The 501,005-nt window shown below is 39.9% G+C and overlaps 14 protein-coding genes and 3 long non-coding RNA genes across 41 annotated transcripts in view; 7 read left to right on the top strand and 10 right to left on the bottom strand.

The window, feature by feature from the left end:
- The window catches only part of cdh1 (cadherin 1, type 1, E-cadherin (epithelial)), a 17,127-nt gene extending 16,253 nt beyond the window's left edge, over positions 1-874 (top strand). Inside the window, exon 18 of the mRNA XM_047603143.1 lies at positions 45-874. Coding sequence (XP_047459099.1) covers positions 45-257 — 213 coding nt within the window. The 3' untranslated portion in view covers positions 258-874. The remainder of the gene's footprint in view (positions 1-44) is intronic.
- Positions 875-15,456: 14,582 nt separating this feature from the next.
- Positions 15,457-17,157, bottom strand: LOC125018362 (cytochrome c oxidase assembly protein COX20, mitochondrial-like). The gene is made up of 4 exons (XM_047602175.1): positions 16,990-17,157; positions 16,470-16,584; positions 16,314-16,377; positions 15,457-16,148 (listed from the first exon to the last, which is right to left on the bottom strand). The coding sequence occupies exons 1-4, from the start codon at positions 17,020-17,022 to the stop codon at positions 16,004-16,006; spliced, it is 357 nt and encodes a 118-aa protein (XP_047458131.1). The 5' UTR covers positions 17,023-17,157; the 3' UTR covers positions 15,457-16,003.
- Positions 17,158-17,885: 728 nt separating this feature from the next.
- On the top strand, positions 17,886-20,936 carry LOC125018423 (gonadotropin subunit beta-2-like). 2 transcript variants are annotated; one of them, XM_047602285.1, is made up of 4 exons: positions 17,886-18,545; positions 18,956-19,047; positions 19,869-19,993; positions 20,281-20,936. In XM_047602285.1, the coding sequence occupies exons 2-4, from the start codon at positions 18,957-18,959 to the stop codon at positions 20,509-20,511; spliced, it is 447 nt and encodes a 148-aa protein (XP_047458241.1). In that variant the 5' UTR covers positions 17,886-18,545; position 18,956; the 3' UTR covers positions 20,512-20,936. The 2 variants fall into 2 exon arrangements, with proteins under 2 accessions (XP_047458241.1, XP_047458242.1); XM_047602286.1 differs by lacking the exon at positions 17,886-18,545 and having other exon boundaries at positions 18,602-19,047.
- Positions 20,937-27,334: 6,398 nt separating this feature from the next.
- Positions 27,335-31,469, bottom strand: LOC125018457. The gene is made up of 2 exons (XR_007113948.1): positions 29,049-31,469; positions 27,335-28,852 (listed from the first exon to the last, which is right to left on the bottom strand). It is a non-coding gene; the product is annotated as an uncharacterized LOC125018457 (long non-coding RNA).
- A 2,559-nt stretch (positions 31,470-34,028) lies between these two features.
- Positions 34,029-69,536, bottom strand: rasgrp3 (RAS guanyl releasing protein 3 (calcium and DAG-regulated)). Of its 8 annotated transcripts, none has more exons than XM_047603823.1 (17): positions 64,600-64,806; positions 50,966-51,104; positions 50,287-50,389; positions 48,206-48,268; positions 47,657-47,788; positions 46,481-46,628; positions 42,564-42,737; positions 41,794-41,910; positions 41,406-41,684; positions 40,602-40,682; positions 40,256-40,369; positions 40,028-40,143; positions 39,115-39,262; positions 38,891-38,927; positions 38,631-38,780; positions 36,485-36,852; positions 34,029-35,000 (listed from the first exon to the last, which is right to left on the bottom strand). In XM_047603823.1, exons 2-17 carry the CDS (start codon positions 51,033-51,035, stop codon positions 34,992-34,994), a joined length of 2,109 nt encoding a protein of 702 aa, XP_047459779.1. In that variant the 5' UTR covers positions 51,036-51,104; positions 64,600-64,806; the 3' UTR covers positions 34,029-34,991. The 8 variants fall into 8 exon arrangements, 6 of the variants coding, with proteins under 6 accessions (XP_047459779.1, XP_047459777.1, XP_047459776.1 ...); XM_047603821.1 differs by lacking the exon at positions 34,029-35,000 and adding an exon at positions 64,409-64,461 and having other exon boundaries at positions 36,143-36,852; positions 64,600-64,807; XR_007114046.1 differs by lacking the exon at positions 34,029-35,000 and adding an exon at positions 37,259-38,406 and having other exon boundaries at positions 36,719-36,852; positions 64,600-64,811.
- On the top strand, positions 59,469-63,168 carry LOC125019225. Its single transcript, XR_007114047.1, has 2 exons — positions 59,469-59,563; positions 62,776-63,168. It is a non-coding gene; the product is annotated as an uncharacterized LOC125019225 (long non-coding RNA).
- Positions 69,537-73,182: 3,646 nt separating the features above from the next.
- ltbp1 (latent transforming growth factor beta binding protein 1) lies at positions 73,183-188,393 on the bottom strand. 5 transcript variants are annotated; one of them, XM_047602730.1, is made up of 30 exons: positions 187,210-188,388; positions 182,071-182,141; positions 173,387-173,723; positions 166,055-166,194; positions 158,522-158,689; positions 139,591-139,797; positions 137,043-137,338; positions 135,217-135,319; positions 129,423-129,482; positions 122,516-122,638; positions 116,461-116,628; positions 113,126-113,299; positions 110,901-110,920; positions 110,323-110,425; positions 109,222-109,308; positions 103,195-103,320; positions 100,635-100,754; positions 98,376-98,498; positions 92,131-92,256; positions 91,871-91,999; positions 86,526-86,654; positions 83,338-83,475; positions 82,647-82,808; positions 81,730-81,819; positions 80,285-80,413; positions 78,677-78,817; positions 78,261-78,431; positions 76,803-76,964; positions 75,879-76,028; positions 73,183-75,765 (listed from the first exon to the last, which is right to left on the bottom strand). In XM_047602730.1, exons 1-30 carry the CDS (start codon positions 187,620-187,622, stop codon positions 75,593-75,595), a joined length of 4,539 nt encoding a protein of 1,512 aa, XP_047458686.1. In that variant the 5' UTR covers positions 187,623-188,388; the 3' UTR covers positions 73,183-75,592. The 5 variants fall into 5 exon arrangements, with proteins under 5 accessions (XP_047458686.1, XP_047458685.1, XP_047458688.1 ...); XM_047602729.1 differs by having other exon boundaries at positions 110,901-110,923; positions 187,210-188,386; XM_047602732.1 differs by lacking the exon at positions 116,461-116,628 and having other exon boundaries at positions 110,901-110,923; positions 187,210-188,386.
- A 5,084-nt stretch (positions 188,394-193,477) lies between these two features.
- Positions 193,478-239,983, bottom strand: ttc27 (tetratricopeptide repeat domain 27). Of its 4 annotated transcripts, none has more exons than XM_047603680.1 (20): positions 239,689-239,983; positions 234,095-234,278; positions 231,640-231,763; positions 229,382-229,525; positions 227,805-227,916; positions 225,809-225,967; positions 225,010-225,149; positions 220,062-220,174; positions 216,850-216,916; positions 212,784-212,897; positions 210,986-211,081; positions 209,891-210,013; positions 207,173-207,400; positions 206,825-206,923; positions 206,177-206,229; positions 203,320-203,485; positions 201,563-201,760; positions 199,508-199,619; positions 198,775-198,875; positions 193,478-197,902 (listed from the first exon to the last, which is right to left on the bottom strand). In XM_047603680.1, exons 1-20 carry the CDS (start codon positions 239,801-239,803, stop codon positions 197,780-197,782), a joined length of 2,571 nt encoding a protein of 856 aa, XP_047459636.1. In that variant the 5' UTR covers positions 239,804-239,983; the 3' UTR covers positions 193,478-197,779. The 4 variants fall into 4 exon arrangements, with proteins under 4 accessions (XP_047459636.1, XP_047459638.1, XP_047459637.1 ...); XM_047603682.1 differs by having other exon boundaries at positions 227,814-227,916; XM_047603681.1 differs by having other exon boundaries at positions 229,382-229,522.
- Positions 239,984-263,721: 23,738 nt separating this feature from the next.
- birc6 (baculoviral IAP repeat containing 6) lies at positions 263,722-348,602 on the bottom strand. 8 transcript variants are annotated; one of them, XM_047603704.1, is made up of 73 exons: positions 348,162-348,602; positions 345,033-345,214; positions 342,556-342,693; positions 339,711-339,904; positions 339,238-339,349; positions 338,484-338,566; positions 337,798-338,023; positions 337,542-337,711; positions 337,217-337,275; positions 335,402-337,063; positions 334,526-334,675; positions 334,201-334,426; positions 332,976-333,136; positions 332,625-332,756; positions 332,168-332,299; positions 331,413-331,579; positions 330,824-330,957; positions 330,477-330,638; positions 330,259-330,390; positions 329,536-329,633; positions 329,297-329,444; positions 328,928-329,061; positions 327,783-327,929; positions 327,509-327,696; positions 326,678-326,986; positions 326,052-326,151; positions 325,621-325,835; positions 325,293-325,501; positions 324,545-324,897; positions 324,204-324,423; positions 323,813-323,949; positions 323,522-323,659; positions 322,929-323,056; positions 322,648-322,779; positions 322,204-322,419; positions 321,934-322,117; positions 321,504-321,707; positions 320,882-321,015; positions 320,284-320,437; positions 320,066-320,182; positions 319,610-319,770; positions 318,844-318,970; positions 318,632-318,742; positions 317,505-317,763; positions 316,828-317,399; positions 315,901-316,076; positions 315,705-315,801; positions 315,186-315,380; positions 314,867-315,067; positions 314,463-314,742; positions 314,114-314,370; positions 313,292-313,400; positions 312,796-313,032; positions 311,197-312,064; positions 310,953-311,096; positions 308,709-308,838; positions 306,791-306,922; positions 306,375-306,536; positions 306,085-306,258; positions 300,339-300,562; positions 298,938-299,301; positions 297,496-297,713; positions 296,087-296,251; positions 295,717-295,888; positions 281,845-282,067; positions 279,819-279,964; positions 278,383-278,493; positions 276,765-276,982; positions 274,862-275,023; positions 273,377-273,454; positions 271,235-271,423; positions 266,276-266,410; positions 263,722-264,962 (listed from the first exon to the last, which is right to left on the bottom strand). In XM_047603704.1, exons 1-73 carry the CDS (start codon positions 348,370-348,372, stop codon positions 264,783-264,785), a joined length of 15,075 nt encoding a protein of 5,024 aa, XP_047459660.1. In that variant the 5' UTR covers positions 348,373-348,602; the 3' UTR covers positions 263,722-264,782. The 8 variants fall into 8 exon arrangements, with proteins under 8 accessions (XP_047459660.1, XP_047459664.1, XP_047459666.1 ...); XM_047603708.1 differs by having other exon boundaries at positions 298,938-299,271; positions 300,339-300,538; XM_047603710.1 differs by having other exon boundaries at positions 320,882-320,925.
- On the top strand, positions 289,696-292,616 carry LOC125019167. The gene is made up of 2 exons (XR_007114038.1): positions 289,696-290,704; positions 291,437-292,616. It is a non-coding gene; the product is annotated as an uncharacterized LOC125019167 (long non-coding RNA).
- Positions 348,603-355,040: 6,438 nt separating the features above from the next.
- On the bottom strand, positions 355,041-360,102 carry yipf4 (Yip1 domain family, member 4). Of its 3 annotated transcripts, none has more exons than XM_047603858.1 (6): positions 359,825-360,102; positions 359,028-359,181; positions 358,107-358,278; positions 356,711-356,788; positions 356,511-356,624; positions 355,041-355,323 (listed from the first exon to the last, which is right to left on the bottom strand). In XM_047603858.1, the coding sequence occupies exons 1-6, from the start codon at positions 359,880-359,882 to the stop codon at positions 355,186-355,188; spliced, it is 714 nt and encodes a 237-aa protein (XP_047459814.1). In that variant the 5' UTR covers positions 359,883-360,102; the 3' UTR covers positions 355,041-355,185. The 3 variants fall into 3 exon arrangements, with proteins under 3 accessions (XP_047459814.1, XP_047459815.1, XP_047459816.1); XM_047603859.1 differs by lacking the exon at positions 359,825-360,102 and adding an exon at positions 359,262-359,810; XM_047603860.1 differs by lacking the exon at positions 359,825-360,102 and adding an exon at positions 359,271-359,810.
- A 3,976-nt stretch (positions 360,103-364,078) lies between these two features.
- On the top strand, positions 364,079-374,379 carry exo1 (exonuclease 1). The gene is made up of 14 exons (XM_047602217.1): positions 364,079-364,217; positions 364,928-365,124; positions 365,232-365,351; positions 366,749-366,872; positions 367,432-367,569; positions 367,671-367,883; positions 368,974-369,161; positions 369,286-369,388; positions 369,477-369,690; positions 370,179-370,365; positions 370,740-371,295; positions 371,469-371,558; positions 373,470-373,669; positions 374,156-374,379. The coding sequence occupies exons 2-14, from the start codon at positions 364,964-364,966 to the stop codon at positions 374,229-374,231; spliced, it is 2,370 nt and encodes a 789-aa protein (XP_047458173.1). The 5' UTR covers positions 364,079-364,217; positions 364,928-364,963; the 3' UTR covers positions 374,232-374,379.
- A 6,977-nt stretch (positions 374,380-381,356) lies between these two features.
- On the top strand, positions 381,357-388,976 carry si:ch211-125o16.4 (neuroblast differentiation-associated protein AHNAK). Its single transcript, XM_047604041.1, has 5 exons — positions 381,357-381,506; positions 383,286-383,373; positions 383,531-383,651; positions 383,767-383,936; positions 384,366-388,976. Exons 2-5 carry the CDS (start codon positions 383,371-383,373, stop codon positions 388,506-388,508), a joined length of 4,437 nt encoding a protein of 1,478 aa, XP_047459997.1. The 5' UTR covers positions 381,357-381,506; positions 383,286-383,370; the 3' UTR covers positions 388,509-388,976.
- Positions 388,977-390,870: 1,894 nt separating this feature from the next.
- On the bottom strand, positions 390,871-401,805 carry edaradd (EDAR-associated death domain). The gene is made up of 6 exons (XM_047604043.1): positions 401,602-401,805; positions 394,579-394,637; positions 394,164-394,206; positions 393,527-393,600; positions 391,629-391,677; positions 390,871-391,449 (listed from the first exon to the last, which is right to left on the bottom strand). The coding sequence occupies exons 1-6, from the start codon at positions 401,657-401,659 to the stop codon at positions 391,061-391,063; spliced, it is 672 nt and encodes a 223-aa protein (XP_047459999.1). The 5' UTR covers positions 401,660-401,805; the 3' UTR covers positions 390,871-391,060.
- A 2,361-nt stretch (positions 401,806-404,166) lies between these two features.
- On the top strand, positions 404,167-444,843 carry pdzd8 (PDZ domain containing 8). The gene is made up of 5 exons (XM_047604042.1): positions 404,167-405,194; positions 416,978-417,103; positions 421,612-421,714; positions 439,227-439,389; positions 439,492-444,843. Exons 1-5 carry the CDS (start codon positions 404,311-404,313, stop codon positions 441,843-441,845), a joined length of 3,630 nt encoding a protein of 1,209 aa, XP_047459998.1. The 5' UTR covers positions 404,167-404,310; the 3' UTR covers positions 441,846-444,843.
- A 3,252-nt stretch (positions 444,844-448,095) lies between these two features.
- On the bottom strand, positions 448,096-472,402 carry slc18a2 (solute carrier family 18 member 2). The gene is made up of 16 exons (XM_047604046.1): positions 472,171-472,402; positions 471,859-472,077; positions 469,980-470,316; positions 467,771-467,829; positions 467,584-467,667; positions 466,412-466,504; positions 465,943-466,032; positions 465,783-465,826; positions 463,186-463,246; positions 462,758-462,853; positions 461,739-461,817; positions 460,317-460,368; positions 458,009-458,072; positions 457,785-457,904; positions 456,875-457,008; positions 448,096-454,721 (listed from the first exon to the last, which is right to left on the bottom strand). The coding sequence occupies exons 2-16, from the start codon at positions 471,989-471,991 to the stop codon at positions 454,614-454,616; spliced, it is 1,554 nt and encodes a 517-aa protein (XP_047460002.1). The 5' UTR covers positions 471,992-472,077; positions 472,171-472,402; the 3' UTR covers positions 448,096-454,613.
- Positions 472,403-476,390: 3,988 nt separating this feature from the next.
- kcnk18 (potassium channel, subfamily K, member 18) lies at positions 476,391-490,665 on the bottom strand. The gene is made up of 3 exons (XM_047603421.1): positions 490,341-490,665; positions 489,997-490,140; positions 476,391-478,434 (listed from the first exon to the last, which is right to left on the bottom strand). The coding sequence occupies exons 1-3, from the start codon at positions 490,567-490,569 to the stop codon at positions 477,611-477,613; spliced, it is 1,197 nt and encodes a 398-aa protein (XP_047459377.1). The 5' UTR covers positions 490,570-490,665; the 3' UTR covers positions 476,391-477,610.
- Between the last annotated feature and the right edge of the window lie 10,340 nt (positions 490,666-501,005).

Genomic DNA, 501,005 nt, shown 5'->3' with positions numbered 1-501,005 from the left:
TAAATATGACCAATATGAGAATATATTTTTTCTGTGTTATTCAGAACCTGAAGACAGCAGACAATGACCCCACAGCGCCGCCCTATGACTCTCTGCTGGTGTTCGACTATGAGGGTGCTGGCTCTAATGCAGGAAGCCTTTCCTCTCTGAACTCATCAAGCAGTGGAGACCAAGACTATGACTGTCTCAGTGAATGGGGCCCTCGCTTCAAGAAACTGGCTGACATGTACGGAGGAGGAGAAGATGACATGTTGTAAATTTACCTAAAAAAAAATCCTGTTAATTTTGCTGTGGATTGAGGTTTGTCTTTTCAGTGCCGTCTTATTAGCTGCCGATGACCACTGCTTGGAAGCCAAAGGATGCGCTTGTTTGGTTTTTTTATACATGAGTTCCCTATTTTGAATTATTTTGAATAGTTAATTGTTGTGTGCCTGTAATTTTACATTCCTGTTTGACTTAAAGAATAGAGACTAAAAATTCTTTGTTTTTCTGGCTGCAGTGCTCTAGTTCTGTGTTTTAGCTTCTAATGCTGGACACACACAGACCTGCAAATGCACTGCTAACATTTTTGTAATATCGTCAAAGTATGATACTTTATTTTTTATTTGTTTTACGGTGTTTGTACTATTGTTTTGCATTTCTGTTTATGATAAATTAGTAATAATCAAGCTGAAATCCACAAAGTATGCCAATGTCACATCACCCTCTGGTGCATTAATAAATTCTTTTTTTTTTCCTTTTTTTTAACTGTTGGATATGTTAAGGTTATGTCTTTATTACTCTGCAATATAATAGTTAATAGTTATTTTCAGAGGTATTTCATCACAAATGACTGTTGTATTAGATCTTTTTTTATAAATTTATCTTAATACAATGATGTATGATTGGTCATTTATCCGATAAGTGGTAATGTTTAAATTAGATGAGAAATTTTACAGTTGCAGCAGCAATGTGTAGGCACTCAACACCATATCTGAAAACATAATATACACTGTTAAAAAAAATAAAATAAATAAATTGTAAAAAAGTGGTAAATTTTTGGCAGCGGGGTGCCATAAAAATACCCTAAAATAACGAAAAATTACTTTCTCGTAAACATACCGTTATTTTCCATAATTAAAATACAGTGTGTACTTGTAATTTTAACACGATTTTGCCGTATTTCCAGGTTGTTTTAACATTTAATTAGAAACTTTCACATTTTACAACAATAAAATCACCTAGAAATATGGTAAATAAATATTGTATTACGAACAATAATGCTTAAATTTACAGAAATGTGCCGGCTTTAATGACATTGTTTTATGGGAAGAGATTGTATAATTTATATTTGATGTAATACTGTAGTATATGACACAAAATAATGTGATTAATCTTTCAAAACACGTAAAAAAACTGTTGCAAAACTAGATATTTGGTTAGATTGCAAGAAATTACTGTTAATTTTAGAAAACATCAAATGGATATTTAATTGTTTTACCTTGTTTTTAACGTTTAATTACAAACATATTACATTTTAAAATAACGAAATTACCCATAAAGACGGCAAATGAACATTGTAATATGAATAATAATGCTTAAAGTTACAGAAATGTGCTTTTAGTTGTTTTAATGGCATTATTTAAAAAGGCTGTAGGCTATATTAGATTAGATGTAATATAACAGTATACAATAATTTGATCTTTTCAAAACATGAGAAAAAATTAGACCAAGCTGAACAAGAACAGCTACAATTTCCCATTCTCCGTATTTTTATTCAACTGTAGCAGGTAGCCATTATTACAGCAATATTCAAAAATCTATTCAATTAAAATGACTGGTTCTGAAACAAAAACAACAAAATTCAACTGAACTGGTAATGAAAGAAAAAAGTTAAAAAAAGAAAAAAAAATAGTTGAGTTACCAATTTACATACAAGTCACCATACATCCACAACACTGATTAGAAACTTGGTGAAACGTCACTGGAAATGAATCCATACTCTACCAGGGGTCGGCAACCCTCAACACTCAAAGAGCCATTTGGAAAGAAAACACTGGGAGCCACAAAACCCCTTTGACATCTAAAATGAAGATAACACTGCATATATCGTTTTCACCTCTATGCTAGGCCCATAGTGTGTTGCATTTATGAAATGAAATAACTGCTACAGAGAAAACGAAATTGCATTATGCATACATAACGGGGATTTATCCATGGTTGGCTTACCTGGGGTCGAAAAGTTCAATAAATAGCGGGCTGGACCTGTGGCGTATATTTTGTGCAACAAAAAATTAAATACATTTTATTTTAATGTTAAAAGATCGGCATCAATTCAAATTTAGAATTATATTTAAAAAAACAAATGCACTAAAATAAAAATACATTTGAATTTAATACTCGACAGCAACTAGTAAATGAGCTGCAATGCACTGTGGGAGTTCAGTGTTTTTTGGTTGATGTTACAACCATGAGTGCGGTGTGGCATTCAGTGTCATTCAGTTGTTGTATAACTCTCGCTCGTTCACTGATGAGTGACTAGTTGCCGCTATTCTGAGGCAGTTAGTAAGCGTGAAAAAGTGAATGGCTTTGACCAGCATCCTTGCTCCGCATCGCTCGCTGCAGAGAGCTGCAACAGAGGAACGAAAGAGCTGCATGCGGCTCCGGAGCCGCGGGTTGCCGACCCCTGCTCTATACAGTTGACGAGGTGTGGTGTCCATACTTGAACTACTTGTTGATCTTAGTGAAGTTGCAGTTTCTGAGCTGTAACCACCTGAAGAGAAGACAGAAAACATTAGCGGTTATTAAATAATAACAATAATAACCCTAATAACAGTTTAAGAGGGAGGACCAGGATAAAGGTGCAAGAAGATCCAGCCTTTTCCAACACCACAGCAGTCACACGAGTCCCACTATATGACACCGTTGCTTTGGGACAGACAAGCTTGCAAGATCTCAACATAACACACTACAAAGAAAATACACACCAGACTGACTATACATGGGAACTAAATGAACAACATATTGTTGTTGGGGGAACTATTGCTACTGCTGGATACAAAAGTCATTTTTTTCTGTACATTGTGATAAAGTATCCTGTGTTCATCCCATAATCCCATCCCATCATTAGTTGTGTGTCATTTGCTACCGAATCAGAATGTAGAGAAGATGGACCCAACTGATGATACTGATTTACGAGCACACTGTCAATTCACTGCTGCTGATTGTACTATATTACACTAAGTTACAGATAGATTATGTTATTTTTCAGCCCATCTAACCCAAATGAGTAATTGTGTGCAACAGATGCATGCACTCACCAGAGAGGGGCATCTGGTCAGACTGTGTTACTGGACTTGTCCTGGTACTGGCTCTGCTCAACTGTTGGTTGCTCTGGCTGCTTGGAGGACTGTCCAAGACATGTTGTTGGCCTTATTAAAGGACAGATAGTAGTAATATTTAAACACAGACATCACATAGCTCAATGTGGGTATATTATTACCTAACATAATTCTATCCTCAGTAGCCATTGATATATTTTAAACTGTTCCTTTCTCAATATAATGCAGTACACCACCACTAAGACCCACTATGAAATCAATGATGAACAAGGTGTAGTGTATAGTCATCACCTTTTTACAAAACATCAACAAAAATGTAGAGAAGATTCTTTGAAGTATAATTCATAGTAGAAGTGCTGTATTGGACTGCATTGATATGAACAGGTGGACCTAATAAGTAGATTTTGACTATGCACATTTTTTTAATGTGAAAGTTTATTCTGTACAAACTGAAACACATACTTGTCTTTTTGAGCAGTGACAGATGTTTCCTGGCTTCAACTGGTCTCAGGACAGAAAGGAGGTCACTCTCCTGCAGGTAGCTCAGGTCCTCAACTCCTAAACATTGCAGATGCTCCACCAAAGGCTCAGGGTCTCTCAGTTTAGGCACTGATTTGATGAAAGATAGAAGCGGACTCTCTGCATCCATGACTAGGAGGACTAGAAGGAATGAAAAATACTGTTACTGTCAGATTTTAATCTTTCAAACTCCAGATGACTCGGAGTCAACAGTGCTATGCTTAAGTGAAATTACTCTTGTCCCACAAAGCTTGTACACATGCAAATGGTAATAATCTAGTTTCTGCTCAGGCTTCCAACATTTCATGCTTGTTTCACTTCATACAATGCAAATGCTGGCACATAGGACACATCATGAGGTGTAACAATGAAGTATACATGCTGGTCCTGCATCACAAGCATGAGCTCAATCTGTCTGAATTCAAGTGCCTCACCTTGGTTTAAACACAGAAAGACCCTTTTTGTACTGAGTGCCTTTCCATTGCATCTTGGTAGCTGCTCAACATTGGGTTCTTTGACTAAGGTTTCTCCTACTGCGGAGCGGACTGCTTCACTGTACAGTTCAGAATGGAAAGTGAAAAGTGGAGTTCTTAACCCCAAGTTTATGCCATGAAATCAACTCTCACCACTTATCTGCTGAGAGAAAGAAAAAAAAAAAGATGAATCATGAAATTTGCCAAAATCAAAATAAATGCTATTGGTTGTGAAAAAGTCGACCTAAACTGTGTTAGCAGATCTCCCCTCAATAAACTAGAAGATGATTGTTGGCTTATCCTTTACATATTTTTCAGTACTGTTTTGAATTTCATGTTGGACCAAAATTAAAATTTGAAAAACCTTGAAAAAGGCAGAGTAGGTCACTCCTCCTATATTTGTGAGAGGCAAGAGGAAGATGAAAATATTAGTTTTAAGAAAGAGTAACTGGTTGAAATAAACCATTACCAAATCTTAGTATCATTTATAAAACATTTGTTCTCTCTTCTTTGGAAGAAAATCCACTTAAAACGGCTTATTAGCGACACCTGCAAGTGGAGGAGTAGGAGCAGTCTGCGCGGAAAGAAGACTTTGACATTTTGACACGTTCCATAAAATCCAGCTTCCTATCCTAGTCAGAAATCATGCTATTTCAAGACACGCAGTAAAAGTTACGGCCAAAAAATTAGTGAAAATCTAGAAGAGGGTTAATAATCGATTATTGTTCATTGTTGCAGCTCTAAACAAATGTTGTTCCTCTTTCTCTCCGCCTGTGTCAGTCAGTTCACAAAAGTAAACGTAATGACTCATTGTTAAGTGCTAAGCTAACGTTAGCGTAAATGAAATAAAAAGTGGTTGGTCTGGCTGACTACTAACACTGATATAGATATATCTATGACTAACACTGGCAGACGCCACGTGAAGACGCCGCCGCCGCCGCCGGCCATACTTTTGTCATTGTAGTTAGCTAACATTTCAATTGACGACATGCTAGCGGATTGGTTTTTCGACTGAGTAAAGTCAGAGGCATGGTGGTAAATAAAGCGAATACTACTAAGCTTCAGTTTGATACTTGCCTTCTGCCTTCGTCCTTCCTCCAGCCTCGACATTAGCTGCAGTTTGCTCCAAGTTTCTGTGACCAAACGGGAACAGCCGCGTGGTGGTTGTTGACCTTGTTACGCGTAACGTCAAAGACGAATGTTCAGTGTCCCAACAGCCAATGGCATGTCTTCTTCTTCTTCTTCTTCTCCAACCGTTTCTGTCGACCAATCCAAACGGGAGCACGCACTCCAATGACATGTCGCGTTCACGTTTTTTGTCCTTTGTGTTTGTGCAAGGAGACGTTGCAGCAGTAAAACGTCTCCTGATTATTATGTGTTTTGTTCAGACATGCTGTGAAATAATTCAAGATGTTGTGATTTACATTGGATTGTATATATACACACACACACACACAATAGCCTACCTTGTTAAATAGTTATTTAACTATTAATTTCTCAGTAATTTTAAATGATTTTTTTTAAGTTTTAAGTTTTGTTGAATTTTACAGTTTATCCCATTAAATAACAGACAAATATTTGTAAAATGACGATACATTTGTGAACATGTTTTAACAATAAATATCTGTATTTCTAATGTTTTTTTATAAAAGAACAGAAATATCACGTTTTCACATGTATTTCCACAGATACAGTGGTTTCATGTTATTTTACATTTGACATGTAAAATCGCAGTCTTTTTCGTTGATTATCCCGATTGTTTAAGCATTTTTAAAATACACAAATAATCTGTAAAATTCCATTAAATTGCAAATTTGTTTTACAGTGTACTTTAGACATTCCAGTCCTTTCTGAATCTGCAAGAATGGAATTGGACTCTGACTTTACGCTGGAGGAGATCAGAAATGCTAGTCGTTCTTTTCCCAGCGGCAAAGTATGCAGTCCAGATGGATTTGGGCTAGAATTTTTTAAGACACACATTGACATTATCGCTCCCCTTTTGCTTCGGATGGTCAATTGCTCAGTGATAAATGGTACCCTCCCTCACACCCTTTACGACTCCCATATCTGTGTCCTCTTAAAAAAGGACAGAGACGAAACAAATGTCTCATCGTATCGTCCCCTAAGTCTGCTTAACTCTGAGCAAAAAGTTATTGCAAAAGTCCTGACCAACCGGTTAAACAATCATATTGGCATTTTAATTCATCCCGATCAATCGGGTTTCATCCCCAATAGATTTTCTTTTTCAAACACAAGGTGCTTGCTAAATTTAATGTACTTGACTAAATTGCCCCATTCTGCTGTGATCTCACTAGATGCCCAGCAGGCTCTTGACCAGGTAGAGTGGAGATATATGTTTGCTGCTCTTGACAAATTTGGTTTTGGGTCAAAATGTATTAATATATTAAAGATGCTTTATGCTGGTCCCCAATCTTCTGTTATAACCAATCATGAAAGATCTCCCCCATTCCCGTTTGACTGCGGCACTAGGCAGGATTGCTCCTCTCTCCAATGCTTTTTGCACTAGCTCTTGAGCTACTGGCCATAGCCATCAGAGCTGACATTAACATTCCCAGGAATCCAAAACTTCTTTTTAAAGTTAATTATACAGATCTGATCAATAAGCTCAAGAATATGATAGATAAATAGAAACTTCTCCCCCTTTCATTGATTGGCCGTGTCAACATCGTTAAAATGGTTGTGCTCCCTAAATTTACTTATCTATTTCAGAATGTGCCCATCTTCCTCACCTCTTCTTTCTTCAAGATGTTAGACTCTATTATCATGCCCTTTGTCTGGGCCTCCAAGTCCCCCCTTATTTAAAAGGCCCACTTGCAGAAGCCCATGGAGGAGGGTGGTCTAGGCCTCCTTGTCTTTAGGCACTACTACTGGTTCTGTAACGGCAGAGCGTGGGTTTTCTGGAATCAGTCCACGGCTGAGGGTGCAGAGGGCTACGGGTCCGGCCCTAGATGCGCGAGATTAACTTTGTAATGCTGTATCACTTACTGGTGCCTCCTTATCAGCCATATTATTTTCAAAACCTGACATTAAAATTAAATCCCTTTGCAATAATTTTTTTTTTTTTTTTCTGCAACTCAATTAAAATTTTAAAGCAAATCAAGGGAATTCTGAACCTCCCAGAAATGTCAATTCATGCTCCCATATGTCAGGTTTGATGGATGCTGTCTTTAAGCACTGGTCTGATAAAGGTTTAACTACTATCAAGGATTTTTACATTGATAATCATTTTGCTTCTTTTGCTCAGCTCCAGGCAAAGTTCAGACTCCCTACTAATCAGTTCTTTCGTTATTTACAAATTAGGAATTTTGTTAAGCTATCCTTTTCCTTTTTTAGATACGACCCCTACACAACATGTCTTCTATGATATTATGATCAAATCTTGCACCTCCAAGCATTTGATCACTCGGCTTGTTAACCTCTTCTCTATGGCAACCCCCTCTCTCCATATTAAAGAGGCATGGATGAATGACATCGGCGAAGTAATCTCTGATGAATTATGGGAAAAAGGGTTAAATAGGATAAAGTTATGTTCTATTAATGCTCAGCTTCAGCTCATTCAGTTTGAAGTAATTCACAGGTTGCACTGTTCCAAAACTAAACTGAATAGAATTTTTCCCGCTGTCTCCTTGTGATAGATGTAAATCAGCTGATGGAGCTCTTGGGCATCTCTTCTGGTCCTGCTTCAACCTGCTTTCTGGGTTGTCATTTTTAATTTGTACAGTGCTGTTTATAATAGACAACTGGTTCCTGACTGTCTCTTAGTGATTCTGGGCTGCTCCAGTGGTTCTTTGACTCTTCCCCCAACAAGCGCTCATGTTTGGCATGGCCATTGCAAAACGGGTGATCCTAATAGAGTGGAAGTCAGCTTCTCCTCCCTGCTTCAAAAGGTGGCTAAATGATATGGTTTCCTCTTTACACTTTGGTAAAGAGGAACATAGAAAAACTAACTCCCTAGATAAATTCAAGAAGATCTGGGACCCTTTCATAGAATACATCAGGAAGGACGGACCACAAACTGGGACTTGAATGCACTGCACTGTTTTTTTGTCTTTTTTTTAATATCCCTGTAAGTTATCCATACTGACACTTTGCCGTTACCCTCCAGCTCAGGCCTCCTGGACTCAATCTGTGTGTGAACACTCTGGGACATCTTTTCAGTGACATGTATATTTGCACACTTCATTTTCTCTATGTTGACTAAGTGCTGGCTGTATGTTGTTGTTTTTTGTTGTTTTTCTTGTTTTATTTTATTTTTTTTTTTAATTTCCCTTGGTACTGTGTGTGTAGCAGCAGGTGATTCCTTTCTGTATGTGTGATAACTGAGTTGTACTGAAATTCAGTGGTGTATAAGGTGAACAGGAATGGAGCTACCACCACATCAGACAGGACATGGCCCAAATGCACAAACTCTGCCTGTCTGTAGTCAGTGATCCAGGAGACCGTGGATTCACCAACACCCACTGACTGCAGCTTCTCACCCCGCAACAAAGGTTGGATAGTGTTGAATGGACCGGAGAAATCAAAGAATGTGATTCTCACTGGGCCTCCTCCACCATTCAATTCAACACCATCCAGGTGTGAGTGAGCACGCTGCAGCAGATAGATGACAATTTCATCCACCCCAAGGCACAGCTGGTAGGCAAACTGTAGTGGGTCTAAGTACAGTCTCACCTGTGGCCTGAGGAGGGCCAGCACCAACCTCTCCGGCACTTCATCGCATGGGATGAAAAGGCCACTGGACAGTAATCACTGAGGCTAGATGGAAACAACTTCTTGGAAATGGGAACAAGGCAGGAGGTCTTCAAGAGATGCGGTACCCTCTTCAGGCTGAGGCTCAGATTGAAGAGACATTGGAGGACAGCAGACATTGGAGTGGAGTCGAGTGAAGTAACAACAGATGGAGAAGGTACAGCAGGATAAACTTCTTCAATAATTACATGTGATGAAATTTCTTCAGTGCAGATGATCACACAGACTTTTCTGGCTGATTAAAGTGGGTATGTATATTAATAAGTCACAACCTTAAAACCACTGGCAGGAGAAGTCAATAACATTGACTATCTTTTGATAATTCACTGTTTTGCTATTGACCTCATGTTGTTACTTGGACATGTACCACCCACCTGAACTAGACCAGACACCCCCACCCCATAGCAATGACACTCCTTGATGGCAGCAGCCATCCCCAGCAGGATGCAGCCTGACACGGACACAAACACTTTTGAAAAAACTTGGCCTGCACTAACTTTGAAATAATAATAATAACAATAATAATAATAATAATAATAATAATAATAATAATAATAATAATAATAATGATATTCTATTACCAGAAACCACAGGACACCCTCAGAAGCCCATTCTCTGTTGAGCACCAACTGCGTTGGAAGAACAAGGGAGACCTGCACAATATTAGGAAGGTGGTCATAATGTTATGCCTGATTGTGTATGGATCTGCCCCCAAAACATTATATGAGTAGGTACCTACTTTATGTAAACTGACCACCTGAAAAGGCACTTGACTCCGGTTTCCTTGTCTTCCATTTCCATAATAAATGATGCAGCTAACGGCTTCGTCTCTTCTGGGAAGGTTTTCCACAAGGTTTAGTGGTATGTTTATGGAAATTTTTGACCATTCTTTCAGAAGCGGTCAGACACCAGTGTCTGAGGTCAGACACCCATGTTGGTAAGAAGGCCTGACTCAAAGTCTTCACTCTAATTCATCCCAAAGCTGTTGGTATCGGGTTAAGGTCAGGACTCTGTGCAGGCCAGTCAAGTTCTTCCCCACCAAACTTCTTCACCCCCCAATTGTTCCCACAAAGTTGGGAGCATGGAATTGACCCATATCTCTTAATATGCTGAAGCATTGAGAGCTCACTGGAACTAAGAGGGCAAGCCCAGCTCCTGAAAAACAACCCAACACTATAGCCCTTGTGGTGGATGCTGTCTACAAGATATAGCACTATGCACACATAAATAATCACACACAACTGTAAGGTTAAAAGTATTTGAGTATATTGTAATTACAATAGAAAACCACTACGGCACTTTACCAAATGAAGTGGCGATGGATCTTAAAGGTCCAACAGAGAAACGCTCATCTCTTATAGTGTTAATAAAGACAGAGTTTATCATGCAATTGGCTGGCTTCCCAAAGTCCCTTCTCATGTGTATACGTGACCACTAGGCATAAGTCGTCATGAAGATGACATTAACTGTACATCCCTTACCCCACCTAAACCGTTCACACTCATGCCTAGGTGGCCTAGGTGGGAGGACACCCACGCAGACACAGGGAGAACATACAAAATCTACCCAGAAAGGCCCAAGCCTGACTTAAACCCAGACCTTCTCGCTGAGAGGAGCCACTGTGCTGTCCTTGTTCATCAACCATCACTCTTAATTACTCTTAATTACTTATTAATTAATTAATTTACTTTTTACAAAAATTTTAAGAAAACAACCATGATGCACTGACCAAAATAAATTAATAAAATAGAAGGTTTAATGTAATTAATTCACGGGCCTGTGTTGGAAAAAACAAGAGTGTTCACCGAAAGTATAGAGATTGGATCTATGGCTCTTTGAAGGGATGCAGATCTTGTGGATCCGATTCTTTCAAAGAGCCATTCAAAAGACTTTTAAGATAATTTTATCCTCAAAATAATCACTGTGATAAGTTAAGATTACGATCAGAGTCATTCAAACATCCCATCTATATCTAAAATATTTATTCTAGATAAACAGATGAAATTATTAATCGTATAAGAAATTATGCAAACTTTACTCTGACAGGTCCACGACTGTGCTTTACAAATCTAACAAAAACTTTCTGACACTCCAGATAAAAGAGAAATGTTCAGAGGAAGAACGAGAAGGCATATGACACTATTGAACATTAAGTTCTAATAAAGATCACATAATTTAATTTGAACAGAACCCAGTATGTAACAGTCCTATTGGTGTCCCACAAGGTTTATGTATTATGTAAATTAGTTTGGTGAGAAAACTTGATACAATTATATGATGTGTAAGCCTGTGTTTAAGCCTGCTTTAGCCATCGTCTGTGCAGATTTTATGCTTGGTGTGTTCTTCTTCTTGGTTACTGAGATATGTGACTATTTGCTAATGAAGCTTTAATTAAACTGTTCTTCCTATCCTTCAGACTGGAACTTGACTCCTTACGGTTCTCCGTCTCCTTCTGAACGTGGGGAAATGGGATTGGGATGGGAATGTGCCACTGCTTTGAAATGGATCAATTCTGTTTTTGGTTTTTTTCTGGGCAGGCATCAGAGCAGGAGATCCAGTGGGTCATCAGGGTCTCAGTGGTGGTGATGGGCCTGGCCGGTACATCTCTCACTTTCTTGGACAACAGTGTTCTGATGATCTGGATTCTTCGCTCGGATCTCACCTACACCCTCATGCTACCTCAGCTTGTCTGTGTCCTGTTCTTCGACATCTCCAACGGTTTTGGGGCTGTTCTGGGCTGTGCTGTCGGCATCCTGCTGAGGGTGCTGTGTGGGGAGCCGCAGCTGGGGATTCCACCCGTTATCCATTTCCCAGGATGCACTCTGGTAAATGGTGTCTACATCCAACGTTCACCAGTCAGGACCATCTGCATGCTGTCTGCGGTGGTGGCCATCGTGTCGTTCTCCTACCTGGCTTCTGTGCTCTTCAACACAGGGCTGATTCCTGAGGAATGGGACGTTTTTAATGTAAAAGCTCAGAGCTTAACAAAAACACAAGGTGGCGTCACATCTGAAACCAAGGACACAATCTTAAAAGAGCAAAATGAGAACAAAGAAGTGTATGAACCAATGTAAGAATCTACATGTTAAGTAAACGTAAGATTTTTTTTTTTTTTTTACACATTTTGCATTCATTTAGACTGATTTATTAAAGATAACAGACATATTTAATTATATTAGACTATATTTTATCCTAAATGGAAAAACATCACACCTATGCTCTTTGTTTAAGAGCTCAACATCTTCTGCAATTTTATGCAGCTCTGATACTTTTAATTACTGACAGCCAAGAGTGAAACTCTTCTGAGCCAGTAATTTACATCTCTTTAACTGTTTGAACAGTTATTGGTGCAGACGTCATCATTAATGCTGTTTCTTGGGTGTCAAACATATTTCAATTATGTTACTACAATTATCAAAGACTCGATGCAGCCAAAGCAGCTACATTAGAAACATAGCTTGTGAATTTCCAAAGACATATTTTGAACACTGTTACTGTTACTGGTGCAAGGGCTGGTCAGCTCATGTGAGAACCCACATTTTTCCTTGTCTGATATTCTTGCAGGCTTCAGCATTTAAAAACACTAAACTGTGGTTAATGTTGAAACTAAGGCCTGTGGTTTGGTTAACACTGCTGACATCCGGCAAACTGTCAAATAAAAGAATGGGGGTGCTTAAGCAACCCAACAACCGGCTTTTTATGTCTGTGAAGCCAACTGACTGAATTGTGATGTACTCAAGACTGGGCAAAGAAGATTACATGAAATCTGCATTAACCTAAGAGTTGTAATGTGATCGATTTAAAATTATCTCTGCCTTTTATATAACACAAACACATTATTATTGTTTTTTGATGATGTGATGTCAGCCTATTATGAAGTATTCCTTCAAATATATACTATATAATTAATAATAATGTTTTTAGCACCTGTTGTACTATTGAGTTATGTAGGACTAGGGTAACCCTAGGCTGAGACTGTGCTCATAAATATCCTATTCCTCCTTAGAAGACAATGTATTCCACTTTATGGGGATTTGGACTTTATAATCCAGTATGGTTATTGACTCTGTATTTTGTGATTTCTACATATTGGTCTTCAAAGTGCACAGTCACAGTGACACATCTACCCATTTGTTCACACAAGTTCACACACATTCACATACCAAGCACTGGGAGCAACTCGGGTGTCAAGTGTCTTGCTCGAGGACACTTACTGGAGATCAAGCCGCTAACCCTCTGGTTTGTGAACGACCCACTCTACTGAGCCACAGCCGTACAATGCTATTATTCATATATACGACAAACTTCAATTCAAGTTTTTCTTTTGATTTCTCTATACATTATAGTAATTGAATTTCTATATAATCATCAGGCTATACATTTCAGTATAAACTGGTTATATTAGCCTTGTTTCTAATAAAAGCATATTTTCAGAAAAAGGACAAATCTATTTTATGGCACTTTTTAAGATCACACAGACATGTCAGTCTACTAACTGCCAACTCCTTTATTCCCCATTTGTTCTGAAAACTGACATTGAGCATACTTGAGTAATAAAATAAGTATTTTCTATTAACCGAGGATTAACAAACTTGAACAATAATTAGGTGTGTTGAGATCGCTAAGAAAACGCCATTTACAAAAAGATACATATACTTCTATTTATAAGCATACCCACTTTGTTAATTGAATACCGTTTTGTTTGTTGTAATATAGCTTTTTACATATTTTTTTTAATGTTCAATAAAATTGCTACTACTTAAAATAAATCAATTAAGAAAGGTTCTTTGGACTAACTTGTCTGTTTTTCATTTTTCAATTTAAGATCTTGATAAAATCGAAATCGTGATTTTATTTTTAAAAAATCCTGATATTTTTGCCATATCGCCCACCCCTAAAAGGATTCGATATTCTCTTAGTCGTAGGTTGGAAGACTTCAAAAGGATGTGGCAACAAATTATCTCTTTCTTGAAACAGGATGTAGGACAACCTGAGTAGTACTGGGTGGGCGGGATGGGGTGGGTCAGGGAGGGAGTTATTATTTATTTATTTTATTTTATTTGAATCAATGTTTTTTTTTTTTTTTTACTTGTTTTTGTATATTTTTCTATTTTTTCTCCCATTTTTTTTTTTTTTCATTTATTTACTAATTTGTAGGACTCCTTTGTTACTTGTATTACAAAATAATGAAGCATTGCATAAATCAAAGATGTATGTATTTTTGATATACTGTCTGCTTTACAATAAAGATATTTGAAACAACACTTTATTTTGTTGTATTTATCCACCACACTTCAAAGGCCTGTCCGTGAAACTATTGTCTGACATTAAACCAGTCTGTGGTGCAAAAAAGGTTGGGGACCTCTGCTTTAGTCCATCGATATATGCACTGTGCACTGTCTGTCTTGCTGCTGTTAACAGCAAGAATTTCCCCATTGTGGGATGAGTAAAGGCACATCTTACAAAAAAACACGGAAATAGACAGTATATAAAAAAATATATATAAATTTACAATAGGGTGCAGGTAAGAGAAAATAGAATGGTATACAGTATATTACAAAATGTAAGTTATGTATTCTTTCTGTGTGGCCCGGTACCAATTGACCTGGGGTTGGGGACCACTGTCTTATAGGACAAGAGACAGAAAAATTACTGTCAAATAACCATAAAATGTGTACAAGCCACTTTATACCAGATTGAACTGGTTTTATGTCTTGATTTAATGTGGGAATTATTTCAGTTATAACAGAGCTTGCAGGAGTGGTGGGACTATTCAAGCAGGAAATATTCACAGTATGGATGGAGTGACACCAGCTGGCCAACTGGTGGTACAACAGCACACCAAGTCTGAAATATTTTGAACTTAGTCATTCATCTAGCCGTTGGATCTTCTAGTGATATGAGTTCAAATATAACAAAGTTTATCAACTAACCAAACAGCAGAAAAGCTAAATTACTGTAAGTTTAGCAGCAAAAGGAATGTGTGCACTATCACAATCAAACAGATGCATATTTAAAATGATTACATAAATTATGATGCAAGTTATTTTGTCTTACAAGGAGTCTGTGTGGATTCAGTGACTTTCATTGATTTCAGTTCATCTTGCTGAGCTTTGCTTTGAATAACTGATGAGTTTTGCATTTGCAAAATAACAAATCAAAAAGCATTATTAAACTTGCTCATCCCATTTATAAAATCATTAAATTAGATTTTCTCCATTTATTTTAGCACACATTTAATTTTTCACAATTATTGATCAATTTGTTGTGTTTACAAGTGAATTGAAGGGCTGATTCAATGCTGAATCACAGTGATTATCCCTGTACTTAATTACTTTTTCACCCTTCATCATAGAACTTAAGCACAAGTTTGATGATTGTGAGAAGATTTGCCTTTTAACAGACGTCTTTATTACAGTCTTTAAAAACAGAAACATGTCATACGCCAGTTCAGTATGACAAACAGTTCAGATTCAGGGGAACATTACAGACTGAGATCAACACACTGGTAACTGTCTAACATTATTTAGAAGTTGAATAAACTTTTAGGCAGTAGAACAGACTCAATTTAGGCATGACAGGGTTTGACCGAATTTATACTATCAATATTTGGATGGAACATTTAAAATAAAGAAAATTCCAGAGATTTTGTTTTAGGATTCAGATACCCGCTGAGAGCAGCAGTCAAAAAACATTGGAAATGTTTCAGGTGGAGCTTGACTTGAGTGCTCAGGGCTTGATGTTTCCAAAACAAACTGCTCATAAAGCAGGCTTTTTATAGACTCCATTGTTCTGCTGCTGAACAAAACTAAAACAACATCAAAAAACATCACTTTTAAATAATCTTTAGCTAATAATAATATCTAATATCATGTTCTCCAAATCCTTACTGAGAAGGAAGATGAGTTTTGGTGCTGGTGATCATGAAGGGCCTGAAGGTGCTTCTGCTTTGGGTTTATGTGTGGGGTCTAAAACAGTTCCCTCATACACGACCTTGTTCTTTATGCCTTCCTGGATCAACCTCTGCTGCACACGTAGTTTAGCATTGTTCATCCTGCAATAAAACCTGGAGATGGAGACATGAAAGGGAAGCAATAGTAAGAAATGCTAGTGTTGAGGGAAAATTGGTCAGAAAACAAGTTTTTCTTTCATAGCAGGTTTATTGAAAAATGCCAACATTTGTCCTGATCAAAATATGAAAGGCGAAGAAGAAAAGGACTTGAAGGCATACCAAGACCCAAGTGTGGTTAGCATAAAACCAGCGAATCCCACATCAAAAGACCTTTTCACCCGACCTGCAGACAACAGGGCAGACAATAAACTATCACACAATGGGCCACAAGAAGATGGACACATAAAACTTGCAAAGTCCAGAAATAAGACTTACTCGTAGCAAGAAAATAAAGCAGGCCACCAGCTAGTGAGCCTCCAGCTCCATGCAGGATAGCCTCTCTGGAACAAGGAGTGCTCTGGACGTCGAGGATTCCTAAAAGCTTAAAACCCTGAAGGACAAAAACAGGATCAGATTACTTTTGGTTCCATTCTTTATAATTGTGTGCGTGTTTTGTCGATTTTGTACACATTTGTGTTTGTTGTCCCTCTAGCAACCAGATAAAAGATTATAATAAACACAGTGAGACTTAACATGAGCCGTAAGTTACGAAATGACTACACCAAATTAAAAAAAAAACTTTAAACATTTCCGTCTATATAACAGTAGCGAATACTGCAGCCTACTAAATTTTCAAAGCCGAATTGGTCAGGGTTAAATACTTTGAAGCTGCATTGACCACTGCGACTCTTGTGAATTTCGTCTTCGCATCCTGGTCATTTTTAAATGTTACATTTTCGCTCAGGTCGATGACCATGATCATGATCATTAACCTTTTTTTTTTTAAAGTTCTCACCTTGTTCTGACTCTCTTCGTCTTCCACTGCCATTGCCCCACCTTGTCTGACTTGTTCTGAAAAATTTAGACCCAATTTAATTTACAAAATATCACCTGAACCTTTACGCAACGCGCTGCCTCTGCGCGTGCGCTGTATCTTACCGGATGTGTCCGTACTCCATTAAGCGCCGTCTTCAAAAAGAACATACGGTTAATGTTGGCCCAACTTTACTAAAATCACTATCGCACCGTACTAATTTTTAGGGACATTTAATTAAACGGTATTTTTTTTTTTTTTTCAAATGTCATACATATATTCCCAAGAAATATTTTAAATACAGACTACGATTTGTGCCTACTTTTGTTGTCAACACATTTTGAGATCTACCCAGCCGTCCACGGTTTAATATTGTCTTAACATCTTGTCTGAACGATGTGGACGTGAATAGTTAATTCCTGAAACAAAACACAAGAAAAGCCGAATAACTCTTTAACAATTTCCCCTTCGATAGTCCCTCCCTTAAACGAAAGGATTAAAATCTAAAATAAACGGTATCAAATACGAAGCCAGCAGTGCGTTTACATGCAGCGCTTAATCGAGCGATGCTCAAAATTAGACTTTCTGACTACAGTCCTTGTCTCAGTTTACATGCAGCGCATGAAAATCGAATGACTGTTCTCCTCTTCCACACTAGGTGGCGATACGTGTCTTTTCAGCGGGATAATAACACGTTTATACGGCCCGATTTCCGGGTGACCTATTATGTGATATAATAAACAAGAGTCGTTCATGCGGCAGACCGGCATTTCAAACAACAACCAGACGGATAATAGCACATTTTTAGTCATATACGTAATGTTCGCACTACTTATGGTACGGGTAAGATCCGCGCTATCCCTCAGACGGTTCTAGCGGCTCCGTTTCTCTTCTTCTGCGACTGACTTTCTTGGACGTTTTTGCAAAACTCCGATTCCAATCGCATTATCTGGGTGTCTCAATCGGATAATGACAATTCTGATTTATTAATTAACACGAGTAACGTGTTAACATATACTTAAGTTCTCCTGTTATAGTCCGATTAAGGCAATAATTCGGTTTTTTCACGTGCATGTAAACCCACTGAACCCCGAGCTGCTCCGTGTGTGAATGTGTGTGTGCTTGTGTGAATGGGCAGATGTGTCTGTGACTGTAAAAGCGCTTCGAGTACCAACAGATAGAAAAGCGCTTTATAAAAATAAGACCATTTACCATTTAAATTTGTGAATATTATAAAGCCTCAGTGATACATTATTAGTGTTTGTGTAATCATATATTTGGCCATGACATGACCTGACCCTGACCAAGCACTCCCCCTTCTTGTTAAAATAAACACAACGGATCCAGGGAGAATAATCCCCTGGATAAATAAAGGCTTTAAGCGTACTGTGCTTCTTCCTTTCACGGGAAAAAAAGTAATCAGAGTTAAAGCTGCAGTGACATTAAACATGCGTTGTCCTGGATGCCAAAGTCAGGCATCCTCCATAAAACTGAGCAAGATATCAGAGCTCAGCACATTGCCTGCAAACACAGGAGAGGTAAGTAAGGCAGCTTTGAATGAAAACGTGATTTATTTGAATGTTCTGGATTTGTTGTTGTCACTTTTTTGTTTTATTGACGTTACATCATAGCATAGGAATTTAAATAAATTATAGCTACTGTATTAATTATGGATTAATTAAGGATTATGTAGACTAAAAGTTAATTCCTAAAAAATATCCATAAATACTTTATTGATGGGATAATCATTCTTAGGGCCCAAACCTTGGCAAAAACTTTATTTTTACTAAATCAAAAAGTTTATTTTTCTATTTTATTTATTTATTTTTTATTAACACAGGTTCAAAATGATTGGTGAAGTTAAGTCATAGGCTAGTGGGTTTGTTAGCCAAAGAATGTAAATTGATAACTAATGAACTTAGCAACCAGCTCACCTTGTCCCCTACAGGATGATGGCACAGGTCAGTACAGCGACGTCTCCCCTGATTTTGAGTTTGTTTTTCGGCACCTCATCTTTCATCTGGGCCTTTAGTCCAGCAGGTAAAATAAAATAAATAAGGTTATTACTAAAATAAGGTTTGACTGTGTCAGTTTATGTCCATCATACTTAGCAGCTTGCACCATGGTAAATGGTCTTGCTTTTATATAGCGCACAGACACATATGTACCCATTCACTCACACAAGCACACACCCATTTACACACCCACCAGTGCCAGTTGCACTGGGAGCAACTGGGGGTTCAGTGTTTCGCTCCAGGACGTCTCAGCATGTTGCACATTCCAGAGATCGAACCACTAACCCTCTGGTTCCTGGACAACCCGATCTACAAAACAAATCTGAAATAAGGGCACCTGGACTCATGAAGACTCGGCTATTTAGCTTCTTTAGTTCTAAAACACTGGTGCCCATTACTGGGTCATTAGTATAGCATTAAGGAAGCGATGAGGATCAAAACAAACTTTTCTAATCATAAGTGAGTATCTTTTCTTTAACAGACCCACAGATGTTCAGAATAAAAAACACTATACCCCACCAGTGATTTGGAGCCAAAGAAGCTAATGGATGAAACATTTTCAAGAAACCCAGCAAGTCAGTTTGTTCTTGGTTCAGCTTTGTTTTTTGCATATAACCTGCATAAGAACCTTCACAGACAAAGCGGAAACAAAATATTCATATAATTTTTAACATTTATTTTGTTATTTGTTTGTTTTAATCATCTAACTGACACATTTGAAGTATTGAGAGGGATATATGCAAGACCTGAACTCAAATGAAAGTCTGACAAACTAAAACATCTAAAACAACTAAAACATTTTCCCGAAGACACTATGGTTGATATCTCTTTTGGATCTTTTAACAGCACCAACACCTTTTCAGCTGTCATCCTGCCAGCTCATAAACCAGACAGTGTTTCTGGAGAAGAAGGGCTGCCCCAGGTGTCATCCAGTGGAAACAACTATCTGCAGTGGACTCTGCCCCACCAAGGTATTATGGATAATAAGTGAATGGCTTAATGGACATTACTTCAACCTTATGGCTGTCGGTTAGATGACAAACTGGTCATGGTTGTTTGGTTTATGCTTGAGCGCTGAGTATGACCTGTTACACTGCACTGCAACTGAAGCAGTAGAGCGTTTCTGACAGCAGATTCTCAAAATACATGTATGATATCTCTCAAAATGTTGCTTTAATTTGCCCATTTCTATTAACCTGGCCTATGACCTGTAAGAGACCATGAACAGAACACTGATTCTTAGGCTACTTCCCTCCAGGACCCTGTCAAGATACCGTACAGAAACGTGTACCAGCATGTGTGCACATACAGGGAATGGTACTACAAGTCGTTTGAGCTTCCTGACTGTCTGCACGGAGTGGATCCGATTGTCACCTATCCTGCAGCTTTGAGCTGCCACTGTGGTCCTTGTACCATGGACACGTCCGACTGCACCTTTGAGAGCCTGCAGCCAGACTTCTGCATGAATGACATACCTTTCTACTACTAGTCCGAAGTAACTGGATATTGTTGTAACTGAGCAAATAATTGTGTTTCTGTCCCTTGTGTAATTAAAGTCAAGAAATGACACAATGAATACTTCTATAAAAAGAATGCCTTTTCCAGTTGTTATCATTACAGCCAAACACTATGATTGACTTGGCCAGTCTAAAACCTTCAACTTTTTTCCCCTGATGAAGTCCTTTGTTTTGTTGGCAGTGTGGTTTGGGTCATTGTCCTGCTGCATGATAAAATTCCTCTTGATTAGTATGGATACATTTCTCTGTAAATTGGCAGACAAAATCTTTCTCTACACTTTGGAATTCATTCTGCTGTTACCATCATCAGTTACATCATCAATAAATATTAATGAGCCTGTTCCAGAAGTGGACATGCGCGCCCACCATGCTTCACAGATGAGCTTGTATGCTTCGGATCATAAGCAGTCTCTTTCCTTCTCCATACTTTGGCCTTTCCATCACTTTGGTAGAAATTAATCTTGGTCTCATCAGTCCATAAGATCGTGTTCCAGAACTTTTGTGGCTCATCTCTATACTTTGCAAATTTCAATCTGGCCTTCCTATTCTTACTACTGATGAGTGGTTTGCATCTTTTGGTATGGCCTCTATATTTCTGCTCTTGGAGTCTTCTTTGAACAGTGGATTGTGATACCTTCATCCCTGCACTGTGGAGGTCATTGGTGATGTCACTTACTGATGTTTTGGGTTTTTCTTCACAGCTCTCGCAATATTTCTGTCATCAGCTAGTGTTGTTTTCCTTGGCCGACCTGTTCACATCTGTTGCTCAATACACCAGTAGTTTCTTTCTTATTTAGGACATTCCAAATTGTTTTGCTTGTTACGTCCAATGTTTTTCCAATCCCACCCAGCAAAAACTAGTTGAAAAGACGTAACTCATGTGCGTCCAAACAACGTCTAAATTTGGTTGAAAAGAGAAAGGTGAAAAGCCGTCATTTTCAAGTTGTCAAAAAAACGTCTACAGAGATGTCCCTGAATTAGTCTGCATTATAATATCGTATATTCATAATTATTACAATGTTATGAAATATATAATCACAAATTCATGATTGAATTTTAACTCAAGAATTAGACATAATTCACAAAAAACACATGGCGGTAACATAATGTTCACAATATTTGACTACAAAATGTGCACAAAAAAACTAAAAAGTTCACCCCCTTAAAAAAAATAGACATAATTCACAAAAAAAAGTAAAAGACTAGTTCTCCATAATGCATGATGCAGTTCTATCAAAGCAACACAACACTAATGTAAAATCTAATTAGTTGACCTTACTTCAAGTCAAACTTGTTGCCTCAAAAAAATGAAGAAAGTTCATATAACTTAATAGCCATGCTTAGTGTTACCTATTTTTTTTTTTTTTCATTTTGTGTGGACTGTTTGATACAAATTTAACCCTACTTAGAATTACTAAATACCTACTACTTACTACTCACTCTTTTATTTTTTTTAGTTCACTTAAATTAAACAAATCAGTTTCTTTGAATGGGCCCTTGTCCTTCTTCTCTCTCTCTCTCTCTCTCTCTCTCTCTCTATCCCATTTCTTATCTATTTAGCTGTTATACCTATGTAAGCCTATGTAAGCCCAAACAACAGACAAAATGCCTGAGGCAAGTTTTTAATACGATCCATGACAGTACCTCCCTCCAGAATGATGGCAGTGGAGATGGCTTTTCAACCTGGACTACTGCTGCTTAGATTTACAATGAATTAATGTGTACAGTGTTTATGTGGCAACATTTCATTTTTATTTACTGGCTGTTTAAATACCTCTCAGATTAGCTGTGGAGGAATTGCTATACAAAATACATCAATCACTGTACAAAATGCATATTGTATATTGTGGAGATAGAATTACATCCTCTATGTAAGCACAGATATAGTTCTATTTTATTTTAGACCAAACTTTTTATCATGTGCTAGTACATGTACATGCTAGTACAGAGCATGCCTTGGAGAATTCACTGGAGTCGTCACCAAGTAAAATAGGATTGCCTTTGAGGACAAGTGATTCGCCTGAAGCAGACCTGGGAGGAGGAGATAGGAGTGTCGATATCGAGCAACCAGTGGGAGCAAATTCTTAACCTCCATGTGTGCTAGGCACAGCTTGTTAGCAGGGGCTGTGGTAGCAGAGGCAGAATACAAAGTTTAATTCAATATATCCAGGGATTTAATCTATATATTCAAAGTTTCATTCAATATATTCAAAAAGTTTCATATATTCAAAGATAAATTTCCTGAATGGCATGCAATAATATATATGCAGTTTGAAATTAAGTATATACAATTGTATTAAGAGAATTAGATATTATTTATTTATTGTGAATAAAAAAAGTACGACTAGTGAGCACTGTATGGAGTAGTCGTGTTTTTCCAGGGCTTGAAATAATTTGGTCAATTCAATTCAATTCAATTCAGTTTTATTTATATAGCGCCAATAACAATACAAAATGTCTCAAGACGCTTCACAAAAACCAGCCTGCAACCTCCAGAGCAAGCCTGAGGGCGACAGTGGCAAAGAAAAACTCCCTTTTAACAGGAAGAAACCTTGAGCAGAACCCAGCTCATATGGAGGGACCCATCTGCCGAAGGCCAGCCGGTTAGAAACAGAGAAGATAAAGAGAAAAGAAGAGCAGGAGAAACAAGATAAACAAACTTCTGTCATAGATACATACATCAAGCGGAAGGAAACATGTAGGGTCTAGTAATATAACACATAGCTGATGATCTGTGACAGTTTGTGAGTATAACAGGAATTATGGGCGGGTTGGTGAATTGTTCATCTAGGTAGGAGTGGACAACTGGAGGAGGCCATGATGACTGGGACAGATGTAGTTTAAGGAGCTCCACAGGTCTGATACACAGCACTCCAGACCATGAAGACTGGGCTGGTTGATGAGGCCACAGCAGCAGATGTAGTTTAGAACTCCACAGGTCAGATATTCATCACTCCAGACCAGAGACACTCACAAGATGATGGAGGGGGAGGGGAGCGGAGGGGAGAGAGTAAGACACAGTGATTAGTAAATTATAAGAGATAGAAAATAAAATGATAAGATATTAAAGGACAGGAGCCAGAGAAGAAAGAGGAGAGGACATGTCCTCAGTGCATTGTCCCCCTGCAGCCTCGGCCTATAGCAGCATAACTAAGGGATGGTTAAGTCCAGCCCTAGCTATAAGCTTTTTCAAAAAGGGAAGTCTTAAGCCTGACCTTAAACGTAGAGACTGTGTCTGCCTCCCGAACCCAAACTGGGAGCTGGTTCCATAGGAGAGGAGCCTGATAGCTGAAGGCTCTACCTCCCATTCTACTTTTAGAAACTCTAGGAACCACAAGTAGACCTGCACTTAGAGATCGTAGTGATCTGTTGGGACAGTATGGTACTATGAGGTCTTTCAAATATGATGGAGCTAGGCCTTTCAGGGCCTTGTATGTAAGGAGGAGGATTTTAAATTCAATTCTAGATTTTAAAGGGAGCCAGTGAAGAGAAGCTAATACTGGAGTAATATAATCTTTCTTGCTAATTCCTGTCAGTGCTCTTGCTGCAGCGTTTTGAATCAATTGGAGGCTTTTTAAAGAGCTACTTGGACAGCCAGACAGTAACGAGTTACAATAATCCAGCCTGGAAGACACAAATGCATGAACTAGTTTTTCCGCATCACTCTGAGAAAGGATGCTCCTAATTTTGATGATATTACGAAGGTGGAAGAAAGCAGTCCTGGTCACCTGCTTTATGTGAGAATTAAAGGACATATCCTGGTCAAATATAACACCAAGGTTTTTCACAGTAGTACTGGAGGCCAAGGTAATGCCATCCAACAAAAGCAGGTGATTAGATAATGAATCTCTGACATGTTTAGAGCCAAATACGATAACTTCAGTTTTGTCTGAGTTTAAAAGTAGAAAATTACAGGTCATCCAAGCCTTTATGTCTTGAAGGCATGCTTGGAGTTTAACCAGTGGATTAGTTTCATCTGGTTTCATGGATAAATATAGCTGGGTATCATCTGCGTAGCAATGGAAGTATATGCCGTGCTTTCTAATAATATTGCCTAAGGGAAGCATGTATAATGTGAATAATATTGGTCCTAGCACAGAACCCTGAGGAACCCCATAGCTTACTTTGGTATATATAGAAGAGTTGTTGTTTACATGGACAAACTGGAATCTGTCTGACAGATATGATTCAAACCAGTCTAGTGCAGTTCCTGTAATTTTGATCACATTTTCAAGTCTCTGTAGTAGTATATTGTGATCAATAGTGTCAAATGCAGCACTGAGATCAGGACAAGTATACATTTACATTTACTTAATATTTCACACATTTTCTCGTTTGCCTCATAACTACTTTTATCTAAGCACTTCAGGATGACAAAACGAAAACAAAATGAAAGCCCCGAAGTTAGCCAACAAGGTTTTCATGTGTTCCTCTTGTCTTTATCATAATTTTATTAGGGCACTGTGTTTGCACACTGCTAATTTGAAAAATCCATATGCATATGGATTATGGATGCTTGCATCTTAGTATACCTTCGCCAGGTGGTGGCATCACTTTTGCGTGGGCTGGGACATGGCCTCAAGCGGGCTAAAGTGTTGGTCCACAATCATTTCCCAATGGCAAGGCCGCTGGCCCAGATGGTTTCGGAAATGAACCGTATAAAAAATATTCTGAGAAGATTGCTCCCCTCCTCTTGAGGATGTTCAGTCATTCATTTGGAACTCAGAAATTTCTGCCCACACTATATAAAGCCAAAATTTCATTATTATTGAAAAAAGGAAGGGATGAAACTGAGCCTTCATCTTTTCGTCCCATTGCACTTCTGAACTCAGACATGAAAGTTTTATTAGCAAATAGGTTAAATAAATATATATCGTCCATCAACATTTTATTTTTATTTTTTTTCGATATTTGCAGATTAGGAACTACAGTATGTCCGTCAATGTGTGCCTAACTTTGAGTCTCTTCCGATAGGTAAAATGATTTATAAGCTCTTGTTGGGTCCACCTGAATCCAAGAAATTGGTTTCCAACTTTGCAAATATATTCTCTTAACAAATGGTTTATACCACACACTCTTTGAAAAACTCCTGGGAGGAGGAGCTGGGAATGCAGATTGGAGATGATGTTTGGAAGGAGGGCCTTGGTAGGACCCGATCTTGCTCTGATGCACAGGCTTCATTATTCAAAAAACCAAACTGCACAGAATCTTTCCCACCATTTCCTCTCTATGTGACCGATGTAAATCTGCAGAGGGTTCTCTGACCCACCTCTTCTGGGTTTGTCCCAAACTGTATCATTTTTGGTGTAACATATTTAAGTGGTTTTCTGACATGTATGGCTGTGTGTTTGAGCCTGACCCAGTGATTGCATTATTTGGGGTTTCTCCTTCTCTGCTTAAACACAAAGTTTCTGTGCAAAGCACAATTATGTATGGGATGATTATTGATGATTCTAAAACTCTGGAAGTCAGATGACGTACATCAGTTTAAGATCTGGTTGAGTGAACTCATTGGTATGTTGCATATGGAAAAGGTTCGATATGACATGATGGACAATCTTAATAAATTTTTAGATATATGGCAGCCATTTCTGGGTCACCCTGATAAATACAACTCTGATCTTGATTAGCAAGGGAGTTCATAGTTTGCCATTCACCTTTACCATCTCTGTTATTACTTGTACCAAGATTCTAGTGTCAGTGATGCAGCAGTGTATGTATTGTTTTTAAATATGCCCTGTTTTGTTTTTGTTCCGTACTGTTTTGTTTGTTGTTTCTACTATGTCTCTTTTCTCTATCTGTTTTTTGTAACTTGTTTTATACAAAATTCTAATTGTACACCGACACCACAAGTGTGGACTCTCAGATACTGGGCGTCGGACCGTGTGGCAGACAGACGCAGTCAAGTGATGTACCACTTCCTTCAAATACCTGAGTATTTGAGGATCAACGGTTGTGCTGATGTACAACACTAAATGCAACAGGCTGTCAGACAGGTTTTCCACTGCAAAAGGTAAATAGTCCTGACTGACAGTGGTACTTTCTGCCACATAAGCTAAGCACCTCAGCTCCTGCCTGCTGTTGCTTCGCCGTTTGAATTCAAACTACCTGGCTGGCTGTCAAAAGCAAGGCATTTTCAGTCGATTCGTGCACTCGCCAATCAACCAGTAGGGGAAAAGTTCAGCCAGTGTGGACAGACCTCTCACCTACATCACATTTTGTTGTGCATGCTGAAGTGCATGTATTTATAAATAAATAAATTGATAGATAAATAGCATTTATGGCATATACTTAGGTATTTATTTACTTAATTAACTATAGCATATATCTGTGGGTATTTATTTATTCATCTATTTATTTTTTATTGTGGCATAATTGGTTCTCCATATAAAATTGACTTACGACTTGGGACTTACTTGAGGCTTCTCTGGTCGGAAACTCTGCTGGTTGAAACAGCATGTGGGCCAAACCACTTTGGGGATTTTTGTTTTTTAATGATCATTTTAATGATCATTAAATCATTATATATATTTTTTGCATTTTTTTTTACAGTTTTTCTCAGTCGCTTTAGTGCATTTCTTACATCACTATTAACATTTGCACAGCAGTTTCTCAGAACAATTAGTACAAACTGCAAAACCTAGTGGATAACCTGCAAAAGTGCATCACTTACTCAACATGAATAGTTGATTCCTCAAAAGCAAGTATTCATGTCAATGAAACTGCCTGTGTCATCAAAACAATAAGTCCTGACACCATTGTTTATGAACAAGACAGTCAAATGGCTTAGTCATATTTTCATTATGACAGTTTAGTTTATTCAGATATTGATGACACTACCTGAAAATGCTCAAGACAGCACTATGCACTATCTGTACAGCCATTTGAAAACTACAGTAAAGTTAGACATTACTGTATTTAGTGAGGTAACTGAGTACAAGACACATGTATGTTTCACATATTTACTGCATATGCTCTTTGCAATTCTACAGCATTGTGCAAAAAAAACTTATTTAGAACAAAAATAAGAAATACCATTATGGTAGAACTGTGCACAAATGTAAACAATATAATAGTACATATTACTGTAAACTGAACATAAATTATTCCTGGACATCCACACGTTCCTGTCTGTCTGGCCACATATTTTCGTCTACATCGCAGCGGATGTCTTCCCATGCAAGGCAACAAGGACAGTATCTCCTTGAGTGGTGAATCCACCCTCTGCAGGACTCCACTGTGATGTCATCACATGCAGTATCGATGGCTGCTAGCAGGGCCATTTGGGCATGTGGACGCTGGTCATAAACTTTTCACCTCCAGGCAGAAAAAAACTCTTCTATTGGATTAAGGAATGGGGAGTTAGGGGGGAGATATTCAACCAGCATCTTGCCATGTGCTGCAAACCACTCTCTGACCAGATGTGAGTGGTGGAAGCTCACATTATCCCACCCAACAACATACTTGCTCAGATGGTCTCCAGTTAGACCCCTCTCATTCTCAGGGACTATGGTTCTGTAAAGAGTGTCTAGAAAAGTAAGAAGATGTTGTGTGTTGTAAGGACCAAGACGGGGGATATGGGTGAGGACACCATTTTCTGAGGTGGCTGCACACATAGTAATATTCCCTCCCCGTTGGCCTGGGACATCATTCGTTGATCTCTGTCCAATTCTCCTGTTTTTTCCACACCTTCTGCCTTTGGCCAGATTGAAACCTGCCGCATTGATATAAATGAATATCTTCTCTTGCGATGCAGCGTGGAAAGAATCTTTTAGAGTGTCTTATCCAACCTCTGGGGGCATCTGAAGTGATGTCATCACACGCTGCATCCATGGCAGCCAGAAGGGTCATCTGTGTATGTGGCTGGTGATCATATACTTTCCATCTCCATGCTGAGAAAAATTCCTCAGTGCGATTAAGGAATGGGGAGTAGGGTGAGAGGAACTCCTTCAGCATTGCCTGAAGTTGCTGGAGCGATAGAAACTGACATTGTCCCAAACTATCACATACTTTGGCAGGTCATCTCCAATCTGGCCCCTCTCTTCTTCAGGGATGAGATCCCTGTAGAGTGTCTAAAAAGGTGACAAGACGCTCTGTATTGTATGGCCCAATAATGGGAATATGCATTAGCACACCATTCTCAGAGGTAGCAGCAGACATAGTTATGTTCCTGCCCTGTTGGCCTGGCACAACTGTAGCTCTGTGGCCAATGATATTTCGACCACGCCTTGTGCGTTTAGTCAGGTTGAAGCCAGCCTCATCCATGTAGATGAAGCTGTGCGGTGGTTCACTTGATTCCAGTTCCATTATACGCTATATCCAGAAGACACAATATGAGTTTGATGAATTACATGCATTTTCATTTTGGGCAAGATACAGTTACAGCAAGTGTATACAACACATATGACATCTTCTTTTCTACAGCCATAGCAGATGTGTAAAAGTCACACTTACTGTGTTGTACTGTTTACTGTGAGGTACAGTTGCTGCATGCTCATACATGTTTTACCTGTATATACTAATGGCACAGCTCCTTCACTCTTTCACCATTTCTTTCAAATGGAGCGGTGTACAGTTGCTTCATATTCATTTGATGTCTTTTCAGCACCCTGTCAATGGTTGTGATGGTGACTATTTGGATGTTATCAAAGATGTTGTTGTCCTTTATAATGGCACTCTGTATCTCCCTTAGTCTTATGGCATTGTTTTCTACAACCATGTGCAAATAGCCTCCTCCTGTTCAGGTGTGACAAGGCGCCCTCTGCCACTCCTGTGAAGTTGTCTTGCAGTCCTATGTGGAAGACATATAGTAATGCAAAACACACAAGCATTACAGAAAGTATACAGTACAGTGCCTATTGTTAGATAACATACCTGTTCTGTTGACAAAAAGTCTGAATGATTGAGGACACAGTTGTTCCCGCACCATTTGTCTGCACCCTTCGACCAGCCTCGGCCATTGCAAGCCCATAATTGAAAACATTGTCTACAAGTGTGGCTCTTTTCTCATCAGGAATGCGCATATGTCCTCGGCCTCTTTTCCCTCTTCCTCTGTTTTGCCTCCCAACTCCTCCACCACGCAGCCTCACTCCTCTTCCTCTTCTTCTTCTCTCTGGCTGTTGACCCCGACCATTTCTTTGTCCTTGCATTGTCAGAAATTGTAACATTGTGTAGTGCTTCGGCTATATATATACTTGCCAGTTTATTGATTCGTTAGAGAAAGTCAAGATTCACCTGGGAGCAATTTATCAATTCAGGACAGATTTAGAAAAAAAGTCGAATGGAAATGTATAGAAATATGTTTGCCATATTATGACAACGTGTTCGATCATTTTGCATGTAAAGACTTATGCTATGAACTAATGCCTAAATGTTGAGGGGGGTGAGACTTTTCAACAGAGACCCATTATAATACATTTTGATCAACATGACATAAGCAATTGATGATGCAGGAAACAGAAGAGAATTGTACATAATCATTTGCATGGATGTACCAAAGCATTTGCAACCTGTTCAAAGAAATGAGAAACTTCTTTTTTGATCACACAAGGATGTGAATATTGAACAGGTAGTTTTGAGAATTTCAATTCTGATCTGAGAAATGTACCAAAGCGACTGAGAAAAACTGTAAGTGTACTGCATGGAACTACACAAAGTAAAACAGTTTACAGTGCTGAACATTAGAGTATGACGCACACTCAAGCTTTACTTGTACATACTGGTGATGGGTCTCCTTCACACTTTCACTGTTCCTTTAAAATGGCACATTGTAAAGTTGTTTCATGCGCATTTCATTCCTCCTGAACACTCGGTCAATTGTTGCGATTGAAACTGATTCAATATTGGCAAAGATATTGTCATCATCTATAACGGCTCTTTGAATCTTTCTCAAAGTTATTGAATTGTTTACAATAACCATTGCACAAATGGCTTCCTCTTGTTGTGGAGTAAAAACAGGCCCCCTTCCACCTTTGCGAGGTTGTCTTGCAGTCCTATGTGTTGCAGATCAAAATTATAGAAATGTACAGTAAATATGAGATATAACAAGGTATAGGGATTACTGTCCAATACTATACATACCTGTTCTCCCAATGTTTGAATGATGGAATTCACAGTGGTTCTCCCTACATTTGGTTTCACTCGTCGACCAGCCTCAGACATAGTGAGGCCGTGATTCACAACATGGTCAACAAGTGTAGCCCTAATTTCATCAGGAATTTGCCTATGTACTTCACCTCTTCTTCTGCCCCTGTTTTGTCCCCTTCCCCTTCCTCTGCGGATTCTCAGCCCTCCTCCACAATGCTGACATTCCATTTTTGTGTCACAGAATTGTAGAAATGGTACACACTATGTCCTACTTGGTTCATATATGCTTGCCAAGGGAGGGTTCATGGGATTCACCTCTGAGTGACTGTGGACAAGTGGTTTGTCATTGGTTACAACTAAAACTTCACATATTTCCTCATAAGTGAAAGCTGAAGTTCACCTGAGAGCAATTCTTCAATTTAGGAGACATTTTCAGGAAAAAAAATTATAACGGAATGTATGAAGTTAGCAATTTTGTATGTAATGACTCAAGCAATGAAATGAGGACTATTAGTTTTATAGGGAATGACTATTCAGCATTCATAAGTATGTTTCATTTTGACTGACATGACATAATCAAATGATAATGTTGAGTAGTGTTGAAAGTAACTGATACATGTCCAAAAGCACTTGCAATTTGTTCAAAGGAATGAGAAACTGCTACGATGATGTGCACAAATGACTCAGTGTTGTGGAGGTTTAACTAATAGTTGTGGAGTTCTAAGCTACATCTGCTGCTGTGGCCTCATCAACCAGCCCAGTCTTCATAGTCTGGATTGCTGTGTATCAGACCTGTGGAGCTCCATAAACTGCATCTGCCCCAGTCTTCATGTCCTCCTCCAGTTATCCACTCCTACCTAGATGAACAATTCACCAACCTGCCCATGATTCCTGTTATACTCACAAACTGTCACAGATCATCAGCTATGTGTTATATTACTAGACCCTACATGTTTCCTTCAGCTTGATATATGTATCTATGACAGAAGTTTGTTTATCTGTTTCTCCTGCTCTTCTTTTCTCTCTATCTTCTCCGTTTCTACCCGGCTGGCCTTCGGCAGATGGTTCCCTCCATATGAGCTGGGTTCTGCTCAAGGTTTCTTCCTGTTAAAAGGGAGTTTTTCCTTGCCACCGTTGCCCTCACGGTGCTCTTGAGGTTGCAGGCTGGTTTTTGTGAAGCGTCTTGAGACGATTAGTATTGTTATTGGCGCGTTATAAATAAAACTGAATTGAATTGAATTGAATTGGGTTGTGAGAACTTTCATTCTGATCTGAGAAAAGCACCAAATCGACTGAGAAAAACTGTAATGATCATTAAAAAAAATTTCACCACCTGTGTTGTGCTGTTAATGACCATTATGATTTTTTTGTGTGTTTACAATTATTAGTATTATTATTTTTTCTGACATCACACGTCCTGAAGGTCCTGGAGAGACTCCTGGTACAGCTAAGACCCCTGGTGGCCCCTGTCTCGGACCCTCTTCAGTTTGCATATCAGCCTCATGTTGGTGTGGATGATGCTGTTATCTACATGCTGCAGCGAGCTCACTCCCACCTGAATGTTGGGAAGGGCACTGTGAGGATCATGTTCTTTGATTTCTCCAGTGCTTTTAACACCATTCAGCCCTTTCTGTTGAGTGAGAAGCTGCTCAGGATGGGTGTCAGCTCCTCCACTGTCTCCTGGATTGCTGATTACTCTTCTGATAGGACCCAGTTTGTGCGGCTGGACTTTCTCCCTGTCAGATACTGTTGTCAGTAATGTGCGGGCACCACAGGAGACTGTCCTATCTCCATTTCTGTTCTCTCTTTACACCTCTGATCTCCAATACAGCTCTGGGTCCTACCACCTAGAAGTTCTGCAGTGGTACAGTGCATTAGAGATGGACAGGAGGTGGAGTATAGCACACGGATTGTGGACTTTGTACGTGGGCAAGACCAAGGAGCTGGTTATTGACTTCGGGAGGAAGAGGACACCAGTGGAGCCCATCACCATCCAGAGCCTGGAGGTGAAAGTAGTGGACCACTAAGAATACCTGGGAGTCCATATGAACAACAGACTGGACTGGACAACAGTAATGCTGTTTACAGGAAGCTCAGGTCTTTCAATGTATGCAGCAAGTTATTAGAGTCTTTCCACAGGTCTGTTGTAGTGAGTGTCCTGTACTTTGCTGTGGTTTGTTGAGGAAGTAGTACCAGCAAAAAAAGACATCAGTTAGATCAACAAATAATCCGAAAGGATGGATATGTTGGAGTTGGAGGTGTTTGTCTCAGTGAGACAAATGATAGATAGATAGATAGATAGATAGATAGATAGATAGATAGATAGATAGATAGATAGATAGATAGATAGATAGATAGATAGATAGATAGATAGATAGATAGATAGACCTATTGATATTCAATGCGCTGTACAGTCTCAAGTACAGTACAGTACAGTATCAAGGACACTGCATGTACTGAGACACAGTCACCCCTATTGTCACCCACAAGCACCAAATCATCATCACAGTCATGTTCTGCCCCTTCAAGTCAGCCTAAATAATTTATATTAGCTGCATTTCACACAAAACACCAACCAATATTGCATATACATCCATACATTTTTATAATACTTATTTTATCACTTACATATCCTAAATTAGAAGTGTAACTAAAAATGGATTTTACATCTATTTTGAATTTTATTTGACTACAAATACTTTTTCTCTCAACAAATACAAAAGATAGATAGATAGACAGACAGACAGACAGACAGACAGACAGACAGACAGACAGACAGACAGACAGACAGATAGACAGATAGATAGATAGATAGATAGATAGATAGATAGATAGATAGATAGATAGATAGATAGATAGATAGATAGATACTATATATAACAGGAAAACACAACATACTATATATACAATATTTACAAGAAGTATAAAAATAAGTGAATGCAAAAGTAAAAAGGAGAACAAGTAATGTACAGAGTGTTATCTGTCACATAAAAATTAGGAGTTGAACAGGTGTATAGCCTGAGGCAGGAAAGATTTCCTGTGGCGTTCTTTGAGACAACAGAGTTGTACAAGTCTCTTGGAGAAGGAGCTATGTTGTCTGTCTATCACCTGTAGAGGGTGGTCAGGGTTATCCATGATTGATAACAGTTTGTTAAGTGTCCTCCTTTCCACCACCACTTCAAAAGTTTCCTGTCTGCAGCCAGTGACAGAGCCAGCCTTCCCGATCAGTTTATTCAGTCTATTGGCATCACTGGCTGCAATGCTGTTCCCCCAGCAGACCACAGCAGAGAAAAGGATGCTGGCCACAACAGACTGAGTCTGTTGTCCTCTGTAGAGTCTGCTGCAGACCTTCATGTACACAGCTGTACTGTTGGTCCTCCAGTTCAGTTTTTTGTCAATGGTCACTCCCATGTATTACTACTCTTCCACCACCTCCACATCCCTACCAAGGATACTGAGTGGCAGAAGAGCTGAAGAAGTCTATCCACTACACCCAACACTGACTGATTCTGCTCCGCTCCCACAGTGAACACTACAGAACATCTTTTATTCCCTACTCTATGCAGCTGTATAACAGCTAATGCTAGCTGTAGCTAATATAATTGGCACTGCTACTTTTCCTAAGATAACATGTTTGTGAAGCTCATCAATGGGTGATTCAAGATAAACGTAGAGTGAAACGCAATGTAGTGATCAGATGCAGACGCTGTAGGAATAAGTAGTTGTTGTTATTTTCTGTTGTTTTTTTGTTTTGTTTTTTCAAAAACACAGATGCATATTAAGACAAATTGTTAAAAAATAATCCAAAGGTGTTGGAGTTGTCCATCTTCAGTGTTCTACATGTCTGTGGGGTCGGATTCCCTTGACAGTAACTCTGACTTTCCCTTTATATGCACAGTACAAATATCTTTCCACCCTCCCACAGACAGCATACTACATCTGATCATGTGTCCATAAGATTCATCCAGCAGGAGAGCTTTTCTGCGCCTGGCCTTTACTCACTCATGTTGTACCCAAGCTGGGTTTCAAGGTTTAAAGCAACTGGCCCATTCTGCACTTTTGCCCAATGAAGTGACGACATTCAACTCAACAGAACTTAAGTTTTTCTTCAGCAATCCCAGGGCAGAGGAATCATCTCATGTGAATGGAAGCAGACGTTGGTCAGTTATGCACTGAGCTCCTCTCCCCGGATAACAGGTGCGTGTATCTCTGTCCGTCATCAAATCTAGAGACAACATGATAACTCCGCCTCACTGACGGGGGGCCTCAGGCAGCCCAGCACCTCTTCCAGTGAGAAGAGCCTCCATGACCTAGCTGCCAGGGGTCTTCTGGACCCCCAGCAGTGGCCCTTGCCACCATGGTCAAGTCAGCTGTTCTGGAGTAAAAAAAAAAAAAAATTTATTCATGTGTTTCTGGTATTCTGGCTTCAACATTACTACTAAACAAATGAACTTATATATCTTTTGTCTTTTGTTGGGGCGGCTATGGCTCAATAGGTAGAACGGATTGTCCATGAACCGAAGGGTTAGCGGTTCGATCCCCTGAATGTGCCATATGCTAAAGTGTCCTTGAGCAAGATACTGAACCCCCAGTTGCTCCCAGTGCAACTGGCGCTGGTGTGTGAATGTGTGTGTGCTTGTGTGAGCGAATGGGTGGATGTGTCTCTGACTGTAAAAGCGCTTTGAGTACCTTTGATTAGGTAGAAAAGCACTATATAAGAGCAAGACCATTTACCATTTGTTTACTTATAAAAGATATCACAGTAAATTACAAGAATCCTAGTTTTGAATGAATCTGACGGTTTAAAGTGAGTGAAATGTTCCTTCGGATACTGATGGACCAAAAGGTACAGTACAGTTAGCTGCACTATAGTTTAATTATTTATTGTTTTCCATTACAATAATACACATATATTTTATGAATTAGAAATCCTGTTGTTTAATGCCTGTTTCTTGGGAAAAACATTCTAAACATTGTAAACATTCTGGTACTTTTGGTGGAAGGTATACATCTTGAGAATCCCTATCTCAAACAAAACATGTTGCCATGACTGAATGAAATAGTCTCTTTTAGGGATCAATTATCAGCATGAGGACTCTGAAGAAAACTAGTAGACTTCACTTCACTTCACTTCACTTCACTTCACTTCACTTCACTTCACTTCACTTCACTTCACTTCACTTCACTTCACTTCACTTCACTTCACTTCAATTCAATTCAATTCAATTCAATTCAGCTCAGCTCAGCTCAGCTAAACTCAACTCAGTTTAATTCAATTTAATCAATAACAATACAAATTGTCTCAAGATGCTTTATAAAACTCTGTCTTAAACCCAGCCTGAAACCTCCAGAGCAGCCTGAATGCGACGATGGCAAGGAAAAACTCCCTTTTAACAGGAAGAAACCTCAAGCAGAATCCAGCTCATATGGAGGGACCCATCTGTCTAAGGCCAGCCGGGTAGAAACAGAGAAGATAGAGAGAAAAGAAGAGTAGGAAAAACAACATAAACATACATCTGTTATCGATACATACATCTGACTAAAGCGTACATGTAGAATCTAATTATGATACAAATTCAAGATATAGCTGATGATGTTACATGTAAGTTTGATAATGAATATAAAATAAAACTGTAGTGCCAACAGTTGTTCTATCAATGAATGTTGCCTGAAGCTGAATGCAAAACAACAGCAACCATCAACCAGAGAGTTAGTGAATCTATTCTCAGGTTCCTGAATTGCTTGCACAAGTACCCTTACGCAAGACGCTGAACCCGGAGTTGTTCCCAGTGCTTCACAATGGATCGATGACTAAATAAGTCATTGTGAAGTGCTATATACTGTAAATGCAAGGCCTACCTTCCCTCTGTGTGTAACCCCATTCTGCAGGCGTTCTCCAGTAATGGCTGGCTTCTCCTGCAAGTCCACACTGCATCGGGAGGAAACAGGCAGGTGATGCCGGTCATTCTGGTTTTCCCAGCGAGCAAAACCTTTATTTTTAGATGATTTCCTGTGAGTCCTGTATTTCATTTTGGGGAAGGTGTGGGAACCGCTGTCTGTGTCCCCCCAGCCCCACAGGGGCTCAGTCTGGGTGGCCTGGCTGGTGGTTGCCCTCTGCAGGCGCACAGATATCCTCTGGGCTGAGCCGGTCATAAGGGTGATGGACTGAGTTTCCAGAGCTGGATCTACCGATGTGACCACTGGATACTTAAACACCTTGTCCTCATCTGAAGGAAGGAAAATTGTTAACTCATTATCCTTAGCTCTATGTCCTGACTGAGTAAAATCTGATATGTAAAATAAATAAATGATAACAATAAAGCAGCTTGCTATAAAAAAAAATGTGTCATTTAAACTATTTTTCTTGTTAAGATATTGAGTTCAGCTTTACAGTCCTGCTCAACAGTGGCTGAACATCATGTTTAGAAATTCATAACATCCTGATTTCGTGGGGCGCCCATCCCGCCTATGGGTCCCCTGGGCTGCCACCATACCAGCAGCCGGGGACCTGGCCTACACTTGTCTGTCACCTAAACTGCACTACGACCACACTCCACTTTACACTATGTTACTTATCACAGCCACAGCTAAGTACAGCACATACACCCAACCCAAGCTTTTAATGCACCACACCTTGGGGGACTGCCCAGGATGGGTCAGTGGGCCCTCCTCCTTTCCCCCAATCTTAATGCACCACACCACATCCAGGGTCACAGGGTCCCGGTGTAGGCTTATGCTTCCCCATCTGAAACTGAGGAAGCACCGAAATGGGGACACTTCTCACTTTCATAATCCCTTGGCACAGCTCAGGGAGCCTGGTCCTCTGTGGGTGGGTGTCCTTGAGCCAGCGGTCTGTCCTCTTGGCTGGGCTTTGTCCTCCGGCCCTGCATGGCGATGGGTCCATGGTGGCTCCTTGGTGTCCTCTGTCGGTCTGACCCTGGTCGGGTCGGGCGTGTAGTGTATTGTTATGTTGTTACTGTGACTTTAAGGTGAAAGGTAACAGTATGGGGGCCAGAACAACACTTCCTGGTTAGAGCCATGTTGGGATGTCTGAGGTAAAGCTGTTGCACTTAAAGCTGCTTGTCCTGTCAAGTTATTAATACCAAACCTTACAGGATGGTGACTCAGCACTTCCCCTCTCTCTTCTGTGGGGAGCCAGGGCCTCCTCGTGGTGGGTGGGGGATTCTCGCTTGGGTGGTCCGGCAGTGCTTGCCATCGCTTGCCGCGTGCGCCGGGGTGTGGCGTGCCCTGTGGATATGGTGGTTCTCTGGACTTGGTATCCATGTGCTCCCGCACTGGGGTGGTTTTCTTGGGGGCTGGGTCCCCTGGATTTGATTCTGGGCCCTGGTAATGTTCACACTCATATTTGAGTCCACAAGCATGTGTGGTGTCACCTGCCAGCTCGTGCTGGATCACATCAAGAAAAACTGATGAGTCCCGCCTAATAAGGGCTGGTCTGCTCTTTCACTCTATCACTATGTGTCCTATCATTGACTTAGCTCCAGCTCTACTGGGACCGCCTTATCCTCGTGGACTCTTCCACAGAACCCAGAACCCCCCTGGACCCCGTCGAGCCTGAGTGAGATGACTTGGAAAGCACAGGATCCTACACTCCACCAGCTGCTTCCAGCACCACATGCCTCCTTTCCTGTCCATTCTTCCACATCTTCTCTGTCTCTCCCTCTATTCACCGAGGTGTAGCATTGCCCTCCCTGCCACAAAAGGTCACTCCACTCAATAAAGATGAACAAACTAGCTCTCAGGGAGGTCACACACAAGCACTGAAACAACAAAAAATTCAGCTTCAACAATATAACTGCATCAATCTCATATAATATTGACACCCTGTGGTGTTCAACTATATAGACAAATGCAAACAAAAAAAAAACATATTGTTTGTTTGCTTGAAAAATTCACATGAAACACAAAGGATTTGCAAGGAGAATTACTGATGTGTAAAACTAAATATTTGTTCAGTATATACACGTTAGTAGCTGAAAATTACCTTTACAGATGGGCAGTGCGGGGCTGCTGGGCAGTGAGCTGTGGGTCAGTCTGGATGGAGAAACACTGCCTAGAGAGCCGGAACGAATCAGTTTCCTGCATGCCAGAACCAGCAGCTCCCGACATTGTTTGTGACAGTTTACACCGCAGTCTGCAAAGTCAAGTGGTAGTAGCAATATAGCAGTAAATAAATGTGTTATAGTAAAATATTAGGGCTTTGTTAAGCCATGAGTTAATTTTGGAAATCTAGTCAAACTTTACCTTTGCACTTGTAGCCCTGTTTGATGATCCCCCAGAGCTGCAAGGCCAGAAATTAGAAGAAAGGAAAAATTATATCAGCTAATGAAGGGAGGCAGAAGATTTTAAAAATGTGATATTGTACATAAAATAAAAAGTGTTGTGACTGATCACACACACATGGTGCAATATCACCATGTGATATCGCACTAATGGGGTATAAAACATGCAGTGATGGCAATACACACAAATCCTGCACAATGTTCACAGAAGGTGGGCTTCAGGTATGTCATCTCCTGGAAGTTGTGGATGAATCCTGGCCCCATCTTACACTGGAGCAATGGGTTAGCTCGAAGGAAATACGCTATCATTTCATCCTTACTGATCAACCCATCTCTAAGAACAAAGACAGTGGAGGAAGAGGAAAAAGGAGGGTGCACAGACAACAACAGAAGATGATTGATTCACAGGCACTTTCAGGTGTCACAGCATTTATTTCTAAGATTCAACAATAAAATGACATTATTATATTAATTATTATTATTATTATTATATTAAGTCTCTACACTCTCGCCCACCAGCACTTGGAAGTGCAGCAGTGTTCAAGAGCTGCTGATTCTGGAGTCTTTTCCTTCATTGTCTTGTCTGTCTACACCCAAGAAGGTATAGATAAATGGCATGTCTTGAAGTTTTGCAATGTCCCAGGCTGCCTGTGGCTGAGGTAGACCCATTAGTTCACATAAATTGTGTGCGCCTGTGTCAACTAGTGGGTAAATGGCATATTGTGACTGTAAAGCAGTTTGAGAATCAACAGGGAGAAATAAATACAATACAAGGCCATTTTACCATTTATATTTGCCCACCAAAATGTAATCTCCATAAACACCAATTGGAAGAAATGCACTCATGGTTTTGTGGTGTAAGACTGTGTCAGTTTGGTTGCTACTGACTGCAGGGGCAGTATAACAGTATAGAAGTATAGCATGGATGATTACACTGAGTCTTGACCCCTCCTGGGACTTTCTCACTGGGGGTAAGCAAACCTCTAACTACTAAGACATGTTCTAGTTCTTCTCTAAATGATCATGCTGTGATTAAAGTACCGTAGTTTGGGCTCAAGGAAAATAACAGCCATGAATAACTTCTGTGTTTCACACTCACTGATCTTTATCCAAAACGCAGAAGGAGTCTAGGAACGGGAAGTTAGCAGCAATGCTCTCAAAGTCTTCCTGAGAAATATAGCCATCGTGGTCATGGTCATAATTCCTGAACACAGACTTCACAAAAGCAAACAAGAAATGGGTTAACATACCAATATGTCATATGTAGTGAGATAGTGTAGTCTAAATTTTGTATTCTCAAGGCATTTGAAAAGGGATTGGTACTCACATGTACCACCTTCCTAATGTGTTTATTGACCACAGAGGGGTCTGGTTTGGGGGAGACACCAGAGGCCCAGTCGAGAGGTGCCAGGGGCTTGTTAGGAGTAGTAGGAGAGGTAGGCTGGAAAGAAAGAACATGCAGGAATAAAACCGGTCAAGTATCTGTTAATAAAGAGAACACAAATTGACATGGGCAATCAATAGTACTATTTTTCTTGCAGAGTGGATTAAATTACAGCACATGTAAAAAATATCTGCAAGTTATAATAATGCAGGATCGTTACAATAATCTTTTGGTGGTAAAAATAAATATAAATATTTGATCAGTGATCATTAGTTAAACTGAAACTTACCAAGGATTTGGGGTTACGTGGTTCCCTTAGCAAGGACAGCTCATAAATCTCATCTTCTGTGTAATAAAGGTCTAGAGAAAGCTGAAAATACAATTAAAATTTATGATTTGGATAAAAATTATATTAAAGTTGTGCTGAGTTGTGTAGCAGACTCAAGTTTCTGTTGTGGGAAAACTCTCACAGAGAATCCTGCATAGTTTTAAAACAGACTGAAACATTTCATGAGAAATTTCATGAGCTTTTAAGATAACTCTCAGGAAGGACATACAGTATGTGAAAGGTTTCTGACACACATTGTGGGCATCTTTATCTATGCATCTGTATTTGTGACTGATTGTGTGTTCATGGCAAATAATGGCCATGTTACTAATTCACTTCTTTGTCCTCATTCACTTATCTTTCTCTCTTTGTTCACTCTGTAGCTCACTGGATTACTGCAGTGCTCTCTTTCGGGCACTCATAGTGCTGGAGAGGGGAGACCAGTTTTGAGTGCTTGATTGTTTCAGATTTTTTGTGAAATGCACATTCAATCTCAATCAGCATCTGTGTATGCAAAGTGGTCTTACATGATTATTTTCTGATTTGGTAGTTGATAGAAGTTGTAGAAGTTGAACCACAACAAACACAAACAAGACAGACAGAAATAAAAAAAAAAAATAGGTTGTATGGAATATAATTTTTCATCTGTTTGGTAAAACTTATTTGTCAAACTCCTTTGTCAAAGATGAAAATATATAAGGGCAATAATGTGTTGGTCCCCTAAATCTTATGGCAGTAAAACACAATACTCTGGTGGCCCCTCACCGTTAGTAGGTAGATGAGATCCATGTTTGGTTCCAGTTGGGTCACTGCACTCTGCAGTGACACCAAGTCATTGAAGGTCATGTAAAGCTGATGCATTTTCACAAGGTTCACTTCATTGTTGTCACCAGCCCAGTCAGGAAAAACCACATGCACTGCGATCAGGTCCTTGAGGTGCACACCCAGTATGGGGATCTTAAATCCCTGGCACTCATTGAAAGCCTTCCGGTAGCACGAGTAGTTGTTGTTGGAAGAGACCAGCTCTGTCATCTCACTCCAGATCTAGGATTATCAGATTATGAAATTGTTATTAAATTATTATACAATCGAAGGGAAAGTGTCATAAAAACATGAACACCCTACAAACATCTGCACATTTGTAAAGACTTACCTTTACAACTTCTGCAGTAAGATATGAGTGAGTCTCCTTTAGTCGAGAAATGGAACTATGGCTCAGTCCACCCACCACTGCCATCAGTGTGTTGAAGTTCTGTAGGTGCCGCAGTTTCTGATAAAAGCACAATGAAATGTTGACTTTTTCAATTTAAGTTTCCTTTGTTACTGCTGATCACATCCAATGTGACATACTGTCCTATGCTGTTCTATTTTAAATGAATATAGTTTTTTTTTTTTTTTTAAATCTAACAATAACCAGTTACTGTGGGTAGTTTAAGCTTTTAATAAGATGATACAATTTTCTATATCAAGCCTAATTCAATTTAGATACTTTTCATTATGTTTCTGGCATGCTTATGTGATGAACAGTCCCAAAGACCACCGTAATACAGCTGATGATTCTTTCATTCTTTCAGTACAACTGGTAAAGTAATTGTACTGTAAAGGAGACAGTATGCTGTCTGCTTGTTTAAAAGATATTTGCCATGCAACTGTGACTTCAGAGTCTGATTTTTTTCATACTTTCACACATTTATCATACACATATCAAAATTAAATTAAATAAATCAATGTTGCGAGCTACTTTAGGATTTTACTGTTGTATTTGTGTAAAGATATTATTTTTGACTGGCCATGGAGTTGGAAGGTGTGAAATTAACATTTATTGTTTTTATAGTGTTAGATAAAAACAGTGGTGGCCATTTCATTTCCGTTTTGTACAAATCTATAGCTCTGAAGGGGTGTTGCACTGACATGGCTCCTTACCTGAGCCACATGGATGTATTTTGTGATGACCTCTGCTCGGGTCTGAGGTGTTAGCTTGCTAAGCACCATCAGCTGTACCCACTGCGAGACCCCATTGAACAGTGCAATGGAGCGCTCTAGAGTTGGGTTGTCCACCAGGCAGCCATGGATCACATAGCTCCGGTAATCAGTAAACTGTGAATCAAAGAGAATTATAAATCACATGTGTAACTGTCAATTTTTAATCTTATCTTCAGGAGACTAAATGTCTTCTAAGTTCATAAGGTCCCAGTTGACTGATATGATAGTTCCCACAAACAATGAGAAAGGAAATAAGAAAGAGATATGTTGCTGAGAGTGATGCAATATGGCAAATTTCTGTGAATCAAAGCAACACCTTTCGCCATCATAGTGCAGTTAATTTCATCTATTCATATTTTTATTATGATGCCTCCCTGCAAAAAAGCTCAAGTCTGACTTGGGCCTTTCTGGGTGGAGTTTGCATGTTTTCCCTGTGTCTGCATGGCTTCTCTCCTGGTACTCCATAATAGAGGCATGTTCCTTCGGTTAATTGGTGATACTGAATTGACCATAGGCGTGAGTGTGAGTGAGAATGTTTTTCTGTCTCTGTGTTAGCACTGTGAAAGAGGGGCAGCCTGTCCAGGGTGTACCCCGCCTCTCGCCCAATGACAGCTGGGATAGGCTAAGCAGATGTAGAAGATTTGTAATTAGTGGGTGTAGAAGATGAGAGATTAAATGAGATATTTTTTATTACAGTTTCAATAATGCACAGAATATTGGCTTTTGTTTTTTGCTCATGTTGGTTATAAGGTCAATTGACCTCATATCAAAACTTAATCCTCTGCAGCAGTGGCATTGGTGTGCCTAGTGACGCCCCTGCTCTGTAGGATTCATCCTTGAGGAGCTTTTGTAAGATCATTTCAGTTGTACACAGTTCACACAATTCCAAGTATGGTACTAGCCACAGTCTAGTAAGGTCATCATAATAAATAGAGTGTACAGCGGTGGAAAAAAGTTTTCAGACACCCCATGCATTTGTGAATTAAGAATCACTTCTTCAAGTGCAATTATTTTTAGTACAGTCACAGACAAAATACTAAACAAATCCTAAAACAGCCACTGATTGACTGGTTCCATAAAACCAATACATAAGAAATTTTGAGTATTGTGTCATTTTGGTATTCAATTCAATTCAAATCGTCTCAAGACCAATGATCCACTAATGAAGGTTGTGCTTTTTATTAATAGACACATTTTTCTTTTGCCTTGCTTCGTGTCTATATAAAGTCAGTCGTTTAAAAGTTCTTCAGAGACAAGTTTCTCAGCCAGGACGGGTACAGCTGCTGCCAGATCACCAGGAAGTCCCGATGCAGTCCTTCAGGAGTTAGATAAACTCTGCAGACGTACAGACAAACCAACAGCTTGGAAGACCAAGATCTAGGCATACAGTGGTTTCTTCAGCAAGAAATGGCTGAAGCTAACAGAAGCTCCAACAGCAGTGGTCAAACCAAACTGGTATCCAGTGTTCCACCCGCACTGTACGTGGTCGATTTTTAGAACATGGCTTAAGGTCCTACGGGGCAAGAAGCCTCTGATCAATGAGAGAGGTTAGCCCTGTGCTGTTGGGCCCAAGCACACAAGAACTGGACAGTCAGGAACTGGAAGAAGATTCTGTTTGTCAGATGGGTCCAGCCTCCATCTTTATCTTCCTCCGACTAATGTGAGGGTACACAGAAGACCAGGAGAAGCATTATCTCCAGGATGTAGAGTATCTACTGTCAAAAATGGTGGAGGCAGTATCATAGTTTGGGGATGCATGAGTGCAGGTTGTGTTGGTCATCTCACTGTCTGTGATGACATTGAACTCCACCAAGAACCCCTCAAAAGTGTGAAAGGCTCACGGGGAACATACCAGCCAGGATTAGAGCTCTACTGCTGCTAGCGGCAGGAGAACTAATTATTAATTTGATGATGTGATAGTTTGTTTATGTTTTGTTCAGTTTAGAACACATTCTCTGTTATTTGTTGACTTTGACACCAACAATGTTGAGAACTGACATATTGAAATTGTTAAGAATTTAGTTTTGTAAGTTTTTCTTGTGAACAGTAAACAAAATAAATATAATTTGTATTTGTTTGTGTCTAATGCAGCCACAACTTTTGAAACGCAAAAAAAAAAAAAAAGATTTTTCCACAAATATTGCATGATAATATTTGAGATTGTGTGAAATTTTAAGGGTGTCCGAAAAAACTTCCACCACTATATGAGCCTAACTAGATAACACTGCATGCTATACTGTACCAGATTAAGTAGTAAGCTGCATTAAGTTAAGTTTGATGAAATGAACAAGTATCTAAATACTCACACATTCAACTTTAAATATACCCTTTGTCTGCTTTAAACCGTTGCATTATGTTTATATATTAAGCTACAGCAGGTAAAATAAGTATTGAACACATCACAATTTTTCATAGTTAATGTATTTCTAAAGGAGCTATTGACATGAAATTTTCACCAAGTGTTGTTACCCAAGTAATCCACACATAGAAAGAAAACAAAACAAATAAGTTCAGAAATTAAGTTACATGTAATAATGTAAAATAACAGAGGGAACAAGTATTGAACACACGCAGAAAGGGAGGTGGAAAAAGGCATGGAAAGCCAAGACACCAGCTGAAATCTATCAGTGACCAGAAAGCCATCCTGCCCCTTGTCAGTGCAAATGAATATCAGCTGGTTCAGTCCAAACTGATAACCTATAAAAATGTGTATCATTACCAAGGTGTCACACAAGGAACATCTCATGATGGGTAAAAGCAAAGAACTCTCTCAAGACTTTCACAACCTTATTGTTGCAAAACATTCTGATGGCATTGGTTACTTAAGGATTTCTGAACTTCTGAACGTTCCAGTGAGCACTGTTGGGCCTATAATCCATAAGTGGAAAGAACATTATTCGACCATAAACTGGCCATGACCATGTGCCCCTCACAAGATTTCTGACAGAAAGATTTTCTGAAGAAAAAGCATGTTGAAACTTGTTTAAAGTTTGCTGCACAACATTTGGACAAGTCTGTAAGATAAAACGCATATAACACACAACATGTTTGGAGGACAAAATGCACTGCAAATCACCCCCAAAACACCATACCGACAGTGGAGTTTGGAGGTCTGTGGGGATGTTTTTCTGCATATGCTACTGGCAAACTTCATATAATTAAAGGAGGATGAATGGAAAAATGTACCAAGACATTCTTGAGAAAAATCTGCTGCCATCTACCAGAATGAAGATGAAACGAGGGTGGACATTTCAGCAAGACAACAATCCCAAACACAGAGCCAAGGAGACTTTCAATTGGCTTCAGAGAAAGAAAATAAAGAATGGCCCAGCCAATCACCTGACTGGAATCCAATTGAAAATCTATGGAAAGAACTAAAAATCAGAGTTCATAGAAGAGGCCCATGGAACCTTCAAGATTTAAAGACTGTTTGTGTGGAAGAATGGGCCAAAATCACACCTGAGCAATGCATGTAACTAGTTTCTCCACACAGGAGGCGTCTTGAAGCTGTCATTACCAACAAAGGCTTTTGTGCAAAGTATTAAATAAATATCAGTTAGCGTGTGTTCAATTGAAAATTTCATGTCAATAGCACCTTAAAGCACCAGAAATATGTTTACTATGAAAAATTGTGATGTGTTCAATACTTATTTTACCCGTATGTCAAAAGTATCTAGATGCATGTAGAAACAGCAATGTGCTTACTGAGAGGTAGTTATAACTGTGGACAACAATATAAATAAAATATAGCAAATACATGTTAATATCTGTGAGCTTATACACAAGGTTGATTATTGATTAGTGGTTGGTGTTGAGCAGACCAATCACAAGTCTAACAAAAGGTCAATAGGACATACTGATATCCTCCGTATAGACTTGAACTCCAGGAAGGTGAGATGCTCAGCTAGCTCCATTGGCTCCAGGTGGTCAAACAGCAGTGATGCTTTGCCTTTCTTGGCCTGCTTCTTCCGCTGGGTCAACTTGCGCATCCAGTCATATGACGGACTGCAAGAACAATTTGAAAATAAATCACTTATAGAATAAAATCTGCAGAGTTTTTTTTTAAGTGTGTAGATTTTCATTTCTATTTTGTTTTTGTTTTTTGTTTTTTTGTTTTTTCCCCAGAAATTCATTTTAGTACCCAAGGATGATTACTGATTATGGTTAAATTGGAATTGGGATCCCTTTTCATGTGAAACTCACTCAAATACTATGCTTAAATCTCCCAACAGTATATACAAGCAAGTATACATTTTCATTTCACTTTTCATACAAATGAGGTTATGTGGCGCTGTTAAACCAGGTAAAATTTCTGTGTACATTGTACATTTGGCCAATAAAGATTCTGACAAAATGCATTGTATTTGTGGAATTCTGCTTTTTATATTAATTACGATTATTATGTTGAGTACTATCAGGTATTAACTAATGTTGTTAACCTGTGCTACCTTCTGAGAATTGTAGGCCCATTTAGCCAAACAGGTGAAAAGGAAACTTCCAGACACTGTTAAAATTTTTATGACAATGTAATGCTTAGTTTATACATATATATGAATAGTTTGTGTAACCACCAGTTCTTTTTAAGCAAATATTTGAGAAAGCTTTGGAGATTACATCTCAAAGCATTGTCAAGTTGTACATTCCCAACAAGTAATGTGATGTCCAACTGTAGCTGGCTTATCTGATTCCTAATTTTATTATGTAACCTCTTTAACCTGGAAAGCAGTTTGTGCTTAACATTAAAAGGTGATCAAATAAATACATTATTAATGCTTACTATGAAGAGGTTTGGACAGTTGGTCGGCCAAAGTAAGCTGCGTGAAGGTGTCAGTTTAACTCTATGTTTTACTTTGAAAATTTCACTCAAATAGCTCAGTAGCAATCTATGACAAGCTTTACATCCTCTTTCTACAACCAGGAAATATTCACAAGGAAGCCTTTCAGCCAGGCTTTAAGTTTTGAATACAGAGCTTCTACTTCTAGGTCAGTAGTTTCTGTAAACTCTACTGTGTCTGATGTGTGGGATGTCTTACATTGTGGAGATGTCGATGAGTTTGAAATGCTCCTCACAGCCGAGCTGGGCTGCAACATGTCTGAACTCTTCTGTTATCCTGATCAGACCCAAGTCCAGGTTAAACTCGGCAGGGAATGTCACTATCCAGTACCTGAATGCACACAATTACAAACACAATTTTGCAGCAAACAGCTTGACACTGGAACATTTGAGATATAGGGACATCATTTCACTTTAGCTCCAAGATACTTGACTGAAAAATTTATATATTGTTGGTAATAGTGAAAGACGTTTCTGACAGTCCAAAACATATTTACAGCATGAAACTGTGGGATGTCCCCAGTCCTAACCACAACCTAGACCAGTCTTTCAAGCACAGTCCTTCAAATTCAGCAGTGATCAATGATTTGCGTTTACATGCAGAGCTTAATCGAGTTAAAGTTAAAGTTAAAAATTAAATCCAAAAATAAAGTTTGATAAAGGTAAGAATATGTCACAACAGATCTGTTTTCTCAGAGGCTAATAATCCAGTGTGTTGGTGTGGAATAATGCATGTATTCTAGCTTACCTCATTAAATAACATATCTTCAGCCTGGTTGTCTGGCAGTTGTCACCTTTGCAGTCACGGTATGTGAGGATTAAGTTAAGGACTTTGTCAAAGATTTTACAAATTTACAAACTGTAATGTATAACTGTATCATAGACCGTATTGTATAATAAATCAGCTCATTACCAAAATAAGTAATGATGGATAGTTGAATGAATGTTTAAGTAACTGATAACACAGCACCCATTGTGCCCCAGCTAACATCGTAAAGGTGGAAAATATTTTTCTAAACAATGGTACAAGATCAAGATCAAAAAGTAGCCCCTTCTTTGAACTAGGATGAATGATAGTGGATCGCATGCTTTGTAACAGTAGCCACACTGGATGTAAAATCCAGAGTGAAATCCACATCAGATCCTAAAATACACTAACTGTCCACTTTATTTATTTTTATGCTTGTTAACTCAAACGGCCAATCAGCTAATCACATGGCTACAATTCAGTGCATTTAGACATGTAGAGGAGATCAAGACAACTTGCTGATGTTCAAACTGAGGATCAGAATGGGGAAGAAAGGGGATTTAAGTGACTTTGAACATGGTATCGTCGTTGGGGCCAGACGGGCTGGTCTGAGTACTTCAGAAACTGCTAATCTACTGGGATTTTCACACAACCGTCTCTAGGGTTTACAGAGAATCGTCCGGAAAAGAGAAAATATCCATTGAGCAGCAGTTGTGTGGACGAACATGCATTGTTGATCAGAGAGGTCAGAGGAGAATGGGCAGACTACAGTTCACACAGGCTCACCAAAATTAGACAATAGAAGACTGGAAAAACGTTGCCTGGTTTGACGAGTCTCAATTTCAGCTGCATTCGGATGGCAGTGTCAGAATTTGGCGTAATCAATATGAAAGCATGGATCCATCCTGCCTTGTATCAACGGTTCAGGCTGGTGGTGGTGGTGGTGGTGTAATGGTGTGGGAGATATATTTGACAATATAAATCGAGCATGGTTTAAGTATTGAGTATTGTTGCTGACCATGTCCATCCCTTTATGACACAGTGTGTCACAGTGTGCCATCTTCTGATGGCTACTAATGCACCATGCTCAAAGCACAAAGCTCATATCATCTCAAACTGGTTTCTTGAACATAACAATGAGTTCACTCCACAGTCACGAGATCTCAATCGAATAGAGCACCATTGGGATGTGATGGAACAGGAGATTCTCATCATAGAGACAAATCTGCAGCAACTGTGTGATGCTCATCTCATCTCATCTTCCATTCTGCTTAATCCTGCACTAGGGTTGCGGGGATTGCTGGATCCTATCACAGCTGGCATCGTGGTACACCCTGGACAAGTCACCAGCCTATCGCAGGGCTAACATTGAGACATACAACCATTCACACGCACACCTAGGGTCAATTTAGAGTCACCAATTATCCTAACGAGCATGTCTTTGGAGGTGGGAGGAAGCCGGAGTACCCAGAGAAAACCCACGCGAGTCCACCCGAGCTGGACTCAAACCCGGACCTTCTCGCCGCCCCGTGTGGTACTGTCATGTCAATATGGACCAAAATGTTTCCAACACCTTGTTGAAAGTATGCCACCAAGAATTTAGGCAGTTCTGAAGGCAAAAGGGGGCCCAACCTTTTAATAGGAAAGTGTACCAAATAAAGTGGCTTGTGAGTGTAGCAGTAGAAAAAACTGTGAAGGCATCATTGTCAGGTTTTGTCATTGTCTAGCACAACAGACCACTTACTGAGCACATTCAAAGATACCGATCGAGGTTTGGATTACTGGTCATTTTACACACATTGGCTCAACAAGAAGAAAGCTGAGGGAGAGATGTTCATTAAAATGAAGGAAAACATTAGCAGCTATCATTGAAAAGAAATAAAAACTAGAATACAATTTCCAGTGAGGAGAGTGACAGCTTCTCTATAAAGGTTTTCAGCATGTTTAATTTAGTATACATATCGTTTATCTGATGAAATACAATTGCATGCAGTAATTCAATAACACGTAATTCAACTGCATTTTGAATTACTATACTGGTGTGTATGAGCAGTAGTTGAGTCATCTGCTAGATGGGATATATAATCAGTAGTTTTCCTGCTAGTTCAGAGGATGTCACATACCAGCGATGCATCAGCAGCAGGGTGCGAGGAAGCAGGCTGGCCTGCTGCTCCCCATTGTCATCTGTAAAGAGAAGTGAGTCACAGAATGTCAGTAAATTGAACCCAAAATTATGTAGTTTTCTTACTTCTCTCAGAGGATAATTCATGTTCACTAATCATTAAACTAAATGGGTTTGCATGGTACTTCATTGTCATGAACACACAATAGTGCGTACTGCCCGTAATTCACAAAAACATGGATTAATCCGCTGCAGAAAATAATCCAAATGTAAATTTTAAATGTTTATGTCTTCTAAGGCTGGATGTAAGAAAATAATGAATAGCTAATTTTATTTAATTATTGTTTCTCTTCTAATTTCTGTATGGGTGAAGGCTGGGCTTTCTTCTATTCTTCTACTTAGTAGGGTTATTATTAAAACGTATTTCTTATATTTATGTAAAATATGCAATTTGCAAGGCTGATATAAGATAAACTGTAAAGTATGACAAAGAGCTCCTCCACAAGAGAGGATCTCAGGCAAAAAAAACATTTAGAGGCTTCAGCTACTGTTTCAGTTTATGTTAAAGATTGATTGACATTACACCTAACTATTTGCTAAACGCTGTACCTGACACCTTATGGGCTCGTGTCACTCACCAAATTGCAGAATGCATTCATTCAAGAGGGCATCTAGAGATGCTGCCTTCCCCAGTGTGGATGATCCCATGATGCCAAGCTGGAGGGAGGATAGACGTCAACACTTCTCGCTCACAGCTCTGGACCAATCAGAAAATTCCTGGGAAAATGAGATTTAGCACATTTTCAATCATGTGGCATGACAATTTTTGTCCATTGTAATCATATTGTTTATACACTTGTTCATACAGTAGTCATCCTTTAGGCAAACTAATGCAACCTCGAAGCATTTGCAACCTGTGTGAAACAGGCAATGGGGCACATATCAGACAGATTTTGGCGTTAACACTACAGCTGCATTGAATAAAATGCAACACATTTCACCGATGTCTGTGGCGCCTATACACCTGGCAGCAAAGATAAAATGAATGTGGTAAATGGTCTTCATTTTTAAAGAAATTCTTGTTTCCAACCTATACAAAATGCTTTAGAGTCACAGGGACATCTACCCATATTAACAAACTAGTGCCATGCACTAGGAGCAATTGGGGGTTCAGTGACTTGCTCAAGAACACTTCCCCATGTGGCACATTCCAGGCAAATTGGCATCCTTCAGGTTCACAGACAATCTGCTCTACCTACCTCCCTACCAGATCTACAGGCCACAGCCACCCACCACAGTACTGTGGATTGTATCAAAAGTGTCTTCATCATTACAAATTCCTTAAGGCTTGAAGTTGTTTTTAGTAAAACTTCAGAAGTGATTGCAGTCAGTCACTTGAATTGAATCACAAAAGCAGGAGTTCTAGCTGTGGAACATGTTTATATGGTATTAAAAATATCAGCATTAATATTATATCTTAGAACTAACTTATGGTCAGGACTGGATGAGGGGACCCTGTACCATTCTTAAATTACACTCCTGGGACTGTCCAGTCTTCACAGCGTACAGTTATCCACTTCTACCTGAATGCATCATTCTCCAACCTGTTTATGATATGTCTCAATAATAGAGTTTTGTTTGAATCGCCCACTGCTATAATTGGGGTGGTAGTTCAACAGACCACCAGGTTCTGAAAAAAATAACACATTTGTAAATAACAGCAGGATACATGCATCCAGCAACAAACAAGTTATTAGCACTCCTAAGTGTTTGCCAAGTTTCTTTCTACGAGGATGTTTCTACCCATAAAAAGACTTATTATCCAAAATGATTTATTTTTGGTGGTTGGATGTTACTTGCTTGGTGATGATAACCCATGGCCATAATGTTTCAACAAGCTACACTTACATTTAAATACACAGTATACACAGTAGGGATATTAGTATAAACAATAGTAATAGTTGTACCAACAAGGACACTTGTGTGCTTGAACATTTAACCTTACTAATTACTAGACTGCATTCCAAGTTGTTGTAGAAGTGCAATTCTGCCGTTTCAGTTTAAAGCAGCAAAGCATTTATTTATGTATTTATTTAAATTTAATTTAGCAGACATTTTCTCATTTATGCGTTAAATGGACATATATCAAATTGATTCTAAGCCTCTGTGCTATTAGCTCTGTGTTTAGGCTACACCAACCCCCGAGGAACACACTGTACATGGCTCCTTAGAACGCAGTCTTCTAATACTTTCACAAGTGTCTTGTATTTGGTGCTAGACAGACAACTTGCAGTGGGGTCTCTGAAAAAAAGTTGTGTGCTGCTAGAAACACTGCTGTGAGTGAGACAAAAACAAAAAGCAAGACATTTTGACTAATCATTGAATAATACATATTACATTACTTAGTACTTGATGTACAACGTCCAGTCGGTCAAAACGAGCTCAATAACTTCATATTATATTTACATGTTTTCAATTGTGCTGCAGTGGCCTGCAACGTCACCTCACAATGACAAGGGTTCAGTGAAACTTACAGTCTGTGCATTGGTCTTACACCAATAACTGTAAGGTTGGCAGTTCGATCCTTATCCCTAGTCTGTCCATCCCGACTGATATATGATTGTGAGTGATGTTTGGTGGTGGTCGGAGGGGCCGTTAGCACAGATTGACAGACACGTTTCCGTCAGTCTTCCCCAGAGCAGCTGTGACTATTGAGGTAGTTTACCACCACCAGGGTATGAATAATGCATCCAGTTGTAAGTGCTTTGAGCATCTAATAATAAAGCACTATATAAAACCAATGAAACCAATGCATTATAATTATTATTATTACACTTTGGCTTTAACATTGACACATATGCCTGCCAAAAACTTAACAACAGCACAACAGCTCCAATGTAAAAGGAAAACTGGAAAAGGAACCATATTAATCACTGAAAAAACACGTATCGCCACCTAGTGTGGAGGAGGAGGACATGTTCCTGTCACCAATGATGGGAATAACAGCATTAAAATAATGGCGTTACAAACTAAAGCTGTCTGCTGGCATCTGACTTGGTTCTCACCCATGGGAGCTGCAAAACCGTTGTTTTTCCGATGACAGGAGGGAAGGGCGAGACAACCGCATAGGTGATGATGATTGTAAGTAAGTAAGCTTTCATGATAAGCTGATCAGAGGGAGTGTTCAGTTTACACACAAACCACACATGCACAACAACTTCCCACCCACACCCAACTAGCAGAGCTATGGAAGTTTTTCTGTGCCATCAGAGTTTGAATATAAATTGCTAGGTAAATGTAGTTTACACCAAAAAATCAACATCAAAAAAAGTTCAACCTCATAAAATTCAACAATAAAAAAAAATCAACTTAATAAAATTTAACATAAAAAAAAATCAACCTCAAAGATACAACCTCAAACAGTTCAACCTCTAAGCTTCAACCTCCAATTTTCAACCACAAACCTTCAACCTCCAGCTTTCAACCACAAACCTTCAACATCCACTTTTCAACCACAAACCTTCAACCTCCAGCTTTCAACCACAAACCTTCAACATCCACTTTTCAAGCACAAACCTTCAACCTCCAACTTTCAACCTCTGAAAAAGCTGGACTTGACTTCCGGGTGAGCAGGGAGAAGCAATCGATCCCCGTCTCTATTCATCCAACGTCTAGCCAATCAGGTTACGCTCTATTGCTCATGAGGCGACACCGGCACATAGGACAGATCAGCCATGGCCACCAACACGACTGATGGAGCTTCGGAGAGTACTAATGCGTTCGTGAAATTGTGTAATAAATATTACTCGATCAATTGAACATTGACAGAAAGTATTATACAGTATCTACACTGAAAATTTAATTGTGGCGTTATTGAAAACTACATTAGAAACTGGCTACTTACTGGCTGTGAGCATCTTTACCTTCTGCAGCTACAAACAAGCCAGTCTGAACTGAGCAATTCCGCAGTGATGCCCGTAATGTGCTAAAAGGTATGTTATTGCTTTCCTCTTACAATGACAATAAATGATATTCTATTCTATTCTATTCTATTCTATTCTATTCTATTCTATCGTCTCGGGAGTGATGTGACTTATGCCAGTATAAGGACAACTCATCTGTCATATCATGCAGCGACACAAACGTAATCAACAATACAGGGTGGAGAGATGCGCGTTTTCTGGCTGGATGTACGCCACTATTTTGAGTTTGTCTCAGCTAAATAAGTATATAAAGTTTCACAGTACTGTCTGTGCTGGCGACAAATTCCTGTCTAGCTTCAAAAACGCTACTTCAAATTTGAAGAAACATTGGGAGGCACAGCACGGTGAAGTTAACACAATAAGTCTATATTTACTAGTTAACATTTAAGTCCCGTCCAGGGCCTCATTTATGAACCGTGCATGTATGTGTGCGTAAAGAGAGCATAAGCACATTCCGCCGCAAAGTATCGAATTTTATCAATTTGTACTGGTGCATAGAAAAACTGTACATTTAAGCTGTGAACGCACATACACACAAAACCTAGTGGTAGAACAGTGGAACAACACATAGAACTCATAAGAGAATCGCAGTGTTCATCAATCTCAAACTTCACACATTACAGCATATTGCCGGCCTCCTACCATAAAAAAATGTCAATCAGTAATTTAGCAGACATTTTGAATAAATGGCTTGACAAGCTATAAAAGACAGTTGTGATGGGACAATCTGAAAAGAAAAGTTGAATACAGGTACCATTCATTATCTTGAGCGTTAATCTGTTAAACACCGCTTTCCCAAAAACATACTAATGGATTTCCGCCGTGATTTGAAATTCTTGTTGGAGCGAGACACCAACCACACCAAGGCCATCCCAGTACACATCCGGCCACCGGAATTTCACAGCCGACACTATAAATTTATCTAATTTCATATTTTAATTATTTAACATTTGCGATGCGCATGCACGTTTATTTACAGTATAGTAGTTGCGATGTTGTTCAGCTGATCCTTCATTTCATTTAAGGATTTGGTGGGGTCTTGTTGATTCTGCAACGATTTTCTTCCAAGGGTGGCACAGCGGCTTGGTGGTTAGCACTGATGTCTCCCAGAGAGAAGGGTCCGAGTCAAGATCGGGTCTTTTTGTGTGTAATATCCATATGTGTATTCGGTTCTTTGGGCTCTTCCTTTCTTTATTTATAACCTACTCGTTTCTGTTCTGAGGCCTCATTTATTAAACGGTGCATAGAAAATGCTCTAAATGTGTACATGTGTCAGTACAAAAAAAAAAAAAAAAAAAATCAAACGTGTGGACACCAATCTCTTTAAGAATGCGTGAAGGGATTTTTTTTTTTTACCCTCACCGAAATCCAACCCGGTACCATTTCACGACCCACGGGGAAGGTAAAGATGCTCACAGCCAGTAAATAGCTAGTTTTTAACGCAGTTTTCAATAAATTATTAAATTTTCAGTGTAAATACTGTTTAATACTTTCCGTTAATGTTCAACTGATCGAGTTGCTTCACCCTGCTCACCCGGGAGTCAAGTCCAGCTTTTTCAGACGTTGAAAAGTGGAGGTTAAAGGTTTGTGCTTGAAAAGTGGAGGTTGAAGGTTTGTGGTTGAAAGTTGGAGGTTGAAGCTTAGAGGTTGAACTGTTTGAGGTTGAAATTTTGATTTAGATTTTTTTATGTTAAATTTTATTAGGTTGATTTTTTTATGTTAAATTTTATTAGGTTGATTATTTTATTGAAATTTATGAGGTTGAACTTTTTTGATGTTGATTTTTTTATGTAAACTACATTTACCTAGCAATTTATATTCAAACTCTGATGGCACAGAAAAAACTTCCATATAGAGCTAAATGGCAGCAATGGTGAGTGTGGAGGAAATGTTGGCCTTTTCAAAGTAAAAGTAGGCTACAGGTATTATTTCAATATCCTTGAGGTAAAGGAAAAAACGCACATGTGAAGTGTACATTTTTGTGATGAAAAAAATACTTGAAGTACAGTAGCCTATTGCCCCTTTTCACATCGAAAAACTATTGTGACGCTGATATATCTGCCTGTTACATTCTGACTCGACAGCCTGACAGCCTGTATCATTGCAGAAGCTTCAGCTCAAAAACAGGTTTTGGTCTACTCCCATAAAGACTGATCTCTGACGGGCAAAGATTTTTGTTTCTTTTTTGGCAATCAACCCAATCAAATATGTTGTTACACGATTGTTAATCGAAGTGCATAGGTGAACGGCAACTGTACAACTGTGTTTATTTAGGCTACAGCTTGTATAGCGATCTCCCACATCTTTGTAATGATCATGGCAGCGCTCTGCATCCGAGGAAAGCGGGGATCCATTCTTTAGGTCATCAACAAACTGCAACTTTATCTGCAATGTCTGCGATGGCGTATGAGGAAGGAAAATCCCGGGTTGACATGGGATTTTCAATGTGAAAGCGGTATATCTCTACTGGCTGGGGTCTGAGGTGCAATAAATATTAAAAGTTCTGTGTAAGTACGTGTCTATGCAATTATACTTTATGCAACTGGCTTGTGAAACCTGCTAAGAAAAAAATTCAAATTATTAGACATATTTAGACTTAAAAAAACAGAAGAGTAACGCAATAGTTACTTTCCCTGGTAACTAGTTACTTTTATAGTGGAGTAATTCAGTTACTAACTCAGTTACTTTTTGGGAGAAGTAACTAGTAGTACACTGCCTGTCACTTATTCGATTTTCTCCACTGCATGGGACAAGGGCCGCATTCTGAAAGTTGAATTTTGAGCATAGCACGATTAAGCTGTTAAGCTAAATGCACTGACTGATTGTTTGACAATCTGGGCTATCTCTGGCAGCTTGCCAGAGAGAGAAAAAAAGTCAGCTAGCTAACTCCTACTTAACAATAACAACAACAGTAAAAGTTAGGGTTGCTGTTAATGACTGTAATGTGTTGGTGCTGATAAAGTAAATAGATCTTTGTTTGGTAATTTACAGGAGCTCATCATGTGGAGGAGGGCGAATGGGAAAAACTACAGAGAGTAAGGATAGAGGGCAATTGGACCGCTGTGACAGGACGGAAGGGCAAAAGGAGACAGCCACGCATCAAGGAGGTGGACCTGCAAGAGCTCATAGAGTGAACTTTAATGTCCATCATGATAAGGAACACACAACAATCTAGAACTAGTGAATATGACAATAAATGTCAGGACTGACAAATACACATGGATATATAAGAGTATAAAAACAGCTAGTTATGGGATTGGTACTACCAATGCAGAGTATCGTCAAAATTGGTTAAATGAGCAAAACTGGAGCTCAAGTTGAGTAAGTAGCAACTCTGTAGTTGCACATAGTGCTATTTCCCCCGAGAGACTTCGCACCATCTCTCGGATGGTGGAAATTTTGGAAGTCACAGTATGTCATTGTTGTATATTAGTTCAGACAGAGATGTATTGTTTGCTTGTTTTTCGCTGTGCTGTCATACCTTGCCACTGTCATAGACAGTGTCATAGACAGTGGCAAGGTCCTCCAGTATTCTATACTGCCTTTTAATTTGTCAATAGCTTAATCAAAGTTCAATTTGAGCAGTGATTTGGGATTTTTTTGGTGTAATTTTGAAGTAGTTTCGTAAGGTTGTATTTCCTCCTATTGGCATTAATTCACTTTTGGCCTGGTTTATTGTGTAACCCAAGATTTTACTGAATGAACTGATGTATTCTAGAAGATGAGAGATACCCTCTTTAGGGTCTGTAAAGTGAAGTAAGTAGTAAATCATCAGTCTACAGACTAACAAGGTATTCCTCTATCCGTCTGGGATATCCTTAATATGAGGATGACTTCTTTCCCCATTTGCCAAAATTTCTAATGCAATCTCCTTGTCTCATGTATGGTCCAGGACATTTACCTGTGGGAAATGATTTAATTACTTAGGCTAATTCGACTATCGAAAGGAGTCTTTCACTGCAAAAAATCAAAATCTTACCAAGTATATTTCTCTCACTTCTAGTCAAAATATTTCATTATACGTAATATAAGACACACAATTGAATAAAATACAATGATACACAAATCCAAGATGTTCAGTGGTAGCAGTCTATGGTTCAGAAGTGGTGACGCTGTCCCGCTATTTTACCTTACTGCGCAGCCCTCATTAAAGATTAAAAGGAAATAAGAGATGGCACACTCCATGGCTATTTCCATCTCTGAAAAACAACGTGTTTTATTCAGTATGTAAGTGAGCATAATATATTCACCTCTGGTTTTAAGAAGTGAGACGTCTCACTTTTTTATTGTGTCGGTTGAAAGTTGGTCATGTGCAGTAGCGAACACAAAGAAGAACTAGTTATGTTCGATACCACCGATTTTCTTTCCGATCCGATACTGAGTAAAATTCAAGCTGGTATCGGCGATACCGATCCAATACCGATACTTTACGTAAATACACCCTAATGTATCTGTATTTCAAATCATAGCTTCATAGAGAATACAAGACATCGGAGTAATTTATTTATTGATGTTAAACTCTGAAGTATATTGAGGTAGTGGCCTCATTTACTATATAGCTGAGCTAATAAACAGAAGACTGAGACACAATCATACAAAATATTTGAAAACGATGTTTAAAACTCTAAAAAAGAGTAAAATAATAAGACCATTAAAATAAATCATTGCTTAACTATAAAGAACTACTATAAAATGAAACCTTGCATCTTAATTCTGACCCTGTTCTCTCCTCTTCTGTCCTTCTCATCATAAATGCCTCATATTCTGTGTTGTGGTTTAACCTGAGGTGTTTCACAAGGTTTGTTGTGTTGCCAGAACTCAATAGTTTAGTTACTTTCCACCGTGTTCCTAGATTACCTCAAACGACTGAAGTTACGCAAGTATCGATATTTTTTTATTTGGGAATCGATTTTAGAGCATAAAGACCTGGTATCTGAAGTATCGATGTTTCAGTATGGAATCGCACATCACTAAGAACAACAACACGGCTCTCTGGAGGGAACTTACAGGTACGTAATAAAGCTACCTCGTCCGAGACCTTTTGAAAATCTGATTTCATTGTAGGTTAAGTTGTATCGAATAGCTCGTGTTTTTTAGTCACATACGTTATAAATGTTATCGATGTTTCAATGTGTATTTGTTGTGTACACTGTTGCAGCCGAGCACGACCTAATGCTACCTGAGCTAACTCGCTAGCTAAAACCGCTAACAGCATCGACGAACTTGATGACGTTACGGTGTTGACTTTAAAAGGTAATGTAGTCAAATTTACATTTTGCACGTAGTTATTGTTTTATTTTTACGTCATAACTCTGAATTCTGAACTGATTTTAATGAAATCGGTTTTATTATAAATTGGGTAAATTGAGCATGATACTGGTTACTTGTTTCAATTAAGTCCAGATACTGGGTTGGATCTACTCAATTCTATACTAAAACATTAACCTTCTAAATAGCCACAACTTAAAATGTAAATTATTTAGACGTTATGCTTTTGAGTTCCTCCAAAATTCTAGATTGCTATATACACTCTGTATAATTGAATTAAAAAAGTTTCAGAATTAAGAGAAATATGACCGATTACAATGTTTAATTCACCACTCTGATATGGTGATGTATAGTCCACTGAGGTATGTCCACTGAGGAGGCAGGCCCTAACCAAGGCCTGCCTCCCTGCCTCCCTCACCTCACTACCCTCTTCAACCAGTCTTTGTCCCTTGGTCACTTTCCCACTGTCTACAAACTTGCTTCCATCACCTCATCCTCAAAAAGCCCACCCTGAACCCAGCCAACCTCTCCAACTACCGCCCAGTCTCCAACATCCCGTTCCTCTCCAAAATCCCTACACACCCATCTCCAGTCCAACAACCTCCATGAACCCCTCCAGTCTGGATTCCGCCCACTTCATAGCACCGAAACCACCCTTGTCAAAGTCATCAACAATCTCCTCACCTCTGCAGACTCCGGTGCCCTCAACATCCTGTTACTTCTAGACCTCAGCACAGACTTTGACACTGTAATCCAACCCCATCCCCCTTCAAAGTCTGCGCCATCTCTGTGTTGAGAGCACTGCACTCGACTGGCTCACCTCCTACCTCACTAACAGGCAACAGTTCGTCTCCCTCTCTGGCCACACCTCCTTCTCCCTCTCTCCAGTCAATCAGGGGGTCCCTCAAGGCTCAGTCCTCAGACCCCTCCTCTTCATCTTGTACCTCTTCCCCCTTGGTCACATCATCCGCAAACTCAACCTGGACTTCCACTGCTACACCGATGACACTCAGATCTACATCAGCACGAAATCCACCCCAAACCCTCCCCTCTCCCACATCGAAACCTGCATCTCTACAATAAAAACGCGGCTGACCCACAACTTTCTCAAACTCAACAGTGATAAAACTGAGCTCCTCCTCATAGGCACCAAATCCACCCTCAACAGTACTGGACCCATCTCGCTCACCATGGACACCTCGACCATCACTCCCTCCCCCCTGGTCACAATCTCGGTGTCATCCTGGACCCCACCCTCTCCTTTGATCCTCATGTCCACTCCGTCGTCAAGACCTCCTACTTCCACCTCTGCCGCATCGCCAAAAATAGACACTGCCTCTCTCCCCCTGCTGGCGAATCCCTCATCCATGCCTTCATGTCCTCCCGGCCCAACTACTGTAACTCCCTCCTCAGTGGCATCACTTCACGTTCCCTTCACAGACTCTAACTGGTCCAAAACTCTGCTGCCCGCCCCCTTACCCATACCCGGTCCCGCCAACACATCACTCCCGTTCTCCACTCTCTCCACTGGCTCCCCATTAAACAGCGCATCAGTTTCAAGATACTCCTCCTCACCTTCAAAGCCCTCCACCACCTGGCCTCTGATCCTCTTCCACTCTCTCACTGACAGCACCAACATCCAAGCTCAAATCCTTCGGTGACAGAGCCTTCACCCGAACAGCACCCCGACTCTGGAACTTTCCCCAACCTGTCCGCGGTTCACTCTCACTCCCCACATTCAAGTCCCATCTGAAAACATACCTCTTCTCCCAAGGCTATGACCTCCCCTATCCTTAACCAGGGTCTTGTCCTTTCTGTTAGTACCTATCCCCCTACCCTCTACGTATCCCCTACCTAGTGTATAACTGATGCTCCAGTCATACACTTAATTCTGTGAAGTCTCAGTGTAACTGACTAACTGCACTGTATTGTAAGAACTGTTTACTCCTGCATTTCAGAGCTAAAAAGACATATTCTTTCTTATGCAGAGAAAATAAAATATTTGTTTGTTTAATGCAAGACTTGTTTTCATTCAAGTGGTGGTTGTCTTAAATCTAGAACAGTATCACTATTGTAGAGCTTACAGTCAGTTAAATGCACTTGAATTGAGATGAATGAATGATTGATTTGAGATAAAAGCTAATCATAACTCTTGAATTAAGAAGAATCATCTTGTTAAGTTGCTCTGGATTTATTTTTTTCACTCAATTTGAGTAAGAAACAAAGAAATAAGAATTGAAAAGCTAGTTTTGAGATTATTTGACTTGCATACAGTACTTGGAATGAGTGTTTGTCGTTTCACCACTTATAAGATATTTCTCACTTGCCTAATATGCATTTTTTCTTATTTTAAGAAATCTTACCAAGTATGATTATCTTACTGCACTGGCAGATTATTTCACTTAATTTTAGTTTATATCTGCTCAAACCAAGTATTTATTTCTTATATTAAGACTATTAATTTTTGCAGTGTTCCAGACAACCCCAAACTACTTATCTATGTCTCATTTATCTGTGTCAAAGTTAAAGAGCTAAAATATTGCTCTGTTGCAGTGGAAGTTGAAGCTTAAAGATTGGAAAAAAAAATCTTAAACTGATCATTAATATCTTGCTGATACATAAATATTTGTCCGTCATCTGACTTTATTTTGTGAATAGCCATTTTTGCCTACTCTCCTCTAAGTTGTCTTGAAAGTAGTTTTTAAGGTTTATAGATTTTAATTTCAAAATCTTGTTGTAGTCCGACTTCTGTAACAATATGTTGTATATTTGTTCTATAAGGGTGATTTCCTGTTCAATGTCATTCATTCTTTTCCTTTTTTCCTTTTTCCTCGATGAGGAATAATAAGTCCTTTCATGCGGCAGTTATGTGCTTCCCAGATAGCGGAGTTCGTAACCTCCTGGTTTATTATTCATTTCTATAAAACCTGGTGACCTTAGGAGGAGAGAGTTAAATAAAAATCTGGCACTTCCTATCACCTTCCAACTTAGAAACAGTTATTCATGCATCCATATCATCCTGGCTGGACTTTTGCAACTCCCTCTACTCGGGTATTAGCCAGACCACATCATTCCCATTCTTGTATCATTACACTGGCTTCCCGTTCATTTCAGGATACACTTCAAAATTCCTCTGATTGTTTATAAATCCCTCCATGGTCTCACCACTTCATATATATGTGCTTCTCACCCCTTAGATCAGCACCAGATCCTCAGACCATGGTGTGTTGGCTGTACTATGTTGGGGGAAAAAAGGCGGGGGACCGGGCCTTTTCTGTTGCAGCCCCTCAGCTCTGGAACACCCTGCCAGAAGGCCGACTCTGTTGAGACTCTTATGAAGCACCCTAAGACCCATATTTAATCCTTGTCTTTCAATAGCATTTGATCTGTTTTTATTTTTTCATCTGGTCACTCTTGGTGTTAATAGCTTTTCGTTTCTTGATACATTGATGTTGATCTGTATTTCACATGTTTTACATGACATGCTGAATGTGAAGCACTTTGGTGCAAATGCTCTTTGCTCTTAAGGTGCTATATGAATGAAATAAACTTAAACAAGTACTGTATATTCATGCTTGTATATTACCTGACACTGCACAAATGTTATAAGAAGGCATTCATTATACCTCCTCTTGTCTATACAAAGGTCCACAGCAACATGTCATGCATAATGACACGTATTGTACATCAGAAGCACCATTACATAACTATGTCCATTCTAAAGCTGTTACTCTGCCATGTTTGCCTTTCCCCTGGAAGAAACTAATCTAATTCTGTCATTTTGTCTTTCCAAGTGGCTATAAAATCCAGTGGTGCTACTAGCTGTGTGCTGAATGGAATCTGTTTGCCAGAGTTAACTTACCCTGTTCTCTGTCCCAAAGCCTAGCCCAGCATGATTTGGGCATGGGAAAATGTGGAAAAACAGTCACAGTCATTCGCACCTCAGGCTAATTTAGTCTCCAAATCCTCCATGTATGTGGGAGGAAAGTGTCCCAAGAGGACACCCACACAGACACACTCTTCAGAGTGAGACAGTATTTCATAAGCTCATAACAAAAGCCATAACTGCCTGTCCTTATCACACGTCTAAACAAATATGTCTTGTGACATTTCCACACAGCTGACTCCTCACTCAGGCATGGGAGTGAACTCCAGCACTTGTCTAGATCTCGACTTGATTAATGACATGGCTTAATTTAGGTGTAACAGCTGCAGAAGGGAGTGTAATGTCAAGTCAAAGCATAAATCAAATATTAAACAATTTAAACAAAATAACCAAAGCACACTGGAAGCGGGGCAGTTAAAGCTGCTTGGTGCTGACGCGTGACTCACAGACGCCTCACAATAAAACAAACAAGCCATTCTGAAACTATTAAAGTGCCCTCTTTGCCTGTATGGACATCACGCTGCTTTCTCAGTGTGTCAAACAATAATGTGCTACATGTCAATTGCTACCGATCCACTGATACTGAAACATTCTTATATTTTTCCTGCTTCGGATTTCACAGCTGGGCTGTGCGTGTCACAGTCAGCTGTGCCCTTTAGCATGGCTTGTGCTTTTTCTGCCTCCACAATAAGGCACTGTCTCTGCCTCTGATTTGTGAATGTGTCACGGTGTGCATATGCCTAGTCTAGTGACATACACTGCTTGTAGCTGTGCACACATCCATTCAGACAGAAAGAATAATCTAAATGTAAACACATGCAGTAAATTTGTATACCTTTACACAGTTACACACTGACATACACTCACACAAAGTCCTGTTACACATTAAGGCCTGCTGTTCACTTTAACAGACTTCATTATAACATTTTGGATTTTAGCCCTACCTTTCCAACGCTGACAACTTAATCTCAGAGAGTGAAGCCATAGGTCGCCACAACTGTAAAGTGATATTTTTCTTATTCCTCTTGAAGATAACAACCATCCTTTAAGCCCTTAAGTCTCTATCTCTTTGCCAGAAAAGTACATTAGAGCAATTATAAAAATCACAGGAACAATAATCGCAGTTAGATCTTACCCCATAAACGGCAATGTATCAGCAACCATCCAGGCTAAAAATAAGCCCCGTCACTGAGATAAGGGCTGCTAAATACTGCAGGCTCCAACTGGCTGTCAAGCACAGAAACTTCCATGGTGGAGCGTATACTATGCTATGACCTTCTCCTCCACCTCTTCCTCCCTTTGTTGGTAAACACAGCTGCCTGGAGCAGCAGCAGGCTGCCATGTGACCTTACACACACACACACACACACACACACACACCAGACACACAAGATATATTAGATTTGTGAGAATCTTCAAGTGGTTACACCGACTCAGTCGATGGCCTTCTAACTTGCAAACTGTGTAATACAGTTTATTGGCAATTTGAGAGCCAACTGGTATGAGGTTCATATTTTGTAAATGTTTTGTTGTTGCACAGTAAGCTGCAACAATAATCCTCAGGTACAAGGTGTGACATATACCATTATGTATTCTTAGCTACTGTATCTTTCTTCCTTTTACATGAAGGAAAACAAAATTTACACATACATATTTATGAATCACCCATGTACAACATGTCAACATTATTCTCTATAGTAAAAAAAAAGTGTAGCTAAAACATTGTACAGAAATTGGCACTACCTTGTGATTTAACGGGATTGTTCAGGGTTTTCATAGTCACTGACAGCTGAAGACTTATACACCTCCATCATTGTGTGTTTCTTTGTATTGTAAGTCCATGTGGAACCACTCCATTGGGAACTGATTATGCTTCAGCAAGATCTGCCTGGTCAGTTAAATTTGAGCCCCGTGGTTTTGAATTTGTTTACAGCAAAATGGAGTGCAGACTCATATTCTGATCAAAATTTTGTCTGGCTACCCCAGGCTAACTCGGATTTTACTATAATTCAGACTGTGACGCAGCCACTTGTGGAAGAATTTGGAAGAAGATCTCAAACTTTTTGTCGTAATGCAAGGGCAAGCAGACACAATGAACAGACAGAGCATTGGGATTTAATATTTTCAGAGGCAGCAAGTTTGGACTCATGCAGTGTCTGCAGTCTCCAGACAGATGATTTTTCAATCTTGGGTTCAGACTGCTCTCGGGATGCCGTTAGCACATGGCTTGTGTGTTTCTGGGTGTGATGATCAATCACATAGTCTATTTCATCACAGTGTTCCCACCTAGTGTTTTTCACTGTTTTCTAAGATAAAATTCAATTCTTCACTCAACTCCAGTAATCCCCTTTATCCTGTCCTATGACATTTGCTGAGGTTTCACACTTGATCATCCAGAAAGTCCCTTCCAAGTGAAATGAGTCATCAGTGTGACTGGAGGCAAACAATGTTACTTGTGAACGACTGAGAGACTGCTGATGTGATACGCTTTTGTACATACCACATAAACTGCACGGCTCTAGATCTAGCCTGATCTAGCTAGCCTGACTATCGATCCACCATTTGGTCCAGATTAAACATTTATGATGATTAAATTAAAAAATTCTCTCCAAACTTTTGTTTTTGTTCTACATTTAATGTTTGTGTTTTTAGTAATTATTTTTCTACATCTTTGCCTTGCCATTTAGTTTGCTAAACATTACTAGGAAATTTCTGTCAGTCAGGGTATCTGTGTCCACAACACCATTGTTCTTACACTTGGAGATAAACATGATTACATTCATGGTTCATTTCAAGGCTGCACTGCGTACCACTGAATACTGCTGTACAAAACAGTTTTGTATTTGTACATGATGTAATGCTGTTGCAGCTGGAGAGTTGTCGCTGTAGGACAACAGCAGTTAAGTGGAAATCAACAAACTAAATTTACTTCACACTGAAATCTTGTTTCCTTGCAGGGATATACACCAAAGAGCCATACAGGTAACACCCTATTATAAGGAAAACGTTTGACGTTGCACTCTGACCTTCTCATGCAAGGGACAGGGAGCAGAGTACAGCTGCTGCATGACAACATTAAACATGGACAACCTAGACGGTATTAAAAGGGTACTCATAACAACCAAAATGACCAAAAGATAGATATAGATTAAAAAAAAAACATGATCCAACCTATGAAAAAAACAAAAAAATTAGAAAAAAACAATGCTGGTCCTTACAACTCTAGTACATAAACCTGATTAACAAGTTCCAAGTGTGATGCAACTACAAAAATATCTTTTTGAGTCCAGGTATTTCATTAGGGGACCCCAATATTCTTCCCATTCTCATGTTGACACTTTAATTTGTTAAATTGTATTTTCTCCATGTGAATGACTGAAACAAGCTCATGCAGACAGTTTCCAAAGCAAGGGGGAGAGTATGGCTATCCTAAGTAAATTCAAATTGGTGGATGTTTTCCCTTACAAAATGCCTGACTTGCATATAACTAAAAAAAATACAATGAGACAGATTGCACTTCTGATTAATTGGCCAAAAGATGCAAACTGGCTGTCTGTATAGAAATGTTTTATATATTTAAGACCTTTCACAATGATTATGATAGATTGGTGTGTATATTGATACATTAGGAACTTGTAATTTGTAAAGTTGTCTTTGAAGGTTCTCAGTCATCCAGGTCATGGTAATCCAAAAAAGCGTTGAATAAGGTCAGCTGGACTTGCAGAGTTTCTTGAAGACGGTTCGCCACTCATCCGAGTAGCTTCTTCAGTTCTGATAAACTAGTGGGAAATTGAGGTTTAAATAGGAAAAAACTCTGAAACTGAAATCAAGAAATTCTACAAGTCCAGCTGACCTTATTCAACGCTTTTTTGGATTACCATGACCTGGATGACTGAGAACCTACAAATATATTTGATTTGATTAAAAATCTTGAGTGAACTGTGACTAACTGATTTGGCAGACGATGCTGTGTTGGTAAACAGTAAAGAGGGCAGTGAGGCATGTAGCAACTCAAAATGTAATAAAATCATGAGTGCATAACGTAATAATGGCTTTGTGCATAATATAATAACTTATTACATTATGAGTCTTACTGGTGCTGTTCATGATGTAACAACAGCTCATACTGTGATAAAAATGTTGTATTAACATAATTTGTACGTCTGTCATTTCTGCAGGGGTGGAAAGAGATGCTTTCACTTCAATTTCTGCAAAACTTAGATGCAAATTCCTCTGGACCCAATACATATACATAACAAGGAAGAGAAGCTTAATTGGTCAAAATTGCACGCAATGACAACGGATATGCACTAGGAGGTCTGTGTTTGACACATGATGATGCATGTGTTAGCCTTGATGCTGCTAATTATGAATGTGTACACCTGCACCAGATGAAGATGCTGCTGTTATTTAGCTTAATTAGTTTTATGTTTGCCATGTGTGCCACCGTGGAACAGTAGGCTAACTGGTTAGCCTATTGTCTGCTAAATGGTACAGCGTTACTACAAGTTTGTGTAAGAATCTCCGTTAAAATATTTTTTACCTGTTGCTCTAATGCTCATGGTTTGAGCTTTTATCAGTTAACCGTATGACTGATGAAGCTTCAGAAGCTGCTCTATTCTACCGATAAAATGAACGGTTGCCGAGGCAACTACAAGATTATTGAGTTTGTCAATAGAGCTCCGGGTGACGCCGCCATATTGTCAGGGAAACTCTGAGGAAAATAAATGGCGCCAGGGCTGATTTCAAGCCGCCAGAGTTTACTACACTTTAAACAGATACAAAATGATCAGTAGAAGGCAAAACTCAACAGATTACATATCATGGACACATATCATACCCCAGGTGAGCTTTTTTGAGCATTAAAACAGCTGGCAGGGATCCGAATATATAGAAATACCTCATTAACTTTCCTTCATCCTATCCCAGAGTCGCTGAAAGCATACAAGAGCCTGGAGGGGTCCAAATGGACACAGTCAGACTCTGATACACATCAAGTTTTGTCGGCTAATAACAGCATGTTTTCATCACTGTTACGCTGTCATAACGGCAGCATAATGTAATGCGCTAATCACTTTGCTAAACAGTGTCCATGCCCATCTTTTATGACATTAACAATTCTGATAGATAATACAGTACAATTGGCCTTAAGTTTGATATGTGTGCCATAGGGTGACAGGATTCCACCCAACGTGGCTGTCAGAGAGGAAGTATTCCTCCTTGCTGTAAAACTGATATTGTTATAGATAATGTTGCTGTTTGATATCCACAAACTACCGCACCTATCAAGTTTCCATCACTCAGTGTTCCACAGTTCTAATTTAATATTTATGTGTCTGTGTGAGAGTCACCGTATGTATACATACTGTCTGTTTTAAAGTTGATGTAGCTGGTTTGGTTGACAAGTAAGCACTTCAGTTCAACTGCAAGTATCCAAGAGTAAGAATGGTTGGAATAAATGTTAAATGCCAGACTGCATCATGTACAGAAAGATCCAACAAGGCCAACTTTCTACATGCACTACATGGTTTAACACATAGCATGGCTCCACATGAAAGACATTTTAAGTCTACAAGGTTCTTCTGGCCCCTGTACTTTGTGTTATGATGTATGTTGTACTCACTGTCTCACTCTCGGTGACTCACTGATTTATGTCAAATAGACTATCAACAGTAAATCACATACAATACTATTCATACTGTCATGTAAATACAGTTCAAGATTTACTGTGGCACTGAATGCAGCTACAAGACAACAAAACACACCACGGTATTCAAACTAGTTGCCATCGGAATACACTTATTTTAGTTTATGCTCCTTACCTCATTTGAAACTTTCAATTTGTCAGGATCTGCCTTTTAAACATGTCCATGAATGGAATCACCCTTTTCTCCTTTTAAAGTCACACCTAAATCCACTTGAATCCAAAGGAGTGCTACTAAAACCGACATAGTTCTGTAGTAGTTAGAGGTAGATAGAAGCCTCTCTCTGCCCCTTCATCAGTTGGCTCCTCTGTCTTTCTAAAGTCCTTTGTGTGTCTCAGCTCTGTACAGCAATGATGTGTATTCAGCCAGTGCAGATCCCAGTGTGTAAGTTTGTTTGTTTAAATGGCCACTAGACTTCCTTCAATTCTTTCCCAACTTAGTTTTCCTGCCTGTGTTGGTTGGGCTGAGTTAAATATAGAAACCACACAAGGTGAAGCGGAAAACAACAGAGCAGGAAAAGTATCACAATATGATTGTACACACATTCACACTTATTTTGTTCTGTCTTCCTGTATCTAATCCCAGAAACACTTGTGATAACTTCATCCCATGGCTGTCCAATGAAATACACAGTTTCAAACTCAATAATGTTATTTCACAGTTTTTTTTTTTTTTAGCATTTCTGGAAATGATATTCTACTAAGATGTGTGTGGAGTTAGTGCATGCGTGTGTTCCTACATTGTTGCTGTGTGCTTGTGTGATAGGGTCAACCCAGCCCATGTTCCACTCTAATGACGTTGTCCACATTGTTTTGTCTCTCTGGGCTTCTAAAAATGTCTGCATAAACAAGAGCCCTGACTGCACATCCTGTTGCCTGGCTGGACAAAAAGAGTTGAGCTTTTATTGTCTCACACACAATTCCAGTAAGGGACGGTTAAACAGCAACTGTGGAAGGTGTTTCACTTGAGAATGGTCAGAAGGGGCTGACGGGTGGTTAAAGGATGATTCTCTGATACAAAATGGGGTAATTGATGAAAAAACAAAAAAACACTGAATGCATGACACCTCACAAATGTGAAATGCTGGAAACAAAGAAAACACAACTAGATACTGAAATTCAGATGTGATTCACATATTTCAATGTTTTGCTTCTAACACAGCAGTATTTCAAGACATTTTTCTTAATTTGTGAAAGTTAAGTCAATGACCACTATCAAGCAGAGTCAAGCAAATGTTTTCATACCTCCCTATGAGGGATATGTGTATGTACGCCGTCAGTGCTGATGTGTATGATATGTGCGTGTGTGTGTGCGTGTGTGTACATATGGCATGTTGTTCAGGAAATTAATATTTGAATATTTTGAATGAAACATTGAATATATTGAATGAACCCTGAATATACTGAATGAAACTTTGTATTTTGCCCCGCTACCACAGCTCAGCAGATAGACAACAGGTCCAAAGAAAAACTCTGACTCAGAGGATCCGCTTAGAGTATTTACTTGAGAAACGCTGTAAAACTGAACAAACTAAATTTACAAATTAGTTTTATAAACCAAAAATACCGTTATGGTTTCCGGCTAATGTTAATGGCAAAATGAATGTATATACTAATGCTAACATTCGCAGTGATCGCTGGTAATCCAAATAATACATATAATAATCAAAATAACACACCTTATTATCAGTATTATAAACAATACACACAATCTACTCAAAACCATATATTTCTAAGTTGAACATTGAAACAATAATGGCACTATGTAACCACTGCATTTGTAATGGCGACTTCCGCTTACAACAGCAACGCTGACCTCCTGAATATATTGAATGAAACTTTGAATATATTGAATGAAACCCTGAATATATGGAATGGAACTTTGAATGTATTGAATGAAACCCTGAATATATGGAATGAAACTTTGAATATATTGAATGAATTCTTGAATATATTGAATGAAACTTTGAATATATGGATGTGATGTTTGTCTTGTTCTTGAATACAAATCATTTTAAAACTATTTGTTCAAAATAAGTATTTGTAAAAAACCTGGTTATTTGTGCCTGGTATTCAGGTTGGCTATATCTATATATCTATAGTAGCCTATATAGTAGTATATATCTATATAGATTATATATATATTATTATATATCTGGTGGTGAAATTTGGGTGGGCGGGCTAACAAATGCGTAATACCGATTTCATGCACAAATACCAAATAAAAAAGTCCAACAACTGAGAAGTAGTTTCAAAAAGACTATATGTAGCTTTAGCTGAGTACCCACTCATGTTCTTGTGTATGTACACATTCTGACAGGTTGCAGGGTTAGTCTCTCCCAAGGGTGATATACCTGGCATCACAAACACGTTCTGAAATGCTTGGCAGCTGAAATTGAGGAAGCACAGGTAGAAGTAAATTCCTTATCTGTTAGGAAGGAGAATAGACATATTATGTCTGTACGGGAGGGATATTTGTGGCACAATCCACCATTGCTCTCCTGCGTGAGCTGGGCATTCGCGGGAGAGAACAGAGGGTCACGGTAAACATGTCCCTGGCAGCAGAGTGAGTGGCTGTGGCTAAGGAGGAAACACGCTAGCTGGGGAACATGCTAAAGGTAAAACTAGCTGAGTAGTTTTAGTAGTTAGTAGTTGGGCTAAGCTAATCTCTCAGTTGCACGGTGGCTGCTTGGAGGGGGGTGACAGGACGCTAGAGCTCACTGTTGAGCCTTTTTGAGGTTTATGTGAATGTCTAAATGCACCACAACATGCACAAAAGTATTATATTATTTTTATTTATTATACAAGTGCATTGTACTGTGTACAGTAATGTAATGTGATCGATACACAAGAAGAATCTGTTCCTAGAGGGATCTCACCGCTCCGTTTTCTGCATTAATCCACATCTGCCATCTTGCGTTGTGTTTAGGAATCCTATAAAACTATTTCCAATTTGCTTGTCCCCGACTATTCATCCTGGGGCATGAGTTGATCGCTGTTGTCATCAAAGAAAAATATGGCGGCGCTGTGATTAGTGGTGCAGAGTGATGTCCGCTCCCGGAGATCTATTCTGTTGCTGGACTTGATGAACTACCAATCAGGTCTGGGGTGGCCAGTGACATACTGTACTAGTGTACAGCCACTGCTGTAGCCCTTTCTGTTGTGGAGATAGAGGACTCAGGACCAGATCAGGTGCACTTGACTGTGGTACATATATGGTGCAAAACTTTGCTGTAACAAAATTAGGAAATGTGCTGCTGATAAGAATATGGACTTTGAGTGAATGTACTTGAGATTTCACCTCTATAAGATATTATTAAAGGACAAAAATGCAATGTACTGCACTTTTAAAATTACATTATTGCATAAACATGTCAAAGAATGGGTAAAGAACTTCAAATAATTTTCCATGTTCATGCATATATAGTATACCCCTGTCTTGTTATGTAAAGATCAAGGTCATTTTCTACCTACATTTCTGTACCCTGAGAGAGTAAGTTGCAGAAAAACTTGATTAGAGACTTTCTTTAACCTGGACTCAATGATGCTATGATGTGTCTACACTTTGGCTTAACAATGAACAACAATGACAATGAAAACAGCAACAGTGGCCGCAAAGGAGTCAAACTGGCACGTACCTAAGGTTCCTAAAGGTCATGAAAGAGAACACAGTGACATTTTAAAGGAAACACATATAAACACATTTGATATTTGGTGGCAAGGGCATAGCCTTCTCTGAAGACAACAGACAGACAGACTGTGTTGAGCTACGCATTTGTGAAGGGGTTGTTTTGTTTCCTAAATATACAAGTCTGAATATTCCTCACTGCTCTGAATAAACTAGGTATAGCTTATAATGTATAAATGATATAATCAACTAGTTTCCCTTGTTTTCATTTTTTTTTTGGATATAAATAAATAACCTCCATCACATGGTATTTAAATGTAAAGCAGTCAAGAGCAGAACAAACTGCTAACACATCACGTTTTAAACAGTAGAAACTGACAAGTAGCTTATGTTAAATATCACCATTTATAGTTTATTTTCAAGGGATTCCATGTACATTGTGATATGAATTCATAGAGAAAGCTGTTCAGTCATGTACAAATTACGAATATATCAGCTGTTTTCACAGCCACTCTTTTGTTAAAATGTACACAAGGTTCTTCTCTCCCATCTCTGTCCCATAGCAGCTTTGCAACCTGGCAAGACTGTGCAGTGAAACGCAGATAAGAAAAGTAGAAAAAATAAAATGTCAGCCACTTCAAGACAAAGAGGGAAGGGATACTAGATAACGCAACAGTCTTTTAGCTATTTGTTAGAAAAATTAAACTTAGTTTTATCCCATGTTCCAGTCAACATGTAGTTCTCTAATTTAATCAGACTACTGTTAAAAAACAAAGACAAAACCCCCACAAAAAGCTTATTTCAAAGACTACATAAGCAACTTTTTTTAGTTCAATAAATTGTGCTTAGTACATAAACTGTTAATCACTTGGTGTAGAAACAAGCTTTTGGGGTGGGCTGGTGATGGAAGAAGTGAAGAAACAAGACAGTTGGTCTCTTCACAATATTAAATATTGACAATCAGAAAAAAAGAATGATCCCCCAACATGAGTCCATAGGGTTTGTCGTTACGTTAAATGAGGAAAAGCAGCCTCTTGGGACACACATAAAACTCTACTTTAAAAACAAAATAACAAAGTAGATTAGAAAAGCAACAGACAAAACATCCATTTTATTTTATTAAGTGTGTGTGTTTTTGAACCCATGCTGTATTTCTATGCTTTTAAGGACCAAATTAAAGTGATGTCTGAAGAAAAGAATATTGGCTAGACAGCTTACTTTGGAAATCTCTCTCTCGCTACTGGATGGATTCTGAAATATACAATGAAATACTGACATATCATGTACCTTTTGACTTTGGTGGTCCCACTGACTTTGACTTTAGCACCACCACAAGTTTCACACTTGTGGTTTTGATTGTCTCCACAAAGGCAAGTCTGTTTTTTTAGGGTTGAAGTGTAAGAAATCTAGCACCATCAACAGATTAAAGTCAAGCGGCAACTTCTGGGTCTCAAAAATGAAACCAACATGCAAGTATCAAGTTCCTTGAATGGCTACTCGAGGCTGGATCCAAAAGTCAGTCCTCAAAGATGTTAAAATTGCCAAATTTACACCGAAAATAAACATGCCTTCAGGCAAGTACACACACATACACACACGAAAAAAACAAAAAAAACAACAACAACAAAAATTTTTTTGGTCTCTAATAGTTCCTCCATTCGTAAACACTGTACTGGAGTGAATTTCAAACTTTTTTCATTTAGGGTGTCACTCACTGTCTTTTTATATAATCATATATGCAATAAAGGTGACATGTGTGGGAAAAATGTTTTTTCATGGAGTTTCCCCTGTTTTTTGCTAAGTCACAGAACTTAGATAGTAAATGTGACAGGCTGCTTACATCAGCATGTGGCTGTAGACTGGCTGTGACCTAAGTGAAAAAGTTCTACTGTACTATTTTTTTTATAGCGATTTTCTTTTAAATGAAAGGGAAGGAATTATTTGTATTTTATTTGAAGGAATAATAATATACCCAAAACATTCATTAAAGCACAGATTGGACAAATGATGTCAGTCACAACTAGTTTCAGCAAAACCACAATGGTATTTTAAAAATTTTAACAACAGACAGACTGGTATATGTTTTTGGCTTCTTGATAGACTCCTAACATTCACTAAGCGCTACAGTCCCAGACTGCTTGTTCATGCAGAAACACAACACATTAGCTGTGCGATGATGACTTATATGTTTTGTTGTCCAAAGTGAATTTTTAACTAATAATTAAAGATGCGTTTTCTGTCAGTCATTACCCATTCGAGCTACAGGACCAGTTCATTTTCAAAAAGTTTCAATATTTCTTACAGTATAAGGTCTCTTAGTTAAATATTTAGGAAAACATTTAAAAATATTAACACTGGAAAACCACTAAACGGAAGAAAATAACAAATGTGATATAACAAGTGCTATAAAAAAAGAAAATCCATAGTGATTGGAACCAGAACTGACAGTGGTAAAAGGGCAGAGTGGACATTTGGATACGTTTTTATGTAAGGGAGTAAGATTAAAAGCAGGATTTAAGGCACAGGGTTGAAAGTTTTGAGGTTTAATTTAGATTCTGGGCAAAAAGATTTTCATCCCCCCGGTCAATGTTAATGGCCAGCTGTGCAAGGTGGCAGTGAGATGTTGCAGTGCTGCTGGGTGCTATAGCATCTGCTAAAGCAGGGAGTTCTACTTTAAGGTTACTGCTCATGATTCGGCAGTGACTATAGTCAGTGGATATCCTCACAAGTATAGTATTACAAGGTTGTGCATGTAGTTTTGGTGTCTCTTGTTGCCCTGCCAGTGTACATCTATGCTTACTGTGTGTGTGTGGATGCTTGGTGTGTTTCTGCTTCCACGCAGTAGTTGGGTTTGTCTGAAGCCCTGAACCCTGGCAGACACACACACTGATAGGAGCCCACTGTGTTGATGCACTTTGCATTTTTACACAGCGACATCCGGTTGTTCAGTTCTGAACACTCGTTCACATCTGCAGACAGAAAGGGAGATGTTATGAGATCCTTTAATATTAATATAATTTAATATCATTTTACTATTTTTTCTCTTTGTTTTGGTTGTGTGTGTGACTGACTGCTCTCCTACCAATGCAGGCCATGAGGGACAGGTCAAGGGTGTATCCATCAAAGCAATCGCAGGTGTAACCCTCCTGAACCCGGACACATCGACCATTCTCACAGCCGTTTAGTATCCCACACTCCTCTGCTCGCAAACCCTCAAATGCCTTGTATGGACCTGCAACACAAAAACAGAGTGTTTAAGATGTTCGTATGATTGACAAAGACACAACACTGACAAAATTGCTGGACAACAACGGTAGTAGAGGAGAGGAGCACCTGTCCTGTGAGGGCAAAGGTTTTAGAAAAGGAGGGACACCTCCCTAGAAAGACCAGAAGGTTCTTAGGTAGTCTCAGGGGACGTCTCATCAACGTAGAGTACTAACGATCATAAACAAATATGCCCCTTCTACCTAATGATATATGTTATATAAATAAAACTGAACTAAACCAGAGGGAGACACAGCGGTGCTCCAGTGAGCACTAGGCCATTTCGGGACTATCATCCTTTAGAAACGTTCCAATTCTAACATGCTCTCTCGTCACAAGGTGGCAGCAAAGCACTGTGATATCAGTCAGTGTTTCCCAGCTGTTAAAGTTCAGACAGACCATCTGCTGCATTAAAAGCACTTTACAGGTGACATAAATAACACTAATCCCAAGATTCGATTCACAGCCTATTTCAGTATGATAACGTGCCCTGCCACACTGCAAAACTTATTCCAGATTGGTTTCAAAGAGTTCCTGCAACATTTTGGTCTGTCCGACCTTTATCAGGTTTAAATCTTTCAAGTTAAAACAAAAAAAACAACAAACAATACACACAAACACAGAGGCAGCTACCACAACCTGGCTAAGCTTTCTACGTTAAAACTGCAAGTGTTAGAATGTCTTTGACTTCTTGTTAGAAGGATACATGCACAAAAGAATGCATGGAATAGAAAACACTCACGCTCTTCATCCTCATAGAAGGGTCGGACAGGCTGCTGCTCAGGTGGGGGCAAATAGTCAGGGCTCACTTCATATTCATGAACTGGACCAGCAACAAGGGCATCGTGACCATATGGCCGCCGCTCCCCACTCAAAGGGAGGTTACACATGTTTGCATAGTCCACTGAGGATGAGAAATGGAAATACAGTGAGAGTGGCAGAAAAGGAGAAAAGAATCAATGAACATGAAGTGTCAGGAGCTGCCAAGTGCAGTAAAAAGTAAGATATGTAAATGTTTAAGATAATAAGTATGAGGTCATAGTCCTGAGGTTCTGCAGACCAGGGTTGTTTGTATTTTAGAGTTAGTACTTCACTAACTCTAAAACTGTAGGAAAGGTTTTCCAAAAATGTTCAAATATGACTTTTTAAGCCAATTATGCTATGTGAATATGGATATTACTTTCTGAGAATATTTAAATTGAATCCAGAAATAAAATATCCATTTTATCAAGCCCATGTTCTTTCATATCAGGCAGACATTGCCACCTCAAAAAACAAAAAACAAAAAAAAAAAAAACTAGCGATGTCCTCTGGAGAATTTCAGACAGTTTTCATAAACTTTTACAAAATGAGCCTGGGCTATGCTGTTAGGAAAAAGGTTAATTTCATGTTTAGTTTGAGTTATTATCATTGCATAGGAAGGATTGAGTTAATAATTATTTGTGAACATTACGTTAACTATTAGCCACAAACTAGAAATGTTAATATAATTTTAAATAAACCTAATAAATAAACCTGCAGTCTACTCTTAAAAAACAAACAAACAAACAAAAAAAACAAGATATGCAGTAATAAAAGAAAAAATTCAAATAAGTGTCACTTCCGTGCCAACCTACACCTCAGGAAGAGACATATTGATTTTAGATTAGGCAAATTAAAATACAACACAGACAAATGTTTTGCTGTGAGTCATCTAGCTGCTCTTTTTGTTGATTAATATTAGACTTAGACAGACTTTAATGATCCATGAGGGAAATTACTTTGTCACAGTAGCTTTGTTGAACATAAAAGTAAACACTCTTAAAAAAGACAAGAAAGATAAAATAAAAAAAATAGATTAAAATGAAATAAAAAATAATTATTATCTAGTAAAATAAAATAAACAGTGTAATCCAAAAAGTTACAGAATTAGCATTATGAACAAATATACAAAAGTAGCTGGCAAAACAGCATCCAAGATCTTAAAAAAAAATAATACTTGACAACAGTTACGAAGGAGAGAAGCCTGTCTCGAGTTAGAACTTCCCATCCAGCATCCCAGCTTGATAGCTTGTTGATGTCAAATGGTCGACAGTCAGTTTAAATGACAGGTTTGGTTTGTGTCTGCGCTGCAGTGACGCTCATCAAGTGTCTGTACAATGTGTGTTTCACTGACAGCCTGTATTGTCTAACTTTGCAGGACAGAATGTGTGGTATGCACCTGTGTTTCTAAGAGGACAGAGGGCACAGTCCACGCCCCAGGCTTCTCCATATAAACAGCAGCACTCTGTGTATGTGGTCTTCCTGTCGGGACCCAGTGGCTTGGTACATGTCAGGTTTTCTGTTAGAGTCTGCCAACAGACACCCTGATAGTCGGTCTGCTCATGTTGTTCTGCAAACACACAGTGTTACTAGATACACATTGTGTCTTATAAGTGTGGTTGCTTCTGAGATAACACATATGCATTCGGTAGACTGAATTACCATTCATAACTAACAGAAATGAGAGCAGGTTTGGTTGTACAGCCTCATGGCAGCAGGAGGGTAACACTCCTTCAAGCAGCGTGGGTGCAAACATCAGAATATCCCAGGAGAAAATTTCTAATAATACAACTGTGTGCTTCAAATAAAACTTACCAGCCAACTCAGGAACAAAGATACATTGGTTACTTGTGGGATCCGACACCATGGGATGTGTACAGAAACACATGTATGAGCCATCCGTGTTTAAACACTGTCCATCAACACACACTGACTCATCCAGACACTCATCTATGTCTACAAGAAAGCAAAAAGATATTATGGAAATACAACAGGTCTCAGGACTTCATACCAGATTACCTTGGACCAATGCATTCACACACACACACACACACACACACACACACACACACACACACACACACACACACACAGTCCTGTAAACTACATATTTAACAGTTTCGAATAATAATTTGTAATGTATTAATCATTAATAATAATAATAATAATAAATAATAATAATTAATTTTTCAACATTTGACCCATCCATTCATTCAACACAGTAGTGTGTACATTCCTTTATTTATATTAATCAAACAGTTGTTTTCTAGGTAACCATTGTGGAAATATGTCTGGTGAGCAAGGATTTTTTCTAGCATAACAACAGATTGTGTTCCAACAAAGATCTGCAGGGCCAATCAGGTTGTTTGCTCTAGCTTTATACAGTAGAAGTTTTTTGTCTCTATTAGTTGAAACACATCCCATGATGAAATCCAAATGGTGTGTTACCAGACTCATATTCTGATAACAGCTCAGTCAAATTTTGTGTAAATGTAGCTCAGATGTGCAGGCTCATCTTTTCCACTGGATGGCCCACCACACTTTGCTATGCATGTGTGTAGACCAACCTCCAGGGTGCAGAGCACACATCTACAGCTCTTTATATATCCATGACGACTGGCCATTGGCTGGGAGCTACATGTCCAATGTCTAGAGGTTGCAATTCAACTGTCCCGAACACAGCAAAATAAGAAGAAATGAAGAAAGTAGAGGCAGAGGACAGGTTCCCAGGAGATAAATACACCACCATACACTGTCCTCATCTTCTGTTGCTTTGTTATATGTATTGTCAATTTATCCTTTTGTTTTGCCTGGAATATCCAAAGCATGCTAACTATCTATGCATATTCTGTAACTATGTGTATGGAGAACTTTTTTGTTTTTGAATTTAGAAGTAAAAATCAAGTAACAGTGCTTTTTCCCATTTTTGTTTATGGTTTTGAAAAGCTTTTTACGAACTTTTACCCACACTTACTGATTTCTCCTTTCTCTGTATGTTAATACCATTTTGTTTCATTACTCAGTTAGGTGGGGCATTCATTCAAAGTCTGTCAATGAGTCAACTTTCAGAACATTTTAAATGCTGGTCAGCCAACCAGGAGTTAAGGGCATATTGCTCAAGAGTTTACCATTTTATCAGCTATGAATTTCTGGGAGCTAATGAATGGAAGACAATGCTTCCATTCAATATCAAAACGAAACAGTCCCTTATTCCAAGCTTGGAACATTGTACAACTATAATCCTATAATTAACATGGTGCTTAACATCAGTAATGCTTAAAGCATTATATTGACAAAATGGGGGAAGATAAACAAGGTACTACTAGAAAGCCCAAGTAGAGCAGCAGATACTTTAAAGTTTAAACCTCAGTAACATACAATTACTCTCACAAATTCTTTCTTTTAGGTGTGTATCATCCTGACCTCTGCACTCCATTTTGACAGCGTCGTAGTCGTGTCCAGCCTCACAGTAGCATTCGTAGCTGCCCTTAGTATTCAGACAGTAGCCGCCTTTACATATCTCCTGGCCAAATAGCGCACATTCATCTGCATCTGCAAACCAGCAAAGGGATATTATTTCAGTATTAACTCAATATTTATATTGAGTTGCACAGACATAAATAAATAAATACCTAAATCATAAATTGTATTTATTTATTGATGCAGACACTTCAGCATGCACAATGAAATGTAATGCAGATGAGGGGGCTGTCCACACTGGCTAACTTTTCACCTATTGGTTGATCGGTGAGTGTACGGATCGACTGAAGAAAGTAAAGTAACCCTGTCAGTCAGGACTATTTACTTTTTGCAGTGGAATATCTGAATGATAGCTGTTAGATTTAGCCTCGTACACCGGAACAACCGTTGACCCTCAGTTACTCTGGTATTTGGAGGAAGTGGTACATCGCTTGACCGTGTCTGTCTGCCACACGGTGGATGCTCAGTATCTGAGGGTCAACGCTTGTGGAGGTGTACAACACTAAGCGCCTCAGCCTCCTGGTTTGAAGTCGCCTGCGTTGGCTCCCATAGACATAATAAAGAATAGACGGCGGGTGGCATATACACATGTTCTGAGTGTTTGTTTGATGTGTTTTTGCTCCTTCTCCTTACTATCCATCCTTGTGAGTACAGTTTGTGTTCAGTGCTGTAGGGTTTTGATGACCCCTCGTTTGTGTTCCTGGGGGTGGTGGGAATCAAGGGATAGATGCTGGTCTGTGTGGGTGGGTTTCCAATACACTTGAGTGTTGAGGCTTCTTAATAGCCAGGCCCATTTTCAACAGTTTCATCCCAGTCACATACAGCACATGGCCACCATCCTATCTGTGTTAGTGGCAATATTCCTCACCACATTAAGAAAATTCTCTGGGACAAGGTAAGGAACATCAAAGTGGATCCAGGAAAAACATCATGATGATGTTACCCCACTGTTTACGTGCATTACCACCTCAGGGGCCACTAAATGGAAGGACTACTAAAGGATGACACCTTGGCTGTTAGAAAGTTTGTGTTGCTTGACCAACGCCTGGCTACCACCTATTTCCTATTTAATGGAAGTTTCTATAAGCAAAAACAATGATTCACAATGAAGTCACCAGTGTCACCTATAGTGGAATATCTCTATATGGAAGAAAGAGAGATCAGAGCCCTGAACATTTTCACAGCAACCACCTTCACCCACTGGTTCAGGTACAGGGACACATATATCAAAATCAGGAGTTCACTCAGGAGGGCATCAGACGAAATAATCTGGACTTTTCAGACTTAAGATTTTGTGGACTGAACTCTGCCATCCACCATGCATCAAGCATTACAGTTCAATAATCTCAATCAAATCAAATGTTTTTAACAGTAAAGACTCCTCTTACCTCTGTAGCTGCTAGAAGTGGTTACTCCATACAGCAAGTCTTCAGTGGGAATAAACCCTCTTCCAGAAGGACACATCTGGTCAAATTGGTCTAAAAGTGGACAAACACAAGGCTTTGTAGTGTTTGTCATATATCCAGCAGTGTTTGTGTAGGAAAAGGCACTGATTTAAGCCACTTGTATAAGTTTCTTTCTCATGTGTTTGCACACCACTGATCCGAGCTGAAGTCACACAAATGCTCTCTGTTTCAGATGAAGTTTATTAAGGGCTCTTTGACTGAAGCAGTTTGCAACGGTATAAACCAGAATACACTTCCTGTATGAGACTTAGGTTATCAATAGCAATCCAAAGATACACAGGATTATGAGCATCACTGACATCACTGTACAAAAATAACTAAATTGTTCACCTATAAAGCTTACATTTCTTATTAACTTGTTTAATCTTGTTTCTTGTCACCATGCAGAGTGCTCACACCCACAACAAACAGTGCTTTTCACGGTTCTAAAACAGTCAGAGCAATTTATTCTTTTCAGAACAATATTCTACTGATTATGAGTGTGGAACTGCCTGTATTTCTGTAGCACTTTTCTACTTATTGTTACTGAAACCACTCACAATGACACATCTACTCATTCATTCACAAAAGTGCGTACATTACCAGTTTGCTGGGTTCAGTGTCTTGCTAAGGGACAAAAGTGTGGGTTATGTACTGAGGATCAAACTGCTAACCCTTGGGTTTGTGTATAACCAGCTCTACCTACTGAGTCACAGCCGCAATTTAACTTATTCTTATGCCAGGTTATGAAAACATATCGTGTCTACTTGTGGCTGAATCAAACACGACACATGTTACAACCAAGTGTGAACTATCTGTACTATCTTTGTTCTTGATTTCTCCTTCCTCCCCTATCTCACCTGTGCCATTCACAGGACAGGGATGCACCTCACAGTTGTCTCCCCAGCCAGCTCCTAGTGTACAGCAGCACTCCTGCAGTGTAACGTGGCTAGTCAGAACACTCTCACACAGGTTTTCATTGTTCAGATGATAGTAGCACTCCTTCCGCTCCACTGGTGACACTGAAAGAAGAATGGAGGAAGATAATAATCAACAAAGATGGGCACAGTTGAGTACAATTAGCCTGCATTCACAGTGCAGTGCATTCACAAGGTAGTACATAAAGGTACTGGCTAAATCTTCTTTTTTTTTCACTTTGCCTTAAATGTGTTTTTTGATGTCTTCTACCATGTTAAACTAAAAGCACATATCCTGACTCCACTGTGGACTTGAGAAGAACATGGTGCTGTCATCTTAGTCCTACTATAGCGCCTGTATTTTTTTTCACAGTATTGGACCAAAAAAATCTCACGTGTGAGGGCACTTTTAGTGCAGTATTTGATAAGTAACTAGCTAGCTTAGTAGCAGTTAATAGTTATTTATCATGTAGAAACACGATGTTTAAATGGACAGAAGGCACAACTTCAACACTAAGTCTCCACTCCTTATAACTGTACTGGTGGCAAATAACATCACCAACACAAGATGACAGCGCATGTGTACATTGGGATTCAGTGTTGCAGATCTCTTGTCAGTTTGCAGGTGGTTCACCTGTGGGAACGGGCTCACACTTGGCAATCATGGCGTTATACTCCTGGTCGCTGGGACACATGCAGAGGAAGGAACCATTCATATTTACACACTGAGCCTCTCCACACACACTGCTCAACAGCTCACATTCATTTACATCTGTGGAGAAGGAATGGAAGAACATGTTAATAAATGCTGTTATAAATCAGACATTACATTCAAGTGTGCAATCACACTGGATTGGATTTAAGTTTTAAAATGCAAAAATAACTTTGGAATAGAACACATTTTTTCATGGCTATGTAGGTTTACCACCTCACAATTGAATGCCAACTAGCTGGAGTTTATGTGAGTATTGCTCGTAAATTGCTACAAAGCCTTTGTGGAGAGATTGTCTATTCTGTCTTTATTTGTCTCTCTAGCCAGTCAGTGCAAACAGATGGGTCGGCCCATAAGAGATGAAAGTATTTAATTGCAATCATTTTTTTTTTTTTTTCATGTATGAGTGATGATATCTATATGACCACAAAACAAAACACAATTTTTTGTCAGCATAGTGCTGTTGCTGATGTAGCTGACCATTCTTTCAGTGTCAATGTAGTTGAAGACAATGTCGCAAAAAAGTACATATCCTTCAGGAGCATAGGTAACAAAGAGGAAAGCAGAAAAGGCCAAGATAAAGGTTTGTTTGCATGTCTTGATAATGTAATGTTTATCAAAGAGATTTGTGTAGCCATTAATATCAAATTTGTTTTTTAAACCATTTTTGTCACCTTGTTTCAGGTAACTGTTCATTTATGTCATTAAGTAAGTTTGCTTGATATTTTGTTGTTTATTTCATTTAATTTGTCTGTTTTGTACAGTTGAGTTTGTTATTATTTTTTATATATCTAAGTGATTATTTGTTGTTGCACTTTATTGTTGTTCTTGCACTATAAATTATGTTTTGCACATTTCTGTTTCAGTTTTTTGAAACCAAAAGAAATAAACCAAAAATTATAATATTTGTATATTTTAACTGATTCAGTGTAGTTTTAACTGTCCTTGCTGTTGAGTTGCGACAAAAATAAACTTCATTACACCTGAAAAATCAGCATAATTTCTGCATGTAACTCACGCATGTGTAAAGACATAATAAAGTCATAATCAGAGCTGTAATGAGTTTACAGTGTGTGCATGATCAGCAATCAATATTATTGGCAGAAATAGGGGCCCTCAAAATTAAATTTTGCTCAGGCCCCCATGGAGGCTTGGGCTTCCTCTGCAATCACCATAGTCCTTAAGGCTCTGGAGGTGCTTAACAGTCAGAAGGTGCTTAGTGCTCTGGAGGTATCAGGCTCTAAGTTTTGTCTTGCGTGTCTTGAGATAATTTTGACTGTTATATAAGTAAAAGTGAAATAAATGGAAGAAAACTAGATGTGACGGTGAAGATAGAGTTCCAGGAGCTAGAAGGGGAAACTGAGAAAGGAGAATAGAGATGGAAGAGGAAAGTGGAAAGCAGAGATAGCTGGCTGATAAGATGGAGAGGACTAGATGGAGGGGAAGGAAGACAGAGAGAAGACACGCATTCTGAGTGGTTAGTGGTACACCATGACTGCTGGATTCAAGGATTGTGTGTGTGTAAGTGTAAGAGTCCATCTGTGCTAGTCACAGTACAGTGATGGTTTGGCAGTGAAGAAGAGGCAGCTGGCTGGACCGAACTTGGGTGGGACCAGCAGCACTGCCAAAGGACAGATGGGAAGTGTGTTTAAATGTGTATGACGCACATACAGTATGCTGGTAGGTCTGGTACTGATATGTGTGTTTTGGTGGCGTTGGTCACTGGAGTGTATGTGTGTGGGAAGTTTTCTATCAGGATACAGATGGGGGAAGTCAGTCCTGACAGTCCTTCCTGCTGGAGGAAATTAGGATAGATGGGAGCTGCAGGGGCCTTGTTAGCCTAGGGAAACCACCAGCACCAATCAGCTCCTACTCATTCCACATCCATACTTGAGGAAAACCACAAATTTTGAACTAAAGTTTTGTCTATTTCTCACTGGAATGGAGTGTTTCGACCACTTGGCAATGCTGCTTTCAAACACTGTTGAGAAAAACAACTAAGGCCAAAGGTAACAGGAGGGTTAAGTCCCTAAATTCTCCATCAGTGGTTGGGGCCGTCATTCACCTCAACTCAACAGAAACCAAGGCCTATATTTGAGATATGTATCATCCGAGTAGAAAATGTGCTCACTTCTATTTAAATACTGTGGTTGAAAAAAGTTTCTATTTTTTTGCATGTTGACACTGTAGGGCTGCAGAATGTCTTTCTTGAAGTTGAAATCGTAATAAACTTCAGTAACATTTGACAGTGAAACACAAAATGAAGAAGAGGTGGCACTTCAAGGAATCGCTGAAAGATCTGTCAGTCTACCCGCGGAGACCTCTCTCATTTAATTATTTATGTTACATTCCCCAAAATGCAGGGTTCAAATCCCCCCTGGGACCAACATGAGATGTGCAAGTATCGGAAAGACTTGTGTTTAAAAATGAATTGGTGTAAATGTAAAGCTTACAATTTATATAGAATTCATAAATGCTGCTTCCTTGAATGTAGTAAAACACTAACTCAGTAGGGTACTTATATATCAATCATCAATGTTGCACAGTTAAATGAACATAGTCATAATTTTATTTAAGCAGAACAAAAGGCAGCTTCTACATCTCATGTGATAACATCGAGCCTGATTATACAATGATGAACGTACCAGACGTAGCCTCCAAGTCAACCTCTATGTGAGATTTATTTATTTATTTATTTATTTTACAGGATTACAGCAGAAATAAACTAAAATGTTTTCTGCCTAGTGCAAAAACAGTTTTGATCTCTTAAGCTTATTACTCATAATTAGCATGCCATTTTGTTGGTCTGAAGGCTGATTTCACCATTACTAAGGGTTCAGGCTGTCACAAAGTAAACTAAACTTAAATTAAACAGTTTCATGTTTTTTTAACTAAAATTTGGACTGTACCAGACAAGCACATTATGTATGTAGCACATGAATGATTGTGGTAATTTACTGAACACCATATATGCTTACTCAATTTGTAACATCAACTAAATTATAAACCTGTACACAGGAGGCTGAGCAGGTCGCCGTGCTATCCCAAGGCTAGGCGAACAGTATATGTATAGTACATACATATAAATATACCTAAACTCCCACACTTACCCACACAGCCTTGGCCATCCTGGGACTCCTGGTAGCCCTGGTCACAAAGGCATTGGTACGACCCCAGCCGGTTCTCACAAAAGCCATGAGGACCACAAAGTGTGTCATTGAGACCACACTCATCAATATCTGAAAATGAAAGACAGATAGCCACAAGGTGTCAGGAAAATGTCTGTTCGGGATTTATTCCACACTTTCATTTCTAACGTACATTTTTTTTTCTAAAATCTAACTGTATTAACAATGATTTTCTAAACAAACAATTTTTCCTATTGGACTCTGTTGTGTGATGTTGTATTTGTGGAAGCCATCTTGGACAATGAGTCGAACCCACTCCATGATGTGCTTGTCAGTCACAGGAGTTCTTTCAGCACCAGACTGATTTCACCATGATGCACCACAGAGAGCCACACGAAATCATTCCTGCCTGTGGCCATTAACTTGTACAACTCCTGACTCTGACGGTGTAGAACCCATATTCAAAAACATATTTACACTGATACTGTGCAATAACTCATAAAGTTCACTTCATTTTCATATACTTGTATATATTTCCTTATATATTCTCATGTGCAATCATTTCTGTGCGATAACTTCCCACTGTGCAAAACCCCATATTCAATGTTATTATAGAGCAACAACGTGGAACACAATATCAGTTATGCTTGTACACACACACACACACACACACACACACACATATATATATATATATATATATATATATATATATATATATATTTATTTTTTTTACATATTTTACAATTGTCTACTTAGTCTTACTTATTTTTATGGCCTACATTGCTCTTTGTTCTTAACACTGGTACACTTTGAGTAGGAGTTGCTGTAATTTCCCCCTGGGATCAATAAAGTAATTCTGTTTCCGATTTTTCCTTAAAAATGTTGAGGAAATCAAATGAAAGGTGAAAATTTAATGCAGAGGATTGAACTAAATAGTGTCTTCTTTTGAAGCATCTGGTATAGAGAGTTGTAAAAAGACATGCATTTAATGTTTTCATAAAAGTAGACACTTCTATTTGAGTCTGAGCCCCTGCATAAATCATGAGGCAGCAACAAAAATCCCTCCTAGTCTAGACAGCAAGCTCAAAGGCTTCCATCTGCTTCTTTTCCTCCATTTTTTTTTTTACCCTAATCTCTCTGTCTGTTTCTAAAGCAGTAGAGGGCATTAAAACAACTCTGGCATGTAGGCCAAGACTGCTGCCATAATAGAAGAGTAGGAGCAGCATATGTGAAAGAAATTGTAGAGTTTTTTCTTATCTTTCTTTTTTCTTGAGAAGTCGTGACAGTGCGATTGACAAGGGAATGGAGGGATGGAGATGGGGACAGATATAGTGACAAGTAAAGAAGGAACAACAAAATTAACCACATGGGTAGCTGCCATGGTATTTTAAGTTGGAGCAAGTTCAGTGTTGCTACTGAGGCACAGTTTACAGTTTATTAAGTACTCTGACTTGGGAGAATGGCGCTGTTATTAGGTAAGGTCCCTCCCACAAGTTACAAAACAACAACAGGTAATACAAAACAAATAAGATCAGCAAAACATTTAAACTAAACTTCTTCTAATAACAATAAAAATCTCCTGTTGTGTATATGTGCTATATGACAACTGCCACTTTTAAGAGCAGCTGCTGTTACTAAGCGGCCGAGGAAAAGGAGGACCAAAAGTGGTGCAACAGATAACCTGGTATCCACGATCACTTCATCTAAACCTCATTGGACACTCATTCTCATGAGTGTGCAAAGCTGTTATTTAAGCAACAGAAGGAATCTCTGAAGAATCTAAAAACATATTTTACTCTCATCTCATCTTCTACAATCACTTAACTTAACCCTGCACACCTAGGGTCAATTTAGAGTCACCAATCTGCCTAACGAGCATGCCTTTGGAGGTAGGAGGAAACCAGAGTATCCGGAGAAAACCCACAGGGAGAAGGCCGTTGACGGACTCCTTTATTCCCGTCTGTACCCAGGGGAAGCCACACCGTGTATTTATGGACTCCCCAATATACACAAGGAATGAGCCCCACTCAGACCCATTGTCAGCAGTATAAACTCAGTCACATACAACACTGCCAAGCATTTGGCATCCATCCCGTCTCCGTTGGTAGGCAACAACCCACATCGAAAGCTCCAGGGATTTTGTGAACAAAGTCAAGAACGTCACACTGGGCCGAGAAGGACCATTGTGTCCTATGATGTGACCTCACTGTTCATTTGCATTCCCAACAGAGAAGCCACGGAGGTAGTACGGAAAAGACTGCAAAAGGGTGACACCTTGGCCTCAAGAACCAATTTCACCCCAGAACAAATCTGTGTGTTACTCGACCTGTGCCTGACCACCACCTATTTCCAGTTTAATGGAGGTTTCTAAAAACATGGCTGTGCGATGGGGTCACCAGTGTCACTGATCGTGGCCAATCTCTACATGGAGGAAGTAGAGACCAGAGCCCTGGACACATTTAGAGGTTCCACCTCCACCCACTGGTACAGGTATGTGGATGACACCTGGGTCAAAATCAGGACCCAGAATCAGGAATCCTCCACACAACACATCAATGCAGTTGACAGCAACATCAAGTTCAACAGGGAGGACATCAGTGGTGATAGCCTGGCCTTTTTAGACTGTTTCGTGGATGCTGAAGAAGGCCGAAGCCTCAACATCGAAGTATATAGAAAACCCAAGCACACAGACCAGCACTTGTTATATGATTCACATCCCTCCTGGAACACAAACTAGGAGTCATCAGAACCCTACAGCACCGAACACAGACTGCACCCACAAGACAAGACCCAACCCTCAAAACATGTGGATATCTCAAATGGGCCTTTGTTAAAGGCTCAAAAAGATATCCCAGGAAGGACAGGGAAGAGGAGCACAGCAGAAGGAAGAACATCGCCATACCTTACATAGCTGGTGTACCAGAGAAACTGAGGAGAATTTTCGGAAAACACCACATCCCAGTTTATTTCAAACCTGGCAACACACTAAGATAGAAACTGGTCCACCCAAAGACTAAACACCCAGACAAAAACAGAGTAATGTAGTGTATGCTGTTCAGTGTAGTGAGGAATGCACAGACTTGTACATTGGGGAAACTAAACAACCCATCCACAAGCGCATGGCCCAACACAGGAGAGCCAGCTCATCAGGAAACGACTCAGCAGTCCACCTCCACTTGAAGGACAAAGGACACTCCTTTGAAGATAACGACATCAAAGTCCTGGCCAGAGACGACAGATGGTTTGAGAGAGGGGTGAGAGAGGGGTAAAGGAAGCCATCTATGTCAAAGTGGAAAAACCTTCTCTAAACAGAGGAGGTGGACTGAGATTTAATTTACCATCTATTTATAATTCTGTTTTGATTTCTGTCCCCAAAAAGTTTCAACATCATTCACACCTTGAGCCTCCAGGCTCCCATTGACAATAGCCTCGTTAGAGCTCTATTCATAGGATAAGTTAGACTAAGCACACAGTTCCCCCCATTCAAGGACAGGTAAGTACCAGCCATTATGGAAATAGTGACCCCAGCTTCTAGTCAAGCAAGTTTCTGGTGGGCGTAGAGTTTTCCTATTTAAACCTCAATTTCCCACTAGTCTATCGGAACTGAAGTAGCTACTGGGATGAGTGGTGAAATGTCTTCAAGAAATCCTACAAGTCCAATTGACCTTATTCCACGCTTTTTGGACCCACAGGGAGAACATGCAAACTCCACCCAGAAAGGCCCGCGCTGGACTCGAACCTAATACTGATAATACACATATGGAGTCATGTTATAATCAAAAGTGTAAGTGTTAAAAAAAATGTGTGTCCAAACCTTTGACCGATGGCAGTATACAGCTAGAAATAAAAACTATGGTGGATATTCGTATTTTTAAATTATTATTATTGTTGTATTCTTCTTTATTAGGTACCCCATGCTAGTAAAAGGTTGGACCCCCTTTTGCCTTCAGAGCTTCCTTAATTCTTGGTTGCATACTTTCAACAAGGTGTTGGAATCATTCCTCAGAGATTTTGGTCCATATTGACATGACATGTACAAGTAAATGGTCTTGCTCTTATATAGCGCTTTTCTACCTACTCAAAGGTACTCAAACGCTTTTACAGTCAGAGATACATCCACCCATTCACCCATTCACTCACACAAGCACACACACCAGCACACACACCAGCACCAGTTGCACTGGTGTAACTGGACACTTCGGCATATGGCACACTCGGGGGATCGAACCGCTAACCCTTCGGTTCATGGACAACCAGCTCTACCTACTGAGCCATAGCCGTCCACAACATCTATGTTGAAAATCTCCCGTTCCACCAGATCCCAAATGCGCTCTACTGGATTGAGTTCTGGTGACTGTGGAGGCCACTGGAGTACAGTGAACTCATTGTCATGTTCAAGAAACCAGTTTGAGACAGGAGGGGCACCCAGTGTGATCTTCTGCTGCTGTAGTCCATCTTCTTTAAGGTTGGACGTATTGTGCGTTCAGATGGTATTCTGTATTCCTTGGTTGTAGTGAGTGGTTATTTGAGTTACTGTAACAACGCATTTTTGTCCACACAACTGCCACTCACTGGATATTTTCTCTTTTTCGGACCATTCTCTGTAAACCCTAGAGATGGTTGTGTGAAAATCCCAGTAGATCAGCAGTTTCTGAAATAACTAGACCAGCCCGTCTGGCACCAACAACCATACCACGTTCAAAGTCACTTAAATCCCTTTTCTTCCCCATTCTGTTGCTCAGTTTGAATTTAAGCAAGTTGTCTTGGTCACCTCTACATGCTTAAATTGATTAGCTGTTTGTGTTAACAAACAATTGAACAGGTGTACCTAATAAAGTGGCAAATGAGTATACTCCTACTCTCAAACTGTCACATAAGATCAATCATCAGCATATGTTGTTTTATTAGATTCTAGGTGGTTCCTTCAGTCCGATATATGTATCTATGGCAGAGGTTTGTTTATCTTGTTTCTCCTGTTCTTCTCTTCTTCCTATCTTCTCTTTCTACCTGGTTGGTCTTAATCAGATAGGTCCCTTCATATGAGCTTCCTGCCACCATCGTCCTCAGGTTGCTCTGGAGGTTTCAAGTCTTTTTTTGTGAAGAATCTTGAGACAATTTGTATTGTTATTGATGCTATATAAATAAAATTGAATTGGTTCAGTTCAGTTTTATTTATATCACATATATCATCTCAATAAGTTTTAAATTGTAAAGTCAAGACTTGATAGTGTTACAGAGATAAACTGAAAATGTATTGGTCAAACCTGTGTATTGTATATTTTAAAAGCAATTGTGGGTGATTTGTTTGTGTAGTTTCATCTTACCATCACAGGAGGGTGTATCAAGGTTGGCAGTGAAGCCACTTTCACATACACACAAATAGGATCCTTCTGTGTTGAGACACTTGCCGTGTGGGGAACATAGATCTGCTTCATCCCCACACTCATCAATGTCTAGAACAACACAAGCAGAAACCCACTGAGAGGTGTGTGGTCGTCAATACATCCGACCACTGTAACACTTGAATGTGAAGAGGCTGGAGCAGAACCAGGTCTGGAGAACACGTCTCGGCCCCAGTGCATACCTATGCAGCTGGTACCATTGATCTGTCGGTACCCCTGGGAGCAGATACAGGTGTAGGAACCAATGTTGTTTACACACTCTCCTACACCCGCACATGGTCTGGCTTGTTCTACACATTCATCTACATCTGCAACACACATCACAGTTTCCAGTTAAACAAATTGTTATTCATAATAAAATGATACAAAGGTATTTGTGGGCAGGTTTAAACTTCAAGTATGTCGATGAGTATCAGTGGTATATAAATGTATATGCTTCTTTATGTTGCCCATAAGGAGTTAAAAAACAACAACAATTTAATTACACTTAATTACACTTTTTATTGATTTCGTTTATATGCACTGAACTGAATACATTCAGTTCAGCTACATTTTTGAATGAATGAAGATATGTGATTTAACTAGAATCTGCGCTAATTTACGCATTTACTGGGGCTCCTATGCTGCTACAACATGCACAACTGCACTGCTAGAACTAGTGTTCTATTTAATTTTTCCTGACCACCAGAGGGCGGTGCTTCAGCATGGTGTCCTGCCATGTCTCGCTGACAACTCTTAGTGTGTATACTGGTGTGAGTGTGGACATGTGTGTGCCTGTGTATATGCTGTGTGCGAGCGTGTGTGTATGCATGTGTCCGTGTGTATGTGTGATTGTTTATTTGTTTGTGTGTCTTATTGTAATGTTTTATATTTTTTGTTTTGTTTTTTTGTTTTTTTATGTAAAGCACCTTGGGTTGCTTTTTAGTATGAAAAGTGCTATATCAATAAATAAATAAAATTTAAAGTTTGAAGTTTAGATATCTCCATCTCGCATATGTGCAGGTCGAGTATTATACCAACAAAGTCACCTGTGACCATGGGATGAGGTAGGGTGCACGCCCCAGTATACTGTATCGTATTGAATTATGGCAAACAGTAAGTTCCTTTGGTTGTTGTTGTTATGAATGGTGGTGTTTCGCCGTATGTTATATTACACACTACGCTGCTCGACTTTCATTTTTTGCTGGGTTGTAGTGGCAGTAAGCATGCCATTAGTCAGAAATCTTTCTTTAATGTGTTTTTGAGGCACGCTCCGCAGCACAGGGGTTCCACTGTGACTATCTGGCACCGTTCATAAGACAATTGGGCAGCAGTTTGACTGTATTATTTTTTTCGTGCCTTTTCAGGAAACTGTCCCACTTAACAACATGTTGAGCTTGCATGTCTGTAACTCTTGTATGGCCCCCCTCCAATCTGAGGATGGTCATGATCAGTGTCCGGCCTGTCTTGGGGCTGAACACCTGAGGACAAGTATATCTGACAACCCATGTATGAACTGTAGGTTTATGGCACTGTCAGTCAGAAGAGCTAGACTGACAGAGGTGGAAGGGGATACTGCGCTGCTACCCGCTAGTGTGAGCAGTCCCAGCAGCACCTAGGGGACGAAGACGCAGTATTGCCTTACGTGGACCTCCTGGGAAAGTTAGAAAGGTGGACACTTTGGCTCGCAAAGTGGTCTGAGTTTGCCCAGATTAAGGAGCTTCTGCTCAATCTGCAGCCTGATGAAAGGGGATCAGCTCCCAGTGGTACCTCCACCACAAGGGGCTTGCCTTGTCGGGACATTGATGTGCTGTGAACTGCAGCTTCCTGCAGTTTGTTTGATGATGAGGGGAATTGGACAGAACGAGCATAAAGGCTCGGTCTTGCAAGCCTCAGACGCTTGGTCTTAAGGGTCTGGTGGTACATTGGGTGGATCAGAAGCTGGCCCTGCCACACTGAAACCAGCAATTCAGATAGCTTTAGCACACCTGGGACTGGATGACGCTCCTGTCACAGCAGCTCCTTTGAGTGCATTTTTTTAGGCAGACGCCACAGCCTTCTCGGCCCCTCCTTCGAAACCCTACATTGAGGAGATCCAGTGCTTCTGGGCAGATTCAAAATTGTTCTCTCATCACACTAGGGATGGCAGGAATTTGGCGGCCATGCAGGAGGCAGGCAGCTACGGGTTGGATTGTACGGCCACAGCTGTCAGACCTGATGCCTGCTGTCCCCGTCCTCAGTACCGGCTGACCGATGATCTCCTAGTTAGGGCTTATAATATAGCGGCATGGATGGGCCGTACTGGTAATTCCTTTTCCCACCTTATCCTGGGCCTGTCCCAGGTCCTGCAGGGATCTGGTGTAGCCCCTCTGCTCAGACCCTCAGTGATGCTTCCCTTCAGACTTTTGCATTCATGTCTAGGGAGCTTGAAAGATTAATGTCAACAGTGATGCTGGCACGCTGCCAGGTCTGGCTGGCGCAGTCCTCTCTGTCGGAAGGGTGTCGCCGTACTCTCCGTTCTCTTCCAGTGGTTCCAGGTCACGTGTTTGGGCCAGCTGCTCAGTGAGCGCAGTGCCCAAGTAGACCAGGCCGGGCAGTGGTTTGCCAGCCTGCATCGGGGCCCGGCTCAGGCTCCAAGGTAGAGGGGTCTTTTGCTGTCTGGTCCTAGCTGTTATCATCCACCTACTCGCCCAGGTACACAATGATCAGCGCCGCCGGGCTCCCTCCCAGTCATCTTTTCAGGTGCCAAGAGGACCAGCCCCCAGTGGTTGCCCCCCAAAAGCTCTAGAAGCCGGGGAGGTCAGACCTGAGGTTCAAAGGGCAGGTGTCGGCCGCTTCTCTCAGCAGCACATCAGCTGCCGGGAGAGGGAGACCGCAGACCCTTGGTTGGTGTCCACGCTGTCCAGGGGATACACACTGCAGTTCTGATGCTAGCCACAAACTTTCAGTGGGGTCAGTGTGTCTGTGGTCAGAGAGCCTGAAAAATCGCCCTCAGCAGGGAGCTAGCAACTCTCTTAGACAAAGATGCCATTGAGCCTGTCGCATGGCATACACAGCTCAATGGGTTTTATGCCGTGTATGTTTTAATTTCGTCTGATCCTGGACCTGCGGGGGCTGAACAGGGTTTTAAAGGTCCTGCCATTCTGAATGTTGTGGACTCAAGTCAGTGGCACCGGAGTCCTGGTTTGTGTCAACAGACCTCCAAGATGCCTATTTTCATGTAACTATTGCTCCACACCACAGACAGTTCCTGAGATTCACCTTTCAGGGCCGGGCTTACCAATTCAAGGTGATGCCATTCGGTCTCTCACTTGCCCCTCGCATATTTACGAGGTGCGTGGCAGCGGCCCTCGCTCCCATACAAGCCAGTGGTTTGACAGTTTTGCCATATCTGGACGATTGGCTAATTGTTTCCCCGACTGCAGAGCAGGCAGTCATGGACACTGCTTTGCTCCTTGGACATGTGAACCGGCTGGGCTGTCAATTACTCCAAGAGAAGTCTTACACCCAGTCAGAAGGTATATTACCTGGGCATGACTCTCGACTCTCTGTCAATGAGAGCCTTCCTTTCTCAGAAAAGAGTGGAGAATATTTTGCAACTCATGGGTTGGTTACAGACAGGCAGAGTATTGAGGTACGGCCTTTTTCTCAGGCTGCTGGGTATGCTGACGGCAGCATCCATGGTGATCCCCCTGGGTCTCCTTTCCTTACGGCCCCTTCAAATCTGGTTCAACTCACTTCACTTGGATCCCAAGTGGCACAGGGGCAGGAGCGTAAGGGTAGCCCTGAGGCCTTGGAGGAGAAGGGGGTATTTGACCAAGGAGGTTCCCTTAGGAGTTATCCCTGCCCGCCGAGAGGTTGTGGAGACACATGCCTCTCTGTTAGGCTGGGGTGCAGTCTGGCAGCACAGGACCATCAAGGGCAAATGGAGTGCACAGCACACGTGGGAACATATAAATGTGCTTGAGCTCAGAGCAATTTATCTCGCACTGAGACATTTTCTCCCAGTATTGAAGGGGCAGCATGTTCTCGCACAGACAGTACATCAGCAGTATATCACATAAATCATCAGGGTGGCACCAGGTCCAAGCAGGGACTGCAGGTTTCAAAGCAGCTCCTTATCTCCCAGCCGTACAGAATAGTGTGGCGGATGTTCTCTTCCGCCAAGGGCTGCCACAGGGCAACTGGAGACTCCACCCAGAAGTGGTGGGGATGATTTGGAGTCGATACAGCAGAGCAGAGGTGGACGTATTTGCCTTGGAAAAATCCAGACATTGTTCCCTTTGGTACTCACAGATGGAGGGGACCTCTGGGGCAGGATCCCTTGGCTCATGCTTGGCCACCTCGCCTTCTATATGCTTTTCCTCCTATTCCGCTCATTCAGGTGACCCTGGAAAGAGTGCAACAGGAGGGCCACAGACTGTTACTCGTGGCCCCCAACAGGCCAGGACGGCCATGGTTTCCAGTGCTGTTGAAACTACTCCAGGGGGAACTATGGCTCTCCCAAGGAGACCGGACCTTCAGCCATACACGTCATACAAGCTCTCAGCTTGTATGACATCCGAATCCGGATCGCCTTCAGCTTTGGGTCTGGCCATTGGGAGCCATGACAGTGGGGTCACACTATCTGGCTAGTCAGTTCTTGAAGGGTGCACAGAGGCGTAGGCCATCAAGGGTCACTGTGATACTGTCATCGGACTAGAGGTCAGTCTGTCGGCCCCCATTCGAACCCATGGGAGAGGCAGAACTCAGGTGGCTGTCTGCAAAGACTGCATTTCTCTGGCAATCACGTCCGCAAAGTGAGTAGTGAACTCCACACCCTGTCAGTGAGCCAGATGTGTGTGCGTTGGTCTCTGGATAGGTCGGGGATTACTCTCCTACCCAATCCCTCCATCCTGCCAAAGAGGTTGCCTAATCACATGTGAGCCAGGCAATTGAGTTGGCAGCATTTAATCCACAAAGCTCATCACAGCAAGCAACGGAGCTGTCAGAACAGCTTTGCCCTGTTCGGGCACTCAGGACGTATGTGGGGACCACAGCAATTTTTCGGAAATCTGACAAACTGTTTGTTTGCTATGGGGGTCGTAGGAAAGGTCAACCTCTGTCAAAGCAGAGGCTTTCCAAGTGGATTGTCGATGTGATTTTACATGCTTACAGGTCTCAGGGCCTACCTGCGCCTAGTAATGTGCGGTGCCACTCTACTTGGAGTGTGTCCACATCATGGGCAGCCTTGAAAGGGGTCTCTCTGCAGGACATCTGTGCTGCAGCGACCTGGGAATCCTGTACCTTTTCTCACTATTACCGCGTCAATGTGGCTGCTCTACCTGCAACAGCTGTTCTATCAACAGCTTCCACGCCTTAAGCATTCCTTGTGACCATGTTGGCATGAGTCATCCAGTGCTGAAGAACTGCCCTCTGGGGGTCAGGAAGAATGAAATAGAACGAGAGTTATGGATGTAAGTACCGTTCTGGATGACCATCGGAACTGTCTGTCACTTGGAATCTCAGCGAGAAGATTCCGTAAGAACAGATTGCATGATGACGTAGGGGCTTTATACTGGGGTGTGCACCCTATCTCATCACATGGTCAAAGGTGACTTTGTTGGTATAATACTCGACCTGCACATATGCGAGATGGAGACATGGATAAGTACCGCCCTCTGGCGGTAACCCAGAATTCATAGAACCGTAGTTACATCCGTAACTCACGTTTTTTTCCATGCCATCATCTACAAAGAGCCTCTTGGTGGTTTCTTGAACGTTGTAGCTTGTTTTTGCCCTGACATGCAGTGTTAAATAACGTTTTGTGCAAATAACTTTTTAAACTTCCTAATACATTATATTTGCAAAAATCAAGTGGTAGGGTGAAAACTAACAAATGCATTAGTATAATACACCTATCAATGTATTATTATTAATGTTATAGCATAGGCCACTATTGTACACCATCTAAAAAGTGTATTTGTGTAGTAGTTGAAGTAATGTAATGTTTTGCTGAGTGTGACTCAGTTTTCTGCTTTAGTCATGGCTGTGTACTTTTGTGGATTACATCAACCTGAAATTACACTTTGTTTGATTAGCCTACTATCCTCATTGAAGTCAAAGTGTGTGAGTTAAGTTTCTTCTTGCTGTGATGTTTTAAAGGATTTTTTTTCAGAAAGACATTTGCCTCTTTTGGCCAAATTGTCATAAATAGTTGTAAATAAGTAACTTTATTTGGTTTAAAGGAATTTCTCCCTCATTAGATTAGTATACTAAGCATTATCTTCAAATACACTCCATTATAAAAGCTAGCTTTCCTGAAAGGATTTCAAAGCACTCAAATTATTATCTATGTCTGACTCAAATCAACTTAAGTTGAAAAACCTAATTAAATTGCATGTTACCAATTGAATTTACCAACAATTTTCTCTTTTTAGTGCAGTGTAGAGTGTTGAACATATCATACCATCACATTGGTCTCCTTCCTCTGACACTCTGAAGCCTGGCCCACAATGACAGAAAAATGAGCCTTCAGTGTTCTGACAGTGGCCTCTGGTACAGATTCGCTGATCCTGGCACTCATCTACATCTGCAACAACACATACAATGGAATGGAATGGAACTGCATCACATCAACAGGATTTTAGTTATACATGAGTGCAGTAAATACATATGTAAGTGAACTTTTATGAAAGTTCTAAACTTTAAATGGGCCACTAATGAACACAAGCGCAGCAGTGTAGGGCTAAACACCTCAGGTAAACACAGACAGTAATCAGTGTGTGGCATATTATAATTGGCCAATAGTAAACTGATATCCATTGGCCAATGGCAGCACAGACTAGCATTTGACAATTCAGCTTTAATCATTAAATTTACTTTATCTAACACTAACAGTACACAAACAGGAAAAACAAAGAAAGAAACAACCATTTAGACTCAGGTGTAGAATCACTTTTTAACCTCATGTCTCTGGACAATGGGTGGAAGCTATGAGAGGGCCATTGGCTTTGAATACAAAACCTTGCTTTGAGGCATCAGTGGTAAACACTACACTACTGTGTTGCCACAGCAACTTTGGTTATAGGCACTTAATATTCATTTATATAACATATATTGTATTTGTTGGCTAATGTTGACCAGTTTCTTCCTTTGGTATATTCCAGCTCAAACTCTGAGAACTAATAGTCAACGGAAATTGCTGGTTTATTGTTGCCGGTTGGATTTTTGTGGCTCAGGCAGTTATAATGACAGTGTACTCATCAAGTTAACTTAGACCATCAAAGGACAAGTTCTTTCCGGACAGGAAAGGATCAGACAAAAGACAGGATTTAAACAAAGTTTCAAGCTATCTATGTCGTTTGAAAGATGCAAGTGTGCTCATTTTCAGCCATGTTCCAATTTTCCAAGGAATCTGTAATGTTCCCTGCACTTTTTATAGCTCTCTCGTTAATTACACCTTTACAACAGGTCATCCTTAGAACTACATGAAAAACAGCATAAAATGTGACAAACCAGAAAAGACCTGTGAGTTTTATAAATGTGAGATTTCCATGGACTTTGAATTCTTAATCAAATGAGTGGAAAAATCTATTTTCCAGTTAAAGATCTGTTCTGTTCTGTTCTCTTTCATAATGGTCATGGCAATAATGGCCCACAGTTTTCATTATTACGGCTCAGAGAAATCATGTTTTGACAGACCAGCCCATCATGAGTTCCAGGCACTTTGTTTTTTCAACAAACTTAAGCTGCACATTGTGTTTTCAGACTTTTAGATCAGGCAATTTAAGTTGCCAAAATGCAATTTGAAAGAGTTTCATGCTGATCTATAGAGCTGATCTGAGCTATATAAGACATGTGGTATGTGTCATGTAAACCTCACATCTGTGGGGTGGGTTATTAACTTCTAAAAAGGTCTCTGTTGAACCGCCTAATTATTTCCTCTCACTGCCACCCCCTTTCTCTGCCACCCCACTGTGGCTTGGCTTGCCTTAAGTGGTGTGTGAGCAGTCAAAACCTCACATCTAATACCATGTCACATGGGATACAGGACCTGTAAAGTACAGGTTTTTCCAAGAAATAGTAGCACTTTCAGGAAAACGTGGGTTCATACTGTCTGTTCTTTTGGAATGGCTGACGGGTTTTACTGCTTGATTTGTGGGGTATTTTATTCTGCATGTGTTTCCTGGGCTGAGTTCCATATATGTTGATGGACAGAATTGCACAAAGCCAGGTTTGGATGTACTATTAACTAATAGTCCAATATGTTGAGATTGTAGTGTCTACTTATGTCAAAAAACATGTATTCTAATCCAGCGTAAGTGGATTAAGCTAGAGATAACCTATATAAATCCAATTTCGTGCAGGAATATAACTACATGTTACCATGTAACATGAGCTTTGCTTCTCCACTGAAATCTGAAAACGCATAAATAAAAAGCCAAGTACATCTGAGGTATTTTCAGCCTATTTGCTATGTTTAAAGTCAGTGCATACATAAGACATTGTGTATTTGTCTCATGTATGGGAAATTTCCTTGTCACATTAGTCTGGAATTTGACAAGAATATAGACAAGAAAACAAGGCCATTAATATGTACACAACCAAAGATGCAATTCTCCTCTAATTTAGCTTATGACACAGTAATGGGTATGCCAGTCTTGAAAGGAGCATGTAAGCTTCTAAACATATACACATCCACACATACACTGAGTGTTAGACCTACCAACACACTGGCCTCCTTGCCCTAAAAAGCCATCAAGACAGGAACCACAGGTGTAACTCCCCGGCTCGTTGTAGCAGATACCAGAAGGACACACTGTCCTGTCTGAACATTCATCAATATCTATGAAGAAAGTAGAAAAGTTAGCCAGGATTAAAGATATTTGCAGGTAACCTGGTTATGATAGTAGTTTTCTCTAGTAAAGTGATAACACACTGTAATGTGACAATCTGACAATCTTTTTTACATGATGACAAACATCTGGTAGAGTGCAGCAGTCAGAGGAGGGCAGGTGAAAGGAGACATTGTTGGTAGGACACTTTGCTTGGTATATGTACCACCATAGTGTAATGATTATTTTTAAGATTTTAAAGTATTTCTGAAAACCAAAGCCCTGAGTTTGTTTTTTGTGTTAAGATTATTAATAGACACGTCAGCTCAAGAAGTCATTATTTGGTCCTTCTGTTATTGCAGCTATGGGGAAATAATCATCAGGCCTATTTGCCTTCACAGTCCTAATTCAGCATAATTTTGGTGGGTGGAGAGAGCTGTGTTGAAATGGCAGGAAACCACGTAATGACAGAGTGCATTATATTTATATCCCAATAAGGGCGATGAAGCAGGGAGGAGGGTGGTGCAGAATCTGGTAACAGTGTGGTTGCTGGTCTCATCCAAAATTCCACTGACTTATATTACTCTATTAGTATGCACTTGTTCATGTGCAGAGGTTTTGTTTGAGTGTTGGTTCTGCTAGAAGTTGTGGTGGTGCAAATACAATCTTGACATTTGTGGTTTCTGACTGATCTCTATTGTTAGAACACTCTAACACTCTAAAGGAAACTGAGATGTTTCCTTGAAAACGCAAACAGCAATACCAGCTGACATGTTTGCTTTTAGTTTGCTGATAAGAATTTGGAGAAATGACTGAGAAGATAATTAGCTTTTTGAGTCTGCAGAAAAGAAAATGCTGTGGTTGCATTTTTCCCAGATCTTTGCCAAATATTTCCAGCTAAATATCCTTGTGATCGTTGACTTCTACAAGTAGACAGATGTTTTATGTGGATGTGAAGGTAGCTTAGATGAGTGAACAATGTTCCTTTTATTTAGTCAGGAACAAAAAAAAAAAAAAAAAAAAAGATTACCTTTGATCAGAGCTATAGTTAAAATGTGTCTTTGTGAAACTGACCATCCAATATTAACTGAGCCCTAAGTTGTATAGCACTGAGAGATAAGAAAAGGAGAAAAGGCAGTACTGGCTCACATTCAACAATAGCAGAAGCACATTTCACACACATGCTTGCCGCATGAGGTTAGCTAGCTACAAATAGTTGGTAAATTGAAAGTTTTGGCCCTTGAAACATGGGTTATGTGCAAAGTGGTGCAATTGAGAGACATTTCCAAGAGCAACAGTTGATCCATATCTTCCATTTTACTGAAAGAAATACAGCATACAAAAAAAAATCTTGTGCATGTGCGTGTACAGTACACACTTCAATTTAGGCAGTGGGGCCAGAACTTCAGGGCACCAGAGGATTCTCAGTGACTGATTTGAAGCAGGAGGCGGGGGCCTGCACAGGTTGCTAGCTTGGCTAACGTCATTGACTGTATGCACTAGCAGGAGCTAAATTACGATTCATTCATTAATTGCATGATGAATCGAGTTGGCTACCTAGCTAGTGTGCAATTTAGGGTTTTACCACCTGAGCAGAAGTTGGAGATAAAAGCTTTGGGACCACATCGACCGGAGGATTTAATAATTTCTCAAGAGGGAAAAGACAAAACTATGTCATTCAGCCAGGAGTGGTTTAAGCAGAAAACATGTTTAACCAGAGCTGTCAAAAAGGGCTTAGTAAATCTAATTTTTAATCTAAATGGGATTGATAATCTAGTTTACATACTGTTTAAATTATAATGGAATGTGTGTCATGTGATATTGTCTCGATTTTGAGTGTTCGATCCAATGAGATCATGAACATTGCCACTTGGTGGTTCTATTGATATGATGATGTGTGGTGTGGTGGTTAGCACTGATGCCTTCCAGTGAGAAAGTCTGAGTTTGAGTCCAGCTCGGCCCTTTCTACATTTGCATGTTATGTGGGTTTTCTCTGGCTACTGTGCTTTTGTTGTGAGTGCGTTGATTGTGGTATTTCTGGACCACATCATAAGATTTTCCTGCATGGCCCCACCAGAATTTCCAAACCAAAATTGCCACTGGTTCCAAGATACCACATTGTTCCACCCAATAAAAGTTACCAACACAGTGTTTTTTCATTTTACATTTTTTACATTTCAGTCTGTCCTTCTTGTGGCTGAAGATGAACTATACTAGTTTGCTAGTTGGAAACAGGTCTGAGGTAGAATACTTGCAGTATGTTCGGAACACATTGATTGTTCATATCTTTTGCACATGGATAATGCATTTCACAAAACTTAACAGACAGTAAAAGCTGCTCTAAGCTCCAGGTAAAATCATGACAGTATTGCCACTAAAAACCTGCTGAAATAAATATGCACAAAATAACCCTTAACCTCAAAAGCCATCTCTGACCATTTCATTATTTACCTATGCAGGTGGTTTGGATGTCATCCAGATGGTATCCGTCCTCACAGTGGCAAGTGTAGCTCTTGGCTGTGTTGTAACAAATCCCTGGGCCACAGATATAAGGGTTGATCTGGCATTCATCCACCTCTGTGCCAAAAGAGAAACATTAATGCAGAAGCAATTGGGAGGGCTAATAATGGGACCCACAAGCTACTATAAAGACCAGTAAAGATGCACAGCATGCTACTAATATACCTCAAGTTATGACTTAATATAAGTGGCACGTGTTCACAAATTGTACCACAAACTTGCCCAAAACTAAATGCACTACACAAAACTAAATTCATATGATCCACATGGTTCACTCACTGCTAGCTGAAGCTCTGATTATGTAAGTACATAAACGTTTTCATTCCTTTATGTTAACTTTATCAGAATTAGAATCAGAATTAGAATTACTTTATTGATCCCAGGGGGAAATAACTTTTCGTTACAGCAGCTCCTAACCAAAGTGTACCAGTGTTAAGAACAAAAAGTAATGTAGGCAATAAGAATAAGTGAGAGAATGTAAAAATACAATAAATATATATATAACAATATGTACAAGCATAAGTGAACCTGTGTTCCGAGTTGTTGCACTACAGTGACATTGAATACGGGGTACTGCACAGCGGGGAAAAATTATTGCACATGGTGGGAAGAAAAAAGGCTAAGTATATGAAAATAATGAAGTGAAGCATGTGTTATTGCACAATCTCAGGATCAATATATATATATATATATATATTATAAACATGGGTTATTCCAAATAGTAAAGACCAGAGTCCCCTAGTATACAGGGGATATGTATTAGTATATGAGATGAAGTGTACATGAGTTATTCCACATTATCAGTATAAATATGTTTATAAATAAGTATGGGTTCTGCACCCTCAGAGTGAGGAGTTGTACTGGTAAATGGCCACAGGCAGGAATGATTTCCTGTGACTTCTCTGTGGTGCATTGTGGTGTGATAAGTCTGGTGCTGAAAGAACTCCTGTGTCTGGCGAGCATGTCATGGAGTGGGTTTGACTCATTGTCCAAGATGGCTTTCACCTTGTGAAGCATTCTCCTGTCTGACACCACCATCAGAGGGTCCAGCTTCACTCCAACAACATCACTGTTCAGTCTGTTGGCAACCGCTACCCTCAGCCTTCTGCCATTTCTTTTGACATATAACAGCCATGATCATTTTCAGAGACTCTGGGGCACATGTAGGTGAGTCCTTTGGGAGCTCCTCTGTGTTCATCTCCTCAAAGTCTCTTGCAACTAGCCTGTGTTTAGGTACAACACTATCTGGTGTCTCCTTGTGTGTGCATACACACCTTGTAGAAATGCATTTCAGACCTCCGTCAGTTGCTGAGTTCAGCATGTTCGGCAGGTATGAAGGTATCATCATTCACAATCAGCGTGTCCTCCTTATGGAAGTCTGCACATAATTCAGCATGCTCAGATGGACCCAGTTGAATATTGTCTACTCATCTCAAGTCCACTGATTCCTCAGCCTCTGTGTACTGTATATTGTACCAGTTTTTGTATCTTCCAGTGGCCTTTCCTGCCTGGCTGAGGATACTTCCAGAGTGTATTCCTGTGTCTGTAACTACTTGTCCAGTTTTCAGCTTAAGTCCTTCACAAATATTATTTGAGTTTGTTAAAGTGTGAGAGGGTTCATTGTCATCCCCAACATATTCACCATGTGTGGGTGCTTCTTCCACACATTCATTTTCAGTGTTATTTTCATTGAGTTGGTTTCTGGTAATTTTGGTTGGTTTGGTTGGTTGGTTTCTGGCATTTTCAGTTTCCATCAACTGATTATCTCTTTCTCTCAGCAAAGCTAATGAGCCATCAACCTTTCGAAGTCTGGATTGGTGTACAAGAACATAGGTGCCCCCATGGTGAACAAATATCACTACACCACCTTGGCCGATGACCACACCTGGATCTTTCCACTCTGGAGAATCCACATGTTTGTAGTAATCCTTATCCCTGGTCTCATAACAATAATCAGTGGGTCGCAGTTCTTTACGAAGGACTGCTCTGATCCCCTCAGAGCATTCTGCTTCTGTGAATGCTTTCCTTGTAGCATCTAATGCTGAACTTCCAGTTTTCAGCCATGTCCCTAATTTCTTCATTGTTAAATTCACCATCATTGTCAGTGAACAATCTGTGGGGAGGACCATGAACACTTATCCAGCAGTGAATAATGTCGTTCACCATCTCCTTGGGTTTCTTGGAGGTAGTGATGCTGACTGCACTGAACTGTGTGAAGTGGTCAATGGCATGCAAATACTACAGTCCTGGATCTAGTTCATGTAAGTCAATGGTTACAGTTTCATTGTAGGTGACACTGTGGATAAACCTACTGCTGGCTTTTGCTTTGGTTCACCATATCTGATGCATGTCTCACAGTTCTTTACAATGTCCTTCAGGATTTTGGTGCAATCCTCATCAGTATTACCTGAGCAGGTCAGTAGTTTTTGTAGTCCCTCAACAGAGGCATGTCCAAACTGCTTGTGCATTTTCAACAGGATTTTTTGTTTTTCCTCTTTGTTCATGCTTTCTGTCATCCTCACTGTGATGTCATTGCCATCTGGGGTACTCTCATCCCTCAAGTTCACACAATAATGTCCTGACGATGTTAGTTTGAGTTTCACAGGTTGCTTGAACATTATGGCTTTGTCATTCTTAAAGTCCAAAACTGCACCTGCTCTTTTCAGTGAAGCAAAGGAATATCGTTTGGGACAACTTCGTTTAATTTAATTTTCTTCTGCTTATCCAAGTCCGGGTCGCGAGGGAGGTCCAGACAGCCCTCTCCCTGGCCACTTCCACCAGCTCCTCCGGAGTAATCTCCAGGCACTCCCAGGCCAGATGGGAGATAAAATCCCTCCATCATGTCCTGGGGTGACCCCGAGGCCTCCTACCGGTGGGACATACCCAGAACACCTCTAAAGGGAGGCGCCCAGGGGGCATCCTCATCAGATGCCTGAACCACCTCAACTGACTCCTCTAGACGTAGAGGAGCAGTGGTTCTACTCTGAGCTCCTTCCGAGTGTCCGAGCTTCTTACACCATCTGTAAGGCCCTACGGAGGAAACTCATTTCGGCCGCTTGTATCCGCGATATTGTTCTTTCGATCATCACCCAAAGTTGATGACCATACGTGAAGGTTGGAACATAGATCGACCGGTAAATTAGGAGCTTGGCCTTTTGTCTTAGCTCTCTTCTCTTCACCATGACGGACTGCTTAAGCGTCCGCAACACTGCAGATGCCACTCCGATCCATCTGTCGATCTCCTGCTCCATTGTACCCTCACTCGTGAACAAGATCCCGAGGTACTTGAACTCCTCCACTTGAGGCAGGACTTCCTCCCTGACCCGGAGTGAGCAATCCACCCTTTTCTGACTAAGAACCATGTCCTTAGACTTAGCAAGGGGCCATCCACCCCATACTCCAGGAGCACCCCCCACAGGATGCCCCTGGGGACACGGTCGTAGGCCTTCTCCAAATCCACAAAACACATGTGGACCAGTTGGGCAAACTCCCATTTCCCCTTCAGCACCCTAGCGAGGGTAAAGAGTTGGTCCATGGTTCCACGCCCGGGGCGAAAATCACATTGTTCCTCCTTGATCTGAGGTTCAACTATCGATAAGACCCTCTTTTCCAGCACCCTGGTGTAGACTTTCCCGGGGAGGCTGAGGAGTGTGGTCCTCCTATAGTTGGAACACACCCTCCGCTCCCCTTTCTTAAAGGTGGAAACCACCACTCCAGTCTGCCACTCCAGAGGCACTGCCCCCAATGTCCATGCAATGTTGCAAAGGCGTGTCAACCAAGACAGCCCTACAACATCCAGAGCCTTGAGATAGACCACCAGGTGGTGATCAGTTGACAGCCCTGCCCTTCTCTTCACCCAAGTGTCCAATATACGGTCGCAGGTCGGATGATACGACTACACAGTTGATCATCGACCTACAACCTAGGCCGTCATGGTGCCATGAGCACCAATGAACAACCTTATGTTCGAACATGGTATTAGTTATGGACAAACTGCGACTTACACAGAAGTCCAATAACTGAACACTGCTCGGGTTCAGATCAGACAGGCCGTTCCTCCCAATCATGCCCCTCCAGGTCAGACTATCATTGCCCATGTGAGCGTTGAAGTCCCCCAGAAGGACAATGGAGTCCCCAGTCGGGACACTATCCAGCGCCCGACCTAAGGTCTCCAAAAAGGGTGGGTACTCTAAACTGCTGTTCGGCATGCATGATCAAACAACAGTCAGGACCCGTTCCCCGACCCAAAAGGCGCAGTGAAGCAACCCTTTCGTCCATCCGGGAGAACTCCAACATACAGGCAGAGAGTCTTGGGGCAAGCAAAAAGCCCACCTCGGCCCTCTGCCTCTCATCTGGAGCAACTCCAACAAAGAAGAAAGTCCAACCCCTCTACAGGACATGGGTTCTGGAGCCGATGCTATGTGTCGAGGTGAGGCCGACTATATCTAGTTGATAACGCTCCACCTCTTCCACAAGCTCCAGCTCCTTCCCCGCAAGAGAGGTGACATTCCATGTCCCCAAAGCCAGTTTCCATAACCGAGGATCAGACCACCAAGACTCCTGCCCTGGTCTGCCGCCCAATCCACACTTCACCACAAAAAGTTCTGGCGCAAGCTGTGTCAATTACAGCCGACCCCAAAGACTCCACCCTGAAAATCTCTGTGTCAGACAATGTGTCTTTAGACAATAAAGTAATGCTGCATTCTTCAACCTCTGTTAGTCCTTCATCTTCTGTTCATTTAGCATTGTGGGGCAGTCCTTTGCCCAGTCACATTCCCCTACTGTACCTGTCAAGTGGGTTGGTACCTTGAATAGTTGTTTGATGTTGCGGATTTGACCGGTAAACTTCGTGTAATAGGCAGCGTTACCCGCAGTGCATCATCGCCCTTCTGACAACACTATTGTCAAATATCCTCTTCATGGGGACTTCATGTTGTCAAACATGAGGCTTGGACAAACTGTAAGTGCCAACTGTTTGTCTTTAACATTAAGTCCAGCAGTTTCTAGAAGCTTCAATGATAACACCACATCCGGAAGCTCCATTTTAAATTGTCGAATTCTGTTGTAACTCCATTCAAACTCGACAATGTAATCCACCATTGAAATGCCATCGTTTTTAGTTATCCGTACAAACTCAGCAGTGTAGTCATTCCATCATCTTTGTTCAAATCCTCCGTGGCTATTTCCAGCACGCTGTCCCTCGCTCTTGCAATTAGCAACAAGGCAACTGCTAAGGCTGCTAAGTTTTCTTCTCATCAAACGCTGGCGGAATTTTATAATTACTAGCAACCATCCTCTGCTACCAAATATTAGTCCAACAACTACAACGACAACCATTCACTTTATGAGACTTTACTCCAACTTATCACAATCACAACAACAGAGCAACCCCCGCCTCCTCACCCATAATATATTCAAATCATCGGCCCATGTGCTGTGTGAAATATAGCACATAAAGTGTGCATGATCGGACACGTTCCACTTATTGTAATCTACATGATAATACAGATAGTGAAACAGATATTTTTGTCATGCATGTATGAATAAAGCAATGATAATATCAGTAAAAACAAAGCATTTAAATGTTGTCTGCCTGAGTAAATCTTAAATTTAAAACTATGTTTTGGAAGTTAGCTAATGCTTGTGAAACTACAATATTTGTATAGTTGCTAATTCCAAAGTTCCAGCCAACCGTGGCACATCAGTATCAGATACATACTGCGTCATCACAAAGGTTTTTACAAGCTGTTAGGTTTTATGGTGCAATCCAGTTTAAGTTAAGCTACTAAGCCAAAAATAAAGAAGTAATCATTAGTTAGTTTATAACTAGTTAGTGATGATTAGTGATTAAATATTTTGCGCAAGATTTACAAAAAGCTGGTGCAACCAAATCCATAACTGAGAGGATAGGGAGAAACTAGAAACAAAAGAAAAAGAACACAAATGTTTTCGCATTACCTGTTGCTTGGCTGGGAGCGATGTCCTGGCCTGCATTAGATGGAAGGATCTCCACTGGTGCAGGTGGAGATGACCTCTCAACAACCTCTATTAAATTAAGATTTACACAGTAGTAAACATTAATTTCATTCATACAGTATCTTATAATATTTCCTGTTGGTATTTGAATGATGTCATCACACTAACTGGATAGTCCTAGCAGATGACACACTGTAGATATTTACTGAATTGATTACTGAATTTAACCATAAACAATAAAGATAGTTTGAGGTCTACGAAAAAGTGCCAAAATCACTAGACAACAGCCTTATAGTATTTTGACTTTTGAATACTCAAAAGTCATATTTTGTGGCATGACTATTAATCTGAAATATAAAATATTTTGACTTTTGAATACTCAAAAGTCATATTTTGTGGCATGACTATTAATCTGCCAAGTTAATGTTGTATCTTAGTCTTGTCACACAGATGACAAACAAACCAACTTTCTCATACTTTGCGAAGAGAAACCATTCAGTCTGCAGCAGTATTAGAGTACACGCTGACAAGAGCAGACCACACTTAATCAAAGTAATAGGTATGCATAGACTATAGTATGATTGAAACAGCTGAAACATGGGTACCAGTTAATATAACACCCAAACACACATATACACACACATGCAATAATAATTTAAGTCCCACTGCTCTTCGTCAGACAAAATAATCTTAAATCTATGTCAGGTGTACACATACACAATGAGATTTTACAATAGATTATTTCTTCATGTCTAATCAGAGACTCATCTGCCCCCTTGAGCTTCATTCATGCTGCACTTGTTGGTCCATTTTTGAATTGATGACGTCAGCCCAAGCCACCACAGTAAGCTTCAAAATCACTCTTCAGGAAAGCTATGGATGATGTTTTTCATTGTTGTCCATCTTTATGCAGTATAGAGTTTGTGGGAACAGCATATTGTTGCCATATTTTCCAGGTCAATACTAGAGAGAATTAACAAAAAATATCCTGTAGTATGAACCAGCCTTAACTTTGGCAAGCTGAGTCAGATGTCTAAAATTGCCCACCATACCACAAAGTTTACAGAGTAGTAAAGCAGACACCTGGATAGGCTGCCTCCATCTTGACAGTGGACACACCAGGAGAGAGCTGGGGCAGGATAGGATCAACTATTGGTCTATTGCTAACCTCAGGATCTACCAGCTCCTTCAATGACAAAACAGACAATAATGCCAAAGAGACAGGATCAATAGAGAAGTGTATACATCTTTTAAGTTTTGAACACAGCTTCTAAAATGCAGTGTAGATGTTTTGCTAGGAAGCAGATTAGCATTCAGCTTACATGGCAACTCATTGCAGTTTAATAAGAGAGCAATAATGAAAAGCTCAGCAAAAAAGCTAGGATGCAAAAAACAAAAAACAAACAAACAAAAAAAATCCTGTGACTTTACCGTGGACTTCTGTCTGGATTTGTCAAGGAGGTAAAGGATTCCACTCTGTTTGTGATAGTTAGATGTGCATATACACATCAAAAATATTACACTGCTGCTTACAGCTGACTAGCCAAAGTCATGCAACAATAGTGCTGACTTCATGCAAAGGTGATTGCAACTCCTCAGTGCCTGTCCGTACATGCAGACTGCATCATCTATATTTTCATTCTTTAAAGCACCCAACCTACCTGATCTGGTGCACTTGTTGCTACTGACCAAAAGAAACAAAGAAATACAATCATGGTCTGAAATGTTTTTTTTTTTTGTGTTTTCAGAAATACACTTCTAAAATTACTAAAAATGCGTTTGGTGGATATATAACAATAAAAACTATTAATTGTTTCATTTCATATCTATGTTCAGTATCTCAAATAATTGCTGACAATCTGAACTTCTGAGTTTTGGCAAATGGTAAATAGCTCAAATCACGCTACTTGACCTGATCGTATATATGAAAAAAAAAGGAAAATGAAATAATCATTAGTTCTAAGTTACCTTATGACTTCCCCACCATGCCTTTGTTCCAGACACACCATGTCTTGGTGACGACACAAATCAGTAAAAATATCATCCATACTTACAGTTCTGAGGAACCTTAACATTCCTCCATTATTAGCAGATGAAATACAAAGACAAATTGGAGGCTAATTCCAATGACAACCTATATGACACACCATGACTGTGAAAATACCAGACCTTTCTTTGAGTAAATCCTTTAATAAATACCACATAATTATGCAAAGGCACAGGTTTTCACATTGTGAAAATGTCAACATTGCAAACCACATTCTTAGGCCTGAAATATTATAACAAAGATCTTCCTCTTGTCCTGTGTGCCTGGAAAACTCTGTACTCTTCTCCAGCAAAGCTTAGCAGTAACTTGGACTCTGTCTTTGGCTAAAATGTTGCAAAACTTCTTCTTCCCTTGGTGGCTGTCAAGCATATACAGAATAATAACAGGAGACGACAAAGCTCAACTCTCTCTCTCAGCCAGGTTGATCTCCCTCTCTCTCGTTCATGTGGAGGTTTTGTAGACTAGCCTAAGTTTGAAGGGAATGTGTACTGAGCCAAAGCACTTTAATCCTTGTCCTCTACAAACAAATGTCACACAAGGGATGTTTCTTTTTAAGATCTGGATTCTTAATCACATAAAATCAGAGTTTCAAATGTTACTTAGAAGATCTTTCTTGTTAAGAAATTGAAACAACTGTTTGTACTGTGTTGCAGCCATTAATGCCATTAATTAAAGAAAAGTCTGAAAATGTTGAAATTAGTCCTCTTCTGCATTGCATTAATTCGATCTTACAGGAGTATTTGTTACTTTGACAAATCATTGAAGTCAGTAGCTTAAATAAAATACTAATCCTGTCCTAAAGTATTAAGAATCTGACTATTGCATGATGAATTCGGTCATCCACAAAAGTTGGTTTTAGATTTAAGTCTAGTTCAGTTGTGAGTCGGCAGTAGGGGCGGCTGTGGCTCTGTAGGTAGAGCGAGTGTCCACGAACCGAAAGGTTAGCGGTTAAATATGTCGAAGCATCCTTGAGCAAGACACTGAACTCCCAGTTGCTCCCAGTGCAACTGGCACTGGTGTGTGAATGTGTGTGTGCTTGTGTGAGCGAATGGGTGGATGTGTCTCTGACTGTAAAAGCACTTTGAGTACCTTTGAGTAGGTAGAAAAGGGCTATATAAGAGCAAGACCATTTACCATTATTCTCAAAGAAATAGCCCATGTTAATAGTACTAACCTGATGCAAATGTAATAAGCCATCTACATTAGCTGCATATTGCAATTCAATTCAATTTTATTTATATAGTGTCAATAACAATACAAAACCTTGCGCAGCTTGAGGGTGACAGTGGCAAAGAAAAGCTCCCTTTAAACAGGAAGAAACTTTGAGCAGAACCCAGAAATCAATCTTGTAACATAGAAGCAAATTACAAAGAATTTAGTGGTATTTGGCATAAAATTATTTTGGTCCCAACTCAAGCAAGCTGGTAGTCAGTAAAACGCTATTGTTGTTGATTCAAACTGGGTGAACACCATATCTTCAGTTTAATTTGCTAATAACAATAACAAAATACCATCATAGCTACAGGTGAAGACGATAGTCTCACTTACAGCTGTGTAAAGAAAACAAAATAGAACAAAAGAACTGCCTTTCATTGGTCCCAAGAACAAATGACACAGGCTATTTTGTGTGTTCTGCATTTTCAAGGCACAGAGGTTTAGGAAAAAACTGCTCAGAATGACATAGAATAGCATGCATTATTTAAATTGATAATTAAAAAGCTATATCCTATATCTTTTTTATGTTAACTGAGTTTTCACCACTTCTTGTACATGGTGTTGTTTTCGTGTTCCTTGTCAACTCTGATTATTGATCCCTCTGGTATAATATGTAAGACTCACCTGGTATTATCTCCTCTGGTGTCCCAAAAGCCTCCACTGGTCTCTCTAGTGCTGGCAGGGGTTGCGGGGTTAACAGGACTGTAGGTTCCTGGTAAGCGGTCACTGGCTTGTTGACAGGGGGATTTGGTAGAACAGTGTATCCCATTCCACCAGGACAGATTTCTTTGAATTTAGCTACATTATAACACAAAGCACACATAGTTACCATACAAATGACTTGTTTATATTGCCTAGAGAATAATGTTACATAATTTATAGAGGATTTTATACTTTCTGTTAGTCACAGATTCAGATTAGGGTGGATACACTAGACACTACATGTAAATGCTCATTTGAGCTAATAAATATATAAATATAAAGGAAAATACAAATATTAAGGCCTAGGACAAAATCTCAAGAGAACCATAATTTGAAACTACTATCTAAGAGGAAACATGTGCCAGTCCCACCAGACTTTTCCGGTTAACCTACAAAGATATACAAAGGTTGGGTTCCATTTTTCGAAAGTCTTGCATCTCTTCTACCTCTCTACTCTTACACCAGTATATAAAATGGAAGCCTAATATGACTTGAGTAGTGAAGAAATGTGTGACTTATCAAGTTTAAACACTTTAAACACAAATATGCACAAGTATTACAAATCCATATTTAACATATAGTGGAAAGTGGACAACAAGTGGGTTTTCCTAATATAAAATCACCCTATATGCTGATGATGTACCTCTTGATTTTCACTTTCATCAGAAACCTGTCATCTACAATAAATACTACGACTGTAGCCATAATACCAGTGAGTTTAGCTAAAGTCAAGGTCTAGTTTCAGCACCATTGCTGCAGCAATCCACAGTTAGCCGCTATCCCATATAGTCCATATAACATCCAGCTATAACATCCATCAAAGAACTCTTTGAACATAAAGTATGTCATGCATATTTTGGTGTTTATACTGGTCAGTAACAGCCTGTGCCTATTTTACCGGCCAAGACTGAAAGCAGTTACGGTGAAAGTGCCAATTAATGATGACCAAGACTATTCCTGAGGTTTAGTCAGAGAAGGCACTAAACACTCAACAATCACAACTGAGGACAACTGAGGCCACGCTCTTGCCATACAAGTCTTTCTTAAAGGCACAGGTCATACATTCTAAAAAATGATTCATGGGGTTACTAAGTATCAAAATCTAGACCTTTTTCTGCACAAAAGTAAGTTTGTTATCTGTATGCATTATAATGAGTTGATAACTTAATTTAACACATTGGTCTGAATGAAAATAAACAGAGTAGTCTTAACTCAATAATACATGAATTTTCAACAGATATTTCTGCCTTAAATCAAAGGCGTATTCAATTGGCAATCTGACTGAAATAAGTAACAAAACAAAACAACAAAAAAACAAGGTAACAATTTGCTTCAACTTTTTTGAGTAGAATGAAACGAAAAAGAAATAAGTTAGAATATTCAGAAGGAGTAATTTAATAATTAACAAAACAAAACAACAAAAAAACAAGGTAACAATTTGCTTCAACTTTTTTGAGTAGAATGAAACGAAAAAGAAATAAGTTGCTTTCTCTGATAAAAAACCACCAGGGGTGACAGAAGCTCAGGAAGTAGAGCAGTCATGATAAAGCGCTTACTAAAACCAATGTATTATTATTATTTTATTCATCATTACCTAAATCAGCTTGTAGAGGACAAGGCAAATCATTTTGCTTGTACTAAAGTAATTTGGTTGGCCTAACTAGAAAATCTTGTGGCATGTACCCAATACTAGCTACTACAACTATAAGTTGTAATAACTTAAAAATATTCATGCAAATTGTTACAAAAATTTGCGTTGAGCAAGCACATAATTTTTTACTGTGAATTTTGTCTTTGCTTAAGATGTATGCTGAAATGTTTGGTTTGACTAAAGGTATGCTTTCTAGCACAACTGTCCAAGAAGTTTAAATGTGTATTGGAAGAATCATGCTTTGACAAAAGTATATTGGCAAATCAAAAACAAAATTTCCCTTCAGACATCACTCATCTTCTCTGTGTAGTGAGTTTGGTAGTAACGCGACAAAACTACAATCTGAACCACATAATGCAGGTGCAAGACAGCTCTGGAAACTGGCAAAACAGAACAGTTGGTGATACACAAAGAAGCTTCCCAGAATGTGTGCCAAGATTAGGTTCTGAGAGGGATGAAATACCCTCCTGTAATAGAAGGTCAGGCTTGTTTTCACCAGGATGAAGTCGAAAAAACTCAATACTGTTTTAAAAGCATTGGTCAGAGCTGTCATTCACAATAACAAAAAGTATTCATAAATCAAAGTAACCCTAGACTCATGTTACCATGTGAAATTTGGTGTTTATTCAATTAGAGTTGGGCATACAACATATAATGTGGGACTTATACAAATTAATGAACATTTGTTTCGGTCAAACCCTTGCCAAATCACTTAATACTGATTAAGGCCATCATCACCAGGTCAATCTCTGTATTTCCCAGCATAATAGATTTTGAAATCTGCTGTTTATGGTGACAATTCCACAGCTTTGACACATCTATATGCACAGTAAGGACATGCTACTAACTGCAAGTGCTCCCAGTAATTTCTAGAGTCTACTAACATACTGTCATGTATGGGAAATACAATAAAGCAGAATGGTTGAAGTGGATGTGATCTAAGCAACTGCAAAAGGGTTTTGCTAATGTAGTCTAAGAGCAACTCTAAAAGCAACTACTCAGCCAAGCTGTGAAACCCATGCAGACAGCAAGTAGCAGAATAAACATACGGGACACAGGTTCAAACATGTAATCTTAGGGTTAAGTTGCTTCTTGTACTAAACAGCTGCAAACCGTACAAGATCTGCCATTCTGTCCTCAATGGTTTCATATAATCTTGCATATGAAGGCATCATCGTACCAAAGTTCACAGAGGCAGCTATATAACGTTGCTGTCCGAAAAACACGAATCTCCAAATTTCTTTTTTTCATACCTGCTTTTGATACATACTTTTTGACTGACATTTCTGACATTCAATGGAGAGATGATTTAAATAGATTGCGTCTTAAAGCATTGTTCCATCGGTCATATAGATACTGAACGTGTCAGTTGCTAGGGTAGAATGCAGACATGTTCTATACTATAGAAAGCCAAAAACATCAAAAGTGGAGATACGTGTTTTTCGTTGGACAGCGACGATAAGTGACCTTGCTTACCAAAGCAAAATCAAACTAAACTGCAAGACTGTTGGATAGTATTCGGTATGATGTTTGCTTCATACGAGTGAACAGAAAGGTTTGGGCCTTATTGTATTAGGATAAATGTCTGAAGTGGTTGGGGCCTTACCTGTTCCTGGAGGGGGGCATTTGTCACAATGAGGGCCCCAGGCTTTGCCCACACTGCAGCAGCAGAGCTGTTTGCTCAGCTGGGCAGATACTGGGTGCAAACACTGCTTCCCTGAGCTGACCAAACGGAAGCAAGCCCCTTTCTCTTCTTGGATGGCAGGCGTGTTGGCTGAAGAGGAGCGCAGGAGGACAAAGAGGAGGGAGGTGCAGGAAGTTGTGCACCAAAGTGTAGGAGACACATACATGAAAGAAAGAGAGGACAGAGTCGAGAAATAAAGAGTTCCCCTTCACCAGAGCTCCCTTCACTTTTGCCACAAATACAGTCTACATACAACATGTGAGTGCTTAAAAAAATACTTTCACAGTGAGAATTTGGGCTTCCACATGTTGTGGTTGCACAAATAACTATATCTAAACAATTGAAGCTAAACACAGAACACATTTAAAGACAAAAAAGCAAAGATATGTTGAAAGAAAAATCTACATTTTCATGCCATTGCTTCATGCACTATAGAAATCTGCTGGCTCAGATGAAAGCATGCAGGGGAGTTTGGCTTAGTTTATGTTTTCCAGGTCTTATGGCATAATTAAACATCTTCATAAATAAATGCCAGCTGGAAACTATTCTGAGTGGAACAGCCACAAAAGATCACCTCCAAGAGTATCGAGTTCAACATTTCCTTATTGTCTAAACTTCAGCTGTAGTAAATCATTTCAATTACTGGTTAAATACTAGACCTATTTTTCCAACAAATAATACCATTTCAAAACATTGGGCATAGTTGTACATGGTGATGCTTATTCTGTATGGGGGACCAATTCTGACACAATAAAAAATAAATGAATAACTAAATAAATACCTAAATATGTCATAAATGCTATTTATTTATTTATTTATCTATTCATATATATATATATTGATTTACATACTTCAGCATGGACAACAAAATTTTATTCAGATGAGGTAGCTGTCCACACTGGCTGAATGTTCTCCTATTGACTGATCGACAATGCGCAGACTGACTGAACATGCCTTGCTTTTCTCGGCCAGCCAGGTAGTTTGCGTTGAAATGGTGCCGCAACAGCAGGCGGGAGCTAATATAGACAGGTAATAAAGAGTGGATGTCGCAGTCATTGACATAATAAAGAGTAGACACAGCACTGACTACTCCAGCGTGAGAAACCTCGCTGCCATCTTGGACCGGTCTAAACTGTACTGTAATAATTTGTTCACTCATGGCTAGCATGTTTTTTTCCCTACAAAGGCAATGGAACAGTAATCCATCTGTTATACAGTTCCAGTCCAGTCCAGTCCATCTTCCACCATTTGATGGTTCAGGCAACATGGTGGTACAGGATGACACTGTGTCTCTGTCTGCAGTGGACATGTCCTCTGTCCTCTGACAACATTTTAGCTCCAAGGCACCGAGGAGCCTTTTTTTTTTGTGTTTTTTTTTTTTGCTCACGGAACACATTGAGGAGACACTGTTCCATTGATAATCATCATTCAAAACTTGTCATTGGTTGTGTCCATGCTCCTTAAAAAAGCCTTTACCACATCACCAAACTCACCTCTCTTTCATTTCAGAATGGTAGTAAAAGAAATATGCTATTCAAAACTGTCCTCTTTCAATGGTTCATTGGGCTCAAATCCTTTCACCAGAAAATAGGTAAGATAGGTTAGATAAGATTATTAAGTTACACAAAATAAATAAGATTAATTAGATAAGATAAAATAAGAAAGCTAGGCTATAGATAGAATATATATTGCATATTATTATAAATATATTTCCAGTTTGTGACAGATAACACTGTATGTGTATATGTATTCTATATTATTGTATATATTGTATATTGGTGCAAATAACTTAATGTTACAGATGTATTTTACATATTTCAAATATCTTTGTGTTGTCTCTTTATGTGTGTATGTAGTTACATATCTGACATTTCCAGCAAAGAAAACTGCAGGAAATCATTTGAGAAACCTGTGAGTTCTGGTCACAATAATTCCTGTTAAACAGGTAAGTTAATGGAGCTGATGACCGATCCAAGATGACTCGTCAGGTCGTGGACTGGTAGCAGTCAATGTGGCATCTACTCTTTTATTATGTCTATGGGAGCCAAAGGAGGCAAGTTCAAACCAGGAGGCTGAGGCTGTGCGTCGTACACCGACAAAAGCATTTAATCTCAGACACTGGGCGATCCACCGTGTAGTAGGCAGACACGGTCGAGCAATGTACCACTTCCTCCAAGTATCTATGGGTCAGGGGCGATTTCGTTGTGCGTGCTGAAGTGCATACAACAATAGATAAATAAATGGATAAATAAATAAATAGCATTTATGTCATGTATTTAGGTATTTATTTATTTCATATCAACATATCACCAGCAAAGTTCCATATCAAGGTGAAACTATTAAGATCCTCAGATCTTTATGTCAGCACTTTAAAATATTTATCATGACAGTTTGACAGTTTTGTCAAACTAAATGGATTTGTGGCATACAGAGGCTAATTATTTGAAGTGGCAGCCAGTTAGAAAAATGCTTATTAAGAATCGGGTCGTTAAAATAACAGTACTAAGCAGAAAACCAACTTATGTTCATTTCCTTTCCTGCTCATATCCCCTCACCAACAACAAACATCAATAATGTCAAAAGTCATATCGCTTTGAATAACAAGTGCAACTAGTCCCTGGCAACATATTTCTGTTTGCAGTTGTGTTGTGTGTATTTGCAGGGCACCTGATGTCAAATGGATGATATTATTTTTAAAATGTATGTGTGTTTTGTCCATTTGTGCGTGTTTTCAAGGTGCAGTGTGATGAGCTCTCTCACCCACTGTACTTGGCTTTATATTGCAGCCAGCTACCAGGAGAGCTCCACCTGCTTTGGCATCCTTGTAGAGCAGCTGTCCTATAGTGTGGACAAATGCAACTTAGCCTCCAAATATGATCAAAGATTGGATCACTAAAATACGTCCTCAACACATTCTGGGTGTGTTCACATCTGTACTTTGTCAATAGTGATGCTGGTCATTTGTGATCTGATTCCCCAGAACAGATGTTAGTGCAAGGTATGAACTGGGCCTGTGGTAATATCTGGAGGTGGTATGGGACGCATTTGACCTCATTCCTTTGGTGGTGGACCACACATAATGCGTCATGGTTAGCATTAAATCCACCTACTCAGTTAGCTTCGTTTTTTGAATCAGAGTTGTTTTGACTTTGCACTTCTTGCAGCGTGTTTGTTGGTGTTGTGAGTGTTGGCAGGTGTTGTGATTTTTCAGTTGCAAAATAAGCACTGAATCCAATTTCAAACACTTGACAGCAAGCAGCTGCCTTAAGCAAGCAGCTCTTAAACAGTGTAGCCCTAAACACAGGAACTCTGAAGAAACCAACATCCACTGCAGGGTTTGTCTGTAGAAATGGAGTTTGATAAACTGCTCAAAGGACTGTAAGACTATGAAGAAATTGTTTCTGTAGTTTGATGAGACACAATCTTTGCCAAGAAACAACATGGTGAGTGGCAGAATCATGGTTTGCTTGTGTTTTTCATCATTATGCATCAGTGCTTGAGACTTAGGGCATCTGTATGCTCTGAACAAGGCAGTTATTACAGGAAGTTTGGACCCCTTTGCAGTGAGGTTGAGGTACTTACCACAGTCAGTGTATCAGCTACAGCAAATAAGTATGGACAGAAAAGCTGTCACAGTAAAAAAGCAATAACCTGTTATGATTTAGTCACCTAAAAACATACACAAGATTGGTTTAAATGTACGATATGTTCAGAATATTTTCACTATTATTATTGAGCAGTGTTACAAAATCATTTGCTTATTTTGAGACTGGAAGTTATGGCGCTCAGTAACCTTGTTAACAGCTTTATTAGATTCATAGTTGTGTATCATACTTGTTCTGTATGGTCTTGTATACATGACTCATGTTTGATTTTTTATCTTGGGTTAGATTACTCAATCTCAAAGTTTACAAGTATAAAATGTAGCTCAAACTGACATTGGCCATTACTGGGACAATCGGGTCTAATTAGTTTGCATTTACTTGCACCTGTTGGAAGGGATTTGATGCAGCTTCAGTTTAAATAAAACAAATGTTTTGAATGTATATGTTGCATTTGTAATTATTCACATGTTATTTATATTTTACATTTGAAGTTATTGGTTCTAAACTATAAAGTCGAGTGACATTATTAACTATTGCATTGAGCAATTTTAAATTCCTGTTGAATTATTCTGCTATACTAACATAACCAAATTAAAGTGGGTTCTCTGTGTAATAATAGAGTTATTACATTGTAAAATTATACATTAGTACAACTTACCTTTGAGTGGACAAACATTCGAATTCAGAGTTGAGCAAACTCAAAAGCAAACCTTAAAATATTTAATTATCCAACTTAAAATTTTATTGAAGTTTGTTGGGTAAAGCAGTGATAATTTTGTAAACGTAGCATACACTCTGAAGAGAAAATTGTTATTCCCATGTACACGACTCATGTACGTGAACATTCAATTCAATTCAATTCAATTCAATTCAATTCATTTCAGTTCAGTTCAGTTCAGTTCAGTTCAATTCAATTCAGTCCTCACGTACACGACTCATGACACTGACACATCGATATGCAAAAGATCCAGGCATTAAGGCAAGCAGAGTGAGACGTCTTTTGGTGTACTTAACACTTTTGTGATGGCTAGACTAGTCACAAAACCTGTTTTGGGGGAAGGGATATTGATGTTGGGTTAAACCATATTTAACATTGGGATGATCCACAGAGGCCCCTCCCTTCACCCCATAGGACTCACAGACCCTCACTAACAACATTCTGTCTCGGATGAGTCACGAACACTTTTGGAGGCACAACAGAGAGCTACACAATACTAGGAAGGTGATCATAGTGTTATGCCTGATCGGTGTAAAGTGTGTTCTTTAACTTGGTATGTTGGTATACCTGGTTGGTATGTTGGATGTGTACTGGGTGAACCTGTCTGCTCACAATCTTATCTAGCAGCTTTCTGTGTGTGTCCTTTATCTATAATGTCTTTACTTATGGTAAATGTGTCTGAAGAGGTTAGTGCCTGAAAGTGAAGGGAACAGTTAAACAGAACTCCAAACTACACAAGTGTACTGCACAATGACCTTTAAAAAACTTTTATCAGTCGTACAGCAACAAATATTGTGTTTCAGTCTCAAGTCAGATAGGTAATGTCAATGTGATGATGATGTGGGTTAACTGAGACGTGTTTATGACTTGCTGCAGCACAGTCAGTCAAAGCTGGCTATAATAAGCCCATGGAAAAAAATAGTCACATCAGAAAGTGACACAAAAGAATTTCAATCCTCAATACCACAGACACGGCACAGACACAGAGAAAGGAATGATACAAAAGTATCACTAAACAAGAACATTCTATCAGTACTCAGGCACAATCGTGGACTCAGAGCTCTTATGTACTTTGTACCAACAATTGGTGGGCTTGGTATTGGTCAGTAACAAATATTCATATAGCTATAGAGTTAATAACTTCAGAACTTCATGGTCCTTCATGGCCTGCAGTTGTCCACTCCTACCTTGATGAACAATTCTCCAACCTGCCCATGATGCATCTTATATCCTCAAATTGTCACATAAGATCATCAGCCATATCATCAGTAGCTGTTACAATACTGAATTTTCAATTAAAATCTTCTCTGCTGAGCCCTTGAAATACTCAGAGGTAGTTATAAATGGACATTTCACTTCCATTAGCCAGAAGATGAAAGAGAACCAGGAAAAAATTCTCATTTGAAGCTTAAAACCCTGTGCTTTCATGCACTTTTTTAATATACTATTAATATCCCCAAACCTACACACACATTATTAAAATAATTAAATGTATATTTCCCATGGAAAACTTTGAATGCACACATCTGTATGTCAGTGACCTGTAGGCAAATGTCATGCAATCATAGCATTTCTGGTCAGTGTGTCACTGAAACACTGGATGTTGATAATAAATAAGAAAGTGATGAGAAAATTGTGTCACTGTAGGACTTACGTATGCATGTGGTGAGTGTAGAGTCAGGGACATATCCAGGTTTACACATACACCTGTAGCTGCCCACAGTATTCAGACAGTTTCCATTTTGGCACACACCCTGCAGCTGGCACTCATCCATATCTGTGAATCAATTAAAACATAATGAGTCCAGGGATTTAGGGAAGCATTTCTTCACATTGCAGGATGGGAGCACAGAAATTTCATTTCTTTCTTAGAGTTGTGAAATAGGAGGCACTGTAGGCACTTGGAAGTGTTTCCTCATTCTGTAGTACCATTTCATGTTTTTCTTAAAACAGTATCTTTAATATTTCTGTCCAGGAATCCTGGGGCTCTCCCTAATAAAAACAAATACTACATCAACAAATAACAACCCCATGGATGTATGTTGTAGTCACCGTTTTCAAATCTCAGATTTGATCTGATGTCATATGTCATTTGACATGACTAACCACTTTTTCAAAGGAATCCTGCGAAGGACAATATTGGACAAGTGTCAGACTGGACGTTCAGTATCATTAACACAAATAAGTATTACTAGCTAAACAGATCAAATCTGAGACATGTACCACAGTGGATTTCTCAGGCCTACATGCAGGTTCCATAGGACTGTGTACCTTATCAAAGGTCTAAATATGTTGTAGTAAAACCTTTGCATTCAATACCTCCAAATAAATGTATTAGAAGTTACATTTAATTAAACTGATTTATTTCAATACTCTGATTTCATTGTGAGATGTCACAATATATAATATATATGCCCCTTAACTCAAATTTCCCCTCTAAACATAATAGTGGACACATAATTATAAGTCTAGAGCTTTGGAAAAGTGTTAGTCCCAGACTACAAGATGCTTAGTCGAATAGGGGCACACGTCCTTCTAATATCCCACTTAAGCCTATTGTGCAAAACCTGCCTTCTTTCCTGCCCTCCATGGTTTCAGGGAGACAACCACAAGCAAACTCTGACACCTTAGTTTTTCACTTCCATGGGTGTTTGAGGCTCAAGGGGTGGAGTGAGTTGTCCACTAATCACAGGGTTGGGCCATTCAATCCCTGGCCAACGTACGGCTAGCAGGAGTGAACATGAAAGGCACATAACCTCAAGTTCCCAGTAAGTGAGTCCTTTGCATGGCAGCTTATACCTTTGGTGCATGATTATGTGACTGAAAACACTGTAAAGCACTATGACTGCCTTCTAGCGTAGACACGCCCTTTATAAGTATAGACCATTTAGCTAAATTACACAATTCAAGATGGTTTTAAGCCAGTTACATGTTTTATAAAGATACATTCCATCCTTACAGATGGAACAACAAAAGCCAAAACTACTGATGAAGGAACTTTGATATCTTGACATGGGCCAAAATAACAAGTTAACAATGTTAATTAAGTATCTGCTGCTTAGCACAAAATTTAAATGCAGTCAAGACACATTATGTCAAATGTTGCATAGTATACTGGTGAAATCAAATCACCTCAAATCAATTATTTCAGACGACACACAAAAATATTGTTATTACTTTTATTGTTGTTGTTTTAGACCTAGACTTAGACAGTGTAACAATTCACAAGGGAAATTAACTGATTATAGTAGCTTAGTTGATACAAAAGATGAGCTGTTATACAGCTGGATAGAATACGGAATAAAAGTTCTGTAACGTTCACTATGGGAGTGGAGCTAGAGCTAGTCAGTCTACTGAATCAGCTTCCAGAGAAGCTCGGATCCTTCTTGTACTTCTTCTCATGGCCCTCCAGTCAAGTCTTTTGTTGTTGTTGATATTATTATATTCATTAAATTAATTAGTTACTTATTGTCCCGGCTCCCACTGTCACTCTACTGTGAAATGTGTTAACTTTTAGAAAGTCAAATTCCTTCAGTGAGAACACTCTGATCAGAGACCATCATTAGGAATTTAGAACTTTTTTCAAGGTACGATCCTTCGGACATGTGCACAACTATGACTCCACCTCTCTGAACAATTTGAGACAAGCCCGGGCTGGACGGACTTGACACTGAAGACTGACGGCAATTGATCTCGTCTCCTTTGTGTGGATTCATGAATTACTTCTTGCTGTGAGTATGTGGAGAGTTAACTGTATTTTTCAGTTAATGCTTTGTTGCAACATGTGATTCAGTGCCACAGTGTCAGGTTTTCTTAATATATATTACCTTTTTTCAAAAAAAAAAAAAAAAGGTTGCTGGGAGGAGGACCAAAGTGACCTGCCTGTCACTTTGTGTAGCCTGGCAACCACAGGCAGTGTTGCAAACCCATGTTGGGGTTGATGATACAAGGAATGATACGAATTTCCCCAATGTGGATCAATAAAGTACTATCTTACATAAGAAATCTCCAACCCATTCCTGTGGACCCCACCAGAGCCACACAGCCAGAGGCCTCCCTAACAGACACTGAATACAATACACTTAAGTCAAAGAGTGGTCAAATATTGTGGGTGGCAAGACAAAGCAGATCTGACACAATGTGTGACATATCCATCCTGGCGTCCAGTACTAAGCACGTTACTCTTCAGACACTTCATTGTGCAAACAAAGTGATCTGAAAACTGGAGTCAGAGGAGGTGACTTTGAGGTTTCCCTCACACTCCCTAAAGCCTGTGGTTTTCAGTGATTCATCCATGGGAAATCTTCCAGATGGAGGCCCTAAAGGTGGCACCTAATGATGCTTATGGGAGAGGATGGAAGATTCGCGCCTATATGCTGGCAGTCAAAGAGGATTAGGAGAGTTGTTCGAAGCACTTCAGCACTTTGGCACTTTGGCACTTGGAGATGGTGTCAACACTCTTCTTAGCTACACTCTACGCAGAGGTCACCACAGGTACACTTTACATACAACAATTTGACTATTGTGTGTGGAACAGTCAATAACTCTTTTTGATGCTTTCAAATCGACCAAATCAGTCACAGAGAAAAGACTCCAACTCGAGATCAGTAGTATCAAAGTACTCATCAATTCTGGGACTGTTCAGGAGATCATGTGGTCAGCAAACAAGGAGCAGCTCGCTGACTGCTTGACCAAGAAGGGAATATCTGCACTTGAGTTGCTGAGGGCCCTCGACGATGGTGTATGGAAGCTTAAAAGCTAAATGGACTAAACAACAACAACTTTTTCTTTACTGTTCTACTCTAATTATTAAAGCCGAAACTTTAAACGTGGTTATCCGTTAAGGCTAATTAAAAGAAAAAGTCATATTTTTGCACTGTTTTTCTTTAGAGAAAAGGGGAGTTTGTTAAGCATTTCCCACCAGCTGCCCCATTCTAATGTTTGAAATAAAGTAAAAGTGCAACTTGGTGCATTTGGTAAATAATTTCAGTGTATAAACAGAAAAGTCGCATTATACATCAATGACACTGCAAAGCTGCGATAAATCATTTTATGAATTAAAATAAAATAATACCATCTCCACTAGAGTAATGTAGGTAGAAGTTACACATGGCTTCTTACGACACACAATAAGAACAAAAAAAACCTGTAGGCTATACACCTGATTTGCTGCACCAAAACAAAAACAGAACAACCCCTTGAGACACTCGCTTTACAAACGTTGCAATCAGCTGCTTGACTTTTATTCTCCATTAGTGTAAAATAATTCCACATGGCAGACATGACTGCAGCCCTGCAGGCTTCTGTTCATGTGACAAAAACATAGGCACATGGCAACCATGGGACAACTCGACAACAGTGTTACGGCATGTGGCGCAAAGTGAAGTTGAGGATATATGAGATAGTTTGGGCTTATAGATCGGATCAGACGGGTCGTGATAAAAAAATCACATACCCGATCCAGTCATTTTTGCCTGGATCAAACTCGATACTGATCCAGTGGATTGGATCGGACCATTCCTAGTTCAAATGCATAGACTCTTGAGTTTACCTAACTTTAAAACTAGAAATCGACTGATTTGGATTTTTAGGGCGATATCTATTTTTCTTACATCAACAGTGGTCACTGGCAGATATGTGCTGCTGATTTTTCTGAGCCAATATTTGGAGCTGATACTGCCTTTTCTCCATCTACTACATGACATAATGATAAAAAATGTTAAATATCTCAATTTAACCAAAAACATAAACATTTACTGAAGTCAAAGAATATTTAAGGCTTTTATGCATAAAAAATAAACAGGTAAAAAGAAAAGATAAAGATTTGAAGGTCAATATAGACAGGCAACCCTGCCTGAGAGACATCATTATGTCCTTTGTCTCTCCTTTTGTTAAAAGTAAAAAGTATCACAAAGACAGAAATGAACTAAGAAGAGAGAGTCAAGAGAGAGCTGGACTCTAAAAAGATGTGAGCAAGAACTAAGAGAGAAGATAACTGAATCAGAATCGAATTACAACTGAAGGATAACGAAAAACTTAACTGAGGGAGAACAGAGGCCTGTATCACGAAGCAGGATTACGGGTTTAGCGAGGTAACTTCAGGGTTAACCCTGGGTTTCCGGTATCACGAAGCTAGATTCATTCTTATCGAGCCACGTTACCATGGTAACTTACTCTGAACGGCTATCCTCCTTCGGGTCAGGATGACTTTCAGGATTTATCTGAATCTCATAAAAGGCTCCACCCACCGGCCAATCAGCTGTTCGGGAAAGAATCACGCACCCTTTCACTGAAGACCCGATTGAGATTGGAGCCCAGTTTGCAAGAAGAGCGTTACGGCGTGAACGCATCTTCCAGGAGATAATCATACAAAGAAGAGGATATTTTAGCCATTTGTCCCCGCTCAGCTCAAACACAGTTCAGAATCAGGATAATTTCTTTCAGGCCAACAACTTGATGTATTGATATGATGTAATTGTGGCATCAGCTTCTGGCTATTGAAGCCCATGTAACATTATAGAATTAATAAATCCAACTCCCCAGATGAAATGATGTTTTTGTGCTTGGTTTTTATCTGCTCCCATGTTCTTTTTACTCCAGAGGGGTTTCATCCGGGGGAATGACACTAATTGTCATACTCGCGATTCATCTATACAGCGCAGTGATTGGGATTCATAGCTTCATTAAATCTAATTGAGCCATTGATGTGTAATATACGCATTTATGCAATCTGGAATCCTTGCCTACCATGCCTTATGGCATCTCTTCAATGCAGCCACGATGTTTGACTTTTCGAGATTTCGAACGAGATTTACTTTTTCTTCTTCATATTTTAGGAGAATCAGTGTTTGCTCCTTTTTGCCTGTGGATCAGCCTCATGATTGTGATTGGTCTGTTGCCTTGGAACCCGCTTATCAAGATCGTCACTGTTCTCGATAGGTTCAGCTGGATAAATTGGAGTAAAACCGGATAAGTTGAACTCGCTTCGTGATAGGCCTTGCAGGCTTTAGTTTATAAACTCTCCAGGGTGTGTCTCTTTGACACTGGTCTTCGCGCCTTTCGATGATTTACATATCAGTGCTTTCATAAGAGAGTATTAATTAATGCTTGCACTTCTCAAGGGGGGGTTGTTTATGTATCAGCGAACGTACCTGTGTATACCACCAAAAAAAAACAAACAAAAAAACCCCCACAAATATCTGCACGATGTGAAGGCCGGTCGATATATTGGTTGATCTCTAATTAAAACTCATTTTGTGCAGGACATAACCGTTGAGACACTGGCTTCATTGTCAGTTGATGTTTTGTCACTCCACTTGCTGAGGAGGACAATTTTTAGCCCATCTCAATTGTCATCGTCAGATCCTGTTTGTATGAGACCCATGGATGTGTTGTGAAAACGCGTGTGTTAATGGTTGTTTTTGTCTGACTTGAACCAGTGGAAGTGCTGGGGAGGCCAAACTGGAGTTGGAGATTTTTTCTTAATGCTAATTCTGCAATTTTTTTGGTTACAGTTTTTATTTTTATTTTACTTTAAAACCCCATTGTAACCCAAAAAGTCCTGATGCCCTTTTAAATGCCTTTTGGACTACCATTACCTGAATGACCTAGAACTGTCACATATGACAATAGTGAAGTTGTATCACTATGCTAGGTACTAAGATCATCTTATGACTCTGCTCTATTCAAATGTGTTGATGTTTTTTTTTTAATGCAGATATATCCGAAACAAACATGTCTCACTCTAATCAGACTCACATACAGTGTAAACATGTCATTAAAGATGGCTGAAGATGGCGGAATGAAAACAGTAATAATAAATCAGGGAAAACGGAAGAATGGATTATAGTCAAACGCAGCACCTCCTGAGGCATAGCTAAGTCTAGCACACACACATCTGGTAGCAGACTGCATTCATGTTGAATGCCATACATCCCACAGCTAAACACTTCAAGAGTTTACTATGGACTATTCTAATTTCATGTTATAATGGGAATACCATCTGTGCTGAACTAGGTATTCAAATCTCCTTTAGCATCTGCACTTCTGTCTTAGGCGACCTCTTTGATAAGTAGCAATGTTCCTGTTCATCTGAACAGCGACACAGCTGTTTAAATAGCTTGATCTGGAGATTTTGGTGGATATATATACTATATTGCTATAGTGTCTGACAATGTCAGCACTAATAAAGGGAACTTGGGCAATCTTAGCTTTGCAGTTCTACGTTAACACACTTCGAACAGAGTTCTTCCCCTCTGGCCACCTGAATGAACAGTCTGCTACAGTTTTAAAGATTAATAAAAGAATATGTATGACATTTACACGCAGTTACAAAAGAAATGTTCACATAAACCACAAACATGGGTCCATAGGTTATTCCATGTGGGAACCATGACTCTGTACATTATTGTGCGTGTTTCAACCTTCATTGTCTGGGACATCATGCTTGTTGGTGCCATGTTTCATTGCAGTCAGTTAAGATAAGTCATATAGGAGTGACACAGCAACACTTCCACCTATGAAGCTGTAATGATGCCTGAAAACAAAGGCAAATCTCTTACCTTGACAATGAGAACTGTTGATTTTTTTGTAACCCTGAGGACAATCTATTAGAGAGATAGCTTATGAGAGGGAAAGTGGAAAACAAAAGAAAAAGAAAGGAACAGACATGTTAGTCATTTAATTTACATGTGGACACACAGTACTGACATTCAGACACCATTATTGTTTAAAGAATCATAAACTCATACATTGCAAACATATTTTCTGACTTTTAACCCCACAATCCACACACTCTGGAGCAATTCATGTTTTATATCAAGTCAAAAATCAAGACATCAGAAATGTCAAAAGTCATTCTAAAAGCACTTCATAATGATTATGATTATCATAATTTATTCTAATTATACTAAGAGATCATGTATGTAGAGGTCAATTTTTAATGTTTGAAATAATTTAGAGCAGGGGTCTTCAGCGTTTTTCAGGCCAAGGACCCCAAACTGATGAAGAGATTAAGTAGGAAGCCCCCACCTACTATATGTGTTCTATATTAAACTCAGCATAGTGCTATTTATAAATATACATTACTATTATCGTTTTACATTCAATATTAAGCTATCCAATTATTTCAAATGTGCAACTGCCATAAACATAAGCAGGGCAGCAGTAGCTTAGGCAGAGAGATCATCCAGTAACGGAAAGGTTGGCGGTTCGATTCTGTCCTATTACTAGCCTGTCCGTTCTGTCCTTGGGCAAGACACTTAACCCACCTTGCCCCCTCCTGGTGTATGATTGTGAGTGAGTGATGTTTGGTAGTTGGAGAGGCCATAGGTGCAAATTGGCAGCCACATATCCACCAGTCTGCCCCAGGTCAGCTGCGACTAATGAGGTAGTTTACCACCACCAGGATGTGACTGTGTTATCATTATTATTATTACCTGACATAGACAGACAGACAGACAGACAGACAGACAGATAGACAGATAGACAGATAGATAGATAGATAGATAGATAGATAGATAGATAGATAGATAGATAGATAGATAGATAGATAGATAGATAGATAGATAGATAGATAGATAGATCTGCTAATATTGCAATTGTGTCTGGGCTTTCACATGGGGACTGAATAAGCTCTCAGCCCATTGTGGGCCATATAATATGTGGCCTCAGCAATAGAGGCGGGGTTCACTGTGTACAAGAGGCTTAGATTGACAGGTCTGGGCTAGTGTGGTGCTCTGTGTGAAATGTGAAATATATATATATATTTATATAAAATGTCTAATTAACCAAACACTTTGCGACCCCCCTGCACCCCTAGGGGGTCCACGGATTTCCTGTCAAAGACCTACATTTTTTTATTTAAAAATCTTTTATGGTTTCTGGTTCTCCCTGGGCATTTTCTTTTATTTTAATTTCATTAGTTAGATGTTTTCATTTGTTCAGCTACTGTCCACCATGGAAAAGAACAAATTTTCAGTACAATGTTGTGTATGTGAGTGTAAGATTGAGGTACAGGGTTATCAACTGACCATGTTCTCTGTTTTAAGTTCAATGTAAAGCCCAAAATAAAGAAAAGGCAGATTATATTCAATGATGTTTATGACGGCACATCATAGATCGCAATCAGTTATGTCAGTTTATGTGGAATATACATGCATCACAATCTTTATGTACTCAACAATCCCAACTCAGAAGTGTGGAAAATCTTTGAACATAGAATCAATAATATTCACACTCTGTGAAACTTAAAATATGTATAAGAACCTCAACAAAGAATATTTTCTGTTTTTCTGACCATCAGAATTTAGATTATTACAGTGGTGGTCTAACAAACAATACAATATATAGGTTGATATGTACATATTTAAAAACATAGATGTTGATGTACATCAATGTTGCACACTAATTCAGCATAACCAGTCTTTTGCAGATAAAAATTGTGAGTGTTTCTAATTACAATCTGTTCCAAGACATTGAAATTAAATCATACTCAACATGTTCTAAGTGAATATCATAACACAATAAACGCAACATTTTTCCTAAATTCCTAATAAGCCAAACGATTAATTTACAAATCAGAAAAAATATTGAATCAATTGAAAAGATAGTTTCTAGCAGCCCTGATACTAAAAATGTTACAATAAGCACTAAACCGATATAATAAACTTGTGATAATTTATATACAATTGCTTATTTGTACATCAATTGTAGGGAGACATAACGGTTAATTTGGCTCATTTGTGCTTGTGAATACCTGAACAATGAATGTCCAGCCACCGTAGGTACTTCCACCCAAGGAAACAATCTGGATTTTGTGTTTCCAAAGTTTCTGCTTAATTCAGTCTCTAACTTTGTCTGCCTGCAGCAGAGGCAGTAGTGCCCAATAGCTATTCCCTGAAAAAAGCTGCCTGCTAGGGCGGCACAGTGGCTCAGTGGTTAGCACTGATGCCTAAAAGGGAGAAGGTCGGGGTTTTCAGTCCAGGGGTGGGTTCGCATGGGTTCTCTCTGGGTACTCCGGCTTCCACCACCTCCAAAGACATGCTCGTTAGGCTAATTGGTGACTCTAAATTGACCCTAGGTGTGCATGAGTGCGAATGGTTGTATGTCTCAGTGTTAGCCCTGCGATAGGCTAGCAACCTGTCCAGGGTGTACCCCACCTCTCGCCCAATGCCAGCTGGGATAGGCTCCAGCAACCCCCACGATCCTAGTACAGGATTAAGCGGTACAGAAGATGAGATGAGATGATGAGTGTCGTTAGCGGATGTTCCCATGAAAGAAACACCAAAACCAAGCAACAGGGAATACCATTTCACAATTAAGTTTAACTATCATGAAAGCTTACGTAAATTAAACTACTGTTATCTTGTTACTAGCTTATGTAAGGATAAGAAAACAAAATATGTTTTTGTTAGTAAGACATCAGTTATATGGAGTAAAATGGAGTACTTCCTTTTCCTGCAAGTATTTTCATGAACTACTGAACCACTGCTATGGAGAGGGTGGGCTCTTTTTTATGCTCTACATCCAGTAACGTTGGCTTCAAACACAAGTTCCATACATCTATAAAGAGAGTAATATTGAATAGCCGACTACAACATAAAAAGGCTGGCAGCCCTCTCCCTACACACTCAATAAACCTCTGCAAAAGTGTTGTGAAGAGAGGGCCTTCACTGCATGGCACCACAGTGCTCTGTGTTTTCCTCTTTGGACATAACCAGCGGGGTGTAAGTCACCTGTCTGTTAGGACCCAGCCCAGCGCAAGGCTCATATAATGTTTCCTGACTGCTCTGGTTTTAAAGCCTGTTTGACGTAAACGCTGTGGTCCAATTCTTTTCCGGACAACGCCAGGAGGAGCTGTAGATGAGAACATGTAAGTCAAAAAAAAGTAGACTTTATCCTGCCAGGTCCCTCACAGAAAGTCTGAGTAATGTCTGATTAAGCTGATGTATGAACAGAGAATACTTTTGTTCTCAGAATTCATTAAGTGTGTAAATGGAATGATAATGTCATCAATGATATATATATACATATGTGTGTGTGTGTGTGTGTGTACAGCAGTTAAAATAAGTATTGAACAGCTTCAGAGAAAGAAAATAAAGCTGCTAGAACGGCCCAGCCAATCACGTGACTGGAATCCACTTGAAAATCTACAGAAAAAAATAAGAATCAGAGTTCATAGAAGAGGCCCACGGAACTTTCAAGGTTTAAAGACTGTTTGTGTGGAAGAATGGGCCAAAATCACACCTGAGCAATGCATGTGACTCGTTTCTCCATACAGGAGGTGTTTTGAAGCTTCATTACCAACAAAGGCTTTTGTTGACTGCTATTATTTATTTGTTATTATATGAAGGTATGGTTAAATATGGATCATCAGTAATGCAGGTAAAGGTGTTTTACTGTAGTCAGGTCAGAGGTTAGCTTTGTAAATGGTTGTATTAGGAGCCAGTGGAGTCTCCTCCCGTAGTGGTACAGCCAGGGAGGTTGGGTTAGGAGGAGGAGAGGTTATTTAGGCAGAGGCCTTTTGTCTGTCAAGGGGGAAACAGTGTGCTTATCAGGTGTAGCAATTTACACATGATTTAAGTTGAATTTTGCGTTTGTTATAAGTTGAGTTTTATTTAGTACAACTCAGTTAACTGTTCAGTTACCTTTTTTTCGGTTGTATATACTTTTGTTGCTACAACAAAGCTGGAAGCACATGTAAATAAACACCTTGCGGTGATTTTTTCTAAACAAACGGCCTTGAATCTGCCTCCTACTTATGCCGCTCCGGTCAGCTTCCCAACACTGTTGTTTAACCTTATATTGTATTACCTATGCAGAAACCACAAATTCTCAGTGTAGATGTCGTTCTGACTGCTACTAAAGACACTGGAGATGAAATCATGTGTTGGTGAGGCTTCTAAGAAAGTTGATACGGCAACATTGTCATTCTTAGCATCACAGTGAAGTGGTACATTAAGATGCTGGACAGGTTGGCATTTACTTTTAGAAAAAAAAGACAATTACATAAAGTCAGGTGATTCAGTACTATATCCAGGATTGTGTTTCTTGGAATTGGATTACGTTTTGACATTCGGACAGAGTTGTACATATGAACTAGACATTTTCTAGGAAATTATTTTGTGTTTTCAAAACACAATCTACATAATTGTCAGGGTATCAAGTTCAAGATATGGACTGTTGAATGCACTAAATAACAAATTATTAATACTGTATTACCATCTTGGCATGTATGTGCCTTGAAATACAACTATAGTAGAATTATTCAGCAATCTTTGGAGAGCATTGTCTCTCCATTAGTGTGGATTACACCATTGTCTACCTCCTGCAAAGAGTTGTCCCACCTTGTAACGCCGCATTATAGTAAAATTTATTATATTATTACATGATGCGGCATTATTACATGTGGTGTTACACACCTCACTCTCACCAAGGAGCACTGTGGGAATCATGTTCTTTGATTTCTGCAGTCCTTTCAACACCATCCAGCCTGTAATACTGAGAGACAAGCTGGCGCACGCAGGAGTGGACCACCACCTCACATCGTGGATATTGGACTGTCTGACCAATAAACCACAGTATGTAAGGACACAAGGACTGTGTGTCTGATGTGTGTCTGCAGTACGTGAACCCTTAGGGAACTGTTCTGGCTCCTTTCTTCTTCTCGCTTTACACTGCAGACTTCAAACCCCACTCAACCAGCTGTCATCTGCAGAAATACTCAGATGACTGCAGTTGTCAGCCTTATACAGGATGGGGGAGACAGAGAATACAAAGGACCCATCAGAGACTTTGTACTCTGGTGCCAGGAAAACTGCCTCCAGTTAAATCTGGGTAAAACCAAGGAGATGGTGGTGGATTCTTATAAGCACCCAGGTGTTCACCTAAACAAAAAAGCTGGAGTGGGCTGACCACATGTGGGCAATTAATAAGAAAAGCCAGAGCAGACTCTACAGTTCATGGTAACAGCATCACAAATTGACGATTCACTACTTTTCCATTTAAGTACATTGTGTTTTGTGTTATTGGTTGGACGAAACAAGTTCTTGTTTATGTTAATTTAGACTCTGGGGTAACCTTTTATACCTATGAGAATATAAGCCTGGTAACACACCACTTGGATTTCATTGTGGTCCATGTGTCAATTTATGCAGAGATAATTTACATGCAATTGGTAATAGTCCCACAACCAATTAAAGCAACTTTACTGTAAACAATTCAACTCCACAGAGCTGGGATGACTTGTATGACTTTGTCATTGTTACTCTTTTGTCCATTACCGCACACCCATAGGCCATGATAGGATAGCATAATCAGTCATAATCATCAAGAGTCTGTAGCAGCTGTACTTACATGGTTTATTTGGACACTTCTGGCATTTGTGGAACCCCCAGGAGGTCCCAATGGTCCCACAGCACTGTTCCTGCTTAGTGAGACCTGGCAATGCCTTCCCACACTTATACGTAAGAAAAGAAGATGGATGGAAAGGGTGGATTAATACTTTTTGTTTAATAAAATAAACTCTTTGCTTCCTTTAAATGTCTGATCAGGCGTGCTGAACCTGGACAGTTAAGACCATGTGCTTCATCATCTCTACCTTTCTCTCACTGACAGCCCCTTATTTTTATGGCAACAGCTATCCTACTTGGGAATGAAGAGACTAGCAACTTAAACTTGATTGTAATTTTAACCATTAGACATTAAATTAAGACCTGATATCCACTTCCAATTGCAATTGCAAACTTATCACACAATTCTATGCTAATCAGGTCTAAAATAGACTTCTTCAAGCAAAATCTAATATGGCTGACACATGTTGGGTGAAGAAAAGTCAACATGATATGCTCACAATGTCTGTACTAACATGTTGATTTTTAGCTTGTACATCATTTACTGTTTTATTGTTTTGCTTCTTTTTCTGTTATTTTATTTACCATGTTCACCAGTTAACATAGTTTAGAAATCTAACATTGTATAATTAAACACGAGGCACTATTTTGTGTTATATGATGACTGTCTATTGTCTGTAAAGTGTCTTGTGATGTTGTTGGTTAATGAAACTACATAAACAAAATTGAACTGGATTGAATTACTGTTGCTGGTGGTTGTATGAAAACTTATGTAAGTATTTGGTATGTGGAGCACATGTTTTGAAAGACCTGTATGTTGATAGTGGTTGTCAAGACTTTAATGACTAACGAGCTGACTGTAATGTACCAGGAGCATTCTTTGTTTTTATCTTCAGTTGTAATCAGCCATGCAGGCATATGGTGGCCATGGAGATCAATGCTCTGTACTTATACTTTTCCATAAATTGTTACTTTTAGCTGGATCAACAAAAAGAATGGTTTCTAAATTTTACAAATCTATTTCTGAACGTTAAAGAACTTTGGGGACTTTTCTGCTGTACATAATTGAGATATTTGTTCATACACAGATTGGAAAAACTTGGTTGGTAAATCTAAAGATCATTTGCACTGTGAATACCCAGATGTAGTCAATTTATGGAAACAAATATCTCTCACTTGCAGTTAGGGTTCCACTCTCACCATTATTGCTTCTACTTAATGATAATTTCCATCTAGATTTGTCTTTGCAACAGAGACACATTTTATGGGTGACTCTCACAGTAGCCAAGAAAATGTTGGCTTTAAGGTGGCAAACAACACATGTTCTTATTTGGCAGCAGTGGGCCAACTCCCTTCTTGAAATAGGTCTGACGTAGTGCATTAAGCTAGTCTTAAAGCTCTTTGGGTGTTAGATGAGACAAATAGGATAGTTGATCGAGTGCAACATGATATTAAAAAAAAATTATTTTGTATTTTTAATTATCTTGTTTTTTTATTGTGTCGCCACCAGGGGTTGTGGAGCTTGGGCTTAAAACAAATGTACTCGACTCTACTTGGCACCTACAAAATTGACAGTACAGACATCACATGCATGAATACATAAGTCATTATGTATGTTATTAGTTAGAGGATGATCGCTAACCCCATTTGATAATAGATTCATAACACAGTAATAGTTCTTTGGTCCAGATTTGAATCTGATGTCCAGTATGGTACCTGATGCTAAATAATATTATCTACTATGCTTTGCATTATCTGACTTTGCCCCATGCTGTGCTTTACTGTTTTATGTTACTTGCCAGATGCTGTCAAGTAGAGATGATGCTGTACCTGACTGCCTGCTGTCTCCTGGAAGCAACGACCTAGTGTGTGTTTGGAGGTGACAGGTTGGTAGTGAGGAACCTGGTAACCATGCTGGCTGGGATAGACTATGTTGTAGCCATGGTGCTGGATCTTCTGGCTGCTCTCACTATGGTGGTAGCTGAAGCTGGAAGACGAGCCTGCCTGGGATCCTATTACCTGCTGCCCGTTGTTTTGGTAATTGTCTACCTGAGAGACTTGGTGAACCTGAACAGAAGCTTCTGGAGGGTGTTTGATGTGGATGTTGACAATGCTTGGGCTGAACACTGTAGAAACAAAGGACAAACTGAGCTTGGTGCAGTTCAGGAATGTGATTTCAAACATAAGATTACCTTAGTGCCATGGGAAAGCAACACTGTTAAAATAAACTTTTTACAGATGATTGTTTCATCTGTGTTTCATCTGTGTCTTCCACAAGCCTGTGCTGACTCCTTCAAGGGCCCTTGTGGTGGTCCTTGGTAAATCAATGTAGTTGATTTGAAGACAAGCAAATCAGACAGGTAGTGTTATCTTTTAAATTTGTAAATCAAATTTACACAGAGTGATATCCTTTCTTTCCACTTTAACTCCAGATGCTCTCTGTGGTTCCCACTGCTGACTGCCCATTATACTGCTACAGGCTGAAATGACATATGACCTATTTGTGGCTGACCAAGCAGACTGTAGGATTATTTAAGCAGGGCTATTTGACAAACGCTAACATAGCTGATGATGTCTGATTCAGAATGGAAGGAATATCGTAAACCATAGGCCTTCAGCAGGGGGTCCTCGACCCAGAGGGTCTGTGGAGCTACTGAAGGGGGGTCGCAAAAGCTTTGGTTGATTAGACATTTTTATGTTTTTTTTTTTTTTTTTTTTTTAATTTTCCCCCACAAATTTAAATTTCCGGTAAATACACATTAACATGAATCCAACATATGTTAGTGAATTGATAATGGAAGCTGAAGTTATTATAAGTGCTTCTGGATTTCACATGGGGACTGAATAGGCTCTCAGCCAATTGTACAGAAAGAAGCTTAGATTGACAGTGTGGCGCTGTGTGTGACATGGTGCACTGTTGATGAGTGGAGTGCTGACTGAAAGATAGCATCTTCTGCTTCCATTTATTCCTGCACTAAAATCTGTTGGATTCATGTTAATGTGTATTTACAGGAATTTAAATTTGTGGGGGAAAATTTTAAAAAAACAAAAAAAAAAACATAAAAATGTCTAATCAACCAAAGCTTTTGCGATCCCCCTTCAGTAGCTCCACAGACCCTCTGGGTCGAGGACCCCCTGTTGAAGGCCTATGGTTTACGATATTCCTTCCATCATCAGCTATGTTAGCGTTTGTCAAATAGCCCTGCTAAACTAATCCTACAGTCTGCTTGGTCAGCCACAAATAGGTCATACGTCAAAAAAATTATATACATAGAATTTTTTTGCCCCATAAATTGAAATATATATTTAAATTTATATATATATATATACATATACATATATATATATACGTATATATATATATATACATATACATATAGTGTATATACATATATATATATATACGTATATATATATATATATATATATATATATATATATATATATATATATATATACACATATACATATATATACACACATATATATATACACACATATATATATATATATATGTATATATATATATATGTATATATATATATATATATATATACCTCCGCGGACTAATGTCTCATCAGTTTGGGGTCGTTGTCCTGAAAAACGTGGCCACTATCATAAACCTTTCCTAAGTCAGTCAACAATTTCCTTTTAAAAAAAAATGTGACATTTGGTAAAAGTAAAGTTTTATGTTTCATTAATAGAATTATTAATTTTGGCATTGTATGTTCATTATAAAAATGTCATTGAAACAAAAAGTTGTAAGGTCTATTGGCTGGGGTTCGGTTGATGTACTTTAAGTAATTTAACCAAAGGATTCATTGACTAATTGAAAAAACAAAAAGCAAAAAACAAACAAAAAAAGTGGTTGATTAAGTTCTTTAATAACCATGTCTGTACTCCAATGCTTCGGATGGTTTCATAACAGCCACCAATTTAGGGATGCCTTTGGTGAGAGTTTTAGGACAACTTAGCAGGAATTGTGATGTAGTGACAATGTATTTTCTTCCTGATTGAACATTGTCTTTTGTTACTGGCCAGTAAGCAGGTGTGACACAGGAAGAAGGACTTACGTTACTTAAAAACATGGCAGTGTTTATACATGATGTTTTAGCCCATTTACTACAAATTACTCCCACTTGACATTACTCCTAACAAACCTTTACAGCTGTAACATTATACATTTGAGAACTGTGTTTCTCACAGTATTCCATGCACCATTTGTCATGCATAAATTGTAGTAAATGGGCTAAAGAAAATTATCCTTTTGAAGAAGTTCACTGGTAAACAATACAGGAGTAGTATACTCCACCACATTTTCCATCTAGGTTGAAGAAACGCTTGTTTAGCTTTTGAATCACAGTTGTGTCTCACTCACCAGGAGTCTGTCCGTTGCTGTACGTCAGAGGCAGGCTGTGTGTGGAGTGGACCTGAGTTTGACTTAAGGTTCCTGACGACTGCTGGTGCTTCTGCTGTCCATTCTGAAGTGGCATCTGGCAGAACTTTCCGGTAAAGTTTGGAGGACACTGGCACTTGTCCCTGGCACTGCACTTGCCACCATTTATACATGGTAGGTGACAAACCACTGAGGAGAAAAAAAGAGTTATAACCAGTTAACCAGTAATTGTCCCACATAAACACATACCAGGAAAAGACTTTCCATTATAAACACATCTGTAAGTCTGCTTGGATTCTTGCTTGTCTGATTTTTCAACACAACACTGAGAGAACTTTTTCATAAATTTTGTATTGTTCCAGAACCATTTTCTTTTTGCAAATTGTCACCTTATATGTTGGTAGGCATGACTATTTAGCCTGGGCTTTAGAGACACAGACAGTGACACAGTTAACAGCTACAGTACAGAGTGAACTGATGTAATTCTTGGCCTGAATTACCTTTGAAGTGTTCTCAGATTTTAGCGGCCAAATCTGTGAGTATGATGTTATCATTACAGAGGGAACACAGCTTGTACACTGCACATGTCACCTGCCTTCACAGAACTATGAGAATGCTAATTTATTGTGCTTGGTAAATGTTCCTCCTTTTACCGGTAATTTTGCAATCACTTGCACAGTCAACATGTTCACCTTATACTTACACAGTAAATCCTCTAAGCTTTCTACAAACGGATATTTTGAGTAGTGGCCTATCCATTTCTTTTATCCACTATTGTTCCACAATGTATCATGTGTCGCCTAATGTCTTTATCATGTTTCTCATGATGCAACTTATCTGCTTCCCTCTGATTCTCTGTTCTCCTCCCTTCCCATCTCCCTCATTTTTTGTCACTTTACCCAGCTAGGCTGGATTCTTCCTGTTAAGAGGAAGCTTTTCCTTGGCACCGTCACCTTCATTCTTGCTCTAGGAGTTTCAGGCTCTGGGTTCTGTGAAGTGTCTTGAGACTGTTTGGATTGCTATGGACACTGTATATGAATAACATTTAATATAAAAGGTTGGAAATTCCTCAAGGAACTTTGCTAAAAATACTTTTTGTCAGGAAATTTTAACTTACAGCCAAACTGACACATACTTAGTACAAGCTGTTCTGTGACCTTCCACCTACTTAGTACTGTAATTATTTATTTATACTGTTTGAGCGATTGATACCAGAAAAACACTCTCATTATCATTAAGGTAAGAGTAATGATGATGAACTAGAACAAGGTGAAATGTTTTCAGAAAATTCTATACACTTGCTTCAAGTTGTAACTATAATCACTGTGTTTATTTTGGCTCATTCATGTATGATGGAAGTTGACAGGAAATCAGGTGGTATGTTTTCTGTGAATGTACCTGTAAGCTACATTCATTGGAACAAATTATCCATCTTTGATCACGACAATGATAGTCGCTGTATGAGGCCATACTTCTACACAGCAGTACTAATGTGAGTAAGTAATGTCCGTCAAAAATTCATCCAGAAGTAATCAGATATTGTCCCTTCACTAGAGCCATAGCACTACCATGACTGTGCTGTTGTATACTAGTTAGAACTCCATGATAAATGTAGCCAGTGCACAGACTCAGAGCATGTCTTTCATAATTTGAATCATTTTGCAGAGACCACACAGCTGATGACAGGTTTTTTAGCCTGTCAGAGCCAGTTAACCACCAAATGTCAGGCAACCAACAAAGCACGCCATAAAACATAAAACTAATGTAGCAGGGTAAAAGCATGTGCGCTCATAAATTAGAAAAAAAAATGGGGCATAGCTAACAAGAGTACTTTAGTCTTTATTTACACAATTTTCACAAGTAACATTATACAACCACAGTGACAAAAAATAACTTTAGAAAACGCAAGGTACAGATTGGTAGACTGGTAGATTTTTCTACCAATTTGTCCGGTGAACAGCCCAGGGCTATCTAACTAATCTTTTTTTTTTTTTTTTTTTTTTTTTTTTTTTTTTTTTTTTTTTTTTTGTCTGCATTTGTCTGCATAGTTGAACACCACAGGGTGTCAACATTATATGAGGTTCATGCAGTTATATTCTTGCAGCTGAAAGCTTTATTACTTCAGTGCGTGAGTATGACCATCACCAGCCCTCCCTGAGAACTGTCCTGCTGAACTTTATTGAGTGTAGTGACCTTGTGTGGCAGGGAGGGCAGTGCTACACCTCAGTGAATAGAGGGGGGGAACAAAGGACAGAAAAGATGTAGAAGGATGGACAGTGGAGGAGATACATGTGGTGCTAGTAGGAACTAGTGGAGTACAGGGTACTGTGCTTCCCAAGTCACCTCACTCAAGTATGACTGGGTACAGTCATCTCTGGAGAGATGAGAGAGTCCAGGGGGGGTAAGGGTGTCCCAATGGAAGGAGAGAAGTCTGCCATAGGGCACGTAGTGACAGAGTGAAAGCGAAAATCCAGCCCTTAATAGCCGGGACTCATCAATTCTTTTTGATGTGATCCAGCACGGGCTGGCAGGTGACAACACACATGCATGTGGGCATTCCCTAAATATGAGTGAGACCATTACCAGGGCCCAGAGTCAGGTCAGAAGCCCCAGCGCCCGAGAACCTCCACCCCAGTGTGGGGCGCATGGGTGACAGGACCAGAGAACCACCGTAGCCACGGGGCAAGCCACACCCCAGCGCAGATGGCGAGCGACGACCAACACCCCCAGACCCGCCAAGCAAGCACAAGTCGGTGCAGGCCAGAGCAGCCCCCCATACCCCCCACACCCCCCAGCCACTGCAGCCCGTCCACCCACCGCCGCCAACACCCCCCCCAAAGACCCCACCCCCCGCCCGCAGGGCAGCCATGGACACCTCTCCAGCCGAGAGGATCCCCCCAGGAGCCCAGCAAAGCCCCCGCAGACGGGCACCAGCCAAGCGCCAAGCCAGGGAAGGGCCATCCGAGCAGGGGGGCCAAGGTGCCGGCCCCATGCCCCTGGCGCACCCAGGCCAGGGAGACCACGGGAAGAGGGAACCCCCATCCGCCAGGGAGAGACCCCAGCCCCCCATCGAAGGGAGAGGGAGAGCACCAAGCCACCACCCGAACCAGTCGATACCGGAACAACCGGGCACCCAAGGGAGCCGCCACGAACCCGTCGCCACGCAGCACCAGGAGACAAAGCCAGGCCAAGAGGACACCAGAGAACCTAGAGAACCTAGGTAGGTACCCCTACCAACCGCCGTGGGGCCACAGACCGCCAGCCCAAGATGCCCCTGCTAGCGGAGGACCAGGCCCCCCAAGCCGAGCCAAGGGATAATGAAAAGTGACAGTGTCCCTATTACTGTGCTTCCTCAGTCCCTGATGAGGAAGCAAGCCCCTACACCGTGACCCTGTGACCCTGGATGTGGTGTGGTGCATTAAGACAGGGGGCAAACAGGAGGGTCAGGAGGGTCAGAGGACTGCAGCACACTACTGTCCTGCAGCCTGCCCTGACCCTGACCGATCCTGGGTGGACCCCTAAGGTGAGGTGCATTAAAAACTTGGGATGGGTGTGTGTGGTGTGCCTAGCCTTGGTTGTAATGGGCGACATAGTGTGTGGTGGAGTGTGAGGTGAGTGCAATTTAAGAGGCAGGCAAGTGAGGGCCAAGTCCCTGGCAGCAGGGCCAAGGCACAACAGCAGCCCATGGGACCCACAGACGGGGCGGGGGCCCCCAGGACTCAGGAAGTCCCCCGACCAGACCCCGCTCCCAGCCCAGAACAGCAACCAGGATGCGACAGACCCCCAGGAAACCCCGAAGAACCAACACCGACCAGCCGAGCAATGGCATCAGCTAACCCCCCATCCACCCCCCACGGTGGCAGGGGTGCCCCCCAGGCGGACGGAGACCCCACCCCCCGCAGCCCCCCCAGCCCCAGCGCGACGGAGCGACCGGACATGCCCGGGTGGTATTCAGGCAGCCCCCCACACCCTCAGGCTCCGACCCCAAGGCGCCGGGCGTGGCCCCGACCACCGGGGCCCCCCGGACCCCAGGAGGGCCCCCCACGACCAGCGAGGGCCCAGCCACCAGCGGAAGGAAGGAGGGGCCGGAGGAGGAGCCCGGCGAAGGGACGAGGGCGCCGCAGCGGGGAGGGAGGGGAGGGGACAGGGAGCCAGCCAGCCCAGACCGCCAAGGCCCACCAGGAGATCCAGGGAGAGTCGGCCACCGATACACCACGACCCCAGGAAAGTGAGCAAGCGCCGAAGCCACAGGGAACCCCAGGCTAGTCTCCAGCGCCACCCCAAGTGGGGGAGAGGGAGGCCAGCCGGGTAAACCGCTCAGGGCCGGAAGTCAACCCAGGGGTGACAAGGAGTAGGGCACCCCTAATGCATGCTCAAGGTGTTGTGGTCCGGGGATCCTCCTTAGTGAACCTGGATGAAGAGGGCAATAAAATCTTTTCCATAAAGACATTCATCACTGTAAGAGAAATATTATTATAGCATTACAGTAAGTGGAACAGAAGTGGCAAAAGCTAGCAGGCAAAGTCAAGATGCAAATTAAGGTTGAGGGAGTCGCAGAATACAGACCATTTTTTGGCAAACAAAGTCAACTGATTTTTCCGGGTAGCAGATATTTTCTCCAATGATATATAATCGGAAAGAAGGTTCAACCACTGGGAAATGTTTAGTGACTGTTTGTTCTTCCAGTTCATAAGGATTGTTTTCTTGGCGATGGTGAGAGCTACAAGGACAGATTGTGATAGATGGTGAGGAAGACTGATTGTTTCCAGGTCACCAATGAGGCACAAGTTAGGGGTAAATGGGATTCTGCAGTCCAAAATTGAGGTGAGTTTCTGTGTTACAAGTGACCAGAAGTGCTGTACCGGAGAACAGAGCCAGAGAGCGTGGAAATAAGAATCTGAATAGTTTTGGGTGCATTGCGTACATTTGTCGGATTGGGAGAAGCCCATTCTATACATCTTGTATTGAGTTGTGTGTGATCTGTGGAGTACTTTAAACTGGATCAGCTGTAAATTCGAGTTTTTGGTCATTTTAAATATATTTTGGCAGATCTGAGTCCAGAAATCAAAGTCTGTAGACAGGGAAAGATCGGCTTCCCATTTTGATATTGGTACATGTATTAAATGTGTGGTTGATAGCAGCTTATATATTAAAGAGAGGGTTTTCTTCTTTTTCGGTATGAGTTTTTTAATGTTGGTGACGAATTGTGGTGGCTGTATGCAGTTCTGGAGCACTGGGATTTTCTTTCTGATTGTCTTGGTCACCTGTAGGTATTGGAGGAAGTTTCCATTTCTTATTTCGAACGTATCAAATAAATCTCTGTGATTCATAAGTAAGTTCCCCTGGAAGAGGTGATGGAGGTGGGTTATTCCTTTATGCTTCCAAGTGCTGAGGTGAAGAGGGACTTTGTTATTCACAAAGTCAGGGTTGTGCCAAATTGGGGAGAACCCACAGGGTTCCAGCAGGGATCCTGTGGTCTCTAGACTCTTCCACCAAGCCGACAGGGTGGCGGCAATAATGGGGTTTTGGAAGCAGTTATGACGCTTAAGGGTGATTGTAATGAAGGGCAGGTCCGAAATGCATATGTTGTGGCAGTCGGCCTGTTCTATTTCTAGCCACAAATTGTAATCTGCCTCTGGGTTTATCCATTTGGTGATGTACTGCAGCTGATTTGCCAGGTAGTAGTTTGTAAAGTTCGGTGCATCTAGTCCTCCTTCTGATTTATTTTTTTGAAGGGTGGTGAGGCTAATTTTTGTCTGTTTGTTTTTTGAGTAAAATTTGGTGACTGCAGAATCTAGGTTCTGGAACCATTTTGCTGTGGGTTTGAATGGGATCATGGAAAATAAGTAATTAATTCGTGGCAAAATTTTCATTTTGACTGTTGCTATGCGTCCCATCAGAGAGATAGGAAGATTGGTCCAGCGCTTCAGGTCATCACAGATTTTATCCAGGAGTGGATCGAAGTTCAGTTGCACTAACTCTGACAATTTAGGTGAGATGTTTATGCCCAAGTATTTGATATTACCTATGGAAAAGGGTAGTTGGGGTTTATGGTCTGCAGGATCCCATGCTTTGTCCGTTATTGGTAGTATTGTTGATTTGGACCAGTTGATTGAGTAGTCAGAGAGGGCTGAAAATTTTGAAATACAATTATAAGCTTCCTGTAATGATCTCTGAGGTTGTTGCAAGTAAAGTAAAACATCGTCAGCATATAGATTGATCTTATGTTCAGAGATGGGTGAGTGGATACCCTGGATACTGGAGTTCTGACGTATTGCTGATGCGAGCGGTTCAATAAATATAGCAAACAGTAGGGGAGACAGGGGGCATCCTTGTCTGGTTCCCCTCTGTAAGGTGAAGCTTTGTGATGTGAAACCATTGGTGGTGACTGTGGCCTTAGGTGAATTATACAGTGCAGCAACCCAGTGGATAAATGACTCTCCAAAGCCGAAATTTTGAAGGGTGGCAAAGAGGAAGGCCCAGTTAACTTTATCAAAGGCTTTCTCAGCGTCCAGTGATAAAACAATGGCTTCTGTATTTCTACGCTGGGACATGCTGATCAGGTTAAGAGGCCGTCTAACGTTATTTGTAGATTGTCGGCCTTTGATGAAACCTGTTTGGTCATTGAGAATTATTGATGAAATTACTTTCTCTAGTCTAGATGCTAGTGCTTTGGAAATAATTTTGATATCTGTATTAATCAATGACAGAGGGCGATAGCTGGAAGGGAGTGTTGGGTCTTTATCAGGTTTTAAAAGTAATTTAATTGCAGCAGTATTCATTTGGGATCTTATGCAACCTGTGTTTTTGATTTCTGTAACAGACCTTAGGAACAAGGGGGCCAGATCTGACCAGAACTGTTTCATAAATTCCGTAGGGAAACCATCCGGCCCAGGAGCTTTGCCAGGAGCTATCTAACTAATCTAAAACCAGACCACATCTGGTTCACAAGAAAATTTATTTCACTCTAATTAAGTTAAATAACTAATACCTTTTACGTAATACAAGGCAATCTAAAATGGCATGCCATGTTTAAGCTTTTGGCAGCTTTAAAGTTTCTTTTTTTCCTCAGTGAATTGAAACCTGCTGAAACACTGATAGATCCATCACCAAATCATATCCTGATATCTCTATTTGGTCAACAGGTTATCTGTGAGAGAGTATGAACGGATCCATCTCTCACTTCCTCTGTATCACCATTCTTCCCTCACCACCTCATCAGGTAACTATGCTACACAATAAGAGTGCAGTTCATCCTGTTTCTGTACTTTGAGTTCAGTATGGATTGCAAATAAACTTTCATCTTGGCTCAGGTCTACATGCTAGTGTAGAGATGAGAAAGATGGAGGAAGAAAAACTAAATGCAAGGGATGTATGAGGCAAGTCTGGACAGGTTCATGGAACTAAGCCTGTGTTTCTGCACCTGGATTCATATCCAGGATGGAAAATAAACTCTGATGGTGGCTGTGTCAGAAAATTAATGTATAATTCATAACTTCATAATTTTTGGCCAAAAGTTCAGTTTGCAAACATTGCCATTTTCAGTGTGGGCTGTTAACTTGGAGGCTGACATATTTTGCTAGCCCAACGTACAGACAGAACAAAGAAAGGAGAATGATGTGTCACATACATGTCCAATGTCCAGGCTTGATATACAGTGGGGGAAATAAGTATTTGATCCCCTGCTGAATTTGTAAGTTTGCCCACTTCCATAGAAATGATCAGACTCTGGTTTTTATGGTTGTTTACTGGTTATGGGTATAGACAGAATATCAGTTGAAAATGCATAAAAAACACACAATCTAAAAGTTATAAATTGTTATGTATTTTATTAAGGGAAATAAGTATTTGATCCCCAAGCACAACACAAGTCAGTACTTTGTAGAGAAACCTTTGTTGGCAAGCACAGCGATGAGACGTTTCTTGTAGTTGGTCACCAGGTTTGCACACAGCGCAGGAGGGATTTTGGCCCATTCATCTTTACAGACAGTCTCTAAATCCTTCAAGTTTCTTGGCTGCCTCTTGGAAACTCGGAGCTTCAGCTCCCTCCACAGGTTTTCGATCGGGTTAAGGTCTGGAGACTGACTAGGCCACTCCATGACCTTAATATGCTTCTTCTTGAGCCACTCCTTTGTTGTCCTGGCAGTATGTTTTGGGTCATTGTCATGTTGGAAAACCCACCCACGAGGCATCTTCAGTGTTCTTGCTGAGGAAAGAAGGTTTTTGTCCAAGATGTTACAGTACATGGCTGCATTCATTGGCCCCATAATGCGGTGAAGTTGCCCTGTACCCTTTGCTGAAAAACAGCCCCAAAACATGATGTTTCCACCTCCATGCTTAACCGTGGGTATGGTGTTCTTTGGGTCATACTCACGTTTTTTCATCCTCCAAACATGGCGGGCCGAGTTAATGCCAAATAGCTCAACTTTGGTTTTGTCAGACCACAGCACTTTCTCCCAAGCCTTCTCTGAGTCATTTAGATGTTCACTGGCAAACTTAAGGCGGGCCTGTACATGTGCCTTCTTGAGCAGGGGGACCTTGCGGGCACTGCAAGAGTTCAATCCATAACGGCGCAGTGTGTTGCCAACTGTTTTCTTGGTGACGGAGGTCCCAACTGCTTCCAGATCATTAACAAGCTCCTGCCGTGTTGTTTTAGGCTGCTCCCTCACCTTTCTCATCATCATCCTCACTCCATGAGGCGAGATTTTGCGGGGAGCTCCAGACCGAGGACAGTTGATGGTCCTTTTATGGGTCTTCCACTTGCGAATAATGGCACCAATAGTTGTCACCTTCTCACCAAGCCTTTTGCTGATGGTTTTGTAACCTATACCAGCCTTGTGCAGGTCTACAATCTTGTCCCTGACATCTTTTGACAGCTCTTTGGTCTTGCCCATGGTGCTGTAGAAGTTGGAATGTAAGAAACTGATTCTTAGAGCAGGTGTGCTTTATATACATGACGAGTTAAGATCAGGAGTATTGGTAATTAGTTGACTGAGCACAGCTGTGTGCCACATGCGCACCAGCCAATCTGTAGGAGCCTGAATTCTAAGTGAATTGTTGGGGATCAAATACTTATTTCCCTTAATAAAATACATAACAATTTATAACTTTTAGATTGTGTGTTTTTTATGCATTTTCGATTGATATTCTGTCTATACCCATAACCAGTAAACAACCATAAAAACCAGAGTCTGATCATTTCTATGGAAGTGGGCAAACTTACAAATTCAGCAGGGGATCAAATACTTATTTCCCCCACTGTATGTCTACCATGCAGCGAGTCACGCTAAATCACACGTGACTTCCATATAGTAGATCGATAGATTTAGAGTAACTGAACAGAAAACACATTTTAATCATTTTAATGTAGTTTAAGGGTTTTTTTGGGTTTGTGTTTTAATGCTTGGGTCATGGTCGACTGAAGTAGCATTGATCGATTAGTGCATATGTATTCAACAGGGTGTCCATGGTCCTAGGTACTGCAGGGGGGTCGCACAATCTTTGGTTGATTAGACATTTTCTACATTTTTTAAATTTTCACTCACAATTTTCCCCCACAAATTTAAATTTCTTTATATAGATGGACCCAACATATTTTAATAAAGGAATAAATTAAGGCAGAAGACGTTATCTTTCAGTCTGCACTTCACTCAATAACACACCTCCACATAGAGCGCCACACCAGTCGAGACCTGTCAATCTAAGCCTCCTGTACAGACTAGGCCCCACCCCTATTGCTGCTGAACCAATCACGAGGCCACATATTACATGCTCACTCTGTCAGGTTCCCACAGTTGGCTAAGAGCCTATTCAGTCCCCAGGTAAAATTCTAGATGCACGTTGCACTACTAGCAGAAGAGAAGCTAACAGTGCAGCTTGCTCTCATCAGCCACTACTGAGACCCAAATGGCTGGTGATTCACTCTACCCACTACATTTAGCTATGTTTAAAATTATAACTTGAATCTGGCAATTATTTTCTTTATATATCAATTATATCTGTTAGGTATGTTTAAGTCAGGTTTGCAGGTGCTTGCACACAGTTACCCTACTGTTGCACATGTTTAAAATAAAAAAAAAATATTTGAACTTATTTATTATTTGAATAGCTTAATACTGAATGCAAAATGATAATGATATATATTTATAAATAGAACTAGGCAGAGTTTAATATAAAACACATATAGTAGGCAGGGGGTCACTACTTAATCTCTATTGAATACACATTTAAAAGCACCAGCTTGCCTGATAATTTTCACCGTATCTGACTTTAAGTGGCTGAAATGGTATAGTCCAGTCAGTTTCATATGAATTTGGAACACATTAGAAAATTGAGGATTTAAAAATGGGCGGAACAGAGGCTCGGTGCTTGATGCTGATAGCAATAGCGAGAAGGTCCAGGTTAGATAGACTGTGATAGACTGGTGACCTGTCCATGGTGTACCCCGCCTTTCACCTGATGACAGCTGGGATAGGCTCCAGCAACCCCCGCGACCTTGAGGATAAGTGCTGATTTCAGGCGGACACACTTTCTCATTCGATTCAAAGAGAAAGTGTGTCGAAATATTTGACTGGTAGTGTATATAATAGGGTATTTTATTTAATGCCAATATGGCAGAGGAGAAAAAACATTCAGATTTCCAGACCAGGGATCTGTATAACCAACCAGGGATGGCATTGTGTGGGATGGCGTTGTGGTTAAGGTCTGAGATGTTTGGCGTGGGGAGGTCAATCATTTTGGAGGCATTGTCTTTGTATAAGTTTATTCCAATTGCAGTTTAAACAGATACAAAACGACCAGTACAAGGCAAAACTTCAGATACCATGGACCCTTATCATGCCCCAGGTGTACTTTTTTGAGCATTAAAACAGCCGGCAGGAGTGTGACTACTCAGAGTCACTGAAAGCATACTAGAGCCTGGAGAGGTCCAGATGTACACAGTCAGGCTTCCCAACGCACATCCAGTTTTGGAATTTGCCAGCTAAAAACAGCGTCTCTTCATCATAATGGCAGCATAATGTCACAAGCTCATCACTGTGCTAAATAGTCTGTTATATGCCAATCTTTTATTCTTTTATTTTTATTTACTATACAAGTGCATTGTACTGTGTACAGTAACATAATCACAATAACAAGTAACTGTTTAATCCCAAATTTCTTTCTCATTGTGAGTAAGCATCATCCCTTTGTAATCCATGTTATAAATATTAGCCTAACTTGCCTTTATGAAAAAAAATCTGTTGGACATCGTGTTAAAAACATGCTAAATAAACAAGATATTATGCTTCGAAAACTCTTTAAAGAAGCCTACTTTCCTGCCAATATAGCATCAGCTCCCGCAGCTCTATAGGCCTAACAGTCAACAACAGTCCCAACCCCGTTTTGATGATATCACAGAATGCTTGAGTGACACTCCAACAAAGACTCTGACACAATGTCACTGGCAACGTTGACAAACCCTTAGAGTTGACTAAGACATACGAGCATTTCACAGTGGATGATGGAAACAAACATATTTAGGCTGAATAATTAGTTAAGAGAGAGAGATTCATGTCTGGAAGACTGTAAGGAAACAAATAGGAAAAAGAAAATGCCACAGTCTATCAAAGCCAAAGTGAATCATGTGAAAAGGAAAAGTAGCATTCTATTTCTCAAGGACAATTATGGAGCTCTTGATGGCTAAGAAAGAAAAACCTTCCTGACATTACAAGAAGTTCTTTGGAACATGTTGTGATAAAATAAAATTATTAATGATTTACATGGTCACATAATATTAACGACTGACGACTCCAGTGCGTTAACAAGCACCTCTTTGCAAATAACATGTTTACATGAACATGAAAAAAAATGAATTATTGCCTTAAAACAACTCTAACTGGACAACTTGCAAGTCTACACGTTACTCCGACTAATATCGGAGTTCTCCTTATCCGACTAAGACAGCCAATGCATTGGAAATCGGTTTTCTCCGGCATGTATACGTCTTAACCAAACTTACAGGAAACTGAACAACACGCGTGAGTGTGCTCCGTAAACTGGGACAAGGACCGCATTCACATAGTTTAATTCTGAGCATAGATCGATAAAGCTGTGTATGCGTCATCAGGACGTATACATGAAAAGCCAAACTTTGAGTAGTCAGGGTCATACTTCCTCCTTTTTCTGCTCACCCCAGAGTCTGTGGCTTCTCTCTCATTCACCTGAGATGGCCTTGTAAAAATCGAGCTGTGCCTTTGCAGTGTTTGAATGAGATTAAAGGCATGAGATTAGGCATGAGTGCAAAGACGAAGCTGTGTTGACTTTACATTCTTGACTTTACCACTTTACCACTGACTGTATACCTGGTGCCTAGTCCACCTAGCTGTACATTCAAAGCCCATCTGCTTGAACCGAGGACAATGATGGAGTCTGATGACTTCACTTTGGCAATGTTACTCCATTCAGGTAACATCTACAAATGTTATCAACATTAGCATAAGATTAGCCTAGCTGTTCCAAGAGCAGTTCCCACAGGACTGTGTAGCTAACGTTAGCTAGCTATCTGTGGATAGAGTAGGGGGGCGACAATGCTGTGTTTGGATAACGTTCCATAAGTTAACAAAGTGGGGCTAATGAGACAGGCAAGTGTAGTAGAAGGGGGCAGACTGTTTGGATACATTAGTAGTAATAATTACCAAATACAAGAAGGAAATACGTTACATAATGGTCTTGACCATTGGTCACCTTGACTGGCAGTGTGAGTAGCTTTTAAATTATAATGTATAGTGTAATGACCACACAGCCAGTCTGCAGTAATTTGTTTCCAGTACATGATTGCATGATCCTCAGAGATTTTGGTCCATATTGACATGATAGCATCACGCAGTTGTTGCAGATTTTTGTCAGCTGCACATGTATGTTGCGTAATGTGAACTCATTGTCCTGTTCAAGAAACCAATTTGTGATGCGATGATATGAGCTTTGTGACATATCTTGCTGGAAGTAGCCATCAGAAGATGGTATACTTTGGTCTTAAAGAGATGGAAACAAGCAACAGTACTCAGATAGGCTGTGGCATTTAAACAATGCTCAATTTGTACTATGGGGCACTGATACAAGGCAGGATGAATCCATGCTGTTTACCCCAAAGTCTGACCCTGCCATCCGAATACTGTTCATTAATACACAGGCCAAGATGTTGTTTTTTTTTTTATTTTGATATACTATATTGATTTGTTCACACAAATAGTAGGCAGCAGCGTGAGGCGAACCTGTGACCCTTCGAACCCCAAGCTGTGCTTCTCACTGCGCCACAGCCCCCAATGCCATGCAAAACTCCTTTAGAAGCCAGGTCCAACTGGACAACCAACCGGTAGACCATGTGGTCAGCTACTAACTATCACACACCAGCTAATTAGCCTAACCACCAGCAGTAAGTAAGAAATGATGGGACATGCAACTATGCTTCAAACAACATTCCTCCCCTCTGCCAAGATCAGAAGTTACACACAAGCAAACAAGCCTAACTAGCAACAGTGGGCAGTGTGCAGTGTGCCGCACATCATTGGGGTTTTCAAGTGGGCACCTCCGTTCACCAATGTTTCGTTAAGTTACGCCCACGACATCTCAAGAAGGCTTAACGGAGTCACCCCCCTCAATGCAGCTACCATGCCACCGTGTGCCTTTCAACCGACAGATAAGATTAATCTAACTACAACTGCTACCTATTGTCAGTACATAGCTCGCTCCGCTGCCAGGGACATTCTATACGGCAACCCTCTGTTCTTTTCTGCGAATGTCCAACTCACACAGGAGAGCAATGGCGGCTTTTGCAACAAATGCATGGCAGCCAACTTCCACTGGGCGCACACAGGTGCTCCAGCCTCGCTGCTCCGCTTACGATGCCAACTCCGCATATCTATTTCTCTTGCGCTCATTCACCTCTTCAACTCTGTCTTCCCATGGGACAGTTAATTCCACAAAACTATCCTTTCTTTCTCAGACCACAACAGCACATCTGGTCTTTTGAGGGTCACGGCTATCTGTTGTGGGACGCTCAAGTCACCATCTAAGTCGGTCCTCAGCTCCCAGGCTCCGCCCACACTTAGCTGCCCCATATTATGCCTGCATAATCCAATTAGGGCCTACATGGATGACATGACGACTGTGACGTCAACTACTTCATGTACTAGCAGACTGCTGGATAAGTTAAACATTAACTTACAGTGGGGTTAGACGAAGGTTTAAGCCGAGTAAGTCTAGGAGTATCTCAGTTGTTAAAGGAAAGGTAGAAGAAATTAATTTTAAATAAGGAGGTGATTCCCACAGTGCTAGAGAAGCCAGTGAAGAGTCTGGGAAGGTGGTATGACGCAAGTCTCAGAGATGTAGCACAGTTTGAGGGATTGAGACAAGATATGAGCCAAGGCATTTCAAGCATAGACCGGTCAGGGCTCCCAGGAAAGCTAAGATTATGGTGCATGCAATTTGGGTTATTGCCCTGACTAATGTGGCCACTAACAGTGTATGAGGTCCCTCTGACAAAGGTTGAGAAGCTTGAAAGGATGATTAACTCATCAATTAGGAGATTGCTTGGTGTCCCACGCTGCTTAAGTGGTGCAGCCTTGTATGGAAAAGGCATACTGGAGTAGTGACCGACCGATTATTGTCACTGATATATCGGGACCCAATATGACGACTCCAGTTTTATTGGGGGTTCTATCTATCGGTGAAATGTTGCGCCAATAGAAAAAACAAAGTGTGACAAGTCACAGCAAGTTAGTTCATGAAATAAGTAAATGTAAACGTGAAAACATCATTGGAACAACAATTATAGGACACATTTCATTGCCCCTTTCAAAAGTGTCCCTGGCCAAAATCTCCAGTGTAAAATAACTGCGAGGCTATATCATTGCAGATTTTGTCTCAGTAGTAGCATTACATGAGTGATGTTGAAAGCTCTAGTCTCCCCGACACGATGTGGGATCACTTATATTTTATCATCGTCATTTTGGCTTGGTTTGATTGTGTGTGGTTCATGGAGGGAACGAATGAATGACGTGTTTTTGGGCATGCATTGCTGACCTGGGCATTGTTTCTCAGTAAATTAGAAAAACCTTTCCTATCATTCCCCTTTTCCATGCATGGTTGTAGGAGATTGACTCGCATCCATGCTCCACTCCTTCCTGCGCCGAAAAGTCCCCTTAGGTCACATAAACCAGCATGGGTGTGTAAAACCACCGGATCAACTCACCACCCGCATCTATTAAAACTCTGTCACTTTGCTTGGTCTTCATTGGCCCAGCGCTTCCTTACTCCTCCTCCCACATCTGTCCCCAGTGAGAGGGTTTTCAGCACAGCACGCAACAAGAGATGCAACCTGTTGGGTGCCAATGCAGAGAAGCTATGCTTCCTGTATTACAACCTGCGCCTCACTGACTTCAAGTATTAGACAGACTGACAGCATGTTCTTCATTTAGACTGGCTTATTTATTTATTTTTATTTATTTATTTAAAGTTCTGCTACATTATTTAATGGGTCAACTTCAATCGGTCGGACACTATACTGGAGCTCCCAGTAACTAGTCTAACAGAGGAGTTTAAGTGTGCTAAGGCTAGTCTGAAAAAAATGACTGTTACTCAGTCAAAAGACCCAGTAGTCAGGCGGACAGCCCCCACGGTTAAAACAGGGAGGAAGTGGAACCCAAGAGATGCGGTTCAGGAGGCACAGGCTGCCCTCAGGCTCAGGGATATCATGGGGCATGTGCAGCAAGGGCATGGAGGCCTGGGACTGTGTGCAGGGAAACCTCTGTGGAGCAAGGTGTCCACAGCGGAAAAGAGGAAGATGGTAGTGGAGGAAATTCATAGGCAAGAGGAAGTAATGAGATGCACGAAGGCAGTGTCGCAGGCTAAGCAAGGACAGTGGGTGAACTGGGAGAGTGTAAAGAAAAGGAAGGTGTCATGGAGAGAGCTGTGGAGCATGGAGGCTAGTAGGATTAGATTTATGATAGGGGCAATTTATGATGTGCTGCCATCTCCCCAGAACCTAAACCAGTGGTTAGGGGAGGATGCTCCTGCCCACTTTGTTCTTGTGTACGTACGCTCAGCCACATTTTGTCAGGTTGCAGGGTTAGTCTCTCCCAAGGGAGATACACCTGGCGCCACAAGAGCTGAAATGCATCTGAAATGGAGACATGTCAGAACAGGCAACGTTTTCCCAATCCTCTATTGTCTAATTTTGGTGAGCCTGTGTGAACTGTAGTCTCACTTTCCTGTTGTTAGCTGACAGGAGTGGTACCCGGTGTGGTCATCTGCTGCTGTAGCCCATCTTCTTCAAGGTTGGACATGTTGTGTGTTCACATATGGTATTCGGCATTCCTTGGTTGTAACCAGTGGTTATTTGAGTTACTGTTGCCTTTCTATCATCTCCAACCAGTCTGCCCATTCTCCTCTGACCTCCTACATCAACAAGGCATTTTCATCCAGACAAGTGCTGCTCACTGGATATTTTCTCTTTTACGGACCATTCTTTGTAAACCCTAGAGATGGCTGTGTGAAAATCCCAGTAGATTAGCAGTTTCTGAAATACTCAAGCCAGCCCATCTGGCACCAACAACCATACCATGTTCAAAGTCACTTAAATCCCCTTTCTTCCCCATTCTGATGCTCAGTTTGAACTTCAGAAGGTTGTCTTGATCACCTCTACATGCCTAGACGCATTGAATTGCAGCCATGCACCCTCCCTGCCACTGAGTGAAGCCACCAGGTCCTGCTCCTCTGATGAAGATGACTTCTCTGAAGTCCTGAAGTCACCTCAAACACAAGACAGCTCAACATGGAGTCTCTACATCTTTTCCAACAGTATGCAGGCTCTTTCTGAAACTGAACACCCTTCCTGCCTCAGCAGCCTGTGAAAGGCTATTTAGCATTGCAGGACATGTATGTAGCCCAGAAAGAGAGAGACTACATGGTAAAAAGCTGTCTGAAAGCACTTTATTTACTTGTACTTTTACACTTAAATGCATTACAATTCATTGTAGTTGATACTTAAGCACAGCTTTACAAAAAACAACTTGAACCTGCTTTTTAACAGGAAGAAACCTTAAGCAGAACCCAGCTCATAGGGAGGGACCCAACTGTTTAAGACCAACCAGGTAGAAAGAGAGAAAAGAAGAGCAGGAGAGACAAGACAAACAAACTTCTGTCATAGATAGATATATCGGGCTGAAGGAAACATGTAGAATCTAATAATACAAGATATAGCTGATGATCAGTTTGAGAGTATAAGAGGATTCACGGGCAGGTTGGAGAATTGTAGGAGTGGACAACTGCAAGCCATCAAGACTGGGCAGGTTGATGAGTAGATGTAGATGACTTTTAAGTTATTTTCTAGTAGGATATCTTTGCTTTACTCAAGTATGACTTTTGAGTACTTTATTCAAGACTGTCTGACATAAAACAAATAGTTTTGCCATTGTGGCAACACAATGATTGAGATAACAGAGAGGCTGTGGACTCTCAGCCTGGTTAGGGATTTGTGCCAATGAGCAACTTCCAGTTCCCATTATACATTCACATTAAATCTGGGGTACATTCCTGCTCTTCCCACAAAAGACATCATCACTTTACTAGAATGGTCAGTCTACCTTAAAGTGTGACTTCAGTCTTTTCAGTCTGACCCTCTACTCAGAGTTCATCACCATTTATACCTGAATTGGTTATTGGCCAGTGGCTCAAATTCTCACGTCAAAGACTGCACATGTTACTCTTGAAGCAAAATTTATTTAACAGCCTTTAGGGGATCCAGGCATCATTGGTAATCACTTCCAGTACAGAGAGAAAAATCATCTCCCTGGGTTATCCATGGTTAACAGTCTAATGCATTTTCTCCTCTAGTGGGTGTTACTCTAGTCATACTAATTTATTCAGCTGAGTCAGAAAGGAATTCACCCTGTTCCACACTTCCTTGGTTTCTACATGTGTCAGAGCTCGAGACACGGATCTGCTCCTTGTAAGGACTCAAACAAGTTGAGACACAGATTGCTCATCTGTGTAACACTCGAAACAATGCACATGCCATATGCTCCATTACACAGGAGCTGTTTCATGACATTCTGAAGCTGGAATGTAATTGAATGCATTCAACTCAATGAAATTCACCCTACTCATTATATTTAATACCTAGTACACTTCTTCAGACTGAAATGGACTTGATACAGTGGTGTTTTTTTCTCTTTACTGCACATTGCATGAAATAAAGGACAGATTTCCTGACTGAATAATTTTGATCTGTGTTAGGTTGGGTCCAAGCCAGGCATTTTTAAAATAATTGGATCTGATCAGATTGTACATGTAGCAAAACCTTACTGTATTAGTTTCATGGTTGTCCTAAACCAAAACAAATTTGAACACGTCTGCTATGTGGAAGTGGAACTTAACACCTGCCTGGCATTACAGTAGCACAGCATTTGGCTTTGGAAGAAAATACCCCTGCATGCAATTGTATAGTCCTACAACCATTCAGGGCTATTTTTCTGTAAACAAATTCAACTTCACGGAGCATAATCAGTTTCCAACAGAGCAGAACCAGACCAATCTTCCACTGCAAAAAAAAAAAAAACGGCTGGCATGCTGACCCCAATCGTGGAGAATAAAATAGTTTCATGTGTCTGGTACCCACTACATTTATCACAAAGGTAACAACAATCCAGTGTTCTGCTTGGACCTGGCATTCATGTGAATGTTATTTAGACATTTACCCCAGCCTAGACCCCCACCCCATAGCAATGGCATTCCTTGATGGCAGCAGCTATTCCCTGCAGGATGCAGCCTGACACAGACACAAGTGACAGAGAGTAAATACTCACAGGCAGAAGGCCATCAGCATGTTTGAACCTTCCTGCAGAAACAGTAAGCAACAAAAGTTCGGATCTCTTACCTACTCTGAAGTTGGGAGCTGTCAGAGTGTCGGTGGCATGTCCATTCTCACTGATGATGGTGGTGGTGTTTCCCAGCTCACAGTTGTTGTGACATCTGCCGCTTATGCAGGTCAGTTTGCAGATGGTAGGTGTGAAGACCACCTTGATCCGTCCTGTATGGTTTCCAGCTACCACCAAAAATATGGCACAAAAGAAGGCGAGGAGGAGGGAGAGCAGAGGAACCGTAGTTATTCTTTGATCCATTGTTAAATTAAGTTAAATTACTTTCAGGTTCAAGCTCGTCACAGATGACTCTAGTCAAAACAATAACAACAACAAAAAAAATCCAGGTAAGTTTTAATTTTTGAAAAACTTCTACTTCTGTGTCTCCTCCCTGTACTTCACATACTTCGCATTGGCCCTGCCTACAGTATACGTTACTCCTCCTTCTCCACTGCTCTTAAATCCAGTGGCGCCTCTGAAATATGAGCAGGAATAAAGAAAATGTGGGAGAGTGAAAGTCAGCAAACAAAACTATGGGATGGCTTCCAATTCTTCATCAGGAGTCTCTTAGAGGTATATATTGGCATTTCACGGCTATTTTTTTCCCAGACAATCAGCGTGCATGCTGCCTTCAGCTCATATGACAGTTTTTCTTGTTCACCAGTGTTCTTTTTATTCCTTCTTTCTCCTTGTTTTCTACTCAAGAGGTTCATCTAAATTTGAAAAACACTTCCAAAAATCCTTTACTATGAATTTGAACAGAGACCAGGAAGACGTCAAAGGGTTTTTATGAAGAATGTAAGCTTATCTTGCTGAGTCTTCTTCCCCACACTCAGGAAAGCCAGCTCTCAGTACTGACTTACAGGAAGAATGGATGACAAGAGCAAACTAGTGTAGCCAGAGATACTGCATCCCATCTTTCTACCCACTGTAAAACACTACTTACATCTATAGTAAGGTGTACTGTACTGTTACTTTTAATTCTCTCAATTTTATTCACTTCCCTAGTGAATAGAGTTTAATATGTCTTCCCTGTGTGGTGGTTTTTGGTATCGCTGAGTCAAGTCCAAACCCCTGTCTCCAGCCCCAAGTGCTTTGTCTGTGGCTGTCAGTCGTTCACGCCAGAAAGAGCAGACTCAAGAAATAAAGCCAAGCAGCCAGAGGAATGTTTTCAAAACCTGAGAGGCAGGAATAACTACTGGATAAGACACCCCAGGCTACTGAAGCATTTACTAATAGGTAAAAATATTAAATATTAAAGAGGTGCACAATATGATATAGTGGTTATGCTGATGCCGATGGAAATAAAGTTTTAAAACACTGCCAGGAAAACATATAGAGGTCCAAGATTAAAAGTCTAAACATGGTTTGCCAAATTCCTATTGGTGGGAAGATTATTTACAAAAAGAATTAAACAAGAGAGTGGCAAAGTTATTCTGAGTTAAAGTGAGCATTCCTCTCTTCTTAAAGGAACAATCCCTGAGGGAAACACAGAAAAGGTTCCAAATCAAACAATGAGGAACTCCTTAATCACCAATCAACAGATTATATTTGACTGTTTCTTTGAAGACATAAAGCCATATATTCTAAACTAAATCTATGCCATCAATATTTACTGATGCTGTTTGAGGTTTGCATGTGTCTATTTTGACTTGGTGGCAGATTCTAATAATCTGCCATTCTCAAATAACAGACTTTCACACAACTAAATTATGCTTTTTATGTACATTATATGGGTGTTTATTCTGCATTATTTCATCAAAAAATTTAGTCTGATCTTCATCCGAGTAAAATATAGAAACAAATCAATGTGCAGCTTCCCAGCTAATTTAGTTTTTGTTATCTTAAACAATACATATTAAACCTTACTGGTGCTAGTGTTTAAACTTCCTTTGGTAATGAAAATCTCAGTGCATCCAGTAGCCTAAGTCCAGGTGCTCAACATTCAGGATTATTATTATTATTATTTATTTATTTATTTTTTTCTTGACAGAACTGCTTTAGGCCAGCTTCTTTGGATGTCCAACAGCTTCCTGGGGCTATTCCAAAATAATCTTAGTTTGGTTAAAGCCTAACTTGATCACTACAAAAGGTGGATTTTTTGGTTTGAAGTTAGCCACTAGATTTAATTGGATGTAAATTGTCATTGTCAGCATACTACTGAACCTTAGCAACTACATAACTGAGCATTCTGTAGGATTCACCTTCACTTCTATGTGCCCACTTCTATGGCAGCCACAGTGCTAAATTGTCTCAAACTTGAGTGATGAATATATGAATTGACTGAGTTTACTTTGTAACCATTTCCAGCTTGCAAGTCAACAATACTTGATTGTTGAGAAGTCTTCTGAGATCATTTTGAGAGCAGAAACTTTTTGTGATTAGCAAAAATCTTCAACTCAAAATGTTTACAATTCACAGTGATGACCTCAATATTTGCCTATTCATGAGCTCAGTTAGGGGTTTTATGTTATGAGCCTGCGCATACCTTTTCAACCTAAATGGTGAATGTCTAAATGATGTATTTAAAATGGACAAGACTTATTAGTAAATAGGAATGACACATGGCAAAAAAGTCCAAGTAACATACAGCCAAAAGACATGTAAGCCCAAATGCCAGCTTGAGAGAACAAGGCTCATAGGTATAACACTGAATACGTCACTTAATAAAACCACTTAAACATTTTTTTCATTGCTGTTTACCCCATTAGGTTTGGATACAGTTTTCTAACATAGTCACATAGATGTTTGCTTGTTTCTGTGTCTTGGAAAAAGATTAATATTTTCTTAACGGGAAAGCAATGAATTGTTCTTTGACAGATTTTCAAGCAGCTCCACGTTCACCACCAACCCTAACATGTCAGACAACTCTGAGGGTCATGTCCCTGGACACAGCAAGGATAAAACGTCTCTAAATCTCCTCCAATTTCACTTATATACTTCTGTAAGTCTGCACATGTTGCTGGCAGATTTTGCCGCTCATGTTGAGCACCTGGAAAGGGAGTTGGGAAAACATTTCAGACACAACAACATCAATCAACCTGAACAGAGATGAGATTCATCCAGGCTGGGAAGAGTCTGGAGGAAGTTTAGCCAGGAAGAATGATCACATTTGAATGCAGACAGGGTCAGGGGGTAATTTCACTCTGTTTCCCAGTGCACCACCGTGAGTTTATGTGAGCAATATCACGAAATATAACTGCAGAGCCATTAGATGAAACGTGAGGCAGTGGAGACACTAAATCTGAATCCCCTACAATTGCACTATGCAGCCATTAGTAATTTTTGTAGAATTAACATAAACAATGAACACAACAACCCTTTACTACTATCCATAGTGTCATAACTTGTCACTCCTTACAGAGAGCAGCAGCCTTGATGTTCAGGAGATGCTCCAATTCAGTCACTCCATCCTTGTCATAGTAGCAATAATAGCCTTCATTTCAAGCCTTCAATTGTACATTATGACATCTTGTCAGGCACAAACAGTGCTCTTGTTTCAAACACCTTTCTATTATTGCACTTCCAGAGTTCAAAGCTTCAACAATGCATGTAAAAACACAATGGAATTTTTACTGCCAAATAATTTCCAGCTGGTATTAATGAGGTCTTCCTAGTCTTTACAGTGTTTTATAAAGGCATGGCCAAAACATGATAATATCTAAAAACAGGTATAAAATAGGTATAAAAATAGATCCCACAGTGAGTAAGCTGATCTTAGATGAAGGTAAAGATGACACTCAAGGCACACCATTTGCAGGCACACTGTAATGTGCCTGCAGACTATAATGGCTTTTTTTTGTTTTTGTTTGGTCATTCCAGTGACGCTGAGGTGATTATCTCTGACTAAGCTTTCAGTCATGGCCAAGACTACTAACATCTGAGGCTGTGTGGGAGAGCAGGGGGATAGCTGAGGGAATACAGGACAATAACTTTCCCAGATGTGGCACCAAAGCCAGACGCTGACAGTCTGTCTTTCACATGGGACAAGGATAACAGAAAGGTTTCCTGTTTTAAAAGAGCAAACATGTCAGGTGCTTTCATGCTGGTCAGAAACCAGCTGTGGTATTGTCATTAATTTAGGCTGAGAGGCCTACTATTTGCAGATGTACTCCTTTGGTGTGTGACATTGTGTGCAGGACTCCATTGACAGGTGTTTTGTTGAGTCACTCTCACAGGCACATAAATCCCCTTTTTCTACAACCACCACTTGGTCTGACCCAGAATAAAGCTGCTTTTCAACACAGTGCACCACACACAAAAAATAGGATAATTCTTCCACAGTTATAGGTAGACTATATCAAGACGAACCTGTGCTGCATTCAGTGCTAAATCTTGAGCCACGTATAACATCAAAGAGTGGAAGCTGTCAGATCAAACCAACGTATTAATCTGGTATTTAACTTATTTTCTGTACAGGAACAAACTCTAAGCACCAGGTACATACAGGTAGTGGTTGTCCACAGCATATAGAACTCAGGTTCACACTGCGAAGATGCCACTGAGACAGTCCAGTACTTGATAGCAGTGTGCACGATGCAAGCTGGAAGTGTACACTAGAAGGCCTGGCTTGTAAGTCCCCATCTCCAGGTGGAACACATTCCCAAAATGGCTGAGAACGGTGGAGCTAAGTTCCTGTTCCAGACTGACAAGCAGCTGCTGGCTAATCAACCAGACATAATTCTAGTGGACAAGGAGCAGAAGATGTGGCAAGACCAGACCAGAGTAAGAGAGGACTGAAGGAACAACTGGTACAGATGTGAAAGGTGAAGGCCAAAGTCATACCAAGTGTCTGGGAATATTGGGGACTATGATCCTTATCTCTGTCGACAAAACAAATGACTTCATGTGGAGTCTACAACTTTGTTGTTACGCTATGTAGTACGTATTTAACACTATGTAGGAAACCAGCTTAAGACTGGAATTTAATTTATAAAAACTTGTCAAAGTCAAAATCAAGATCATAAAACTGTTGTGAAAACAATTATATGTTAATTGTGTATTTCTAGCCTGCAGTATTCCTTAATTCTTTGCTTAAGGGGTTTGTGTGAGTGAGTCCTCTCGAATGTCATTTGGAGAAGAGCACTGCTTTATGACCCCTCAAATAATCCAAGGCCTCATTCGGACAAATTTTGAAATAAGATACAGCTCTGCTAAATACTTATTTGGAAGCCATAAAAAAAGAATCTTTCCCACAAATGCTTAAATACGGGCGTCTGGTTGGTGACTTTCCTCTCCCGCTCTCTATATGTGTCTCTGTCCTGTTTCCCTTTCTGGCTTTGATGTCTGGCCATTTCTCAGGCATTTACATACTGCTGCCTAAAATTAAAATGAGCTGAGCAGGTTATTTTGAAACTGGGTCTGGGTCACTGTGGCATGCTCTGGGTCTGCTCGAGTTTACAGTATTGCAAACCCAACAGTGTTCTGTCTACTGAACTCCCCGTTAATATCCCCAAGACTGTCTGACTGGCTGTGGCCAGGGGCTGCTCAAACTGCAGGCTGGAGTTTTGTTGAAAAATATTGGCTTATTCATAGATGCGTACTGGTGAGTCTGATGTTAGAGTTTGGCCTGGAATTCATGACAAGCCTGAAAAAAAAAAAAAAAAAAAAAAAAAAAAAAAAAAAAAAAACACAAGCTAGTGACTTATGACTGCTATTCATTTGTTAGATATGTAATAGTTTGGCCCCTTTTTTTTTCTTTAAATGGTGTGTGCAGTTCAAAACTGAAAAAACTTCCCTAAAAATGTAAATGTCACAAGCCAGTGGGGCTCATCAATGAACCTAAATTTTACATGGCTCAAGGTGTGAGTAAATATGGTGCACTTTGTCTTTAAATAAAGAAAAGGCCTCAGCCTCATTTGTCTGTTCATGCTTTTGTGTTTCAGAATTCATTCAATTACACGATCACCCTTTAAACTGTTAACAGGAGATAATGTAATAAATGGTGATAGATGACAGGCTCAACTCAAGATCGCCTCCCTCTAGTCATATCAATAGAGGCACTTGTTGTTTCAGCAAACTGAGGGGATCTCCCTGGATGACAGAGTTATTTTATTCCATCTCTCTCTTCCCACCTCCCACACTCCCTGCATTTGTCTGATACCGCTTGTAGAAAATGAGTCTAATATATCATTTTCGGCAGCCCCAAGCAGCAGGCAACGCTTAAGTCTTTATTTCATTATTGCTAGACCTGGAATTTGAACAAATTCTTCTACCGCCCAAGTGGCAGCTCTACATTCTATCAATTTTCTCACAGTGTCAGAGCAGACGAGATGGGTTTTGTACATGCGTTTGCTCACAGAATAGGCCAGAGTGTCTGTCCCTGATCTAAAATGTTAACTTCTCTGAAAGTCACTGCTGGCATTTCTCACTACTGTAATACTGAAATAGTGGATTTTTTTTGAACAGTCATACAGATATTTAACAAATGACATTTTCTGATGTTATTCCTTCATGTTTGTTGGATAAACTTAAGATGGATCAATGGACAATTTTACTGCCATGTCTTCTTCAGGGACCTTCAGTTATGTTATATATGTTAATATCATCTGTAGAGAAAAGAATAAATGCATAACTTGCCCATGAACCCGACAATCATTGTAACAGAGGTTCAAAGGTCGTCTGCAGAGATTGGAGTTCCTGCCAGGAGATGCAATCATCTCTGCAGCCCTTCAGGTAGAACAGCTAGATAGAAACCACTCTGAAAACCTGAGTCCAAGAATGAACTTTGGAGAATTGGATTTTATTGTCCTGACATGAAGCAAGAATTGTGGGACCTTATAAATAGGTCTGAGCATTTCTAAAATAAGCCCAGACTATTCCACTGGACTCTAATACATTTCTACAAATAGAATGTACAACACTATGGGAGAGTGATTTTAGATTTTAGTTTCACATGTCACTAATAAAATTGAATTTCGACAGTGTTTTCTTTAGAGACATTATTTTTTGATAATGGTCTTTTTTCAGGGACAGATACTATGTTATATTATATATTGCAGATCTGATAAAACAGAGGTTAAGCGCATTTGAACCTTAGTTAAACCATTTTTATTCTCTTTATTTGTAAATCAGATGTCCCCTGGTTAGTCATTTACCAGGAAACAAAGAATTAAATTATACTTGCCTTTCACTGTCTAATAACTCCAAACAGCATACAATATAACAGCTCACTAAGTGTGCAGGCATCCACTGTTTTGTTTTGTTTGTTGTTGTTTTTTTCTAATTTTAATATAAATACTATACATATAATCATTTGGATTTTTTTTGAAGCAACTCAGAGCATTGTGTCTGCTTTTGTAATTATCTAACCTGTTTATGTTAACACTGCACAGCCATGTGGATGGAATTGAAAAGTAAGCTGAGCAATTTGCAGTAGTACTGACAATAATAATAATGTTGTTCATTATGATGGATTACTTAATGTCAGTACATTTACATTTCTGTAAGTAGGCTTTCAACGGTGGAATGACTAGAAAGCAAAGTGTGATGATGATTTTCAACTTGCAATGAATGAGAAAGGGTTGCAATAATGTATAGAACTCACTCACCATGGATGGGGTTGTGTCCCACTGTCAGGGGGATTGGCCGGTCAGGTTGGGCCTGGACATGCATCTGAGTGTGTGTGGCGTGTGTGTTGTAGTACTTGGGCTTTATAAAATAACCAGGGTGTACAGGCATGGGCCGGATGCTGGAGGAAAGAAGAACACAATACAATACAAAAAATAAATCATTTGGAAAATTAGCAAACAACGTTCAAAGTTTCAATCTAGCCCTCTCTGATTTACTGCCTGTTCATACTTTGAAGTATGCTGAAGTATACTGTAATCTTAATGAGATTTCCTTTCATTCAAGAGACATACCTCTTCCAATCTTGTTAACCTAAGCCTCTGCCTGACCACTAGCCTTAAAAGCACACCAAGGTCTACAATGATCTTGTTTAAGACAGAGAGATATTTATGAGTGCTCATCAATCAGCTACAACTGGAATCAAAAAGCATATTCTAATATTAGGCAATGGTGTGAATGGTGTGTACACATACTGATAGGTAATGCACTGTGATACAGTATATTTCACAACCTTCATCTTCTCAGTTATGTCAAAAAAACATTATACAGTGGTGTAATAAAGTTTTCAGACACCCCATGCATTTGTGAAATATTGCATTAACAATCACTCTTCAAGTGAAGGTCTTAAAGTCCAATTTCTTTCAAAATACTAAACAAATCCTAAAACAGCCATTGATACCAGTGATTCACTTATGAAGGCTGTGCTTTTTATTAAAAAGACACATTTTTCTGTTGCCGTGCTTTGTGTCTATATAAATCCAGTACATTTTAAAGTTCTTTAGAGACAAAAATTACTAAAATAAGGAAACTAACGCAGGAAACACGCCTGAAGATACAGTTTCTCAGCCAGGAAAGGTACAGCTGCTTCCAGATTGCCAGGAAGCGTGGATGCACTCTGCAGAAATACAGATGAACCAACAGCTTGGAAGACAAACCAAGATCTGGGTGTCAAAGGGTTTCTTCAGCAAGAAATGACCACCGAATGACATCACAGGAGCTCCAACAGCAGTGGTCAAATCAAACTGGTGTCCAGTGTTCCACCCGTACTGGACGTGGTCAACGTTTGCCACCATTGCCCTCAGGCTGCTCTGTAGGTTTCAGGTTTGTATTGTTATTGACGTTATATAAATAAAACTGAAGTGAAGTAAACTGAATTACACATGATTTATCATATTTAAGTGTATAAGTGTAGGTAAAATTTCCCTTGGTGGTGGATCTAAATGAATTGGGTCAGAGGATTTCAAATCCAATGATTTTCTGAAACATATTGTATATATTTAGGAATTATCATTAATGTTAAAAATGATACATCATTTCCCACAAGTGAAAAATGGAGGAAACAAGTGGACAGAGGAGAATGAGCACTGCATATTTTTATTTTATGATGGGCCCCTTTCCATGGTATAAATAAACACACAGTGATTTGTAGCCTTTTAAATACTGTAGTTGTGCAATGTCTTAAATAGCTACTTTTCAGGAAATATTAATCTGTTGTTATGCCCCTATGCAGCACCACTGGCTGTGCAAGTGTCTTTGACGTATGCTTAATCACCTTGACCAGCCACACCTGAGAAGACAGAACAAAGAAGAAGATGCCTGTTGAATAGGTCTAGGAGGATCACTTTTCAGCTGCAGAAGCTCACCATGTCTGATTTGTTTTCTTTCAAATGAAATAAACCATTATATTTGTAATTCCGCAATGTGTCTCCACTTTATATTGCACCATTCAAGCCAGGTCGGAAAAACTGTACAATGTATTTATACACAGTAAACTGTATTACTGTACACTGAAATGTGGACTTCTAATATGTAACCACCGATTGTCCAGTTGTGAAACCCTCTAAATTGCTTATATTTTAGAATACTTGGTGGACTTGATTGCATGTAAAAAACACACTTGTGTGTGATTGCTCACACAAGCACGGTATGTACAAGAATTCACACTGGAAGGCATTGGGTGTTGAGAGTTGGAACAATCTTTATGTGGAGCATGTCTCCTTATAAACTCTATTTACAATCTGACCACTCACTTGGTCCAAATGGTCTTTCTTTAAAATATCAGCCCTTAACATTATTCATTATATCACAATGACATGTAGGGATTTTAGTAGCTCGCCGCCTCGCTGTTTCTCTCAGTTCCCTTCTCCCATTCCCTTACTCAAGACAGGAACCAGGAGCAGCCAAAATGGCAGTATTAAATGAAAACGTAAGAAAATTTATGATATATATATATATATATATATAAGAAAATGTCTGATACTTAAAACTAGGTGGCTAAGACTAGAAGGCTTAAATATCAGACTGGAGATAACACTAATTTCTACATAAATCAGATAGTATGGTTTCTGTGTGTGTGTGTGTACGTGTGCGTGTGCGCGTGCGCGTGCGTGTGTTTGTGTGATAGGGGTTGCATCTGTTCAGTCTCGGCCTCCACTGCTTTGGCCACAATCATCGACCTCTGCACTGTAGTCGTCCAAGTCTTCTCCCCCGAGAGAGCTGACATACTCTGGTTTATTGTAATGAACCCAATGAACTTGATCCGAGGCTTTGCACAAATTAGCAATATTGCAACTGAAGGTACACTGACTGCAGGGAGACAACCATTCCAATGTTCATTTTTTCTGCAATCTTCTACTTTCTTCTGAGAGAGTGGTCCTCAAACATCTTCTGATGTTCTTCTCTTCACAACACATAAAGTGGTGTCTCTGACTACAAAATTGATAAAAGGCTCACCTACAGACTCAGCTTCCTCATCAGCATAGAGGTCTAACAGAACACCTGCATCTCCTTTACCAATCTGCCACTAAATTTCAATCTAAAAATGATTTTTGAACATTTTGATAAGCTGTTGATAAGTCAGCTACATTAGAGACTCTGTAGCCCTGCTAACAGGTCTGCTTGATCATAAAGAATAGGCCATCCCTTTTTAGTGTTTGCTAAAAAGCTACCACTACATCCCAGAAATATGGAAAAAGGTTCTGCTTTTTACCTTTGGTTAAGAAAACTAAAACACATGAGATCAGGAGAAAATGTAGTATGATATGTTGAAAAGGAAATGTTTCAGAAAATTTGTCTTGCTATGGGACTGAGCCTGTGACCTCCTCTTAACATTTTACAGACTGCATGTAAAGCACACAATAAAAAATGTATTCATTAACATGCTTGACATGCTGTTCAATGGTTGATGTGGCAGGTTACTTGCTGCTGCAACACTGAGCTGAAAAGTGGAAAATTGTTTATTGTTTTTGAATTTAGGTTCACCAATTGGAACTAACTAGCCATTGGGTCCGTTTTTACAATGTCTGATGTGACTGTACATTCTCCAGCCATCTCCCATAATGACAGGCAAAACAAACCAACTGTTAACCACAGCTGGAGTTTATGCAGTTTCAAGTCCACATATGGAAGTGCCAGGAAAAATTCTGCCTGCTATTACCCTGATGGATAGTGATAATGAGAGTGTATCCTCCAGGCAAGCCATAATAACACAGAATTCACAGTGAAAAACCCTTGATTTAAAAAACATTCTGAATATTCCCAATGCTCATGTTATTAGCAAAGTTACATCCCTGGCCTTACCATTCACCATCAAGGCCAATGTCCCGAGAGTGCTACTAAACACAACTGCTTGGGGTGACACAATCAGTAAACTATTAGAGGATGTAAAGAAAAAACTGTCCCTCAACAGAACCAATTATCCAGAGAGTGGAAGACAGAAATCTTGGACATATTTTAAGGGGCGGAGACTGTGGAAACGAAATGTGGAACTTGGACTTGACACAAACAACGCAGGCTATCAGGTTATTTTCTTCTTGTTCATATAATATTAATATCACATTACATTATTATATTACATACATGTTAGCTGCTACATCTCATATCATCTCATCTTCTACTACCGCTTATCCGAGAGGCGGGGTACACCCTGGACAGGTAGCAACTCTATCGCAGGACTAACACAGAGACAAACAATCATTCGCACTCACACTCACACCTAGGGTCAATTTAGAGTCATCAATTAGCCTAACAAGCATGCCTATGGAGGTGGGAGGAAACCAGAGTTCCCCAGAGAAAACCCATGCAGACACAGGGAGAACATGCAAACTCCACTCAGACCTTCTCGCTGGGAGGCATCAGTGCTAACCATCAAGCCACTGTGTTAGCTTCTACAGCTACATAAAATACATCTATATAAAAGACAAAAATACTATGCTTTTTACAAAACATCTGAGTTGTTTGAAATATCTGGTAGATTCCTGCAATTAGACATTACACCAATATGTTATTTGTCTGTTAGAGATTGGGCTGTAATGCGGCAAAAAGCTCCAGGCTGCAGTTGGATAGTTTTCAGATGTGATCTACTGTGTTTTCTAACAACTTTCCCTATGTGTTACAAATGGTGGAATGCTTTGCAGATGGCAGTGGTCAGAGAAGAATGGCTAGACTGGTTTGAACATGAAACAAATGGAACATGGACCAACATAGTAAAAGTGTACACATTTTAAACATAATGCCGAAATACAATATTGTAAAAATCAGTTGCTACAAAGAAAATCCGCTTATAAAATGCATTTCTGATACGTTTTGGATCGTACTCTCATCATCTTTATTTTTAAGGTGCAGGTCAGCGAGAAAACACTTCATGGTGCCAGGTAAGATGATGAAAAATTAAGACCATAGCTCCAAAATAGGCTGTGATTCAGATACCAACCATATGTGTGTGTTTCATGTGGCGCATTCGATGTGTACTGACACTTTGATACTGATAAGAAATTCTGAAACAGACACACACACACATATATATATATAATTTTAAACAGAGCTAAATGTACAGACAGTGAATCACCAAGCCTTTTTGGCTTCAGTAGCTTATAGGAAGAGTCAATGTGTAATATGTGGCCTTGTAATTGGCCCAGCAGCAATAGGTGTAGGTCCTATGTGTACAGCAGACTTAGATTGACAGGACTAGCGTGGCGCCCTGTGTGAAACACTGCTGAGACAGCTCCTGTATTGCTGAATGAGTGAAGTGTTGACTGAAAACTAATGTATTCTGGCTCCATTTATCCCTTTACTAAAATATGTTGGATTCATGTTAATGTGCACGTAAAGAAATTTACATTAGTGGGGGGAAAAAAAATATATAATATAAAAAAGGTCTAATCAACCCAAGTTTTTGCGGCCACCCTGCAGTACCTCCGCAGACCACTGAAGACCTATGTTCTAGGACAGCAGTTTTCAAAGTGTGAGGCGTTGCTCCCCTGGGGGGCACCAGAGGACTTCAGTGCGTCAAAAAAAAAAAAAAACCTGGAAACGAGTGTAAACATCTGGTTAGCTAACTATAATGCATGAGAGGGGCAAAATGGACTGATTTTTACTAGGCTACCTCAGGTGAAAGAGTCTGAGGTGAGCAGAAAACAGAAGTATGACCCTGATTATTTAAAGTTTGGCTTTTCATGTATTGGTGACGATGCATGCACAGCTTAATCGAGCTATGCTCAAAATTCAACTATGTGAATGTGGTCCTTGTCCCAGTTTACATGCAATGAAGAAAACTGAATAACTGTAGGGAACATGTCCTCCTCATCCTCCTTCACACTAGGTGGCGATATGTGTCTTTTTAGCAGGTTAATACAACCTCCTTTACGGTTGACCTATTACGTTATATAATAAACTTGAGTCATTCATGCGGCAGACCATAATTTCAAACAACAACAAGATGGATAATAGTACAGCTTTTTAAATCTATTTTCCATTGACAAATCTGCCACTTCAAGGAGCCCTAGTAAATTTTGCAGAGCAGCAGATGAACCTCTCAGACCGTTAGTGCTAACATTAAAATTAATACCCTAAAAAGACAACAGCAAAACACAAGTGCAGCGTTGCGCAATGTAAACAGATTTTCCAATTGCCTATTGCCTCTTTGAGCCCTATTAGTTTCCCCTACTTTTTACAGAAGATACCAGTACAACTCCTTCGCACATGTCCTAGTGGATACATATTTCTCTTCACACAGAATGAGTTTTAGTAGCAAATGTGACGAAAATTGTCACACTGCACAGCCCTGAATTCTTAAGTGACAAGAGGCAGAAAAAATCAGCAAATCAAACAAAAGTCTCGAAAAAGTAAAAACTCACCACAGACATCACAGAGATTTCCATTCACTCTGGATAATTATTACTTCTGTGGACCTCTGTGTTACAAGGTAGGTAATTTGCGGCGCAATTTTTAATTTAATTTACAGATCATTCACACGGGATTAAGATCACAGACGATCTCTGTGATTATTATATATTAGGTCCCCAGGTAAAACTAGTCCCGTGCGAATAGGGCTTTAAACTTTTGATCAGTTGATGAACAGCCATTTCAGCTCAGTTCTTTTTTTCACTTTGAAGCTCTACTTAGAACTTTCTTGAGATCCAACAGTGCAAATGCAAATTCCAATTCCAGATTCTTCCTTTTGACTACAGCTAGTCAACTTGGAAGAACAGGTTTTGGTGTCAGTGGCAATTAAAAACTAGTATCTCCCAGTCTTTAACTTTATAAAATTCATGTGATCATCCAGGAGCAATGCAGAACATGGCTTGTTTAATTAGTTTTGTAATCTACTCCTCTTTCCATGTCACTGCCAATGTCTATGTAGTAGCTCAGTGCGGCCACAATCCAATTACCCCATGACTCCAATGATGTCCGGCGACACAACAGCAATGGAAGCGCCCTGTGTTTTAACTGTGAAACTTAAATGGCAAGATTTAGAAATTATTTTTGCCATCAGTGTTAAAACTTATATAATCTTTTTAGTATGAGAGACCTTCTTCAATTCAACATAACTACGTTTGTGTTTCATGTCCCTTTAAACTAGTTTTTGAGAAACTGAAAACTGAGCAGCAGACCACCTCAGAATGTACAGTAATTAAAAATTTGGATGGATTTGATTCAAGTGGCTAGTATAGCGAACACACACTTTTTGAGGTCGTCTGGGGTCGTCTGGGACAGTAAATAATGGGGTGAAAGATAGGGTATGACAGTGGCCTCAGTTCATGAAGCATGCTTAAATGTGGTCAATGATAATGACAAATGGTTACTTTCAGCAAGATAACATACAAACAACAAACAATAAGTTCAAAAACCATGGCATATCTTTGAGACACTGAACATCAGTTGCTCATGTGGAGTTGTCAGCAATGGGAAGCTTTATAGTGGCAGGTTCAAGTAACTTTGACCTAGAGCCAATTAGTAAATATTTGTATTAGACAATATGGAGGTCAGCTTGTGTTTTCTGGACAACAACTTTTGTATCAAAGGCTGGTACTTACTGCTGCTGAATGTGTTGTTGGATATAATGGGGTCGCACGAACTGAGGAGCTGACTTGACTGTTAGTTTCATCTGGGCCACGTTGTTTGCCAGAGGTGGTGCAGAGGCATAAACATTAGGAGACACTTGTTGAGGTATGGGTCGCTGGGGTACCACATTATGTCCATTTGTGTGACCAGGGTTGTTCCCGTTGGTGGGCCCATTCCCAGGCAGTGCAGGAAAGAGATGTGTGGACACTGTCTTCTGTTCACACACCTTCCCCTTTGAGCCCGGTTTGCAGACACAGAGCTGAGGCCTGAGGCACATTCCTCCATTTTGGCACTGAGGGATGCAGTTGGCTACAATGCAAAACACAGAAAATAAGACGGAATGAAAAAAGGACAACAAATGAATAACAATAAGTGATTGTGTTGAGACATACACGCCACCTGAGCGCTGTGAAGTAGAATTTGTTTACATCAAAATCTCTGATTGGTTGTAAGATTATCCAATTCCTGCAGAAGTGTATTTTTTCTCTGTATTGCTTGAAACACATCCCACAGTGAAATACAAATGGCCGTGGTAAATCATATAGTGATAAGACCTGGGTTACACCGGGTTCATACTTACTTTAATAAACTACTGATTGAAATAGAGAGCTTGAAGTTAACTAACTCTAGGTAATGAAGGTGTATTTAATTAATTAACACAATTAATTTTCAGTGCGTGTCTGTTATTTATTATTTTATTTTTTTTTGAATGTATATGGGATGTCAGAAAAAGTGCACACAGCGATATTCTAGACCAGCAGCTAATAGATGGCATCCATTTGTTCACTATGGAGCCTGTCTGGCAGATGGCAGAGGTTGACATTCTGTAATCCAGCATATACATGTACATACATGCATAGATATGTTTGGTTAAACAATACAAAGGTCGACACACACAGAGAGATCAAAACACACACATCTGGACCCATATTCACCGCTCAATCTAAATATTCTGTTATCTTAAGAATAATCTTAAGCAAGTATTAAACACAAGTACACCCAAATACACTCTGCACTCAGTCACCTTCAAACCATACAATCTGCTGAAAGGATTTCAATTTGCGCGTGTGTGTGGGTGTACTCATTCAACTATTTTTATAAGGACCAGTTTGACTTGGAAAGAGGGAATTTTGTGAAAGCAGTTCGGTATTAAAGGCTGTTAAAAAGATAAATGTTTAAAAAAGAATGTATGCAAATGTAAGAAAGCGTTGCGGTTAGCTGTCTTTCTCTCCAGAGGTCCATATGGGTGTGTCACCTTCTCATAAAGCTTATTAGTGTAATTACCGGACAAGGCAGACGGCTGCTGACCTGAGGCTGGTTATATTTGAGGTTTTTTTTTTCTGTTATTCCCCAGTTGTCACTAAGTTACGGAATATTAGGGGTCCTTTATATGACTGTATGGTCTTGACATGGTCTGAAATAATGTATGTTTTAGTTTAGTTAGTTTGCAATATATGTGCCAATCCAACCCGCATGGAAGAATACACATTTTAATGTTACTTAAAATGTTACTTTACATAATGTATGACATTGTGCTTTGATTCAAGAACCCTGATTCAAGCATTTCCCTAACATGCTTTGTGGACCTTTCGTGGTTTGGATGGTTTTGAATGTTTTCTGTAACCTGGTTTGTTTTTTCTTTTGTTTTTACTGCTTTTTGTAATTACCGGTAGTTTTCTAGTTTGATTTAAGTTTTACTTCCTGTCTTTGTCTGTTCGCACCCCCGTCTTACCTTGTGTCTTTTGTCGGTGTGCTCAACCCCTCATTGGTCTCAACTTTCACTCTTTATGAGGGTAAGTAACTCTGCCTTTCCTTTGTCAAGTTGTCTGTGATGTTACCTGTGTATCTTTTATATGTTTGTGTTGTTCCTCTAATAAGATACTGTATTAATACACTATGTATTATACACTATCAACTGAGATATATGTATGTAATTTTCATCTCCTACATCAAAATCCAAATATGGTGTGACTGCCTGGACTATGTGGATTTCCACAACAAATTAGGAAATCAGAAAATAAAGAAATTCTTTATAATAATTTCATTTAAAAGCTGTCTTACAAGGCAGACAGAGAGGTTTGACACTACATTTTACAACTGGAACAGGCAGTTACTTGATACCACCGTAGTGAAGTCACAACATACTTAAAAGTTGGTATTCTTAATTGATGGTCATTTCTGTTTGACTGAAAATAACTACATGATGCACGAGTAAAGAAGTGTGATCCCTTTACAGTTTTACAGAATAAATGCTTTTTTTGTATGCATGTACCCTTATTATGACCCGTAGTTTGGGAAATCAGGGCGTTCCAAAAATCCCAAAAGAAGAGGAAGAAGGGGGAAGCAAGAAACAACAACAGATTTTTTGACTGGCATTTTTAGCTTCAAAGTCCTACCTGATTATTGTTACTGACCTTATCCATCCCTTTATGACCACAGTGTACCTATATTCTGATGGCTACTTCCAGCACAATAATGTACAATGTCACAAACCTAAAATCTTCTTAAACTGCTTTCTTGTACATGACAATAAGTTCACTGTACTCAATTGGCCTGCACCATCAAGTCTCAGTTCTACAGAACCCCATTGGAATCTGGTGAAATGGTAGATTTACATCACTGACATGGGGCTGACAAATGAATCTATACCATGACAGTTCTGAAGATAAAAAAAGATTCGATCTGGTACTAGCAATGTGCACCTAATAAGCTGATGTGTGAGTGAAACCTGTAAAGCTGTACAGGTTTTATGAATAGTTCTCTAATATTTTTTAAGTCATTCATTCCTTTCTTCCCTATTTGTCAAACATCCATACTTGTTCATACTTCATGCCAGGGAAAGGAGCTAAAGTGCTAAAGCTCTAATACTGTGCATGTTGTTGCCTCCAACTTCCCTCATTTTTGTCTGTAGTTTAAGAATCAGTTGAGTTACACCCATCTTCCCTTAAAGTGATTACTTCAAAGTTGACATCACTGGTGTCTCAGCCCCCCTGGAAATGACTTATGTTAGCTTTTTAAAACAACGCCACAGTTAGTTTTCCACTTTGGGTGAAGCCTTTTTGTTTTCTTTTCTGACTAGTGTAAATAGGTTTCATTTCCCCCACCCCTCTCTGGCTTGAATCTGAGGCTGCCATCTGTTCTGCAAATAGTTTTCTCTCTCCCTCTCTCTCAGACTGTGGTCAGCAACATAAGAGCTCTGTTCTGTCACAAGGGTGATGGAGTAAGTGATGGTAATTTACTTGTTAGCTGGGGACAGGAAATAGATCAGTCCCACTGACGCCCTCGCCCCTTTTGATCAAGAGACTGAGGGCTGCTAAGGTTCTGCAATAGTTAAAAATGGTTCTCCTGTGTGGTTCTGGATCCAATGTGACAAGCAGAAACCAAGGCATAATGATTTTCTTTGTGCCCCTGCCTTAATGCAATACCTTAAAATACCAAAGAGAGGCAAAGAAAATTGCTCAGAGTTTTTGGGGTAAGTGTAACAGTCTGTTTAACCTTGCATGTGGCTGGGACAGATGTTCACTAAATTCAGAAGCAGGTAGCAATGGAAATATATGACATCGATATATGAGGTATTGAATTCCGCATTATATGAGTCACTGCTGGCCCTCAGAAGTCGGATTAGCTCTGATAAGACTGCTGTGAATCTATGGGCCTCACTAGCCCTCTGAGTCAGCGAGACACACATATTTCCACTGTCCAGAACTGATACTAAAGTAAGTCTATCAAGTTAGAGTAGGGCAATGAATGAACCACATGACTAATACAAAAAGACATTCTAACCACCACTGGTGATATTTTTTTCCTTTTTACTGTGGGTATATCCATTGTTTTTATAATCTGTAAGTGCCCCAGAAGATTTGTTGCATCCTTTTTGTCTGTGCTTTGTGCATGAATCCTGTGACAATTAAGTGCATATTTGGCTTAGTACAATGGCTCTGGATATCAACTAATAATAAACAGCATCGGTGCATATGGACGTTCATAATGAGAGCTCTGTGCAAATTTCTAAAATAATGAACAACAGGACAGATAATAAATAAATAATAACTTGATGTGTCCGTCTTAAATGAGAGAAAGGAGACAGCTTGTTCCATAATCTCCCCAGCCTGTCCATGGTTCTGTTGCAGCAATAGTGACTTGTCAGAGACAGCAGTCATATAAAATATTATACTCTATGTGCCTCAAATGATATTGGTGTTTATTTTTTATACAGAGCACAACACCAAGATCAGATCTCAACAAGTGCTGGCTGGGGATACATGTGGAGATGCATGCATGTGATCAGATTACCCTTACAGTCCCAGTTGCTTCTCTAACCACAATTAGATAACAGTGTGCTCAGTAATTGCTGAATTGTTAGGCCTAAGCCATGATGAATATGTTCACAAGGCCTAGGCTAAAGAATGATCCACTCTGTTGTGTTTTGTTATTATTAAATACAATATCATTAGAAGAATAAAACTGGTAACCAAAGCAAAAATCAGTTGGTACATTACCAAACAATTCATTAACATATGTTTTCAAAGGTTGTGGCATATAACCTCACAGGGAAGGAATTACCAAACATGAACAAAATGTCAGGCTAAACAGAAAAACTTGTTTAGTCTGATAATCTGATTAATTATAATCATGTGTCTCATGATTAATCACGTGTCTCCTTCCGTTTAAGAAAAAAAAATACTGTAATGTTATGTTATGCTAACCTGACTCCTCCAAAGCTAATACCTTGCTGAGAAGCACATCTATCTTTGCTTTACAAAAAGTCAAGCAGTTTGCTTTTCTTAAAAAAAATAATAAAGCAACTTAAATGAAACTGAGGAAAAGACAACATAGATAGTATCAATGAAAACCAGCTTCTCCAGCTGGCAATGAGTTTGACCAATGCAGGAGACTAGAACACAACCTCACTATCTACAGTGGGCTGTAAGTCTATTGTAGGATAACTAATTTAGAGAGCTTGCATCTGCAGAGGTGTTTAAGTGGGGGTAAGAGTGGGCAGCATCCAGACACAATACCCAGCGACTGTATTAATTGACTTGGCTTTTCCATTGCCCCATCAACTAGAATATCAGACACATTGCTCAACATTTACTGTGCCTTCCTTTTCACATTATAACACCTGTATTCAGCACACAGCACTGCAGTGTCAGTACTGAAGGACGTAATAATGAGCCGTGATGGGCTTGGCCATTGGGCAATCAGCAGCAAACTTCATGAGTTAGCAAGCTGCCAGGTGTTCTCCCAGCCAAGACAGACCAAGAAAAGATGTGCTTTAGGAGAGACAAAGAGAGAGTGAAGGGGAAACCGTCAGTCCCTTTGGATTGTTAAGTGTTCTTGGTAATTCGCTGTCCTAGATGTAAAAACACGTAATTCACTAAGGAAGAAAAACCATACTCTTCATACTTTGTATATTACTCAACCAGTTCCAGCAGGTGTTATCATATAGCCCTAACACTAACGCTAATGCTGACGCTAACCCTAGCCCTAACCCTAACCCTGAGCTGATTGTGCTCTAGTAATAATAAAGAGGATCACAAGATTAATATTACAAACAGAATGCTAAAACTGGATTACATCAGGGTGTGAGCAACTGCCCGAGGACACCAGGCACACACATTTGTTCTACTACCACAATATCCATCACATATCCAACCTGGTGCTGATTTAGGTCTGAATAAATGTTGAGTGGGATCTAAACTCATATCCATAATCTGTCACATTGTGTCATCATGTGTACTGCCAGATTTGTAGACCAGATAAACAAAAATGGAATTAATCTACTAAATCAACCTGGTCCACCTGTTATAAATATGGTTGTTTCTAGCAGAACACAGACAGCAGACTACTGTCACTACAACTGGAGGTTTCTAAGAGGCAGATATGAAGGACTGAGAGATAGAACAACAACAGCAGAATTGACTAACTAAAGAAAACAAGACCAAACATTCCTTCTAACTGAGTGGGATAATCAGTCATACTGTGGCAGGATAATACATCCAATTGCACCCCACAGCTTTTCTTCAACTAAATGAAGAGCAAAGAGGACCAAGGAGCGCTAGCTGTCATGAACTTGTATCTACAGTCACATGGCCTCAACCCAATAAATGTATAAGTAGCACTTGGAAATGAAGAAGTCATTCCTGACATCACAAGAAGTCTTTCAGAACATTAACAGTTTCACATGCTTCCAGAGAGCATTTTTATTTTCAACAAGCATTCGTTGTTTTGTGTCTCCTTGCAAGTTACTTGTGAAATAAATTTTGCCCTCCTGTCATGACAGTTTATCATGTTTGCTATTATTTATCAACTGAAGTTGACAAAACTCTGTGCCTTAAGAAAGAATGTGATGTTGATATGTTTTTAGATGGTACTGATACTTTAAAATGCCCTGATCAGTCCTGCTATTGGATCCTTGGATCCTTGATCTGTAATACCAACCAAGGCAGGTCCTGCTTTGTTATAGTAATAAAGATATTATCCAGCAATGTAGAAGGACTATGCCAGTTTTATTATTTAAGACATGATGCATTATTAAGCAGTCTGAAGTCCATACACCCCTATTTGCCCAAATATTGCGTGTTTCTTCCAGGAAAGTAAAGAGAGCAATTTTGAACTCACAAAGCTTTTTTGTTTGTGAAACAACCATTCTGTGTTTACTTTAGGTGGATTGGACAAGGCGCTATTATGGCCTGCAATTCAACAATCTGCCAACATTTGACTTCATCCAGTCCGGAGGAGTAAACGGAATGTTTTCTGATTATTTCTCCTGAACAGAATGAGATTTGTATAGCTGTGTCACACATGCTGTGAACTGCCAAAAAAAAAAAAAAAAAAGCAAATACAAACTGTCCAACTTACATTTTCTTATTCACTGAGGCCAGGGAAGAACACTAGCAACATTCCTGATTGACAGCCATTATTAACACAGAGAAACAACTTTGATTTCAGCACTAAACACAAGGTATGCCACAGACAGACAAAAAATAGCCTAAAATCTGTTATTAGTGTATTTTGTGTGTTCTTCAAAGCAGATATATGGTTGAAACACTGGACAGGATGGAATCTCCCTCTCTTTTAGGTTTCCCGTGTTCTTCAACATCAAAGGAAAGCCGCCACGATTAGGTTCGGTGAAGATGAGGGGGTAGATGTAAAAACATGAAAGAACACTTTATGCATGGTTACTTATGGTTCTGTGGCCAGAGTTACAATAAAATCAGGTCATTCATAAAGTGACTTGTTTGTAATGAATAAGTAGAGGAATCTGTTTGAAGTTACCCTAATTTCAGTGGAGTCAATTAAACTGTTTAACAATTTGAAATGAAGGAACATGAACAGTATTGCACAACACACCTGATGCAAAATATTATGTTGTAAAGAATGCTGGAATATAAACTTTCATCACCGTACATCAGCGTCTTGCTTGGTTCAAAAATGAGCCAAGATAGTGACCAGGAAAATCTAAGGGTGCTTTGATACTTCTATTCCAATTCAGAGAGCAATTCCTACAGTACTGTTACAGTGTTAAATTCAGCCTTGATTCAGTTCATGTGAGCAAATGCAATCGGGCTGAGAACACCCTCTCTACGCAGGCTCAGCTTGGTTAATTTTATTCTGGACCAGATTGTGATTGCTGTGTTCACACCAGCTCAGACGAACCAACCTGAGGGAGAAACACTAAGGCCCAAAAGTACCCAAATACTGTTCATTTAATATCTGTTTTCTGCCTTTCAGCAAACATAGACTGATGGTTCATGAGTTATCTGCCAAGTATATCTTGAGCATGGCCTTTTCAAACCAAACATGACTTGTCATGTGAATCTGTGTAACACACCATCTGGTACGTCGGGTTAGAAACGATTAGAATTTATTTTCTTAAAATTTGTCTTATTTTTATTTTATTGCCATGGTCATTTAAGCTGTGTTTAAATGTTTCAGAAACACAAACATCTTAACTCAAAGTACACTTCCCAGCTATTTATGGATATTTCAACTTGATGAAACAGCAGAACAAAAGAGAGGGCTTGATCCATTTTTCACTGTTTATCTAGGTATGGGTCACTCTTGTGAGAGGCTCATTGAGGCATACAACAGCTCTGTGAGTCTTGTATCCATTCGTCATGTTTTCCTTGAAGAAACTCCACTGAACACCCACATTGTTAAGATGAAGAAAAACAACACTGATTCTCTCTACAACAGTTATTTGACTACAAGTGTTATTTCAACAAGGATGGTCAAATTTTTGCAGATGAAATGGAGCATATGTCAAGTTTTCCATTTCTTCTACATGTAAAACTGTTCCCTTAAGATGGTAGTGCATTCATATCAGAGCAGGACAATTACTCAGAATAACAGGACCAAGAAGTAGGCTTGGCCTTCCTTGACTATGGCAAAGATCACTGACTATATAATGATAAACCCTTGTTCATTGCTATTTCCTTTATTGCTTTCCCCAATTTTGTGCTGTACACAGGTATATTTCAGAAAGTAAATGACACAATAAGACATAATATTCTGATTTAGAATAAGACATTTAAAAATGCCTCCAAATCACCTAAAAAGTGTATGGGTGGATGGAACATGGTTTGTGCCTTAGGGTTAGGCTTTGGCAGACACCCAGTGTTTATGCATAGAAAGAAGTTTAGTGTTGGCTTACGCTTTGTGCACCGCTGTGATCCTTGAGCTTTACTCCATCCATGGCAGCAGTGCCCTCCACAGACATTCACCCTGCAAACCAAAAACAAAGGCAGATGAAGTCAACAGATACACACATACAGACCTGGTTGATCTGACAGTCTTTTACCTTTGGAGAGATATATTCCAGATAGACTGTAGCCCTTTGTACATCTGACAGGACGAAGTCTATTTTGTTTGGCTGTTAATGGTCTTTAGTTCAGATATTTAATGTGATAGATAGATTTATAAAAATAAATAATGTGAAAGTTTAGGTTTTTGTTCACCTGTCTCTCCCCCATGTCCTGAACTCACCACTGAGTTCAGGGGATTTCAGATGAATCACATCAGCAACTAGGTGAGCCACCATATTTATCACTTGCTGACTAACAACTGACTAAGATGAGACCGTGTTTCCCCTACCACTATATTATTATTTTTTTCTGTACTGATGACTCCTGAATACAGCCTTCTCCTAGGATGAGGGTAACCCTGATTGCTTTTACACGGTCGTAAAGGTGGCCCCAGATCGAAGCACATGTGCGTGGTCATACATTAGGATAAAGCACACGTCGCACACAGCAGACTGATATGGATAAAAGGAACAGACATTGGTAGAAGTAATAAGTAAGTAAGTAAGTAAGTATTAAAGGTAGATGGGTATATAGTGTGCTACTTAAACACTTATTATAAGAACCCTAACCCATAACTCTAACAGGAGGTAGGGGACAGAAAATTATGTTACAGGTGAGAGTATTTGATCTAAGCTTGTAATTTGATCAGATTGCTTCTGAACAACTGGGTCCTGGCCATAATGAAATTACTTTCCACCTGCCCATTTTTCCCACATTCACATGCTGACTACAAGAATTAACTGTTCACTTGTTGATTAATATGATCCAATTCTTTGACAGTAACAGCAAAACGATCAAACTCATCCATTTCTATGAGAGGACATAACATACTCAAACAAAAACAAAAACAAGTGAGAGAAGAAGTAACTGAGTATCCTGTGACAATCCAATGTTCTGCTGGGAAACCTTTGGAGCTGGCATCATTCATATGGATGTTATTTAGACATGTAGCACCTAGCTAGACCAGACCAGACACCTCCACCCCATAGCAATGACCCTCCTTGATGGCAGCAGCCATCCCCAGCAGGATACAGCCTGACACAGACACACACAAATGGTTTAGAAACAACTAAAAAACATTAAAAACAGCACAAGGTGTTGACCTGGCCTCCAAATTCACTAGATCCCAAACTGATCAAGTATGATCTGTGGAATGATCCACAGAGGCCCCTCCCCTCATCTCACAGGACTCATAGACCCCCACTAACAACATTCTGTTACCAGACACCACAGGACACCCTCAGAAGGCACAAGAGAGACCTATACAACATTAGGAAGGTCATAAGTAACTTTTGACCCATAAGGAGTCAAAAGTTCCCCAGTGTGCTACATGACATACAAACTCTTGGCACAGCTTTGTCCATAAGTGAATATAAAAATGCGCTCAGTTGCTTCCATTCCCTCTCTCTATTATTGTCTATCTCCATTTTTTTCCCTTTTCGCGCTGTCTTTGTCTCTCTTAGCTGCCTTTCTTTTAATCCATGTTGGAATGCAATCAGATGTAACACAAGAATATAAAACAAATTGGAGCATGAAAGATTAAAATCAGCTCCCGCATGTGTCATGTAAAGTAACTACAGCACAAAACATAAAAACTGGTTAGAGATAAACAATATGCATGCACACATACTCCACTGCCCGATCCTGAGGAATCCTTGTACCCTGCTAATGACTCTAATTTTTTGCTGCCAGTGGCTTCGCTGAAAGGGATAGAAATTCATAATACTTTATTCACTAATCACACATGAAAACAGTCTGCCAGGCAACAGACTGACGCTGAGGCCAGACTGCTGGACCACACACAGTCTGGTGACCTTGTGTAATTCTACTGACTGTTTCTCTTCTTGTTACTCAGACTGACACTGTGCACATGAGGAAATGGAACTGTTCCCACTTGCTCAACCAATCAAATGAGGACACAACTGACCTACTATAATGGTTATTATTATAATGTTGTTACTATACTAAATTACTTTGTTGAATACACTTAGACTACACTGTAGCAATAATTAATTCACATTCTACTAGAATGACTTGGTCTAGCCAGGCCAACAGAACACTGCAGGTGTTGGCCTGGATGTGTCTTTGACTCAGTACTTCCAGCTGCTATCCAGGGAACCAGGATCTATTAATTTAGTTCTAAGACAAACACATCATCTCTTTACGGACTCACACATAGTTTGACTATCACACTGTGAGTGCAAACTCTCAAATCAGCACTGACAACTCACTACAACTCCAGTGTCAGAGAGAAAGGTCCAATAATAGACGTTTGTAAACTTTTGTACTAAAAGAGAGATTTTATATACTTTTAAAAGAGAGTAAAAAATGACAGTCACAAAAGAAACTGTACTTTAGTGAGAGGCATCTGAGGGGAGTTATTTTTTTCCCAAGATCTTACAAGAGCAACCATCGTTTTTTCTGTCACTCAGTTCACTAAGGACTCTTTCAGCCATTGCCACAACACAGAGCTCTGAAGTTTAATATGGTGGTGAAAGGTTTTGCACGAAAACTGTGTAGGAGGAAATGCTTTAATTCCAGCAGCGTTCCACCTAAGGAAGACCTACTCAGTCTTTGAAAATAGTTGTTTAAGGTCTTGATTGGCTTTAGGCAGAACTGTTAAAAGTTTGAGGAAACACCCCCGATGATGTCATCAGCAGTATCTGGACATGAGCTTCAAGAAAAGCCTGTGGTACAAATTGGGGATGTGAAATTTGAAGTCGTTTTATGGGCAAGGTAGTATACATTCTACCATTTTGCCTATACTGGACAGAGCAATATAGAGGAAGACTACTACTACTTGCATACTAACTACTTGTAGTTAGTATGCATTTTAAGTAAGCATATGACCATTTTTTATATACCTTATTAAAATAAAATGCATTTCCTTTAAACTGTTGTAAAAATATTCGTGTTTTCTATTTGATATCACACAGTTATGTCCATGCCTCAGAACACGTCTACAAAGCCACTCCCCAGCACGATACAATAAGAAAATGATGGTTAAAGAAATTCATTTTATCAGGTTAATTAGACCTAGCCCAAATGAACCCAGAAAATTGAGAAAGGAGCAGCTCCAACATCAGCTGCAGGAAACTATTGTCATATAAGCACCAATGACTTGCCACAGTAGTAAAGCATGAGAGTAAACAGTCAAAGGAATAAGTTGATGTTTATCCAGCTGCTTCAATTTCAGGCTTCTGATGACTCAGTGTCACAGCCAAATAGGAGACTTAAATAAAATATTGTTCATTTTATTAGTGACACAGCAGGAAAGGCACGGGTGTAATTAATAAACTTCATGATGACTTTATGAGTGTCAACAAGCAAGAATGCACAATACCAAAGGCCTCACCTGAATGGAATGCAATCACTGGTCATTTTAGGGCCTGCCAATTACATCTTTTAGCCCAGATGCTAGATGAACATATGAGCCCACTAATCTTTTGTGGTGGAAAGTTAGTCTGGAACCCCTCAGTTGGCAAGAGATTTTGTTCCAGCAAAGATCTGCCAGGCCAATCAAACCATTTAGAGGGGCTGTAGGAAACACTCCCCATAATGAAATCCAAATGGCATGTTACCAAACTCATATTCTGATAACAACTGAGTCAAGCTACACCCAGCTATACATCTGTGTTTTTGCTGCTATAGGAGCAAGTGAAATGACTTCTGTTTTTAGACTCTAAATACTGTGAAATCAAGAAGTCAAAATATTTGCTGTGTGGCAAACATTATATTTCCAAAACAACGTTTTATGTTGAACTTGAGTTATTTAAATTTATGATTCTGTGAGTAGAGTCTCAAAGGTTTTAGAGTAATCTCCTCTGATGAAAAACACTGTGGATGTTTGCAATGCTGCTTAGTAACTAAAGCTACTAAGTTATTATTATTATTATTATTATGCATTTGTTTATCTATGTTCTATTTTATTGAATTAAAAATCTATACAAACTGTCACTGCACTCAAGGACAGACCTCCAAAACCTTTAGATATGTGATAAAAATTCAAACATAGTGGAAAAGAAGGAATTACTTTGGTTAACATGGGATTTAAAAATGAACTGTAGGCATGGACATAGACTAAGCTTTCAAATGAAATACACTGAAACGCTGTGTTCTAATTAAAAAAAAATAAGAATACATCAAACCTTACATGAATGATGGGCAAAGAGGTGTAATAATAATAATAATGATCTGAGCCATTTCTCCTACATCTTGTCAGCATTTGTACATTTCCTTTATTATTTTGTTTTTATTAATTTTCTTTATTATTTATATTTCCAAACCTCTGTAGTGGTATCATGGTCTAAAACTGAGGTTACTACATACTAAAGGAAATGGTAAGAATTGTAAAACAGTCAACCCTTCTTCTGCACTAACAGGTGCAACAAAGTAACAAGAGGGGCCTACAGCTGTGTGAGTATGCCAGGGGGCAGGTTACAGGGCCTTCAGAGCTTGGAATAACACTGTACAGCAATAATTAATTCACATTCTACTAGAATGACTTGGTCTAGCTGGGCCAACAGAACACTGCAGGAGTTAAGATAAGAGATGAGCCAAGACCCAAAGACTGCCTGGATGTGTCTTTGACTCAGTACTTCCAGCTGCTATCCAGGGAACCAGGATCTATTAATTTAGTTCTAAGACAAACCCATCATCTCTTTCAGGACTCACACATAGTTTGACTATCACACTGTGAGTGCAAACTCTCAAATCAGCACTGACAACTCACTACAACTCCAGTGTCAGAGAGAAAGGTCCAATAATAGACGCCTGCGCCCTAGTGCACTAAAGAAGAGACTTTTTAACTGCAAAATTTAACAACGTCTTTGCATTTGAGAGGAGGTTGCGGTAGTCGTCGCATGTTGTAGTTTTTCCTAATTCGTCTGGTTTATGAAAAAAAATCTGTCATGAAGTCATTAAATACGTTTTTCATTTTGCCACTAGCCAACATTCCTGCTTGCTGACACTGATCCAGAGTCTCTTACCCGGACAGCTTCATGAGCTGCTTCTGCTGGCTCTGCTCCTGTCCGCTCTGCCGCACGACCTGCTGCTGTTGTGGTTGTTGTGGTTGTTGTTGCTGACTGAACTGCGGGGCCGACGCCGCCTGACTCCCCATCCTTCGTGTCCGGACCTGGCCGCCAAAGTTTGCGGTGAGCTCCACGTTGTATGAGTGCGGCTGCCCCGCCGGCCCATGACGCGTCGAGATGGAGCTGACTCGAACTCCGCCGCCGTCAGCTCCGGCAGACCCAGACCCCGGCCCGTGCCCCGGTCCCGACCCAGGCTGGAGCACGTACAGCCTCCTGAATCCGCTCCGGCTCTGCTGTCTCTCAACTGACACACAAACCGGGGAGAGCAATAAACTGAAGGAAAGTAAGAGGCCCCATCTAATACACGCCATATCTACACGGAATTCAAAGTCAGAAGAAGTTTGCTGGCGAGTGGAAAAAAGGTCTGTGGACAACTCCTTTCAGTTCTCACGGGTAAGAAAAAGTAGTGTACTCCTGAACATATTCCTGTTGGTAGCGACTCCAACTCGATGTCGCAAAACACTAAATAATCTAACCTTGCCAGAGAAAAACGTTGGCTTCACTGTGAAAAGTTTCAAAACCATGCACCGTAAAAAATATATATATATTTCCCAGGCATATAAATGCTTTCTCCCCGTTTTCCGTCTGCGTCTCGAGTGTGCTGCGGCTTCCTCTGGGCAGTATTTGACTTGGTCACAGTCAGAAGAGAAGAGCCTGAGAACTCCGGGAAAGTTTCGCCGCTGGAGGTGAACACTGTCAGCGCAGCGGCGAGACTCGAGCAGCCAGCCTCCAGACGTGACGTCAGGGGGGGGGAGCCTACACGCCAACCCCAAGAACGTTCGCTGAGAGGTTCTTGGGGCCCAAGGGTGTCAGGGGAGCCTAACTGAAACCAACACCCACATACACTCACCGATGACCCATCTCACACATACCACGCGCTCACATTCCCCAAGCAGGCCTCTGAAAGATGATACTCACTTCCAGCTCCAATGAGCAGACTAACCTCCAAAATATAGAAGTAGCCTGGCTATAGCCGAGTCTCCACTCAGCAGGTGGCACTGATGGAGACCATCGCAGTAAATGTTAGTACTAGTGTAGTCTGGAAAAGTTCATGCATCCTTTTTTTCCTGGTTTGTTATTCATTGTTATCAGGTCATCCAATTGATTCAAAATGCTTCAAGAAGCAAGAGCAAAAGAGAACAATCAAGATCAAGAAACTTCATTAGTATTTTAAAGGAAACTGTACTGTTACACCAGCAATACAAACATTATTGTCACAGTTAAAACGTGTAATGTGTGTTTCTCGTTTTTTTTTTTTTTTTTAACCATGTGTCTTGTTCTGTGTTGTACTGTAGTGGACTTTGTGGAATGGGGGCAGGCTGTGAAAAAGAATTTCCCCATGGGGACAATAAAGTGAAAATCTAAGCAGTCTATACAACATATCATACACAAGAATAAATAAGTAGAAATAAATAAAACATATACAACATTAGGGATAAACAGTTGCACCCCCGGGATAAAAGCTACTGATCGTTAAACAGACTTATGGCAGCAGGCAAAGGGTCTTTAATGACCAGTAGCTTTTATTCTAGTTGTGCAATAGATAATATTAGACTTTAGCTTCTCTTCATTGGCTTCCTGAAAATCCAGAATCTGGATCTTACCGTATCTTAAAGACCTCATTGTGCCATACCATCCAAATAGATCATTTCACTCTCAAAGTCCACGTTTACCTGTGGATCCTAGAGTTTCAAAAAGAAGAACTGAAGTACAGCTCTTCAGCCACTAGGGCCCTCTCCTGTGGAACCAGGTCCCGGTTTGGGAGGCAGACACCCTCTCTACTTATAAAACTTTCCTTTTTGATTGTAGTAAGGACTGGCACAGGTGACCATGAACCATCCCTTAGTTATGCTGCTATGTCTTATTCACCCTTCATATGGTACTCTTCAAAATGCTTTAGACAGACAGACAGACAGACAGACAGACAGACAGACAGACAGACAGACAGACAGACAGACAGACAGACAGACAGACAGACAGACAGATAGATAGATAGATAGATAGATAGATAGATAGATAGATAGATAGATAGATAGATAGATAGATAGATAGATAGATAGATAGATAGATCAAAATCTCACAGTTGCAGCAGCAATGTACAGGCACTCAACACCATACACACTATATATAACAGGAAGAACACAATCTACTATATACACATTATTTACAGAATTATAAAAAAATAAGCAAATTGAAAAAGTGAATACAAGAATATCCAGACCCATGTGTAAACTTATTTGCTTGCTACTGCTTCTCTCTTCATATTTCATCTGTCCAACCTCCTTTTTTCTGTGTTTTTACATTGTCCATGGTGCACTGAGCACCTATCCTCTAATTCCTTCTCACTTTTTTTCTGACTGTATGCATCTACAGTATAGCACCCTTGACTGTGCACCCCTTTCTCCATCTTCCTATCCCTCCCTAACCTATGTTCTTGTTTATACATACAAGAGTAATAACTATGACAACTAATATATTTTATCTGCCTGTATGCTTTAATCAGATGTCTGCTTCATCTTGTTCCTCCTGCCGCTCTCTTCTCCTCACCTCTCCCTTTTCCTGTCTCTCCAAGGTTGGCCTCTAACAGGTGGGCTCCGCCATATGAGGCTTTGAGGGTCAATAGCAAAAGCAAAGGAAGAACATCTTGGAAAGATTAGAGAGGGCGACACAGTGGTTAGTAATAGAAAATAAATTATAAGAGATTAGAGTACAGGAGCTTGGTGCCAGAGAAGAGTCGAGGACATGTCAGTGCGTTGTCAGAGACAGTGTCTGCCTCCCGAACCCAAACTGGGAGCTGGTTCCACAGGAGAGGATCCTGATAGCTGAAGGCTCTACCTCCCATCCTACCTTTTGAAACTCCAGGAACCACAAGTAGACCTGAACTATGAGATTGCAGTGATCAGTTGGGACAATATGGTACTATGAGGTCCTTCAGATATGATGCAGCTAGGCCTTGTATGTAAGGAGGAGGATTTTAAAATCAATTCTAGATTTTAAAGGGAGCCAATGAAGAGAAGCTAAAACTGGGGTAATATGATCTCTCTTGCTAATTCCTGTCAGTGCTCCTGCTGCAGCGTTTTGAATCAATTGGAGGCTTTTTAAAGAGCTATTTGGACAGCCAGACAGTAATGAGTTACAGCCTGGAAGACACAAATGCATGAACTAGTTTTTCTGCATCACTCTGGGAAAGGATGTTCCTAATTTTGACAATATCACGCGGATAAAAGTAAGCAGTCCTGGTCACCTGTTTTATGTGAGAATTAAAGGACATATCCTGGTCAAACATAACACCAAGGTTTTTCACAGTAGTATTGGAGGCCAAGTTAATGTCATCTAAAGAAACCAGGTGATTAGATAATGAATCTCTGCCATGTTTAGGGCCAAATACAATGACTTCTGTTTTGTCTGAGTTTAGAAGTAGAAAATTACAAGTCATCCAAGCCTTTATGTCTTTAAGACCTGCTTGGGGTTTAAACAGCTGATTAGTTTCATCTTGTTTCATGGATAAATATAGCTGGGTATTGTCTGGGAGGCAATGGAAGTTTATGCTGTGCTTTCTAATAATATTGTCTAAGGGAAGCATGTATAATGTGAATAATATTGGTCCTAGCACAGAACCCTGAGGAACTCCATAGCGTACTTTGGTATTTATAAAAGAATTGTTGTTTACATGGACAAACTGGAATCTGTCTGACAGATATGATTCAAACCAGTCTAGTGCAGTTCCTGTAACCTTGATCACACTTTCAAGTCTCTGTAGTAGAATATTGTGATCAATAGTGTCAAATGCAGCACTGAGATCTAGCAGGACAAGTATTGAGACAAGTCCATCGTCTGAAGCCATGAGGAGATCATTGGTAATTTTAACCAGAGCTGTTTCTGTACTATGATGAGCTTTAAAACCTGACTGAAATTCTGCAAACAAACCATTCCTGTTTAAATCCACCAACTGATTGACAACAACCCTTTCTAAAACTTTAGAAATAAAAGGAAGGTTGGAAATTGGCATATAGTTGGCTAAAACATCTGGGTCAAGAGTGTGTTTTTTAAGTGAAAGTTTAATTATGACAGTTTTAAAAGCCTAGGGCACATATCCTGTTAATAAAGATAAGTTTATCTGATTTAATATGGAGGTATTAATTAATGGCAAATCTCCTTGATCAATTTAGTCAGGATGGGGTCTAGAAGACAAGTTGATGGTTTAGATGCTGTAATAACTGAAGTGAGCTCAGGAAGAGCTCAATAAGAAAGAAAGAATCCAAATATTGACTAGGTCCTACAGAGGTTTTTAGTGCCACTGTACTTACATCTTTGACAGCGGTATGAAGGATGCTTTTATCTCCAATGCCAACAATTTTATCAGTAAAGAAGCTCACAAACTCATTACTACTGAGGGCTGAGGGAATAGATGACTCAACAGACCTGTGACTGCTTGTCAGCCTGGCTACAGTGCTGAAAAGAAATCTGGGGTTGTTCTTGTTTTGATCTGTTAATGATGAATAATATGCTGTTCTAATCTTATGAAGAGTTCCTGTTTTGAACTACGCAACTGTGAATTATACTATGGAGCTATCCTCCTCCAATTTATCACCTTCTTTTTCAGAAGAGCAATTACATTTAAAGTTGTAATAAGTGATGCTCTCGTACTATCAACAAAATAATCCTTAGATATAAGGAATTAATTCCTTAATTCCTAAGGAATTAATTCCTTATATCTAGTTGCAGCATCATCAGATAAGTGTCTATCATAACAAAAGGTCTTTCCAGTTTAAACAGTTTCAATGTAATCTATTATTGTAAATTCAAATGTTATAAGAAAATGATCAGACAAAAGAGGGTTATGAGAATATATTGTCAGACCTTCAGTTTCTATGCCATAAATTAGGAAAAGATCTAAGGAATGATTGAAACAGTGAGCAGCTGGTGTGAATCCTACCTGATTCTTCTATATATGTATGTATATGTCTTCTAAGTAAGCTGTGGGGTCTTCAGTTCTGGGCTAGGACCAATATTATTATCATAATACATGCAATATTATTAGAAAGCACGGCATAAACTTCCACTGCTACACAGATGATACCCAGCTATATTTAATCCATGAAACCAGATGAAACTAATTAGCTGGTTAAACTCCAAGCATGCCTTAATGACATAAATAATGGATGACCTGTAATATTCTACTTTAAAACTGAGATAAAACATAAGTCATAGTATTTGGCCCTAAACATGTCAGAGATTCATTATCTAATCTACTGTCATTGTCTCATCTTCATGGCCTCCTGCAGTTGTCCACTCCTACCAACAATTCTCCAACCTGCCCATGATTCTTCTTATACTCTAAAACTGTCACATAAAATCATCAGCTATATCTTGTATTATTAGTGTTATTGTCATTAGATGTTGTGTTTCCTTCAATTTCATGTATGACAGCAGTTTATCTTGTTTCTCCTCCCCTTCTTTCGTCTCTTCTCTCTTTCTACCCGGCTGACCTTAGGCAGATGGGTCCCTCCATATGAGCTGAGTTCTGCTCAAGGGAGTTTGTTCTTGCCTCCATTGCCCTCAGGGTGCTCTGGAGGTTTCAGGACGTTTTTTGTAAAGCATCTTGAGACAATTTGTATTGTTATTGACGCTATATAAATAGAATCAAATTTTATTTAGGAAATGCCATCACAGAGGACCCTCCGCACTAGGAGCTGATCACAGCCACAACTTGATGATTACTGATTACCTTGAACCACTGTTGCCTTTGCCTTTCACACCTTTCTATAGTTCTTCTTTACATTTAAATAATGTAACACATTAAACACATCAAACTTTACACATACTTCATTCCCCACACTCCGTTGGGCATGTAGCTCCTACAGCAGGTATTGTTATCAATCTCCACTCAGTATTGCTAGTATTGGCCTCAGGTTTACAGAGTTCCTACTTAAAGAGACACATACAAACACAAACTCACAAAAAGGTTGAACTGAAAGAAATATAGTCAACATAGTCACAATAACTAAGGCAGAGTTTTTGGAGAACAATGTAGTCATACTAGGGTCAAACTTAATGCTAACAGACAACCATGTTAACTGCATCAGTTATAGTCTTTGTCTACTTATTCGCTGTCTGTAAAACGGTTGCAGAATATGGCGTAATTAAGCGAGTTCTTGCATAGTTCAGGAATCCCAGAAGTGGCCATTTCTTTAATGGAAGAGTGGAAGAAATGGAATAGAATAGAATAGAATATCCTATACTTTCACTGCACAATACAAGTTTTATAGTTAAACACAAATTTGTTTACAGCTCTGCAAGACGCTCAGTAGTAAAAAGAAAAAATACAGTATCTAGTCCATGGAGAAAGTATAATGGAATTAAACAGACAGTAACATACAATATAAGTAGGAATGATGCTGACACCCTCTATACTCTCTCAACACTGATGACAACCAGAGAGAAGTCCTCAAACTGTGATCTCCTGAAGTTGATAACAAGCTCCTTGATTTTTACAGCATTCAGAGAGGTTGTTCTCAGAGCACCAGTCCACCAGATTCTGTGTCTCTGCCCTCTAACCCAACTAGACACAGTTGTGGGTGAACAGAGACAATATGGGACTGAGCGCACACCCCTGTGGCATGCCTGTGGTGATGGTGGAGGATGTGTGGGGGCCCAGTCTTACTGCCTGAGGTCGCTCTGTGAGGAAGTCCTGGATCCACTTACAGAGCTGTGGTCTCAGGCCGAGCTGGTGGAGTTTGGTGATTAGTTTGTCAGGGATGACTGTGTTGAAGGCAGAGCTATAGTCCACACATAACATCCTCATGTCTGTTACTTCAGGTGAGTCAGAGCAGTGTGGAGAGCCAGGGAGATGGCATCATCTGTGGATCTGTTTGCTCTGGTGGTAAACTGGTTTAGGTCTCCTGGAATCCTTAATCTTTGCAAGGACCAGTTTTTCCAGACACTTCATACTCACGTACATGTGTGTGAGTGCATGTATACACCAGAAGTCGAGGACACCAACTGGGACATGTTCTGCCAGCCTGTCAGCTTATAGAACAAAATATTTTACTTATATAATAAAGTTAAGAGTACTATGATTTTGTCCAAGCCAGTTTCATGAGTTTCTTGTTTTCCTGTTGAACTAAAACTCTCATTAGCTTTTCATGAGTTAGTTTTCAGGTCCTTCAATGTGTGAAGTGAGTTAGTGCCCTGGTCTTTGTTGTGGTTTGTCGCGGGAGTAGTACCAACAAAAAAGACAGTGATAGGATCAACAAATTGATCTGAAAGGACATGTGATTGGTGGGGAGTTGCAGTCATTTGTCTCAAAGAGGGACAGGAGGACACTGGATAAACTGCTCTCCATTATGGACAATCCATCCCACCACTACACCAACCATTAGAGGGTCAGAGGAGCTCATTCTTCAGCAGACTCATTCAGCCCTGCTATAGAACTTCTTTTGTAACAATTAAGCTACTGTGACCAAGCAATTTCCCTTGTGGATCATTAAAGTCTGTCTAAGTCGAAGTCGATGACAGGTTTTTTGATCTCACCATGGTGCACCTAAATGTAATCAAATAGGCCAAGCGTCCTTCAAAATTGTTACAGCCGCAGCTTGTCATTTTTGTTCGTGTTTATATGATACCTGCTCACTACCTGGTTTGCCAAGCTGCCTCCATGCTGCTGGATTCTGAAGCTCCACCTCTGACCTGATTGGTGCGGCCTACTCTGATCCTGCAAATCCAGACCTCACTCCACCTGCTGAGTAACGATGTTCTTATCATGTGATACACCTGTGTGTGATCTTAGCCATTTAAGTGGACAACTTATCCCTCACCCCTTTCTGGATGGACTTTGCATGTTCCCGATGACAGATGGGATGGGCTCCAGCAACCCCCACGACCCTAGTGAGGATTAAGTGGTAGAAGATGAGATGAGATAAAGTTTCAAAAAGTATTGTTGTTGTCAGTTTTACTGTTAATCTATTATTATAGAGGACCCCAGAATCTAAGAGACAGATGCTGTCTTTACTTTTAAGGTTAGTCTTACAATGGTACTTTTTGATAAAGCTTACAGTTTGAGTTGGCTTAGGTGACCCTGAACCATCCTTTACCTGTGCTGCTATAGGTCTACGCTCCTAGGCAAGTTCCTATGATGTACTGAACACCTCTCCTCTCTTTTCTCTCTCCCTGTCCAAGTCTTCATATGCTACCACCAACACTACATATGCTACTTGTCATTAACTCTGTCTCTCTATCTCCCTTCCCCTCATCGTTACATTTCTGTGAGCGCCTCAGAGCTAAAAATGTCTCATCTCTGGTCCTGTCCCAATCGGACAGGCTTACTTGTACATTCCTGTTGAAATGTTATGCTGAATGCATAATTCCACAAACCCATGCTCTTGTTTATTTCCATAACAGTAACTCTATGAGTACTCTAGGACTTTCTCCAATAAATATTATGAAGGCTAGCTCTGTCCATTATTTGGATCCATTATCAATCTCTCATGTATCATGTATTCTTGTTTATATTACATTTGTATCAATCATGAGAGGAATCTAACAGAACCCCCTCCACAGGCATTTTAAAATTGCAATCTACTGCATTAGCTGTGACCTAGGAAGATGTAAAGTCTATGTTGAGCAAAACAATGCTTTTACAAAGGAATACCAGCTGGCAGAATGTTATGCAGAATCTTTGCAAATGTTCGGTAATCTGATCAGACCTAGAAAACCCTAAGGGTCTTCCATGGAAATATTTTTCAGTTTCCCTAAAGAAAACAAACCCTTGCAATAAATCAACTCTTACACAGGAATTTGTACAAACTAAAGCAGGCTCCCTTCCACATTAAAGTGGAACATAGCAAGAGTTTTTTGACCGGTGACATCAGCTTCAGAGCTTACACTAATGAATACCAGGAATACTGAGAGTCTGAGTCTGAACAGGCAGACTTGTGTTTTCTTCAATTAAATTTTCCTTCTGGTGTACTGACAGAACAGCAGCAAATGTCTCTCATGGGGTCCAAGAATAGAAACTGGGAATGTACAGTCACATTAGGATTAGTAAGTGGTGCTGACTGATTCTGTGCATATGACTTGGATGTAATGTGGTAATGAATGATAAAGGAATCAGAGCATGAAATGGGCCATTATTTTGTGCCATTTTCATTCAATGGCCGGTGAGCATGGCTGTGGGATAAATTAAAGGGTTAGCTCATAGTTTGCTATGCATCTTCAGTAATAAGGATAGCGTAAAAACACTTACCTGTGCCTTAAAGCATAACTGTAACATTTCACAGCTGCATGTCACAGCATTACAATCCCTCACTTGATAACAGCACATCATCCATGAACAGTGGGTTCTAACCAGCATTCATGCCAACCCTACAAAGTTCAGAAGAGATAGAGTCTCTGGGTGCCATGATAAAAATGGCCCAGGCAAAACAAAATACAAACTCCATTATGGGGAACAAGGCAGATAGAAACAAAAAGTCAAGGCTATTCTCCTGCCGATTGAGGAAACAAATTGGAAGGAAGATAGCTGGGTTCTCCCTATTCTAAGTGGAGGGTGGGAGGATGAGTGTGTGCGTGGTTGCAACCTCCAAATGAGTTCTCACAGACTATCAGAGTGTGGCCGCCAGTCGTAAATTTGTTAGGGTTTCGTAGTTGGGGCTACTTAGGTAACACTAAATGGTCCCTTATGCATATGAATGAATAAAAATTTGTAAGGAGAGTAAGGGCTCCCGTGCATATCTGGCATGGAACCCTTTTCAACAATGTATACTTTGTATGCTGGCTCTAGCCACGTGTTTTAAACATATCAATCTCCCATGTATCATACATCACCTTGTATAATATATCTTGTTTCTACCATACACTCATCAGGCATAACATGAACAGTGACAGTTGAAGTGAATAAAACTGATCATAGCACCTGTTAATGGGTGGGCTATAATAGACTTTAAGAGAACATTTTGTCTCGTTATTTAAGTTTTATTACCATTACCATTTCTCTCACTCACTCCAACTGATCGTCACTGAAAGGCAGAGAGAGAGAGACATTCAGAGAATGGATTAAAAAAACAAGTTCCTAGCGACATCATGACTTTCACAAAAGCTTGTAAGAACCTTGGGATATCTTAAGTAATTCATGAACTCCTTCTCATTTTTGCTTAAAAGTGATAGCTCAAAATATGGCATTTGTCAAAGTCCTAGGTCTGCCCCAGAGTTAGTTACTTTATAATGTCCCTCACAATTCTTCTTATGCAACAAAAGAGTCCAAAGCAAACAATCAAATGTTTAAACATTTTACTATTCAATGTTTTACAGTTAGTTTTGAATTCCAATGTGGACAGAAAGGTATAAAACCTTCATTATTTTTAAAAGTGGGTCCTTTCAATGATACACTGCAGAGGTGTAGAGTCTCCATCTTAGTCTGATAACACTTTACTTTTTTGCAGACAAAGCGGGTGTATCTGTAAGATGGTCATTATGATTGGTTACGCAGCCCTCCACTCATCTCTTGCAACTTGACGATGAGTTGTTCCAGAGCAGCAGTGCCTTCCTGCAGCTCAGCGTGGATCTGACCTGTGGCCACATCTGTGTGCATTTGCTGAAAAAAGCAATGCAAAAAACGAAATGAAATAAAAATAATGATATATATATATATATATATATAACATATATATAGAATTTAGTTATTAAAAAGATTTAGATAAGCAATCCTGGGGTTGGCATATAGTATGCTTAAGTATGTTACATCTTACAACACAACTGAGCCAAATTGTGTCAATAAAATCAAGGACAGAATTAAAGCTGCTGTTAGCAGAACTCCAAATTTAGAATGTTAGGTGTCGCATGAACATTTATATGGCTCTAGAGCCATATACAGTAAAAGTACAGCAAATGATATTTTTCAGTGGGAAACGTCATTCTCTACTGTTTTAGTTGGCAGTGTAGTGGTCTTCTAGATGCTAAAAAGTGGAGTAAACATTTAATTCCAGCCTTAGTCTGCAGTGGACAATAACTACTCACATCACCATAAGCGAGCAACAGTAAAACACTACTTCAAATATTTGGTATTGACAATTTGCAAGGAATTCTTTTTTGTTCAAAGTAATAAAAAAAGTCATATGTCAAGAATGAAAAAGCATCTAACATCAGGTACAAAGACACAGTCTTAATATCAGAAGCAAATTCCTGACTGTGAGCCCCTCCCTTCGAGTCTGTCATGAATGAATGCTGCATATATATATATATATATATATATATATATATACACACATATAAAAATCTTCATGTCCACCCTTTGTCTCTAAGGACTAGTGAATTTTGAACTTGTTCAGACAGATGACTGATGAGTTTTTACAGCAGACCTATGGCACCTGCAATGTATACTTTATTTCCAGCTGCAATTTAAATGCAGTGATATCTAGGACACAAAGCTTTGGTGTTATGGAGACAGGGAGGTCAGGTATTGTGTACCTTGGCTTTGGTGTTCAGACTCTTTAGGCTGAGGCGGGAGGAGGAGAGGGTCTGAAGAGCCTCTGTCTTATTATCATTGCTCTCACTGCAATTGATCGTCACTGAAAGGCAGAGAGAGAGAGAGACATTCAGAGAATGGGTCGAAAAAACATGGCAACATCATAGTGACTTTCATACATGCTGGCAAGAACCTTGGGATATCTTAAATAATTTATTATTTTTTACTATTTACTCTTAAATGTGGTTTATGAATGAAGCCTTCTGCGGCCAAACCAAAAACCGTCTACACAACTGCAGAGTATCTGCTCAAGTAACTGATAATCTAACTAATGCTTTTCTCTCTGCTAAACAAACTTTATATACAGCAGCAACGACATGACCTTCTGGAGCTGTGGACTGACAGCACAGATGTATCATATCACTGAACTATCCAGGTACAGGTACAGGTTTTGTATAAAGAAGTCAACATAGGCAATGCACTCACCTGCTACAGTTTGACTGCTTACCAAAAAGTTCTAAGTTTACATAAAATTGTGGCATAGTTCAATGTGGACATTGGGATAACTGTGTTCTCAATATTACGTAGTGTGTATGTTTGTCTTTCTATAAGATACATTTCTGAGGACTGTGGTGACTGACAGTTTGAAACAGAAATGCATTTCATCCTTCCGTCAATTCACCTGAGTAGCCCTCTGAGGAACATGGACTATGTGAATGCTTGTGGTGCACCCACCTTCTCCCATATGGATGGCTCTTTTGATCACTTCCTTGAAAAGAGCAGGATCTTTCTCCCAGCCACTAGCTTGAACCTCACAGCGATGGGCCTTGGACAGGAACTGTAGTGCCTGGAAAAATTTAAGCATTACAATTGTTTTAGATGGTGTGCAAAACTTACATATAGCAGTGGATTTTGTACTTGAATTTTGATGACTAGAAATTTAAGCAGCACGGTGAAACACTGTTGAATTTACATTGATAAATTTCTCCCATCAGGATAGCAAATCCACACAGATACAGATATGTATACAATTACCTAGATAACCCAATCCAATGAAAGCCATGACAAGTTCAATAACCAAAGCCAAAAAGCTATCAGCTGAAACAATCAATGTGGACGCACTACCAGTCATCAGAAACCCAGATGGAATAGTCAAATGGATAGAGGAGGAAATAAATTACACTTTTCAAGAAAAAAAGTGTGTTGCACCAAACCTCCAGCACCTCAAGACACAAAAAGAGGGAAGGCAGGGACTAGGGAGTGTTAGAGCCGTGATCCAGCATGAAATAATGAGCAACCTGGAATACATCAGGAACAAGAGCTCTGAGGATAAACTTCTAAAAGAGTGCTACATAACATAAGGATATGAGTGTGATGTGAAGGTACAAATCCATTGAGGCAGGGGTCTACCATAGAAGACAGGACCCCAGATGTAGACAATTTAAAGCAGTGGTTCCCAATCTTTTTTCAATGTATCAAAGTTTAGCTGCGATTTCAATTTATACATCAAGAGCTGTAGATCATATTTTAATTCTACATCCTAACATTTAATTTAGTTATTTTTACTATTTTTTGTCCCCTTTTCACAGTTAGGACACATTCTCCTAGCTTCTTAAATTTACTCTCCATCTTCCCGACAACAGTGACTTCGATGAAAAAAACGCTGCTGTAGATGATGCCTTCACGAAAACTTCATAGCATTCAAATTACAGGTTAACTCGGAGCAGAAAAATTAAGTTTGGTATATTGTCACCGTTTGCTGAACATTAAAGTATGTGCAGCAGCTATTTTGTTTTTATTATTATGGAAGCAGTCATTTCTGAGTTTGACAAGTCAGAGCTCATTTGTTTCCAAGTTGTCTTGAATGCAACATCAGCTGCAGCTGGATCTCAACAAAGCTTTCCAAGACCCACCCCCACCCTGAACCACTGATGTAAAGAATCCTCTGAGAACAGTAGCAGGGTGTGAAATTTTGAACCGGGACAGTGTTGGAAGCTGTCATTTGACAAGGTTAAGAGGAGGGCATATGTGATAGATGTGGCAATCTCATCTGATAGATGTGAAGGGTTAAATCCAAAAAGATGACAGTAATATGAGGAGCACTAAGGGCTGTGTCCTGGGATAGTGGCTGCTGTAAATTCTGGCCACACAGGTCTCTATAAAGATGCCAAGACGAAGCCCTCATTATACTGCCTTTAGTTATTCACATTGAATGTGCGTGCTTTCAGATGTTGATTTTAAAATATTATCACTATGCTGGCTTTCAGGAATCAGAAATATGCAACAGAAAAGCAATGGTACCTAGCATTACAAATCCTGCTACCCTGGCTCTCCCTTTCACACTGTATTTGGCTCAGTGATTCCTTCTGCTACCAGCATAAAAATCACGAAAACACCCCCATTTCTCTCCATACCTTTCAAACAAAACAGTTAAGAGGAGTAAAGACACAACATTTTTGTTTTGGGAAGGCTGCATGAAAGAGGCTGTTGTGGCAAGGTTTTTGGGCTGAGGCTTTGAAATGGTGAGAAAACATTGCCATCATCAGGTAAACCAGGAAGTTACATTTCCGTCTATCGTCCTAATCCAATATAACAGTGGATAAACCTTCTCATTCAATCCAATGAGAAAGTGTGTCCAAATTTTTGACTGGTAGTGTAAATGCAAATAACTTTAACATCATCATTAAACAGTCTGAGTAATACTATGAACTTCAGTGCTTTATTTAAGAAAACTGTCATTGGCTATGCATGAGAGTGTTAAAAAATGTTGAATGAATATGAGACTCAAACCTTTTTGTTGTCCTCCGGGTTGGAGCTGTAGCCATTGCCATACAGACGGCCATACTGGCGCCATATCTCAGCATCAGTGCTGTGGCGGGAACTGACTCGACCAAGGAGTTCCCTCAGTTTGGGTTGGAGGGTTCCCGCTTGAAAACCTTCGCTGTCCGTCAGATTTTCAACAACTGCCCTTACCAGAATCTGCAAAATCTGACATGGGAAAAACAAGTGATACATTCCATGTCAGAATGTTTCAAATGTGATGTTTTAGTTTTGGTGAAATGGCTTTACAGAAATTGTAGACACTGACATGAGACCACAAATTATCATGATGTTGCCATCCAGCCACAGTTACTTAACTTTGTAGTATCTGGTCTATGCAAACCTCAGTAACATACACACTCTACACTCTATTTCCTGTATCAGTGAAGCATATTTCAAGCGAAACTGAAAAGATCTGAAATAAATGATGATTTTCAAACCAATAATTTTGAGGTTTAGGAACTCCAAATGAACACTGAATTCTTATTATCTTCATCTTTCCTGCATAAATACCATTTCCTCCATTTTCTAATCAGAGGACACCAAACCCACAGGTGGAAAGACCAACACAATATTAGACATCATCAGATGTGTCATGTGCTGTGTTATGTTGCATTTCTGTCCTTTTGATCTGACAATTCCTGTGAGGAGAGCAAAATAATATCCATTCAATCATCACACTGTCCATCACTGGAGTGATAAGTGTCATATTAAGGTAAAAATTGCAAAGAAGACTTATTTAAATTTCATTCAAACAATGTGAAATTAAGTGGAAAACTAACAACATTTCTATTTATAATAACAAGGATGACAAGCCAGGGCAAAAGTGTACAGTCATTAGTGTACTTCACTAATGGAAGAGAAGAATTATTTTTTCTTGATGAGTTCTGTGAACAGTGCCTTTATGGGAATCTTTGTGTTTGTTGTAAGTTTTTTCTGTCCTCATTTAACCCTGTGGTGCACAAAGCTAAGGGACTAAATTTATGAGCCAACGAAAACTCTTCTAATTCCAGCCCACTCCATATTCCATAGAAAGATTCCTCTCACCCTTCTCATCTGTCTGTACACATCCTGCCCCTCTCTCACGCTCATTTGGGTGGAAAAACAAAATATAAATACAAGAACGTTAATAAACAGGATACGGTGGAAAGATTTTATGTAAGAATGTGACTGGAATCTGAAGATGTAGTTCTATGTCTATGTGATGAAGCTACTGGACACTGGATTTCCCTCAGGATAAATCAGACAGACAGACAGACAGACAAGTAAGCGTCCGTCTGACTGTCTGATTTATCCTGAGGGAAATCCAGTGTCTAGTAGTAGTCAAATACAGTAGTACAAATACGTGTTCATATGTCCGTCCATACCAAGCACAGGGAGCAACTGTGGGTTCAGTGATTTGTTCAAAGACACTTCAGCAGAATCCAGCTGCCAACCCTCAGGTTCACATAAACCCTACTACCTACTGAGCCACAGCCACCCCACAAAATTTCTCAAATTTTCCATAACTTTCTAAGTACTTTACATAAAGCGGTACAGTTCCTTGTGTCTTTCTGCTTGTATGAGGAACATGTCTTATTTGTGTCACAGTAAAGTCAAAGTGAATTACAATTTCATCAATGCAGAGTGGAGTCCATTCAATAAACTCTCTTCGACACAGCTTTAACAAGCATTTTCTAAAGGACATACTGGATAGTGATATCACTGCAGATAGTGCAGTTCTTTACCTGGATGTCCTTGTAGTTTTCCCTGAGGTCCATCAGGCGATGGTAAGCCTTGATGGCTTCAGCAAATTCTCCGATGTCAGTACTAACAATAATGAAGTTCTCCCAGATCTGCCAGTGTTCATAGTTACACTTCAGAGCTTCTTGCAGGGTGCGAAAGGCTTTGTTTCTGCGAAGAAACAGACAAGGAAACAAAGTAAGCAGAGAATGACCAAATCCACAGACAGTTATTGTGTGGGATCAATACCATGCCATAACATTATTGTCATTTTTTTTTTAAACAAGAGCTAGTGGTGCTTTCACATCTTTATTTGTTGAAAGTTACAAAATATTTGTTTGAAAGTTACAATATTCCTTTTAACCTTGAGTTGATTTGAGTTTATCGTGCAAAAGCAACAAAGACATCAAGACAAAGTTCTACTTACAAAAGACAAGCTTACAAACTGTTCTGGAATTGGTCATAATTTGGTAAGATTTGGGGATTTCAGGAAATCATGATATAATAGAGCATCCATTATGGGAGCGTCAACTCACATCAGTGTGAGCCCTGGAATTTATTGTTGCTCTGTGGTTCAAGTACTAGTGTTCTGCATATGAACATCATGTTCAGTTCGATGTACAGTAGTGTTCAAAATAATAGCAGTCCAATGTGACAAACCAGATAAATCCAGGTTTTTAGTATATTTTTTATTGCTACATGGCAAACAATTTACCAGTAGGTGCAGTAGATTGTCAGAAAACCAACAAGACCCAGCATTCATGATATGCACCCTCTTAAGGCTGTATAATTGGGCAATTAGTTGAAAGGGGTGTGTTCAAAAAAAATAGCAGTGTGGCATTCAATCAGTGAAGTCATCAATTATGTGAAAAAACAGGTGTGAATCAGGCCGCCCCTATTTAAGGAGGAAGCCAGCACTTGTTGAACATGAATTTCTCTTTGAGAGCCTGAGGAAAATGGGTCGTTCAAGACATTGTTCAGAAGAACAGCGTACTTTAATTAAAAAGTTGATTGGAGAAGGGAAGGAGAAGTGTATGCTGGGTCTTGTTGGTTGCTTGTTTCTGAGAATCTACTGCAGCTACTGGTAAATTGTTTGCCATGTAGCAATACAAAAATATACTCAAAACCTGGATTTATCTGGTTTGTCACAATGGACTGCTATTATTTTGAACACTACTGTATATAATGACAAACACTTCTTGTACTTGTACTTCTTCCCAACCCTTTTTGGACATGTACGTTAAATTACTGTACTGCTTTTTTATTTTACTTTTTTTTTTATTATTATCTTATTTGCTCAAATATACATATCATTTGCATGTTTGAAATAAATCATTAAATCAAAAATCAAAAGGCACACTCCCAGACATCTCAGACGGAGGAGCGTCACTCGAGGCATCCAATGACCTATTCACCCTACAGCTTCTCATGTTCACACATGCCCAAACAAACTGATGTGGTGAGGAACACCAGTTTTGAAACAATTAGCTAGGTGTGAAAGTATGTAGTAGCTTGCATCATGTCTTAAAAATCAGAAAACAAAATCAAATTTGATATACATAGCCCAAAAAAATTAAACTCTGTCCAAGCAGAGTATAGCATCAGGTCAATTAAACTTCTGGAACTTTGATCTGGTCAGTTAAGTAGCAGAGGAGGTTGTTATTCAGTTTCAGCTGCCAGTGTTAATGAAATTTACAGGTGTACTACCCCACTAAACATTAGACATCTAATGGACGTGCAGATTATGTCTATATTGTGTCAGTCGGTTCAAGACCCATTTTGGACCTCTACACTACATGCAAACAAGGTCCGCTTTTTGGATGTCCAACCATGACTGTCAATGTGCAGTTGAACATCTGATGTTTGTCGGGCTATGTAGCAGTAGTAGTAGTATAAGCTATATATGTGTAAAATAAATGTAAAATACCAAGATTGTTCTTACCAACATGATAAATGTGGTTATTATTAGTAGTAGTAGCAGCCCACTGCACAAAGAGAAGTCTAAACAATGTTTTTTCCAAGTCATTTTTGCACGTCTAATTCGGGTCACCTGAGGGTGCAGCCTGTTACTCCAGACAACTTCTTTTGACACCTACTGAACGTCCATTCATGACATCTACAGTACATCCTAGTATGAACATGATTATTCGTGATTAAACATTCTTTTTTTAATAAAACTAATATTTTTGCTGTCATTTTCCTGTTTTTCTTTTCTAAAATAGTGTTAATACAACAAAATAAATAAAGGTGTGGGGGGGCAGTAAACGCCATTGTGATTGGCTGAGGCATTGCGTCATCACAACGTACATCCTTAGAGCCACTTCGATTAGCCCAGGTGTTTCTCTAAATGGCCGCTCGGCTCTGTGTCACACTCTTTGCACCCTAGACCTCCAACAACCTACAGCCATCTGAAATTAGTGTCCAGCAGTCACACTCTGTTGGCGTTTACATCCTTCCCTCAGCGGACAACAACAAGGAATACCATTGACAAGAAACACCATGTGATAACACGATCTATGCCGCTGTTGCTATGCAACTGACCAAACAACCATATCAGACACTGTTTTGCTAACAATTTTTGTACATTTTTTCATAATGCTAATTCTGCAATTTTTTTGGTTTCACTTTTTATTTTTATTTTACTTTAATCTCATTTTATCTTTCTTGTGTTTACTTTTATATGCAACAATGCTACAGTGACAAAGTAATTTCCCTCGTGGATCATTAAAGTCTGTACATACAGTACATTACAGTATAAAAACAATGACGTCCAATGTCTAACATGAGTTCGATTTGATGCATGAAAAGAAGTCCACAAAGGTCACATTTGGACTACAAGAAGCCAATCACACTCATACTCACTTCATTTGGAGGCGAATGTAAGCTGTAGAGAGGTTGTTCCAGGCTTCTGCATTCTGAGAGGAGGATAGGTGTTAAGACAAAGAGCAAGAAGGGGAATAAGACGGAAAGGAAGAGCTGAAGAGAGTAACCAACTCTAGAGATGTAGCATTCTGAGTGATCCATTGGCAAATGACCAGTTACAGATATGAACACATCCTGGATGATTTAAACATCTATTTGAGATCCAATCACTCTGATCATAGTTGGAAGTAATCTGAGCCATTTGTGACACCATGCCACATTGATGAACCTGAGGTGCTTGTGCATAAGCACTCATTCATTTTTGCTTATAGTATAAGGTGACGTGTGGTCACCACCTCAAAGGAAAACTACACATGCACTAGTAAAAAGTACAGAGCACTGTCTATTTTGTACTGTCCATGTTATTCTTTCATTAAAAAATGTCACATGGTTTGCGAGGCAGACAAGTGATCATGTTGATGTATGCAAATTAGCCAAGTGGAGTAAAGTTACTGTTTTTCCTTCATGGTGCCTTTTCTGTTTAACAGTCTCACAGCAGGCTGTTTACAGCAGTAACATTATGCGTATGGATGATTCCAGGGTTCTGGCTACCAGAGCTCTGTGCACTGTGTGTTTGTAGGTACTTACATCTGGCTCCAGTCCCACACACCTCTGGAAAGCCCTAGCAGCTCCCTCATAGCCCTCAAGTGCAAAGTAGGTACAACCAAGAGAAAACCACACACCAAGCTGAAGAAACACACAAGGGCAAAACAGTAAATAGGAATCCAAGTATTAAGTAAAAACTAATGATTCTATCTCTGTAGGTCACACACTGCTATTTTATTCTTAACTGGACAGCCAGCACCAAAAATAAAACAACATCCACTACAGGAAATATAAAGTTGCCAAAAATCACTGATTAATGAATAGCTAATAAATGGGTAAATGACTTCTTGACTTAACTTTGGGACTTTGGTAAAATGCTAGTGCTCACACCTGCATGACGTTGATTTTGAGTGACCGCTCAAAGCAGTTCACGCATTCCTGGAACTCCTTGTTGTGAAGGTGCAGCAGGGCTTTGGAGCGCATGGCTCTGGCGCTGCGCTGTCCTGATAACTCCCATGCTCGGTCATAATACTGATGATCCCGCAAGATGTCTCCCAGTAAACAATACAGACTAGGAGTCTCCTTCTTCTCGAGCTCCCTTCGCACAATCTCTTCAGCCTGAGAAAACAGAGAGTCGAGGAGGTCAGAGTGGAGGAGCAGGAGCAGTTCTGTAGCACACTAGACAGGGTTAAACTACATGGAAACAACTTTCAAGAACAGAAAGTGTACAGCCAATAAAGAAATAGTTAGGAAATGTAGCGCATAAGTACAGGTTGGAATAGTGCTGGATATGTTTCAATGGGGATTATGTTACGTAAAGTAATTGTCAAGTCATCAAGTCACCTGTGGACATTTGAACTCACTGCACTTCAACATGCCACTACTTGATTTGTGTCATGTTGTTGTGAGGATGGAATAATTTTCCAAATCTCTGTGTCTTGGTTGTGAAAAGTGCCATGCTAATCACAGCAACAATGATGCCTTCTGACAGAGTCTTAGTTTCTCTGCATTCCCTCGCTGCATCCTCTTGATGGGCCACTGTCACTGAGCCAAGAGCCTAGCACACCAAGAAACAAGAAACCTCACCTTTCTAATTTAAAGTACACAACTCTGAACAAGTCCAAGCACAAACAAAATTCCGCAATTAAAAATAATAGCTTATATTACAACCTGTACTGAAGATAATTATCCATACAGTGTCAATGTTCTGGCTGACATGACTGATAAACCATTCCAACAAGGTACAAGTGTTAATGCTGTTAATTGGTTAGTTGGCCATAACTTGCAGTTCCACCTACACTGTAAATAAATTAATTTGGGGAAAAGGAGGGATGACATCTCTGCACATGTGTACGGCTGATGATTTACTGTTGCTATACCATCTTCTGAAGAATCCTAAATGCAACGATGCAATGCCCACTGCGATCACTGTCGCAGGGCATTTAATTTTGAATTAGTCGTATATATTGGAACTACTAAAGACAAAAACTGGCACCTGCTGATCTCACACTAAAAAGTTTCTATGTTGTCATGGATAAGTAATTCCAGCTGGAACAATAACTCATGAAGATGATGGCCAGACCAAACACTCAGGCATCTGAAGGTATTCTAATACACTTAGCAAAACAGCTTTTTCAGGACAGTTTCAGTCACCTGAAAAGATTTTTTTTTTAAAAGCAGCAGACGGCTCGTACTTTGGTTCTCAATGCAGCGTTGCACAGTCTGAAAGCATGTCAATGTCTGAAATATAATCAACCAAAATAAATAACATCTAATTATTTTATCCATGTAGATCCGAAAACTGGAGAGATAACTAACCTATAAGAGATGGCTCAGATTAATGAAGATGTTCAGGGGGTTTGTGGGTACGTCAGGAAATTCCCATATGAATAGTTTCAGTCATGACAATTAACTGACAACATGACATGACATGACAACAGGAGCACAATATCAAGTCTCAGAGATTTATTCCATCAGGTCACTTCCAACTCCACTATACAATCCTCATACATCCTAGTCATCACAAGTATGAGACCACTACACAACCTCTGTTTCATTAAACCTCCCTGCCCTTCCTGACAGAACCCGATCCATGTTAATATCCATTAAAAAATCTCACAGTCCACTAGTCCACCTGCTACTCTCAATGTGGCACTGTTAAATATTCAGTCTTATATAATTAACAATTTGATTTTAGATAACATAGATTGTCTCTTTTTAATTGAAATGTGGCTGAGCAGTGATGCACCAGCCATTTTCACTGAGGCTTCCTCGCCAAATTTAAATTTTTTATTCCCTAAGAGGAGTGATAAAAGAGGTGGTGGAACTGCATCAATCATCTCAAATGCCATTTTAACAAAGGGAACTTCCCATAAAAAGTACTTATCATTTGAACACCATGCCTTTGTTTTTAGCAGTTCTCCAATTCTCTGTACGACTATTTACAGATCACCCAAGCACGCTACCTCTTTTATCAGTAATAGATAACACATAAGAAGGTCATAATAACTGATGATCTTGATCTGCACAATGATGACGATTCAGATCCCACCACTACTGAATTTTTAAACATTTTAAACTGCATGGATTTTAAGCAACATGTCACATAGCCTACTCACAACAGAGGACAGACCTTGGACCTGGTCTGCATTTGCATGCATGTGCTGCATTTTTTATGTATGAAAAGTGCTGTATAAATAAAATTTGATTGATTGATCTATCTATGTCTGGTTTGAAACAGTGTTTGTGTGAGGTCTACCAACATCACCTCAGCATGAATATGCTGTGATGTTTTATTAGTGTAATCAATTTCAGAGCACAGCAGCTTGTAAAAGTGTGGTGAGAATTCTAATTCTCATTCGTTCTTCTTAAGTCCATCCCTAGTATTTTCTGGATATCTGCAAATCTTGAAGAATGCTTCATTGGGACAGTTTCTGAACTATAATCCTTTTCAATTAGTGCATAAAGTTTAATAGCATGTCCAAATATCAAATTCTGTCTTGACATTTTGTGATTTGATTTGTTTAATTTTTTTTTTTTTTTACCCACAGATGGATGTTTTTGAACATTGAACACACAAAGCACTTTTTAGTCTATATGAATATGTACCTTTCCATGTTGGCCAAGCCTCTCGTAACAAATAACTGCATCCTCCCAGAGCTCCAGCTTTTCATAAATGAGCAGAGCTGAACTGACGCAGCCAAGGTCTATCAGTAGGCTGGCCAGCTGTTTCTGTTAGGGAGAGAGAGCAAGGTTGAAGCTGATGTAAATAGTGAGTCATAATGAGACAGGAAGATACAACTTTTATAATTTACTCGAAACAAAAATTCAGTTAGAAAACATGCAAATTTGATCATTCAAACGTCCACATTCTTAGGAGAATGCAAAGGCGAGAAAGACACTCTGTCTGCCTCTGTTTACGGTCCATGGTTGCCTGAATCACAGTTTGTGGTAAATCATTCATCATCATCATCTCGGTTTAGATATTTCATTGGATAAGAGAACTCTGCCTGTAGAGCAAGGAAAGCCAGAAGATCGTCCATTTCGGTAGGAGTTATCCGATCCACAGGTGATCATGAACATACAAACCTTATGGGAATCTATTTAGCAATTGATGAGATATTTAAGTCTAAACCAAAGTGAGGTCTATGTGAGGCCTTGGTTCTCCTGGGAGGAAGAATGCATCACAGCACATTTCATGCAAATGTCAGCTACCTACCAGAGGTTCCAGCAGTCTGGAATTGCTGCACACTAATCTTAAAAGGGTCTACAGTGCTACTGCGCTCCCAACCCTAGGAATATTACACAACAACTTGGTTCATCTTCCACCAAGGTACAGATCACTGGTCAACTTGTAACCATGAGGAGGTGTAAAGAGGAGGTTTGAGTCGATATACTGTGAGCTCCTCTGCAAGAATGGTTTCCATGCGCCCGCTGGGACCTTCTTCTTAGTTTAAGGATGAAGACATAAATATCTACGTGGTCACCTCTGTCCAAGTCAAAACTATCCACTGTTACCTATCAGCAAACCCTGGGTCGGTCATAGATCAAGAGTCCATCTGCCTTCATTAAAGTGTTTTTGGATATACCAAGACCTGGATGACTGAAAACCTTCACAGACATTTAATTAACATACATATCACTAGCAGTGAAAAAACAAAAAAACATTTCAAATGGTGTTTTGAAAAGGAAAGTGTTTAGTACCTGGATATCCCATCTAGGTGGAACTTGGCAGCAGTAGAAGACTTTGAGGCGCTCGGTCAAAGGACAGCCTACATCTTCAAAGTTGTCTACTATCGTCTGGAAAAGGAAAACGAGAAACGCTGACATTTAGCTTAGGATTTAAGTGCTTAAACTGCATAAAATCGCAACTCCCCTATTAGCATTTCAAGTAGATGCATACTAGAATTCATGATGAAAAGTTTAGCTCAGTAAAGCCTCATTATATGATGTCCAGAGTTATCTTGATTTATGAGACATTTCATCCTACTGAATGTAAGGTGAAATAGAATGAAAGTGTACGACTCTTTTGTTCAGTAAGCCTAGAACCATTCTGGGAAAGTGCTCCAGCTACATAAAGTAAGTACATCTAAGAAAACATTTACTACTTATAATTCCTCTTTTTGCAACTGAGTCTGTAGCTGGAAAACAACTCAACAATTTAATTTCTCTCAGAGAACGCACAATCACTACCTGCGGCCAGGCGTCTCAAAACTTCTATGTGGGCTTTTTTATAATCCCATAACGCTGTCAGTGTTTGCTCTTTCAGGCATGTTATTGATCACCACTCAAAGCAACATTTGGAGCAGGATTAGTGGTGTTATTTGTGGTTTTGTTGTTTTGAAGGAAAGAACACAATTACTCATGAACTTACTGGCACTCTAAGCCAAGTGGAGCTTTGCAGTTGACCAGTAATATTCTGGGGTCATTTTGAAGCGAGAAATGATTATCAGCTCAGTGTAATAAAATAACATGAATCTTAATGTTCTCATACTGTTATTCTTATCAGTCTGTTTCAGTCATATACTGAATGCCAATGCACACATAAATTCGAGGTTGACACATGAGAAGTACAAATATTATTTTTCTCCCCAAAGTCACAGGCTTAAGTCCAAAGAAGGCTTCCACCAGTTGCCTCCCATGTAAGGTGCAGACCAGAGGGAATGTCATTGTTGTACTAAATTGTGCCTGTACTGTAAATGGGTTAAATGTGTTCCTTCTACTCTGATTTCTTATTACTTACCCTTACTTTAAGGTAAGTAAGATGGGTAGTGGAGATATGTACAGATAGCTTTTTTTTTGTTTTTTGTTTTTTTGGAATGTGGCAGCTCTCAACAAGACTGGATGGTGGTTAGTAAGTTAAACAGGTAATTAGGGCTGCAGCTATCCATTCTTTTTGAAGTCGAGTATTCTACCAAATATTTCAGCGATTAATCGAGTAATCTGACTTTTTTTTTTTTTTTTTACTTTTAAACAACAATACTGGTTGGACGACTAATGGACGATGCGGAGGCATGTTGCCTCCACGAAGTCGGGCATTAACCCTTACATAATGTGTGACAGAAAGGACAGGCCTGTTAAAACGAACAATTGATCCCAAACACTGGACATCTTTTGCCTTTTGTGGACGTCTCTTCGCTTGACTCTGAGTCGCGTGCGTCACTGTTTACAGTCCGTGTAGAACATGATGCCCGGGGCGGAAAAACGAAATTAATGATTAAACAAATACTCGAGGCAGAAAAAAAAAAAAATAATTCGAGGATTTTTTTGTACTCGAATTACTCGAGTACTCATTGCAGCCCTACAGGTAATCAGTCACAAAGCGTCACATTTCACCAGGAGGAATCCCAGACAACTCGGTCTGGTCTGCAAGCTATATCTAAAAACACACAGGAGCCATGTGAGACAAACACCTTTTATGACCTTGAGTGCACACACATTGAGTAAAACAGTTCTTTTTTTTCTTCTTTTTTTTTTCTTTTTGATAAAAACATCTCCTTACCTGAGTTTGCATCATGGCTCTCTCAACACATCGGGATCTTCCTTTCTCAAGTTTGGTCCGGAGGCAAAGTGCTGTGACTTGCACTGCCCAGAACCTGGGCTGGGACAGAATACACTGCAAAAGGTACAGAAGTGGACAAATGGTAAACTAATGTTTTGGTCAAGTAATTCAGGAGAATATCAAAATCTGGGATAACAGCAGAAATCTGCTGATTGGGCAGAAGTCAATAAATCAATTAGAAATGGCCTGCTCCACCCAAATAAGCTTTCTGGTAGTTTTTGCCTGGTAAAGAAGAGAAAACTCAACAACGTCAAAACCTAATCTCACATGCACATTCCTCAACATGATTTTGATATCCAGTTGTTAATCTAAAAAAATCTTGATGGCACATAATCTTGAGGAATTCAATGACAATGTTCCCCTTTCTTTTCTTCCTGCATCTAAAGAGGCTAAGGATGCTCACATGTATAAATATGGACATTTTTTCTTATTTTTTTCTTTCCTTTCTTTCTCTTGTTTTACCACTGTTCTTAATAATACTATTGTGTTAATGTATCCTTTCTGTTCCATTTCCTAACATTGATTATGCCCTGTTTTTAGAAAAGCTGCCATGAACTGGTGTTGAAAATTAGCATATCTGCTATATACACTCAAGCAAAGCATCTGGTCTGTCCACTGGGGCAGTGTAAATGTATTTGTGTTGTCCATATCAAATAAACATAAACATAAGGATCATTCTGTACACTGTAGTGAGGAACCAACCAGCAAGCCTCAGTGAGAACACCTAATTATTAAAACCTATGACAGCCTAAAAGTCTTTATCTGTGTGCTGTGGTAACAATCTGCTCTATAATAGCTGGCACAGCTTAGTTGTTTAGATGTAGATGAGCTGATTAAAGGAAACAAGGGAAGGGATATACAGCAGATTCACCAGCATGTACACATCAGCGAGAAAGATTGTAGCTGTTTATCTGAAGTCTGGTCTCAGCTGATCTTAATCAGAATAGTTCCTATGACAACGACTCTGCATTCCATATATTGATGATGATGCAAATATGCAGTAAAAGTGATACATAGTTCTTTGAGAAATGAACAAACACTAATGGTGTTTGTGGATGCTTAGCAAGCCTTTCTGGAGTCATTACTGCACCAGTTAATTGCCCTAACTACAGTTGTTTCTTTACCAACATCAATCACGGAGGCAATTAAAACCAAATTAAAAGACATGCTAACCATTTCTCATCCTACCGCTAACACAAATGAGCAATAAACAGTTCTCAAAGTTTAAGAAAGTTTGATGGCTTTAATGGTCTTTTTTTTTTAATGTAATGTGTTTCTACCTTTTTGTTCTCAATTTACCTGTAGCACCTGTATAGAATCTAATTCCTCAGAGTCCCATATTACTATTCTGTAATATACTATTTTCAAATTAGAATGTATGCACTTTAAATCATGATGTACAACTGATTTAAAAAAAAAAAAAGAAAACAGCTGGACATCATGACCCCAAGTTTATTGTATGAAAGCCGATGCACCTCCAGGATAATGAATAAATTAATGAGTTAAATATACTTTCTATCCAATTTTGGATTTCTAGAACCCATGATTAACTATACTGCAGAGGGATCAGACTGATCAGACAGAATGATAAACCTGAAGGGAGATCTGTATACAAGTCAGATCCTTAGATCTTTGTCCTTTAACTCCTAGTGGCTGGAGGTGTGCTGACGTGCCTCAACACTGGCTCTACCTCTGATGCCTAAATCCTTCAGGCCCTTACAAACTCCCTTAAATTTCAGCTACTAAATTGAAGTCAATGACTGGTGCTATATGTGGGTGGAAAGCGCTGGCATCTGCACTCCCTCCAGATGTTCTTCCAAGAAGCGACAGAAGTAAGGTAAAGATGAAGACCGCCAGACATGTGACAACCATCTAACCAGCCTGCAGATTCCTGGATCTACATGTAGGCTGGGAAGATGCCTGCTCACAGAGCCAGCAGCTGGGATGTTTTGACCAAAACCAAATAATTACGTTCACACAGCTGTGTCAGAACATCTACAAAAAACAACATAGCTAGTGGTGATGAGAAAGGATCAGTGGTGGACTGTCAGGGCCTGCAAGGCCTTCTCTTCTGGCCTAAAAAATATCTGAATAGCAGACTACTTACTATATTTATAAATGTATTTTCTTTCCATGAATACCTATTAAGTAATTCCAAATGTTGTGTTCGCTTCCTTTCATAGCCTTTTCTGTGGTTGCGCTGCTTCCAAACGTGTGTTTTCATATAAACATATTCAATCACATTTCAGCATTCATTTGTTGCTAGGGTCAAAGAAATCTGCCTGGAGACCCTCCACAGCAGTTCTGCAGACCCAGCAGAACCTGCCTGTTGCTTTAACCAATCAGATTTTTAATTGAGGACACCAGGGCCTGCTAGGCCAGGCGTACGGCATCTTGGTCTCATACAACCGTAACATTTACTCACATGATATGAGCTCTTTAAAATTTGAGCCAGCAAAAAAAAAAAAAAAGGAAAAACAAAAAAAAAAAAAACAAAACAAAAAAAAACACGTGAAATACATATACAGTGGTGGAAAAAGTTTTCGGACACCCTTAAAAATTTACACAATCTCAAATATTATCATGAAATATTGTCAGAAAAATACATATTTTTGTGTTTCAAAAGGTGTGGCTGCATTAGACAGGCACAAACAAATACAAATTATATATTTTTTCATTGGTTACAAGAAAAACTAACAAAACGAAATTCTTGACATTTCTATATGTCAGTTCTCAACACTGTTGGTATCAAAGTCAACAGATAACAGAGAATGCGTTCAAAACTGAAAAAATAAAAAAATAAACCATCACATCATCAAGTTGATATTCAGTACTCCTACCATTAGCAGCATTATAGCTCTAATCCTGGCTGGTATGTTCCCCACGAGCCTTTCACACTGTTGAGGGATAATCTTTTCCCATTCTTCTTGAATTAATACTTTTTATTCTTGCAAATTCTTTGGTTTGCGCTTTGAAACGGACCTTTTGATAATCCAACACTGATTTTCAATGGGGCTCATGTCTGGGTCTCTAAGTCTCTAAGACAGACTCTAAGATACTGTGCTCCTGCACAGCACTCATGCATCCCCAAACCATGATACTGCCTCCACCATTTTTGACAGTAGATACTGTACATCCTGGAGATAATGCTTCTCCTGGTCTTCTGTGTACCCTCACATTAGCCGGAGGAAGATAAAGATGGAGGCTGGACCCATCTGACAAACAGAATCTTCTTCCAGTTCTTGTGTGCTTGGGCCCAACAGCACAGGGCTAACCTCTCTCATTGATCAGAGGCTTCTTGCCTCGTTCTTGCCTTAAGTCATGATCTAAAAGTCGATCACGTACAGTGCGGGTGGAACACTGGACACCTCTTTGATTTGACCACTGCTGTTGGAGCTAATGTTTTGTCATTTGGAGGTTTTCCCTGAGCATGCAGGTCAGTATGCAGTATGCAGAAACCCTTGAACGTCTCGATCTCGGTTTGTCTTCCAAGCTGTTGGTTTGTCTGTGTTTCTGCAGAGTTTATCTAACTCCTGAAGGACTGCATCTGGACTTCCTGGTGATCTGGCAGCAGCTGTACCCTTGAAACTGTATCTTCGAGTATGTTTCCTGCGTTAGCTTCCTTGTTTCTTGTTGTTCCTTGTTTAGCCATTTTTGTCTCAGAAGAACTTTCAAATGTACTGGCTTTATATAGACACAAAGCACGACAACAGAAAAATGTGTCTTTTAAGAAATTTGTTTATATTTTGTCTGTAACTGTACTAGAAGAAATTGGACTTAAAGACCTAAGAGTGTTTCTCAACGCAATATTTCACAAATGCATGGGGTGTCTGAAAACTTTCTTCCCCCACTATATTGCCACTGTGAACCATAGTAAGCAATGGACATGAGCACCAAATGTGCTGTAAAGTTTGATCATAATGTTGTATGAGTACATAAAAGGTCAATCCCTATACACAGTACATTTTTCAAAAGCAAAAGATGAGAATGCTGGTCATAAACTTACAGATGTGAAGGCCAGCAGTTCCTCTTCTGTTAGTTTATGGACAGGGTTATTCTTCTGGAAGTCAGTGCTAGATGACAAAAAATCATGGTCAAGACACGGTTTAAACATGGGTTGGATCAAGATGAAATACAAAACATTGACTTAATGTCACTTCTTTCCAGACTAAAACATTTGAATTCCAGGAGAATTAGGTATAATAAGTATGTTAACATATTTATCCTTTTCAAAAGCACTCTGGAGCATTACAGATGCCAACATGGAAAATTTCTCCAGAGACATAACAAATCTACACAATCAGATTTGACTTTCTGACTACAGTCCTTGTCTCAGTTTACATGCAGCGCAAGAAAATCGAATAACTGTTCTCCTCTTCCACACTAGGTGGCGATACGTGTCTTTTCAGCAGGATAATACCACGTTAATACGGCCCAATTTCCGGGTGACCTATTACGTGATATAATAAACAAGAGTCGTTCATGCGGCAGACGGGCATTTCAAACAACAACCAGACGGATAATAGTACATTTGTTAATCTCGTACGTAATGTTCGCGCTACTTCTGGTGCAGGTAAGATCCGCGCTATCCCTCATGCAGTTCTTCTAGCGGCTGTGTTTATCTGCTTCTTCTTCTACAACTGGCTTTCTTGGATGTTTTTGTTCCAGGGTCACACGCCAGTGCAGCGGTTGCGGAGCATGCGCACACGCATTATCCGATCAATACTGCGATTAAGCCGTATACATGGCGTAGAAAACCGAATTCCAACCGCATTATCTGGGTGTCTGAAGCGGATAATGAGAACTCAGATTTTCTCCGGTTTCGAAGTCACAAATTACTTTACAAACTAAACGATCAGCTCGTCATCAAGCTCTGCAGTGGCCTGATAAGGAGCCATTCATTTGAATCAGGTGTGTTGGAGGAGGGAAACATCGACTGATACATATAAATACACTTTTATCCCAGCATCCACAGGCAGCCCTGTGCTGCTAGAGATGCTGCGGAAACTGTGGACCCGTGCAGCTGTGGAAGTGAAGTTACTAGTTGATCATTAATTCAAAATGGTTTGCTTCTTTGTCTGTTATTTGTAACCACAAAGCTAGTAATTCTGTTGAGGTAATTACTATACCCTTCTGATGATTTACTGGACATGAGCGCCTTGGAGTAATGTAAGAGGAGACACTGTCTAAGTGTTTGATGTCAAAGAAGGGGGCCTTTTCTTATTTTTGTGTGACACGTAACAGGAATGTGGTTTAGTTAGGGATGTACAGTTATGGTCATCTTCATAAACATAAACAACGTCTAGTGGGCATGTGTACTCTTAACTTTGGGAAGCCAGCCAATTGTATGATAATTATAAGAGATGAATGTTTCTCTGTTGTACCTTTGAGATCCACCCCGCCACTTTGTGTGGTGAAGTGCTGTAGTGGTTTCCTATTATAATTACAACATACTTTAAACCTTTCAGTCTTCAATGATAATTTATGTGTCCATAGTGCCATCTTTCAGAAAGTTTCCACCACACAGTCCCATACATTGCCCCTCCCTCAATAGCAGAGTGTGTGTAGCTGGAAGCACGAAAATGCTTGTGCTTGTTTATGGGATAAACATTGCATAAGAGCAATCAATTTCAGTCTCAATTTAACCAAAAACATAAAAATTTATATATATAGAATATTTAATATTCTTTGAGTTCAATAAATGTTTATGTTTATGTTTTTGGTTAAATTGAGACTTGAGTCATTTTTATCATGTATACGGAGGGAATATATAATATATAATATCGGCTCAGAAAAATCATCAGCACATATCGGCCCTTAAAAAATCCATATGAGTCAATCTCTAATATAAATGTCATTTTCTGTGGGTGAGTATCCAATTTATCCCAGTTCCATCTAAGCTGTGTTAAGCCTTTGCTTAAACAAGGTAGTTATAAATATTTAAGTAGGTCAGACTTTGGGGAGAGAATATTTTCCTCAAGGATTCTTTCATAAATCCAGTGATGACAAATGAGTTGTTGCAGCTCAGGTTTCGATTCTAGTTTGTGTCCTTTCCTGCATGTCACCGCCTCTCTCACCCCATTACTTCCTTTCCCTCTCCACTGATGAAAATCCAAGTAAAGGCACAAAAGGACAAAAAAATAAAAAGTAAGAACAGCATTGATCTGCTGAGTTAACTCCAAGAATCTACAGGTACAACATACTAATTTCTGACTGTGTGTGTGTGTGCAAAGAGTTACCTTTAATTTAAACAGACACACTGATCATCAATCATCCCTTAGTAATCTCACTGACTGCTCCACTGACCTTCACTTGACCCATCCAGCCCCAGCAGCAGCAGCGGAATTAATCACTGAGTCAGTGTGAAGCTAACTGATTTTATATTAAATTGAGTGTCTTCTATCCACCCTTTGTCCTGGATGAAACCACCAGTATAATAAAAGTTCACAATTTGCTGTTACTGAAGGATAAAGGTAGTGGGGAAACACCTCCTCCCTCACAAGGGTTCCACTAGGAGCCCAAAAAGAAAACAACTAAGGCTGTTACATGGTCAGTCTTCAATACATACAAGAATGTGTCAATTTAAAGGGGTCATGAAACAAACAGAACATACACCAACATAGTAGATGTACATATAACTTATAAACATAATGCCGAAATAAAACATGGTAAAAAATCAGCCATTATAAAGAAAAACAGCTTTTAAAATTCATTTCTGAATCGTTCTGAATCGTACTCTCCACCATCTTTATTTTATGTCACTCCCTACCTACCTCCCTCATCGGATGGGTTTAGTCGCTATTGAAGAAGACAGTTTAGGGAAAAATATATGAATTTTCTCAACTAAACCAATGGCCTACGTATTTGAGACACTGACAAGAAGTTTAAGACCATAGCTCAAATAAACCCGCAAACCTTCTCAAAACAGAATTTAAGTGTCAAAAAAGGGGCGCCTGTGATTCAGACACCGACCCTATGTCTGTGCAATAAACACTCTAATAAATATAAGGGATCAAGTCACTATGTTCAGAGACGGCTGGAGTTTGAACTGGCAAAACCTGAAACCGTGGTAGCCTGAGATTTTGCGTCTACCCCATGCACACCATAACCTGGCAGTCCAACTGAGACAAATTTGGAGATGCGTTATTGCTCTTTATGAAAATAAGTTCTGAACAGGCCCTTAAAGACATTTCTGAGCTTAGAAGCAGCACAACTTACCAGATGCCCAGGATGACAGCCTGCTCCGCAGCACTGAAATCAGGGAGCTTGTACTGATCTGGCTCCGCTAAACTGATCTTATCCAGTACAGTGTCATCGTCCAGATTGTGGTCCTGTAAGAAAACAATCACAAATGTGCTGCAGCCTTAAACAATGGCACAAGAAAACAAGTAAGTGCATCAGTTAGTGTTTCTAAATTAAACATTAAATACTTATGATGATGCTTGCAAGCAAAAAGAAGAAACAAGAAAAAAACTACAGCTGGGTACTAGATCAGGTAAGATTTGATTGTAGTTCTAATTTTCAATAGAAGCGAAAACAGAGGCCCTATTATATTAGAAGATGCATTTAAGTAGTCTCTTGCTGTGTCTTATAGGCCATATGCTTAAAAATTTCAAAGAGATTATGTAAAATTACCCAAATGACAGCAGCCAGAGAATACACTCGTCAATGTATTATTAAATATCTAATACATCAGAAAACAAACAAACAAAAACATGTTTGGCTAAATCCACATTGGCTTAATCCCAATTGTCACTCAGGATACCACCTCCAAATTTGAGACACTTTTTCTGTGTCATGATGCCTAGAGTGTGATGTACTAAGTCAAGAAAAAAAAATACTGATCTGCTTGTGCAGTTACTGCAGTGCTTCTCAAAGTGTGGGGCACGCCCCACTGGTGGGGAATGGAGGCATGACAAGTGCGCCATGACACAGGGCAGGAAATATTCAATTAAATGCACCTACTTTCTTGACAATAACCCCGGATCAACCATGTCAGGGATATCCTGCCTGAATGATGCGATCGACTCATACTGACATGGCTTCCAAGTATCAAGTGGGTAAAATAGAACAGTCGTGTATTTTCAGCAGCATGGTTCAGTGGAAATCCGCATTAGTGAATTCTGGATTGGAGTGGAGAGGGAGTTTCCACTCATTGGACACAGAGCAGTCTGCATTCTCCTACCTTTTGCCACATCTTATCTCTGTGAGATGGACTTCTCAGCTGTTGCTTCACTGAAAACAAAATCCCAGATCCCAGCTCAACAATGAGCATGATTTAAGAGTGGCAGTGTCAAGCTTGTTACCCTGTTTTGAAAAGCAAAGGAAAACTGATTCATTGCAGCCACTAATGCAGGAAAAAATTCACTTGATCACCTGCCTTGACAAATGGATTTGCTTTATTGTTTTGTGGTGTGTTATAGCAAATTACTAAAACGGTGTTTCGTTGTTTTTTGTACTTTTGACTACTGTACTTTTACTTTTGGTTTTTGATGAAAGTGATGGCACAGCTGCACTTTTATTTTCTTCTGAGCGTTGTTTTATTTGCTTTTATTGATTTTTGATTCATTATGAAGTATAACATTACTGTTATTGATTTGTCAGGATTTTTGTTGGAGCGACTGGGAAGGGTGTTGAAATCCCCCTTGTTGAAAGTGGAGAATGACCAAAAGAGTTTGAGAATCACTGAGTTACTTTGTAGTTCTAGGCCCTGATCAACCATGTATTGACATTTTTCACCTATTCTAGTTCAGTACACATACAGTTTCATCTGATCAGCTTCTTTTTCTTGGGTTTCATCGTGGATTTGGATCTCAGACAAATCTCTCTTTCAATGAGGAAAAACTGTCACAGTAACTAATGTCCTATACCTTGTCCTGCTAAAGTCCTGCTCTTACAATATATACTCACTTGCCACTTTATTAGGTACACCTGTTCAATTGCTTGTTAACACAAATAGCTAATAAGTCAATCAAGCTGAAGTTCAAACCGAGCATCAGAATGGAGAAGAAAGGGGATTTAAGTGACATTGAACGTGGTATGGTTGTTGGTGCGAGACGGGCTGCCAATCTGCCAATCAAAGCATCTGTGTAATGCTGTCATGTCAATATGGACCAAGATCTCTAAGGAATGTTTCCAACACCTTGTTGAAGGTATGCCATGAGGAAATAAGGCAGTTCTGAAGGTAAAAGGGGGTCCAACCTTTTACTAGCAAGGTGTACCTAATAAAGTGGCCTGTGAGTGTATGTTCCCATTCTAATGTGATTGTGAACAATAATGCTGGCGGTAAATTAAACATAAAACACTTATTCATACTTTTTTTCGACACAGCGCATTTGGATCCAGGTCACTCTGTGGGGCTGTTAAGAGTTGAAGCGAAGCATAAATGGAGGGAGTGAGTATTAAAGCTTCCCAAAAGTGTCTAGACTGACAGCTCCCTTAAAAAAAAATAAAAAATAATAAAAAAAAAAGGCTTCCTCCTTAGGGTCTGGGAGTTGTTTTGAAAGGGATCTGGTGATGGGCCAGTCTTCCCCTGGCTGGGTCTGGGTGTGCCTCAGATCAAAAAAATGCTGCACTTAAATAAAAAAAATAATAATAATAAAAAAAAAAACCTGGGCCAAGCAAAACCCAGTTGCATCACCCTGGGGCTCCCGGTGGACTTTAATTCCTAATTTCATGTACCTGTAACATAAATTTTCATCCTTAATATACCGTTTTGTTTCTTTGTTTTTCTTGTGTGTGTTGTGTATGTGCATATTATACTATTGCTATCTATTAACACTTTATCACAAATTAGCAATGTTCTTTAATCTTTTTGTCTCCCTTTCACTGCATTTCCTTCTCCTGTATTTACATATTACAACTTCCAGATTCAACAGTTTCAATATGGACACAACCATACAAACATACAAACTAAATAACTGGCTGTTTTGTAAATGTCTTGCACCAAAGTCCTGTAAGTGTTTTTGTTGTTTGTATTCAATAAAAAAGGGATGAATAGTTCCTTCTTTGTGCTTTTCTTCTTGCTTTCTATTCATTTGAGATAGGAAGCCCATGGGTTCTGTTTAATGACAGCCTTGATTGAACCTATTTACTCCCCCTCCTCCACTAATGAGGGCATTAGTGGTGTGAGCACAGCAGAAGGAACTGGAGCTGGGCCACGGTCACAAGACTAACAGCTACTTGGACACACTCCGGCAAAGGTTTGGATGGCTTCCCAAAATTATAAAAGATGGAGCCAATTTCTCCTTCCTGAATATTTTTGAACTAACTTCTCAGTGTCGCTGAAACAGATGATGATTATGATTAAATTCATGTGTATGTATTGTTTTATTTTTGATAGGATGATATAAAAATCTACTCAACAGATTCCAGAACAGTTTGCTCTATAGTTCTTAATAGTTACTCAGGTACTTAATAAGTCTTCCAAACTAATAAGCAAAGTGTTATTTGTGATTGCCTTCTTGTGACCCTATTGATGAGAAAAAAGTTTAGAAAAAGTTTTGAGCAGTTGTCCATAAGTCAATGCAACCAACACTGTACTAGTCAGTCAAAATAACCACTGACACTGTTGTTTATATACACACACACACACACACACACACATATATATATATATATATATATATATATATATATATATATATATATATATATATATATATATATATATATATATATATACACTCACTTGCCACTTTATTAGGTATATCTGTTCAATTGCTTGTTAACACAAACGGCTAATCAGCCAATCACATGGCTGCAATTCAATGCATTTAGGCATGTAGAGGTGATCAGGACAACTTGCTGAAGTTCAAACTGAGGATCAGAATGGGGAAGAAAGGGGATTTAAATGACTCTGAACGTGGTATAGTTGTTGGTGCCAGACGGGCTGGTCTGAGTATTTCAGAAACTGCTGATCTACTGGGATTTTCACACAGCCATCTCTAGGGTTTACAGAGCATAGTCCGAAAAAGAGAAAATATCCAGTGAGCAGCAGTTGTGTGGACTGAAATGCTTTGTTGATGTGAGAGGTCAGAATGGGAAGACTGGTTCAAGGTGATGGAAAGGCAACAGCAACTCAAATAACCACTGGTTACAACCAAGGAATGCAGAAAACCATCTCTGAACGCACAACACATCCAACCTTGAAGAAGATGGGCTACAGCAGCAGAAGAACACACCAGGTGGCACTACTGTCAGCTAACAACAGGAAACTATGACTAAATTTCACACAGGCTCACCAAATCTGGACAATAGAAGATTGGGAAAACGTTGCCTGGTCTGACGAGTCTCCATTTCAGCTGCATTCGGATGGCAGGGTCAGATTTGGCGTAAACAACATGAAAACATGGATTAAACCTGCCTGGTATCAACGGTTCAGGCTGGTAGTGGTGGTGTAATGGTGTGGGGGATATTTTCTTGGCACACTTTGGGCCCCTTAGTATAAATTGAGCATGTTTTAAATGCCACAGCCTACCTGAGTATTAGATTAATGAGGTTCATTATGTCTTATTTTATATATATATTACAATTTTCTTATCTTCAGACATAATTATGAGATGTTCATGTTACCTGCTTGACAGTTTTGACTGTGACTCCAGTCTTTCTCAGAAGCGTCATATCAGTGTGTTGCTGAAATCATCACATCGGAAACGAATAAATTTAACGTTGGATAAAAGAGGTCCTTGAGATCAGGAAGCGGGCAAGCAAGACCATCAACCGGGACGAGGGGGCGTACACCCTGTCATAAACCAGAGATTCCTTCCTCCAGAGACCATCAGACAGCGAGGGAGCTCGGCCGGCCCGCCAGACCAATAGCTCGGCCGGCCAGCTGATAAATAATCAACACTTCCGATGACACTTCTGAGGAAGACTGGAGTCACAGTCAATTGTTGTATTGTTGCCGACCATGTCCATCCCTTTATTACCACAGTGTACCATCTTCTGACGGCTACTTGCACCATGTCACAAAGCTCATATCATCTCAAACTGGTTTCTTCAACATGACAATGTGTTCACTGTACTCGAATGGCCTCCGCAGTCACCAGATCTCAATCCAATAGAGCAACTTTGGTGTGGCTAATAAAGTGGCCGGTGAGTGTATGTGTACACATATCCAACTGAACAACAGAGCCATATTGGCACATAAAGCAGAAGTTCATACCTTGGGCAGGATGGCCTGAGGTGTGGGGGTGGGACTGGTCTCATCATCCATCAGGTCAGGTAGATCTTGCTTTTTTTTAACTTCAAGGATGAGCTGAGCCAGATAATTCTGCTGGAACCGCGTCCGTTTCCCAAGAGCACCTGGATTAACCATATGCAACAAACTATTACATTCAGTTACGACTCTTCGGGTCAAATTTCCCCGCAGATTATTCAGTATCTCATCAACATGTGATTTGTCAGTGACAACATGTTCTTCCTGTATAACATTCAGACATTCAGCTTGCTTTAACACGTGCATAGCCTATCATAGCATAAAGACTGGAGGCAGAGGCAATCAGCAAGGACAGCTCTGTCTTCAGCTCAATAAATAATACATTGTTGGGTGTTAAATTCAATCCACGCATAATAAACAAGATCAGCACAAAACTAAAGAAGAAAGGTGTGAGGAACTATAACTGGACCATTGAACACAGCCTATGAACAACTGATTAGATGGTCTCATCTCATAGCCATCCCCACAATTCTCACAGACCAAAGACCAAAATTTAACTATTGAATGCTGCATTTAGCAAAAGGAATTCAAAGTTTCAGGAGGCATTTGGAGGTGTCTTTAATTCAAAAGCAAATTTGTTCAACTGTTATATTGTGTTTAGTTTTAAAAGGCAGTTTTCAAAAGGGGACGCAGTATTATGGATTGTCACTGACTATATAAGTATAATATTCTTCTCTTATGCTTACATTTTTAAGCAAATCATTGTTATTTTCCACTTCTTCAATATGAAGTGTACTGTACTTACCAGTCATGCTGACAGTGAGTCCGGAGAGCTCCCGGGCCTTCTTAATGTGTTTTTTGGCTGACTGGTAGTCATAGTAGGTTAGACTAGTGTAGACACACTCCAGGTGAAACTGGATAGCAAGGTTTCTATGCTCCAACAACAGGGACTGGGATTCCATCACTGTCAAAGAACAGGGGGATGATAAATGGAGATGGAAAAAAAACTTGAATCATTTATAAGTACAACAAATTTGGTGTGAGTTCTCTATGCCATAGGTCTTCAACAGGGGGTCTGCGACCCCTAGGGGGTTCTCTGAGGTACTGCAGGAGGGGTCGCAAAATCTTTGATTAGACATTTACTGTATGATATATACACACACATATATATATATATACACACATTATATATATATATATATATATATATATATATATATATATATATATATATATATGTTTTGTTGTTTTTCAATTTTCCCCCACAAATTTTCAATTTTTTTAAATACACATTAACATGAATCCAACATATTATAGTAGAAGGGATAAGTGGAGGCAGAAAACTTTCTTTCTTTCAGCACTTCACTCATTCAGCGATACAGGAGCTGTCTCAACAGCGCACCGTTTCACACAGAGCGCCACACTAGCTGCTTCTCACCAGGGTCAGACATCGACTAAACATACCTCAGGTATGTTTAAAGTAGAAGCACACACACACACACACAAGCTAAGTATGTTAATGTCAGGTATGTTTATGTTTACAACAGTTGCACGGCCACTACTGTTGCACATGTTTGAAATAACAAAAATGAATATTTGAACATGTGTATTATTTGTATTGTTTAATATTAAATGTAAAATGATAATAATAATGTATATTTATCAAAAGCACTAGGTCGCGTTTAATATAGAACACTAGGTAGGGGGTCCCTACTTAATCAGTCATCAGTTTGGGGTCCTTGAATTCATTATCAGAAATTATACACGTGTTTAGGGTTTCATTTGGTACAGGTTGTACACAGCTTATCTGGTAATGTTACACCACAGTTTCTATTTGGTTAACTGTGCAGGCCCACTATTTTATATATGATGTTTTAATGCATGTTAGATCGCTAATGTATTATTTGTGATCGGGCCATTTTACAGATACGGTAAGGAGAGTATTAGTGTAGTCTATTTAGCATTTGTTACTCTATTGTAGGAGCTGAAAGTGAACTGTGGTAAATTCTCTAATGCAAGTGGATTCATTTGACAGTCCTAGTTTATGTAAATATAAAATACAAAAAAAGTACATTTTCAGTAAGACAAAGAAAAGAAGGGGAGTCAGAAAGTACTGAGTTAAGGACATGGAGATTCTGGTATTCGCAGAGAAAAATACCAGTTTCATAACAGAATTTGCAGACTCTATAATACAGATAACTAATACACTAGTTGAAATAATAATAATAATTAAAATCATAGAATGTCTGTCCAGCTGTTAGAAAACAATGCAACTAAAGAGAGCAGTGTGAAATGGGGAAATAACGGATCTCGTAGCATCGTCCACACTTCTTTACTGATGTCACTTTATGTATAAGGATTGTATGTCCAACTGTTCCTCTGGAATATAAATTGGACTGTTCTGTAGATAGTCTACTGTTGGCAATGTCTGGTGCTGAAATAAAGTCTAATAAACTTGACAGTTGCACAACAATAGAAATAAAAGTTTCTTTTAAGTTTCTTCACACATGCCTTGATAGACTGGGTAGAAGACTACCACCCTATCTCTAAAATGTATGGGGTTATGTCAAGAACAAAAACCAAGACAAGGCAGAATATTTTCCATATTCTTAAAAGTAGCCTGTTTGCCATGGTTAAGGCTTGGAACACTCTTAACAATATGTGTACCACATTCACAAGATCAAGACCAGAAGGTGAGTTTTGTCTAATGTTAACAAGTAAATTTGCGCAAAGACAGTATTCAGGAAAACAGCCACATTCTCCAAGTAACTGAGGAGACATAACAGTCCATTATACTGTACTTCTGAGACCTTTATCCATGCTGGTTTGAGCCAAGGCGAAGAGCTGTGGGGAACGGGCCTCTAAGATTTGCTGATGCAGGTTGATATAGCGGAGGGTCCACCAAGGCAGCAGCTGCACATACACATAGAAATAGAAGACAACATGGATAACTGCATCTGTCCGTCATGATGATAGGTTTATTATTTAAGACAATGTACATTTGTGCTCATTCTTAGTACATTTATATCTTGCTTTATATTGTATAGGCCACTGTGAGAAAATATAAGCCTCATGCTTAATCCATTTTAAATCTGATGAAAATGTTGGTCAGGAAAATTAGAATCTGGCATTGTTGGCAGACCAGATTTTTTGCTGGGGATTTCTTGTTAAATACAAGTAAGCCATTAAAACAGAGGATCCATTTTTCCTTTTCACTGACTTTATAATACAACTTGGTCCCTGTTAAAAAATTACATAGGAACAAACACATGAGATGCTGATCTTGAGGCCCCTACAGCAGAAATAAAACACCAGCAGCAAAGTGCTGCATGTTGGAGCCAAGTGCTGATCACACACTAAAAACAGCCAACCCAAATACTTTTTGCATCTGAACATGACAGAAAGTGGCAGTGAGAAAGAAGTGGATGCCCTGCAGTCATGCAAATTACCTCTCACCCATTCACCTTCCCACTTGTTTGCTTCCGTTGTCCTCTGGCAGTGGGAGATTGGAGGGGAACCATGCAAAGTGCTTATACAACTTATAGAGTTGAGGTCAGAGTTGAATTTTATTTCTGCATTAACTCAAAAATGCAATGCAAACCCCAATTTTCTGACATGCCTTGGGATCACGTTATTTAATAATTCCTTTCATACATAATGTCACACAGCATGATAAAACCATAATTTTTCACTCTAGACAGGGTGACTTTTCCTTATGGGTTTCATTTTATCACCTACAAACTGATGCTCTACATTCCTAAATCCCTCTTCTCAGGTTTCATCTGTCTGGCTCATCTATGAAGGGTTTTAAAAAAAAAAGAGTCACTTTTAACTTTTTGTTACTTTCTCTCAATAGCGTGCCCTTCTTTGCTCATGGAGCCATAATAGTTTAGGGCGTGGCGTTTGGTAATGGCTGAAACCTACACTCCAGTGTTAATCTTGTTTTATATCTTGCATGGTGTGTTACCACAATCTGCACTAGCCTTCACAGTCTTAATTTCATTCCTTCATTTCATTCCTGTATTTTCCTAGTAGACTTTGGAATATATTGTTTGATAATAGCATTCATGTTGCTCTAAGAACGCTCTGCCACTGTGAAAAAGTTTTGCATCAATTTATGGATATATTCAAAATATGGTCGTACAATTTTGAATAACTGAGAACTGCTGCTGCTATTCGTCATTTGCATTAGTGATTTTGCCTTTATTTATTTACACATAAACAGATAAAAAAGATAAAAATTACAATCTCAACAAAAATAAAAAATGGTATAAATAAATTGAAAAGTGCAATAATTGCCATTGTGAAGGCTTAACTCTCTTTAACTAGCCACTGTAACTCATTGAGAAATGTCATAGCAGAAGAAAGACAGACTTACCTGGAGGCTATCCATCTTGGATGAGCACTTTATGAGAATTACCCTGGCCAGCAGGAGGACGAATGGGTTGGCCACGAGGCTATACACAGACTCTCCATCCAGGAGCAGGCCACAGTGGATAGCCTCTAACAGGGTGTGGGGCTGCTAGTCAAAGATAGAGAAGAATTAAGCCATCCCTGCTGCCTGGCCTAACTGAAGAAAATGAAGGTCTCAGATTAGGACTATTTTCAACCGTGAATTAAGCACTTTAATGAGCAAACTGCCAAATTTTCACATCCCTCTTAAATTATGAAAATCTATGTACAGCGAGCAAAAAAAGTATTGAACATGTCACAATTTTTCAGAGTAAACATATTTCTAAAGTTGCTGTTGACATGAAATTTTCTCAAGGTGTTGGTAACAACCTAAGTAATCCATACATAGAGAGAAACCAAAACAAATATGTTCAGAAATTAGGTTATTTGTAACCTAATTTGTTTTGGTTTGGTTTCACAGTCACCTATCACAGTAGCAATTAAAACAGCCTACTGATAAAGTACCATCATTAGCTGGCTGTAGTTTATATATAACTTATATTTAACTGAGTTAATAAACAGAGCTGTCTTGGAGTCATGTCTTGGAGTTAACATCTTCGATATCTCCGTTCTCATCCCTGAGCTCTTACTCATGGATCGCGTGGCGTTCCCAGGCCAGATGGGAAGCAATATCATAAAATCCCTCCAGCGTGTTCTGTGTCTGACCCAGGTTATCCTCTCAGATGACTGTGCCAAGCATACAGGCACAAGAAGGAGTTCTATCTGGAGTTGGCACGTAGTGAGCAGAACTCATTTCAGCTGCTTGTATTTGCAATCTTATCCTGTCACAAGCAAGGCTTCACATACATAAATGAGAGGCTCAGTTTCCTCTTCATCATAGCAGTCAGTTCAAAAGCCATTTTCCCATCAGACATTTTTACTGAAGGAAAAGTACATAATACTATTACAACATTACCAAAGTGAATTGTGAAATTGCAACAGAAAAACTCTTTTGACCGGTAGCGGTAGACCACATCAGGGTTTGTTGTGAGTTCATCACAAGTTAATTGGTTTTGCCTTACCTATCAATATCAAGTGAACACCCACCCCACTTAACATCAAGTTTTTTGTCTGTTTTAATATACGGGAGGAAATCCTGAAGTACAAACTTGCAGTCATCTTGTACATACTATTTGCATTTCTTCTTAAAATTTTTTCCACATTACTGCAGTACGCCCTTCATGTGCACAGAACACAAGTATTTCATAGTAACCTTTTTTCTTATTTGCAGTTAATGGTACACATAAGCATCAAACCAGAAAATCCAAATCAATTAGACTGCGGCATCCTGAACTTTTCCTTTACCCAAATTACTTAAATTTACATGACAATGGGTGTGCCATGATTGTCCTCCTTTTCCCATCTGCTGTCATGCATGTACAGACTAGGAACTTCATAACACAGGCTCCTTGCTGTGATAGCACAGATAAATCACTGTTGCCAAAGGAATGACTTCTAGGGTAATGGCTGACTGAAAGGCACTACTTTGCTTGCTGCACTGCAGTGCTACAAGGAAGCAATCTCCTCACCTAAGTGTAATTAGTACCCCAGAGATGCTTCATTGCTTGGCAATTCAGCACTGAACCTGTCTACAGTTCTCTCTGGTAGTGCTCTGACTCGGCTTACTTCCTACACCACCATGGAAATTAAGCTTCCACACATTTAGACCATGGTTCAATATTAGAGAATGTTTCAAAAATAATAATCTATATGTACAATCGTCAACTAGTGCAATAAACACTGGAAATGACCAAACAGGCATAACATTAAAACCACTGACAGGAGAAGTAAATAACATTGACCAATCTTATCACAATGCAATGTTCTGGACTTCGCATTTGTGTCGATGTTACTTGCCAGGTCATTGTTATTTACTTCTCCTGTCAGTGGTTGTAATGTTAAGCCGGATCGGTGCATATAGTCTGCCAGATATGGAATTTTAAAGACTACATTACATATTTTTAACATTTGGAAAATGTCAAAAATATTTTATCTCTGCAATTATTAAAAAGGCATTACTCTTCAATAAACAGCTGTTGTATTGTGTTTTATGCAAAACCCAAAACAACAGAGTCAGAGGGTGTGCGTATTAAAAAACAATAGTCATGGTAATGAGAAATACTCCAGATTTGTACACCAATGAATGAAGCAAAGGAAAATATTAACATGACGAGACAGTCATACCCAAGAGGAGACCAGGGTCGGGGGGAGCAAGTCACAGTTCAGGATGGAGACCGGAGGACCAGTCCAGTTACTCTGGGCAAACATGTGCAGGCATGAAACCGCTAGGGCCATCATTGCTAGCTGCCTGCAGCAAGAGAGAAAACATACACTGGATTTATTGCCCAGAAAGACTGCAGAGAAAAGCCTACATACCCTATATGAAAGTTATTTTTGATAAATTCTTCTCAACATAAGTGTCTAGAAAATAGGTGACTACAGTCATTTTAACCTGCAAATCTAATCTGGGCAAGTAAAGGGTTTGAAAACAGTCAACCACGGACATGCTATTCTGCCTTTCAATTAGGATGTGAAAGTGAAGGAAGGCAATAAGAGGGAAGAGAGGGATTCAATCATGATGAGGGAAGAGGAGGAGGAGGAGAAATATGTGATGCATTCCACACTAATGGACAGTTCTCCCCAGAGAGCGAGAAGGAGATGTTAAGCTCCTTATTATAAATCAATAATTCATGACAAAAGCAAAAAAGTCAGCGAACACAGAGCGGATAAACTCTCTTGAGAACAACTATTTCTAATACTGATTCCCAGACAAACACCATCAGGTCAATGTGGCAATTTCAATGAATGGGTTTGCTTCAGAACATTTTAAGGACTACAAATGACATAGGTTATCCCACCTTTGGCAGTGAAAACTCAGAGATTTTGAATATAAGAAGTTAATATTTCTTTATACTAATAGAAAATAATAAATCTGCTCATCTGCTGTAAGACTGCTGTGTCTGGTCTGATACTAAAACAGGCGCAGCAGGAAAACGTAAACGAGCTTGCAAAGGTATTCATGGCTTACAAGCCGAGGACAGACATCACTGTGTTAGCAGTACTAAAATATAAGTGGGCACAATTACTTTGCTTAGTATGCTTAATGATATTGTAACAGGAACACAGACAGTGCCAGTAAAGACAGAGTCCAGTCCAGCTGTAACAGTCCAGCTCTTACAAGCAGCAACACAAGAGAGCTTGTACAGTGAGACATCTGGATGTCTGCAGTATATTCAACTTGGTGCATCTCGCATTAACATACATCCCTTTAGTGTTTAATGTAGGGCATAAGAAGACTTTTTTACTTTTAAGATATTTTTCAAAATGTTCAATGTAGAAAATCAAAGTCAAATGGTATATAAATGTGTTCGGGACTAGGGCTGAACGATATGAACAAAACTTCATATCTCGATATTCATGCCAGAATTCTCAATATCGATGCGATATGATATTACTATGGGTTCGGTGAAAACCAAGCATTTTTCAGAAAAATAAAAACATCATAATACAAACAAATGCGGAAAGTGCAGTTTTATTTTTAAGAACTTATTGCCAGTCATCCACATTAACATAAATTAAGAACAAATAAATTACATACACGCATTACGTGATGGGGTTGTTTCAGGCTGTGAAACATGCTTGTTGTGCTACCTTGCTTCGTCGCAATTTTTGCTAACCACGACCTGCACAACACCTCACTCTGGTTAACCTCGTCCTTTTTGAATCCAAAATACCTCCAAATAATGGAGGATGATTTATGTTTTGGCACCAAGTCAGATTCTGCGCCAACACCGGCCGCATTATCTTCTGCACTCATTTTCTTTCTCTCTTTTTAATTTCCCCGCTGTGTCTGTAGTGTGTGTCTCTGTCTCCCTCACTCACGTCCCCATGTTTGTCATTGGTTGGCTTCAGCTGTCGATTCACAGCAAGCATGAAATAAGGTTTGTTGTTGGCTGGCCTTAGCGGTGCATGCCAGCCGTCTATATCGTTGCTTTTTCGGTATTAATATAATATCTTGAATGTTCATATCGACACATAGATACGATAACGACATATCGTTCAGCCCTACTTGAGACCATTAGAACATTCACACAATCACATTAGACAACATTAGGACACTTCCCCGTGGTACCTAACAAGTGAGTTATGCTTTGTGTTCATGCAGAGGTGGACCTGACAGACCACATTTGACCTCAGAATGTTTCCTTGATCTTCTCTAGCTGTCTGGGTGAAAACGACATGCTTCTAAACTTCACTCAAGAAAGGCACAGGGCGGCAATTTAAAATGTGTGTGGAAGCTACCTAATATGGTTCCTCGCCCCATAAAGGGTTAAAAAAATTTTTAGTTGTTTACGTTGAGTATTTCAAAGCATTAAGTGCATGTCTGTCAGTTTACCACACGTTTGTGGCAAATCCAAGGAATCCTCTAGAAAGTCCATTAAAACAGGAAAGAACAAACACATAGCTTGAAGCATAACTAATGAGGTAACACGCATTACCCTGTGAGACAGAACAACCCAGTGTTTCCTTCAGTAAATGTTTAAAACCTGAACTCCACATTGTACAAAATAGGCAGCAATGCATAAGGATTTCAGAAATTCAGTAGTTGATTTGGCTGGCGTCCTTTCTGCTGTCTTACCTGTGGGTCTGGTCGTCACTGGAGCCACCAGTCAGGTACAGCAGAACCCTTCTCTCCAGGAAGGCCTCAATGTTCTCGCCCTCGGTATAGTTGCCATCTCCAGTGAGTAGATCTACCACCTGTGGACTCAGGAGTACCGCTTTAAAGTCCCCAGCCATCAAGTACTCCAACAGAGAACCCGCCACTGGACAAAAAAAACAACAAGCACATTTACTTAAGTATGCTTGGAAGACTTAACTCATTCCACAGCGCTTACTCATTTAATTTGTTTTATGGAACTATATGAGAGCGATGACAAAGTAATTTAAAAGCTTTTTAAAGGGAATGTGATCTTACTAGTTAACAAAAATCATATTTAAAATAATGTTATTCCCACAATTTACTGAGTAGTCTTTGTCAATGACACACCCTCTGTCGCCATTTTTGATGGTCACCGGTGGATAAACAAAACGTGAGCAGACAATAGAGGACGTTTAACTGAAGATGGAAAATCTATCCATTCGACCTGAAGGCAAACAGAACTGCTGCCTCCAACTTCTTCTTGGACATCACAAACTATCTGGTTCATGGAATAAGTGCTTATACTTTCAAGGAGTTTAGAAATTATAAACCGGAGGTGAAAACATGCAAAACTGCTGACACAGCACCAAAGAACAGAGGAAATAAAAATAAAACAAGTCACAAAAGTTGATGTTGATCACCACCATGTAATGATACTGTAATGACTATGGCGTAATTTTCAGTCCGCACTACTGTCAAAAATAGTTTGTTGTTCTCGGAATCTTACTTTCATATCATTTGTATTCACTGTTTGAGCAATTCTGACTGGGTAAGACTGACATGTGTTACTGTAACCTAAACTCACCTGGTTGCTGCTCACATTATACCATCTTGGGAACCATTTAAATCTACAAAACTGACTAAGGATAAAGGAACTTATCGTGTTTTGTATATATAAATCTCAATTTATTTGAAATAAACTGACTATCTTGCCCAGTTGCACAGGACGTTTGAACTGAATAAATGTCATCTGTAAAAACAATGAATAAGCAGTAGAGGGTGACAATGGTGTTCGTTTTTTAATCATGAGCATTGAGAAAACTGATGTTTTAATGTATTTATCCAATTCCCCTGCAGTCGCACAACACTCTGGCTTGACAATCCACCCCGTCCATTCCTCTGACATTGTTTCCTAGTCATTTTTAATCTAACTCAATATTCTCAAGTTAATGAGCATATCGAACCATTCCCGATAGATAAGGTGAAGCGTTTGAGCGTTGGACTGGCCAACACTCCCACACCACTATACACTGATGTGTGAGGAGGTCTGCCAGCTGCAGAGGTTGATATTGAGATGATGAAAAATGCTGATTTATTGAAGGACAGAAGGCTTCTACATGGCCACTACTTCCCAACCAGAAATAATTGTGTGCCATTCAACCTCTCCCCGTCTTTCATTACCTTTTTATTCGAGCAGGGAGACGGACTTGACTCATTAGCATTGATTGCCTTGTGTTCACCGGTGGGAGAGGAGGGAAGTAGCTGGTGTTCTGAGCTGCATAACAACCCCTGACTATGTTGAGACACCTCAAAACGTCTCCATCATAGTCCTTTTAGAATGAACTTGAAACACAGCTAAGCACATAAAAAGCATGTATCATAACCATATCAGCTCCAAATCTCCTTAGAAATTATATTTCTCCTTATAAAAAGTATCTTTAAATACAAAATGTGTTTAGTCAAACTCTAGACATATCAGCAAATGCTAAAACTATGCAATGTATTTTGCTCAGGGAATTCAAACAATTTCCGGATTAAAGGAAGGCACTAGTGGAAAAGTCAGACCATCAAACAGTATACTTATATATATACAGTATAATTCTAGTTCCATTTGTGCTCGACAAAATATCAGTGGGTAAATCAGTCAGTATAATTCTAACGAATTAATGAAAAAAGCATACATTAGATGAAATACTTTTCTAATCCCGAGGGAAATTCAGTGACAAGGCAGTCCGTATTATACTATACAAGAACTGCCCTTATAAGAAAGGTGATTTTGCCAACAACAACTCTGTCTTAAAAGAAACTGCTGAAGGTGGCATGACATCAAGTGATCATATTGATGGTGGACACACTCAATGTACTCAGTGCTCAAACCCCAAATGCTTTGAATTGTACAAATGAGAGTGAGGCACTTTCTGACAGAGACTAATCCTAGAGATTTATGGTTTTGTATTGAGTCACTCACACAGGAAGTGATGGAAATAACTACAAGAAATAATAATAGATATAGTTGTCTTCATTCACGTCGTTTTTTTTGTCCACTTTCTACACGTGGCCAGTCACATGCTGCCTAACCATTCACTACATCAATATAAGTCAAGTTAGTCCACCTTATTTCACAGTGCAGTGCATCCTCAACCCTTGACAGACTCACTGCAAAGGAGGGCCTACATTCGTACGAGAGTCAAGATTCCTGGCTCCACATGCATCACACCTCTAGGTGAGTCACACAATCGATAACTGTACCCTTGGCTTTAATAAGCCCTTGCAGTGCAACTGGAGTTGTAAAGGGGGTGTGAAGATTTTCATCTCGAGGCTGATCTAATGAAACCCAGGGGCTGCCATAATAGCACAGTGCAGAGGGAGGGAGAGGATGAGAAAAGGCTTTGGCTTTATGAGGGGGAAAATGAAAACCTGAGGTATGGCCACGTGTTTAATGACATTTCAGTTACTCTTCAGGTCTACCGATGAAATGGCAGCAATTATCTAAAACAAGGCAGGGGCTCTCAAATTAGTCCATAATTCATAAAGGTTCAGGCAATGAGCTGCAGTTAATATTAATGCAATGGTGAATATAATTTGCAAAAGTATATACAGGCCTGACCAATGATATAGATCCAAGAAAAATTATCAAGCTCACAAGTATACAATTTCTTCACAGTACACTAGCGATCCCTCTGACAAACTGCACATAGCCAACAGCTTATGGTCTGTCCTTCAGCTAGATGAGTTTGCTCACACAGCCTTGACGAGCTCTCTTAGATCTGAATCAATATGACAACACTGATTCATGTTGCTCTTTCTGCCAAGAAAAACATACAATGCAAACTTCCACTCAGTGATCTCCCCAAAGTTTCCCTTTAAGTTACCACTCGAATAAAAGTAGGTTCTCATTCCATAAGGACAAGCAGACACATCATACTCACCACTCAGACCGTCCCTCCTGCATGTTGACAAGAATAATTTAATTCATTCATTCTTTACAATCAATGTAATAAAGAAGTTATTTATGAAACTGACACTTCCTGCATGATTCCAAGTAAAAGTGTTGAGACTGTAATACTAGTGGAAGACGTAGTATACTTGTGTGAGCAGTGTTGAGATTAAATGACAAAGGGGATCATTTTTGGCAGTGATTTGACCTATTTTTAATTTCAATTCAGGTAGTAATTGATACAATATTATTACAATATTGCATAAACCTTGGTTCAGTTCGTGTTCACAGGGCTATCGCGACAAGGTCCTGACACCCTCCACACTACTGCTAGCAAACACTTCTGTGACTGGTCAAATTTGTATTTCAGCATTTTACTATCTAGGCCATGATATTTATTATTGTTCTGTGGTTCTCTTTCATTGCATTAGCCACCATGAGACAGACCTCCTGAGAAGCTTGAATCACATTACGCTAGCTCAAACAGGCTGGTACCTGTGGTTTCTATGCATGGATGAGCCAAGGCCTATGCCATCCTATTATGCCCATCCTGCCCATCCCGGCATACATGCTACAGGTTCAAGGTTATTAGGGCTGAAGTGATGTGATTTGAACTTCTGATGAGGTCATGTAGGAGGCATTCCCATAGTGAGACACGCAACACTGATCAGAGGACCAGGGTTATAAACATAATCTTAAATTAATTTAGCAGTGTTTTGTATATTAACATGTTGAGTTTGACCAAGTATCTAGGCTATTTGTAGGAAACAACATACAAGTATGTATGATGAGAAGGTACACCGCTGCTGCCAGACAGCGTGCAAAGAAACAGGAAAACTGTTTGGTTAAGAGTAGTCATTCTGGTTAATGGGTAACTTGTGCACATATTTGTACATCTCTGTTATTTTTTTTAAGAAAAGGTGGCCAGTTTTGCCCAGTTCAAGAAAATCCTGAAAAACCTATCATCAGGGTATGACACAAAGACCAACAAGACACCGATATCACTCACTGAGCTGTACAGATAGACCCATTCCACTACTACGCTACACAATAAGTCAAATATAAACAAAATGAGGTTCAGCCCAAAGTAGTTATTCAGCTCCAACTAGACAGCCAGGGTAAAAAAAAAATAAAAAAAACAAAACAAAACAAACAAACAACAACAAAAACACGTGTCCTTCATATCCCACCATGATTGTATGACTTCAATATGCCATTAGAAGTCTTGGGTTTTTAAGTTTGAATAGCTACTCTTTCCATGGATGTGTTGCCTAAACCGTTGCCTAACGTTATAGTTCAGAAACTGTTCATATGGCCAGAACATAGCCCAATGTGGGATAAATAAAGTACTATCCTATCCTATCTAAATACAGATGTGAAAAGCCCTAGGAGTATGAGGTAAACACCCTCAGCTTTCACCTAATACTTATCAGATACCGACGGGTAGATATGTGAAACTGATTGATGACAGAGTTATAGTGAGCTGCTCAGCCATAACCAAAGCCTCCTACTTCAGTGTCTGTTAACACAGCAGAAACATATGGTCTTACAAGAACCTGAAGCTCCAACCACCACTGACTGTTGTCTGCATATCAGTGCAGTGACAGAGAAAGCAGTGGCTTGACAGCACATTATTTAATACAGTAAAGAGAAGAGCTGTGGCCAGAAGCTGTGAACAATGAGCGACCTTCAGAGGACAGATGCTGACAGATATTGACAAATGTAGACGCGCGAAGCGGAACGAAAGAAGACGTCACGCCAGGTAGAAAGTAGAAAATGTGAGAGAAAAATCTCTTCAAGTCGCTTGTCAACACAAGGGTATGCATGTCCTTTCATTCAGCAAGCAAGTTAGAAAAAACTCTGAATTTCACCGCAGACTCCGTAAACTACACGAACCAATGCTAACGTAACGTTACTCAAATTACAAAAGTTGACACAATTCAACATAGTTGATCTATAAGATGTATGCCGAATACCAAAGGTAACGGCAAGTTTTAAAAACAATATTCTGTATTATTTCGTGAAGATATTTAGTGCACTCAACAAGAGCGTCCCCGTATACACTGCCAAAAATTCAATGGGGTCTGGCATCACGTCCGCACACGAGACATCGGGCGATCAGTTTAGAAATTCATACACGTATTCCTACACGTCGGCATGACAGCCTGTCGTTAATGTTGGCAGTAGCGGCAGCAGTTCCAAAAAACAGACAGGCAAAAAAAAAAAAAAAAAAACATTCTCGTAGCTGCGCGGAAATGTCACTTTTCATTGCAGGGGACCTAAATTAGCACCATGCCAACCACTATACTGCCTAAATAGCCTGCAAAAGATACAATGACAGTGATGTAGTGAAATAATAGTAGGTAAAGATGGTTACCTGAATTACTGAAGATACTCTGTTTCCATTCCGTTGCTTCGCTGGGTGTTAAAAAGCCTCGAAGTACGGGGATTTCTACGTCTAGCGGCATGACTGTCCGCTTCTGGTTTCTCATCAAATGAAGTGAGAACTCCTGTCTTCTGTGAGGACGGTCACAGGTCCAAAGCGGCGATTAACTGTTGAGCCAGAAAGCCAAACCTGAATCTTAATCAGCGATAAAATGTTTATTTCCACCCATGTGGTACAAGCTGCATCAGTGAGCAGCCATGACAGATGCGCGTTGCATTGTGGGAAGAATAATAAAGTCGTGCATCACATGTTGTGACTGATCCCAGCCCGGAGATGTGCTGTGTGGATAGCTGCGAAACAGCTCTCTATAAAAACCATATATAATAAATGATAAAAACTAACAACATGTAAACGGAACACCGTTCAGAAGCGTATGAACAAGCTTTCTGAAAAAGCATTATCTTACAGTGCTGAATAAGCTTCTGTCCCTGTCCAAAAAAAAAAGGATAAAAACTATATAAATACATATATTTTCTGACAATGTTGCCCTGTTTCCCTCGCAACCCATTATCAGCCAAAAGCTCAAATTTCAAGGTGTGAATGGGGTTGAAACTTCTTGGGGAGAAGGTTAGAGTGTAATGTAAATTGGTGGCAGATTATATCTCAGTACGAATCCTGAGTTTACAGAGGGTTTTTCTAATCTGACATAGATGGCTTCCTTTACTGCTCTTTCAAACCATCTGTCTTCTCTGGCTAAGATTTGGACATTGTTATCTTCAAAGATGAGTCCTTTGTCCTTCAGGTGTAAGTGGACCAGTGAAACATTTCCCACAAACCTCAACTTCCACCAGTCCCTTAGAACTGAGTATGAGTGGCGAAATGTCTTCTTAAAAAAGTCTCTACAACTCTACACGTTAAGTTGCCTTTCTTAAATGCTTTTTGGATATGTGCATATGTTCAGTCCAGTTTCAGTGAGTTGAAGAGTCTGATGGCTTGAAGGAAGACATTTCTGGGATGGAAGGAGGGACAAGAGTGCACGTGACAGTCATGTCTAAATTCATCAATTTCAAATTCTTCAATTTGCCATTTGTGATAGTAAAATTGAGTAACAGATATTACTCGAATCGTTGCACATTAACCGGATAACAGTATCTATATGGAAGTTTTCCTGTCCCATCAGAGTTTGAATACAAATTTCTAAATATCAGCCTTATTACAAGGAACTCTCCATGGCGTTTTTCGCTTTGTCTCTCCGATATTTGCTTTGAATGACCAAGAAGTCCGAGTGTTTTAAAAAGGGTCTTAAGACATTTCTTTTCAGCAGAACTTTTAATTTTCCATCTTAGATGCGCTATACATTTTAAATCTTCTTATCTCATTTTTATTTCTCTTTACCCAAAATGAGATATTTTTTTCTGTTTTGTTTTTGAAATTATGTTTGGCTTTCACTCTCAAGAAAGCTTGAGGATGACTATAAAAATATATTTGAACTTAGAGCAACTACATGAACATTATTCACAAAAGTACGTCCTTCTCATACTCAATATAAATAGAGACATGATGTGCTAAGTGGATTTGGATGATTGCTAAATCATTCAATTCAATTCAATTCAATTCAGTTTTATTCATATAGCGCCAATAACAATACAAATCATCTCAAGACGCTTCACAAAAACCAGCCTGCAACCTCCAGAGCAAGCCTGAGGGTGACGGTGGCAAGGAAAAACTCCCTTTTAACAGAAAGAAACCTTGAGCAGAACCCAGCTCATATGGAGGGACCCATCTGCCGAAGGCCAGCCAGGTAGAAACAGAGAAGATAGAGAGAAAAGAAGAGCAGGAGAAACAAGATAAACAAACTTCTGTCATAGATATATACATCAAGCTGAAGGAAACATGTAGGGTCTAGTAATATAACACATAGCTGATGATCTGTGACAGTTTGTGAGTATAAAAGGAATCATGGGCAGGTTGGTGAATTGTTCATCTAGGTAGGAGTGGACAACTGGAGGAGGCCATGATGACTGGGGCAGATGCAGTTTATGGAGCTCCACAGGTCTGATACACAGCAATCCAGACCATGAAGACTGGGCTGGTTGATGAGGCTACAGCAGCAGATGTAGCTTAGAACTCCACAGGTCAGATATTCAGCACTCCAGACCAGAGACCCTCACAAGATGATGGAGGGGGGGGGGGAGCAGAGGGGAGAGAGTAAGACACAGTGGTTAGTAAATTATAAGAGATAGAAAATAAAATGATAAGATATTAGAGGACAGGAGCCAGAGAAGAAAGAGGAGAGGACATGTCCTCAGTGCATCGTCCCCCTGCAGCCTAGGCCTATAGCAGCATAACTAAGGGATGGTTAAGTCCAGCCCTAGCTATAAGCTTTTTCAAAAAGGAAAGTCTTAAGCCTGACCTTAAACGTAGAGACTGTGTCTGCCTCCCGAACCCAAACTGGGAGCTGGTTCCATAGGAGAGGAGCCTGATAGCTGAAGGCTCTACCTCCCATTCTACTTTTAGAAACTCTAGGAACCACAAGCAGACCTGCACTTAGAGATCGTAGTGATCTGTTGGGACAGTATGGTACTATGAGGTCTTTCATATATGATGGAGCTAGGCCTTTCAGGGCCTTGTATGTAAGGAGGAGGATTTTAAATTCAATTCTAGATTTTAAAGGGAGCCAATGAAGAGAAGCTAATACTGGAGTAATATGATCTCTCTTGCTAATTCCTGTCAGTGCTCTTGCTGCAGCGTTTTGAATCAATTGGAGGCTTTTTAAAGAGCTACTTGGACAGCCAGACAGTAACGAGTTACAATAAGTAGTACTGGAGGCCAAGGTAATGCCATCCAACAAAAGCAGGTGATTAGATAATGAATCTCTGCCATGTTTAGACCCAAATACGATAACTTCAGTTTTGTCTGAGTTTAAAAGTAGGAAATTACAGGTCATCCAAGCCTTTATGTCTTTAAGGCATGCTTGGAGTTTAACCAGCTGATTAGTTTCATCTGGTTTCATGGATAAATATAGCTGGGTATCATCTGCGTAGCAATGGAAGTTTATGCCGTGCTTTCTAATAATATTGCCTAAGGGAAGCATGTATAATGTGAATAATATTGGTCCTAGCACAGAACCCTGAGGAACTCCATAGCTTACTTTAGTATATATAAAAGAATTGTTGTTTACATGGACAAACTGGAATCTGTCTGACAGATATGATTCAAACCAGTCTAGTGCAGTTCCTGTAATCTTGATCACACTTTCAAGTCTCTGTAGTACAATATTGTCATCAATAGTGTCAAATGCAGCACTGAGATCTTGCAGGACAAGTATAGAGACAAGTCCATTGTCTGAAGCCATGAGGAGATCATTGGTAACTTTAACCAGAGCTGTTTCTGTACTATGATGAGCTCTAAAACCTGACTGAAACTCTTCAAACAAACCATTCCTGTTTAAATGATCAACCAACTGATTGACAACAACCCTTTCCAAAACTTTAGAGATAAGAGGAAGGTTGGAAATTGGCCTATAGTTGGCTAAAACATCTGGGTCAAGAGTGTGTTTTTTAAGTAATGATTTAATTACAGCAGTTTTAAAAGACTGGGGCACATATCCTGTTAATAAAGATAAGTTTATCTGATTTAATATGGAGGTATTAATTAACGGTAAATCTTCTTGAGCAATTTAGTCGAGATGGGGTCTAGAAGATGCTGTAATAACTGAAGTGAGCTCAGGAAGATCAATTAGGGAGAAAGAATCCAAATATTGACTAGGTCCTACGGAGGTTTCTAATGCCACTGTACTTACATCTTTGACAGATGGAAGGGTGCTATGAATTTTATCTCTAATGCCAACAATTTTATCAGTGAAGAAGCTCATGAAGTCATTGCTGCTGAAGGAATAGATGACTCAACAGAGCTGTGACTCTTTGTCACCCTGGCTACAGTGCCGAAAAGAAATCTGGAGTTGTTCTTGTTTTCTTCTATTAATGAAGAATAATACGCGGAGAGTTTTTTTTATAAGTTGTTAAACTATCTTTCCAGGCTATGTGAACTTCTTCAGAACTAGTGGAATGCCAAATTCTTAGTATAATAGAAACTTAGAAACTCAAAATTCCGAGTAAGGAGCAGGTGGGCGATACACCACAATAAAGAGAATTGGTTTTTGTGTTTTCCAGTTTGGATGAGCAAGACTAAGAGTAAGGCTTTCAAACGAATTAAAGCTTTGCTTAGGTCTAGGATTAATACATAAATCAGAGTGGAAGATTGCTGCCACTCCTCCTCCTCGGCCTGTGCCACGAGGAATGTGATGTTACTATGACTGGGTGGCGTGGACTCATTTAAACTGACATACTCATCATCCTGCAGCCACATTTCAGTCAAACTAAATAGATCAATCTGATGATCAGTTATCAAATCGGTCACTAAAAGTGATTTAGGTGAGAGAGACCTGACATTCAAAAGACCACATTTAATTTTTTTTTTTTATTGCTCTGTTGTACTAGGGAATTTGTGTTGATTTGGATAAGTTTCCTATAAATAACTCCTCTATTGTTATTTCTCCTTTTAAAAAATCTGGGAGCAGACAGCACATCTATGGAGTTTGTGGAGTTATGGGTGTGAGACAGTACTAGAGAAGCGGCAGAGAGGCGTGTAAAACTGCAACTCTGCCTCCTGGGCTGAACTCTGGGTTGTCATGGTTTTGGGGTGTTAATAAAATCGGCCAAATTCCTAGAGATAAGAGAAGCACCCGCCAAGGTGGGATGAACTCCATCTCGTCTAATCAGCCCAGGCTTTCCCCAGAAAGAGTTCCAATTATCAACATAGGCCACGTCGTTGGCTGGACACCACCTAGATAACCAGCGGTGGAATGACGACATGCGACTATACATATCGTCACTGGTCAGATTGGGCAGGGGACCAGAGAAAATGTGTGTCAATAATGTGAAATCAAGTATTTCTCGGAGGATGTGCACATCAGAGACACATTAGTGCGCAATTAACACACACGTGTTTGTAACCATTGGTGGATATAAAAGCATGCGCAAAGTGATGGAAAGAAAATGGTATTAACAATGGCAGCCATGGCTTTGATAGAAGATCTCACAAATGGTAACAATAGGCGTGAGAGAGTGTTTAGAGAACACGAAGATCTACTCGCAAACGACGACAACTGGTTCATGAGTCGTTTTCGTTTACCGAGGCCAGTATTACTGGAGCTGTGCGCAGAGCTGCAACCGGCCCTAGAGCGCAACACAGCGCGGAGCCAGGGGTTGTCCGTGCCTACACAGGTGCTCACCACACTGGGGTTCCTGGCAACAGGGGCTTTCCAGTGAGAAATGGCCAACCGGTCAGGAGTGTGTCAGTCCACCCTGAGCCAAGCCATGCCAGCAGTATGGGACGGGATCATCAAAATGTCATCAAGGTACATACAATGCTGTTGAACAGGTCAACATTAAAGCACAATTTGCAGCAAGAGCCGGTTTCCCAATGTAATCGGAGCAATTGACTGCACACACATTGCTATAAGGGCGCCATCACAGGATGAATTTGTTTTTGTGAACAGGAAACATTTTCATTCTGTAAATGTTCAAATAATATGTGATGAGCAAATACAGCTCACGAGCATCGTAGCAAGGTGGCCTGGTTCAACGCATGACTCGTTCATTCTCACCAACAGCATGGTTGGGAACAGGCTGGAGGCTGGCATGGTGCGCGATGGGTGGCTTCTCGGCAAGTAAATAATTTATCAGTTTAATTGTCCCCAAATGTAAACCAGAACAATGCCCATTTGGGCATGTGCGCATCAAATACGGTCATTTCTTTTTCCTTGGTGGAATTAGAGTTGCAGGGCTTTCTAACAAGCCTTCTTCCTGTGTTCAGTAGCGTCAATAAATGCGTGCTTAAAGTAGGAAATGTCACATTATATCAGCCGCACTCATTATTAAAAGTGTGATCAGTCTTGTCAAAGTTGTTTTGTCCTTTGTGTTCGTTTCCCACTAATGCACCCACAACAATTGGAAAAAAGTTGGTGTGATTCATTCAAATGTTATATGAACAAAGGAAACTAAATTCCACATGTTTTCTGCCTTCATTTGACCCCAGGGGACAGTGGCTACCCCCTGAGAAGGTGGCTTTTGACCCCTCTCACCAACCCAAGGGCCGATCAAGAGAGGCGGTACAATGACTCCATTCCCGAACTCGGGCAGTGGTGGAGAGGGCAATCGGCCTGCTGAAGGGACGCTGGCACTGCTTAGACAGATCGGGGGGAGTGCTGCTCTACCGACTGGAGAAGGTGTGCCGCATTGTTATGGCATGTGGTGTCCTGCACAACGTGGCACACCTTCATGGCATACCACCGCCAGAGCACATCCCCCCACCTGAGGAACCGGATGCCGGACCCGTCAACCTCTCCCCACCCCGGGAAGCAATACGGGCCCGGCAGCACGTCATTTCAACCATGTAAAGAGGTCACTTATTCACAAGTGCATTTATTGCCTTGCTAATATCGCCAAGGCCGTCAATTATCTAATCCAGACGATCATTGATGCCATGGATGGCTCTCACAATCTCGTTTTGGGTGAGAACACGGCCAGTCGGGACGTCAATTGCTGGTGTGGAGTCGCCGGGGTGCATGCTGCCGGTGGAGAGGGTGGAGCTGGTGAGATTGGTGGAGAAGGCAGGGTGCTCGGTGCCATCGGAAGTGCCCTCATGGGCTCCCACAACTCCGAGGAGAGCTGTGTCACCCATTATGGCGGCCACTCTCTGATCGCCATAATGGGTCGCCCGTTGCGGTCAAGTTTCGGCGGTGTGCCGAAATCCTCCACTTCACCTCCACCTTCATATCGGCTATTTCCCCCATCTGAGACATTTAGCAGATAAGATACCACCACTCAATGAAAATGCTCAAATCTTCATCCTGCTAGGAAGAGACATTTCCATAAAGTCCATAAAGTGAGGCAGCAGTATAATGGTAACCATGACGACCACTACGCCCAACGTCTTGACCTCGGGTGAGTAATTGTAGGAGACCTTTGCATGGACCGAGCTCACAAACCACTCAGTGTCAGAGTCTGGACGTACATCCTAACAAGATACAAATGAAAAAGAAAAAAATACTCACCAACCAAGTATTGTGGACTGCACATTCCAAGGTGAGGAGACGGAAAAACTTGGAGCTACAGTCTTCCACAGCCACCCTGATGAGAAAAGGTAGCTCTGTCAGTCGATGATAAAACATTCCTGGACATCATGGACGAACAGGTTTACGTGGATCAAACGAACAGCTGTGTAGCACCGCTGCCATTTTGCAAACCCCGCCACTGCCTTCCAAACAACAGAGACATAACTCTGCGATGACTCTTGTCTCTCCAACGAACACTAGACAGATGCACAGGCTTGAAAGAACACTTTCTGGAGTTCATGAGAAAAGTGTTCGAGAATGACCAAGCAGTACTAGCACCAGCATTAGAGGAACATCAAGAAAGGTGATACTTACCTCTATTCGGAGTTTATCATCCTCAGAAACCAAATCAGATCAGAGTGGTTTTTGATTCAAGCGCCAAACAGGAGGATGTATCACTGAATGACGTGCTGGTCAGTGGGCCAGACTTAAACAACGCCCTGCTGGGTGTCTTATTGCGCTTCAGGAGAGAGAACATCGCAGTCACTGCTGATATACAGCAGATGTTTTATGCATTTGTTGTACAAGAAGATCATCGTGACTATCTACGGTTCCTTTGGTATAAGGATAACAACTTGAACAACAGCATCACAGAATACAGAATGAAAGTGCACGTATTTGGCAACAGCCCCTCACCATCAGTTGCCATATATTGTCTAAAAAGAGCTACACAAGAACATCAGGATGAATATAGAACAGATAGTAAGGAGTTCGTCATGTGGAACTTCTACATGAACAACAGATTAACATCGGTTTCCGACAGAAGAGGAAGCTATCGATCTGCTTAAGAAGACTCAAAAACTGTTAGCAGCATCTAACTTAAAGCTCCACAAAATCGCTTCCAACAGCAACAAGGTTGTGACAGCATTTGCCCCCGAGGACCTTGCAAAAGACTTAAAAGACCTCAACTTAGGGCAGATCCTCTCCTGCTTCAACGGAGCCTCGGGCTGATATAGAATCTGGAGAGTGACTGTTTCAGTTTCCAAGTATCCCGCAAGGAGAAACCTTTCACAAAAAGAGGCATCTTATCAACAGTTCAGAGCCTCTATGATCCACTGGGTTTCATAGCTCCCATCACAGTTCAGGGGAAAGCTCTGGTCAGAGAACTAAAGTCTAAAGAATATGACTGAGATGAGCCTCTCCCATCAGACAAGCAAGTGTCCCGGAAGCTGCTGAAAGAGTCTCTCCTAGAATTAGAAAAGCTACACATCAAAAGAAGGTATGTGCCTATCCATCTTGCCTCATCTCAAAGTCGAGAGCTTTGTTTATTCTCCGACATTGTAGCCTACTTGCATGTCACCAATGATGAAAATTAGTGCCACATAGGATTCATCATGAGCAAAATGAAGTTAGCGCTGCGTCCAGCCCATACAGTTTTGCATTTGGAGCTGTCCTGGCAACTGAGATGGTGGACACGATCTGCAGTGAGATGGACATTGAAATGCATGCTGTGAGATTTTTCACTGATAGCAGGATTGTTCTTGGGTACATCTATAACACCTCCAGAAAATTTCATGCGTATGTCGCCAACCGAGTCAATCGCATCAGGAAATCAAGTCATTCTCAACAGTGGCAGTATGTTGCCACCGAACAGACCCCCGCGGATCACACCACCAGGCCCAAACTCGTAGACGTCCTCAGAGCTTCAAACTGGTTCTCAGGTCCTGGATTCCTGAAAAACACAAGTAAGCAACAGTTTGATCTTGTGGATCCTGAACATGATGAGGAAGTCAACTACACCAAAACTACTGAATGTCAGTTCAGCTCAGCACGCTTTGAACGATTTTCTAGCTGGAAAAGATTACTGCAAGCTATTACAAAACTTATTCAAGTAACAAGAACATTCTTCAAGACTCACAAAGTGAATGCTGTCAATGCACAGTGGCAAGTTAAAACAGCCGTCATTCGCTGTGTCCAGCAAGAATCCTATGGAGAACAGTTCAACTGTTTGAGAGACAGGATTCAGCTGTCAAAGAAGAGTCCTCTGAGAAAGTTAAATCTTTTCATTGACGAGGATGGACTCCTTCGGATTGGAGTCCATCAACGCCGACTTACCAGGAGACAAGAGACATCCTGTCATACTACCAAAAACACATCACATCACGACACTCATAGTAAGACATTACCACAAAGACATTTTCCATCACGGTCGTCACCTGACTGAAGGTGCCGTCCGGTCAGCAGGAGTGTGGACAGTGGGAGGGGGCAAACGGCTGGTGTCTAGTGTCCTCTATAACTGTGTGACCTGCAAAAAGTGAGAGGGAGGTTAATGGAACAGAAAATGGCACCGTTACCAGCTGACAGACTCACCTCAGAAGCCCCTTTTACCCACGTTGGACTGGACGTCTTCGGGCCGTGGAGCATTGTCACTCGCCGCACTCGTGGAGGCAGCGTTGAAAGTAAGCGTTGAAAGTAAGCGCCCCCCCCCACATTCATCCCATATGGGAGGTTGTTGGGAAAGACTGATAGGAGTGGCACGGTGGATTCTGGATGGGATGTTGCTACGGTCTGATACCGACCACCTCACACATGGCAGAAGTCATGCCCATTCTAAATGTCAGGCCGTTGACTCCAGTGTCGACTGACCCAGATAATCCTACTATATTGACACCTGCAATGATTCTCACTCAAAAAATGACACCAGTGACAGCTCCTCCAGGTGACTTTAATCATAAGTATCTTCACAAAAATCAGTGGAAACAAATGCAGTGTCTGGCAGAGAGCTTCTGGAAGTGTAGGAGACAGGAATATCTATCGACTCTCCAGAAACATCACAAGTGGACGGATGAGAAACCAAGCATTCAAGTAGATGATGTAGTTCTGATGACAACAAAGTCCGCATGGTTGAAGTTAAAGTTGTGAAACAAGGAACAACAAAAACCTACATCAGGCCCATCTCAGAGCTTGTTTTTTTTATGTCTAAAGACTCATAAAGTGATACACATTCTGATAAGTAACAATAGTATTCATAAATGGTGGTTGATTGTATATTTGTTTGATCTAATAGTTTGGTTGATTAACATTTGAGTAATTAAGTAAGTAAGATGTTTATAGTGGTATAATATATATGGACCAACTCAAGCAATCACACAAACCTGTTCAATAATTTGAAGAGGAAGCATCCCAAACACCGCAGGTGGAGGCAGCAGCTAGTGTAAGCATTTAAGCATTTAACAAAGGCACTCCGTATGACAAGTCAAGCAAGCAATGGAAAGAGGTAACAGAAGCAGTTACCTTTTATCTTGCAAAAGATATGGTACCATTCAAGACGGTAGAAAACGAGGGGTTCAAACGCCTGCTTAAAGTAGTTGACCCATGGTACGAGCTGCCCAACCGAAAATACTTGTACAACACTGCCATGCCACGTCTCTTAAACTCGATTGTTTGCACATGCAGGCAAACCGCGACTATTTAAAATAAAATCGGTTAAGAAAGGTTCTTTGGACTAAATTGTCTCTTTTTCAATTTTTCAATTTAAGATCGTGATAAAATCGAAATCATGATTTTATTTTAAAAAAATTGTGAAATGATATTTTTGCCATATCACACACCCCTACTTGACCGGACTGGAACTTCTCTGAAATACCAGCTTGATCGATAAAAGACTGAAGCTTTTCATATACCACCTTCTCCAAGACCTTAGAAAGAAAAGGAAGCTTGGAGATGGGCCTAAAGTTTGATGAAACTGTTTGGTCAAGGTTATGCTTTTTGATGAGGGGCTGGACCACAGCATGTTTTAAAGCATCTGGAACACAGCCGGTAATCAAGGATGAATTTATCAGGTCTGTAACACAGGGACCAATAATATGCAAAACCTCCTTAAAAAGACAGGGTGGGATGCTTTTAAGAGGACAATACGAAGGTCTGAGTTGCTGTATAGTATCAGTTAAAAATGGGAGGGAGACTTGCTCAAAATTCTCAAAGACAGCAGGACATATAGAAGGGACAGCAGAATCTGATGCAAACGGCAAAAGAGAGGACCTAGCATCAGAGATTTTTTAAAAATTTCAGGAAATCATCACACAGTTTGGGTGAAGGAATAATAGCACTATGTTCCTTGGGTTCAAAAGATTATTCAAAGTACTAAAGAGAAACTGAAGTTTATGGTTGTTAGCTGACAAAAGATTGGATAGATTATGACTTTTAGCAAATTTGACAGCTTCTTGATATCTGTAAAGACTCACTTAAGATGTCTAAGGAAACTTGTAAATTATCTTCCACTTTCTCTCGGCTCGTCTGCATGTGCGTCTTAAAGTGTGAGTGACATTCTTGACACAGCCATAATGTTAAAAGTGGTTATTAATAGAGGTTATGTGGGTCAACTTGTGACAGGTGTTAATAGATTGCAAAGGACTGAAAGATTCAGGAGTCATGGACCGACCCAGGTCTCTTTGCCACAACATTGCTGATCGGGTAGTCAGCATTGCAGACCATTTTTATGAGATATAGACTATTGAACCAATCAATGCACATCACAAGCAATGCACATTGTTCATTTATTGAAAATATCAAAACGTTAATGCTGTCAAAGGATTTCTCCCTCATGGGAACATAAGGATGATTTTATTTTGATGTGGGTGCAGTTATATGCACCAGTGACGTTGGGGAAACCTGTAACACAAAGCAATGAGTATCCTACTGTGACTGCAATTTGTAATTTCCCAATCACATTTAATGGGATTTATATTAAAGCTAGTAGATGAGATATGCCAGTCCTACAGTATGCCTTTGATGGAGTACTCACAACCGTTTGATGGTGTTGCTAGACACTGCAAGGTGAACCAAAGTCCGATAGCCAAAATGGATTCAATATGAATGGTTTTATATATCTCATTTAAAGATGGAAGAAAGTACCTTGTATGAAGAGGGTGGCACCTTCTTGGGAGGGACTTATATTGAGTCTGTCACTCCAACTCCGCCAACACAAGCCTGTCTCTGTTCAGTTCTAAGGTTCTGTCCTCTGCTGGGGTGAGGTCAGATGTTTTTTTTTTTTTTTTTTACTTTTATAAGTACAGGCAATGTACTGTATGCTTGAGCATAGTATATACATATAGAGAGGAAGCATGGTTGGTTTTGTGGTTATCTCATGATCAATCACCATAGACACACCCACATGCAAACACTTGCATATATATAATGAATGAAACTGCAGAGGAGTATTGGGCACGAGGGGTGTACGGGAAATAAGTTATTAAACAATTAACTGTTATAAGGGCACTCATTGAAAGGGGGCACCACTCACAGGCATACACTGTATTCTGTAAGAATTCATCTATTAATATTCAATCAATATTAATTATTAGTAATTAATCAATGTCATTATATCTGAGGCGTCAGCTCTCAATATAGGGATCCTCTATTTCCAGCTCACAAGGACCTTCTGACAACGACTTAAGTGGTTTATTTACAAAGATGAATAGTGAATAATATGATGAATAATATTACAGAGTAATTGAAAAATAATGAGAATACAGAAATAAATGAGTTTAACGAAAGTGAGAAGTATGAACGAAAATGAGAACGCAACTGCACTTAGGCTAATTTCTTAAATTAATTATTCAGATTTGTTTAACGTTTCTTTATTTATAACACGCATCAATATGATCAAATATGAAGGTGATAGTCTACTTATGGGAACTCCTTGGATGCTGCTCCGAACAACTGGATCGAGTGACCAAACGCTTTCCTGGTGAGCTCAATCTTCCACAGCGGTATTATCGGGGAAACCAGTGGTACCGAAGCGTTGAGAGCAGATTGATGGACAGTCATCTAGGTCTGGACCTCAGTGTCAGTTACAGTCTCAGTGTTACGTAGACAGTGGCAATTGTGAAGTTGCCGTGTAGCAGAGTCTGATGGTGTGTGTTGAAAATTGGTTGTCATGATGGAACTGGAAAAATATTTCCGATGGCCGGTCGAAAATATCTACCCGAAATATTATTAATTAAAAATTCATCTTGAAAGAGTTGTGCGTTAAATGTGGCAAGAATAATTCAAAAATAAAACTTAAACACACCAACCTGTGGGCAACAAAAACTTTGAGTTGAAAGTAGAAAGTATCACAAAGACAAAAAGAAAACTCAGAACTCTCTAGGGTGTGTCCCTTTGTTACAAAACTGGTCTTCGCGCCTTTCAAGGCTTTACACATGAATGCTTTTGTTTCAAGAGTAGATTATTAAATAATGGTTGTACCTCTCACAATGTTAAACTCAGAAGTAGGATGAGAAAGACATGAAATCAAACACTTTCAGCATGAAACATGTCGGCATGAAAACACGTTATCAGAAACATTCACTCATTTCTACGACTTTCCTCAGTATCCTTATTCATACAATTAAATAATAATAGTAAGCAATGCTAACTAATATCAATAAGAAGGAAAGGTAGATCATATTCGGGCTAGGCTAACCAGTCTTGCCTTGTAGAATATAGACGTATTAAAAGCTATAGGCTAACAGTAATACTCAGTAGAATTACATTCCAAAGACATTTCCTTATCCAGCCTCTGGATTGCAGTGTGGCTCCATGGTAGAGACTGATTGAAATACTCAAGGGAAAGAAAAAAAAACAAAACAGATTTTTGACACAAATCACTAGCTGAGTAGGCCCTATAGATTAAAAATTGTAATTTTGGTTACAAGTGTACTTTTTTATAGTTTGTAGTTATAGTCAGAGAGAGATCTTGAGATCTTTATCTGCCACAGGCGTCCAGGCGCCAAGAAGTCTGGTCGTTCTTATCTGTGGTGCCTGTTGATGGATTACACGTAAATGGGAGAAAAGTTTTAAATCCTTGTTCGTTGGCACGGTAATGTGCTTTAAAGCTTGTTTTTTTTGGAGCTTTGCTTTATGGTCAGAGAAATCTGCAAAGGAAACAACAGTCCTGTCCATTACGGACTGTCCGGCGAAGTGACCCCTCCCAGTGGGTAAGAAGTACTGTATGGCTTTAAACTTTATCAGCGTTAACATGTTTTTCACTAACAGCTGTTTATTCTTGTTTTCCTTTTTACATAGAAACCAATCACTGTTACAAAGAGAAAAGTCGAAAACATGATAGATGACTCAAGAGAAAAGTCCAAGCCTGGGTATTTTGCTTGTCTGCATGAACAGCTGTGTTAAGTGCCCGGAAAAACCTGAAATGTCACATAAGAGATGTCCATGACATTGACTGCACACCAGTGTTATGTGTTGATATGAAGAACGGAATTTATGTCACCCCCAAATACCCCCAATGTTGGTACTTTTTCTTGGTTTTCACCAATGAAACAGACAACTGCTGTCAATTTGGGTAGACGAGACTTACATTTGATTCAGTGGCAGGGGAGTGGAAGTGTCCATGTCGGGGAGCTGGAAGATCTCACAGTTGCATCCATCATATGATGGGAATGAGGTGGATTTTCCAGGAGTCTCTAGGCACCCTAGTGGCCACCTTAGACATCCAAGATTGAGGACATTTATAACTTGGAAAGTCACATGGGGGAAAGCAGCATCACTTGCTTTGCGCTCACATTCATTCACCACATGAATGCATGAAAAATCTGTGCAATGACAGATTACCTAAAAACACAAAAACACATCCCATGCCTGCAGGACTTACAAGTGAAGCTGAGAACTCAGGAGGAACAACCACCACCGCGTTTTGTAACCTCTGCCCCTACTGTCCAGGGCCCACCCCTCCAGCACTTAATCCCTCCAAAGTAGTGACCACCCAAGCTATGGTATATGGAATGAATTATGTGAAAAAAAAAAAAAAAAAAGTGACTCTATAGTTTAGCATGGTTGTATCTATCATGTTATTACATTCGTATTTGACTTCAGAGATGTTTAACTGTAAAGAGTTAAAGGTTTTGTGTTTATGTAATACAGCTTTACTCATCTTGAAATAACAGGTGTCTCTGTCGCTGTAAAAGAGTAGCACAACTTTAACAACTGTGTGACTGAGCCATAAAACCTTTGTGTAATACATTCAATGCTGAAAAAAAAAACAACAACAAAAAAACAAAACAGGTTTATATATATTTTTGTGAATAAATGTATTTGTTAAGTATATTACTTAAATATGTGTAATTATAGAACAAGACAACCAGTGGACACATGCTGGTCATTCTTCAATGACAACCTCTACCTCCATCAATTAGTGAAGAGGGCCTTCCACCAATTTTTGTCCGCTTTTTTTGTATATGTAATTCATGTATTTTAAAAATCAAGAAATTATGCTGATTGTGATAACTGATGGACATATACAAATGTGCACTCATGTCAAAGATGTTTGGGAGACAAGAATTTATTATTTAATTACTTCCTTCTCTACGAACATTGTAGCACTTGTGTTTCTGTTTGGGAAAATAATAAAATTTAAATGTTCTACAACACTAAGTGATTGGGCTGTCAAGTTAATAGTGACGACAGATTCACACCCTGAGTCAAATGGTTATTCATTCATTCACTAGCGTCCAGGCCATGTTGATGATGTTACTTTGTGAACAGGGTTCCCGCAGATCCTTAATAATCTAAAAATAAGGCCTTAATTGGCATTAAAATGCCTTAAATCAATCCTTTAAAAGTCTTAAAAAATTCAACACATTGTAAGTAGGATGTTATGATTGTAATGAGTCTTAAATCTAAAAATAATAGGCAATGTTTATTTTTTAAAAAATTGCAGAATTACTGGAGTGGAACCAACAACACAGTGATGTTTTTGTGGCTGTGACTGCAGAATGAGCATGACTAAGCTAGCATGCTGTGGCTATGTTAAACATGCTACTGTTATTTGGCTGATGGACTCTGTCAGTGTGTCTGTATGTTAGGGTTTTTGTGTTACCTGACTGGTGTTTAGCTGTGGTGTTGTTGTCATTTATATTTTAGTTTAGTTTTCTGTTTGCGTGTGTGCTACCGTGGAACAGTAAGGCTACCCGATTAGCCTGTTGTCTGCTAACTGGTACAGCATTGCTACGTCTTTGTGTTAGAATATCCATCAACATATTTATTTTTTTTTTGTGCTGTAATGGTCGTACATTTGGTCCAATGCAGTATTTTCTGACCAACCAATTTGTCCCCAATGCCTGTCTGGCACACCGTATCCAATGCAAATTTACATTTGTGTTAAATTTAATTTCAAGTGGCATTAAAAAAAAGTCTTCTTAGACTGCCTGACTTGGCCACATGACGTTAGCACAGTAAAGCTAAAGGATGTCTCTCTGTTATAGTTAATGTTCTGACTGTACTCATAAAAGATGATCCTCTTTGAGGTAAATACTCATTCACTACACTTCCACATCATCACCTGTGCTATAACATTGGAACTGAGTGAACCTGAATAAGTGAGTGTGTATAACTAAATCAGAATTTCTGGTTGATGGTTTATTCGAATAGGCTGCAATTTGTGTTGTTGTTGTTGTTGGACACAAACTTAATAAATCATAAAAGTTAGTTGTACTGTATATTCAAGTAGTAGTAATTAAGTTGTACTTAAACCAAGCAACTTAGCTCTAACTCATCATGTTTAGTTTACTACTTTCTTTTGACTTTGCATATATTTTAAAGTAAAGTCAGCTTATTAGATCGTACATTTGTTGCACATAAACACTCTTAAAAACCTCAAGAAAGACAAAATAAGATTAGATTAAAGTAAAATAAAAATAAGTATTATCTAGTAAAATAAAATAAACAGTGTAATCAAAAAAATTACAGAATTAGCATTATGAACAGATATACACTTCTGAGAAAAAAGTAGTAAGTAGAAAGCAGTAGGCCTACGCTGATACTCCGCAGAAGAGTATTGGGGCTTAATTAATATTAATAAGTTATATTTCAGATATATTATATTGGACTGTTGCATGTCAACAGTGGCGTGGATATTGTCACACACTGTTGCCTTGTCTGCTGATGGAGTGATGTAAACTCCAAGGCACAGGATTGTGATTATTTTTTGTATTTATATTTATTGTTATATTGTCAGCACATACTGTGACAGGATTCACTGTGACACACTGTGGTCTGGGAAGTCGCATGCAGCCAGGTCTCCACAAAACATAAACTCTGCTCATGGCACACTCCCTGTGGGTAGATATTTAATTATTATTATTTCAGATATTAAGAATATATATTTAAATATATTAAATATATATATATATATATATATATATATATATATATATATATATATATATATATAATATTTTATTTTTTAGATTAGATTTCAATTATTATTAATTCAATTATAATGCTGATATATTATGTTTACGGAAGAATATTAGGGCCACCTGTGAGAACAAAAAGTGGAGGAGGTAGATTTTTTTTCATCATGCACTTTGAGAATATAGTCAAAATTTTGAGAAAAAAGTTGAAAGTAGAAACTAGACCTTTAAATCAGCAGTAGTGTGTTGGTGCTGCTGATACTCCGTGTATTGGGGCTTAATTAATAATATTAAGAATTTAAAATTGCATTGTGATTATTTTTTCAGTTATATTTGCGATATATTATATTGGACTGTTGCATGTCAGCAGTGGCGTGGATATTGTCACACACTGTTGCCTTGTTCACTGAGGTTGCAACGTAAACTCCAAGGCTTAGGAGCCCATAGAGTCCTGAAGCAGGGCACAGACGCACTTAAATTTCAACTTTTTTCTTGGAATTTCGACATTTCTCTCAATGTGCATGAATCTACGTCCTCTTATTTTTTTTTCTCATGTGTGACCCTAATACTCTTTCATACTTCCGCGGAGTATTGGCAGTATCATACGCATACACTACTGCCGGTTTAGTGCATGATAAAAAAAAATCTATCTCCTCTATTTTTTTTTCATGGGTGGCCCTAATACTCTTCCGTATATATTGGACTGTTGCATATCAACAGTGGCGTGGATATTGTCAAACACTGTTGCATTGTCCAGACGTAAATTCAAAGGCTCAGGAGCGTGCCCCTATCCACAGTGTCCCGAAGCCAGGCACAGACGCGAAGGGATTGAACTTTTAGCTGCTAAGTAGCTAAATCAGCTTCTGCTATTGGTTATGCTTTAATGCCTCAATGCAGGGTTGTCCGGATTCATCTGGACCGCTGCCAGTGTATGTGACTCCTCAGCGTCTTGATGTTGTCACGAGTGCCTGAGAGAGACTCCATCACTTTATCGCCTGTCTGCCCTCCATGTTGGATATCAGCCTGTAGCACCGCCGTGCTGGACTGGGTAAACCGCCACTCTTTGGAGTGGAGCTGTGGATCGTGTGAATTAAAACTGTGGACTTCCCTGCGCTCCAACGTCACAGCATCAGGCCTGTAACAGGGTTATTTTGCTTTTGCTGACTGTGTGGGTGTGTGTGTGTGGGCCTTTGAGATGTGTTTGAGTTTATTACAGAGGAATACAAAGATAAATGTTTGAGTTGTTGAACCCTTGTGCTCTGATCAGGACAAAAGTGTCCTTTTTTTTTTGATAACTTTGTGGTAGTTATGCTTTTTGCTATTATATTTGCTGAAGGTGTGTATTTCTTAAGCAAATTTTGATATTTCAACCTCAAATTCAATAATGCTCCATTTTTACACTGTGTATTATTAGGTTAAAGAATTAACCCTGATTCTCTGAAACATGAGTGAGGTATCGCACTATGGGACATGCCCTCTATGCTGTCCCCCAGAAGCTGTATATCATTATACCAGTCTTGACTGGCAGACAGAAACGATGTCTGCTCCTGGTAGGAGGGACTTATTCCTCCCGTAAATGCCTGACGCAAAATAATTTCCCTCAGTCTACGTAGGCACACCTCTTCCTCCCTCCAGGCAAGGAGGGTGGTCTGGTGTGATACCTCACTCATGTTTCTGAGAACCAGGGTTAATTCATTACCATAAAGTTGTCTTTCAACATTTGTTTTGGTATCTCACTATGGGATATCGAGGCTCCTGTATTGCAAGACAAGCTTACCTTGAAGATCGGAAAGTGGCACACAAAGGTGGTTATGCATGAGGTTCTGAACCCACGCTCCAAACCATCTGAGACAGCGCAGGTGCCATGACATCCAACCTCTAGAATCTTGTGAAAGTGTGAGGTGTCGCCCACCTGGCAGCCGCACATATATCTTCCACAGAAACACCATGAAATAATGCCCACGTCTCGAGTGGAATGAGCGCGCAACCCCTGAGGAGGTTGAAAGTCCAAGCCCACAGCTCAGTCAGGTGATTCGTTGACGCGAGGTTGAAAACTTTAGGTACAAAGGCAGAATTAGGTTTTTGGTAAAACCTTGTAATCCCCCATTAGACACTGCATAAATGACAGGTTAACTGACAGTGCATGGATGTCACTAATGCATTTGCCAGACGCCAGTACGACCAGCAATGCCGTTTTAAATGATAGTACTTTCAACTCCACTTGCAGCAACGGCTCCAATGGTGGACGAGACAGTGCATGGAGCACCTTGGACAGATCCAATGGAGCAGTCAGGTCTCTTGACACCTGCCGGAGGTGTCGCATTCCTCTCATAAATTGGCAAGAGGTTTCTGACCAACCAATTTGTCCCCAATGCCTATCTGGCACACCGTTATAACGGCCAAAAACACTTTGACAGTGTTCCTTATCCAGTAGTTCTTGCAAAAAGGCAAGAATAATGGAGATGGGACTTTGACAAGCCTCTATTCCCACTTTTCTGCACCATTGCTTGAATGCTCGCCACTTTCCATCATATACACAACGTATGGAGGAAGCACCGGCGCTCTGAATGGTTGCAAGAACCCTCTGCGAGAGACCTGTGGTAGACAGGTTTGTCCTCTGACGGGCCAGGCCCATAAGGCCATGCGCTCCGGATGCGGATGGCAAATCTCTCTGTGTGCCTTCCCTGGCCAATGGGGCGCTATCAGAATCATAGAGAGCCCCCTCTCTCGCACCCTGGCAAGAGTAGGGGTGATCAGCTCTAATGGGAGAAAGGCATATAGGAGGGCACGTGGCCACTGGTGTGCCAGGGCATCCAGGCCCATTGGAGCGGATTTCCGCTAAATTTGAGCCACCACCTTGCTGTGGATCTTCCAATCCTTGTAGCGGGGATTGCGTCGGGATAGCAAGTCCGCTCCGTGGTTCAGTGCACCCGGAACATTCATGGCTCAGCGATAACACGTGAGAGCTGCTCCACACAGTCAGTTTGCGTGCCAACATTTGTAACATGCGTATGTGCACATACGCCTCGATAGTGATGTTGCCTGTTTGGACCAAAACATGCTGACCCTTCAGGAAGGGCAGAAAATGTTTCAGTGCTAGTAGCACAGCTTGGAGTTTCAGACAGTTTATGTGAGCTGATTGCATCTGCAAACTTAATGCACCATTTACCGTCCTACACTTGTGCATGGTTCCCCAGCCTGCTAGAGAGGCATCTGTTGTAGTAAGTTTCTCCCCTGGCCAAAATTTGGCGATGGCTGTGGCGCGCTGGATTCAAGCCGAGTGACGCCACCAACCACTGAAATGGCCTTATATTCAAACGACCCAATGGACTAACTGCTAGGGCTGATGACATCAGTCCCAGCTGTTGGAGGCACATTCTGAATTTTAGTAGCATCCCCCTGCGAAAAAGTGCCATGCATGTGATGATTTGAGATGGAACCAACATACTCTTTTACCCATTTATCGTGAAACCCAACTCCGCCAGATGGTTGAAGTATTCTATGCTTAATCAAGGTATGTGCAAGATAAGCTAACTAGGCCCAGTTACTTTACCAAGTCACATGAAGAAGAGAAGATGCTAGTTGGTGTTCTGATTTGCAGGTCCTGCTGTTGTTGTGTTGGAAAATCCAATTTGTTGTTGTCCTTGTCGAAATGAATTGCAGCTGTTCTGGCTGTGTAGCTCCAGTATTTCGTTGTTCTGCTTTGCTTTGTGGCTCCGTTGCTTGTTACCTCAACTAGCAGACTTGGTGTCATGGTAGTTGGTTTCGTCCTTAAATCCTTTGGCAGATACTCATGTCGCTACCAAGGTCAGTCCGGTGGAGGCCTTTGCCAGTGAGGAGCGGAACCTTCTTCTTGGGATGCGAAGAGCAGAGTAATCTGCGGTGAGAGAAGAGAGAGAGGAGAGGGGGATCTATGCCTTTTATTGGCTTTATGACCTCAGAGGTCTTGGCCATACAGTGACCAATAGGGGTCAAGAGTGGAGGTTTCACACCTAGGTCCCCTGTCATGTTCTATTGTTTTATGCTGCTATTTGCACATTTAAAAAGGGTTTGTATTAACGGTAATGTTACTTACCAGTTATTGGTCGATATGCATTTGGTAAATAAAAGAACCACAATTCCCAAAACAGCTAACTTCATATGCTGCTCCAAGTTTGCCGTTGGTATTCAGTGCCACTGACTGTCAACTTTCTTTCTACCAAGTTTTTTTTTTCTGGGTTGATTGGGAGGGAGGGATTTGCCCTCCTCCATCGTCCAAGTGCCCCTTTCACAAAGTGATGTTGTTTAGAAAGTATGTTGCGCTTCAGAAATTGCAATGTGAAAGTGGAAACGAACCAAATGATAAATGAAAAAAAAAAAAACTAAGCTCCCCAATCAAACCGAGTCCTTGATCAGGTGTGATAATGACCTACGATGCACCGCATAATAACAAATAGTATTTAACAAACTATATTGGATAACATGACCACACCCTAAAGCTCACAGCACACACCTTTACCATCATTGTTTAGGCATGAACTACCGTATACTCAATGCTGGAAAGTAATAATGGAATTGTCAATTACCAATAAAAGTTAGGAGCAAACTCCATAGGATGCATCTTTCTGAGCCCATGCAAGATCACAAGGTTGAACTGCATGCACACATGCATTTGCCAAGGCATTACCCTCTGTCCCTGCTCATGCAACACATCTGAGTCACATCACAGTCATGTTTTAAAACACTATAAACCCAATATTTTTTCCTGTTTTTGTTGCAGGCTTTATCTACAACCGGTACCTACACCTTCAGGTCGGGGGTGACGCAGTATTCTTACATTTTTTATTTCTTCACACGCAGTTAAAGCTCTCTTTAGTGGAGGGCTGGAAATGCTTTAAAAAATAGAAATAATGATTGTTTATTTTTATCAGTTTACAAAATGCAAAGTGAGCAAACAAAAGAAAAATCTACATCACGTCAGTATTTGGTGTTACTACTCTTTGCCTTCAAACCAGCATCAATCCTTATTGTGTGGCTCATCAACTTGCGCCACTGTGAATCATTCTCCTCAAAGATGGCAACTAGAGTAGCATGTCTGTGGAGAATGGTGGGATTCTTCTTGGTCAGGCAGCTATCAATTGACACTTGCATTGCATCATATTTCATTTGTGAGTTTGATTCACCGTGGTGGAGGCATAGGGGTACAGGTCGCCAGCCTATCGCAGGGCTAATACATAGACAAACAACCATTCACACTCACACCTAGGGTCAATTTAGGGTCACTAATCAGTCTAACAGGTGGGAGGAAACCGGAGTAAACCCACGCAGACACAGAGAGAACATGCAAACCACCCAGAAGGAAGGGAAGAGGAAGGAAAGGAAGGGAAGGGCCCAGACCTTCTAGCTGGGAGGCATCAGCACTAACCACCGAGCCGCTGTATATCCTCTGACAGCTCCTGAACATATGACCCAATGATGCTGGTACAAGCCCTCAATGTTCCAATGAAGGATCTACAGTGTATCCGGAAATATTTTATATAAACTAAAAAAAGACCATGTCAAGCACAGACTGAAGAGCTATGAATCTGTTCTAAGACTGTTACAACTGGCCCTAGATCATCTTGCCAAGCAGATTTCATCATTTCTTCCATATATTACCAGCAGGTGAACTGGTAGTTTATTTTGGTGCGAAACTAACCTTTCTATATTTAACCATGGTGTTTTGTAAAGTAGCTAGTAGGATGTCATCTATATATTACCCCATAATAATAATAATTGGTCTGGCAATCCAACAATCCTGCTAAAAAAACAAAAAAAAAAAAAAAAAAGGAAACTTTGGAAAGAAAAACATTATTTTGACCAGTAAATAATAACGACAAGTGAATGATGCAGCATGGAGTATGAGACTATATGTTTGTTTGTATCATTTCCCCATGTCTGTGAATGTTTCGGTGGCAATAACTCATAGATATTAAAAACCAAGTTGAAACTTTAAAGGCCAAAGTTTCAAATGATAACTTTATATCCCAATATTTGTCCAAATGAATTTAACACATAAGTTATCCCAGGAACATGATTTAATAGTACTGCTGGAGGCCCGCTATAGTCATGCTCTTAAATAGATTAGCAGAGGTTTCATAACTGATGTAAACAGTGATGGGGCCAGTGGACAGTCCTCTCCAGTAAATCTAGGTACATGAAGTAGTCAGACTTGACCCTATTTGTTGGAAGCTTGATCCATGATAGAGCTGAACCTTGACGGGGCATTATATTTTCTTCACTAATTGGAGGGATGTTGTAGTCATCAAAACCATCCACACTCCTAACCTCTTTGGTCGATTCTAATGTAAATAACTTCACATTAAATGAGTCTTGATTCAGGTCTTGTCATGTAGGCAGAACCTCTGTAAATTTCAGTTATCTGTCTCTCTATAGCTCTGATGCTCTTATTTGATGAGCCAGACTCCGACAGATGATTCGTCCAATCACGTGTCAATGCGTCTCTTCGTGGATGTCTTTCCAGATGGTTCTGTGGAACAAATTAACTTATGTGTCATGTGAGTCCAAAGGTACTCGGCTTCTCACTGAGCAGCAGAAAAAGATCCAATAAATACACCCACAAGAAGAAATGCTAATCTGTCTGAGCCAGCATTCGCCGTTGTTGCCTCTTTATAACTTTCCCTTCAGGTGAGAGGTGTCCCGTAATACACACAAAGAAACATTTCCACAAGAAGTCCATACTTTCAAGCTCCATTTAATGTCCTAGCAAAAGGAATATGTGACTGTTCTGAGGAGTGAGTAAAATAGAAAGTGCATTTTTTTTTTGTTCACTGGAGTTCAACATAATAAAAAAAAGATCAAAGCAGTTTCTTTTATGTCAGACGGAGCAGAATTCTTAATTTTGTAGAAAGAGCAAAGAAATCAGTAAAGGTACTCAGTTGGAGTATTTGGTGGTATGGTGTAGATCAAAGGCACATCACAGCTTTGTATCTCACTGGGGATTGTTGCACACGCACAGAAAACACACATACACATGCACAAGCCTTCAAAGTACATCATTTCCCATGTGGCTCTGACACACAGTCTTGGGATCTACAGTCATGTTGATGGAAAGCAGTCATGGAGAGGTTCTGAGAGGCAACAACGTTTATCAAGAGCATGGTGCTGTTTAATCTGGAGCCTGTAAAACGGATAACATAGCATTTAAGAATGTCCATCTCAACCTTTATTCAAGTGGATATGATCCGAAAGAAATCAGATGAAGCAACGGATGATCAGAGGGGATTTTATCTCAGATTCTGTTACCTGTATGTTTTCTTTTTTAAATAGTTTCCTTAAAGAATGACCAATATATCCTTGGTTACAACTACTCTCGCTCTAACAGTCAAAAAGAAAAGAAAAAACACATTCAGTAAACATTCTTCTCTAAAGGTAGTTTCCCTTATATAATCTGTAATTTTTCCTCTGCCATTATGTATACATAAACAAGTTTAATAACATACCAATCAGTGGTTATTTCACAATTGGAAAAAAGCACAAAATGTTTACACTCTTTTACAGGTAAATAAAAGTTTTTGTTGACTGTTTTCAATAAGGGCATAGCATAGTTCAGAGTTCATCTCGTCACCTTGTCGTCCCCTCGTTCTGCTATTAGATCTTTACATACAAATATTGACAAAGTGATGGCTTGTGCTCTGAAGCCATCCAGTCTTTGAAAGAGTAATCAGGAAGGTGGGGGCTGAAGATGCTGGAAGAGGTTAAGGGGTTAAAGGGAGGGATGGGGAGTGAGGGTTGGAGCTTCATAGCTGACCCTCGCTGCAGTGGCCGTCCTGACTGCTGCCAGGCTTCTCTGCATCCTGACTGGGCAGCTCTTTGAGGATGAGGGCGGCGCTCTTCTCTGAGAACTCGTCGCTGTCCGGCTCCAGTCCATCTGGGCAGGGCAGCTTCAGGAGCTCCTCTCTGAGCTGAGCTGTGTGTCTCTGTGAGGAGAACAAAACACACAATTGAAAATTCTTCCCCGTACAGTGGTTGTAGGATAAATTCAGCTGTAACAATCCTTAATTCTGCTGTAACTTTAGACATTTTAACCCAGAGGTCCAGGAATATAGACTCCTCAAGTGGTCAGAGCAACTGCAGTTCTTGGTAATTCCTTGATGCATGCATGTTAGAATTTGATTCTGTTTGTGACTAAAACTGGTTAAAAAGGCCAGTCATCCTATGTTGAAATAAAAACAGGGTGCAACCATTTCATTCCACATTCTTATACTGGTGGACCTTGGAGTTATTTACAGGGGGAAAGACTGAGAGAAGCCAGAAGGAAAGTCTCCATTTGTGGTTGGGGGCTTGTATTTTAAACAGCTTTGAAAGAGGAGACGAGAGTTCCTTCAGCAGCACGAGTCAAACTGAGATAAGATAATGTACACAAAATGGTCCAGGAAGTAATTAGGAATAGGCTTTGAAAGAATCCAATCAGAATATGTCAAATCTTAACAAAGAGGGGATCATACACATACTTCATCCAAACATTCTTGTTAAGAAAAGTGGAAATTTGCTTTAAGAATACAGCTCACCACACAGGTATAGTAATAATTGGAATTATGACTGCGATGACTGAGGTTCCCATTAGACACATATCAAGCCCTCAACTACCATGTGCAATAATTGTTTACAACAGCGTCCCTAGTATCAGCATGTGTAGGTATTAAACACATGACAGGGTTCAGGTGCTCGCACACCAAAGACACATTCAGGAAACATTTGGAGGTGTGAGGGCCATTTGTGGTCAAACACACTACACGTGTTGACTGACATTACTGATGTACTTCTTTTGATGAGTTGTAAATGTGTTTTGAGTGCTTTCAATTCTTTACTTGTTCACTTGTAATGCATTTTGGTGCTTTTATGGACAGGGCTACAGGGGCTGAAATGCTGCTTGTTCAGGCCAAATATAAACCAACAGCCACTTCCAAGCACACCTAAACAGCATGCACATAATTTAGAGATAACAGCTGTGCTCTACTTACATGCATAATTATTACTTGGAGATAAAGTTAGATACTATAGCTTTTTTTTTTCTTATGCAGAGCCCAGCGTAGACCTCAGGGCCAAGACTATGCACATAATTAAGTCCGAAATCATCAGCTTATATGGGAGTGTAAGCAACGTTCAGGATAATTCTAAAATGCACTGGGTTAGGCTGGTTTGAACTCATACAATTATGTTTTAATGTTTAGTTTACATCTAAAAAACATGAAAATGTTTAAATGAGCAGTAGCTCTTTAAATGACATTACCTTTAGAGCAGCAGCATGGTGAGACATGGTGCGCCCAACCCGCTTGTCACTGCTGTACTGCTGGATGTCAGCGATCCACTCCTCACACTGAGACATGATCTCTGTTCTCTTCAGGTAGAAATGTTTGTGGATCACCTGCAAGCAAACAAAGACCAGAGTTCTGAATAAATCAGAGTAAAGATAAAAAAAAAAACTCCAATAAGTTACTGTGACAAATATTCATTTTTGTAGAGTGACACAAAGCTTGACTAACCGTTTATCTAATACACAGATCAAGCATAACATTAAGACCATCTTCCTAACATAAACCAAAACTGTTGTGATTCATCAGAGAATGGACCTTCTGAAAGTGTCCTGTTGTGTCTGGTAACAGAATGTTAGTGGGGTCTTTGGGTCCTATGGGTTGAGGGGAGGGGCCTCTATAGATCATCCCACAGATACTTGATCAGTTTGGGATCTAATAAAATCAAATCAACTTTATTTATATAGCACCTTTCATACAAATGAATTGCAACCCAGGGTGCTTTACACATAGAACAAACATATATAAAACCTGCAAAAAAAAAAAAAAAAAAAAAAAGCCTGCAGAAACCTCCCCCTTCCCACACACACGCATGCATGCATGCATGCACACACACAAACACATGCACACACCCAAAGGAGCACAGGGATATAAAGAGCGCAGATAAAATGACAGACATGGCTGAGCACAGACAGACTAGTGAGGAGACACCATCACAGAGGACCGTCCACACTGGGAGCCGTTCACAGCCCCCACCTGTAGGGACAACACGGCAGGGACCACCCCAGCCCAGGCTGACGGAGGAGTCCATGCCACAAACATAGGCAGTGACTGGGCCCCTCCACCCCACTGAGCCAGGACCATCCCCACAGCGTCATCACAGCTCCCAGAGAGGACGGTCCTCAGTGAGGAAACACTAGAGCTGGAGTAAAATATTAAAAAAACAACAATAACAATAATATAAAATAAAATAGAATAAAAAGAAAACAAGTAAAATTAAATAAGTAAATAAAGGTTCACCGTACGTAAATCCACAATCCTGTAAATTACAGGAGTGAATAACACCGAGTACAAAATACAATGCTTCAATGAATCTTGTGTGCTTCTCTCCAGCTTTAAGAGAGAAATTAGAGCTGAAATACAAATAGAACTGGAACTCCTGGTCAGCTTTGCCATGTACATCTTTTGTACTCAGTCAGGAAGAAGAACATACAAGCACCTGTCAGACTCCTAATGCACGCCTTGCCCTAATCTGAATCAAAGGAGTAAGGACACCAGGTGTTATGTACTGTAACAGACCTACACTTAGAACACAAAGTAAAGTTTTATGTTAATATGGATATAAACAAAACCAGATCAGACAGCATCACATGAACAGTGAAATCATTTGCAGTTTAAAATAAACTCCATTTCTCTAGCTTCTTTCTTCACATCTCCATAACTAAAGGCTGTTAATTCTCAACGGTGCTTAAATTACTCCGACACTGTCCGTGTGACACTACTTGTGATGGATGATGTCAAACATCTATACCAGATCCCCTCCTCCTTCAGCTGAATTCCTTGCAACCATTGCCAGAGCTTGGCCATCAGTATGCAGCATGCACTGTTGTCCTTGTGTCTGTAGCTGCTTTTGTGCTGGTGGAGGGAGGGGATTCATTCTTATGGTGGCTACTGATTTGCTGTTTACCAGGAGAGGAGCAGCAAGGAGGCAGACCAAAGGGTTTGGAGGCTGATTTAATATCTCTCTTCCTTTTACATGTCCTCTGTTCTCTCCATTGTCATTCCATCTCCTCTTACAACTCAGTCTTTCTAATCCACATAGACACTCCTTTGGTTGATTCAGTGAAGTGGAACAGCAGCTCACATCTGAGAAGGATTTTTTCAAGGTCATATACATGAGGTAAACATGCTGCTGCTGCTGCTGCTACAAGGAACAGGCATCAAGACACAAAGCCCATTTACACGCCATGATGACAAACATAATGGCAGAAGCACATTCCTGATATTATGCGTAGACATGATCAGACATGTGGAAGTTTGGGAACCTTCCCCAGGGCGTCATCTGGCTTGGGCCAGAAGCCATTTGACTTTTGGTATTTGGACATGGCCATCAATCTCAACATGAAAGGAAACTCTGTATGCAAACCATCTCTGATCGAGGGATTACAGTGCCTTGGCAAATGACCTTTCAGGATGACCGCCTTTAGACAAGCACACACAGAGCTACATGGTGCAACATACACATGAGGACATCCAGCTCATGTGTACAGTCAGAAACAAGTTCCTCTAATGGAGATCCAATAACTCAGTGACCTTTAAGGCAATGCTGTTCACTCATTATTCCACAGAGCAATCGCAGAGGAAGAAGTGTAGAGGAATGGATGTGTTTAAACGAAGGGTCAGGGGCAAGACTGAATCCTACAGCCATTAAAAACATTCTTCTTGGTTTTCTGTATTCCATCTGTAGTGTGCCAGAGATTCAGGAAGCTGCCCTACTGGCCCTGACCGCAGCCCTGACCCAGTGCCAGGCAGGGGGATAAATATTTCCGACCACGACACAAGCTCCCACAGCTGAAAGGTACAACACTAGTTAAGTAAAACATACCACAATAACCAACTCGGTTTACTCTCAGCAAACCGTCACTTACTTCAGTAATTAAGTTGTATCTGATGATTAATAAAGGGGTAAAACCCAGATAAAGTGAAATGCTGATTTGAAAAACAAAACACACCAACGCTTACATTACATTGGCTTGGACTGCGTTTGGTTATAGTTCCAAATAGGCTTGATGTGGCTAAAATCATGTTAACATTCCTGTTCTGGTAACTACAATATATGCCATCTACTGTATGTGCACCTGTGTAGCCTAATGTGAAAAGAAATGACAGGTTGTTTGACAAGTTATTTTAATATCATTTCAAACCAAACAGAAAGATAAAGTATCAAATGTAGATGGAGTAGTACTTTTCTCAGGTGATGGTGCCAAGCTGCCAGCACATAAGATCCTAAATGATCCCCCAGCTAGAGACTGACACACACATATCCTAAAGAAAAGGTATTGAAGATAGTGACGTCTCTCAAAAATCAATAAATAACACAACCAAACAATCCAATTCCTTAAAAGATATATATTCCACCTCAAAATATTTTGTTTTGCCTTGGTGAATCCTTCACCTTACACATGCACATTTACAAGTATATTCTTTCTCTCCCAAACACACATTGTCCTTAATTCCACCTGACAATGTGCTTCAGCATAATTCAAACCTGTACTCAATTCTCTAGCTCTACTTTTATAAATAGTACACGGTGACTCTTAAAAACACATGTACCACAAATAAACATTGCAACTTTCACTTTAGAATACATATTCTGTGATAAGGAAGCAGCAATGCTCGCAGTAAGGTCAAAATGAAGGACAAATGGAAGAAGCTGATGGCAGTTCAGGACAGTGGAGCTTTGGCCTGGAAATAGCCTGATAGCTAGATAGAATTTTCCCAATGGGGATCAATAAAGTATCGTATCGTATCGTATCGTATCGTATCATCTCAATCTCATCTCATAGGACAGGATGGACAAGCACCTCTATCTGATTTTTAGTCATTCTGGCTCCAAAGACTTCCGTGGAGGTACTTATCACTTCAAAAAACATCCATAGCCATGGGTGGACATGAGATCAGTATGTGTGAGGAAAAAAGACAAAAATGCCATAAAGCTATCCATTTACTACCTCGTTAATAAACTCTATATCACAGCAGTCATCTGAAAATGTTCAACAGGTCTGATGCTTGTCTCATACATGGCTGTCTTATGCACATATGGCAAGTGGAGGAAACAATCATCCAATCAGAACAAGTAAATGGGATCAAGAAGAAGACATTATCTCACTCTATAACTACTTTGTCTATGAGAATGACTCCATCAGTACAACTACATCTCCCTTCTCATTAGTTATGGCAAAACAAAAAAGGATAACACATTCTTAACAAGGAAAAATCAGCTGATATGATCAAGATATCAGAATGAGTTAATCAGTTAAAATGCAACGCAAACCAGCACTCTTATCTGTTTGCAAACCAGTAGTACACCCTTTATATGGCTTCTTCTCACTGTGGGACATACAGTCGTTACTTCATGACCAGTATGAAACTACCATGATAAAGTCAAAGCTAGAGAAATGGCCACTTGCCTAATTGTTAACATGTAGCATCATATTTGTGTATCTCCAAATGTTATTCCTACATTCAAGTCAGAACTAAACGTTAAGCTACTCAAAAAGGTTTGAGCAAATACAAATTGATAAATACGCCCTGTATTTCATCAAAGACAAAAATAAAGCAGTTGCCGCTCTTTAAATGTAGCTCTGACATTATGTGCGTTGAATCCAATAATATTCAGCGCACATGGATGTGGTGAGAAAAGAACATGGGAGCACACAGCTCACCAAGCAGAATGGAATTTATGTGTGGGTATGTTGCTCAGCCAGGTGGCAATACCAACCATCATGTCCTTTCAACAACTTCTGACAGTGGTGCATTTCATTGTGAGACTTATTTTTTCTTCTGTCAGACAGACCTTTAATATTTCACCTTGAAATGCTACAGATCATGTAAGTAGTGTGGGCTATGGAGAATAATGTATAATTTAAATCACTGTATATCTTGAACAAATCTAAAATACGTCCATTTAATCCAAGGCAGTTTGACTTTCTACTTTATTCCTCGGTGGGCTGGAAAGATTGAGTAAAATTAATAATTTTATTTAGTTTTATTTTATTTCAAAGTGACTTTATTGCTAGGTGGTTAAACTGAATATTTTCTTAATGTCCAAATATTTCCATACACCTTATAAGGTACAAGTTCAACAATGGAACCAGAAAGGTGTTTAATAAATACTTGAGAATTAACAGTTTCTTATTCACAACAGTAAATCCTACCTCTTTGAAGCATGGTGACGGGTTCCGCATTTGCTCCAGCATTGCCCACTTGACAGTGGCCTGTCGAATGTTGCCATCATACTCCCGAGAGCTCTGAGTGCCACTTGGAGTCCCGCGGGAGCGTTCATAACCTGGCTCATTGAAGTAAGGCTCAGCCACTAGGATGAGGGACTGCACCGACACTAGCACCTTCAGTAGATTGATGAATTAAAGCAGACAGAAATTAAATGGAGCGATTGAAAATATGAACTTCTAGATTATAACATGGTTTCCAGAAGTACTGTGATGAAACTGTGTTTCAATACAATTAATGCTTCCAAAAAGTTAGACATAATCCTGGTCTACTGGTAAATTAGCCTGACATACCCTCCCTGCCCTTAAGATCTAAAGCATTTAAATGATCTTGGCAATGGTGGACACTCAAGAGAAAGTTTGACAAAAGCAAGGAACATTTGGCCCCATACAGATACATATTTTAATGTGTCTTTATTAACAGTTTGATAAATGCCTTTGCCCGTCTCAAGGAGACTGGGGACGTCCTCTTGGACCATACCATTGGCTCCCAGCCACTACATTACCAACAATGATGATGTTGGGCTTGGAGGCATGCCTGCTGGCCCAAGCCACACTGGAACTAGATCAACTTGAAAATACTCCATCAAGTGGATACCCTGACTTACATCTGATGCCATGTCCTCGTCTTAAACTGGGTATAACTCCCCTGTTGATGGCAGCTTAATTCCAGCCAACTCCCATGTCTCCTATTCACCAAACACCTTATGTTCCATTATTGATTTGCAGCAGGGTAACTTTAATGATAATCAATGGAGACATCTCTATGCACCCTCCAACCCTCCATGTGAGGGAATTACTGTACATAAAAGAAAAGGAGGGATCATTTCACAGGATTCTGTTTCGCTTGTTGGATTAAAATCAAAAATGAATCCTGTGTGTGTCAACGTGCTATGTTGAAGACCGTGTGTGTTTATTAAGCCTGAACACAATTCTAGACACCCAGCCATGCTAAAGTGCACACAGTCCACACAAAAAGGCAAAAAAAAAAAAAAATGACTGGCGAGCAAACATATTCCTTTACCAAGAAATATAATTTAAAATGATATCACTACTGCAGTGCCTGTAGATCTCTGCAGATACATAGCAGACCTCTGCCTGAGGATCGCATGGTACGTGCAGGTGGTGCTAAAAGGTCAGAGATGTAGCTCGGGGGCCATGAAGAGCTTTCAAATTAATCAGTAAGACAGCAACAGTACTGATGTTGTTGCAGATGGATCCAGCCAAGGGTACTACCCTTGGCTGGTATTATATTAGAGATAGATTATTTAATTATTATTTAAAAATTCACAACAGCATGAAATCTTCTATTGGATAAATATCAGGATAACCAGTCCCTGATATCCCTGCCCACTACCTCGGCCTGTTTAAAACAATGCCATGATCTATCCCATCAAAGGAAACACTCAGGTCAGAGAGTACCAAGACTGAGTTCATGCAATTGTCACCTGCCATTGTCCATCATCCGTCACCATAATTTGTGACCTGAAACTAAAGCTTTTAAATACATTCTTAGTTTGAAGCACAGATGCAGCTTGGACACAATTTTTCCAAAACATTTTGAAAGTAAAGGCAGCTTTGAAGTGAGATTTCTTTCACTCTGCTTTTCTGCATTCCCTTTTGTGATTGCAGAATCGGTCAGTTATACAGGGCTTCTTTATGACTGCCAAACTGGACCTGACCTTCAGTTGTGCAATGGAGTATAAAACTTTAGAATAAGTTTAAGTTGTCAATAAAAGTGGCACTTCTACAGAGAGATACTGTCTGTAACTAGGAGCTGAGGGATATGTACTATGGAAATGTCCAATTTCACAGTTGAAGGTGGGGAGTGGACCCGTGATAAAAAATGATCTTTAACAGTTCTTTAGTTTGTTAAAAAAAAAAAAAAAAAAAAGATAATTGAAACGTTAAATTTTTACATTAATACCCACACACGGTTACCAAAGTAAAAATAACACCTAAGGCCCATAATACAAAGCTCCTGGGGGTGTAATGACAGGGCTGTGACAAACTATTGTCTGTAACAGAAAGATTGTAACAGATCCATTTAGATATCAATTTCTATCTCACCTGTAAAAAGCTTGAGGTCTGTGGGTTCCATTTCTCCTCTGGTCTCCCGTGCCATGTGTTGAGGATACTTAAACATACCTGATTAATAAAAGAGACACAGTCATCACACAAACGCAGAAGAAACATTTATGAAATCAGTCTTAACAAAACGGAATATATCACAGAAAGCCATGCTTGAGGCTGACACTGGCATTACATTGGTGTTATATCCAGTCTGAGAACATTCTGGGGAAATATCTTTGGGTAGTTTATGATCAAGTGCTAGCTCTAAAATCAGCTTGCCTAAATCCATATCAAAGTTTACTTTGCAGTAACATTTAGTTTAATCCTTCCTCCTCTAGCAGCTTAAAGATTAGAAAAAACACTGTCTGCCCTCATCACAGTGTACCCAGCTTGTGGCAGCAGTTAGGATATTATAGAAGAATAAGTAGATTTATGTTTAAGTACAGACTATACCAATTATGTCAAATGTGTCAATATAGTGAGTTTTCAAATTTTTGGTTTGCATGTCTAAAACTTTGCACCTGTATATCACTGTAGTGAAGCAATTACAATTTGCTGCATGTCTTCACAGCAATACATTTCTTAAAATCCCTCTGCCTTCCCTGTCCTTCATTTAAACACCCAACTTTTCCTCTTGCTTCTGTCTTGCTGTGCCACTGGTGTGGGATGCCCCGCAAATTTCTTATAGTGGCTGTCTGTTTCCATTATGGAAACCCTGTCAGAGAAAGCCTAATGAAGTGGAGCTGAGGGGGTGGGCTTCAACACTTTGACCCCAGCTTCTAAATGGAAGAAATCCAGGGCAATGTCTGGAGAAGGTAGTGGGGGATCCCCACTACTAAATGTCAAGTTTAAAAAGATGGTGGAAAAAAAGGACATGTGACAGAACTAGAAAGGTATTCAGACATATTGGGTTAATGTGACACTTCATAACTCCTATGATTTTCCTTATTCTTTAGAGATGTCAAAGCTGCACTGCAAGCTAATTCTCCCAACCTAAAGCTGTTTTTGTTTTTTTTTTTTGCCAATTTCCAATCCCTTATAATCACTATGTCTCAGTAAGGCATGTCATAATGACATGGCATGTCATAATAATTTGATCTCAAGCTCTTTACGTGACAAATATCCAAATATGACAGATATTCCTAGTCTATGTAATGTAATAAACCATGATGAGTGAGTCTTAGTCATACGTCTGTACTCCTGGGGAACATGAGGACACTGTTGGACACGGTTTTGCCAACTACTTTTGTATATTGGTTCACAATGCTAATTCTGTAAATGTTTTGCTGGTTTAGCTGGTTATTTTGTTTTACTAGATTTTTTTATTTTATTTTATTTTATTTTAATCTAATCTTATTTTACTTTATCTTTCTTGTGTTTTTTAAGAGTGTTTTTTATGTGCAACAAAGCTACCGTGACCAAGTAATTGGTCTAAGTCATTAACTTCATCAGCAACTTAAATTAAAAGATTTTTCAACTTACTTTGCCATCATTGTAGAGGTTAGGGTTAAAGCGAACACTGTGTCCACCGGTGGTCTCCAGGTTGACCAGCGGAGGCGAGTTAGGATAGTCTTGGGGAAAATACACATCAAACTCAAAGCAGCCATTGGCATAGGGGGTGTCAGCTGGGCCTGTGATGAGAACCTGTAAACACAAAGAGGATTTTTTTTTTTTTAATGTTTTAACAAGCAGCCCGAGAAAGAAAGGGTAGTTATTAATCACACACTGAAAGGTAATGTGGCAATGGATGCACAGATAACAGTGACTTTGTATGTAACAAATGTTAAATGACAAAAAAAAATGAATGAGCAATGGTCTCTTCCAGACTCAACAAAAAAGGTAGTTAGATGGAGACTATCAAAAGAACTCATGGACTTCTTTGTGATTAATGACTGGAAAACTACCTTTTATAGTTTGGCGTGGTGAGGTGTGCTTGACTCAACGCAGTCTCCTTAACAAAATGGGTTCCTGTTGCAATCTAGACAACAGCGATGGCATCTAAAGAGATGATGTCTGTTGTGTGTATCCTCATCCATTTTGCATATGAATATGTATATACAGTTTACAGCAGGTGCCATAACGATGCCAAAGCTTACTTGTGCCACTACATGTCATTTTTATTGTGCACAGTGGTATGCAAAGGCAGATCTGACTATACAGTTGTGGAGTTCAACCTTGCAAGCAGAGGTTTGTGGGCTAGCCAGTTAATTGCTAACCCTCAATCCAGGACAGTTAACAGACCAACACTATAACTTTACCAAGCCACTGACACTTGTAGAGTGTCCTGTGTCAGACAAGGATGAAGAACATAAATACATCATTGTAAAGGGAATCTAGATTATCTCCAGAGATATTGCAGCAGCAGCCAGCTTACTAAATCTATAGAGACATTCCAGGATAAAGAGTGAATATGTTTTCATTTCAGAGAAATGCGATCATGACCCACTTTGTTCTTGAGTAAGATATCTTTTTTTTTTTTTTTTTTTTTTTTAAACAGAGATGACTCGGCAACCACACTTGCAACATCACTGAAGGGAACTGAGTGCCACTCATGCATTAAGTTTATTTTGACATGGCCACTTAGGTCCATCACTTTATTTCACTTCCCACATTCCCAGTCAAGTAAATCTGATCTGGCAGCATTTTCAGACTAAAAGCAACTGTGCCACCAAAGCAGCGATGAATAAATGAACCAGGCTTTTTGCCTACCAAAGTAAGGATGCAGGGGTAAGGTACAAGGATGTATTGACCCCTCACAGATCACGAGGTTTCCACCTCACCAGCCACTGTAGCATTCGACTGAAGCTACTCCTTAGGCCATGCTATTCTTGGGGAAAATTAATCTTGGTACATTGATAAGATGCGTGCATAACAAAATATAGCATGAGGACAAATATATTTATTTGCAGTTTGTGACCACAACCAGTATGAAATGTACTGTGGATGTTGTCTTTTGGGGGCACATACATTTAAAATTTTCCTCATTTAAAGTGAAGCTATTTACACTGACATATGCAGTGATTTTATTCCGACTTGCTGCCTTTATTTCGAATTTTCCTCTGATTTTGACATTACGTAGACTTTGTCATTACTCAATTACCACTCATTGTGGGGTGACAGTGGTTTCTAAAGGTCAGTGAGGGAATGAGTAACAGCTGTAAATGACAAGCTGTATGGTAAAACCAGAGAAAGAGAAACCCAGTACACAGTGGTGATTCAGTATGACCTAGTTCACAAACTAGTGGATTCAGCTGATTACAGGGAGTATACACCAGTACTATAACACTCTAAACATCATCATTTTTGTAACACTGCCATAATTTAGAAAGTCCATCGAGCAGTGCTGGACCAACACAGCTGATGAACAGTTTAACTGGGGCATTACCTTCATGATGTCCAGTCTCTCCTCATCACAGCGGACAAAGACGCTGGAAGAGGATGATAAGGGCAGAGAGGTGGACAGGGTGACAGCCTCCTGGGCAAGGCGGCGAGATCTCGCTGCACTGTTGGTATCACTGGCATTCTTCACCTGAGACATGTAGTGGTAGTTGACCTTGAACATCAGCTTCCCATCCTCGTCCTCTGAGACCATTTCAAAGGTGTCTGGACGTACACGAGACAAAAAAAAAAAAAAAAAAAAAAAAAAAGGCGTTCAGTATCACTGTCCTGTTGTAAGCAGAACCATTGCCACTCAACTATATAATAGAATTTCTTCTTAAATGGTTTCGTTACATTGAATTATATTTGAATTCCTGCAGTAGAAGTCAATCTAAATCTAAATGAGTTTCAGTGCCTTTGTCACTTTAACTGACACGTTATTTCTTCTTGATATAAGGTCATGTCTCAATGTACAGCATGTTTTTCTGTACACATGATGGAACATGAGGTGTGTTTGCGCTACATTATAAATATACTTACTGCTAGGTAGCGCCAGCCAGTTAGTCAAGACAGCTCTTCACAAAAACATAGTATGTTTCTGTAATAAACTTTTAAGACTATTTTGTCTTTGCTTTTAGCTCAAATGAACTGTTAAATGTTCATCCAACTGAAGCTGTTTGAACAACACTAGCTGGGTTTACATGGAGACATACATTAGAAGTCCAAACCAGATGAAAATGCTCCATTTAAACACCTCAATCACAATAAACAGGCCCAAATCGAATGACATTTCATTCCATTTCACAGGGGTAGAATAATTCTTTTCCCAAACTGATATTAAGTCATGTAAACGGTGACCTGGAATGCAGAAAATATAGAAATATCGAACTGTTTAAAAAGGTTCGTCAATGAATGATGATTCAATGAATTCAAGGAATTGAAGGTGAGATAGACCGAAACGTGGAAGAATTTCGGAACCACTGGAAAACCTTGAGGACCATCTACTATAAGGCTAACACAAAAGGCAACGTCAAAGAGGAAGATTAGATTAGATCAGTCGTGGGATTATTTTATAGGATTTAGATTATCCAGATCTACTCTTCATTTCAATAGGTGGTAGTAATGCACCTGAAACGGCCGTTCAGATTAAAACTATTGGTACATGTAAACATCAGATTGGAAAAGATCACCTCACATGAAATCTTCAATCGGAATGATTTCAATCAGAATGAGAAAAAAGTCTCCATGTAAACCCAGCTACTGTTCACAGCCCAGTCACTCTGCAGTTATTTCAGAAATGTAGCTGTGTACAAAATCAACTGAGACACAGCAAAACCGTTGTAATCAGGATATGGCTGAAAGGAAAGGGATCGACAAGACAAAAGAGACAAGCACCTTGACAAGAAGCCTGATTAACTCTCAGTTCTGGCATGAAAGTAGAGAGCATGTACCAAAGGAAAGGCAGACAGAAGAGAGTGCCTGTCTGTCTACATGAAGAAGAATATCTTTTGAGAAATTGTGGATGTACAACTCAATTTTGCGGGCATGATCGCACACCCAACAACAATCAGCATTCACAGGTTATTAGCAGGCCATATATGTTATATGAAAAGAAATAAACTCACCGAATTGTAGTTTCTTCATGGCAGCTACATACTTTTCTTCCAGAGAGCGGAGTATGGACAGGGGCTTGGGCCTGCTTGACGCCTTCTTTGAAGACTCCACTAGCCTTCGCTCTGGTGAGATAAAAATAATCACAAAGACCAGAGTTAATAAAAAAAAGAGCGTTTTTAGAGTGAAAGTATCGACAGAAGGAAACAAAACATCTTCCCCATAAAAATTCTGCTTCTGTTTGATGAAGAAGCACAAAGAACAGCTACATCCATCCTAACGAGATCTATGAAAATCTCCTGTAGATAGAACTACTCTAATCTCATTGTTGTATAGTCTTACAGATTGGATGGTAACTTACAGTGATAGAAATCAAACTATTCCAATGAGCAAAAAATGTTACTTGAGTTTTTCTGCCAACAACATTAGCTTTTCATGTTCTTGTGTAACAATTTTGTGTGGTTTATGTTGAAAATTATTCAACAAATGAACATTTGCATACTTATCATAAAGGTATAATTACAGATGTGTAAAGAAGTGCTTCATATCAACATCAAGCCTGCAGAGTTAGAATGCATCTAAAAGACTACTTCCCCTCCTCAGTTAATACTGTCCTGTTCTTATTGATAACTTTTCTCAGATATTTTCCACAGCTTGTAGACTCATTTAATGATTATACATTTGTCAAGGCTCTACGGTAAGCAAGCACTACACCATATGAAATGGCACAGCGTGCGACTCCAAAGGTCTTTATCATATGGATTTCATTACATGAATTGATGGTGTATAAATCAAGTGGGACAAGCAGGATAAAATCAGTGGATGGGGAATAATTAATAATGTGTACTGCGTAGTAAAGAGGTAATGGGGAAGTGTCATTTTTTGTCATGCACTTGACATTGTGTTGATCTCACTGTTTTTATAGGACACTCATGACTAACTGAAATCTTCCTCTTACTATCTTAATTTCCCTATGTTGTGACAAATTTGCAACAAGTGTATGTTGCCCTTTTTCTTGTGACACAGCTTGAATATACCGTTTATCTTCCCTGTGGGACTAATAAGATATGTCACAGGCTCTGAGAAAAATAGGTCAAATATTGTTGATCAACTTCAGAACAATAGTAGAAAAGAATATGGGAGAGTTGAGTGAGCAGAAATCAAAATAGCTGGCTGCCAAGCAACAAAGCTTGAAAGTTAGGCATAAAGTGGCCATGTAATATACAAGAAGGACTTTATTATTTTTATTCATTGCTGGTAACAACTGATCTCTTTGAAAAAGTAGCTGGGTTTGTGTTGAGCATCACCTAAATGCACAGAAAGCCATGACCCAACAGACTTCAGCTGTAATTTAAATCAAACACTACAAGAATATGCGAGTAGAATCTGCTGTAACACGCTTGGGCAATAAATCCTTATTTTGGTGTTGCTGTATTTTGGGTGTACATACCTTGGTTGGCCTGCCGTAGGCTTGTTGTAGCAGCGTATACTATCTCAGCAGTCCGCTGGATGTCAGGCACCAGCAGAGTCAAACCCTCGGGCTCTGGGTCTGAGCTTTCTGTCTTCACCACACCTTTACTTTTATCCTTCTTTGACCTGAAACACACAAAGTCATATTTCAATAAACCTATTACTTTGGGTGTAGGGTTCATGTTGTCAATAGTTTATTTTTTGTGTGTGTGGCTTGAATGTTGAGATATTTGATTGTCTTGATTTGGGATCCACTCCTGGGGAGATTTAGGTGAAGACTATAAAAACATAAGTCCACCATAATGTCTTGAATATACCTTGTTTAAAAATGAACAAATATACAAAAATGACTGCTGTTAGTATGCCAGCAAAAGTAAACTGAGCTTGCAGGCAAATTATTATCTATAGACAATAATGTAAATGGTCTTGTTTTGAAATGAATCCCTTTTGGTATTCAAAGTTTACAATAACATCTACACACACTTAAACAAGCATACATGCAAAGAATCTTTTTCAAGGACACTTGGCATGACCTAGTGATTGAACCACTACCTGGTTCGTGGACAACCTGCTCTACTTAATGAGCCACAGCCATGTGCCCTTAGCAGGTCCCATCTTTCTGGCATTCTCTGCAGACAGGCAGGCTAAGGCTAGACCGGTTGAGACACGTCTAAGTGATCAGTTGCACTGACTGGCCATTTGCCCTTGGCCTCTTCTTTCATTAAAGTTTCTAGGTGTCAGTTAAAAAGCAAGTACGCCTGTGTGTGTGTGTGTGTGTGTGTGTGTGTGTGTGTGTGTGTGTGTGTGTGTGTGTGTGTGTGTGTGTGTGCGCTTTCAAGGTTTTCCAAGTCTCAGTTTTCTTGTGTGTCTATGCATAGAATGTGAAAGACTGTAGCAAAACCAATACCATCAAAAACATCAACAGAAAGCTCTGCGGTTGCCAAGAATAAAAGCAATAGATTTAAATACACAATATCCATGTCTTAGCTGCTAATTTCAAGTGATTGCTATCTCTTATATTACAGACATTCAGCTTATTAACTTGGTAACATACAGTTAGGTCCATATATGCTGGGACACTGACATAGTATGTTATTTTAGCTGTTTGCCATAAAGTAATCAAGTAAAAGATATTCACATCCAAACTATAGGAATTGTGGTATGAAAATAGAGGGCTGTGAATAAGTATAAACTACAATTTCTAAATTATTCAAATATTTTTGTTTAACCAATTGAATAAAAGCTGATAGTCCATAGTTTTCTAATTCATAACATATATATTTTTGTTGACTGGGCCAAAATAATAAAAATAGTGCCCAAATCTGTAGGGACCTCACTCTATACAACAAACCATCCAATAAAGCATGACCTTACAAAACTGTAGCCTGGAACATACATCACAGGTTCAATGTGCCACTTCTGCATTCACTCACTTACTAGGAACTAAAAGGTTTCTCTCAGCTGTACCTTATATGAACCATGCTGGCAGCAGAATGGCTGCTACAACATTCATGACAGGCATTTTCTAAAAATACCATAAGATGCATCATTCATAATAAGGCACAGTCATCAGGAGACAGTGAAGTCCCATCTCTTAGGCTGTACTGCATGGTGACTTGTACTTGTATTGTTTTTATGCAGAGCAAATGTGATGTTTTTTTCTTTGCATCGTAGATTTTTCCCGTCCTATGCCCCGGAACACCTCTCTGGCTATGTGACTGAATCTAAATGTGTCTCGGAGTACATTTTAATGCCAAAGTGTGAACACGACTACAGATGTCAAGGTTACCAGTTGAGCAGTAATGCAGAGGATACTTGATGATTTTAGGAGGGTGAGGTGAGGTCATGGCAAGTTTAAACAATTAAATTAGACCTTACTTGCCATATATGTGGCTAAAAAACAATCAAAGTCATGTGTAACAATTCCTCTTGGCAGGAGATTTTAAATCCAAAGAAAATCAAGCATTCCATTAAGCCCAATAAGCTACTAATTTTTTTTGTCTTACCTGAGGCGATTGGTGTATGTATCCACACAGATTTTCATCTTGGCCAGTAGCATTCCAACTGAGGTCTGACCCTCAGAATGCTCTTCATCCTCCTCTTCCTCATCGAGCCCTGGTTCTCCAGACAAAGGCAGCAGCAAGGGAACCAGGGCTGTGCTGGTGGAAATGGCCCTCAGCAGCTCCAGTAGTGCCCGATACAGAGGCACATGGCGTGCCATATCCAGAACTATAGCAGAAAAGAAGGGTACAACGTTGCTGACCCAGGACAGACTGCAGGACAAAATCTACACATCTTGGTCTAGCTTTAAAACTTCACAGATCGCCAACATTTCAGTCAGACAGCAGCATAAAAAATCTGAAAACACACACTGCTCTATTAGTAGCCTCAGTGATTACAGAGGAGAAATTACATCAAGTACCTGATTTAACCAGAGCAGTAAAATCTGTACTCAAATTAAATCACCTCAGTCGCACCATTTGTGACCAGAGGCTATGTTACACTTTATTACTTATTATTTAAATGCTGGTGTCGCTTATGTAGCTGCCAGACACCAGCGGCATCAAGTGCATTGTTGACGAGCTGACTGTACTTGGAGGAACCCTCTCTTGTTTATTTAAAATCTAGGTTTTCTCCTAACAATTCTTAGTGATCTTGAATAAATTTGTAATTCTAAATTCTTCTGTCTTCACATCGCATCACAAATATCCAACATTTGGGTGTAAAAATGAAAATGACAAAGAAGTAACAATGTGAGCTGCCCAAAGCAATGTATTCTGGATTTTTGCACTGCTTTCCAACAATGCAAGCACAATGTAGAAAAATGTTTTTTTGTGTGGCAAACTAATGATTTTATTTCTGGTAATAGGAAAAAATAAAATGCAGCTTGAGTTGAAAGCATTTCAAGGATGTAGAAACAAGAGAAAGATGAGCCAAAGTAATAATGTCAATCTACTCTAAACCAATGGATCATTGGTTTTGAAATATATTTTAACTGAAAAAAAAAAAAAAAATCAATGTATTTATTTAGAAAAAAACTTAGGGTTGTCATTTTAGACAAAAAATGTGAAATTAACCAGAAATTCTAGGCAAAGAAATGGGAAGATTGTGGTATTGTCAGATATGTATGGTGTGTTTGAGATGGTGAGCAGCCCACCTTATTCCTTTGTAAATTCACAAACTAAACCTCACCACTCCTACTTCTTACCCACAACTGAGGCCTGAAATAACCAGGTCCTGCATCCTGAGTCAGCTGGAGCTCTATGCTACATGTACATCATGAACTATTTTAGCTCAAAAATGTGTTTTGTTTTGAAGAATTGTTGCAAATGGTTTATGAAGATAAACTCATGTTACTATCATGATTTCAGTCAACTACAGCTGTGCTGGTGTCGTTTGTGAAGAATGTCTTAATTGTCCAACAGGTATGCATTTTCTCTAATATCTTTCATTGTGTAAAAGTCGAAATTCAAATCTGAGTGGACAGCATAAGCAATTTGAATTAGAAATTGTACCAGCAATTTAGAAGAAACCTTTTACAAGACACTTCGTGAACTTCCATGGCAGCTCTGTCATAATTGGTGTGTGAATGAGCATGAGAATAGGACACACATTATAAAGTGCTTTGGGTACCACTACGGTAGAAAAATGCTATATACCAAAACATTTACTGTTTAACATGCAAACTCTACTCAGAAAGGCCCCAGATCAACAAACTAGGTTCCAGGGAAGGCCGGCGATGGTCACAAAAACGCACTGAAACAATAACATAACAAGAATATAACTGCATTAATCTCATATAATGTTGACACCTGTGGTTTTTAACTATGTGGACAAATGCAGAAAATAGGCCCCAGCTGGCCTGCATAGTGCAACCCAGATTCTTCATGTTGAGACAACAACTATTCCACCACCATGTCTGGAAGAATTATATACCCTTCCCCCATAAGAACAGATCATTGATTCACAACATATTGGTAAGACATTGCAGTTTCAGGTCAGGATACTCAGTGGTACCATTTATGGTGATCTGGCCTGAGACCTTTGCTCTAGTGCAGCTGAAAACTACTTTTGGTGGAGTCTTATCAGTGCTTGATGATAACAAGTTATCATGATGTAGAGGAAGAGAGACAAGTGCTTAAAAGAAGGTGGCATATGTCAATGCTACAACACAGTGAGAATAAACTGATAAATGAGAGTTATGACTGTCATTTTCAGTTATTGTTTTTCAATTACGTTAAGTAGCATTTGGATTAAGGACAATCAAATACAAGAGTTTGTTGAGACAGCGCAAAAGGCATTATGGGATATCTAGGCGAGTGGGGAGGTATTTGCGTATCCTTGAAGTTTCAGCCTGAAAATAAATAGAACAGCTCTTGTTTGAGGTTCCCATACTGTTTTACATTTATATTGAAATCCCTAACTCCCTACTGTCCTCCTTCAAACATCTGCATACCACTAACCTCTCAGGGCTGTAATCCCCTCTTTTATCCTTAAACTATTGTCTCTGGATGGCACTAAACATGAGATTCTACACATATCTGGGTAATTACTTTGAGCAATTGTGTGTAAAGTGCAATCTATAGTCCTCCGTCACATTGATGGCATAGGTACAGTATAGGTGGTTATGCTACCAAAAACATTAATCCATGTTCACTGGTGTGTCCATATTGTTATAGAATTACACCTCTGAAATATAAGGCAGTGACTGGTCAGGTGTGTGAGTGGAACTGAGCAGCTCATGTTTGAGCTGAAGACAATAAACATGAATCAACATTAACTTTCTCTGACATCACTGTTGCACAGAGAAGACATCTGGGTAGTTGGTGTGTATGAGCCTGAACAAAGGAGACCTTTGTGTGCTTGATTGTATAAATATGGACAACATGTCACCACTCCCTTGCACTGGCCCAAATTCTGCTATTTTCCCAGAGTCGTCTTGCAAGTTTGAAGCCAGAACCTGTGCAGTACGAACCAAGAGCGGAGCCATGCAGAGCCACAATATCAATGAGCTGCCTACACTTCCTTCAAACTCACTCCCATTTTCGATTAATACTACGCTCTGCTCTACCTTCACAAGTTACAAGGAAATGTTGGATGATACACTGAACTTAAATTCCTCCCTTTGCACACCCCAAGCAGACAAAAAAGAATCACAGCAATGGGGCAGGACATCTACAAACACTTCTCTAACCTAAATGTAGGTTTATACCAAATGAAGCATGTGATATTGAAATACTGTAGAGTAAATTCAGTGTTTAACTGAAACTAACTAGAAATGTGTTTAGCCTTTCTTAGGTCAGAAATCAACTTTACTACGCTCTTTACTTACTTTATTTACTTTATGTAATTCCATGAACTCTCTCTGTTTCTCTGTCTCCACATATTGTCATTCTACAAATTACATCACCAAATGAAGGCCTGAACAGTGGTGTAGAACCAACAGCAAGGACAAAGAAGGATCCCAAAGAGGCTAGACATCCATCATAGCTAAGACTATCTTGGTTGTGCTGACCAGCAGTGATCATAGCGCAAGAATAGTGGGCGTTCATTCTGTGTAATTTAGGGTCTTCTGAGGGCCATACAGAGATGGTGACTCTGCGTAGCCATGGTTGATGTTCAGGCTGATTAATAGTTAACAAAGGCCTGAGGACATGAACGTGAGTGCCTGCAATGAGTTAGTGTGGCAAGTGTAAGGGCAGCCTGAAATAAGAGCACTTATTTTGGTCTCTAATGTCTCCCTGTTCACCCATGTAGTGTAGCCTCATGTAGTCCTAAATCAACAGCCACACCAAATTAGAAATCGGATAATGGGTCACAGAGAAATACAATTACTGATATGGAGACGTACATATTAAAGTAAGAATATCAGATTACTATTATAAAGACAGGTAGCACCCAGCTAGACCAGACCAGGCTCTCCCACCTAATAGGAATGACACTCCTTGATGGCAGCAGCCATCCCCAGCAGGATGCAGCTTGATACAGACACACACAAATATATGACTACTACTATTACTAATGAAAAACATGAAAAAAAACACAAGGAGTTGGCCTACAGAGATACAGCCTACAAAGTAATGTTCAGATTATTTTGGTCATAGATACAGACATACAACAGATCAAATAAAAAAAAAAAACATCATCAGTTATACATATATACATATATATATATATATATATACATACATACATATATACATACACACATATATATATATATATATATACATATATATATATAGGAGACAAGGATAATGATGGAGTAACACACACCTGGCCGTGGAACAGCTGAGCAGCCGATTGTCCCATTACTTAAAAAGTGGGAGGCACATACACCAACTCTTGTAATTCCTACACCGTTCACCTGAATTGGATGTAAATACCCCCAAAGTAAAGCTGAAAGTCTGTTGTTAAAGCACATCTTGTTTGTTTCATTTCAAATCCATCGTGATGGTGTTTAGGGCCAAAAAGAGGAGAACTGTGTCCATGTCCCTGTATTTATGGACCTGACTGTATGTATAATTATTATCCCATACTACTTCGTGGGGCACAGACTTGAGGAAATATGTACACAGAAATCTCTAAGTTATGTTCATCCTTACTGTGTACTAAACAATAAAAAGAAACAATACATGTTATTTATAACCTCACAGACTTCCTTTTTTACTTGCATGTGGAAAACATCTCGTCTTTGACAAAAGGACAAGCCCTTCAAACTTGGAAACAGTGCTGATAATCAAGCACAGTATATCAAGCACCGCTATCAAATGCCAAACATAAAAATTCTAATTAACCCTCAAACCCTGTTGTCAGCTCATGTCTCCTGCCTTACTTTTCATCCAAATTAGTTCCTATTCTGTCTTGCAATACCTTGTGTAGATGGGAAGATTTCTGTAATTACGGCTGACAGACTGATGTTTGGCATTTCAGTATGGATGTGCAATGGGTGAGGGGCATCCCCGCAGAGCAGACAGAGGGGTTTAAAAGGGAACCAGTTTAGATGAATGAATGAAGACCCCTCGGCTGTTTATTACTAAATATGATGCAAAATCATGGTTCAGAAGTAATATAGTGTGCAAAGTATCCAGATCCAGATTTGAACGATAACAATCAACTTTTGTCATAGTTAAATGATACCAAATAGCTAAAATGAGAAAAAAATATTAGTCACATTAATTAGTCGGTCATGAAAAAACATAAAGCATATTCAATGCTTTTGCAATTGTCTGCTAGATAGTCTAAACAGGTAACTGTTCTGCAGTGTTATCCATAAGACACTGTAAATGCAGTGTGTTAGCATCTGTGGTGGACATTCTTGTGACCATTAATGTCTCTGTGTCTTGGTAATGCTGGTATCACAAACCCATGGAGACTATGAGTTTGGTCACTGGCTTGCATAAACGATTCATGCTCCATTTAGCTACTTGTTCAACATTATGGTCAATAAAAACGGGCTAGACAGCATTAAAGAGGCTACCACTGAGTCTCTGCTTAGGGGTGAGCAGGGGAGTGGGTGTGTGGGCTGGTTGCTGCTACAAGGGATGGGTGTGTGTTGACTTCCTAAGGGGAAGAAGGCATTGAGCATGCAGGTCACACCAAGTGGGTGGCTGATTCTATGACTCAAGCTCATGGCTGGACAGTGTTAGGTCTTCCTGACCCCTCTAGGGCACAGAACGGAGGAGAGAGTAGCTGAAACAGTAAGACTATGACATCTCTCTGCATACTCACAGTCTGCCTCAGTGGACACAGTAGATAATGTGCACCAATGCAAGACAATGTGAAACAACCTGAAAAAAGCACCCTGGAGCTCTGTGCCATTTCAAACCATAGAAGGAACTGTAGCTGCATACTTTGCACAAAGAACTCTGTTAACAACCAAGCTACTCAAGTTACTTAGTTTTGGGCTGACATACTCTGTGTGGACATATGAACTGGGTTAGAATAAGTAGGAAAAATCTATGAAACAAAAACTTTTGTCTGTAAAAAGTCACTGTGACCCAGGAAAAAAATTGTTTTGAACCATCTGTACAAAACACCCATAGTTTTGAAGAAACATCTTTTCTCTGTCAACTTAGGATTTGAACTAAGTCAAATTTTCTTCAGTGCGCCAGCATTCATAACTAGCAGATAGCGAGCAATATGTATATTGATATGGCATGGAGTTTTTAATGACCTTATACAAATCAACTGCAATGCTTTATTACCCCTGAAGATGAGAGGACTGAAAAACTGAAACTTTAAACTATGCAGACAAAAAATGCTATAAACAAACACTGGACTGAGACCACTCTTTCCAGTGTTTTCACTACGATTACATTCAGTGCATTTACATGCACAGCTAAATCGAGCTATATTCGAAATTCGACTTTCTGACACAGACACATGCTCGCACACACAGGTGAGCACACTCCCACCAGTGGTTAGCGGGGCAAAAAAATGTCAAAGGAAGTGAGAAGAAATGTTTAAAAGTTAAAATAATTGTTATGTTGTTATAATGGCCGCTGTCATTAAAAGAAACACAAGTTTAAATTACATATTTGGCAGATCGCCTTTGTCACTCAATTTAAAGTCAAGTTAACATGAAAAAAAAAACAGCTGATGTCATTGTCATGTTGCTTTCTCTTTAACAGCTGAAGTGTACTGCATTGTCATAGTGACATTGACTGCTATGCTGTCAGTGAGAGGGATATCAGGTGCCCAGGCTGAGATGGTACATATAGTTTAACAGAGCATCAAAAGAGTACCATGCCGATTAAACCATATCTGTTTTTAAATGACAACAACTTTTTTTTAAAAATTTTCTTCTTATTTCTGGATTTCAACCTCAAAATCTGTTCACTCATACACATTGGAGCATGTGTGCAAGTGCTGTAGCCATGCAGCCATGCAGACGAAGAACTAAAAACCATTGAAGTGTCCATCAAATCAAGCATGAACAGACGGTCTGACATTTTCAGTAATTAACTATTAAAGTCTGTTTGAGACATCATGGATTTGAAGAGGGCAAGAGTTTTTTGTATTGCCACTTGAACCATATGTAGCAGGTGCAGTACATGGTGAAATAAAACGACGACACAGAATAAGTACAATTCACATGGTTCCCCATGAAGTGTGCAAGTTTATGCAGACAAATTTGAACCCTACTTAGAAAAAGCTTAAGAAGTTAACACAAAAACAATAGTTGCAACACCTGTGTTAACTTTAAAACAAAACATATATTGTACATATGTGCGGACATCTGCTCAAGTGAAGAAACAGGAAGGACAAAGCAGTTTACCTTACCCTGAAGCACAGGGTGCACAGGGTAGTGTTAGAAAATAAAATGCCAGGGTGTGCAGGGAGAAAACAACATAGTAGTAGACTGCTCACAGTCATGTTGTCTTGGTTTCAGAACCACTAATTAGAGATAAATATCTAACCGCATACACAGACCCCCACATCTCAGTATTGCATCCCTCTTTGTTCTCCACTCTACTCCACATCCATCCTTTATTTTCAAGACGCCTCGTATTGTTGCCTCCTCCTCCTCCACTCCTCCCCTCTCTGCAGGTCTGTCAGAATAACAGCAGCTGACGATGGGCTCAACTGAACTCACAGGGCTGTGCAGCAGGGCTGAATTCATCTACGTTTTGTATTTTTTATCTTTTTGCTATTGCATGTCTTTTAGGTGAACGCTGTGCATGTGTGTGCGTATTCCACCAGCCCCCGCAGCAGTGGGAGAGGAGGAGACAACTGTAAGGGTGAGTGATCTCTCTCTCTCTCTCTCTCTCCATCTCTCTCCCTCTCTCTCCCTCTCTCTCCCTCCCTCTCCCTCTCCCTCTCCCTCTCCTCTCTCCTCTCTCTCTCCTCTCTCTCTCTCTCTCCTCTCTCTCTCTCTCTCTCTCTCTCTCTCTCTCCTTCTTCTTCATTGCCAAGGCCATCAGAATCGGTCCTCCCTTTCTCGCCATCATTCTGCTTTGTTATGCAATGCACAGTCTTCCCACGGTAACTAACTGGTGTTTGAGACCTATCGTAACACTGCTCACCAGTGGTAGGTGCAGATTCACAGTGTCATAGCAACCGTCTGCCACTCTTGCTGCCTTTTCCTCGCTACAGACATCTGCTCCATGGGATTTTACAGCTTTTCCTGCTTTTCTGGAATATCACTTGCTAGGCTCATCTAAGACGGAGAGCTGTCTTCTCTTACCAAATTTGGTGGAGGCTGGAAGTCACTGAGAGATTATCAGCCAGCCCATCATGGAGACAGTGTCGATATCGGAGCTTCACTGATGGGCGAGGGGCTTTTTTGAAAGGCACTAATTGCACTGACTCCCAAAGAAGTAAAAAGCAGCGTAGACTTTGCTAAGCTGTTGAGGGAGGTGAAGGAGTTTCATCCAAACAGTGACAGGGAACTCAAGAGAGAGAGACGAAGAGTAGAAATGGTGGGAAGGCAAGAGGGAGGAAATGATGGATTTATCCTCACCCCCCTAACAGAAGCTTCTAGCCCTTTAGCAGCAGCAATGCAAACCAGCTGATTTAAAAACACAAACAAACAAAAAAAAACACTGTAAAGACAAACTTAATCAAAGGGGAAGTTGAGGGGGTGAGAGGTTGCTGAACCTGACAGGTGATGCCATAGACTGGAGGACTGAGAAGTAACACAAGGAGGTTTTAACTGGAAGCATCGCAAATCCTTTACAACACCACTGGCTTCTATTTGTCTCTTCGTCACTAGATCTGTTGCTCACTGGCACTAGAACTGTGCCGACATACCCTGCCTCTCTTCCTCCCTCCTAGTTCTTCACACATAGAAAGCTCTTTAAGCTGCGGTATTCCTGTGCAGACTCAAAAGGCATGCTGGATGATGCCGTCTCACACCTAAGGGTAAGCTTCTTTCTCATTGTACTACACTATTAATTGACTGAATTTGATTTTAGAGACATGCCGATATTTGAAAGGAGAATGAGCAATGTGATTCCTTTCACATATGTGGCCAAGGACAGAATGGTCCTGTTTACCTTTTCGCTCTCTCCAAGACATGACATTGTCCCCACCTTCTTATCCTTAGCTTCTAAGACTGCTCCATGGGGAATATGGGAATTACTCACAGAACAACAACTTAGAAAGACGAGGGGGTGGGTGGTTAAGTATTAACAGCATATAAAAAGAGGATGTAGAGGTATTATATTATATTTATTATATATTATATAAGCATTATTGAGTGTTACTGTTGCCAGTTTAACATTTCCAATGGAGATAATCCAAGGATGAGGCTGAGGAAGTTCTGGCATCAAGCTCAAAGTTGTCACGGAGCTCAGCTTAAAGCTGTGGCAGCTAATAAACACTGGTGTTCAAAGACTAATCTTCTCTCCATTCTGCGTAATCATTGTTTGGTTCAATTCAAGGCTGATGTTGCTCTGGTAGTGGGATTATGTTAGTGGGGCCATCTTTACCCACAGCTGTTTTAGATGAATTTTGTGAAAAAAATGTCAGATTAGCATGAGAAGGATAAAAGAAGCACAACTAATCTATGTGAGAAGCAAACATATTGCTAATGTGGTCTGCTGTTGCTTTCAGTTTATCTCACATTGTCTTTGTAATTTCCTTTTATTCCAGATAAGTGTCCCCTTGACAGGTTAGGTGAACACCAGGATCATGGGCACCACAGTAATCACGCTTGACGACGTGCAGGCACTGGAGGTTAAGGAGGAGCAAGAGGAGTCCATCTTGGCCTTGCTAGGCATCATTGGCACGTTCCTTAACCTATTTGTAATAGTTTTTGTTTATATCTACACCACACTGTGAAGTACCCAAAAGATAAAATAAAGGATTTCTAAAAAAATAAACAACATCAGAGAAGACTTTCGAACGGCTGGTTAATTAGAAAGCAACACGTGTTTGGAAAGGACTCTGACATGAATATCTTCTGTAGAGAGAGGAGGAAGAAACTGGACATACTGGCTAGGAAAGAAGACAACGAAGCCATATTAGCAAAGCACAGCCATGGGTCAGGGAGATAACACAGGCTGGAAGACATGGCATAAACAGAATGACGCCAGATGAACTCCAGCAAAGCTCCAGCTCCAGACTCGCTCCCCCAGTGGCCTGATAGGAAGTACAAACTTGCTCTGATTTTCTTGGACTTCTGGCATAACTGTATAAATGAAGTCAGTGGCAAATACATGTATAATTTTTACGTAATTTTAAAGTTGAGGGGTTGCAATTGCTACCTGCTTTTAAGCAACATGATTAAAAACAGAACCTGTAAAACCAATGATAGGAAGCTGCTTTGGAGACACTGTTGTCCTCCAATCAGTCTTCAGGGACAAAACTGTTACAGCTTCAGGGACCCTGTAAACCATCCTTCCCCAGGAATGTGCTGTACTGTCATTTCCTACAAAATTCGCTGTTTCACATCCTTTCTCAAGCATCAACACATTCCATTTTAACAAAATATATTCTATTCTATATGACATCGGGTTGAGGATGGTTTTCTAGAAATGCTACTTTAAGAAAATTATATTTTTATAGAAAACAGATATGTCTCAACTGCAAGAAATTAAATAGCAAGAACATTGTAATTAAACCATGAAGCTTGTTTACTTGAAACTGGACCTCTGCTCTCTTTTCCTGAATCTCTGTCTACCTTTTAAAATGTGTGAGACTGAGGGTGGGATTCTCTTCATTTGTTTGTTCATCTTTATTTATTTAAAACCCCTTTTATAAATATTTGAACAAAGTCTAGATGTCTTGTGCAATAGGGGACATTCGAACAATAAACATCACAGCATACCAATAAGGACAGCCTCTTGCCTTATCTGTGGCGACCCCCAATGAGTGTGTGTGAAGGGACAAAGTACGTGGGGGAGAAAATGAGACTTATTAAATTTGAGTGGCATAAGCACACAGAGTCCAACAATACAGAAAAGGCCATCGGTTAAAAACGGCCATATCTGGAATAATGAAACATCAAGTACAAGTACCTTTGTACAACAGTCATATTCTAATTATCCTCCAACACTATGCTCATGTCCACTCAACATGACCCATGGATCAAAACAACCATTTCCTGATTGGCATTGCTTAGTGCAATATACAAAAACTGCTATCAAGAAGATTGAGGTGTTCAACAAAATGAACAAGAAATTTGGTCTTCAGCCAAGTTAAATTAGGACTGTGGTGACATTGAATGATAGTACCTCTCACTAATAGTTTCCTGTGACTGAGCGCCAGGTTATCAGTGTTTCCCCTCCCATTATATTAAGGGGAGGGGAATATTAAACCAAGTTTATATTCAGTGCAAGCAGCAAAAATAAGAATTTTCAAATACAATTGGCTCTAGCCTCTGAAGTTAAATCATGCTCAACAATGGCGGAATATAGGAAACAACAGCTTTCCTAAATCAGCCCACAAGTAATAAAATAAAGAACAGAAATAGCATAGTCAAGTAAATGGCAAAGCTTGATATGGTTCCTTCATCCATAGGTTGCAGTCTTCATTACAGTCCAAACAAAGTGTTCCTCTTTCTGTACTAAAATGAAACCAAAATTTCTTGAAAATAAGTGCCATCATTTGTGCTGGTGACATGCATTAGGGCGGGGGTTAAGCTCAATTCAGTGATTGAGATGCCACCCTCGGCTCAGCCTAGCCAACACACCTTTAAACTTCATGGAACCTAGCCTATTGTCTTGGACTCTAGCTTTCTCTCCATAATTAACAAATGGAAAGATAAATCAGTTTTACTGGACAAGTACATATACAAGAAATGTGTTCTGTGTTCAGAATCTAATTGCACGCATAGAACAGTGAGGACACTTGGAGTAGCTGACAGCCACACCACGCACCTTGTAGTCCAAGGCTTCCCCCAATTATCAGCAACTGCTCAGTCTAGGACCAATAAGTTCACAGTGTAACTCATATGCATGTACATGCATGTTAGTTCTGCACTGTTTTCAAATGAAAATCAACTGAATGACATGGAAAATTATTGAACACATTTTTCTGTTCAAGTTGCCATTAAAATATGAACTGCTCTCTAGTGAAATATAAGTATGAAAACCACAAGTACAGGACAAATATAACCTGCTTCGAGTATATATTTATCTGATATTCTGCAACCATGTGATAATAACAGAAATAAAAATAATCCTTTCATTTTGATCTGAAATCAAGGTTTTTGTTCATTTAGCCCCGACCTAAACTGTACTGCGATTTGTGACTTCTGTGACTGTTAAAACATTCACTGATGATATCGTTCTTTTGTCTTACAGTGCAATAACAGAACAGAACAGAACAACAACCTCAAACAAACAGGAGGCCTCTCACCTTTCCCAGCTGTTCATTAAAGGCAGTCCTCTGATATTTATTGACTGTTAAGTCCTCCTGGGACATTGCTCTTTAACAGAACCTCCAACTTCCACTTGCGCACCGCAGTTTCGGCTAGTATGTGCTTTGCAAATGTGCAAGTTTGGAAAGAAAATATGTAGCTATAAAATCTATGCGTTGCATAGAGCATGTAGCAACACCTAATCAAACAATGAGCTAGAAATGTATAAAATCCCACAAAAAAACACATACATTTCTGTTTATTAGAGGCATTTACCAGACAATTAAGAGCAATAAAGACACTCATAATGCTTTTTATTAGCTGTTATTCAATTATGAGACCAGGGGTGACATTCCTGAAAACTCAAACACCCAGCAACATCAGGCATAAAGAGGTGGTACATGGTCTGTTGTAAATGTAACTGCCTCTAGGCTGATAATCAACAGCACACAATGGAAATAGGAAGGCAGAAGCACTGAAGTCAAAACGCTTATGTCTCTTACCTGATGAAATCTATCCAACCCAAAAACAAAAAGGGGTCTGAACAAATTAAGTCCAGTCTGTCGTTTGTTCTCTGGGTTACAGCTGAGTTTGGAATTTGCCTCAGGTTCGTTACAGCTGTAGCAGATCATCGTCAACAATGTTATACCCTTCTGAATTTTCCAGAAAAATTCTCAAAACATATGGTATTCCTGAGAGTAGACAAAAAGCCAGAAGTTTCCCAGCAGAACACTGCATTGTCACAAGCTGGTCAGTGGAATTTACTATTCTGAATTTCAAGAACACCAGGACTGTTTGAAAGCACAATGAGCTTTCATTCAGAGCTTTTGCAGAATCAGCTACAGCTCGGTAGCAATTGCTTTGAGGCCCCATGCTGCTCAGGGAACCAGCATTTGGGGACCTGTGAACTAAAGTAATGCTATTTGCAGTTTGCTGGCACTTTGCTCAATCTGTGGTTTAAGAGTGACAGGGACTGTCAACCACATAGCAAGTAAAAAGAGCCATTTCAAGCATGACTGAGACCAGACTACAAAAGGTCAATCCAGCAGTAATAACAAGTAAGCTCCCCAAGGAACTGGGGCAGGATATAAGCAACGACCAGCCTGACCTAAACAGTGCTGCAGACCACTGTTAACTGATGGTTTTCCTTGAAGCGCATTTCTCGCCCAGGAGTCTGACTGAAAAGGCAGACTGAAGGAACAAGCGATTACCATAGTGTCTCCACGATACAGCCGGTATCCAGCCACACCACGCCAATTAAACCAGCTTAACATTTAACACATAATTTCCAAAGTACGACACCAACTTTAAGGTGCCATTTCATTTTCTACAAAGCCTTGCTCTCCAAAGACCATTTATTTCTTTGGTCTTCTACCATTGCCATGTTCCATGCCAAAAAAAGAGAAAGCTGTAGTAGTGAGCTTGACTGCGGTAAATAGCTTGTTCATGTCTCATACCAAAGGTCTGATCATAAGAAAATTAATTTAGAGTAGTGTTCCATCTTTTTCTGTCAGGAGTGCAAGTTATGTTTCATTCTGGTAGAAAACTCCAAACTGCAGTCAAGGCTTACCTGAATCATTGCGCAGGTAGGAGGACATCGCAGGGATGAGGCAAGATTGGCTCAGCAGCTCCTGCAGCACTGCTGGCAGTGCTGAGCTGTTGTGGCCCCTGTTGTCTGCAGAAGAGGCATCAACACTATGGCAGCTGCTGGAGCCTGCTGGGTTGATGTAGCTAGCCAAGACCTAGTGAACAAAAATGGTGGTATGAGCATCCTTTTTAGGATTTCTGATTTCTGTGTTGAAGATATGAAATCTAGTGTGGAGAGGAAGAGGAAAATGCAATTAACTAACTTTAATATCACACAATGTCTCCGCTTTCAGATGGCACTACATAAAATCAACAACATGTAATGTAACATGTAACAGTGATTGGTGGTTTACCTGGAGTAGACAGGTGACATGCTCCTCTTCTAGCCGTTGTTTGGTCAGGGCCTGTTCTACGTCCCAGCCCGATGCTGTAGATCCAGTACCAAAACCAGTTCCTTTAGCCCAGTACAGCTGCTGCTCCTCGCTGGTCCCCCCACCGTGACAACTGGAAATCTGGGGCTGCATACACAAACATAGGATGAATAACTTCAATATATACAAGTACAACTATCATATAATTCATATTTCAAACGAAACTGATCACACTTTTCCCCTTCACTAATGAAAAGATTCAGCACCGAACACCATCACTGATCAGGGAATGACTGTTCAAGGGGGAATTACTCAGTTTTTTGATGCCACTTCAGAAGGTTGCTTCTCTCTGTCCCCTAAGACGCTGTATATGTCTTAGCTAAGAGCTGCTTAGCTGGAGAGTGATCTTCCCCTTTCAAAGCCAGACTATTACAACTACAATCAGTCTATTCCAACTGTTGAACGCCTACAATAGTAAAATTGGCCAGTATTTAATGAACAGAGATGAAAAGTAGAAGTTTTTTTTTTTTTATCTGGTGCCCCATCAGATTTGTTCTTAAAGAACATTAGAATTAGGCCAATAAATAGGACTTAAAATAGTTGCTGGAAATGTACGGATAGAAGGCTATTTCTATTAATTTTGTAACTGATTTGTAATTTCACAAAGATCAGTGGGAGCCCAATATGCATAAATACTATTGATTTTCCTACTTAATAGTGCAATGTTCATATCAGCACTATACCCTACTCTAGGTCATGCACACTCCCACAAACAAGTCCGCCTTTAATTACCCATACTCCTCCTCTTTTTATTGATATCCACTAAGACCCTGTAAATAGCTCAATAGATGAGGACGGTCAAGGGGAGTTTAAGAGTCACTCTCTATTCACAATAAGCCCCATTCCTCGCTTCTTACCCTAATGGTATCAATAAAACAACGGACAAATCACTGACACCCTTTTTCTCTCTCTCTCAGCATTCACTAGGAACAATTAAGTAACTTGTCAGTGGCTCACTTTGCAGGAGGAGATGCAGGTGAGGCATGAACTAAGCCTTGAGTGAAGGCCAGCCAGGCAGAGAGTCATTAATAATAGCATTTTTATATTTTTAATAATAGCAACACTCATTCGGGCAAAGTGATAGCACAATTTGTGGTGTGATGTCAGAACATTCTATTAAATGTCAGGGTGTAAAAGGTTCAAGTATCTATCTATGCATCTAACAGTCAATAAAATCCACAAATGCAAATACAGGGGGACAGCATATAAATATTATTTGATTAAAATAAAATGAAGTGTGTGTCTCCTTAAAGTCTCTCTATGTAATATGTAAGAAGTACAAGGCATTTCTACTCGGCTTACAGAACCAGAATGTGTCACAATCAGAATACCTCTGAGACGCTGGTGCTAGCGTTGGGATTGCGAGGAGCATGGTGGCTTAGAGCTGACAGACAGGCCAGGATGAGATGGATAGCACCGATCTCCAGAGCCATGCGCCGCAGTAGCACGCCGTCATCAGTGGTCAGAGGAGTGCTGCTGAACAAGGCTCGTAGGACATGGAATGGCAGCGTGGGCAATACGTTAGCTGATGGAGACTGCAGGATGTGACCTAAGGGGATGTTGACGCAGATATCTAAATCAGGAAACAATAACAACTTTGCACAGGTTCTGATTTGTTGGTATTTAATATGTTTGTCATTTTAAAATCAAGATAACATACAATTCTAAGGTCAAATTGATAAGTTTGACCACAAAAGTTGCAACAGTGCAATTTATATTACACATAGCGATAACAAGACAAGAGTCTTCTGAAAATGGAACTGAAGGCTGTTTTATTATAACTGATGATCAACAACTGACACTTTTTTAGCATTCAGGGAATGCACATTAAATTTCATAGATAGTTCATAAAACACTATCATTCAAACACCAGATTTCCATCCGATGCGTCTGCACCGCATACATGGCGTGGTCGCGGCTCTCCAGTGGATCACGGTTCAAGTCATTGTGAGTGTTTGCATGAGGCATGCAGCAGTGCCACTAAATATAGACGACTGTTCTATTTTTCCCGCTTGACGCTGGAAACCACGTCAATACGAGCAGATCGAATCGTTCAGACAGGAAGTCCATCGTTGGTAAACATAGCGGATCTGGGTGATTTTCTAAATAAAATACCATAGCACACCACCGCAGTCTTTTACTTTGAAGCATCAACATGACGTATTGACTCCTACAGGCAGTTTTTTTTTCTCCATCTAAGTTTCTTAAACCATTCTAGATTGTTGCTTTATTGCCCTTCATACTTGCCATCTTATAGTCATGCAGTTTTCAAGCACCCTGTTATTGGTCAAGTATCCTGCTGCTGACACAGCAACACGTGAGACACAGGTCAGACAGGCAAGTAAGAGTTTTGTTTGACTATTGTTCTCTTTAAATGCACGCAACTCGACATCGATTATCATGCAATGTTTGAATCCTTGCGTGATCTCGTGAACCGGTCCAGCCGCAGTGCTAGATGCTGTGCTAAAAGACAGGCCTTGTTGTGGCAGGGTGTGGGTGTTAAAGGCGCTGAAACACGTATGCAACACGTATGCTTTCAGTGGATCCCCAGGGTTAGACGTGCATGAGATTCACAAATACCATTTTACTGACGAGAAGTGAATGATGTCAGTAAAACAGACAAAACACACACAAGAATAGGGGGTGTAGAACTGTGTGGGTCAGTACATATGTTTGTCAAAAATTGAGGATTCCATTTTAAAGGCTTTAAAGGTTTTTAAAGGACCTCACTGAAATGTCAGTGTTTGCAACTGTGAAATGCTTCTACACTTACTGCCTTCTCCATCGTCTGTGACACCCAGCACCAGGCGCAGCAGACACTGGGCATGCTTCCTCTCCTTCAGCAGCACTTCAGCGTAGCCCGGCAGGCGTAGAAACAGGCCAAAGGCTGCCAGCGAGTGGGCAGGGATGGGGGACATGGTCTGCACCGAGGATGATGACGATGAAGACGACTGGGAATGCTGCTTGTTGATGGGTGGTGGCTCAGCAGCGATGGACTCTGGCGCCTCATACACCAGCTCTCCGGACTGTTCAATGGTCACCCACTCAAACTGGTCACTGTCTTTGGGCTTCTCCTGTGTGGCTGACGGCACCACTGGGGCGCTGACCTGTGAATGACCATCCAGGAGTAGAGAGTTCTAGCAAAGGTGAGAGCGCAAAGTACAAGACAATGCTGACTGGGGAATTTAAAAGAGCGGTAACTTTGCACTGTCATGATGTGGCAAATTTGAGAGTGAAGGCTGCTGGCTTCTCTGGTTACAGTGAATGTAATAACGAGGAGAAAGGGATTTAAAAACATCCTCCACAGCACTGAAGGTTTATTGTTAGGTTTTGCAGACCTCTCAACCATCACCTGGTCTTCAAAGGCCAGGACTGATAAGTATATGCTCTAATCCTTGACACTCTTTGGACTCCATGTCGGTGTCAAACAGGTACTGATGAAGCTATAACATGTAAAAGTATGCTTAATCCTTTTTTTCTGAAAGCCCAAGCTGAGATATTAAAATATGTTTTAGTTGACCAGCATTTCTAAACCCAAAGATATTTGGTTTGCTGAATATTAAAACTGTTCACATTCATTCTTAAAACAGTCTGCATTTTAAGGAACGTGTGCTTCGCAAATATATTTGTGACATAATTATATATATATAAAAAAAAGTTGCCATGTAAAATGATAAAAAAAAATTGACAGTTTTCAGTAAGGTCTGAGTTTACAAACTAATTATTAAATGAAATTTATTATTAAACAGAATTATTTTTATTGTTTTCTGTTTTAAATGATATTTTTTTCCAGTTCGTTTTATCAAAGCCTGCACTTAAAGTTGTGCTTTAAACGCTGCTCATGCTTACCATCACTTCCTAATTTGTCACTACATTTGAACTAAGGTCGTCATAACATAATCTGCTTGCATTAATTATGTGTTAAAAGAAACAACTAATTTAGGTACAAACTCTATAAGTGAATTGAGAGCAATTTTAACTAGTGAGAAAAATGGCCAAACTATGTTTATGTCTGAGGCAGTGATTTCTGTTTCTTGTGGTTTATCTGTGCTTTACTGTTCTGTATTGTACCATGATTTTTGAATACCATATTTCTAAGACTGATACATGCATTCTTTATGTTTAGTTTCTAGTACTGTACAGTCATTGCACCTACACAGGCTGTGAGTCTCACCTGCTGAATGACATCAGGGTAGAGCATGGGTAGCCTCTCTGCGATGAGGGCCAGGCCGCCCATGCCGGCAAAGACCTGCAGAGGTGACTGGATGGGATTGGTTTCCAACAAGGACTCATCAGTGGCGGCATCCAGGCATTCTTCACTAACCGTCATTGGTTCATCCTCAGGACAGCTGCTGAGCATGTCACAGTGATCCACTGCAAGGAGAGCATAGAGAGGACCTATTGTATGTTCATGCACTGTCTGGATCTTAGGCACTTGTAAATATTAAAAGTTAGTTTGTTTATAACCTCAATTCAACTATGAGGAAAATGTCATGAAATTAGTTTGTCTTCAATGGCAAGTATGGGAGTATGGCATGTATACAGCATATATAATAGGGGAGTGCCGTTTTAATTTCTTTAATGAATAGATTGTGCATGGAAATTTTAATAAGTCAATCAATATGTTGCCTTACAAGAGCTTTTTTTTTTTCTAAAAGTGAGGAGTATGAGCCCTGGGTCACAAAAGACATCAAAGCACCCATGGATGACATGAAGAGGGTGTTGAAGTGACAATGAGGCCAAATGAGTGTTGAGCCATCTGCAGCTGAACTTCAGGAGATTCGGGACAATTTCTCCTCTTTCCATTAGTGAAGAGGTGGTGGTGATGCTAAAGGTGTACAGACATGTGGGTGTTCACCAGGACAGGAAACTACACCAGACCGGGAAGTGTGTCACAGGGGTCAGAGATTTCCAGGGGCCCCAAATGTCTCATAAAAACTGATTAATTTATTTTGATTAAAGCAATTATTATTGATTTAGTCTTAATACACATGCTTACAAATACATTAAAATGCCTAATCATGTTACTGCGAATGTGGAGGAAGATGGTAGCAAATCAAACTTGTTGGTGCAGTTTTGAGAAAAATGAAGTGGAGTGACCCCAGTGGAGCAGAGAAGAGGAGAAGGCGACAGAGAAGGAAGCAGTTTTTATCAAAACTACCAAAGGTCTACCTTTTTCACACTGGCACTGAATATAGGTACTCGACCACAGCAAGAGCCAGACACTCTCGTCAGGAGCAGCACTGCTGTCAGTTTCAGCTGAGGATGACTTTATCTAGCTCAGGTGGACTTTTCTCAATTTCACACTTTTTAGTTGATGATAAACATTAACATTTAAAGTCTTTTTTTGTTGTTTTTTTTGTTGACTGGACACTGTGCAGTGAATAATAGTTATGATTATGCTGATCCAGCCACTTGAAGCAACAGTCTTTAACGTAGTCACTGACAGCCACTGAATCCTTAAGGATAGGTTTGAAACACTAGTTGAGAGCCACATTTGGTATGCTGCTCAATTTCCTTCTGAAGACAGGACTGCTCTTGAGCAGTCACAAAAAACTCTTGGAGGAACTGTATCAAAACTGTGGGTTGGCCTGAGAATCGCCTGCACTCTGCCTGTGACTGTGGCCTCAGCAGAGAGGAACTCATCAAAGCTGAAGCTCATTAAAACCTACCAAGGGTCGCCCATGGGACAGGATGGCCTCACTTACTTAATCAGCATCAGCCATGAGATGGGCAATTGATGACTTTGCAAATAAAAAAAAAAAAAAGCCAGGAAGCAGACACTTTGAGGACAATACACTGTGAATATGTGTTCTATGTTAAGTACATTAGGTGTTATGCTGGTAAGTGTAAGACTGCGATGTTAAGTAAGCATTATTTTAGTATTGTTTTGTTTTCATTTAAGTAAACATTTTATAAACACTCCATATCCGTTTTATTTACTGACGTATAGAGGTTTGCTGTTTTCCTTATATTTTAGTTTTTTTTAATTCATCAGTTCAACTTGCATGAGTGGCTCAACTTAAGATGTTTTATTTTTTACTGTAGCCTGTCTTGCTCATGAAGTGCAATAGTCTGTGGCATCTTACTGGCCTATCTAAGAGTTGGGAATATCTTTATTGTAGTTTGACTACAGTTTGACTTTTTGCTAGAAACACCCCTGGATGAAACCAAAGATTCAACAAACTTTGTCCTGGGGGTGTGACTAGACAATCACCATACATTAATAGATAGGAGGACTCCTCATTATAGATCATTATAGACCATAATCGTTAGAGTATTCAGTTTAGCCATAGATGGACGAACAGCCAGACACTAATGATGGCTAAATATTTCAATCAATGCCACAGGCAATCTTTCACTTCTGTTCAACATGTAGCCTTCTGCTGAATGTACATCATTATACTTAAAAAATGAATTTATTCTTGTTTTTATTTAACTTTCAACAACTGGAATTCAACAAGCAGCAAATTCACTTTAAATAAATAAATAAAAATCTCTGATGAGTCTGTACCAGGGAGAGACTCCACTGGAACACAAATCTGGGTTATTTGTTAAGCATTTCTGTACTGCTGGGTATCTAATCTCTACAGCTGTAATGGGGCTGTTTGAATTCAGCAAGCACAAAGAAGAAGAAATAAAGATACTGTCTGATCCCAACAAGTGGCTAGTATCTGGACAGTTGGCACATTTAATAATAGGAGAGTTTATTTGAGTTCTCTTGAAGGGAAGTGGTTGCTCATTTTGGGAATTGCCAAGGTTGAAAAATAACTAGGGCTTCTTCTTGGAGCCTATAAAGAAAGAAGCTGAAGTATATGACTGAGCCTAAATTCCATCTTATATAAGCACTGCAGTAGATGTGAACATGTGCTTACTTGCTCTGCTCCTATGAATATAATTAGGTTTAACTGTTGTATGACTGGCAGAGCCTTATGTAAAAAGAAAAAAAAGAAAAGAAAAAGAAAAGTTAAATTGTTCCTTTCCACCATCCATTGGTAAGTATCAATGGAAATGTCACCATATTCAATTAAAATGACTCATATTTTAATACCATGAAATTATTATATTATATTATATTATATTATATTATATTATATTATATTATATTATAAGGTGCTTCATAGAAACCAGAGCCAGACCCCCCAGCCACATCCAGTATTAATACAGACAGAATCTGTGGTTCTGGCTTAATGTGGGACTATATAAACATGGACTCTATCCAAGATCCTGACAAAAAGGCTGAATACCTTTATCATACATCTCCAGCATACACAGTGGCACTATAAAGACAGCGTAAAGGAAGCATGTTGTAAGTGGAAAAAGGTATCTCCGCATGACTGCATATTCTGCAGATGCAGACTCATGAGTCTGCAAAATTGAATAGCTAAATATGAAGAGTCCTAGAGTCACCACTTCTATGGACGAACTGTCGTCCCTCAGTAACAGTGTCCATTTTATCATACTACTCACTGGAAAAGATACTCCATAAAAATGGTTGCAAATGAAAATAGAAAGGAAGAAACAATACTCAGTACAGCGTCACTGGTGTAAATTAACCTGTATCATGTCAGACATGAATGCTACTAATCTAATATGTATGAAAACTGCATGAAAGCAGCTTTAAATCTCTGAGGGCTGCTAAGTTAAGTAGAAGTGCGTCTGCAAGTGAACAGTTTGCTCTCAAAAACACTCCAAGAGCTTTTAAACTTCAAAGCCTTTCTTCTTTCAGTGCTGTTGAAGAAAAGTCCCAGATGATGTGAACAAGGCCCAGATCCAAGTACAACTCCATTAAATCTTGATGTAGGAGACATTAATAAAAACTGTATTTGTGGTGCAGCACTACACATTTAGAAAGCACCTGTACTTTCTATTCACATGATTTTGGTTATATACAGGTGCTGGCCAGTAAATTAGAATATCATCAAAAAGTTGAATTATTTCAGTAATTCCATTCAAAAGGTGAAACTTGTATACTGTATACTTTCCTTCCACACAGTGATATATTTCAAGTGTTTATTCATTTTCATTTTTATTATTACAACTGACAGCTAATGAAAACACCAAATTCAGTATCTCAGAAAATTAGAATATTCTGAAAAGGCTCAATATAGAAGACACCTGGTGCCACACTAATCAGCTGATTAACTCAAAACACCTGCAAAGGCCTTTAAAAGGTTCCTCAGTCTTGTTCTGAAGGCTCCACAATCATGGGGAAGACTTCTGACTTAACAGTTGTCCAAAAGACGACCATTGACACCTTGTACAAGGAGGGCAAGACACAAAAGTTGATTGCTAAAGAAGCTGGCTGTTCGCAGAGCTCTGTGTCCAAGCACATTAACAGACAGGCGAAGGGACGGAAAAAATGTGGTAGAAAAAAGTGTACAAGCTCTAGGGATAACCGCACCCTGCAGAGAATTGTGACGATAAACCCATTCAAAAATGTGGGGGAGATCCACAAAGAGTGGACTGCAGCTGGAGTCAGCGCTTCAAGAACCACCACGAAGAGACGCATGAAAGACATGGGATTCAGCTGTCGCATTCCGTGTGTCAAGCCACTCTTGAACAAGAAACAGCGTAAGAAGCGTCTCGCCTGGGCCAAGGATAAAAAGGACTGGACTGCTGCTGAGTGGTCCAAAGTTATGTTTTCTGATGAAAGCAAATTTTGCATTTCCTTTGGAAATCAAGGACCCAGAGTCTGGAGGAAGAGCGGAGAAGCACAGAATCCACGTTGCATGAGGTCCAGTGTAAAGTTTCCACCGTCAGTGATGGTGTGGGGTGCCATGTCATCTGCCGGTGTTGGCCCACTCTGTTTCCTGAGGTCCAAGGTCAATGCAGCTGTCTACCAGGAAGTTTTAGAACACTTCATGCTTCCTGCTGCTGACCAACTTTATGGAGATGCAGATTTCACTTTTCAACAGGACTTGGCACCTGCACACAGTGCCAAAACCACTAGTACCTGGTTCAAGGACCATGGTATCCCTGTCCTTGATTGGCCAGCAAACTCGCCTGACCTTAACCCCATAGAAAATCTATGGGGTATTGTGAAGCGGAAGATGCAATGCGCTAGACCCAACAATGCAGAGGAGCTGAAGACGACTATCAGAGCAACCTGGGCTCTCATAACACCTGAGCAGTGCCACAGACTGATCGAGTCCATGCCACGCCGCATTAATGCAGTGATTGAGGCAAAAGGAGCCCCGACTAAGTATTGAGTGCTATACATGCGCATGCTTTTCATGTTCATTCTTTTCAGTTGGCCAACATTTCTAAAAAAAAACATTTTTTTCATTGGCCTTTTCAATATTCTAATTTTTTGAGATGCCAAATTTGGAGTTTTCATTAGTTGTCACTTATAAATATCAAAATTAAAAGAAATAAACATTGGAAATACATCGGTCTGTGTGCATTGCATGAATATAATGTACAAGTTTCACCTTTTGAATGGAATTACTGAAATAATTCAACTTTTTGATGATATTCTAATTTACTGGCCAGCACCTGTAAGTGACCAAATTCATGGTACTTAATTTCCTTGACCTGGATTTAGAAGGCTTTATATTTTTAGATTTATTATAGTAGGGGCGGGGATAACAGATGATGAATCAGGTGCAGAATATGTTTTATCAGGGCTCCAGATTGTGTGACGAAGCTTTTTAAATGGATATCAAAGGATGTGTATACATATCATTGGAGGAATCTTAACTGACACTCCTGCACAGCCTAACAGTTTAGCCACCCACAAAAGCATTAGAGCTCAAGGGCATAGGGAAGGCTCATAAAATGATGCATGTCAGATTTAATGACAGCATGTTGTCTGTAAGGACACTGCAAATTCTAACCACTCGGCAACAGTCAGAAACTTTTTGTTCAATGAAATATTACTTTAACTTAAGGAATTCTAGAGCTGCATGTTTTAGTACCTTTCTCAGTGCGTAGCCTCTTGAAGGAGTCTGTCTTTGAAAGGCCAGGGTCAGAGATGACCTTGGAGCCCAGTTTGACTGTCAGGTTGATAGACTGGTAGCCCTGTGGCAGCTTGCGGTCATACAGGAGCGTCAGTAGCTGGGCCAGGGTCATCTCAGGTGGAAGGGGCTGACCTACAGAAGGCAGGACAAATCACTTCAGTAATAAATACAGTTTAGCTGCTTTGTCCTTGATTCCAGCACCTCTGTGTGCAACTTTGGATGGTCACTTTTCAGTCATATTTACATACCTGGAAGCAGCTTGTGGTAGAGGTGAAAGACAGGCACACTGATGGTTTTGCCTGAGGGGTCCACACCAGACGAAGCAGTCAACTTGTCGCTCATGACACGGCCCCTCCTTGATGGAGGTCGGGGTGGAGTTGAAAGAGCCCGCTTGGATTGAGACTTTAAGCCTGACAGCAAACATTGACACGACAGATATACAAATGTGCATTACACATCTATAATCCTGTATAGGCAACTTCTTTTAAGTCATTTTTGGAACTAAAAATATCATATACTACAAGCTAAGGTTTTGACATTGCTACAGTTTCTTTTCATACTCCATGCACCTTGATGGCACAGGTCACACCAGAAATACAGCATTTCCTCAAACATATAATTAATGTATGATCACGTTATCCAAATAATTTTATAATTTTAGTACCTGAGGCCACAACAACACTGTAGTTGTCCTGGAAACCATTGTCTGCTTTCATCTTCTCCTTCTCCTCATGATTCTTCTTCTCCTTGTCCTCTTTCTGTTCATTGATCAGCTTGGCTGTAATACTGGGTGTGTCTGTATAAAAGAAAATAAGAGCATGGAATCAGATGAGTGATGCAATATCTTATCTTTTTGGAGTACTGATAAGATTTTTCTTTTCTGGTAAAACTGATATTGGTAACTGACTAAAAACACTAATAAGTAATACTACAGATCACAGCATCAGTGCTTCACTGACCATTATCCGGAGGATGCCTCCTGAATTAATCCACAAGGACACAACAGAGTCTCATGTCTGGGATACAAATCTTATGCTATATCTTGGTTTAAAAACCTTACTCTTCTACTTTCTGATCAGCCAGCCTTTGGTTTGAATTAAGCCCAGCATGTCCTTACAAAGCAAATTAAACCTGAAAAGCTATTTTTTCATGAAGAAATTCATACACAGAGCAGTGAAAGGTAAGTATGAAAAAGTTCAGGTCATGTGAAAAAGTGATTGAATTTTCATCTGTTTACAACAGAAAAAAAAAATCTATTTTAACAAGATTTGCTTCACTTTGAAACTACAGCTATTAATCAAAGCAATACTCAAATAAAGGGAAGTCTGGTTGAAACACTAATAAAACACTGCTCCTTGGCGGGCTTTGACAAGCTTCCTGCACAACTGCACGTCCAAGTCCATCAAGGAGCAGGGTTTGTGCTGGACGCTGAACTGGCAGCTGTGTGTTGACCAGCCTGAAGACGAGGCTTAGGAAAACGGCCTTTGACAGTAGTCACTTGCTGTGGTCTCACACATTTCTACAGCCAGCATGGTAAGACTTAGATATTACATGATATAATGTGTACACAACAGTTTTCACTATCTACTGGACATCTGTTGTGCAATACTGAAGCTAAACTGGACTCAGAAGAACATGGGTCAAGCCTGTTTTGTAATGGGGCGCTTTACAGTTGCAGGAAACGGAATACAATTCCTTGGGCCAAGTCAGCCAAAGCTTGGATAAAGAAATACTCTTGGAATCTCCTTGATTGGTCATTAGATTTAGTGGGATTTAAAAAAAAAAAGCAGTGGCTACGAAGAAACCAATCTGTGAGCTACAAAACTTTTTCACTTGAGTAAACATTTTTTAAATGTCAAAAGACAGCTGTGGAAAGCTTAGAACAAAGTACAAGACTCAAGACTTTAAAGGGCACAATGCAAAGGGATTATTATTGATTTTGGATGATGAATGGTCTTGGTTACAGCTCTTTTCATAGATATTGTTTGTTGTTTTGACAGTATTCAAGTCTATATATAAGTCTTTAGTTGTCATAATAGAGTGTCTTGAAGGATGAAGAGGATGAGGGGGACTGAAATTGATAGAAACTGTAGCATTGTAGCTCCAGTGTGTATATTCAGACTTAACTGTGACTGTACCCAGACTGATTGTCGAGTCAGGGTACTTCCAACTGATGATATGACTCAACAACTCAGATAACATGGATAAAACCAAGTCAAGAAAACAATAGAGCCAGTATCATTATGATGACTGTAGCATCTAGGAGGTCACAGAGTGCCTGCCAGCATTTCCGCTTTTCCACATTTACCGCACACACCGCCAAATTCTGAGTAATCAGAATAGCTGTCTGAGACCACAAGAGAGAAAAGTTCTGCCTGGAAGAAGTGTCGAAAACAAGCTGCGAGAACTCCCAAATAAGAGCGGTGAGAACAAAATGACGTCATTTTGTTCTAATGCTGTGGAAAAGACTGTTGAATCGAGGCTTCAATTTCTTATCCACGTAACACTGCATCACACACAGTTCAAGCTTAGCACTGTGCATGCAATGTGAAGAAATGGGAAGTGTTTTATACAAAACATACCAGACACCCGGTCCAGGACTTCAGCCAGTGTGGTGGAGATTGGCAGATGGAGGGTACGGTACTTGTGGCCTGCACCATACATGGGATGCTGGATCATGTGGCTGGTAGCATTGATGCGACCTTTGTACAACTGAGAGGAAAAGAACAATAAGTTTTGTGTTACATGGAAACACTTCAACTAACTAGAAATATCTATCAGCCATATTATTTCTAAGCAAATATAAAGCAGACAGTTCTGTTTAAGAGGTCTCTGTGAGGCCTATGCTAATACCTTTCTTGACTGTGGCTCCCTTTACTGTACAGTTCTTAGTCAACATGATTATTAAATGTGTTTAAGCCACATGCATATACACTGATCAGCAACGACATTAAAACCACTGACAGTACAGGTGAATAACATTAACCATCTTGTGACAATTCAATGTTCTGCTGGGAAACTTTTGGACCTGACATTATCAATTATCTGTGGGATGACCCAGAGGCCCCTCCCTCAACAAATAGTACCCAAAGGACCTCCACTAACAACATTCTGTTGCCAGACACCACACACTCAGAAGGTACATGTCCATTCTCTGATAAGTCACAACTGTTTTGGAGGCACAAGAGAGACCTACACAACATTAGTCATTATGTTATGTGATTTGTGTGCTGCTTTGCAGCTTTCAGCCTAGTGCTGCCCATGTTTGAAAAAGTGACAGAAATGACCACTGAGATATGTAAACAGCTCAATTTAATTTGCCATGATCATTTTCATCTTCTTAGTTGTAGTGAGTTGTGGAGTGGAAGTGGACTGCTGGAGCCAACAAACTAGGGACGCTGGTGAGGACAAAAAGCCATGAGGCTGCCTTCCACGTCCAAAGCACAATTTATCGGCTATATTATGCATTTTCATATTTATTGTACATGTTGCATTTGGTCATATGTATTGTGTTAGATAACAATATTACTTATATCTTAACTTATCTTTAATGTCACCCTGAATTTTCCCTACAGTGAATCGAAGAAGGTACATCTTAAAAATCTTCTTGAAATGTCTTCTCATTTCATTTCTTCAAATAGTATGGTCAGCATATGACAGTATCAGAATTATGATCACTGTATGCAGGTCTGACTCCTCATGAAACTATCATGAAACAAGTGTTTCTTGTTGATTCTCTACGAAACCCTCTGAGATGTTTGCAAAGTCAGGGAGCCACCACTTATATTTTCATATTTTTGGAGTACAGAATTTCATAGCAATCATTTCAATAAGATTGCCATAAAACTTTTACACCCGTAGTCCTCTGCTGGAGGGCAAGGGCTGTAATGAGACACTCATGGTTCTGAAATGACTTGCTTTGGATAATTAAAACCAATTTCTCAATGCTCTGCCCTCAGACACATTTGCGCAAAAGCTCACTCCTAAAATAGCTTTTCTAACAAGCAATCATTGAGCTGTGTAAAATATAGAGCATTACAATGTCAGTTAGGGCGCATAATACAGGCATGAATCAGTGCAGGGAGACCCATGTGACAGAAAGGTAGGCATCCGTTTCATATTCCTGAGCTGCCCCCTTGTGGTCACATCATTAATGCTTTGTTTGTAGCACAACAGTTTATTCCTACTTGAGAGGAAGACCCTCAAGTACCAGTCCTTTGACCAGGATTGCAAAGATAGGCTAGCTTAGATAAGATTTCTCCTTTTAAAAGAATCCAGAGAATATGTAAACCTTAGAGGTGCAGAGCCTGCTAGTTCTTGTGTCAGTGTCTAAAGAGCTCAGTCACCCTAGGTCCTAAGGCACGAGCGTGGGAGAGAGTAAATTTAGCATACTTGACTTAAGAGATCAAACTAAGCCACATACACAGAACCATGTTGATGAATATTAATGCTTTATGAGAGTTTTAATTTTAAACTGTATTCTGATTGGCACAGTTAAAAGACATTAAGTGGTAATATGGGAAAATCTGTCAGACCTAGGACATACTCCAGCTCTGAGTTTCCTGCAAACATTGAGAGAGGACTTGCAACGTGATGAAAAAATACATTACAATAGCCAAAGTTAAATAAAGGCGCTTATAAACACTGTCAGCTCCACAGTTAAACTTAAAGTACAAGATAACTAATTAACAACGTAAACCAAAATCTAGTTGCTTAATGTCAAAATCAACCCCTACAATGCAAAAGGTTGCCATGAGTACCAGAGGACAGAGTAACAGAACAAACACACATTAAGTGTAGCATTCAATGACAAAAAAGATACACACCGGACAGGGAGATTGTAGGAAGACTGTGACCTTCTCGTCCTCCAGCATCAACTGCAGGAAAAGCCTTCGTATGAAGCCAGAGATGTTTCCGGAGATCGGCACATTGCCTCGCTGAGGAGCAGACTGGAAGAGTTCACACAGAACCTGCAGCCAGAAAACAACACAATTTTCTAGTGTTTTTTACCAAAGTGATAGCTATTGACATTATCCCAAAAGAACGTAAAAAAAAAAATAAATAAAAGACCTGTGCCATGAGCCGCTGATTGTTAGGGTGACAGGAGATACACTGGAGAAAGAAGGCTACTGTAGCATTCTCCAGAGCTGTCCTCTGCTGGGTGGTGAGTCCTCCCGCCTGCCCAGAAGATGCCAGAGAGAAACGCGACCCTGAAGGTTGAGACTGGGATGAAGTGGGACCTGCTGCAGAGCCAGAGCTCAGAGACTGACAACCTGCATTGGCTCCGGCACTAGCACTGGCACTAGAATGGCACAGCAGGAAGAGCAGTGCCGTCCACAGTGGGTTGACCTCTGGTCCTCCTAGCCAGTCTTTCATGGCGTGGCTGTTGCCTACTTCTGTGAGGAAATGCAGCACTGGAGCAGCCAGCTCTGCAGCCAGAGGCAGCCGACTCTGTGAGGACGAAGAGGGAGAGTGGTAGTTGTGATGGTGGTGTCGTCTCTCAGCCTGAGCAGCGGGTAGAGGGAGGTCAGCACTAGCAAGTAGGCCAACACAGAACTGAGCCAGGCTGCGAACCAGCAGTGAAGGTAAGCCTGAGTCCAGCAGCTGTTCTATCGCTCCCGGAGACTGGGAAGCAGCTCCTAGAGTGGTTAACTGGGACTCTGACAGATTAATGGGGGGTCTTGCATGCTTTGAGTCATCTGTAAGTCCTGCAGCACTGGTGTTTGCATCATGCTGCTTTTTGCCGTCATCGGTCATAGCGAGGCGGCAGTGCTCTGCTTGAGAGTGACTGGCGCTGGGCACTGTGACGATCCCCATCCAGGACATGAGCAGGGAGAAGTAGCTGGGGTGGATGTGACACATGGAACACAGCAAGCTGTCCACAGCCTTCTTAAGCACAATGTTGCATGGCAATGACATGGACCAGTTATACAGCAGCCTGAAAGGAAGATACCAGAAATTGAAAGAATAAATCAGATACTAATAAAAATTAATTTCACAAACTGTTATTATCGTTAGTACAAAATTTTATAATAATACAAGTAATAATAATACAAGTCTAAAATCTTAAAGAGTTGACCCCATTGCATACACCAATCAGGCATAACATTGTGAGCACATTCCTACTATTGTGTACATCTCCTCTGTGCCTCAAAAAATCTTTTGACTCATCAGATAATGGACATGTGCCTTCTGAGGGTGCCCTGTGGTGTCTGGCAACAGAACGTTGTTAGTGGAGACCTTTGTGCATCAGGCTTGTTCCAGTGCATACCACAGATCCTATGCAATCTCTGCTGGCTGGTACCATCAACTAGTGTCATTGCTATGAGGTGGCGATGCTTGGTATGGTCTTGGTGGGTGCTACAAGTAACGTCAACACGAATGAACAATGAATTGTCACAAGAAGGTCAATGTTATTTACTTCTCCTCTCAGTGGTTTTAATGGTGTGGCTGATCAGAAGATAATCCGGAATTGTACAGTAAAGGGAGCCCCAGCCAAAAAAAGTATTAGCATAGGCCTCACTGGGACCTCTTAAAGAGAACTGTCTGCTTTATATCTGCTTAGACATAACGTGGCTGATAGAGGTCAATGTTATTTACTTCTCCTGTCAGTGCTTTGAATGTTGTGGCTGATTGGTGTGAATCGTATGAGATATGACTGTGACTGACTCAAAGAGCTCTCTGTTGAGCAGTGCAGGGAGGTCGTAGTCAACTGGCAACTCATAGCTGTGCCACAGAATGGCTGCCACACAGTGGAGGTGGGAAGGAGACGGCATGAGGAGGCCATATTCCCTTGATGAAGCAGAAGAAGAGCCAGCACTGGCCCCGGGGTATCCCATTGGACCACTCATCTTATGGGCAGCCACTCGGGAAGAATCGTGGACCCACTGGAGAAGAGCCTGGATCCTAGAAGGTTAAAATGCAGACCTTTGAATAAATAACTCCTCACAATGTGTGGAAAGCTGCGTAAGATTCCTTGCAGCCAAATTTATATGCAACAACATGACCAGATGACAGTAAAAGACGCCAATGAGACAGTAAGGACGATTTTTATGACCAGCTTATGCGTCTGTCTGGGATATAACCTTGAGAAAAGACTGCTTCTCACCATTTGTTATGGCAAAAGACAGCTTAGGTCAAGTTGAAAACTGGATGATACAAGTACCTGTCTTTGGTTCCAGAGTCCTGTGTGGTGCCCAGCTGGTACAGAATGTCAATGGTGGAGTCTGAGGAGAGGCCATTAAGTCGCCCAAACAGCAGAGGACTGTTCAAATCTTTAAAGATGGAAACATAGTTTAAAAAGGTGATAGATGATCAGCTACATGAATTATGACAACATAAACTTCATTTGGTAAACATGAGTAATTTTTTTTTTGTTCCCATCAGCAGATCGAAGTCAGACGTGAAACCTCTTCCAAAAACAGACATTTTACCCGACAGGACACATGAATAACAGCTTGTAACAATGAGTAAGTGAACTTTGAAGCCTGATTGAAAATTTTGAATGTATAAGTACAATGAGGCCTCTTCTTTCAATGTGAAGGAGCCTACAAAAAATGTTGGCGAGTTAAAGCAAGGAACTAGAACCTCCAAGATAAGGTCCTGTCCCCTTGAAACCTAACCTTTCTGAGACACACACTGAGGTTTTATCACACTGAGTCACTACATTAAATTTATTAAGACATTCTGTGTTTTCTGACAGTGCAAACATTTTTATCAATGTTGTGTTGTGTGTGACAAGTCAACGTACACTGTCTATTGAAAGAAAATGAGACAGACTGCAGACACACACACAAAAACACTTGCTTCCCAGTGCAATAAACAAGCACCTGAAACATAACCTTGTCCAAACCTTTTAAGCCCTACCAATTTAATTTGAGAAACCTTGAGTAAATTTGGGTATTTAAATTTTTATGGTTTTTAAAAAGGACCTTTGGATGTCCTGTCCATGATTAAATCTCGGTAGTGGTGCAGCTGTATGACTCACTGGCAGGGTCGGTGCCAGAGGCGGCACAGTTTCTCAGCAGAATATCAATGAGTTTGAGACCGATGCGAGTGGACTGCAGGCCGATTTTTACCAGCACCGCCTCAATGTTGGGAGAGTGCATGCCACAGTAAGGTGACATAAGCAATGCAGCACAGGTCTGCAGCAGGTTGGCGGTGGGTGCTGCAGCACTGGCCATCATGGCCTCCAGGTCACTGACATGGGTCAGGCAATGATGGAGAAGACGAAGCCATCCAATGCTGCATAGGGAAGAAATAAAAGGTAAAAACAATACGTACATCTAATACAAACGGACATACTGTGAATCCAACATTCATTATCAGATCAGTACCTGGTTTTAGAGACCTGGTCCTCAGAAGGGAGGAAGGGGTTGTTGACAGTTGCAGAGGAGGTATTACCAAAGGCCGTCAATCCAAGGAGTTTGATCTGAGACAGACCAAGAGTGCTGGCATCACGAGGCCGGTGCAGCCTCAGACAAATAGCTGAAGCAACTTCTGCCTTTACCAGCTGGATCTTTATGTAGGTCAGGCCACTGGTGATGACTGGTGTAGAAAGCGGCAACATGTTGACCCCATCAGCACTGATCTCCACTGACACCGAGGATGGACAGGCTGGTTGGAATGATGTAGAGGGCACAGTGAAACGTAAAGTAATAACTATTCAAGTTCATGACTGGGAAAGTAGTAGACATACTTTCGTTACTTCAATGCAGTAATTAAACTGGGGGCTACTTACTAGCCAGTGAAGCTAGGTGGGGCTGGATATGTAGCTCCTTCAGCAGTACAGCAGCTGGGAGGTGGATGGTGAGGTCACACCAGGCCTCCTCTGGCAGAAAGATGTAGGACCAGGCTGCTGAGCGAGCCCGGCGGTGGGGTGGCGTGGCTTGGAGAAGAACCTCTGCTGGCTGTGCAGTAGGGCTACTAGATGTAATGGTGCCTGAGAATAAAAACCAACATATCTTGATTAGAGAAGAGTTTTGGTGAGGTTGCAAATCTCTTCAGCAAAAAAAATACTGTCCCATTGGTACAGGTGGAATCAAAAGAACAGAAAGCACCTAGAGGGGCAAAGTTGTGGAGTCCCTCAGCATTGTCTGGCTCTGATGTCATCACTCTGGCTTTGAGGTTGCCGTCTGTTGCCTTTCCAGGACCTGAATCTAAGAACTTCATGATGGTAGACACCATGCTGCGTGCCGTGTTCACTATGGCTCTAGTGCTAGTCACCATGTTGTTACAGATCAACTGTACACCACCTACAGAAAGATAAAAATGAATCAAAAATCAGTAGTCAACAAATCAAACATTTGTTACATAAGGTTTCAAGAGATTAATTCATCTTGATGCAATAGTCATAGAAAAACACCTACAAAAACTACAAATTAAATCAAGCTGTGCACCAATGTTCAAACAATGGCTGGAAAGAGCAAGATTGCAATCCAGGAAATAAGGACAGTATAAAACAGGATTTTGTTTGACATAGGTTCATTCACATTTTTGTGAGACTTAAATTTATTTGTTGAAGCTGTAGTCAGTTAAGTACCAAAGACAGTGCAATAACGTTTTGTGTATACACCCACCCATGTCATGGAAGGCCTTGAGTGCCTCACTGGTATCCAGCACTCTGAGGATGAACCATAGGAGAGGTTCTGACAGCTGACAGGTGGAAAGAGACCCCTACAACATATTAGGAAAAAAAAAAAGTTTCGGCACTGCTGTGTATGACGAGTATTTTAATATTGCAGCAAGTCAAAATAGCAGCAGACTGATGCTCACCTGTCTGCCCATGTAACCACAGGCCATGTATGTGAGGATGGGTTGTAACATGACCTGGACTGAGGTGGCCCTCTTGCTGAGGGTGGTAAGGATGGTGAACAGGCCATCACCCACCGAGATGGCATCCAGGCCACCATGGAAGTTCTCATGTTTGGTCAGGTGGAGACCACTGGCCCCTGGAGAAGAGTGAAGAACATCACGTGGCGCACTATAGATTTTGTTTCCTGACGTGTAAAATGTTTCATTTTGTTAAACAAAGGAAATGCCATCACTACATTTAGATGGAAAAAAAAACAGAGTTCAGTGTCCTTAAGAGTATTGATGTTGTAGGTTCACCTGGTCTGATATGACTGGTAATTTGTGTTAACTACTAACATCAAGCAAATATTGTTGTATAACCTATACTACTATGCTGACTTCATGATCAGTCTCATCTTGTGAAACCATTACTACATTTTAACTATGAGATTACGGCTACATTTTTTTTAACCTCACTTCATTCATTGTGTCCAATAGGCCTACTATTGCACATTACTACATTACATTACATAAAGAATGGGGCTTTCATTTCATACAGTCCTATCTTTTAAGCTGCAGCAACTTGGGGGCAGATGTAAACCCTTTTTAAACCTGGAGAGGTTTGTGTCTACGTAACAATATTCTGTCCCTCTAGCTGCTAAATGCTAAATGTTCACCTATGTTTTTCTGCTGCTTGGTGCCAATTGTGTCTGTGTGATCTTTTTTCCTTAAAATCCAATGGCTGGTGCTGGACAAGAATGACAGGGATGGTGCAAGTGACCACCAGAACCACAAGTCTATAGGTCATTAAACAAAGGTAGGTAGGAGCTGACAATTTTCTTTTTTATATGCCCTTTAGCACTGACAGGAATAGCAAAATAAAAATAATTCTCTTTGGACTTGTCTTACCTATAATCATGGCCATGGCACTACTGTTGCACTGGCCAAGTGCTGACAAGATCTGGCTCATTATCTGCTGATTGGCCAGCACAAGGTCTGCTACACCCACAGGAGGACCCTGACTGGATGTGGATCCACCAGCCATGCTTTCTTTGCTGCCACAGACCTTCTCCTCATCTGACACACTGCTATCAGATGCTGCGCTCCCAGCCGGCGGCAGCCGTCCACTGAACTCTCTGTCTCCAGACAGGGGAAGCTGCACCAGCACGTTGACGAGTTTAAGGAGGTCGAACATCAGTTGATCACGCGTGGTCTCTCCACAGACAGCCTTTGCATCGCCTGGCCGGATAATGTTAGCAAACAGACCCCCGAAGCAAGCTCGGGCACCCACAGAGCTGTCTGAGCCACTACGGGAAACTACCTTTTCTGAGCAAGTGATGTAATGATGAACCAAGAATGTAATAGACTCGATGACAGAGGAGATAGTGGCCACTGATACCACTTCAAAGTTTTGCTCTAGAGTAAACTCCAGTAGCTTCACCTGGGCATCCAATGGACCCTGGCCTGATTGGAATGGACCCCTGAAGGATCAGGAAGAACCAGTTAGTTGCCAAAACCAAACCACATAATCCACTGATTATTCTTAATGTGTAAATAAATTCATTTTCAGAGAAGCGAAAGCATACCTCTCAGTAGAGAGGATGTGCATCAGTTTGAGCAGGAACTCGCTAAACATCTGGGGACTTGTAGAGGACAGGTGAACCTGCAGGCGGCTCAAAAACTCGTGCATGGCCTGGGTTGCAGTGGGTCCCACCTGCGAGCTGTGCTGACTCGTTCCATTGGTGCTGCTGCCTGACAGGAAGCGCACCAGGACATGGACCAGGGTGGGATCAGTCACCATCTGCTGAGCTGTGCTTTCTGGAGAGCCCATCGCGTTGCCAGAGCCTGGAAGTTCGAATAGAGGTGTTATATAAGTAATAAGTCCAAAGAATAACATAACATCACATTTTAACTAGGGCTGCCAATAGATTTAAATATTTAAAAACATGCAAAAAGATTGCAGGATTGCAAGATTTACAGTTAAAACACATTATTGCAAAGTAATCACACTATTTCTAATCTGGTTTAGTATACCAGTAGATAGTATTTTTTTCTTTTTTTTATTACTCTTAACATCTCAGCATCTTGGAAAGATCTGTGCTGCTTCATAACTTAGTTCACATTGCTGACAATAAATGCAAATAAATTAGCTCTTGTCAAGAGAAGCATCTAGTAGGGCTTTGAAACTGAATTTCCTATTCAATATACTTGTGTCTCATCTTTATCCATTTCTAATCATTTGTTTCTGCTTCTTTGTTGTGGTTCTTCTTTTGGCATTTTAGGCAGTTTTGAAGCTACAGGGTGTTTTACTGCCTCCGAAGGGAAAAAATATTTACTACGACTGCATTTCAGATTGTGCTTTCCACAGCTTTACTGGTGCTTTCATCGCTTCCCAAAGTATATAGTGGACTGAGGTCATATTCAAAGAATGTTTGCACCTTAATCATTCTTACAACAAATTAGTGGTCTTAGAAGAAGATCTAATCCATAACAAACATGTCAACAATAACTTTACGACAATGTTTTATCCAAGGTGTATGCTACAGACATAACATTTTAGTTCATGTTTTCTGATAAAAGAACAAACAACTTTTTCCTTTTATTACTGATCACACACATAAAAGAAATTTCAAGAGGACAACTGAAAGTTGTGATTTTATGGCTGTTACACAAGCAGCACACAAAATGAAACCAGTAAAGAATGAAGTAATACCGCAGGCTGGCATATTAGTCATCAATGTGAGAGAGTGCAGCACCAGACACCATGTTCTGAGGGAAGTGTTGGGGTACCATGCCAGCACCGTCAGGAAACTGCTGATGGATGCTGAGCACACACAAAGAAAAAATAAAAAAAACACATAAAGCAACTTAACACAGAAAACCTCTAACATTAACACTACAGAGAAGGATGGGTGGAGCTCTGACCTTGGTTAAGAGGGATGGTGGGCACTCGGCTGGCATTGAACAGAAAGATGTCTGATCCGCTATCTTCACTGCCACCAGAACATGTGTTGAGACTGAGAGTTAACCACAGCTGTAGCAAGGACTCCAGCTGAGAGCAAAAAAAAAATGTTTGTTTTATGTTTGTTTTCTACTTTATCAGTCTTATACTAATTCATACATCGTTCATACATACATAGTTTCCCAGTATTTACCAAATTTCCCCATCCATGATCCCTCTGTTTTCCTAGCCACAGAAATTCTTGACAGTTCAAATCCAGTGGGTGGTATTTTTAGTCATCCAGACTGACGAGCGCAGGTACAAATGGCTTGCACCAGCATGGTCTATGTGTGTAGGTTACAGCATCTACGTCCTGCAGTACTCTAAAAGAGTTTTTGGTCTAGCAGCTAGCCTCTCAAATCAGTCGATCAAGGCCTTCAAGTCGTTCTCCATTCCAGCGTTGATTACTTTTGAAGTTGTAACTCCTAAACTTTGCAACGGCCTTCCACATTTTTATTTATACATTGTCTGTCTTCTTTAATCTAGTTAGATTCTTGTGTGCGTTTTAATTTCACGAGTGTATGAACATAAAACATATAGTGGCTTTACAACACATTCCTAGTCCAACTGGACCATGGTCATTCATTTTTCACAGTATCTTTCATATCTGTTTCTATATGATGAAGCTAATGGATACCGAACTTCCCTCTGGATAAATGAACTATATCTCTAACTACAGCGGGTGTTCACCTGTACGTGGTGAACTTGGAGCATGGAGAAGAGCTTGTTGAAGCAGGCACTCAAAATGGGTATGGATGATGGCTGGATTATGAGGCTGCTGCCTGGAGGAGAGCCTCCACCATGGAGAGCTCTCAGGAGGGAGTCATCAGTCCCATTGGATGCCTGGCTCACTGGAAACCAGAAAGAAAACAATCTTACAGCTATGACACATATACTCTAATTTGGCTGTGAAATTGTAATCCAAGTGGTGCACTTATTTTTGCAATTTAGATATATAATTTTCTTGAATAATAAATAAAGTAAATATACTTTGTGTGAAACCCACTGATGTATTAAGTCATTTTTTGCAGAAATGTTCTGAGGGGTGGCACTTAATGTTTGCCAGTAGGTTGCAAGCAATTTGTGTTTTCTTTACAGGAAATCAAGTTAAAAGGCTTTCTGCTTTCTTTGGTAGTGTATGGTTACCTGTGGATGAACTTGAAGTGAGGGCTTGTAGAATCGAATCGGCCTGTAGAGTTGCCATCATTTTGAGCATCAGCTCAGCCTGCTGCTCCAGGCCCACTTCTAGTCTGGCGTCCAGTGCTGTGAAACGAAATTGCAAATTTTAGATGGAATAAACTGTCCAAAAATTCAATTATTTCAGAAATTAAAACAAATTAAGACAAAATGTAACACCTGCTTACCCTGTGATACGGAGACCGAAAGACCCTGTGATCCAGGCTTTTCGGCAGCAACTGGAGGTTTGGAGACAGGGATACCAACTCCACCAATGTATGGGTTGTACCCATACGTGCCATAGTCAGCGCCCCAGTAGTCATACCAGGTGCTACTTATAGGCTGAGAATAGACATGAGAAACATTTGTGACTTGTAAATTTATTCATTTCTGCATTTGCTTTCATTTACATGAGTTCAAAATTAGTCCGAAAAAAAAAAAAAAAAAAAACGACTTCACCTTCTCCTTATAGCCTCAAGCATAGCAAACTAAGGTTCTATTGAACCAAGGTCTAAGATCAAATACTGAAGAACAACAAATTACTTATTTAAACTGAAATACACTTGTAACTACAGAAAGTCAGTTTAAAAACATCTGGTCAGATCTCAGGGGAATAATATTTTGCTGGAACATTATATGTGTATTTCAAGCAAGGTATTTAAGATACACCGCAATGCATATATATATATATATATATATATATATATATATATATATATATATATATATATATATATATATATATATATATGAAAGAGAGAGAACAGGAGAATATGATAAACATACCTTAAACACTTTGGCAGCGAGTGGATCTTTTTCCAAATCAATATCTAAAGGATCAATATCAACATCCATCAGGTCTTGTAGCAAGTCAAAGTCTATGTCTTTATCTTTTTCCAAAGATGACAGAGGTGGAGCACCTTTGGATAATGAAAACAGCTTTAATATTGCCAAGCAAGCCCACTAGAAAAACATACAAGCAAGAAAATATCTTCCTTAGCACGTTACTAGGCAATTTTAACGCCGATCCAGCCAAAACTGTAGCTCCTGTGCTTTTATATTGGAAGGGGAATCCAGACACAAGACTTGGCACTGATGCAATTCAGTTTTTCTGTATGGGAACACCATTGAGTCCCAAGGGACAAATATTTACTAAACCACAACTTAGGTTTTTCCAATAAAAAGTCTATACACTAAAATAAGGTAAAACCTCCTAAAAGCTTCTGGAAGCATATGTCTGGAGTCCCACTCCAAAAAGCAGCACTGAGAATAACAACAATAATTAATATAATTCCTACTGTGGAGAGAAAACATGCAGCTATTAAAAAAGGAGAAAAAATAGAAAGAGTTCACATCATTTGTGTGGTGTTGAGGAAAGTGTGGAGGATTGATGGGGCTACCCACGCACTTTGGAATACTGAGGAGGTCCCGGTAGTACCTGCGATGATATCAGGCACCAGGGCCTCGTCAATGCTCTCTACCAGCGGGATGGGTGCTGGCTGGGGCATGGAGTCATCTGAATCTGCCCCTGCCGAAGAAGACGAAGCCCCAGCCTCTTCACCCACCACCACCTCGTCCATGCTGTCCAGAGAACCTGGAGACAGAAGTTCACCTGAGAAGACAACAGGATGAAGTTGAAGTACAACAAAAACACACCACTTTAAGGGTGTATGTAAAATGAATGTGAAATAAGAGGTAAAATCATATACCATAACAACACAGATTAGTCAACTTTGTAAAAGATTCTCTTAAAAACAAGAGACTGTCAAAACAAACAAATAGAATGTGCCTAAGTTCCTAAAATGATGGGATAGCAAACTGCAAGAAAACTTAATAACCTGCTAGGATGTCCTGAAGCATACAGGTGAGAGAATACTGTGCCCAGGCACCTCCCCAGGAGATGTCCCCTCGGTTAAAGTCTGTCCCGACAAGCAAGAGCAGCAGTCGCTCCAACTGCTGCTCAGACACCACCTCACACAGGTGGATAGTGGGTCTTGTGGCATTGGCTATCCTAGCTAGGACCTGAAAGGATAACAAAAGTATTTATGTAGAGTAGGTTCAGATTTGTTAACTTGGGACCATATGTCTATATTCTCAGTGTTTAATACCTTGCAGACAAAGAGCAGCAGGTCAGCGTGGCAGGTGAAGTCCATGGAAAGGAGGAAGAGGGCCAGCTTCTGCACCACAGAGATGCATCGTTCATGGGAAAGCGTGAAGGGAAGAGGTTCGACTTCTGGAGTTTCTTTGGCTGTTGTGGACTCCGTGTCCAATGTGGAGCGGGGCCATTCAGCCGTCCGCCGCAGACGGATCAGATCTTTAAAGTGCTACAAGAGAGATGCGGAATTAAAGTTCTGTTCCTGACATAATACCCTTAAAACATCTAATTTTACAAAACATTTATTTATTTTACTACCAGGCCACTACTTTTACTTATCACTTATGTTTTTTAAGTGTAGAAAGTCTGTCAGAAACAATCAAACTTCTGAAGCCTGATCTGAATGATTGTGTTACCTTCACAGTGAGCTCTGTACAGTGTTTAACAAGCTGCTCACCTTGGATGTGGCTTGTTTGAGCTTGGCCTGTTCCACTAGCAGCTTGTAGGAGGAGCCTTTGTTGCTCTGGATCTTCTCCTTTTCAATCTGCTCGACCAGAGCTTTCTGTTTTGCTTTTAATAGATTTAACTGCTACAATAAAAAGGGTACAATAAATATAAGCACTGCAAAACCATTTACTCCTGACAAGTTTAATTTTCTTGGGTTTCTAATAGGGATATGACAAGGAAAGGACAAGAAGCTGTATTTGATTATTTGGTTTTGGAATGAGACACATTTACCTGCTTGTGGTGTACAAGCTGCTTGCGTATCTTACGGGAGTACAGGCGATCCAGGCTGCTGCTGCCTTTAGCTGATCTGCTGGAGTTCTGAGACTGAAGGTTGTTATTTATGAAGCTCCACTGAATACCTGAATGATAAGAACACAGTTCATTACACGATGCATGGAAGAAGTGTGACCTGCCTATATATAGCTGGAGGTGCGTAGTATATTTAGTAAGTATGTTTTCAATGAGTCGGCTCAGTAGGTAGAGCAGGTTGTCCACGAACGGAAGGGTTAGTGGTCCGATCCCCCGAGTGTGCAATATGCCAAAGTGTCCTTGAGCAAGACACTGAACCCCAAGTTGCTTGCAACTGGCACTGGTGTGTGAATGTGTGTGTGCTTGTGTGAGGGAATGGGTGGATGTGTCTGACTGTAAAAGCACTTTGAGTACCTTTGAGTATGTAGAAAATCGCTATATAAGAGCAGGACCATTTACCATTTAAGAAAAAACATTATTATGTGAGAAAATTACCTGATATTAAAAAAATGCTTTAATAGAATGAGATCAGAACCAGATTTTTGGGTATTAGGTTAGGTTATTAGGTTATATACCTGTTGATGGTCTCTCCCTCTCTTTCCCTCCAAGGTGTTTCTTTCCACCTGAAGCCTCATCTTCAATACTGGCTACATAGTCCAGCAGTCTGGAAACCAACATCACTACCCAGCTGACCATGGGAATATCCAGAACACCTAGAAAACACACAATCAATCTTTTATCTCAAATAGACTCTGTCTTGTATTTCACTTCGGACAGATCTATCAGTTAAATGAATAAACCGATATTTCATTTATTTAGCATGAGGTGTCCTTCATTGTATTGAATTTTACACATGACTGTTTTACCTTCAGTCCTGCGCTGAGCAGCAGCTTGTGGCTGTTGCAGTGGAGAAAGCAGACTGTCCAAGAGGTTGAGGAGCCCCTCCAACACACCACTGTTACCCAAAGATCTTTGGCCAATGCAGGACAGGAGCATGAATACCCTGGGATAAAGAGGCAGCATTAATCACAGACTGAACCTAAACTTGAAACCCAATGGTGTCAAAATATCAAAAACACCTGGCAGTGCTGAAAGCAGTGTAAGTGAACACACAATCAACTACTGTGGGCAGAAAGGGTTCAAGGAGCCGCAGTTAAACTAATCTAGAATAGGTCTATCATTTCATGTGAATCTCCTGTGGTCCTATTACTGGGCATGATCACTTGTGGTAACTGTATGGCATTTGATGATCCCTACCTGTCCTGGGGAAAGATGAGGAGTTGTTCAGAGTTGTAGAGCTCCTGCAGTACATTAGATAGGAACTGGCCCCACCAGCGCTCGCTTCCACAGAGCTGCACTAACAGTAGGCCAGCATGAAGACGGATCTTTGGCGTCCCACTAATACAAAGGTGTTTGAAGAGCTCCTCACAGGCTTGGGCATGGAAGGTACTCTGGAGCACTGAGGGCACAGAATGGCCTAAAAATATACAAGCAAGTGAGCAAAGTTTGAATCAACAATTTTAGGTAATAAATCCCAACATCTGACAAAGTGTTATCTCCACAACAGAACCCTTAGTGGCCTTTAGCTCCCTGCTCACCATTGCTGGAGTGCAGCAGACTGAGCAGTGTGTCCAGCAGATAGCGGATGATGGTTCTCAGCTGCTCTGTGGAGGAGTTGTGAACAAGCTCCTGGGCCTCTGGAGCACTGGCTGCAGGAAGCGATTTGCGGCTAGCGCCAAGTGATACACGAAGCCGCTGGACGGCGTGGTGAGCCAGGTTCAGCTGCAGCTGTAGCTGGATGCAGTCCTGGTAAGCTGAGAAAACGCGTTGGTCCTCCTCTACTACCTTGTCTGGCTTCCGTAAGAAATACTGGGCATTGTTGGCACTATTGAGAGGTGGAAGGTCAATGTTCTGCAGAAGGGTCTCCAGCCGATGGCAAGCAAGATTGTATCTGGTGAACAAGAACATCCAAAGTAATTAGGTGGAGAAGAATCCTATCAGAACAGATTCATAAGCACAAAGCTAATATTCGTTACTAAAATGATTGTGCTCAACCAGTTTGATTTTGTTTTCAATACTATGGGCATGAAATACGTTGTGCATAGCAAAAGCAGAAGTCGTTTGGACGTTGTGTGCTCTGGTCTCCTCCAAAAAGAAGTATCTGATTACTTTGCAGCTAAAAGCGCCACCATCCAGTCTCAAACTCAGTTTATACAATGGATCAGATAAATAAGCTTGAGGAGTGTGCTGCACTGACCAAAAACAGGTAAGTTGTGGAATGAAAAGCAAAATTCTTTAAGAAAATCCAAAATATGGAATAAAACTGGGCTTTAATTCCTGTCTCACCTGCACTGGATGTCCTCTTGCAGTGCCACCATCATGGTCAAGTGTTGATCCACATCTGGCTGACTGGCAGCCTCACTCTCTCCCCGTAGAGGATCGTGCATCAGCTTAAGTTCGCTCTCCCATGGCAGGATGTAAGTGTGGCCATAATAGAAGCCCAGTGGGATCTTTGCTCGGGCATTGGTACTGCCATAGCGCCCAATCACAGTAATCTGAAACAGTAGGGTGAACAGAGAGGAGCCTCAAATAAGTCATGGAAGTTGAGCACTAATCTTCAGACGGGAGTTCAGCCATTCTGCATCTCTCCCAAGTGTAATAAAAACAAACAGACCTTCATGAACCTGCAGACAGGTGGTGGCAGTAGGTCGTGCAGAATAAGGGAGTGGGTGCTGATGTCGGTGGCCACCACCAGCCTGCGGCCGTCCACTTCCTCACCCAGAGTCCAAATGTCTATGGATAGAGAGGCCAGGTCGCCACAGGTCGGGATCAGAGCATCAGTCAGCAGAACTGGACGGCCAAAGTCCAGCGTGACAAAGCGACGAGCTCCTTGGAGTAAAGACAGAAGAAAGGTTATTTTGTTTATATTTAATAAATAAATGGACATTTATTTTAAAACAAATACATTTGTTTAAAATGTATTTGTTTTAATACCTGTAAGTAAGTAAGTTCCAGTTCTTTTCTTCAGTACATACATTTCTATACACATATGTATTCTTAAACAAAACTGAGGCAGTAAATGTGGAAACTTGCAAAATGACATACCAGAATGCATCCGCTCGATGATGATAGACTGGTGTGGAGGAGGCTGCAGGAAGTGGGATGCCTGGGAAATAGCCAAAGCCAGACCACTGCCCATAGGGCTCTGTAGCAAGAACAAACAAGTATTAAAGTCACATCTTAATATTTCACTTACTTTAGTAGCTAACACCAACGTTTTCTAACCAATAATCACTGGCTTTGAATTAGGGACGCCCAAAAATTTATATCACACCATATTTTTTGTTAGTTCAGGTGAAAGCATTTTATGACAGTTTTGCAGTATGAATGCATACCCCAACCAAAAATGTTGTAAAACACAATTCAAAATCTTTTTGCTCGGTTGGGAAAGAGTGGGAAAGAGCCACCAGCATGTTACTGGTGATGACACTGGTGTTTCATCCCCACCTTCTTTAGAGACATTTTTTGATTTGAGGAAACTGAAATCAATGACTATTCAGAGCTGCTAATACAGTTAAAAACTCTGGAGTTAATGGATGTTAAATGAGACGCATTATTCTGCCCATACCAGCTCTTGGTGCTGTACTCAGCCCTATGTAATAGAAGAGCAACACATCATTAAATCAGGGGTAGGTCTAAACAAGTCAAACAAGGAGATGAATGTTACTAACTGGTTTGTTTTTCTGTGTGTTCTTGTGTGCAGCCAGGTTGACAGGCCCTGCATCCATCATGGAGCCAGGAAACAGGTGAGCCAGTTCAGCACTAAAGGCCGCAGACACTGCTTCATTGGGCGGTGTAAGAGGAGGGGTCATGAAGAGTGGTGTGGTTTTGGGTGTTGGTGGGATGACATCAGAAGGGTGAATGAAGAAGCCTGGAGCAGAGGAGGGGTTTGAAGGCACAGAGTTGTGGATGGGCCCCACGCCAGAAGTCGTTGCAGCTGCAGAGGTAGTCTGATGCAGCTTGGCCTCAAGCTTGGCCTTCTGTTTTCAGCACAGACAAAGACGTAAGATGTTACCAACCAGAAGATAAAAAGAGTGCAATAAGAGCATCTTAGAAAAACCTGAACAGAAATGTGACACCTGGACACACAAGACAATGCTATACTATGAACACTTTCCAATACATGAACTTAAAAACGGTATCTGCATCTGTATTCTTGTATTTTATTCACTTAAGTACTTCTATGAGTTGTTGTTTTTGTTCTCAGAGTAAATCCAGGGGGACTGGCTAGGACTAGGATCAAACCATTTGCAGTTGTTAAGTTTGTTTGTTAGGGGCAGAGAAAATTCTGTTCATTGTGATGTGACAAAACCTCTACTTAATTCCAAGCGATAGCTGGTCGTGCAGCTGATCGAGATTTGATATATTGAACAGAAAATTTAGTTCCAGGAACTGGTACTCAAAGTGGGTAAGGAAAAGCAGGAACAAAAACCCTAATCTAAAATCTATGACAGTGACTACACAATCAAAAGGGTCTATGCAAGAGTGACTCAGTCTTGTACCTGCTGCTGCAGCTTCAGCAGCTGCTGCTGTTTCTCCTGCAGGACCTGTAGCTGCTGCTCTGCTGACACCATGGCATGAGACAGTGACTGGAGTGCCACCTGGGCTGCAGAACTCAGAGCAGTAGAAGCTTCACCAACTGGTCCTGTTGACAGGCCACCCACCGCTGGGGTGACTCCAAATGTACTAACTAGGATTCAAGTGTACAACTTCAGTGAATGACTAGTTGTCACACAAACTTGAGCCAAAGTAGGGTTAAAATTTAAGGTGGTTTACCAGTGAACATGCTGGCATCATCTCGTTCCACCCGTGTGCCATCACTGGTGGAGATACAAGTAAAGTGCAAAGGCTCCACCTCCAAGAGTCCTGTTAATGCTGTGAAGCTGCCCTCTGCTGCTGCACAGCTGCTCACTTTTCCATTCCCTGCATGGCAGCCAACATCCAAAACACAAACTCAGTTTAATTAAACATGAATATTCTACATGGACAAGTTTAAAATAAAAAAGCTTAAAATAAAATTAAAATATGGCTACTAACAGAGTATTATTACTGCATTCACATATTATGAAATGCCCAAACAATTTCTGATCCAAAGATGAAGTAAAGTAAAATCTTACGGCAGTGCAGTCCATGCCGAAAGAAAAGAAAAAAGTGACAGATTTTGGATTAGGTTTGTGGCACGCATATTAGAGCTGCGTAGGAAACCTTTTCATCTTTTCACTTAATGTAACATGACTTAACGCAATCTAATTTCTCGACACCAAATAACGTCTCCGCGTTATTTGGTATCTACCGCACTATTATAACAAGACAACAGCCAAGTTTAATGTGGCTTATTGATAATTAATGTTAATGAGTTTAAGAGCCGATACAATTGTCTGTCTATTCTAATTGGGAGCAGTGTTGCAAGATTAGCAGACAGAAATGGACAAACATAGCAGTTAATAAACAAAGTACTGAATTTTGAATGACTTTAAAGAGGACACGAAACATTAAACATCTATGATTATGATAATTTAAAGAAGGGTTCTCACACTAAAAAGATTAAGTTTTAACACTGATGGCAAAATCCAGCCATTTAAGTTTCACTGTTAAAACACAGGGCGTCGCCACTGGCTCAAACTCACCCTTTCTGCCTCGTCCTCTGACATATTTTCTCCTCAACTGCATCTTTTTCAATGGCGGCCAAAGCCACAGACATATTCAATCACGTAGGGAGAGACGTAAAATACAGATAGTGGAGAGTACGCCCCAAAATGTGTCAAACACATTTAAAAAGCTGGTTTTCAAAATGTTTTATTTAAGTATTATGTTTTAAATATGTACACATATACTATGTTGGTGTCTGTTCCATTGTTTTATGTCCTCTTTTAAAACAGAAGATTGAGAAGGCTCTCATGTTTTGTTAATCAGGGTTATACCTGAGAGAATGTCAGAGAGGTCAATCTCATCTGACTGGACTCCGATGCTGCTGTTGAAGGCATTTTTACAAGATGAACCACTGACCTCCAGGTCAAAGAGCACCGGATCAAATGGGGAGCTGTACAGACCATACCTGGAGAGAAGGGGACATCAGGAAGAGGGGAGAAGAGACTTGTTTTTAGGGTTAAACACCAAAGAAATAAGGAAAATTAAGGAAAATACAAATTAAGACAACAGTCAGCAGTTGAAACTGGGGTTACTTTAACAGTGTTTACATCAACTTGCTACTACCAAAAATAGTTCAAGTGAACAAAATGATGTTTGTAAAAGCTGTAATCCATTCTTGAACTGAATGACTGGAGCTGTACCTGGTCTGCAGCAGTGCCTCCAGTGGAGTGAGGCGGTCCTGCAGTTGTCGAGAGATGGCGGTAAGTAGGGAGGCGCAGGCAGTACTGCAGCCAGCTAGGTCCTCCTCCTTCACATAGTTCAGCAGCACAAAGTACCAGAAGACAGAGCCTGGAAGCACAAAGAAGACAAAGGTGGGCTTAGAAAATGAATACTAGCGAGTATCTGGTGCTTTGTTTTGTACTCTGGCTTAGTTACTCACCACCAGTTGCTGCTGAAGGCAAATAAGGCATATTGTCTAGCAGAGCCTTCAGAAGGCTCACACCAAACCCCTGTTGACTTGGGTCTCCTTTCCCATTGCTAAAGTAAGAAAAAATACGTAAACCAGGAGTGCACAGACGATCAAGAAAGAACACTGATCTTTCTGCTTCAGGAATTTCATCACCTGTTAATCATAATTTTGCTTACGTTTCGACTGTACTCGTATCAATTTATTGGCAAGTTCCTGAACTTAAATGTTAACACTGCACAGGAGATGGTATTAATTCAGGACCAAGTCAGGAACTCTCAGGGGGAAGGGATAAATGTTACTGCTGGTTTACAACATGCAATCAGCATGTAAAACAGGGTATGTATTTTGGAAAGTACTCTTGTTTGGATGTATGTATTTGAAATATACAGGCAATGTCTGTGCAATGAGTCTGATTGTCCTGTAAACTGTTAATTGTATGCACAGATAAACTTAGTTATTTCCCAATTGAATTACATTTTATTTATATAGCATCAATAACAATACAAATTATGTTTAAACATGTATTTTCAATATTCAATAGCCCGATATTCAAAATGATTCTCAAATAAATAGATAAAACAAATAGAATAAGCAACAGTGGAAAATACGGCACGTGGACCCAAAGCCTTATGCGTTTACATGTTTGTTAAGAGGAATACAAGCAATTTTGCTGAAGTAGGTAAATTTTCTTACCTGATACAAAGTGCAAGAAATCGAGCACATTTGTGTGCTATGCTCCGTCCAGCCTCAAAGAAACACACTCGCACAATATCTGTTAGCCTCATTCGGGTTTTCACCAGCAAGCCCTCTTTTCCTTCTTTTAAGCTAAAAATAAGGCAGAAAGTGTATCACGTAAATTTGTAAAACGTTTTAGTCGAAGCAATGCACATCCTAGATGGTGAAAGTGATACCTGCAGGGTCCGTTGGTGAAAACACCTGCCAGCCAGCATAAGATGTCCAGGGTGAGGCTTTGGGCATGCTCAGTGGCTGGGCTGCCCTCCGTCTGCCGACAAAGCGCATCCAGCAGCTTCTCGTGGAAGTCTGGAAACTGCAGCATAGCGCAGCGTTGGACCCTGAAAAGCACAGAATGGTGGAGGCAGCCCAATTTAAAGTTAATATGTGCACAAAATCCATCTAGGAAGACATCAACATCGTCAATCTCTGATATTATTTCTGCATGTGTGCTACTGCTGTGTTGAAACTTTCTCATGATGTGGCAGTGAACACACCGTCAGCAGCACATTAGCAGTAATCTGACCTTTCTTTGGGTAGGGATGTCTTCTTGAACCTTCTGATTGTGACTGAAACTTCCTGCAGTAGATCACAGCCTCGCAGGTTTTCTACCTTCTTTGATGGTGCAGATGTCTCTGTTTTCACTGCAGAGACCTTCTCCTATACACACAGATTAAAAAGAAGCAAACAATGTTACCATCTGTTGTTGGGAGGGCTCATCATTAAATATTTTTGTGTATTACATGAAGTCATACGTTGAAAAAACAAACAAAAATTTTACTTTTCATAGACATAGTGTGTAATGGGCTCAGTTCATGAAGAATAGTGCATCTGAGAATTAAATATTGTGTATGCAAGTGAATATTTCCCTCTACAGAATGATATTCTCTCTTTTCCCAAAACCTCCTCACAACTAGACAAACACAAGGAGCAATTTTGGAACTAGATATGTAAGAACTTAACTTGATTGAGTTTAAGGTGTCATACTAACTTTAAGTGTGGAATACGTTCTTGGATAAGGTACTGAATTTCATTCCTCATCACTTTGACTGGGAGCAGATTAGGATGGAAGGCCAATGAGGCCTCTAAAATTCCTAGGAAGAGTATGTTTCTACCTTAGAGGCCTGAGCCCGTTGCAGCAGGGTGGACAGCGAGTGGGCTTTGGCACCCTGGGGCTTGACACTGGGCATTCTCAACACAGGCCTGGGACTGTCCTCCATGCCCTTGTCACTCACTGCTTTAATGTGAACCAGGAAGGAGCGGTATTTCCCTCCTGCCATGCCTGCAATTGAGACAGGAAGAGGACAACTCAGAAATTCTGACATAAAGTACTTATGCGAGTGGCTGTACAATTCAATACATTGAATATTCTCATCCTGAGCACAACACTCTCAACTTCATTCAGTATCAAACGTATCCAGAAGTGGAAAACCATCCCTCCAATGAAGCATTCATCTATGTTGTATATGACAACAGTGAGCTCAAGCCTATGTATATTTTTTCATAGCAACTGAAAGCTACATGGATCACACATATATCACTACTGCTGACACAAATAGTTACACTCTGGTTATACACTTGTAGGGCTGGCTTTTCCTGGCTTTGCTTCTTTTTTCTTACCAGACATTTTGATTCTGTCAACAAACATGGGGTCAGAGGATAAGAGGCAGGTTGGAATCTGTGGGGGCTGAACGCTACCAAACAAAGGAACAGAGACATCAGCCCCTGTCTCGCCCTGAGCTTGCTCTGTATTCACTGGAATGGATTTGAGGAGGAACCCTCTGTCTTGAGGAATAAATCTCTTAGTCTCTGGCTTTCAATCAGAGTACCTGTAAACAGACTAGTCATGATTTAGTCTCACTGTTATTACCTTTGACCAGCTTTGGGCTGGTGAGGCTAAGCATGCCAGCATGGCCAGAGAGGTCCAGCCCACTGGCAAGCCACACTGGACCACACAAGATGTCCTCCTTATGGTCCTCTAGGAAGGGACACAACATGGAGCCTGTAATGAAAAAGAAACTACCATAGTCAGGGTGAACTGAAGTTATTCAGTAACACTAAGCAGAAAGCTGAATATCACCTAAAAGATTAATAGAAATTAGCGTTCAGCTAGCACAGTGCTTTTAGCACAGCTAATAGACAACTAAAAAGCGCAGAATGCCAAACACATTTATTTAGATGATGTGACCCTGCGGACGTTTGATAGTTTTTCATGCAAGGTGTCAACCACCACAAAAAACAGTTCTAATTAATTTAAGAAGTAACACAGATTATTCATAAAGTTAAATTCTGTGTGAGTGGTAGCACAATTCAAATCCCTTTTTTACCCGATGTCTCCTCTATGTCCATAAACTGTATGTCCTCTGTGAAGTCATGGAGCTGAGGTTGGCCATTTCTCTCACCATTGGCGTGGAGGATGTTTGAAAGAGGAAAGGAAATCTGTCTGTCCACTGCTGTCTCTGTTTAAGAGATGAGAAGCAAAATTTAGATGCAGATAGTTTCACCACTCATTTCAGGTCTACATGGTACGAACAAATGACATACAAATGAAGGAAAAACATTGAAAACATAGAACAAAGCTGTCCCTGATTAAAATACTGTGACTGCAGGAGGCAATCTATAATTCCAAAATCAGAAGCTTTCATAACAAAAATTTGACATTGCAACAGCATCCTCACCGCTGACTTTTCCCAGCCCAGGTGCTTTGTTCTTCAATAAAGTGACCTGAATCTGAGGAATGTTGACGATACTGGCATTCAGGACAAACTTGAAGTCCACGTGGCCCACCATGCAGGCCTTGGGCAGAACCAGCTCAAACACATGTTCATCCCAGCTGGAACTGCAGAATCAACACATCATCATTATAAATAGAACCTTTTAATGCATTTGCATCAATGGGCAGTGATTCAAATAATACATTTTTAAAGCTACACATGCAAATGCTCCCAAAATGACTTGCAAAGGAGCTTAAATATCTGTTGAATAATTGAGGAGGATCGTGAAGTGTGAATCCACCAAAAACTTGAAGAATGTAGACAACTACCATAATACATTGTTTCTGTTTTTCTCTTTTGCCCAATTAATAGACATGTCTCTACAATTGTGTGGAATAATAAAAGGTAAATTTAAAATTCTAAACTCTGTTAAATATGATAATTCTGAAATAATGCAATTTATGTGCACTCTGTACTGGTATCTCCCAACAACTGAATTACCATCCAAATATACCAAACAATGGCCAATGGAAGATATGGTTTAAGAACTGCAAAGATGAGAAGCAAACAAGAACACTGTATGATGTTTGAGTGTGCTGGGCAGTTTGTCTCAATATAATTTAGCAGAATTTGCTGCACAGATAGTGATAATGGCTTAGAGTCAAATACAACAAAGACTGAAAGAAAAGACAACAGAGACTCATTCCAACAACATTACTGTGTATTTTCACTTCATTTCTTCTTCTCCATAATGTCTCTACATTAGCAAAAGACAGCTCAAAAAATAGAATTACAGCTGCATAGTTACATCAGATGACTGTCTATTATTAATTAAGGGTGTTTTTGAAGAACTTATGCCACTTATGGAATTATGGGAACACAATGAGGTTGACCTTTTGGATATAAAATGTCACTGCATCATTTATCCCTGTAAACACTAGTGTGAAATATGACAATTAGGTTATGTAGTCTTGAGTTATAATCAAAAACATGTTTTGTGACCTTTGACTGGTCATTACCAAATTCTAATCAGGTCATCATTTAGACCAATTTAATGATTAAGCCAAATTTGAAGGAAGTCCCTCAAAACGTTCATGTGATACTGGCTTCACAAGAATGGTCTATTTGGAGATACAGATGTATGGATAATGTTGAACAAATTCCTTTTTTGATAGAAGGAGAATGCTACCTGTCACTCTGAAGCTTCCAGGTACGGGTGTGCTGGGCTGCATCTCCGTGGTGCTGTTGGTGAAGGTGCTGTGGGTGGCGGCGCTGTTGCTGCTCTTGCTGCACCTCCACCCAACATGGTGGCACTGTTGCTGAAAAGCGTGGTGTCAATGTCTCAAAGCGTGTCAGCTCCACAAGGGACATCAGACTCTCTGTTGTCAGCTGTTGGTCCACAAGGAGGTCCACTCCTGCACAAAGGTCAGTTGGAGTACAATCGTATTTGTCAATGACCACATTGTCAATATGTTAATGTGGACAATTAATCAGCAAGTGTGTTTGTTTTCTACCTGTGATCCCAGGGCTAGAAGGGTTTGAGGAGGGCTTTGCCCCCTCAAGCAGCAGTTCAGCCCCTTTAGAAAGGGGGCCATCAATAAACATGTCCCCATCATCTATATCATCACACGCACCTCCAATTTGAAGGAAATGAAGTTCTCCACCTTTAGAGGAGTACAAAAACAAATCGACGTTGATGTATAGATGTTGAGAAATTAATTATTGTGCCAAAGAACTTAAACATGCCGATTTCTTTTTCTCTCTTACAACATTAGAGTAAATGGTCATGACGAGTGATGAGATTGCAAGAGTTCCGAAACTTATCCCATGAACATTATACTTTGCCACCTTACAGTAAATTGCTTCACCAAGCTGAGGGATTTATTTCTTATTATCTACTTCCCTTCTTGATCAAGCAGAAATGCATGAAGAAATTAATAAGAAGAAACAATAACACTAAAAAGTTGGTTGGGAACTACAAAGAAACAGCAATACTGGAATAAATACTATGATAAATTTTACATACACCATCAAGCAGCAAGAAAAACTGACTATAGCACTCAACACTATTTCATCTTTTAAAACTGCAGTGTCCAGAAATTATTCAGGTTTAAGAAAAAAATACAAAAACAAACTCTAACTTGTTTTGGAGTAGAAACCAGTGGGTTTGGATCTGGATTTAGAATAATGGATGAAGTCATAATTGTGGTCTTTTAAAGGGATTACTGGCAGTAAGAAAGTAGAAAAACACCACAGGCAAGTTCAACCTATCATACCAAAACCAAAAATGTAATAAAGTAAAAAATGTATTAAATGCACAATGAAAACGATAATACCATAAAGATAGCCTCTATGGTGCCGTCTGCAGGGGAATGTGAAGTTGCACTTACCTTTGGTGCAGGCACAAAGGCGGTCGGTCCCAGAACAATAGGTAACCGAGACAAAGGGGTCTGTGTCCTCTGCTGACCCGTCCTTTTTAGGTGGCTCCACCTTGGCCAGGACTTCCAATGTGGACAGATCCAGAATCATAATATACCCAGCCTGGGTGGTGACCACCAGGTGGCCCAGGCCTGCCACCTCTGACCGCTTGCTCTCTTTATGGCCAGAGGTGGAGGGACTGGTGACAGTAGCACTGCTGCTGGTTGTGGCTGCGCCACATGCAGTCCCAGTTACAGAGTCAGCACAGCCTGCTGGGCCAGTTCCAAACCCAGTTGAGCCGTTTTTTGGGCCCGAAGCAAGAGTCTCCTCAGGAGTCTCTTCACTGTCATCCTCCCTACTGTCCAGCACATCTGGAGGAAGCAATATTAGAGAGGTGATGGCATCACGAGGGTCCCAGATCTGTTGCACCTTGATAGGTTCCTCATCCAAAGTAACAATGCGGGTGGAATAGTTGAGCTTGTAGAGTGCAAGATACCCCCCTCCACTCCCACCACTTGGAGACCTCGGATGTTGCTGCTGCTGGTCCCCTGGGGGTAGGATGAGGGGTGTCTCAGGCGGAGACGCCCCTGGATGATGGCCTTCAACCCCATTGGCCACTGGGTGTAGGGGGTCTCCTTTGCGCTGGCTACAGAGAGCTGAATGCAGGCGGTTGAGATTGTTAAGAGCCTCCACTTGGTTTGTAGCACTCAGAGACTCAGAGTCACATGGCTGCAGACCAACCAGAAGGTGCACACCATCCCAGCAGGGTGTAATTGAGTCCACATAAAGATTCTCATCCTCCAGCTGTTTGGGTAGTCTCAGGCACTGCACCAATGCTCCAGGCCTAGGTGGAGTAGAGACAGATGCTGCAGCCAGTGTGCTCCATTTGTCCATGTGACCATCCAACCCTGCCAGATTAGTTGCTGCATCAGCAAACTGCTGAATATAAGTGATAGGAGGATCCTGAAGAAGAAGTTGCTCATGCGTGTCAAACTCCATTTCAATTATCTGTGGCACAGTGAAGCCTTCATCATGGAGCCCCTTGCTCATTAAGTTGTTCATCTGAGCAAACACCTGTCCTGAGGACTTGTCATCCACCTCTCTGATACTGTACAGTAAAAGCACTGGTATAGTCCTGCGTACAGCTGGCAGAGCAGAGGGGCTTGGAGGCTGGGAACCTGTTAGGCTTGAAAAGCCCTGTTCCTGGGTTGCTGTCTGAGGGTCACAAGTCTCTATCTCCATGGGGCCCTGCTCTTGTAAAGGCCCAGTGTTGAAAGGCTCAGAGCCATGAGTCCTAAGCGGGCTATCTGCGGTCCTTCGTGATGTAGCAGAGGCTGTGGGTAGGGGACCAGCCATGGGGGTGCTGGATGCTGAGCGGTAGCTGAGTAGGCCTCCGGCCAGCAGGCACGGAAAGGGAATGTTGTGGTGGTCAACGACCTTATCTTTTGTTTTGGCCTGGCTGTGGGCCTTGGTTTGGTTTAGTGAGGGGTTGGCGCCCAGCTCCTCCAGGTCCTTCACTGTGTCCTCCAGCACACTGGCCACTACTTCCCACTGGAGCTTCTCAGGCTGCTGGAGCACACTCAGAGCCGTCACTCCTAGGTTCACATCCATACTTTCCCACTGAGATGGCTGACCTAAAACAGAAGCAAGGAGTGAGGATTTCCCTGTACACTCTACAATATGACACAAGTAATGCAAAACCTATTTTAATGAGGTGGGAAGTATAAAAAAGCAGAATTAGAAAGCAGCAGCAGCCTGAAAAAAAAAAAAAAAAAAAAAACTCTTACCTGTTACAGACTCTGATCGGGAATGCTCATCACTGTCTGAATCCTCCAACTGGTCATCACTGGAAGAGATGTGGTTAAAATTTATAAAACACCAACTGAGAATTTTGCCTAATCATGTGTATCACTGAGTCAGAGTAAAGACTGTGGCACTTTCTTTCTTGTCAACCAGTCATTTGTTATTACTACTGCCTGTTTAAAAATCCTTTTTTATGGTAAGAACTCATGTGAATTTCTCTCTTGTTAAATTGCTAATCGTTACTTTTGATTTGAACAACAGGTCCTTAATCAGTGTTCTTCTGAATTTATGTGTGTGTTTGTGTGTTACCTGTCTCCCTCTAACTTGGGTAAGTCAGAGCAGGAGGAAGACTCCTCTAACCAGGCCAGAGTTGGTCTCCGAGACTCCGTCAGTGCCTGCTGGCCTTGCTCACCACTGCAAAGAATCAGCTGCCTCAGAATAGCTGGGTCATACGGGTTGATGTCAAACTTCAAGTGCACCTGTAAGCGTACAATTTCACATCTATACGTTAAAAAATCAAAACACAAGACCGATGACAGTCTCATTCATGGTTTGAAGCACTAACCTTCATCATTTTGGAGACATCCCAGATGCAGATCTTGCCCCTCTTGGTGGCAGCAGCAAGGAACTGCGGGCAGCTGCCGAAACCGTAGCAAGCAATCTTATCTGAACTGTCAGGGCCGTTGGGAAACTGAGCCGGGCTGGTCGCCAGTGTCACTGACAATGGGACATTCTGTGTATGTTCGCCCTTCACAAATGGACAATTGGGAGAATGCCGCTCATGCTCAGACCTGGGAAATGATGGTGAAATATTAGCAATTATACGTATATATTCGTATTTAACTAAGTTTAAAGTTAAAACTGTCAAGATAAATAATAAAAAAATAAAAAAATAATAATAGCTAAATGTTTTGTCATTAGGGAAACATCAGAGTCAGCCTGTAATATGTGGCGTTGTGATTAGCACAGTAGTGATAGGGGCGGGGCCTACTGTATACAATAAAAAATAATAATTTGAACCATTATTTGAATAGACTAATATTGAATGCAAAACAATGATAATAATAAGGCATATTTATAAATAGCACTAATTTAATATAGAACACATATAGTAGGTAGGGTGTCCCCACTTAATCTCTACATCAGTTTGGGGGTCCTTAGAATGAAAAACATTGAAGACCCCTGATTTAAATACCATGCTGTAGCTCTGCAGCTAAATCAGTAGATGCATAATTGACTATCTCCACTCACCAAGGTTCATCTGTAGGCTCCCAACAGACAAGACATACACTGCAGGTGAAACACATGGCTCTATCATCTCCTGTGGAGGCAGGCTATGGAAAAAAGGAGGAGGAGGACAGTTATCACACCTTCATTTCTGAGGTTGTGTGTAAACTATAGAAAAAAAACATACCAGCACTTATTTCATTCAAGAATTCCAGATTCAAGATCCAAGAATCATTTATTGTCATTATGTATATACATCACAAAATTCTGTGTGGTAGCTCCTGGCTAAAGGAGTGCAAATATATATACAAATAAGTAACTGTTGTTGTCTATATTAGCATGGCACCAAACAGTGGTGTTTCTCTTAGAGGCCAAGGGAAGTCATGCTCCCTCTTTTTTGCTGACATTAAATAAAAACACTCTTCTTAACAGTCTCATCTCTTCTTTATTTCTCTTCTCTAATCGAGGATTTTACGATGTGTAAAAGAGCACCCCTCTAAATGTTACGAGACCAAATACTGTATTACACATCAGGCACAGTTGGCATCCCTTGGTGGGAATAAAAAGAACGATTAACCAATCAGGTGCCTCTGCTGTCATGACACTTCTCACCTGTCAAGAGGACAATGCATGTGTGAGTGAGGGAGGGCAAGAGAAAGGACATGTGTCGGTGTTCTAACTGTCTTGTGTAAGTCCCAGTAAAAGGAAACTGGGCGCTCTAATAGCTAGCTCATTCCATGACATGAAATAACAACATTCATGCTCTTTCAGAACCTACCTGATGGTAAAACCCTGCTTGGGCCATTGGATCAGGCTGAGCCCACCTGTACCCAGCATGTGGCCATGACGTAAAGGTTTCTCTCCTGTTGGCCTCACTATACATCAAGGATCTGCAGAGAAAAACAGGCGCAATATTTTCTATGCTGGTTTTGTTTTGTTGTTAACAAACAAAGTCATTGTACAATAATCATCACAGAATGCACCCTTTAGGAAAACTGATCAACTAGCTCATTGCAACGACTGTGTTAACCTAGCATAACGGTCATGGTTTGCCACAAACAAAAAGAAATTAATAATCTGTGTGTGTCCATGACGGTTATTTAAATCTTTGTTTAACCAATTTAATATGTCAAATTCAGGCCAGTTCCGACTAAAAACTGCTTTACATACAAAAGACTGCACAGGGCCTAACAATGTCCAGTGTTTTTTTAGGAGCACATTAGCACAGAGTTAGAAAGTGACTGTTCTTACCTATCTACAGAGCGCCCGGGGCCCACCCCAAGCTCAGGCCTGGCGCTTGACAAGAGGTAGGAGAGCCTGTCCATGATGGATGAGGCCACGGACAAGGCAGCTACGTTCTGGTTGATCTTCTTCAGCTCGCTGACGATGGCACTGGCCACCAGCTTCAGCACATGGTGGGGAAGGTGGAAGGTCACTGTTGCCCACTGAAAAAGGCAAAGAAGCAGCAAGGGAGGAGGATATGAGCACAGTAAAAGACGCAGTGATGCAAAAAGGTACTATATTTACCAGTGAGATGCAGTGGAGTGGAAGCAGAAAGTAGCAGAGCCTTGACATCATATTCAGGGATAATATCCATAGATCTGAATGAAACGCTTCCAGTGCAAATGCATCGCACACAATAGTTAAGGAGGGTAATTCCCAAATTACATGACACGTCCATGCCATATCTCCTCCAAAAAGCAGGCACGAAAATAGAAGTGAATTTTTGGCTACACTGGCCATTAATTAGTCCTTTCTTTCAAACCAAGAAACACAAAATTTACGATTTTGTCGTTTGTCACTTTAAGTTCTGAGAAAATGGATTAGACATAACTCATAACTACAATTAATTGTTTAGTTTGTTTTACTGAAAAAAAAAGGTTGGACTTCAAAAATCTCAAAAGTAGTGCTTTCAAACAACTGCATCACATTCTTTAATGTATTTTCAAGAAAAATTAACTTCAAATGTTGAAATTAAATTTAAGAATAGTGCAACTTACATATCCCCATTTGACATGTGTTTTTTTTTTTAACTGAAAAAGTGCACACAAAAGAAAAAAATCCTACACATCAAATTATATGAAAAAGACAAGATGTGAAAGTTACTTGCTTTGGAGAAACAGTGAATACCAATAAAGTAAATGGATGTGGCTTGGGTGGCCCTTTTGTACACGGGGTCTCTCTTCTTGATTAACCATAGTATTCAATAAAGAGGAAATGAAACGTACGTGTGTTGGTCCTTGAACTCCAAACTATATCTCAAATAACACCTTTGCCAACGTCAAATATTAAGAAGTTGCGAAAATCAAACGTTTAAGAAGTTTATTTTTTGTCATCTCCACCTGGCTTGCCTGCTAGGGCGTCGCCATTTTGAAGTGACGTCATTGAACATGTCATGGGGTTGGTAGGATTCTTCAGCTGATGAAGAGAGTGAAGCATTTCTGATGAAAGATGAAGCTGCGCTCCCCTGCTCACTGCACCCCCAGTATGAGAACCACTGCCTTAGCGTGTCGTTCCATGACAGGCGCAATCAGCCGACATAAATTATCTACGAATAGGCCACTCACTCCATCGTAGAAACTCCCAACCGTACTGGACTCCCTGTCCTATTCCCATTTTAACCCCTGGAACAGGTTGAATGAAAATGTTGTTCTTAAGTACTGCCTGACTGTTGCTTTTAGCCTCGGTTCATCCCAAAGGTCTTTGGGTCATGTTCTCCTACTGATTTGGTTGCGTTTAATCCTTCACCTTTCTCCTCTGAGTAGCATCAGTGTTTACAGTTCAGTGTCCAGTTCATGTGTTGCAAACTTATCAGAACAGGACTCGGCATTTTATAAGTCAGTTATTTTTGTCCAAACAACATCTTTCCCTGGATAGTGGGGACTATTGTCCGGTCTTCTACTAGCAAGCACCTACTGTGTGTGTATCCCTCTGTAAAGGTTCCTTTTGTTGTATATACAGTGAAAATGTTTTTCATAAATTTTGTAAATTGGAGTGTGAATATGTTCATGATTTATCTTATCTTATATTTCTTATATATATATACAAATCCCTTGTACATACAAATATGCCTGACAATAAAGTCTTTTCTGAATCTGTCCCTTACTTTTGCAAGGTTTTATAGGTTGGATGTTACGGCACCAACCCTGGCACATTCAGTCCGAAATACATAAAACATAGTGAGACATGCAACATTTACCATAGTGAGACGAAACGAATGCTATGACAGAACTTAAGCTTGTGACTATAACCCATGCTCTCTGATTAGCATGAGTGTCACCAGATCATCCCGTTTGCTACTAAAGTAAGGAAGAGGTGAGCTTGTTTTGAATGACAACTAGTGCTATGCCAGCACACTATATAGAATGAGGGTCTCGGACCCTCCTGGCTTAGATGCAACTGGTGGCAGGCTGTTAGGGCTGGTGTGATGCAATTTGAGCTTCTAATGAGTGAGACTCTCACTCATGCTCATTAGAGAACCAAGGTCATAGTCATAACCTTAAGTTCCCTTTCATAGCATGTTTTTACTAGACACTTGGAATTTGAATACGACTTCTGGTGCTACTTGGACCCTTCATCAGTGAAAAACCCAAGGTCATAGGGTGTTTCGGGTCTTTAATCGTCATACAGCCTCAGCCAGGTGACCCAGCTGGAGATGATCAGTCCCCAGGCTTGATTCTCATGGCTCTTTTCAATTGCAGTCCTTTCACTCCAAGGAGTTTGAGGGTTTGCTGAAGTGAATGGCCAGCAAAGCCTCAGCTCACAGCTGGCTCACAGCAGCTCTCCAGCCATTATTCCAGTACTCTGTTCTGAGCTCTGCATACTTGGCACTCTTACACTTACAGGCCTCTCTTTGCAGGAAATAGTCAAAGTAATTATTCTGAATGACCCTGAATATGTGATGAATGTTGTGTTTTCCTTGACAGGCTCATCACATGCCTCACATCTGAAGACATTTTTCATGTGTCACTTTCATGCCCAAAACAAAGGCAATTTGTCACTATTGTAAAGCTCATATTAGTACAAGCAGTAGACCTCTCTTGATACAGATGTCACAAATACACAAAAACCCCTTTTGAAAAGTTGCCAGACTCACCTTGGCCACTTTGTGATTGGCTGCCGTCTCATGTGAGGTATTCTTCAGGCCTTCTTTAAGCTGAGTGATGAAGAGTTCATAGCCCTCTGTGTTGGACACATCAATCTTTTCCTGACAGGCTGACAACATCTGCTGAGCCTTAACACAAATACACAAAGACATGTTTAAATATAACAGCTACAAATTCCAGGTTGGTGGCATTTCTACGTAATCATGGCAGAAAGTTTCCAGCTTTGTTTCTCAAAACAGACAGGTTTCATTAAATCATAATGAATTCAGTGGTTGATAAAATGCATAATATGGTTTACCTCTACATGTTGGTGCATGACAAGGTGAAAATTCCAATGATTTGAATGGTAAGTGTGAGAAGTGGTTTTCTGGCATGGGGACATTCACTGCTGCCAAGTTAGGAAGTGGGTCTTTATTTGGGACTCATGATTTAACAAGTTGTTAAGGCTTTTTATGCATGGTAATGTGACTTGAGTCATACATCCCAGGTTTGCAGATAAAACAATTAACTCACCTTTTCTTTTATTAAATCATGTCACACATATGTGGCAGAAGGAAACCTATTACAGTAAAACAGATCTGTCCAGTAGAATGCAGAAATGTTTGGCTAAAATATCCGGTAGTAACTGTGGCCTCTTGCTATTAAAACTGTCTTTCACATTATTTTTAACAAGCAGTAAAAGAAAGTCTGAAGCAATCTAAAACAATGTCGGCACTGTAAACAATTAGACATTTGTTAAATGTATGAGGTGTAAAACAAATCCACTTTTAAAAGTGGGGCCATAATAATAATTAAAAAAACTGCACAGAAAAGAAAAATCAAGGAAAATATATATTAAAGACACTTGAAAGCTCTAACAAAAGACACAAACTGTTGTGTGTCTTTATTTTTACTGGACAGCTCATTGCCTTGAACAAAGTCAATAGAGGAGCTGATTTATGGGTAGACAGGAGAAAGTACTCAACTCCAGAGCTTCCAAATATCTGCAGATTTCACAGCAAGACATTTGAACAGACTAACCAGGTGCATGTCTCAAAATTAGTTAGAACCCATAGGCGCGCCCACTTGGAGAACAGCAATAGAGGCGAATGGGGTAATGTTGCTTTATTTTGATCTGATCATTCTAAGGACAGTGTACTCAGTAGAGTAAAGTCAAACATATTGCTCCACACTGAATGGTGGTAACAGCAAAGATTGTTTTCTTTATATAATCAACAAATGGTAGGATGATTCATGTGTGTCCTCACTGACCCTCAAAATGTGTTGTTTGTATGTTTCTTGAAGCATATAATTAACTTTGAAATTAATGTTTTCTTATAGCCTCTGATAGCCTCCTCTGGCTTTGTAGGCATCCATTAACTTAATTTTCAGATCCCCAGTCAGTTACTCAAAAGAGCCCGTGCTTGTTGCGTGGGGTGAAAGTCACTGGTTTGAGTCCTACAGAATTCACAATATCAACTCCATTTCCCAGAGACATGGTTTTGGTTCATGGCAAACCTGAAACAGATAAGTCCAAAAGATTGGGCTTGGATGAGGGCTGATTTAAGGTATTTAAAAAATGCTTGGAACGGCCCGAATAACGATCTCCCAACAACAACAGGGACATCCCTACTTTCTTTAAAGTAGACTTAAAGTATGACTATATAGCTTGGAAGGAAGCCTGAAGTTCCCCACCCAAGGGCATTATGCTGAGACTGATAAAAGAGAAGGAGCAGCATAGTCATGCGTGTCATTTGAGTGCCGTTGAAACCATTTCAGGTTGGTGGAGGCCAGGTCACGTGATGCAGCATAAATTGCAATAGTGTGCAAAGCTAACATCTAGTCAAATAGTAGCTGTGTGGATGGATCTGAAATAAGGTTAGTTTTGATATCATTTAAACGGCTGAATTATATAAAAATGTATCCTCCACACGGCTGGGAAAATTAGCCAAAGATATTAAGCTATTAAACATGTTAATTTGTGCTGTGATGTTATAATGCATTTTAAGATGGGGGTCTGTTGGGATTGACTTGCTTTAGGGGGTCGGACTCAAGCAGTCATTTGAGAACCTATAGTATTTGGTACTTACAAACTGGCTTCATTATTTGAAGGTCTGGCCCCCTTGAGATCAAATCTGTACGTGACCCCTGAACTAACATGAGTTTGACACCCCTGGTCTAAACTAATAAACACATAACTACATAACACTAACCCTAACCCTACAATTAATATACTAGCAATAGGTGAAGAATCTAAGGATTTTGTCACAGTGCCCGAACTAAACGAACAGAAAAAAATGTTGCAGCATTTTGGCTTCTTGCACTCTACTGCAAACCTGTACTGCACACACAGGAGTGGAGGAAATCAGGCGAATTGAAGCATGATCTTTTGTCTTGCATTGCCAACAACTACTTGTTTATATAAGAATAAAACTATGTAAGGCACTTCCTGTATCTCTGTACTGTAAAGCAAGCTGTCCTATCTCACCTCTGTGACCGGTAGCTCCAGCTGAACCATATCCTCAGGTTTGGTCACTGGAGGTTGGAGGGCTGTGTCCAGGAGCAAGATCCCATTCAGGTCCTTCCTGCATCCCACTGCATAGTCGTCCACAAAAAGCACCTTGTCGACGGCGGGAAAGTACTGACACCTGACACGACCGCCAGGTTTAGCTGGAGAGAACAAGAACAAAACACACAGTGTGTGGAGGTACGAAAGAGATTTTAAAAAGATCAAGAAATTTGTGACTTCTTTTGTGGAATGTCCTTTGAAGATGATAGTACAGTTATTCACCATGTATGGTCTGCCATCTTGTGTCAGACATTTGTCCTGACAATAAGGTTTGACTGGCCACATTTTTACAGCGTCAGCTTCTCTAGTGTTTGGATAACTGGACAGCTGCTATTTATCAAACCTAATGTAGTCAACTTACTGCTGAATCCAAACATATTTATTTTTCCACATTACACATTCTGCTCTTCTCTATTACAGCAATGCAAACTTAAGTGTGTAGTTTTTTCACATCTTTTACATATTGCCTTAAGATTTCAATGTTACAAGAGAAGTTTGTTTACTGTCTTCAGAATAATATAACATGAAATGTGTTTATTAATATATTGTAATTTACAAAATGACACGTTTACACAGTAAGCTTCATGTTTCACTTAATTGCCTGGACTACAACTAACTGAGCCAGCTCTCTGAATTAAGCATAAAGCATAGCGTAAAATGCAGTTTAAAAATCCACTATTGACTTCTCTGTGCTCTTGTGATGATACTAAAAGCTACCATGAATAATATGAAATAATGAACAAAGCATCTTTCTGCATGTAATAGTTTTCATCCCCAAATACTGTTCTTTTGAAATGCAGAAAGATGTTACTTACTTCTAACTCAAAACTTCACATGATTAGCCAATAATACTGCAAAAATAACTTTGGCATCCTCATTGGTTGTTATGGCCCAGAGAATTACAGTGCTTGTCACAATCAGTATGTTTACATGCACATGAAAAACATTGTTTTGCCTTAATCTGACTCCAACTGGACAACTTAAGTGTAACACCGACTAATATTGGACTTTTCTTTATCCGACTAAGTGTGATTGGAAATCGATTTTCACCGGTATGTATACGGTAATCACAGCTGAAGTAGACAACGCGTGTGGGCTGGCGTATGACTCCAGAACAAATATATCTAAGACAGCTGAAGAAAAAGATAAATAGAGGCGGCAGAAGAACCACCTGGGGGAAGGAATAGCACGCACATCATGTACGAGATTAAAAAGTTGTAATATTATCAGTCTTGATGTTGTTTGAAATGCTGGTCTGCCGCATGAACGACTCCAGTTGTTTATTATATGATGTAATAGGTCAACCCGAAAGAGGAGCATATTAACCTGCTGAAAAAACACATATCACCACCTGGTGTGGAGGAGGGGGAGGACATGTTCCTGTAAGTTATTCAATTTTCTCTGTTGCATATAAAGTGGGTCAAGGACCACATTCACAAAGCGGAATTTTGAGATTGGCCGAATTTTTGTGCATAGCTCTCCAAAGCTGTGCATGTAAACGGAGTGAATGAAGTCATTTTTAACATATATACATGTCTCCATGATGGACGGATGTGTTGTAATATCGCTGCATCTGCAATGTTTCTTAAATTCTATATGCGGGCTCAAAGAGTTAAAGGGAATGTATACTTCAGAGTTTTTCAATGTGTGACAGCCAAATCAATGAGCATTTAAAGGTGCACATTCTGTCCTTGATTTCAAAGGAACACAAACTACACAACCTGGCCAGTACCTCTAACTTTGTAACAGAAACATAAGAATGAGATAACAGTAGCATATAACACTAATATGATATACAAGTGTGTATTTCATTTTTGTTCTTTTTTCATTGCATCTCAGTTTTTCTCCACTGGGTTGTTAAACTGAATGAAGCCCTAATTAACTCTAATAGTTACTCTGTTGATACAGCACAGTTAGAAGAACTACTCCAGAGGGGCCTGAGTCTATCATATCAATCTGGCCTCAAACCTACACACAGTTTCATCTTTTGAGTGATTTTGCACATTAACTTGGTGCAAAAGAAATGCACAGAAGACAACATACAGTTCTGACTCCGGATGGTGCCCTGCTCCCTTTATCTTGCTCTATCAGTCAAAATCACATTTATCTGTTTTATATGAAACTAATGCCAATAAGCATGTGGTTGGTATACTATACCCTTCAGCAAATTAAGATGTAAAAAAATGGTACAAAATTAGAGGGAGGAAAACTCATTTTTAACAGGAAAAAACTATGAGCAGAACTCAGTTCACATGGAGGGACTCATCTGCCTAAGACCAGCCAGGTAGACACAGAAAATAGAGAGAAAACAACAGCTGGAGAAACAAGATAAACATACATCTGTCATACATACATACATCTGGCTAAAGCAAACATGTAGATTCTGATGATGACACAGAAGATAAACTCTGTGACATATTGTGTGATGGTGTGAACAGTTATTAAGGAACTGATCGAACAGACAGCAGTGCTCCCATATGACTGGAGGACTGGAAAGTTAAGCCACTGAAACGCAGCTAGCTGGCTTAGTGGTTATAGCCGCAATTCCAATCAGACAACTAAACTATCTGTAGTCAGGTGGCCGCTTTGGAGGAATGGTAATTTCGTTCTTCAAGTCTTCAAGCTACGAAATACTCTTCCAACCTTATATCGTGACTGACAACCGGAATAAGTGAAACTGACAGGGAAGGTTGCCCGGCTAACTAGCACTGTCCACTCGCTAGCCATTAGCTGGCTGGGTATATCATGTCCCTGTGGTAAACAATGACAAACATTGACGTTTAAAAATTACCATTGCATTTCACAACAAACACGTCAACGTCTGAAGATGATAACTTCGCGTTTACACAAGCAGACTGTGTTAAACAAATGTCTGCTGAAAAAAAAAATCTGACTAGGCCCAAAGATCACTGCTAGGAAGAGCTAATGTTAGCGAGCTGGGGTTACAACTCCGCCTGTGTCGTGTTTGGAGTCTGTTGACAATCAGTGGCTGACTTGTCAAAACTGAAACTGTTGGTGTCAGGGTTTGACGGAGGACTCCGTACTTACTGTGTAACGCAGAAGCCTGGAGAATGGACCCCGAAGTGCCGTCAATTACTTTGATATTGCCGCGGCTGGTAACGGCCAAGATAGCATTGAGGGCCGGGTGGTAGGAGAGGCTTCGCAGGCCCTCCTCGTCGCAACGCAGGCAACCGTCTCTCAGTACAATCCAGTCTGAGGAGGTGGACGAGCCGGAGCCCGGCGAGGCCGCGGCCGCCATCTTTCCTTATTTCTCCCCTTCCCTTCCCTTCTGGGCTTTGTAAGGGTCCGATGACACGCGTAATACTGCTAAATCTACAAGACTAACTCAGAGCGAAGGCTGCTCTGCCACTGCAGACTCCTTCTGCGGCTTCTTCTCCTCCGCCCGTTACCGCAGCAGTGGCTATTCACCATCAGCGCTGAGGAACTCCAGGCTGGCTGGGCTTTCTGTCAGTACGCGATAGGTAAACGGAGCAAGCGTAGCTCTCCGCTTCTTCTCGCGACATCATTATGCGCAGACGAGAACACCGAATGGTCAGAATAATGGAAACATCAAAATAACTATGTTGCACTAAATATACTTCCGATACCCCCGTGCAGTGTGTCCAGCAGTTTCAATACAACCTTCTGCATCGAGAATTCATTAATTTCAGATAACTTCACACAGTGAAGTTTAGTATTATTTGAAAAATATACTCCCTTTCGATCTTTCAATGTCTGTTCTTTTTTCCATTGATTAGTACCACTCACGGACGAACTTCTGTGGCAATAGAAATTAAAAGAAAGATTTACTTAATCATTATGTAGTCATGTAACTGAAAAATATAATAATATACGCCTAAGAAAGTATGAAAATAAACAAGTGATTTCTATAGGATTTTTAAATAATCTTTCCTGAGTTTTAATAATGGGCTCGAAAGGAGTGGCAATTCAATTTCTATTTTTGATTTCCATCCTCTGCAATTATAGGCTGTGTTTAATACTTTTTTTAAATGGATAAATTTCTTAAAAATTTTTAAAATGTCAGACAATAGAGAAATGTCCTTAGATTTCGTGGTTAATCTAACCCAAGGATACAAGGAAAGACAGAGAAGCCAAAGATCCTAAATTCTGAGAAGCTGTGCCAAAGTTTGACATTTTTGGTGGTTAAATTTCATGCAGTCAATGTCAAGTCAAATCTCCTTCCTTCCTTATAGACAGATAGACAGTTGTTGTGGTATATCGGCATCACAAGGATGCAGCTCCAAAAAAATAAAGTTATTACTTACTTACTTTTTAGGAAAACATGAAGAACACAAGGTGTTGACCTGAGGGGTATTGCCCAAAACCAGGATAAGGGATTAAGGCAGGATATGTAACACATATTTTTATTAGCACCACATCACTGACTTTATATTCATTTGGACTCTATAAGCAGGGGATCTCCACGACATTGACGGGGTAGCTCAAGCATTCTGAAGTCCAGTGACAGCATCTCCTCATTTGCAGAGGTACACTCCACAGCTGCAGATGTGCCTTCCTCTTGCCATATACATGCATATATGAATCAACAGAACACATATGGACATTTGAAAGGATGTGCTAAGCCTGTAATTTCAGTAAAATGTACTAACTGGATTGTCCTTGGGCAGCTCCAAAAATTTGACCGCAAAGTGATGAAATCAGACATTATGCAGATACGACACACTCGCATTACCAAAACAAAGTCAAAGAAAATGTTTAACATTCTGGTTTCATGTATGAGTTTATATGCAGCACATGATATCTTATAATGTTAAGGTGGTCAACGGGGCCGCATTCCAGAGATCAGCTGTAAGAGGTACAGTTTTAGTTATTGCTTCTGCTGTATCTGGTTTTGTCCTCAGATGCAACCATTTTATACCAGACCCAGATGTCAGAGGGTGAGTTTCTAGGCCAGTAAAAGCCAGTGTACAGCTACTCCATGATTAACCGTCATTAACTGTAATGATGCGCACAAAGAAGAAGAAGATAGAATCCATGCTGAGTTCAATTGTTTAATAAGGCAGCCACAGACAGGCAAACGGGAGCCAGGAGAGCAAAGGCAGAACTCTCAGTCAGGAACAGAAGACTAAGATGGTTTACCAGGAAACAGCCAAAGGAGGTGAGTCTGAGTCAGGCAGTTTCAATACCAGGAAGTAACCAGAGGAGTGCTAGAAAGTGTAATAAGGCAAGGAACAATCCAGCAGAGAACTGTGTGTGCAACTGGTGAATATATGCAGGCCTGATTAGAGGATGAGGAGCAGCTGTGTGCACAGGTGAGCTGATTTGACTGGTGAGGTGGGAGTGGCTGGCAGGCTGCATGAAACAGAATGGAAAATCACTGAGAGGGAGATGGATAACTGAACTGTGTCACAGCCATGTTAAGTGCTTCTTGAAACTAGTGATGGTCAGATGAAGCCTTCCATCCATTTTTTTTTTTGTTTTTTAAAAAAGTTTAATTTCTGAGGCTTTGCATGTACACAACCCCACAATAATAGAAATAGAAATCATAGAAAGGTCTATTAATAAATAAATTAAAAAAAAGTAAAGTAAAGTTGGACACAGGATGCAAGAATGAAGCAGGACAAGGAAACAAAACTTAAGGAGCTGGGATCAGGATGTGAGGGTAATCCTAACACACAAATCCAAGAGACACTGATTAAGACCAAAAACAAAAACAAGAGAGAACATGAGAAAGCACAAGAAACAGCAAGACAAACTGGATAACATCACAGGACAGGAGAAACATGACAGGCGACAAGACGGAGAACAAAGGCAATAGCCTAGCTATATACGCACATGGGCAGAGGCAAAGAGACACGGGTGAAACTAAAGAGGGCGGAGCACACAAGGAGAAACCAATCCAACAATCAAAGGGCAAAAAACACAGGAAGTAAGGCAAGACAAGAAACACCAAGAAAGAACTTTTCAAAATAAATCAGGAAAGACAAAGAAAACCAGTCACTGGAAATGCTCAAAACACAGAACCAGGACACAGCCTGTTCTCTTTTTGGAACAACCTCTCCTGATTTGGAAAAACCCCTTTCACATGGTACCGAGAAGGCAGGTATGCACAAGTTTCCCAGAGTAACTCTATCTCACTCATTATTTTCATGACAAGCACAATAATGCTTTAGCATAGATGAAGTGATGTTGTACCACAGCTGCTAAGCACACAACAAACACCTCACTTTCACCACAAAAAGAGTTGTGAATACAAGTGTATATGCAACAAATGTAATACTTACTAAATATATACAATATAGCACATATTATATGGTATCATAAAGTGTTACTATATACAGATATATACAGATATAGTATAAATACATATACACGCACACCTACCTGGATTTCTTGACACACGCTCTGAAGCCTTGCCACAGTACGCCCCATCATTAACTTGAAACACATGATAACTCACCTGTGAAGTGGATCCATTAAATGTTTTGTCTGGTATGAAACATGAATAACTAGAAAAAATGCAATGTGATTGCAGAAGATATTGCTGCTTCGCTCTCAGATGGATGACAGTAGAGCAGATTAGACTAGCTGACAGTTATATGAGAATAGGATGGCTGTTTTGCAAATCAAATGACTTAGAGGGACAGCATGGAAGACTAGCAACATCGTGACTGTGTGGCCGACCACACTGTGATGCTTTACTTTTGATTAGAGCAGTGGTCCTCAGTTATTTTCTGTCATGTGTAGGGGAATTACATTTAAGTCTAATAACAGCACTTGTCAATAGGGAGCACCACTTACAGATGAAAAGTACACTGTAAGAATTACAGAAGTACACAGCGATGGAGGAGGTGAGGACACTTCCGATGGTGGCTGTGTAGATGTGGGTGCACACCTTGGGGGAGACATTGACCGTGCGGAGCAGCCTGAGGAAAAACATGCTCTAGTGTGCCCGCTTGATGACCTTAGATGAATGTGTCTCCCATTTCAGGTCGCTGGTGATGGTGGTGCCCAGAAACTTCACAGAGTACCCCACCTGTAGCCTCCTGCAGTGTCGTTTATGAGAAGTGGAGGTATGTGGGGGTGAGTGTCTGTGGAAGTCCATGACCAACTCCACTGTCTTGTTTATGTTTGTCAAGTGTACACTATGCTGCCAGCTGTGACGCTGCGTTACTGTAAGCTGCAAGCTCATCGTCGTCCGTGATGAGTCCCAGGACCGTGGTGTCATCTGTAAACTTGATGGAGGGGTGGCTGGAGGTGCAGTCATTGGTGTACAGGGAGAACAAATAACAGGAGAGGACACAACCTTGTGGAGCTCCGGTGCTGGTGGTGAGGGGGGCCAACAGCTGGCGTCATATGTGATGCGTCAGTTCTCAATGATCATCTATTCCAGCTCACAAGGACTTTAATGACTTTAGGGAAATATATGGTTTACGTACATAAATGGTGAATAATGAATAATATGATATGATGAATAATAAAACAGTTGGTGTAATGATGAGGAAAATAACAGGTTGAATGAGTTTTGGTGATAGTGATAAGTAACTAAATGAAAATGAGGCAAATGGAATCCAATTTCCTAAATTAAAGGTTGAGGAGAATTTAACACACGACACAAACTCTAACCCAAGCATGAATGAGCCTACTTCTGCACAGGCGGGATGCTGTCATGAGTCGAGGCTGTCCTTGAGAGCTAAGATCTCCACAGCGGTGCCAATGAGGAAACCCAGTGGTACCAAGGTGTTAAGAGCAATTTCGATGGAAAGACGTCCACAGGTCTTCATATTTGGGGTCGGTTACAGCAGAGTTGGTGACATGTAATGATAACGTAGTTGCTAACAATAAAATTGAAAATCAGCTACTTTTGATGGCCTGTCGAAAATATCTACAAAATATCACAGCCTGATGTTTGACTGTCTTAACGATTAAAACAAAAGAGAAATTCAGCTTGAACTTTGAAAATGTTCTGCGTTCAATTTGGCTAGGAAAAATTCAAAACTACAATAGTATTTAATTCATTATCACATTTTCTTAAAATCACACGCACAACGCAATCAATATTATTCTATTCAAACAATGCACAGGTTCAAATATTAATTTTTCTACTTCAAACATATGCAACCGTAGGGTGACAGATAAAGAAAATTATTGTCAGATTCAAGTTATATCTTTCAACACAGCTAGACAGTGAATCATCAAGCCATTTTGACCTCAGTAATTGGCTGATGGGAGTGAGCAGCCTGCAATGTTAGCTTCTCTTCTGCTCTTTGACGTGCCTAAAAGCTTGTTTAATGGCCCCAGAATCTGTAGAGGAGACGCAACAATCCACTTATGGAGTGTCTGCAGAAGTCCTCCCCCTCTTCCTGGCTCAGAGAAGAAATCAGACGTCCTCCTACATTGTGTCATTTGTTTGTTTGAGTGAAACAAACAAATGACAGGGAAATTCTGTCACATCTATACCCACCAGCCCCCTCAGCATCTGTCCCCTTTTGAATCATTATTCAACTTTGATCCAGCAGATTGAGGTTTCAACTTTCAATAAATAAAAGAGGATTAAAAGCTTAACTGCCATTATTGTGTATTTAGCCATGAATATATACTATTATGGATAAACTTCATAGTATAGCTCCTGTATTTCCTTAATGTGACGTAGTGCGTAGTGCACAATAACATCGCAGACTAACGTTTCTTAAGGTTCTCGAAAACACAAATGAACTAACTGAACATGACTGGCTTTTTTGTATAATGTTGGCCTCGTGGTCTCTGGCACCAGACCCCTTAAGTGTGAGCTCGAGCCACCATGGATCATCAGACTTGTCCTGAGACATCGTCAGCATGAGGGATTTGCCTACGTGACAGCTCTGTGTCTGACTGGAAACCATTTCTGGATGTGCCCCTATGTTGCCCCGTGGCAGCTGGGACCGTGTGTCCGCATGTCGCTTTCTATGCCCATTACTTGTTTGTTGTGAGTTACTCACCATGTAAATCGGGAGCACTACCCAGTTTTCTGGCCACGATGATTTGGACATTGTGAAATCCATATTTTTGACAATGAGTGCGTTGACTTTTTTTGTTTCAGTTCAGCAGTGTACTTTGATAGCGAGTACCTGGTGCAGATTATACCATGAAGTAATCACATGGACACAACTTAAGATGGACAACAATACTCTCGCTAAGCATCAGCACGCTGACATTAATAGTTAGTCGAGCTCCATATCTAGTAGTTTGGCTAAAGACTGTCTAAAATGAACAAGCAATAAATAATTGGGGAATGTTTGGTCTCACAGACCCAATATTCACAAATTATTAGTCTGAATGATTTGTGGGTGAATCCAGTGTTGCAATATACAGTACCATTTAATAGATTAGTGTGACCAGTTGTATTGACAACAGAGATCCATCAGGAAATACTAGATAATTAAGTAATAATTGGCTATTGTTTTTGTTGAAATCATAAATCAGATATAAACAGCTGACAAACAGCACTCTGAGGATAGGAGAACAAGGCACCACATTTAGTAGACAACTAACTGTTGTGTCTATTAATTTAAAAAAAAAAAGAAAAAAAGGACTTTCTCATAGTGCATTACAGTGCATAACAATGAGGACGATTACCATGGTGTGGTGTTGTCTATTTGCTTGAATTATTCCATGAGCATGAACATATACATACAAATATTTGGCACCACATTATTCAGTGTGATTAAAATGGAAGAAATCATTACATTGATACCCAACCGAACCATTATTTTCAGCTTCGGCAACATGTAAATTCAGAGCTGAAGGGCATGTATTCAACTGGTGAACAAGGTGTCTGTATACCCAGGTTTAAGCTGCAAAGCATATGCATTTTATTGACCAAAGACACGAGGGACAAAACTATATACATTTATATATATATATATATATATATATATATATATATATATATATATATATATATATTCCCAACATCCCCACCATCTACAATTCAGGAGTTAAAAAAGGAAATAAACACCCTTTTAAAAAAGTCTTGGTTTCATAGTTTGACTTTTTCCCCTATTCTCCAGGGTCACTGTCCATAAAAGGTCCACAGTTCCAACTCATCTGGTCACACACCAGTATATAGTGACAAGAAGTAGATGTACAAAAGGAAAATGGGATAAATGAGGAGGGGCTTCTTCGTTTTAAATTCATCTCCAACAAGCAGTGAAGCAGCACTGTATGCAGCCCAGAACACTCCAAACAGCTGAAAGATGAGAAGAGAAGTATTCGTATATGAATGCAGCAGAAACAGCATGTGACTTTGAACATTACACGAGACTTTTATTTAATCATGCTGTGAACTATTCAAAACTTAAGATTTGTGCGTGGACAGGCAGACTTCCTTAGCAAAATAAATAAATAAATAAAAAATTGTGCCTGCTTGATTTTCTAAGGCTATTTGCAATTAGCATTATAACTTTTCAGACCAAAGTGTGATGTCTCTCACCAAATCCCATCCCAATTCAAAATTCAGTTTTGTGTTGTGAGTCTTTATTCATTTGGGTATCTGTTGCAACGCTTATAGTATGCTCTGTACTAGCATAAAAGCATAAATGTGATAAGACAGGAATAGTACGCTACTGAGCTTGTCCTGGGTTGTTGCTTGATGTCTAGCACCACAGATCAATTTGCGCCACAAATATGAAATTTGACTCAATAACTGTAAATGCAAATGTTTCCCAATGAACATGAGCCCAATCATCCAAAGTGGTGGAGTTTACAAAAAGACTTTATTTACAAAGGCCAGTTATGATAGTGGCCTGGCTAATTTCCCTAAGTCAAACATTGTCAGGTGACAGCCACTTTGAATTTGGAATTCATCAGTGTAAAATATTAAAAAAAAAAAAGTAAAAAAAAAAAGAGAGAGAGACAGGAATACCATCAATCAAAAGTTAGAGCTTAGAGGATTTTGTCTGTGACTCACTGACCATTTGTCTACTAAAAATGTATCTTGGTTAACATCTGCCAAAAATAGCAAAACCATACACTCCAAAAATCAGAAAAAACTCCACCCCAGTCGTTTCAGGCATGTATGTCTGAATACTGGGCTGAGAGGCATGTGCAGAATTTAAAAAAAAAAAAAAAGTTAGTGAAAAAAGCTTAGAATGGCACATGGCAAGGCAAAGTTAGAGGATCCACATCCATTCAGCTCTGCTGTATGGCTGCATTATTGATTTAGTGGACACCATGGATTTGAAAGACCTTTTCTTTCTTGTTTAGATCACCACCTCCTAAGAACTTTTATTTTCATAAACCCGAAACCCTTTTCATTACCATTAAGTAGTCAGTGGCATCTTGTTTAATTAACAATCCAATCATGGGAAGATCTGGATGATTTAATATAGGTCATAGGTGATGCAAATTCAAGATAAAAGCTAGAGTCACACTCACTTTGATTAGAGTAGAAACCACCTCAAACCCTCCGATCACTAAGAGCAGAGGGGCTATGACGATGAGAGGAAGGAGGGAATATCCGATCACTCCAAGGACCTGGCCATAAGAAACCTGCGGAGAATTCCAAACAGTACAATTGAAAAGAGGTTTGTAGTTAGAGTACAGGGTGCATTTTGACCAACCTCTGCTGAACTTACCTCACCACCAAGAACACGAGCCAACAGGAAAATAGTTAGCGATCCAAATATCCAGATGGTGATGATCCAAGATACAACCTGTGAAAGCCAAACACAGTTAACCATCATTCCCACTGAAAACGGGGAGAATTTAGACTTCTGGTGGATGGCATAACATCTACAAAAAATGTTGGTCTGCACGACCCTGCTTTAGAGAAGCAGATAGGATTACTGGCATTAAAATACCTCCACCCTACATGTGCAAGCAAACATACACACACACATCAAAATTCTGACAGTATCACGGGATATATCACAGTATTTTTCATGCATAAGCATGTGTTCACAATATTTTCTACTGGTTGAGAGAGGAATTAATGCAGTAAATTGACTAAGGATGGACTATTTTACTATGACGACAAGTAAACATTGTAGAATAATCCCACACTAGTAGTAAAATAGGTCTGCATGGCCCCATGTTAACACTGCCTGCTGATGCATTTTCGGCCAGGAAATAAAAAAGGATGGATGGATGGATCGCTAGATAGAAAGATGCTTTATTCATCCCAAACTGGGAAATTTCACAAATTTAATAAATGTTATCAAGATGAAATGAAGAAATGGGGACAATTATTTTTTTTGTTTATTTTGACATATTTATTCATATTCAAACATAGTGCTATGTCTGTAACATCAATAGCAGCATGACCGGCTACCGTACAAATTGTAGTCTGTGCAGAGCACTTTTTATTTCATTCATAAAGCTAAAATTGGGACCACTTCCGGGACATCTAGTCAGGGGACACGTCATCCAAAACAGGGACTGTCCCCAGAAATCGGGGACGTCTGGTCACCCACCTTTTTTGGCAAAAGTCCATTTATTCTGACACTTGGACCTTTCTATCTTCACCACACCTCGCAGTGACACAGTATTTTGGTATATTAAAAATTCATAACAGAAAAAAATACCAGTATTTAGTACGAACCAGTATACCACCCAGCCCTACAACAATGATAACAAAATCACCACTTAGGTATAATTTATGTATCTGTGCTTAAGAGTCGCAGAGGCTCCTACCCTGCACGGACTTCGCTACATAGCTGATGTGCACCTTCCCAGAAATGTAACTACACATTGTGGCAACACAGAGGTCAAGAGCTGTGACTGGTTTGTGATTTTCAAACTGATTGACTTGGATCAATAAAGAATCTGAAAGGTCCTTGCATAGCCCTATGCAGTAGTATAAATGACACATTATAGTTTTGTTTGGTCCTAAAACCAATCCTTCCTGAAAGTTTCACGGAAGCACCAGGCATTTGGGCGACCAAAATTCTTTAGTGGAAAAGAGTACGCATCACTGGTCCTTGAATTCATGAATGCTACAGAGCCCAGTGGTGTTCATTGCATCCTGCTTACCCTGAATTGTCCGTAAATGGAGATCATGGAGAAGAGCAAAACCATGGCCAGAGGGCCCCAGAAGTCTGGATTGTCTCTGACCACCTGACGGTTGTAACCCAGCGATGGCATTGGCATCAGCACACATCGAATCTTGTAATAGATGTCCTTCAGATCAATGTCCAGCTCCTCGCTGCTCACACAGAAAGGATATTATTAGAAAACAAGTTTGTCATCAAGGTTGAATGCAGGAGATATTTGGTAAAAAAAAATAAATAAATAAAACAAAAAAATAAATATGAGCTTGGAGGACCTGGCTTAAAATAAATAACTGTGAAGTCTACTCATGGATTTGTGTGCTGCTACTTTATAGCATGTTAAAGGCTTTGTGTTGCTCTCTCCCTTTCCGTCCATACTACTCATTTTAAGTCCTGGTCTCATCAACCTGCCCAGTCTTCATGGCCTGCAGTTATCCACTCCTACCTGAATGCATCATTCTCCATCCTGCTTATGATGCCTCTTGTATTCAATAATTATAGGAGCTAACTCACCTGTGATAGAACAACTGCTATCACTAACAGGTTTATTTATATTAATTTTCAAACTGTCATGTAACATGTTTGTCTTTGGAGAAGTTTGTCTTTGCCTTCAGGCTGCTCTGGATGTTTCAGGTCAGGTTCTGTAAAGCGTCTTTCCCTTTCCCTTATTGTTGTCCTGTTTTAAAATGCTTTTGTGTTCCTTTTAATGTTTGCCTATCTTTCTTTTATTGTGGACCACTTTGAGCTGCAATGTTTGTATAAAATGTGCTGAACAAAGTTTATCATTATTATATTATAATTATAACATTATAACTGGCCTCAATTCCCTACCTACATTAGGTCGGGCGAGCACAGTGAGGGACTGACTTTTCCGGCATCCAAGATAGAAAGTAAAGGAACTCACAGTAGAGGTTTGCTCTCTTCATTATCTTCCTCCTCGACTTCCAGCAGCCAGCCGTAGCCTCGCTGCCTCAGGAAGGTAGTGGCATACGGGTCTTTGCCACCGTCACTGCCCATGTTTAGTTTAATGTCCGGGGAACTGATGGTGCCGCTGAGTTCTGTGGAGGACATGTTTGTTTACAGAGTGTAGCATTGGTTCATAGCTTGGTGTGACTAGGATGTATGACAAAGTACTTACATTACTTACATTCCAGTTCAAACGAAAATGTATGAAATTACTGGAGCTCAATCCTTCCTATTCACTCGGTTTGTACAGTATTGTGTGTGTTTGTGTTATTCTAGTTTCTAACTTTATCAATACGTTTAACTGCCTTTACGTGATGTAGCTCGACTTACACGTAAACTTCCCTTGGTGACCAACAGAACAGACTACATACAGGATGTAAAATTAATGTTATATTCTGCTTTTACACTGTATTCCTGTCAATCATTCCTAACAATGCGGATAAATGCGGAATTATTTCATTAAGAGATCAATTCATTGCGTAGCAAAGGTACATGGCAAACAAAAGCTCGAGTATTTCAGAGATGTTTGTTAGCTGCGTCCTAAATTAATTAGCACAGCTCGAACATTTCATAACGCGCTGAAGATATTTACGATAACACAACGTCGGACCAAGAGCAAGTGTTACTTTTAACGTGAATGCATTTGTACTTGGGTAGAAGCGCTACTTTGGGACAAGGTGGAGAAACGTAAACAGTCTGCGGCTGGGCTGGCCTACTCGGCTAGCACTAGCCTACCTTCTGCCTCTGTGGAAGAGACGAACGTGAAATCTCCGTTGGTCGGAGAGAACTGCATGGTTGGTGCTCTGTTTCTGCCACACGCCTCTAAGCTCCTAGGAAATTACATTTAAACAAACAGTCCGGGACACGTAGACGAGGTTGTCACTGATCCCCGCTCACGACTGGAGTAAAAACTATTGCATTTTGTTTTCGTTCCGTCTGTCACTGCTGCGTTGTAGAAAACCAGGAAGCGCAGAGATGGGGTAGCTGGGAAATGAGACACGTCTTATGATGCATTCAGGTCGTGTCGTAAAGCTGGTACTGTTTGTTGGGACGTGGGAATTCTTCTTCTTTTGGGGCTGAGGCAGACTAGATGTTAACATGGGCATAGTGCTGCCCTCTGCTGTTTTGGTGTTCATTTAGACTAAATTTTGGACGACTGCTCGCAGTGTTTCATATAACTGAAATAATATTTCATAAGTATTACACATAGTAAAAGGCAGCTTCTTCAGTTTGTTGACCTGATTCCAGGTCAATGAACTGATACTACCTGTTCAGTACTTGCAGGTGAAAGTGCAGATTTTCAGTAATCTGATCTGGCAGCATAATTGCCAGCCAATTTCTGTAAAATTGATGGTATCTTGCTGTTGTTGAAATTTACTGTTTTTTTTTTTTTTTGTTTTTTGTTTTTTGTTTTTACAGCAAAGCTGTTATTTTCCACGTTCACTGTAATATAAAAAAAAGGATTAGCAATTAATTTAAGTTAATTTACACTTTTTGTACAACAGATATATCAAATATCTATTTAAGATTCCTTATACACACAAGCAACATTTAGTATACACGCAGTAAATATTTTTAAATTTAGACAATTTACATCTTCTTTCTAAACATTATGTCTTCAATTATTCTAATGCAATCTTGCTGTAAAGATAGTACACTATATAAATGTAGTGATTGAAATTGTTGAAGTTGTAGTTTTTAAGACATAATACTGTCTCAAAGTCTTTTAAAATGAACTTTTCTCAAAACAAAAAAACAACAACTTAAAGCCTGAAATTTTGGGCAAAACTAAAATATCAGCCATTTCAAAAAAGAAGACAAATGTATTATTCCAAACTCTAACATTATTACTGAGGTATCACTATTATATATTTAATCTCATCAACTAAACTTTCCAGCCATATCCTGCATTTAAATAACACAGTATTACACCGTTAATGTCAATGTTTTAATGTCAATTTATAGCAATTTTTTAAAGCGTGTGTTACTGCCTCTGCGCATCCACTCTCATTTTTGCTATTCAAGATTTTCGTATGAACCACAGTCAGCCCACACCTCCGTAGCTCCATAAATTCTTCCAGGTTTCTTTTCCTGGCTTGTTTATAATTTAATGGTATTTTAACAATCCATATTGTTGGGAGGTTTCACTCTTTCCTCAGTAGTAATATTCTTCATCAAAGTATCTGCTTTCCCCTGTTTCCTTCTACAAGCATATGTGCTGGTGCCTAAATAAAAGCAGCCTTTTTACTTTTTTGAATCTCTGTTAGTGCATTGGTCTCTCTTATTGATGTTAAAGCTCCTGCTCTATCACTGAATTTGACTGATTTGTCTGGTTTACTAAAATGCTAATAATATTGTCAGTATCTCAACATTGTAATCCATTTAATTAGTGAATATGATGCCTATTCTTGTTGTAGATGGGTCTAAGTGTCTGTTTCTCTGGACTATGTCCCTGGTTAACTTTCTCTTGTTATTATTCAGGATGCATAACTTAACTAAAGGTTATGGGATGTGCCATATCAGTACAACTGACCCGAGATTTGAGTTGTTTTGCCCCCCAATGCTCACCCAGAAATTTCCAATGCACCACCTTTGTGTTGTCTTTTTGTTTTAAGTATTTTAAATCATGTTTATATTATTTAATTTTGAGGGTATTGCTCTTTCCTCTTTAATATGTCATGAATAACAATATGCTGTGAAGATGTAACTTCATCCTTCTCTTTCTTGTGCCTAGCGTTTGCATTTTAATAGAGAGGTGGTGAAAAAAATGGGACATTAAACACGGTGGGTATACATGCTCCTTAATCACGCTAGCTAACATCCCTTGCCTACTTTTAATGTAAAGAGTCAAGCCTCTTTCATATCTGACAGTGACTATTTAGTTTTAGCTTTTAATTAACAGGAAGCACCATATTAAGATTTATTGCATTACACTTTTATTTATTTTATTTTTTTTTTTTTGTTTTGTTTTTTTTAGTAGAGACAAAAGATGTGTCTCTGTTCTGCCCTCACATCAGGGACTCATCTCTTAACAAATTTTCTTCTTCTTCTTTATTGATACATTTACTGAAATAAACAGAATACAACTGAGCAATCCCAATTCTCACTATTTGAGGTGTAAATTGTACAGCTACATGTAGCAATTTTCCTACTGGCATTAAACCAGTCAGATGCTAGGACAGGTTTGGAGGAAAGGAGCTTTGGAGTGGATGACACCTTCTTGTCCTCTGTGAGGTCAATGACAGGTCTGCCAAAAGGAGAAACATCCCAATTCAATCTCCAACACCTGATATATGTACAGCATGAATGAGAGAGGTCTCACAGGGATGCCTGAGCACTTGCCACTGGTAAGAACAAGACATTTTCTTGTTCTTTTTCACATGGCTCTACTTGTACTGTATGTGCAGTATCGGTTGCAATGCAATTTGTGACTGGATAAGTCTGTAGTTGAACGTGACCTTAGCATAGGTGAAGGAAGGGTTAATGTGATGTGTCCTCTCAGTTTCAGAAATTCTATTCAGCACCAGTACAATGTATGGGACCATCTCTACAAATCAGATGTTAACTTTTTGTGATAAAAATGATAGGTTAAAATTAAACTTTAACCCTACAGCTGACACCTGAATTTCACAGCAAGTTTGTTTCACAATGACTACATATTATTTCATTGATATGACCAGTATCAATACAATAAACATTATAGTGTGTTGAAAACACGTTTTACCCTTAACATTTCACACAATCTCAAATATTATGGAAAAAATCGTTTTTGTGTTTCAAAAGGAGTGCTTGCATTAGACAGACACAAAAAAACCCAAATATTTATTTTGTTTATTGTTTACAAGAAAAATTAACAAAATATAATTCTTGACACTTTCATATGTCAGTTCTCAACATTGTTGGTATCAAAGTCAGGGGCTTCTTGACAGCCTTGTATACCTTCGATTTTAAGTTTTCAATGGCTGTTTTAGGAATTGTTTAGTATTTTGTCTGTCACTGTACTAAAAGAAATTGCACTTGAAGATCTAAGAGTGATTCTTAATGCGATACTTCACAAATGCATGGGGTGTCCGAAAACTTTTTTCCACAATTCAATTATTTCTCTAGTGTCAGTAACAATACTCAACTTAAAGACGCTTTACAGAACCCAGCCTGAAACCTGGTGGCAAGGAAAAACTCCATTTTAACAGGAAGAAACCTTGAACAGAACCCAGCTAGTTAGAGACAGAGAAGAGAGAGAGAGAGAAGCAGGAGGAACTAGATGAATATCTGTTATACATCTGACTAAAGAACACAATACATATAAGAGTACAAGATGTTTTCTCTATATCGAAAATGACTTAAGTAAAGTTGTTAAAAAAAACAAGAGTACAAGATATACCAGATGCATGTTACAGGAAAGATTGAAAATGAAACAAGAGCACAGGGGCATGAACTAACTCTGTTGTAGCTGTATTCCAGGTGAGTTAGCTGGTATAGTGGTTGTATAAAGTATCACTAGAAGGTTTTGTATGCCATCAGGTATGAGTGGATAACTGCAGGCCATGAAGTCTGCGAACATTACAGAGATTACATGCTGATGATAAATATGGTGACAAGTAAAAAAAACTGGCGTAACTGTCACAATCGCATCTCCCTAAATCCCGTGATAAATGCCTGTTTCCATTAGACACTGAAGCAGTATCTTTCCCTACCCTGTCCCCCATGTTTAATACTGTAAGCCCCTCAGTGTTACCTCCATTCAATCTCAACCCACATTTCTCAGCCTGTTCCTCATTACACCTCTTTGTTCTTCATACCTCCGGCACCACATCAGGACATTTCTGTCGTCTCCGTTTCCTGACACCTTTCACACAGCCCAGTATCATGCTTCCCGAACAATTTTAATATATTACTCGAAGAACAGTGCTCTAAAATCAGCCATTTCAGTACCACCTCCTCTCTCCTAAATTCCGGTGACGTATGATGCACACCCCCTTGTTTCCTGTTTTAATCCCGCCCCCTCGGCCCACCTGGCCAATAGCAGCTGCTCTTAGTAAGACGTCTCGTTTGCCGCTAAAACTAAATTCGCTCCACTTGTGCCCGGTCGAGTAACTTGTATATGTGGACAGTATCTACAGTAAAAAAGGTAAGTTTAACGTTTAGACTTGTGGTGTATTCGACGTCGTGTAGGTTTCGCGTCTTGTCCTGACCAGACTACAGCGTGTACGTTGTTATAAGAGCAAAGAAACCGTCTGTCTTCCTGTCGTTTCTCACCGACCAACCACTTCATATGCAGTCACAATCACAGCAACACATTTCCACGTATAATTTAACCATCGTCTGCATTTGTGATTAAGAGCAACGTATAGTGAACTCAAAACTAACGGTTATTTAGACCATGTTCAGTGAACTCCTCTCTGTGCACGGTTTCTTTCTTGATGAATAAAGACAGCAGGAGTCACCGACCAGGAAAACTATTAATAGAACTGCTCAACCTGAAGATGAACTACGTTTATATGCCTGCAAGTGTGATGAAACATAGCTGTAACAAACTGAAATGCCTGGATTTGCTTATTTTACTTTTAGTTTGACTGAAGACAAGCTTTTCTCTTCATGGGTCTATACCCCTTATAATGCCTGCATATCTTTAATTACATCTTTATGTTTTTTTTAAACCGCGTTTCTTTTGTTCATTCATTCATTCCCCCGTTATTTACTATTAATATGTGTTGTGCTGTTGCTGATTTTGTTATTTCTTTAAATGCAGTCCTGTTCAGGTTCATTTAAGGTTTGGGGTGTGCGGTACAGTCCTCCTTCAGAAGTTTTTGGATTAGTGTTTTCTTGATTCTGTCTCAGGCTTAGCGTCCCTGTGGCTCCAGTCAGCAGCCGAAAATGGGAATCTCTGGACTGTTGCAGTTCATAAAAGATGCAGCAGAGCCAGTCAATGTGAAAAAATACAAAGGCCAAACCGTGGCTGTGGACACCTACTGCTGGCTGCATAAAGGAGCTTTTTCATGTGCTGAGAAGCTCGCCAAAGGAGAACCCACTGACCAGTAGGCACTTTTGTTATTTTACATGAATGAAGACAAAGCGTTTCCAGAAGAACTGTATGTCATCATTTATTTTGCTGATACTGACATTGTAACGTGTCACGTCCTAGATATGTTTGGTACTGCATGAAGTTTGTGGACATGCTGCTGACCTTCAGTGTCAAGCCAATTCTGGTGTTTGATGGACGCAACCTGCCCTCAAAACAAGAGGTGGAAAAGGCTCGGCGAGAGTGAGTATTATTTAAGTATCTCAACGGTGATTTGGCGAGTGAATTGTTTAGGCAGAAAAGAGATAAGCCTGGAGTAATGCCAAGCTTCTCTGTTGCGTATGCTTGAATGAAACCCTTCAGCTCACTCAAAGTGTGCATTGTGAATTTATTAAAATACTGGGACATTGCCCAAAAGGTGTCTTCCTCAACCCTGTCCAAATAAAACAGAAACACAGACCAGAAGACACTATTGTTGATTCTGGGGAAACCAGGCCAAGGCTCTGATTCAGTACACAGATATGTTGTCTCATGCAATCAAATGTGGGAAAATGGTGGTCTCAGACTTTTGAACAACAGTACCAACATGTGTTTGTAAACCATGTTTCCTCAAACCATCCCAGACTGATAAAATATCTGTAACAGTTGAACAAGTCTGTTTCAATTATCAGCTTCTCGAGATGAAGAAAGAGGTTATTCATCAAAGCCTTAATGGCCTCTATCCAGGAGACAGTGCTCCTTCTTTCTAGTAGGCATTAAGAAATAACAAAGTTTGTTTAGCCACAACAAAACCAGGGCAGTAATGTACAGACCACACAGGGAATTCCATTGTTATGTCGGCAAAGTCAAGGAATTAAAGTGGAATTAGTGTCATACAGTGTCATGGCACAAGTAATAAGAAGCCCTGAAGAATAGACCGGGCTTCAAATCAGACTGCAATCTCACTTCATATTATTTATTTATTTATGGCACTTAGTTCAAAGAACATGGAAATGGAGAGGCTTGGACAAAACAAAGACACTGGATCAGAATGGTGCTGAAATCTTCTATCGTGTGTTTGATAAAAAGAAATGATTTTCTTTGTTTTATATCACTTATTGTTCTCTTAGTGTTCTCAACAGAGACAACAGGCGTCATATCATTCACACACAACCAAATAACTCATCTGAGAATATTGTGCCAACAAAACAATGCAACAATAACAGAAAATGGACCCATATTGTCATCTAGGGTTTCAGAGCAGTACTGATTGCCTGGGCCAAACATAATAATGTCATGTTTTTCAAGCTCTGTTACAAACACGCTCAGACAATGCCTGCTTTATTTGGAGAAATGCATTCCATAACAGCAACAGAGCAACATTGTTTATATGTGAAGGTGTGGAAAGGAATGTTCAGGGCTGTAGACATCCTGTTCAAAAACAAATAGTCAACATTACTAAACATTAAAGAGCGACCATCCTAACTCTCATTCCTTGTCAGGGCACTGAACTGTACCCGTGACTGCTAACTGCACCATCACAACCCCTTCAGTGTTTTTCTTCCCCTTGTTCTCATTTTCAAATTGCAACTCCGATGTCATCCAGCCAGTATCTATTTTGTCATTTTTATTCCATTATTGATCACTCTTGTGCTTTTTAGACGCAGAGAAGCCAACCTTCAAAAGGGCAGACAGCTGCTGCGTGAAGGGAAACTGTCTGAGGCCAGAGACTGTTTTACTCGCTGTGTTAATATCACCCCAGCCATGGCTCATAACCTTATTAAGGTGAGGACTTCTTCTCTCCTACTAGACTGACGTGAACTAAAGTCACTCAGCTGGTCCTATTAATCAAATGTGCCCTTTATTCTGCCGTCCTAATCAGACTTAGACTTAAACTTAGACAGACTCCACAAGGGAAATTGCTTGGTCCTAGTAGCTTAATTAAAACAAAAAGATGAGCTGTTATACAACTGGATGGACTATGGAATAAAAGCAGTTCGGTAGCGTTCTCTATGGCAGCGGAGCTAAATAAATGTGTTGGAGAATGACTCTGATGACTGAGAGGAGAATGACTACTCAGCCAGTCAAATCTGTGCATTCCTGTTCGAATTAGAATTTAGTTTAAAATTCACTTTTAAAAAAAATAGGGCTCTGATATGTATTCTGTCTTCAGAGGAATTCGTATTTGTTAATTAATATCCTTCCTGTTTAAAGTGAAAAACCTGCGATCAAAGTAGTTTTAATATAAATATGTTGAATTGAACCCCCGGGTCCCGGTCCTCTGTCTCTTTGTGTGATTTTTATTTAGTGTCCAAAGTTTTTTGTGTTTGTTTTCGTGAACCAGGCTGCAAGGGCGAGAGGGGTTGATTGTGTGGTGGCTCCGTACGAAGCTGATGCTCAGTTAGCTTACCTTACCAAATGTGGTTTAGCCCAGGCTGTTATTACAGAGGACTCTGACTTGCTGGCTTTTGGGTGCAAAAAGGTATGTACCACTAACGTGAACTCCTCTGATATATTTTCTCTCTACCTAACAGGGTTAAATGAGACTATATTCACATGAAACTTTGTTTTACAATCACACAGGTGATTCTCAAAATGGACAAGCAGGGAAACGGCCTGGAGATAGACCAGAGTAACCTGGGCCGCTGTCGCTCCCTGGGAAACGTTTTCACAGAGGAAAAGTTCCGTTACATGTGCATCCTCTCTGGCTGCGATTATCTGGCCTCTCTGCACGGCATTGGCCTTGGTAAGGCCTGCAAGCTACTGCGGCTCGCCAAAGACCCTGATATCCTGAAGGTGAGAGTGATGTTGAACTCATGAAGTTGAATTATGTATTTAGGAAGGTAATGACTAACTGAACTTGAGATTGCGAAGTCATTTTAAAGAACAACCCACCATGGCAACTCAGCTAGCACACCATACCTGCACTTGATGAATGCATGGTAACGTGATAAGATTAAAATGTACCTAACAATATACCCTCACATCAGGCAAATTTGTACTGTATGGAAATGCAAATATTGTTGTAAGTCTCTTAATCCATTCTTTTATTGAGAGGTGAGCTGAAGATGAATTTCTACTGTCATTCCACAAAGGAAGACCCAATACACAGATAAACTTGGACATGAAAAGTTATACACATACAAAACCCTTTGAGATGACGTTAATGCTGCATTACACATGGAGAGGATTTATGGCTCATAAAGCAACCAGTCTTTGAGTCTTTATTTGACTCCTAATATGGTATGACATTTATCTGCATCTTATGGCTATTTTACATTACATTTATTTTATAAATTAATCCACAAATGATTTTTTTTGAAAATGTGCTTTTCTGTGAAATGTCAGAAAATTACGAAAGATGCTCACTGTAGTGTTCTAAAGATAGACAGCGTTTTGAAATTAAGCAATGATTTTCTAATCAGACATGCTAAAGAAAAGTGTAAAATCCCCACATTTAGTGCATGGCATTTTATTTGTCACTTATGGCAACTGTCCATGGTGTCGGTACACTAATTTCAAACAAAGTATATATGTACTAATATTATTAGTTATGAACAGCAATACTGAATCCTGGAGTGCACTTTAAATACAATTTATTTTAATAATATAATGATACAACTGAAAGAAGAAATATTCTACAACAAGAAAATTCAAACTGAAGGGTTTGATTTTAGAAGATACAAAAATAATCAAATCTACAATATGTTTGAAAGCACACATTTGCAATTAGTAGAATAAGTGCAAACAATGAGTTTCTTGTGTTTTTTGGGATATTCAGCATATTCTCCCAGAAAGTTGGTATGTAGTAGTTTTTACAATGATTCTTTGCTGTGTTTGAAAACCATGCTGTTTATTACATGCTCTTGTCTCTGCTTCCTGCCAGGTGATCAGAAAGATGGGTCAATACCTTAAGATGAATCTAGTTATACCTGAACAATACATTGAGGGATTTGTCAGAGCCAATAATACATTCCTCTACCAGCTGGTGTTTGATCCTGTAAAGAGAAAGGTTGTACCCCTCAACCCTTATCCAGAGCACATAGACCCAGCTACCCTCAGCTACGCTGGACTGTATCCTCATCTACTGCTGATGTAGTGTCACATTTAGTTCTATTTGATTTAGAAACGGGACATTGTAAGTTCCTTTCTACTTACAGGTACTCAGTATCTCTGTCCTTAATGGCGTTGATCTCAGTAATCTAGGAGATGACAAAGGCTTACAGATGGCCTTGGGAAACCTTGACATCAACACCATGGAGCGGATAGGTGACTTCAGTCCAGACAAACCCATTCTACAGGTATTGTATTGCAGCCATTTAACGGTGCCATGTTGCTCAATAAGATGTGTACTTTTGGTTAAGAACAAATTTACACCTGTCTTTTCAGCTATCTAGACCCCGCAGTCACAGCTGGAATGGCTCACCACCCTCCACTGGATCCAGTATCTGGAGCAGAGGGTTCACTCCAGCCTCTCCTAGCCCTCGCCGACCTACGTCCTCTCCAGTGAAGCCACCTTCCACCAGGGGGAAGGAGAGAGTCATCGGTGTGGATGGCCTCAGGCTGCCCTGCAGAGAGTTGCACGTGAAGAGACCGAGAGACGGTGAGCTGATCATAGCATAATATTGAAACAGTCAACAAAAAGTGCCTCAAATTAGCACTTGAGTGTTTTAATATTATGCCCCTCTGCTATTATGCCAACTCCTCTCCATTTAAGTTTACCTTTCACTCCACTTCATTTATTGGATGGCTTTAGTTACTAGTTACATTACAATTTAAAAATAGGCGACAGTGTTTAGTTATAAGTAAAACTGTGCAATGTCGGACATAGAATTAAAACAACTGTCACTGTGATTTAGTCATTTTGGAGTCTGGATAATTGTGGTGGTATTATTCATTACTTGTTAATTCCATAAATGGTTGACTCACTGACATAGGTACGTAGAAATCCTAGTTTAGCATACCTAAACTAGACCAATCAGAGTTGAGTTTCTTGTAAACAGATGAAGTGTAGAGTTGTTCCAGACCAATTTACTCCACAAAATACAGGATACCTTTTTCTATCTGAATTCTTCTCTTCTCCTCTTGAAGACTCTAGTATATCAGACCAGGATGTGCTGCATCAGTACTCATCCACCAGTCCAAAGCGATCCAGGTCAGACCAGCAACTAGACAAGCCCTCATTAACTAGCCAGCCCCGGCAACGCAATCGCTTTGCCACACTACTGCAGAGGAGAAACCAGGACACAGAGGAAGATGGACAGGCCACACGCAGCAGGTGAGTCACACCCATTTTACCCCATATAATTCTCATTAATATACGATACCTATTGCTGACTAATCTGGAGACACCAAATAGTTAAGGTGAAGCAGCACACACAGTCTAATTATACTGCGTATGAAGAACAATTCAGAATTCTGCCTTTAAATACATTTGAATATGTTTTTATAAATGTTTAATTTCATATTTATTTGAACACAAGATTTGCGAATGATTTGGATGCATCATGATAAATAATTAATCACATTTATTTACTTGAATAGGTATCTCATTTTGCATTGAGGAGTTGCAATTCTGTAAACAAATAAGCACCGTGTTTTCTGAAAATGTATGTATTATCCTGAAATACTTGTGTTTATTCCGACGTCTAGATTCTTTAGCAGCTCCACTTCAGTCATCAGTCTCAGCACTAAGGATTCTGCAAAGGAGGATTCATTTCAGGCTGTGGACCCCATCACTGTGTGCTCCACTGAGGACAAGTCCACTCTTAGTACCCAGACCAATGATAGTGATGGTCCGGACATCCCAACAGTGGAAACTCCGAGCCCGCCTTCATCACCTAGCACTTTATCCCCAAATTCAAGCAGTCAGGGTCTCAAGCTGTTCCACTCGTCAGGCAGCTCCTCCTCAACAGAACAATCAAGAATGCCAAAGTTAAGCTCAGGACTGGCAACCCTGCAAAAGTTTCAGTTTAAGAAAGAGACTTTCCCCTCATCGCCAAAGAACCACAGACCCTCCGGACACTTGTCTCCCCCACAACTGTCTTCTCCTGACAAAACATCAGTGGACAAGGATGACCTCCCAGATACTCCTCCATCCCAGGACAGTGCTTATTTCTCACAGTCTCAACCTTGCCTCACTTCCTTCCACAAAGTGGAAGCCCCCACCTACAGTTTCCCCTCCTCCTACAAAGAGGATGCTGCTTCCGTACGTTGTCACAAATCTCCACCATCTTTACTAATGCCTCTACATCCTTTTGTGGTTAGGTCTGCCCTCAGACATGCATCATCATCAGAGTTTAATGTCTCATGAGTAGGTGTGCAGAAAGTTTTCATTGCATAGCTTTGTAACTCATGTGTTTATTTTATGTTTTTCTTCAGAAGACGAATTCTAGCAAAGATTCAGAGCCTGTGCAGAGTCCTACATACTCAACTGACGTGGAGAGGAAATCTGGCATACTGAGGTCAAAGGTGGGCATGTGCTTTACATTTAGTTTAAAATATATGACAAATATTTGTCCTGGTTTCTTTACAGTTAGCCAGCGAGAGCTGTGACAAAATGCCTTCTAGAGCTACAAACCTAACAAATTTTATATTGCATGGCTGTTAAAATCAAGCAGTATACTGCACAATTCAAAAAGATGAACAAGGCACATGTGTAAAAATGGCAATACAGATACAGGGACTAAACTCTAAAAAAAAAAAAAAAAGCCAAGTATTGTCCTGTAATGTCCAAGGTAAGCCTCATCTGTCAGTAAGTGTACAGCAGAGTGTTTAAATAAGTCCCAGTCAGCTGCTTGAAGTTAGCCTCAAGTCTAACGAACATGTTTGTCACATTACAATGTTGAGAGGAGGATAAAAAGCTAAGGCTCCCCTCAGATGTGGAAGCTAACTGAGCCACAACCAAACTACCAACAGCAGTTTTGCTCTCAAGGTGTCCCCCATAGAGGAGGAGGGTTAATACTTCAGGCCTACTCATACTACTTAACAAACTGTACCGTGATATGACTTCTCAGCCTTATTTGATAAAAACCAGGCATCATAACATCAGTGGTGACCCATACCTCTCCTCCCTCCTGCTTGCCCTAAACACAGCTGACTAAATTGGACAATAGTGTTTTAGAGTTCTAACAGCGCAGTCATCACAGGTAAGATGTTTACTTTGGTTCAAGCTGTGTTGCCTGTGTTGGTTCACTGTGCATTTTAGTCGCAGCTTTATCCTGTTGTTTTTGTGGACTTTTGTGGACGTACTTCTGTGCATTTGTGACTATATGTGGATATTATGCAGGTGGGTTACATTTCTTTGTCTGGTAGCATTGTTTATTTTGTGTGTTTTTTTTTTTTATATCTATATATAAAATATTATATATATATGTATATATTTAATTATTGCTGATACAGTTGTGTCTGCCAGCTTTGTGAGGTAGTACATGTCATTTCACCATCAGATGATTATATTTTCAGTTTGTTTGTGCAAGCTTAAAAGTGGTGGTGTTGTTGTTGCTAAACAGTTGCCATATCACAAGGATCTTTTTGCTGGGCCACATGATTTTCTTTATGCCTTGCTGTGCCACTGATATGAAGACTGGAAGCAGGAGGAGTTTCAGAAATATACCATAGTGTCACGTCCAAGTAGATTTGTCTTTATCTCAGGACCAAACAGACTTATCAAACAGTGTTCTGTATCTGTCCTAAAACATTTCAGAATCTGCTTGCATGCATCCAGACGTTTTCTTGGTTCCTCGATGTGATGATGCTGTTCTCATACCAGATGTCAGTGAGGCCAAATTCTGAACAATTGGAGCCAGTGCATCTTTTGTTATTTAGTGAAATCTCATGTCATTGTAAAACTGCAAAAAAAAGGTCCACAGTGAAATGTCACAAAAATCTATCAAATAACCTAAATAAAATGTTCCCATAACTAGCAGTGGCAGTTTGGGCCACAATAAAAATGAAAAATGTATCAACAGGAAGAGGTGTTCTCCTTAGTAAAAAACCATTTCCAGACAAATGGCACAGACAAAGTATAACAGTTATTTGAATAACACATGGACATAAATCTTTATGACTGATGTGCACATATCACTTGAATAGAGCTTATACTTGATTTGGTTTTTATGTCAGTCCAGGAAACAGAACAGCAGTTCTGTTTAGTACAGTTAAGGATTCAGTAGAGGTTGAATTGCCTCCTCCTTCCAGTCTTTTTGACTTAGCTGGTCTGACCCGGTTCTTAGTCTTGCAATGTGCAGACATCTGTAGATGAGTCTTCTCATCGCTCTCATTGAGATCTATAATTTACTACATGTTTTTTCATCCTTGAACACTGTGGCCATTTCCCTCAGTTTTAATTTTGTCTTGTGCACATGGTCTTTATCCATCCAGGTTTCAGGGCTGTCAAAGCTTAAATCCGGCAACCCCGATCAGGCAGCAAAGGTGCAAACACTGGGACCGGCCAGGGCCAGTGGACTGAGGAGGAAGTCTGGGGCTTCTGGGAAGAAATTGTCCTCCCCCAAAAATAATGAGAACAACCCTAGTGTCCAGGCCACCATCAGCAGCCTCTGGAAGAACTTCAGTTTCACAAAGTAAAAGACAATAACTTATCTTAACTTGCAGTTGACTTGACTTAATTGATGTGTGTGTGTGTGGTTGTGTGTGGGTGGGTGTGTCGGTGATGGGTGATGGGTGAGCATAGGAGCTGTTTACACATCTTACACATGTTTTAGCCATGGTCACATGGGTGACCAGAGCTGTATTCTGATGTTTGCATGGTACAGCTACAACTATGAATTTTTCCACTGTTTAGAATGCTGTCTTTAGTGAGTGAAATTTTGTCTTGGTGTTACTACCCAATTAAGAATTTTAATGCAATATTAAAACATCGGATCCCTTCATGGTGCCAGCATGTATATTTCTTTTCTACAACATACTCTGATCAGAGCAACATGGTGTCAACATCAAAAGACAATACTGATCGTAACAATACAAAATTTCTGAGCCCAACTGAAGCAGAAAGTAGTTTCTAAGCAAATCGCTGTTAAAGACCTCCTGTCTTGTGTTTTTGTTTTTAGAGATACTCAAAAGATGACTTCCTGTAGGAAAGGAGAGCCTATGTCTACAGTCAAAGACAACCTGCTGATGAGCTGACCACAGGCCACATGACTGTACTCACCAAACAACTTCTTAAACATGTTTCACACAGCTCAGTGTTGTGTGAAGCTTTTAATGATTTCTCATCAACCTGTATGTCTTGCTGTAGAGTCTTAAATAAAGCAACTTTCTACTGTCTCAAGCATGTCCTGTGTGCAGTCTGATGTTTCCTAACCATACGCAGGCAGTGCGACGTGGGGTTACAACACGTCTTCTTTCCACTGGCATTTGCCTCAGCATAGCAGTCAAGGCATCTCGTCACCTAGTATGAGTATGGTGGCTGTGAAAAATGCATGAAGCACAAAGAAAATGACCTACCCACATGCCTGCTCAGGAATGTGGTGACAACACTGTTGACTTCCTGTGACTTCAGAACAGTGTTGAGTGTTGACTCATTAACAGCTTCATAACTGTAAGGGCCAGGAGGACAGAAGTCAGTCTGCTAAATTCATTGCTCCATAGTTGTCCTGGAAGACCAAGCCAAATGTGGCTAACTTTTCTGACTTGCTGCTAATATTTTTGTGAGACAAAAAAAATTGAACCAACAGTCTAAATTAAGTCCAATGAATAGTCAGAATAAACTAGTGCTCACCATATTAGATTTATAATATCTTACAAAACTGCCCTGTATTTTTGACTCCCTGTACAGATCAGGGCATAAGTTAACCTCATTACAGGTTTTATTAGTTATCCCATTAACCATCGGCAGTCAAAACCTTTCAGATGTATCTTTTTGCTTTTTGGACAGCGCTGACCACTGGGAACCACTTCAGAAAGGTTCCATTGTCGTATTTTTCCTATTGTATTGGAGTTTCTGTTACGGTACGTGAAGGTCTCTGAGTACTTCTTCCACCAGGGAGATGACTGTATGACAGGCTGAAATTCCTCCTTAAATAATCTTTATCACCGATGTTCGTGGTGACTGCTTTAGTGCGTGAGCTTTGTCAAAGAAGATTAATGGCCTCTCAGTGAATTTATTACATTATTCATTCCACTGTGTTGCTGTGGGGCAAAATACCTGAACTCATCCGGATGCCAAGCATGCTGAAGTTGCTTCTCAACAATTATTGCACAAGGGCCAGGGCCTCAGTGCTTTGGCCTTGAAACTATTGTGTAGCTGGGGCAGGCAACTGTATTTGATGTGCTCTTGTCTTTAATCTGCTCTATAATTTCCACACGTGTATGATGTAACCTCAACAACATCATCACACCTACACACAAAGACAATTGCAGGATAAGAACATGAAAAAACACTCACTGAAAATGTAGTAAAGTGACTGAGTAAATTCAGTTAATGAGTGTATCGATGTACAACTGTTATGCTGTTTTGACACACTTACTGCGCTTTGCTCACAATTGTGTTATTAAAAGAGAAATGAAGCGTTGCTTGGTGGGGGCATGAAGAATTAATAGGTAACTGGTTAACGTTCAACTTTCAGATGAGATACACTGAGCAGAGGCTCCACCATCATGTAAAACAACACAGCATATCTGTAAATACTACACGAGAGCATCTCGTCTGTCCTATGTGTATGTTTACAACCATAAGAACTGAAGTCGGGGCTTAATATGTCTCTATGGAAGAGAGGAATGTAGCTAAGAATGCCGTTTCACCACATTCTCCTTTAAACATGCCATGAGCAGAGACTGTATCAGGATTTTTGTCTCTGGCTGACACTTTTTAGTTACAACATATCTAAGGCAAACTATATAAAATCACTCACACAATAAATAAGTGCATCATCAAACGACATGTACTGGCCAAACTAGACTACGGGCTGTATATACACGATCTGGGGCAGAAACCATTAAGACATCTGTTGTTCACCCAATGATTCTAATGTTTGACTTGTTTGGTAAAATCACTCTGGAAGTGCAGTGCTGTTGGAATCCAAGCAATTTATTTCCAGTCGCCACAGAGTACTAGAACAAAAGAGACATTTAGAATGGTGGTCTAAGTTTACAATTTGTACACACAAAACTTTATTTATATATCAAGGACTGAGATCATGGAGTTCCAAGTCAGCTTCATGGAACTTTTACACCTGCATCTCCCCACACCTACAGTTAGATTACTATCTTTCAAAACTTTTCTCAACCTGCTTTAATGTTCCTTTAAGGTGTCCTCCTCTCACGTATTCCTATCACATTTTCCAGTATGAAATGTCTGCTGTTTATTATGTATTTGCTTAGATATCAAACTTTATCAGTGAATCTTGTGCACTTAGCCTGCTTTGTGTTTGTGGTAAACACACACTGATCATATTCACGTTAAACTACATTTCCTACTGGGGACTTACTTTCAAAAGAAGCTGTCTTAATCAGAGTTGGTCTCAGTGTAAAGTAAAGATATGCAACATTTGTTCCATCTTCTAATGACTGTGTTTGGAAGGTGCGGTCGACTTATTTACTCATCACGTCCTTTCAAGCACCCCTGTTCTTGCAACTGGTGTTATATTTTCACTGGTGTTTTATTTACGGGCTCCACTGACCTACAAATAGAATCGATTTCAAACAGAAGTCGTCTTGTCAATCATAATAAATGTTCATTCTTATTTTCCTGGCTAATGGCTTTTTAGGGAGGGTTTTCCTCATCTGAATCAAGGACTTGCTGTACAACATGCAAAGCTCAAGTTAACGTGGTTAATGTGCTATATAAATAACATAGATGTGACTAGAATTACTCCTCACATCCAGAGATTACAAATGAATAATATTTAGATCACAACACGTAGCTCTGCAGTGAGAATATCCAATTTGGTTTGTTCATCCCTGAGAAAACTGAACTAAAACCAAAAATCTAATTGGTAAGATATTGTTCGGATATAGTCTGAAACAAAAGTGTATTAAGTGTTGTTAGTTACAAATATCAGCTACTAGTTAATACCTGTAAAAGAGTTTTAACCTGCATACAGAGTTCATTAATACCACAGAATGCGGAACCAATTTACATTTAACAGAATGATTTTTAGTAATTTAATATTTTCTTACAAACATCAACATAACTTTCAGGTTTCTCATGAATGATCCATTTTTGACTTTGTCTCTTTATTTTTACAGTAAGGCTGGCAAACAGAATCCACCCCAAGAAGACATTTCATGCAGTCAATGAGGATACAGAATTAACTGCTAATGAACCAAACAGGAGGTATGTAACCCTTGGCACACTTCAGGTCTTGAACAAGGAGGCCATGTCAGAGTTTGCTTCAGTGTCTGCTTTGAAGAGGCACACATGGTGCTCACTTTCCTCCGCATGCTCCACTTGCTTTCCTCACTATGGTCCCCACTTAGCTGATAACAGAGCTATGCACTAACCGGAATGACAATGTCTACTCATTCACCTATCAACAGAGACACGTACACAGCACCTCCCCCCGCCACAGCTCTTCTTCCCCTATGCAAGTCTGCAGCACAGTACTGAAAAATGAAGATTTTTGCTTTGAAGCGAGGAGAAGGCAAAACACGAAGGGAATGCTGCTCACCGGCTGGAAAACAAAATTCGCAACTGCAAGGCCAACAATAGATGATAGAGTTAAGACGTCTGAGGCAAACATAACATTTGTGCTGTTGTAATAGTAAAGGCAGTGTGTGTATGTGTGTGCTTTACAGACCCCAGCCTGCTTGACAAAGTTCCACAGGTATTCATTAAAAGGCACAAGTTTAGACCTGAAGTGGAGACCGTGTTTTTTTTCTCCCTCTTTCTCTCTGATTCTAGAAAAAGGCAGCCGTTGGCTAACAGACATGTACAAACACAATCACCATCAATCCATCCCTCACTCACATTGTGAACACCTGTTTAGTTTGTGTGACTGGAAATCTGAGCAAATCTAGTTGTGTGTCACTAATGCTCCCCTTACATTTTCACAGCATCTGTCTAATGCTGGCGGTGTTCTGAGTCCTGAAAAACAGGAGCCTCAGCTCCACTTTCTATATTTACAGATGCGACAGATCTCACATGCCCAGCAGCCCTTGATGAAAACTGTATTCTTGTTTCTCCCACAACACTCCCTACATGCCTGCTTTAGACCACATCCAGAGGTATTCAGATGATTTACTCAAGTAAATGTTGGAATACCACAATACAGACACTATGACACTGTCCTCTCCTTCAAAATGACCACCTCTCTTCTGTAAGCAGCCCCTAAATACATTTCTTTGTGACCCTTTGTTTCCTGTTTAAAACCAAACTTTACATTCACCATAACTGCTCCACAAGCTCATGTGTTTATTGTTGTAACCATGATGAAGAATGTCCTCTATTTGAACTCAAAAACTGGTCTTTTACTAAACCTAACCGAGCAGAGGTGACAATAATAATACAAATACAAGTATTTTACTGTCAGTAAAAGCATATTAATCAAAAGAGTATTCTTAAGTAAGTCTCTACCCTGGCACAATATTGAAAAGAATATACTGTAATTATGTATTTAGTAACTCCTTTGTAATGCTGAATATATTGATTAGTAAATATACCTTATTACAAATAGATATATTTAGTAGTTGAATTATGTACCACTGTTATAAATGTGAGATGACATTGGATAAGTGCTTGGTCACAGTTGAGCCCATGAAGACCCTAACTCTGTTAGGGTCTTCATTAGCTACAATGAATATAAATGTGTACAATATGTATACTGGCAAAATGAAATGTATCAAAATGTCTTGTTATGTGTCTTATTTATTTGTAGAACATGACAATCAACACACTATGAGGGGGAAGGGCCATAAATACACAGATGCCCCCCACCTGAAATAATGTCATGTGCCTGGGCGACTGGTAGAACAGAAACTGAACACAGAAATTGTTCAAATTCACTCTCCACTGTAAGCTGTGTCATACATATGCAAATAAGACTGCACCCACACAACCCCAGAAGCCTGGGGGTGGGTGAGGGTGAGGGTAAGAATAGTCTTTGTAGGTTTAAAAAAATTCTTCGGCCTGAGTAACATGTCTTTTGACTTCCTTCGGTGGGTGGATCAATGGACAGTATTTCACATTTGATCTAAATAGTAATCTCAATGACAAAGAAGGACTCGAATCAGATTCCAGGGCTTCATCTTTGCCTCATTGTGATTGGTTTGTTTGTTTATTTTCAGGTTCGTAAAATTATGATAAATCAGCATACATTGACCATTTCTAACAGGCACAACTGGTGTAGCATCACTCTCAACTAAGATGCAGAGGACTCAATTTCAGGTCAGTTCCATGTTGTTAGTGTTAAATTATAGGCCTGACATACAAAGCACAAGGTAGTCAGAGAAATATGAAATACACTATTAACTGCAAACTGATTTAACAGAAGATAGATTAAGCTTCAAATGTTTCCCCTGAGTTCTGACCATAACTGTCATTCATTTATGTAATGTTATAATGCCCAATACCTCAAACTTAAGACCAAGAGACATAATGTACGGTTTCAGTTCTGTCACAAAAGAGGAGGAGGTGATAATAAGACTTCCCCTGTCTGAAACAACAAAGAGAATGGAAGTTTAGGGGATGCACTGAAGTCTGGACTAGATTAGGAAGACCAAGAAAAATCTCTGACAAAACTACTATTAAAGAGATCATGTAGGGAAAAACCAACTCATTTAGATGACATGAGGATCATGGGAAATGTAGAATCCACTGTTTTCAGAACAGTAGCTCAATTGTAGTTTGTGCTTATATTTAGGCCTGTGCTGCTCTGACTTTTTGATCTGTTTGTCCAAATTTACTGTGCTGATTGTGCAACCGACGCCTATGCAGTGAGTCTGAAGGAGAGTATTTTTGGAGAACAATAATTAAGCAATAAAAACAAAAATTATATATATATAAAAAAGAAATTTAAAGCAAATCTGCATGTGCCTTCTTCAAGAGTGGTGATTAAGTGCACTGGAATTGTAACACAATAAAGGTTAGATAAAAGCAGCTGCTGACACTTATGTAAGCAATATTTTTTAGTTTGAAAGGAACACATTTGAAAAATGGGTGGTCTTGATAAAGGATTACAGGAGTGTACCTGTGAGACTGGACGCTCCCATCAAAATGCAAATGAGAAAACAATGATCAATGGGCATTCAACCACACCTTACCCGATTTAATAGCTCACATCACCCCCCTCTCCCATATTATCACCTCTTTGTATTTCCAAGAAAGCATGGCGGTGAAGCATCTAATTTTGTATTCGTATTTCTATTGCTCAACATTCACAACATTGTTAAAAATCCTTCTCGAGCTCTCATCTACAGTTGTCACATTGTAGGAATTGATCAGTTGGGCCTGGTAGTGACTCATAATGCTGCCTAGTTTTGCTTTGCATTTTGCATCTTGAAAATTACTGAAATGCCATACAACAGAATGCCAATCCAGTTCATCAGCGTTATGAATTATGACCTGAAACCACATGACTCTAACACCATGTCTACGATAAAGCTCAAAGACAGTGCTACCTCATCAGCTTCAAAGAAGTGGTATTTCCTTCACTGCCATCAAACAGCATAATCATGACAATGAAACTAATTTCCATTAATGAAACATCCTTGTCAAAAAAAGATAAAGCACCTTGAATTCAAAAAGCAACAGTCCTTTCCTCTTATAAGCCAGTATTTACATTCGGACAGTTGAGGAATGATAACCATGACTGCTTTTATTGAGCACTAAACGGCAAAACTCTGCAAGATTAATGCCACAATGAACAAAACGATGGGAAGACTGTGGAGCAGCTTTTAGGAATACATTTACGACAAGGTTTTCCAAATTTGACCAGATTCTGATTGGTCAAAAGCAAAAATGTAAAATGTAAGTTACATGAGGAGTGTGAGATGTTTCTATGTACTTGTTACTTTGTAAACCTGGTTAGTCCTGTTAACAAGGAGTGGTGTGTTTCTCTCTGGGGAGTCTTCTTGTACTCTTTAGTCAAGTTTCGGCTGCCAAAGGGCCCGGCTTGAAGTCATGGCTTGTGTGTGTGTACTTGTTTGTGTGTGTGTGTGTGTGTGTGTGTGTGTGTGTGTGTGTGTGTGTGTGTGTGTGTGTGTGTGTGTGTGTGTGTGTGTGTGTGTGTGTGTGTGTGTGTGTGTGTGTGTGTGTGTGTGTTGCAAAGAGAAAAGGGACCATTAGGAGAGGCGGTCCTGATGCTGCCTAACCTGTTTTCCTGGGTTGGCTGGGTGTAAGCTAGTAGGCATTTAACAGGCAGATCCATCTCGTCCAGCATGACAGACCAGCAGTGATACACAGAAGAGAGACATCGCTCCCTGGGCTTTTGATAGGTGGAAGCATCTCTGCAGCAGCACACGGTAAGTCCATCAAATACAGTATGGAGTGTGATTTCAGTTTGGTTTGATTTGATACATTGGCAAGAGATCTGGTAAAATTATTTAATTCTATGAAAAGTAGGGGTTTACTCAGTTTAAAACTGAACATTTGTGTCCACAACAGTTGGAGGTTTAACTCTCTGTTTAATCCGCTATGGTGAGATGATTTGCAGGAAAAGTTTCTACTGTGATGATTTATGATTTGGTGTAAGACTTTGATAATCAATTGCATATATGATACACAATGGCCCAACTTAGTATAGTTAGTATGTTGCATTTGTTTGTTTTTTGTTTGTTTTTGTTGTTTTTTTTTGGCAGAATGAGGATTCAAGCTAAAATTATGTAACAACTACAGATTCAGCAAAGTCATGTAGTACTGCCGTTGTCACACCTCTGGACATACCCAACTCTGTTGTCATTTGAATCACACCCCACTTTGTTCTATTCTATTCTATTCTATTCTATTCAGTTTAAGGACAGCATACACTTACATTAATCCTTTTAAAGAAAAAAGAAAAGATGGGCGCACCAGTTTTAGTGGTTGGTGATAACAGTTGTATCACATTGCCTTCCTGCTTTAGGTGATACACCTAGAAACCCCAATACATTTTTAAAAAGTCCCATTTGACTATACCATCTTCCCTACTTCCTTTTGAATTGTTGCTTATTTCTTGAGGCAGTACCGGTATAGAGCCTGAAGACACCGTCTAGTTATGCCATTATTTGTATTTTTAATATCTTTGGAAATGAAGCTTGTCTATGCAGGGACAATGTCATCACCTGCTCTGAAAAACAGTTACCATAATGACTGTAGTTTCTTTCTTTCATGGCTAAGCTGTAAAAATAAATTACCTACAATACTGAGTGTACTGTTATCTTAAATGTGGGCTGTTATTGAGCTCATTGTGAAACTGGGGTGCTTTTCCTGACTGGTGACCTGATGAAGCCTTTCAATCAAGAACAAAAAAAAAAAAAAATGTTTGGGAGGACATTGTTAGTTAGTTGTTAGTTTGTTACATTAACATTAAATGTCTTAGCTGGTTAACATTGGGTTGGATTTGTAGAATTAGTGAACATTTTGAATATTTGTGGAAGGCTTTGAGGACACGTTTCTCAAATCAGAAGGGTTCAATTCAAAGGCTGCTCTGTCCTTATCTAGGCACCTTCTCCGTAAAAGAACTGCATTAGCATTTCCATGTTAAGATGGGGTGTGGTCGAAGAGAGGGCTGCATGTGTGTGTCAGTCAGAATGCATCTAAACCAACTGGTTTAGATGCCGCCCTCCCTTCAAAATTTCCTTTAACAAACTTGGCGGAAGTTTGGGATTCCTAAGGTGTGAGACGATACAGTGTGTGGGCGTTGATATTAGTCAGGGCCAAAAATTAAAAAGCAGGTGAAGGCAAGTGTACTTACTCCAGTCAGATGTCAGATGAGGTAGGAACTTCCTACTAGCTTCCAAATCGCTGTGTATGAGGCAATATTAAAAAATATATTTAAATTTTTGAAAATGCCTCTTAGAGTTAGAATCCAAACACAGACCTTATGTTGTTGTTTTTTTCTTATCAAATTTATCAAAACCTTAAACCAATGCCTTAATAATAACATCAAATCTTTGTTGCTGGCTGTATGATTGCTGCCGATTTAGATGTTAAAATAATCCAACTTAATCTGATCTGAAAATTTCACTTTTAATTAAAAACAAACAAACAATGGAAACAATGAACATTTAAAATTGAGATTGCTCCTGTATATTGCTTTACAGATAACTTGCTGTTTGGAGCATCCTTGGTTTTTGCTATTTTGGCATAAATTCCATGATATGTGGGTTTAAGTACGCCTAAGAAAGTATGGTAAGTATGACAAACCAGCCAATGAAACTAAGATAACTATTATATAAAACATTCATAATCATAATCCACTATAAAAAGATTATAACAAATAGCGTGGCATGAATGTGAGAATATTGTGCAAACCGTCTCTATGTGTGTACTGTAACCATTTTCAAAGAGCGGGGACAGCAAGACAGCAGGTTTTTCACAAAGCCTGGTCGCAGATGGCCCTGAAAAAGGAGTTGTCGTTACGGGAATCTCAGATGGCACAGTTGCTGCAAAAGGTAGCATCGAAGCTGGTAAGTGAACATAAACCTATGATCACAAAAATTCTTATGTTATTTTTGCTGTAGTTTAAATAAATTCATCAGGTATGTATAAAAAAACTATGAGGGACTGTTTCTTTCTTTGCAGGAGATGAGATGGTTGCTATAAACCTTAAAAATCTCAACAAAAATGAAGTGCAAAACATTCTGAAGGTCCTGGAGCCATACAAAGACAACATGAAGGTTCTGACAAAGAATGATGTGAGTGGCAGTGTTGGTCTTGGTTCCTCAGGATTTGGTCTCAAAGATTCTGCAAAGGTAAACATCACAATTCCAGCTATGGCACGACAGATTAAGTAACAAATAAAAAGTCATAACTGGTCCATCCAAATTAAGAAAAGAAACACTGCATCGATTTCTGTCTCCATTGCAGTGAAGGGAATAGGATTGTGTTTAAGGTTCTCAAAACACAATTGTGTTAAGAGTGGAAAACACTTCCTATAGCAATGATTTCTTAATTCAAAAGTAGTTCCAAAAAAGGCTATATTTAATCTAAGCATATTGAACATGCTTAAACACATATACCACAAAATGTAAGCTAAAAAACATGTTTTTTGTAATTTGGATGTAGTGACCTTTGACCTAGAGGTTTGATGTATGGTTTATGGCCTGGCATTTATCTGGTTAAAGTTGTTTCAGCAGTAGGCCTGTGTTAACTTTCTTTGTTTATCACTTCTTAACCAACAGATGCTCATAGAGAAGGACATGTCACTGGATGCATCAGCTGAGGCACCAGCTGTTTCACTTAATGGCCTGAACGGCAAGTTAAATGCTGCACAGGGGTTAGGGGGTGAACTACGTTGTCCCACTGTCAACGGAGACCTTTCCTGTCCTAGTATAGGTGAACCCCAAACTGCAGATCTAGACTTTCAAATGCAAAAGGGAAAGGCCCAAAAATACAAGCCCCCCAAATTTGTAATGCCAGACTTCCATCTCCCTCCCATCAGTGGAAACACAGAGTCACCAAACCTTAACCTGTCAGCTCCCAAATTAGACCTTAAAGGTCCAGATGTGGACCTGAATGGGCCAAAGATGGATCTGAATAGACCTAATGTAAATGTAGAAGCCCCAGATGCTGCTGTTGAGGCACCTTCAGGCAAAATCAAGTGGCCCCATCTAAAGTGGAAAGGTCCCAAAGTTAAGGGACCCGATGGCGACTTAAATGCTGACCTCTCTTCACCTGATGTCAGACTCTCTACACCAAAGATCGATGCGGACCTAAGTACACCAGATGTTGACATTAACGTGCCCAAAGCTGACATTAAAGACCCTGATCTAAATGTTGAAACCCCAGATCTTGATGTTGATGCCCCTTCTGGTAAAATCAACTGGCCTCATTTAAAGTGGAAGAAATCCAAACTTCAAAAAGCTAATCTGGACTTAGATGCCAATACACCAGATGTTGATCTGTCTGTTCCAAAAGTGGAGGCTGATATAAATGCCCAGGGTCTTGATATTAAGTCACCAAAAGCAGATCTTAAAGGTCCGGATCTTGATGTGCAAACGCCAAATATTGATGTGGAAACTCCTTCTGGTAAAATCCGCTGGCCTCATCAAAAATGGAAGAAGCCCAAACCTCAGGGCTCCAAAGGTGATTTAGATGTAGCTGCAGACCTAAATGCAGACCTTAGCACACCGGATATTGATCTTTCAGTTCCAAAAATCGATGGTGATCTGGATCTACCAAAGGCTGATGTTGATATTAAAGCACCAGGTGCTGACATTGAGGCTCCATCTGGAAAGGTCAAATGGCCCACTTTTAAAAAGGCACAGTGGTCAGTCTCAGGTCCAAAGGTTAAAGGCCCGGATGTTGATTTAGGTGCTAATGTTTCAGCCCCAGACTTGAATCTCTCAGCTCCAAAGATTGATGGTGAAATAAATGCACCAGATGCCAATCTAAGCTTACCAAAAGCTGATCTGAAAGGCCCTGAGTTCGATATTGACTCTCCAGATATTGATGTTGAGGCTCCCACTGGGAAGCTGAAATGGTTCAAAATCAAGAAACCCAAATTTGGCACACTGAAAGGTCCAAAGGTTGACACTGATGCTGATGTGAAGGTACCAGATGTAGACATGAATTTGAGTGCACCAGATGTTAATCTTTCAGCACCAAAGATTGATGGTGGGATTGAGGCTCCAGACCTCAAAATAAGTATGCCCAATGCTGATGTCAAAGGAGATGTGGATGTCAGTGGTCCAGATATCGATCTTGACCCACCTGATGCTAAAATTAAGTTCCCAAAGTTCAAAATGCCAAAATTCAAAGGGTCAAAGGTCAAGGGTCCTGAATTTGATGCTGATTTAAAATCCCCAGACGTTGGTGCCAGCCTTGACATTCCTAATCTCAAAGTGGATGCACCTGATGTAGACCTAAAAGCACCTGATCTCTCCTTATCTGCGCCAGAAATTGATGGCAGTCTTGATGCACCAGACCTGGATTTGAATTTACCAAAAGCTGATCTCAAAGGCCCTGATGTAGACGTTCAAGCACCAGATGTTGATGCACCAGCAGGGAAATTTAAGCTGCCCAAACTAAAACTGCCAAAGTTTGGTTTATCAGGACCAAGGGTAAAAGCACCTGATGTCGATGTTGATGCTGGCCTTGAAACTCCTGATCTGGATCTGTCACTTCCTGATATAGATGCAAAGCTGCCTAAAGCTGATCTAACAGCACCCGATGTTAATCTAAAAGCCCCAGACGTTGGTGCCAGCCTTGATGTCCCCAATGTCAAACTGGATGCACCTGATGTAGACCTAAAGGCACCTGATCTCTCCTTGTCAGCACCAAAATTTAATGGCAGTCTTGATGCACCAGACCTGGATTTGAATTTACCAAAAGCTGATCTCAAAGGCCCTGATGTAGACATTCAAGCTCCAGATGTTGATGCAACAGCAGGGAAATTTAAGCTGCCCAAACTAAAACTGCCAAAGTTTGGTTTATCAGGACCAAGGGTAAAAGCACCTGATCTCGATGTTGATGCTGACCTTGAAACTCCTGATCTGGATCTGTCTCTTCCTGACGTAAATGCAAAGCTGCCTAAAGCTGATCTAACAGCACCCGATGTTAATCTAAAAGCACCAGACATTGGTGCCAGCCTTGACGTCCCCAATGTCAAAGTGGAGGCACCTGATGTAGACCTAAAAGCACCTGACCTCTCCTTATCAGCACCAAAATTTAATGGCAGTCTTGATGCACCAGACCTGGATTTGAATTTACCAAAAGCTGATCTCAAAGGCCCTGATGTAGACATTCAAGCTCCAGATGTTGATGCAACAGCAGGGAAATTTAAGCTGCCCAAACTAAAACTGCCAAAGTTTGGTTTATCAGGACCAAGGGTAAAAGCACCTGATGTCGATGTTGATGCTAACCTTAAAACTCCTGATCTGGATCTGTCTCTTCCTGATATAGATGCAAAGCTGCCTAAAGCTGATCTAACAGCACCTGATGTTAATCTAAAAGCACCAGACATTGGTGCCAGCCTTGACGTCCCCAATGTCAAAATGGAGGCACCTGATGTAGACCTAAAAGCCCCTGATCTATCCTTATCAGCACCGAAATTTAATGGCAGTCTTGATGCACCAGACCTGGATTTGAATTTACCAAAAGCTGATCTCAAAGGCCCTGATGTAGACATTCAAGCTCCAGATGTTGATGCAACAGCAGGGAAATTTAAGCTGCCCAAACTAAAACTGCCAAAGTTTGGTCTATCAGGACCAAGGGTAAAAGCACCAGATATCGATGTTGATGCTAACCTTGAAACTCCTGATCTGGATCTGTCTCTTCCTGATGTAGATGCAAAGCTGCCTAAAGCTGATCTAACAGCACCTGATGTTAATCTAAAAGCACCAGGCCTGAGTCTTGACACCCCCAAACTTGAGGGGGACCTCAATGCTCCAAATCTAGATGTGGATACTAATCTCAAAACAGATATTGACCTTTCATCCTCCAAACCCAACTTCAGTTTACCAGATTTGAATATGTCTACCCCACAGATCAAGGCTCCTGATATGGACTTTAATTTACCAAAAGCTGACGTAAAGGGACCCAGTTTAGATCTACCAACAGCAGAACTCCAGGTACCTGATCTTAGCCTGTCTTCATCAAAGATTGATGGAAACCTATCAGCACCAAAGATAAACACCAATCTGCCAAACGTTGATCTTGAGGCACCTGATATCACAGTGAAATCTCCAAATGTGGACATCAGCATGCCCAAGGCAGACCTCAAAAGACCTGATGAACACATAAAAACCCCAGGTCTAGATATGCATCTTGGTGACTTTAAAATGCCACACTTTAAGGTTCCTACACTCAATCTTTCAAGTCCTGAAGTAGATGTTAACTCTGGAGAACATGTGGCAGATGCAGATGCTGATGTTCCTGTGTTCAAATTCCACAGACTGCCAGTTAACACCATTGATAGCATAGGAGGAATTGTTGATACATTTGGCTCATTGAAATTTGACCCTGAGCCAAAGGATTATGTTGTCAGCAAAGGGATACGCTTGCCAGTACAAATAAATTCAACATCAAAAGCAGGAGGGAAGATTGACATTATGGAGAGATTGAAAATGGCAAAGGAAAAATCACCCTCAACTAACGTCTCACCAACTGAAGACAAAACTGATGTGGATCTGAAGCTCAGTGTCCCAAATGCAGAAACAGGAGATTCCTCTTTGGTGCGGGGAGGCACCTTTAAAGTAGAAAAGCCAGAGTCCGTACTGGGGATTATAGCCCCTGAAATTTCCACATCAAATGAAAATGACAAATTGTCACTGAGTCTCTCTAATATGCTCGGCCTTAATGTCAAGGATTCAGATACTGAATGATTAAGTCCAGAAACACTGTATATACATGTAACTAAACATATTCTACACATTTGTGACTACAAAGAGAAGTTTGCAGCTGATAATGACAGCTAACTTATTGTTCTAGTGTTATAACCCCCCCCCCACCACCACCACCACCACCACCACCAACCCCCCCCCACCTACCCTCCCACCACCACACACACACACAGTTTTAACTTTAAACCTGTTTTAATACCCATGTGTATAGTCTATTTATACAAGTCAGTCTTTTTTGTTTTTGTTTTTTAAATTGCTGATTTGGAAATATCTTACTTACTAAATAACTGCCTCAGTATTGCTTGTGATCACATTGCGCTTGTTCTTAAGTTTTTGAGAAGTGCATAACTTTACCTTGTTATTCAGTTAAAATTGAATATATTTGTCAATTTTTATGTGAGTTAATATATTTGTTAATTTTTGTTCAATAAATCACACTAACTCTTCCAATATGCTTGTGATTCTTTGCTAATGTAAAAAATAAAATAATAATAAAACACACACACACAAGTACAAATGCCTTGCTGTGCCATGCAGATTTCAGTCTAGAATGTCTAAATATATTCAAATACTCTATCTGTTGATAAGTAGAAAGTCAGAGTGCAATAAGGAAGTACCCTGACATTTTCCTTTTTAACTTCCTGTCTGTGAACCAACCAGTGGCAATAGTTAGCATTGTTTAATGAGATTTGGTGCATTGGATCACATGACAGAGCTGATGAGTGACTTTCCTCTAAAATGCTTGACAAACATGAACAAATACTTGCTTAGGGGAGCCGATTAGATCACATCCCTCTTGCACAGCGTCAGCTGATCAAGTTACTGTCATGGTAACAGATCATTGTTTTGATATCTATGTTTTATTATGCGTTCTTAACAATATGAAGCCATACCAGGAGTAACAAAATGTCTTCATCCAGAGCACATTTGGTTATAACACACAGCACACAACTTTGTTTATTAAAACAAACAAATATTCTAAATTGTATTATTACTCAAATCTATTTTACGCAGTGCTACATATTGCAGTGTGTTTAACTGAATTTGAATAGAATTAAGATATAACACACACACACACACACACACAAAAAAAATCAGCTGGTGATTGTCAATAATGCAGATAACTATGTAGCTTCCATCATTGTAGATAAAAATTATCACACCAAACTCACATTTGCACAGTGGATTATCTTTTTAATATCCACCAACCTCCCCCAACACTGTCTCCTGTCTGTTAAAATGGTCTCTCATCTCTCCTACTCTCGAACTCTCAGCAAAGGCTCTCCTCAAGGCTGTGTGCTGAGCCCTCCACTGAACTCACTCTAAGCATTTGACTGCACACCTACCTACACATCAAACACTATAATTAATGCCCATGCCCATGTGGTGCTCGGCAAACAACCTGGACTTGAACACAAACAAAACAAAAGAACTGATTATAGACTTCATGAAGACCAGGGGTAACCATCTTCCCCTCCTCATTAAAGGCAACTGTGTGGAAATTACCTAAAGCCATAAATTCCTCCACACACACATCACAAACACAATTTCCTGGACAGTACACACAACTGCTGTTATCAAGAGGGCATCGCAACACCTTCACTTTCTCCGTATCCCAATGAAAAATCATCTCAGCAGAGAAGTGATGGTGGCCTTCTACCATGCAGTCATCGTTAGCACATTGACTTGCGGACTCACAGTCTGGTATGCAGGCTGCACAGCAGCAGAGAAAAAGACTCTGCAGAGAACAGCACAAAAGATTATCGGCTGTCCTTTCCCTTCCCAGGAAGAAGTTGCAGATGCACAATATCTATCTAGAGCCGAAAACATTTTAAAAGACTCTTCACATCCTGGTCATACAATGTTTGACCACATCTCTTCAGGCAGGCGCTACAGAGCCACAAAAACACACACATGTAGACTTGTGAACAGTTTCTTCCCCAGAGCCATCCAACCACTAAACGAATCACACTGATGAACATGGGACAATATGAAATAAGATACGGTGCAATAACATTTTATTCTATCGTTTTTATTCCATTGTTTAAATTATACGCTTGATAATGTTTCTATTTACTTGTTTTATGTGTATGTATGTTGCAATGCCACTGTGATGAGCCCTCTGCCATTTCGTTATATTACTTATACAATGACAATAAAGGCATATTCTATTCTATTCCATTATTCTGATATTGGTGGTGGTGACAGGTTAGGTAGGTTTAATATGACATCCTCATAAAAAATGTTCCCAACTTGTATAACAGGCTGTGTGAACTGATATGTGAACTTTTCTTTTAATTGTAATAGCAACTTGAAGTCAAAAGACAAAACAGCACAAGGTCAGTCATGTTGAACACTTTCAACAGAAAATTTATGTAGTTTCCAGATTTTTTTTTATTGTTTTTACTAAAAGTTATTAAAAAGTTGCTATAAAAAGATTGTATCCAAATTAAAGAAGAAGAAGAAGAGACCCCTAGCAAGTACAACCCTGACAGAAAAAAGAAACATGATAAATATAGAGAAAGTGAAACTGGTTAATGAGTCTGTTGCCAGCGTGATGGCCAGTCCTTTTCGATCCAGCTCTGCAGCAGTCGCAGCACATCAATGCGCTGATATATGCGGCAAAGTTCAGTGAGCTCAGTGACCGTCTTCTGGTTGTAGCGCAACAGGAACTCCTGTGTGGGGCTGTGGGACAAAGAGCCCTGGGTTCGGTGCTCCAACAGAGTCAGTTCATCATAGCTCATCCCCCAGCGACTTGCAAAGTTCTTCCAGTTTTTGATGGTGCAGTGGTTGGGATCCAGTTTGAGCCGCAGCAAGTCCAGAAGATCTTTGTCATCCATGAGGTCACTGATCTTGGGAGGAGGTGCAGGGCAGCAGCACTTTTCACAGGGGCTGTTTAGGAGCTGTAGTTCTTTGGGGTAGTCTGATCTCAGATGTGGGCAAGGATGACAAAGTTAGCACAAATAATGCACTCACATGATAAAATATAGGCATAATTAATTATTAATTCATGTGGCTCCCTCTGTATCAGCTATGATTTAAATACCACTGTCAGAATTTTATGATTGCTGTCATATTAAGTTAATTAATAAGTAAATGTACCTGGTGACATGGATGTTGGGCAGGTGCATTCTTCCACATCTTCAACTGGCTACAACCCAAAAAACAAAAAACAAACAAACAAAAAACACATACCATTTATTTTCTTCTTCATTCTCCAGTGATATACACTCAAATTCGAACACGTCATTCTCCTCTTCGCACTTTTTTGTTAAAAGAAGTAGTTTCAACATCAGCAAAGTGTATTTAATGTGATTTCATAATACAATTATATAATATAACTTGGTAGTGTATATAGTGGTGTATTAGTGTGGAAACTGGTGTGACTAACTGTGTCACTGTGTGACAGTGAAATACACAAGTGTTATTGTGAAACAGACTGTATACAAATTTGGACAACACATCCCCATTTCCTTCCATTGGCCAAACTCACACTATTTCCCCCGGAATACGGGTGCCAGAGTGACGATGACCGCACACAGTTCCAAAATGTTCACATGCATTTTTGTTTAATTAATACTGCGGTTTGCTCTACCTCCTTAATTTTGCCCCCCTCTCTGATTGAGTTTGACACCACTGCCTTGCCCTCACCATTAGCAGGATTAATCAGTGTAGTGCAGTGTCTTTCAATGTCTCAAATATATAGAACTTTTTTAAGTCATATTTGACTTAGGTGAGTGGAGAAACATGTTGGGACAATGTCTGTTTATTTAAATTGTTTCTAAAAATGCACTACTGCTGTGTTTAAAACACTGAGGGATTTACTGCACAATGCCACAAAACTGTTTAGTGAGACACTGGGAACAAAACAAACACCAGTTATTAACACTTAGTTATTGTCAGTCATCTGGGCCAATTAGTTGTTTGTTCCATGTTAACAGCGACCTAATTTTACCCCCACTGTAGTTTGTTGTGGTGGTGTGGTGGCAGCCAGGTCTATACCTCCACCAAGGCAGCTTATATACTGATACTGTGGATGAGATCTTTAAGTGGTCTCTGCACTAAAGCATGTCTCAACAACAGCCAAGTAGCACATTGCACTACATCAAGGCCAGAGAAGGAATCAGGAAGCTGCCCCTGGAGCGATGTATACATTTCACCAGTGATGATTCCCCAGACAGGAATGGACGAACTCTCAACTTTCAGCTTATAGAATTGCATTGTCTCTTAAGTTTATTTCCAACCACGCTGTCTTTAGAAAGCTGAACAAGAAAGAGTAACACTCTTTCTGCTTAATATGTTCACTCTCTGTTATTAGTAAGGTTCACAGCTGCACCTTCCAGTTCCGCAGGACAAAACCACATCCTGTATGTTCACAGCTCAGATCACAGATCTGAGATACTTAACATCTCTGCCACATCATCATCAAGATATTAATATTCTGAACGCTGTTTGGCTGTTGGTGGTTTGTAGGTGTCCGTGAATGTTTGTAAAAATACTGGACTGTGCAATGTTTCCAAGTGAACCTAAGTTGCATGAATGAAGTTTCAGCACAAGGTGTGGGAGTATGTGATATGCATACCCCTACAACAGCCTGGAAACCAATTACAGCTAAATTCTCCCGCTTTGAAAAAGAGGTGTACCACAGGAAAGGTAAAAAAGCCACAATATATATTTTACCTGTCCCTCTCTTAAACTTTCTGATGCATAGGCTGTATAAATGATGCATACATACAGCATACAGTTTACATACATCTAGTATACAATATGTACTATTGTATATGTAAATCCAACCACAACATGTATTCATAGTAAGATACTATGTATATGTCAGAGATTATAATATCATAATTTTGTGAGTACTGAGCTGCTGTCTGGAGATGAATACATTCAGACTGCAGCAGCAAACATATTTGTGCAAGGCCAGTTTTCCTGGTAAAACCTGCCCCGTTTTTCTGTAAGTACATTCGTAGGTTTTGTTTGTTTGTTTGTGTACTGACCTGTCTTATTCTGTCTTCTGAAGAGGGGCTCAGGTATTGAGAGGGCATGGAGCTCAGGTGGAGTGTCACAGCATCTGCAGGAGACACATTATTGACATGGTTTGATAAAAACCACAGAAAGAACTCTTCGTCAATTGTCTTGTACCAGCAAGACCGGTAGTGAGGTCAAATGTTTGATTTGTTCTACCTTAAACTGAATATATAATTCATAATTTGTCTCCTTTTTTGGATGTAAACACTGAACCCAGCAGGTGTCTGTGGCCTGTGGGGAAGCCCAACTCTGCAAAAATCATGGTTGCTTTAAAGTATTACATCTGGTTTTCAGACAATCTTCAGGCACTGATATGATCGTATGGTGGCCAGCTGACGGCATACAGCTATGCACCTGCAAGCACCAGGAAATAACAAGCTCTCTAGCGAATGACTGTCTATGAACACAGTGCATTTAACTGGTAAAAAATTGCGCTTTGTTGTAAGGTTATTGCCATCCAGTCGGTGTAAACCTTGAAAGTAGGTTCCACTATGAGTTTTTTCCACGTGCTTATCGTATTTAAAGTTTGCATGAATGCTGACAGTATTACTGCAAACACATACAGTACATTCATAAAATGAACTAGAGGTTGAATTCATTATTTACCATGAGTGTCTGTCACTTGCACTGGATAATTGGCCTCCAAGGACTGTGGGAGAGACAAGGGCAAAATAGGACAATATTGTAAGTGTACAGAGAAGATGTGAGAAATCTGAGAAAAACTTTCTGTTCTTTCTGTTCATGAGACAGAGTCTGTAACTGTGGAAGAAAAGTACTCTCGTGTGTGCAAAGACAGAGGACAGCCTGCTTCAACTTGTTTTTCTATGAGCCCTTGGGCTAAAAATCTCAGCACAGAGTGTTCAGTTATGGTACATTTCTTAGCCGATTATTTTAAGCCGACGCTCTAAGAAAGGACAATGACAAATCAGCACAACACAAACTAGATGGAAGGCAAGTCAAGACAATAAGGCAGCTAAATAAACACATTACTGGGAGAGAGATTAAAGAAAAGGTTGCTCACGAATTCTGCCACGAAGCTGGTTGTGTCAGTGTCCTCCACAGGTTCAGAGCTGATTCTGTCTGTTCCAACAAAAAACAAGAAGTGTCTTGATATCAATAATCCTGACATGTTCACTTCTCTTCTCATTTCACCCACTTCCTACGTAACACCAAGGTAAGAACCGCAACGGTGCACAGGAAGGCCACATCCTGCAGAAAAACTGTGAAGTGAACTTTTAAACAAGGTCTCATTTTAAGGGACAGCAAGAGTGATAGTATTGCCTTAGGTCATAAACCCATTGTCATTTAAGCCATAATAGCTGTGCCAAATAAAAAGGTTGGAAGTGTGAATTTAGGTGTGCTTATCCTACACTTGAAAAGAAATAAGGAATGAAAAACATCCCATAATCACACAAGAAACCTTCTTAAAAACAATGTATCTGCTGTTTGCGACCAAAACTGAAAACTCTCAAATCAAATGCCCTCAGACCGAGAAGGAATATTTTTAACAAGCACATTCACTGAGGAGTTGGAAGAGCAGAACAAAGGGGGCTTTTCAGCTGCAGAAAATACCTGGACAGAGCAACTTGGGCCTTCACCAGTCTACGTCACTGTGAAGCCATTGAAACCAAAGGGCTCCAAATAAGAAAAAAAAACAAAAAACACCTGGTCTGGCCTTTCTTAGATTACACTGTGACGACGAAGCTTTCGTTTGCATGGGCAGCTCGATTTGGGATTAAGTGATCAGGTGTTTCCTCCATGCAGTTATCGAGGTGCTGAGCGACACAACTACACGTCACAGAGTGAAACCTGCGTATCTGTCTGCTTTGTATTCAGTAAAGCACTCATGTCAACCTTTGATTAAAAATGCAGAGTGTGGATTCTGTCACACATTTAATTAATTTTTTTCCCCTTTAACATCATATGAACAATTACTTTAGTCAATCACTTTTCTCAACGTAAGTTTAATACTGATTAGTATACTGGTCAGAGAAGCAGCTTGGGACTGAAGGGTTGCAAATTTGCATCCCACTGTGCTTCGAGGAAAACTTATCTCAGATAAGACTGCTTCCCCCCACTCCTCCCTGGTGTACACAGTGCTGTGTGAAATGCACCACTGAATGATCTAACAACGACTGTAGTTGTAACAAAGCCTCATACTTATTATTTGTTCATACGTGCCATAGACCTCCGTGGTTATCTAAAGCTTAAAACGCTGACACACTGATTCAACTAAATGTACACTTATTTGCCACTCAAAACAGTCCCCAGCAAATAGGGAACTTCCTCAATATGGTTAGCGCTCGATAAAAACCACACTGGCCAACTCTTTCTGGAAACTATGATGTTCACTCACCCCACACTTTCTTTTGGGAAGTCCTGTATAATCCAGTACATACTTGTAATATAAACTTAGTTTATCCACCCCATTAACATCCATAAGTCATACGTGTCTACAGTTTTAAGTTGGTAGGAATCTGTAAAACCTGTACCGTTAACAAAAAGCCTGCATCACCAACGTTGATGCAGATACATGGTTTTATTTCCATTCAGTCTTCTGCATTATTGACGCATACAATTGAGACTTCTGCCCATTCCCCGCAGTCACACATGTCAAAACAAATACAGGTTTCAAGACTGATACGCAGTCATGTACCAGTCAGACTGTGTTCCTGTAGGCTGTGATTCACAACAACACCATTGCCTCAGTCAAGGAAAACAGATATGTCCTGAGAAGATTAGAAATGTCTCAGGTGATTCCTCCTGAACATGGAAATGTTTCAAAGCACCACAAATACTCTGGTACTCCTCATACTGCATTTGTAGCTCATATGCAACCACATCAACAGAAAGTAATATTCACGGGTCAGTAGTTCAAAGACCAGATCATAACCCTGTGCAAAAAATATTATTTTGCAAAGGGAAGAGACTGTTTGCAAAGTGCTTTAAAGTGATTCAAGAAAGATGCTCACCCCTTTTAATTCTTAAATTTGCAGCCACCTGTAGCTAAAACTAAATAATGAGGAGGACACAATAGGCAATATATACCCAGGACATACAACCAGACAAATTAGTTTTCCCTCACTCCCTCAAGCATTGGTCCTATAATATATATGTAACAGTTACTGAATACTCACGATATACGATACTCACAATAGCCTGTCTGCATGAATATATTCCCATGAGGGTTTTCAGTCATCCAAGCCATGTTATATCCAAAAACAAGACAAATAGCTCTTCCAATTATTGGATGATCAGAAATCACTTTTACATTTCAGAAAATGTTTCAGTATGACAATGCATTTCCTGACTGCCAGTAACTCATGCATTCCTACAGGATTTGTGACACATACTTCAACAGTCATTTCTGGATGTATTTCTTTTTTTGGGACAGTGTGATTCTTTAGAGAGGGAAAGGTAGGTAAATCCCCGTCACCGCAGCCTCAGTAGCTTGGCCCACGCTAAAAGGACTAATAGGAAATACTGACAAGCTACTTTCAGTACCTTTATGTCTAGAAAGCAAATAGGAAAATGAGCATCAATTAATCATTTGTAAACATGTTTTAATTAATTATCTATCTATCTATCTATCTATCTATCTATCTATCTATCTATCTATCTATCTATCTATCTATCTATCTATCTATCTATCTATCTATCTATCTATCTATCTATCTATCTATCTATCTATCTATCCATAAAACAGAAAATGCTGTAAATTCTGTAATGCTTATAATTTGTAGCTCAAACGTGCAAAACTGCCAGTACTTAGAAACATTGCACCCCTGGGTGGTATTTGCCTTTAAATATGGTAAGTATTAGGACTAACAGCCAGTCACCCAGTTATCAAGTGTAAGTCGAACCCCAGATCAGTTGAGCATTGTTTCTCCTTCTCTAGGAATGCCGGGGCATGTAACTGCACGCTTTGGATAAAGTTCAAGAGATGAAATATAAACCACATCATAATAGATTGCTCAGGGGCCATAATTCCACACAGGTGAACCCAGCTTTTCTCCATTTTGACCACCCATGTCTGCTATGAAGAGATAAAGCAGTTTCTTAGCAGCCTGTGTAGTGAGCCTTTGCTTTGTCATAAGCTTGTTTCAACACATGAATGGAGGTGAACGGCATGCCAATACCTGACCCAGGCCTCACTGATGTCTAGACTGAGAGGAGCTACAGTATATACACGCACCTTGTACACACTCTGCTACATGTATAACATAGGTTCTGGTAGGTGGTGAGTGTGAGTATTCCTGAGCTTTTAGATGAGACATTTTAGGTGACATATCACCAATCAAAATCAGATTCTCATAAAATCGTTCAGTAAAAAACTGATATGTACTTGCTAACGGCTGAATATATTGTAGCAGTTTCCATTTCTTCATTGAAATGGTGCAGCGGGTAACTTGGTTATGTACTTATAAAATATGCTTTCTTATCAGTGCTTTCTTTTCTGGGAGTTAGAAGTTTGACAAAAATATTTACGAACAGCAGGCAGGATTTTTAGAAACAGTGGGGTTAAAATTACAACCAGCTAACCAAGAAGGTTACTAGGCTGACTAGATAACAGATAATACTGCAGCTGTGAAATTTGAAGCATCTCATTTTAGTTTACTTTCTGCCTGCCACATTTGAGAATACTTGTTAGTTACACTACTTAGCTTAAATAAACTATTCCAGAGGATTAGTTGAGTGGTTGTTTAAGCTCCATCTGTAATCCGGACGTCATTCTCAACTATAATGTAAATCACTTGACCAAAATACATAAGCTATAGTTTAGAAGTTGTCTCTTCATAAGAGACATTTGAAAGTCAAAGACTTTTAGCAGGGAATAGAAAGAGTTAAAGCATTGTCCGCATAGGTATCATTCATATGGAACTACACAGATATCATATACTTTATATTACTTTAGAATTCATTACCCTTTTAGTTTCTGTATGTTCATGTACTGTTGGCTCTGCTATATCATTTCCTCCATGCATAAGTGTAACCATTTTTATTTTTCCTTACTGTAGCTAGCTAAACCACTTTCACACAGACGGGGAATGATGAACATGTGTTTAGTCATATTGTGGGTTGATTGCTGTTTGTCTGCAGTCTTATATGATCCAAATATACACTGTAGTTACCTCCATCATTACGAAACTGTAATTTACAGCAGATCTCTATTAGCTGAGCTAGAATGTGGAGCTTTATTTCCGTTAAAAATGGCCACAGTGCTTGAACTGAAGATGGTTTAGTTTTAACTTTACTGGATCTTGTTAATATTGTTGTTTGTTCTTTTGACACCCACAAATATTATGAAAATAAAAATATTATATATTACATATACTGTGTCACTGTCTGGCAGTTTGTGCAAACATCATGACACGTCCTGCTCTGCTTGGTGGGATGGTAGAAAAGTATAAAAAAGGATGCGCTGTTGAACTTTATGCTCCCTTTTCAACATTTACACTTGATCTTTCCAGTGTGTTGTGGTTGGAAACTAATGACTTTGATTGACAGATGCATTTTTAGTGGCTGGTACTCATTGGTTTAAAGTTGATCTGTCCACCGATGCTTGCTTGAAGAAATCTGGGATTTGTAGGTATTTTTTAGAGAAAATATTTTCTTCTTTTTGTACATTAACATATACAGTCTTACAGCTGGATAGGACCATGTCCAGACATGGATCAGCGCCTGTCTAGTGACCCTGGCACTAATGCCTAAAGTAATATTTGTTGGGCCATCCACTGCCTGTCACGACACAATTTTCAGGAGCTGAGGGAGCATTTCATTATATGGCATACAGATGAGGTATTGGAGACTTCCCAACACAATCAAAAGGTATCTGAAGGTATTACAGTTTGTCAAGTCATGGTGATGATGGTAGTGTGTATTGACATATTTTTTATTAAAATAAATAGAATTAAAAAGTTCTCAACAATTCTTTTGGAGTACGTGGAGGTGTTTAAGGGTCAAATGAAGGGCACACTTGACCCTCAGGTCTCTACATAATCACAGATGCGAGGCACATGGAAGAAGAGGTACTGGACTTTCAATCTAAAAATATCAGGGATCTGACACAGCAACCACAATTTACGAGCTTTCACTATCTTAAAAGATCTTGAAGGCGTATTCTGTGTAGGCACCGGTGTAGTCCCTCTGGTCATACCACAAACTGTACATCAAAATGGAAGAACCCTCCATGATGTCACACAGAATTCCGAAAAGGTGCTAAAGTTCAACGTCGTTCTCTGGCACTCGTCCTTCACTTGGCGTGAGGGGAGGCTCCATATGATCACACCTGTCATTCAGATGCTTTACTGTCATCTCTAGAATGTTAACTGTATCTTCTACTTTTTTTCAAATCAGAACCCATGTGGTTTGTAGCTAGCGCCACCTTATAAGCATCTGATGTGCACTGAAGTGATTCAATGAATCGTTTAAAATGTGAACCATAAGGAAATCCAATCTGGCATCTTTCCAGACTCAAACTGAATAAGGTTAACTCAAACATTTTGTGCTAAAGTCTATAATGTTAAAAAAAATATGAATAAATAAAAAAAAAGTCTCATCTGTGCAACACAGCTGCAGTCCTCAACCTGTCATTTCTTTATGACTATGTGGAAAGTATGGTTTTGTGTGGTGTGGGTGAAGAAACCTTTTACTAAATGTTAGTGGTCAGAGCAACTTTAAACCAACCATCCAATATATTGATTAGCACCGGCCTCTATAGGGCCATTAGTCAAACTCTAAAAAGGTGTTTAAATCAAGTTAAATGATTTCTAACAACTGTGTAGGAGATTATTGTTAAACAACACACACACATTGGTGTGGTAATTAGGAGAGAAAGCCATTAGAGGAGGACTAGAAACGGAGACAGGGCAGTTTCACAGAAGTGTTGAGTTATATCTACTGGTAGATAATCCGGGTGTTTTGGCAAAGTTACAACTGGGATATACAACCATTTGAGAAGGTAACGTTACCATCCCACTGAGTACTCACATTACTGGGTCACAAACAACTAATGCCAGCCAAGGCCACACATTCAGATTTTAGTCATTTAAATTAGGTTAAATAATTTATGTACTATTACTAGTGTCAATATGCCAGTCATGGTGCGCTGTAGCCACTATGTGTGACAGAGTGTGTTGATCATTTCAAAGAATGAATTTCTTCTGCTTTTTGAGGTGGAAATGACCATATATGGAGTGATAGTTATAGTTTATCTGGAACTGAAAATAGCCCTGGGTTTTTCATTTTTGATGCACCACGGTGTTTCCATGCACACAAACATACGCCAAAACACACTATCGGTCTTCAAGATCAAACAGACATGGTGTATGTTTCTCGCTCTGTACTCTATGCTTCCAGATGATGGTGGACACACTGAGGCTGGTGAGTCATCACATATGATAAGTGTTATCAATTTATTCATAAACAACTAAATGTCACACAGGAGGTGGATTATCATCATCATATAATTCTCCTGACCAGCATTAGTGCCTATACAATTAATAAATCTACTGGTAACCAGTATCATGCATGTACATGACCACAAAGACAGAGGACACTAATACTGAAACACATGTATGACAAGACATCAGTCAAACCTTATAATATGGGACCACTCCAACACTCAAACTCTTTGTTCTATAGTCCTGCTAGGCCTGATTAATATGTATTTCCATTGGGACTCACAGGCTACACAAAGGTCACATTTATAGAAACCAGACATAAATACTGTCACTAGGCAATTGTCATTAGGTATTTTCATGATTCAATTGTAGGAAGTGTCTAATTATAGTTTGTGGCAACTCAACGAATTAAAAGTGTACTCTAAATTTGTCAAATAAGGTGAAAGCCGAATAACTAAAATATCTCGAATGGTAAATGTAGGCTTTGTGGATTGTTTTTAAATTATTCAGTTTAATTATTCAAATGATAAGACAAACCCGACAAGTAACAATTTTCAAAACAGCTTAGAGTAAATCAGCTGACAACATGCCCTGTGAGCAAACCATCTCACTATCTGGACAGCCTGTCATGTTTCACTCACCAAATGGTTCCTTAAACGCCTTCAAACTGCTCATTTTTGAGCCTGTGGCGTCTCCCATGCGAGGCAATATGTGAAGATGAGACAGAAACAATCTCCACAAAGTGAACAACAGAAGAACAAGGTTATCCTCCGCTCTGAACTCAGAGAAAGCGCCAGTGCCAGCCCAGTGGCGGCGGCTCACACAAATGAGACCCCTCCGGAGAGATGAGAAGGTAGTCTAGCAGAATAGCAGCTGCCTTCACGTCCCCTCGGAAATTCAAACCCTCCTTCGAAGGCGGCTCAGGTTCCGTTGCAGTGCTGTCACTTCGACAATATTTTTGCGTGAAAATGTCCACAGTTCGAGTAGACAAAATTAAAGATGCATCTGAATACCAATGTAACAATGTAACATAATCGGACACAAAACAAAAATGATAAAATGTCAATACATACAGAAATTTGGCCAGCAGGAGTGGTGAGTCGTGTGGAAAGTTCAGGAGTCAAAGAACACAAATCCTACAGTGCTCTTTGACTACTCCACATTGGTATGAGCTCCCTCCGATGTCAGGCTGGCATGGAGACTGCATGGAGACTGCATGGATCCACACAGTCGCATCCTAGGGGCCTGTGGTGCCCCAGAGTCACTCTCTCACAAGTTTTAGTAACGTGCTATTGGCTGGTCATGATGACCGGGATAGCTGGGCATATTATGAGGGAGGGAACGTCTCTGTACCGGGAAAAGAGAAGGGGAGGAAAGGAGGAGGGGAGGGTGGATGGTGGTGACATTCTCTTGGATGCAAGAGGTATTATGATGTTCTTGAATGGCTGGGAAATATTGTCAGCCGGTGAGAGAAATGGAGATGGAAAAAAGTCAAAAGAAGCATTCATAACTAGCACAAGACACGTGTGGTTATTTTATTTTATTTTTTTATTATTTTTCATTTTATTTTATTTATAAATATCACCTGGATTGCAAATGAGAGCTTGATTAAATCTGTCAGATGATTCTTCGTATAAAGTTAAAGAGCTGGGATCGGTGGATGTAGTACTCTCACAAGAAGCAGGGGGCATAAAACAAACCACAGTTCCAACCGGAAGTCAGCAAAGGGGCATGGACTGAAATACATTAGGGGGGAGGCAATAGGCAACGCCTTCAACAAGGAAAAAGAAGATTACACTAGGGACATCTGCTGGAGTTTTGAGGAAATACAATATCTAAGTAAACCCAAACAATTCTCATACTGTTGTTACATTCATTCATTCATCCATTCATTTTCTATAACTTCTTGTCCTCTGGAGGGTCATGGGATGGGGGCTGAAAGTTATCCCAGCTGTCATTAGGCAAGAGGCGGGGTACACCCTGGGCAGGTCATTGCCCAGCTTCAGCTTTCTTTAACCAAACATAAATAACAAAGTCTGTAAAATGTCACCATTTTTTTCTGGTCTTTTAATACCTATTTCTCATCATTTTAAATTAAAACAAAAATAAAAATTTCACTCATATTTTCAGCCAAAACAAAGGCTTTTTTTGTGGTAATTAAATCTTTTAAATACCATCTAATACAGAATATACAGTCAGACAGACAGACAGATACAGCAGACAGACTTAGTTAAAGACTAGAACTAGAACTTTTCTACATTTCTCAAGAGGTGGACTATTGGATGTTTATCAGATGCAGACAATTGGATGATAATCCTGTTCCGTGTCTGCTGGTTATGAGAACAGGTGTGTTTGCTAACTCAACAACAGGAGGACTGCCTCAACTGGGAAATGCAGTTTTAATTTGTTTAATCACTATAAGTTAAGCTATACTTTTTGTGTGTAGGATAAAGGGACAACCAATGGCTACTATTGGAATTACTACTCCTTGTTTGAGGATTTCAATTATGGTGTGGCATTTCGTTTACTGTGGTAGATACATATATACTATTTTCACTTATTCCAGACTGAGTATTCCACCTGCCTAACACTTGTGGGTATGTAGTTATAGGCCTTTTAAATGTCAGTACTTTAACAGTATTTTTTATTTTGCACTGATTCATTTTGGCATTGTTCAGTCCCCTTAACACTGTAAGTTTCCCTCTGCTGATCAATAAAGGATGACTTTATTGTGTCGTATCTTCCATCTGTTGCCTAATTTTGTGACACAGCCTTGTGTTGCATAAGTGTAACTGAACTGAATCTTGAATTCTGACCTAAACTAGGTCAGACTAGTTGCATCAGAGATGCAAACACGTAGTTACCTCTCACTCAACAGCACTTGTGATTGTATATTAATAAAACGGTTGGCAAATCACATAGATGATGACCAGGTTTAGACTTTTAACTGTTTATTATAAACAATGAGTAACTGGCAGACAAAATATTCATAATATTAAATTAATTTCTATTGTGGCAACAACATTGTTAATGCTCATTGTCAAAGGCAAAATGAAGAACGAATGTCGTCACTTGTAGTCGACTATCGCTAAGCCAAAGGTCAAGTCAAACAGGTTTGTGTAAAATCCGACATACCTCAACGCATCAAAAGGAACACGTTCTGCTTCCGTCATTACGCACGGCGACGTAACCCCTTTGTCCAATCAGATGAGGAGCCTGAAGCTCAGGAAAGAAGCAGATGATATGGCAGCTTTGAGAGCAACCAGGTGGAACTTGCTTTGTCAACGCGACTAAACGTTCGATTATGAAAACAATTTGATTCAGAGACGGTGTCATTGCAGCGGCTCGAAATGATTTACTTAATATTAATTTCCGCGTTCTCCGGAGCAGTCGTTACGTTGATATTACAGTTCTTGCTAATATACCGGAGAAGCCCGGAGCCCACAGGCAGGACAGAGCAGTATGTGAAAGTAGTGCCTGATAACGCACTGAAGGATTACTTTAATACCCAACATGCCGAACCAGGCCAAGAGCAGCAGGACAGCACAGCATCTGCTGCATCTAAACAGCAAGAGGCCGTCTCCACTAAGCAGCAGGAAGCGGCTGTCACCAGCGGCAGCCCCAAACAACAGCTGCCACCGCCTTCTCAAAGCGAGCCTATTGATGCGGCCAAGCCCGAAACGTGCAATTTCCTAAATGCTATATTTTTGTTCTTGTTCAGAGAGCTCCGAGACACCCCCGTCGTTAGACACTGGCTCACCAAAAAGATTAAGGTGGAATTTGAGGAGTTGCTGCAGACCAAGACAGCAGGTCGGCTCCTGGAGGGACTCAGTCTAAGGGATATTTCCCTGGGCAATTCTCTGCCGGTCTTTAACACGGCCAAACTTATGAAACCTGTTCATTTAAACGAGGACGGCATGCCCGAGGAGCTCAACTTTGAGGTGGACATCGAGTACAATGGCGGCTTCCACCTAGCCATCGACGTGGAGCTCGTGTTTGGGAAGTCTGCTTACCTGTTCGTTAAGATGCGGCGCGTGGTGGGTAAGCTGAGGCTGCAGTTCACGCGCATGCCCTTCTCCCATTGGTCCTTCTCCTTCCTCGAGGATCCGCTCGTGGATTTTGAGGTGAAGTCCCAGTTTGAAGGAAGGCCGCTCCCTCAACTCACCTCCATTATAGTCAATCAGCTCAAGAGAGTCATCAAGAAGAAGCACACCTTACCCAACTACAAGATCAGGTAGACTCCAAAAACACATTGTCTCCCACTGCTGATTCCGACTGTTACCATCACAGTCGGAATCAGACAACTTTATTTATGTCCAAGGGGCAATTCAGTTCAGCAGCAGTTACCCAGATTAAAATAAATAAAACATTTTTAAAAAAGTAAACAAACAGTTTATCCATTCCATTTCCAGTCCTATAAGGCACATATTCTCACAGGCACATTATTGCTGTGGACATTAAGTAGATAATAAATAGATAAATAAATAAATAAATAAATACACAAAAATGCAACAAATAACATAATCAGTAGCCTAAAAAAGTTGGTAAAAACAGACAACACACAAACACCAAGAGTATAGAGTGCATCATTTATTCCACAAACTGCCATTCAGTTTAACAGCGTGGTGGCAGAGGAAATAAAACATTTGGACATCAGACATATTCTGTTAAGAAGATTTCTCTGGCATGACCTCGCTAGGCAACTTATTGGCCCTACTGATGATTAATAATCTGTTAATTGTTAGATGACGTAAAGAAACTTTTTGCTTGCTGCAGAAGCAGCTTGACTAGTGAACTAATAACTCGATGTTTTGTGTCCGATTATGTTAATAAGATTTTTATTCTGCAGCTGGTCTGACCAACTCCAAAGTTGTTGACAGAACAAAACAACAGTTTAGAATATCTCTCTATAATTGATTTATGTAAAATAAACCTCCTGGCTGATGTTTTTTTTTATTATGGTTAGTTCAGCTTCCTGAAACAGTTTAGTGGCTCAGATATTGTGGCACCAACTCTGGTAGTCCGGGAAATCTAAAAACATGAAAAGTATTTACACATTGTACACCAGAAGCTTTGTGGATATACTTGATAGCTTTAGTTTTAATGGAAACATCAATCACAATCAGTCCTCTGGTTCCTGAACCATAGCATGGTTAGCAGCAGTCTGATCTCTGCTGTGTGATACTTAGTTCCTTGCTAGTATTAGTGAAAAAGTCTAGTTCAGTATTTACACTGGCATGAGCCTCGAGTGACTGGTTGAATTAGACAGGCAGCTGCCAGATGCCTTCATTACAATTTTATGTTGCTGTATTCAATTCAGTTCAATTCAATTGTATTCATATATCGTCAAATACATTCAAAGTTGTCTCCAGATGCTCTGCACAACCCAAAGAGCAAGCTCAAAGGTGGTAGTGGCAAGAAAAACTTTGTTTTAACAGGAAGATACCACAAGAACATCCAGTTGATACGGCGGACCCATTGGCTTGAGGCCAGCAAGGTAGAAAGACACAGACAGAAGAGCTGGGGCATAAGAGAAGGGAGGCAGGAGGAGCAGGAGAGAGCCACAGAAACAAACAGATGAAGTGTATCTAGGCAAAGCATACAACACATGTGGCATATAAACTATTTACAAGCAAGAACACTAAAGTACTAAGGTGATGATGCATTGGAGGATAGAGAGAATAGACCAGTGTAGTGCAGTGTAGGGCCTTTGTGGGAATTCAGGCTACCTATAAAAAAGCTGGTTGAAAAGCAGATAAATTAAAGAGGAGATACACATGCATCCCTGGACCACACCAGAAAACATGGATTAAACATAAGTCACATCGGAAACATGCATCGTTTTACAAGTTGGCATTCAGGTGGTCCAGTCATCAGTGACACTGGCTACCACATGGGAACTCGAGGTTCAATCCCTGGTCAGGACAGAAGTCATGACTTTTTTTCTGTAGTGCAGTGTTGGTAGTCTTACATTCAGGAAGTGATGATTCTCAGCTAAGCCTACATAATTTGAGTTTTTTTTCTATTTTATATATATATATTTCTCAGTAGTTGCACTATTTTATTTCATGTATTTTGCATGAAAAATAAATTTGAGATGTTGAAACTTTTCTTACATTTGGGTATTTGGGTCTTGTCATTAAGGTGTGATGGTGGGTCCCAACACCAGACCAATTGAAAAGCACTGATGTAGAGCAATAAAAATGTGTAGTGTACCTGTAATTGATGTAATTGTGTGTATTGTAGGTGATGTTTCTTTTGCTGCTATGTTAACTATTTAATCTGTATTATGCATTTGTTAGCCCACCCACCCACCATATGTCACCACCAGCTGCCACTGTGTGTAAAGTATACATCTTATGAACTAACTTAATGATCTCAGGACTTATCAACAGCATGAAAAACACTCATGGTGGTTTCGTATGATGTAATGTGAAATCAATTAATATAAGAAGGCACATGTTAGTTAGTGTTAGTGTTAATTTAGCAGTGAATAATCTCTTCATTCCCTGACAGTTGAGAGTCAGGACTGAACTAATTCATCCTTAGGGTGCACACATTGCTTTGTATATAAACTGCAATATATGGCGTTATGTCAGTGTAGCTGTCCACTTTATAGGTCCACTATAGATCCCTGCTCTCTCAGTTGTTTTTCCACATCTATGTTTGCTTAAAAGTTGACACTGAAGGTTCATTCTTGACCTTTGAACCAGTAGTTTCATTGAAGGGAGAATTTATTTTTTTAAAACGCTTTCAAGCAGTATTTTGTCAACACCAATTTATATATGTTGCCATATATTGTTCATGTTTTCTTTCCATGGAGACATTGGCAAGGACAACAAAGGAAAATTCATCTTGAAGAGTAAGTAGTAAGATGTAGTAATGTCAGGAAAGAAGTTGCTTATACTGCTTTCACATCGAAAATCACCTTTGGTGACTTTCACATCGCCAGAAGTTCCAGGTCTGACCTCCCGCTGTGAGGGCTGCGTGCCTTTTTTTTCCCTCCCTCATGTATCATCGCGTACATTGCAGGTAAACAATGGGGAGGCATGGTGTAGTTTTTTAATGCTTTCAGTTTGTTGATGACCTGAAGAATGGATCGGTCAAACCCTCGCTTTTTCAGAAGGCTGCTGATATTAGAATAAATCACTGTGTCCTGCACAGAGCTTGATATCTGCCACCGAATCTCCTCTTCTCCTCAGATGCAGAGCGCTGCCATGATCATTAAAAATGTGTGGGATATCCCTATACAAACTGTATATACATAGTTGTACATGTGTTCCCTGATCGGTGCAATTCCCACACATGTATGGCTAATTCACCTATGTGCTTCCATTAACGATCATGTAACAGCACATTTGATTTGTTTGAAAAAAAAAGGAACAAAAATTACTGCAGTCTTTACGGGAGTAGTCCAAAACTTGTTTTTGAGCTGAAGCTTCTACAATGATGCAGTCTGTCAGGCCGTGAGTGACAAAATCAGAATGTAACAGGCAGATACATCAACATCAGAACAAAAAACATGGGTCAACGCAGTATTCCTGTTCACATCGAAGTCGCATCGAGCCGAGCCACTAAAATCCTGGGCCGACTGCCGGGTTGTTGACCCGGGTCATCTATAATAGATTTTAGACATAACTGACAGGACTGCTACAATGGCACATCTATGTTTTTGGGCAACCAAATTCTCCAGCATAATCCAAAATAACTTCTCCCACTCCATGAGTCAGATTTCAGATACCATCCCTCCCACTTGCAGCTGCTACTCATTTTTCGCATATCAGTTTGGTGTTCAGTGTGTCATGCATTGTGCAGAATGTTTATATTGAGTCTTAAAGAATCCACAAGTATCACAGAAAATAAGGTTAAAAATTAGTTTACAGTGTGTTGAGTATGTGAAAGTTGTCTCACTACATCATGCTTGTGGGACATGACCAAAAATTACGGTTTTATTTATTATGACATATTTATTCATTTTTAAACATATCTAAAATGCTATGTCTGTAATGTCAGTAGCAGTGCACCGGCTATCATAATAGTTTTTTTTCTTATTCATAAAGCTAAAACTGGGGACACTTTTAAGGACAGTTTTAGCCGGGGACAGGTCATCCAAAACTGTGACTTTTCCCCAGAAATCAGGGACATCTGGTCGCCCTAAAAATATCCAAACAAACGACACGGCACCTTTTTTGGCACAAGTTTTTTCATTCTGCTGCTTCATATTTTGGACCATTCCATCTTCACCATGCCTGGCAATGATGCAGTTGCACCATACATGTTTAGAAGTGCTACGTTGAAAATGGTCCAGTCTGAAACAGTGTCTCACGTTCCAAAACCTGTGTAATCAAATACACTGGTATGCTGGTATATTAAAAATTCATATCATAACGAAAAAAATACAGGTATTCAATATGAACTGGCATACCACGCAGCCCTAATAAGTATCCCTGACAAAGATATGTGTCCTGTTGCTCCATCCTCATTTAAATGTGGGGCCATGGACACACTTAATGTCATCTTGATCTGACATCTGTTCCTGATCTTTGAACATGAATTCAAATAAAAATCTTAATTTCAAGAGACTGAATTGCAGCATGTTTGGCTAGTGTTTTTGGCTAAAGTCTGTGACAAAGGTGTAGACATTACAGTACATTATGTTATTTCCAACTGTATCATGAAAATCTTTATTGCTTTATGAGGAACTACAAACAAGCACAGAAAGCTCTCCTACCTTCTGCCTCCTGCACACCAATAAGTCTAATATCTTTTCTTTTGCAGTTATTTCAGTAAAAGTTATTTGTTCAAATGTTATTACCACCAACCACCTTTTATTACTACCAACTCCATAAGTTATTTACTTATTCAGATGCTGTAATGACTGCTTTGGTGTGCTTCTTGTACTGATCATGAACTTGGTTTTCATCTAAGGACGCACATTTCTTAAGCTATTGTATTATGGGCATTAGTGACAGTAATGCTACAGTAAAATGCTATTTTGAGTCAACCAGAGGCCATTTTTAAGTTTCATTTAAGAATGTTGTCCACTCCTGCTGGGTACAGTGGAGTGCAAGCACTGCATTCATTATAAATATTGTAATTCTGAACAGGCATGTCTGGATTTAATGGATGCAACTTGACTGGTTGGTGGAGACATACTGTGCAACATCAAGGTGGTACTTAGTTTAGGCTGTATGATGGTGTGTTTGTGCTACATTTTTCATTAAAAACCAAACAGCTCAATGGACTGCAGAGCTTCCACCCACTTTGTTTCAGAGTCTACCACATGCCTTGTAGGCAACACTAGTCCAGATATCATGTGATTTTCTTTTCAACAGTGGCTTTCTCTTTGCCTCTCTGCTATGAAGTGGACTCGCTAAAGCACCCAGGCAACAGTTTCTATAAGTATCCCGTCCCCCACCTGAGCTGTGGATCCCTGTAGGTCCTGAGGCCTACAGGCCTCACTCATGCTCCTCTAACACTGGCGCTTTGTGTTTCAGGAAAATCTGCTGTAGTGGTTTATAGCTGTTGTGGTTTTTGTCTATTTTTTAAAGTAACGTCTGAGGAATGCTGAGTAACACTAAGTGCACAGGAACTCTTCATGCATTTTCTATTATGATATTGAATGACCTTCCCATAGATAGCTATCATTTGTCTTTACATTTCTGTAACATATCTTTATGAGCATTTTCAAGTATTGCTTAAGATGAGGTTCTGATCTTCTGATCAATACATTCTTTCTTTATTCTTTCTTGAGTGGACAACCACTCTCTCTTTTCTTTGTCTTTGTCATGGAACAACAAAAAGCCTGGCATGAAAGAATACTTAGAAGATTCCCAAATGTAAAGAACACTAATGCCATTACTCAAAGGTTGTCTGATTTTGCTTTTGTAACCTCTTCTTCATACATATTATTATAACCACTCATAAGATAATACTTTATTGATCCCCATTGGGGAAATTCAAATGTTACAGCAGCACAAGTCAGAAAGAAATTAAAGTAGATATAACAGGATGAACTGTACTGCCACTAATGTAACCTTGTGTTTGTGTTTGTCTGTGTGCAGTCAACCAAAGAAATATCTTCTTGAACATCCTCTTTCTAAGTGTTTAGCCGATCAACCCAGGATCAGGAGATTTAGAAAGAAGTACATGGTAAAACACCACATCCACGTACTACACGTTTAGCAAAGAAAAGGAGATAGCTTGCTTACTTTGGTTGCAGAAAGCTCTAAATGTTACAGTGGGAACTGAGGGTCATGTGGCACCTAGCATACAATTTTATGTATTTCATTGTCTTCAGCAGCTTCCATTACTCAAGCATAGCGTTGATTCACAACTCTGATGTGTCAGAAATTACTACAGACAGGCATTTGAATCACAGCAGAGGGAGGACTAACCTAAATGTTTTTATTCAAAAAGTGTATCACACAGCGCTACATGCACCATCACTAAAGCTCCAGTTAAAGAAAAACGGACCCCAAGCATGATGCTGTGACCACCACCTTTAACTGTGTGGAAACTTGGGGGGAGAAAAATAAAGTAAAATAGAAAAAAAGGTTATCAAATTGTAAAAACAGTAAATGAAAGTTGGGCATACCAGTCTTGTTGCAGCTTTTATCACTGTCCATTAGGTCTGCTGAGTAGACTATTCAACCCATCTTTTTGCATAAACACAGTCCATTTATGCCACTGTTGGTCCAGGGTTCCTGCTTTCATTCTGAGAAAGTAAGTCAGTCTTTCCATTAAATAAATGTCCTCAACAATATCCAGCCACTGTCCTGGACTTGGAGGGTCACTTTTCAGCCACTTTCTTGTTATGGTCTTTTTATATACCAAGGTCAATGTTTTGAAAAGAATAGTGATGCAGTTGCACCATGCGTGTTTAGAAGCGCTACACTGAAAACTAGGCATGTCTGTGCTGTCACTTTCTATGGGACTAAACTGAGATGTTTGAGAAGGCCAAATTAAAAGTTCACTGGCTCCCTCTAATTTATATTTTTGAACATAACATGTCAGCAGTTTTGTTCAAAAGGGGAAATGCTGGTGTAATTTGACCATAAGACATTTTACCACAGGGTTTTGGGACATTTGATATGTGCGTTTGCAAAATAGTGGGCTTAAGTGTGTTGTTTATCAGAAAAAGTGTGTCATTCCACCCTGCTTGATAGCCCAGACAGATGAAGAATGGGGAGATCGTTGTCACTTATGGTGAGCGAACAGTACTTGCCAGAATGAACCACAGCTCCTTCTGTCATATTTCCTCCATCTGTTTTTGACTTTGTTCATCTGCTTGGTCAACTGTGAGATCCTATTGAGATGTTTCCAGCTCTTTAGGTGAAGATTAGTATTTAATATTTAACATCAAACTGTTGAGGAGTTGATTCAGAAAAAAATCACATACCCAGATACAAAAGGGTGTGCATAGTGAAACAGGAAAAAGTCCAAATGAAACACATGTATTTGTACAAAGGTGAAATTAGGATGGGATTAGTTTAAAGAAGTGAAAGAAACACAGGGCAAAAAGAGGAAGTAGAAAATGTGTGAGAGTGAAAAAGCTTAACTGGAGAAACAGAAACTTGTCTTAATTTGTACTTGCACTCAAGCCACCAATATCTCAGACCTCCTTTTCAGCTTATGTCAGTCAATTAAGTACTGATGATGTTGACTCATCAGTGCCTTTCTACTATAGTCTTTGCTGCAATGGCTGTCAAAGAAAAGAACATAAAACAATTTCAAAATATATGCAGCATATAGCTGTTACTGTGAAACAGATCTAGTCAGTTTTCTTGAAGTTTAACATTTTATTTAATAAAAATGTAATAATTTCTTGGGATCTTAGTTGAGGCACTCTTTAATAGTGTCATAACAGGCTCTGTCTCTCTCCTATAAAGTAAAACACTACAGGTAACGTTATTTGACTCATTATAGCCCCATCATCCGAAGAGATTTTGTCTGAACTTCTTGAAAACCATTTAGTATAACTAGCATGAATTGGCTGGGATGGCTGAAAGGATTTGTTTGTTTACTCTTTGGAGAACTCAACATCCGGGAGTTTGGGCCTGGGAATGTTTTGTGAGATCAGTTAAGACTGATGTGAATGTGATATAAGTTTCATCAGAAGACACTGTTTTGTGTTTAATGCACATGTTGGACATTTATTTTCTTACACAATCTCACACAATTCTCAATTTCTCACACAATCAATGTGTAGGAGGGTAATGTAGTCAACACAAAACCTGTGTGAGTGTGTACCACCCATGATCATGCAGAGTGAGTTGGTGTCATGAGTGGATATAATGAAGAGTAGCCTCAGAATGAAAGCTAGACCTTGGGATTTGCTGAGTGGCACAGATGGTATTTCAGTAGAGGACAGGACTGGGACTGCGGCCCAGTGGAAGTAATCCAGGCATTATAGCAGCTATGTAGAGTCAGAACTCCAGCTATGGTGGGTGTCAAACCAAATCTGGGATGATTACATGTTGTCATCCTACAGATCCTGGAACATTTGGACAGGGGGAAGTAGAGGAACTGAAAAATCGCTTGCTGCAAGTACTAACCTAATCAACCAGCTAGTGCTCATTTCTGTTAAAAGACAAATTACTAACTCGGCAAGTAAACAAAAATGCCAATAGCTAATCTTGGTCATTAGCTCTGAAGTAGAATGGAAGTGTGGTACAGTTCATGTAAATTCAAAAGTGGTCAACTGTTGTCACACCTCTTAACCTTTTTCCTGGTGTCATTTCCTGTAAGAGGAGGAAGGATGATGGCACTCCTGCAACCAGGAGGCCATTTTAGAGGCAGCCCAGTTCCCTTTTAGCTCTCTGTTTGTAACGCAGATGGGTAGTGACTTGTGCATCGATTGGACTGCAACTGTAGTATAGCTGTTGTTTTGGCTGAAAGCCCAGAAGTGAGAGATGATAAGGTTTGTAAAACAACACAGCTGGAATTGACTGGTCCTGTAAGTCGTACTATAGTTTAAAAAATGCCCATTAGCAGCTCTATAATATGCATTTATCCTTTTTTTGGAATGTGACATTAGATAAGTAGTGCTCCTAACTTTCTCAAAATATATTCCCCAAATATAGTTTCCCAAAATATTACTCAAGGACACATCCTATACGATCAGAACATTCACTCACCAAACTGTACCATACACAGCCAAAGGTTTTATTGGGAGAGCTGACCGTGTGTATGTGTATGTGTGCACTTGCTTCATCTGTCCTTCTAGTGCACTTCCAGCATTTCATTAATACACCCGTTTAGTACACATTTCTGAAGAGGTGTCATAGTACTGGTGACAGTACAATGGGACTGACTACACTGACAACACTGAACAATCATGAATCGGGTGAACCAGCTAGCTGCTGACATATCTTAGACAAACAACAACCCAGATGAATTTACAACATTAATCTATTGGCTACAGCTCATAAAAAGTGTCTGTGAGCTGTGACTGCTAATTGCAGGCAGAATGTCTGTAAACATTTAATAAAGTGGCACTCTATTAATTATTTATTTATGCAATTTATGAGTTATTTGTATATCTCATTACAAAGGCTTTAAACTACATTTAAAGGAATATAATGAGTGGAAAATATATGTCACCATTCACAGGAAAAAATCCAATACTGCATGAGATCATTGCATATGCCTTCTCTGTTAGTATCCCCACTGATTATCTGATGGGTATGTTACTTTGTCCTGAAAAAATGTATGATTCTTGGTATGCCTTTGGTATTTCTCTGATCAAGTATAAACACTGGCATTCTCAGAACATGTAATAACACACAACATCTTCTTATTTGCAATCCACTTAGCTTTGCTTTGTGCCCTTGTGTATTTTCCCACCTTTGTGATGGTTGCTTCTCCCTCATTAGCTCTGAGTCTTGCTCCCCAATTAGTTCTTTGTGTATAGTCCTGTCCTGTCTCTGCATTGCTCCTTATTCAGTTCATCTGTATTCCCTTGGCTGTTGCTTTGAGGTTGTCTTCTAATGCCAGTTTTTGTTTTGTTTTGTTTAGCAATAAAGGTATGTTCTGCTCTGGTGTGTTCTGTCACCATTGTGTGTTTTCATGTAGTAATGCAATGCAAGACAGCCTCATTTTGCTGGTTTGGAGATCTGGACAATTTAATGTCCTGCTTAGGTAACAAGTCTTCAAATTGTGAGGTTAACAGCTGAAACTCTAATCTCTTGCATTCTGCTTACAGATCCAAACATCTGTCGTAGAGGTAATTAGACACAAGAGCTTGGAATCACTACTGATTTCCTTAATTGATATTATTCAGATTTATGATGAGACAGTTTGAATTCATTTCATTCCGTATTCAGTTCATTTAGAGATATTTCCATTTCAACTTATGGCTTTGCTCTTGCTCCACTAATCTCTTGTCATACTGTTTAAATTGAATCAGCTTTAGGTCCGACAGTGCTCTCAGTTTCAACTTCTGTCATGTTTGTGCAATCTCAAAAGGTTTTGTTGAAACCAGTCTCATAAGACAGCAGCCAGATTTCTAATGAGAGCATGCAGGAAATGGCGCATTTAAAACTTTGATCCAAGGATTTGGTGAATCAGTATTGGATCTTTCGTATCAAGATCCTTTTGAATCTGAAAATCTATTTTTAAAACCCAGACCTATTAGATCCATTGAAGGTTTTCCTTCTTTCAATCCAAATGCACTGGTACACTTTGGCTTTCTGGTGCCCATAACATAACTGACATACATTATGTTCTTATTACTCCCCTTATTACCCTTATTGACCTCTTTCAATATTATATAGCATATTCTGCTCTCCTAGCGGCTACACAGCGTGTTTACATGCACTGCTCAATCAAGCTATGCTCAGCATTCGACTTTCTGACTACAGTCCTTGTCCTAGTTTACATGCAGCGGAGAAAATCAAATAATCAAATAACTGATGGGAACATCCCCCACACTAGGTGGCGATATGTGTCTTTTCAGCGGGTTAATACCACGTTAATACGGCTCGATATCCGGTTGGTCTATTACGTCATATAATAAACAAGAGTCATTCATGTGACAGACTGGCATTTCAAACAATAGTACCTTGTTTTTAAACCCGTACATACTGTTTGCGCTACTTCTGGTACAGATAAAATGCGCACTATCTTTCAGGTGGCTCTTTTACCAGCTCTGTTTACCTTCTTCTGCGACTGGCTTTCTTGGATGTTTTTGTTCCGGGTCACACGCCAGCCCAGTGGTTGTGAAGCATGCGCACACACATTATCCTGTTAGTAGTCCAATTAAGTGTATACATGGCGGAGAAAACCGAATTCCAAACGCATTATCTTGGCGTCTTAGTCAGATGAGAACTCCGATTTTAGTCGGAGAAACGTGTTTACATGCACTTAAGCATATTGAACGTACTGACAGTAGACAAGAAGCTTGGCTGATCCTAGGGGGAAAACCATTGTTATTGTGATCAGACAAAGAGAGAGGGGAACTTTCTGAAAACCCTGTGCACGACAGAAGGAGTTTGTGGGGGGAAAAAGCTATATACTAAACCCAAGCTTAGTATATATGTCTGCATATGACCATGCTTTATCCCTTATATAATTAGTCCGCACTGAGTTGTCAGAACAGAATTCACTATTCAGAGCAAGAGCCTCAGACACCACAATGAATCTGTCAGTGGCACCAGAATCTCAGAATGGCAAAATATGGTTGTGTGCTCTCAAACACCATAACTGTTTTTATTAAATCTTGAGCCAGCTGCTCTTCTAGGCACCACACCCAACAGAGGTAGTCACATTCTTCCCGCTTCAACTGTGACTCTGCCTTCTTTTGACATTCTTCACAAATGAAGCCAACAACAGCTAACAACTTTCAAACTGTCTTTTCATAATTAACAAAACTCGTGGACAAGTTTTTCAGATCTGGTTAACTTGAATTGTTGTCAAAATTGCTCTACTTATATTCAGGTTCATTTCATTGCGTGAATTTCATTTAAAGGAAAGAGTTAAAACTGACTTCTCTCCATTTGTGATTTATCTTTCCAGATATAAGCCCTTTTTCCCCTTCCAAGTCCAGCCTCCACTGGGATCAACCTGCGATTTGGATCTGTCAGTGAAGGACAGCAGGTTGGTGGAAGGCCGACTGAGAGTCACCCTCATTGAATGTAGCAGGTGAGAAACTCCAGTGACTCTTGAACTGAATCTTAACATATTCTTTTGTACTTTGATTTGGGTCTGACTTTCTTGCTTTGCACCCTTGTTTTATATGTGGGTGAGCATCATGACACACCATGCAGTGGAGGCAGTAGTGTTCTTATGACTTTGTAGAAATGGTTTAGGTTCCTGTTTCAAAATGACTATGTACCTTTTTTACAACCCTGTAAAACCACAAGAAGAGCAATCATTTACCAAACACTGAGTACAACTATTCTGTTGACATTATTTGGTCTGTATATGCAAGATTTGGGTGTGAAGAGGTGTGTCCTGAAATTCTGGTTTGGTTTTCTCCGTTAAACCTGAAACAGTGTACAGCTTCTCTGATTTCTGTCAGCCTTGGCACCTCTAGACTGAGATGGTGACTGTGACCTCACAAATGTCTTTTCTTTTAACGTAACATATCATATGCTAATTAAAACAAATGTCAACTTCCCTGTAACATCATAATGTTTTGCAAAAACACAAAACAAGTCTTCAACAGTAAAGACCGTAGGCGGTAGTCTTTGTCCTGTTTAACCAAATCAGTATAAAAGAAGATACTGTGAAAGCAGTGTCTCCCATAGGGTAACAATTTACTGATAAGCATCTGATTTGGGATGTCATTTTTATCTTCATTTGTAACCGGTGTTGATAAATCAACATTTCAAAATGCTGATTTGTGCATCTCGAAGAGATACACTATACGGCCAAAACAGACACTCATGGATTCTTCATAAGCAAAACAAGTACCAGCTTCCTTTTCATTTCTGTGTTCTGTGCCAGTGGCAGTTTTCTTCACATCTTCAAATCCTAAAGCAGGGCTACCCACACCTTTTTTCACCTATTTTTGCAACGACCAGGTTTTGCAGCAGCTCGCTCATTTGACCACGACCTCATTTGACCATGTCGGACTGTCCGTCAGCCAATCCGACATTGTATTGTATGTCAAGTGTCAAATGCCATAGTGAAGATAAATGATAGACTAACATCTGAAACATTTTTTTGAATGGAACATGATCTACCTGCACTATCCTTGTCATCTACCAGTTGATCACAAGCAACTTATTTGACACCTCTGCCCCGAACAAACACTGGACAGAGCACAGCTCTTGCTCACAAGTCTTTACTTTCAGAGACACACTTCCTTGTTGTTCAAAGCTGGCAAGTTTAAATTTTAATTGGAGTCGAAGAGTCAAATTAATGAGCCCAGGCTCGTCTTGGAGAAACGGAGCTGTGTGTTTGATATGTGTGTGTTCACCTGTGCGTCAGTGTGGTTGAATGTGCTTGATAGACCACAGGATAATCAGATCAAGCTCTTCTGTTAATAATTGATGTTGTGCCCATTATGATAATCCAGCATCTCTCCTCTATCCCTCTTACATCATAATATTTTATATAAGCATGTTTGGAGGCAGTTCCAGCTCCGTGTGTTTGTGTAGTGTATGTGTGAATATGTGAGTTGTTAGTAGAGGTTCACTATGATTAACTTAACAGATGAGATCAGTGAATGTCCAGCAAAGGAAGCTTCTCCTCATGTAGAATTTTATGTAAAGAATCGTTTCAAACAGTTGGATAAAGGTCAGCATCATGCCTTTGATAGTGATCATACTGGTGATACTGTTCCTAAAATATTTTTGAGGTTTCTGTAAGGCTATGCTGTTTTTCTGAAGGTAGGCATTATGTCATTGTGGGCGTGAGAGGAAAGCCCTCTAAAGGAGCATTGATGGCCTCAGCACACCAGAGGGCAGCAACAGCCAAAAATATGTTTCCATTTTCACAGTACACAATCAGGCATTAAATCACTGGATTAAATAGTTGTCTGAACAAAATAGGTCTGCAAGCAAATTCATAGTCACATTGTGTGAGCAATTAAATAAACAGAAACTAGATGCTAGATGCATTTCTTTGCAATAGCGTATTGAATATCTTGATGTTTTTTGTTTGTGCGTTTCTTTGTTTTTTGACATTTCATAAACCAAACATGTAACGGAATAATCAACAGTACATTCAGTATTCACCAGGTAAAATGATGATAAAAAATAATCTAAGTTGTGACAAGTAAAACATCTGCAAAGACAGAAAGCTGGGGGAAGATTTACAACTTCATATATCTGTAGTTTGAGCAGTCCAAACATAGTCCAAATATTTGGTCTGTTGATCAAAGATTGGCTCTTTGGGATTTTAATTCTGAATACATTTTGACGCTTTACACTTAGTACTATATTGTAAACAATATGCTAAATATATAGTTATTATTAGGTACACCAAGCTAAACTAAATACAGTCTCATGGAACAATCATTCTACAAATCTTTCTTAATAAAGGTATTAACGCTGGTATTATTTCTGCTTTTTCTTTTTTATATCCATGCAAATAATAGTAATGAAAATAATAATAATACATTTTATGTGTGAGCACCTTTCAGTGTACCCAAAATCACCTTACAATAAACAGCAGTGCAGAAAACATCATAAGAATACAGTGCAATGAAAATTAAAAGCAGATTGATAAAGTATATAGAAATGAGATAAATGGGAAAACAGATTAAATGAAGTAGTGTGGTTTTAAGGTTGTCAGAGAGTCTGTGTTTTGGATGTCAGTGTTCCAAATGCATCTAGATGAACGACTAAATGAAACTCAAGGTAGACAGTGGTGCACCAAGTTGAGTTGCAGAGGAGGGTCTGAGAGAACAGGAGGATGAGTGCAATTGGAGAAATTCAGACAGATATGGTGGAGCTTGGTTGTGAAGGGTGGTGTGGACAAGTACGGCCGTGGTATTTTGTGCTAGGGATGGTCGGAGTTGAAATGCCTTTTGGAGGTGGAAGTCTCTCGACCTGAAGGAAGGGAACTACAGTGGAGTCATTGCTGTTAAGAGAGAATCTATTAACTTTGGCAAGAGTGGATTCATTTGTTAGAAGTTGCAGGAGAACCAGGATTTCATTTTGATTAGACAGGCATAAAGGGAGAGGTGTGGAATAGTGGACGTCAGTTTTCTAGGCAAGTAGAGTTGTGTGATATCTACTTGGAGTGAAAATGTACCTTGCATTTATGGAAAATATTGCCAATAGGTGAAGGAAATGAACAGTAGTAGGGCCCACCTGGGGTGAAGGGTGAGATCTGAAGTGTTTAAGCTGGAGGCAAGACATTCAAGGAGTGTGTTTTGGGAGATGATGTCAACGGCTGCGCTTAACTTGTCTCAGTAACCGTAACATGAAAAACAGCACACAAGTTGTTGACCTTGCCAAATTCCCTAGATCCCAAACTGATGAAGTATCTGTGGAATGATGCACAGAGGACTCATAGGACCCAAAGGCCGCCACTAACAAACCTCAGAAGCCCCATGTCCATTCTCTGATGAGTCACAATGGTTTTATCAGCAAAAGGGGGACCATCACAATATTAGGAAGGTGGTCATGTTATGTCTGATCAGTGTATATCGGTGTAGCATCTTTCAATTTAGTTCAATTAAATTGTATTTATATAGCGTCAGTAACAATACAAATTGTCCCAGGACACTTTATAAAAGTCGGTCTGAAATACAGCTTGAAACTTCCAGAGCAAGCCTGAAGGTGACGATGGCAGGAAGAAACCTTGAGCAGAACTCATATGGAGGGACGTACATCTGTAAACATACATCTGTTATAGATACATACACCTGCCTAAAGCAAATATGTGGAATCTGATTATGGTACAAATACAAGATATACCTAATGATGTTACCTGACAGCTTGAGAAAATAAGAGGAATCATAGGCAGCTTGGAGAATTGTTGATCCAGGTAGGAGTGGATAACTGCAGGCCATGAACACTGAGCAGGTTGATGAGACCATGAGAACAGATGTAGTATAGAGCTCCACAGGTCAGAAACACACAACTCCGAGACTCTGGCAAGAAGATGGAGGGGAGGGGAGAGGATGGAAGGGGTTAGGGACACACAGCAGTAAACATGCTATACAGTAGTAGCACAGAATTGTATGACTAGTAATAGAAAAGAAATTAGATAAGAAATTAGAGGACATGTGCTTGCTGCCAGAGAAAAGAAAGTAGAAGATAGGAGCTTGGTCCTAGAAAAGGAAAGTAGAGGACATGTGCTCAGTGCACACAGCCTATGGGGAATGAGACAATTCAGTGTACTTTACAGAGGCCTCTTAGAATATGTCAGATCATCATTATCTCTCGACTGCTAAATACAGTGTGGGTGTGGTTTTAACGCATTGGGTTGACTGTACCCAAAAAGCCCAGATGTTGCCACCAGATTTTGTTTCAGTTGTTGATAAATCCTGCCTGTCTCACAAAAATCTATTGCATTTACCCCACACACCTCAAAACGGGAAAAAAGGAATCCAAAGAAAAACACAAATGTAAAAAGTGAATCTTCCAACTTTATCCTTCACAGAGGTAGCTGATTGAGAAGGCAGTGAACACTGCTGAATATCATGCCTCAGTTGCTGTAGTTCTCATACATGTTGTGTGGTGTTCCTGCAGACTTTTCATCCTGGGCTCCTACGATAGAGAAATTCATGTTCACTGTACGCTGGAGCTGAGCAGCCACCAGTGGAAGGAGAAGACCCGTAGCTCCATTAAGCGGGTGAGTGTTTTCTCCATTTTAGCTTCTGACTTTACTTCTTTTACCTGATAGTTTCATTTACATTCCTCTGATGTGTTATTTCACTGAATTAGAGGTGAATCATTAATTTGCTTGGTCAGACCTCGTACAACATACTGTATTTGCGTTTGGGTGCTTTTTAACCGTAGAGCTCTTTTCCTTTTAGAGGTAAGTGCACCAGTACTATGTCTGTAGCAGTGCTAATATTTGAGAAAAGAATTATCCATAAATCTTAACTTTAGAAACCCTAGTAAATACTGTTTAAGCTGCTTTAACAGACACAGTATTCTATATTTTGTGTATTATGCACAAATCCCTTCATAAAGTAAATGGAATGTATAGAAGGTACAAACTAAAACCAGGGTCGAATGTATGTATTGTTTGTTTTTTCTGTCAGGTGCTGTTAAGGTTGACTTCATTTTTGATATCATTGTCATCCAGCACGTCTTGCTAGAGTATTTTTACAAGCAGCCCAGGCGGGAGCAATCCAAGGGTGAATAAAATAAAATTAATACAATTTAAAATTGACCTGTAAGCCAAGTGCAGCTTATTCACAGTAAACTAAAATGATATTCATTGCAATAGAAGTTGTGACGACTGTCTGGGAAGTCCTAGCTACTATCAAACTGTATGGGAGTGATTGCTCCTGTCCTCCCTAACATGTCAGCCTCTCACTACACAGTACCAGTGGTTACATTCTTTAACAGGCCACTATCCAAACCAATAGAGGGCACTGCATCACCTCTGTAGGGGAGCTTATCAGTATGTTAGTGCCATTTTTAAAAAATGTATGTTGTTTAGTTTGTTAACACTTCCGAGGACTTAGGTAACCACTGAGATTGTTACAGCTCTTGGGACAGATTTGCAACATTTAAATATGAGTAGGAGAAAAGTTATAGTGTTAATGCCAAGTCATTAAATTACTAATTGGTTTAGAAAAATAAATTTTCATCAATGTAGCCTCTAGATTGTATTAAGACACAGATCTATAACACAGACTCTTCCTCTGTAGATGCTCCAGACTGGACAGTTTGTCATACTGACAGATTAATACAAGCTTGTTTGCATCTTTCTGGTACTGATGAGATTGTCCCATTGTTGACATTTTAAGCAGCAAAGAAAATTTTCAGGCCCCCACGGCAAACCTTTTCTAATTGCTACAATTTAGAGATATTACAGTTATCACATCAGGCTTGTTTGGAGGTGACTAATGAGCGTCTTAGAGGGAAATGTCAGGCCTAATTACTGACGCTTGCTCCAGTAAAGCCTGATGCCGGAATCCTCACAACACAATTCTGAATGACATTTGCAATTGCTCAAAGATCATTCGTATTGCATCGAACAGTAATTGTTCGGTATTCTATTCTCATATTATGTTTAATGACTTTGGTTAAAACCAAGTCCAGCAGGGGGCAGTGAAATCTCAGAACTAATCACTTAACCTTCCTTCTACCTTTTCTCTTATTCAAAAAATACAAATAGGTGCCCTGTAGTTATTTATTTTTGTAAGTACCAGAGTTCAGTTGATATTTACTGTGTAAATACAAATTTAAATGAAATGCATTAGTTTTTTCATAAAGCTTAACTTATAAAATATAACACTCAAATTAGTTGGTGGTCCACATGAATTCAATAAAAAGAAACTTCTGAAATGGGAATATGTTTGACGGGGACATTGATTCTCATGACTTTGCCACTTGTCATGTGGTATATTAGATTCCAGATAAAGTAAACCCACGGAAGAAAAATCTGCCACATTGTATAATAATAATGCAGAGATGTATAACATTAAAGTTATGTTCATTATGTTGAAGTACAGCAGGGCAGTAAATGTGATTTAAATATTTAAAAACTGTATTTCATCACTAGTAAAATTGTATTTTATTTGTTTTTTTCAACATTGAGCTAGATGTGCTGCAGTGGGTTGTGTTAAAAAATTACAACAACAAAAACAAATTTGACATTGGTCATCGTAGGCTTGTGTTGGTTTGCAGTGTAAATCGTCCTCCTGACCTGATTGAGCTAGGCCAGGGCAGTATGCTTTGCAATAAGTAATGAATATGAGAACTGTTCCACTCTACCCCTCCTTAGTAAAGCCGTCAGCACAGCCCTTTCCAAGTGGACCCACTTCAAAGCACTTGTGTCTCTTTTTTGTTAATATACGCATACAAATGCAGATTCATGTTGGCATTTGAGCCTGATTTATCAGTCCTCTCCAGTCTGCGTGTCCCCAGCAGGACTCTGTAGTAAGGATTAAAGGCTATACCATCTGCAAAAGGTCAATTCACCATCTTTCTCTCCCTTTTCCCCTGATTATTGCCTGATATGACGGTTGCTTGTGTTGCATGTTAATAGCTTTCATGCCATTTAAATATTCCCTCATTTTAACCGGTGTGAATTCCTGCTTTCTGTTGCACCATGTGTCTGTCTTCCCACAGGGAACCTGCTCTAATCATTAAGGACCATTAGATTGTGTTGAACATGCTATTCAGGGCTTTTTTTGAATGCATATCAGTGTTTAGTTTTTGGTTCCACACAATGGAACGTCTCCATACCAGTCAGGAGCATACCTATTAAAATATGTTTGTTTTTAATTCATTTTTGTGTGTTTTATAGTATTGTGGTAAGTGTTGTTTTCAGTGTGCAAATATTATTTATCCACTGTTGTAATTATGTTCAGCTGCTGAGAGGTTTAATGTTATGTATTTCAGGCATTAATTCTCTGTGCCTCTCATTGCTTTATGGTCAGAATATTTAAATTTGACTATTACTCGGACACCAAAACATCCATTCAAAATGAAGGAAATACAAATGATGTGGTTTCCTCACCAACCTTGTGAAGTTGAAGCACATCCAGATACATATTTTGAGTACTCAAAGCTGTTAACCTGTACCAGCTTTGTACTATTTGCTTCCTTGTTTCTGCTCTATATCACAATGAACACCTTTGGGATAACATAAAATGGGTTTTGGTGAATTTTAATCTGTGTTTTAAATATTCTGGTATACTTTTCATATATTTTCATTATACTTGCAGTACCAGTCAAAAGTTTGGACATAACTTCTCATTGGGGTTTCTTCATTTTTATTTTGTTCTACAGTGTAGATAAATATACTGAAGGCCTCACGATGATGAAGGAACAAAAACGTGTTAAACAGACCAGAATGTTTTATATTTTAGATTATTTAAAATACCCACCTTTTGTTTTTGTTGTTAAACAGCTTTTGCCTTTTTCACAATCAGCTTTAAGGTGGTCACCTTTTGTTACAAAATGTAGTTTAGGTAATTAATTGAAATACTTGGCTAAGAATAAGATATGTTTACTGTAGCAGTGAAAGTACAAAAAAAATAATTATATGTTAGTAGTGGAGCAAAACTTTGTTTAAAACATAACATTTAAAAACACATTTACATCATTAGAGACATCTAATTCAGTCTTATATTTAGACATGACCTAAAATGTCAAGGAGACTGAGGCTTTGAAGTGACACCAGGAAGCCCAGAAGCTTTGTATAATAATTATTATAATGAAGAATTCATCCGGAGAATAATATCTCTGCTGCTTCCCATTTGTCAGTGTTTACTCTGGCCACTTCATTGTGCTGTGTGTGCTTGCATGTGCACAACGTGGACCACCTGTGAACAGGGTAAATGAAGCCCTGTTCCATTACAGTTTCAGATTGTCTGCGTGTGTGTGTGTGTATGTGTGTGTGCGTGTGTTTTTTTTATAACTCATTTATGGTGTGTTGAGTTTGCGGGTGGGGTGGTGGGGTGGTGTCTGTCAGGCGTGTTTGCGCATCTGCCCTGTCGTTTCCCTCACTGCTGATGCTTGCTGACAGCTTGACCGAAGGGACGTGTGTGTGTGTGTGTGTGCGTACGTTTGTGTGTGCCTGCGTGTGTTGTGCAACATTTATTGTACTCAGTGGGTGGCTTTGTGTTGCATGAAAGAAATGTTTGTATTTACGGCTGCGTGAGCCTGAATGTTCCACTCTGTGGAGCCCAAACTCATCCAGGTTCCCAGACTTGAAAACAGGCACACCGTGTTAGCTCGGTCATCATGAGTTCAGAGGTCAAGGAAAATATGGCAACGTCTTAATCAGACACGCAATATGATAACAAGATATTTGTCTTAGATCAGAAACACCTGATTTCTTATTGTCTTTGTAGTGTTGTTAGGGCTGGGCAGTATACCGATTCATGAATATCGGTATTGTTTTCCATTATGATATGAATTTTTTAATATACTGCCATGTATTTGATTACACAGTGTTCATAACGCTGCACCGCAAGACAGTGTTTCAGACTGGACCATTTTCAGTGTTGCTAACTTAGCAATTTTGTTGCTGTATGTAGTAAGTATTCAGACCCCTCTGGCAACTTCAAAAAAGCGACTAGTGACAAATCTAGCGATTTCTTTGTCTGCAGGTGTGCTGCCCCGCCCACACCTACAAATGCACTAGTCCTGGTTGCCACACCATTTCCTCCCTCCCTCCCAGACAGCAGTTCGTTTAGTGGCCACTTGAGGCTGGCTTCAAAAGGGGAGCAATCCACATAGACCCCCATGTTAAAAACCACAACTTAAAACACGTTTACAGCCTGGTGCAAAACTCCAACTCATTTGTGTATTTTTTATTAAGGTTTAAAATTCCATATAATTAAGGATGTTTATGCTTTGAAAGGCAGGCAGATGGCACAGACACATGGTTAATTATAACATCATCTAGTAACTTCTAGGTGAACCAATAGATAGTATCAGTGTAGTGCTTCTAAATACGTATGGTGCGACTGCGTCACTGGGAGGCGTGGTGAAGATGGAAAGGTCCAAAAAATTAGGCAACAGAATGATAGGACTTGTGGCAAAAAAAAAAAAAAAAAAATTTTGTTTTTTAGGATGATGTATAAATATGAATACATAGGTCCAAATAAATGGAACCGTAACATTTAACTCTTTTTCTTTTTAGTTTTTATACCTCCAAGTTGTCCCCTGGATTTCTACATCGGCAGGACGGATTATGCAAACCTATTTTACCACTGGTTTGGGATTATACTGCAATATTTACTCATCATCACAGTAAAATAGTCCATCCTTAATAAATCTACTGGATTAATTCCTCTCTCAACCAGTAGAAAATGCTGTGAACGTGATTATGCATGAAAAAAAAATACCATGATATTCCATGATACAGTCAGAATTTTGAAAAATACCATGACATACATTTTTGGTCATACCGCCCAGCCCTAACTTATCTTATTGATTACTTCACAGGCTGTTAACAGCCTATGAATTCAACTCGCTCAGTCTTTAGTGTTATTAAATTAATTTTAGTTATTGTCAGTACTGTTTTTTGACTGTTCTGGGTAGTTATAATGGTTATACGATTAAGAGTCATGACTCACATTGGTAACATATTCTGGAGAATACTTCTAGAAATATCTTGTAGAAATGACAGTTCACTGTAGGTAACCACTAAATGATTGTGGGTCAGTACTAGTTTTCTGCCGACCTTATGTATGTATAACCAAGTACATGGTGTGAAATTGCTGTCTTGAATTAAAAATGTCTTAATTGTCTTTCACCTAAAGGTAATGCATTACATCATACTTTGTTGTTGTGAGCAATATGACCATTTTCAAGCATCTTAATTTTGGCGTACAGCATTATCATTATTGATATCGGTGCATATAAATGCAGCCTGGTGTGACTGTCATTAAACTGAGAGAAGAGTAACAGCGAAATACTCATCATCTGAGTGAACTGAAGTGAATTTGTTTACAACAAAATAACTCTGAAAATTGATGAATGGTAATTTTCGCAATTTCATAGGAACTGATTGCAGTTGTTATATCCGAAGCATCCGTTTTTGGGTTTGGTGTGCCGTTATATCTTGAAAACATTTAAGAGCCTTGTGCACAGCTGTCGCCCAGATCTCAGTATCGACTAAGACTGTATTTCTTACCCTTTTCCAGTGTCTATTCCTTAGCCTCTCAGGTGGCAGTCAATATTCACCTCAAACCCACACACACACACACACACACACACACACACACACACACACACACACTCACACACACACACACAATGAGCCAGGCTCAGAGACGGAGACCAAGAAATTTCATATATGGGATTCTACCATCTCTGATACCCCATTCACCCTGCTGACATGCGCAGGCACACACACCTCCCTCCCCATTACAGTGGCTGTTTGATGTTCCACTCTGGGTGTCTTTAATCTGCCCCGAACACCCGATGAAAGACAGTTCGTTGATGAGGAGTGACACACAAAAGCACACTAACAAACACACGCGCACGCACGCACACAACCCTCAGCAATGAGTCATCTAGTGCTTGAAGCACCAGATAAGCCACAGGTTTTCTTTCTATTCCAGATCGTTTTGATGAGTGAGAATGAAATAATCAGCATATTTCATATAATATTCACTTTCATGTATTATATTCATTTATCATGTTTATTTACTTAAAAACTACATGTTAACCAAAATGCTGTGTAGGACAAATTGGTAAAACAGTCTCACAAAGTACATTTTTAAAACACAGTATAAACACAGCATTCTTCTGGGCTTTTAAGGATTTCCAATTGGGGAACTTGCCACTGTGCTTCTGTGGATTTATTCTGTCACAGTACCTTCATGTCTTCACGTCATGTAGTGATTCAGTTACATTTAATGCACGTAAAAAAAAAAATAAATAAATAAATTGCCTTAATCCAACTTTAACTGAACAACTTAAGAGCATGTAAACACGTTACTCCGACTAAAATTGGAGTTCTCCTTATCCGATTATGACACTCGGATGATGCGATTAGAAATCAATTTTATCTGGCATGTATACGCTTAATCAGACTACGACATGCTCCACAACCACTGTGCTGGCATGTGACCTCGGAACAAAAACATCCAAGAAAGCCCGTCACAGAAGAAGACAAATGGAAAATGGAGCCAGTAGAAGAACCAACTGAGGGATAGCGCGCATCTATCTGCACCAAAAGTAGCACGCACATTACGTACAAGACTAAATAAGCTGTACTATTATCCATTTTAGTGCCGGTCTGCCACATGAACGACTCTTATATCATGTAATGGGTCAACCAGAAAGGGGGCTGAATAAACATGGTATTAAAAAACAATATCGCCACCTAGTGTGGAGGAAGAGGACATGTTCCTGTCAGTTATTCGATTTTCTCTGCTGCATGTAAACTGGGACAAGGACTGTAGTCTGAAAGTCATATTTGCTGTTGATTAAGCCGTGCATGTAAACAGCTGAGAGAGCGAGTTTGTGAGTCAGTTCACAGTGGTGGGCAATAACATTTGTTGCAGGACTCTTTTATTTGTTCTGGTAAATTTTTATAACTCTGAATTGAACTCCCACACAATGATTTAAGAATGGATCAGTTGTCTTTTCAAAAAAAAAAAAAAAGTTTTTTTTGTAAACATCCAAATGGTAAAGGTATCCCATCACCTTTGCCATTTTTTGTAACACACATTGAGTTGTAGCAGGTGATGCATTCTTCATCCGTTTCCGCTTTGCCATACCAATTAAAGGGCCTGTTCTAATTCTTTTGACAATGGCTCGCTGTGAAGCCAAGAGTAGATTAAAGACATGAGACGTTGGTCCCACAAGCTGTTTGTTTCTAATCAGTTTTCCACTGATCAATCCACCTCAGAGGAAACTCAATAGACCAACCGCCATGTGCATGACAGGCAGAGCCACAGCCATATTACAGATTTCTTGCTGTTATCATTTGCTGTTTTTCTTCTGATCATACAGGCATGGTTTCTCATTAGAAATGAAATGACCTGTTAGTTCAATTCAGTTCAGTTTTATTTATATAGTCGCAAATCATAACACGTCCTCTTATTGCATTTTAGATAGTACGGTCATAATCTTGCAATATCATAGATTGATTTCCTCCTTAAGCAATAACTTAGTAACAGTGAGAAGGAAGCTACTTTTTAACAGGAATAAAAACGCGCAGACAAACCCAGATCTAGTTAAAGTAAGAAGAGAATGATAAAATGGACATTGACAATCAATAAACAATAAACACTGACAGGTTGGTTGGACAAGTAACTACAGATCAGAAACATGCAGCTATGAAGCCAGATACTGGCGGAAAGACGAAGACAAAGAGAAAATAGAGAGGAAAAATCACAAACTAACAGGAAAAAGAATGGCATTCACATTCACATGAGTGCTCAAGGGAATTTTAAGCATAAATTTAAACGTAGAGAGACTGTCTTGCTTTCCAAATCCAAACTGGGAGCTGGTTCATTTAGGAGAGGAACTGATAGCTGATGACTTTGTCTCTGGAGAATACAAGTAAACCCATCCCACTGTGAGCAGAAATATTTTAAACCCAAATCAAAACATCAAAAGTATAATGATGGCAAAACCAGAATAATAATGCCACGTTGGTCACTGGCATGACCAGCAGGCAATTATTAGGAAATATGGAAATGATTGATGATTTTTGAAATTGAAACAGTATAATTTATATATTGTATATACATGTTACATGATTTGTCAGAATAATGACCTTTCAAATATATGTCTTGGGCAAAATCCAGATTTGTAAGCCTCACAATAAGTTCATGTTTTTTCCACAAACTCTGTTATCTTGGAGATAATACAGGCTCTTTATTTATGAAATTACTGTGAATGCCCTTTCTTTTCATCGACAAGCATCTGACAACTGACATGACGTAGGTTTGTCTGCTTTTCCTCTGCTGTGTCAGTGTTATTTAGAGTGATGGTAACCACCAAATATATTTGTAGTTTCTACTTCTCCTTAACAAAAATTATATTATGTAGGATGTATTGTGCAGCAGAAAATGAAATAAAAGCATTTATTTTTGTTGTGCCCTTCCTCTTCAGTCCACTGAGGGATGAGTGTTTGTGCAAGTCAGTTGTTACGAATAGCTGTATTTAATGGCCGTTCAAAAGGCCAGCAGGATGTTAATGATGCAGAGGCCTGTAGCCTGTTTACTTGTGGGCTGAAATCAGATGAAAAAATGTGCAAATGTTAAATGATTGATAAGTAAATATTATGTGGTCAAGCATTCAAATTTATTCTTGTAGCTTCTAAGAGGCAAAATGACACTTGGGCTGTCCTCTGAATCAACTGGTGAGCTCACTGAGGAGGAAGATATGCTCTGTGTTTGCATGACAGACAGGCACTGGTGCTCAAAGGAGAGGAAAGACCGAAATGCCAACTTGATAATGAAGGAAATGGTGTCTTGCTCTATTTCTGAATCAGTGAACTAGTTCGAATTTAGTTGTCATTTAATTAACTCAACTAGGATAACGTAACAGTCATTATTTTCCAGTTCCAGGACAATGACAGTGCTACATAAGGGATGGCGTGGGCGACCAAACCACTGTTGCTGTCCATACAGTTGCAAATTAGGTGAAGCACCTTGTTGTTTGCCTGTGTCTCCATAACAACTCCTTTGTTCTTAGAGCTTTTGAAACCTGCTTCCTATGATAAAAAGCAACCTGAAAATCCCGATTGAACCACAGCACGTACACAAAGGCAAACCTAAAGTTTGTAGAGACTTGGCTCAAGAAAGACGTGGCATTTTTTTTTTTTTTTTTTTTTTTTTTTTTTTAAACAATGTAAGTGGAATTGAGGTTGTGACATTCTGAATGTGCAGGATATTCAGACACCTTTCTTCCCAGATAAACATTGTCCAGATTTACAACAAACAGGACTATCCTACAAATCAGGCTTTCAAGCTCCTAAGATAGTTTTGCAGTGTTTACTTTTTCATTCTAGCCAGCTGGCATTTCGCTGTTGTCTATTGTAATTGTTCCTAATAATTATCTTACTCTGTTTCTCTGCTGTCACCGCAGACTGTTCCACATGTTGTTATTGTCAGTAATCTCCAGGACCTGTAGCAGGACCTGTAGCATCTTACAGCAGTGACTCTCTGTCTCCCTCTCTCTTACTGTTGTATTTGTGATGTAGTTATTGGACACTGACTGACCGCTAAGGCTACCATACAGTGATAATATTATTTAAGCATTTAGACGATTCTGTACTTTAACACCTATCAGTGGTAGTGTGTCTGAGAACACGTACTGCAGAGCATCATGACTGGTAGCTAGCCTAATAAGTACCCACATAAACACCTGAGTAGCTACTGGCCATGCACCCCATCCTCAGCCCACCCTACCCCCATCACCACCAGGGCTGCTAATTGGATGTGACAGGGAATTGCTGCGCACTTGCCTCGCAGCGACTTGTACCCTATAACCATACACAAATCGATCTGACATGTGGTATTAGATTAAATTACCACGCAGTGCAGTGACAGGGAAAAGGATTTGCTCAACCCCCACCTCTCCATCTCTCACGCACCCTCCCAGACCTACTGGAGAACAGAAGGATGTTCAGCCAAACAACAGGAGATGCTGCTCCACCCAAATGATCTGTCAAGCCAAGGTCTCAGACCAGCCGGCAGCTAGCCACCTCTCCCTGCAGTCTACACACACAGCGCTCACATGACTTATAACCCATTCTAATTAAATATATGTGCATGGTTACAAGTGCAACCATTAGCAGTGATCTAGTTTTTTCCATTTGCTAATGTATTTATCTTTGTCTTTCACAGACACACAAACAAACACAAGCACAGCAGACGTAAATTGGATTTCACTAAAAACAAATTGCTTCAATACAAAAAGAAAAAGAGAACATTTAATGATTAACATTTTAAAATTTAAATTTTCTAAAACACCTTGACGCTTCAGTTTAATAACAGGTATATTTATTGAGGGCCAGTCAATTCATGTTTTCATTTGGCACAAGTATTTGTAAGGATGAAGTTACATTTCATGGACAGCAAAAACAATGTCAACTTGTCCAGTTGTGAGGAATCACAGAATTGAACTGTCAAAAACAAAGTGCATAGGCAGTAGAGCATTGCTTTCATCAAATTCACCCCATTGTTTATGGGAGGAAGCATGTTGTTTTAGTATGTAACAGAAAGTGTAAGATGTCCTTAATCATAATGAGAGTTTTATTCGGGGGAACAAAGGAAGACTTGTCTGGGTTTCTGTCCTGGAGGTAAAGGAGAGAACTTTGTGATAGCAGCCATTTGAACACATTAACCTTTCATGTGTTCTCTGTGGTAGTGCAGATAAAAGAGATGCTGAAATAGATGGCGAATTGCTGCATTTACATCTGGACAGTTTGGGGTCACTACGTTCTTTGTCTTTTCTGCTCAGAGACGAGGAAACCAGGAGCTGCTTGTTCTCTTAGTCGATTGTAACAAGGTTAGTTCAGTCACTGCTGCTTAGCCCTGAGAGAAAGCACCCCTGCACAACAATTAAACTCTGCAATTTGGAGGAGCAGCAAATGACTATTTTCTCAGTTAAATCTGGAGAGAAGGGACTGTCTTTAAACTTTCACACGGGCCAACAAAATTATCACAACATAAACACAGAACAGAGAATTGGTTAATTTACCATATCACACAACACAAACTCCTGCCAGTTCTTTGAAACAGATTTTTTCTACAACCACCTTAATATTTTTTTATAAACATGATCAAATAAAAAATGAAGGAGGTAAAGAGGTAACCCCAATTTCATATTCATGTAGATCCCAAATGTAGTTGCCAAATGGTCATTCCAGGTAGGTCAGTTCTGTGTTTATTTTTTGACTAGCATGTATAAATGAAATATTACAACTGTAGATTGTAAAGTTTGATTCCAAAACCACAAATTTCCACTGAACCTCAAGTTGCTCTATGTGCCTGGCAGGGGTTTGTGAATGTGTGTGGGCTTGTGTCAACGAATGGGTAGATTTGTCATTGTTACTGTAATTGGCTTTGAGGAAGATAAGTGCTGTATAAAGACCTTTCACCATTTAGCCTGTATCCTTATACCTTAAATTGTCCCTGCTACCAGACAGATACAGTGATGTGAAAAAGTATTGGCTTCCTTCTTGATTTCATATTTTTTGTCACAACTAAATGTTTCAGATCATAACACAAGTAAACATAAAATGAAGTTTTTCCATGAAGGTTTTCATTATTAAGGGAAAACTAAAATCAAACGTACACAGCGTTGTGTGGAAAAGTGATTGCCTCCTAAACCTGATAACTGGTTGGGCCACCCTTAGCAGCAACATCTGCAATCAACCATTTGTGATAACTTGCTGAGTCCTTTACAGCACTGTGGAGGTATTTGGCCCATTCATCTTTGCATAATTGTTGTAATTCAGCCAAATTGGAGAGTTTTCCAGAATTTTTAAGGTCATGCCACAGCATCTCAATAGGATCAAGGTAAGGACTTTGACTAGGCCTCTCCAAAGTTTTCATTTAGTTTGTCTTCAGGCATTCAGAGGTGGACTTGCAGGTGTGTTTTGGATCATTGTCTTGCTGCAGAACCCAAGTTCACTTCAGCTTGAGGTCGTGAACAGATGGCCGGACATTCTCCTTTAAGATTTTTTGGTAGACAGCAGAATTCATGCTTCCATGTATCACATCAAGTCTTCCAGGTTCTGAAGCAGCAAAACAGCCACCGACCACCACATTACCACCACCAGATTAGGTATGATGTTAATTTTTTGAAATGCGCTGTTGCTTTTACAGCAGATGTAAATGGTAAATGGTCTTGCTTTTATATAGCGCTTTTCTACCCTTTGGTTTGTGGACAACCCACTTTACCTATTGAGCCACAGCCGCTCCAAGGTGTGTAATGGGACACACCTTCCAAAAAGTCCAATATAGTCTTGTCAGTCCACAGAGTATTTTCCCAAAAGTCTTGGGGATCATCAAGATGTGTTCTGGTGAAACTGACACAAGACTTTATGTTCTTTTTGTTCAATATAGAGGGTATGCATTGACCACACTTCTGCCTGGGGCCACTGCCCCCTGAGTGGCAAAATCATGCTGAAAAGTAGCAGAAAATACAGCGAGATCGGGGATGGGTTATTATGTATATATTATATGGGTTATTAAATCACATGCACACCCTCTATTGGTTTTTGTCTTGGAACTCTGCCATGAGGCCATTTTAGCCCAGTTTCTTTCTTTCTAAAGTCATGAACACTGACCTTAACTGAGACAAGTGAGGCCTGCAGTTCTTTGGATGTTGTTGTGGGGTCTTTTGTGACCTCTTGGGTGAGTTGTCATTGTGCTTTTGGAGTAATTTTGGTCAACTAGCCACTCCTGGGAAGGTTCACCCCTGCGCCATGTTTTCACCATTTGTGGATAATGGCTTTCACTGTGGTTCACTTTGTATATATAGCATGCATGTGCAAAATAAACACTGTCAGTAAATCAATAAATAATATTCAATGTGCATGTGGCAGCAGACCAAACACTTTATTTTATTTGGAGAGGAATACTTCCTCTCTGACAGCCAAGTTAGGTTGAACCCTGTCATGCTATGACACACATGTCAAACTCGTGGCTAATTGTATTATATCTATAAGAATTGGCCCCCATGTATTTTTTGCGCACACCATTGTTACTACAAATCCTAGACTGCATTGCAGTAATTGAACTGACATAAGGTACGTCAATCAACTTTATTGCCAAACTCAGTCTCATAGTTGCTTCAGCAACTTTTCATCTTAGCAGTAGAGTAGAGCAGTTTCTGAAGCTACATTAATATATACGGTTAAAAAAAAAAAAAGCAATAAAAGCTCAAACCACGAGCTTTAGAGCACTAAGTACTACAATATGTTAACATCAATTCTTACACAAAGACATAGCACACTGTACCAGTTAGCAGACAACAGGCTAATCGATTAGCCTTCTGCTCCATGGTAGTACACACATCAATCCGAAAACTAACTAAAATATGATAAAATATAAACAAAATATAATATAACAACACCAATACAGGTAAACACCAGTCTGGCTAACATACACACTAACATACAGGCATGTAGATTTGGACTGCATTTTGTGTTTACTTGTGTTAAATTTGTCGGACAATCTGAAACATTTAGGTGTGAGGAGGAAAGGATTGTTTTTTTGAAACCAAAAAAGTTCCTCACCTCTTTGGATTCATAGTTATAGATAATTAAACACCAATGAGAACAATTTCTGTTACGTTGAGTTTTAAATAAATTGAGCAAATTCCAGGGAAGAGTGTAGGAGACATGAGATTGAACCTTTGGCTTTTATCTCTGCTATCACTGCAACTGAAGAACAGCATTTTTGATTATACAGTTTATTTTAAAAGTGCTTTATAAATTAATTCGACTTGGCTTATCACTGGATTTTTGTGAGGACTGTTACATAATTAGATACGTGTGTGCTGTGACTGCGCATATATTGGTGGTTTAAGTGTGTGTGTGCGTGTGCGTGTGCGTGTGCGTGTGCGTGTGCGTGTGTGTGTGTTTTAAATGGAAATTGGCCCTATTTGCTCTTGAGCTGAATGTTTTTTGTAAATCTATTGTGAGCACAATGGCCACAGTGCAGCTGTATACACACGGCTATATAGCTGCTCTTCAGTGATACTGCTTCTATCACCTCTCAGTTCTTATTACTCAATAAGAAATATGCTTCCGCCCTTAAGGTTTAAGTTGCCAAGCAGAAGCTGACCCACTCAAATCTGGGATGATCTGAAGTTACTCCCCACAATCTTCCAAATTCCAGTGAATCACACATACTGTCAAAAAACGAATAAGGCCTGTCCCCAAACACGGACCAGGGAAAATGCATGTGTGGAAAAACTGTCATATATTACTTATATTTGTTTTTGTTGTTTACTAATAGATTGATAGATATAGATTAAGTAAATAGTTAAGTAAAAGCACATTTTTACAGATTCAGTTTAATCAATATTATCATGCTACTTTCAACTACAAAGTTATTGTTTTTGTATTTTATTCACAACGTTTGTATAATTACTGAGGATAATGGCATCATTTTATAAAGAATATACAATTATACGAATGTAAGGAAAAACAATAACATGAAGCATTCATATTCAAAGCTTTACTGAACTGAACCTACCTGGACACTGTGTAATAGCCATTGCGTAATGTAGTGGTTCAGCCTTCACATTTTCCCCTACAGCAACCTGTTGGTTCAGCAATGATGTTACAGTCTTCATGGAAGAGCAAGATCAGATTAACACACACACACACACACACACACACACACACAGATAAACCTAGTCCTGTCCTAGTCCCATTGTGATTTACCTAATGGGGACTATAGGACTGTGACTGTGGAAACAGATTTATGTACTCTCAACACAGTACACACACAAATGGTGACGCAGAAGCTCACAGCAAGCTCAGAGTAATCATATGTCCTTAAATATCAGCACATGTTACATATGTCTTTGAAAACACATCAGATCTTAATGGGGGAAAAATCATGCTGGATATCTACAGGGATATGGACTGGGTAATGTGTTAAGAATGAAAGAATGCCATGCTGTTTGATGGAAATTAAAATGATCAACCTAGAGGGGGCTGAATTCAAAGACAGTCTGAAGATCGAAGTGAAAACTGTGCTGTAGGATAGTCCATTTTGCTGAAATTTCATTGCGGACGGATGGTGTCATGGTGTATCTAATCCCAGACCTGGACCAGGGCATCACAGATCTCCTGTCAGTCTGAGGTGCAACCTGGCAGCAACAAAGCATTAACAACCCCTTCTGCTGCTTAAGTTGATGCTATACTCTGATTAAAATGTGTTACTTTATCTTTTGAGCAGTGTAGTTATGTGGCACAGATAAGTTATTTGATCATATTCATATACTTCTCATATTTGGAATTACTAGTGTCCCAGGCCTGCCATTAAATATACTGCCTCAGTCTGGATCTCTCTTTATCATCATCATTATTGTGGCCTGCTGATTTACGAAGGAATACATTTGATATTACTCTTTTATTGGTATATTCTTGGAATGAAAACATATAGCTAAGAATATTCTGTTACTCTGAATATTTATATACAGTAAATATTCATCCATGACCACCTTCTGCCATCTCCTTCAAATCAAATTAATATTTGAAAATTACTTTTTCTTGTCACACTTGCACAGTTTTCTTCCTTTTTCTTCTGTCTTCTGTCTCTTCATGCAATCCCAAATTTCAATAATGTAAAATTTAAACGTGTGCTTGGTCTGTAGCATGGTTTAGGTAGAGTAAGTGGTACATGTAGCACCGCCATATATGCCAGGACCTAAGATTTCTCCGAAGAACATGACATTGTAATGAATTGGTCAGTTGTGCACTTTAGCCAACAATAGGTTTCCTTCAATGACTCCTCTGCTTTATTAATTGAAGTTCAATGCCCTGTTTCAGGCAAAACACGTATAGACCTCAGCTTGAACCACACTGGATTGGAGAACTGAAGGTCTACTGTTATTGGATGCCACCAAGAATACAGATAGGATTTACCCTCACACTTGTGTAGACCTTAGCCACCCACCCACCAACCTAATCTCTTGCCTCCACCTCTCATGCCAACTTGTATAGATCATCTGCTTATTCATGGCCAGCTCTAACTCAATCACTGCCTTCCAGCAGAACAGTAATAAATGACAGCAGGGGAAATTACAGTCATTCGTCTCTGTCTACCCACATCATGCCTTCCTCCTTTTCAGTCTCTTTTAAACCAGGATACCTATATCATGTTCATCCTCATTTTCTTTCTCTTCACACACCCTACTTAGCTCTTTTCCTTCTACCTGGAATAGCCCACCATATATGTCTGTAGCCTGCTGATGATATCCACCAATCTAGGTTAAAATGCACAAGCTTATGCAGAGATGATTATAAGCATAGGAAGCACAAACATCTCATACATGTACCTCTGCTTTCATTTGATAGACGACCTGTCAGACATAAAACGGGTCACCTCCACATCACAACAGGTGTGTTGTGGGCTATGTGACTTATACCGTGTGCAGTGGCTGTTATTAAGGCAGCTGGGGGAGGGGGCTTAATTGCAGCTCTGTCTTCTCTCACAAAATTGCCACTTTCATTTTGAGTCTCTCATCCAAGTGCTAAAGCCAGATGCCTGTGTTCCACTTTAAGCTTTTTTTTCCTATTCTTATTCTTTGGTAAGCAGTCACTGTTGTTAGGTGCTGGTTGTAGAATTGTAACATAAAGAAATGTGTTCAGCAGTGAACAAAATAGGCTGTTTTTTTTGATAGTTTTTTTTACATAACATAACATTGTGCAACACTACAACAACGAACAAGAAATGCAATATTTTAAACCCCTTCAGGCTGATTCCTATTTATGATAACCTTATGCTTATCTGTTCATCCACATCAAGAGATGGACAAAAAAGAGTGCAGAATTTTCTGTTTAGCATTGCAAAAATTAGATTAACCCTCTTACCACTGATCAGAAATGAATCATATTCTTTCAGATTAAATTTACTATGATTACATGAGGTTATAACAGTTGTAAACATTGACCGCCTGTAACCTCTTAACCAATGCTTGTCTTAATTGGTCATTTTTGTCTTTTTACATATTTGCATCAGACGGAGGTTATCAAAGGGCCATGTGGCAGCGTGGGGATGACGTTCAGGCATGTTTCTGCTAGTGAAGGAGATGCAGTGCATGTCAGCATCGAGACGGTTACGCCCAACTCCCCTGCAGCCTTGGCAGACTTGCAGAAGGGGGATCGCCTCATTGCCATTGGAGGTCTGCGATGTTTCACCTTTAATGGACACTTCAAACTTTAAATAACATTCACTTCTTTGTCCTACTTATTGAAAACTTTTCCACTTTTGTTTCTATTGACAGGTGTTAAGGTGACATCATCTGTTCAAGTGCCCAAACTGTTGAAGCAGGCTGGAGACAGGGTGGTGGTATTCTATGAGAGACCTGTTCGACACCAGACTCCCTCTTCGGGAAGCCTGGGAACTGTGCAAGAAGGATTTGGACAGCTTGAGGAAACAGGTTTTATTCCCCAACCAGGAGGCTATGAAGAAGACCCAGCCCCCATCACCACCCTTTCTGACATATCCGACAGCAAAGACATGGACTCAGAGTTTGAAGAGTTGGTTGTGGACTCAAAACCTAATCAGACTGGTGGCACTAATGGCAACACCACACATACCAGTGACACCAAGGAGGATTTCTTGCTTTCAGTAAACCAAAGCCCCAAAAGGACTGTGGCCAACTTAGCCTCTAAACCCCTTGGTACTATTTCACCCATCCTAAACCGCAAGTTAAACCTGGTGGGTCTCCAGTCACCACTAAAGCCCCAGCCCAAAGAGTCACCAAAGCCCTCACCACATAAGACAAGTTCTGATCCAGGAGAGGGTCTGCAACGCCCTTCTGTCCCTCCCCCACCTCCTCCCTCTCGCCCCCCAGTGCCACCAAGACCTCAGATAAAATTAACTTCAGCTGTCTCAGAAACCAGTCTTTTGGAAGTGGTTGATTCTGTTTCAACTACTTACACTTCTGCTAACCCTAATACTGCAGAGACTACAACCATCAGTGCTCCCGAAAAATCTCCAGAAAAAGTTCCACCCAGCGAGGACAAGGCTGGCACTGAGAGGTTATCTGTCAGACAGGCTGAGTCAAAGCAATCTACCAAGCCAACAGAGTCCAGTGATGAGAAGCTAGCGCCTACCACTGTGACAAGCAGCAGCAAAGTTGATCAAGCAAAGGACAAAGCTTCAGAAAGTTCCTGCAGCACACGAGACAGTTTAGAAGACCACTCCCTGTGGGAATCCCCAGAAACCATGTTTCGTAACCAGACAGGCCGCTGGCCCAAGGCCTCTGTGCTGTTTGAGGTGGAAAGCAACCATAAGTACCTTAATGTGGCCCTGTGGTGCAAAGATCCCTTTAAGCTAGGTAGTTTGTTGTGCCTGGGTCATGTCAGCCTCCAGCTGGAGCATGTAGCTTTGGAATGTATGTCCACATCTTCTGCTGAGTACCAGAGCATCTTTAGATTAGGGCCACCAGAGCCTAGAGCTAATGTCAGTCGCACTGCACTGCGTAGTCTTGGCACCCACAAGGGCTTCAATGAGAAGCTATGTTATGGAGATGTTACTCTAAACTTCTGTTACTTAGCTGAGGGTGAGTTGGAGTGTCCAGGGAGCATACCAGAAAGGGAGCGAGAAGGGAGCCTCCATGATGATGATCTAAGGGAGAGAGATCCCATTCCCTCAGCACCCCGTGATGACTTGGCCTATAGCACTATTCACGTAGCGGAAGTTCGTCACAACTTCCAGGACACCCAGTTTCAAAACCCTACGTGGTGTGAATACTGTAAGAAGAAGGTTTGGACGAAGGCAGCCTCTCAGTGTATGATCTGCGCCTACGTTTGCCACAAGAAGTGCCAGGACAAGTGCCTCGCTGAAAATCCTTTCTGTGTGGCTGCAGCTGAACGTCGTGGAGCTGACCCTGAAGCCAAATCCACCATAAACCGGGCCACAACTGGCCTAACACGCCATATTATCAATACCAGCTCCCGACTGCTTAACCTTCGTCAGGTGCCCAAGACCCGGTTTGTTGAGCCAGTGACTGATGTGGTGCCTGGAGTAGTAGAGCCTTCACCGAAGCACACTCCCAACACATCTGACAATGAGAGCAGTGATACTGAGACCTATACCAGTGGTGCCAGTCCCTCAAAGCAGCCTGTTGGAAGTGGTGTCAGCAGTAAACTTGTACGTAAGGAGGGTGGCCTGGATGACAGTGTGTTTATTGCTGTGAAGGAGATAGGTCGTGATCTGTACCGGGGACTGCCCACGGATGAGCGCTCGCAGAAGCTGGAGTTGATGCTGGACAAGCTGCAGCAAGAAATTGACCAAGAGCTGGAGCACAATAATACACTTCTGACGGAAGAGAGGGAGGCCCCAGATGCACGGCGCAAAGCCCTAATCAGTACCGCCCTAGCCAAATCTGGGGAGAGGCTCCAAGCCCTCACTCTGCTAATGATCCACTACCGTGCCGGCATTGAAGACCTGGAGTCAGTGGAGAGCACTTCTCCTTCAGAGCAGCAAGGCTTTAAAGGCAACAGAGAAGGCCTGGAGGAAGAAGCTCTGTTGGGGACAGAGGTCTATGATGGTGACATATGCAGCCCTGTGGAGGTGCAGCTACTGGATGACATTACTGAGGAGCAGATCTGTGTGGAGGCACTCCACTGAATAAAACTTGCAAAAACAACATTAAGAAGGAGAACTTGTGCCTCCCAGCAAAATTAGGTCCAGTTTGTGTTTTTGAGATTGGAAATTTTCCACCATCCATTTTAGATATTGGGGTCCAGTGTTTGATTTAAATGTTGTCATGTGAAAATGATTTTCCTCCCCCAGGATTTACACCAATCAGACACAACATTATGACCACATCTTATAAAAATTCAGTGTTCTTCTGGGAAACCTTTGGATCTGGCATTCATGTGGATGTTACTTAGACATGTAGCACCCACCTAGACCAGGCCAGGCACCCCCACCCCATACCAATGACACTTCTTGATGACAGCAGCCATCCCCAGCAGGATGCAGTCTGACACAGACACAGTTTAGGGACAGCCCAAAAAAGCATGAAGCATCTGGCCTCCAAATTCACTAGATCCCAAACTGATAAAGTATCTGTGGGATGATCCACAGAGGCCCCTCCGCTCAACCCATAGGACCCAAAGACCCCCACTAACATCATCCTGTTGCCAGCCACCACAGGACACTCAGAAGGCCCATGTCCATTCTGTGATGACAACTATTTTGGAGGAAACAAGGGAAACCTACACAATATTAGGTCATAATGTTATGCCTGGTCGGTGTATGGTATTGATGTTTTGATTTGTACAGTGTAATCCTGGTTCCATGCTTTAGGTTCTACAAGGGAATCTTGAAAGCTACACCATTACCTGCCCTCAGTAGTGCTTCATTATCCTCCAGTTTTGTTGTGTGGCTTCTAAATGTCACTGCAAGCATTTCATTCAGTTTGCTTTTCTGTATGTAACTGCTTTGACATAAGGCCTTTAGAAAATGGGCTATATTTCTTGGGTTGTTAGAATGAATCGTTTTGATTTTGAAAAAGGAAAATAATTGTTTAGTATTTGTTGGCTGTGGAAAAAGTGCATATATGACTTAAGCAGGCTAAGCAGACGCAGCCAGCAGTGGCATATCACATATATCTGAGGGTTTACAGCAGCTACACAATTTACAGTGGAACGTATATATATCATCTTTTTCATTTAGTGTGTTTATTTGGATAGGATAAATGTGTTTAATTATGTAACTAATTTACAACTACATCTTACATCTTACATCTTACACCTTCACCTTTCTTTCTTTGGAGGTGTAAGTTGTAATTGTCCTGAGTGTTAATATTGAATTAACTCTTAATTTACCAATTATTATTATTTATTATTATAATTAACAATGTAAATATTTTCTCGTGTCTTGCCAAGTCGTGTTTTGTTCAGAAAATCCCTCCAACATAAAAAAAACTTTACTATGACACATTGGTTTCTGCCATGCTAGAAATCACACGATTTTTAATTCAGATCATTTGCCTTCAGTAGATGCTTTCGTGTTGTTTTCTCACCCAAATGAATGTACTGTTCTTTTCTGTCTATACACAGCTGCAGCTGTTTGCTACCTTGTAAAACATCACATATTAATTAATGTAGCCTGTTAGAGGGGTTCTGTTATAGTCTGCTTCAGCTCCCAAAATGCTATGCTGTTCATCTGTCTTTTACAACCTTAGATGGCCACTTTAAAAGAATTGTTTGTAAACAGGGAACATTGTTCGCTAGTATCTCAAGAGGAAAAATCTACCCTTTACACTGAAAAATGTCCAAAGATATTCTGGTGGCAGTGTCCAATTCTTTCTATATGTTGATGGGTGTTTTGATATACAGTGCCACAGCTCTAGGTTGACGGTTGATACTCACTGAGAGCTTTCTAAAAAATTGTTATGATCCATTAGATTCTAATCAGTTGGAACTGTGACACAAGAATACAGGGAAAATTCAAAAAAACTTTTTCTCAGAAGACATTATGACTTGTTACAGTGGGAAAAGCACAGGTGTGTTAATTGCAGCTGTATTGCACTTAGATCTTGTTTTTTGCACTTTGGTTCACTCTGTCTTACTGGGATGCTCAGTGGAACTACTATGGTTGTTTTAAGGGAAGACTGAAAACAATCCAGAAAGACCAGTTGGAATGATTGCTGAGAAGCTAAACACTGCTCAATGGTACTTATTACAAAAAGAATTGAATAAAAAATCTGATAACGGTCATAGGTTTATGTTGATATCAGGTAAATAGTAGAACTAATAGACAGAGCTAATAGAGATGGATAAACAGAGCAAACACCAGCTTGTCAGATGACTCTACATTGCTTTGCATCAAGGTTTGGCCACATCAGCCTCATATTGTGTGCTGGCCCCTAATGCAGCACCTTTTAGATAATTTCTATGGAAAAAGATGAATAAAGATCTCATTCTAAAATGTAGGGATTTCTGAGGTATCTTGCGACAAGTTTAAGTTTTCCTTGATTACAAAAACATACTAATGGTAGATTTCCTAAATAGAAATAGTGAGCATCACCCCAACTATTAAAGAGTTAGAAGAGGTTAGATTTTTCCTTTCATGCAGCATGAAGGGCATGTTTCCCGTTCTTTCCAGTGTGTCAGATATGCTTATGTAGATAATGGCTAACTGGCTGCTATACTTGTCAGTCTCTTGATCTCTGTATATCCAGATTTTTTGTGCAATATTTTTGTAGGAAATGGAGCTGATAATCAGGAATGAGTCACCATGTCTGTGATTTCTCTTCTTTTTAAAGTGTATGTTCTGTATGCCCATCCTTCTGGTAATGCAAACTATGGGTTTTGGGGTACCAATGAGAACCTTGTGGGAGTTCACTTTATTCCATAAATATCTCTGTTGGCCTGAGAAGCCCTGCTTTTGCTGCTGCTGTTACAATGTGCTCTTCAACCCCTCCCCCAACAAACCCTTCGGCTCTGACCTTTGAACCTGCACATACGTAATGACTACCCACCACTGCTTTCAGCAGGTCTGGATGGTGTTTCTTTCTTTGTGTGAGTATGTGAGGGATGTTGTACAACAGTTTTTAAGAAAGGCTCATGTGTTGAAACTTTATTGTACATAACCAAAATAAACAAGATCAAATGAATTCCTGTCACTTTGCTTTGTGGTTTAATAACTTAAAATGCACAAGGTCATAATGCAAACCCCACCAGGAGACGCAAAACTCAAGACTTGAAGTGAAATGACAGATTTCACACTACAGAACCGTTAATAGTCAAGATTTATTTATATTAAAAATAGGGCTGCACATTAAATCATTGAAAAAAATCACGATCTCGATTCACACATACACGTGATCTCATTTCAAAACACAACGAATCTTAAGCGTGCCCCTAAAGGCAACACTGCCGCTAACTCCTCCCTCAACCTATAGTAAAGCGTCTTTCCAACACGTGATTCCGTCAATGGAGTAAGTCCGCCTACAGTCGAGTGTGTGGAAACAGTGAGGGAGAGAAGTCAGCGGTAAAGAGAGTTAAATGGATGGCTAACAAGCCCATTGTTCAAACGTATGGTCTACATTCTAACGAAATCTCAATGTTTGATACTCTACTTGAATGACAATTTAAATGTTTTTTTTTTGTTTGTTTTGTTTTGTTAAAGTTCGTCACTGCAATAAACAATTTGTCAAAAAAAAAATAAAAAAATCGTGCCAAAGAATCGTGATTTCAATTCTAAACAAAAAAGTCATGATTCACATTTTTTCCAGAATCGTGCAGCCCTAAATGTTGATCAACAAACAAGGAAAGCAAGCATACATTTCTAATAAATTTAGCTGATGGTAAATTTGCAGCTTAATTTACAATTAGCAATGTCATCTGAGTACTGAGGTGTGATTGCCAACAGTTTTAGCAGAAAAGTACATGAAATGTCTGAAGAACCACTTAGAGCATTTTATCACTTTGACTCAAGAATGAACTTTGAAGTTTAGTAATCAAAGGTCCAGGTAAATAAAACACATTGTGGCCTATACAGTTGACATATCACAACTCCTAGTATGACAAATTTCACCCAAATGTTCAATATAATACAGTGATAAAGCAATGACATTTTATATCCACAAGGTTAAAGGTCAACATCACTGTTTCTGATATACTTACTACATCTTGAGTGGTTAATAGAGGCACATAACCCCAAGGCCTCATTCCAGTTTCTCACAATTCTATTCTATACAGTATCAGTGGAAGCCCAGCAGATGCAATCCAGTGTTGTATTTCAGACACCACCACATGCACAAGTCTCGTTCATTCCATTGACGGTAAGAGGCTCCTTGGTTTTGTTGACCAAGGAATCAAGATTTACCTGGTCAACCACAGAGACTTAAATCCCCATTCCCAGTGCTTCACCAATACACTTACGCCCCATGAAATATGGACTAACAGCAGTAGAGAAGCTATGACATTTTACAAACATAGAATATCTCAAGATGGGCTGATTTATTACAGCCCCAGTGCCCCTCAGCCCGTTTTCATTCATTTAGTTCCTTTAAGTGTTTGACAGGTGTCATGTCACGTCCTCTTATTTCACTGATCATTTGGGCTAAATCCAGTCAGCCCTCAGGCCGCTGGTCATTGATCAAAAGTGCTGCTGGTGTCAGAGTGGGAGGAGGGAGAAGAAGTTCAGCTATGGCAGCGTTAGCATGAACGAGGTGGATTACTTGATTTCTAATCCATTTTCCTTGAAGAAAAGTTGGAAGTTAAGATACTAGGACCACAATGGCCAAACGATGTTCTCAGCTAAGCCTATATATATATTTTTTATTATTATTATTATTATTTTATATATTAGTAACAAGGGTTATGTGTACAATTGTATAATTACACAAAATGTATTGTTTTGTAGCTACTCCTCCTCAGGCCGAACCTTAATTACTCTGTGTTCCCTGTGGTCCTTTTTCAGGGAACACCATGTTTCTATGAAGACCCTTGTGAAGCCAAAACTGTCCCTCTTGTCTTTGTGCTCTGTGGAAGTGGTGAGCAGTTTTCCTCGTTCCATTCTATCATTTCATGGGTTAATGTAAATATAAGTGTCTGTGTTATGTCCACATTTTAGGGGTTCGCTGGGAGCTCAAAGATGATCATTATTGTTTTTATTTCATCTTTATCTTTAGATAATATAGAGCGATGTGGTCTCATCCCTCCTCAAAACAAAAAAAAAAAAAAAAAAACACATGCAGAATAATTGCATTGCTTACACATATATTTCTCAGTAGCTGCACTTTTTTATTTCATGTTTTTTGCCTGAAATACATCAATTTCAGTAATTCAGTTCAATAATTCAATTACTGCCCTCAATAAATTTGAGAAGTTGAAAATTTTCTTGTCATCAAGGGGAGCTGGTGGGTCCTGAAGCCAGACCAGATGGTAAACACTGATGTAGATCAGTAAAAGTATAGTGTACCTGTAATTGATGTAACTGTGTGTACTGTAGGTGATGTTTCTTTTGCTGCTATGTTAACTATTTAATCTGTATTATGCATTTGTTAGCCCACCCACCCACCATATGTCACCACCAGCCGCCACTGGATGCACCCATATCTATGTGAAAGCTATTACTGCAATAATTTACATCTGTGTTATACACTGCAATTATGTGATTATTGAAAGAAGCATGAAGCAGGGTTTAAACCATCTAGTATTGTTTTTCAACAGTTTCAGTGGCGTTTAGTTCCACACCCATTCCCAACAGCATGAGATGTGTATACTGACAGTAAAAAATAATCTTGCAAAAAAATATTGTATAATCTTGTATCAGCTACAGTACAGTACCCTCTTCTTGTATCTTGAAGTGGGTGTACTGTCACTGTGTGCCATCACTCCTTCGCTCAGTCATTGCAATCACATTTTTTAAATATATTTGATTACAGTGCGTCAGGCATCCTTTCCCCAAAAGGCAACAAAATATGATGTGAAACTGGGTAAATTTTCCTTACAGCTAAACTGATGCAAGGACAATAACTGTCTGGGTTCTTAGTGAGGAGGAAAAGGAGCCATTGTAATAGCATCTGCAAAAGTAATTGAAGCCCAGTGTTGAGATGGACAAGCTGATTACAGGGTGTCTGCTCTCACATTTCCCCATCATGGCAACTTATTCTGTTGTCTTCCAGGGCTCAGCCCCGGCAACCAGTGAGTGTATTTCTGCAGCCAAACTGAATAACATGCATGCATATTACTCCTCTGTTCACCTTGAACTGTCATGGTAATACTGTGAAACCCCATTTGGACTAACATTTTGTCTATATGCTCAGTATACCAAAAGGTAATGGTGCCGACAAACAACTGTTGACAATCAACTGATGTCATTGCTGCTTGTTTCTGAGGAGAAAACTGATTTTCAGAACTGGGCATCCCACATTTATTAGGACATATAGTTTTACTTCAAGTAAAAACAAAAAACAAAAAACGCAGCCAATGACATACATGTAAAACTTACTCACTGACATGTTTGCTATGGATTCTGGATTAACAAAACCATACAAACAACTCCAGAAATAAATACATGTCATGCAATATGTCCTGAAAGACATATACAGTGTAGGTCACGCTTTAGAGAAATCACTCAATTGGTTGTTGTATAATCTTTTCTTTTCTTTTTCTTTTTTTTTTGCTGCCATGCTAAAATCCAGTGAAGTTTTTTCTCTGCCCAACAGCAGGTTTTCAAGGAAAAACAAAAGAATATAAAAAATAATATGTGTGACAGAACATTCACCGTGTTAGAAACAATGAATACTAGAGAAATCTTAAAAAAAATACAAATTTATGGGCAAATACTGTACATTTGTAGTGTATTTTTTTATTTACAGATTTTCTGAAAAGTAGAGCAGTAGCACAAGCAGAAATAATATTCTATTCATCCACCATAGTTTAGCAGAATTTTTGTAGTTAGCATATGAGACATTGAAACTTCATCCTGCTAGCTGAAGTTACAGTGGATACTACTTCACAATATACCATCTCTGGTTTGATTTCAACTTGGACCTCAACTGTATGCCTCTCTTTTTCCTTGGTTCCTGGTTTCTTTATTCTGTTGAATAAAGTATAAATGTTACATAGCAAACTAAGAATGACAGAGAGACAATGTTGCTGCTTCTACATGACAGTGTCCTATTTCCTTCACTTCTGAAAAATGTAAAACAGTTTATATACAACAGAATTTGGACCAACAGAATTTTGGCTGCAAATGTTTTGACGGTGAAAATGTTCTACCCCCTACAACACACCCATTATCTCATTTTAAGGAATGGCTCCTTTTGGTAAACAGTACTGTGCAGTAAATGTAGAACAACAACCACAGACAGATGCACGACCAGAAAACTACACAATTCCACTTAACACAGGTAACAGTTAAACTGAGCACATAGCTGTACTTGTTCTCAACTTCTAGTTATTGACCACCTCTGCCCAAAATGAAATTTCTTGCATCATTAATATTAATAATTTTATATATATAGTTTCCCATGGCTGGTGTGTACTAAAATGTTTTTCTTCAAGACAGACTCTCTATGCTGTGGAAGATAACGACTTTGTTCATGGTGGTAATATTTGCTGTGATGATAGCAGTATGTGGTATATAGCCAATCAAATTGCAGAAGGGCAAAACTGTCAGACCCAAGAATGGCTGCTTTCATTGCCAAAGCTTTTGGCCACTCAGTGGACTCTCAATCCAAGGCATTTTGTTTTTAGTATGATTTTTCATGGCATAAATTACTCCAGATTATATAGTTTTTTTCTGCTGCCTGCAGATAAGTGTCCCAGTTTCCCCAAATGATCCATCACCATTACTACTAAGCGGAAGCAGTAGTTACTGCTAATTTGCTTGGAAGTTCCACTTTCAATGAAACTGATTAAAATAAGATTTAAATCATAAAATGCTTTGCAGAGTCGTGTTTGTTTCTAGGCTGGAAACCAGAACAACTGGTTGGTCTGCAGTTGTTTTGTTGGGAACTGATTATTCTCTGGCAAAAATCCATTCATGTGGTGATTGACAGAAGAGTAACATTTAACCAGCTACATCTAATTGGTTGTAGGACTATCCAATTCCAGTTGTTTTCTATGTATCATTTGAAACACACCCCATAATGAAATCTGACAAGAAATGAGTCTGTCTGTGCCAGGCTATTTATGCATGTCCTGCTTAAACACAGCCCGGGAAGGTGCCTTCATTCAGAGAACTTCAGTCTGCTTTGATTGGTCTGTTCCACTGACCTAAGTGGGCACAGTCCATAGATTCTCCAAACAACATTACTGCTGTTCAAGGAGAGATGCAGGGGAAATGAGGGACATGGGAATGTGACAAAGCCTTGCACTGAATAAAAAATAGATTACGACGCTGAGCGCAGAAAAGCAAAATTGATTGAAATGAGACTTGAAGCAGCTGTTGGAAAATAATTCTTGGCTAATGTCTTTAAGTTTCCTCTGTCTCTGGAGTTGTTTGGTCATTTCTCAACAGCTGATCATTCCCAAATACTTCCTCACTGCAATGTGAAACAGAGTCAAAATGCTGGCCCTCCCTACTGTAAAGTTACTTCTGTGTAGTGTTGGGGGTAACGCGTTTCCGTAATATATTACATTTAGGCAGTAACGGAGTAATATAATGCGTTACTAACTATATTTTGGTAATATTATTACAGTTACTGAGTCCAGTAATGCGTTACAATCCGAGCTGTCTCACAGGCGGAGGTTTCGAAAAAACAACACAGGTGCAATAGCCTTAAATAAAGAGAAGAAGAAGACGATGATTTTAAATCAACAGAAGAATAAGACAGCAATCTGATTGGTCAATAAGACATTTAGAACGTGCTCAAATCAGCATCACAGCACAGCTGACTCATCACTAAAAATATTGCTCTGCCAAGTCTGTGGCAACGTTGTATCCATCTCCATGGCAACACTGTAACTGGTAGAGCTGGAGCAAGAAACGGCTGGAAAATACGCTACAAAATGGATCGGTTTGTTGTTAACAGCATCTTTGTTATAACTTGGGCAATAAAAGTAAGCATTTTCGCTCATTTATGCATTATTGATTTGTTCGGTTAAAGTCTGAGACCGCGGTAAAACATGAACGTCAGCTCAGAGTTCGCTCATCTGGGACTAGAAAATCTTTTCTGTTGCTGGGTCGTTCCTAAGGTTCGGATTATTCGCTGTAGTGGTGAACTAGGATACATGTGAACCATATAACCATGACATCTACGGCTAAAAATAGTACAAGTATTACATTTTGGAAGAAACTTGCCCAACACTGCTTCTGTGATACTGGAAGTACTAATGTATAACTACTATTACACAGGCTGTGCACTATTGTACTGAGCTCTGTGTATTAGCTGATTCTCTTCCCTGTTCTGAATGGCGTTGATCGACATCACTTATACATTTACACAGTTTTCAAGACATACACAAAACAAACATGAAATATAAATTGTAAAAGACAAAACTAATAGGGCCAAGTAACAGATAATCTTATTAGAGGCCTGAGCCTGAGCTTCCCCCACCCATATAATGTAAGCAGGGCCCTTTCACTGGGGTCATTTTCAGTTTTGGCACCTGAGAGTTGTTGACCTGCATTTGGAGAAGATGTTAACATTACACTATTGTGCCTGTTGTAAAATATATTAACAGGGAAATTACTTTAAAGGGCAAACAATTAACAGTAATTAAGGCATTTGTGAAGAATCATATGGTATGTCACATAGTTTGTTCTAAATAGTTGTAGGAGATTTTTGGAAAATATATACAGATTTAAGGCAACTCTTTTATGCTGTGTCTACAGATAACTGGTTGAAGCAAAGATGATTGGTGAAAAGAGTTGTCAGTCATTTTTCTAAGTCCACTCTCTAAGAGTTAGTAATTAGATAAAAATAAATGATCACATTTGGCCTTGGCCTCTGAGAACAAATGACAACAGGTGGTTTAAAAATGATCAGTAAGGAGGGCCTTTTAGCAAACATTTAGTGAAATCTCTGGTCAGTTTTGAAAGATTCTGACAAACAGAATGCAATGTGATTACTATTGTGCAGGGTTTTGATTGTCTGTGATGACCTTATAAAATGTATTTTAAGATTCAGTATTGTCATATTATGCTGTGTATTAATCCTATTATTTGTCTGTGTTAAAGCAAATTTTAAAGAAGTAATTTGTCATGTCATGCAAAATATTCCTTCAAGGAACAGTTTGGAAACTATCTATATGTAAAAACTATAGATCTTCTTTTCTAACTTCTAGCAAAGGACAAGTAAATGTATATTCTACTATGTCAAACTTTTCCTTTAATTCCTACAAGTAGAACCCAGTATGAATGTGGACTGTGTACTGATCAGCACAGAACATTAAGACCACTGACAGGTGAAGTGAATAATGTTGGTCCTCTCATTAGAATGCTCTTCTGCTGAGCAGTCACATAGATATATTTAGACACATACAACACACTTAAATGCTGTTGCATGACCACCTCATGGCAACAACCGTCTCTGACGGCAGCAGCCACATCCAGCAGAGCAACGCAGCTTGAACAAAAACTGCTGAGGAACAGCTCGAAAAACATAACCATGGTTCAACGTGAAGAGCATCTCTCATTTTTTAAGATCCCAAATGGATTGAGCATCTGCAGAACGTGCAAGTGCGCCCCGCAGAGGGCCCCCAACTCAACCTGTATGACCCAAAGTCTCCCAGCACCTATGTCCTCAGAGTGCCTGTGTTCATTCCCAAATGAGTCAGAACTGTTGGAGACACAAGGGGGGCCTACACAATATTATACAGGTGGTCATTATTTTATGCCTGATTGGTGAATACTGAGAGAGAAACACAGAACAAATCACTTGTCACAGGTGTCACCTGACCTTCTCAGCAGCAGACATTTTGATTTGTCATAGCAAAGGAAGCACAGGCGTAAGTAATAACATTAATGATGGCCCAGGGGAAGAACACACAGAAAGTGGCAAGCTCATCAGGAGACAGCAACACCTCCCCCATTCAGCCGCCCCTGGCTACTAATACAGATGTCAATGAGAACACTGCTGCTTCCTCCGCTGCTGCTATTTTGAGTAACAATACAAATCAGTGCAGGAGAAGAATGTCATCCTGTTGTAGGATAAAAAATATGCATGACATGTCCCTCTTCAACATTCACATTTATACAACTACTAGTGTGGTTAGAGTTTTGACCTATTTTTACTGAATGTTTCTCACAGAAAATGGACACAGGCCCATGGTTCCACGTGGCTCACCACCCTCTGTGTTAACACTGTGTCATTCCAGTGAGCCTGGTTGGACTTGTTCACCTAAACAGACCACATTATGAATAACATTTGCACTTTTTTCTGGCATGGGAAAATGCAACAGGTCTGTTGTAAACAACTTTGTATGTAGGTATAGTTTGTCAAAGAATGTAAATGTATATTTTATACTGAATTATACGGGGCAGAACTCTGTTGTGGTATCCAAAAAGCGTTTAAGAAAGGCAGCTGGACTTGTAGAGTTTTTTTCTGAGAAAACGTTTCACCACTCATCCGAATAGCTTCTTCACTTTGAAGGGACGGGTCGGGAATCTGTGGGTGTAGCCCAACAGAAACTCAGAGGACCTTCACAGACTCTCGGTTGTAATGATCTTTGTGAGCTCAAACCTTGAAGTATGTTCCACACAAAGACTTTTAATGTATAGATAGCTGAGGAACAACAGTTCTCTGGCATGTCAGAGTGTAGTATGTTAAAGAAGGATCAGATCATTTTAATTTACAGCAACCACTGGATCCTCACAGTAGGACTTTTTTTTGTGAATTGACACATACAGTAAGTTTGTGTCACTATTGAGTGGCAAACTGCAAAGACAGTTCTGGCTTCTGAGGAAACGAAGAAGTGTCCATCGCACAAGTAGTTAACACACTAGCTAACAATATGCTCTAAACTGCTCCAGAAAATACACAAACCTGCAGACAGCCTCCAAACGTAATGCTGTTTAGGAAGTGGTGTATTGTTATATAAAAGCGGAAATACTCTCATTGCTAGCAAAGAGGCTTGCAGAAAAAAATGAAATTATTGAGTGCATGAAAAAAAGAAATCTGTTTATTTGAATCACCCACTTCCAAACATGTGATATACTGAGTTCATGCTGTTATAATAAACTGTGTCAATGTGAGCAATTTGATACTATTTCTGGAAACAGGACATTGGGTTTCTTTATCTGTCTCTAAACAACAGTATGGGAAATGTTTCATATCTCTGTGGCCTCTGTTCTAGTGAGCATATATGTGATCTGTTTTGGAATACATTCCTCATTCCTTGTTAAGCAGCTCAAAGCAGTGTTGACTTCCCACACTTCCACCAGAGTGGTTGAACTGGGGAAGCCCTTGATGTGTACTTTTTCAATGCAAACAGTCTCACAAATCTTCCTTAACAAACACCAAATTCTTGACATACCACACAATTACCCATTATAATACCAACTTGCACATGAAATTCTGATAATTATACTCGGGACAAGATCATTGACATACAGTAGATAAAACTTAATGGCCAGCACATGAATCGAGACAGATCTTCAAAATAAACTAGCAATGCATCTGTTGCTCAGCACCCTCCTACTGTCTAAAAAGTGCTTGTTAACACATCTCTCTACTGAATAAGGCTGTTGGCTAAAAATATCTCTCACACAATGCACTTGCAAACACATATGAAGAACAACTTTGGTTTGCTCCAGTACAACTGCTAAGAGTACACTGAACAGTGAAGACTGAATGCAGGACATTCACACGGAAATATCTTGGCTGTTTTATTTCATTGCGGTTTTCTTTTTCTTTTGTGTTCCTTCTTTTTTTTTGTACAACAAAATAGATCCTCTGAATGGTTAACCTGCATGGCTGCTGTCCTGTTAATCATAATCATCATATTCTGGATCCATGTCTTCACCTTGGTAGTATGTCCCTTGTGTGGAGTAGGACCTCGTCTTCATTGAACAGTTGGTGTCCATCAGAATTGCCTGAAAGGACAATTGTTAAAAGGTGTTGTTTGTGCCACACATTAGTGTTCTTTGTCTAAGCAGAGAGTAAGATACAGTCCTCGTTTTAAATGTTCTACTACATGCAATTGTTTTGTGCTATTAAAGCATCATATGTAGGATGTGAAAACTCAAACACAAGTTTGAAACACAAGCGAGTTAGAGGAGGGGGCATCTACTATTTTAATTGTCTTTCTCTTGCTTTGGATTATCTGTGTCAATATGGAACCGCACTCATTCCTATGAAACCTTCCATCTTCAATTTCTGGAAAATAATTTTTCAATTCTAAGGGAACCTTTATGCAGCCTGCAGGCAGCTGTGGCCACCTGAAAAAATCAGATTGGCAATATTCTGATTCTGATTTATTACTGCACACCACACTTATGAAGTGTAGATTTACAGCATACACGATGTTTCTCTGACACTGTTTTGGGATTTGTTTAGTTTTTTTCCTTATTTCATGCACTCTGCCTGTCACTGTTAATTTTGATAACTGTATTGGTTAGCTGATCTGCCCTTTTTCGTTTCACCTGTGTCACTTCTCATCTGAATCTAACTGACAAGCTCTTGTTATTTCAATAAATTCTGCCATTTGATAAGATATTTATTGTCAGGCACATCCAAGAATATTAACATTAATATATCAAAATAATCAAAATTAGCTGACTGTAGAGAAATCACTTTTGACCTACCTTACATAATATTGAATGCTCTTACTTTAAATGCACGTAAAAATTAACAATGGGATAAAAGCACATCAGCAATTCATTAAGACACATTGGACTAGAAATGTGCATGAAAAATTGTTGATTCAGATCTGAATTTTTCTACTCATGTTTAAAACCAGAAGAGGCAACCCGATAGCAGCATGGCTGTGATGCCATGTTTTCTTTAATTTCAAGACGTGGAAGCAAACTCAGGGACTGACAGATCGGAACACTCTCAGTGAAGGAAGCGAATAGTGATGAGGGAAAATAGCAGGGAAGATGAAGTGAATACAAACAAAATATCATTATAATAGAGAGGGAATGAATGAACGAATGAATGAATGAAGATGCTGCATGGAGAAATAAAAATGGATATCGACACAGATGAGTGAAACGGCTGGATGAGAGGATTCACCCACAAGCATGCAGGGTGGAGATGTGTATGCAGTCCAGTTGGTGTCCACTGAAGGTAAACTAGTTCATTGATTTTCTCATCTGGCTAAATGTTGTATAACATGAGCATATTTTAAAAAGTTATTTAGAATATATGATATGATGTGACTGGTGTTATATCATACATCTTATGTAAATATAGCTGTGTCCAACTGAAGCTCATAAATAAATAAAAATAGATTTTTCCATTTTGCCAACCAAAAAGAGAAAATTAAGTATGCACTATAAGAAGTGCTGCACATTCTAAAATTTCAGAATGTACACTGGGTATCCTTGTTTGCTCATAGCGCCATCAGCACAGACTGAATATCTGCATGAAACATCAAACTTACATTTGATTTTGCTTCAATAAGATGTTCCTAACCAGATGAAGATGTGCTATAGAGGGGACTGTAACAGATACTAAATGTCTAAAGGGTTGTGACCAGTAGCTGAGCGCGGCACAGAGCTCTAGTTCTCATGGGCTAATTTTGCACAAAGAACATATTTACAAAAAACATTAAAAATGATGTCATTGAACCAGCATTATTGCTGTCGGGTCTCAGTCACCATAGTCAGGGGATTGGGATGGTAAACAACATTATACACAGTACACATTCATTGACTGCCAGTGCTCATTATTATAAGCAGGATGCTGTAATTTATGACTAGCCAAATATGGGATTATTATTTTTCCAATAGGTTATAAAGCAGATTATTTAATAAAATAGCAGCGTGTCACATGATCTGCGGAAACTATATTTTTTGTTTGGGTTACTGAGTCATGTTTAGTTGCAATCTCATAACTTCTGGATTAAAAAAAATATGTGAATGGCAAGGAAACCCAGGAAACAGTGTTGGGAGGTTAAGAGTACAAATATCCAAAAATGATAACTTTGCATTATGTGTGTCGATCGTGCCTTTTATAGCGTCTAGAGTTCTGTGAGTGTATGTAGGAACAGCTTGATCTTGAATATGTTTGTGATATATCTTACAATTTTCTCTTCCTGCCCTGGTGGATTCCTGAGGAAAAGGCAGAGAGGAGCAAAGAAAATGTCCACTACTCCAATGATGGTCATCAACCACGGGAACCCGATACTCTCAGCTATAGATCCTCCAATTGATGGACCTGTATCAGGAGAAGACAGATCAATAGATCACATACTGGTTTAGGTTATTTATTTGACTGAAGGCAGCCCTTTGCACTGTAATTCAGTACTGATAAGGTGATATATTGGTAACAATGGTGTAAGTATAAAGGGGTGGTCTTGAAGCCATCACCTAGTAGCAGTCTGGTATCAATGAGAATATATAGCCAAAAGCAAAAAGTCTAGGGGTGCTAGAGGTGATAAAGCTGAGATGATAGTTAATTAACTAACCACAGAGTTGATACTTTGATACACAGAAGCTGCCATTGCCAAAAGGAATAAGTTGACTGGGATAGGAAGTGATCTCCTTTCAGAGAATTTCTTAGAATTTGCTGTAAGTTAGCCGTGCGGTTAGCTCCACTCTCCACTGTGGAGTAACCACCACGTTTTCGCCAGTTCAAATAGCAAATACATGCAACATACAGATTGTAGGAAACCATACTTAATCGCACTATGTCTTATAAAATAAAATAGTGTCGTATTGGGCCTAGTAGGTAAAACAGTCCAAGGAACTGTAGCACACAAAAAAGGACACAGATGTGTCTTTTATTTGAAATTTGTTCTCATTACTTACTTTATCAGTGGGCTTGGTTTAATTCTAAATTCTTTATTATGGCTTAAAGTTAAATTCATATTTGTGTATGGTAATGGTTTCTGATAATACATCTGAAAAGACAAATTGTGAGAATATCCATTCTGGTTGGCCTGTGATTTGGAGTCCTTGGAGTTTTGCTGAGGATTTGTGTCTACTGCTCACCTAAAGCAAATCCCATGCAGAAAGCCACATCAGCAATGGCATACACACTTCCATAGACTGACACATGACGCAGGTCTACCAAGTAACCCATTATAGGCATCATAGAGGAATCCACCATACCTGTAACACACAATGGTCTCACAAGTAACACATTGTACATGTGCATACAGTACAGTTAAAGTGAATGTGAATGTGAATGTAGGGAGTGAGTGTAGCAGACTTACCAATGGCAAAACCAACACCAAAGTTGGGAAGAATCAGGCCATAGATGTCTCCAGCAAATGGGACCTAGAACAGATTATTTGTCCATTTACTTCTATGAATTACATGTGAGGATAGAATTTTCATTAAATATGTTGCATGGAGAGTGGAGCTGGCTGATTTTAGATTTTCGAAAGGGAATAATTGTTAAGAGATTTGAAGAGCAATGACAGCCAGAGGGAGAGAACGTGGGCAATGTGGATGTTTTTTTTTCTATATCCTACAAACAGTAAAAGTAATTAAATCATTCTCTGTTTTTATACACTCAGTACTCTTATTAAATTATATCTGACAGGGCTTCAAAATACACATTTATTGCATCATCCAACAGATGTTGTGATAATTATGTTTAAAATAATGCACACATCTTACACATCTTCCTGGTCACAATCATGCAGTGGCTAGAACTCGCCTCACACTAAGGTGGTTCTGGGTGGGCTGAGGCCTCTCTGTTTGGAGTGAGTAGGAAGCTAGCCACCGTCCCAACTTTTCAATTGACAAAAGTGATCTAGAAAAGACTGCCAAGTCTTGTAGATTTTCTCTTCTTATTTTTTCCCCAAAGAGAATTTAATGTTTTCCCAAAAGAGTAAAGTATAAGGGTAAGAGAACCTTTGTGCTAGTAAAGTAAACAAATTATACCATATTCTGTTACACACTGTTTTGTGTCAGAGTCCTGTCTTCCTCCCAATTACCATGACAGATCTAAATCAATGGGTTTAGGCAAAATGTTTGATAGAGTTGAGGAAATATTTCTCCAATAACCTGATATCCTCTGACAGCTCCTGAACATATGACCTAAGGATGCTGGTACAAGCCCTCAATGTTCCAATGAAGGATCTACAGTGTATCTGGAAATATTTTATATTAACTAAAAAAGACCATGTCTAGCACAGACTGAAGAGCTATGAATCTGTTCTAAGACTGTTACCACTGGCCCTAGATCATCTTGTCAAGCAGATTCCATCATTTCTTCCATATATAGCTCCTTCACAGTGTGCATCTTATAGAAATACCAGTTCAATATAGCCTTTATGTGAATATATACATATAATTGTGGGACTGTGTGTCCAAAGAGACAGGGAAATAGTTTAATATAATCTATGTTATATAATCTAACCACAAATTTTCTGTGGATGTAGACTTCCTCAAATCCATCTGTCTCTTCATGTAATCCCAGACACAGATCAGGGCTCTGTGGGGGCCAAGCCATCACTTCCAAGACTTCTTGATCTTCTTCATGCTGAAGATAGTTCTTAATGACTGTGACTGTATGTTTGGGCTCTTTGTCCTGCTGCAGAAAAAAATTGGGGCCAATCATCCTCCTCCTGATGGTATTGATGATAGATAAGTATCTGCCTGTATTTCTCAGCATTGAGGACATCATTAATCCTGACCGAATCTCCAATTCCATTCGTAGAGATGTAGCCTAAACCTCGCAAGGAACCTCCACCATGCTTCACTGTTGCCGGTTGTTTTCATGTATAATTGAGTCTCTTGGCCTTGCTTTTGTGTCTGAGGTTTTTGACAGCAACTCTTGCCAGAAGATCACTTCTGGTCAGACATTTTCACCTGCCGCACTAAGTTTCCTTGATTGACCACTGCGTCTACGATCCTCAACATTGCCTGTTTCTTGTGCTTCTTCAGCAGAGCTTGTACAGCACATTTTGAAACATCAGTCTGCTTTGAAATATTTGTCTGGGAGAGACCTTGCCAATGCAGTATAACTACATTGTGTCTTGTTGCTGTGCTCAGTCTTGCCATAGTGTATTTATCTGTGACATGACATGTCTTCCACAATCTCACCTTGGTAGCAGAGTTTGGCTGTCCCTCACCCAGTTTTAAGCCTCCTACACACCTTTGGTGTAATTGGTTGATCATACACCTGACTACAATCCTGCAAGTGTACCAGTAAGAATTGATGCTGGTTTGAAGGCAAGGGATAGTAACACTAAATATTGATGTTGATTTATATTTTTGAAAGCCTTCTTAGTTTACAGCACTTTTTCCAACACCCGCATAAAACATTTGCTCAGTACCGTATACGTGAGAGATACTGAAAGACAGGAAATGAAAAAGAGAGAGCATGTGAATGACATGCAGCAAATAGTCCCTGGCTGGGAACCGGACTGGGTAGCTGCGGGGAAGGGCATACAGACTCATGTATTCTGGGCTATACCCATTCATATTACCACAAATTCAAGTGATTACGAACAGCAACATTTATGTCATTTGAATACTTGCTAATGGTGTCGCTGTCTCCCTAATACTTACACATATTACGCTGATTCCAACCACCACCATTCCAATTAGAGCACATAGCCATCTATAAGGGACAAAAGTGTCAGTGTCAGTGGTCAGTGTCACCTAATATAAAACACACAAATTTATTCCAGTCAGTTGCACACGGTTAGTTTGTACAATATATGTATATTATAAACATACTTAAATATTTAAAACTATTGACTGAATACTATACCTAATAGACAGTATACTTAGTGCTACTTAGCATGCCTGAAAAAATGGGACATTTCTTCCTGCAAAACTCTACACTGGAGAGAGAATAAGTTATAACAATGAGTCAGTGACATTGATTTATTGAGCCTGTTCAAAACATTAGCAGCATAATAACCACTACATCCATGTCAATCATAACAACATAAGGTTGTGCCTTTATTTAATATGCCACATGCACTTCAATGACAGATACAGCCTCATCCTGATAAAGGCATTCTTGCATGGAATGTTTTATTCGGTGTAGTGGAAATCAACCACAATTATGTGGATTCTGCTATACTGAAAACAAGTGTAAATTCTGAGTGATGCTGTGGTCCTATTGTGTTGACAGTGCTTCTACACATGTATGTGAATATGTGAACATTGTAGAACTTTTATGCGTGACTGGGAGATATTAGCCCAATAGCAATATGCAGAGATCAGCCATATCAGCCATATGATCACAATTCAGTGTTCTGCTGGGAAACTTTTGGACCTGGCATCGTGTGGATGTTACTTAGACATGTACCAGCCACCTAGACCAGACCAGACACACCCACCCCATAGCAATGATACTCCTTGTGTCTCTCATGAAGAACAGCACAAGAAGTTGAACTGGCCTCCAAGGTGGTCATAATGTTATGCCTGATCAGTGTGTATTGGTTTTGGTGCTTTGTTGTTATACATGCAGTATAACAAGTATAAGAGGTCAAATAAGTGTGTTCCACTACTGTAATATTCCCTAAGATGCAAACGTGGTCTTTCTTGATGTGATTTGTGGCAAAGACCAGATCAGGGCATGCTCTTAAGATGTTGACCCATCATACAAAATCTAGATTCAAAAAGTCTGGCAAGCTTTTGGGATGTAGCATATGCATTAAACTTTTCATGTAGTAAGGATGGGTAGATGAATGATTAAAAGGTTAGGTCTGTCTATTCTGAAAGTCCTGTTTTAACATTAAATATGATTAGCTCATGATAGCACTAACAACAGTTGGTTAATGGAAACAACAACAACAAAAGAACTATTTCTAGTGAAGATGTGTATGCGCAGAGATTACGGGTGCCCTTTACCAAGGTTTCAATAAAGCCAGCCTCACAAGCACTAAAAGACTGAAAACTCATTTAGAGGAGCGGAAACAGATATCAGATCCACAGAGGGAGAGAGAGAGTATAGATAAGTGTAATTTCCCTCCCTACCTCCCCATCTTGTGTGCCAGCGTGCCGAAGATGTTGGTTCCAATAAGGTAGGAGATAGACGCTGGTAGGAAAGCGACGCCTGGATCACAGACACACACACATACAGAGACATGAGAAGCTGAAGGTGTGGGCAGGATTTCCAAGATTAGCAGATCTCTATCAGTAGCTCATCACAGAGCTGCTGTACATCTTCCATTGTCTGTAATGAATATTTGTGCCTTCCACCTGCCAGCATGTGACACCCTAATATCCTGTTCCCCTCTCCTTCTTTTTATCTGACCTAGACTCAATGCACAACTCACTGCACAAACAAATAACAGCAAAGACTGCAGGAAGTCTCTGTATTGAAAGTATTTGGTAAGATGGACTAGTTACACTTTTGTATGATGTATGATGTAAGACATGTATGTATATTATGTAGATAAAACAAAAACATGTAGAAAACCTATACAGAATTTTGATGATGATGTTCACCCCTGTAAGGGCCTTCTTGAAATGTCAACATAGCAAGTATTAGTAGCGTTCCTTTCTGTTTCTCCTTGCAGATCCCTTCAGATCCCTTCTGTCCACTTTGTATCATTGTCTTCTTTGAAACGCCAGCTGCTTTTCACTTCCTTTGTCAGTATCATACTTGGACAGAAACACATTGCATTTGCGCAAATGAAGGACGATAAAATGTATCTTTTTGTTGTGACTTACTATCGCATCACAATTATGAGTAAAGATAGCACCTCACTGATATATTTTTTAAGACGTTATTGCTTTTTTACAGTGTGTACAAACAGCCCTCTGGGTGCCTAGCTGCCCACTGATTCAAGTGTGCTCAGTTAAATGCAGGCAACACATTCCTTGCATATTTGTACACACATTCATGGCAAATAAAGCTGATTTAATTAGACCTTTAATATGAATCATCCATTACGTGGGTCCTTATCATCCCTATCGTTTTTAAGGTTCTGTGGCAACGTATGTTGGTGAACTCTGCATTGTTTGTGGACAGAACAGAGCTTTATAAATACCTAGCTGCCATTTCCTGGCACACATTGTCTCCATCATCCAGATTGGCAGCGTTGGCTCCATCATGGCAATAGCCATATTTCCAAAGCAAATGGCACCTGGGAATGAAGATTGAAGGTAAGTGGATGCAGTGTCAATTATAGTCTGTTTTTGTTCCTTGCTCCTCATGTGTTACTACCCAGCCTCCAAACCTCCTTAACATGCAGCTCTCACTTCACAATATAATTTGAATTCATGTTCCTACTCTGTAACCAGCAAATCAATTGCTGACTATCTGTTTGGCTGACATGTCCAAAAGACCAAAAACAAAATCTGAGTCATTTTTCCCCCTGCTCTTTCCCCGCCACCATTAACAAGACAATCTCACACAGATGCTCCTCAGGACTGGGCTGTTGTAAGGTTTCCTCACACCTATTGTGCCGGTTCTTACCAGCTGCAATTAGAATGTATGGATCCTTCATTAGCGTCAACAGTGGGGTCCCCTTCTGACTCTGTGAAGAATGTAGGCACAATAAAAACATTCGAGATGAATGCAAAATGTCTTTTTTTTTTTCGAGCCTACTATTGTAATGTTTGTACACATTGCCAACATTCCTATTAAGATCAGTATCTTCTCACAGCGCAATACAATATGACGTCTCTGTAAATAAATGATTAACGCAAAATAAATGTTACATTCTGCCTGTATCCATAACAATGGCATGTCATTTATCATAATAACTGAGGCTCATTACATTTGAGATTGCTTAAACAAGTAGAAACATGCTTGGCCCAGCGCAGCTTCTTCATCACCTGAAGAGACTATTGTGCCTTGGTGCAAATCTCCAAATGTGAAAAAATCTACTAATAACCAGATACAGATTATCTTGATGGCTTTACTTCTATTAGCAGCTCTGTTCGGTTCTCCCCTGAGATCCCATGCCATCGTGAAAAAAAGCGAAAGATCATTCTTTCTTTTCTGAAGGGATCATTCATTTATTTTGTTAAACATTTAGTGAAGCATTTGTTGAAACATTAAAAATAAACTAACTTTAACAAAAATCTGGGTATGATAGCAACTACCACATTTGGGGCTTTTTACTTTCAATAAATGTACAGACTTCTGGAAATGTTTTTACTTTTCATAAAGGAAAAATGTCAAGTGAGTGAAAAAGACTTCTGCACACTTCTGCTTTAAAATCCCTTTCAGTTAATACATGTTGACCATATGGGCTGCATTTTCAGTCTATTACAATAAAGAAAAAAAAGGAAACATGCTTACTTTTTCATAAGCATATTTTATCAAACATGTCCATAGGGCACTAATGATGTGAAATGGAACACTTTTACTTAAGAAATAAAATATGTGTTTAGGCAGTGGTAAGATTTTGTCCTATTTTTCCATTGCTTTTGGTAGCCTTTAATGATGATGATCAGCACAAACAACCCCACATCCACCAAAGTAACCTCACATTGATCGAAAGTTGTTTGGATGAGCTACATACTGTTTTGTCACTATAATTAGGATTTTGTGTGCACAGTAACTGTGACTTAAAATAAACTGCCAGACTCAGTGAATGTTTAACTGACCTTGATGTTCTTGATTGTTTAGCAGAGTATCTAAACTTGCAATAGAGTCAAGTTAAAGGTGCTACACAAATATAGTAATAGCAGCTCACCTAATATTCACCATGTCTTCCTACTACAGTGGTGTGAAAAAGTGCTGGCTCCCTTCCTAATTTCTTATTTTTTGGAGTGTTTGTCACACTTAAGTGTTTCAGATGATCAAACAAACTTAAATATAAGACAAAGATAACACAAGTAAACACAAAATTCAGTTTTTTAACGAAGGTGTTCATGATTAAGGGAAAAAATCCAAACCTACACGACTTTGTGTGAAAAAGTGATTGCCCCCTAAACCATATAACTGGTTGGGCCTCCCTTATCAGCAACAACTGCAATCAAGCATTTGCGATAACTTGCTATGAGGCTTTTAAAGCACTGTGGGAGGAATTTGGTCCACTAATCTGCAGAATTGCCAGTTTGGAGATTTTTCCAGAATGAACTGCCTTTTTAAGGTCATGCCACAGCATCTCAATAGGATCCAGGTCAGGACTTTGACTAGGCCTCTCCATAGTCTTCATTTTGTTTTTCCTTCAGCCATTCAGAGGGGGGCTTTCTGGTGTGTTTGGGATCATTGTCTTGCTGCAGAACCCAAGTTCACTTCAGCTTGAGGTCATGAACAGATGGCCGGACATTCTCCTTCAGGATTGTTTGTAGACAACATAATTCATGGTTCCATTTATCACAGCAAGTCTTCCAGGTCCTGAAGCAGCAAAACAGCCCCAGACCACCACACTACCACCACCAGATTAGGTATGATGTTCTTTCAAAAAGTCCAACTTTTGTTTTGTCAGTCCACAGAGTATTTTCCCAAAAGTCTCACCACTCCATCCGTCAATAATGGCTCTCACTGTGGTTCAATTTTTTAGAAATGGCTTTATAAACTGTTCCAGACTGACAGATCTTTATTACTTTCTTTCTTATTGGTTCCTGAATTTCTTAGGATCTCAGCATGATGTCTAGTTTTTGAGTACCTTAAGTTTATTTAATTAAGTGATGTCTTGATTGAAATCAGGTGTGGCAGTAATCAGACCTGGGTGTGTCTAGAGAAATTGAACCCAGATGTGATAAAGCAGGAGGGCAAACGCTATTTCACACAGGGCCATGTAGGCTTGGATGTTGTTCCCTTAATGACAAAAACCTTCATTTAAAAACTGAATTTTGTGTTCACTTGTGTTATCTTTGTCTTGCATCTAAATTTGTTCGATGATCTGAAACATTTAGGTGTGACACACATGCAAAAAATAAGAATCAGGAAGGGAGCCAGCACTTTTTCACACCACTGTATTTATGTCTTCCCCCTTCTCTATTGCTCTTCCTTTCCTGTATTTGCTATCTTATTAAGAAAAATAGTCTTTAAAATGTTCTGCTGCTTTAAAGGTCATCTTGATGAAGTGAGGAAATAAATAATCAAGGCAAACTCACCTCTGGTTCTACCTTAGTGGGCTGAAGAACAAAAAGCTGTAGAGCTGTGAAGACACACGCATGCACATGCACACATAGTTAATATAAACTTTGATGTATAAGTAAGGATGTTTGCTAAGTTTTTGCTAAGTGTATTCTTGTTAGCAAGGAAAAAATGTACCTCCATCAAATACAGCCAAGAAAGCCAGAATAAGGAAAGGAGCAGTCTTCCCAACAAATTCATACATCACGCTGCCAAATGGTGGTCCAACTGTGGAGGACATGCTGGATGGTCAGTATGGACAGCAGTGGAGAGACCAACTTTGTAATCACTGCAGCTTCTGCAATGTTTCATCCATGACAGCTCAGTTTCATCAAGTGTGTCAGAATATTTTTTTGGATAAATGTTACAAAAGCTGTATTATTGGTGGCTTTTTTTGTAGATAAAATTACACTTGCGTCAAAAGAATAATTGTTCATATGACATATGTCATGGCCGACTGGGGCCTTTTTATGTGGAGTTTGTATGTTCTCCCTGTGCCTGCTGGGGTTCTCTCCGAGTATACCGACTTCCTCCCACTGTCCAAAGACATTTGAAATTCGGTTACACAAGTATCTTAAGCCAGGTTGTAATAAAGATGCATTCATACCTAACACTCCCAGTGCGAGACCTCCCAAGGCAATCCCAATGGCGTGACCTCTCTCCTCATCATCTGTGTAGACACTTGCAAGCATTCCCATCCCTGACAACACACAGTTATAAAGACAAATAGGCAAGGACTTCAGTGAAATTGCATACACCCACAGAGTTACCATAAAGGCTATTTATAATTTGCATCATCTATTTTTCAGAATTAAATATGAGAGCTTGATAGGAACTCCATCCATGCATTTTCCATATCCATCCATTGTGTTCTTGCTTTTTAGAGGTAGTGGGTCAATGACGGTCCAACAAATATACTAACAAAAGCAATTGTTATTTATAAGCCTGATGTATTGCTATCACTTTATAATGCTGAGTGTGCTTATATAATGCGTTGAGTTCCAATATGTCACCAGTCTAATTCTAGTTGTCAGGTGTGTTGCCATTGCCACATACTGCATCTTAACAATCAACAACAGACTCTAGAAGGCATAAAAACAGAAGCAACAATCAGTTATGTGCTATGACACCATATATACTGTGAGCATAGATATATAGTACATGGAAGTTAAAGGACAAAAACATCAGTCTGTATAACACAATGTAGCTGAACACAAAGAAAAGTTAACATGTAGATAAAAATGTAATAGCATTTTCAGCAATGTGTGATATTATGTGGTTTGCATGGAAAAGTAACAAGCACCTGGGACCTTACTGTTTATTTTTCTCAATGAACATTTAACAAACTCATTTAAATATTTACTTTTTGCCAAGCTAATTAATTTGAGACAGACTATAATTCAGTACTGGTGAGTTTTGAAAAACGCATGCTGCTTGCTGATCTACAAGTTTAAACTGCACTTAAAAAAACAAAAAACAAACAAACAAAAAAAACAAAAAAACAAAAAAAACAAGCCAATAAGGCTTAGTATTTAATTTAGTGAATTTCAGACTAGTCACTCTACAGGTGTTTAGATTTCAGATTAGTGCCTGAAAACTCTTTAGACAACAGTTGTCTTTACCCCTGGCAAAATTTGGGCTACAACAAAAAAACAATGCCACACTAATTTAAATTTGTGGACCAATACTCTTTAATGTCTGTCTAATTAATGTTAATGTATTCAAATACACTCGGTTAGTGAATAGGCAGACTGGGAAATAGAGAAAAGGAGACTATACCAGCCACAGATGAGCACGAAGACCCCACACCTTGAAGCGATCTGGCCAGAAACAGCAGAGTGTAGCTCGATGAGAAGGCGAACACTTCACAACAGTGAGAACAGCAAAATTACAAACAAAGAACCATCAGACATGGTTTACGTATTTGCTGGTTTTGACAATAAAGGTATGGTTGCAAGGAACTTACTGATTGTAGAGAGGAACATAATACAGAAACCAGCGAATATGGGTAGTTGGTACCCTATTCTAAGGGGACACAGAGAATAACGTTAAATTTATACAATATAGTTCTTCTAGTTAGCCTGAGATGTCTACATAAATATGCATACATACTACATTTCCATTAAAGGTTTTACTTAAATCAGGAATGAATTTCAGCATCTAAATCAGAGAGCAAAAATTATGACTATTTCAATGGAAAATGCCGTGGCTACAGAGGGAGTTGTTGTCAAGTTGGACACACCGCTGAGCCAAGACGAATGTGGATGTAGATTGTCTCCAACTTGTGAGTGTATGAGCAGCCAAAGCATCAAGCAGTACAACTAGGAATAAAATAAAAAAAGTCACCTTTAAGCAGATACTGATAAACTTAGACTCCACAGAAAACAAGTGGCAAGTAACGCAAAGTACAAAGAGAATTTGTAGATCTTTTGCATTTGCAAGACACATTCTCACCACAATTGTTAGTCTGGCATTTTAACTGAAACTCAGGAGGAGAATTAAAAGCCCAAGAGCTGCCATGCACATCACAACATCATCAGAGCTATTGTATTCCCACGTAGAAACCTGACATGCTTGACTTGCCTTGTATTGTCCTCTGTCAGGAGGGAAGGTGACTCAGAACCAGTAATCTCTTCCTGATTCTATAACTCCCTTCCTTCTTTTCTTCCTCCTATTAAAAGAATGTACCGGTACACTTCGCTAACCTGTTATCTCTGTTTTGGTCTCGACCAACTCATATGAAGTACAACCAGTACTTAGAAACTGGCAAACCCCTGGGCGAAAAAACAAAATTAAACCAAAAGGCTGTAAAATCTAAACAACAAAGTCAAAATGATCTCTTTAAACGACAAATTGTTATTGTCACTGTCTGGCTTGGGTCCACTCAGTAGTACTGCCTGGTGATCAAGAGAGTTTTCCTTTTAATAGAGTTTAAGTGTCACAGCCTACCACACTTTCATGCCATATGCTGGATGAATATGAGTGACTCATTCACTATGCAGCTATTGATGCAGTAACAGACAAATGCACATGCACACACATGCAAACACATAATCAGGAACTCTGCTCTGCTTAATTCAGCAGGATTAGAGACTATATGTTGTAGCTAATACGACATTACACAGTTGAAACCACGTCAGTGTCTCATTGGATGTTCCCCTAGACTTAACCCTCAATGTTATTCAGTATTGATCCCTCCGAAAACTGTTTCTCTTTAATGCTTGTCATCAAATGCACACCGAGTTGTATCACAACTGAGACACTTAGTGCAGTTTTTCAAAGTGTATTGAGCTAACCACTAAAGTTCCTGTGTCATGTCTAAACACTGTGTAGTCCCTGGGGTAAAAGGTTCTAATTGTGGAATGAGCCAGATTGAGTAGATGTGTCTTGGTCTGGTCTGAAAGATCACTCTAGTGCTGGAAATATACTTATATATTTTCTACAAAATAATTCTGCAAGTGAATAGCATATAAGTTACACCAGTTTTCTGATGTGCCCTCTAAAAAGAAAGTTGTTATTTTCTACACCTCACTGGAGTCACCAAATGTCATCCTGTGTTGACTATTGTTTCCATCCCTAAAAATTAAGGACCACAAGACTTACTACTGAATCATTACCCTGTTCTCTGTGGACTAATGTCTGATGGGGATACGTCTATTTACAAGCAGAAGATTGGTCATGAACAACAAAGAGCTGAACGCAGCAAAGAGAGATGGTCATGAACTTCAGGAAAAACATGGGACTATGGAGCCCTTCAGCTTCCTGGGAACCATCACCACCCAGCACCTGGGAGCTGAACATCAACTCTCCATCAAAATCCTTAAACTGCATCCATTTACAATATAATCAGTTTATTGAATACATTAAAACATGAACTGAATTTGGATCAACAATAAACAGTACCACCCTCTAGAGGACAAGTGGTTATAGAAGATGAGTACTTTGTGTTTTAGGATAAGAATCCCAAACATGGGATTGGTTTTTGGTTTATTGTGTGGCATCAACACAGGGTATCATTTGTCTTGTTTATTATTGTGTGACACATATTCTCAGGCACCAACAACAGACATATTCCAGGTTGACTCTAAAGCTTATTAACTGGCCAAATCCCAGCTAACCAGTCAAATAATGTATAAATGTCTCTACATAGAAACAATAATAAAGCAATGACCTACCTGTTTGTAAGTGGGCCAATGAAGGGGTTAGTAATCAGTTGCACAGTGGCCTTGGAAGCAAACAGCATTCCCACTTTGACGTTCTCATTGAGCAGCCTGCTGCTGGACTGTGGGCAGTCAGAGGAGTTCTGTGGTTTCTCTACACCTGCAGGGGTTGGAGGGACCGGTTCGGTAGACCTGGCTGTGGTGTTGGAGCCTGACAACCTGACAGAGTTGTCATATAAGGACACAATGCTGTGGAAGGATCCGGGAGGTTCCTGTTGTGACAGGGTGCTGTTCTTCAACGCCACATCTGTTGACTCATCCAGGTTGTATAGGTAGCTGGGAATGATGGGAACTGGCGGGCATAAGCGGGCAAGAGAGGACTGATGTAATAAAATATGACATGACCACTGACTGATGCTCACTGACATGATGCTAATCGAGGTCTAGTTCAGAAGAGAAAAAGTGTGCTTCTTCAGGGGTAATTCACAATACTAAAGATGGACAGCTTAAAAAAAAACAAGGTTTATGGATTGACACACATCACTGAAAACCAAAAGTAATTCAGCACTTAGTAGCATAAAGAAAAAAGAAAGAAAAATAAACAAAAAGAAAAATAGATGTCTTTGAACATAGACGTAAGTTAAAATGCTAATGGAGATAGCAAAAAGCTTTTTGTTCTTCTCCTCATTATCTCAATAATTTGCTTATCATTTTTCTATCTCATTTTGCACTCTCAGAGTCAAGTGTACATCCTATTCATAGAGCAACCTGCTTTCATGGCTTATTTCAATCACCTTGCTTTAAAACTTGTAAAATGGATGAAAATGGTTGTCTCAAGGAGCAAGAGTCAATTTCTGACTGCCAGACAATTATAAACAGACGGAGGTGCGTGTCAACGCTAGTCTAGGTCATTATATTCTTTTTCACTCATAAAATGTAGATGGTTATTTGTTAATCTTAAAATTGTGTTAATTTCGACAGTGACATTGCTGTAAGGACATATAAATTAAATGTGATTGGTAGTATTTTTCAACATACTGAAGCATTATAATATTTGAAGAGGAACATTCACCCAATGAACAAAACACTCACATCTACAAATACAGAAGATAATGCACGACAATGTCCTAAAAATGTGAGGCAACCTCAGAAAGCTGAAAACCAAATGTGAAGCTTCTACCTTCTCTTTAAATATTATATAACTGCATCTGAAAATATTTTCTCAATATCTCAACATCAACACCACACATTAATGGACTGCCATGTGTTTCAAATGACTACTCCTTAAAATCTTTGACAACCTTATATAGATTAAAGTTTGTGTGTTTTTAACGGAGACCTAATAATTAACCAAACATGCTGACAGAGCTCATCAGTGCTTGTATGATTTAACATTTATTGCTTTGGAAATGACCTGGGATGCTGACTGACAAACAAAGATTTTTGGAAAAAAAAATAGCAGAATAACCATGACTATGGGACACATTTATGTTATCATAAATAGGGATGTGGCAGTTTGTTTAGAAAGACTATAGGCCACATTAAGGGCTCTTTAATTATAGGATATTACATTAAGGTCTAAATAAATAAATAAACACATGCTAATTCATCCTCAGATCGTCTGTGATTTGTCAGTCCGGCTACTGGCGCCGTATATTTCATACCTACATATTATGGATGACAAATAAGGGTCAATTGGCTAGTCAATGTGATAAGCAGATTTTAGTACCGTTGAGACAGTTATTAACAGACAAGCTGCGATCTGATGAGCCTCATTCAGACTGGTCCAGACAACAGAGTATGTTTGAACAGACTTGACTACCTGTTGCGTGAAGAGAGGCAGAAAGAAACTCAACAGAGATGCGGGAGGTGAGAAGAGCAGGAGCGCACTTACCAACTACAGTAAGCAGCATGTTATCCAGAAGCAGGGCGACGAAAACAATAAAGAGTATCAGCTTCCTCGACTGTCTCTCCTCTCTGAGCCATTTGAGCAAATTAAACTGCCGAAGCGCATCTAATCTCCCCATTGTGTTAGTCCCGAAAAGAGCAACACGATGGAAAAGGCGTCCTTCTGAGACAAGTGGCGGCGATGGATCAGTAACTTTGAAAGCACCTACAACGATATATGAAACAACTGATAAGTTAGAGATAACAGACAAAGTGTTCTGAGTGCATGAAAATGTGAGCGCTGCAGAGTGGATCTTACCTGAGCTGCACAAGGTCCAGCAGCAGGAGCAGGAGCAGCAGGGCTGGGAGGAGGAGAGGACGTCTTTCTACTGAGTGGACCCGCTGCTGACGTCATTCACCCTTTATATGTGTACTGTACATCCCTGACAGACCTGTCCTCAAACACGCAAACCAGAGGAAAACAGACAGGAGACATACAACAGACAACAATTACGAAAACACAAAATGAGACCAGTTGTCTACTCATCATTTATCACCTGCCTGACCCTAGCTTCCTGGAAATAACAATTAATTAAAGTGCTAGAAGAATATTCTCATTTTCTTGATTTTTTTTTCTTCAGTGAAAAAAACAAACACGTAATGACATAATTAGCAACACATCATGTAGGCACATGCACAAAAAACGTTATGTCTCTCAGAGGATAACTGAAACTATCTTGAAATTTGTGATGCAACAGGCAAATTAAATCTGGAGCACACGAACTGTATCGTTCCAACAACTTCCTGTATTATCCTGTCTTACTCCCCTTTGTATCAGGTTAATGTACTTTCTCATGTAAGTCTCACATGTCCACACAAGATAGACATAATTTTTCTTTCTACAGTGCATGTACACCCATGGCTTTACTCTTGTTTATAGTGAACTCCAGCTGTGAATGCAAATAATCTGCCTCTGTCCACACCCATTTCCAGGAGAGGGTTGTGCCTTTCCAGGCATTGCCATGGATACGCCACAGACAAAGGTCTGTTCTGCCAGCCATCTCAATTCATAATTTGGACCTCAGCTCAAAGCTGGAACAGGAAGTTGCAACAGTGAGCATCCCAGATACTTTGACAACACACAGTGGATGCTTCCAAAGCAGAATGGAATTTGCAGTTGGGATTAAGAAAAAGAGAGTTTTAGTATGAAATTATTTCTGGTTAAATAATGAAAATGTGGCAAGTGTGTGTTTGTTCTTTGTCAATATTGTCTGGCAGCACCATCTTGTGCCCGGGAAACTCTACTGCAACAAATCAATCTGCCAATTCCTCAACAGTCTTATACATCATAGTTTGGTGAACCCATTGTATAGCAACTCCTGAGCTCAGCAACACACTGAATAAGCCATTTAAGTGTTGAAAATGTTGTGCATTGGTGCCATCAAAGCCATAAGGTTGAGAGAGATACAAAGTGGAGTTATAGAGAATGACACCATCTTTGGGAATATTGAATCTGTTTCAATCGCTACAATTGATGCTCAGGTGAAATGAAATGAGCATGAAACAGTTGTACAATGTGTCATTTGAATGGAACAGCAACAAAGTGAAGGAGACCCATCACCAGTATGTACAGGTAAAACATGTACCGTATGTGTTCTATGCATACTCTAATGTTCAGTGTTGTAAACTGTTTACTTTGTGTTGTGTCATGCACTACACTTACATGACAGTTCTGTGTATGTGTATTCACAGTGCATACTGCACAATTTGTTGTCCAAAATGCATTATGTTACACAGGAAAAGTTGATATAGTTTTTCTTGCTCCCACTGTACTGGAGCGAGAGGCCAGGGAAGAGGTAGAAGGCATGGAATGAACTGACCAAAGAGCAACCATTGATGTCCCAGGCCAACGGGGAGGGAATATTACTATGTGTGCAGCCACCTCAGAAAATGGTGTCCTCACCCATATCCTTCTTGGTCCTTACAACACACAACATCTATTTACTTTTCTAGACACTCTTTACAGAACCATAGTCCCTGAGAATGAGAGGGGTCTAACTGGAGACCATCTGAGCAAGTATGTTGATGTTTGGGGTAATGTGAGTTTTCACCACTTAGATGTGGTCAGTCATTTGCAGCACATGATAGGATGCTGGTGGAATATCTCCCTCCCTACTCACCATACCTAAATCCAACAGAGGAGTTTTTCTCTTCCTGGCAGTGGAAGGTTTATGACTGACATCGACATGTCCAGATGGCCCTGCTAGCAGCCATGGATGCTGCATGTGATGACATCACAGTGGAGTCCTACAGAGGGTGGATTCACCACTGGAGGAGATACCTTTCTTGGTGCAAGAGATGATATTCGCTGTGATGTAGATGAAACTATGTGGCAAGACAGAGAGGAACGTCTGGATGTGCATGAATGATTTACAGTACTGTATATTGTATGTTACTGCAGTAAATGGTAATGAGGAGAATTTAAGGATTTTTTTTTTCACTAATACAATGAGGTGCCTTGAGCACACTGTAAGGCAAACTGACAGAGGTAGATATGACTCATGAATACTCAGGTAATTCAGGTAAATTCAGGTAATTCAGACACACACACAGCCTGTCCTCTATTTTGCCTTTCGTGCTAGGCTGCACACACGCTCTCTCAGCTGATGGCTAAAACAATTAAAGTAAAGGGGGAATTACTTAAATTTTGTACTGTTAAATTATTTTATACTGTAATTAGTTTAGAAAAAACTGTTTATTTGCCTAAATATTCATCCTGTATTTTATCATAATCATAATCAACTAATTAAAGGCAAAATTACGAAATTATTCAGTGATCATGACGTTTCAAGAAAGGTATCGGTATCGGTTATACTAGCCCAGTATTTACTTGGTATCGGATTGATACTTAAATTCCCAGTATCGCCATTGATTTTTTTCCCCAACTTTATTGAAAAGTTTCAAATACAGTCAAAACATTGACCTTAAATAACACAAATAAAGTCTGGCATCTATATTATAGAATAAATACAAATATATAAAACAAAGTAGATAAAGTGCAAATGTCAGTACGTCAGTATGTCAGAGTTACACATAATAGTAAAAATAATAGAAAAAAAGGAAGAAAAACAGGCATAACATAGGCTATTACATTTCTCCAAAAAAATTCCTGAATTATGTTGACAGAGTGTATATGTTTTTTTTGTTATCAGTTCTTTTAATACATTCATAGTAGTTTTGAAATTCTTTTAAAAACATATTTTTTTTAAATGTAAAAACTTGACAGAAAAATATTAGCACGGTAAATGTTATGTATGATTTTGTATTGTTTTTTGATTTCATTGGAAATAGCAAATTTATGTGGAAGAAGCCATGTTGTTTTCCAGTTAATGTTAGAGAAAGAAGAGGACCATACAAATTTACCTCTGGACGTGATTTTCCTCTTCCTGAAAATATGATTCCTAATATGTTTATTATTACTATGGCGACTCATAATGTTTATGCCATTAATAAAGAAAGCAAACTCAAGATTCTCTGTCTCTTGCCTTTCAAAATGATCTTTTATCAGTTGAAGAGTTCCACTTGGAATAGTGTTTATTACATTTTTGTATTCTGTATAAATAACAGGAAAGATTTTGGATCTAAGAAATTCTTAATAACTAACAATTTCACCTTCATCATTTTGTAAATCCTTAATCTAAATCATATTCTTGTCAATCCAGTGTTTCAGATATAGAGATTTATTTTTCCTAGTTATGAACTCATTGTTCCAGATAATAGTTTTATGGACAAAGTACAATTTGGCTGCTGAAATTTAGATAATTTTAGTGGTAACTTTGAAACATCATACTCACATTTTAGAAAATATGAATTATTTCCTAAACGGCCACTCACTTTGTGGTGAACCATTTGCATTCACTCTTATGAAGTCTTCTCTTTATTGTAGACTTAAATAATAATTTGCTTTCCTCCTGGAGAGTGCTCTTCATTAAGCTGGAAGTTGAGAAGGGGTCTTTCTTCACCATGGAAAGGATTGACACCTTTCTTTAAAAAAATTCAGCTATCAATGCACAATTCCTAACTTACAGTATGGTTCATGCCCAATAGCAAAAAAACGGCCAGGATATTTACTGACTTCGTTTTTGCACACCTTTACCCTGTCCTTGAGCAGTGACAAAACACAAACAACCAAGCAGAGCTTTGTCCCATCTATCATATTGACAGCGGTAGGATTAATGAAGGCTCACATCATTTTATCTTGTAGGTAAAGACTTTTGAACATCATTCACTGCCCTCTGTTGGTCAGGCAAGGTACTGGCGATTCTCTGTAATTTCACCACATACTGTTTATTGAACAATACTATTTGTTTTACATATATATATATCTTTTTATTGAAATATAAATATTTATAAACATCACAGTGCCCACAGCTTCACAAAAAATCAATTCAATTCAATATTATTTGAATATATGTTGTTCCCTACAACCCAAGCTTTCAACATGTAATACATCACCTGAGGGATGCAATGAAACAGGTGTTTCCTTTCTCTGCAGTTTCTTTATTGTAATAATTCAATTCAATTCAATTAATTGTGGTATGGGAAATGTCACTATTAACAGAAGGAAACCTTGAGGAGAACCCAGGTCATATGGTGGAATCCATGTAGAGGCAGTCAGGTAGAGACAGAGAAGAGAGAGAGTGGGAATAAAGCAGTGGGAGGAACTAAACGTACATCTGTAATGTACATACATCTGAGTAAAGCATACATGCAACAGCTAAACATGATACAAAAACAGTACTAAATATAGCTAATGCATGTTGGTGAAATGGAGATGGAGAGAGGAACACACAGCTAATAACATGTGATACGTGAGTACCGAATAAATGCATGCATAGTAAAAGAGAATAGAAGGGGAAGTGAAGTGTATCAGGGCAGGCTAGCTGCAGAGTACTTTTCTTAAACTGTTCTTCCTCCGCTGAGATGAGATGTGTTTATGTTCTGCTGAAAGGCTGATTTGTTTCCTGATACAGGGCAGTCATTGTCCTATCAATCGATCACCAACCAACACATTAGACACAGCAAATAGTTTAGAAAAAGCCATGGTCAGGCTAACTTTTTACAAATATAATCTGGTTTTGCCTGTGTTTGAGAATATCCTATATTCAGGTCATGGCAGGTTCAGAGTTATTTACTTCACCTGTCAGTGCTTCTAATGTTGTGACTGTTTGGTATATCTGTCTTATATAACTAAACAGATAAAGCAATTTAGAATCTGCATTTCCTCTAGAATACAGTACCAAACTTCTATCTTGTGTTTTTTATTATTATTATTATTATTATTATTATTATTATTATTATATAGTCAGTCAACGCCCTGTTCCTACACTGAGTCTTTATTTAAATAAACAAAACACTTGTGGAACTGTCAAAAGAAAGTGTTTGGCTTGGAAGAATTACATGTTTTAATATATGATATCAGGTTCTTTGCAACAACATGTAAATTGAGTGAAAATTTGGCATTGCACAGTATATTTGCAGGATAACAACAGGTTCAACAAAGCAGTGGAAATATGGGGGATCTTGCCAACCAACCAAAAAACGTCCCTGCACAGAAGGGTCTGGCACATGCACATTTTCTATTTTGCTCATGCTTCCAACCAAACAGGCCACACAAAGAGTTCACTGGATGGTCCTGTTTGAGCTTGTACAACTCTTCTACATGAGGCAGAGAACCTTTTCATGACTAAGTCTTTCTTTTAATTTTTGAGAGTCCCCACATTTCCTCTGCTGATGAATTTGATGCACTGGCGATAACAACTTACAATTCGTGTTTGGCTCAGCTTAAAAGCCATAGACATAATTGCCATACCAACAATGATGAAAAGTGAAGTAAGCATAAAGTACTTAGGGTGTTTGGGTACTATGTCACCAAAACCAATGGTGGTGAGTGTGATAAAGCAGAAGTAGAAAGGGTCAAAGTCTATGAATTCAGTTTCCCACAATGGCAGAATTAGACCTCCAAAACAAATATAGGCAAACACAATGAAAAGGATCAATACAAAGGGTACATTCAGCATTTCCATTCCATCTCCTAACCCCGTGAAGTCCCATATAGCAAATCCTTTGGGTGGTGGTGGCAGACGGTCTAGTTCAGGGCACGACAGGCTCCTGAGTAGCGGGTCCTTTCTCAGTAAATTCTCCCTGGCAAGAATCTTCTCAAAGATCTCTTTGTTGTTTTGTAGGTGGATGGACTTGTGCCGTACATCTGACTGGCTGTGAAGAACCTGCCGGATGTCAAGGGGCTCACGGATCACTACGTCATGACTAAAAACAAAGGTACCGTCCTCCAGTTCTCTGTGGCTTGAGGTTGCTGCTTTCTTCTGAGCCTTCCGTGGTGACCAGGTATGGGAGCGGAGAATTTTGAAAAGGGTGTGAATGTGAATGTAGGCTCTGGACATCACCATGGCTAGGAAGTCTCCAACATCAAGGATGACCAAAAGCATGAGAGGGATGCCCACCATTGCATATACCACACACGCCACCTTACCAGTCAGGGTAACTGGATAAATCTCACCATACCCTGCAACAACAATGGAGAAAAGAGACATTTAACTGCAAATCATAGGAAAGTGTAGGATTGTCTTGGCTAAACTCGTTCTAACAGGTATTCTAACCACATCAGTTCTATCACAGTTTCTTTAGTTTCTGTCTTTAAGCATGATTTTTCTAAAACTGGAAAAAACTACGATGTTATTTTGGTCACTTAGCAGCAGTTGAGAATATATATTGCATTTTAAAGGTGCAGCAGGTCAGTTTGAAAATAGTGAGGGCATTGTTTACAACTTGAGCTGTGAGTAAAACTTGTAGGCTCCTCACCCATCCACCCTTCCTGCTGTGCTGCCATTTTGATAGTGTGTCAGCACTGTTGTGAGAACGTGTGTGCGCTTGTGTGATCGAATGCGAGATGTGCTTCTGTGACTGTACAAACCAATATACAGTAATTTACCGTTATTAAACTCTATACAATACACAATGTCTCTATTCAGTTGTATAAAAGCACTGCAATGACTTTTTCTTCAAGTGTTAACAAGAAATACTTCTGGTAAGAATGTGATACCATTATGTGGATCTAGATGTGAAGTTTAAATATCTGACAGCTCAGTAAAAATAGTTTTGTATTTGACAGTTTCAAGATCTGGTCGGCTGATTTGCACACAGTGGGGATGTGACAAAATGCTGACTTACATGAACTCATGTTAAATGAAAATGGTTGAATAGTGAACACAGACCAAAAATCATGTGTATATAATTTTAAGAAGCTATTCTGTAATGATGAATACAGAGAGTAAATAAATTGTCAGACAGTGTGTACAAATTGTGACACCTGTATGAGTCTGACTGATAAAAGATATAACAGGACACGAGTGTTTCTGACTGAAGGCTGCTGGAAACTGTCTGGCTTCACTCTTGACTTTTTTTCCCCATGATGTGATTTAAATGTTCAGTCTTTAGCTCTGTCATTGCTCTCTACAAAATCCTTAAAAATATATATCAGTCTTTTTCACTGCCAAATGCAGGAACATTCAGTGCCTGGAGCACTAAGAACTGGCTGCTGCTGAACACCTCCAAGACCGAGGAAATGGTCATAGACTTTAGGATGTTTAAGCAACAGCTCCTGCCTGTCACCATCAGAGGGGAGGACATTGAAGAGGTGCAAACCTATAAGTTCTCAGGAATGCACCTCGACAACAAACTGGACTGGTCGGCTGTGTGCGGCACGACTAAGGACAAAATCACCACTGTCAGCTTCTGCAGATAAAGGCAGCACTGACTCAACCATATAGGAGTCATAAGCACCAGTGTTTCTCAAAATGGTAACTTCAACTTTAATGCAGCTACCAACTACTGACACTCCTAATGAAGGGAGCATATGCCTCTAGAGCTACAGGATCACAGACAGAAGAACCCACTCCAGAAACCAGCTCAGAAAGACAGTCAGTACTCACAGACTCAACATTAGAGGTCCCTCCTCTAAGTTTAGACTGTAGCACTGGACAATCTGCCTTCCAATGCCCTCTATCATGACAGTAATGGTTACATACTGCCATTCCGTCATACCACTATTCCGACATACGGACGTCCCGTCATTCTGACAAAGTTTCGTCCCGGCATTCTGACACGGTTTTAGTTTCCATAGGGAAATGTGCATACTTCTGAGTGTGTGTGTGTGTGTGTGTGTGTGTGTGTGTGTTCTTTTGTTTTAAGACATGTGTACAGATGTGATACAGTCAGTGGAAGCTTAATAAATAAACAAACACAAAGTCTCACCATCCGAAGGAAGAGGTGCACTGAGCAGACCGTCGTGGTTTTCAATCAAAAATTCCGATCACTATTTCAAGAGCAAAAGCAAAATATACAGTGGGGGAAAAAAGTATTTGATCCCCTGCTGAATTTGTAAGTTTGCCCACTTCCATAGAAATGATCAGACTCTGGTTTTTATGGTTGTTTACTGGTTATGGGTATAGACAGAATATCAGTCGAAAATGCATAAAAAACACACAATCTAAAAGTTATAAATTGTTATGTATTTTATTAAGGGAAATAAGTATTTGATCCCCAACAATTCACTTAGAATTCAGGCTCCTACAGATTGGCTGGTGCGCATGTGGCACACAGTTGTGCTCAGTCAACTAATTACCAATACTCCTGATCTTAACTCGTCATGTATATAAAGCACACCTGCTCTAAGAATCAGTTTCTTACATTCCAACTTCTACAGCACCATGGGCAAGACCAAAGAGCTGTCAAAAGATGTCAGGGACAAGATTGTAGACCTGCACAAGGCTGGTATAGGTTACAAAACCATCAGCAAAAGGCTTGGTGAGAAGGTGACAACTATTGGTGCCATTATTCGCAAGTGGAAGACCCATAAAAGGACCATCAACTGTCCTCGGTCTGGAGCTCCCCGCAAAATCTCGCCTCATGGAGTGAGGATGATGATGAGAAAGGTGAGGGAGCAGCCTAAAACAACACGGCAGGAGCTTGTTAATGATCTGGAAGCAGTTGGGACCTCCGTCACCAAGAAAACAGTTGGCAACACACTGCGCCATTATGGATTGAACTCTTGCAGTGCCCGCAAGGTCCCCCTGCTCAAGAAGGCACATGTACAGGCCCGCCTTAAGTTTGCCAGTGAACATCTAAATGACTCAGAGAAGGCTTGGGAGAAAGTGCTGTGGTCTGACGAAACCAAAGTTGAGCTATTTGGCATTAACTCGACCCGCCGTGTTTGGAGGATGAAAAAACGTGAGTATGACCCAAAGAACACCATACCCACGGTTAAGCATGGAGGTGGAAACATCATGTTTTGGGGCTGTTTTTCAGCAAAGGGTACAGGGCAACTTCACCGCATTATGGGGCCAATGAATGCAGCCATGTACTGTAACATCTTGGACAAAAACCTTCTTTCCTCAGCAAGAACACTGAAGATGCCTCGTGGGTGGGTTTTCCAACATGACAATGACCCAAAACATACTGCCAGGACAACAAAGGAGTGGCTCAAGAAGAAGCATATTAAGGTCATGGAGTGGCCTAGTCAGTCTCCAGACCTTAACCCGATCGAAAACCTGTGGAGGGAGCTGAAGCTCCGAGTTTCCAAGAGGCAGCCAAGAAACTTGAAGGATTTAGAGACTGTCTGTAAAGATGAATGGGCCAAAATCCCTCCTGCGCTGTGTGCAAACCTGGTGACCAACTACAAGAAACGTCTCATCGCTGTGCTTGCCAACAAAGGTTTCTCTACAAAGTACTGACTTGTGTTGTGCTTGGGGATCAAATACTTATTTCCCTTAATAAAATACATAACAATTTAGAACTTTTAGATTGTGTGTTTTTTATGCATTTTCGACTGATATTCTGTCTATACCCATAACCAGTAAACAACCATAAAAACCAGAGTCTGATCATTTCTATGGAAGTGGGCAAACTTACAAATTCAGCAGGGGATCAAATACTTATTTCCCCCACTGTATAGCACAAAGCAAAATAATTATATTCAAATTGTTTATTGTACAAAAGAAGTAAAGTTTACAACTTGAGTTGTAAAAAATATAGACAAACAGAGAGACAGAGATGCACACTTATCATTGATTAAAGATTTGATTTGACGTCATGTTATATTCTTCTATATTTTCTCAAATAATATTTGAATATTTGAATAGTATTCAATTGTTTCCACAAACAAATAAAGGCAGGCCCTAAATACAAGCCGGGTCAAAAAAAAAAAGAAGAAGAAGAAGAAAAAACTGACAAAGAATTTGATCAGAAACTCTTTCAATTCTGTGGAGACTGGGAGAAGTGATGCCGACCTCATCCTCTTCAGAGAGGGACAGCCCACTGTCGGACCTGGGTCTCTGCTCTGTGTCTGGAGCCCGGTCGGGACCGGAGCATGGATGTATTATAATAGATTCATGGACCAGAGACGGACTGCAGCGCACGCCGGGGAAATGCTCTGATTGACAGGAGTGAAACGCTACGGCGCAATGGAGTCAGAGAGCCAGGTCCGACAGCGCAGGAGGAATTTAGAAATAAAAGTGTGCTGTGGGTAGGGAGGCAGATGGAGTGCAGGGGACGGATGGGAGGGGGTGCTGCCGCAACCCGAACCCCTTGTTCCAACATCTATGACTGTCTGTCATTAATGTCTGATCATAACATAACAGTTTTAGAAAAGGACAGGGAGGAGATCGCCAGTGGTGGTGATCGTAATGTTGTTATCAGATTCTGACTTTTTGGCTAATGGAGCGGGCATCACAGTCTGCATTCCGACAATTAGGGCCTAATGTCGGAATGGCGTTATGTTGGAATGGCCATTGCCATCCGACAGCAGGGGATTACACGTTTTACTGCTGTCAAAACTGCGTGTACTGTGCTCAGATTTAAATGGTCTAGGTTTCCCAGAATTCATCTGGTCAGCCACCACAGTATTACGATTTCTCCCAACCCAGCCAACATCATTGCTCCCGGACGTGCAGTCTCTGAACCCACCCTTAATGGAACAGCACATACTCATCCGCTGACACAGCCGCGTCAGCCGCAAAGACAACCATTTGCTCATTAATATATGTGGCAATCTGACCAGGAAACATGTTTTTAAACTGCTCAAGAATGATTAGCTCACACAAACCATCAAATGCAGCCAACCAACGTTTAAAATGTGCAGTTAAATCGCGGGCAAATTCATCATATGTCTGACCATTTCTCTTTTCCCATGCACGAAAACGTTGATGGTATCATGCCTCAGGTATGAGCTCATATGCCTTAAGCACCGCCGCCGTTATTTTGAAATAACCTGCGCTATCAGCCGCACGCAAAGAATATGCCCCCTGCGCCTTACCTGTAAGGACACACTGGAGCAACAAAGCACAATCTGCATGAGACCAACCCCTCGCTGCGAAAACATGTTCAAACAACACAAAAAGGAGTCAGGATCCTTCTCATTAAATGGTGGGACCAGCCATAGATTGTTTATTTCAAAGGGACGCAGGTGCCCTTCAGTCACCCCATCGTCATGAGACTGGCGATAACTCTCTAGTGTCACTTTCTCAGTCTGCTGGCGGATCATCTCCAGCTCAACTTGTTTTTTTTAGCTTCTACCTCACATTTAAATTTCTCATGCTCCATTTGCAATAACAGAAGCTCCCTCTGTTGTTCAAAAGTTAGCCCCTGAGCATGGGCAGGTACAGACAACGGGCCGGAACAGACTTGAAAATTCCAGCCAATTTAAGCAGCTGCTCCTTCGTGAATTTCTCCAATCCCTCCTCTGACGGAGCAGCAATGAATGCCTCACATTCAGCCATTTCCACTCTTTAAGACCAGAGATTCCCCACTGTCTAATTACCAACCCGCCTAACTAAACTCCCTTCTAGTCTTCATGTAGCGAGCACTGGTAGGACAAGGAAGCTACTAGCAAGCCAACAACTCTCCCGAAGCCACGGACAAGCCCCAAGACAAAGCTTCAACTGCTATGTCACCACAACACTATTAACCCACTGCAACGAACTCAAAGGGGAAGCGTACAAGGGGAACCCCACACTGTTACTCACCTCCATGCACGCCTAGGAACCACACCTGGCCACCTGACCCTGGAACCTACAACATAGACTGGCCCTACAACACAAGCTCTCTTACAGCCTGAATTAAACTCAAACTTACCGAGCAAAATGCATAGAAGTCTCCACACCAACCAACAAAATCACTCACCTTCAGTCAGTGCGTTTACATGCACGTGAAAAAAATTGGATGATAACAGGAGAACTTAAGTGCATGTAAACACGTTACTCCACGTTCTCATTATCCAATTGAGACACCCAGATAATGCGAGTAGTATGTATACAGTAACCGCAGTTTTTCAATCGGATAATGCGTGTGCGCATGCTCCACAAACACTGCGCTGGTGTGTGACCCCGGAACAAAAACATCCAAGAAAGCCAGTCGCAGAAGAAGAAGAAGGTAAACGGAGCCGCTAGAAGAACTGTTTGAAGGATATCGCACAACTTATCTGCACTAGAAGTAGCACGGACATCACGTACGAGATTAAAAAATTTACTATTGTCCCTATGTTGTTGTTTGAAATGCCAGTCTGCCGCATGAACGACTCTTGTTTATTATATGACGCAGTAGGTCAACCGGAAAACGGGCCGTATTAACGCGGTATTATACCGTTGAAAAGACATATATCGCCACAGTTATTTGATTTTCTTGCGCCATGTCATGACCTGGCTCAAAGTGTGTCATGTTGTAGGGATAAACTAAACAAAAAAACAAACAAAAGATGCAAGTGCTGGCGAGACTGAACCAAACAGTGACAAAACAAGGTGAGACGGGCAAGCGAGTAGGCGAGATAGGTGTCAGTCAGCAGTGGCATTTATCTTCATCCATGGATGGGGCCCATGTGCTCGTGATCAGTAAGTATCTGGGTGGATCAGCTGATGCCCTTGGAAGAAAACACTTATATGCCATTGGTTAGCTATCCCAAACGGCCAGCAGGGGCCGTAAAAGTAGGTAGAGCAGGTTGTCCACGAACCGAAGGGTTAGCAGTTCGATCCCCAGAATGTGCCATATGCCAAAGTGTCCTTGAGCAAGACACTGAACCCCCAGTTGCTCCCATTGCAACAGGCACTAGTGTGTGAATGTGTGTGTGCTTGTGTGAGCAAATGGATGGCCATGTCTGTGACTGTAAAAGCGCTTTGAATACCAATAGGTATAAAAACACTATATAAAAGAAAGACCATTTACCAGAGTCGACTTTTATTCCATCGGAGGCTCAGATCCTTTGTGTATAGTGAAATGCAAACAAACAGCTTGAAAGACAAACCAAGATGGGTGTCCAAGGTTTTCTTCAACATCAAATGGCTGCATCCTGATGCAAATTTGTAAGGAAAACCACCGATTGACATCACAGGAGCTCCAACAGCAGTGGTCAAACCAGACTGGTGTCCAGTGTTCCACCAGCATGTACAGTATCTACTGTCAAAAATGGTGGAGGCAGTATCATGGTTTGGGGATGCATGAGTGTTGCTGATATTGGTCATCTCACTGTCTGTGATGACACACTGAACTCTGCCAAATATTGAGCCATTGTCCAAACCCTCATTCTCCCTTCTGCACGTGTACTGTTCCGTTGAGGTCAAAACTGGATGTTTTAACAAGATAATGCTCCTTGCCACACATCCAGGGTCAGTAGAACTTGGCTGCAGGAGCACAGTATCCAAGTCTTAGAGTGACCAGCTCAATCCCGAGACATGAACCCCATTGAAAATCTGTGGTGAATTATCAAAAGGTCTGTTTCAAAGCGCAAACCAAAGAATTTAGAAGAATTAAAAGTAGTAATTCAAGAAGAATAGGACAAGATTAGCCCTCAACGGTGTGAAAGGCTCATGGGGAACATACCAGCCAGAATTAGAGCTCTACTGCTAATGGCAGGAGTACTGAATATTAACTTGATGATGTGATGGTTTATTTATTAGTTGTTCAGTTTTGAACACATTCTCTGTTATTTGTTGAGTTTGATACTGACAGTGTTGAGAACTGACATATGGAAACTGTCAAGAATTAAGTTTTTCTTGTAAACAACAAACAAAATAAATATAATTTGTATTTGTTTGTGTCTAATGCACCCACACCTTTTGAAACATAAAAAGTGTAGCTGAAAAAAACCTACCAATGGCTGAAAAAAGGCTGGACTGACAGACAGCACAGAGGTATTAATAATGGCAACACAAGAACAGGCCCTATGTACAAGAACCATAGAGGCAAAGATCTGCCAGAGCAGGTCAGATCCAAGATGCAGACTTTGCAAAGATACCCCTGAGACAGTCCAGCACATAGTAGCAGGGTGTAAGATGCTAGCTGGACCAGGCACAATCAAGTGGTAGTAATAGTGTCCAGTAACATCTGTACCCAGTATGGAATAGAAGTACCCAAGTTCCAATGGGTCACACCACAGAAGGTGATTGAGAACAACAGGGCGAAGGTTCTGTGGGACTTCAGCTTCCAAACTGACAAACAGGTCCTGGTGGTGGTGGACAAAGAGCAGAAAAAGGTGGTGGTGATAGATGTGGAGATACTAGCTGATGCCAACATCAGAAAGAAGGAACACAAATAGGTTGAGAAGTACCAAGGGTTGAAAGAGCAGCTAGAATGGATGTGGAAGGTTAAGGCGAGAGTGGTCCCCATGGTAGTAGGAGCACTCAGGGCAGTGACCCTCAGAGAATGGAGCCTCAGTCCAGAAGAGCACAGTCCTAGCAACAGCTAAGACATTGCGCAGGAGCCTCAAACTCCCAGGCCTGTGGTAGAGGACCCGAGCTTGAGGATGACACAAATGCCACCCCGTGAGGGTGAGAGGGATGTTTTTCTTTTAATAGGGACGGCTGGTATAAATGGGTTAACAGGGCTAAGAACTCCAAAGTTAACACAAAAAAATGACAAAATTATTTTCAAAAAACAGTTCTTGTCAGTAAGTGATTGACAGGTGTCACGTCATGTCCCCTTCATTCACTGATCATTTGGGCTAAATCCAGTCAGCCCTCAGGCCGCTGGTCATTGATCAAAAATGCTGCTTGTGTCAGAGTGGGGGGAGGGAGAAGAAGTTCAGCTATGGCAACTACTAGCTAGAACTACTGATGTACAGCAATAAAAAAGTATAGTGTACTTGTAATTGATGTAACTGTGTGTATTGTAGGTGATGTTCCATTTGCTGCTAGACTTAAAGCACTTTTACAGGCACATTGACTCATCTTCCCATTCATTTTGAAGTACTGGATCAATTGTTTTAGCAAGTAGGTTTAAAGGTTTTGGCATACTCTATAGCTCGAAGTCAAAAATTGTTTTTATCCTCTCTTTTCGTCTCAATGTCCTTGAAGCAAATAATTGCACATCCACAGTGACTTAAATTATAATCATGACATAGTGACATATTTAACAACAACCATATGCAAATATTTTTTTTTTTTTTTTTTTTTTACAAATGAATCCACTATGGAGGCCTTAACAGTAAGGATTGTCTTGTCTCGTCGTATATATTATTTTGTTGAATTTTCCACACAAATGTATTTCTTATATTGATAGAGAAGTTTCGTGCTAATACAGATGACACTGTTCCTCTGAACCTCTAACAAGCTTTTAGCAGTGATGTAAAAGGCATTCTCTATTGAAAGCATCTTATAGTCTGAGAGTTATGGGCTTCCTGTTACCGCTAAGCCATTAGCCATTAGCTGACATCCCTCGACCACTTATCATACCTGAAAGTAACAGGCTTAGCAATGTACTTACACATCAAATTAGGACAGAAAATGCATGGTCCAGATAAGGGAAGTAAATGGAAAAATACTTCACAAATGAGTCACTAATAAGTAAAAAACAAAATAAAACAAACAAAGAAAACAGAACTGTTGGCGAAGTGTCTGGAGAAATGTGAGCAGATTACAGTTCAATACTCTTTTAGACCAATGATGAAATTCGTTTAAAATTCATGTTACAAAACAGACTTTTACAGAAACCTCAGTAAAATGTTGGATTTGTTGGATGTTTGAATAGTACCTTTTCCTGTTCAGTTTTGATATTTCATTTGGCTCCACACAACACACCTTCTGGCCCATGGTCAGCTAACTGCACACATTCCTTTTCGAAAACATTTACATATATTCAAACTCATCAACTTAGAAGCACCAGTTTATCTGACTCACTAAGGTGGCAGCAAGAGGCACCTTATTCATTGCTTACACAAGCCAACCCATAGTTTCGTTGATCATTGCCTGTTTGTCCGACTACAAGTGTAAAAATGTGTTGGTTTCCTGTTCATTAGTTTCAATAAGTTTAATACAGAACTAAATACAGAATAGGCCTGCTGAACAGGGCATTGGATCTATAGGGCTTAACATGCAGAAACAACAGGCCCAGTGGTTCTCAGACATCCAAGTCATCCAAAAGCAGCTGTCATCTGATAATGAGACACAGCAGCCACATAAGGTAAAATATGCAGCCATAATCTTTTTTAGGATCCTAGTTTATTAGTGTGCTATTTAGTAAGGAATGCCCTACTTATGCAGGTGACGTCCAAAAGAAAAAGATCTCAAAACTTTTAACCACCTCGTTATAAAGTCATGTATTCAAGGATTGAAGGATTTTTATTTGTCATTCCCAACCACACGGGAGCATGTGATGAAATGAAAGTATGCACTCAGGTCCCGCACTGTTACCAATAGTAACTGTAATATATACATACTAAGTAACTATAATATAGACACTAGTAAACAGTGACTGAACAAGATAAATAAAATAAAAAATAAGGTATAAATAAATATAAACCGCAACGAGCAGCATGAATAACGGTAGTGGAGCAGCATGAATTATTCATGTTTGTATAGGAAAGACATGTGCAAAACACACAACTCCACCAGAATCAGTTAACAGTCTTACAGCTTCCGTGGTAGTTAGGGAGTGTTCCTAATAACTTCAGTGAGCCTTCTGACCTGACCACTAGCGCCATCATCAGTGCAAAATCTAATCACTATACTGCCTATACTATACCGTCATCACCATACAGTCACCAGTATTTACGGTACACATGTAGCTCCACTCTTACTGTAAATTGTCAATTTTCACACAAAAAATCTCATACTGTGTGATGTAGATTTTTATTCCATTTATTCTATGTAGTGAGATATCCACTACATTTACACTGACTGAAACAACATCCTTACTCTCATGGCTGCCATTTCTTATGTTCACTTAAGCATGAACTGACACATGCCGGGCAGGTTGTGTACTGCAGCTTTATTGTAGGTTTTTCATTGCATAGTTGCCTGCAGCTGAGATTACCAGGGCTTGAAAATGTGAAAGATTCACCTGCATTTGTGAATGTAAAAGTAATAATTTTATATACTGTGACTTACGTATATGTACTTGTCAATCTCTGGGACCCAACTCTTCAATTTAGTTATTTGCAACTGCTTAAGGAGCCCAGCCAGAATAATAATTCTAGGTTAATGCTAGGACATAGCTCTAAGAAGGCATTAATATAGTCTGGGCCAGATCCCTATCACCTGTAAACAGAAAACACGTGTGGGAAGGCTGAGTTACGACGAATTTCTAGTGTTCCTAACCTTTATTTTGAAGCAAAATTATGTACCTCAAAATTAAATTGTGTTAATCCGCAGCCCTGACTGGGAGCTGCAAGGCAAAGCCAACAAAAAAACCATGTCCCCAGATTTCATAAGGAAAATAAGAGTTGTTACAGATAGATCAGAATCAGAAATTAGTTTTCGTTACAACAGCTCCTACTCAAAGTGTACCAGTGTTCAGAACAAAGAGCAATGTAGGCAATAAGAATATGTAAAAAAAAAATAAAATAAATAAATAGAAAAAAAAATAAATGTGTTCCAAGTTGTTGCTCTATTAGCATGTAATATGGGGTATTGCACAGCAGGGAATTATTGCACATGATATTAAGTTATTCAGTTGTGTAACTGCAACTGTTAATATCTGTTACATTTAATTCACATTTCACATTCTACTTCATAAATTAAAAAGTGTTACCAGATACCAGAAGTGTATTTTGTATTTTGTTTGTGTTTGTTACCAAGTGACTCACCAACTGTTGTGAATACAGTGCAGCAGAAGAACATGGAGCCAAAAAAATCCCATCTGTCAGGTCTCTGGAACCATACGGATTTGAAAAACTGCATCTTCTGCTCCACTTTCCCCACTATATCATCATTAGTGTAGGATCCGTTATCTGCAAGTGAGATGAAGTACTAAGTTATGACTGTGAAAATGAGACGTCAATAATATCATGAACGCTATAATATTGAAATATACCAATTTGCCACATTCTACCTCAATTAGAAACCAGAGAAAGTCCAGAAGTGTCGACACAATTAAAAAGAAAAAAAAAAAACAGCACATGGTACTACAACATACAACGTAGACACTTACTGATTGCGTCTTGGACGGTGCTTACAATCTCACCCAAAAACTTCAGGTACTCCTTTTGGGTGTTGGAGAGGCTTCCGCCTTCAATGTGTCGGAAGATGAGCGCACCTAGCGCTGCATATGCGACCAGAGAAAGACACAGCAAAAGGTGAGGAAAGAGCGTCCAGAACCGCGCCGCACATTTTCTGGACTCGTTTTTAGCGCTTATTCCTCTCTTCACCGCCACCGACATCTTCTTCCTCCGCAGCTCCCGCAGTCTGTGTGACAAGTGACCAGTTGTCCGCCAGCATAGCGTTATGCTCCAGCACTGTGCGTGGGGATACGAGATACTCCAGACAGCAAACTGAGGTAATATCAGCCTCCACTTTGTTTCGCGCTCTGTCCTTATTCAATACATTACGGTAAACGCATGCAAGAACAACCCTTCAAAGTGAAGCGCTCTGTCTTTGTCAATCAGTAAATGATGACAATGAATATGATGAATGATGAATACGAATCTGTGATTGTAAATAACAAACCATGACTAAGTAATTATTATATGCAATGTTTCAAATCAGTCAATAAAATTATGAAATTTTAAAAGAACTCGCAAACTAATTCCACTTCGGATTTTTAGTACACTTCATCGGTGTAATTTCGGCCATTATGGAACAATTCTTCTTGAGAATGATGGTACATCACATTCCACCGAGCCCAGAGACCCACACCCCCTGGAGCAAGCACTAAGGAGACCATAGGAAGGAAAAAAAGAAACCTTGAGCAGAACCCACCTGATATGGAGGGACACATCTGTACTATCTGGCCTGATAGGCAAAGGCCCACTTTTTAACTGTAAGCATGGACTTTGAAAGCCAAGTGATCTGTTGTGGTGATGATGGTGCTATGATGTGTATGATGATGCTAGATTTTTAAGGGCCTTGTATGAAATGAGGAGGATTTTAAAATGTATTTTGGATTTTACAGGGAGCCTATAGATGAAAAAGTCTCTCTCTCTCTCTTTCTCTGAGATATTTGGACAACCTGATAATAATGAATTCCAGTAATGCAGACTGGAAGAAACAGATGCATAGAATATTTTTTCAGTATCACTTTGAGAGAGTGTGATCCTAATCAGCCAGTCCTGGTCACCTGCTTTATGTGAGAATTAAAGGACAAATCCTCATCAAATATAACACCAAGGTTTTTCACAGTAGTACTGGAGGCCAAGGTGATGCCATCCAACGAAACCAGGTGAGACGAAACCAATGAGTCTCTGAGATGGCAGCTGTGGCTCAGTAGAAGTACATGATAAAATAAAAACCATCATCAGTGTTATAGGGAAAACAGGCTAACTATATGACATTTTAAGTGTATTTCATTATGAAATTCCACATTATAATGCCTGATATTTCCTGAGTGAAATCTTGAGGTGATATAAGTGTTAAGTGGGATTAGTTTATGGAAACTGTGATTTTAGTTTTTATTCTGATTCTGCATTTTATTATCTAAATTTTACTGAAAATAGTCAACATAACATAAAACATTTTATTTTTTTTTTTCAGAATGCTCTGGTATTTACTCAGTTACATCCCAAAGAGATGTACTTACAATCTAGAGTGGGATTAGTTTGTGGAAACAGAGAATTTCTTAAAATGTAATGTTTTACATATTATTGATTCATTTTAAACAAGACACAGATTTATTTCATCAGTAACCTTTTGTAATTAGTATGCTTCAATATATAATTATACACAACAATTACTTTGTTTTAATAACTTTATTTGTTATTTATTCATATATTGACATTTAATTGTAATTCATTCATCATTTACTGAACTGAATGGTGGCATGCATTTACCATAATGCTTTGAATAATGATATAGCGGCTTCTCTGATTGTAACTGGTCTGCTGACTTGGAATCCGCCCTTATACATGTGTGTTCACTGATTCACAACAAGACAAACCTGGGCTGAGTTACCGAGTTGATAGCCATAATCGTGATACCACTTATCCATATTGTCATTGTTGGGGATAGGTTCAGGTGGATAAGTTGGAGTAACCCCGGGTAAGTTGAGCTCGCTACGTGATACAGGCCTCTGGTCTTGACTGACGCTGTCAGATGTCAGGATTGTTGTAGACCAAATCAGGGAAAAATACATTTACCATAAGCCAGTGTTTCTCAGCTCGTCATCAAGCTCTGCAGTGGTCTGATAAGGTGTGTTGGAGGAGGGAAACATTGAAAACATGCAGGGCAGAGGGTCCTGAGAACTGAAATTGAGAAACACTGCCATAAGCTCACTTTATCACCTTAATCAGAGGGTGATGAGTTGACCACAATTCCTACAAAGGCAATGGCTGTCATCAGTGAAGCACACCCTGGATAGGTTGTCAGTCTATCACAGGGCTGAGAGACAGACACTCATACCTATGGACAATTTAAAATCACCAGACACAAGAAAGTCAGTTGGATTTGAACCCAGACCTTCTTGCTGTAAGGCATCACAATACCACTGTGCCACTCTCATTTTGACATGTTTTAGTGACAGTGATTAAATCAACAAAAGTGATGAAAACAACAAATGTGGAGTGTAACCGTTTGTCATGGGGGGTCCCTGCTGTCATTAGGCAAGAGGCAGGATACACCCTGGATGGGTCACCAGTCAGTAAAAGGGCTTATATAACAAATATTCAGTGTTAAATGTTAAAATAGCCACGCTGGAACACACATGAGATATATTTACATTTTTTATGTTTCTAACACAAAATAAGTAAACAAAACAAGTAAATAAGTGTGAGATAGTAAGTGGCATAAACTGTGGAACAGAGAACCTCCTGTTTATTTTCCTGCGGTCATGGCACCCTCCATCTCCATCACCAACAAGATGGACCAACCTTTTAACCCAATGTTCAATTTCTGGACCAGCTTCTTCTTACTGCATCTTAATTGGATACAGGAAAAGTTCTGTTGGAGACTGAGGCAGCACATACACACTCCCTTCACGAAGCCTCTGTGAGAGATTGATTGATTGATTAGGGACTGTAGTGGCTTTTCTTTGAACTTTCAATTTGCTATGGCCACAAAAGAACACGACTCTACATCAAATACATCCAGTGTTCAAACATTTCATTTATTTTTTAATGTTGTCAACAATAGGGCCCCATCAAAAAATTCACAAAATAAATCTGAGATGTCTAAGACTGATAAAGGGGCTGTAAAGAAGAAAAAACTGTTCTGCTAACTGAATAATTATAACTGATGTGGAAAAAATGTGCATTCACTCTTAACTGTAGTAGAAATATAAAATTAGAATGGAAAGAACCAAAGGGTTCACGCTTGTACTGAAGTACAGTACATTAGTCTTAATGTATTATATTATTGTATTTTTTAATTACTGTTTGTAGCCTTATATCAGGCTCATCTACTTTTAATTTTTGAAGTTCTGCAAATGCAAATATGCTCCTTTAACCTTTAATTGCCTTGACCTTTAGCACCAGGCATAACAGGTGCTATATGGGATTTCTATATATAGTAAACTATGTGAGGGCCAATTGTATGTCACATTTAGAGAACAACTGTGACCTGTGTCTGTAAATATCTTCAGACTATTGAATGTGACACTAATACTACACAGTCTGTTTAACATTTAATACAATATGCAGTGGACTTCCATTAACATGTCTGCATTCAAAACAATTTGTCATTTGAACATAATTTGAGGCCTGACTTAAAAGAGGCAGAAGTGGAAAGTCGTCACTGAGTACTGGAGGGTGTGATGACCATAATTGCCCTCAGATTTCTGTATAATTTCTAGGCTTAAAACCAGAAGTCAATCAACATGCTAAAATAATAACCATAAATTTATGCCAACCACCATCAAAAAGAGAAATCCACAACAATATTCATTTTTATTTATTTTCTGTTTCCGCTTATCCTCTAGAACAGGGGTGTAAATCTGACTTTAGTTCAAGGGTCAGATGGACCAGTAACATAATAGCAAAATTACAACATAATATTAACATAATAATTTAAATAACAATAATTTAAAACCTTTCCCTTTGTTTTTGTGTAAGAAAGTACACTACACATACATTATGACAATATTTACACTAAATAAACTATCCATTTACAAAATATTAAATGCTTAAATGCTCAAAAATACTACTGTTTAGACTTGGATAGGCTTTGTTGATCCAGAAGGGAAATTGTTTGGGACAAGTAGCTCAGTTATACAAAAACACTCTTGAAATACACCAACAAAAAGAAATATAGGTGTAAAATGAAAAGGTAAAATAAAATATAATGAATAATATACAAGATTTGCATATGTACAAATCTATAAGAAATAGAAACAGAGGTAAATATGTGAAATACATAGTGATCAATAATACTGTGTAAAAGGTGAGTTGTTGTGATGGATAGATCAGGGAATGAATGAAGTCCTATAGTGTCCACTGTGGGAGTGGAGCTGGATCAGTCTGTTGGAGAATGAGCTCTGCTGTCCCTCTGTAATCAAGTGAAGTGGATGTGAAGGATTCTTCAGAGTGGACAGCAGTTTTTCCTGTCCCTCACTGACACAAACACCTCCAACCTACTACCAATAACATGTCTAACCTTTCAAATCAGTTTGTCGATATAATTTTTGCCCTTTTTGCTGGTATAGTCCCCCCAAAACAAAACAAACTGCAAAGCACAATGCGGTCACAACCACAGAGTTTACTCAGCACGTAAAGTCTACTCAGGCCCTTCTTGTCCCTCCAGTCCAGCCTCTTGTTCATGTGGACACCCAGGTAGCCATCCATTACTTCCACCTCCAGGCCTTGGATGGTGATGGGCTCCACTGGTGTCCTCTTCCTCCTGAAGTCAGTGACCAGCTCCTCGGTCTTGTCCCCATTAAAGAGCATGTAGTTTGCCTGAGGCTACTCCACAAAGTCTCCAACCAGTGCGTGCCTCATACTCCACCTCTTGTCCATCTATGATACATTCTCCCACTGCAGAGTCATCAGAGAACTTCTGCAGGTGGTAGGACCCAGAGCTGTATTGGAAATCAGAGGTGTAAAGAGGGAACAGACATCTCCATACACTGTCCACTGTGGTGCTCCCACATTACTGACAACAGTATCGACAGGGAGCCTCCTAGTTGCACAAACCTGAGGTTGATATGCAAACTGAAGAGGGTCCGAGACAGGGGCCACCAGGGGTCTCAGCTGAGCCAGGACGAGCCTGTCCAGGACCTTCATGACGTGATGTCAGTGCAATGGGTCTGAAGTCGGCCAGATGGGATGGGCTTCTTGGGCACTGGCACTATGCTGGATGCTTTCCATAGTACTGGTACCCTTTCCAGCTTCAGACTCAGGTTGAAGATGAAGTGCAGGAAGCCAGTCCGCTGTGAAACACAAGTCCTCAGAATCAGGGGATTGATAGGTCCAGGTCTACTCTTACCTTGGTTGACTCTCTCCAGCTGTCTTTTCACCTGGCCAGGTGTCACTGTCACAGGGCTGATGATCTCAATGAAGGTGAGAGCTGGGGGAGAGCAGAGGTAATAGGCAGTAAGAGGTCTTTGGTAAGTTGCCGTCTAAAGACGGCAGGAACAGTGGAGGAAGGGCTGTGAAGAAAGAATTCAGCTCATTGGTTCTGTCTGCGATGCTGTCCTGCTGCTTGACTTTGATATTGTAGCCAGTCATGCCTCTTCACACGTCCCGGATGTTGTTCCATTGGAGTTTGGCCTCCAGCTTCTTCTTGCAGGCATCCTTACACTCCTTCAGCTTGAGTTGCCATTGTATCCTCTCCAACTCGTTCTTATCTCCAGGTCTGAAGGCCTGCTTTTTCAGTTTCAGCAGTTTAGTTCTGGGTCTTCCATTCTTTTTGCCATAGTTTTACAGCCTCATCTTTTTTCTCTTCTCCTTTTTGGACTTGTTTGCCTGGCTTGAAATCTGCTGTTAGTTTAAAATAAAATAAAAATCAAATTTAAATATTTTTTCTCTAAAAAACATTTAACCATCACAAGCACAGATGTCTAATGGTAAACGCTTACCCTGAACTATAATGTAAACCCGAAAAACCCTCCCCAATGCTCAAAAAACCTTGGTTATAGGTTTTGAGCCAAGCTGATGACAAGAATTAAAAGACAGACATACACACTCAGTCCCAGCAGATGAGTCTGGGGCTGAATTTCTTTCTTAACACCCCTGGTTGAAGCTATCAGACTTGACCTAATATCATGAGCATTTCCAATGATGGCAAAAGCCTGCTTTGGTATTCACAGGTGACGATAAATCCTGAAGAGTATTTTGGCAGGAGAGTTTTTAGTTTCATGCAATGATGACCATACTTGGCCTAAGGCAGACAAACGACAGCACAGGGGAGGTCCAGGGAATGTTGGCCACTCTCTGTAACATGCACCACTTGAATAGCTCTTGTGTCTGCTCAGCATCAGTGGAATAAACATTTGGCTGGCATTCCAGTTAAAGTAAACACAAATCAGAAAGCCGTGGTGCTCATTACTGTATTTAACAGTCACACCATACCAAAACAAGAAGTCAGAGAATAAGAGGCACAGTAATGTCCTCTGGCCCCAGGCTGTGTGTTTCAGACAAAGCTTTTAAAGGCAAGCTATGTCAGCTGTGTTTGTGTTAGTATGACTTATTTTGAGGTAAACTTGGAAACCTTACATATGCCTGCTACTTCACTGTTGACTGTGTTTATATCTGAGGCTAAAGATGCTGCATAAAGCTTCAACATAACACAGGCTCAGTTTATCACTTCTAACCTTCTCTCTGTGACTATTTTACATGTGAATATAGCAAATATCACAGCATAGCCATTGTCTTTAACTTATATGTACTGTGATTTTGTCTGAAGATGGTGGTCATAAAATTAAAAAAAAATTTAAATTGTATGTGATTTCTGGTTAACATGTGAGCAGCAATTTTAATAACAATGACCATGCTTAATTGATGCAAGGAAGTTTATTGATACTACTACTCAGAGCAGTACTACGGTGGTGGGACAACATTTTTGGACACCCTTAAAATTTTACACAATGTTTTAAAAGGTGTGGCTGCATTAGACACAAACAAATGCAAATTATATTTAGTTTCTTTATTGTTTACAAGAAAAACTAACAAAACTAAATTCTTGACAGTTTTCATATATCAGTTCTCAACATTGTCAGTATCAGAGTCAACAAATAACACAGAATGTGTTCAAAACTGAACAAAAAATAAACCATCACATCATCAAGTTGATATTCAGTACTCCTACCATTAGTAGCAGTAGAGCTCTAATCCAAGCCTTTCACACTGTTGAGGGCTAATCTTGTCTCATTCTTCTTGAACTTTTAATTCTTCTAAATTCTTTGGTTTGTGCTTTGAAATGGACCTTTTGATAATCCACCACAGATTTTCAATGGGGCTCATGTCCAGGGATTGAGCTGGTCACTCTAAGACCTGGATTTTGTGCTCCTGCAGCCAACTTCTACTGACCCTGGATGTGTGGCAAGGAGCATTATCTTGTTGAAATATCCAGTTTTGACCTCAATGGAACAGAGCACATAGTAGAGTAGAAGGGAGCATGAGGGTTTGGAGAATGGCTCAATATTTGGCAGAGTTCAGTGTGTCATCACAGACAGTGAGATGACCAATACCAGCAGCACTCATGCATCCACCATTTTTGACAGTAGATACTGTACATGCTGGAGATAATCCTGGTCGTCTGTGTCCCCTCACATTAGCAGGAGGAAGATAAAGATGGAGGATGAACTCATCTGAAGCTTCTTCCAGTTCCTGACTGTCCAGTTCTTGTGTGCTTGGGCCCAACAGCACAGGGCTAACCTCTCTCATTGATCAGGGGCTTCTTGCCTCGTTCTTGCCTTAAGTCATGATCTAAAAGTCGATCACGTACAGTGCGGGTGGAACACTGTATACCAGTTTGGTTTGACCACTGCTGTTGGAGCTCCTGTGATGTCATTATGTGGTGTTCCTTGCACATGTGGATCAGGATGCAGCCATTTCTTGCTGAAGAAACCACTGAACGCCTAGATGTTGGTTTGTCTTCCAAGCTGTTTGTCTGTCTGTGTTTCTGCAGAGTGTATCCAACTGCTGAAGGACTGCATCAGGACTTCCTGGTGATCTGGTGGCATGTCTCTCTGGCCTTAGTGCTATCTTCTACTGGCAACTCCTAACCACTTAGGACACCTCTGCAGGTGTCTGAAATATCTGGAGGAGTACGAGTCATTCTTAGACTTGAGAAAGTTGATAAATAGCTTTGATTCTTAAGTTTGCGTAGGAGAGAGTAGGACTAAATCCACAAATTCTCAGTATTTATCAGCTTCCACCTGCCATATCAAACTAAGTATTATTTTCTCCTGTATAGCACACACTCCACTCACCCATAAACTGCATACATGACTGACTCTCAACATATATTTTTTGTTTATCTAAGCTTACCTTCTGATGATTTCACTTTAAGTTACTTTTACATTACTAATGATTTACTAATGAATTAATGTTTTGTTATTTCATGTGTGGACTTCCTTTTTGTCACCGACTATACTAATGTATAGTGCTTTTTAGTGAATCGGGATGTCAAAACTTTTTAACATTTCTCCAGGAATAGAAGGTTGAGGTTAAGGTTGGTAATATTGACAAATTATTCCAGACCGCATTGGCTGATACGAGTGAATACTCTACAGCAGGGAGTTCAATGAAGTTACTTGTCGGCTTAGATGATGCCTTCATTAAAACTCGGTAATTCTAAATTCCAACTTGGAAATTTCAGACTTCTAATATCATAGCATTCACGTTACAGGGTAACTCGAAGGAGAAATAATAAGTTTTTTATATTTTCACCGTTTGCTGAATAATAAAATATGTTCCACTCTGGTTCCACTCAGGTAATCAGCTGATCATGGTTACAGAGTGGGGGAGAGGTGCAGCCCAGAAAGAAAGAGACGGTGGATTACAGTGGTGGAAGCGAGAGGCTGCCTTTGATTGTTGTTGTTTGTCATTCTTGGTTCTTTCCCCCAAGTGTGATGCTGTTTTTCGTTTATTTTGCTGTCAGATAAACCAGTGGCTTTGTTCCTTGTTCCCCCAGGTGAGGTGGCATCTTTAGTTAATTTATTCCATCCAATCCCATGATTTGTTTCCCCCCAGAGTGGTGGTGCCTGGTTTGTATTGGTTAGTTTGCATTTTCAGCTAAGTTTTTAGGTTAAGGTTTTCATTGGTTCAGTTTTTTTTTAAATAAAGATTTATTATTTTACACATAGTAATGAGCCTCTGTGTAGTTTTCCTATTCTGGTAACTATTTTATTTTGTTTCCCTCCCTTCATCCCCTGGTTAAGACCTCAGGCAGGGCTCGTCCAGAATACTTTAGCCCCCGAGCCCGAGGCAGGTTCAGTTTGTGGTTGTCATGGTTTTGTGTCCTTGTCCTGTATTTGTGTTGAGCTTCATGTTTTATTTTACCAAGTTTCCTAGTTTCCTGTCTGTCCTGTCTCCTTGTGGTTTGTCATGTCTGTCTGTGTCATGTTTTGTGTTTCCTATCTTAATTTGTCAAGTTTTTTAGTTTCCTGTCTGTCTTGCTTCCTTGTGTTTTTGTCATGTCTGTCCAGGTCATGTGTTGTGTCCTGTTTTATTTTGTTAAGTTTTTGAATTTCTTGTCTGTGCCTCCTTGTCTTTTGATTATTAATTGGTTTCTCCTAGTGTCATTATTCTTATCCGTCTCACCTGTGTCTTGTCATCACTCAGCCCTTGTGTATTTATAGCCCTGCCTTCCCTTTCTTCCTTGTCTTGTCATTGAAGTTACCTTGTCAACGTCCTATGTCTCCAAGCCACGTCCATAATTCTTTCCTTGATTTTTGCTTTTTGGATTTTCCTGCTGTACGCAGTGCCTTTTGTTCATTATTAAATACTTTTTGTTGGAACTCCCTGCTTCATTTCTTGTGCTGCATTTGGGTCCTCACCTCGACAACTCACACATACCGGACAGTGGTCGGTAGGTAGGTAGGTAGGGTAGGCAGGATCTGGGGGAGTTTGTGTTGGCCAGGTGTGTAGTGTGTATATTTGACCTTAGTGTTTTATTATATTGTTGCTGTGAAAACAAAGAAAAAAATGTCAGAGCAGTTCAGCGTTCATGCATTCGGTGCTGAACCATCGCTGTTGCAGTTGGATGAATGAAAGATGAGTGAGTTGTAGAAGCTGGTGGCTTATTATGGTGTCTCTGCCCCTCGTTCCTTCCATAAGACAGAGCTGAAGGCTGCGGTAGTGGAGGCCCTTGTCGCAAAAGGGGTTCTGAAGGAATTCCCAGTCAGCTGTGGCACATCTGACTGGCCATACTTCCAGCACACCGTTTGTAGTGGAGGAAGAACCGGTCACTTTACCAAGTTTGATCCCATGTTCATGGAGTCCTCTACTGGTTTGACACCGAACTCATAGGTGAGGGTGCGTCTCACTTGTCTCCAATGGGAGAAGGAGGAGTTTCAGCTTTGAACTTGAGCTGACAAAGCTAGAGGACACCGTAGTGAGAATGTGGGAGCTAGAGTTAAAGTCCCTCTGAACTCTCAGATAGTTTGACTAATGAAAAACTTAAAGGAGCTGTTCTGCGAGCATATGAAATATTGCCAGAATCATATTGGTAGCATTACGGGGATCTAGGGATTAGAGTCTTGTCTTTGACTGATTGTGTGTAGCATGTA

Source organism: Mugil cephalus, chromosome 13 (assembly GCF_022458985.1).
Source record: "Mugil cephalus isolate CIBA_MC_2020 chromosome 13, CIBA_Mcephalus_1.1, whole genome shotgun sequence".
Classification (NCBI taxonomy): Eukaryota; Metazoa; Chordata; class Actinopteri; order Mugiliformes; family Mugilidae; genus Mugil; species Mugil cephalus.
This window is presented reverse-complemented; position numbering and strand designations above follow the sequence as displayed.

Bases quoted from the DNA above. Each gene is read 5' to 3' on its own strand.
- yipf4 (XM_047603858.1), bottom strand. From the start codon at position 359,882: ATGCAGTTCTCTCCGACCAACGGAGATTTCACGTTCGTCTCTTCCACA. The intron at 359,182-359,824 runs GTAGGCTAGTGC...TGTCCTCCACAG, and splicing joins CTCTTCCACAGAGGCAGAAG to AACTCAGCGGCACCATCAGT. The intron at 358,279-359,027 runs GTGAGTTCCTTT...CTGTGTGAGCAG, and splicing joins GAAGAGAGCAAACCTCTACT to CGAGGAGCTGGACATTGATC.
- slc18a2 (XM_047604046.1), bottom strand. From the start codon at position 471,991: ATGGGGAGATTAGATGCGCTTCGGCAGTTTAATTTGCTCAAATGGCTC. The intron at 465,827-465,942 runs GTACATTTTTTC...GTGTCTTCACAG, and splicing joins CTTGGCTGTATTTGATGGAG to CTCTACAGCTTTTTGTTCTT. The intron at 457,905-458,008 runs GTAAGTCTGCTA...TGTGTGTTACAG, and splicing joins TGGTGTTGGTTTTGCCATTG to GTATGGTGGATTCCTCTATG.
- LOC125018423 (XM_047602285.1), top strand. From the start codon at position 18,957: ATGATGGCACAGGTCAGTACAGCGACGTCTCCCCTGATTTTGAGTTTG. The intron at 19,048-19,868 runs GTAAAATAAAAT...ATCTTTTAACAG, and splicing joins CTGGGCCTTTAGTCCAGCAG to CACCAACACCTTTTCAGCTG. The intron at 19,994-20,280 runs GTATTATGGATA...ACTTCCCTCCAG, and splicing joins GTGGACTCTGCCCCACCAAG to GACCCTGTCAAGATACCGTA.
- ttc27 (XM_047603680.1), bottom strand. From the start codon at position 239,803: ATGAGAAACCAGAAGCGGACAGTCATGCCGCTAGACGTAGAAATCCCC. The intron at 216,917-220,061 runs GTAAGTTGTGCT...TTTGTCATCTAG, and splicing joins GCTGTCATCCTGGGCATCTG to CACTGACTTCCAGAAGAATA. The intron at 206,230-206,824 runs GTAAGTACCTAC...TCCTCCTCTCAG, and splicing joins GTGTGGGACTGGAGCCAGAT to AATGCAGAAGCCTGGAACAA.
- si:ch211-125o16.4 (XM_047604041.1), top strand. The intron at 383,652-383,766 runs GTAAGTGAACAT...CTTTCTTTGCAG, and splicing joins AAAAGGTAGCATCGAAGCTG to GAGATGAGATGGTTGCTATA. The intron at 383,937-384,365 runs GTAAACATCACA...CTTAACCAACAG, and splicing joins GTCTCAAAGATTCTGCAAAG to ATGCTCATAGAGAAGGACAT.
- rasgrp3 (XM_047603820.1), bottom strand. From the start codon at position 51,035: ATGGGATCATCCACACTGGGGAAGGCAGCATCTCTAGATGCCCTCTTG. The intron at 41,911-42,563 runs GTAAGGAGCCAT...TGCTTTTATCAG, and splicing joins AATACATCCATGTGGCTCAG to AAACTGCGGCACCTACAGAA. The intron at 38,781-38,890 runs GTAAAGTTTGAC...TTGACTTTGCAG, and splicing joins ACAGGGCTACAAGTGCAAAG to ACTGCGGTGTAAACTGTCAC.
- edaradd (XM_047604043.1), bottom strand. From the start codon at position 401,659: ATGGGAGACGCCACAGGCTCAAAAATGAGCAGTTTGAAGGCGTTTAAG. The intron at 394,207-394,578 runs GTGAGCAACCTT...TCTCTCCCACAG, and splicing joins CCAGCTTCGTGGCAGAATTC to TCCTTGGAGGCCAATTATCC. The intron at 391,450-391,628 runs GTACATTTACTT...ATCTGAGATCAG, and splicing joins CCCAACATCCATGTCACCAG to ACTACCCCAAAGAACTACAG.
- kcnk18 (XM_047603421.1), bottom strand. From the start codon at position 490,569: ATGTCGGTGGCGGTGAAGAGAGGAATAAGCGCTAAAAACGAGTCCAGA. The intron at 490,141-490,340 runs GTAAGTGTCTAC...TCTCACTTGCAG, and splicing joins CACCGTCCAAGACGCAATCA to ATAACGGATCCTACACTAAT. The intron at 478,435-489,996 runs GTGAGTCACTTG...TTGTTGTTGCAG, and splicing joins CACTGTATTCACAACAGTTG to GGTATGGTGAGATTTATCCA.
- LOC125018362 (XM_047602175.1), bottom strand. From the start codon at position 17,022: ATGGCAGTGGAAGACGAAGAGAGTCAGAACAAG. The intron at 16,585-16,989 runs GTGAGAACTTTA...TTTGTCCTTCAG, and splicing joins ACGAAGAGAGTCAGAACAAG to GGTTTTAAGCTTTTAGGAAT. The intron at 16,378-16,469 runs GTAAGTCTTATT...TGTTGTCTGCAG, and splicing joins GCTTTATTTTCTTGCTACGA to GTCGGGTGAAAAGGTCTTTT.
- ltbp1 (XM_047602729.1), bottom strand. From the start codon at position 187,622: ATGGCGTGTATTAGATGGGGCCTCTTACTTTCCTTCAGTTTATTGCTC. The intron at 173,724-182,070 runs GTAAGCCAACAC...TTTGCATTGTAG, and splicing joins ATCACAGCGGTGCACAAAGC to CCAACTGCATCCCTCAGTGC. The intron at 78,432-78,676 runs GTAAGTTTTATT...GTGTGTTTGCAG, and splicing joins CTTTGTTCCTGAGTTGGCTG to AACAACATGAGCAGACCGAC.
- birc6 (XM_047603704.1), bottom strand. From the start codon at position 348,372: ATGGCGGCCGCGGCCTCGCCGGGCTCCGGCTCGTCCACCTCCTCAGAC. The intron at 337,712-337,797 runs GTTAGTGCTTCA...GTACGCTTACAG, and splicing joins ATGTCTCCAAAATGATGAAG to GTGCACTTGAAGTTTGACAT. The intron at 312,065-312,795 runs GTCAGTCACAGT...TCTTCCTTTCAG, and splicing joins CTCAACAGAGAGCTCTTTGA to GCTGCTGTATAACTGGTCCA.
- exo1 (XM_047602217.1), top strand. From the start codon at position 364,964: ATGGGAATCTCTGGACTGTTGCAGTTCATAAAAGATGCAGCAGAGCCA. The intron at 366,873-367,431 runs GTGAGGACTTCT...TTCGTGAACCAG, and splicing joins TGGCTCATAACCTTATTAAG to GCTGCAAGGGCGAGAGGGGT. The intron at 369,162-369,285 runs GTATCCTCATCT...CGTTGATCTCAG, and splicing joins ACCCTCAGCTACGCTGGACT to TAATCTAGGAGATGACAAAG.
- pdzd8 (XM_047604042.1), top strand. From the start codon at position 404,311: ATGATTTACTTAATATTAATTTCCGCGTTCTCCGGAGCAGTCGTTACG. The intron at 421,715-439,226 runs GTGAGTGTTTTC...TATTTGCATCAG, and splicing joins CCCGTAGCTCCATTAAGCGG to ACGGAGGTTATCAAAGGGCC. The intron at 439,390-439,491 runs GTCTGCGATGTT...TTCTATTGACAG, and splicing joins TCGCCTCATTGCCATTGGAG to GTGTTAAGGTGACATCATCT.